Consider the following 543955-nt stretch of genomic DNA (forward strand, 5'->3'; position numbering starts at 1 on the left):
TCTGTCCTCATGGCTGGCATATTACTCCCACACAACATACTTACTATGAGTAAGAAAGTGTCAGCTTGAACGGAAATCTTTCATTATCTTACACCCTCCCTTCTTGGTTCTGTACCAAGATCACTGATATTTCTTGGAAGTACATGCACCTATTTTTTCACCTCATGTTAAGTGGCAATGTGTTCTGGTACTAAATTATCATCACCATCTTTATTATCATTATTATTTATTTAGGAAACTAGTCCTCCTGGCAGTCGGTACCTGATTGTTCTTAGCAGTTATCTTTTGATCTACTTACTCACATTTCTTCCATGAAATAAACCCAAGGCAATCCACATATGTTCCCAAGGCACTGATTGGGTATGCTTAGTTGTCACACTTGATTGTACTGCTATATGATAGGAAGGTTTTGTAGCCTGAAGCATCCCATTGCCAAAAACAGTCAACCTAATAAAGTGTTTGTTCAAGTGCTGATCAAGTTACTTGTGCTTTTTGTGTTTGTTCTCTCATAAGCTGAGGGCCAGATGAGTCTTAAACTGCATGGGGATAACATCTGACATTACTAGTCTTATCCAATACTGTGTTTTATCTATTAGGGAAATAATAGGTTTACTAGAAAGGTGGAGATAGAGGGGGATGGGGGAATGTGGCTCCATATTGTAATGTTATTTCTGAGACTGGGAACTGGTAGTACAATCCTAAACATATCTACTCTGAATCATATTCATCTATTCAGTGGGGCTTACTCTTAAGAAAATGTTCTTAGGATTCCACTGTACCTCTACCAAAACCCTTGACTCTGACCTAAGAAACATTTGCCTTTTCCTGACGTGATGAGCGGGGAGAAGAGAAAGTTAAGAGGAATGGAGGGAAAAAGAGGAAGATCTAAGAGAGAACTACAGCCAGGAACAGGCCTGTAAGAGCTACAACAGCATTAATGGGGACTGTACAGAACTCCTACTATCAGATCAAAGCTAAAGGTCAAGACTTCTATTTATGTTAACTGTGATGGGGAGTCCTGGGAAGAAGAGCCTGGAACCACTGAACTCTTCATTACTTAACTGGCAAGAACAGAACCTAGTAACCTTGTAATTATTTCCCATCCTTTTTTAGATGAAGCATACCTGTATATTTACCTCATTAAAATTATTGTTGTTACCACTGCTGGTCAGTACAGTTTCTGGGACCAACCAGAATTAAGGAAGAAGTTGCTAGCCCTGCAGTGCCTTAAGGACTTGCCTCAAATCTAATTTGCACAGGCACACTAGTAATTTGTACTGTCATTACAATATTAGAAGGGAAGTGGAGTGCAGGAAACATCAGAAACAAGACAGAGGCAAAACTTATGACAAATGAAATTTTAAAAGGTAACTGAAATGACAGGTATCTAAAAGGTACAGGTGGAGGCAAAAAGGCCTTGTCTTCCATAATAAGTACATGACGAGCACCAACAAATAGGTGCTTCTAATAGTAGTACAACCTACATCCACACATCACTTGGTATCACAATACTGATGCCTGCAATGGAGAAAACTGTAATTTCATAGTTACTCAATAAAGCTGTCTTAAGTAACAGGAAAATCTGATTCCCCCCAAATGAGTGGCACTAGTTGGTATGAAGCCTTGCAACAAATGAAAAAGGTCTGTGCATCGCCCAGAAATTAAACACCATCTGGAAAGGATCTCACTGCAGAAATTCAATTGTCAGTTTCTCAGTTGCTCAGGACTGTAGAAGAGAGTATCCAAATACAGAAATTTAAATAAGAAGCCTGCCACTCAATCTAATTGTTCTGTTTTAAGCTTGTAAGACACAACATTTGGCAACATGCACATTTTATCAGACCTTATTGGAATTTGTGCATTTTAAAATAGTTTTCCTGTGTTCTACAGTTTAAGATGTTTGCCACAAAAAACTAGGGTTGTCACTTATTTACTTGCATATTTCAAGAAAGAAACAGATTTCACCTCACTCAAATGTATCTTGGAAACACCCATATGTATTGTAACAGTCTATGTGGGGCTGCCCTTGAAGATGCTTCAGCAATTTTACTTAGTATAAAATACTGGTACTTGGCACAATAAAGTTAGTGTTATTCCAATATACAGTCTCCTAATTTGTTTCCAGACTTAACTGAAGATGTCAATAATAGCCTTCAAAGCCCTTCTGCCCACATCAACTTTCCTGGGCATTGAGATCCATGAGTGAAATTGTCTTGTAGAAACCAGCAATAACAGAGGTGATATTAGCCTTCATCTATCCTATAAGAGGGCTTTTTCAGCCACTGGCCATGGATTATGGGACTCCACCCTACCCTGAGGGATAAAACCATTCTTCTTTTGGAAAACATTCAGTCTAAATTAGAGGGATGGTGCGTAGTTTTACCTTAGTGATTAATGAAATCTCTCAAGTAATTTAATACCCACCTTTCTTCCAGGCATCCCAGGACCCAATGTGGGTAACCACAATTTAAAAACAATACGAACAATGTAATAAAACCAGCATTAAATACAACACATTAAAAACAAAGACTAAAGCAACTTATGCCCCAACCAGCCTTTTTGTCCTGGCTCAGGCCATCCCAAAAGATCTCTGGAACAGCTTTGTACTGTAGTCCTGTCAGAATGCCAGGAGGGTTGTAAGCTCTGTGCCTTATGCCTGGAGGCAGTACCAAAGGTATGGACTAGCCACTAAAAACTACCAAGCCCAGACTGAGGCAGAACGTGCCTTAGACAACAGGGAAACTGATGATAAAGCTTGCTGTACAGGTATAGGCAGGGAGAGGTAGAACTCCAGGTCATGAAGAGCTTTAAGTATGAGCACCAACCCTCTGAATTGGACCTGGAAACTACTAGGCAGCCAGGAAAGTATCTTCAGAATACAAGTAACATTGTCCCATCAGCTAATTCCAAACAACAGACCATGTGTCACTTCTTGTAGTAGCTGCAATTTATTGATCATAGAATCACAGGGTTGGAAGGTACCTCCAGGGTCATCTAGTCCCACCCCCTGCACAGTGCAGGAAATTCACAACTACTTCCCCCCACACACACTACGTGACTCTTGCTCCATGCCCAGAAGATGGCAAAGCACTGTCAGGATCCATAGCCAAACTGGGCTGGGGAAAATTGCTTCCTGACCCCAAAGTGGCGATCAGCATTACCCTGGGCATGTAAAAAGGGGCCATGAGAACTCAGCACTAATATAACCCTTCCTGCCCTCCCTCTCATGATCTGCTTAGGTTCACAGAATTTGCACTGCTGTCAGATGGCCATCTCGCCTCTGCTTAAAAACCTCCAAAGAAGGAGAGCCCACCACCTTCTGAGGAAGCTGAGAGACTGCTTTAACTGTCAGGAAGTTCTTCCTAATGTTTAGCTGAAAGCTCTTTTGATTTAATTTCAGCCCATTGGTTCTGGCTTGACCTTCTCGGGCAACAGAAAACAACTCTGCACCATTATCTATATGACAGTCCTTCAAGTACTTGAAGATTATTATCATATCATCTCGCAATCATCTCATCTCCAGGCTAAACATACTGAGCTCCTTCAGCCTTTCCTCATAGGACTAGGTCTCTAGACCCCTTACAGTCTTTGCTGCACTCGTCTGGACATGTTCGAGCTTGTCTATATCCTTCTTAAATTGTGGTGTCCAAAACAGAACACAGTATTCTAGGTGAGGTCTAACCAGAACAGAACAGAGTGATACCATCACTTTGTGTGATCTGGACACTATGCTTCTGTTGATACAGCCCCAAAACACATTTGCCTTTTTAGCTACCACATAACACTGCGGATTCATGTTCGGTCTATGGTCTACTAAGACACATACCAAGACGAGTCTCCTCCATCCTACAATTATGCATTTGGCTTTTCCTACCTAAGTACAGAACTTTACATTTATCTCTATTGAAGTTCATTTTATTTGTTTCAGCCCATTTTTCCAGCCTGTCAAAATAATCCTGTATTCTGAGTGTCTTCTGCCATATTTGCTACCCCTCCCAATTTATTATCTGCAAATTTAATAAGCATTTCCTCCATTACTTCATCCAAATCATTTATAAAAACACTGAACAGAACAGGTCCTAGGACCGATCCCTGAGGACTCCACTTGTCACTCTTCTCCAAGAGGAGGAACCATTAACAAGCACTCTTTGAGTGCAATCTGTCAATCAGTTACAGATTCACCTAACAGTAATAGGATTCAAACCACATTTTACCAACTTGTCAACAAAGATGTTATGTGGAACTTTATCAAAAGCCTTACTGAAATTGAGATAAACTATGTCTACAGCATTCCCCTGATCCAGCAACGCAGTAATTTCAAGGGCAGCCTCATCTTCAAGGGCAGCCTCATCCAGAGCAAATTACAGTTATCTAGCCACAAGGTTACTGAAGCATGTATCAGCATGGCGAGATTAGTTGTTTGCAAATAGGGGTGCAGCTTCTTAACTGCAGATGTAGATGTAAAAGGAGGGTTTTTTGCTATCATGGTCACCTGTTTCTGCAACACAAGACTAGGATACAGCAAGACTCCCAAGCTCTTAAGAGAATTTTTCAATGAAAGCTGCACACAACTGATGGTAGGGAAAACAACCCCATTTAAAGCATTGCCATTGAACATTTCTTATGATGGAAAGGTGGTTAAATAAATGTTCTAAAATAAATACATATGAGCAACAGCCCACAGGTGACCTATTGGTTGAAAGTTCTTGTGCCAGTGCAGGGAGGGAGTGAGAAGCATATTCAGAGCATCTATTAAAGTTTGACAGATAGGCAAAGCCCAGCTAACCCCCCATTTCCTAGGCACTTGAAGCTGGCAGCTCAAATTGAATAGTCAGATCAAAATAGCCATTAAATTGCCTAATCTTCTTCTAATTCATCATACAAGTTTAAAATTGGATTTGCATTACTAAAGGGCTTAAATAACTTTTTTCTACAACACAATCCTATTTGCTAAAGCATCATAAATCTTTTGATTTTGAATATTAGAAAAGGTTGGAATACTTCATTATCTATATGGAACTTCTACAATCAGTGGGGCTGATTCCCAGTTAATAGGTTTAAAAGTGCAATCAATGTGTCTTTGAAAGTCAGTTAAGGTTTATATAAATCAACACTCAACAGGTTCTGGAAATTTAAAATATTTATACCCCTAGCTTTCCAGCTAGATTGGCTCTCAATTAAACAGAATTAAAAACTATTACAATGTAACTAAAGCCAATTACTTTTTTTCTATACAATGAAAAAAGTGAAACCATCATATACTGCAGCATCTTTTAGGGTCATGATAAAAGACTGAGGATCTCCCTAGACGTGCAGGTTTCCGCAGCTATTCTGCAGTTAAAAAAATAAAGGAGAGCCCAAACAGCCTCAGAATGTCTCTGCGGGGGAAGAAGGGGCTCCTCCCTTAAGTAATTTCCTCGTGTCACAATATCACATGGTGAGTCCCCCCCCCCCTCTTTTTACTGCCCATTGGCACAAAATACTCCATGTGGAGCAGAAAAAACTGAGGGGGAAAACCTCCCTCCCCATGAGGTTAACATGAGGAAATGTCTTGAGGGGGGAGGGGGGAGCCCCTCCCCCCCCCCCATGGAGGCATTCTGAGGCTGTTTAGGCTCCTCTTTATTTTTAACAGCTATTCCTCAAAGCTACTGCATAACTTCAGGGAACTCAAGTTGGATTTGGGAAACTCAGACATAACTCTTAAAATGTGCATGTCTGGCTTGGCACTGAGAAGCAAGGACTAGCAGTTAGCAGAACTGACTGGGTGGGGGGGCATCCCAGATGTTAGTTCTCTGCTTTTCTTTCCATCTTCCAGCTGCTGGTGGCTTCTAATCCAGCAGCTGATGGCTGGGCTCTAAGGAAATCCTGACTGGTGATGATGGCTTCCTCCTGCAAGTGAACTCCAACAAAAATAAACTTGACAAGTGAACTCCAACAACAAGTCTGCATCTGAAGGAGTTCTTTCATCAAGCCTCAGAAAAGAACATGGATGGACAGACACCATCTTCACAACACAACAGTTCACAATCTACTACTGAAAAACACATTGACAACCAATTGACAACCATAAAACTACAGGAAAAAAATTGTACATGGACTCCCTTGATGGTCATAATGCCATATAATGCTTTTGCTATCAAGCCCAAACTGCTGTAATCAAGAAACATCATCTCTCACAACACAATCTTACCCATGCAATAAACAGCCTCAGAAACAATCCAGACATCAATGATTAAAGAAGGTGACAAAGGAAGAGCAGTTATCATCATGTACTAATTAGACAACATTCAGGAGTCAAAAGACAACTCTCCAATGCTACCTTCTACCTCAGACACCACTCAAAAATACCAAAAAGATCTAAACAGAATTATAAAGGAATTATCTGCGCACATACAGGAACAAATTTGTATGGACACATCAAAGGAATCTTGACCAAGTACTCTCTATCTTCTGTTCAAAAACACAAACCCGGCAACCCATGATGTCTTATTGTCTCAGGCATGGTATGGACTCCATTCTCGGACCATATGCTATCAATGCCCTCAGTTATGTGTGAGATACCACAGACTTCCCAAGAAAAATACATTTTGGCCACCACAGATGTTGAGTCTCTATACACAACATCCCTCACAAAGATGGACTACAAGCCATTAGGAACATAATCTCTGACAACACCACAGTTGATCACGCTACCAAGCTCTGCCAGTTGGTCCTCACCCACAATTACTTCAGATTTGGTAAAATTAACTCTATCAGATCAATGGTTCAGCAAGGGCACCCTCATGGTACTACAATATGCCAACATTGTCATGGCTGACTTGGAGTAGCACTTCCTCATCTCCCACCCATTGAGGCCCCTCTTTGACTTTTTTCATCTGGACACATGAGAAAGAAACACTGGAGAAACTTCACCAGGCCTTCAGTAACTTCCACTTTGCCATCGATCCTCTCAAGAAGTACATTTTCTAAACATGACTGTACCAAACAGAGACAAACTACTACAAGATATGCCCAAACGAAACAACAGAATACCACTGGCAATCACATACAGCTCTCACTTCAAACCAGTTCAATGTATCATTAATAACATGAAATCTATGCTAGACAAGGATACTGCTCCCTCAGGCACTGAGATGCAAACCTTTTCTTGGCCATAGACAGATCTCAAATCTAAAAAGTTTCTCACTCACAACCAGGGCTTTTTTTCAGCTGGAAAGCAGTGGAACAGAGTTCCAGCACCTCTTGAAAATGGTCACATGGCTGGTGGCCCCGCCCCCTGATCTCCAGACAGAGGGGAGTTTAGATTGCCCTCTGTGCCGCTGGAGCGGAGGGCAATCTAAACTCCCCTCTGTCTGGAGATCAGGGGGCGGGGTCACCAGCCATGTGACCATTTTTGCCAAGGGTGATTTAAACTTTAAAAAACTCCCCCCTTGTTCCAGCTTACCCAAAGTGATGTCATTGTGCAGTCCTGAGTTCCACCACCTCTTTCCCCAGAAAAAAAGCCCTGCTCACAATGCACTTCCTAACATAGACATAAATTCTAGGACTAGGACCTGCAACAAACCAAAATGCCAACTATGTTTGGTATAGTGGTCAAGAGCAGTATGACTCTAATCTGGAGAACTGGGTTTGATTCCCCACTCCTCCACTTGAAGCCAGCTAGGTGACCTTGGGTCACTCACAGCTTCTAGCTCTCTCAGCCCCACCCACCTCACAGGGTGATTGTTGTGGGGATAATAATGACACACTTTGTAAACTGCTCTGAGTGAGTGTTAAGTTGTCCTGAAGGGTAGTATATAAATCGAATGTTGTTGTTTCCCCTAACAACACAATCACTGGATCTAACAACACCAGCCATACCATCTCAGGTTCTTTCACTTGCTTAACTTCCAACATTGCTGACCGAAGAGTGGCAATCCTCAATCAGAAACTTCAAGGGAAGACTACAATGCAAGATTGCTGAAACTGAGTTCGTTCAGAGTCAGAACAATGGACCACAATAGTGAATAAGAACATAGGATTCTCCTTTCATTGCAGAAGTTAATTTATTTGCATTTTCTTCCCTGCTCTAATCAAGCTAATTACATTTCACGTTGTATGCCACTATGCCCACATCCTATCTTACTTCTTTGCAACACCTCTCCCACCTTCTGATTGGGATATAGACTCAGATCTCCATTCCTACTTATATCTGACAAAGGAAGCTTGATTCTCAAAAACTTACATCATGGAAAAACTTGTCAGTCTTTAAGTTGCTACTGGACTTGAGCTTTGCTCATTTACTGCAAACAAACACCGTTATATACCCCAAACTATCCAACAAAATAAATTCAGCAGCCAAGATTACCTTCCCAATCTGTCTTGCTCCCTGACTTTACCAAGTGCTGAAATGGCCACACAACCCCACAACTGTTTCTTATTTAAAAAGTCAGGGGGGACAAGAGCACTGTGATGCAGGCCTGATCAGGATGGGGCCATTAGAGCATTTTTAAATAACTTGAAAACATTGTTGTGGCTTTCATGAGAATGCCTCAGATCTAGTTTGGACCTAACTTGAATGTTATCACATTGATTTAAAGTGCTGTGTAGCAGGAAAGAGACCTAGCCCTCCAACACAGGCCATGAAGTAGCAGCACTCCCAAGCTACAAACCTGTTCCTTCAGGGGGAACGTAACTTTTTCTAGAACAGGTTGTCTTTTTGCAGTACCTGAGCAGCTTCCTCATTGACCAGCAGCACGTTTTATCTGGATTGAGCTTCAATTTATTATCATCCATCCTATTATCTTCTCCAGACACCGATTGATCCATCTGATTTAGTTGTTAAGGAGAAACAGAACTGTCATCTGCATATCAGTAATACCTCGCTCAAATATGTGCAAGAGGACCACACATACAGCCTTTGTACATGCTACACTAAACCCTGAAGTGCCAACGGTTAATTTGTATATACCAAAGCCTCTTCAAACAAAATGGCAACAGCAAGAGCCTCCTCGTAACTGCCATGGTAACATCTGAAGGATCGTTATAGTCGTAGCAAGGAAAGAAGAGTGTCTTGTAGGCTCAAAGACAACAGAGGCAGTGAAGCCTCGTCAGTGAGCGGCCTATAACCTACTCCGTCATGTGCGTGCAGTTCAGGTCACAGGCGTTATATGTAAACTCGTGGATTACAACAGGCAGGGGATAGGCGGGAGTTTCAGTTTAAACGCCGTAAAGCCCAGCCATTCACCGCCATCTGAAAAGTCACTGTTTAACACCCTCAGACGTCGTTCTTCTAGGGCTGCCGCGCATTTGTCAAGCGAGACTGGCCGTATCACACGCTTCCTCACTCAACCCACCGGCTTCCACGGCGGGCCGGAATTCGCTGACTCCACCCCGCCCGCCCTCAGCATGAATCTCAAGGCCGCCGCTTACTCAGGCTCTCCACATAGACCCCGCCAGCCCCGGGGCGTCGGCAACACAACCCTTCTAAGCCCCAGGCCATCAACAGCCCCTCGCACGTAGGACGCCCGTCCCTCCAGAAAAGGGGGCGTGGCTCTCGGGCTCTGACGCTCCTCCTTCGTCACTTTAGCCGCCCCCGTGTGACGTAATGTAAGCGCCTGTCAGGAGCCGGAAGCCGTGCGGGGCGATGGCGGCGAGCATGGGGCAGCAGTGGGTCCTCGTAGAGATGGTGCAGGCCTTTTATGAGGTAAGCGGGAAAGGCAGAGGCCCCGCTAGACTGAACCTGGCGCCGGAGCGAGGCATCCCTGGGTGGGAAGGCGACTGGGGACCTTGGGGAGCAAGCGGCTGTAAGAGCCGGTGACTGCCCCTTATCTCGTCTGGGAGGCTTGAAAAGAAAAGTGGTGGGAGGCAACGCTGGGGGTGGGGAGATGCTCATCTCAGCGTCGGAGGAGTCGTAACCACAGCCGCATATCTTAGAGCAGGCAGTTAAATCTTGATCTCAGTTTGCCCCGCCTAATGAAGCCTCATCCGATACCTCCTGCCCTGATCGCCCATGAAAAAAGGTCTTGTTAATCGGAAAGAGAAGTTTAGCTATGTTTGATCAGTCTTTAAGGAGGTAGTACTTTACGTGTGTCTCTCTGGTCCTCCGAATGAGCCTCGGATAATAGTAATTTAAAGCTTTAGTCCTAGACAGACTTGTAAATGAACGCCGTTGAATAGAATGGATGCAGCAATTGAACTGGGTTGTAGATCTTGTTGCTATCCCCAGAGACATGGAGCAGAAAATCTTTCAGTGCTATATTTTTCTAAGAAAAAAATCAATTTCTAAAAATTTAGTGTTTCAAAAAATAACAGTGGCTGAATACCATTGTCAATAAAATAGTAGGCAAATTTGGCAGCCTCAAAGTTGTAAGGGATGTTTCTCAGGTGATCTATGGGAATTAAAAGTTTTGTAAATACACACAATAATCCAATAAAAAACAAGTTAGGAATACTTTTGATCAGCTGTACTAGTCAAATCAAAAGCAAAACTAACATTCTTATTTATGTCTTCTTACATACTCGGGAAAGGATAGTGGAACCCCCACTTTGATATGGGTCTAACAAGTAATGTAAGTGATTCTGTGGCGAATAATAACAACATTTGATTTATACACCGCCCTTCAGAATGACTTAACACCCACTCAGAGTGGTTTACAAAGTACATTACTATTATTCCCACAACAGTAGCAGTGAAACAGGTGCCACAGTGACCACTGTAGGAAGAGAGCTAGGTTCTGTTGAAATAGATGAGTTGACACATCCACAGCAATCTAATGTACAGTTCCTTGGGTGTGCTAAAATTACAATGCAATCCTAAACACAGTTACTCCAGTCTAACCTCATTAATTTAAATGGGCTTAGACTGGTGTAACTCTGATTAGGATTGCACTGTTTGTGTGTCAACACTTCAGTGCCTTGGGTTTTTTTCCTGAAATATAAATTATGTAAGGGAAGTACTTGCTGTACTGTTTTTTTAACTTTTACAGGTGTTAGTTTAATTAACATTTCCAGCTAAAGCTGCAAATTTATTTGAACATAACATTTAATTTATTTTTTCCTAATCAAATTTTCAGTTTAAGTATTGGTTGGTAGTGGGACATAAAATTGAAATGGAGTGTTTCTTGTTTATCAAATAAAAGTCAAAATAGGCATGCTAAATCATGTCATGCTCTATTTAGGACATCCAAACATTTTTCCTGGGAAATTTTTCAGCTCATACTGCTCCAGAAAACTTGTGTCATTGCGTGTCATGACTGAAGAGTTATGGGCCATTTATCGTTAAAAGCCAAACTTGTTCAGTTACTATTTTCATTCTGCTTTTCAGGCAAATTATCTTCAAAAATGGCTTGCATCAATCAGAAATTCAATGCACAGTGTGGGTGGTTTTAATTAAAATGGGATGCAGGCCTTTCCTTCAGGCTTACAAAGTGATGACAAAATTGACTCTGGGATATTACCTCATGCACTTGTCTGGATACAAGGCAATCGTGAAATCTCGTTAAGATGGTAGTCCTAAAATTACTTACTTGAAATTAAGGCTGTAATTCAGTGCAAACTTACCTGGTATAAGTGCTATTGAACTCAATAATTTAAGACTGGATTCTGAGTAAACATGTCTGTTTCAGTTTTGTTGTGGCTCATCTTAGGATAAATATGTTTAGAGCTGGGCTGCTAGTTTTGAGTATTGTTTCAAAACTATTTCTTTTTCTTCTCTAGGAATATTTTATGTCAATTTTTTAGTTTCTCTATAAGTACAAGTATAATTGTGAAAGTGGGGGGAGGCTGAAGACCCCAGTGGTAAAAGTTATGCTTTGCATACATGACCTCAGCTGCTAGAGCAGGTGATAACTCCCAAAATGTCTCACCCAGATTTGATTAGTTGTCAAGGGAGGAATCGTAGCACAGTGGTAGAGCATATGCTTTGCACCCAGAAGGCCCCACATTTATTCCCTCCAGTTAATTATTCAGATAGTAGGAAATGCAAAACAACTTCCTGAGGTTTGAGATGTGCCAGCAGTTGCAATAAGCAGTACTTTGTTAGATTGACTAATGTTTTGTCTCTAAGGCAGGTTCGTGTATGTTTATTGGGTTAAATAGGCCAGCAGTTTGATCCAGTAGGAGATATAATTCAAAGTTTAGAGACCGTAGACCAGCCATGCAGAAAAATACAAATTTGATAAACATCTTTCCGTCTGAGAAATTTGATTGGTTTGACCTGCAGTGTAATAAGAACTAGTAATTATTTCCCTAGGCATCTTAAACTCCTTCTACCACACTAGTGTACATGACTGCAAGCTGTGTAGTCTAGTAATGTTCAAAAGAACCAACACATCATCAATCCATCTAATTCTCAATATGAGCCTAACTGTGGATACTTAAATCCAGAGACTATAGGCAGGCAAGACTGATCTTTCTACAAACCTGTGGAAAAAACAGGCTTGCAGAAAAATCTGAAGTCTTTAAAAAGGGTGTGGGGGTTAAAAAACAAAATTATAGAGCAGTGCATGTAGCTGTAGTCACATTTCTCTCAGCCCTGCTTCCCTCACAGGGTTGTTCTGAGGATAAAATGAAGAAGTGGAGAAGAGAATGCTGAATGGTGTTTTGGGTCCCCATTGGGGAGGAAGGTGGGGTATAAATGAAGTAAATAAATAAAACTGAAGACATGGGGCAGATTAAAAGAAAAGTTTAAAACCTCTTTAAAACCTATTAAAGAGGTTGATTGGAATACTGCCTAAATTACTTTTCACAAGAACCTCTGGGGCAGGGATCGTGTGTGTTTTCAGTATTTGCTGTAATGGGGAAATAGTGATGATGAAGACTGTGTAATGGAGGAAGGATCATTCAAGTGCACAGAAGTACTTTGTGAGTTGTGTTCCAAATTCTGCTAATTGCACTCAGGTTGAAGCTTTCTGCACAAGCACTCCTGTGCAGTTTTACATATCTGTAATCTGTAAGTTCGCAGTTGCAAAGCCCTCAAATGATTCCATATTTTGTAAAGGCTGGGATGAATAAATAAACATTTATGCTTTCAGTACTTTGAAGAGAATACATCCAGCCTCTTTTTCCTTTCTTCTCTGCAATTTAATATCACTAAAGGTCTTATTACACAAGACATCTGAAGCAAGTTGGGTTGAGAAAAAAACCCAACCTGACTCATGTCTGACATGTGACCGAGGTCTCATTTGCAGCCTGGAGCAGCTGGAGGAGAGGATGCAGCCTTCCCTTCTTCCATGCTGTACCCTTTTGGTGACTAAAAATTGTCTCGGGGTGCTGCTTGAACGTCCAGCTGCCAGATGCAGGGTTCCAGGCATTGGGCCTCACAGGTGCACAAGTTCTTGGTTAGACATTGCTGGACTTCTAAAAATTAGCGTATACAAAGTCACTGTAATTGTGTTATAAGATGAAGTATAGCTAAAATGGTAAATTAAACCTATTTTTAAGTAGATGACAATCCTGAATAAATTATTAATATTTAATTAATATTCTTGTTTTCATTTCTAGGCTCCAACTTATCATCTTATTTTGGAAGGTATTTTGATCCTGTGGATAATCAGACTGCTTTTTTCCAAAACATACAAGCTTCAAGAGCGATCTGATCTCACACCTAAGGTTCGAAGTATAATATACAAATTAGCACTGTAACAAAAAGTTAATGTTCAGTATTCTTAATGGCTGTAATGCTTGAAATAAGAGCTACAATTCATCGTTATGAATACAACTCCCACTGGACAACATGTGACCGTGTGCTGAAATGTGGCCTTTGTTAGATTACTGCATATTATTAGTCGCTTGGCCTGTGAGGAGCCTGAACTTGCACAGGGATAGTAGGGAGGAGGACACATGACAGCACCTTGTGCTATAAGAGGATGCTTCTCCCCCAGCCACACCTTTCTATGGATCCAAGTCAGTATAATAATTTGCCATGTTTAGGAATCCTATAGAGATGAATGAACTCTTTTCTGTGTTGGTCTTTGATGATGATAAAACATTCATATGCCTATACACTAACAGCTGGCTTGAAAGTGTTGAATGAAGAGTTTGGAGAAAATTGATTGCTTTGATAGTTTGAAACCAATTGCTCTAAGCTACAAGCAGGTTTCCTTTTATTGGTCAACTTCTCACAACTCTTCTGCAGTAATTTTGCATATGATTGTTCCATTTTGCAATAATCGCTGTTCAGAGACTTGAATTCATTTTTAAGCGGATGGTATACATTCTGTAAGCTAGTTACATGGTGTATGAAGAAATTCTTCCTGTGGAGTAGTGAAGATCCCTCTGCCCCACTGCTTTATGACCATTTTTTTCCTTTATCACCTGAACTGCCTTTAGTTTTAAATATCAATATTAATGCCAGAGTGGGACTATTAAGTATCTTGGGACTAATGCTGTTCTATGTGTCCTGGGAGGCGGCACACTCTGTTTTTCCAATTGGGAAAAGAATGGGAACTTACAAGTGCACTGGAACCTTTTCAACACTTGTTGGTTGTAACAACACAAAGCTTAATCAGTGCTTGAGTGATTTTCTTTGTCCTGAAATTTAGCTGTTAAAATAATTTTGCTCAGACTAGGAAATGACAGTGTGCACAAATCTGTTCTCAAGTTATCTCTGCCAATAAAAGCCTTACACTAAGTGGCCATGTTAGAATTTGTGACAGTGATCAGTTTTTCTTGCAACACATGTTGACTTATATTCCATTTTACCTCCTGAGACGATAAGAAATTACCTCATTTCATAACACATATTTTGTATATTCTTGTGAGACTCCTGCTGGACCCAGATATTGGCACATCCCTAGAATATAAAAAATCCCATCCTATATGTTTGCAGAATTATCCACCAAGCAGGTGATCTTGTACTTCTAATTTATGCCCTCTAGCTGTCTGAAGTTTGTGATACATTTATCTTTGACTGTGAATGTTTATGCATTGCCCAGTGAAACAGCCTGCCTGCCAACTATAAACTTAAAACTAGCTCATCTGGGCATTTAGCTTTCAAGAAAGTGATCTTCCTTAGTGCAGATGCATAGAGAAATCTGTTAATTTCTTGTCTCTAGGAAGAAATAATTCAGTAGCACAAAAAGCATGGTGACTACATGAAATCCATGTTTCTCCTGTGGTGTTCCTATGTAAGAGAAAAGTGCTTAGTGCAAACTAGTATTTTGTATTTGTAATAGTTCCCCATTTCTGCATGTCTGGGAAATATGTGACTTGCAGGGAGCATTATTTTAAATTGGTCATTTTAAAATCATGAAAATTCAAATTAAATCAATCTGCCCTCTTTACCTTTAACTGTTTTATATCCTTTTGATTCACCAAACATGTGTAACTGTCACCAGCTACTTAGAACTAGCAGTCTTTTTGCTGTTCTTGTAGTTGTAGTAAAGCTCAATATTTTGGCTTTTGTCTGTTTTAGGAAAAGGAAGAGTTGATTGAAGAATGGCAGCCAGAACCTTTGGTTCCTCCTGTATCTAAAGACCATCCAGCTCTCAACTATAATGTTGTTTCAGGGTAAATTTAGAATGAAGGGATTTCATGTTAGACTTATTTTCCAATCCTGTGTCTGTTTACTTGTAGCAAATCCTACTAACTTCAAAGCTACTTGCTTCCTAGAAAGTATACTTAGGGCAACAGCATCAATCATTTGCAAAGACTATTGTTGTTGTTTTATTGCAAAATTTGAGAACAAGGCTACAGCATGGAGCAACATTTGAACATATAGTTGAATTCCAAAATACTTTAAAGTAGGCACTAGGATAGACAGTCATTTTATTTGCAATAATTAGTGGACTGATAACTTTCCCCCCCAGAATTTGTGTAGCAAATGCTTCTGTTGGTGACTCTAAAGATTATAAGCCGAGGGAATGTCAACGAGTAATCAACAAAACACAGAATGCCTTAGTTGTGTTAAGGTGGGCGCTAAAACTAGTGGTTAGCTATTAAGATTTGATGTTTTCTACTTTTCCTCGATGTAGTAAAAACATGGAACTCATTGAATCAATATGGAAAAGCAGTTTGTCTTTGGTCTGTCAAAAGGGTACATTATCACTCCTCTTACTGTAAGGCAATTCCTTGATACCAACCGATCTCAAAAATTTGACCTCTCCATCCCCCAAAATTCAATGTGGTCTTGAATCTTGTGTCATAAACTGAACCTGATACTTAATTACAAGTAAGCATGTACAGGATTATGGCTTTAATGGTTTCACAGGATTTAACTAGTGGATTTTAAAGGTACACTCTTTCCTTTAATAGTCTGGGGGGGGGGTTGGAATTTTTAGGTTTATATGTATTTAAGAAACAGAATAGTATTAGACAGTACATAAAAGAACAAGGAATAATTATATATAACAGAATATATAGCAAAAATATAAACTACAGAGTATTTCTCCTATCCATCCCCATACTTATTTATACATTATAAATACATTCTATTCAACATTTTATATTACTAATTTAATTTAATAATTGGTCTATTTCATTATTAATTATTCTTGGTTTTTAGCTACATAATCAAAGAAAGCTTTCAATTTTTTCTGAAATTCTAGGATGGTCTGTTATACATATAAGAAGTTAATTTAGCCAAATTGTATTCATACAATTTGGTCAGTCAGTCAGTCACATCTGGACAAGATTCTGCCTTCCATTTTATTGCATATACTAGTCTCACTGCTGTCACCATATATTTTAAAAGTTTGCTGTGTACTTTTATAATATTACTTGGTAAAATATTTAATAACATATTTTTAGGGTTCAGTATAAAGCGAAACTTTAATATCTTTTTCATCTATTCATGTATTTTTATCAAATATCTTCTTGCCTTCTTGCATGTCCACCACATACGATAGAATGTTGCACCCGTGCATTGACATTTCCAACACCTTCCACTATAATTCTTATTAGTCCTTAGGGGTAATATACAATCTGTAAGATATTTTATACCAATTCTCCCTTAGCCTGAGGGGAGTTGTCCGGCGTGTTGTGCTGCCGGACCGCTCCCACTGAGGCTGTGAATCTGTGTGTCTGTTTGGTTTAAGACTTCAATCTTTTTTTCTGTGTGTGGCACCTGGTTACCGCCCTGAGGAAGCAATGACCTGTGAAACGGGAATATGAAATATGCAAGCATGAGCCCGTTGGCCCTTTCATAGGAGTTTTTGGTGTTGCCCACATATGGACATTGTTTGTACACATGAACTGATTACCTACCCTTTTCCTTTATGAGTATATACTACATGTTTGTGGTCTGAACCAGCTTACTTTGACTTTACATTGATATTGGTCCTGGCACTTTGTAAATTACTTCCATGTACTGACTGTATTGTGTTTTGCCATTAATTTGTCTGGATATATTCAGCTTTTGGTCTCTAACCTTTGAAATTTTGTATATATGACTCATTGAATTTTTGTATATATGACTTGTATATATGATTCATATCTTTGATTAATTTTCACATATGCAGTCCATCTTGCTTGGCATACAAAGCCCAGGTAACCAATGCTACTATGCCTTCTGATGCTAGCAGTAACCGCTGGGGCCAGCAACATTAGAAGAGATAATGGGCATATATTATGCCTTCTGGTTGTGTGCATCCACAAACTGGGACTGAGAAGAATCACTGAAGTGCTAGCAGAATTAGTGAAGCTTGGCTTGCTCCATCTGTATCTAACCATAACCTTAGTCCATTTCTCCCTCTTCCTCCCAATTTGTTTGCCCTCACACCCACATCTTCATAGGCAGAAATGTTTTCCCCCCATAACTCAGACGAAAAAGGTTGCCTGCTCCAGTTCTAACTCTTCAGAAAACTAAACTTCATTATTTTTGTTGTTGTTTGTTTACAATACTTCAAGTGAATGTAATATAATCATTAGCTAGGACATTCACAGAGCAAAATATGACGTTATCAACAGATAGGACATTAAATGAAAACTGATAAAATAAGTTATGGTAGCTGCAAAAAAATGAAAAACTAGCAGAAAACCGCGTAGATGAAACCTTTCTGAATTTAATTGCAAGTAATTAACATGGCACCTTTAGCAACGTCAGCAGACAGTACCTAATAGCCTAGTCTATAGTCTCTGTCCCATACCAAGGTCTCTCTGAGCTATAACTCTCCTGAATAATTCAGTCTTGCATCGTTTGTGAAAAGTCAGGCGAGTTGGGAGCTTTCCTGGCCTCCTCAGACAGGCCATTCCACAAAGTGGAAGCTACCACAGAGAAATCACGTGTACAGGCAGTTGTCGATTTATCCTAGCTGCAGGGTGATTCTGCAGAAGCTGCTTTGCTGGAACAGAGTGGGAGAAGTGATTTTGCAGATATGAGGGGCCTAGGCCATGAAGGGCTTTGAATATAATAATCATGACCTTGAATTGAGCCTGGTAACTGAGGGTAGCCAGTAGAGTGACTGTAGAATGGAATGATAAGCATACTCCATCTAGCTGAAAGTAAACAAGCTGCAGCATTTTGCACCAGCTTGAGTCTCCAAGTTTACTTTGAGGGAAGACCTATGTAGAGTGAATGACAGAGTGAATGACAGTAGTCTAGTTTCGATGTTACCATGGCATGAATCCAGGTAACGAGATCAGCCATGTTGAGGTAGGGGGCCATTTCCCAGGCTAGTCTAAGCTGAGAGAAGGCTGTTTTTACCCTTCATTTACTTGCTTTTCTAGTAGCAGTGCTGGATCCAATATAACCTCTAGGCTTTTCTCTGAAGCCAGGGTCAACTGGACCCCATTAAAGATGGGAAGCACAATGTCTTTCAAGAGCTCTGTTTATCAATAATAAAATTAAAATATCTATTTTTAAAAAAAGAGCTCTGTTTTTCCAACCAGCATCACTTCTGTCTTTTCTGGGTTCAATTGCAATTTGTTTGCTTTCAGCCAATTGACAACAGCTGTAAAGCAGCAACTCAGTACCACTACTGCATCACCAGGGGATTTGAATAGTGAGACATAGAGCTGGGACTGATCTGCATATTGATGGCATCCAATTCCAATTTTTCTACTAAAAGCTTTATGCAGAGGTTGAATAACATGAGTAAGCCAGTGAATTTCTGGATAGCCTTTCAATTATAAACAGAAGATATTAGTTGATCTTTCATGCTATTAATCATGCCACTTAATTTTTTTTTCAAGCAATTAATAGTTGTTTGTCCAGTGTCCCTTACTAGTGTCTTTTATAGGGAAGTTTGAGACATACTCTATAATATTTGTAGTATGCTGTGAACCTGTGGGTTTTATTGGCTTATTACAGTGTTTCTTAAACTGGGGTCTGTGAGCGTATTCCAGAAGTCTGCAGTTCCTTCGTAAAGATAAAATAGAAAAGAGTCCAGTAGCACCTTTAAGACTAACCAACTTTACTGTGGCATAAGCTTTCGAGAACTGCCCTTCTCTGATGAAGAGAACGGTGGTTCTTGAAAGCTTATGCTACAGTAAAATTGGTTAGTCTTAAAGGTGCTACTGGACTCTTTTCTATTTTGCTACTACAGACTAACACGGCTAACTCCTCTGGATTTGTAAAAATGGAGGGGGAGCCCTTCTTATACCTTTATCTAACGAACATGAAAATTACGCCCTCTTGGTTTCCTGGATTTAAGAGCAGGGTCTCTTCTCCTGAGAGAAGAGATCAGAATTGGCTGTCCCCTTTTTTTGAAGGGCAGGAACTTACATAGCTGCCTCTGCCACTCATGGTCATTTAGCTTGTGGATCGCCTCAGTAGTAGCTAGAACATGCTCTGATTGGTTGTTGGATCAAATAGTTCAGCCTAAGGAGCTCTAATTGTCTGAGTGCCACCAAAAAGGTACAGGTCAAAATGTGGCCATCAAAGCTACTTCTTTTATAAAATTGAACTGGGTTTCATTTTATCTTCCAGTGCAAAGGATTTCACTGTAATGAAAGCTGCTACTCTATATCCATAAACAATAACAGCCTAGTGTGTTTTTCAGTTGAATAACAAAAGATGAGGTTATGTTTGGCATTGCTCTTTTTCTATTTTCTTTTAACACCTGAAATTTTGCAGGTCTCTGATCATCCCACTTCCAGCTAGGAATTATTAATCTATATGGAAGTTTCTTGCTGTCTCTAGTGCAAATCCCTTCCTGTCAAGAGGATGGGGTGAAATGGATTAGAACTTCAGTAAAGAGCTTTTGAGTTGTGGGTCTGTAAAATAAGCTGCATCTTGAGACCTGATGTTGTAGGCAGTATACTGGCAAGCCAAACATTTTATTTAAACTTGCTTTTATAGTGTTGCTTGTACAGTTCTTAATGGATTATTTTGAAGACACTTGAGAATGGAGAGGCCTCCACATGACCTGCGTGTATTGCCGTGTGCACTTTGACAAGGGGGCTTTTGGCATGTGGGTGCCAGCAAGTTGTCTGTGAAGAATTTTAAATCAAAATGGAGTCCCAAGGTTACTAAAATATATGTGTTGCGTGAACATAATTGATACAGTTATATTCACTATGCCATAACATAATGGTTAAGTGGTTCTGTCAGAGTGGCACTCTTTTGATTCAACTCCCACTATTGCCGTGAGCTCTGCAGGTGGCCTTGGGTAAGCTCCTCCTATCAGCTCTAGCTCCCCAGTTGTACTGTGGGGATAATAATAACACTGACTTTATTCACTCCTCTGAGTAGGCAGTAATCTGTCCAGAAGGGCGGTATATAAGCACGCAGTTATTATATTGGGTTTGTTTTAAAAAAAAACTTCCAGTATGATGAAATGTGACTAAATTTTGTTCTTTCAGAATAATAAGCATTTCCTAGTACATGAAAGCTCCATGCTGGATTGAAATGCATTTAACTCATAGAAGCAGAATGTTTAAAATGAATTCAGACTGCTTACTGAACACTATAAACTTACCTGTCATACTATGTTGGATTCAGTGTATAATAATGACTGATATGTTGAGTTAATTTACTTATGCAGACTAACATTGTAATCCCATGCTGACAGTTGTTGTCTCATAGCTGAATATTGTATTTTAAAATACAAGATCACCAGTCTTACTAATCAGTACCTTACAGTCATGGTACCTGAAATTGTTAACCTTCATAATACATTTGTGCCTCATATACACTGGTGGTGAATAATGCGATTCACGTGGTCAAGTTAATAAAGACATGTACTGCTAAGTTGTCTTTACCTCAGAAATTTGTATTGGTCATTAAACTGGTAGACTAGGCTTTAATTAATTGTATAGAAAATGTAATAACAGTACAGTGACCTTTTGAATGATTAAGCATATATGGTATTATCAATTTTATAGCACTTTGATAAAACTGTATAAAATGCTTATAGTACCAAGTCACAACCTCATCATAGCTTATTACTCTAGTTAAAATTATCTCCACACTAATGATTCTTGTTCTGTTATCCTATCTTAATGGCTTGGTTAGCAAGCCAAATTCCCATGCATTTTTTTAATGAATTAAACAATGAAATCTAATGATTTTTAAGCAGTTTAGAATTTCCTGAATGGTACTTTAAAACTTGCATTTATTTCATCTTGCATTTATATATGTATATATTTATATATGTATATAAATACATAAATGTTTTCCAAAGACTCTCAGAGGTAATCCTTGAAATGTACAAAGGCATAACTTCATCAGTTAGGAATGCTGTTGCCTTTGAGTTCCAGCATTTGCTGATAGTACCAGGATTGCTTTGCTGAAACATATAAGCTGCATGTATTAAAAGAAAAATTAGGAAAATTTCTTTACATAGTGGGATAGTATGCTCACATATACAGACACACACCCGTATTTAAATAAACAGGGAACCCATAAGTACTTGTGAGGGGCATGTCGTTTTCTTCTAGTCAATACTTTCTTCATTTCCCAGAAAGTCCCTATTCCCCTTTTCCTGCTTACTTCTCTATTTCCCACCCACATTACGCTTATTTTCCCCCACATCTTCAGTTTTCACTCTCCTCGTTGGGAAAACTCCACATTGTTCTGGTCGATGGACGAGGCCCAGTTATGTAGTAGTGAACCCTCAAGAACCTGTAGGGGGCCCTTCACTTTTTCCTGTATCACCCTCCTCATACTATCTCTTCCTCCTCTTGGCAGCACCCATACCCTCACCTTTCCTAGCTTCCTTCTCCCTTTCCTTCCCACCAATGAACTTACCTTTTATCCTCACTATCTTCAGCTATGGTTATTAATTTAATTTATCCCGCCTTTCTCAATAATGGGGACTCAGAGCAGCTCATATAATTCTCTCCTCCGTTTGGTCCTCACAACAGCTCTGTGAGATGGGTTATGCTGAGTGTGTAATTGGCTAAGGTCAGCTGCCGACGAGCTTCCATGAGTGAATGGGGATTCAAGCGTGGGTCTCCCAGTTCCTAGTCTGAAACTCTAACCACTTCATAACATGGGTTTGTGGGGTGGCTGCTATTGAACAGTCCAAAGGCAAAAAACAGAGTGGGGGCAGTTTCAACTCAGAGAAAAACAGGTAAGCAGAAAGGCTGGAAAAAACCCTTTTGTGTAGAAATATTAAGGTATATATATATCCAAAAGAGCTAAAAACTATATTAAATCCAAAAATAATTATAAGCATTAAAACCATATATTAAAAATCCGTCAGTTTTGAATACATATATCCATACCTTCCCCTAATATAAAAAGAATTTTATAACAACTATGCATATGGGGATGTCACATGTTTCAGGAATCTTTCCTATGCCCAGGTATAGTTTGTTGTGGTATAAAATACATGTATACCGAAGTATACCAAATGCATTTTGGCTGTACAGCCTCCCTCAGTGGTTACATTTTTTTTTGTACTTTACACCCTATATTTGGATATATAGCCTAATATTTTACACAAAAGTTTTCTCTTTCAACCTTTTTGGTTATCTCCTGTTGAATAGTAACTAGCAGCCAGGTGTAAGTTATTCAAGTCATGTGGCAGCAATTTGCCTTGTGGTTGCTGCCAGGCTTGTTCCCTGACAAGTCCTCCCGCAAAGGCCAAAGCCGCCCTGAAAAGTGCCCTGCTGTTTTTCCCTGCCTTTTATTAACAAAAGCCACGGCTTGAAGACTGGCATTACTCTTGTGGCTGCCTAGCAATGGCCACTGAGGACATTTGTTTCTTAAAGCTGCAAGTGTTGCTTCTGTCATTTTGGGTTTTAACCCCTCAGTGTGTGTTTGTTTTTAGATTTCAGATTTTTCTACAAACCTGGGGCTTTTCTCAGGTTTCTAGAAATGTGTTATCTGCTCGTGGCTCTAGTCTTCAGATTTAAGTTTCAACAGATGTTGTTGCATTGAGAATTAGATATATTGATAGCCAGATCATACAGTTTCTTCAACTGGCTAGTGATTTTAAATTCGGGATATTGAGGAATTTGCAGAAATGTTTAAAGTACTCTTCTCCAAAACACAACATCTATTTGAAACACAAAGTTATATTGACTGCTATTAAGCTGAGCGGTGTTTAATGCTTTCATTTTTTTTAAAGGCCTCCAAGTCATAAAATTACTGTGAATGGCAAAGAATGCATAAATTTTGCATCGTTCAATTTCCTTGGGCTTCTGGATAATGAAAGGGTTAAGGTGAGTATCTTGTATAGCTGCTTGAACAGCGCTTGATAGTAAAGAGAAAGTCTCTCAAACTTGGTGACTGCATGAATTGTCTATCCAAATCTAATATCTTTCTTACTAGAGATGCATGTCATCTTTGACAACAATTTTTTTTCATGAACAGGATTGATCTCTTTGAATAGCCTCCCTTAGTGATGTCCTTGTGTGAAGGCTGCAGATGCTTACATCCTATTTATTTTCAGTTGGGGCTTTCAACTATTGTGAATTTATGTGTGTCATCTTATTAAATAAAAGCTTGTTGACAAGAGAAAGTTTTACTTTTCACTGTGTAAAGCAACAGTGCAGTTTATTACATATGTATATGGATGTGGGTGTTCTAAATGGTTTCTGTTAAATCAGAATTTCAGGTAATAGGAGCCTTTTCAAAATATTTGTTTTCTAAGGAAAGGATGGTACAAGGCTAGCAGTTACTACTAATATCATTAGAGCCTATTGCTGAGAAGAGGAAGGACTTGAAGTTAAGGTTCTGTGGCCCTTTATTGAAATGGTTATTTGGTGGGGGGCGGGGGGAGGTGTTATATCCTACTCAGAGCATGAGGTTCTCAGGTGTTATTGTAGCAAGGTCCTTGCCCCTAGAGTTTAGCTTGCTTAGCTTTATTGATTTAAACTGTACTGAATCCCTTCAGATCTCTGCCTGTGATCTTGTGCATAAGGTGGCTGTGTTCTGTTAATCTGAACTAGCTTGAATGTGGGAGTGTCAGTGGTAACAATGCAGAATAGAACAGTATTGATTTCCTTTCTATCACAGAATCGCTCTTTAACTTCCCCCCTCTTACGTTATTTTAAAGAATGCAGCCCAAGCTTCTCTGTCAAAATATGGTGTTGGAACTTGTGGGCCTAGAGGATTTTATGGCACTTTTGGTAAGTTGTGGCATATTTTTCTTGTTGCTATACAGTATTAAAAATACTAATAACTAAATGTTACCTCCTATAAAGGAACTAGGTGGGAGGACATTCTCATATATTCACCCTCTGTCTAAACCAGTTTGCTTTGCAGTGTGAACAAAAGAAAGTGTGTGTGATGTGTGGATTAGGTGTGTAAAAATGCACTCTCAAAGGGCTGTGTATTATAGGCATTTTTTTTGTCTGCCTTTCTCACTGAGACTCAAGGTAGATTACACTGTAAGTCAATATAAACAACCGAGTGGGACATCCAATAATGTAATAAGAATTGTATTGCAGAAATCTGAAACAGAAGAAGTAGAGAGGGTTGATGGGCTGCATAGGTCGCTTCCAAGGAGAAATGCTCCTCGATGTTGTAGTGACTTCCACTAGCCCACAGTTTATAAAAACATAGCTATTTTAAAATTCTGTCACAAAACTTCTCACCAAAAAACCCCCATATAAATAAATCCCCAATGTATAACATGTAACACTTCCTGTGATGAATGGAGTTTTGCAGTCCTTGAAGCCTCAGGGTGGCAGCTTGAGAGCTCTCTGTTTTCCCTGCAGAGAGGCCTTGTTGGACTTCCATGGAGAATTCTAGTCTTGGAAGAGCTTCTTCTGGAAGTTGTAAGGAATTGATGGAGGAGTTAAAGAATATGGCTGTTTCCTCACACTACTGAACCACAGGCAGCGCTTTATATATAACCTCTTCCAGCTGCAGGAGCCGCAGGAACTGCCTTGAGCCTGAGCAACAGGACATAAAGGCAGTTTCTGGAGCTGAGTGGCTGTAGAAAAAGTCTTGTAGAATGAGCACAGAGAAGAGTAAAATACCACAAATTTTGAACAGAAGCTTTTGTAGAAGACACAAGAGGGCAGTCTGATTTCTGGCTGAAGTACTTAAAAAAACTAGTTTTCTGCATTGCTGGGTTTGCGGTGTATGCTGACATACTAGGTCAAAGGGGTTTGAAGCCTCCATCTCCAGCCAGAGATTTTCATAATGCAAATTGTCCTGTGAAATTCCCAACCTGTGTTTAATCACAAAACGTGAGGATGTTTCACATTCCTCTTTCATCTCTGTAGAGCACAGTAAAGACAGCAATACAATGAAGATGGTTTCTCTTCCTTATGGTCTGACTGCCTGGAAGTTATACTGGATTCCATAGTGCTTGATTAAAGGGTTGAAATTTGAGACTGTTCAGGATTCTCATGGCAAACTGTTCATCATATCAATTGCTTGGCATTGTAGTTGGTGACATTTTCTGTCCCTGTCTCTTTTTCTAACCATCTTGGTGGCAGTAAAATACTTTATTAGTACGGGTTGCTTTAACTAGCTTTACAGTGATCAGGTTTTTACTGTACAAGTTAATGATTTCCTAGTACTATTGTGAAGGGGCAGCTGTTGCTTTAAATGTACATGCTCAGCATTTGGTATGCTCTCTGATAGGTAGTAACAAAGTGCTTAGAAATAGCTCAATGTCCCACACATCTTCTCTATCATTAGAGTTTAATATCCAGTTTCTTTGGAGATGTTAGTCATCAGAATTTAGCCTGAAAATGAAGAGTTGGCAAATAATGTATAGAGGAAAAAGGTTTAGTGGAGCTTCAATCTGAAGATACATGCAGCAATCCTTATTGTTGCCTGTGGGAGAAGAAAGGAGTGAATAGACAATGTTTTCTAGCCTCTACTCCAGTGGGGCCTATTTTCCATTATGCTTGGATTGAACTCCAGCAGCAAGCCCCTTTCCCTAGAAAACATCAGTGCTGATTTTTAATGTCATTTGTATTCTTTCTTTTTATTCATGTGAACCTCTTTTGGAGCCAGTTTTGGATTAAGAAGTGGAATAAATGATAAAAATAATTGAGAGGAGATGACCTGCTGATTGTTTCAGGTCATGGGTTGGTGTCACTTTTTCCATTCTATAAATGTGTGGCTATATATCTAAATAAGGTGATTTGTATTCATATTGTTATGTCTGAAAAATAATTTACATGCCAAGAAAAATATGGATTTAATATGTATAGAATATATGTGGGGGGAAATCCCACAGTTCTGTTTTCGTTCCCTCATAAAGGGAGGACTAGGTAGGTATATGGGAAGTGTTCCTGAACTTCCTCTTTCCTGCATTGAGCTCAGGTGTGCAGGTATGTTAGCAGAAGGAGTGATGAAACACTGTTCTTGTGAGCCTGGTTGGACATTTTGGTGTATGGGTGGTATTCCAAGACTTAACTGGATTGAGCCTGGAGACGTGAATGTCCTGGGGAAAATGGAGTTTCCCCATAGTTTTCTGAGGATTTCTTTTTTTATGTTTCCAATGGAAAAATTAGGAAATTTGGGGAGGCAGAGGAAGTATTTATTTTGCAAAGGAAGTATTTTCTCTTATGGAATGAGTGAAATGCTTTTTTAAGACAAGGTTTTACTCAAAATGTGTAGGAAGAAAACTTTTATGTAAGGCAATCTGCAATGTTTGATAATGACAAGAGGGGACCCATAAGAAACTCCCAGGGAAATTCCCTCTCTGGTCCCTGCTTTGTTCTTTGGTTTTTGATATCTGCCCAGAGCCACCCATCTTTCCCCTTTCCTCTCACTGCCGCCACCTCCCATCTTTTTCTTTCCATGTCCTACTTCTCTCCCCTTACCCTCAACTCTGGTCCCCACCTCCCACTTGCCCTTCCACTGCCCCTCTTTCCTCCATCAGATCTCTCTACCAGTTTGTTTTCCTCCTCCTTGTTGCTCTACCTGTCTGCCCATCCTCCCCTGCCATTTGGCGAGCTGACCCACTACCCAGCTTGGCTGAAGTGCTTGCCTGCATGTAGTGACAGCTCCTCTCCCATCCATCTCAAGTAATGGGGGGAGGTGACTTCTGCCTGCCTGCCTGGATCGATCATGATCATGATCACTCTCCTCCTCTTGTGTCATTCTGCAGTCCCATCTACCTGTCACTTACCATTCTGCATGCTTGCCCCTTTTATGCCGTACCTGTAGCGATGCTGCCTATGCAAGCAGGTAGTGGCTTCAACCCAGGTGTACTGTGTGCACGCTCAGGCAATGCTCCTCTGTTTTGAGGAATTTAATCCCCCCTCCATTTTTCCCTTGCTTCCAGATATTTCTGCAAACAACGCAAGGGAGAGGGGTTGCCCAAGTTTGCTGAAAAGTCTCCCTAGTCTGTTCGTGGCCCTGACCCACAGATTTAAGTATTGTGCTGTTGACTATTAGATATATTGGTATTTCCAACTTTACTATATGTTTTCAAGGATATATTTATTCTTTAAATGTGAATATTTTGGCACCTAATTCTATAGTGTGTTTGATGATACATTCTTAAAGAAATCAATATTTTCATTGCTGTAAAGTTTAACTCCGTATCCAGATATGCTGGTAGTGCTGTTGTGATTGTGAGACTCTTTTTAACTACACAAATGCATCTTTAATTACAATATTTGTTTCTAAGTTCAGTTTTATTTTTTCCTATCAGATAGCAGAAATGAAGATGCATGTGTTAAGGTTGCATTAGGATCATTCCACTTCCCGTTATGATTAAAATACTATATTCTAGAATGACAGATAATACTAACATGAGTGCATCCATGATGTAATACTACATAAATAATGCCAGAATATGATTCATGTCTCCGCTGAACATTCTAAATGAGAAACAAATTCAGCAGCATAAAAAGTTGGGAGTAGGAACATTGCAGATGGGGGGGTAAATATGGAAAAAATTTGAACCGTGGAAAAGCAGCAGATAGGAATGAGCATCTGGAGAAGAGATTTAACTCCACTGATTGCTTTGTTGGTTCATCTAGCATTTAGGTTGCCCAGGGAATTTCAGTTGGAATTCTCTGTGTTAATGCAGAATCAAAAAAAATCTACCAAAGCTTCTAAACAAGCCTCTGAAACTTTTCAGTATTTATTTCTTTAATCTTTTCTGAAGACTAAATTAGTTTCTCTATAACAAATGCATTTCAAACCACCTCTCTTTTGTGAGTATTTCTAGCAGGTATTTTGGAATAGTCCAATAGTTTTTAATGTACAAGAGCCCTTTTAAGGTGATGTAGTGAAAAGGTAAGGTGAGCGGCATTCCACTTAATAGAGTGCTAGGCTGTTGGCCAGTATTTTCTCTTAGTTTTTGCTAGAAAACTGTAGTGCAGTAACACTTCCATGAAATACTAAAAATACTGGGGGGGAATCTGGATTTTCATGGTGTTAATGATCTTAAATACTTGTGATTCTTTCTTAAATAACAGAATTGTTATATTATAAACGCATGGACTACTTTTCTCAAACAGATGTGCATCTTGAATTGGAGGAGCGGCTTGCCAAGTTTATGAGGACTGAAGAAGCTATCATATATTCATATGGATTTGCTACCATTGCCAGTGCTATTCCTGCCTATTCGAAACGAGGGGACATTGTGTTTGTGTATGTATTTTTCATATTCACCCTAATGGATGTCTGGTTTTTTTAAAAGGTTTATTACATATATAAGATATTAGTTCTTGACGTCCCATCCCAAACGCTCAGTGCTAAAAAGGAGTAGGGCTAATTATATAGTACTCTTTGTCTATGCAATAATCCTTCCTGTGTAGCTGTGGAACAGACAATCCAGCCTGTGGAAGCTACAATTCTTATGACTGCAGTGGCAAAAAAAGCAACTACCATCTGTGACCATTCCTGCTGTCTGTTATTGCTAAGCTAACATACTGTGTGCTGCTCATGAAAGTGCATAACCAGGGATGGTAGACCCTTGTGTAGACAGACTGTTGTGGGAATTCCTTCCAGTCACCCTTCTCTCCAAAAAAGCAATCAAATCCAATTAACTGCAATATAAAAATACCAAAAAATCAGTTTCTCTTCTGATTGAATGTCTACTTGAGGACAGCTCAGATAGAAAGGAATCACAGCACATTCTGTAGCTGTACAGGCTTGAGGTTTGGTGAGCCTTTAGGACAAGGTTCCCAAAGTGGGCTTACCAGTGCAATCCTGAGGCTGCGTGCCCACATTCCTGTGGCACCGCTTGCCTGCTCCCTAAGGACTTTCATGGGAGAGCCAAGCTCAGCAAAGTGTAGCAAGGATGCAGCGGAGAGCGCACACCCCACTGTCCCCCTGACAACTCTGCCCGCATCCCCCAGTGGCTGCACCACCACCATGACAGGCACCTGAGTGGCAAGCAAAGGCACAGCCAATGCGTGGGCCATGATCCTTGCTGCCTGTTGACACCACCTTCTCCCTGGCCAGAAAGCAGACAGCTGGGTATCAAATGCCCCTGCAGTCACGGCACCCACATGGAGGCACGTGGGCAGGGGGAGCTGCACAGGCTGAGCATCAGGCAAGGTGCGTGGTCCCCCCTGGAGGTGCAGTTTGCAGTGAGGGGTGTGTGTGGCAACTGCCCTGCTACAGGGGAGGGACCCACTGGGGTGTCTGAGTTGCTCCCCCCACCCCGTGCAGCTGGGGGCCATCTCCCAGTCCATGTTGCTGGACAGGGCTGGCCTCCCATGTCCAGCCACACTCACGTGGGTGCAAGAGGATGGCCAGCTCCCCACCCTTCTTGCTGCTGCAATGGATTTCTCTATGCAGATGAGGGGGCATTCATGTCCTGCCAGGGAGGTTCTCGGGTAAACATGCTCTGGCTGCTGTTACAGCCACCCCAGGACCCCCTACAGCTGCCAGCTGGCATCCCTGCACTGGAGTGGAAGGGCTGCTTGTCGCAACCGAAAGGACCCTCTGGAGATAGGCAAGGAGGTCATGAGTGGGTAGCTCATCCAGCTCAGGTGGCCTTCAGGTTAACAGTCTCTCCAGTTGAAACTGTTAACCCTAAGAGTGCTGCTAGAGAGTTGGTGCTTGCTTGCACCACGCATGCTCCCTCCTCCCCAGACCAGTATGCCATGTGAAAACACCTATCCAGGGGGGCCACATCTCTCCCACCACCTGTTTCTTTCCTTGGGTACTGGCTGGGTTAATGGTCCAGGTTGGAGTGGGGGAATGATGGGCAGCAACTGTCCAGACCCCCGCTTTCACTAGTGAAGAGAAGAACCTGGCATGGGCTGCTAGGAGCCTTCCCCTTCAAAATAGCTGTGTCAAGCATGGCTCCCTGGGCAACTGCCTCTGTGGCAGGCATATGCTGTGCTGGCTCATGGGCAGAAGCCATGCCCCCGGTGAGCCTCAAGCACAAAGACCAGTGCGGGGGGGGGGGGGGGAGCGCATGAGTTGAAGAAAGAGGAGGCCTGTGTGAGCAAGCGAGCTGAGTGTAAGGAGATTGTCAGCCCAAAGTTAGGTCTTTGGTAAAGGTGGACTTAGGTTCAGAATTGTAAATGTTGTCAGGTTGTGGCCTTGCTCAGCTTTGTGGTTGCCGGGCTGATTAATAACACTTGTGGAGCAGTCTCTGAGTTTCCCAGTGATTCAACCTTGGGAGACTGTTCTCAGAGAGGCTCTGTGTTCACTACCTAGATTTTCACATAGCTGAAACGCTAATTAACAGCTCAGCCCTGATTGGAACTTAGGTTGCCAGGTTGGAGTGAATCCTGAAAAAGATGGCTTTTCAGCTCCCCCAGTTCCCCAGTTAGCTTCCTTCAACCAAGCTCTGACCATGATGCAAGTATGCCAGAGGGCTAGCATTCTAATGGACGGGTGAGATAAGCAACAATGGATGCCATACAGAGATGCCTAGGTAGCTAGCTCTCAAGCTTTAGATAGCAGATTTTATTATGTAGAAACAGTACGGTTTTCTTACTTTAATGTATGTTGCCTGTGTAAGAGTGCTTTATGCTTTTTGCAAACACTCCTTAAGCTAATAAACTTTTATTTAAGATGAGTCTGGAATTTATGACGGGCGTGGGTACACTCCAGAACGAACCCAGAGATTGGAAAGCCCAGTCCTTTGGGGAAAAAAGGAAGAGCTTTCATTCTCACAATCAAAAGGGAACACGTCTCACCTGCCTGATTGCTGAAGTGGCTGTAATCAGCATTCAGAATTAGTTGGAAAGGAGGTGACCTTCCTGACACCAGGACAGCCAGCTCCTTCTTACCTGTCGGTGTGCCCTCACCCCTCCCTGACCCAGGCCTCAGGAGACAGGTAACCTGCAAGGGAGCTTGGGTGATAGTTGTCAGTGAGACATTCTGAATGTGGCTCTTCTCCCACATGTGAGTGCGAGGCACAGCCCTGTTTCACTAAGTTTCCGCTGTGCCCTCATGGCTTGCCACAATGAGCACCCTCTCCCGCTTTACACTCTTAAGTGCCCACTGCAGGGGGGTCTTGGGCAGAGCCTTCGGCTGCCTTCCCACTTACCTTGGTATCATGTGCATCCTGGCTGGTGCGCAGGAAGCTGATTGGGTGTGGGGGAGAGCACTTGGCCACCATGAGGGTGCAAGAAGATTGGTCCCCACAGTAGTTAGCATCCTGTGCTCCGCTGGGCCGCTTGGGCGGGACCAGACCACAGGAGGGCATTGACTTTTCCTGCACAGTGGGTGCATAACTTTCTGTCGCTGCTCAGAACATTCCCGTGCCCGGAACTGTTTAGGGAGCCAGCTTACTCACATCCCACACCCCAACCCACCGGCACAGGGACTTATGTCCATGCCCAGCTGCCATGGCTGAACAGGGCTGCAGCAATGTCATGGGGAGGGGGTTACACCAGTGTAAATCCAAGATACACCGGCGTAATTCCTAGTTGGCTTCCAGGGCGCCTTCGGCTTCCCTCCTCAGGATTGCACTGTAAGTCAGTTAATGGACCGTATACATATGCAGGTGGCCAGTGTTTGCCTCTCCTGTGCAAGCTTCTGGATCACCTCTAGATCCAGAATTGCATGGAAGACAAGGTGCGCTGCACAGTGAGGCCGCAGCAGTTTCTGTAACCAGCAACATAACTTATTTTCTTTCTACTTAAACTAATCCCGGGAGGTTTGTCAGCTGCTGCTTGTTATTTTGTGTGTACAATCCAGTTACATTTTTCACTATGATCTTGTAACTGGGAGAAATCATGTACAGGGAACATGATATAGTAACTGTTCAATATAGTAACTGCTGTAAAAGTACCTTCATAAATCTTCTCATAGAAAGAAGTGGAATGGAATTCCCAAAGGTTCACATGTGAATTGTCGATACTGATTTACATTAAACATCACTTGAGAGCATTTATTTAATCTTGTCAGTTTCAAAGCTGTGTCTTGATACGATTTTTAAGTACTTGTTACGGTACAGTTTTTAATCACTTGTGAAATGTTTTAAAGCAATGATTAGGTTTTAACAATCAATTGTGGGTTCAAAATAAACTCTTTAAAAATTGCTAGCAGCTGTTACAATAGTTTCTCAGTATTCCCATAGGTTAGTTTGGAAAGTTGTGTCATTGGCCAGCAGGATTTATTTAATGTTTTTAAAAAGCCTTCTTGGTTTATTTTATGCTGTGTTTTGTGCTAGTTGATGCAATCCTTTTTGTGGTTTCTTATTTTAATCCACAAAATCTGTGAACTGAGTGATCACCTAGTGTAGCTAGTAATAATCCCATTGGTTGGATCCAGACTAAACTGGCAGTTTCTCTCTTCCTGCTGCAGACTCCTGTGTCTCTTTGCGGAGATCAGTGTAAGGCAGGAAAGTTTTGTTCCTCTGATTGGAAATTTAGTCTGGATCCAGACTTATGAACATAACTGTTCAGCAAATTATTTTGGTCATCATGGGAATTGCTGCTGACCATATTCTTCATTGCCTAGTACTACAACCCTGGTTTTACCCACATGAGTGTATAACTGCGAACAGTGGACTGCTTGGATAGCCAGATAACATGTTTTGTGTGAACCAGCATTACATAGCTGTATTGAGGCAGGAGATCAGTCTTGAAAAAGCCATTTGAGCTCTCTTTTGCTAAACCTGGTTGAACTGAGAGGATTCTGTATATTTACAGTGATGAAGCAGCTTGCTTTGCTATTCAGAAAGGATTACAGGCATCCAGAAGTAACATTAAGTTTTTTAAGCATAATGATATGGCTGACCTTGAGCGTCTACTGAAAGAGCAAGAGATTGAAGATCAAAAGGTATGATTCCTTTGAAGAAACCAAATGCACTTTTAAACTAGGCAAAGTATTTCAACGGTTGCATTGCTCATTATTTCTCTTTTAAGCCCTTCTGAATGTTATATAACATTTGAAATGGATTTGGCTGCTATGTTTCATTACTGTGATGGAGCTGGCAGAGAAAATAGAGTGGGGATGTCACTTAAATAGAAGAAAAATCTGCCAGTCAAACTACACAGTTTTGCTGTTCCTCCTTATTCTACATGCAAGTTTTGTTTGTACTGCATCTCAGAATCTATACTAGAGCAGTTAAAGCATTATAATGGGAGCCTGCATAGCTCTCTGTACATCAACACTTTTATAAAAAGTCAATGCTAAAACATAATTTCAAGAACTTAAAAGGCTTACTGGCCTAAAGAGTTCTTGAGCCTCAAATCATCTTCCCACCGAAAACTTGCTTGATGTAGTTGACTTTTAATAGTGCTGAGACTGGTTCTTAATGTGCAGGCAACTTTTGATAGCATTTTTAAGTGATCAGCTAAATAACAAACAGCTGTAAAATGCATTTACTTCTTGCACTCTTTGTTTCTCTCTAGAATCCTCGAAAGGCACGTGTAACCCGACGGTTTATTGTGGTCGAGGGTTTGTATGTTAACACTGGAGATGTTTGCCATCTTCCAGAATTGGTAAGTAGGTAACTGCTTTTGTTTTGTTTGTTTTTTAGCATCTATCTGTAATCCAGTACTATGCACTCTGAAATAAGAATTTAAAAAAACCTTTGCTTACTGATTATGAAAGGTTTGGTTTGGTACTCTTTCGGTGTCTCTTACCAGCTGTAAATAGTAGGACATATAGTGTGTGGAACAGGAGGATGGAGTACAGTGGTGCCAAGGCAGAATGCATAATTCTGGCATGTGGAAATAGTCTTCTATCCAGGTGTTGCTATGCTCCAGTCTTGTGTCCTTGCTGACCTTCCAGAAGGAAGTAGACATTTGAAATTCAGATTTGCCAAATCAGCATTTGTTCTTGCTTATTGCTTAATCGATGGATGTACAAACTTGCGTGTGCTCTGCAGTTCTGCATAAGTCACAGAATTCAGCATACTGTGAATCTCCACTTTCATGCTCTTTTCAAGTACATCTGTAGTAGTTTTGGCTGTGACAGTAAGATTTAAAGTGTGTGATAATGTCTATTCATCTTTTAGAGCTGAGGAGCCACGAGGCTTTCCACTTGGTTCAGGGGATGGGGCTTCAGTGTCCTGCATAACCCTGTTTCCCTTTCCCAAACTTGAACAGAAGCAAACTGAATTATACAAACTGAGAAAATACTTTCAAACCTGTTTAATTTATATGAGAACCACTCATTGGGGTATCATCAGTCATATTATCACTTTTATTTTTTTGCTAGGGAGGCAGGGGAGGAGAAGATGCTTGTACCAATGATACCATCTACTTTTGGTTACAGAATGTTAAACTTGAGTGGGTAGGAATTACAGACCAGTGATCTAGCTAGGTAACTGCTACACGTTCCCAAGATTTAAGGGCCGTTTTCTGCCGGTTCTCCTCTCCCATTTCAGATCCTCCATTTTTCTCCCTCTGCTGTTCCTAAGGGTCTTCTGATCCTCAGGAATAAAATTGCTGGTGGCTCAGTGGGGTGAGGCACAAGGGGGGGATCAAGAGAAATTGCCTCTCCCTTTTAAGAAAACTTAAGTGCTCCTTAAGTCCTCCAAATTGCAGAGTTGGATACAGACTGTCATGTCTGACAACAGGAATAATTAAACTTCTTGTGCCTGAAGTTTGTTCCTAGTTGCAAGCCATAAGTAACCTTGTGTTGTCTGTGTCACTTGAAAATTGAATATATTTGTAGGTAAAATTAAAATACAAATACAAAGTGAGGATATTTTTGGAAGAAAGTCTTTCCTTTGGAGTATTGGGAGAACATGGACGAGGCGTCACAGAACATTTTGGAATAAAAGTAAGTGCCTGGCTCTTGTAGAGAAAAATGTATTTGGTGCTAGGAAGAAAAAGCACTGGCTTTGCAGCCATTGAGGAGTGCCATCTCACGTCGTTTGTATATAATCTTGTTTATCAATCCTTAATTATTACTTTTCATGGTGATTTAATGTAGGTTGGTTTGTTAGTTTCATTTTTATTAATATAAACTGTAAAGCATCATACTGTCACAGTTTTTTCTTAAATGCTGTGTTGCAGTTAGCAATGAGTAAGCTCCTCTGGTTCACCTTGACTTGTATTCACATTTTTCTCTTTTTCCTTGTGAGTGGTTGTAATGATTTTAAGTAAGTGTGTGCATGTGTCTTTAAATGCTTGGTGTGATACAGGTGAAGAGTGGGGGTGAAAGAGAGGGATATGATTGGTTGATGACTGAGAGTGTGGGTGGAGTGAAGGCAGTTTTAGATTGAGAGTGGAGAGAAAACATTTAGTCAGGGAAAGAGAGGCTAGTTGTGTGCAGCCTGAGCATGTTTAAGTATTATTGAGAGAAATATAACCTGTGTGGAAACCTGAATTGAGTATGTTTGTGAAAGAACATTCAGTCAGGGAAAGAGAGGCTAGCTCCTCTCTTTGTGTGCTGCCTGAGCAGGTTTAAGCATTTCTGTGGAAAATAGTCAAGAGAAAGCGGGCAAGCTATGTGCAGCCTGAGTAAATTTAAGCAGTTCTGAGAGAAATATTGAGTGAGGAAAATAAAGGCTAGCTGTGTGCTGCCATAGCATGTTTAAGTATTACTGAGAGAAATATAACCTATGTGGAAACCTGATCTGAGTATGTTTGTGAAAGAACATTCAGTCAGGGAAAAATAGGCAAACTGTGTGTGAAGCCTTAGAATAAATCTGTGTGAATGAGTTTAAGTGAACTTTAAGAATTGAGAACTGCTCTTATGAAACCAATATGCTTCTTGAAAAAATAAAAGTTTACTTTTTTTTTGTTATATCCCAGAGCATCTGTCATTGCTATATCCCATTCCTATCCTCAGGGCCACATAGAACCATGAAGGAGCCTGACACCTGGGCACATTACTAAAGGGAAAATTTAAATAAAATATCTTGGAAAATGTAAATAAAATACCTTGGTGGCAGCAATCAACCCAGAGGGTGTAAAGGAAAGATTAAATTCAAAATCTACCTAAGAGAAAGAAGAGGTCGTAACAGTGGTTGAGGGAGGGAAGCTTCAGATCTTTTCAAGCACCCATAAATGAAGATTATGAAAAGTAGTGCTTGCTTCGGCAGCACATATACTAAAATTGGAATGAAGATTATGAAAAGTAGAAATTGCAACATCCCTACCCTACTGCAACTCTACCTGAGATGGTAGAGGCTCCAATAAGAACTTTTCCCTTGGATGAGGTGCCTGTGTTTTTTAGGACTCCTTGTTCCTAGGGTCCTACCATAGCAGCGCTGTAGGCACTCCAGTGGGAGCAGAGGGTGGAGACAACTTGCCATCATCACTGCCAGGTAACTTCAGGAGGAATGCTAGTAGCAAGGAAAGCACAGAGGCCTTGTTGTTGAGATGAGCCCCATTCAGCTCAGGCCTAAATGCAAAAGAGGCTGGGTTTAAACTTGTACTGGCATGAGACATTTCAAATGTGAGGAAGAGTCTGTTCTGAACTTCTCCATACAGATTTCTCCCCATTGCTACTTTCAACTTGCCCATTTGGATTTATGTTGGTCATCTGTGTCTTTTCTGAATTCTATCCATTCACATTAATCTAAAACAGATTCTTGATGGAGACACAACAAGCATATTTATTTGGAAATACATATGTAGTTTTTCATGAAATAATTAAAGTAGTTTAGCATACCAATGTGAAAAATGCATTATACCGTGCCATTCTTCCTCTCTGCTATCTCCAAGAAACATATATGTGGGTATAGCTGCAAGCTGTGCATTTTTACCTAACTTGCCATATTGTTTTTTGGCATTTTACAAAATACTGGACTGAGTTCAAAAGGCTGTATGCATGGGCTGTCTTTAGTATCCCCCTTCTTCCACAAACCACTCCTCGAAGACTGAGGGGACCCTCTGGAATAGCACTCCATGGTAGCTCTGCCACAGGAAGTAAAATAAACAAAAGGGGTTGCATGGGCTTGTTTGGTCACTATTTTTTTTAATTGTTGTTGCATTCCAGTTCTTCTGTAAGGTTCATTGTAACACCTGTAACAGCACTTTGGTCAAATCCATTAACTAAATATTCTAGAACTTAGCTGAATCTTGAAGCCAAACCCATTTCATTCTTATATGGAAATAGCCAGGTTAGGAACAAATTGTTTAAAAGGGAGTGGGGTGACTTGACTGACAATGTTGCTGTCATCTGAAATTTATATTTTTTAGTTTATATATTGGTGATTTTCCTGATCAATTTAAAAACATTTTTCATTCAGGGTCATGCTTAGGAGGCTGTAAAACATGAAAATATGTACCTGAAAAGTTGCTTTATTACAAAGTTCTATCATCATAATAGTAATTTTTTTGGGTCCATACTTTATTGTGTTCAAGTGGGTTTGAGCAGACTTTCTTTACAATTGAAATTGCAGTTAATCAGTGTCTATCATGGACTTGGAATGTCAGGAATATGAGGGCTTGAAGGAATCAAATGTCAAATTAGATGCCTAAATGTTTATCTGGATAAACTTAACCGTACAGTCCTATGCAGAGTTAGTCCAATCTAAGCCCATTGAAGTCAGATTTACATAAGGTTGCACTATAAGGCTCTTTGATTTTTTAACCTGTGATATCTTTTTGTATTCTACAATAGATGGATGATATTGATCTTATAAGTGCAAACATGGAAAATTCACTGGCCTCTATTGGAGGATTTTGCTGTGGAAGATCTTTTGTTATTGACCACCAGGTATGTTCTTGATCTTGAAGTGCAAAAAAAATCCTTTGAGGACTCTATGCTGTTTTCTCAATGGAATGGAAAATGCTGTTGCAGATCATAGACTGAGCTCTTATCTAGCTATTGCACGTACTAGTAAGTTAGGATTGGATCTTAGGATAGATATCCCCAACAACTAAATATATTCAGCTTGTCTTGTCAAAGGATTATATGTATCATTTAGGGATAGCTTTAACTTTGCTGACTCGGTGCTCTTCCCCCCCAGAGATTGTCCGGTCAAGGTTACTGCTTCTCAGCCTCTCTGCCTCCCCTCCTAGCTGCTGCTGCTATTGAGGCCCTGAATATCATGGAAGAAAATCCAGGTATCTTTTTCTGAAAAATAATACACATAGCATGAAGTGCAAATACTGCATCGAAAAGTAACTGAGATTTATCATTTAACTTGTGTATAAATGATCTGGAGATAAAGTTTGTTAGTGATAACAGCAGATAATAGTAAAACATTGAGGGAGGGATTGCTTCAAACTAGTTACAAAGTGATGCTCACAGACAAAACTCTTTCACATCTGTCTCTGGATAACCACATTTAGAATATTATGCCCAGTTCCAGTTGTCACATCCCAAGAAAGGTATTATAGGTAGGGAACAGAGACAGAAAAAGAGCAAATGAAACAATTTAGAGGCTGGAATTCCTTTCCTGTCAGTTTTCAAGACCATTTCCTCCATGTCCCTTGTAAATTGCTCAGTATGCCACCTTAACTGGGGAAGCAGAAAGGTAGTCTCTACAGTAACAGAGTGGTTTTCTAGAGACCTAGACTATAACCTCTTTCTGTAGAGCTAGGAAGAATGTGGTCTTCTCAAAGGTTAGAATATTGCTGCATAGCTGACAGTTTTGTGTCAGTTCCAGTAACCATTCTTTGCTGTTCTCAGATCTCCCAAGCTGTGTACACACCTCTGCCTTTTAAACATGTGGAGAGGGAGAGTGGGCAAGAGCCCCACACAGAAGGATCTGTGTGTACCCACCCACTCCATGATTGGCAGCATTCAGTAAATAGTGACCCCGATCACAGGGAGGGACCGTATGCACAGACATTTGCAGCATGAAGACACTCCGCCAATTATTCTGGGAGGTGGGGGGGGAGGCAAGGCCAGCATGCTGGTGCCTGCTGTCCCTCAGAGTGTATTCAGTCAACATCTGGAGAAACTGAGTTTAGAAGGCTACAATGTTTGCAGGAGAGGGAAGTTCTGTTTCTTGGTTATCATACTAAAAGGGTCAGGGTCCCATTGTGACATGTCATCTGTTCCCCATCATATTGGACAGCATATGCAGCCCACATTTGTGCATCTAAAAAGCCAAATATTTTTGTTTTCTCTGCAGCTTTCCCAGTTTATTGCTAAACTGTTTCTCTCTGTATCTCCCCCCACCCCCTCCCTAGGTATTTTCCATGTTTTACAACAAAAATGCAAGAAAATGCATACAGCTTTAAAGGGGTGAGTGAATATATTCTTGGTATTTTACAACAAAGATTGGAGAAGCTTTTGTTGTCAGAAAATACATCTTCCACTCTTGACCAAAATTGCCACCATACCTTAAGCAGACACCAGTTTTTTCCTCAGGTGCTATTTTTTCTAAAACAGTACAGCTATACAGACTGCTATGGGCAGTCTGTCCCTAATTCATCTTAAATCAATATAATTTCCAGGACATCTCAGTGGAAAACATAAGAATTTAGTATGCATTCTTCCATCTACATGCTCAAGTGTCTATATATGAAAGATAATGTCTGTTCATTTCAGTAGATTTTTACGCCAGATAGTCCGACGTATTGCGTCCGACATCTTGATTCAGATTTGTGACAGATTTACTCTTGGATTATGGGGTACCTTCTTTCAAGGAGCCTCAGAGAAGAGTATTGGCAGCAGTATACACACCACTCTGTCAGGCACATCTTTTTGATCCATCCATCCTTGACTTTTCCTATATTTTTACTAGGTTTTTTCTATCATACATGTTACACAACTACACCAGTCGCTCATTTGAGAATATTATTTAGTATCTAGACAAGACAGTCTGTCTTTTCTTGCACAAGCATTAACTGACATTTTGTCTAGTAGATCTCTGGGTAGTCCTTTGCTTATTGTTTTTTCTTAGCTGGATGTGTACTTGAGTCAGATGAGAGTTTATTTTAAATAACTGACAGAAGGAGTTTGGATATCAACTTGGGATTTGTTTTGCAGTCCTCACATATTCAGTTTACTACAAAGCACTATTGTTTGAGCCATACCCACAAGTTTTGAATTGGCTCAAGTTCAAAGGTGGCTTCTTACTTTAAAGTACTCTTAATTTCTATCCACCTTTTGCACCACTCAATTGTCTTCACTTCTGAAGCATGCTAATGACCTATTTTGACTTAGAGGCCTGTCAAAATTTGATGTGGACCATTTGATGTGCTTTCTAGAAGTGTGTGTCAAGACATGTTCTCTTACCTTGCATTCTTATAGGGAACAGCTTTTAGAAAAACACTTTTCCCTGTTAGTGACAAACTCTTGCACACTATTCTGTCTACTGTAAATTTAGAATTAATTGTCCATCGCATAAAGTGGCCATTTTGGAGCATGCTTAATTTAATGGCTGTTATATGTCACAGAAGCTCCTTTTAAGATTCTGCCTTGCCCAATTGTCCCCGACTATGTTGACTATGCTGTCTGTCTGTCCATCAGCTACAATTCACATGTTAACATGGAGTGGTAGATTGGCTACAAAAGATGGGATAACTTTTTTCATTCGTATGACTATTTAGGGGCAAGGTAATTGCTGAATTTTAAGGTGATCTCAAATGCCTTTTTCCTCTCCAGATCGTTGCATGCCCGTGTAATAATCTGTTGAACTGTTCTTTAAATGTTCTGTTGTGCTCCTCTTGGCATTTGGATGTTGCTTGTGTTTTACTGTTATCCAGCTATTGCTCTGTCTTGAGTATGAGTGTGTTTTTGGCAGCAGTGAGATCTTGTTATTAAGTAGCTTCCACAGGAATGTTGCAGCATTGTTAACTGTTTTTTAGCAATAAACATTTTACTAGTAACTTTAAAGTGTCAGTGTTGGAAACTGAGATCTCTCTAGAGATAATTGTGCTGAGATCTTTAACAAATGTAATGAATTTGGGGTGATATCACAGTGCTGACTTAAATCAACATTCTTAATGCATGACTTCAATAATACTTGGATGTGTGTTCTTACATCTTTTCCCCTATTTGGTCATAGTCCACTTGTCTGGCAGTTATAAAATGAGTTCTAATGCTCAACTAATAACAAAAAAATATAAACCAAGAAAAGAGATGTTTTCGCTATTCATAGAGTAGCCTGTTTCTACCTATATGGCTAAGAGCAGCTACATGTTACTTGCCTCGTTCCCTTTTGGTGATCAGGGATGAGCTAAAACTGTTCATAAAGCTTTGTCTAGGTGGCCTTTTGTGCACAGAGGGGCGTGGACTTATTTCTTTCAGTTCCATAGGCCAGATCTCTTCATCATTTCGGGCAACAAGCAGTTCTTGTTTTTGTTTAAATGTTTGGCACCTACAGCAAAGGCCAAGTACTGGAGGCCACTAGAAGAACAATGCAGACTTCTCAGAACCACTTAAAAGTTGTGTGCTGTCTGGAACTAGATAATATCACAGTTGGGAAACTGATGTTATAATCCAAGAAAGCTTTTCTGGCATGCTGTACCATAGCAGATAAGAAAGCGCTTTCACAGATTGTTTGTTTAGAATAACAAGTTATCTGATTCAAAATGTGGAAAGAAGATTATAGGCAGCTAAGACACTGGAAGGGTTATTCACACTTCCTTGTAATCTGTAACCAGGCTCTGTACACTTGAGGAATCCTGCTTTTAATGCTCTCCTTGGTCCTACTCTTTTCTGTGATGCCTTGTGTGTTGGTTTATGTGAATAAATGCAAAGAGAGAATGAAGTGGGAATGGACAGTACAGTCTTGAGACAAAAGATTGGACTTGGGCACAGTAAACTGTATCTTCCATGTTTGTGATGCTATGATAAAGTAACGTGCACATTAAATCACTGCTTGTGTTTTCATATGCACAGTTCAGTTTCCAGGCCTGTAGATTTTGTTGTGTTGGCTTCTATTTAGGATTCCTGGTCTACGAGTCATAGGACAGTCACTTTCTCCAGCATTACACCTCCAGCTGGAAGAGAGCACTGGAACTCGAGACAGTGACATGAGGCTGTTGAAGGAAATTGTGGATTATGTAAGATTATTTCAAGTCTAGCAATTAAACTAAAGTGAATTAAAGTAAAGGGATGTTCTGTATTTTTAAAAAGCTATTGATAGCACTGTCTCATTGAGTTATAATATGATCTGGAATTAAATAGCATTTGAAAAGTAACAGATATCTACAACCTTAAAAGTCCTTGCCTTTTAAGAGGTACATGAAAGATAAGAGCACACCAAGAGTAGAAGATGCTCAGCTGTTGCCTTTTCTGGGCAGTACCATGTCAGACAGCAAGTTGGCAAACAGTGTTAGCAAATGGCTCCTACCTTCTGTAATAACCTTTCAGCCTATTCTTGGGAGGGTCCTCCATCCCCTAGGAGCAGCATGTCAGAGGCATTTGGGGCTGTAGTGGGATAGGGGACTCAGAAGCTGCACTCTGGGGACAGAAATCCTATCTAGAGCATGAAATCGGAAGATTCTTCCCATATGGCCCATAGACTTGCCAAGAAGTATGGCCTACTAGAAGGGTTCCATAGAAAGGACATCCCCCCTCTCCCGCAGTTTCCAAGGACTGGTTAGGGAATTTAAAAATACTAACAGTTGACATTGCAGAGTACTGACAGGATGGTGCCTGGAGTTTAATTCAGCCCTTCTTTCACTCCATTATATTAAATCAATAAAAATATACTTGAAATGTATTTAAATACCTGGATGAAAGGAGAGATGATGAGGGTTGATAGAGAAAGGGTTAAAATAAGGCAAGTAGGGACAATGAGGTTGGCTGGGAGGGGGAGACATGGCAAAACGATGACTAAAATGTACTTATATGATACCATGGTATTATTTAGAATTTTTATTAGTTAACACATCAGTATAGCATTTGATGTTTATGGTTTCATATCTACCTCCCCAGTGTATGAACAGAGGTATTGCATTAACTCAGGCCCGCTATCTGGATAAAGAAGAGAAATATCTTCCACTACCTAGGTTAGTAGACAGTTATCTTACTATTAAATCAAAGTAGATTTGTCTGCTGAATTTGCAGACTTTGATTGAAGATTTACTGAATATCCTTTAGATGGCTAATTGACCGTTGCATGGTTAAAAAACTCTCTTTGAAAAGAAATAAGTAAATCTCCGAAAATATGTTGTATACAAATTTGTATGAGGAGAAGGATGAATAAGACAATCACAAGCAGCAGTATTAACTTTTCTTTGCGACATTTTCTGGCGATTGAGCTGGTTTCCCATCCTAGGCTTCATAGTCTGTATTGAGTTGACCAGGGCAATTGTTACTGCTCTAATATGAAATGAAAACATTGCTCAGATGAGCTGGCCCACGGGAAGCAGCAGCCTGTAAAGATACTTAAGAGTTTGACTGTCCTGTGTTTTGCCCTTTGCAGCATTCGTGTTGTCGTGACAGTAGAACAAACAGACCTGGAACTGGACAAAGCTGCCTCACTTATCAGGGAAGCTGCAGAGTCTGTACTGAATTAAAATCGGCACTCTGGAATATTTGTTTCTTGCACACAGTTGGGATACCTATTTTTTACTCTGAGTGGATTGGCTTACACTCCAAAGGCTCAGGCTTGTGGATTTATCAGCTGATGGAACTGAAAGCTTGACTTTCACTGAGCCATTCCAGAACAAATAAAATGTGTCAAATATGGAAATAATAAACACTCACTGTTTGTATATAACTCAGCTCTGTTTTTAAGTACTGTTTAAATTGGGGATCATTGTTACACTGGTATTTTACAGTGGTTTAACTTTTGTTCTTAAAGGGCACAATTCCTTTCCCTAGTTCTGTGAATGTGTAAAAAGCAAAACAAACTATTTTTGAGAATTCACGTGTAAAGCTACTGAGCATGGAAAGAATGCAGAAACTTGCAGAATATTGTTTAATTCAACTATTCTTAATAAAGTGCATTGTTTAAAAAAAAAAAACCCTTTCCCACAAATGTTCCTATTCTCATTTTCAGATGAGATAATTAAATAATATGGAATCCTGCTTTTGAATTATAAATTTAAATAGCTTATATTACATTGGGTATATAGAAATTTATACATTGATACATTTTCTATCTTATCTAATATTGTTTATGGCTTTTCCCGAAAAGGCAGATTTCTAATCATTTGTCAAATTTCCATACGTTGTCTGTTCTCACAACAAAGCTATTAATTTTATATTACTGGAAATATGAATGGATCCCCTGATATGCCCATGTATTCATCGTGTGTACTGGTATGCCCTAATCCATCAGTTCTGTGGAGACCTGGAGCTCTTAAACGATACTCATTTCAGAGAACCCAGCAATGCCACGTACTCACCAGGGTTTGTGCACAGACCTGCTCCCTTCACTTTGGGCTGAAAGAGAGTGCATATGCAGAATGTCTGTGGGCCTGACACACACACCGGTCTGGCTCTGAGGGAGTGTCTTCAACCAGGAGAATCAATACAGATCCTTTGCCATAATCTAGTCGGGCTATAAATCGTTGGTGAAGTAAGTTAGGTCATGATCTCTCTATTGTATACTCTATTTATTAGTAAAGTATGCTAAAAATCTTAAATTAGAAAGACGTGTATTTAATTTCAGGAGCACAGATCCCTCCACATAGTCAGGAAGTTTCTATTTTCTTACTCAGAAACTGTTTGCATATGATCTCTCTGCTGAGGTTTGCAATAAAAAATTTTCTGGTGAGAACAGATACAGAAGCAGTAGTTCATATTACAGCATACTTTCTTCCCTATCCTTCAAATAATATGAATCCTCACAATAGGTTTTCTGAACTTTTGACAGAGACTCATTTTAAGACTCTGTACTCTGGATTGTTTCTACACTCTTGTGCCTTTTTGGTTGCTGCTACATGGATTCCAGTAGTATATTTGAGACATATTTTTTTAAAATAAAAGCATATATTTGATTCAGGTTTTGTGTCATTTCTTCAAACTAGGTTAATATTAGGACTTAAATTCAATGAGGCTAAATCTGTTCAGATAAAAGTATTTCATATTACTGTTTATTAGATTTCTAGATGGCTTTAAGGTAGCCGGTCTAGCTACTTAAATTTATGCTGCTGTTCCACTTGAACTAATTTCAGAGTTCAGTGGTTGTAGTGCCAAAGCCACTTAGCCAAAATCCCACTGACCTAGCAAAATGTGGCTTCTGAATTGTGGCCAAATAGGCTAAATGTAGTTTCATTTGCTGCTTATGGTTAGGATGCTGATTTGAAGCTAAAAAGGCACTTCCTTGCAAAGAGGAGACTAGGATATGTAGCTTGACCAGGAGTTTATCGATGTTGCAGAAAGAGGAGGGAGGAGGGGGGCGGGAGCAACTAATGTGCCCAAAGAGGAAAGCAGAATGTCAGGGTCTGGCACAATTCACTGTAACACCTCAGTGTCCTGCTTGACCTGGAGACTGGAGCAAATGTACATAGTTCACCTTGTAGTGCTATGATCATTGTCTACCAGACTTGAAACTTAAGAGTGGCTTTTCTGGAAGTAAGTGCCCTGAGCTGTCTCTGATACACGTTTGGACAAATTTATGGTTACTAATGCTTCAGTTGCTGTGTAGCTACATGAGTTTTCATGCTGTCATAGTTCACAATCCAATGCAGATATAAACCAGTAGCCTCTACTAACAAAAGAGGAAAAAGTTTTAATTAGAAATAATCTGCAGTGGCTTGTGATCTAATTTTTTTCTCTTAAGGTGGCTTCGATCTCTGCAGTTAATGGTTAATACCACAAAGAAAATTACATAGATCTATAAAGATTATGCATGGATCTCTCCCCCACCCCCAATTAACTGCTCTGTGATCTTTAGTTTCTGTTGTTCAGTTGAGAACTATGGTGGATGTCTTATCAGCTAGGCTCATTCCCAGACTGATTTTACTGTTTTCAAAATGAATATGGAATGTAAGTTGATATCCAAGGCAAGTTGCATATACAGGTTCACATTTTAGCTTAAGAATCCTACAGAAATCACAATAAAGAATGTTGTGTCTTTTCAATCTCCGTTGTTTATTGTAAATGATAAGAAGATGAATAACTTCTTCCCCCATCTACCTAGAATGTTAGCAAAATATTACAAGTGAATTAGATTGTTAGCTAGTATATACATTTTGGTTTGTAGCCCCTCAAAGACTGAAAACAAAATCAACAGGAACATTGAAAAATAATAGAATAATTCTTAAAGGTTTGTTTTCCTACTGACATCTGCAGTTCTCAGTTGATAGAGATTAGATGTAATGCACAAGGAAGTTAAGTTAGAATTGGATGTATGGCTGAAAAAGCTTGGAATTTTTTTTAAAAAAAACACTTTGAAATGTGATCTTGGTCACTGCAAAGAATGGTGGACTGTCTTTGTCTCCCCTCCTCCTTTAATACTTCCATCTGGTCTTTATTACCTCAAAAAGGGTTATGGGGTGTAGGCATTTGCTGATCTCTGAAGCTGCTACTGCAAACCAAAGTTGCATCCTGTGATGATTCACAAAATGTACAGGAGCTGTAAATGCTACTTTAGCAAAAGAAATATTTAGGGTTAACCCCAAGTATTTGTGTATTTAACAATTTCAGTGCTCCAATAAAAGGAATGTCTGGAGAGTGTTTTTGGGGTTGCTTAGCATTCTTTGCTGTGCTAAGAGACGAAGCTATGTTTTAAATGACTGGCTTGTTCAAACCCTTTTCTAGATTTAGATCTGCTCAAACTGCGCAACAAATGCCCCAAATTTGCATTAATAAATCATTCTCAAGCATCAGTTGAAAAGAGGATTCCTAGCCACCTCTGATCGCATCTTATATTTTGAGCCTGCCACTGCCACTCTGACACTGAATGTATGTTGCAGAGTTTATCTGATCCCAAGCACTAGATGGATCATTCTCTTGTCTCATCTCCCCTCTTTCTTGTTATGTATTTATGCAAGTTATTAGTTTATGTACTACAGCAGAAAGTAGCAACATAGACCATGGGCAGTAAATAAAATCCATAATTGACAGCAATCCAAACAATCATAAATCTGGTTATGCTGAAGTAGTGGCAGATACTATGTATAGTTCACGTGGAAATACTAAAATGTACTCAGAGCATTATAATTTTTCTTTTAAATGTTGGTCACTTCAGTGGCCCTGACTGAGTAGAAAAACAGAATTCAGATTTTGTAAATAAATAAGTATACTGGACTTAGCTTGCTGCGTCCTTGCATGGAAGGCCTCAGATAAGCTATTCTGAACAACCCAAATAAATCCAAAAGAGATGTGTTCATGCTAGTTCCCCAAATTATATATTTCAGCATGGCCCCCTCTCAGAAACTGGACATTGAAGACAAGAAAATAACTGATAAGCTTGAATCACCCTTTCACTTGCTCACATATAAATGAATAGTTTCTTTACTTCTTACGTTTAGGGATGCACTTGCTATAAGGGAAAAACCTACCCTCTATTCTTGATATTGGAGATCCCATCAGGATGGTGCAGCATCTATCTGCTCGGAGTGCATGGCTACAACAGAACCACATACAGAAGTCAGTCAGTATGGAACTCTTCTTTCTACCGGTTGTGCCTGGCACAACGATCAGCATTTTGCTTGTCAAGAAATGCACCAAGGCATCAGTGATGATCTCACACTAACAATATTCAGCATGATGGACATTTTCCTCTTTCAGACAAGATCTAATTGGAGGGCAGCCAGTTTCAGCACAACTCCAGGACCCACCCAGGCCAGCTCACTCAAGGCCACAGGCTGTAAAACAAGAGCCCTTTAGCTCTTGCCCAACAGCTGGCACCTCTAGCCATACCCAGACTTCAGTAATTAAAACAGGGAGGGAAACAGGAGCTCATCCTTCTACATTTCACAGATAGCTGACCAAAGACACTATAAGGAGCAAAGATGTGTGTTCTGTATCTCCCAAGAAGCACAGAATCTCACCCACGAAAGCCAGTTTTGTAAAGCAGAGACTTAGGATTGCAAGTGAGATCTCACCAATAACAGGAAGTGGCCCTAATGCAATTTCCTCCCTATAATCCACCATCTCAGCCATGGCAAGGAAGTGGTCAAGGACGTCCACAACTGAACCTCCACCTCCACCCACCACAAAAAACTGCCATCCTAACAGGGGAACTGATCACACATACATACCACTCCATCTGGATCCTGGGAACTTTGGATCCTTGGTCTTCAACCTTGGTCTTCAAAATCCCCAAGTGCTACATTCTGTACTGAATTCCAGTATCTCTAATGCATGATTGCTGTGCCTGTGAATACACCTAGATATAACTCCATATTTAGGTGTATAGGAAGGAATCAGTAAGGTCTCTGGAGAAGCAGCATAGAAATTTTCCAAATAAGTAAATGTGAACCAAAGTCACACCTAATTTTACTGAAATCCTTTGCAGTACTGCCATAGCCTGAACACACTTGATTGTGTAACAATGACATTTTTAATACTAAGTAGGATATAAAAACCCATTCATGGAAAAACCATTTTCCTGCCATGTTAACAGCTATTATGTTTATTTTTAAGTCAGTGTATTAGATTGGGGTCAAAATCTTCTCTGTGAGGAAACAGACTTTTAAAATGTTCATCCTCTGCTTGACTTGAAACCACCTTCTGGAATTTGTTTCAATTTGCCGGAATCGCCGGGCTCCTTGGTATACGGAGGAGCTGCGGCAACAGAAACGGGAGCTAAGACGACTTGAGCGCGTGTGGCGGCGATCTCGTGACGAGGAAGCAAGAACATCTTATAGGCTGTTTATGAAGTTCTATGAGATGGCGGTGAAAGCTGTGAAGAAAGAGTATTATGCAGCTTCCATCGCATCAGCTAGCTCTCGCCCAGCTAAATTATTTAATGTGGTCCGTTCATTGGTCTCCCAATCAGGTGGAGACCATCAAAAGTTGAATTTGGAGATAAGCTGTGAGGCTTTTGCGAGCTTTTTTACTGATAAGATCTTGCTTCTCCGCCGCAACTTACCAGCCACAGTTGATACAGTAAATGAACTAGAGGCCCCTTGGCCGTCTTCGGGACCCATATTAGATCATTTCAGCCCTCTTTTCGGGGAAGAGGTGGACAGGATTCTGCAGGTGGTACGGCCTACCACGTGCCCCTTGGACCCGTGCCCGTCATGGCTGGTGAAAGCCAGTGTTGACGGGCTTCGGAATTCCTTGGAGGCGATTATAAACCTGTCCTTGAGCTCTGGGGTTTTTCCCAAGGCGCTGAAGGAAGCTGTGGTACGGCCTCTTCTGAAGAAATCATCATTAGATCCTGCTGACCTGCTCAATTACCGACCAGTTTCCAACCTTCCGTTTTTTGGGGAAGGTGATTGAGCGGGCGGCAGAGAAGCAACTGCAGAATTTCCTGAAGGAGACCTCAGCCCTAGACCCCTTCCAGTCTGGTTTCCGCCCGGGACATGGGGTCGAGACATTGTTGGTCGCCCTCACAGACGATCTCCGCAGACATCTGGATCAGGGCGGATCAGCACTGCTGATTTTGCTGGATCTGTCAGCAGCGTTTGATACGGTCGATCATGAGCTTTTGACCCACCGCCTTGCCGATGTGGGGATTCAGGGGACAGCACTGCAGTGGCTGGTCTCCTTTCTCCACGATCGGGGACAGAGGGTGGCGCTCGGGGAGAGGGTGTCATCTCGTAGGCCACTGGTTTGTGGTGTGCCACAGGGAGCGATACTCTCTCCATTATTATTTAATATCTATATGCGCCCCCTCGCCCAGCTGGTGCGGAGTTTCGGGCTTGGGTGTCACCAATACGCGGATGACACCCAGCTTTATCTGTTGTTGGACGGGCAGCCTGGATCGGCCCCTGATGCCCTGGAGCGTGCTTTTGAGGCTGTGGCTGGTTGGTTGAGACAAAGTCGGCTGAAATTGAATCCCACGAAGACGGAGGTCCTGTATGTGGGTCGTGGGGAGATGGCTTTGGGACCCCAGCTTCCTACACTTGATGGGGCAGCACTTACACTGGCCCCGAGGGTTAGGAGCCTGGGGGTGATTCTGGATTCCTCCTTGAAGATGGAGGACCAGATCACTGCAGTTGCCAGGTCTTCCTTTTATTATCTTCAGCAGGCCAGGCAGCTTGCCCCTTATTTGTCTCCCCGTGACATGACTACAGTGGTCCAAGCAATGGTCACCTCTAGGTTGGATTACTGTAACGCGCTCTACGCTGGGCTTCCCATGGGCCTGATCCGGCGGTTACAGCTGGTACAGAATGCAGCAGTGCGGGTCATTGCTGGAGCACCGGTGTGGGAGCATATTACACCGGTGCTACGCCAGCTGCATTGGCTGCCAGTGGAGTACCGAATCAGGTTCAAGGTTTTGGTGTTAACCTACAAAGCCCTACGCGGACTGGGACCGACGTATCTGAGGGACCGTCTCTCACCATATGAGCCCCGGAGGACTCTCCGCTCTGGAGGAAAACATCTTTTAAGTGTCCCTGGCCCTAGGGAGGCCCGCCTGGCGTCGACCAGGGCCAGGGCCTTTTCAGTCCTGGCCCCGACCTGGTGGAATGCTCTGTCTTGCGAGACAAGGGCCCGGCAAGATTTGCTTGCATTTCGCCGGGCCTGTAAGACAGAGCTATTCCACCAGGCATATGGCTAACGCCGGGCAGTGCCCGCCCCCCCCCCCGTGAAGGGGGGGTTAAACCATCACCCCTATGCAAACACAGAGGCATGTATGAACCACTGGGCAGCATGAATTGTTATATTTAATGTTTTTAAATGTTTTTAAATGTATTATTTAATGTTTTTAAATGTTTTTAAACATGTTTGTATTTGTTATCCGCCCTGAGCCTGCGAAAGCAGGGAGGGCGGAATATAAATATAATAAATTAAATTAAATTAAATTAAATTAAATTAAATCAAACTTGCTGTCTCTTTCAGCCAAAAATTTGACAAGTTAAATTACAATTTCTTCACAGTGAAATAAAACAGTTTTTCCTCTACAATAGTTGTAAATGTTCCGCTCTTTATCTTGCTTGAAGTATAGGCCCAGGCGGACCTTGTTCTTTATTAAAGATATATTATAAAAACATAACTGTATGATAATGTGTTCTCACACTTCAGCATTTACCACAGGAAACGTGAAATGGTGAGCTATGTATTGCATGGTGCTTTAGTGTCCGTGTATTTGCATTAGGCAAATGATGCTTCCACCACCACCCCATTAAGAATACAACTTCTAGAAATGCTGGGATGGTAGTCAGACCCTTAAAAATGACAACTCTAGCAACCCACTGATATTACCAAGGCATTTTCAAGAAAAAAATAAGACCAAACAAGCAAAGGGCCTACAAAGACTTGTAGGAGGCATCTTATTTTCCTTTCCCCCTCTATTTCCCCTTTCCCGCCCCTGGAAACTCCCATAACCTCTCCCATTTTCCTGCTTTTCTCTTTCCTACCTACCAGCCAACCTAAACTTTATCTGCCCCCCACCTTCACTATTTCCTTCCCCCTTCCTTCTGGGCTTTCTGCAAGGAGTGGTGGGTCCTCTGTTTTGCTGCTCCATGTGGAGTATTCTGTGCAAGTGGAGCAGTAAAAACAGGGAAATAACCTTCCCCTGTGCTATTTTGACATGGGGTAATGGCTTGAGGGGGGAGGCAGGAGCTCTGCCTCCCCTTGCAGTGGTGTTCTGAAGCCATTTGGGCTCTCCTTTATATTTTAAAAGCCATTCTATACAGTTGCTATGTGACTGCAGGGAACTTGAATTGGGTCTTTGAAACCCAGACCCAACTCTTTTAAAAACCTGCATGTCTAGAGAGACCCTCAGTTGTAGTTGGGACTGTTTACACAGATTTATCAAGCACGTGAAAACTCTCCTCAGGTGCAGTTATCAGCATTCTAAGAAGATGCACAGTTATAGTGAAAGGAGTTGGAAACGTTCTCTAAAGACTGTGACAACATGGCTGGGCAGTCTTCCCAGTGGCTGAGGACTGGGGTGCCCATGCTCTTTTCTAACAGTCCAACACCTCATGTTCATCCTCTTGTATGCCTCCTGTCATGGCCTTACTTCTTTACCATCTCTCATTTCAAACTCTTTATCACTTCACTGTATTTTCTGAATCTGTAGTATATATTATGCCAAGCAAATCTAGCCAATTGTATTTTATGTGCATATTCTATTTTAAAGCAGAATATCAGTCTCAATTACAAGGGAAAAAATTAACTGAATTCACTAATAAGATCCAAACCCAGGGCCAGCCCATCCACTAGGTTGCCCTACACCTATTGTACCAGAGATGAAGAGAAGCTCCCCAGTCCCCACCCCTGTCCAGCCATCTGTGGCATCAGGACCTGCCCCAGGAGGTATCCCTGGCCACAGAGGCAACTGGTGGGTAACCTAATCCCTCCTTCCCTCTCTGTTACGGGGTACAAAGAACAGGCCTGGATGGACCTCTTCCTCATTCCCTCTGCTGTGCATCACCTTGCCTGACCATGAGGGGTGAGGTGGATGGCAGCTTCCTGTCATGCTGCCCTAGGAGGACAGTCATTGCCATATCCCACCAATAGTGGATGAGGATATTTGGCAGAAGCTTATCTCTGCAGTGCAGTGGGGCAAGAAGACCAGGTGCTACTTTCCCTTCTCTCTATGGCAGGAGGGTGGGCACCGTCTTTTCACCTGCCTATGTTGCAGGAAGGGGCAGTTTGGGGACCCTACTGTAGGGCACTTAAAATCCTTGGACTGTCCCTGGCCACACCAGAGGTGCCTGTAGCAGAACAAAAGTTAAGTAAATAGAGGAGCAGGAGGAAATATGCCTTAAACAACACAAACTTGTTTTTGAGATGTGGGCCCCTTCAGAAATTCTCAAATTACACCAGATGGAGAGAGAGACAGTATTAGAGTGATGAATTGGGAAACAGGATAAACTTGAATTTCCATTTGTCCAATCCAAACTGTCCAAGAGCCAAGATAGGTGGCTTTTCATTTCCAGTTCAGGACTGCTAAAAATCCTTATCACTACTTTGGGGTAATTAGTCAGCATATAGGGGAAGTGTTTAACTAAAAGAGGAATACATTCAGGGGTTAAAAAACTCAAAATAAATGAAGTAGTGCCTGTAACTTTAAGAAAGGAATGCCGTGAGTAGCCTGTGCTATGCAGTCACGACAATATTGCCAACCTTCAAACCTTGGTTCAGTCAATAAAAGAGAGAGGGAGGAAAAGGCCCTTTCCAGGGCTATCTTAGCCTTTAAAAGAGGACTCATTGGGGCCAAGCTTGGCAGCAACCACTAACAATACCATACATCTTGCATGATTCACCCAGGACCAACTGCTTGGCAATGTTCAATAGCAACTGCCCCATGAAAGCCAGTGGTATAGTGGTTATTGTTTCAGACTAGGATCTGGACAACCCAGGTTCAAATCCCCATTCTGCCATGAAGCTTGATCCAGTCACATACTTTCTGCCAAACCCTTCTCACAGGATTGTTGTAAAACAGATGATAGGAGACTGATGTAAGCTGCTTTGGGTCCTCATTATGGAGAAAAAGGGTATGTGTTAATGAATAATAAATAGGGGGCAGATAAAGAAGTTAGGTTGGCTGTACGGAAGCATTTAGCTGATCCCACAATGGGGCCCATATAGTCACTCCCAGGTTAGACCTTTGATCTCTCTGTCTATACCCTGGTGCAGTCCCTCCCCTCCCCAAACCCCACCCTCTCCAGGCTCCACTCCCCACAACTCCAGGAATTTCCCAACCTGGAGCTGGCAACCCTTCTACCAACCGTTTGGAGGGATTCTTCTTCAGTGTACAAATACCAAGCAGACTAAAGTATTGTGATGTCTTCTTATGATGCCTTCTCTACGCTACAGTAACAAGACTAGATGTTATTTTTAAATATATATAATTAAAAGAAACTTTACAGGGCAGCTGCAGTTTGTGACATTTCCTTGTGATTTAATAATGCTATTCCTTTAATGTTAACACAAAATTAAACATCCTTTATTTACACCCAGCCTGAAGGGAACTACAAAAAAATCACCAAATGGAAGTTTAAAAGAGTTTCCCCTGCCTTGTACAGAGACAAGAGTCAAGAAGAGCAGAGAAATTTCATTTAAACATATTCAGACTTCTGAGTCAGAAATCCCAGTAAAGCACAGTGAAATATAATATAGTTCCATAAACAATATTAAAACTTTAGCCAAAATATTAAATTCATAATACAGGGAGATCCTATAGAGGGATTCCTCTGCATGGAGGTTTCTAACAGCAGCCTATGAATTAAAGCTCTCATTATAGTTTGTAAAGTATAAAGTGCAAATTAAAAATGGAATATATTATTTGAAGATTTCCTTCTATTGTCTGTATGGAGAAATAATATATGTGGGATCATTTGTTTGGAGAGATGGCCTGCTACCCCCACTCCCTATCAGATCAGTAGATACATCTCCGAAAGATTTACCCTTGAAGTATATGGAAGACTAGCTTGATACCCATGCTTTACTACGGTATTTAACTACTTTAAATCCAGTTATAATACTTATGGGTACGTAACATTTTTTGGTTTGTGGCATTTTTTTAGTTGATTTTGTAGTATAATAGCATAGTACTTGAGCTTCACAAAGGTGTTTGAATAAAGCAAAGTGTGTTGAGTGGATGAGGTGTGGAATGTTCTGTGCCCCAATCAGCCCACATATGCAAATGACCTTGAAAGGCTGGCCCAATCAGGGAAGAGTGGCCAAGCTGGCAGTGGGCGGAGGTGCAAGCAGCAGCCTGCCAACCACATGGAGAAGCTGTATCCCTTTGGGAAAACACATTTTACCCCTTTCTACCCCCTTAGAGGGCAAATTTCTTAAAATCCCTTCTTAGTGTCAGGTCTGACTATGTTTCTCATGTGATCTAACCAAAGAGACTCCATTTTAATCCTGTCAGTGTTTTAAGCTCTTCTTTTGCAGGTGACAAGCAGTCCAGTAACAGTTATCTTCAAGAAGAGGAATGTTATGACTACAACCTTTCCAGCCTTGGGAAAGTTTCACTCTCTCAGCTTCAAGCCGTTTGTTTTGAGAACTATGGGGGGAGGATGGGACTTGCTAAGCTATGCTATTCTGTATCTTAACCTTTGCCTGTCATTCGTACCAATACTCGTGTACCAGCCAAGATATTGCATCTTGGTCAGTGGACTACAATGGTTGTTTATATTCAGTGAAGTCTTTTGGAACCAATGGACTCATGTCTAATTGCAAGAGATAGGCTGGATTGCAACTTTTAGTAAGCCACAGTCTGACATTTTGTTACGAATCACATCTGTTCCAATGCCTAAACCGGGGCAGATGGATACCAAGGCCGCGTCCAACATGGACCCTTTGTTTGATCCTTATACCTCCCCTGGTTCGGAAGGACTGGAACCTCCACGACCCGTTCAGGGAGGAACAGAGTCCAGACGTACTGAGCTATATACCCTTGCACCAGATACTAGGCCCAGGGCGGCAGCAGAACCTCTGCTATCCCTGCCCACGCCGAGGCAGTGGGGTTCGAGGCCGAGAGACATGAGGGAAAGGAGAGCGAGTGCGGTATTTACTAAGTCGCAAATGGATGGGAAACGAAGTGTCGGATCGATAGCAGAACATTCAAGTAGCCAACCGTGGTATCACTGGAATCGAGAAGCCGACCAATTAGAGTGGGACCGAAGAGGTTCGGAAAGTACCCAGGTGTGGGAAACCTCCCGTTGCGACATGATGAGTTGGGACTATGCGGAAGTTACCCCGTGGACGGGGCAACACAAGCCGACTGAACAAAGTTGGGTACAATTACAGAGTCGAACTTTAGCGGTGGATGCTGGGATTTCGGCAGTAACCGGATTAGCGAAAGGAATCCTGGCGGGGATATTGGAAGAAGAACAAGGTAACGGGGCCCGGGGCATGGGAGAAATTCGACCGTGGCCTCGGGCGATGGCTTCCTATGCGGAATATATGGTAACTACCCAAGTTCCCAATGAACCTCCTCAGGAGTATTCGGAAGCGGTGGGTGCCATGGCGGCCCCAGGACGTGTACAAATGTTAGAGGAGAGACTTTGTAGTATGGAGGAGAGCTTAGCACATGCTGTTCACCTGCTCTCCGTACTCGTTGTCAGAGGATCAGAAGAAGGTTCCTCACAGGGAGAGGGCACCAGCAGCCGAGTTGTCGGCCAAGGACTGGCGATCCTGCAGGCTATTGTCCTGGGACCACGTAACTTCCCGAGTGAGCAACCGCTCGTACTAATAGACGATCTGCAACAACCGGTGCAGCCACCGGAACAACCTCAGGAGCCAGCAGATGAGAGAATGGAGGAATTACCCCCTGATGCACCGGGAGGGCTTCTGGGAGGAGAGGAAGAGGCACCGCAAGAGCAGCCACAAGAACAACCACAAGAGCAGCCACAAGAACAGCCACTGGAGCTCCCGGTCCTCCCAGGAGAACCACCACTACAGCCGCAGGAGGAGGCTTCGGTACTCCCGCTGCCACCGCCACCTCAAGGGCCACCACTTCTCCCACGACTTCCAGCGCCTAGGTTACCTCCACCGCTAAGACCAAGAGGTCCACCTCCTCAAGGCCCTCCAGCTCCGCGACCGCTGAGACTGCAACCGAGGCCGCAAGGTCTCCCAATACCTAGGCCCCAAGGGATTCCACAGCCGAGGCCCCAGTACCCGCCGATACAACCGCCCCCATGCCGACCTGACTGGCAGCCAAGGCAGGAACTGGTGCCTGTGCCTTACTACCCACTTCCAGCACCGGTAGCCAGACCTCAAGAGTTACCAATGGGATGGGTAAAATTGGAAGCTACTTTCGACGGGGACCCTTTGAAGTTGGAATTTTTTTTAGTACAAGCACTGCAATTCTTCAATCATTGGGGACATTTATTCGAAGATGAGGCCAGTCAGATTGAATATTTGGGGTCCCGGTTACAAGGAAAGGCAGCAGAATGGTATGTAGCCTTGTACGAGTTGGGGGCCCCAGAATTGGATTCCCTACAGGGTTTAGTAGACGCACTCCGAGCGCAATATGAAGACCCTTTAGAGGAGAGCAGAGCCCGAACGGAATTACAATCAATTAGACAAGGTAGCATGTCGGCTAGAGACTATGTTACAACGTTCCAACAGCTAGCCGCCAAATATCCAAGGTGTGAGGAATCCACCAAAATAATTTTGTTCAAACAAGGCATGAACCCCCGACTGTTGGATCGGGCCCTTATGCAAGATAATCCCCCCACACTCTTGGGTTGGATTCAATTAGCCTGTGAAGTGGAAAACTGTATGCAAAAAGTGCATCTGGTAGAGCAACAACACACAACAGGGCACCGGCGAACCTCCATAATTGTAAGAGGAGGCAGGGGAGCAGGATATGCAGCTAGAGGAGCGAGAGATGCTAGATGGCAACAAGGATTGTGTCTACATTGTGGCCAAAGCGGTCACTTTGCAGCACAATGTCCACTCCGGCCTGTGCAGAGAACTCCGCTCCCACCAAGGCGTCCAGCCCCCGCCACTCTTCCCCAGCCATCCCGCCCAACGCCCGCTCCGCGAACTACGAGAGGGAGAGGGACGTTCAGAAGAAATCCTCCCGAGAAAGGATTAGAGCTAGAAGAAGTTATGGACTTTGATTCAACCACTGTATTTGGTGAAGAAGCACCCGAAAGCCCTAATTTGGGAAACGAGATGGATCTGTCGTAAATGGACCCAAACGGCAGATCAAAACTCAGTCCGTTCCCATAGTGGATAGACCTCAAGGGTCCATACTGTTTATTCCTGTTACGTTAATCAATCCTGAAAGGAAGACTCATATTCGGGTGCAAGCGCTTATTGATTCTGGATGCTCCAGAGATATTATTGCACCAGCTCTAGTAAACGGATTAGTACTCCCAGCAAAAGAACTTGAAATTCCAGTCATTTTTGAACAAATGGATGGCACTAATATGAATCCAGTCACCACTGAAACAGTGCCTGTCATCACAGGCATGGGACAACACTGGGAGACAAGATCGTTTGTGATTAGCTCTACAGCGAAGTACGCTTTAATTTTGGGGAGCAGATGGTTGTGGGACCACAACCCAGACATAAATTGGACAGCCAGAAGCATCACTTTCAAAAACGATAGCTGTAGAAATCATTGTTAGAACCAGAATTGGTGTAACAATCCTACCCTCATAGAACAAGCACTCCTAACCCAGGAGGAAATTAATCAAATACCTAAACAATATAGAGCCTATTTGCAAGCCTTCACCGAAGAAGAGGCCAACGCCTTACCTCCCCATAGGAGGACAGATTGTGCAGTGGAAATCATCCCTGGAGCCACATTGCCCAAAGGTAGACTTTATCCAATGAGCCCAAACGAAAGAGAGGAGCTCCGAAAATTCATATACACTAATCTCCAAAGGGGATTCATCCAACCAGCGAACAGCCCTCATGCTGCACCAGTATTATTCGTTAAAAAGAAAGATGGAGGGTTAAGACTGTGCACTGACTTTAGAGGACTTAATGCAGTCTCCTCCACAAACGCCTATCCCATACCTCTCATCAGAGATCTACTCAACGTCGTGGCCCAAGGTAAGATCTTCACAAAATTGGATTTAAAAGATGCTTATTTCCACGTTCGTATACGAGAGGGGGATGAGTGGAAAACTGCGTTCAATACGCCCTTAGGGCAGTATGAATATTTAGTTATGCCTTTTGGCCTGGCCGGGGCACCTTCGGTTTTCATGTCCATGATCAATGAAGTATTGCATGGATTTTTATATAAAGGAGCAGTTGTTTACCTGGATGATGTGTTAATTTACTCAGAAACTGAAGAACATGTACACTTAGTACAACAAGTCTTAACTACTCTCATGTGCAATAAATTGCCCATCAAATTGTCCAAATGTGAATTTCACAAAACTGAACTTAGTTACTTGGGATATTGCATCTCAAAAGATGGGATAAAAATGGATCCAGGCAAAGTAAAAGCAGTTCAAGACTGGCAAACCCCCACAAATCGTAAAGAACTGTAATCCTTTCTGGGGTTTGCCAATTTCTATAGAGAATTTATACAAAACTTTGCCCAAATAACCCTTCCCCTCACAGAACTTTTAAAAACCAAAGACAAAGGGGAGCAAGCTAAAAAGCCAAAAGCGAAATTATTATGGACACTGCAATGCCAATTAGCCTTTGATCGGTTAAAGCAGCAATTCATATCCGAACCAGTGTTGCAACACCCCGAGGAAAATCGCCCATTCATAGTTCAGGTGGACACCAGCGATACCGCGATTGGGGGCGTCCTCCTGCAACGGGGAACAGACAATATTCTCAGACCTTGTGCATACCTTTCACGTAAATTTTCTGAAGCCGAAAGAAATTGGAATGTTTGGGAAAAGGAAGCTTTTGCTGTAAAAGCAGCGCTCTCCACTTGGAGACATTGTCTGGAAGGGGCCCGCCATCCTTTTGAGGTTTGGACAGATCACAAAAATTTAGAAGCGTTACGCAGTCCTCGGAGACTCAACGCCAAACAATTAAGATGGGCGGAATACTTTTCGAAATTCCATTTCACCCTCAAATTCTTGCCTGGCAAAACTAATTTCTTAGCGGACGCCCTCTCGCGCATGCCCCAACTCAAAAGCAAGAGGGAGGAGACAATAGACACAGTATTTTCGCCCACCCAACTGGGAGGTGTGGTTATTACATGCAGCCGCACAACACAACCTCCTCAATCAGACCAGGGGTGGAGACTGAAACTGAAAAGCGAAGTCGAAAAGGAGGGGGAGAATGTGCCCAAAGAGAAATTGATCCAATCTGAACAAGGGGAATGGCTTTGGGGTGATCGATTTTATGTACCGAATAGTTTAAGAAAGGAGGTACTGCAACGCTGTAATGATGCCCCAACAGCTGGCCATTACAGATATTTAAAAACCCTTCATCTAGTCCAAAGACAATTTTGGTGGCTGGGCATGCGCAAAGACATTTCACAATATGTGGCTTCATGTCCCATTTGCCTCAGTGCCAAAACACGAAAAGGCAAACCTCCTGGACTTTTACAGCCCCTTGAAACTCCAAGTAGACCGTGGGAAATTATTTCTATGGATTTCATCACAGATCTTCCCCCCTCCAAAAATCACACCTGCATTTTGGTTGTAGTGGATTTATTTTCAAAACAAGCCCACTTCATTCCCTGCGCTACTATGCCCTCGGCAAAAAGGTTGGCGGATATTTTTCTGAAATATATTGTAAAACTCCATTCTTTTCCATCAAAGGTAATATTCGACCGAGGCGGACAATTCGTTGCCAACTTCTGGTGGGAGCTTATGCAACTTATGGGAATTGAACAAGGTTTAAGCTCCACCCACCATCCACAAACCGACGGACAGTCAGAAAAAACTAATCAATTATTAGAACAGTTTCTCCATTGCTACATCAATTTCCAGCAGGACAATTGGATTGATTTATTGCCTTTAGCAGAGTTTTCTTACAACAACAGTGTGCATGCCTCTACTGGAGAAACACCATTCAAAGTAGTGTATGGCTATCACTTTAAACCATTTCCTTTCGAAGCTCTTCTCCCCACAACAGCTTCCCATGACGTTTCAGAATGGTGGGGGGAGGCAGCGCAACAATGGACTCTCATTCAACAACATCTTAACAAAGCTAAACAGGACGATAAGAAATACGCTGATCGCCGTCGTGCGGCCGACTGGGAATTGCAGCCAGGAGACCTTGTTTATTTGTCTACAAAAAATTTGAAAGTCGCTCAAACCAGCCGTAAATTAGCACTAAAATATTTAGGACCTTTTCCAGTCCGTAAGATCATCAACAAAGTGACTGTAGCACTTGATTTATCAAAGAACCTCCGTCACGTCCATCCGACTTTCCACATGAGCTTGTTGAAAAGAGTTCCCCCAGCAGATCAATGGCATACCTATGCTCCTCCCATACCAACCTTGATTGATGATCAAATTCATTATGAAGTACAGCAAATTTTGGACTCTAAAATCAAATGTAATAAGCTGTTTTACCTCATCAGATGGAAGGACTTTGATTCTGGGTTTGATGAGTGGGTGGAGGCTATTCATGTTCATGCCCCTAGATTGGTAAAATCTTTTCACAATCTCTACCCTCTCAAACCAGGGGGAAGGACATTTTAGAGGGGGCAGAAATGTCAGGTCTGACTATGCTTCTCATGTGATCTAACCAAAGAGACTCCATTTTAATCCTGTCAGTGTTTTAAGCTCTTCTTTTGCAGGTGACAAGCAGTCCAGTAACAGTTATCTTCAAGAAGAGGAATGTTATGACTACAACCTTTCCAGCCTTGGGAAAGTTTCACTCTCTCAGCTTCAAGCCGTTTGTTTTGAGAACTATGGGGGGAGGATGGGACTTGCTAAGCTATGCTATTCTGTATCTTAACCTTTGCCTGTCATTCGTAACAATACTCGTGTACCAGCCAAGATATTGCATCTTGGTCAGTGGACTACAATGGTTGTTTATATTCAGTGAAGTCTTTTGGAACCAATGGACTCATGTCTAATTGCAAGAGATAGGCTGGATTGCAACTTTTAGTAAGCCGCAGTCTGACACTTAGTGGGTGTTTACATCATGAAAGGAATGTTCTCCCTGAATTTCATATTTCTAGGTCCAGGGGTTTGGGCTGGGCATTGATGAGTCAGTCGGGACACTTGTCTTTATATATATATATATATAGCGAATTGAAGTTTAATTAATTGCCAAACTGAAAAAAATAACACCTTTCTCCTCCAGGCAGGTGGTTATGTTTTTGAACTTGTGTACATGTAGCTCCTTTAATCATTTAGAGATACAGTAGATCTGAGAAGGTTCCAGATGGAAGCTGAACCTAAGACCCCTTAACACCAAAACATCTCTTACACCATCTGTTGGTCATAAAACCATGCTCTCTGTCTTTTCTTGGCTCTTGCATTGTTCAAAGCTGAAGGTTGAGATTTGGGACTATTCAGGTTTATCCGGGAACTTTAATGCCAAACACATTTCCACCAGAAGAGAACAAAGCACAAAAGCCCTACACTTAAATTTACATTCTTAGTCAGTGAAAACAAAACAAAATGAAAATGAAAATAAGAAACAGTTGTCTAAAACGTGTTATTTATACTACAAAACTGTGGCTTCATTGTGTGTTTTCTCATGCCTATGATTTTTTCAAACAAATATTTATCACTTTGGAATCCTGAACACTTTTAAATAGTTAGAAGTTCTAACATTTTTTAAAATAAATGTAGTTTGATGCTTGCAAAGGTTGATTGAGTTGGTAATTACAGCAAGTTGGCTTATGTGTTGCCTGTTGAAATGCTGCACTCTGGCCAGAAAACTCATCTCAAGCACAACTTGGCAATAGATCCAATAGGACTGGGATCTTCTGCCTAAAAGTGCTTAGGCTTGTAGGATGGCTTTTATGAGAGAAATACTAATGCCAAACGTTTGGCAAATCTGTTGTATGGCCCTGTGGGACCTCTTGCTGGTTTTAATTGTATTGCACTGTATAGCTCCAACTCATGAAAGTTTAGTTTTGATGACAATTGATTTTAAGAAATAGTGAGCATTTCCTTTTCTTTATTAGTTACAGGAGTAGTAAGTGCTTTAGGTAGTGCTCAAGAGACCTGCTCTTCAAAAAAAAAAACTTTAAAGCAATGTACATGCATATTTGTGTGTCTGCAGAACATAGCCAAGTTACTTATTTGATGTCAAAGAGGCACTGCACCACTGTTTCTGTGATATAGGCTTAAAGTAGCAGTCCAATTTATTCACTAACTGATTACAAAACATATAAGCCTCTTTTCAACATTCCAACAAAGTACAACTAATGGTTGAGCTTTGAAATCATTCTAAATAGTATTTTTCATTTATGGTAGTGTCTTTAAAATAAGTTATGGTGATTTTACGTATGAGTGAGAGGCTGCAATGCTAAGAATTCCATGCTGTATCTTTTACACCCCAAGATCATCTTGCCTTGTGATGTGAGAGGCTTGGATGAAACCATCAGAGCCTCTGGACTAAGGCATGTATCCCACCAGGTGCTTTCAAGAAGTAGCCCTGCTACCATGAAAAATCCAAGGGCATGTTAATTATGGCTCTTTTGTGTGGTCCCCCAAAACTCCTCATACTCTAGGAGTGAGTAACAAACTAAGTTTATAGGACAATAATCCTCTATCTCAGAATCTCCTTCACAATCAAGAGCCGATGAAGAGCCATCATACAATCTCCTGACCCACTGTTGTCATTCATTATCCCTACCTCGCACTCAAGCGATTCAGTCATCTAAACCAGGCCAATCTTTCTCTCCCTGTATATCACCTAGGCAGCATCTCCCACAAACAAACAAAACTTCAAATCTTCCTCCCACAACAACCCTGCAAGAAATGCCAGTCAATAGCATCAGTCTGATGGTAATCTATGATAGAACTGAGACCTCCCTGACTTACCCAATTTCTAAAAGGCAAGTAGAAGGTACATAAAAAGGCTTCCCAACCTCATTTCCCCTTCTACCTTCCTGTCTTTTAAACTTTCCCTCCATATCCTTCCTATCACTTAGCACACCCCCACCCATTATCTGCTAGCTGACTTAGTCCTCTGACTTCCCATAGCCTCCTATTCCTTTCCTTGCTAGGGGTTCCTTGTTTCCCTTTATCCAATCTCCACATCCCATCTGTACTTTGTGTTTTTGTGTCCTTTCTGTGCAACCCCTACAGCATTCTTTTCTCCAAGGATTTTTTTTTTGGAATGGCCACAAAGGAGAAAAACATTTTTTGTATACAAATACTACTGTTAATCCAGAAGATTTTATAGATTAATATACAAGAGTCTTATTTTTGGGGATTGATGGACACTCAGCTGGAAACAAGTCATGGAACTTTGTTTTTATATATGACAATGGCAGCAAGATTATTATATGTGCAAAACTGGAAGAGTCCAACATTGCCTACAATAAAGGAATGGTTGGTTGGTTAAAGGTGTTGGAATTTGCAACAATAGCAAAACTTACTTCATTAATTAGAGAAAAGATAATAAGTTTGTTTATTGTTGACTGGAAATCCCTTTTAAGACTTTTTGCATGAAAGAAAATAATGATTTGATTATCTGTGGGTTTGCAGAATAAGGAATTTGGACATTAGAAAAAAGAGAGGTTTTCTTTGTAACACAGAGGTAAACTACAAGAGACAAATTACATGAGGACTCTCAAGTGAAGGGATTCGCAATGTTAGCTGGGAAGCCAAGTTTACCTCCCAAAGGCTGTGTCAGTTTCACTTCCCTTTCTAGGAGGTGAAAAGGAAATAAACAAACCTTCTAAGGAGCTATCTTTGCTGTCTCTGTAAGAGAGGGGAAATTGACAGAGCCTTTTGATCCGTCTTTTAAAACTCAGCTTCCTGACTAACATTGTGACTCCCTTCATGTAAGTGTCCTTGTGTAATTTGTCTCTTGTAGTTTAGCTCATAGAGTAGGGGAAAATTTGATAATTATATTTGTCACAGAGAAAATCAGAAGCCTCTTTTTAGCTTATATAGTTTTTTGTGTTTTGTTTTGTTGTATTTTTATCTGTTCATTGTTATTCTTTTTTGTTATTCTTTGTGTAGTTGTCTTTTTTGTTAGTTTGTTATTTCCTTTATATATATAAAATTCTTATTAAAAAGATATAGTTATTCTCTGTCTCTTCCCTCTTATCCCCTTCCACAGAGGAATATTAAACTATACCCCAAGCTGCATTTACATTAGACTTAAAAGATCCTTTGAGATCTTAGACTTAAAAGATCCTTTGGGACTTCAGTTCAGGTCCTGCAGTTGAAGAAATGCTCATATGTGCATGGCCTGATTTGGAGTTCATTTTGGGAACAGCTTTCCTGAGAATAAGCCACATGGAATAAAATGGGACTTACTTCTGAGTAGACCAGTTTAGGATTGTTCTTAGAGTTTTTAATTTGAAGTTTGAAAAAGTGACAAAACCCCTTTTGTTACAACTATTAAACCTGTTTTGTATGTAATGAATTAAAGAAGTCAAATAAATATAACAGGGACATTAATTAAGGTAGCCAATCATGCTTGATAACTTTGCAATCCTGAGCAAAGCTTACTTCAGTCGACTTAGACGGATGTAACACTGCTTAGGATTGCACTGCCAGAAACTTAAGTCTCAAATTGTTAATGTTCCTTCTACCAATTTTCACTCCAGCTTCTTCTAAATGTAATCCAGATTTCTTTATGATATGTTCTGCATATAGGTTATACAGGTAGGGAGATAATATATATCCTTGTCTGACAGCTTTGCCAGTTGGAAACAATTCTGTTTTCTCATATTCTGTCATGTCAGCTTCTTGTCCATAGTACAGGTTGCTCATTAAAACAATCAAATGTTGTGGCACACTCATTTCTTTCTACACTATCTGTAGTTTTTCATGATCCACACAATCAAAAACTTTGCCGTCATCTATAAAACATGAACTGATTTTCTTCTGAAATTTCCTCATATGCTCCATTAGCCACTGTAAATTTGCAATGTGATCTCTAGTGCTTCTTCCTTTTCTGAATCCAGTTTGAACATCTGGTATTTCTCGTTCCATATATAGTATGAGTCTTTGCTGTAGAATTTTGAGCATTACTTTGCTTGGTTGTTGTGGGTTTTCCGGGCTGTATTGCCGTGGTCTTGGCATTGTAGTTCCTGACGTTTCGCCAGCAGCTGTGGCTGGCATCTTCAGAGGTGTAGCACCAAAAGACAGAGATCTCTCAGTGTCACAGTGTGGAAAAGATGTAGGTCATTTGTATCTACTCAGGAGGGGTGGGGTTGAGCTGAGTCATCCTGTAAGAGTTTCCCAGGGTGTGGAATGCTAATGGCGGGAGGCTTCACTGTGTCCTGAGGAGGTTCTTTTGCATATGGATTGGTACTTGATGTGCTAATCTTCTCTGCAGGGCTATTGTCGGGGATAGAATGTTTTGTTAGCCTGGTGTTTTTCAGAACTGGAAACCATGCTCTGTTCATTCTTAAGGTTTCTTCTTTCCTGTTGAAGTTTTGCTTATGCTTGTGAATTTCAATGGCTTCCCTGTGCAGTCTGACAAAGTAGTTGGAAGTGTTGTCCAGTATTTTGGTGTCCTGGAATAAGATACTGTGTCCTGTTTGTGTTAGGCTATGTTCAGCCACTGCTGATTTTTCAGGTTGTCCAAGTCTGCAGTGTCTTTCATGTTCTTTTATTCTTGTCTGGATGCTACGCTTTGTGGTCCCGATGTAAACTTGTCCACAGCTGCAGGGTATACGGTATACTCCCGCAGAGGTGAGGGGGTCTCTACTGTCTCTACATGGGGAGCCCACTCAGCCCAGTTATAGCAAACTTCTACATGGAACATTTTGAAAAAACAGCTCTAGAATCAGCACCCCACAAACCTAGTGTATGGTTCCGGTTTGTGGATGATACATTTATCATTTGGAGCCATGGGGAGGAAGAATTGATGGGGTTTTTGAATCATCTCAACAACATCCACCTGAACATACAATTCACAATGGAGAAAGAAATCGAGTAGGATTGCCAACGGACCAGGAGACAAATGCCCTGTCTCTTTAAGAGAGATTTACTGTGGTATTATTGACTGCTATGCCATGAAAAGCTTAATTTGCTTGTTCTTACATATTAAGCCTCTATTAAAGGGCCAGATATTTTTCCACACATCTTTTGGCAAGCATAGTTTGGAGACAAAAGCCGAGAACAGTTGAGGCAAGGAGGGGCACCTTTAAGCCTGGTTTCCAGAGCAAGTGATCCAAGTAATGTTCCCTCTTGGCCTTTCCTCTCCCAGTTACCTCTGGAGTCACCACTAGAGCCTGCTTTGTAGCCTGTTGTATAAAAGGAGTACATTGTGTATAGTGCATTTCAAATACACTGTAGTTTTTGGGAAACAGGGTTTATGTAAACTGCATATTGTTCACTATATTGTGGGATCTAATTTTTGGACAATATGTTCTGTATAAACAAGATCTGGCCAATACCTATCTCTTGATCAGCATATAAACTCACATATAGAAAGTGCCCCATATAGCATTTCATTACCATTATAAGCTTTTAGACCAAGTGTGTAAATTACAGTTGCCAACCTCCAGGTGGGGCCTGGCCATCTTCCAGAATTACAATTTATCTCCAGATTAAAAAGACCAGCTTACCTGCAGCCAATGACTGCTTTGGAGGGTGAACACTATGACATTATTCCCCATTGAGGTCCTTTCCCAAACCCCATTCTAGCCAGCCAGCACTCCCAAATGTCCAGGAATTTCCCGGCGGGAGGCTAGGGATCTGGGGCTTACCTGTTCTGTGGCCCCAGCATGCATAGATTCACAACTGTTACTTCCCCCCTTTATACCACAAATAACTAACCATGTGCGATGTGTCTACTGAAAATGTTTCTGGGCTAGCATTGTTTGTAGAGTTCTTTGCAACATTGTGTTCAATATCCCCTGTTCAAAACCCCCCCCTCTCTTATCAAACAACATTCAGTGTTTCATAACCTGGGCAGTATAATTTTCTTAAAACCCTGTTTCAACTACTTGGGGAAATGTTGCCTTTTGCTGACTTCCTCTCTGGGCCCTAGCACAGCTCTATCCTATTAGATCAGCACAGACAGGCATTAGTAATAAACTTTTATTTGCATTGCACTGCTGCAATAAGATTCTACAGTTGACAGTAGGAGCATTGTTCCTCTCAAGACTTTGGTGGGGGCGAGGGAGGCCGACGACACAAAAGCCTCTATGGGACTTCTTACATGGGAAAACAGTGATAGAATTACCTTGTAAATGTTAATGTGAGTGCATTCTTCTCCAGATTTAAAAACAAAGCAGATAAATGATGACTTGACAAAAGATGCAAATTATGAATTGTTCTTTTATCTATGTGATATTCCTGATTAAGGCTTATGGCGGAGAATGGTGATTCATGTTTCTATATATGGTAATTCCTCAAAATATGGCAATGTTAGCATTTAATCCCTTTGTTGGAAGGTATGTGTGGTTTTTTGTTTGTATAGAAGCTAGTTACAATACTTTTGTTACATATGTCTGATTAGGATTTGCCAAGAAGGTTGTAAACTTGCTCCCAGGAGAATCCTTGATTCCCCCCCCCCCAACTAGCATTTGAAATTTTATTATTTCCATAAGCTTTCCATCTTATTCAGCTCTTTGTTTCAAGTCCTCCCCCCCCCCCCAATTCTAGTTGTTATTCTTTAAATCAACTTAATATATTGCATCAGATTTTAAAATAAATGCTGACAGCAGCAGTACTGGACCCTAAATAGCAGGCAGATGACACATGGTTTGAATAACAGAAAGAACCCCATGGAGTGTGGATCAAATCAAAATTGTTGGACAGTTATTGCTTAATGCTGATTCAAATCTCTGTCTTTAAAACTTTTCCTTGATTTTTAAATAGACTCTTTGTGGGGAGGTATATTCTTCTCTGGATGTATTTGTGTAATTCCTGTTGAAATTAATGAGGGTTTCCCTGACTTCCTGGAACTGCATGTTAAATTACTTGGTCATCTAACACCCTCATTTTGTACTGGCAACCCAGTCTTGGACACGTGTTAGCATGTCAGCCAGAAATGGTGGAGTAATGTCCTTGAAACCCAAGTGGCAGTCTTGCATTGGCCTTATTTATCTGCTTAGAGATTTATATCCCCCGTTCTCCCCGAGTGGATCCCAAAGCAGCCTACAACTTCATTCTTCCCTCCTTCATTTTATTCTCATAATAATATCCTTTCAGTTAGGTTAGGATGAGAAAGAGTGACTGTCCCAAAGTCACCCAATGAGCTTCCATGGCAGTAAAAGAATTTAAACCTGGAGCTGCTAGATCAGTTTAACCAGTACATCATGCTGGCTCTATCCATAGAAACCCTTTTATCTTGTCCAGCAAATCTTGCACTGCCGTCTGCATAGGGTTACCAGGTCCTCCAACTGCCCTGGTGGGAGACTGGAGGCCTGGCATTTACCTTATACAGGAAGTGACATCATCACATGGGTCACAGGCTGCCCAAATTGGCCTGAATCTGGCTGGTGTGGAGCGTTACTGTGCTCCTGCGCCATGGAAGGTGCATTCCCTCCACTGGCCAGGTAAACGGGGGGTAGAGGGTGGGAGCTGGGGATCCCCTGCCCCCAGTGGGGGACTGGCATCCCTACATCTGCAACATATATACATGAAGGTAATACAAAGCATGTGACTGCCAGGCATCGTATCTATTCAGCTTTGTGCCCTGGATTGTTACATCCTGCTCATGAAGAATGGGACATTTGGCTTATTTATGATCAAGGGTGCTACTTATCAGACTGAACCACTATTTATCGCATGAACGATAAACAGAGTAAGTTCGTGGAACAGAACTTTCTACATTTTTCCTGCAGCCTCCTGCATCTAATTTTGAGAAATACAGTGCTGTAGCTCTAATATTGGCCACTGCCCTCCCTTTGCATGATCTCTCCAATACAATAGGATTGCTAGGTCCCCTTACGCTGATGGCAAAGGTGGGGAGGACAAAACCTGGCACTCAACTTCATGCCGTCCTGGGAGTCCTTGCACACTCAAAGTACTTGCATGCCCCCAAAGCATGCTTGTGCACCTCTGCAATGCCATCACTGCAGAGTGCAGTGATGTCACTTCTGGGAAGTGATGATGTCACACTGCCCTGGGAGTGTGCCTAGAAGGCCCATTCCCATGCCTTTCCCCCCCATCAGCCAGTTGTGGGGGGGGCAGAGGGTAGCAGAGGGTGGAAGGGGGATCCCCTGCCCCCACTGGGAGACCTGGGATTCCTAAACACAAAGCAGTAGCTCACACACGAGAGGGGAGATTTCAGATTATTTCTCCTGTTTGCTGAAGCCTCCTGCACCAATGAAGGAAGGAGATAGCTGTGCCACATACTTGTTATGTTTACAGTTCATTGAATCCAATCCATTCTTTTTTAGGCTACAAGTAATTATTAGGGGGTATGCTCTGACAATTTATTTTTTGTAATAAGTTGGGGTCCGAGATTCAGGGGGACTCCTTTACAGTGTATGCCTAATTTTCAGGCAGGATAGTACTAGTTCAGGATTCAAATCAGTGGTTTTTTTAGGGGGGGTGGATTTCTGGAATGGGGGGCATTATTTTCAATGGCAGAAGTAATTTGTGGTTTTGGCACAGATTTTATTACAGGTAAGCACACAAAAAATGCACGGAGCATAGTCCTCACTCTAATGTAAAGATCCACTAAGTTTCAAGCACAGTGGACAAAGGGGTTCAATTTTACAGACCTCCTGAAGCTACTGTGCTTCTCTCAACTGTTTCCTGTGGAGTGGTGGTGGGTTTCTTTAACCTCTCTGCTGAAAATTCTGAATTTGCTATCCTTCCTTCTTGTATTCTAATATATCCTTTCACAAAGTAAGGAAGACTTCCTTTGCAGACTCCCCCCTTATCACTGCAATCTTGGGAAATAGTTTTGAGGGTTTTTTCCAAAAAACGGTGTGTGTGTGTGTGTGTGTGTGTGTGTGTGTGTGTGTGTGTGTGTGAGAGAGAGAGAGAGAGAGAGAGAGAGAGAGAGAGAGAGAGAGAGAGAGATTTTGCATGTGATGAAACAATCATTCAATTTCTATGAGACACATCTTCATACTGGACATCTACTGGAGGATATCAAAATTACTAGGTTGGGAAATTCCTAGAGATTTGGGAGGTGGAGCCTGGAGACAGTTGGATTTGGGGAGGAAAGAGACCTCAAGAGGATATATGACACAGAGTCCAATGAAGATGATGACCCAACACTGTCTGAAATGCATAGATACTGTTCTGCCTTGGTCTTAAATGTGCTCTGATGTGTAGATCCAGGGGACTTAATGCCAGCAGGAATGTTCCCTTCATCATAACAAAGCCATTGGGTGGAGGGGCTGCCTGGATACCTCAGGATACAATGGTTTAGATATGTCTGGTATCCCATGTCTATAACTAATGGAGTCCTGGAGGAAAGAACCCTGGAGGTGGTAGCTGCAGAACAAGTCACCTCCTTTTTGGTGAGCAGCACATCACCAGCACCTCTCCCCCCACTCCTGCCAAAGAAGCACCAACTGGTGCTGCATCTTCAAATGGCTCCTCAGCCCAGAAAGATGGGCAAGATCTCTCTCCTGGCTGATCTGTCCTCTGCACAGCTGAGATCCTCTGTTTTCTGGAAGTAATTCCAGACCACAGAGGTTGTATGGTACACATGGTGGCTGACATCTATGGATGCCTCTGGGTCTACGTCCTGTGAAGGGAAAGGAGGAAGGGGTAGGAGGTTAAAATAGCAGTTCCCAGAAGCACCATTTCTTTTCCACATACCCACGGCTTCCTTCCTTCCCCAGCACAGGATCGCTGGACCCTGAAGGCACATGAGAAGACGTCCAAACCTCCTTCAGCCGTCTCTGCATCCCTGGGGTGCTCTCAAGAGTCCCTGGGGTTATACTGAGGACTATGTCCACTGCAAATTTGGTGGGTATTGGACATTGGGAAAGTCAGTTTGTAACCCCTCAAAGTAGCTTCCAGCAGACAGTCCAGTTTTTGCCACTGTGAAGAGAAAGTGACATGAAAGGGGGAGACCCATGGATCATGCCCTTTTCAGGGTGCAATCTCTCTGAAACTTGGGGGGGGGGTCTTCAGAGGACAGTGAGGACTATTTCCCCTGCAAATTTGGTGGGTATTGAACATTGGGAAGGTCAGTTTGTAACTCCTCAATTAGCTTCCAGCAGACAGTCCAGTTTTTGCCACTGTGAAGAGAAAGTGACATGAAAGGGGGAGACCCATGGATCATGCCTTTCTCGGCTCAAGTTCAGCTAAGTCCCAAGGAGGCCGTTCTGGCTCCCACGATCCTCTAACTACGAACATGTCATGTCCATCTATGTTCGTGAATCCCTGTTCGTGGATGACAACGAACATTGTGTTCATTTTTTTCCTTTTCTTGCCCACATCTAATAGTGACACCACACTGTGACAATTTTTAAATGACTAAATTCTTCTCTTAAATAGTGTTAGAGGACACAGGTTAGAGCCATGACTGCCGTAATGTGTAATTTGGCCTGAAACAATGATTTTGTGTATATTTTCAGCTGGGGAATTTCAGGATGCACATACCTAGTAATTACTCCTCCAAATCACATCTAAACTCATACTAACTATTGTTATGAGCAGTTATGGGCCTAATCTACTTGGTGTACATGCTAAAACCTTTTGCATCTAACACATTGTTATAGTTATATGACATGTAAAGAAGATATTAACTACAACTAATGCCCTTAAAATATACTGCTTCTTTTACAATGAATGTTTGAATATATATAGCAGACTTTTCAAAGCTATGGAAAATGTTAACTCCGTCTTAACTGAAATCCAAAATGGTACCCTTGTTTACCACAAACAGGTCTGAAATTGTGCCCTATGCCACAAAGTTCCTCAGTGTGATTGTGAGTGGAGCAGTGGCATGCAGAAATTTCAGCTTCTGCCTATGATGAATGAGCCAGAAAACTATTAGCCACAAGAAGGGATCTGTTATGGGTGCATGACAAAACGGGATGGTATATGGACAATGTGGTAATAATATGCATTTGCTCTTGTTTTCTATTAAACATGCCTAAAATCACAGCCTTAGAACCAAGCATTAAACAAATAAACTGGAAACCCAAATTAAAAACTCTGTTTATCAGTCCTTAGCTGAACATATGGTAGCATTTGTAGAAGAGAGACTTATTTGAGTGGGAGAGGTTTTAACACCATAATGAATACTGACTTCAACTCACCAGGGGGAAAAGTCCCAAACATTCTGCCTACAATTTTTGAAGGAGCATCAAAGGCATTCAGACTATCAGTTATCTGAAGATATTTTTAAATCCAGAAGTCTTATTTTCCTAATAAGATTTTTTTTTCTGTATATGCTTGTTTTTCCTGGCTCTGGAAATAGAAATAAGACTCATATCTCAGACCATATTAGCTATTTGTAGATTTCTCTTTTCCCTGAGCAGAGCATATACTAATACCCTGCTCTTTCTCGGCTATGATGCTATCCTGTGATAGCATCATAGCAGAGAAAACAAAAAGTAAACTGTACGCAAATTTCAAGGAACATGCAAGTAATGGGAGAAGCTAGAATAATGTTGTGCATAAACTGTAATCTGTGACCAGTTTATTAGCATGACTCGATACAGGGGTAAATAAAAGACATTAAAACTACATAGCACTTAAAGTGACAAAATTGTGAATAGAGCATGAAATATTAAAGACAGAGGGAATCTTGCAGAGACCACTCTAATAGAGAAAGTGTGAAATCTGGAGGCATAGCAGTTGGAAATAATTGTGCTTTATTAAACAATAGTACTTTGAAATAGGACAAAGATCCCGTGCAAGAAAAAAAAAAGGATAAGAAGAGGCTTCAGCCTCCTCCCAGTACCATTTTCATGACCTATGTTGATTTGGTGGGAGCTATTTGCCCCATTGGGGAAACTGATGCTACCATTGGGGAAACTTAAATGTTCATAGGAAAATAGTACGGAGTACTGTAGTACAGAGAAGGGAGAAGAAGTCAAGCCCCTTCTTCTACTTGTGTGTTGCAATCATGATCAAAATTGGGCACTATATGCATGGTAACTGAGGAACTTGTGTGACTCTTACACTGGACACAAGGTGGGAATCCTAGACCCAGCCTGTATACTCTGTAAAGCAGAAATTGGCAGAAACCACAAGGCAAGTTTTTCTAAAGCAGGCATTGTGTATTTGTATTTGCACACCAAAAAAGTATTACTTCAGACACTCATTGCCCTGTTTCATTGTTGCCCTTCAGATGTTTCTGCATAGCCAAATCTCATTAGCTATGTAATTGTGGCATGAAGCCAAGTCAGACAAGGGCAATGTCCAGAATGGGATAAATTGCAGTCATGGTTGCCAGCTCCCCAGTGTGGGTGGGGATTCCCCAGATCCCATTTCCTACTCCTGCTCTGGTTGGTGGTGGGAGAATTTTTTTTTTAAATGGCTGCTGCGCCAATATCGTAACATCACTTCCAGGAAAACATCTCTAGGAATTGCTGGAAACGTTTTGGTTTTATCATAGAGTTATCAGTGATTCCAAGAGAAGCTGCAGTCTTGATTTGTAGTTATGCTGAAGATGGGTAAGGGCATTCACTAGATCAATACAATGTAACACATCATGACATCCGCTGTTTTTCTACCATATTGCTATCATGTCAAAGTATTAATTTAATAGCCCTAACAATTGTTACCTGTCCTGAATTGTGTTGCTTGTCTTGAATTTTGTTATTCTGTAAGTCTTCAGCTGTTGTAGCCATGAACATTTCAGGACATTTTTCCAAAGCACGTTACTCCTTATTTATACCCATTAGCACTTCAGAATTGCACTGTGAAAATACATTTGTCGTGTCCCATTCATTTTACCAGGAATCTTCCATGTGACTGCTTTGTTTCTAGTGAGTTAATGCTGATATTCAGAAAGTGGTTACATCGCATTAATCTAGGCAATTTACAATTATCACTGCATATTTGTAGCAGCTGCTAACAATGTGGGAAAATCTCTTCAATCTGCATTCTAAGAAAGTGGTAGTCTGGGCCTCAAGACATTCCTGCTTTGGGGACCAGTAAAGTCAGGGAGCACCTTCCAGAGTAAATGCTTGGATAACAGATGCCTAGCAGCTGCTCTGCCCTAAAAGAATCTTTGAGACCTCCTAAGGGAATCAATGGAGGCTTCCACCAGTAACATCTGGACCTTTCAGAATCTGGATATAAGTTTCTAGTTCCCAAGATTATGCCAGAAACTTGTGTACATGATTGCATCCAAAACGAAAGGCAGGTTACAGCACCTCAACAACTTACACTTTTCCCTAAGTGTCTTTTTTTAAAAAACAAAAAACCATGAAGCACAGTGGAGACTAATTATTATGATTCTTCAAGAACTGCAGTTTGGGACTATTGTGCCTTATAGATATAAGGGATCCTATGAAGATTAGGAAAAAGAAGTCTTTCTGGCCACAATCATTGCTGTTGTGATATCAGGATCTATAACTGGATCTCTTACTATGCAATTTAAGTTAAAAACACAACCAGTGCTCATGAGGACGGCTGTCCTGTGAACAGCTGTTTTCAAAAACTCTCCCCCTTGTATGATTTCCCTCATCAAAACTGCTTCCCCATTGGTTTGGAATTGACTGGAGTAAACTACAGTTTCCAGGTGACAGTGCAAACTCAGCACATACCAATGAATATGTACTTGTCCCTGGGAGTCAGGTAGGGATGCAAAATGAGAATCCCGCTCACAATCTGCAAACAAAATTGCAATCTTATCAAAAGAGTGATCTCGTATTCCTGATGTTAAGATGTTCACAAAAAAAAGTTCTGTTTACATAACCAGTTAAGAAATAAAGTCTTATTTCTTAGTACAAGAGAGTGAAATAATGTGGTAAAATATTCATCATTTTTAAAATACTGTTTTTTTTCCTTTTAACCAGTGTGCAAATTAGGGATTCCTTCAGATTGTTACAATTTCTCTCAGTTCTGGAATCAGACCTATGCACAATCTTATGTTACTTCAGATACCAGAAGAGCATTATGACCAAGCTAAACAAAGGCAAATGAAATAAAAATTTGGAACGCTGGTCACAGAAAACATTCCAAAATAAGAAAAACCAACCAAACTTCTCCTGAGCAAGCAGTAATACCTAACAGCTTTGGTTGGTGAAGATATTTCCATTACAATATATATCTTTGATGTTTCACTGTGGTAGCTGTATTAAGTATGCACACCATATGTGCTTAAGAAATGGGCTGAAATTATGCCATGTGCAGCTGTCTGGCTTTCTCTTAGCCGGCTGACTTTGCCCCTTGTAGGTACTGATGACTTCCTGCCTACACCCATGAGAGGATATGGCAAACTTCTGTTGCATGCCCTGATTCTACCTTCCTTAGGAATTTTTCCTCTTGTAGAGCTATGAGAGACTATTAGCTTTTCTTTTCTGGAAGTTATTTTCAGGATGTATTAGAGCTACGGGTAAATTAGAAAATTCTCTGTAGCCATATGCTCAGAATTCCTTTATCCATGTTTTTACAAGAAACATCCAGTTTGTTTTGTGGCTCTGTTAATAATATGTTGGACTTTATTTCAGGGATGAACTAGATATAAGGGTGGAGATCTGCAAGGATTCTTTACATGTTCACCAATTCACACAGAATGGGGGGGAGGGGAAGAAAACTGAAAATGCGCAAGCCCTTATTACATAGCACTCCATTGTCCCAAGCATTTTCTTTTGAGCCACACTAATTTCTGCTACCAGGGATAGGAGGAAAATGTTTTAAGGTACCGAGCAAAGTGAGGTAACCATTGGGCAAGGTATAATTTCCTTTACCTGAATGTTCCATTATTTGGTAATAGCGTACTGTAAATATCCACAGATGCTCTCATTTCATCTGTTTTGGTTTTCAGATATTAATTTTTAAAATATGACTTCAAATTGTTTTGCAGTGACTGAACAATCTGCTTCTTTGTGACATGTGCATTCAGAGGGAAGGGTACTTCAGTACCTGTTATAAATACAATATGAAAATAAACTTTTTAGTTTCTTAATGCAGCAGCTTTTGGGGGTTGTGGCATTTTGATGCTCTTTTTGTGGAATTACTGTGTCAACCCAAAAGTATGTCTGGAGGAGGCAGACAATAGAGCTCTCAGGTGCCCACCGGTAGTGGGCAATCTCCCAGTGGTTTACCTGCTTGCCCACTGGTTGCTGGTGACTGGTGGGAGTTTGGGGGCTGCCCAGAGATGGCCTTCCCCTGGCAGGCTCCCCAGGAACACAGGTGGGCTCTCCCAGCAGATGCAACAGCATTAATTCCAGACGTGACCTCGTTGCACTAGCCACCATGAGACTGCTCCCACGCTGTGTTTGGGACTGATTCTCAATTAATTGACCCTGTGCAAAGCGCAGGAGTGTTCCCATGGCCAGCATGATTACGTCCCTTCTGGAAGTGATGTCATCATGTTGGTGCTGGGAGTGCATGTGTGCATAGCACAGGTACGAAGAGCATACTCCCATAAGTACCCTATCCTCCCTCCTCCCACTGGGAGGGTATAGGGACCTGGGAACCCCAACAGACATGTTACAACAAATGAACTATTAGTATTGCTTAAAACGTGTGTGTGTGTGTGGTGTTATGTCATAAGGGAAGCCTTTAAATATATAACATATTTTATTAACTGCCACAAAGTGTGAGTCATCTATACACTTAGCCAAGCTCAGATGTCCATATGAGGCCTAAATGTCAGCCTTCCCCATGTCTAAGTAGCACTTTACCTTGGATGAGGCCAAGGTGTGAAACACTGCTGTCCATCCAATGCCCAAACATCAGTTCTTTCCTTTTGCAGTATTTACCAAATGTATATCCTGCCTTTCTGTCTTCACCAGAACCACCAAGACAGTTTATAGATTAAAAATGTACTTACTATAAATACACCTTTAAAACCAAGCTGAAATGCATATACAGGAGCATAAAAACAGCAATTAAAACATAAGGCAGGAAGGAGGGAATGCCAGACAAATCAAAGTCTTCACCCACTGGTGGAAAATGGCAAAAGAAGGGGACAGACGAGTCTCCCTGGTGAGAGAGTTCCATTGTTTCGGTGCCATAACTGAGAAGGACCTCTCCTGGGCTGCCACCCATCTAATCTCAGAAGGCAGAGGTGTCTAAAGAAGAGCCTTGGAAGATAACCACAGTGGTCTGGTAAATTTGTAAGGATGTACACGGTTCTTCAAATCACAAGCTATGCAGGGCTTTAAATGTTATACCAGCACCTTGAATTGTTCTTGAAAACAAATCGGGAGCCAGGGGAGATGGGCAAAGAATTAAGTGATATGGTCCCTATGACCCACTCTAGTCAATATCCTGGCTGCAGCTTTCTGTACCGTTTGAAGTTTCCAAACCCTTTTCAAAGGCAGCCCCATATAGAATTCATTTCAGTAATTTAATAAAGATCTCGGTCAATAGCTAGCTGTGACATATGAAGGCCACATCAGTAATGCCAACATATAACTGAGTTTAATTGGTTCAGAAAGGCCTCTGCATGACATCCATCTCAGGAAGAATAAACCCAGGCTTCTTCTAAGACCAATCTTCTTTTCTAAACAATGGAATCTGCCTCTTGGCTGATAGGTGACAATAGACATCTCCCATGGTGGGGCTCGAGAGGACTCATGGGGGAGGAGAAACCACATTCCTTCTCCTGGTCTGCACTTCTTACTTTCCCTGGCTCCTATCATTGCTGCTTTCTCCTTTGTTGCAAACCTTCCTGTTGATGCCACTTTCTTTCTCCCTCCTCTTAACCCTTCTGCCACTGTCATTTTTTCTTCCTCTCTTAAGCCACTCTTTACTATTAAAATAAAATGACTGTTATATGAGGTTGCTACTCAGCCCCATAATGCTGACTGTGATTGCCATTGCTATAGGCTTTTGGGGCGGGGGGAGTTTCATTGTGTACATACCACTTCCCTATTGAGGGGTTTAACTCCCTCTTTTAAACTTTAGAATTATTCTACAAATGTGGATTTCCTCCCGAGGTTGTAGATGCATCTCCTTTTTTCGTATCTACCCACATTGTGATAATTATTTCATCTGCAATCCAAGATCAATCTCAAAATTATATATGTGATCAAATCACATGTAGAGCTGTATATTCCACAAATGTGCCATGAAAGCATGGGATTGTGCAAGAACTTTGCATAATGCAAATAGCAGTCTACGTTAATTAAGAAAAAGTTAGCTTCTAATACAAGGCTGCAAAGAATACCTTAAGGCTGTGGGCAATCCTTGATGAAGGTTCCAATTCTAAATAATGAGAAATAAAGTCCAGTTAAATCAATGGAACTCTCTTTTGAAAAAACAGCTGGAGAATCAAGACAGAAATTTCAGAGGCTGGGAGATTGATGACTGATGTAGTATGAAATAGGGTGGGACATCATTACCTTGTGTGGCTCTTCATTAAACTGTGCAAAGTAAAGTATACAAAAGAATGATGCAAATTCTGCAGAGTAAACTAAACAAAGTACTAAAATACTTAATTTATATTATTTATGCTGGTTACTGAATTCCCCTTTGTTTGACAAGAAATTGGCTTTTCTCTTCCTTGTCTTCCAAAGGAATGCTTAAAAAAAAAAAACTTCCACACAATGTCATGCTGTAATCGTTTCCAGGTTTTCCCCATCCTCAGTATACTTTTTCTCAAAGTTGCTTTACTTTGATGTTTTTAGAAAGAATGTCATTCAAGTATATTAGAATGCCATCTGAAAGGAATGGTGCGCATTTTTCTACCTTGCAAAAGTCCTGCCCACGTTGGTACCATTTTCCCACCATTTTTCCTGCCATGCCACTGGAGGACTTTTTGAGAGTTGTATTGTTTAAAATTTGCAATTTGCATACAGTTAAAATGATATATTATTGTAACTCATATTGGTTCTATTAAATTTTGACATACATAAGTAATAATATATTATTAGAGTGGTATAACTATTACCATTTATCTGTTTCGATGTACTGTTGTTGTAGAAGAGAAAAGTGAGAAAAAGGCAGAGGATACATAAAAACTCCCATATGTGGAAGATCCATCACCAACATGCATGCCTCTCCTATGGTGAGGCAGTGATGATGAAAGAAACAGAGAATTTGATGAACATGCATTTTTTTGTTTTAAAGCACACAGGGCCAATCATATGTTCCAAGGTATGCTCTGCACTGTATAATATTGGCATTTACCATGAGGTATCAGATTTTACACTATTTCATATTTGTCCTCATTTCCCAGGTGAAAATAGGGGCATGCTTGTAACTACCCTTATCTCACATTCATTTTGTAAGCCCCATCTATCCTTACTGGAGGCCACACCCTAAATAATAAACTCTCAGGTATATTGTCTCTAGTATGACTCCTACTGGTTTAAAAAACAAGAAAGTAAAGCCTTATTAGGTTAAAGATGACTGGAATGACATAATTGTTGTTGATAATATGTTATCAACAGTTGAAAATATATCTTATCATCTGTAATGTGTAAAATGGCAGCTTGTGGCCTGCCTCATGCCTTATGGCCAAACCAGATGAAACGTTGAAAGATCCCTAAAGGGATCTCCAAACAGTTTTATTCATGAAGTGCTGTTTGTCCCCTCTCCCCATTTCACATCATGAAAATGGGTTAAATATTTCCCAGTATCAAATGCCTCCTGGAATTGCAGTGTACTCTGTTGAGGAAAATACAAGGTAGCCTAAATGTTGCCCCACAGTGGGACAAATAGCAGCTAATGGAAAGGGAGGTCAAGAAAATAGGAGTAACTCCACTTTCCTCCCTCTCTGCTCCCCCCCCCCACCAATTAAAAACACTCAGAAGACCCATTCATGGATTTCCCAGGATCTTGTCTAGTTTGGCCCTTAGCATTCATGTGAATGCATATACATTAAACACAGGATGCATCTGCCTGACAGACCTTCTAATTTGACTTCTAGAAAATATGAGAAAAACTCCACAGAATGACTCTGCTAACAACTCCCACTAATATTTAACAAGATGTATCCTAAAGAAACAATCAGGGACAAAATAGGGAAAGCATTTTCATGGCAGTTACCAGAACAAAGGAGCCATTTCTAGCTTGTTTAATAGTTGAAAAATATTAGAGTATTAGACTCCACACACTATTATATGTAAAGAATATTCTGCTAAATTCTGCTAAAATATTTTAGAGCAACCTACAAATTGCTACAGGAGGAAAAGAGCCTGGCCTTGAGTCACTTCCATTTTAAAATATTATTTTCCAAAAAAAATTTACAGACCCCCCCCCCCATCTTAAGCATTGCCAAGACATGTTTCCATTGCTGTTGCAATGCTTCATATTTAAGCTGCAGAAACAACAGGCACTGAGAAATTAGTATGAAATGTTCCTTTCCTCTTCCTTTTAAAAACTAAATGTTTCTAGTTTTATGAGGGTCAGAAAGTTCAGACTGCAAAATACTACTCAGGATCTCATTAATGCAGATCACTTGGGAATTATGGGTGTGAGATCTGTTCCTTTGAACATGTTCAGACCATTCCTTTTCAAAAATAATAAAAAGTGTTTGGTTTTTGCTTTTGTTTTCAGGAAGGGAAATGCTAGAAATACTATACTATGTACCCTTTCCCACATATCACTTCTGATGACATGAAAGCTCATCAGCATCCATCTGCTGCACGGAACTGTCCAACATCTGTTCCGCTACCATGCGGTATGTTTACAGGAGCAAAAGAAACGAGGAGACAGCTGTCTTGGGTGCAAACTTGAAAGAGAAGGGAATAAGGAGCCAGAATGCCTTCAAACTATTTTTAAACATGATTTAGGAAGCTCTTATTGGAAATGCATACAATATATCCCTATTTAATTTACACACTCACGTACATGTACCTTAAGAATCACAGAACTGCTCATCCAGGAGTGGTGGGGGAGAGGATTGGGCCTTTGTTTCTTCAATAGCAGCTTCTCATTCCACATTGCAAATCTCTTTAGAAATTGTGAGGGTTTTCAGAAGTTTACAGTATGAACAAGGGACTGCTGCTTAAAGGGAAAGAAATCCTAAAAGCCAAAGATATCTGTTTGTCCTTCCCATCCCCTTGAAAACACCTAAAGTTGCTCTTTTGATTTTGCTCTTTGATTATAATATCCCAACTATAATAATAATAATAATAATATAATAATAATATTCAATTTATATACCGCCCTTCAGGACAACTTAATGTCACACTCAGAGCAGTTTACAAAGTGTTATTATTATCCTCATGACAATTACCCTGTGAGGTGGGTGGTGCTGAGAGAGCTCTGGGGAGCTGTGACTGACCCAAGGTCACCCAGCTGGCTTTAAGCGGAGGAGTGGGGAATCAAACTCAGTTCTCCAGATTAGAGTCCTGCCATTTGTGCAGTAGGTATGGTGAATCATCATGGACTTCAATACAAAGAAGAAACCCAATATTTATTTGTCACTCTGTGCTCATGTTCACTGTGATCTAGTTCCAAGAAAGGGATGGGTAGGGACTAGGTTAGTTCAAGGTGATTACTATAACCATTTGTACTAACAAAGACATAATGCTTGTTAAGAACTCTGTTAGCGGCTTTATACAGCAGGGGGGAAAGATTTGGGGGGGGGGGGAAACAGTCCAAGGAAAGGTTCCTGAAATGATCAGTCAGAACAAGGAGTGGGTTACCTTCATACCTACAGAGCTGCTGTAGCACAGTGGTTAAGTGGTTCAGCTGTGAATCAGCACTCTACTGGTTCAAATCCCACTACTGCCACAAGCTCAGTAGGTGGCCTTGGGTGGCCTCTCAGCCTCAGCTCCCCAGAGGCACTAATCTGTCTAGAAGAGTGGTGTATAAGTGTATTTATTAGATATTATTATTATTTCTAATGTTTAAAAATTTTTGGAAGAGTTCTATATTATCACATGGGAGGAAGTGCATGGCTCCATAAGTTATACAAATGTGTACAAAGTTATAGAAATATTGTGGCCTGAATACTGAGAAAGTAATCTTTGAAATGCTACCTTGAAAGAAGAAGTGTGATTCCTGCGCAGCAAATGTGCCACAACTGAACCTTTATTGCTGTAAGCAGATCATCTCAAAAAGGCTTTAGCCTAATCTACCTCACAGGGCTGTTGTGAGGATAAACTGTTGGAAGGGAGGACAACGTAAGTCACTTTGGGTCCCATTGTGGGTTTAAATGAAGTAAATAAAGTTTTTCATGCTTTTGGCTTGCTTTTATTTTTCCTTCTTTCCTTCCTTTTTTGGGTGTGCATGTATATTCTTTCTCTACCGTTTGAGAACTGTATTGTGGGGGTGGGGTGGGGGTGACAGCAACATGTTCCTTAGGCAGTCACAAATTGCTCACTCCCTTTCCCTCCACATATCACTGTGCAGTCTTCACTGGAGTAAGTAGACAGCATAGGCTTCATAGGCTTCATTTTTTATTGTGTGAGTCCTTTAATTTTTTTTATATCTTCCCCTTTAAAATAATGTGTGGTGCCTTACACCTATGTCATAACTAAAGAAGGTTTTATCAGAGATAAAATGGATTCCTGTACAGAAAGTCTACTCCCTACCCAGTTCCTATTTTGAGACTTTAAAAGGAACGTAAGTGAAGTCTATGTCATATCCTGGCTCTCCACATAGTGATTGATTTCACCGCAACTTGCTGAGTTGAAGTTAGTAGTAAAAATAAGTTTCCATTTTCAGTTGAAGGAGGAGGTCTTATCCCAGTGAATTTTACATCAAGTGCTGGAGTGCTGGGTAAAGTTCAAGCTCTCTCTCCCCCCTTCTAATAACACAAAGTGTCAATTGGAGAGGTTTTTAATAGGGAGAAATATAAGCTGTGTTTACAGCTGAAGAAACATACACCTCTCCAGCAATTTTGTTTATTCCAGTTATGATATGACTACCAGCTTTAGCGAGGAAAGTTGCCTCTTGCATTACATCAACTGTAAGTGGGTGGTGATTCATAACCAACTGGAAATGAAAGAGGATAATCTATACTACTTTTTAACATACATGGTTGTATTTCTTCATTGTCCTGTTGAAATTACTGTATTATTGCAGCTGCCTATATGGAGAGGTGACATTTTCTTCATAGTTGTCTACCTTCAATGCTTTAAAGCACTGATTGTTTTGTCCCCTGATGCAAAATACACTGATCTTCAAGCAGCTACGAACAAATGTGATGAGTGAAGAGCAGCCTAGTTCTTTATATTGTCGAAGGCTTTCATGGCCGTAGAATGATGGTTGTTGTGGATTTTCTGGGCTGTATCGCCATGGTCTTGGCATTGTAGTTCCTGACATTTTGCCAGCAGCTGTGACTGGCATCTTCAGAGGTGTAGCACTGAAAGACAGAGATCTCTCAGTGTCAAACTGTGGAGAAGATGTTAGCAGGTAATTTATATCTACTCAGGAAGGAGGGTTTGGGCTGCGTCATCCTGTAAGAGTTTCCCAGGGTGTGGAATGCTAATGGAATGCTAAAAGACACAATCACACTTATTAATCAGATTTTTCCAGAGGATGTAACAGCCTTATTCCACCATTGTCTGACAACCAGTTACTTCCAATGGGATAACAAATTCTATGAACAGATGGATGGGGTGGCCATGGGAAGCCCTCTCAGCCCAGTTATAGCAAACTTCTACATGGAACATTTTGAAAAAACAGCTCTAGAATCAGCACCCTACAAACCTACAGTCTAGTTCCGGTTTGTGGATGATACCTTTATCATTTGGAGCCAGGGTGAGGAAGAATTGATGGAGTTTTTAAACCACCTTAACAATATCTGCCTGAACATACAATTCACCATGGAGAAAGAAATCGAGGGTAAACTCCCATTTCTAGATACCTTGGTCATCCGCAAAGCAAACTTTCAGTTAGGTCACAAGGTCTACAGGAAACCAACTCACACGGATCGGTACTTACACAAAAACTCCAATCACCACCCTCGACAGAAAAGAGGCATTAAAAAAACATTAGTACACTGTGCAAGACAGATATGTGAACCGCACTTACTCAACGAGGAAATTAATCATCTAAACCATGCACTTAAAGCAAATGGCTACTCCAGAAATGAAATCAGAAAAGCGATTAAACCAAGGATAAATCAAACAACTAAGGAAAAACAGTCTCCCACAAGAAAAGTGTTTTTGCCATATATCAAAGGAATCACTGATCAGATGGGAAAGCTTATGAAAAAGCACAACCTACAAACAGTATTCAGACCCACCAGAAAAATACAACAGATGCTACGATCAGCAAAAGACAGTAGAGACACCCTGCACCTCTGCTTTTTAGCCCAGCCCAGAAACTTGGTTGGGAGAAGCAGAAGCCCTCTTCCTTTTGGTTGGAAATGGCACTGGAGACTGTATAACATTCAAAAGGAAATAACTTTATTTAACAGGCAGGGATTGAATAAGTGTAGTCAGGGAATGAAAGTGCAGAGGTAAAAATAATTGAATACACATTGAATAACAAGAAAAATAATTTCCCTGAACATTAGTTTCTTATATTCTTGGTCCTTAACAGCGAGAGGTGTTTTACTTAATAATTTAGTTACAGCAATGTTTCTTCGCATAGTCTTTTGTGACAGCTCAAGTTTCCTGGAGTTAGTTCAAAACTGTTTTCCTTCCCAACAGACCCAGGGTTCTCCTCAGAACCAACCCCCCTTTAGAAACTGGGCAGAAATTAATCTTCTCCTAAGATGATTCTAAGAAGATTCTTCTTTTGGCTTGAAAGAAAGTCTAACTTGCTACCCAATCACTCTTGCCAAAATACATACCCAGTTCTATGTTGTCTGGGTCAAGCAGGCTTTAGCTTATGCTGACACTTATACTAAGAATTCTTAAATAAAATTCTTCTTCAGGACAGTGATGTTACAGTTAAGTCAAAAGATTTCTCTTTCCTCATGAAGAGAACCTGTCTGACCTTCCCTGTCAGACTCATTCACAAAGTCTCTCTTTGAACAATTCTGTCAGAAACCAACTGTCAGCCTTTCAGCTGGGTTCTAACTAACCAATCAGAGAGGAGAGAGTAACCTGTCACTAAATCTCTCTATTCCAAGCAAGAATTAACTTTTTCCCTCCCAGCTGTCTCATTGCTTCTCTTAGGAAACCTGCTTTCAAGTGCAGTTCATCACAGCCTCAAGATAAAATACTTGTTCAAGGTTAAAACAGAGATTTAGAAACTAGAAGTGGCCAAAGAAAGTGGGATAAAAGGCCCCAGCTGGAAGAGAGCTGTGAGCAGGCTTGAGGTCTTTGCAGACAGGAAGATGCCACGTCTTCAGTAGTTTCAGGAAGACAGTAGCCTGGGCCTAAGGGTACTAGGAGTGGCTTTTCTCACTTAACCCAGGCAGATGAGCTATCCCCTGGCTTAACCCTGCTGGAAGAGTGCAGTGGCCAGGACAGGAGCCCAAGGAGCTGGAAGAAGGATCCAGATAGGGAAAACAACTGTAGCAGCAAGGTAAGAACAGGTGGTGAAGAGTTGTGAGCTGGCCAGGCCACAGGGTAGTGATTATTTGCTGGAGTTGGCAACGAACCATTAAAAATGTAAACTTCAGCCTTTTTGTGTGCTGCTTTGTCTCTGATCTCATGGAGAAAAGATGGCCCCTCCCCAAGGGAACATAGCCCTGAGCCTTCACAACACCATGCAGAATCTCACGTAGTAAGGCTGGTAAAGACATTATCCTGAGGCCAAAGGGAGTTTCTGCCATTCAGAACAGATTTTACTGACTGAGATGGTCCCATTTATTTGCAATGAAGACTACCATTCCTTTATATTTTTTTATCACTGTCACTCAACCAGTCTTTATGCCACATGCTGTCAAGACTGAGAAGTTGCTCTTTAATAAAGGAGGGAAAAGTAGGGGGTGAAGTGGAAACAAAATTGAATGCCACAGCAGGGAGTCACATGATGCAACAACTTAGTGGAGAGACCAGCAATGCTTGCGCCAAGAAAGAGGGAGGAGTCTGTGGTTGTCTAATAGTACACAGAAAGCACAGTGAGTACTTTGCAAAAACTATTCTGACATCTGTGGTAGACCTTTCTTCCCTTTCCATGCCTTTTGCCACTGTGACAGTTATAAATCCAACAGGTATGCGGCTGTTGGTGAGGATGAGGAAACCATCTTGTCTATTTCTACATATCAGGCTGCTTTAAAGGCACAAGAGTACTGCCAGTTCAAAAAAATATCAACACTATACCTGTTGTGAAGGACAAAAGTACTGGATTTTACTGAAGTAATTAGGGAAATGTACTAGATGATATTATTTTTCTCTTTATTCACTTTAATTCTCCTTTTTGCAAACTCATTCAAGGCAGTCAACTTGAGGAAGGGTTGGATGTCTCACTCTCACTCCCTTTTTGGTGCCTGTTCCTATATGTATGGCATGGTAAAAAATGTTACATACACAAAACAGGATGATTGGTAATCTGCAAACTAAACTGGAAAAGATTGAGGAGCAAAGATATAAGTAAAGATCAAATCTACTCTTTGAAACCAATATAATCTAAACAAATTAACAGAGTAATCCTGAGGAGCTGACTAGCTGCTACGTTGGCATAGCTCTGAGATATGCTGGCATAAGCAGGAGTTGTGCTAGTCTCAGCCACCAGGGCTGCCCCATCACAGCCAACTGCTGCCAGGTTGCCATGCTAAATCCTCATGCTGGTGTGGAACTGGGGTGAGGAGGCATGTGGCAGGAGTTAGTCTGCTCCCTAAACTGCTCCAGACCAGGAATGACCCCCCCAACACTAGCAGAAATTTATGCCAGCAAAAACCTAGGCATAGCCCATAGGTGCCCATGCAGTTGGAAAGGGCACATGGCCCCCTGCACACCGATGCAGCCTTGCCCAAAAGCTCCAGTGGAACACAGAATGCTGATTACAGCCACACCTAATCACCTCTGTTCCCAGCAGCAGCCAAACCTCCTCCCCAGCACCTCCAGTACACTCAGCACTATATAACCCCAGCCAGGATGCCCTATAAGTCATTGTGTAGGGCATGCAGCACAGGACTCAGACTTAGAACTCTGCACAGGAGGAGAGGCACAGAAGTGCTGGAGGGGCATTTAGCATTAACACCTCAGGCAGAGAGCAAAGTCCATACATGTGGCTGACATGTCTAATTTCAGAACCCTAGCAGGCATCTGACGAAGAGAACTGTGGTTCTCGAAAGCTTATGCTACAGTAAAGTTGGTTAGTCTTAAAGGTGCTACTGGACTCTTTTCTATTTTGCTACTACAGACTAACACGGCCAACTCCTCTGGATCTAGAACCCTAACAGGTAACCCATTTGGGGTGGGAATCCTGGCATCCTGGCTTGGGAGTCTGGATGTGCCTCCCCCTTTCCCCTTGCGCAAGACCAGGTGCCACCTCAGCAATGCTGGCTCCTACACCCGAGGCCAGTGGTGTGTGTGTGTGTGTATGGAGGTTACTCCAGTTAGGCCCACCCAGCCAATATCATGCAACAGGGCACACCCCCTGGTAAGTGTACCTGGGTGAGCTGCCTATGATGGGGGGAGGGGAGGGATGTTTGCAGCCCCACACTGAGCTATTAGCACATTCCCTTGTCAAGGGAGCCCTCGCTCAGGAGGGGACACAGCACAACTGCAGTTTGGTGTGCCTGGCAGTTGTCCCACTGTACTCTGTGGATCAGCTGGCTAAGTAACCCTGGGACCCTTTGCCTGCAGGATTGGGACCCCAGACTGCTGCTGATGCTGCTGCAGCAGCAGCACTGGATTAATCAAGTGCAGTAGCAGAGTACTTCCTTGTGGGTTTGGTGTTATTTTTATGGCAACAGCATGCACTTGGGAGGGGGTCTCCTGGCCAAGCCCCTCCAAGGTGGGGACTGCAGATCCTGCTAGGGTGCCACAAGCATAGCTGTGACTGGCATAGCATCTGTGCTGTTTGCCATTGCTGCATATGTCTCTATTTTGCTTCTGTGCAGGTGGTGATTCAACAGGGAGACCTGGGAGCACAACCACTGCCATTACTGCTACTCTGCCCAATCCCCGGTTCCAGACCACTTCCTGGAGCATCCTGCTTCAGGTAGGTTTTCCACATGGGTGTCCACCTTACTCAGATGCATGCTGTGCTAAAAACAGCCTAGCCTCATGGCCCCTGGGAGTAGTACACAAGGGTGCAGTTGTCATACAGAACAGAAGGAGTTGGCAACTCCTCACCATTATTTGTGGTTCAATAAAGTCTGGGGTGTTCTTAAACTTTGTCCCTGTCTCTTTGTTTGTGACTGGATGAGACTCGCTCCATGCCCCTCCCTGCTTCACTTCTCCTTCCATCTGTGTCTCCCCCTTAGGGCTGCCCCTTCACACACCTTCTTGGTAGGGGACTGTGAAAGAGGATGGCTTCTTTCTTTGTCTTCCTTTTTTTAACTTTGGTGGAGGGAGGGTATGTATGGCCCAGAGTAGGGATGTTTGTGTGTGGACAGCGTTTTTGCTGCCTGTTCAGCCCTTGCTGTGGAAGGGGCTAGTGCCCTTTCTGTCTTCCCCTATATGCTGGGGTGCAGGCCTCTTGGGCCACACACCTCTTTCGGGGTTGCACTGTTGGTGACTCTTTCCTCCCTGCCTGCAGTTTCTCCATGAGGGGAATGGTATTGAGGAGTAGTGGCTGGATCAGAGGCTGTTGGTTGGCTGTGCTTGTGTGTGCCACTCTGAAAAACATCATTGGTTGCCACTGCCTGATTGGTGGAGATTGCCTGTTGCCAGGGTTGCTGAGGACTCTGGCATGCTTGCTAGGCTATCTGTGCCTTCTGGAGGGGTGTGCTGTGTTGTTTCGACCTGTGAAATGCCCAGTGCCATTGCTTTTGCATCAGCAGCCAATAGCCTCTACCTTGGCCACCTTCAGAATTGTGCAGCCCTATATCCTTCAGTAAATGATTCTATAATCTGCACAATATTCCTATTGTAAACCATAAAAGACCAAATGTGTTTTGATGTATTGACTTTGTCAGTGGCTGGGTAGGATTCAATAAGATACTTTTATCTGCAGTTTTGATATTTTAACTCTATAGATTGTGATTATAGTTTGTTGCATATCTTTGATAAAGCAACAGCTGTAAAATTTTGTAAATGGATAACTGATAAAGACAATACATCAAAATACTTTTGGCCTTTTATGGTTTACAGAAGGAATGACCCACGAGTTATAATTTGGTTCATTTATGAAAACATATTTAATTTGTTTAGATTATATTAGTTTCAAAGAGTAGATTTGATTTTTATTTATGGCATATCATTGTAAACAATGCTTAGAACAGTAAGTAGTGGTGCTATAGGCTGTCTTGATGACTGGAATTAGTGGTTAGCATTGATTGTGGATATTCCTTCATACGGCTTAAAAGGTGCATGGCCCTTGCCCTAGAATGAATCTTCCAGTGCTAATGAAATTAGATGTAATGTTGAATGATGCTGGGGAATGATGACCTCTGAAGCAGGTCTAGTTCATTACCAACTGAGGATATGTAGTAAAATTCTAGTGTTGACACAACCTTTGACACAAAATAGCTGGGCTTGCATATGGAAGTAGAATTATATTATTTTTTAAATTGTGTATGGCTAGTTCCATGGCAGTGCTGGGAGGATCAGGTCCCTAATGAACTGTTAACTTTTGTAGTGAGTTTAGTACCCTGAGCTAGAGCAAGTTCCTTCCAATTTTGGAAGCAATTAGGGGAGAGATTTTATGAACTAAAGCCTTAGCAACACCAGAGCTCAATTGCATCCTGAAAGAACAATCAATACAAACTTAAAGTATCATGTGGTTTAAAATACCGCCCCCACCCCCCAGATGTCTCAAGGTTTTCAATGGCTTTTAAGTATTTGGCAAGTCCCACTGAATTTAGCAGTGTTTGTTTCAGACAAAATAAGTATTGGAGCGAGGTGATGCTAGTCCATTTTCAGAAGCATCTAGTGCTTGCAGCTACTCTCATCAGCCATATTTTAAAACCAGATGTCTACGTAAACAGATCTCGTGTAGATCTTTTTTCATCAAATAGGAAGCATACAGCCTGGGACCAGATGTTGAACAGCACAAGCATACATCCTAAGATGTAAAAGAACAGGGAGAACAAACCAGAAGTTGTCAGTTCTTTTGTGCTTGTGTCCTCCCCCTCTTTCCTCTCTCTAACACAGAGTAGGAATGTATATTGTGGGTGGTGCTCTTCTTCAATGCAATGCCTCCGCTAAACTGCCCCTGCCAACTGCATCATATGAAATTACCCTTTTCGGAGCATTGCTTATCTTGCTCAGTGCTGTTTACGCTGATCAGCTACAGCTCTCCCATACATCATGGCCTAACTTCATAATACAGGCTAATATATGTAACACAACTCCGGTGGATATTTTTTTCTAAGGAAAAGTGGCTTTGAGAGGAACAGCAGACTGGGAAAAGGTTAGGCACTCTTTGTTCACACTTCATACCACCTTTTGCCAAGATTCTGTTGCATCCATTTATGTTTAATGTGTAATTAGTCCCTCAGGCAAAGGTCCTTCTGAGTCCTGTTGCCTGGAAACTTTTTAACTGGAAATAGGAGGAACTCAGTACTACATACGAAACATGTATTCTGGCACTGGGCTATAAACTCTTAGTGGCATGGCATGGAAAAAGAACCATGGTAGTTCTAAATTTATCAGCAGGTTCACCACCGTTTGGATGCCATCGCGATCCTTGTATCCTATGGATTCTTTGACTTTGGAATAACTAGTTTGGGCTGGAAGGCATTCTCATAAGCTGCCTTTCAAATCACAGAAGATGATCTTCCACAATCTTACCAGGAAGTTGGGAGATAAAGAATGTCCCCTAAAATGAATGGGAGTGGGTCAAATGCTCAGGAGCTAAACAAATTTTGAAAATCCAGCTTACTTTAAAACGAGTGTAGAAGTGTGATGGTGGTTTCTTTTATTTGGGTTGAACTGTGTGTCACCAGCGTGATGTAGTGATTACAGAGTCACCTGGAGAAAATAGATTCAAATCTCTACTCCGTCACATGAAGCTAAGAGCCTAATCTACTGGATAAGGTTACTGTGAGGATTAAATGGAAGAGGGAAGAAACCTGTATGCAACCTGGAGCTCCCTGGAGGATGAGTGAACTATAAATGTGATAAGTTACAAAAAGCCCCACACAACTGTAATGACACAACAGCAAACTGTGACTAAAATGACTGATAACTTCCCTTGTCCAGAGTGTAAGTAGTAAGTAATAGAAAAGTGTTTAAATTCACACAAAAATTCTAAAGTGTTACCTGTTATTTAGATTTCAGAGGAACAGCTCTGGTAGTTTATTACAACAGAGAATACTGTGGCAATTTAAAGACTAACATCAGTTTATTGTAGTAAGCTTTTATTGTATGAAGAATGCACATGTCTTATAGGATTTACGGAGATGAAAGAAATATGTTCATGTAAAATAGAAAGGTTGGATAAGGTAGTTCTTAAAATTTGTTTGGAACCTGTCCTATTTGAATCAATAGAAATTAAGATTTGGGAAATGGTCTTAATTGACTGTTGATTCTATTCTTCTGAGGTGCGATGGAAAAGGCCTCAATGTAAAAAGAATGGAGTTGGATTTTGACAAGTGTTTAAAGCAACAATGTCATTCCAGCTTTAACTCTCAAAGTAAGGGAGGACTGAAGTTCTAGAAACTTCATCATGAGTGATTTTTTTTTGTGGAGACAAAAATGAAGAGCAAAAAACAGTTGAGGAGATTCCGAAGCAATTCTTTGTGTAGATACATTGTTGGAAAAGGGAAACTAGGGTTTAGATTAGATTTCCTCAATTTCTTAAATAAAATCTAGGTGACCTCAAGTTCTGGGGGGAAAAACCCTTGATCTTCAGGCATAGGAATATAGCTTTGTACCTATGTACCCCTCCTGTGACATGTAGTCAGAATGTTTCTGTGGTTGCTTGGGGGAATGATTCCTTCAAACTCCAGACTTCTTCACGTGCATACAAGAGAAAAGAACTCAAATAAGCACAACATGCTGTTTGAATTCTTTTCCAAATGACTTTGACAACTGTAATAAATCATTTTTGAAATGTTTTGCAAGTTTCACAGAACAAACAAACAGAAAGAATTTGCAACCCCTTAATGGGTAATGTTACCCAATTTACTTATAATAGTGAAATGTAATCCCCTGTGTTTTTAAAAGAGGCTCATGTTCTCTAGAATAGTCTCATCACAGCCTGCATGTTATTGTTATAATAAATCTGGACAGTTTGTTAGACAGAGCAATTGGGTTTTGATCACTTTAGCCACAAGTGACATAGGTGCTCCAGTAAAGAACAAGAAAACAAGCCAGGATAGGAGTGGGAGGTAAACAGATATATGGCCATAATCATGTAGGCTTAAAGGATTATGTGCTCCTTCCCCCTGCATTCTTGGCCACACAATATGTGTGACAGCTCTTTCAAATATATTAATGCCTTAATATATGGCTCTTCCAGTGCATACTAAGGAGTGTCAACTGGCTAAGAAATTTTGACTGAAGAAGCACTTCTATGATACTTATTTGGGAGGAAATTCTATTGGATACAACAAGATTTACTTCTGAGCAAACATGCACAGAATTAGGTTAAAGTAAATAACTTTTAAAATGATTATATATTATTTGTTTCAAAGTCAAGATTTTGCTTAACATTTTCAGTCAGAAATATATAACAACCCCTAGAATAAATTCCAATTTTTCCTACTTCCCTGCCATTTATCCCATACAGGAAACTGTTAACTATCATGATCAAAATCAATATGTATGAGATCTCTTACAGATTAGGTTGTGCATGGTGTCATTCCAGTTATCTGCAGTAAGCTTTCTTGAGTTCTTTAAAGATGAGAAAGTAATACGTACTTTGTTGTCAAAGTGTTGCTGAATTCACCGTGAAACCCGTGAGTTCACAGTCACATTCCAAAAATCCAGTAAGTGGAATAACCTTAGTCAAACCAGACCACAGGGACACAGTTATTTTAAAGTATGGTCACTACATATCCACAAATTAGTCTATATCCTTGATGTAACTTAGGTGATGAATACATTGTTTAAGCTTGGAAGGATATCTTCAATATTGAAATAAACTGGGGCTCCACAAATCTATAACTGGGCCTGCATTAGGGGTCCCACCCATTAATTAATTAAACTGGAGAGCCAGTGTGGTGTAGTGGTTGAGAGGGCGGGACTCTAATCTGGAGAACCGCGTTAGATTCTCCACTCTTCCACTTGAAGCCAGCTGGGTGACCTTGGGTCAGTTACAGCTTCTAGGAGCTCTCTCAGCCCCACCCACCTCACAGGATGTTTTGTTGTGGGGATAATAACAACATACTTTGTAAACCGCTCTGAGTGTGTGTTAAGTCATCCTGAAGGATGGTATATAAATCGAATGTTGTTATTAAATAAGTTAAAATAAAGCATATAAATAAATGAATTAGGAATGTTTCTCCTAACTACAGTTCTGGCCCACATTTTGCAAAACAATTTGATTTGCTTGAAGCAGTTAACAGTTTCTCAGTGAGAAGTTTCAAATCAAGGCTCTTTTTAAAGTAGTGATCACAGAAGAATAAGGAGCAAGTTAGTTAGAAAACAATGCTCTTTCACTGCCCAAATAAAATTGTATTGGGTAACACATTTTAAAGGACCGCAAAGAGAAGTGACTTGTAGGCAACCCTATTGCTTTTCTTTACTGTAAAACCGAACTTCACTCCAGGCAAGCCTGAGCTCTGTTTCCAGCTGAGCAAAGCCCTGGCTTGCCTGCAGTAAATCTCCCTCTCAAGCTTGGCTCAAGCTCCATTTCCCAGGAAATTAAAACTCGCTCCCTTTCTGCTGACCAGAACAAAAAAGCTGAAATGAATAAATTGGTCCCATGAGAACGTACAAAGGAGAATTTTTTTCACATGCAGGAATAGGTCCTGCATGCATCTCCTGTAAAATCTAGCATGACACTAGAATGAGTTTCCTTAGCAGACTATATAGGAGCAACAGAGGCCCCTTGCTCTGGAGCAGTCCTGCAGATCTATGCGACTTATTCAGAAAAATTACTGTTTAAGTGTAGATTATTTAGCTTTAATTAGATCTTTAACGTTCTATTATAATCACTCTGAACACACTCCTTAAGATTCCAGAAAGCCACACAAAACTGCCCACAGCAACACCAGCCACCTACAGACCTATAGTCCCAAGCAGATGTTCATGACACAGAAATAAACAAGGACTTTTTCATTTTATTGTCCAGCTGTCATTCTGCACTTTGTGACTCAAATTTCTTTATAACCTTGTCCATTCTACCTTTTAGATTACCTTTCTGCCATATGCACTATCAGTTTCTCTTGGGAACAGTTAGTCCCTTACAGTATTCTGGACACTGTTGTTCCAGTTCATGGACTCTTACTAGTTATTATTTATTACCACCACAAGTGTCATTCTGTATCTAGGCACTTTCCTTCACTTGGTCACCCACATCCTCATTATTTAGTTAGCTTTATTGCCTGTGTATCTTTCTCCCTACCCAACATTCTTTTGTTCTGGCATTTGTTAAAGTGAGCTGAGCGGGTGTCCTTGTGTAATGCCATATACAGACCAAATGTCATCAGCTAGTGAGAGAGAGTCACTGGAGACGTATTTTGTTTCTTGGCTAGGATAAAGAGTTACAAAATAATTCTGCTTCCAGTGGTAGAATGAAACATCTTTTGCAGTTACTAACATAAATACCTCCACTGATAGTTGAATATTAACAGTAATTAATCGAAGTTAAGATATATAAATGGCATTAGTCTCTTTTGGTTGTTGGTGAGCTTCACTGGTAACACAAATGCTTTCATATGAACTCAAGTAGTTGTAACTATTTAATTCTTAAGGCTGTCAGCTCATTAAATATTTTTAATCTTCAGTTAGTCTGTCTTTTAACCACTGACACACTGCTCCTAACAATAAGTAATAATCATTTATTTTACTTAATTGAGACCCCATCTTTCTCCCCAGTGGGGACCTAAAGCAGCTTACATCATTGTCATCGCCTCCATTTTAATCTCAAAATAACCCTGTGAGGTAGATTAGGCAGAGCGTTTGTGACTGGCCATGACAGTGTGGGGATTTGAAAGTCAATCTCCCAGATTGTAATCTGACACTTTAACCATTAAACAACACTTTCTGTCACTTCACACATAAACACACTGATTTCAATATGTCTAAGTGTGCCTAACTGCACAGGATCTAGCTGTCAACTAATCATATTAAACTATATTTAATTATGAAATTTCCAAGAAGATCCCTTCTGGAAGATTCCAAAAGATGATGCAATTTCTTTTAAGTGAAAATTTAGTGAACCAAAGCTACTAGAAGGAAAAGAAATCTTTAATATTTTTCTTTTTTCATCAGATTTGAGCATATAAAAATGCAGCGGCGGGTTTTAAGGTTAATAAGCAGAAGACTAAAGTGCTAACTAAAAATATGAAAATACAAGACCAAATGAAACTGAAGAGCAAAACAGGCTTTAAAATTGAGAAAAAGGTAAAATACTTGCGTATCCCTTTGTCAAATATGAATTGTATGTTATTCCAAAATAGTTATATTAAGACCTGGAATGAAATTAAAAGGGATATGTTAAGATGGGATAAAATTCAACTACTGTTGATGAGAATAGCTTCAATTATAATGAATGTTTTACCTAGAATGTTATTCCTATTTTAGACGATTTTGGATTGGATGAAAGAATGGATTTTGTAAAAAAAATAGAAGACTATTGGAACTCGAAGGGCACGCCTGAAGATTTGGGTGGCATGGATACTTACGGTACGACAAGATCAAGGTCAGTGCAGAATTTAATAATCATTATGTAAGGCGTGTCATCTTGAAAGTATGGAATAAATACAAACTTAGGTTTTGTTTGAAAATACCTCTCTGGTTATCATTGCAAGAAGTTCATTTTAGAAGGGAAATGGTGAGTCCAACTAAATGGCTAACTTACCATGTTTTGTTGGAATTCTCTCAAGATAAAGTTAAAATTAAATCAAGAAAAGATTTAGTAGCAGAAGGGCATGTTGTCAATGGTTCTCTTATATGCAAATCTCAGAGAGATTTAAGTTAGACAAGAGAAATTATGACTTTGAGCATTCTAAAACTGAATTGGAAATTGCCCTGTACAAATGATCAACATGTTATTTCTAAAATGTACAAAATTTTGTTGAAGTTTGAGACAGAAGAAGAGTAAGTAAAATAATGTATGATTAAACAAGAAGGGATGTTTTATCATATGTGGTGGACATATAAGAAAGCAAAGAGTTTCTGGTTGCAGATACAATCATTGATACAGACGATTAAAATCCAGTTGAAACCAGAGACTTTTTTTGTTGGGACTGATGAACAGCCAGTTGGAAAGAAGCTTTGGAACTTTGTTTTTATATTTGATCATGGCAGCAAGAGTACAGTATGCACAAAAATAGAAAACTCCAACATTGCCTACAATTGAGGAATGGTGGATAAAAGTTTTGGAGTTTGCGTCAATGGCCAAACTTACTTCACTGATCAGAGAAAAGACATTTTCTACATTTTTGGTTGAATGGAAACCATTTATAGACTTTTTACATGAAATTGATAATAATGACTTGATGATATCTGGATTTATGGATTAAGAATCATGAACAATAGAAAAAAGAGGGTTTAACACACACACGTCTTTGAAAATGATATATATTTGTTGAGGAGAAAATCGAAATTCAATTTGTAGTTTAGTGTTAGTCTTTTTTAAAAAACTATTTTTCTTTTATTACTAGTTACTTGTCTTGTTATTTTATATGTATTGTTAGTGTGGTTCTTTTAAAAGGGTGTTTTTTATTTTTTATGTTTACTGTTTATAGTTTTTATGGTTACTGTTTATAGTTTAAATAAAGATTTGAGCCTATAAAATATACAATATTTCCTATCTAAGACAGCCTATAAACAATTAAAAAAATCATGCCCAATACTTATGGCAGAAAGATAATTGCTATGGAGTTCTGTGTGGGAGCTAACTGCTTCAGTTGCAGGAAAATCACTTTAAAGAAAAAAATATATCCTGGATTTACATACAAACTCAAAAGAATAGCCATTTTTAAGAGACATTTGTGCATATTTTTGGTTTTCATTTAATAAAATCTTTTCTTTTCATAATGTGTTATTAATCTAACTCATTTTTGTTATTCAGTTCATTTTATAGTGCTTCCTTTCTTCTCATGGTCCAACCTGGGTGGGCTGCGCATGGGACTAGTGTAGATTGGAAGAGAATTCTCCCCCTCCATATATTGGGGTATTTGACTTTTTTAAGGATCCTTAAGAACTACATTTCCCAAGGGTCACTTTAGGTGCAACGCAATGAGAAGGCAGGGGAGGGGAAGAGATTTTCTGTCCACTGTCCTCCTTCTGGGTAGCAGCAAGGGCAGCAGTGACACTGTTATAACCTCATAACATTCTGCATTGCATGGAAAAAGTGACTGCAGAGAACTTCTTTCTTCCTTTTCAAAAATGGTAGAATGTGGGGTCACTCCATGAAGTGGAGAGGCACTCCTCTAATAAGGCACAACCCTCACTGGAGACTCACTGTGCTGTAGTGGTTACAGTGTCAAACTAGGATCTGGGAGATACAGGTTCAAATCTCCACTTTGTCATGGAAGCTCACTGGGTAATCCTGGGCCTGTCCTACACGCTCAGCCTAATCTACCTCACAGGGTTGTTGTGAGGATACAATGGAAAATAAAATGATGTAAATCACTTTGGGTCCTCACTGGGAAGAAAAGCAGGGCATAAATGATGCAAAAAAATTAAAAATAAATAAAATTAGATTATGGAATTTGCTGCCCCAAGATGCCCCGTAAACGAGGAATGGCTAAATTCGTGGAGGATGTCCACAATCATGGCAGCTCAAGGGAACCTCCATGTCCAAGGGCAGCAAAGGAAGGCTACAGGCCAGGCCTCTTGCTTGCTTGTGGCCACTGCTGGAATTTCGATGGGCTCTCCGTGTGAACCAGCAGGCCTCTTCTTTTGTAGTTCGCTTAGCCCCTGTATAGGCTTAAGGCCCGCGCAGGATCTGGAGCGGCGCCCTGCGATTTACTCAGGATTACCACCTAATTCCCATCCGGTGGGGCACTGCAGGAGACGCGAGAAAGAGCTTCCTCGTTCCCTCGCCAACAGGTCGTTCGCTCTCTAGCTGCCCCGTGAGGGGAAGACGGTGCCCAGCTGCCCTCTGGCTCTTTCGGCGGGGCCCAGGCCAGGCCTTCCCCTCTTCTCCCGCCGGGGATGCCGAAGGAGGAGGAGTCACCCCCTCCTTGCCCGCCCCCCTCCACCCCTCGGGGCTAGCGGTGAGCCACGGCTGAGCAGCCGCTGGCCGGCGTGGAGCGAGGTGCGCGCCCAGCAGGCGGACTCAGCGGCTCTTTTTTCTCCCTCCCTCCTTGCCTCCTGCCCGCTCCCGGCAGCCTCCAGCGTGGCCAGCGCGGGGCGCAGATTCAGTCAGGGGAAGGCGCCGCCTGCCCGGCTAGAGACGAGCCGGCGCTCGGTTAGGCAGCATCCTTGGGAACCTCCGGCAGCCGCCACCTCGCCAGGAGAAGGAAGAGGCGACAAAGGGCTCTTTGTACGGCGCGGCGGCCTCTCGGTCCCTCGGCCCTGGCTGGCGTCAGCATGGGGGCAGCCCACGCCGCCTTCCTAGCCCTGCTGGCGGCGTCCTCGCTTCTCCCCTTCGACGCGGCAGGTAAGACCTAAGCGCCCGCCACGTCCGGGCGGCGGGAGCCCTTGCCTGGGGGCTGGAGCAGCAGCCCCAGCAGCACTGCGGACGCTCGATGAGCATGCGGCAAAAATGTTTTACTCGAGAGGAGCTTTAAGCTCGCGTCCAGTCGCGTGCTCTTCAGCTGAATGGCGGAGGTGGGGGAGCTTGCTCTCGAGTAGCTTTGTTCGTGTCGGTCGCGCGCCGTGTGGCGAACCGCTGGCTCGAAAGGACGGGTGTGGATTTCAGCTTGGCCGTTGGCGGCAAGAGCAGAAGAGTCTCACTCGCCCCCCCCCCTCCCACAAGTGTGGCAAGCCAGGGTAGTACAGAGTAGCGTGTATATTTTACTCCAGAGTAGCGTACTAGACAGACGACTAGTGAGCCGATTCTTTCAAGGCCAGTCTACAGACTTGATACAGACACCCGCTAAGTTGCTCCGGTGTAGCCTGGAGTGGCTCCGTAGTTTTCAGTGAGGCGAAGACGCGGGTTGAACTTTCGAAAAGTTAAAACGGAAAGTTGTCCGTTTTGAAAAAGTACGTCGTCGCTCGAGTTTATGTATTGCCTCTTACTTGGAGGTAAGACCGACTGAATCATTGGGCTCCCCACTTCATTGATCTGCTTGCTGAGGGTTAAGAAAAGAGCCTGCGAGGTTTTGTGACTTGAACTAATCTCGTTGGTTTAGGTCCCAGTTGCGAGGTTTTATCTGAGCGAGCTCGAACGCGCTCGCCTCGAGTAATTCTGTTGCCTTACATAAGAATATGGTCTGGGAACGACCGCTGATAGCTCCTATCCGCCTGGTGAATGAATCCTCTCTTAGCGGTATGCGCCATTCAGAGCCAGGAGGCTTACTTAGGAGCTCTGCGGATTCTTTATGTAGATCCTCATTGCGCTATGCTTCCCTCGCCCAACTCAGTTTAAAAGATTATTTTTGGTTGGCTTTAAAAACAAGAACTTTGTGTTGTGGAGGGAAAGAAGATGGGACGGTGAGTTAGAGAAGAGGGCTGTTAAAAAAACTTGGGGACTATTGTGTGGTTCTTCCCCTCAGTGTTTGTGGCCCCTTTCTCCTTAGGAGCACAGAGATATGGTTGCTGTAGATTGTTACGTTGGAAAGGAGAATCTAGAAAGGACAGGAAGAAAAGCGAAGACCCCCGCCTTTAATTAGGTGGTGTTTTTCTGGAGGGGGGCGTGGGACATGTTTAGCTTAGCTGGGAAGGCTCTTTGTTAGTATCTGAAAGGAGCCCAGGATGGGAAGCAAATGCTGCTTCTGTGGTTTTCCTTCCCCTTGGAGTGGCTTTCGTGCAGTATTTGGGGTGGCTGAATGTAGGCGGAGGGCCATTCTTGGCAGAAGCCTGCATGCGTGAGCAGCTATTCTCAGGGGCTTCATTGAGTTTCTCTCCCCCTCCCCCCCCCTCCCATAAGTATTTTTGTTTTGGGAGAGTTCCCGTTTCCTGTGTGTACCTGGCTGACCTAACCTAGGGACAAAAGGGGAAACCTCCGGGATCAGGAAACATTAGGACTCGGTTCAACAAGCCTTGCGATTGTTTGGAGAGCCTGAATTCAAGCGGCCCTATTAACATCTGACCTTGCGCTGGGGACGACTGGCAGACTGCTGTTGCTGCTAGTGAGCTGCTGCCAGTTAGTCCGGCATCGCTCTGTGTCCTAACAGCAGGGAGATTTATGGGAGCGATTTGGAGCCGGAGGAGCGGGAGCGTGTTGAGTGAACAGTCTGCGGTGGGAAGCCTTCGCAGTCCTTGCACAAGCACTTGCCTGAGTTTGCATTTTACGTTCCCTTGCAGAATTGTGGCGATGGCTTTTCAAGGTGGACACAACATTGTTTACTTTTTAGGTTTTCAGCCCCTCCCCCAAGTGGGGAGGAAAGAGCTGTTGGGCTCATTGATCCCTGGCTAAGCCATTATCTGGTCAACATCCCCCCTCCCCCACTCTTCTCTGACAGTTTTGACTCCCTTATATTCCAGTTCTGGAGCAGGGTTCAAGTAAATGGCAGGGAGATGAAAAAAGGCCTTCCCTTTGACATCATGTTTAATCACTTAGCAGTGAAGTAATATGGCTGATAGCTAGTGACTCTTTCTTATTATTTTTTAAATTGGCATTAGCTTTGCCCCACACAGCCAATAGCAAACAGGCTCTGCCCCAGTGGAGACCAGGGCTGCAGATTAGAGCACGCCTGTTAATCAGTTGCATGTTTAAAAGGACTTTCCTTGCTTTTGTGTAATGCTCTAATCCATTTACTTCTCTCCAGGAGGTGACAGATGCCTAGCTTTCCTGTTATTCAGCTCTGGGGTTCCATAGTCATGCCATTTGTTGCTTTATTGGGGGGTGGGGGTGTAGGGTGGTTTTTTTTCTGTGCTGGGACAGCATGGCTACCTTGAAGGACTCTAGGGAAACAGAGCAGAATCAACAGGCGCTCAAAAGGTGCAAGCACTCACTGCTTCTTCTAGCTTGGAGGCAGGGGAAGCTTCAGTCATGATTGGTCCCACTCTGGGAATGCCCAGAGGTGTGAGAACAAGATTGAAATACCTCCACACATCCAGGGTAGGGATATGTTTGAAAAATTATGGGGATTATTTATACAGACTTTGTAAAAGTGCTTGGGGAATGCTCCAGCAAGGGTGACAGGCACTCTGTGTTTGCTGGTGTTGCAGCCTCAAAGGAGATGCAGCCTTTCATCCCACCCCCATTTCCTTTGAACAGCTGGATCTGTTTTAAAGAGGCCAGGAGTGAAGGACAAGGAGGCTGGCTTTTTCTGCCTCTCACTATGAGAGGGTCTCCTTCCTCCTCTGACAGATTTTAGGCAGTTCTAAATTTCCTGCACTCAGTGTCATAATGGAGCCTTGTTCTTTTTAACAAGTGTTGCTTTTGCGCCGATAACTTTACTGACCTTTGTGCTATTATGAATAAAATGCTTGTTTCTTCTTCTTCTTCTTTTTTTTTTAGAAAACTGAAACTACTTAGGAATGCTATCTTGGCAAAATGTTGCAAACATTTTAATTGAGAAATAGGCACAGCTGGGTGTCTGTTTTCCTTCAGCTAATCCTCTCCTTTCCCTTGAAATGCCAAATTTTAAGGATTCTGTATTCCTCTCCTCTCAGGGGATATGTTGTATGTGTAAGTTTCCAAAACACTCCCTTAAGGCAGCGGTCTCACTCTCCGGGCTTATGAAGTGGTGCTGCATGAACTCCTCTAAAAAAGTACATTCCATATAGTTCCAGATAAGGAAGAGTTCTTTTGCTCCATTTTGAGTATTAGCTCTTTCTGTGATTTACTTCTGAGGCTTTCTGTGAAGGTAGATGAAGGCTGCTTCCACAGGGATGTTTTGTTTCTCCTTTGGTTCCAGACTGGATCACATTTTTTTTAAAAAAATATCCACACAAATCTTTCTCTGATGGTCCACTTTGCAGGTTTTCCCTTGGTTTGTGCTGATCATTCCCACACCTGCATTACTGTGATTTTTTTAAAGTGTTGCAGTCTGGCACATTTGCACACCTTGATGGGAAAGTATGCGTTTTGAAAGGTCGTGGCACCAAAACTCTGGAGCACTGTCCCCAGGGACACTCATCTGTCCCCTTGAGTTGCTGTCTTCCACTGGTGGGTGAAGACTTTCTGGTTTCATTTGACATTCCTTCAGTGATCCTTCTTTCCTGCCTCATGTTTTAATTGCTGTCTTTATGGTTTTGTATGTGTATCTTTATCATTGGTTTTCTTAGTTATAGTGATGTGTTTCTGTCTGGTTTTAAAGCCATGTTTTAATTATATATGTTTTAAATCTGTCACCTTGCCTTGAGGGCAAAAAAGTGAGGTATACATTTGGAAAATAAAATAAGGGCCCCGCCTACCTTTTTTTTTTGCCAACCCCTTTATGGCCACCATTTTTTTTGTTGTGCCAGTGAAAGGCTTTGTTTAAAAAAAGGTTATTGTGCTATAATGCAATGATATCTATTTAGACTGATAGTTCCCCTGAATTCACAGCTTTCCTTTAAACAGAGTAAATCTCTTGCTTTTTTGTGTGTGGTAGCGATACAAGAGGAAAGAGGCAGACAAGTTTTGTTCAGATGGCATGGAAGGGGGAGGGGAAGATGACTGGAGCAGGGGAGGGGGTACTCATGTGGATGCTTTGTTGCAGCCATTATGGAAACAACAAGGAAAATCATTGCTGTGTGCATGCAGCTGAGATGAGGAATGTGTGTTAGTTACCACTGGGTTGATCCCCATGTTACAACGCCCACTGGAAGCTGGACAGCACTACAGTAGTACAGTAAGGGAGTGGTGTGAGCCCTTCACACGTGAGTCAGGTCATAAATGCTTGATTACTCAGAGAGCCTCTTATTTCTGATACGGAATTTGCACAGAGGTCCCTTCTGTATGGTGGAAGGGACCTGTTTGTGCTGCTTTTCCACAACAGTGCCAGTTCTCGGTGAATATAATAAGTTGACTATGAAATTGAGTAAGCTGCACAGCTTTCTATGTTTAATCAGGATGGTTTAATGAAAAATAAAAGGGGTGTTCTCACTCTGAGAGAGGAAGGCATCTTGACATGAGTGATATTAATCCATCAAGGAGGCTGAACTTAAATTCTTCTAGATTTCCTGTCTCATGGGCAGTCACCCATTTCCTCAGTTCATTCCCTTGTCAAGGAGAGCAGGCTTTAGTAGGAGCTGTTCAACAAGGCTCCTACAATTCAGCAGAAGACTCTTAATATTTCTGTTCCCACTTATTTCTTCCTTCTAAAGCTCCTAGTTTGCCTTTGGTTCTCCTCCCGCCCCCACCTTCTGAGGTGTCAGCTGAAGCGCTGGAGGATGCAGAGAATTTTGTCCAAATCTCGGATGGCTTCATCTTCCCCTTGTTGTCCTAAAAACAAGACTAAGGGACTACTCCCCGGCACAGTAGAACAGGCACAGACCTGAAGGAGAGCAGCCAATGGCAGATGAAAAAAGGTGGCAAGAAGAACATGTCGCATAATTCGACTATACTGTGGCAGAAGTCTTCTCAGCAGCTGCTCCTTTTGGCGGGAAGATCCATGGCATATAATGTAGGAAGAGTTTAGGTCCTTGCAAAAGCAGGCTGTACCTTCCCCATGAGAGAGCCAGAAAAAATATTGCTCACATTTCTCCTACAGATCATATCCCCCACCTTCTTTCAGATTATTTTGATGGCAGAGTAGGGAGGATTTCTCAGATGGGGGCGGATTTCAGAACTTCGGCCATGATTCACTAAGCTGGCACAAAAACTTAGGGTAGTGCTTAGACCCCAGCCTTTTCAGTTATCCACAGACTTCACAATTAGGGCATCAGCCAGATCGTCTGTTTGCCAGACCCTCCATTCTTTGGGCTAGAAAACTAGTTCAGTTGATTCCAGAGGAATGCAGAAAGATCAAGAAAGGAGCCAGTAGGCCTCCTTTAAAGTGGTCGTCTTTATGGCTGATGTCACCTTGAACACTCTTCTGTTCTGATGTTGTGCCATGACATTGGTAGTCTCCGCATGTAAAAACCTATGGCTTTGGGCATCTTAGCATCTTTTCCATTCCAGCAAGACAAAAACTTTTTGGAGACAACTTGGACGACATCCTGGTAGAAACCAAGAATAAAAAGAAGGCTATGCCTAGAGCCTACAGGATAGATGATAAAGAGCAGAATCTGTCACATTCCTTTTGGAACCAGAATATGCTACAGCATTTCAGGGGTGGCCAATGACGCTCCAACTGGAATAGAACCAGACATGTATAATACCAGTCTAAAAATAACCAACCATAACCTTTTAATGCCAATAAACAAGCCACAGGAAAAGAGAGCATAATGCTGAATCTCCACAAGTGGAAGGAAGATTAACCAACTTTTTCCTTCAGTAGAGCTTGTCCAACATGGACCAATGAGTTATGTCTGGATTGGCATTGAGAGATTGTATCTCACATGCTTATCAAGCTCACAAGGTTCAGGCACCACCTAGAATTACAGTCCACTCCATCTGTTGTGCTGTGACTTAACACAGCATTAGATGCTGAAGCTCCTGTTGAAGAGATCTATAATGCGGCCATGTGGTAATTGCTATTGACTTTTGTCAGTCACCTTTTCCCTCCCAGGCCAGAGTGGCTCCCTGATACACTGAGGAGTTGTGACGGATAAAATGGGAGTTGAGATGGCTAGAGCAAGTGTGGCAGTGGATCCATGACAAAATAACAAGACATTTATGAAGGCCTATGAGGTGGCAGTGAAAGCCCCCAAAAGAGTACTTCCATTGCATTTGTGAGCTCTTGCCCGGCTCAGTTATTTAGGATAATTTGGTCATTGACATCCCTCTGACAAGGGACACAGAAAATTGTTAATTTGGTGATTAGCTGTGAGGCTTGTGGTAGCCATTTCACAGATAAGATCGTGTTGCTTAGCCAGGATCTGCCAGCGACGGTTGATACAGTATGTGAACTGAAGGCCCCTTGTCCAACTTCAGTGCTGATATTAGTTCAGTTCAGGCAACTCTCCCAGGATGAGGTGGACAGGATCCTACATGTTGTGAAGCCTACCATGTGCCCACTGGATCTGTGTCTGTCATGGCAGGTGAAAGGATACGGGCCCCTTGAAGTGACATCATTAAACTGTCTGATTCCAGGCTCATTGAAGGAGGCAGTGGTGCAGCCCTTATTGAAGAAACCATCCCTAGATTCAACTGATCCAGCCAATTACTGCCCAGTTTCAAATCTTCTGTTTCTGGGTAAGATAATTTCAAGAGTGGTGGCTGACCAACTCCAGGTGTTCCTGGAGGATTCCTCTATCCTGGACCCATTCTAGTCTAGTTTTCACCCTGGCCATGGGACAGAAACAGCATTGGTCGCCCTCACAGATGACCTATGTTGGCACCTGGATCAAGGTGGGTTGGCACCACTGTTGTTATTGGATCTTAAAGTGATATTTGACATGGTCGACCATGATCTTTTTGACCCACTGCTTCACCACCATGGGGATACATGGGACAGCTTACAGTGGCTGGGCTCCTTTCTCCACGGTCGGGAACAGAAAGTGATGCTGGGGGAAGCTATGTTGGCACACCATTCATTGGTGTGTGGTGCCCCTCAGGGAACGATTCTTTCCTGATGTTATTTAACATCTATATGTGCCCTCTCGCCCAGGTGATCTGTAGTTTTGGGCTGGGTTGCCACCAGTATGCTGATGACACCCAGCTATGTCTGTTCAGGGACAGCTGTCTGGACATTACACTGGATACTCTGGCCAGGGGCCTGGACACTGTGGCTGTGTGATTGAGATGGAGTTGCCTGAAGCTGAACCCTCTGAAGATGGAGGTCCTGCATCTGGGTTGTGGTACGTTGAGTTTGGGGATCTGACTCCCAACCCTTGATGGAGTGTAGTTAGTGTCTTCGCAAGTGGTGAAGAGCCTGGGCATGATACTGGATGCCGTGCTTTCAGTAGAGGCCCAGGTCATGGCAGTTGCAAGGTCTGGCATACCTGCAGGACTGCCTCTCTCAATATGTCCACTGGAGGGCTTTATGCTCTGTAGATAAGCAGTTGCTAGTGGTCCCTGGCCCAAGGAATGTTTGCCTCGCCTCGACCAGGACTAGAACCTTTTTGACTCTGGCTTCTGATGGAGATCTGGGCCCTGAGGGATCTGTTACAGTTCTGCAGTGCCTGTAAGACAGAAATGTTCTGCTGGGCCTTTGGTTGAGGTGTTGGCAACCATCCCTCCTGACTGCCACACCTTATGTCCTGCTGTCATGGATATTTTTATTTTGGCTTGCAACCAATAGCTTTTTTGCAGCCTTTTAATAGCAGGTGCCCTGTATTGCTGATTTTATATGTACTGTATTTTTTTGGTGTTTTAGCATGTTTTAATTTGTATGATTTTTAATTGTTGTGACCTGCCCTGAGCCTGTTTGCAGGGAGGGTGGGGTATAAATATGTTTAAATAAATAAATAAAAATAAGCAATCTCCCCTCCTCCAAACGTGCAGTAGAATGCCTTTGGACATGCCATGGCAAGATGCACTCCCCCTCATAGCAAGAAAGGAACATTGGCATTTATAGTGAGGGTTCTTTCTGCTTTGAGGGAGAGTATCTTGTCCCACCCCGTTTTAAGGAAGGGATGACAAATTGTTTTCTGTCTTCTTTATTATTGCCTTCTTGCTTCCTGTCCTAACAAGTTATTTGAAATTTTTGAATGGTTAACTTAGTTTTTCAGTATAGATGCTGGTTCAGGAGTCATCCGAAATGGCTGCCTCTGCCCAGGAGACAGAAAGTTTATAAGAATTTTTGTTCTGCCTCATTGATGGGTGGTTGGGCATCACTCATGTCAAGATATCCTTCCTTCCCCAGAGCAGAAGTAGCCCTCACAGTGAGTGCCAGTGTTTGTTTCTAGTTAATCCTTCTGCCTAAGCATTATTATTCATTTATTATTTAAAAAACATAAGAACCCTGCTAGATCAGACCAGTATTCTGTCTAGTCCAGCATCCTGTTTCACACAGTGGCTAACCAGCTACTCTAGAGAGCCAACAACAGGGTATAGAGGCTGACACATTCCTCTAATGTTGCCTCCTGGGACTGGTATTCAGAAGTTTACTGCCTCTGAATGTGGAGGTTCCCTTTAGTCACCAGGGCAGTAGCCACTGATAGATGTATCCTCCACTACATTTTTATCACACCCTTCCAAGATAATGAGGGAAGCATATATCCTTGGAGGTACAGCATGATGGAAACAAACAAAATTCCATTGAATTCAGTAGGAATAACTTCTGAGTTAGTTTAGGATAGTAACATATTTATTTGAATGTAAGGCTCCCTACATCTAGCCTACATAGCTACAGTATGTGCAGGCATGTAGCTTCTACATGGTGAGGCTGATTGTGCGGACTTTCAAAACTAATAATCACTCTTCTTCCCATTTTGAAACCTTGAAAAAATAGAATATTTATTTATTTAATGTCATTTATAGTCTGCCTTTCTCACTGAGACTCAAGGCGGATTATGTAGTGTGAGATTAGCACAGTCAGTATCAAGGACATTTTAGTAAACAATACCATAGGGTAAATAAATGTAAATTTACAAAGACATAACATTAGCAAAAATCCAATACAGAGTTGAAGAAATGTTGAAACAGAGCATAAGCAATTCTAGGACTGACATTAGACAACACAGAACTACTCAGTAGCGTCATACTTGAAGCAACAGATAGTACGTAAGGCAACATAGTGGTGAAGTCTGTGGGCCCTAATTCATTAGTGAAGCATCTCTTTGAGACCACCTCCCTAGAATAGAGTCCTCCTATCTGAGTAAAAATCCATTTTGAATAATTCAGTTTTGCTTTGTTTGTGGAAAGCCAGGAGAGTGGGGGCTTTCTTGACTTCTTCAGGCAGGCCATTCCATAGGATGGGGGCCACCGCAGAGAATGCCCATGTATGTACAGTTGTTGATTTCGCCCATGTGCAGGGTGGCACTTGCAGGAGACCCTGTTCAGATGAGCGAAGCTGCTGTGGAGGAACATAGGGAGAGAGATGGTCCTGTAGGTATGCTGGACTAAGGCCATGAAGAGCTTTGTATGTGATAGCCAGTACCCTGAACTGAGCATGGTAACTGATAGGTAGCCAGTGGAATAATTGCAGGATGGGAGTGGTATTCATGCTCCTGCTCACTCCTGATAAAAGCTGAGCTGCAGCGTTTTGCTCCAACTGGAACCTCCTGGTTAACTTAGACAGGAGACCTATGTATAGTGCATTTGGGCTCATAAGAGACTGTTGTTGATACCATATAAATGTGCTCACAGTAAAGGTGTGTACCCTTGCATTAAAATGGCTTATCTATTTTAGATCCATGTTAATTTTAGAAGAACATATTTTCAACTTAATTACTCTTCTTTGGATGCATCAGTGGCTGCTTGCAAATGTTAGACTTTTAATGATGCATCTTTTTTAAAAATTCAAAAAAGTAATAGCGCATAAAAACCCCTGGAATTTGCAAGTAATTTTTCAAAAAAAGACACTGAACACTATTTCTTCTTTTTATGTAAAGTTTGACGATGGCTCTCCAGACAGTAATTTAAGAATCACATTAGTTAACTAGGAAGTAAATAGATCACCTTCATATAACAATGCTGTGTATAGAAGACTATCAATCACTTATTGGTCTAGTCAGCTTTAAACTATAACATATGGTTGTGAAAACAATGTGGAATATTATTTTTTAATTAATGAAAGAATACTTCCAAGAAAAAAACCAGTATAAAAAGAAAACGTGCAAATAGATTGTGCTATATGACTGTCACATGGAATTATGAAGTAAACGAATGTCATAAAGTGACTTTCAATTATACATTGTCGTCAGTGTATACTGGTTTACTTGAAGCATAAAACCCCCCACTGGTTCTTCCTTCTGAACATATTCTTCATTCTAAGTATTCTCAGCCAAGCAACAAACATCTGTCCTGCAGGGAAGCATACAAAAATGTTCTCATACAATCACACACATGTAGCCTGATGCTGTGTGTGAAGATCTGTGGTTAAGATATTTAGTGCTAGTATTAAAGAGGATACTTCTTATCACTCCAAAGATTGGAAGTATATTTTCCATTGGCAAATTCATGTTCCCAAAGTTGTGCTGGGGGTGAAGGGGAGGAATGTTTGTGGTTAAAAAATTGAGTAGGGAGGATACTTAACCCTCTCACACCAGATGATTTTTCCTTTAGTGGACTTCTGGTGTCAGAGCCTGGGCTGAGAGAGATGAGTCCCTGCTGGGAGGCCATTTGCAGGGGAGTGTTAGTGGATGAAGAATCAGCTCTCTGCTACCCAGTTCTTTCTAGAATATGTCATTGCATTTTTTTGTCAGGAAAGCAGGGACTGCCAACTGTTTTTTTCACAGCATGATATTGTGCAGTGACATAGCATACAGGGAGGGAAGGACAATAGGCTAAGGCTACAAAGAAAAGGTGTGAAAGAAACCCACCACAGTTAAGTCTTAAAAATGCTGCTACATATGATCATGAAGTTTAGTATGGAACATATTAATTATGGGGTTTTTGCTATCTCTTAGAGCAAGTTTTGGGAGTGCGTGGGTAAACATGTTGGGAAACTTTCCTTCTTACCTTGCTCTCCCCATCCAGAGTATTATAGGTTCTTAGGGACTTGAGCTGAGCATTTATTAAACATTCTGTGGCTGGGGTTGGTGGGTGGGATGCAATTATCATGCTTGGCTCTTGTTAGATTGTATCTGTTGCATAATTTACAAACTAATATTTTGTTATTGCATTCTTGGGGAGCCCTTCAGGTATGGAACAAAATTCAAGACCAACAGCATCTTAAAGACCAGCAACATTTTAGAGGGTATAAGCATTCATGAGTCAGTTTGCTGTTAAAGAGAGTAAATGAAGGGTCCAAGAGGAGCCATGTGGTGCAAGGGGATGTGAAGGCAGGGTTTCTTTTAACCCCCCTTTCCCCATCACCTGTCTCCATTGCTGTGTCTGATTTTTCTTTCCTCTTTGTGAGTGCTGATCAAAGACTGTAGACCTAGAGCCTGGACAAATTAAGGGGGCTAATCTAGGGTGAACTGACAGGAGATCACATACAATCCCTTCTAAACTTTCCCCTCAGTCCAGCAATAGATTCCCAAGCTCCCACTGATAAACGAATGAAGAGTACCGTTTAATAAACGGTAGTGGTTGGTATGGCTCAGTGGTTGGTAAGGCTAAGTGTAATAATTGAGATGGCTGGGTAACTTGGTGAAGTTACTTAGTGCATGTGAGGAGACCAACATGGTTTCTGAGGGGATTTGTACTTCTTCCCTTCTCCTGTGGACTCACATGGATAACTTTTAACAAAACATAAATAAATCTGTTCAATAGAAATGTTAAAAGGCTTATTTTAGTCGGTAAGTGAGATGGTGTAAAAGCATTTTTCTTTTCACAGCTGAGCTGGGTTGCAGTTCCCATAAGAATTGTTACAGCATCACCTCACACCCAGAGGTGGCTGTTTTACCTGGTAAATAAGTAGATTAATTTTATCTGGGAAAGGCTCACTAAACCATGGGATATCTGGTCCCTTTATTACAGCCTTTTACCACATTGATGTACTTGGATGTCCCCTGTCCAGGCCCCACCCATTCCCAGTCCAGTCACCCTGGAACTCACTCAGGAGACAAAGCTAGATGATCTTTGAATCCTGCCTTGATCCTTCCACAAATTCACAGCCTAGCACTCTAAGATAAGCCGACCTGCCTCGTACAGGTTAGGTATCCCTGCCTCTCTCTATATCCCTGGTTAAAACTCTCATCTGAGTTGACCACCCCTTTCCTTTCCTCCTCACAGAGGATCCACAGCCTCTCATTGACTGGAGTCTCTAAAAATTTGTGGACACACCCTGAGATCAGGGATTGCCAGTGATGCCTGGAAGGCAGAACTGGAACTCATCCATCACAGGGGAAGAGATGGAGTAATTTGGAAATTCCTCCTCCTCTTTAATTACTTACCAAACTCAAGGTGGCAGATGGAGTTGTCCTGGAATTACAACTAACAGAGATCAGTTCACCTGTAGGAAATAGTAGCTTGGGAGGGCAGAATGTATGGCAGCACACCCCTGCTGACTATTCTCCTCCCCAAATTCAGCTCTCCCTAGGCACTGATCCCCAAATATCCAGAGTTGGCAATCCTACCTCTAATCGAGGATAATTGTATAATCCTATGAGGCTGATCAAGCTCTTTCTTTGGTTATCCCCTTAACTGCTCTAAACAACCTGTGTCCCCTGGAGCATGTTTGATCATCATTAGATTGCTTTTTTCCTGGTGTGTGGGTATAATTTTGCAATTTTTCCTGCATACCCATGGAATATCCCAAATATGGGCAACCCCTGCCTTCATAATATAGCCTCAGTCATGAAGTTACTGCTAGAAACAGTTTTGCTAATACTTTAAAAAAAATTCAAAATGATTACTGTTGTGGCTGAGAAATTCACCTAGAGAACATTTTGCTAGTTTTCAGAATAAAGGATTAAGACCACAGTCCTTTGTATACCTGGAAATTAGCTCTACTAAATTTAATAGACGTTACTTCTGAGTAAACTGTTGTATAATTAGGGCCAGTAGTGCTAGTGTTGCTTATGGACTATCCTGGCTTCATCTACTTTTTTATGCGTTTTGTGAACCTTGCAGTATTGTGTAAAATCTCATGCTACAAAACCCAGCCACCTTCATTTACAATTAGAATAACAAGTTAACAACTGTATTATCTTCTCCTCTAGTCAAGAAGCAGATAAGGCTTCCAGTGATTTTGTAAATTGTGTTTTCGTAAATAGCAGGTCTGTCACAAATGTTTTTCTTTACAGTCTCTTTTCTTCTACAAAAACATAGTAATGCAAGAGAGTGGGGATGGCGGTGGTGGAAAGAAAATTGACAAACATGGGAGATTAATCCTGTTTAGGTAACTCTTCGTTGTTTGCAGGAAATATGATCTTTTGTTAAAAAAACACTTCACTTTGCTTGAGGATTTGGTAGCATTCAACGTCTGCTTTTTGTGTGGAATAAATTTGATTACTAATTACAAATTGAACATTGAAGTTCTGGGTGGCTAGGGCATAGACATGCAAACTGATTTTGTTTCCTCTGTACTCGATAACTGTGCGTTTGTTCATTAAGTTTTATTAGGGTTTCTTGCGTGTAGCTTGAATACCGGTTGCCAAGGAAGAAGTTTGTGTTCAGTGAAAATTATATGTTAGAAGCATGTATTGCCATAACCATATAATTAAATGCTAAACAGTGTTTTGTATTTAGTACGTTGTTCTCAGAGCCCCTAACATCACAAGCTCAGCCATCATTTCAAAGGAAACAAACCCACTTCTAGCTGGTCTTTATCCGTGTATCTTTGCATTGCTGAATATTCTCTAGAAAAGGAGTTTTCAGTGTTTCTCTACATGTATGGTACTGTTGTAAAGTGCTTCTCTTGTGTAAAGAAGGAGGTGCAACTGAAGCTTGTTTATACTCTCTGGGGTTTTGCTTTATAAGGGAAGCTGTCATTAAGCTCATCTGTCTAGAAAGTATGCAAGTGCCCAAATCTTCTAATCCAGTAAGTCCAAACTTGTTATGGCTTCAAAGACAAGGAATGGCTGGCTTTTGCTGCAATGAAAGAAGAGGCATTGTTTGTTAATCCTGCTTTTTATTGTTATTTAGACTGCTGCCCCTTGTTGCATCCCTAGTAACCATTTGGAACAAATAGCAATTTGACTTTTCTTTGTTTTTGGCTGAACTATGTGAGAAGTTTGAAGTCAAAGGCCCTTCCTAACTTATATTGCCCTGGCCTTTTTTTCTTTTTGCAAGTTACAGTCGGAGTCTTCGGCATTATGACTGTAGTCCTGGACAACTAGATGGTTTCTTTGTGGACACTAGCATGTTGAATGCGCGGGGGCTGGGAGGCAATCTTTACCTGGAGCAGGATATTTGATGGATTCACTATTTCAGCTCAAAAAGGAGCTGGTAGATATGGGGGTTGGAGTTTTCCAAGATAGGCAGTGAGTGTCCTTGCCAAATACTGGCTATCTAATCTCCATAGCAACTTGAGAGTTGATGATGCAAGGGGCATTGTTTCACTATTAGTGTGCAATACCAGATTTGTGAGGCACAAAACTGCATGCCTCTCCAGGATGTTACAGGAAGAGAAAATTGACTTGTATAACAGACGTGATTGGGGGAAAAAATGACATGGTGTCTGTCCCAAATGTGGTCCTCCACCAGCCCTGCATAGGTGGTTGGAGAGGAGTGGTGGCTATTATCCTCCATGAGTCCTTCACCTTCTGCAAACTCCCAGCACAAACTATCACTAGCATTGACTGTATGCTCCTCACGTTAGGGACTGAGGATAGTTTAGGCATACTGTTTGTTTACTGGCTGCCTAGTTCCATGGTAGGCACCCTGTCTGAGTTAGTGGAGTGCTCTTACGTGTAGTGTTGGGAAGACTTTAGATTGATTATTTTGGAGGACATCAACATTCATGCAAAGGATACCATGCCAGGGCCGGCCAAGGATTTATAGCTTTTTTCACTGTCTTGAGCCTCTCAAATCATGATGGACCCCAACACATGAAAGAAGGTCACACCTTTGACAACATTTTGCACTGAGCCTTTGAGGGGAGGTCTGGTTTCAGGGTTGGAAATTTAGCCTGAGCCATGGTCTGACCACTGACTCAAAGAGAGGGTGAATGTTGTTCTGAGATGCCAATGGGAAGGGGAGGGCAGGTTAAAATGCTCCACTTATGGAAGCTCATAGATCCTCCTGGATACCAGAACAGTGTTGGGGATTTTAGGGTTCCAAATACATGCTTTATTGAGACTGCAGTGGGAACTTGGAATGTGAAGCTCATTGCAGCTATTGACTCCTCACTAACCTCTTCCGCCCTTGGGGTGGAACCTGCCCCCCTCCCAGTTTATTACGGAGCGGGGTGACTTAAAGAGAGCTGGGAGACAACTGGTGGAATACTCATACTGCATCTGACAGATTGTTCTATGGAGCCCATTGGAAGACACATTAAGAAGCAGTTACAGCAACTTCTCTGCTAACATTGCGTTAGCTAGTTTACAACCATTCCTATTGTTTAGGATAGCTCAGCACGTGCTTATTCCTAAATCTGAGTTTTTATTGCCTTAGAAATAGGCAATTAGTTGTGATATTCTTGTCTTTTTTCTGATAAAATATTATGAATAAACCCTGATCAGGGTGTCAGTTTTAACATAAGTCAATAAAAAGTAATGTCTAATGTATCACTGGGTCAGTTTATAGGTTATTTTGACCAAGTTTCCATGATGGACATTGACAGGATCCTGTAATCTGTGAAGGCCACTCACTCTTTGTGCCCTGGATCCTTGCCCATCCTGCTTAAATCATGTAAGGACCACATCAACAAGCCCTTCATGTCTAACGTAAAATCAGTCACTAACCCAGGGCACTTTACCTCAGCCACTCGAAGAGGTGGTTATCCACTACTTAAAAAATCATCCCTACAGAAAAATGATGTGGCTAGTTATCACCCAAACTCTAATATGTCTTTCCTAGGCAAAGTGATTAAGAGAGCAGAGCAGTAGTGGGATCTCATCTGCTCTGGACCCTTTTCAGCCTGCTTCAGATTAGACTATAGGACAGAGATGGCTCTAGTAGCTTTAGATGATGACCCCCATCTGAAAGCAGACAAAGATGTTTTCTCTTTGTTGCTTCTGCTGGGTGCAGCCTTTGATATAGTGGGCCATGCCATCTTGTTGAGGCATTTGGATACAGAAGTAGGTATTGGAGGATATGCTGTGGACTGATTAAAATAATTTTTTACAGACTGGACTCAACGGGGGTAACCATTGGAGACCAGTTGTCATCAGCATGGTATATATCCTGTGGGGTTCCACAGGGTGCAATCCTATCCACCTACAGTAACAATACTTGACTACTGTAATGCAGGGTACATAGGTCTCCTTTCAAAGTCAGCTTGGAGTTTCCAGAATGCCATAGCTCAGTTATTATCAGGAGCTAGGTTGGAGCATGCATATTACTCCCATTTTGCTGTTCCTGGGTCCAATTCAAGGTATTGGTCATCACATACAGAGTCCTTCATGGCTTTGGTCACTCATATCTGCAGGACTGCCTCTCCCCCATGATCTGTCATGACAGCTTCACTTATCAGAACAAGGCCTTCTGCCAGTGGCACCCTGTAAATGGCCAAACCAACATATGTATTCTCTGTTGTGGCCCCCACCCTATGGAATGGCCTTATCGATGAGGTAAGGAAAGCTTTCACTATCCTTGCATTCTGCAAACTATGCAAAATTGAATTATTCAGGTGGGCATTTTTACATAGGTAATCTGTACTGAAACAAAATGATTCAGAAAGATAGCTTTTGGTAAAAGGAGTAGGGACTGTATACCATACTACTGCATATAACACATACTTGCTATTGTTGTATCTGATCCTACTATGTAATTTCTGCATAATTTAATGTCGTGTTAATGCTTATGCTTTGTTTCAGCTCCATTGTAGATTTCTGTGTAGTCCAAATCTTATTGCATTGTTTATTGAATGCCTCATCCTGTTGATTGTATTGGTCTACTCTGTGTAATCCACCGAGAGTCTCAACAAATAATGTAAATAAATAAAATTTTAAAAATAACATGTAATTAGTTTCCTCCAGTACCCTCATTTTGGAAAAAAACCCATAAGCCTCTCAAAAGTTGTTATATTTTCAAAATACAACCACCACAACAACACCCCCCCCCAACAGATTGAAGTCCTGCACTCTTAACCACTACACCAAACTGGCTGTCAGGTTTTTGTTATAATCTGTTTTTAAATTTACAATGTAAAAGGCTCAAAACATTTCTTTATATTGTTTTTGTTCAAATACATTTAAGAAGTGCTAAGATTTACACTGAGAACTCATTTGACCATTTGAAACAAAACCCTTGAGAAACAAAATCCCCGAGAAGTGTTCATGTAACAAGTGAAGATTAAATTGGTCTTTGGTTATGTAGGTGAACCCAATCAAGTAGTTAGGTGTGATAAACAGAAATGAGAGTGTGATGTAAGAAAACAGCGAGATGACTTTTGGAGAGAGATCTTTGTTTGCCAAGTGCCCTGTGAAGCATTTTAATGCTTTAAGTAGCTTTAAGGAGGAGCTTTCAAGAAGTTAGCAGGATTTTTTGTGAGTGTTCATATGAGCAATGGACTTCAGAAAAGAATGCACTGTTAAATTATTGGGCTGCTTTGATCATCATGAATATGGCTTACCTTTTATATAGAACTGTTGGTGAGTTCCTTGCTCAGATGCAAACTTACTCTTCTTGGTCCTTTCTTGTCCTGTAATTTGTTCCTTTTAAAAAATACTGCTCATGTGGTGATATTGCTCATGTGGTGACTGCTCAGCTGCTTCCTTGTCAAAACCAGCTTCAGGGACCAGCAAGATTAGAATTTTCTGGGATCTGAAGACTGACAAAGGCTTAGTGCCCCAACTAGGCTGATGTGCTCACTTTGCATGGGCAACCAGCAAGGATGGAAATGTTGTTAAAGAATTCTCAAGCACCCCAAGATACAAGAACATTAGAAATTATTAATTATAGTTATTTTATTTTAAAAGTCACACATTTGTTGTCTAATATGTCTCATTCCGATCACTGTTTTTGTTCTTTCAAGTAAAAAAAGTTTCTCCCTCTGAGGCGGAGGACATCTTGGGTGATTCCCACCATCCAATCAGGGAGGCAAGAACTAACTTTCTTCCTCTTCCTGTCTAGCCTGTGGGACCACCCTCTCTCCAGTTCTGTTCCTGCCTCCAGGGAGAGCAGTTCTTCAGCAGACTAGCTCTGCTGCCTTTTTTCTCTCTATCTCTTACTTATCTTTCCTCTTCCTCAAACCATTCTTTACCTTACTCCTTACTTACTTCATTACCTTACTCTCCTCCCATTTCCTCTTCTTTTACTCCTCTTGCCAAAGAAAGAAAAGAAGAAGACGATATGGTCTCCAGAGAGTCATCGGATTCTGAGGAAAGCTCCATGGAGGAGAATATGGGCTGTTCCCACAGAGCCGTCCTACCGGCGGCGGGAACAGGCCCAGCCGGCACCAGCATGCCTCTGAGGCTGTATGGGTTCCCCGGCGAGGAAATGGCCTTGGAAGAGACGCAGGCCTCTATACAGCCCCATCTTCCACAGAGGGAGCTTGTTAAAACAGCGTGCCTCAGCCAGCCAGCTGAGAACAGTGCCACCTGGTGAAGCTCAATTTTGGCGGGAAACAATGCGATGCGCTTGCCAATCTCCTGGCAGGAGAGACACGGCTGAAACAGTCCAGGCAGTCCCTGGCTGTTCCCATGGAGTCGTTCTGCCGGCCGTGGGAACAGATCTTGTTGGCGCCGACAAGCCCTCGAGGGCGGCCCGGCTCCCCGATGCACAAGCGGCAGAGTCTGAAGACAGGCCAAAAAAAAAAAAAAAAGCTCCAGCCAACAAGCCCAGGAGGGCCACGTAAGTGTTCCCCCGAGCGTGTTATACCTCCAGCAATTATTCCTGTCAGCAATTAGACTGACTATGAGGGAGGAAATCCTGTCACTTTGCCAGTTAGAAGCACCTTGGCCCTATAAAGATTCCAGAAATCTCCTCAGCCCTGGCACCATGTGAATGTGCCCATGCCAATCTTCTGGCTGGAGATTTTTACAGCAGGCCTTTCCCCTTTGGATCTAGCCCTGCCTTTCCCTGTCAGATGGGTAATGTATAAAGGGCGCAAATTTGCCAGTGTCTTTGAACCTTTTAACTCTTAAGACTAACCAGGAGGGAGGAAATAGTGGTGTGGTATCTGCCGCCTCCTCCCTCCATGAGTAAGGCTGTAGCTCTGTAGAAGAGCAGCTGCTTTTTATGCAAAGGATCCAGGTTTGTTCCCCATTAACTCCAGTTTAAAAGATCAGGTAGATGAGGGGAAAAACCTCTTCCTGAGACCCTAGTGACCTGCTGCCAGTCTGAGGAGATAACACTGACCGATGGTCTGAGTCAGAATAAGGTAGTTTGTAATGTTTATCAGTCAGGGATCCCCACGGAGCAGGGGGATCACCCTCAGATAGCGTTCGTAATGACAGGGAGAAGGATGAATTCCTTCAGATGTGGAAGAGGAGAAAATATCCCTACCAGAACAGTCAGTCTAGCTGTCTGAATCTGAGGTCTACCAGTATTTACTACCTAAGACATTCTCAGCCTTAGAGCTGTAGAAATTACCCTTGGGGGAGTAGTCTGGGAATACTAAATCCAACCCAGGGAAACGAGAGTCTGTTCCTAGTGAAGGTTCCTCAGAAATGGTCCTCCCATTTCCAGAATATTTGGGGAGAAGATTCAAGGCTGAGTGCTCTAAACCATAAACCAATTAATAATCCCCAAACTTGGTCCCAAAACAAAACAAACTGTACTCACTACCTTTCTTTGCTATGAGTTGTTGCAGGTACCTGCGATGGAAACTCCAGTGGCTACTCTTCAGTCATCTGGGCTCTGGTCAGAAGATGGGTAAGGATCAGTCAGAGACCACTTAGACAAGAGGAGAAAGGCCATGCTAACAAGTGCTCACGAGGCTGTGACCATGGCTATTAAGGCTACAGCTATTGTCTCAATTGCCTCAAGAGTGTCAGGAGTATGGATCTGGAAGCTGATCCAACTCCTCCTGTACAACAATAGCTGCTTCCATTGAAGGGGCAAACAGAAATGTAAGGGCCAATACCTTCAAGACAGACGTCATCCTAGATACATTTACCTTTTTCTTCCAGGATTATGGTCTTGACAGCAGTAACAAGCCAGTACGCTTGACTAAGAGCATGACCAGCAGATTCACACTCTAAAAATATCGTCCTGGCATACCTCTTTCAGAGAGGCAAGCTATTTGGGGATGCCCTGGGAAAGATCTAGATTGAGACCTAGGACAGAAGAATGTCTTGCCAAAAACACTCAAACCATCTGAGAGGAGATCCATTGGCCTTCAGCCTTTTATTCACAACACACACTACTAAGGTCCAGACAAGATTCCAAATGGCCATCCTGGGGTTAATCTAGGCAGCCCTTTATTAAGGGGGGTCTTTTCAAGACCCCACTTGTAGTATAGTGGTTAAGTAACTGAACAGTGATGCAGCACTCTGCAGGTTCAAATCTCACTACTGCCATGAACTTGCCACATGGCCTTGGATAAACCAGTCCTCTCAGTCCCAGCTCTCCAGCTGTATTGTGGGGATAATGCTTACCTTTTCCTAAGATCAAACAGACAGTTCTCCACATGTGGAAAGAGATCCAACCTTAATACCCAGATCTCTTAAGACAGGACTTGCTAGCTGTCCCTGTGAGAGGCCAACTACTCTTTACCATCAAGCCTAGGTTGACAAGCAGGCAGGCCTTACAAATAGTCTCACAAGGTTATTCCATACAATTTGAAAGCTTCCCACCAGAAAGAGGTCTACTCAATCTTCTTCTCCGTTCCTAAAAATAATAGAGACTGGAGGGTGTTATTAGACTTCAAGTTTTTTGAACAAGTTTATCAAATTGTATCACTTCTGAATGGAGACTCTGCACTCAGTTGCAGTGACCAATCAATCAGAAGAACACATGACATCTACAGATCTCACAGAAACATACCTCCATGTGCCATTTCTGACAGCCCATCAACAATACCTAAGATTTTATGTTTTAAAAAAAACCCAAAACAATTGGCAGTTATGAGCCAGCCTGTTATGGCCTGTCCATCACACCAAGAGTATTCACAAAATTCATGGTCAACCCCATCATACGTTTCAGAGATGGGGTATTCATGTTCACTTGTACCCAGATGATCTCCTGATCGGTTCAAGAGAAAATCTCACCACAACACTCAATTCACCATTCAGTTCCTACAAGCCTGAACACCTGGGTTAGATCACAGTCACCAAGGTCATGAAGACCAAACTGCTGATTGAGACTGTCATCAGAGTGCAAAATCACTTCTCACAACACTACTGAAACTGATGGGTTTGCTAGTGGCCACCTACAATGCAGTACCTTTGGGGTCGTCTATAGGCAAGACCACTTCAGACCTTTCTTAGATCTCATTAACAACAGATCATGGAGAAGACAGATCTTCCCATTCAGATACCACTTCAGATCAAAACCCATCTAAGCCAAGGTTATCAACCCAATGCAAAGCAAAAGATTCATGACCCCTTAAGAACAACACATTTACAGGTGTAAGAATCAGCTTAGGCATGTCTTCCTATCAATGACTTAGAAAGGTGAGCAATTTGTCTGGCCCTGTTCCAGATCTGTATGGACAAGGTTGCAGACAAAACATATATAAACCAGCGGGGGATTCAAGACCTCGAGGCGACACAAGGTGGCAGCAAGGATACTTACCTGGGAGGATGGTCACTTAGCTTCGATCAGAATTGTACACATCAAAGGCATATCCAGTGCCCAGGCAGACTTGCTGAGGGGACAACAGGGGAATAGTCCCTTAAGAAACATCTCATAACATTGCACTTCACAACATTTCATGGACCTGTGTGTGTCCCAACACAACCATCAACTACCGTGGTACATGACAAGATTTGTTCTACCCACAAGCAGATGCCCTGACATTGCAGTGGCCATTAGGCCTCCTCTATGTATTACTACCCTTACCAGTAACAGACCATGCCTTTCCATCCTCCAACAGATGGTGATATTTCCACCTTTCATCCTACTGACCTCGCCGGTCAAGTTACAGCAGGGACCGATTTGGCCTTTTCATTTAGACTTACTCTGCTTAACAGTGTGGAAATAGAAAGGAACACCTTCCTAAGATGGGGATATTCCTGAGAGGTGGCGAACACTCTCCTAGCATTCAGAAAACAGTTTATGCTCAGAATTTACAACTCTGAGTGGGAAGCCCTCACTCAGTAGACATTTTACACAGCCCTGACCAAACATCCATTTGAACCGGTCAAGGATATTCCCCTGAGAAGGCTGAGAATGAAGACTAACTTCCTTATTATGTTCGCATCTGCCAGAAGATTTAGTCAGACATGAACTCTGTATCTTTCCCAATGGTAAGGTGATGCCTCGTACTGTCTTCCAAAAGCGTATTCCAAACTGCATAGTTTGCAAGAGATAAGGCTACCATATTTCTACCTGTACCCTAAATAGACTAGGGAGAGGCTCTGACACAACCTAGATGTCAGAAGGAGGCTCAAGGCCTATCTGCTCCGAATAGTGCAAATTAGAAAGTCAGTCTTACTGTTCTTAAATATATCTCCCCTCAATTTGGGGAAGAAACTGTCTTCAGCAGTGGTAGGTGCCAATAGCAAAACATACACTATCAAAACTCCTAAAAACTCTCTTCGTAGAGATTCCTTGTGGAATACCAGCTCACTCTTTGAGGGATGCTACTACTAGTGCAGCATTACACAGGAACACTTTTGTAGAAGAAGTCTGCAAGGTTGTCAGTCTTGACCTTATTAAGATGCTACAAATCAAATCTATATGATTCAGCGGACACTGACTGTAGTAGAAAAGTACTGCAGTGCATGATCGTGGACGAAGACCACATCCCACCCAGAAACTGGAAACTGCTTTGGGAGCACCCAAGATGTCCTCCGCCTCAGAGGGAGAACGGACCTTTGGACACTTACTGTGAAGGGTCCTTCTCCTCTGAGGAAAGGAGGACATCTTGCCCTCCCCGGGTCTCCGTCCTTCTCTACCCTGCTGCCTCATTCTTCTACCTCCTCCGGGTTATGCTTTATTTACAGTACATGTTAATGCAACAGGTGTTTTTTCTCTCAGTATTGACAGTTGCTGAATGATAAATTCAATGTTACTGCTTTATGGAGTCACCTGAACTGAAGAGAGGGTGGTCCCACAGGCTAGACAGGAAGAGGAAGAAAGTTAGTTCCTCCCTCCCTGATTGGATGGTGGGAATCACCCAAGATGTCCTCCTTTCCTCAGAGGAGAAGGACCCTTCACGGTAAGTGTCCAAAGGTCCGTTTGTAAAAAGATCATTCTGGTGTGAATTATTCAGTATGCAAAAGGATGGTGTGTGTGTGTGAATCTACGCAAAAGAAACATTGTGCCTCTTGTCCAACTGTGTTTTCAAACTCTAAATATTTTAGGTGGCTTCTGTCATCACAAGCAAATTTGTTTTTGTGTGAACATTTTTATATCAATACAATGGAATTTGTCCTTAGGATAGGAGTAATCATGGAATAGAATATGTGTAAGGTTTTCTTAATAGGTTGGTTTGTCTTTACATCTGGACCATACCAATGCCATGCTGGTCTTCGACTGTAAGCAGTCATCTAAAATAGAATGGAAGTCATTGAAAACTGAATCTACTCCCCTTAAGGGATTAAATCCTGTTGGGTTGCCTTGGCCATGGTCTGTCTCTCCAGAGCCACACAGCAACTGTGGGGACCATCGCGTTAAAAATAAAGGACAGCTACAAGGTGCTTTCCTCCTGCACCATTTTTCTGTGGTGAAATGTTGGGGGGGGAGTTATTTCCCTTTCTGCTGTGTATGGACAGAATACTCCCATTTGGAGCAGCAAAAGGGAGAGGAAGAATGGGGAAATAGTGTGTGTGGGGGCTACTTGGACCCAACTCTTAAAAAAAACAACAACACCTCATCTAGCTTAGCCTTCATTGGCATTTACTTCTTAATTAACATGCAGAGGATCGCATATGCTTCTCCTATCCAGAAATCCTATTCTGAAACTAACCACTACACTACACTGGCTTGGAGGGGTGCTGTTGAACAGTAGCAAGCAGTGATCAGGAAGCTGGAAAGACATTACTGCAAGATCTTGGCATTGAGATTTTTTCAATCAGAGATAGAACATCACAGAAAAGAAAAATGCTCAGTTCGTTATCACCCTTTAAGGAAAACAAGACCCAAGCAAGACACATTTAACAAGAAAGAAAAAACAGACTGAAACGTTAAAATCCAAGTTGATAGCAAACTAAAATATCCTGTAAAATGTTATGACTGTAAAATGCATATATATATATGCATTTTACATATGGTGGGGAGGGAATGGAGCTCACAGGCAGGGCCCCCAGTTATTTACAGTTCTCCAAGTTGGTAGTAGTAGGCCAAATAGTCTATAGGGGGTTACTCTTGGGTTATAGAGAACTGTTATTAAGCAACTTAATTAATCCAGTTTAAATAGCACTATTTAGTAAAGTAAGAGGGGACAGAGGGAGAGGGGAGGGGAAAGGGGGTTAATTTAGCAAGGTTTATAAGGGTTACAATGAGTATATATTATCATTGTTGGTTCTATTAATATCTGTAAACAATGGGTAAAAGGTTTGACTTCATAATAATACTTATTTAATCATTATTATATATATTGAAAATATTTTCCTTAAACAGTATTTTTATTAATAATCTAATCATTATCAAAGTAGTTCAATCATCTGTTTATGATATAAATGCTCTATAATAAGGTTAAGATTTGTTATCATTTGGTATATCAACCTTTAATGGAAATTCAAGTTGAAATACTCATTTGTAAGAAAATTCATGGTTTTAAGGGCATGTAAATTATTATTAATATATGTAACAGAAGATTTCTTAGTTATCAATGTTTAATGACTTTCAATATTGTAACTATTAATGTGCATAATTAAATAAAAACTTTTTAAAAAAACCCGTAGCAAGCAGCCAGGCCAGATGAGTCATGTATCAAGTTGCTTGGTGGATGCTTCTGGGCCTGGCCCCAATGAGCCCTTCCTTAAAAGCCAAAACAGCCCTGGAAAAAGCCCTGCTCCTCCCCTTGCCTTTTACTAATGGAAACCAAGCCTCGAAAACAGGCAAAACACTTATGGTTACCTAGCAATAGCCACTTAGAGCATTCTGTTAAAGCTATAGGCGGTCCTTTTATAATCTTGTGTATTTAAAAAAACCCTCAATGTTTTTCATTTTAGATTTCAGATTTTTCTGCAAATCTGGGACATTTTTCAGGTGTGTAGGAAGATCTGTTTTGTCCATTCACAGCACCAGTCTCTGTATTGAAGTGTCCTTAAATCAGGGCTATTAGTATATAAGATTTAAAATGCAAGATACTTGACAGATACACTGCAAATATTACTAGCTGCTGTGTCCATGCACAGTTTTGCTAATTACTTGTGATGCATGAGCAGTCTTTCATGCCCTCTCAAGCAGAGTTAAACCTTCTAAGTCCATTCAATAGGAGGGAAAGAGATTTACAAATCTGATTTTTACAAAAATTGTCTCTGCCTTTCTTTCAAAGGAAGAGAAGATTCAAATAATGATCTTTTTAAAGTCTGGTGTAAATTGGTATGGAGGGCTCTGCAAAATGCCTCAGGTCACTGGGTTTCTGATGCTTGAATTGCTGTGTATAATTCAAAAGCTTGCATATTCTTACAATAACTTGTACTCCTCAAAACATCCCCTAATAACTGGAACTTAAACAGTCTCTTCTGTAACTTTAGGCCAGTTCTACTTGCCTTAGCAGAACAGTGTTCAGTGATTCAGTAAAAGTTCATCTGGTAAGTATTATTTCAGTATGAAGTGGCTCCTCTAACTGAATTTCCTTGCTTTTTCCAGTTTAATGCCTTAACATTATTTTTCTATACTTTTGTGTATTTAACTAGAAGGACTTTACATGCTGCATAAAGAAAAGATACATTGAGCCATGATTCTACAGCAAGTTGGAGCTGGAATTAATTGAGTGTGAAATCTAAGTTTTCAGCACAGACTGTATAACTGTCCAACTAAATCATAAAACTATCCCAGATTTTTTTTTTAGTTTTGCTTTGTGAAGGTCATGCATAATATTTTTGGTCCAGAATAATTAGTAAAGAAGTAGCTAATAGATTTATAAATGAGACTTCATGTTTTTCCAAAAAAGAGAATGATAAAATAACAATGGCATACAAAGTATTTTATGGGGGGCTTCTGAATCTGTGATATCATGAGATCATTTTAGCATGTTTCTGGTGAGTGTTGTGAGCTAAATCACATACCTGGCCCCAAATGGCATGCAAAGAACCCTGGGTTGGGGTTATAGATTTTTCAAGCAGGGGTATTTAAATGTTACTGTAAAAAGGGTCTCTTTGTATGATTGAACAAGCAGAAAATCTTTCCTTCTTAAATAAATTTTTAGAGAAAATGTGGCTGCTTCCATACGAGAATGCAAAAACCTATGGTCCAGTAACCTTTCTTCCCTCCTCCAGCTGAGTCATGTTGTGTGGCTTAGCTGGGGGCAGCGGGGGGGGGGGGAGAAACAGTCTAAAGAGTTGGGGGGGATATGGAGTTTAGCTCAACTATTTTCCATATTGGCTGCAGGCAAATTGTTTACATGGAAGGTCTGCCCGCAGCCACCCTACAGTTCCTCTTTTGATCCAACTGAGAGTAGAAAGCCCTGGGGAACTCATGAGTTGTTTGAACAGTGAGCAATTTAGGAGATTCCTGTGTTCCATGTGGGGAAAAATCTATGTGGAAGCCATCTTTATGTTACAATCCTTTACCTAATGGGTTAGGAGACCTAATGCATTATATCCAGATTTGAGAGATCTGTACAGATGAATCATTTGCACATTCTCCTCCTTGAATAGTTTCCTTTGAATCGCAGCTCTTGGTTAGATTTCAGTGCAATAAGAAGGTTAGAAAGGAGGGCCAGAGGTAAGGGCCTGGTAAAGAAATGCTAGCAACATAATGTGGGGAGCTGTGTGGCATATCCATGTCTTGTTTGCAAATGGAAAGCTTTCAAACTAACCCAACATTCATGTTTACTTCAAAGTCCCTCCCATTGTACTCAGTTGGACTTCTGAGCATGAACAGGGTCAAGCTGCAAGTATAATTTTCAAAGTACATGTTCATCAGAGAAATAAAATGAGTCAGTTATTTTTAGATAAAAGTTTTCTAAGTAACTCGAAATTAAGGCTGCCTTATCATTTATTTTGAGTGTAGGAGATAATAATGACAAGTGAGAAGGATTCTAAGTGGGGAAGGAATTGTGGCTTCAATAGTTTTTTTCTCCATGCAAAAGAGGGAGAATTTGCCTAGGAGGATGAACGTTTATCTTTTCATGCTAACTCCCTGTTTAACTTCTAGGCCTGGTCTGCATGTTTACTTGGCCAGTAAATTCTCTGGCAAAATAAAGGCACCATGAATGTGTAGTGCTTGGGGCCACTCCAGGGCTGTGTGTGTGTCATACAAGGCTAATTTCTCCTCCCTATGCAAGGGGAGTTGACTGCCTTGGCCTTCGCTCAGTTTTCTGTTCAAGCATTTCTGCATATTCAAAACCTGCATTGCTAATATAAGGAGTCTTTTCTTTTGGCTTAGTCGGCATATGATGCATGTTAAACTTGGACTCTTAAAAAGTTTGTGAAGTTTATATTTTAATTGTCTGTATTGGGTGAGGTAACTATTTTTAGGAGAAGCGGTAAAATGTTAGTCCAAGCAATAGCACGATGAGTGGGGAATAATTCCTGCTCCCATTAGTAAAGTGACAGCTGTTTGTCCACATCTTGTGTATCTGTGGTGAATAAATGAACGACTTCTTTTGAAGAGTCTCATCTGCTGTTCTTCAGCATTTCCTTGAGATTTCAGTAACTTCAGCTGCAAACTCAGGATGTTTTGCAATTTTGGATTTATTCAGTGACCTGGCTGTAGGTCATTTGGTCAGTGAATGTCTCAGCAGAAGTCTTTACAGATCCCAAGATGCTGTAGGTAGCCTGTGTAAGCTCTTCCATTGCTTTTTATTTTTGAAATGCTTGTACTGAGGTTCTTCTGCCAATTCTCAGCCATGTTAGATCCTAGACTTCTCTGTATACCACAGACTACTAAATTTTACTGAAACATATAGTGGTTTCATGATTTGGAACCATGTCCAAAAGGGATGAAGTCTTGGCGTCGTCCAAATGTCTTTAATTTAGAACCATGACTTGGAATGGAACTATGGGTGTCCAGGGGTAAAAGCACCAGTGCTTCTCCCCTTGACCAGTTTAGTCAACGCCCTTCCTTTACTGGCATCTTGTTGTGCAAGTATCATAGTTTACCTTTCTTTTTAAAAAGGAACAAAAAGAATTTCTTTAATGGTCTCTCTTACAATGAAATGTCCTGCTGTGGTCATAGTGTAGTGGTTAACAAGATATTTATGAAGTGATAAGATTTCTCTACTCTGTTTAGTTTCTGGGATAGGCCAGGAGAAGTTACTCTATTTTAAAGCTCAGGGCAACTGCAAATTATGCATTGAGAGGAAATACACAAAACTTCTATTTTTTAGAAGTTACTTAGATCACCTGATTTATTTTAGTACGCAGCTATAGCAAGTTACACTTTACAACAGGAAACAATTAAATTTTGGGGGTTGGTGGGTATGTATTGTACGTCAAGCAAGTTTCTAAATAAGATTGTTGTGACGGACAGGCCCTGTTTGAGTGACAGGTCCTGAATAGAATGTTGAGAGAGAGTGGCAGTGAAGAGCAGTTAAGACCGTTTAGAATAGTTAGTTGGGAGTTTTGGCAGTTAAGGGAGACTCTGGAAGAAAAAGTGGAGGGCTAGCAACCAGAGAAGGCAGATGTGTTTAGAGAGTTCTCTGAGGAGGACTAGTTAATGAGGTATCTGGAACGTTTAACTGTTTAAGGCTGTGCAGGAGGAAGATAAAATGTGCTTCAGTAAAGTTAATTTGTTCTGTTAACCATCTGAGTCCGGTTTAATGATTCCTGCCTATCTTATACGCCCTGAGGGGAACCAGCTCTCAGCCTGTCAGACTAAGTGGCAGAGTTTGAGGAGGTGCTGGTGCAACGAAGTGATATTCCAGACCCTCATTATACAGCGAGTGAACCCGCTTCCAGCCTGAGTTCTAGCCTCATGAGGAGAGGTCTACAACACACCTACTGAGCCGGAGTGTAAGTGGTCCCTATTTCTGTTCCCTGTCAGAAGGGTCCCTCGACCAGTGAATACTTCACGAGTGGTGACAGGAGCTGTGAGATCCCAAATCAGAACCGTCCTAAGCTAGCAGAATCATTCGCAAGGGGTGGCATCGAAGGGTGTCAGCCAGATAAGGCTAGGGGGATCCGTCACAAGTGGTGGCAGTGTCGCGATTTGAGAATAACCCACGTAAGCAGGGTGAACGAATACAGAGAGGCAAGGCGACCAGACTGTATTTAATCTGCTAGCTTAGTGGGAGGGAGGAATTTGTGACAGAGATGGCCCCTCCACAGAAGAATGTCAGGGCAAAGGGAGATGAAGCAGCAGCTGGGGAGATTGCTGAAGGAAATCTCACCCTTGACATTGAAACAATGAGATTGAAGGTGGAACTGGCACGTATAGAGGCAGAAAGGGAGGCACAGAGGGCAAAGATAGAAGCAGAGAAAGAGTTACGGATGGCGAGGCTAAAAGTATGTGGAATATTCAGTGGCAGCATGCTCAGTGAAAAATACATAAACTTAAGTCAATGAACAAAAATTACATATCAAGTACAAGCCGCCAATAATATCATAAAGAATCAGTATCTGATCAGTTTCCAAATGTACATATAGGTACCTCAAGGAAGGAGGTTTTAGGCTCAAAAGATAAAGTAAACGTGTTGGAACTTTTAGCTAAGCAGACCTCATTAATTACTGAGACGGTTGCAAACTTCTTCAGTAAACTGGAGCAAATAAATGGAAAACTTGACTCTTTTAAAACAACATTAAATCGTCTCTCAAAGAAGCTGCTTAATTCCCCAAGGCATGATAGTAAGGAAATGCAAGTTAAGACCCAGAAGAAAGATACAGGTGATGCTAAAGCGCCCTGTATAATAGCAAGGAAGCTCTACTCTGAAGTCATGAAGAGCTCTCTTGCAGCACAAAAGTTTCAAAGGAAGCCTTTAATCCCTCAGGAATCCTTTTACAAATCTTCTTGATGTCTTCAACCAAGGAAAGTGGCTATATTGATAGGAAATCAGAGAGCAAATTTTGGGAAATGGAGTAATAAAAGGGCAGTTAAACTCTCTCTTAGCCAGATCTTGAATTGCAAATGTACTGACCTCGATATTGAAGATCTCTATTGGCTGCCAAGCATGAGTTTTTTGAAAAGAATTGTGATCTCCTTTGGGTCAGATAAATTTCCCTCACTGCTCTTAAAAAGACGTGGTCATCTAGAAAAATTTTTGATCTACCCAATGAGAATGTTTGCTGACACAGAATGTCATCCTCTATGCAGGAGAAACTCTAACCCTACACACACTAGAAGCGAACCTCGGGTGGTCGGCGAAGCTGGGGATAAGGGAAGAAACTCCTTAGTTCAGTCTAAAGGCACTCGTCACTGCTGTGGAACTTTAAGTCAATACATCTCAAGGCAGAGACCGAAGTAAAACTTCAGAAATTGCTTTAAGACATCAAACCCAACTCACACTCAGTCTCCGGATCCACATGGTGACAACGGAGAAGTGGAACTGATAGTACTTGATTCATCATTGGAGCCACAGATCGTGAACTCAACCACGTATGGTTCCATGCCAGATTTAGAATCTTCTCACAACTCCTCAATGGATGTGAGTTTGGAGCCAAAGGCCTCGGCTGATGCACTCACAGAGCTGACGGAGCATGAATCGGAAACACCTCAAGATGGTCAACCAGGAGAAGAGCAAGTAAAAGCATCAGAGCAAGTTTTGGTGTCATCCCCTAAATTTAGCAATAGAAATGATTATGACTGGGACTCACAAGTTCTTCTTCGTGCTCTTTCCTATCAGGAGTCTCAAGAGCAAAGTACCAACAAATCTCTGGCTCAGGAGTTGATAGAGATAGGAGTACAAGAATGGGAGACCACCTGTGTGGAAGAGTGCCAGGGATCTCCCGAAAAGGAATCTGCTACCCTCCTTACTCCAGAGAAGTCATCAGAGGGCTGGCGAAGCGACATTGAGTGGGGATCATTTGGCATTATCAGAAACCAATCCAGTCTTGAGGTCAGAAACACAGGCCTTGGCACAGGGGTCTAATAACATCATGTCCCCTGTTTCATATACCAACGTGGCCCCAGCATGACTGGCCTTAGACAGCCACTATCGGAAGTCATCCAAGGTTCTGGAAATGATCTCTTGGAACATAGCGGGTTGGTCTCAATGGCTATCTAGATGCCCTAAGATCCTTTGTCATCATCGATCAGTAGATGTATTGGCTGTTCAAGAAACCTGGACAGACTCATCCCTGGATTTGGATGGTTTTCTTTCATTCAGTATGAAGGGTGTTATGGGAAAGGGACGAGGGAGGATGAAGGGAGGCCTGGGCATTCTGATTTCAACAGCCCTAAAGGTCTTGTGTATGGAGTTGTAGCCCCTTGAACACCTCGCTATGGCAATAGCCCTCCGTTGGGAGGGAAGTTGCCTGATTTTAATAAACAGCTATTTACCACCTTCAAATAAGAAAGTGGATATTGATAGAAATTGGGCTGCATTGGAGGAGTATGTTTTATTGTTAGTTGAAGCTCACCCTAAAGCAATGATCTTATTGTTGGGTGGTCTAAATGCTCGTATGGGACCTGATGATCCCTCCTTAAATGCTAAATTTAAACTATCTTATAGAGATCAAGAGGAGGGGTCTGATAATTTACTGTTACCCAGATCTTTCAAAGATAGACGATCAAACTATGCAGGGTCTTGTTTGGCCAAATTAATATTTAAAACGAACCTACAAGTTCTAAATGGCTCTACTATAGCTGATTACCCCGGCAGATTTACTTATATGTCGGGGGGTTCAGCCAGTATTCTAGACTATATGTTAGTTTGTACGTCTCTTTTACCTAGGGTTAAGAGTTTTAAAATTTTACCCCATTTGGATGGAGACCATCTTCCTTTATGTCTGCATATATCGGCTTTCTCTCAGGAGTTATATCTTGACACCCACTATCCAATTCAGGTGACCGGTTTAGAACAACAGAGATGCCGTGTCAGGTGGTCAAGCTGTTTGGATAGTCAGTTAAAAGAAATTCTGGCAGCAGAGGATCTTCAAAGTTATGTAGTTGCTTTTACAAATCTAAGCTCAAATGAGGACCCACTTACCTTATATGCAGACCTTGTTAGGAAGTTTATACTCCTTTTGTTAAAGGAGCGAGACCAGAGTGGCAAAAAGCCCTTCAATCAAAACCATGGTTTGATAGAGATTGCTTGGAGGCAAAAAAGGTGCTTTCCCAACTATGTTAGCCAATATGATGGGAAGGATTCAAATGCTTACCTAACTCTAATAGAAAAGAAAAGAACTTATAAGTACTTAATCAATCTAAAAAAGAAGGAATATGTTAGGGAATCTTGGAAGGCTTTAATTCAAGCGGCCAAAGAAAAAAATTCAGCTTTATTTTGGAGTATGGTCTCAGGTCAAGGGTGGAATAAGACCTCCTTTACGGAATCATTCATCTCACCGGATAGTTGGGTCTCTTTTTTTCAAAATATGTATAATGATACTCCCCCTTCCCTTCTCGCGTCCACAGTATTCAATGATTTACCTCTGTGGCCTGCGGTTTTGCCAAAAGAGGTGTCATCGCTTATTAGTCAGCTTAAAAGGGGCAAGGTGCCGGGTTTTGACGGTATTTCTCCTGAATTTTTGAAAGAAAATATCGATTGGTGGGCCCCTTTTTTAGCACACTTGTTTACGTATATTGATACAACGGGAAGGATCCCAAATGATTGGGGAATGGCTGTGGTAGTTCCTATTTATAAAAAAGGCAGTAGAAAAGACCCTGCCAATTATAGGCCTATAAGTTTACTAAGTGTCATCAGCAAGCTTTATGCCAAACATCTCCTGGAAAAATTTACATCGTGGTTGGAGCAGGATGATATAATGGTCCAGGAACAAGCTGGGTTTAGGCAGGGTAGATCTACGATGGACCATTGTCTCATACTCCAGCACCTCATTGAAAAATATTCTGGTAAGGGACCATCCTCCCTGTATGCAGCTTTTATTGATCTTAAAGCGGCCTTTGATTCCATCTCCAGATCTGTTCTTTGGAACAAATTAGAAGCCTCTACTATAGACAGGAGGCTCTTAGCTCTTATACGTGTTCTTCATGAACAAACCTCATTGAGGGTGAGATGTACTGGTCAGGGACATTTAACAGATAAAATCCCCACTTTTAAAGGAGTTAGGCAGGGGTGTATGTTAGCCCCAGTTCTTTTTAACTTTTATCTCAATGACGTGGTGGACCATCTGAATGGGGCTGATCTCCACTCGCCTAAATTGGCACAGCGTCCCATTTCCATTCTTCTGTATGCGGATGATGTGGTCATTTTCTCTAGAACTCCTATTGGTTTAAGGAGAACACTCAAGAGATTTGCCAGTTATTGTAATAACTACAAACTGGACATTAATTATCAAAAGACGAAGGTGATGGCCTTCGGTAAGAGACCTCGAAGTAGAAATTGGAGTATAAATGGCCATATTCTTGAGCAGGTTACTCATTATCGTTATCTCGGAATGATTATCCAAGCTTCAGGATCCAAGGTTGCACATAGTCATGCATCAGCATGTGTGGGAGATAGATCTGCTCAAAGTATACTGAAGTTCTTCCGCACTTCAGGGGGATATTTTGTGCCGGCAGCCTTAAAATTGTTTAGGGCCAAATCACTAACTCAGATGTTATACGGGTCACTTCTTGGACCACCAACTTCTTGTTTTGCACCTTTAGAGTTCGTTCAATCGAAATTTTTGAGAGCGGTCCTTCAAGTTCCAAAGTGTGTTTCTAATGCAATGGTTCGCCTTGAGACTGGCGTGCAGAAAGTTGAAGCAAAGATCACCCTGCATTCCATTTTCCTATGGATAAGGATAAATTTAAATCCTTGTGGTTTATTACCCCTAATCTTAACTGATGATTTTCAGTCCCAGTGGATGATTGCCACTAGACAGAAAATTAGGGCAATAGGGTTTTCCCCTCAAGTGCTTCTCATGATGGGAAGCGATCAAGCAAGGCAAATGGTTAGGCAAAGGATTGATGATATTGAACGACAATCTGACTTACAAGGCACTCCTGCTTTTATAGCTCCTCCTAGTAATAGATATATTTCTGCACCTGCTTCTTATTTATCCATTCTGGAGGTAAATAATCTCAGGAGAGCGCTTACTTTGGCCAGATGTTCTGCCTTACCCTCTGCTGTTCTGGATGGCAGATTTAACAAGATTCCTTGGAATGAGAGGCTATGTCCTTGCATACTTGGGGAGGTAGAAACCCAGGAACATGTTTTCTTGAGATGCCCTTTCTATAAGGAAGCACGTATGAAATTTATTATTCCCTTTCTGGATGGTATCTCAGAACATTCGGATAAGAAAAAATTAGAGAAACTGCTGTCAAACTCAGATTTTACTGCATTACACCAGATAGCGAAATTTTGTGCTCTGGTCATTAAAGCCCATTAGAGTGTAGGCCTCCATTTCGGTTGCTTGCTTAGAACTATGCTGACTTCCTGGTTTTTACAAATTTTGATAGATATTAGGAAATTATGTTTTTAAATTGTATATACTTATATGCTTCATGTTTCAAATGGTTGTAAAATGTGCACTTAAATTTTATGGTTAACGTACTGGCTAAGTGCTGTAACAATAAAGAGAAGATACATATAGGTACATTAATCCAAAAGGTGCAGACAAGCTAAACATTCAAACATCCAAAGGTAAGGTCAGAAGGTAAGTATTCAAAAGTCCAACATTCAAATGTCTCCAAATAAATATTTATAATGTATTTCTTTTCACAGGTGGTGTCTCGATGATGGGACATACCCGTCCCATCATCAAGATACCACCTGTGAAAAGAAATACATTATAAATTCTCGCCCTGTCCCGTCATTGACGGCTTGTACTTGATACGTGATTTTTGTTCATTGACTTAAGTTTATATATTTTTCACTAAGGACGTTGCCACTAAATATTCCACATAATTAAGTACCTTATCATAGTATAGTCTCTTTTTGGTCCTCCACGTGTGGAGACATACTGGTTTCCTTGGAGTGTTTCGGTTTGGAGGAGCCTCTTTTGTTTGTATGGCTTTTTGCTTGAAATTGATGTCAATGCATTGTGTGACATCATGTTGACACCTTGCCCCACCAAAAAACCTGCACATGAGCAGGCCCTGCTGATTGGTAGGTACTATAGCTAAAATTCTTCTAGGGGGCATCCGCCCAGTTGCAGAGCTCATGCACGGCTTGTTTTTTGCCAAAACAGCCTGATCTCTGGGAGGAGCATTGCTCCAGACCCTCAGTTCCTCTTTTGCTACTGGATGGAGAGGTACTCTGTGATCATCCTCCATCAATTTTGCTCTCTGCCTGGGAAGAAAGAGAAAAAAGTGGTTGAAATGACTGAAAAAGCCTTGTTTAAGAAACACACTTAGTGCAAGATGACAAGAACTGATGAGCTCTCACTGTTTCTTGACTACTTGGGAGAGGAACATAACGTTAGCCTGTGCAAACATTGCCAGAGTTTCACCCCAAAAGCCAGAGCCAAAAGAGCTACCAGGCTCAAAGCCCTTTATGGGAAAGGGTTGTTACTAGCTCATCTGCTAAATCAGCAAAATCCTCTGCTTTTGTAGAGCTCACTGATCTATTGGATCTGACAACAGGCCATCACGTCTTCGGAAACACCCAAGCCACGGATTCGGTTTCGTTTTCCCGGCCATGTCGGACGCTCCTCTCCGCAGGTCCGGGAGGAAACGTCCGAGCAGCCTGACCAGGCAGTTGACCTGCGAGGGTTAACCCCCAGGACTCCCAGTGAGGGGGTCAGGGTCCGGAGCACGGCGGGAAGAACCCCCTGAAAGCAATGCAGGGGGTAAATTGCCCGTTTGCTCCAACGGAGGCCGGCAGACTTGCGCAGTACATCGCGTGCCACCAGGCCATGGAGAACAGCAATAAGCAGATTTAAGGTGAAAACCTGTAAGTAAGCGAATCCCTTCTGATTTCTAAGCGTATGCGAAGGATTGGTGGGAGTTGAAGCTAAGAAGGCGCGGATTTCTTCCCCTCCACGGAGTTTCGGAACTTAGCTGGCGCCCCCCCCCCCCAAGATGGCGACGAAAAAGCAGAGCCCTGTGATGAGTAAATCGGTGATGGCGATGTTACAGGGGAAGGGGGAAACCCTGGAAGAGATGGTCAGACGAGCGGTCTTTGAAGCTATGCAGCCCTTTGTAGCGAAGTTAAATGAAATGGGGCAAAAGGTTGATTCAGTGGAAAGTGAAGTGAAAACCATTAAAGAAACAGCGTCTGGAGCAGAGCAGTCTGCACGCGAAAACGTAGTACTCACGAAAGCAACAAGTAAAGAAGTGAAGCTCTTGGAGAATCAAATAATAGGATTACAAGTGGACCGTGCCCAAACGGTACTGCGTCTTCAGAATGTAAAAGAGGAGCAAAGTGAAAATTTAAAAGATTTGGTGTCGGAACTTTTGGCGTCATTCGCTAAGGCAACTAAAGAAGAGTTAAAAACGATATTCTGGAAGTCCGTCGGACATCTTCAAAATATGCGATGAAGCGTCAGCTGCCTCATGAGATTATTATTGACTTTTCATCTAAGAAGACTCGGGACACCATCTTATATAATTCGTATAATGTGGACTTGGACTATCTGGGCAATAAGGTTAAGATATTGAAGGATGCTCCATTTTTGGCTCGTAAAAGATTTAAATATAAAAGACTTGCGGCTTTCCTGAGGAAATGTGAAGTAAAATACAAATGGTTGTTTCCGGAAGGCATCTGGTTCAGATACAAGGATCAAACCTACAAGATAACATCGGAAGTACAGCTGAGGGACTTTTTGTTTAACCATCAGGAGTTTCAGCAAGAAGAAAGTCCAAAGTCTGAAGGGGAGAGTGGGGGGGAGGAGGGAACGAGCGCAGCTATTGTAGCTGTGCAGAGAGAATTGAGACCGATACGCGGGGGGGGGGGGGGGAAGAAGACCTGATCCTGAATGTAGTCGGTATTTTATAAGATCTACCAACCTGATAGCATATTAGAAAGTTAACTTTAAAGAAAAATTGGAGTATGAAGGGAATACAAGACATGTAGATGTAGTGTGTGTTTTCTGTTTATATGTTGCTCTTCCCTTTTCCCCAGTCCCCTTTTTCCCTTTATATTTCTGTAGTTTTTTGTAGTTTTCTGTTAGAAATTTTTTTTTTTAAAAAAAGGAAACACCCAAGCCACTTGGCTCAGTCCACAGCACCTCAGATCTGAAAACATCGTTTGACCTCGAGCGCACCAAGCTCGTCGGATCTTACTCCGCCACGGAACCAACTCTTGGATTCAGGCACTTGGATCCCCTTCATTGTTAGTTGTATGCCTTCCAGAATTCAGTGTTGTATCCCCAAAAGACTTTGCATTTGCATTTCTTGCTTCTGTTATTAATAATAACTCAGTGAGGCAAAAATTGAATTACTTAATTTCATTACATGTAGTTCAGTGTGCAGTCAAGCACTTTCTGAGTGGTCTGCGTATATGAGAGAATGTAAAAAAGTAATCATGAGTGTCTTTCTGTTATTATTACAGTTTGAGGTAGGAGAATGAGAGAGAGAGACACTGTGGAAGAGGAAAGGCCATGGCTCAGTAGTGAAAGATCTGCTTCTCATGCAGGAGCTCCCAGGTTCAGCCCCTGGCATCTCCAGTTAAAAAGATCAGACAGGTGATGCGAAAGACCTCCACCCTGGACAGACCCTGCCTGTCTGAACTGACACTACTGGCCTTGTTAAATCAACACTCTGACTGATAAGACAGCTTCATGTGTTTGTGTTCTGGAGCATTTTTTATTAGTTTTATTTCTTAGTTTTTCTACATACTTCTGTAGATAGCTTAAAGTTAGCATGCTAAAAAAACGCCCAACAGCCAGTTTTTAGAGGAGACTTTTAGGGCAACTTTGCACAATTTTCTGCATTATTCATGTAGCAAAATAACATGTTGCACAGTCACATGGTAACTGCATAAATGTGTAGTTTGCCATATGCCCTTGCAGTTTCCCACTGCACACCTGTTTAAAAAGAAATGTTTATGCTTGTAACATATGATGTGATTATTTATATGAAGCACTTGTGTAGAGAGGCCTGAGAGGTTTGTTGATAGATGTACTTTCGAATATGGTGTGTATCCACTAGGATTGCCAGCTCCAGGTTGAGAGATTCCTAGACATTTTGGGGATGGAGCCTGGAGAAGGTAGGGTTTAGGGAAGGGGAGGGGGCCTCAGTAGAGTATAATGCCATAGAGTTCACCCTCCAAAGCAGCCATTTTCCCTAGAGTAATTGATCTCTGTCACTTGGTGATCAGTTGTAATTCTGGGAGGTCTCCAGCTACCACCTGGAGGCTGGCAACCCTAGTATCTATCCCCCTTTTTGCTGCATCTTCACAAATTCAGTTGTGGTTCTAGCTTTTATATATGTTAGTCTTATCGTGCTTACTGTGATGATAACTGGGAAGACACTCTTGTCAGTTGACTGGAGCTCCTGTTCTGTGGAGATCTAATCTAGACATCATGGAATTATTACTCTCTCAATAAAACTTCATCTGTCCTCACAGCCTTCCCACCCTCCCAGATATCCTCAGACTTTCAAAAGATTTATCAAAGTTGTTCTGGTCTAGGCATGAAGTATCAAAAGAAATAAAATAATAGAGTAGTGCTGTTCTTCCACTGCTTCCTGTTAATGTGATAGAGGTTCTGTATAATGCAGCTGTGCTTTTCATGCAGCTTTGGCTGTTTTCCACTCCACCATTTTGCCTGTTTTTAAAAAACAAATAAAAATGAGATTAACTTTGTTCTTAGTCTCTTATTTTTCTGGCAAGTGTTGGCCCCTTTTAAATTTAAGCTTAATAAAGCAGAGTTGATGCACTTATTTTTCCATGGGACTTTTCCAGATTTATTCAGTGCCACCCCCTCTTATATTTTCCAACTGCACAAGTTGAGCATGGACCTGTTTTGGAAAGACTTTGGAAATGACTGATGAGAACAGTATTTGGAAGAGAGAAGTGTTCTAGGTGGCCAGGATCATAAGACAGATGGTTGTAAGAGTTATGTATTTATAACTGTGGTCATGGTGGAAAGTGTTGTCAAGTCATAGCTGACTTATGGCTACCCCTGCTGGGGTTTTCAAGGTAAGAGACTAATCAAAGTGGTTTGCAATTGCCTGCCTCTGCAACCCTGATCAATCTTAGAGGACTCACATCCAGTTACTTGCCTGAGATATTGTTTAAAAATCTATGTGATGGATTCTGGACTACTTCGGTTGTCTTGAGCTTGAAAGGAGCACTTGTGTGATATCTGCCTGGTCATTGCTGTTTTAAAATCTGTTGGGATTTTATAGTTTTGGTGGTTTTATGAGATTGTTCTTTTCCAAGTCCCACGTCTTTTCTTGCAAACTAATCACGGTCCTTTTTTCAGATGTTTTCTTGTTTGTTTCAAAGGACTACTTGTTACAACTAGTATAACTTTCTAATACAGGGCAAGATCCAGGGCTCTCAGAATCTCTTAGTTGCTGAAGCCCTAGAGCTATATTATCAGGCACCTGGGATTTTTCCAGAAGTGGGATATCGTATACCTAAAGTACCTCTACTAGATCATCTTTCCCGTTTAGAAGACTGTTAAGGAAGATTCTGACTTTAAAGGTAGTGTATTCTCTCTGAACCCAGTTGTTGCAGTTAGATATACTTTAGATTAAATCCATTGTTTCTTGCTTATGCTAAATTAATTCTTGCATATGTTAAATTAATTAATAATTAATTCCTGGTGCAGCATTTTTTAAATATTTGAAAAAGGAATATATATACTTCCCTCTTTTCTTACAGCCAAAAACATGATTAGGTCAAGCATTTATATTTAATTAATTAATTCATTTATATACTAGAAAAAAAGTTCTCTTGAAGTGGCTTCCAGATAAAAAACAAACACTGCACTAAAAACAGTAAACATGAAAACAAATGCAGCTTAGTCATGATTAACAGTTTAGCATAAAGCAACAGAAAAGCACACAAGTTTTTGTTAAAATGACACCAGTCTAGGATTTATTTTTTATTTTATTTTTATCTTGCTTCATTTATACTCTTCTGTTTTTCCTCCAGTGAGGACCCAAAGTGGCTTACATCATTCCCCTCTGCTCTGTTTATTCTCACAATAGCCCTGTGAGGTAAGTTAGGCTAAGAGTGTGCAACTGGCCTGTGGTCAACCAGCGAGCTTCCATAGAAGCAATATAGTTAAAAAGAGTTAAAATCTATGATTCAAGATGAGAGAAAATAAAAAGGCTTAATCTATTGGTGAAAAGTCAACAGTTTGGGTGCCAAGCAAAGGGTTATGTGAAGGGCATTCCACAGGTGGGGCACTACATCAGAGAAGACTCTGTGGCTTTCTTCAAAATGCAGGGGAGCATGAAAGAAAGATCTCAATACTTCGGCAGGCTCATGTAGGAGTAGGTGGTCCTGAAGGAACCCTGCAAATATTCAAGACTTCAGAGAAAAACACACATTTGAATTGAGCTTGAGGACTAACAGCCAGACAGTGATGATCTTTAAATACTGGCAAAATATGTTGAGTACAGTTAACATGTAAACATTTCAGAAATTTTGAAGCCATGACACTTGTGTGTGTGTAAATTTTGGGAAAAACTGAAATATATGCAATACTTTTCTCCCTCTGAGGCGGAGGACATCTTGATGGGTGATTCCCACCCTCCATTCAGGGCAGTAGGAACAAGTTTTCTACTTCCTGTCTTCCTAGTAGGAGTCACCCTTTCTTTCAGTTTCATTCCTGCCTCAATAGGGGGAAAGCAGCTTCATCCGAGTGCTGCCTTGCCTTTCAACTATTTTTCTTCCTTTCTACTCTACCTCCTTGCTATTCTCTTTCTCTCTGCGCGCCTGCTAGAAGGCTTGCAGGGGAAGCTTTCTCCTTCCTTCCTTTGGCTGTGGCAGCCATTTCATGGCAAGACAGAATCATGGACCAGCAGAATGTGCTCTTCCATCACAATAGGATCGAAAATCATGTGGGACGTGATGGATTCCTCTCTGAAGGAGAGTTGGAAGCCCCCCTCACCATCACTTCCTGGCAACAACCCCAGAGACAGTGGGGCAAACTGCGAGGAAGCCGCAGCTGCAGTCACTCATATCATGAAGAGACCGGAAGCATAAAAGGCGCTATTCCTCCATGAGCAAAAGAAACAAGGCAGCCATTTCCGGCCTCACCAATGAGGGCAACATTGCCAACCAGCTGGGTGGTGGCTATGGAGTGGATTTCTCCACATCCTTAAGCCAGTCTAGTGGCGTAAGACCCAGTGCAGGGCAGCCAAGCCGGTCTGAAATTCAACAGTCATTTGTGCCTCTAGAGCCCATGTCGAACGAAGGAGGGCTACTCGTGAGTAATGCGATAGGATCCAGACCCATGGTACTACCCCAGAAATTCCTAAATGTCATTAATCAGACTTTTTTTTTTTAAAAAAAGCTAGCTTATCTTACCTCAGAAAGCCACGGCAGCCATTTCTGGCCTTGCCAAAGCTGGCAACCTTGCCAACACCAGGTGGCTGCAGAGAGGTTTCCCACATCCAAAGCTAACCAGTGGGCGCAGGACTCATTGAGAGCACCAAATAGCAACGGCCCCAGGGTCCAGTGTTGCTGATGGTCTACTTGTGAGTAATGCAGTTGGGTCAGGCACTGTGATGCTATCCCCAGATTTCCTAAACTTGATTATATAAACTGAGACTGCCAATTTTTGTCAGAGTGCCGAGGGAAGAGACAGGACTCCTTCTGGTTCTTCCTTTAGGCCTCCCACCCCTCAAACAGGGATCTGTGGAGGAGACAATTTCTTACAAAGGGAATCCTAGCAGTCCCTCGGAGGCAGCTAGAAAGGAAACTTATACCAGAAAAAGAAAGGGAAACTGAAACTTATGCAGATAGGGAAGTTTTTTCTCCCTGTTGGTTCCATATATGCCTACAAGCCCCCTATTTTACTCCAGGGAATGGGGCCTGCTCTCCCCAGGGTTCTCAGTCTCTTTTAATCAGCACAGAGTAACTTTATGCAGTAGAAACAAAGAAAAGAGCACAAGGTCTAGCAGGCCTTCAGCCAGCTTATGCAGACATGAGTAAACCGTGGACTGGAGTGGAACTGCTTCACTTTTAAGTATCCTGGGACCAACATAAAACATGAAACAGACTCCACAGCATTACAATTGCCTGTGCTGAGAGAGTTCTTGCTGCAATTGTGTTCATCCTGTCTCTGGAATCTTTCCTGTATGACACCATTTTTAACAAGAGACAGTTTGGTGTAGTGGCTGGAATGTTGGGCAGGGATATAGGAGATCCACATTCTCATGCCATTCTCCCTGGGAGGCCTGCCTGTGGCCTTGGGCTCGTTGCATTCTTTAGGCCTGGTCTGCCTTGTGGGTTTGTTGTGTGCCTAGAATGGAAAGGTATGAAATGTTGTATACACCTTGGAGCACCCACTGGGGCTCAAAACTGGGGTTTAGATAAACACAACCATCTTTCTACTCAGAAAGGGTGCCCCAGGGCAAGAGGTCCTTGATGCACACACTTTCATTGAACTGGCTACTGGCAGGGCCTCTGCTGTAACTCTTAACAAATACATTCTTTGGTCCAGTGGTCATCATTAGTGTTATTGAGGATCTACAGATTAAATAGCACCTCATCTCTATTTCACTTTCTGTAGACAGCAAATACTATAAATTGTTAGTCTGTGTGAGAACCAGAATTCTCTGTTGCAATTTTTTCTTTAAGCTACTGATGAACAGTTCATTATGACCTCTTTGCCATCCCCTTGATGGGAGCATGAAATGTGTTGAACCCTATCCTAGGGCATAAAGGGAGTGGGTCAAAGGGCAATGAATTGAGGCCATTGATCATCTCTAATAGCAGATTGCATCCTTGTAGGAAAAGCTAAAAGCCCAGTGGCTCCCTAAGAACTAATGCTTATTTGCTATATGTTTTCGTGAGTTCAGTTTACCTTTTTGGATATCTGTGTGTTTCATAGTGACTGTTGCTGTGACTTCACAGAGACTCTGAATTCTTCAGTCCAAATAGACAGCACTCTTGTTACAGGTAAGTGCATCCCTCCTTTCTCATGCCTCCTCTTCCCCAGGACAAGGAGAAAAGGAGTGTACACCATATTCTTCACAGGGCCAAAAGAACGGAAATTGGAGGGTGATACTAGACTTAAGATATTCAACAAGTTCATCAAATGTAGGCATCTCAGATTGGATATGATGAGATCCATCACAGAATCTCTATTAATGGACGGCCCATAGCTCAGTGGCAGTCCACCTGCCTTGCATACAGAAGGACCCAGGTTCAGCCCCTGGTGTCAGTTGTTCATGGATCTCAGGGCTGACCTACACCAAAAGAGTACCTTACTGTACTAGATCTAATAGAAGCATATGCTCACATTCCGATCTTGTCTGGGCACTGAAGACTCCTCCATTTCTGCGCAACAGGGCTCCATCTACAGTTTGGAGTACTTCCATTTGGCCTCTCTAGGACACCAAGGGCCTTCACAAAGAATATGATCAGCCCAATGTAAAGCTAAGGGGGGAAAAGGCATTCATCTACACACTTACCTAGACAACTTGCTGATCAGGTTATGCTCTGCACGCCTACAAGCTTACAGTTCCTGATCAACTTACAGAGAAGTTCTTTATAATCCAAACAATGACTAGAACATCTGGAAGTCCTATTAGACACAACATGCAATTGTTTCTTCCTAACTGAAGCAGTGGCAAAGAACAGAAAGAAGATGTCAAGTGATCATCAAGGCCAGGTATTTATTGATGACAGTTGTGAAACTAATGGGTCTACTGATTCCGAGTATCGACGCCATCCGGTGAGGTCGATTGCATATAAGACCCTTACAGACTTCTGAGACCCTTCCAACTACTAATTATGAATAAGAAAGATCTTTCCATTCAGTTCCCCCTCACAATAAAAATAAATACAATAATATATTTTTGATTTTAAAAAGCCTCATGGTGGATAACTATGACAGGCCTTCTGCAAGAAAAGCAACACTGATTTCCAGTAATGGAACCAGTTCCATGGACACCAGTCTGTCCAGATGGGGAGCAGCACTAGAAGATCCACCAGTACAAGGTCGATAGTCCAGCAGTCCTTATTTATCACTATATCCTCACTGAATAAAGGAATGAGGATGTCTAAATCTGCCATTAGCAGTAACCTCAAAGCATGCATCATCGAAGCACGCAAAATTCAAAAACTAGACATACCAGTTAGGATTACTACTCACTTAATAAAAAGTGCTGCAACCAGCACAGCATTTGCCAGACATGCTACAGTTAAGAGTTTTGCAAGGCAGCTACTTGGTCGTCTCTATCTATCTGTGTTAAACACTATAAGCTGAACATTTACGACTCAGTGGATGCAGCATTTGGCAGAAGATTATTACAACATATCTTATGACCAGATGACACTGCTGTGGGAGGTCCCATCAAGATGTCCTCCACCTCGGAGGGAGAACGGACCATTGGATACTCACCATGAAGAGTCCTTCTCCTCTGAGGAAAGGAGGCCATCTTGCCCCTCCCGAAGTCATTGTCTTTTCACTCTCTTCTGCCTGACAAATTCACTTCCTTTCCTGTTGTTTCCCCTTAACATGTTTGTTACTCACCTTTCTCCTTGTTATTCAATTCTAGAGTATCGTATTCATAATTATGATGCTATAACTGCTTTTGGAGTTGCCAAAACTGAAAGAAAGGGTTACTCCTACTAGGAAGACAGGAAGTAGAAAACTTGTTCCTGCCTCCCTGACTGGAGGGTGGGAATCACCCATCAAGATGTCTTCCTTTCCTCAGAGGAGAAGGACCCTTCACGGTGAGTATCCAATGGTCCATTCTGTTGAACCTGAACTACTTTTACTGATTTATCAACTTAAAGTACATCATGATTAACTTACAAAATAACTATCATGTTACATTTTTAATAAGTTGGGTCTGAGTTCCTGGACTTCAACGTGCATTACCTGCAGCCACATAGCAGCTGGGGGAAAGTAGTTTTAAAGTCTTGAGATTCGCCTTGGGAGAACAGCATCGGGGGGGGGGGGGGAGTTTCAGCCTCTGATCCAGAGGTTCAACAAGTCCCTCAAAATGGTGGCCTGTGAACCACTTCACCACTGAAACCCTCAACTCTGAGTGAGAGGCAACTTTTTTTTTTTTAAAAAAAATTATTTTACGCTTACAAGATTTCTTAGTCTTGAACCAAATTATTACAGTAAATACCAGTCAGAATTCCCTTTCCCTGGATCCTATAAGTTTGCTGTGGGTTATATGTGGTGATGAGAATGCAGGAATTAGGTGCAACAAACACACTTTATTAACATGGTAAGTAGTGCATTTACTGTCTTTTCACTCTAATATATTAGATGATACAGGTTAACAGAGCGGGGATGTGCTTAGTGCTTACAGCCTATGTACTATGTAGGCATGTAAAAAAATGCCTTTTCTTTCAGCTGTTTTGTGACTATGGGGAAAGTGAGTTGTGTCCAGGGAACCCAGAACCGAAAAATGCAACTTGTAGTTTGTCTCTCAGTTAGCTTTGACTCTTGGATTTTATTTGGCATATTTGTGGAATTTAAAAGTGTAAGTATCATTGCATTCTATTAAACATTGCAAAAATACCTAATATTTGAGAAAGAGTTGCAGTCTGTGGCACCCTTTGCTGTCATAGCATATGTATTTTTTGCTGTCAGAGGTAGGAAATGTAACTGTTGAAGGTAGAAAACAAACTCTGTGGTAAATGAAAGAAAGTGTATTATTTGAACAGAAATTCTCACATACAGTTAAAATAGGCAGGAGTAGCAGCATGTTTGTATATTTTGCTTAACTTTATCACATTGAATGTATTTTCATTGAACACATTATAGCATATTAATTGGTGCCAAAATTAATTACACTTAAACAAAAAACATTCTTGGAAAAGTTGTGTGTCAGTAGTATAAGGGTTTCCCCCCAGTGTTCCCCATAATTTAAGAGAGAGGAGAATCCTCAGAGAAAAATGATTTTTCCATATTTTCCCTGTTTTTTCCCCATCAGGTCATCACAGCTATCAGTAGTCTAATCCTGCATTTGAAACAATTGAGGTTCTTGAACCATCTTCAGAGTCAGTAGCACATTAAAAATGTTAGTCATCTAACTTCGTGGGAATGTGGATAACTATGGTTGCAGTCCTAGACACGCTTTCCTCGTAGTAAGCCCCACTGAATAATAAGGTCCCCATTGGGGAGAAAGGTGGGGTATAAATGAACTAAGTAAATAAATTTTAAAAATCCTGGAGTTTACTTCTGAGTAGACCTGCTTAAGATCACACCCAAAGACTAATTATGCTTGGTAGTTTTCCTCCCTGGTTGCAAATATGGAGCCGAGTGTTTGAGTGCACTCAGACAAATTTGGATATCTGATTTGTACAATTACTTGTGTTGTCACACTGTTCGATAGTTTTCTCACATGTCTGGTTTCAGTTTTAAAAGGTACGCTGGAAAAAAGATAAGCTTGAGAGGGTTTTTTTAGTTGACTTAATACTTGGGTATCTCTCTATACATTTAGCATCTGCCAAGGAACCCAGCTAAACTTGCAGTCACTTCTGAAATAGCTGCCGCTGCTGAAAAAAATCTGTATCATGCTGTATCACCAGGACAGGTTGCAAAAGATGTGTTTTGCAGTGTTCCAGACCAGGTGTAGGCAATCCATGGCATGTGTGCCCAGTGGTAAACCAGGCACTTTTGTTTGGCTCCCATGTCCAGATCTCTACCTAAGCAACTGAGGCATTGCCTTCTCCACTGGCTGGTAGGCCACCAGCCAAGTCCAATGTGGATTCCTCAGTTACTGGCAGTGATGGTAGGGCCTGGCTTGCTGCTCAAGAACAGTCCACATCTGTCCCCACTTTGTTTGTTGACACACAAACATTTTTACTGGTAGACACTACATTTTTTTCTGCACTTGGGCCAAAATGGTTGCCCAATGCCTACCTTGTTCCAGTTTTAGTTCTTTCCCACTATATGTTTGATAATGTAGATTAGATGTGGACTGAACATAGCACAAAATGATACAAATCTAAGTACAGAGATTCTATTGTATTTAAGTGTTATTAAAAGAATCATTTCAGGTGTGCTGTGTTCACCTGCTTGTCATACATCAGAGTCTCTTGGTTTAGTGGACATGTGATGCATGTTAAGCTTGGATTCTCAAAGTTTGTGATGTTTATAATTTTGTACTTTTTTCTAAGCAATTGGGTAAAATACTGTGTGTATCCTTCTAGCTATAAGTAAAAGGGCTGGACGTTTATGGTCCTGGTCAATTATAGAAATGGATTCACTTCAGTTTTTGATGTAAAATTCCATCTTTCACTATAAAGGATGCTTACAATTACCTTTACACGTGCCTCAATGATTCCTCTTTCAAATACTATATGAAACGTTCAACTGGAACTCCATGCCGCCAATTGAAAGTTCTGTGTGAATGCTATTTAATAACTCTTTAAAAAAGTGACCTATCTCTCCAGGAAAAAAAAATTGTTTTTTTAAGTTAATGGTTTATGTCAGTGATATCATCTGGACATCGAACTGGAGAGGGGCCCCATATCCTCATACATTCTTCTATTTCTCATTGACTGGAAGCTGAAGACAGGTTAGAATGGCTGGAATGTGCTATCAGTTCTTTCAGAGTTGAAGGCTTGTTAGAAATAGAATTATAACATTATTAGGTTGCCTATATTCTTTGTTCTTAATCTTGCAATGTATTCAGCAGGGCAAAAATTTGCAGTAGAATAAAAATGCCTTAAAGCTTGATGATAGCAAGCTTTGTTGTTGTTTCTTTATTAAAACTGGTAATAATCTGGTTTAGGCTTATTTTTCTTTTTTTTTTGAGATTTGCTGTTGCTGTCTTTAACGTTTTGCTACATTTTTCTTTTCCAATGTGATATGGTTCTCTTCCTGTAATACCTTAACAGCCTTCATAAGTTACAAAATCAAGACTGAAAAGTTGAGTTAGCTGTAGTTGTAAAAATGTGCTAAAACCTAAGAACCATAACTTTAGGCATATCTGGTTGAGAGAACAAATTAGCACTGCCACCCACCCCACAAGATCAGCTAGTAGGCTTATACAGGAGAGGGATATATGTTTTTCCTGTGCAGCAGCAGAAGGTAGAATGGAACAGTCCAATGGCACTGTGAGAAACTATTTAATAAGTCTGCCAAGAAGTATCATCCACCTGGTTTTTCATAAGGGAACTACAAATTTACTAAACATCCTATCAGTTATTACAGAATATATTTGTTATTCCACATTGCTAAAGTACATCTTGATTCTATACATAACGAGTAAATTTGTCATCTCTGAGCAGCTGGAGAAAGTGACAGAGAAGCTGTCGCTTGTGAATTAGTGCTTGCACATGGCTTATTGGGCCCTCAGGTATTGTTGAGCTCTGAATGTCCCATATTTTATTATATGGTAGGAATATTGTGGTTTATGTTTACACAGCTTATTTACCTTGATACTTGTACAATTTTGCTGAATATGCACATTCAGAATTTAATACTAATAGGCTTTTTAGTTGATGATTTCCATTTTAGAAAGTAATTTTGTTCAATTTCTGGCATCTTGGCTTTGTCTCTGTTGTGTTTTCTTTCTCGCAGTGGCTTGGTTTTCCTCTATGGAAAGGCCAGATATATTTAAGTGCCATCATATGCTTACCTGTTTAAATAATGATCACTATAGTTGACTCTATCTTACTGCTGATGATCCACAGATTTCAGTTTTTCCTCCTGAAACCAGAGTTAGGGAAGGAGTCTTTTAATATTCTTGCAATTCTAGTTTATTGGTGATTATTATATTCCCTTCTGTTTTGATCAGTGATTTTCAAACTTTCCACAGCCCTGGTTCCAACTCTGTTGGACAGGCAGCAGCATGATACCCACTGAACTACAAGGACTTGGTAGGAAGACAGTCATGTAACAGGAAAAATCAGAGATATAAGGAGGGGAGTTCCATGTTGCAGGATGACAGATGAATGGAGAGGTGGCCAGTCTTGGGGAGGGGAGAGAACATGGTGTTCTCTGAGCTTCCCTGTGCTAAAAAGAATCCTCATTTGTACTGAGAGATCCTGATAAGCCAGTCTGCTCTTCCTCTTGACGTGTGTGGAAAGAGTATCTAGAGGCATAGAATCCTTGCTCTCTCTACCTGCACACAAACAGTAGTCCTTCTAAGAGGGAGCAAAAGATGGCTCTGTAGGAGTTTGTGACTCAGTAGGTGGTATTCTGTAATCAACCTGAGGGTCCTGACCCATAGGATGAAAATCATGGTTTCAGCCCCTAAATGGCAATAATCCTACTATATAAAAGCCAAGCCATGTTCCCGACGACTCACTTCTTATCCTGGCACAGGAACGTTATGGGCCTGCAGAGCTCCTGTGCCAGGACAAAAAGTCAGAGGTCAATGGCAGGCCTCTGAGGACCTGCAGAGCCGGCGGGGAGCTGCAGTCCGGGGGGATCCTTCCCTGTGTAGCCTTGCTGCTGCCTTCACTTGATGTGGGGCCGAGCTATACCTCCTCACTGGCTCCGCGGCCCTCATAGGTCTGCCTGCGGAGCCGGCGGGGAGCCACAGCATGGGGGTCTCCCCTCCCTGCCTGCACAGCCTTCCTGCCACATCTGCTGGCTGCGGGGCCAGGGACGGCAACACTGGCTCGGCCCTCCCAAAGTCCTGCTGCTAGAGCCTGTTGTATGTGTTTTTACAACAGGCTCTGCTACTAGTACCATACATATTTTTTTAAAAGTCCCATAGTGTGCATTGGCACAACTTCCAGATAAATGTTTGTAGGATAGTAGTCAGCATTTTAACAGAATGTTGTTTTGTTGCTGTGCCTTTGTGGATAATTTGTGCCATTAAAAATAGTCATGTGTTTTGAATATTTTTCTTGTAATATTCTAGAATATTTCTGGTGCTTGGAGTCAGTATTGGGCTAGATGATGATGAACAAGCTGCAACTTAATCTGTAGAAGACAGAGGTTCTCTGTGTTAATAGAAAGGCTGATGAGAGATGGGAAATCTCCCATCTTGGATGGGGTTACACTGCTCCTGAAAAGTCAGATTTGCAGCTTAGACTACTTGTCCCTGTGGTCACCTTGGAAAGCTCAGAGCTGTGGGTGGCTCAATGTCTTTGCCCAGCTTTGGTTGGTGTGCCCACTCTCTCCATTCCTGGTTCAGTCAGATCTAGCCCCAGTGATCCATACCTAACAGCCAAACTACACGAGACCCCAGACATGAGTTCTTCATGTGTCAGGCCCTACAAGCTTCTCTGGGAGGGGTACTCTTACAAAGACCAGCTGCTCGATGTGATTCTCTGCTAGGGAGAAGTGCAACTGGAGAGATTCTCTCTCTCAAAAATCCTCCAGGAGCTTGGGGGGGGGGGTGCGGGAACGGGGATGTAACAGAAGGTAGGAAAAAAGCCGAGGGTTATTATGCGTGGCCGAGCTGAGTGGATTTTCTTACAAAGAACAGCTGCTCGACTGGAGAGATGCTGTCTTTCAAAAATCCACTCCACTCTGTTTTCCTCCAGGAGCTCAGAGGCAGGCAGTGGTGGTAGTGGATGTAACAGGAGGCAGGAAAAAAGCCGAGAGAGAGAAAATCCACAATGTGATTCCTTGCTGGGAGAAGTACAATGGGATTCTCTTTCACGTGCAAAAAACCTTGGCTTTTTTCCTGCCTCCTGTTACATCATTCCCCCCTCCTCCCAAGCTCCCAGAGGTTTGTTTGCATGTGTATGTGTGCGTGCGTGTGCATGCGCGCGCGTGTGTGTGTGAGTGAGTGAGTGAGTGAGTGAGTGAGTGAGAGAGAGAGGGAGAGAGAGAGAGAGAGAGAGAGAGAGAGAGAGAGAGAGAGAGAATGAATCCCTCCGGTTGCGATTTTCCCCTGCTGAAAATCTCATGAAGCAGCTGGTTTTTTTTTTTTTAAGACTACATTTCCCAGAGAACCTTGCAGGACCCAACACATGCCCGTGCATCTCATGTAGTTCCACTCTTAGTTACAGCTTAACTGGACTACTGCAATGCACTATGCTTGGGGCTACCCTTGAAGACATCACAGAAACCGCAGCTAGTTCAGAATGCTGTGGCTAAACCACTAGTTAGGGCCAGCTATTGAGAATGAGGGATCCTGATATCATAGCAACTACACTGGCTACTGATCTGATCCTGAGTCCAATTCAGGGTGCTGGTGCTATCCTTTAAAGCCCTACATGGCTTGTGACCAGGGTTTTTGAAGGACAGTCTTTTCCCTTGTGTTCCAGCGCAAGAGTTAAGATCACAGAAGAGGCGCTCCTCTGACTATCCACTATCAACTAAAGAAGCTTGATTGGTGGGTACAAAGAAGAAGGCCTTTTTCGGTGACACTCCCATGATTGTGGAACAATTACCCCAGGGTGCTGCATCTGGCACCCTCGTTTTCTACCTTCAGGAGACAGCCAAAGACTGTTTTAATTAGGACAGCTTTTTGAATGTGGGCTGGATTTTATCTCCGTTTTTAAGTTGTTTGTTGATATATTTATGCGTTTTTTAACTTCATAAGCTGCCTTGATCACTTTTGGAAGAAAGGCAGCTAGTAAATGCTTAAAATAAATAAGTAAAATCTGTTCAATGTACAGTCTCAGCTGCGAAAATTTGCTAGCTGTGTGAAATGGTGAATACCAACGAGTTTCCACTGTTATTGTTACTCAGGAACCTAGGGTTGCTTCATACATAAGCTTATTACACAAATATACACTGATGAGGGAAGCATGTAACGTTCATATGCTATGATTGCCTCTGTGTTTGGTTTACTGTATTGCTGTGTGGTGGAACCCATTGCTGATTGTAGTTTCTCAAAGTGTGTGTATGTACCAGTTGGGGTTTTCACATATAGGGTTGGATCCAGCCAGGCTTTTTTACTTGGTTTCATCCAGCTCCCCTCCATATTATAATTCCTATCTTTCATGGCTTTTGTTAATGTAGGTCCCCTGATCCCCAGCATAATATTTTTGGTAGTCAAAAGGTGTCAGGCCTCAGTGGGGTTGTGCCACCTTATCCTGCCACCACTCTGGGATGTCGGGTCCCTTGGGAAGGCCCAGAGAACCCTCCCAACCCTTCTGACCTCTGTAGCTTGTCCTATAAACAGGCATGAGGACCCGGCAGAGTAACAACAAACAAAAGGGTTTATTTATGGGGAGGTCAGTTAATAACAATCAACAAACAAGCAAATAAGGTGAAGTAGCAAATATAGATGGGTGAAAGTAAAATAACAGAAGGCCCTAGCGCGACTAAACTCACTGTCCCTCTTTCTGCCAGGCCTGTCTTCTCATCCTACCTGGATGAGGGTGTCTCTTCCTAGCAGAAACCTCCTCGGGCCTGCTCCCTGGGAGAAAGAACACAGGCCTTTTCTTCCAGACTTATATAGCACCAGCCCCCTGTGTTCTGATTATCCCCAAAAGGGCTCCAAAACGGCCTAAGGGCTCCTGGGAATCGTAGTCAGGCCTACTCCCACTGCTAACAGGTTTCTGAGGCCTTGCTAGGTCTTCTTGGCACAGCCAGATCATGACAAAAGGGAACACCTCCTCTTTTCTCACAAGTGAAAAATAAAACAGGGTTGACATACCTGTAACTTATGTTCATCGAGTTCTTCTGTGCTGACACACATGGGGGACTGCGCAGGCGCAGGCCAGCTGCCGGAGAATTCTTTATCGCTTCTATAGCTCCGAAGGGGCTGTTTGTCGCGCGCCTCAGCGACCGTTTTCCCGCCCAAACGGTCACATATCTTCCCAGCGACCAACGGCCCCTTCCCTCAGTTCTCCCTTGCCGCCGCTATCCAATACACATAGCCATAATCCTTTAAAACATCAATATTGTTATAATCATCATATTATCATGCATTGGAATTCACAGCGGGGTAGGAGGGAGGGATGTGTGTCAGCACAGAAGAACTCGATGAACATAAGTTACAGGTATGTTAACCCTGTTTTCATCTTCGTTCTTCTGTGCCTCCACACATGGGAGAGTACCAAGCTTCACAAAATAAGGAAGGTGGGGTGAAATCCAACTCAATTTTATTATATAACACCAGTCCTAGTACCAGGACCAATAAATAAATAAATAAATCACTGTTCAGTAACATTCAACTTGTTCAATAAACATATATACATATATACATATATACACAAAGTGTCATTGTCAGTTATTACAATAATACCCTCCAGCATCCCTTTAGGAAAACAGGGAGTGAAGGACAGCTTTGGCTACAGAAACCTCTTGCTCTGTATTGACATCCATAGCATAGTGTTTAACAAACGTGTCAGCAGAGGACCACGTAGCTGCCTTACAGATATTAACCAGCGGCACACCTCTGATGAGTGCCGAAGAGGCTGCTTGAGACCGTGTGGAATGGGCTCTGACCTGCAGTGGGCAAACCACCCCAGCTAGAGAATAGGCCTTACTGATGGCCGATACAATCCACCGTGACAGGGTCTGTGAAGATGCCCTGCGACCCTTGTCCTTGGCCCCAAAACAGACAAACAAGTGAGAACTCCTACGGAAGTCCCTTGTCCTATCCAAGTAGAAAGCCAAGGCTCTTCTTAAGTCTAAGGTATGAAGGGCCCTTTCTCCCTTGGAAGATGGCTGTGGAAAAAACGCAGGCAGCGTAATTTCCTGCGACAGGTGAAAGGCAGACACCACCTTTGGCAGGAACTGGAGGCATGGCCGCAGGACCACCCTATTCTTATGGAATAGAAGGAAGGGCGGGTCAGCCCTAAGAGCTGACAACTCACTAACCCTCCTGGCAGACGTTACAGCCACCAAGAAGGCTACACCTTGTAGGACAACAAGTCCAAAGGGCATGTGGCTAACGGTTCAAACGGAGGCAACATCAGCCAGCGCCTGTGGTTGTCTTGGCTTTGACTTTGGACTTCGGACTTGACTATTCTTCTTCTAACTGATTTGGATCTTGACTGGACTCGGTAAATATAAAATCGGACTGTTTTTACGACGCCTTTTGCCTGACCCTAATATGGCTTTGAAGGCCTTATTTAAGCACTGCCTTCAGTGCCACACAAAAATGGCCCAAACCGATGGCCATGATTTGTGTTTGTTTTGCCTGGGGGAGACCCACAACGTTTCGGCATGTAAAATCTGCCAGAACTTTGCCCACAAGGCCTGGCAGGAGCGCAAGGCCTGCTTGAACGCCTCCTTGTGGCAGAAGGTGATGTCCGAGGGTACTCCGTTGTCTTCCCCCAAGGCTGGCCCCCCTAGCCCCTCTGCTGAGAAGCGTTCCCGAGCGGGCTCAGTGGCATCCACGAAGTTGGCGTCGAAATCTCGGCCGACGAGTGCTGCGGCATCGAGAGCGGCCTCTCCAGCGCAAGATCCGGTTAAATCGCCCCGAGACGCAGCTTCGGTGCGTTCGGATCCGAAGAAGGCTTCGGGGTTGGAGCCGAAGAGGGCGGATCCGAGGCCGCCTGTGGACCCGACAGCTGGTGTGTCGCCGACACAACAACTCGCCGCCGGGAAGTCGACCCCTAAGAAGGTGTCGGATCTGAAGCCGGGCCCAAGCAAAAGGCCACCCACTGAGAGAGCTTCGGTTCCGAGGGCCTCTTCGGAGCCCCCTTCAAAGAAACCGAAGAAGACTAAACGTCGGCGCTCTTGGTCACCTCGTCTGGCTTCGGCAGACAAGGTAGTGATGATGGTTCCTCGCATGCCCTCCCCTCACTTGGACTCGCCGACTCCAGAAGAGGTGCCGGATCCGGGTGCTTTCATTGTGAACCCTAGCGATCATTCCCCTGTCGCGGATCCGAGCCCATCTGCCCACCGGCGGAACCGACCGTCGCCAGTTCCAGCTACTCTTCCTTCTCCGACGTATTCCATTCAGAGTCGGCGCTGTTCTGAAGCAGGGAGCATCGGTTCCAGGCACTCCCTAGAGTCTCGGCACCGACAGGCCTCATACATCCCTCCGGCCTACCATTGCCAGTGGAAGGGGGCCCCTGTCGGGTTCAACTACTCGGAACCGAGGCCATCCACCTCGAGGCAAGGTTGGCTGCCTCCACCCCTTCAAGGAGAAGAGTCGATACTTGGTTCCGATGAGGAGGAGGCTGAGAGTGTCGGGGACTACAGGTCGGAGCCGTGGTCGGAACCGTCCCCAGACGACAACGTGGCGCCAGCTACCAGCTCCCCCTATGAGGACCTTCGGATCTACGCAGATCAGATGGCTCGCATGGCAAAGGCGCTTGAAATGGATATTTCCTCGGCCACGCCACAGACCAAAGACAAGCTTCTGCATCGGATCTACGGAGACAACCCTGCCACGGTTGGTTTCCCCATGCTGGATGGTGTAGAGGAGATAGTGGAGAAGGTGTGGAAGGTGCCCTGTGACCAGCCTGCCACGTCTAAAAGGATTGAGCAGATGTATAAGATCAAACAGGGCACCTGGCAGTCGTTGGTGAAGCACCTACCACCCTCCTCATTGGTTGCTGAGGAGATCCAGCCTCGTCGGTCGGGTCCCTTTTCCGTACCCCCAGACAAAGAAGGCAGGAAGATCGATGCCATCGGCAGGCGCCAGTATTCCATCTCCTCCTTGGGCCTTAGGATAGCCAACTACCAGACTATCATGGCTGGCTATCAATTATACCTCTGGGAGAAGCTGGCGTCCTACGTCGGGGATTTGCCTGCTGACAAGAAGGCGGTGGTGTCCCTGCTGCAGACAGAAGCTATCGGTCTCTCCAAGCAGCAGATGAATGCTGGTAGCCATGCTGCCGACACTGCTGCACGGGAAATGGCTTCGGCTGTGGTCCTCAGGCGTCACTCGTGGCTGCGATCGACGGCCCTCCCATTGGAAGTGAGGTCAAGGATCGAAGGCCTGCCCTTTGAAGGGGATTCTTTGTTCTCCACAACCACTGAGGAGGCGCTGAAGAAAAAGGAGGACAGGCAGACTGCCTGGTCGTTAGGACTAGCCCCGGCGGACAAGCCTGCTTCCAGGCCTCGATACGCTGCAAGGTACACTCCGTACCACCATCAGGGCAGATACCAGCGGCCCTATTACCAGCAGTATCCTGCCTATTCTCAGCGCCACTACACTCCTGCACAGCAGCCCAGGAGGCGTAAGCCCTTCAAGCCCCGCACGCCTCAACCCCCGGCCCAGCAGAGAGATCAGCAGGGGCCTGGGAGGCAGTACTGATGGGATGATCCAGCCGCATCCTTGAACTTTTCAGACAGACTGAAGCCTTTCCTGTTTGACTGGGAGTCAATAACATCTGACTCATGGGTCTTAACAATCATTGATAAAGGATACGGGCTGGAATTCTTAGAACTGCCTAGATGTAGTTCACCTGTGACGGCTGTTAATAATACTATGGCAGAGCTGGATGCGGAAATGGTGTCGCTCTTGGCCAAGGGTGCTGTAGAGGAGGTGGCCTACGACGGGTCTGAGAGAGGCTTCTTCTCTCGGTTCTTCTTAGTCCCCAAGAAGGATGGAGGTTTACGCCCCATTCTAGATTTAAGGGGCCTTAATGCCTTTCTAAGGGTGACTAAGTTCAAAATGGTCACACTGTCAGCAGTAATCACCTTGCTGAGGAAAGGGGATTGGTTTGCTGTCCTTGATTTGAAGGACGCTTATTTTCATGTGGGGATACAAGAGGAGCACAGGAAATACCTGAGCTTCGTTTATCAGCGAAGGGTGTTCCGTTATAAGGTGCTCCCCTTTGGCCTTTCCACGGCGCCACGGGTATTTACTAAGTGTGTGACTCCTGTGGTCTCCTTCGTTCGGGAGGAGGGCTGTGCCATCTTTCCCTACCTTGATGACTGGCTCATCGTGGCTGGTTCAGAGGCTAAGCTTTTGCAAGATGTAGAATTGGTACTGAGCACTTGCAAATGCTTGGGGCTTCTGGTAAATTTTGAGAAATCTAAACTGGTGCCCAGCCGTAAGGTCTCCTATATTGGGGCAATTTTAGACTCTGTAGAGGGTAAGGCACTGCTCCCCCTTGAGAGGGCTAAGTCTCTTAAGGGTCTGGTATCCATGTTTAAAAGGAACCGGTTCCAATCTGTTCGCACCATCCAGTGTTTATTGGGGCATATGGCAGCGGCCACCTCTGTTGTCCCCTTTGCTAGACTGCGTATGCGCATGCTTCAGAATTGGTTCGTGAGGAGGTATGACGCCTTTCGTCATCCTCTGTCTCTCAAGTTGTCCATACCTAGGGCTATTCTGTCCTCCCTTGACTGGTGGATGTCAGATGACAGCTTGTTTAAGGGAACCCTGTTTGGTTACCAGCATCCTGGGGTTACAGTGACCACTGATGCGTCCCTGATAGGATGGGGTGCTTACTGTGGTGCTGCATGTGTACAAGATGTTTGGACAGAAAGGGAAAAGAACCTACACATTAATGTACTTGAGTTAAGGGCTATTCGTTTTGCACTTGTGTCCTTTACAGCACTTCTACAAAACCGTCAGGTGTTGGTGCAGACGGACAACACGACTGCCATGTATTACCTAAACCAGCAAGGGGGCACAGCATCTATGATTCTCTGCAGAGAGGCCACGCTTGTTTGGCTCTGGGCGATCCAGAATGGTGTGATGCTTCGGGCTATACACGTAGCGGGATCAGACAACGTTCGGGCAGATGCCCTGAGCAGGGTGCACATGTTGGACCACGAGTGGGAATTGAGCGCAGAGTACATTGGGCCAATCTTCCAAATGTGGGGGCATCTGGACATAGATTTGTTTGCAACTTCAGCGTGTCAGACTGTGGCTAAATAAGGCTCTCACTACAGGGTTCCCTTTAGAAGCAAACACAAGTCCATTGTTTGAAAAAGGAAACTTTACTGCAGAAAAGGTCCATTATAGTCCACTGTCCTGAATAGGAGACTCAGGATGGTACATGATCATTGTTACCAATGAAGAGCAAGCATAAGGTACAGAGTAACAATACCCATCTGGATTAGCCTCCCCCCACAGTTCTCAAAACAACATCTCTCAGTCTTGGGAAGCTGCTCTCCTTCAAGGCCAATGCTTGGTGGAACGGTGTTAGACAAAACAGTCTCCTCCAGTGGGAATGCTGCCTGGGAACTGGTGCACCTGGGGAAAAAGCACTTAGACACTAGAAGCATTAGAAAATGGAGTCAGTACAGTTTAGGTATACACTGGACCTGACATTCTGCCCCCCTTAAAACAGATCCCCCCCTGGTTTATATGGGTAGCGAGTATGAAAAGCTTTGGTTAATCTAGGAGCATGAACATGTGCAGAGTTCACCCATTCATCGTAACCAGAATCAAAGTCCTTCCATCTAATGAGGTAAAACAGCTGATTTCGCTTGAGTTTAGAGTCCAAAATTTGTTGTACCTCATAGTGTATTTGGTCGTCAATTAAAGTTGGAATGGGTGGAGCTTTGAGGTGCCATTTGTTGTCGGTGGGAGCCCTCTTTAAAAGACTGACATGGAACGTATCATGCACATGGCGCAGGTTCTTGGGTAAAGTTACAGCAACAGTCACTTTATTTATTATCTTGCGCACAGGAAAAGGTCCCAGGAACTTCAGAGCGAGTTTGCGGCTTGTCTGAGCTAGTTTCAAGTTCTTTGTGGAAATATACACATGATCTCCAGGTTGTAATTCCCATTCGGCCACACGATGGCGATCAGCGTATTTTTTGTAATCCAGTTTGGCTTTTTCAAGGTGTTTCTTAATAAGAGTCCACTGATGCGCTGCCTCCCCCCACCATGAAGACACATCTGGTAATTTGGAGGAGTGGAGAGGGGGAGCGTCCAACGGGAAGGGATTGAAGTGGGTTCCATAGACAATTTTGAAAGGGGCCTCTCCCGTTGATGCGTGTACACTGTTATTATATGAGAATTCGGCTAGAGGGAGAAGGTCCACCCAATTATCTTGTTGAAAATTAATGTAGCAACGAAGGAACTGTTCTAATATCTGGTTTGTTTTTTCGGATTGTCCGTCGGTTTGTGGGTGGTGGCTTGAGCTGATACCTTGCTCAATATTCAACATTTTCAAAAGCTCCCGCCAGAAGTTGGCAACAAACTGTCCGCCGCGATCCGAAATCACCTTGGACGGAAAAGAATGTAATTTTACGATGTGTTTTAAAAACAAATCCGCTAGTTTCCGAGCGGAGGGTATAGCAGTACAGGGGATAAAATGAGCTTGTTTGGAGAACAGATCTACCACAACTAAAATACAATTATGTCCTTTGGAAATGGGTAGATCAGTGATAAAGTCCATAGATATTATTTCCCAGGGTCTGTTTGGCGTTTCCAAGGGTTGCAGGAGACCCGGAGGTTTTCCCTTCCTGGTTTTGGCGCTGAGGCAAACGGGGCAAGAACTAACATATTGGGAAATGTCTTTGCGCATGCCCGGCCACCAGAATTGCCTTTGGATTAGATGCAAAGTTTTCAGATACCCATAATGACCGGCAGTGGGAGCATCATGACAGCGCTGCAAGACCTCCAGCCTGAGGCTGTCTGGGACATAAAATTTGCTCCCAGCTAGCCAATCCCCGTGTGGGGATTGGGTCAGTTTGTTTCGCGGAGCTTTATCCCCCTCCTTCTCCACTTCAGTTTTAAGTTTCGATTTCCACTCTTGGTTGGCCGGGAGGGGCGGCTTGGCACGACTGCGAGTAGTCACCACGCCCCCAAGTTGCGTAGGCGAGAAGACCGTGTCGACAGTCTCCTCCCGTTTGCTCTTATGTTGGGGCATGCGCGATAGGGCGTCCGCCAAAAAGTTAGTTTTGCCCGGGAGATAATTTAGAGTGAAGTTGAATTTGGAAAAGAATTCCGCCCATCGCAATTGCTTGGCATTCAGTCTGCGTGGGCTTCGGAGGGCCTCGAGATTTTTATGATCTGTCCAAACCTCGAAAGGGTATCGCGCCCCTTCCAGCCAATGTCTCCAGTGACTAAGGGCTGCTTTTACTGCAAAAGCCTCCTTCTCCCACACATTCCAATTCCTTTCCGCCTCCGAAAACTTCCTAGACAAGAATGCACAAGGCCGCAATCTTCCATCCTCCCCCTTCTGTAGTAAAACCCCCCCTATCGCCGTATCGCTGGCGTCGACTTGTACTACGAAAGGGGATTGTTCGTTGGGGTGGGAGAGGACGGGTTCCGTTACAAATTGCTTTTTTAGGCATTCGAAGGCAGTTTGGCAATCGGGGGTCCATTGCAGTTTGGAGGAGGGTCTTTTAGCTTGGTCCCCTTTATCTTTTGTTTTCAGCAATTCTGTTAAGGGGAGTGTGATTTGGGCGAAGTTTGCTATGAAGTCTCTATAGAAGTTGGCAAAACCCAGGAAGGATTGCAGTTCTTTACGGGTGGTGGGTGTTTGCCAGTCTTGGATCGCTTGTATTTTGGCTGGATCCATTTTTAGACCCTCTTGGGAGATACAATACCCGAGGTAAGTGAGTTCGGTTTTATGGAATTCACATTTGGACAACTTGATGGGCAGTTTATTCTTCATCAAGGTGGCCAGAACCTTTTGTACCATTTGAATATGTTCTTCCTCAGTATCCGAATAAATTAAAACATCATCAAGGTACACCACCACCCCTTTGTACAGAAATTCGTGTAGAACTTCGTTTATCATGGACATGAATACAGACGGGGCTCCCGTCAATCCAAAAGGCATAACTAAGTATTCATATTGTCCGAGGGGCGTATTAAACGCGGTTTTCCACTCATCCCCTGCCTTGATACGAACGTGGAAGTAAGCATCTTTTAGATCTAATTTCGTAAAGATCTTACCTTGGGCCACGACGTTGAGAAGGTCTCTGATGAGCGGTATAGGATAGGCGTTGTTGGTGGACACTGCATTCAGTCCTCGGAAATCCGTGCACAGTCGGAGTCCCCCATCCTTCTTTTTTACGAAGAGAACTGGAGCGGCGTGGGGGCTAGTGGCTGGACGGATGAACCCTCGTTGGAGGTTGGTGTCGATAAATTTCCGGAGCTCCTCGCGTTCATGGAGACTCATGGGGTAGAGTCGTCCTTTGGGCAATGAGGCTCCGGGCAAAATTTCCACCGCACAGTCCGTTCGTCGGTGCGGGGGTAGAGTATCAGCTTCCTCCTCCGAGAAAGCATTTAGAAAAGGCCAGTACGGTTCGGGTATTTGGTTGACTTCTTCTTGGGTGAGAAGGGCCTTTTCATTATGAGTTGGATCTTCGCCCCAGTTTTGATTCCAACGGTGATTTGTACAGTTGGCATGACTGAAGGTAATACATCCTTGTGCCCAGTCTATGTGGGGATTGTGATCACATAGCCATTTGCTGCCTAGGATTAATGGGTACTTGGCAGTAGAGCTGATGACGAAGGACCTCTTCTCCCAATGTGGTCCCATGCCTGTAATCACTGGGATGGTTTCAGTTGTGACAGGGTTCATGCTGGTACCATCCATTTGCTCAAAGATCACTGGATTTTGTAAATCCCGAGTTGGTAAAACTAGTCCATTGACTAGGGCTGGGGCGATGATGTCTCTCGAACAGCCTGAGTCAATAAGGGCTTGCACTCGTATGTGCATCTTCTTCTCTGGGTTGATTAGAGTCACTGGCATAAATAAGATGGACCCAGGCGGCCGGTTCCGTGCAGGAACTGGCTTGGGGCGGATCTGTCGCTTGGGCCCTTTTACGACAGATCCATCTCGTTTCCCGACTGGGGACTTTCTGGATTGACTTCTGCGGTTGGGGAAGCGGGGTCGTATTCCATAACTTCTTCCGCTTCTAGCCCTCTCTCTGAGGCCGGCCTTTGGGAAGCGCCGCGGCCTCTATTCGCTCGTGGTGCGGGAATCGGACGTTGGAGATTAGGAAACGGAGCAAGGGTTGGACGCCGTAGTTGGAGCGGAGGTCTTTGCACAGGCCGGTAGGGGCATTGTGCTGCAAAGTGACCAGCTTGTCCGCATTGCAAACACAGCCCTTGTTGCCATCTAGCATCTCTCGCTCCACGGGTGGCGTAGCCAGCTCCCCGTCCTCCCTTCTGTAAAGTCAAAGGTTTTCTTTGTCCCGTTTGTTGTTGTTGTTCAACCAAACGGACTTCTAAAATGCGATTCTCCACTTCGCACACAAGTTGGATCCAACCCAACAGCGTGGGGGGATTGTCTTGCATGAGGGCTCTGTCCAAAAGTCTCGGGTTAAGCCCTTGTTTGAACAGAATAATCTTGGTGGACTCCTCACACCTAGGGCACTTGGCTGCTAATTGCCGGAATTTCGTGACATAGTCTCTTGCTGACATGCTGCCTTGTTTGATGGCTTGTAATTCTGTTCGGGCCCGGGTTTCTTCTAAGGGGTCTTCATATTGTGCTCGGATCGCATCCACTAACCCCTGGAGAGTATCGAGCTCAGGGGCCCCAACGTTATATAGTCCTACATACCAATCTGCTGCCTTGCCCTGTAAGCGAGATCCAAGATGTTCAATTTGACTGGCCTCACTGCCGAAAAGGTGTCCCCACCGGTTGAAAAACTGTACCACTTGCACCAAGAAAAATCCCAGTTTGGAGGGATCCCCATCGAAGGTGGCTTCCAGTTTCACCCAGCCCATCGGGAGTTCTTGTCTCGGAGCAGGTGCTGGGTAGAAGTCCATCGGCAGTCTTAATTGCGCCTGGGGCGCGGGAGGAGGTAACTGGAGTCTCGGTTGGGGCAACGGTGGCGGCTGTATTGGCGGCGGTTGAACCGGCGGAGGTTGGGCCGGCGGTGCTGGCGGAGGTTGCCGTGGTTGAGCTGCCGGGGGTGGTCTCGGTCGGGCCGGAGGCTGCAGTGGCGGGCGAGCAGGCGGCGGCAGCCTTGGTTGGGCTGGTAACACGGGAGGCGTTGGCGGTAGCTGTCGAGGTGGAGGAGGTTGGAGCGGTTGAGTGGAGATCGGCCGCTGAGGAGGGGGTTGGAGGTGTCGTATTGGTGCAGGCCTTCCCGGTTGATTCGGGGGTGGTAAGGCGGGCTGGTCCTGTGGCTGCTGCAACGGTATGAGCTGCGGTCGAGGTGAGAGGGGCCGCAGCGGCGAGGGTCGGACGGGTGGAAGGCCGCGCGGGCTTGCCCCTGCGGGCGTCGTTATTCTGGGAAGTAAAGACTGGCTTCGTAGCACTGGTAGACCGTCTCCCGAAGGTTGCCCGACGGGAACAGTTTCTTGCGGTTGACGAGGGGCTTCCTCCTCGGATGGAGCCGCGTGTGCTCCCGATGGGTCCGGTCGGACCGTTGTAGAAGAAGTACGGGGGGGTATCACCGGTGTATCACTTGGCTTTTCCTCCCCTCCCGTAGGCCTCTCAACGGGAGTCTCGTCTGGCGGTACATCCCCTCCCGAGTTAGGAGGTTCGGTGGGAGTCCCTCCGGGTGGCTCAACCGGGTTATCGCCTCTCGGTGGAATTTCCTGCTGTTTGGGAAATTCCTTGGGTTGTTCTTCCAATGCGCCAGAGTAGGTACCCCCCTCGTTGGTAGGTGACGACCGTTGCTGGACTTCCTCCACCGGATAGGAGATGACACTTTGGAGGGTAGCTATCTGTATCGCCATCTCTTCAGGAGACAGTCTCTCTCCTGCTCCCATTGCAGAAATTAAATGAATGGCATGAGCCAAACTTTCTTCCATATCCATCAGTTTAGCTTCTAACTGTTGCATCCGACTTGGCCCCGGTTGCTCGCTCATGGAACCTCCATTCGTTGCACTCACCGGGGAAATGGGGCCCCAAGGAGGAGGGTCCCCTTGAACGACTCGCGATCTCGCAGCTAGGATTCCCTTGGCCATACCCGTTACTGCCGAGATGCTGGTATCTACCGCATAGGTGCGACCTTGTATCTGCTCCCAACTTTGTTCAGGAACTTCCGTTGGCTCTTTCCACGGAGCAAGTTCGGAATAATCCCAGCTCAGGACGCCGCGGCGGGACGTGTCCCCCTCCGTCTGTTCGAACGTCCTGTTCCAATATCGCCATGGTTGGCTGCTATCTAGCTCAGGGACGGTTTCCAGGCTTCGGCGTCCGTCCATCGAAGCTCGCGGATGTAGTCCACCTGCCCGGCGCTCTCTCGTTTCTCGGGGTCTGGCTCCCCACTCCGACGGGGTGGGTACCGAGATCAAGGGGAGAGCGGTTGCTTTCGGCCTTGCCCCGAGGTCGCCTTCGGTCTCGCCCCGAGCACTGAGGTCGATGAGAGGCGGGGTAGAAGTGGAGGCTCCGGTCCCGTTCCCGGCTGCTCCCAGCTCCTGGGAGTCTTGGGCTTGCACAGGTTGATTGTCGGGAGACGCATACGGATCAAACAAAGGATCCCTGTCCGGGACAACCTTGGATTCCGCTGGGCCCGACTCAGACATGATTGGTAACAAAATGTCAGACTGTGGCTAAATAAGGCTCTCACTACAGGGTTCCCTTTAGAAGCAAACACAAGTCCATTGTTTGAAAAAGGAAACTTTACTGCAGAAAAGGTCCATTATAGTCCACTGTCCTGAATAGGAGACTCAGGATGGTACATGATCATTGTTACCAATGAAGAGCAAGCATAAGGTACAGAGTAACAATACCCATCTGGATTAGCCTCCCCCCACAGTTCTCAAAACAACATCTCTCAGTCTTGGGAAGCTGCTCTCCTTCAAGGCCAATGCTTGGTGGAACGGTGTTAGACAAAACAGTCTCCTCCAGTGGGAATGCTGCCTGGGAACTGGTGCACCTGGGGAAAAAGCACTTAGACACTAGAAGCATTAGAAAATGGAGTCAGTACAGTTTAGGTATACACTGGACCTGACACAGCGAACACCAAAGCCCAGATATTTTGCTCGAGGGCAGGGAGCGACCCCCTCTCTATTGGGGATGCCTTCCAGTTTACGTGGACCCACAGGTTGCACTATATGTTTCCACCATTCCCACTAATACCGAGGGTGCTGGACAAAATAGAACACGACAATGCAGATTGCATTCTAGTGGCACCCTTCTGGCCGAGGCAAGTATGGTTCCCCAAACTACTGCAGATGTCCAATCGGACGTATGTGAGTCTGCCTCCCCAGCAGGATCTCCTGTGGAACGGGGCCCTGCTCCACCACGAACCCAAGAAGCTGCACCTGACGGCCTGGCGAATCCAACCCCGCCTGTAGTGTTCTCAGAGCAGGTGGAGAAAGTCTTGCTGAACGCAAGGAAGCCGTCCACTAGACGGGCCTATGAGACTAAATGGCGTAAGTTTGAGGCTTGGGCACTTGCTAAAAGGGTGGTGCCTACCAGTAGCCCCCTGGGGCTCATATTTGACAACCTATGTCAGCTGAGGGACCAAGGGTTAAACGTTACCTCCCTCAAAGTCCATCTTGCTGCTATTTCCGCCTTTCATGATCGGGTAGACGGTAGCACGGTGTTTTCACACTGTAAATCCTGTCAATTCCTGAAGGGGATGTTTAATCTTTACCCGCCTGTGTCCCCTCCGGTGCCTCAATGGTCCCTGTCCCTGGTGCTGTCGAGGCTGATGTTGCCTCCGTTTGAACCGTTAGCCACATGCCCTTTGGACTTGTTGTCCTACAAGGTAGCCTTCTTGGTGGCTGTAACGTCTGCCAGGAGGGTTAGTGAGTTGTCAGCTCTTAGGGCTGACCCGCCCTTCCTTCTATTCCATAAGAATAGGGTGGTCCTGCGGTCCTGCCAAAGGTGGTGTCTGCCTTTCACCTGTCGCAGGAAATTACGCTGCCTGCGTTTTTTCCACAGCCATCTTCCAAGGGAGAAAGGGCCCTTCATACCTTAGACTTAAGAAGAGCCTTGGCTTTCTACTTGGATAGGACAAGGGACTTCCGTAGGAGTTCTCACTTGTTTGTCTGTTTTGGGGCCAAGGACAAGGGTCGCAGGGCATCTTCACAGACCCTGTCACGGTGGATTGTATCGGCCATCAGTAAGGCCTATTCTCTAGCTGGGGTGGTTTGCCCACTGCAGGTCAGAGCCCATTCCACACGGTCTCAAGCAGCCTCTTCGGCACTCATCAGAGGTGTGCCACTGGTTAATATCTGTAAGGCAGCTACGTGGTCCTCTGCTGACACGTTTGTTAAACACTATGCTATGGATGTCAATGCAGAGCAAGAGGTTTCTGTAGCCAAAGCTGTCCTTCACTCCCTGTTTTCTTAAAAGGATGCTGAAGGGTATTATTGTAATAACTGACAATGACACTTTGTGTATATGTTTATTGAACAAGTTGAATGTTACTGAACAGTGATTTATTTATTTATTTATTGGTCCTGGTACTAGGACTGGTGTTATATAATAAAATTGAGTTGGATTTCACCCCACCTTCCTTATTTTGTGAAGCTTGGTACTCTCCCATGTGTGGAGGCACAGAAGAACGAAGATGAAAACAGGGTTAACATACCTGTAACTTATGTTCATCGAGTTCTTCTGTGCTGACACACATCCCTCCCTCCTACCCCGCTGTGAATTCCAATGCACAATAATATGATTATAACAATATTGATGTTTTAAAGGATTATGGCTATGTGTATTGGATAGCGGCGGCAAGGGAGAACTGAGGGAAGGGGCCGTTGGTCGCTGGGAAGACATGTGACCGTTTGGGCGGGAAAACGGTCACTGAGGTGCGCGACAAACGGCCCCTTCGGAGCTATAGATGCGATAAAGAATTCTCCGGCGGCTGGCCTGCGCCTGCGCAGTCCCCCATGTGTGTCAGCACAGAAGAACTCGATGAACATAAGTTACAGGTATGTTAACCCTGTTTTAGATCCAATCCATAAATATGTATTCACCCATCCCCCAATCTTTACAAAGTGACCCAATATTGACTTGATTGTACAGATTGCTTCATTTCAGCATGGATTAAATGTGTTTATTTCTTGTAACATTCCTAGGAATTCTGCTGATGTTGTACCTTGGCTGTAACATTGTACCTGCTGATGCAGCAATAAATTTCATTGAAAAGTTTTTTAGCATGCATGATTGAGGGCATCGTAGAAATTTGTGATGTTTGGAATGTATGCAAGCCAACAGATATGACATGCCAAATACCTGACATAGTACCATACTTGTAGAAGTCTCATGTCAGTGGTGCAAGTGGATATATGCCAGTTTAAATGTTTAGATTGGAATGCTCCTTATTTTTATTTAATATGATAGGTAATATGTAACAGAACCTTTCCCCACAGTAAAATAACACTCAGTTTTTTCTCCCAGATGATTGATTTCTCTGTATGCATCCTCTTCCTACATTATTCATTTTTGGTAAATATAATGGTTATATAGTTGCTAATAACTTCAGTGTAGATATATTTTATTTCATAGAATGTGTTTTAAGTTATTCTGAAATCTAATTTTATATATGAAAGTTTTTTTGTATTTTGTTTAATTGTCTAGGGAAACAGTTTACAAACTAATACCTCTGTTAAACTCTTAAACATGTTTTTTTTAAAAAATAACCTGTGTACAAAAATGGTATAGCATAAGAGCTAAGAATCTGAACTGTGAATCAGGAATTTTTCCAGTGAGAATCTTGTCTTGCACTGTAGGTAATGTTAAACATATTTATCTGACCTACTATAGGCAAAATCATGCTTAGATTGGATGTTAGATCTTCACTGGATTTATCTCTCAGCCTCCATTCTACAATATGAGGATAATAAAGTGACTTAGTTTGAAGATTGTGGTAAAGATTACTGAAATGAAGCATGTGAAATGCTTTGAAATATCTAGAAAACAATGCAAGTAATAATAGTACACTGGCTTGCCATCTCTTCTTTCTCTTTGTATATAAATTCACAGACATTTAAAAAAAATAGTTCTAGGTGAAGGTGTTATGAGAAGAGATGGGCACGAACAGCAGTACGAACAAAAAAAAGCCACAAACAGCCCAATCTACTGTTTGCGAACAAGCTGTTTGTGAGGCCCCATTCTAAATGAACAGGTGGTCGTTGCAAGCCTCATTCATTGCTGTTCCTCAACCCAGACGGTCTGGCACTTGCAATCAATTCTCTTGGCAACTTAGGAAGGGATTGTCTGAACTCTGTCTGAACTCTTGCTGTTGCCCTGGAAACCCCAATCTAAGCCCAATTTAACTTGATAGGCAGGTCTTCCTTTCAAATGTGGAGCTCCAAATTTGTTACAAGGGAGCAAGGAGCAGTGGGGAGGGGGGCTCCCAGCTCTGGCTTAGTTTGCAGACAGTGGAGAGGGAGAGACAGTTGCTGTTGGCATTTTGATAGAGTGCATTGGAGCTTGAATTTTCTTTGTGTGTGGTGGGATAGTGATCTACCCCTTCAAGTTCCAGGGCTGCTGCCAGGCTCTGGGCGAAGCTATTATTTATTATTGGTACCTTTCCTGCTGCCTGTTCAGGTAAGGTTTCTGGGAGTGCTGCAGTAGGGATCTACCCCTTCAAGTTCCAGGGCTGCTGCCAGGCTCTGGGGCCAAACTATTATTTATTATTGGTACCTTTCCTGGTGCCTGCTCAGGTCAGGTTTCTGGGAGTGGTACAGTAGGGATCTTGACCAAACTTGGATGATGGCTGGAGGAGAGCCTGCTGGCCCCCACAAACAGCTAACCACGAACATGTTCGTGAACAGGACCATGTTCGTGGTTGTTCGTGAGTCCCTGTTCGTGGATGGCAATGAACAACAAACATCATGTTAGTTTTTTTTCCTGTTTGTGCCCATTTCTAGTTATGAGGCATCATAATAGTTTTCTTAACTGTATAGAAAATTAGGGACATCTTTTATATATTAAGGGTTTTAGAAGTTTGTAAGTGGACAAAGTTATTGTTCACCTAGTAGTTATGGGCATAGTCTATTGCGAAGTTACTTCTGCACTCTGTGAAATCCCACATATGGCTTCTATGCCTGCATAGAAGTTGCTTATGAACTCTAGAAATCTAGGCAAGGAATTCGTACTCAGATCCCTTTTCAGGGGGAAGTTTGGTCCCTCTGTACAAATCTCAAAAACCCTTCCATTCTGCTCTGTTTTCTTTCTTTTGATTTTTGACACTTCCTGTATTTCTGTTTGTTTAATTTGTCCCTATTTTGTTTTGTATCAGGTAGATGTAATTCAGCCTCATTTTTGCTTTGGCCTCTTTCTTTTATTGCTAGAGGGTTGGCTGAAGTCATAAAGATAAATGTAGATTCTATGAAGCAAGGGTGATCATGGAATCCCGACTCTGCCCCAGATGTCGTGGAATGTGCCTTCAGAGCTGCGACCGGATGGTTGAAGCAGGGTCGGCTGAGACTGAATCTCTTGAAGACAGAGGTCCTGCATGTGGGTCTAGGGTCCATGGGTGTGGGACTCTGGCTCCCCGCTCTTGATGGATTGCCACTTACGCCAGTGTCAAGAGTGAGGAGCCTGGGGGTGTTCCTGGATGCTTCCCTGTCTGTGGAGGCACAGGTCGCAGTGGTTGTTCGATCCTCATTTTTCTATCTAAGACAGGCTCGACAACTTGTCCCTTACTTATCAACCCATGACCTTACGACAGTGATCCACGTAATGGTCACCTCCAGATTAGACTGCTGTAACTCGCTCTATTCAGGGCTTCCCTTGGGCTTGATCCGGAAACTGCAGCTGGTTCAGAATGCAGCTGCACGGGTGGTTGCCAGAGCTCCAATCATGGTACATATAACACCCATCCTCCATCAGCTGCACTGGTTACCAGTTGAGTACCGGGTCCGGTTCAAGGTTCTGGTGTTGACCTATAAAGCCCTATGTGGAGTGGGCCCAGCATACCTTCGGGACCACCTCTCCCCATATGTTCCCCGGAGGTTGCTTCGATCAGCTAATAAGCAGTTGCTGATGGTCTCTGGCCCCAGGGAGGTCTGCCTGACCTCTACCAGAGCCAGGGCCTTTTCGGTCCTGGCTTCGACCTGGTGGAAGTCTCTGTCTGAGGAAACCAGGGTCCAGCGGGATTTGTTACCTTTCCGCTGGGCCTGCAAGATGGAGATGTTCTGCCGGGCATTTGGTGGGGGCTAGGCTGTCCAGCCCTCTCGCCAGCCATACCACTGAAAACCGTCCACCACCCATGCAGGAGCTCATAAGTGTGACGCAAGGCTGATTTAAGAGCCAATCCCTGTGCCTAAAATGCTGTATTTTATAATATTTATATCTGCCAATTGAGAATTTTTTGAAGTGTTTTAATGTTTATTTATAAGGTTTTTATTGTTTTTAAACTGTTGTTAAATTGTTGTTGTCACAACGCTCTAAGCCCGTCTGACGGGGAGGGCGGTCTAGAAATGCAATCAATCAATCAATCAATCATAGTGGCTTGTATGCTCCATATCGATAGATGTTGGTTTTTTTAAAGTATACATTTGAAGAAATTAGTATGACAGATTTTTTGTTTTTTTCCTCCTTCTCAAGGTGTTTAATACATGTGTCCAATAGACTTGCCTACTAGTCATAGAAGATAGATATTCTCATCCCACTGGGAAATTATTCACCACTTATTTTTTGTCAGCCATGAAACTGGTTTGGGAATTGTCTGAGTGCATTTAACATTATTCCATATGTTCAGCACAGCATTCATAATAGGATTTTGCAAGACAGTCAGTAGAATGTTTCCATTGTTTGTAATAAATTAATCAGTGTAATGCCAACTGCCTCTGTGGCTGTATATATAATGTGTATGAGTAGGTACTGCAGTGCATGAAACTGAATGGTATCTCGTGAAGTTATGTAGTCATAATATAGCTGTTAAGCTCTGGATCTGCACCTTTCTAAATTTAGGCAGAGAAAATCTTTTGCACTTTAAATAACAAATGGTCTGAAGAACTATATGGGTCTGTCCATTGGCGGAGTTGACATTTATTAGTTTGCTGTAAAAATATTGATTTTTCTCACTTTACAGATGCTGTCAGAGGTACTGTAGATGTATGAAATCAATGAAAACTGAATAATTTATACAGAAAGGAACATGGGATTGTATTTGCAAAATGTTAAAATCTACAGAGAAAAAGTCCCTACAGTTGTCTTGGCAGAAAATACATTTTTAAATTACTGTATCTAGTTTTGCCAACATCCGTTCTGGATGTTTCTGTGATGCCATAAGCTGGGACATCCTTGCCATTACTTATGTGGAGGCATTGTTCCATTCTTTCAGTGGCTACCTCAGGAAATGATGGGCAGCCACTTCTATTTCTTGTGGGATATCTTTTATCGCATCCTGGCATCGTTTTATGTGAATATTTCTTTGCATCCTGGCAGAACCTGGGGAGAAAATTAACATAAGTGAAATAATAGCCTGAGGCAATATTTTTTAGCCTTACCTTTAATTTTGTTTTCCAAGATGAGAGCTGCAAGGAAGATCAGCAATCTCCTCATGATTTGACTGGAGGTCTTGAAGCTTTATTGGCTGTGTATCTCCATTGATAGATCAACCAGCATGCTTGGGAATATTAAAACTTATCCTTATTTTTAAGCTATAATTGTGAAGCAGGACTTTATGAGTTGGTTTAATGCTAGGCTTCTGCAATGATTGTTGGCAAATTTTAATTATTGATAAGCAGTTGACATGGAAATTTCAATTCCAGAGTATTTAAAAAATAACAAACATCTTTTGTGATGGATAACGTTCATGAAACATTTAATACTGCTGTTCTATTTAAATTGTTCAAAGCCATTTGTAAAATAAGAATAAAGGTGTGACTGAAAAAAAAACAAGCAAAATAAAAAGATGACAACAGCTGTTATCTAACATAATAAAGCAGTAGGCTCAGTTCTCCCTTGAAACTTATCAAGAGCTCTAAAGCTGGTTAACCATGAACAACTGTACAATAAACGAAGCAAAACAGAAGATGATAGAAAAGAGCAACTGTCTTGGGGCCAATGCCAGCACAACTGTGCTGTGTTGTGCTGATATGAGTGAACTGGATCACAACAGCAACCTTTGCAGCCTCCACAAAGCCATGCAGTCTGGTGGCCTGCACAAAGGAGTGGGAGTGGGCAAAGCCGCTCTTTGCTCTTCATCAGCAGGAGCGCCACTGACAGAAGAGGAAGATGATGAGCATAGTTTTACCTGGTTTCCCCTGCTTGCTGTTAATGCTAGAAGCCTCTCTTCCTGTTTCAGTCTATAAGAGAAGAGAACCCAGAGAAGAGCCTCTTAAGGCAGATCTTAAAGATCAGCTAGGTTCATGTGAGAGCACGCTATTTTTCACATAATTTTGGCTCAAATTAGGATTCTGTAGGTCAAAACTAGCAACATGAACAGCACTCTGGAGCTCTTTACCTTCCCCCCCTTTTCAAGCATAAAAATATGCGAGAGGAGCAATATCATGTAAGCCTTCTGCATCATGGTCCTAGAAGAAAGTAAGAGAAAGTGACTGATCTCATGGGAGTCTCAGTAGAAACATAGAACACAAAACAGCCTCTCCATGTCCCCTTTACCCTTAGAAGTTCCCCAGTGCCTAGTATGATCTTAACCCCTTCTCACAACACAGCTACCTCATCCACTCATTGGGCCCTCATAGCTCTGTTTGGCTGATACTCTTCATGGGACAGGAAATCTTTACAAAAATGAACTCTAACCTCCTTCCTAGCACCTACATTTGGTTTCAGGGCCTTGCCTCTACATTTCCAAGCATGCCAGCCCACACTGATTCTCCCCAGTGTTCCACTAACAACTTTTCTAGCCATCTCATTATGTTTGTGAACTTTGAACCAAGTAGGCCAGCATTGCAGGTCTATACCCACACAAGAATCAAGCAGTATACTGCTTCTGAGGAGCAGGAGAGGAACAAGTTTGAATGTTGTCTTGGGAAAATAACTGGTGCCTATAGATCATTATCACATTAGATAAGCAACTATTATGTGGCATATTTGTAGAATTTGGGGGGGTGAAATAAAACATGGGGCCCCAGAAAATTTAACTGTTAGCTGCAAAATTGCAGCATAATTGATAACAGTAGTAGCAGCAAAACTGATAACAGGGCAGCATGTGGCAGTAAACAAATTACCCTTGTTTTACAAGAACTACATTGGCTTCTAGTATGTTTCTATTTTTTTTAAAATTATTAGATGGGTTTTACAAATATAAACATACAAATCATTATCATTTTCCACCCCATTGCATTTTCCCCATCCTTTCCCCCCCACTTTTCTAGTGACTCCCAACAGTTTTCCATACCCAACTTAATCTAAAGAATATATCATATAAATTCTTAAAGTCTATAATAATATATATGTCCGGGGTCTGGGTCCCAGCCCCCAGACTTGGTAGGAGGGAACAGCAGGTCAACCGGGCTGACAGGCAAACAGAGGGGGCAGCCAGCAGGTCAACTGGTCAGCCAGCAGACAGCAGGTCAACCGGTCTGACTGGCAGGCAAAGGGGGCAGCCGGGGGACAGCAGGTCAACCCCTCCCACGGGCAAATGGAGCCAGAACCTGCCGGTGCCAGGGGCAAGGGGCAAAAGCCCAGGGCCTCAGGAGGCAGGGGGAGACAGAGAGAGGCCAGCGAGTCCCACTCCCCTAGGGAAGGAAAGACTAAGCAAGGCGGAAGGGGGCAAGGGCAGAGGGATTGGGAGCCCAGCAGTCACCCACCCAAAGACCTTACCTGAGGAGAAGCAGCAGCAGCCCCAACAACCCAAAGCCACGCCCCAGCTAGAAAATAGTAGCCTGGCCCAGGAGTTGCCAAAAGCCAAGCCACTCCAGGTGGGGCTATTGGAGGCACTCTGCAGGAAGCCCTGGGCAACCAGCCAAGGAGCCGCAGCTGGACCCACCTTCAGCCATCAGCTCAGCCAGGGAGGCCGGGCTGCTAGCCAGGAGACTGCAGCTGGACAGGCCTTCAGCAATCAGCCAAGGCAGAGAGGCTGGGCAGCCAGGGAACAAGGCACAGCTGGTGCTGGTCAGTGGGGCCAGATCAGCTACCCCAGCTGCAACTGCTTGGTGCAGCCCAAGACCAGGCTGGAAGAGGGGTGGGACAGTAGAAGGAAGCCTTATAAAAGCTGGCTGGGAAGAGCCCTGTGGTGGTGGGTGTGAGTGAGGAGTGATGATGTGGAGTGAGAGCAGTAAGATGCAAGGGTGGAGGCTTGGAGGAGAGTTCTGGAAGGAGGAGATGAAGGAGGACGCAGAGGGTAAGCAGGCCAGGTTGAGCAGGCCAGCGAGTGGACTGAGAGGGAGTCTGGGTGAGGTATACCGCCCCTCCTTCCACAGAGCAGGGTCCTGCAGAATCCCTGGCCCCCCTGTGATGTCAGGAGCAGACCGCCCAGTGCCATGCCCAGCGGCAGTGGCGGCAAGCCCTGACAATATATTATATATATCTATATAATACATACTAATCTAATCTATTTACTTGTATTAACTATCTTAATCTAATACTTATCTAAATTAAGAGTATAAAAATTATATAAGTATATAGTAAGTATATATACTAACTTAAAGAAGAAATATATATATATATATATGTATGTAATATACTATTCCTTAAACACCTATTATCTATATTATAAATCTATTACTTCTATTACATCACTAAAATATCACATATACTCCCTATTACCTATACAACCTTGTTATTCAATCTCATACATTTCCATATGAATATACTATCTTACTCTTAACTTTATAATACTATAATACTATAACTCTGTAACTTAATACTAATCCAGTAAAATATAATAATATACCCCCTTTTAACCTTAAGTAAGTTTCTATCTCCCCTTTAACAACTATCCAAAGACCACAATTTCCCCTTCATGTCCCACTTTTTCTCCACATATTTCTTAATTTTTTCCCAACTTAATGTATATTCCAGTACTTCTTGTTCTTTCAATTTCCTTGTTAACTTGTCCATTTCTGCCATATTCAGAACTTTCAAAATCCAGTCTTCCATAGATGGTATCTCCTGAGTCTTCCACAACTGTGCATAACACATTCTGGCCGCCGTAATCATATAAAATACCATAACTCTTTCCATTTTATCAAAGTCTTCTAGGTTCATGCATAATAACAATTCCGGGGTTTTATTTATATTCCTTTGTAAAATATCCGACATAACCTTTACTATATCCCTGCAGAACTGTTTTGCCTTATCACAAGTCCACCACATATGATAGAATGAACCTTCATGCTGTTTACATTTCCAACATTTGTCAGACATCTGACTATTACCATTGGCCAACTTCTTTGGTGTTAAATACCATCTATACATCATTTTATAAACATTTTCATGCACCGTGGTACATGCTGAAATTTTAACTGTATTTTTCCATACCTTTTCCCAAGCTTCCATTGAAATTTCCCTATTACAATTTATTGCCCATTTAACCATCTGAACCTTAACGACCTCCTCCTCTGTGAACCATTTCAATAATCTCTTATATATTTTAGAAATCATTTTCTTCCCTCCCTGAAGCAAATAATTCTCAATCTCAGAGTTTTGTAGTCTGAAACCGTTTTTCCTTTTGCCTTTCTCATACAAATCTTTTATCTGCATATATTGAAACCATCCATATTGGAATGGCAATTCATCATTACCTTTAGGCAAATAATTGTTCTGTTTTATCTAAAGAATTTCTTTATATGTCAACCAGTCTTCCCCTGCATATTCTGTTCTTGGATTTACTACTTCAGCAGGAATAATCCACATTGGTATAGTCTCTTCCATATATTTCTTGTGTTTGGTCCATACAGCAAACAAGCTTCTTCTTACATAATGATGTAAAAACATAGAGTCTGCTTTTACTTTGTCATACCATAGATAGGCATGCCATCCAAATAGTTTATTATATCCTTCCAATGCTAACAGCTTCAAATGCTTCAATGTCAACCATTCCTTTATCCAGTCCAAACATACCGCGTCATGATATAATTTAAAGTTTGGTAATTGTAAACCTCCTCTTTCTTTTGCATCATACAGTACCTTCATTTTAACTCTGGGTTTCTTTCCAGCTCAAACAAAGTTTAATATCGTTCTCTGCCACTTTTCAAATTGTTTATTATCTTTAACAATAGGTATTGTCTGTAGTAGAAACATCATTCTTGGAAGAACATTCATCTTGATTACTGCAATACGACCTAACCATGACAAATTCATTTTATTCCATTTAATCATATCTTTGTCTATTTGTTGCCATAACTTGTCATAGTTATTCTTATATAAATCAATATTTTTCGCTGTCACTTCCGCTTCTAGTATGTTTCTAAATGCTGGGTTTTATTTTTTCAAAATTTATACCCTGCCTTTCTTGCCTCGTCAGGGCCACCAAGGCAGCTAATAGTTTTTTTAAAAAAAATATAATAAAAACACATCTTAAAAACCATTAAAATCAAACAAAAACACAGCACACAGTCATTCATCCCTCCAAACATCAACCAGTGGTACAATAATTATAAGGACTAGATGAGATAAAAACTCTCATTGAGCTTTTTTTTTTTTTACACCCATCAGACTGGTAAATAAAGGTCTAGGATTGGGCCCAATGATGTATCAGTGTGCTGTCTCATTCAGCTCATGCTGGCACACTTATGTTCTAGAAACAAATCCAGGTCATTTCAGTGGTTTAGACCATGATCGACACTGCTATGTTTCTGGCAACAGCCGTTACAGCATTATACTGAGTGGCACAAAACAGGACAGAGAATGGGAACAGCTGGGGCATGAGTGAGTGTCAGAGTCAGCTGACCTCAGTACCGCTATTGCTATGATTCTATAATGGCCTAAAAAGCAAAAATGAAAAGAACAAAGTCTGCAGTAATCATTGCAAGTGAATTCAGAAATTGATAACTCCCTCCTTCTGGCATACTACTTTCATTTGTTGGATTACTCTTGCCTTAGCTTTCTTCAAAACAGAGTAGTCTGTTCTGACTGAGTTGTAAGAAACTGTACCTCTCTCTGTTAAAATATATCCCACCCCCCCAAAGTCCTGGAACTGATTTCTAGGAGCAGATGAAAATTATACTCAGAATAGTAAGATTTTCTAAACCGTGTCAAATTGCTGATTGCAATGATCAAAGCTAATGGTTTGGAGAGTGAGTGGTGGTTGCTAATATGAGAAGAGTGTGTTCATGTGGTTCATAGTCTAATATCGCTAGAATAAAACAGTCGTTTCTTGGCTTACATCTGAGCTTGATGAGGACATAACACCTAGTTCAGTTGTAATATGAACAGTGCTAGAACTCATCAGAGCTCAGCTCTGAAAACTCTTAGTGTCAAGCCTCAGCCCTAGAATATGTAAAGTAGAATTTGAAAGGTATGTACCTTGGGCCTTTCCCCGAAAAGATGAGTGCCCAAAAGAACAATCTACACATTTGTAATTGGAGGATAGTGCTTTTAGGTTGTTGGGAATATCTCCAAAGGTGGTTTTGGTTTGGTTAGCTCTTCTTTTAGATATTAAGTAATATGTGAATCCAAGGGAAAAAAAACTTTGTTTCTAAGTCAATCATGTCGCTTCTAGCTGAATTCTTTACAAAGGCCTATCTCGATTTGCTGTTGCAAGTGGTAACTTTAAAATGAGGTATGTTACCCAAAGGAAAAAGGGGAAGTTATGGAGAGAAATGAAGTGTAGTAGAGCAAGGCTGTGTTTGCTGGCACCAGGCCAAATGGAAAGTGGATGCATGTCAGATCTGATTAAAGAATTCCTCATTGTAAGAGCATAGCACCTTTATAAGGGTGATGGAATGAAGAGTGTAATGAGAAAAAATACATATTTGGATGGAATATTATTTTACTTTTATCAAAACTAAATATGAAGGAAAGTTTTATTGTGGCATATAACCTAAAATGAGTTAATTCTTTTTTTAAAAAATCCTCCTTGAGATGAATGTTTTTAAACACATTTTCATTCCAAATGAATCAGTAGTATCATTCTTTTTCTGCTTAGAGTACAGAGCATCTTGAAAAACTACAAGTAGCAATTTGCAATACTTCCTAATTGCTGTTTTACTCTTAAGATTCTGGGCATAGTATGCACAGAGGACCATTAGGATCATGTTGCCATACACTTAGTATATATTTGTTACATACATACAAATCCTGATTTTCTGGCAAACTGTGGATTGCCTGTCTTGGAATTGAACAATGGCTTGCTGAAAGAGAGGAAGTATGGGATGATTTGAGGTGAGAGTTTAGGACTGGGATTAGAATTGGACATGAGCAGCTAAACTGTGGTTTGCTGCTAAATGTGAACCAGATTCAAGCCTTTTCAAGAATCCCTTCTCATTTTTCATTAAACCTCTGCTGACTTAATTGAGAGTTACCACATTTGGGAAGGAAAAATGGTATGCTTAAGAGAATTTGCTTGAAGGCATGTATCAAAAAGTCTAGAGTCTGGGTAGCTTCATACAAAATGAATTGCCCACACTGCACTAATCCTGCATGTAATCCATTGTGTATAATGAAAATATGTTTTTCTTCACAGAAGTAATTTTGCCTGTTGGAAGTTCAGACTTAAAAATGTCCTCAAACTCGAAGAACCTCACTCAGCAAATGTATACATAATTCTCTTGATTCCTTCCCTCTATCATACATATAGAGAACCTTTGAGGGTGGGTAGATTGATGGAAAGGACTGATGATTGAAGGCTCGTTTGTTTTAAGACAGTTGTCTGAAACTTCTAATTTTTGAAGGCCGCTCAACAATTGGATTCATGGGAGTGCTTGGTTTTAAAAAATTAAGTATGGACCTTCAAGCGTGTGATCTTGAGATCATGATTTCCTGCATAAGAAAATCATATTCTTATGATGGTTTGGTCCAACATATTAACGTCTGTGGCTGGAAGGTTGAAAAATAGGGTAATTGGGCATTGCAAGTGATAGTTACTCTACCAAACTAAGCTGATACCCAGTCTACCACTGTAACCATTTTTAAATGAATATGATTTCATATGATTGTATTTCTAATTGTGTTTTTATGCACATGTAAGCTAAGTATGTGCTTTCCATTTAATGTTTTCATTCTGCTTGGAAACCCTGCTTAGATAGGATTTAAAATGTAACAGGAAGTGCCGTTAGGAGGTACATTCCTGGGGAACTCAATTATTATACTTGCAAACCATTTAAGAAAGTAAATCAGGTCTGGCAAAGGGTTTATATGCCTCCTGCAGCTTCCCTTAGTTTATTCTGCAGAAAAGGGGAAGAAGTCTGAAGAATTTGTAAGACAAAAAGCCTCTAGTCATAAACATGATTCTGCTTGTCAGATTAACGTTAAATTTAAATTGTATGATTAACTGTATTATCTAAAAAGTTTGATATTCCTTTCTGTAAACCTAAGATGCACATATGCATCTTGTGGGTTACCCATTATAAATAGTCTGCACAACCAGTTTATTGCTGGGTATGGCAACACTGTTATATTTTACAAAGATTCCTTTTTAATATGTTTTATGTCTGTTGCACATCTAGATATTATAATGTAAATTATTTTGAGCTGGTAGATAGTGGTTATCTAGTAAAGTAGCTGCTTGTAGTTTAGGTTTTGTATATATCTTAATTGAAAACTGTAATACATTTTACATTTTAAAAGCAGAGTATTTGTGCTGAAGCTTTTAAAACATAACTCCAGCTTACAGCAAGCTTTATTTTTATCTTAAATGACTGTTTGACAGACTGGTCAAAAGCAAATAAACTTAATATCCCTAAAAGCAATTGGACATGTTTGGAGCATTCTTTTCATGGAGCATTTGCCGATAATATGCTTTGAAGAGAACTAGACAACTCCAAAAATTGGTTAAATGAAGTTTTGGTTTTAAAAATCTGATTAGCAGTTCTTAATTTGAGCCAGGTTGTGCCTTAAAAATATAAATTAGTAGTTAAGAAGATTGCATCTCTGAGCATGTACAAAATTCAGTTACTTCATGTTGGAATAACTGTAACCAGGTTATATCCAGGGAAGCTATGGCCCTAAATTTACTTAGGGCCCTTGTTTACAGACGCGGGGTGACAACACAGTGCAAGGCAGCTGCCATGTTCCCTGGCTGGTTCCCTGTAGCCTCCTTGGAGCTGTATGGGAGCCAATCAATTCAAACTGCCTGGTTGGCCAGTCAATGGTGGGCTGGTTGGTCAGTGGGAGGCATCCCCTGCCAGTGGCTAGGGACTGCACAGTCTTCTATATGGTCCACCAGTTGGGCTTAAATTCAGGAGCCAACCAGGCCCCACATGCAGTTGGCTCCCAACCAGTATCCCACCTATCCTTTCCTCTGAGCTTCCAGTGCTCAGGATTTATGTGCCTTATCTGTTAACATATGGGTTTCTTTCATGGTTCTGGAACTCTTTAGTTGCTGGTTGTACTTTGTCACAACTTTAGATTTTGGCATTGGGCACAGATCATTTGGGGAGGGGAACACAGCTACGTGTACTGTTTCCACATAACTAGGGATCCCTTAAGGGATCTGGGTGTGTGTGTGTGTGACACATGACAGGGACAAGCCCAGCTAGAGACTGTCAGGGCATGCTCACTCCCAGGTGGCAGAGGAAGCATGAAGAGCTGTATGCCCATGTGGAATCCAACTTACTGTCATCCTGTATTTTCCCTCCCTCAGCAGCAGACTGAAGGGGTAAGGGGATCATCAGCTGCCAGGCGGGTCAGCTGATGCTGTGAGCCATGCCCCGGGCTGCACCAGTGCTCCATAAATTGTGATCCATAATGCTGTGGCCTTTTAAAACCTCCATTGTCCTTACCCCTCATCCCTTGCACTGGCTGTGCAAAAGCTTTTGAAATAACTGCTTGACCTTTATACAAGCTTGAGCCATGGAATCTGCCTTTGGAAATTGAATCCACAAGTACCAAAGCCCTACCATGAGCACATGAGCTGCAACTCAGCCATAGGCAAGTTTACCCAAGTGATGATGGGTAAAATTCTAGTCCTTGGTCATTGGAAAGCAAAGCAATCCACATCAGATAGAAGGAAAAATTCAGGCTGTGTGTGTATAGAGGTAAGCAGTTCATCATGGAAGGGTTAACAAAGAAAAGTGTTGTTAATTACAGCTCTTCTTTGACTTGCTGTTGACTTTAATCTTGTGCCATTTTGTGTTAGTGGTGAGAAAAATGCAGTGCCGCTGACTTAAAAAAAGGGCAAAAAGAAACACATGTGCTTTCTTCAGAACTGCTTTCTGCGTGACTAAAAGGACTTTCTTGCCAGTTTCATTAAAAACTGTCAGTTCAAATAACGGCTCAGAATCATATAGTTCCCTTCCTTTCGCTTATACAAGGATTCTTATGAGCTGGAAGTAGCTTGGCTGAAGCTGTCTTTAAGAACAGACACTTGAAAGGGGTGATGGCTTTTTTCTGGCAACTTTAAAGCCATGTTTGCTGTTGGTGCTATGGGAGAGTATTGTTTAGAACTGCTATGTGCAAATCATTAATTAACAGGGATTGTGTGCTGAAACTGGATTCTTTGGGGACAAAAACAATATTCTGGACAGATTAGATGTGTGTTGGGCAAAGAGCCATGATGTTGATAATCTTAGACAATTAGAACTCATGCTTAATTGAATGTTTCAATCATGGTATTTAAGAAAAAAGGTTTACTGTACTTAATCCTTTCAATTTAGTAATGTCTACAATGATAAATGTTCATTGTGTCAAGTGTGTTTTTCTGTCACCAACTGTGGGTGATATATATGGACGGTCCTTTTGTTTTCTTTTTTAAAAGTTGCCTTTTGGTCTGACTGGTCCTGCGTGATGTGTATTTCAGATGTGATAAATTCCCCAGTTTAGAAATTTTCTCTCAATGTGATCCTAAACTATTGTTTATAATTTTTTAAAAAATACTTTACTTGGGGATTGACTAGTCTAGGTCCATGATTAGAATCTCCTTTTTTACTTAATCCAAAAAGCTGCCTCACATGTAGGGGATTTGTATGTTTCATCATCATCAGGGGTCATTTTGTAGAAAAAGAGCTGGAGGAACTCATTAGCATAACTCATTAGCATATGCCACGCCTCTTGCCATCACTGGAAGTGTGTCATTGGTATAACTGATTTGCATATGCCACACCCCCTGACATCACCTATTCTGGCTGTTTTGGACCCAATCCTGGCTATTCATGGCCGAAATTGGGCCCCAAATGGCAAAAAGGGGCTGAAAATGGCTGAAAAGGGGCACAAAAAGGTCAGGATCGGGCTGCTGCTGAGTGGGAGAGTGATCCACCACCCGTCAGAGTCCCGATCCTGGCCGTTTCGGCCCCAATCCAGGCCGAAATGGGCCCAAAATGGCCGAGAGTCAGGTGGGTGGGGCCACCTGACATGTGACCTATTTGGGGAACTGCCAGAACTGCGTTCCTCTGCATCCACCTCGAAATGAGTCCTGATCCTCATCCTTATTTATATTGTGCCTAGCTCTGTAGTAAGAGAGACTTGGCCCTGTCCAGAGGCTTTCAGTTGTAAAATACAAGGGAAACGGTGTTAGGAGGAAAGAGAGAATGCCAGAACATATTTTTTACAGCAGAAGCTATAATTGATGTACCAAAGTATCAACAATAGCCAGATAAGAGGGGTCCTCCAAGTGCAGAACACTCCAAAACAAATTACAAACCTTGAAAGTTATATGTTAAATATATTTTGTAAATTTTTATATTTTTAATTCTAACAAAGGTACAAGTGCTCAAATGTGATAAATATTCTACAAAAATATACTACAATAAATATACAGCTAATAAACCTTCATAAATAATCCTAAGTATTCATCAAGCGTCCAATCCTTTCAGTCCACTTTGAAAAATCAGAGTTGTAAACTGTATATTCTTAGTTCTTGTTCTGTTTCAAAGCTGTTAATATCTGTGTGGAGCTTGAAAACTATAAATAACTGTGTGGAGTATCCTCAGATGACAGCACTTCCTAGTGGTTACAGCTGAAACTCTCCAAGATTGGGCTATGAGAACCTGTATGATCTTGTTCTTTGTTCTGTTTCAAAGCTGTTGATATTTGTTTGAAGTTTCAGAAGTGTTCGTATCCGTATGGAATATCTTCACACAACAACATTGCCCAGTGATTATAGCTGAAACCATCCAAAAATGGACTGTAAGAGCCTGACAGGTGTCGCCAGCCTGCTTTCCCATTTCGACAATGTCTTTTTCAAAGGCTCAAATCAACATACACTTGTTAGCTTTGCCCTTTAGCCAACAGTTTACTATGCGAAAGGGGGGGATCTTTAATATATCTTCAACTGAGTCAGATTTTCCCAAATGAAGAGAGAGCAAGGATACAACACAGACCTGGACATGAATTCCAGTAAGTTTTATTCAAATCATTTTGCATAGGTTACAGAAACTTTAAGTATCGTGGTACAGTATGGTCTTAGCAATACAATAGCTTAATTAACAATACAACAAGAATAAGGCATAGTAAATCATCTTACCAATCCTGGAGATGTCCCAGAGATTCTCGTTGATGGAAAGAATGGGAGAGCGCTTTGCCAATCTGAAAAGGAAAGGAGAGAGATAGCAAGGAGGTATTCCTTCCTTTCTCTCCTCCTAGCTTCTTAGACTCCATGGTTTTCTTACTCATTTTTAAACAGTTTGGCCTACATCATCCCATTCAAATTCACCAATGAGATTCTTCAGAGTCATTCCTGGCACTGGAAATCACCTAAAAATTGTAACATTTGCAGAATTTGCGCTGAGATCGTGACATCTGTAAAACGGTCAGGTCATTCTGATCCCTCAATATTTGTTATCATTACTCATATGAATATCATGTATCAGCAAAAATCCCCTAGATCTTAGCTTATTGCCACATTTCCATTCAAAGGTTCATTCAGACTCCATTTTGTTTGGTTCGGTATATCCTTAGCTCCTTATGATTAAGGCCTATGTGATTGATATATGTATAGTGATTGCTGAGTTATTTCATGTAGAGATATAATGAGATTGATTGAGCTGTGACTATATGAATATATGTATGCATGTATATGTGTTTCCAGCAAAACAATCATGTGGTTAGTGTCAGCGTGATGTTATAGTCAAGGCAGTGTGTCTAAGTGACTTGAACTAGTATTTCTGTCAGTTTGACTGTTAGAATTTCCTCTTAAGACCAAAAGCTTTTTAAAAGAATCTCTCTTGCTGTGGATTTTCCTCATTTTCTTCTCTTTAATTGTGTTCTCATGATTGCTAGTGTGTGCACAGTGTTTTCCTTCTTCAGACATAAGAGTAGATGTGAAAGTTACTGTGTTTTAACGTCTTTGAATCTTAAAAGTCAGAAAAGAAAGATTGTCCGTTTGAAATAAGCCTCTGCGTTTGCTATTCGTCAGCCCCCCCTTCTCTTCTCTTAGGCTCTGTGACATGTCTGACCGAATTTGGCTCTCGTCCAATTATTGATTTTCGTCTATGTCCACAGAAGCTAATGCAAACATTGGCAAAAGCAAACAGTACTTGTTCTTCCCTGTTCAGAGAACATGTCATTTGGAATGGTTCCAGTAAAACAGTGAAAAATAATATTCTGGTACTTTCCATACTTAAAAATGGAGTTCAGGATTATAGAAAATAGGCTGGCTTCACTATACAGGAATACAACACACTGTAATCAAACCATATGATGTTGCTTTAAATATTACACTATTACAACCTCCCTTAATCAAACCATATGTATGTATGCCTGTTACTTACAATCACTCCAACACCACCACACTTATTTCCTGGAAGATGAAGGAGCCGACGGACCATTGTCGTAGGGTTCCAATACTCATGATGTCACATAAATATACTTCTGCAGCCATAAATTACAGATTTAAAGGTACAATGTTGTATTAAACAGATACATAATTGTATCACAAATAGTAAGAGAGTTCCATCTCATTATTTAACCCATATGGAAACAATATTTTTAATTTGAATATCCATTCTGACTCCTCTTGCAATAACTTTTGTTGGACATCATAGTTTAAGGAGGACTTCATTACTGTTAAAACTGAAACTTTTAAAATCTTTCTCCCCATGGTTGTTTTCAATGAAATGGGACACTACAGGGGCATCTGTAACTTTATTCTTTATTCTAGATATGTGTTCTTGAATCCTCACTCTCAAAGGTCAAGTGGTACTCCCAATGTATAATTTTTTACAGAAACGTCACACATAAACTACATAAGGTGTTTTACAGTTAGAAAAGTCTCTATTACTGAGCTGTTTCATACTTACAGGATTCTCTGTCTCCTTCAAATTAACTGCCATGTTGCAAATCGTGCAATTCCCACAAGGGAAATGTCACCCTGGGTGTATGGATGGTGATTGGTGATTATCAAAGGTAGAGTGTATGAGAATATCCTTCAGGCTCCTGGTTTTTCGATAACCTATTAATGGTTTCTCCTTGCACCCCTCTATATCTTTTAGAATGTACCAGTGTTTCTGATTAACTTTTGCTATTCTCATAGAAAGGGGTGTGTAATCGAATGCCGATTTTATATGGTTCTTAACTGCTTGGTTTCTGGGGGTAAACATGCTGTCTCTAGCTGTCTGATCTGCTTTTCTTTGTGCTCTCACTATTACCCTTTCTGGATCTCCCCTATTTTGAAAGGATTTATAAAGAATGTGACTTTCCCTCTTATAGTCATTCTCCTTGCTGGAATTTCTCTTCATTCTCAGGAACTAACCCTTTGGAATATTGTCCCTTAATTGTAGTGGGTGAAATGATGTATAATGTAAATAGGAACATTTATCTGTGCTTTTCTTAAAGGGACGAACACCCAGTTTCCCATTCTTTTCCTTGAATACAGTGACATCCAAAAAAGTTTATGCAATTAAGATCTCCTTCCCAGTTGAACTTGATGTTATCATCCAAACTATTAAGCCAATTCACAAACTCCCTTTCATGTAAAGGTGTCCTTAATACAGAAAAAATGTCATCAATAAATCTAACATAAAAACACACATCATGGTAAAATGGGTTCATTTCTTCATTCAAAATACAACGTGCTTCAATGTCAGACATGTATAAGCTAGCAATTGATGGACCAGCTGAGCACCCCATTGCAATCCCTTTCGTTTGGAAATAAAACTGATCACCAAATTTAAAGTAGTTTTTTTCTAGAATGATATCTAATAGATCCAAAAGAAAGTGAGTGGGAGGTAATAAATTATCTCTGCATTGTAATGTTGTTTTCACAACTTCTCTAGCTCCTTCGTGTGGTATAACTGTATAGAGTGACTTAACATCACATGTTAATAAATAGACCATCTCAGGAGCTGTCACATCTTCTAACCTTTCTATAAAGGAAGTTGTGTCCTTTATGTAAGTTGGTTTAGTTTTAACCAACTGTTGCAAGAAACTGTCTAGATAACAAGAAAGAGGTTCCAATACAGAATTGGAACCTGATACTATTGGATGTCCTGGTGGTGGGTTACCCCCTTTATGAACCTTTGGAAGAATGTAAAACTCTGGTGTGCGGGGGTACCTGTTTTGTAAAGCTCCATACGTTTGGTAGTTTATATAATTGTTAGCTAGGCCTTCATTGAGTACCACCTGGATAATTTTCTGAATGCACCTTAGGGGGTCATAGTTAGACATGGGCACGAACCGCATTATGAACGCAAAAAAACCCACGAACCACCTGACCGTCTGTTCGCGATCCGGCAGTTCATGAGGGTCCATGGCCAACGAACCATCGTTCGTAAGAGGCTGGGATCATTGCGTTATTCCGCGGTTTGTGAAGCCAGACAGTCAGGTACCATCAATCAATTCCCTTGGAAATGGATCTGGGGGAATGCCTGAACTCTGTCTGCACTCCTTGTGTCACCCTGGAAACCCGAATGGAAGCCCAGCTTACCTTGATCAGCAGGTCTTCCTTCTAACCATGGAGCTGCAAAGTGGTTACAACTTGGGAGAATACACCCGGGGGAGGGAGGGTGGTGTTCTGTAGCCATGGGCACTCCAATCTCATCCCTGCAAACCCTTATAGGCAGCTCTGATGGCCAACCACAGACCTCCTGTGTTGGTCTATGGGACCTGTGCTTATAAATAGCAGTAGGCTCCCAGGCTGGGTTTCACTTTCAGCGAGCAGTGGAGTGTGAGAGTTGTTGCTTGCTACTTGCTAGCCTTTGGGGAGAGAGACAGAGAGAGTATAATTGAGCTTGGATTTTTGGGATAGGGATCTATCTCCTCTGCTTCCAGGGCTGCTGCCAGGCCCTGGGGCCAAGCTTAGTGGGTGCCTTGGCTGAGGGCTCACATTATTATCAGTGCCTGATCTGTTGGTCAGGCTTGTGGGTGTGCTGGGCTAGGGCTCTAGCCTCAGCTTCCGGTTCCAGGGCTGCTGCCAGGCCATGGGGCCAAGCTTGGTGGGCACCTCGGCTGAGGGCTCACACAGTATTATTAGTGCCTGATTGGGTCAGGTCTGTGGGAGTGGTGGGCTAGGACTCTAGTCCCTCCCTACCTCTGGTTCCAGGGCTGCTGTCAGGCCCTGGGGCCAAGCTTGGTGGGCATCTCGGCTGAGGGCTCACACAGTATTATTAGTGCCTGGTTCAGGTCTGTGGGAGTGGTGTGTTACGATCTTTACTTTCGTTAGGGTAGATATTTCTTTTAATCTTTCCCTTAACACCCTCTGGGTAGTTTGCTGCCACCAGGAATATTATATTCCAAGATATTTTATTTAAGTTTTCCCTTTGGTAAAGTTCCTAAGCGTCAGGCTCCTTCGTGGTTCTATGTGGCCCTGAGGATAGGAATGGGATATAGCAATGACAGCTACTCTAGGATATAACAAAACAAAATAAACTTTTATTTAGTCAAGAAGCGTGTTGGTTTCATAAACGTAGTTCTCGGTTCTTAGCTACTTCATTTAAACTCATTCATACAGATCTCTTCTAAGGCCTCACACACAGTTAGCCTCTTTCTCTAGGCTCTATATTTCTCTCACAGAAATGCTTAAAACTCCTCAGGCAGCACACAGCTAGCCTCTCTTTCTCTGACTCTTATTCACAGAAATATTAAACCTGCTCAGGCAGCACACAGCTGGCCCCTCTCCCTGACTGAGTGTCCTTTCACAAACATGCTCAATTCAAGTTCCACACTGGTTATATTTCTCTCATAAACACTTCAACATATTCAGGCAGTACACAGCTAGCCTGCTTTCTTCTGACTGAAACTGTTCTCTCTGCACTGGCAGTCCAAACTGCATTCACTCCGCCCACACTCTCAGTCATTAACCAGTCATATCACTCACTCTTCCCTCTCTCACCCCCACTCTTCACCTAGCTGAAACCAAGCATTTAAAGACATATGCACACATTTACTTGAAATCATTACACCCTCCATCCCTCTGGTTTCTGGGCTGCTGCCAGGCCCTGGGGTCAAGCTCAGTGGGCACCTCAGCTGAGGGTTCACATTATTATCAGTGCCTGATCTGATCAGGCTTCTGGTTGCTGGGCTAGGGCTCTAGCCCCAGCCTCTGGTTCCGGGGCTGCTGCCAGGCCCTGGAGCCAAGCTCAGTGGGCACCTCGGCTGAGGGCTCACACAGTAGGATTAGTGCCTGATCTGGTCAGGTCTGTGGGAGTGGTGGGCTAGGGCTCTAGTTCCTCCTTCCCTCTGGTGCCAGGGCTGCTGCCTGGCTCTGGGGCCAAGCTCAGTGGGCACTGCAGCTGAGGGCTCACAGTGTCATCTCCTTTTCTGTCCTTAATTCTAGTTTGGTGTCACAATGAGTCTTCCCGTTGTGTTGGCTACCAAGGGTGGTCATGGGGTGAATTGTGATGGCAGTCCTCCTGGTTTACTTGTGGAAAGCTGTAGTGGGTGTGGCCCAGGGGCAGCAGAGAGTCCTCCCTCTCCCCCAAATTCACCTGTGGGGGCTGTGGAGGAGGCCAAAGAGGTCTTTCCGCAGGGGGGAGAGAATCTCAACATTATGAGGAGGGGGTGGGTGACGGATCCCTGGAGGAATGGTTTGTGTTTTATGAAAGATCCCTCCCATCCCCATCCCAAACTCTCGGTGGTGTCCCTGCCTGCAGTCCACCCCTCACCCCATCATCCATGGCCAGCTCCGCAGCATAGCCTGTAACCATTCGTCCTCCTTCCCCTGGGACAGTTAGCGGTCCATGTTATAATGCCTCCGTATGGAGGCACTTTCAGGCCCTTCCTAATGACCCCTGTGTGGTGCAGTGCCCTGCCTGTGATGTCCTGGTGTGCAGGGGCAAAAACCCTTCAATGGTCCTGACTTGGCACCTGAAGACGCACCACCCAAGCCTGTCTCCCTTCTCGCCCAGTGAAACATCCATTGGGGGGAGAAAGGGGGCAACCAGCACTTCTGAGTGGGGATCAGTGGGAGGGTCACTTTGCCCTGAGGGTGATGCTGGTGTGAGGAGAGCACTCTGGCAGGCCGTGCTCGTGGAGGTTGTCCCCTCAGGGTCTGGGACAGTGCCGCTTAGAACCTCGAGGTTGAGGGCTCGGGAGGCGGGCCTTCACGACTTGGCAGAGACAATTGCCCTACATGGCTTACCTATATCCATCGTGGAGTGTGTGGGGTTCCGTAGGCTACTAAAACATTTTGCCCCTTGGTTCTCCATGCCATCACCATGCACCTTTGCCCATCGAGTCCTGTCGGTATCTCAAATGTTTGTTTGGGTCAGGTTTAGCCAGGCCCACTCCCACTGCTAACAGGCTTCTGAGACCTTGATAGGCCCTCTGGCACAGCCAGATTATCATGACACCTCCTTTCTGCAAAGGCAGGAAAGTGAGTGATGCTGGCGGCATCCTCCTTTGGGCACTTGCACAACAGCTCAGGAGCTGTTGCATATATAGTTGAGCTGCACGGTGCCCCTATCCATTGCAAACGCTGTGCCCTCTGAGCAGGGGGGAATGGGTCCCTCGACCTGCAAAGGCAGGAAGGTTGCCGATGTCAGCTGCTGTTGCTGCTGTCCCATTTCTGTCTCTCCCTCTCTGGAACCGCTCTTACCCGTCCAAGCAATGTCTCCTGTCCTGCCCATCCCTTTCTTTCCACAAAGGCAGGAGGGCGGGTCATGTCAGCCGCCACTTCACAAGGGACTACCCTGTTACTGCTCCCTCCTTGGTCATGAGGGACAGCTTGGCTGCGATCATGCAGCCGATTGTATTGTATAGGGATACAGTTGGTTGCACAGCATGGCAGCTCCCCTGTCAACGGGACTGACTGGACCCTTTTCAGCTGGGTGGGAATGTGTCCTGCAACTCCTGTCCTTTCCACAAGGGCAGGAAGGTGGGTAATGCTTGCTGCTGCCGGAGAAATCCTCAGGGGGACCTTCGGGTGAGGCCCCACGGTTGGTGGGGGATCTTGCCACTTCCCCCTCCAAATGACATGTGAACACTACAAAAGAGATACAGAGTCGGATAGAACAAGATAGCCAGATAGATAGAAAGATGGATTGAAAAACAAAAATAAAAACATTAGAAAAAGATCGATACACAAGCATACATATAGATGAAGATAAAGATATGTAGAAAACGATATAGTCATAGAAAGAGAAAAAGACAGCTAGAGATAGAAATAGGAAAGGGCAGATATACATAGAAAGATAAAGATTCAGATAGATAGTGGTGGAAACGCATAGAAAGAAACAGATAGAGATAGAAAGTTATGAAGAGATAGTGAGAGGGAGATGCAGAGAAACAGATAGAAAGGGGTACACAGATATCAACTGTTCTAGATCTAGAAACAATACGAATGCAACAAATAGATATAGAATCAAACAGAACACGACACATACATAGATAAAAGGATTGAAAATCAAAAACAGAGAAAGATACAAACATTAGAGAATGTATAAGTATAATGAACAATACACTAGAATGGTTGTTGTGGATTTTCCGGGCTGTACAGCCATGGTCTTGGCATTGTAGTTCCTGACATTTTTCCAGTAGCTGTGACTGGCAGCTGTGACTGGCATCTTCAGAGGTGTAGCACCAAAAGACAGAGATCTCTCAGTGTCACAGTGTGGAAAAGATGTTGGCAGGTAATTTATATCTACTCAGGAAGGTGGGGTTGGGCTGAGTCATCCTGTAAGGGTTTCCCAGGGTGTGGAATGCTAATGGAGGGAGGCTTCACTGTATCCTGAGGAGGTTCTTTTGCATCTGGATTGGTGCTTGATACGCTAATCTTCTCTGCAGGGCTATTGTAGGATGTAGAGTGTTTTGTTAGCCTGGTGTTTTTCAGGACTGGAAAACTGCCAGGCCTCAGAGGAGAGCGTTCTTATTCCTGGCGCAGGCCGGAAGGTGGGTGATAACAGCGGTTGCTGGCTCTAGAATGTATGTACATACATTAGAGAATTATGTTAACAGAGAATTGTATATAGTTAGAGAATTGTGTGTAGAAAATGATAGAGATAGAAATAGAAAGAGAGAGGACATCACCCGCCTTCCGGCCCTCGCCGAGAATAAGCGCGCGCTTCTCTGAGGCCTGTCGGGCGGGCACATGGGAGTGCCGCCGGCGAGTAACCAGACCTCCGCCCCCTAAAGGGGAGGTGGCTTGTTGCCACCTCCCCGTGCCCTGCCAGGCCCGGTGGCCACCGTCATCACCCACCTTCCGGCCTACGCCTGGAATAAACGTGCTCCTATGAGGCCTGGTGGGCAGGCATATGGGGGGTGCCACCAGAGAGTAGCCATACCCCCTGCCCCCTAAAAGGGTGGTGGCTTGTCGCTGCCTCCCTGTGCCCGCCAGGCCTGGTGGCCGCCATCATCACCCACCCTCGGGCCTGTGCTGGGAATAAATGCGTACTCCTCTGAGGCCTGGCGGGTGGACACATGGGGGGTGCCACCAGCGAGTGGCCATACCCCCCGCCCTCTAGAGGGGAGGCAGCCTGCCTTCGAGTACACCCCTTGTATACTGGGCCAACGACAACTGGTGGCTCTAATTGTATCGAGTGGGAGGTTCCTGGGGGCCTCGGATTGGAGAGGGTATAACTCCAATATCCCTATTGCAATCTTGACCAAACTTGGGTGCTGGCTGGAGGAGAGCCTGCTAAACACTCCCTGTGAATACGGGCTCTCTAAGTCCAACGGGGGCCGTTCTGATGCCCACGAATCCCGAACAGGTTTGTCAGTGGGAAAAGTTCGTTGCGGTTCGTTAGTTCGGGTTGGTCGGCGGCACCAAACAACGAACCGTGGGTTCGTTATTTTTTTTTGGTTCGTGCCCATGTCTAGTCATAGTTGATAGGTTGATAATTGGATTCATCACTTAATTGTCTATCCAGTTCCTGGATGTAATCATAAATATTAAAAACAACTATCATGCCTCCTTTGTCAGCAGGTTTAATTATTATTGTTTGATCATTGTTCAATTTTTTAATTGCTTCAGATTCTGCTCTTGTTAAATTCTGCCAATGTTTTCTAGGCATTTTCTCAATGTGGTCTAGATCCTTGGCAACTAACTTCTCAAAACCTTCTATTGCCGGGTCAGTAACTGATGGCGTAAAAGATGACTTAACCTGGAGTGATGTTATTACATGTGGAGTCTGTTGAATTCCAAAGAATTTTCTTAATTTAATTAATCTGATTAATTTAAAGATGTCTACTCTAGTTCTAAATGCATTCTATGGTGGTGTAGGTACGAATCCTAAAGGTCTCTTAGAGAGGTTGAAAATTAAGACCTCTGTCTGCCCCTTCGAGTTGGGCGATCCTGACGTTTTTCTAAAAAACGTCCCCTATTATAGTTAGGTATAGTTCTATTTCTTAAAGTCCCATACTCATCACCTGATGTATCTGTCTCTGATAATTATGTAGTGTCATATTCAGAAGCACTCTCCTGAGCATTTTTTCTATGCATATTGGACCTATTTTCATTCCACCATGTATATACATTGCCTGTGTTGTAATCTTTCTTGTCTCTAGTCATCTTTTTAACTTTAAGTTCCTTAAGTGTATCTTCACCCTCCTTGATTAACAGGTTAATTTCTTTGGTTCTAGCTTCAGACTCTCCCGAGGTAACTAGGGGTTTAACTCGATCTTTCACTTTAGAAATTTCTGTTGTCAGTTTTGCAGTCTCATCTCTATGTGTATCTATTAAAAACAACATCAAGTCCAAAGCACATTTGTTCAAAATAGAAGCCCATTTTGATTTAAGTGTTTCATTCTCCTTAAATAAACCTGGAGGTTTATGAATTCTTAACCTGTGTTAAGAATATTCCACACAGATATTTATAGTTTTCAAGCTCCACACAGATACTAACAGCTTTGAAACAGAACAAGAACTAAGAATGTACAGTTTACGACTCTGATTTTTCAAAGTGGACTGGAAGGATTGGACACTTGATGAATATTTAGGATTATTTATGAAGGTTTATTAGCTGTATATTTATTGTAGTATATTTTTGTAGAATATTTATCACAATTGAGCACTTGCACCTTTGTAAGAATTAAATATAAAAATTTACAAAATATATTTAACATATAACCTTCAAGGTTTCTAATTTATAATTGATGTGCCAGGCTAGGGTTTGGAACTTTTGATTTGTTGTGCTGACAGCAGTGCTTTCTCCCAGGCCAAGAAGCTTTCTCCTACATACAGAGCCATTTGTATCTAGGAGCGCTTCTTGCACCCACAGATCTGTAGAAGCTAATTCTATGATCTCTATTTCAAGAAGTAACTCAATTGCATCCACTAAATATTACATTTGGTGACAGTAAAAAAGACAATGACTCTTGGATAACATTGCAAAGCCAGTTTGCAAGTAACATTATGATAAGATAAAGTTAATCTCATTAACATTTTTAGTGGTAGCTACTCTCATGGATCTTTTTTCCTCTTGGCTTTAGGTAACTATGCAGCATGTGGCAGGGAGACTTGATAAACTCTCTGTGCCAGTGATTGCTGCTGCATTTAACCTGAGGATGTAAAATAAATTGTAGTCTGTAAGTAATAATGAGAGGCTTCAAGGCAAAGTTGATAATAGCGCAATATGAAAATAGAGGAAAGAGGAATCTTATGTAGCCTTGAAGTGAGTTTTTGTTATATTACAAGATAGATGGGAAGTCAGATTGTTAGAGACAACATACAGTTTGAAAGAAGGACTTCTTAAAACACAATTTGACAATCTGATTGTAATTATATTTGTAAAACTATAACTGTGTTGAACTTTGAGATACTGGAGTGAAATTTAGTATGTACATTAAGTATAAAATTTAAAGAAATTTTATAATATATTTTGATCAATATATTTTGATATATCAGAAGTTTGACATCAAAATTAAATACAGTACACACATTCAGAATACAATTGTTCATTGAATTCCCAGTGCCATTTTGGCTACTGCAGACCATCTAGTCCAACTGCCTGCCCAGAAGGATCTCTCCTTCTTCCCAGTAGTGCCCCCCATGTATCCTGAAAAGCTGCTCCTGAGAAATAAGAGACCCTCTGGATCGTATGAGAAAGTGTGGGATTAAGCACCAGAAACTATGGCAACCAGCAGGAGTGTGCGGGGGGTGGGTGGGTGAGAGAAAAATAAATAAAAATAAGTCTCCAGCCTAGTTACCAGCATATAGTTCTAGGAATTACAGTACTCGGTGACAAAACTGTATTTTACTATAGTTTCCAGCAATTTCTAGAGCTACTATTCTGGGGTAGTACCCCTGAAGTGATATGCCTGCGACTAGGCTGGACTTTATTTTTATGAACTGAAAAAATTAGCTGGAGATTACCGTCCGTAAGTGGCCGGATGTTAATCCAGCAGAAAGACAAACTGGCAGAATGGATAGAGGATTTTTGTCCATACTACTTACTACTTCGTTGCTACCGTTTCCCATGCTGCATCCCGCTTTGAGGGTCCCCTGATCCTCAGAAGCAGCTTTTTGAAAGACATAGGAGACATTACATGGACTCCTTCTTGCAAACATGAGGGAAGTGTTTTTTAGAATATTTAAATATTCCCCCATGTTTTTATTCAGGTTCCAGATTTTTTTGCAAGCATGTGGGGGAGGGGGTCACTCAAACATTTTTTTTGTTCCCAAGTGGCCCCGATCTGTGGGTTTCAAGGATCTTTGAGGGGGTGGTCACTTGGCTATTAGTATATAAGATAATACATTCTTTGTATACTATAGACATATGAATAATTTTCACTTTTCGGTTGAAATGTAAGTATCAAAAATTAGTATACTATAATGTGTTTAATAATAATAATAATAAGTTTATTGCTTTTCCGGCCGAAGCCATAAGCCATACAAACACCAACAAAATATGAACTGTACACTTGAACATACCCAATTCACATAGACATAACTTGTTATTATCACTTTAAACTATCTAAACTCATGAAAATCTTGTTTCTTTATCACCGTGGCTAAAAAGGAAGCCACTATAGCAGAGGTTTGATTGTCAGACAATAACACTGAGATTGCCCAAGGAAGGAAGGGAAGCTTTTCTTTTAACATAATAGGAATAATAAATCTCTCTCTTTCCTTACTCCACTTAGGGCAAAAAACTATTATATGATCCAAGGTCTCTAACTTTCCTTGTCCACAGTCACAAACTCGTTCAGAATAAGGGAGTCCAGAGAAACGACCAGAAAGCACTTTAGAGGGGAAGGAGTTAAGTCTAGCCAATGTGAAGGCTCTGCGTTGAGCTGGAATCTTTAAAGAATAGCAATAAGATGGAATAGCCTCTGGGGGTGAAAGTCCCAGGGATAAGCCCGAACATGTACGTCTGGCTCTCTGAAGAGTACTGCTGTAATCGAGATCCTTTAGTTTTAATTTTATAACTATTAGGGCCTCATTTGTCTTTAAAGATGTTATATCAATATCCAGAATTTTTAGTTTCTGGTTAATTAAATTAGTTTGGCTACTTTTATAGGTATCCTGTGAGATCAAATGTGCGAAACCTACTTTCCCTGAATTGTCCTTGTAAATTTCCTTGTTCAAGAACAACTTAAAGGCTGTAATCCATGCTCTCTTCTCAATTGAGGGTTGGGCGAATTCCACCCTAAATGCAGTACCTGCTACGCATCTCGGGACTGCCGCTATCTCCCTCAAAAATGTGTGTAGAGGGGTGTCAAGGTTGTCGAATACACCCTCAATCCACACTCCACACCCATAAAGTATCTGTGAGATAACCTTAGCATTAAAAATCCTAATGGCTGCTGGTATATGTTTTGCTCCTTTGGAGTAAAAGAATTTTTTAAATGCCATTGATGAAATGTTTGCGGCGTTCAGAGCAGCCTGAATATGTGGTTTCCATGATAGATTGTAATTAAAAGTGATACCAAGATAACTAAAGGAGGGGACTCTCTCCAAAGCCCCTCCCAGTACTCTTATCAATTTGGAGCCGTTATGGAAGGACCTGGAAAATCTCAGGACTTTTGATTTAGCATAATTAACTTTAAGTTCCTTGTTATTACAATATGTGATAAATGCATTAATTAGTGATTTTAAACCTAATTCTGTTTTGGAGATAAAGAGGGCATCGTCTGCGTATAAAAGAATCAAAATTGGAGTATTTGCTAGATAAGGGGGGTGTCTGGTATGTGATTTCACAAATGGAATCATATCATTAATGAATAGATTAAATAAGGATGGAGCCAGCAAACAACCTTGTTTCACACCTTTATCGGTTTGAAAACTTGGAGTTAATTGACCCTGCCAGTTGTACCTAATTTGGGCGGAAGTGTCAGTATATAAGTTCATAATTAAATATAAAAGTCTTTTATCTATTGTAGATTCTGACAATTTACGCCACAATCTACAATGATTAATAGAATCAAATGCGGTCTTCAAATCCATGAAGGCCGCATAGAGTTTACCGCCGGGGGGTGCCAAATATTTGCTTGCTAGATGGTGTAAAACCAAACAATGATCCATAGTCGAGGCCCCTGTACGGAAGCCTGTTTGTTCAGGGTAGAGTACTGCTTGATCCATCCAGTCCGTTAACCTATCAAGAAGTTGTGCTGCAAAGATTTTCCCTGGAATAGAAAGTAGACTTATAGGACGATAGTTATGAGGGTCGGACCTATTACCTTTCTTATAAATTGGGATTATAACTGACCGCTTCCAGTCAGATGGCATGGAACCTGAACTATTTATTGATGAAAAGATGGGAGCTAAACAAGCCCCCCACCAATCAGGGTTCATTAGGAACAATCCAGAAGGGATAAAATCCGGTCCGGGTGCTTTGCCCCGTTTCAGACGTTTTATTATATTAGTTATTTGACTTGGAGAGACCATTGGCCATGTTCCAATGTTCTCATTTGAAAAGCAAGGTACTGTGGTAGTGGTCTGTATAGGTTCTTTTGTACCCTGAAAAAGGGCACTAAAATGAGAAATCCACTGGTGTATGGTAATATCTGAGTTTTCATGTGAGTAAGTAGATGAATTTTTGACTAGCTTCCAGAAAAGCTTATGATCATTTTTTACTGTCGCTAGATGAAGGGATTCCCAGTCTTTCAAGGCTGCCAACTCTTTCTTCCTTTTAATGGTCTTCCTGTATTCTTGTTTAAGAAGTCTGATCTTTACAACTTCCTTCTGAAGACCTGTGATTTTAGCGACTCTAAACTGTGTTCTAATTAATCTCTTCAACTTTCTACATTCCTCATCATACCAATTATTATCCCTTAAATTAGGTGCAACATTTTCTTGCTTAATAACCCTCTTATCTACAGAGAAGAAAGATGACAAACTCCTCATCAATGTTCTATAATATTCCAACCCTCCTTACGTTTCATCTGAATGGCCGTGTTGTGCCCAGCATATATCAGGCTTTCCTTGATTAAGCAATTCCGCTATCTGGGACTCGATCTCGTGGGACAATTTGATAGATTTCTTGAAAAGGGTCCGATCTTGGGGGGGGGGGCATAGTGATATAGGTGGACATATCCATCTGTTGAGGTGTGAATTCAAGAATCAAAGGGAGGTGATCTCCCCCAAGATATTCACCTACTTCCACATTGGTGGTTAAGGAATGTAAGCTTGGGGATGCCAATAAATGGTCAACTGCGCTTAGACCATTAGAGGTAATACAGGTGAAACAACCTGATCGCTTAGGGTTGACAGTACCATTCAAAAGCACCAGATTTAACGTGACCGCCAGTGAGGCCAGATACTTGCCAGCTGAGTTAATTTTGCGATCTCTAGAACATCTGGAAAACCAGGGAGATGGAAGAACTAAATCAGATGAGCCCAGCACCTTTGATAGCAAGGCCTCATCATTACTTCCTATTCGCGCGTTAAAGTCTCCTGACAATATAACCAACGCATTAGGGTATTTGGTAAGTGAATGTCCCACTTGGTCAGTAAAATCTTCCCAGAGTGACTGGGCTTTAGAATCACCTTCTACTGGTGGAATATACGCTGTGAGAATCAGGAGAGGCTCTACTAAGTAGTTAGTCCATATACAAACAGCTAACAACAAGGGTGATACCATGATTATTTCGCTCTTAGTCAATTTCAGGTCCCTAGAAACAAGGCAAGCGAGGCCGGCTTTAGGTCGGCCTTTACCCCTGCTTTTTATTGCAGGGAACGAGAAGGACCAATAATTTGGCAAACTAATTTGATCGAGGACCCATGTCTCCTGTACAGTTAATTATATGGAAATGACCTAACACTCTCAGGATGTGAGGGTTATAATGTGTTTAAAGATAATACATTCTTAAAGAGCTCGTATTTTTCAATGTTATAATTGTTTAACTTAATATCCAAATAGGCTGGTAGTCCTACCAATAGTGACTCTTATGAGAGAGGTTTTGTCCAAATAATATACTTCCTTTCATTTACTATAGAATTTGCTTTATACTTCCAACCTTTATTTTTTCCTACCTCTCAGTAAAAAATCAGATACGTATGAAGCAGTTTGCAACTCTTTCTTTAGTACTGGATGTAATCGCAGTTTTTCTTACAGAAAATGAAAACAATACTTAAAATTCCATAAATATTCCAAGTAGTGCAAGTATGAACGATGCATTTTAAAAGAAGTTTAGGTCTGATGGAAAAGTAAATATATTTCAATTTCCCCCAAATGTCCATTTTTCCAGAAAAAGAAAAGGCCACAGGGGCTCGATTCAGACTGGGGTGGCAGTTCAGTGGGCGGGTTTCAACTCCTCCCTGCACTTTTCCCCCAATAAAATGGCCCCAGGAGGTGTTATTTGTCTCATTAGGTGGCTGCGTTTGGACAGAATATTTGTATGGTAAACAACGCCCCAGGGCCATTTTGAGTCAGGTCTATGTCCTCAATTTGAATTGAGCCTCTACAGTGCACTTGAGATTAAGTTTCCACAAAGAGTTTGCAGCAGCAAATCCCATAACTTGGCCATGAGTTAGATACAATAACTTCTGGGAGCCACTCTACATATTATAGTACAATACAGTATGGCAGCAGGCCAATGGGTCCGGTACAATGGTATTGATTCTTTTGGGTCCTTGGCCTGCACTTGAACTTGATCCCATCACCAGCCTACTTGTCTCCTGTTCTCCTTTATCTTCTGTGCCACATGGCTGTGTGCTTCAGAGTGCTCTTGTGCTCCTTGGGTAGGGGCTGCTGTAATGATTTTATTTTTTATAACCTTGCCATTGTACCTTTACTTCAGCTCCTCCTTAAGTTACCTTAAACTTTTATCTCAGGAGGGCTGTGGTTACAACCAATACTTTTTCTCCAGAGCATCAGGTGTTCTCTATTTTACCCAGGCTTTTACTTCAAGAACACTTCCTGTTTTTGTTTGTGTGTCCTGAATATTTCTGCCTCCCTGACTCCCTCAAAATGTTTCTGCTTTCATCTTAGAATCATAAAATTATAGAAACATAAGAATTGGAATGGGTCTTACAGACCGTCTACTCCAACTACCTGCCCAGTGCAGGAACTGACTAAAGCATCCCTGACAAGTATTTGTCCAGCCACTCATTGCAGATTGCCAATGAGGGGGAACCCACCACATTCCTAGGCAGCTGATTCTGCAGCTGGATTACTATTAACTTGTTTTTCCTAATGTCCAGCCAGTACCTTCCCTGTTGTAGTTTAAACACATTGTTTTGAGTCCTATCCTCTGTTGTCAACAGAAACAGCTCCCTTCCCTCCTCTAAGTGACAGCCTTTTAAATACTTGCAGAGAGCAAACATGCCTCCCCTCAACTTCCTCTTCTCCAAACTGAACATCCCCAAGTCCCTCAGTATTTCCTTGTAGGGCTTGGTCTCCAGGCCCCTGATCATCCTGGTTGCTCTTCTCTGTACCCATTCTAGTTTGTCCTCATTGTTTTTGAAAAGAGGCCTCCAAAACTGCACACAGTGCTCTAGGTGGGGCCTGGCCAACATGGTATGGAGTGGGACAATGACATCCTGTCATTTGGATGCTATGCCCTTGTTGATAAACCCCAAGATTGTGTTCTCCTTTTTTACTGCTGCAGCACACTGACTGCTCATATTTAGCTTCACATCTACTTGTATCCCAAGATCTTGTTCACTCACACTGCTACCCAGAAATGGATTCCTCATCCAGTATGCATGCTTTGCATTTTTGTTACCCATGTGGTGAGCCTGGCACTTATCCTTGTTAAATTGTGTCTTACTCAAATCTGCCCATTTTTCCGGTGTCTTCAGATCTTATTGAATTCTATCCCGGTCTTCAAGGATCTTTGCTAATCCTCCCAATTTTGTGTCATCTGCAAATTTAATGATTAATCCCTTCGCACTGTTGTCCAGATCTTTTATAAAAATATTGAAAAGCACTGGGCCCAAAATTGAGCCCTATGAATTGAGCCCTATGGCCCTCAACTGGACACCTCCTTCCAATCAGACAGCTACTCTTTGGGTGCGGTTATCCAGCCAGTTCCCTACTCATCTAAGTATCCTAGAATCCAGTCCACATTCCTTCAGTTCACCTCACCCATCAGAACATTATGAGGACTGTTCTCAAAAGTTTTACTGAAATCCAGATAAACGACACTGACAGCATTCCGGTAATCCAGTAAGCCTGTTACTCAGTCATAGAAGGAGATGAGGTTGGTCTGGCAGGACCTGTTGGGGACAAGTCTGTGCTAACTTCCCTGTATCACCATGTTGTCCCTCCGATGCTTGCAGATTGACAACTTTTAATATCTGTTCCAATATCTTCCCTAGGACAGAGGTCAGACTGACTGGCCTATAGTTTCCTGGATTATCCTTTTTTACTTTTTTGAAGATTGGGATGACATTTGGCACATCACTTGTCTTCCAAGAGGCCTGGAAGATGATCGATAAAGTGTCTGCAAGCTCTTTTGAATGTTCTTTAAACACTTTCAGGTGCACCCCATCTGGCCCAGGAGATTTGTACACATCCAGTGCAGCAAGGTGCTTCTGCACAACTTCTCTGCCCATGTCAACCAGCAGCCTCAAAGCCATGCTGTGCATACTAGCATCTCTAGGTGCAACTAGATTCTTAGACCTCCTATATTTAACAGGTATTATAGGAAGGCGTGTTATAATTTGACGGAACAATCAGTGTGTGAGAGTGGTTGTGATGTTAAGAAGGGATCTTTTTGCTTAAACTAAAGTAGAATTTATAAGTACATAAGTGTGCCAGTTGTAGAGTATTAAAAAGAATATTAGTTTCAGAATAGTTCTTAAGCTTGGTGGTTTCAAATACAGTTATATGTTCACATACCCAGTAACAAAGACTTTGTTACAAAGTATCCTTGGGTTTTGCTAGAAGATACGGGATCTCTTCTTTCCTATATAACCAATGTTCATGTAACCAGTGAGTGCCCCGTAGAAAGTATTCATAATCCACAATGGATTGATCCCTACCTGTATGTGAGGGGGTCGCTCATTGCATCAGTTCAGCTCTTACTAAAGTAACTAGCAATAACTTTGGACCATAAACATTAAATAGAAGCTAAAATTGGTGTAATCAAAAACTGTAGGTAATTAAAGGAATCCCGAGCTAGCCACCACAAGAAAACCAACTACAAGTTTGGTGGCCACAGATCTAACTGCTGCCTAAATAATATTTTGTGCACCTGGGAAAAACATTTATGCACACCAACACCAGGTTTCACTTAAAATCCATTCCGTGACTGTAGCCAGAAGCAAATCCACGGTGCCTGAAATAATGTATTCCAGGCAGCTGAAATGGGAAGGAATTTTCTTCCTTTTGACATCTGCATTTAACATTTGATTTGGCTTTTGTCTAAAAACTAATGCTTTCTAGTTGGAGAAAACGTGATTTTTAACTCTTATCATAGTTTCAGGTGGGTAGCCATATTGATCTGTAGTAGAAGAGTAAGATTCAGATCCAGTAGCATTTTAAAGACCAACTAGATTTCCAGGGTATGAGCTTTTGAGCGTCAAAGCTCTCTTCGAATCTTACTGTTATCATAGTGATTTTTTTAAAAAAAACCCTTAACAATTTTAAGAGTATGACACTAAATAGTGAGTCATGTTATGACATTAGTTGAATAATTGTTTTAGGATGCTTTGATCTTCTGTAATTAATTTGATTAAATATATTGGATACCTTGCCTCCCAGTCCCTCTGAAATTCATTGTGCACAGGAACAGTGCTGGGTGGCAGTATGGGAACCTGCAGTGAGAAGGGGGAGGGGTGAAAATCACTCACTACCAATTCATATATTGTGGTACAAATACAAATTAATGCATTAGGTGTAACTGTGATTTATAATGATTATATGTGAAATTGCATGGATTTACATATGTAAGTCCATCACTTGATATGTAAGTCCATCATAAAATGATAAATAAGTGAGCTATGGCTCACCAAAGCTCATACCCTACCACAAATTTTGTTAGTCTTATAGGTGCTACTGGACTCTTGCTCTTTTCTACTGCTACAGATAGACTAACACGGCTATTCATCTTGATCTACACATAAATTAGTGATGCATAAAACCCACAGAGCACTCCACTTATACAAGTTTGCATACAGACACAAAGTATTTATTCACAGAAATATGAATGTGATTGCAATACATAAAGACTTGCTTCCATTTCTTCTAGTACTCAATGAACTCTGGTCATATGAGTTATAGGTGTCCAGTCCTGAGAATCCTACTTTGAAAGGCTATCAGCCTAAATACAAGACTTTGCCTCTTCTGATCCAGTGAGCTCTCTGGATCAGAAGTAGAGATCTTCTGTGAAAGAGGGAATAGGTGAGAATCGTTCTCCTTCCACTTGTGGAAAGTGGGCCTTGGAACCAACTCAATTATTTTAACATCAGTTATGTTCTGCCTAGAGAAGCAAATGATATAAACGGTGTAAATTACCTTTCAAAATAAAGAAGTTAATCCAGGGATCCCCAACTTCTGGGCACATTTGGAATTCTGACACAGTCTGGTGGGTGCAGTAACAATATGGCTGCCACAAAACGGGTGCTGCAGGAGACGGAACCAGCTGCAAAATGGTTTCTACAGCTTATCTTCAGTCACACAGTGAAGATCCATGTTCTGTGGAAGCAGTTTCTGCCAAAGCAGTGTTTTTAAAAATCTGCTCAGCCAATTAATACTGCAATACTGGCTGTCTTTAGGGTCAGTATTTGATCAGTTCAGTCCACTCTCTGGGGAAGAGATTAACAGGACCCTGCAATCAGTTAGGCCCACCATGTGCCCCCTGGACCCATGCCCATCGTGGCTGGTAAAGGCCAGTGCTGATGCTCTACGGTCCTCGTTGGAGGCCATTGTTAACACGTCCTTGGGCACCGGGGTCTTTCCCGGGCCACTAAAGGAAGCTGTGGTGAGACCTCTCTTGAAGAAACCATCACTGGACCCCATTGACCTGGTCAATTATTGCCCAGTCTCGAACCTCCCATTTCTGGGAAAGGTGATTGAACAGGCGGCGGTGGAACAGATACAGGGTTTTCTGAATGATGTCTCAGCCCTAGATCCCTTTCAGTCCGGGTTCCAGCCAGGACATGGGACGGAGACGCTGCTGGTCGCCCTCACAGATGACCTTAGCAGACATCTGGATTGAGGTGGTTCAGCGCTGCTGATATTATTGGATGTCAGCAGCGTTTGACACAGTCAATTACAATCTTCTGACTCACCGTCTCGCCGATGTGGGGATACGAGGGACTGCCTTACAGTGGCGTGTCTCTTTTCTCCACAGTTAGGGACAGAGGGTGACGCTTGGGGAGAAATTGTCACCCTGGTGTGCGGGGTCCCGCAGAGGGCAATACTCTCCCCTTTATTGTTTAACATCTACATGCGCCCCCTTGCCCAGTTGGTGTGAAGTTTCGGGCTTGGGTGTCATCAATATGCAGACGACACCTAGCTGTATCTGATGATGGATGGCCGGCCTGGCTCAGCCCAGATGTCCTGGAACATGCATTTGAAGCCGTGACTGATTGGTTGAAACAGAGTCAACTGAAACTGAACCCAACAAAGACGGAGGTCCTGTACTTGAGCCACAGAGGACTGGATTTGGGACTCCAGCTCCCGGCCCTCAATGGGGCACAGCTTGTGCCAGCCTGGGGGTGATCCTAGATGCCTCCCTGAAAATGGAGGCACAGGTCACAGTGGTTGTCAGGTCTTCTTTTTTCCACCTGCGGCAGACCAGGCAACTTGTCCCTTACCTGTCTACCTGTGACTTAACTACAGTGATCCAGGCAACAGTCATCTCTAGGCTAGATTACTGTAACTCGCTCTACGCGGGCCTACCCTTGAGCCTGACCCGAAGATTACAGCTGGTGCAGAATGCAGTGGCGCTCATCATTATTAAAGCACCAAATAGGGCGCATATTACACCAATATTGTGCAAGCTGCATTGGTTGCCAGTGGAGTATCGGATCAGGTTCGAGGTCTTGGTATTGACCTATAAGGCCCTGTGTGGACTGGGGCCAGCGTACCTGAGGGACCGTCTCTCCCTGTATATTCCCCAGAGGACCCTCTGATTGGGAGGAAATCAATTGTTATCAGTCCCTGGCTCCAGAGAGGCCCACCTGGCCTCGACTAGAGCCAGAGCTTTCTCAGTCCTGGCTCCAACTGGTGGAACGCTCTGTCTACCGAGACCAGGACCCGGCAGGATCTACTATCTTTCCGCCGGGCCTGTAAGACAGAGTTGTTCCGCCAGGCTTATGGCTGAGGCCAGGCCTCTGCTGGCTGGAGGATACAACATCTACCTCCCTCCCTGTGAAAGCTGCCCACCACCACTGTTTTTAAGCTGCTGCTATATTCAGTTGTAATGTTGTATTATTTGTTATTAATTGTATTGCTGCCATCAGGAAAAACAGTGCTGCTATTTTTGTGTGATATATTTGTCTGATGTTTTAAATGTTTTAATATGGAATGTTTTAAGTGTTCTTAATGTTGTTATCTGCCCTGAGCCTGCTCGCGGGGAGGGCAGAATACAAATATGATATATATAAATAAATAATTAAATAAATAATCAGAAACTATTGTAAATGCTCCACCAGGCCCCACCCACTTCCAAAAACACTTGGCGGGCACCAGGAAAGGTGTTGGTAGGCACAATTTTGCCCACTGGCACCACTTTGGGAATCCCTGTATCAGGTACCAGGTAAAAATTGCATAAAGGATTGTCTTGCGAATAATTGTCATCTTTTTTAACTCCATAAAGAACAACAGATAAAACTTCTGTAATTAATATAGAAAGTATTTTCTACATATCCTGTTGACAGAGTGAGCAACCTCTGTTGTTTATGAACAATAGAAGGAGTAAAACTAATCTTGTCACTTAATAGATAAATCAGATTCATAGGTTTAGGCTGTGTTCAAACATCAACTGTTATTTAAGAAAATAAATTGTCAGTAGGTAACTTGCCTTTTTTCTTTCTTTCTTTTTTGCAGAAAAAACAATTTTCCAAATCTGTTATCTTCTCTAAGAAGAAATAGTTTCAGATATTTAAAGGGGTTATTGAATAAAATTATGCCATGATCAATCTGGCCACCTGGATCAGAGTCAATTTAGAAACTCCAGTTGGTACAGAAATGCAGGTCAGTTAGTACTGGGAACTAGGCAAAGCATGCATATTACTTCCATTCTGCAATCACTTCAGTGCCTGCCCATCAGTTACGGAGCTTAATTCCAGGTATTGGCGGTGTGTGTGTATTATGTGCCATCAATTCACCTCTGACCTATGGCCACCTTATGAATGAAAGACCTCCAAAATGTCCTATCATGAACAGACTTGCTCAAATACTGCAAATTGGAGGACGTGAGTTCTTTTACTGAGACAAGCTATCTTGGCTATCACATACAAAGTCTTTCATGGCCTATCTCCATTTGACATCTTCTGTCATTTGAGCAGGGCCTTCTGCAGGTGCCACTCTTCAAATGGGCAAAATCAACAACTGCCCACACACATGTATTAATTGTGAAGTCTACTTTATAGAATGGCCTGCCTGACCAGGTTAGGAAGGCACTCACTTTCCTAGCTTTCTGCAACCTGTGCAATGCTGAGTTGTTCAGGAGGACTTTTTTTTTTGCATGTGTAATAGCATTGTACTGTAATGAAATGGTGCATTTGTAAGGGGATAGAGAATGGGAACTATACTATGATCTGCCTGTTCTGTAAGTATACTCCTACTGTGTAATTTCTTTTTGCATTGTTTAAGGTATCATGTTTAAGAAAGGAGAACTATAAATAATATAAATAAATTAATATGCTGCCTTAAATTAGTGAAGAAATGAAAAGATTGTTAAAATGTTTATTAAAATTTCAGAACCATTTTTGTGTTAGATATCACACATTTGATTGTAATATAATCTATGCTTATTTGCAAAATACTAAATTTTAAGAATTAGGCTTATCTTTAAAAATAAATTGTATGCCACCCAGGCAAAAACTCATACTTAAAATATGTTGATATCTTTTTTTTTCCCTATTAAAGATACTTAATCCCAACTTCTTCAAAAATTTTCTCATTGCTTTTGGCAATATAGTTATCTTTTGGGCTTATTGTATAAACTTGTTACGGCCAATCTCTTTGTTCATATGATTGATGCAGAAGTTTTTAATAGCAAAAATATCTTTTTGAATACCGAAATCTTTATTTTTTTTCATAATGTTGGCGTTATGATCATGAATGCCATCAAACTACCTTTTGGAAGGTCTTAGGTTTTGTTTCTATTGGTAGTATAAATGTAATTAGAGTTTTGAAGAAAGTCAAGTGTATGTGTTTGCCTTCCCCTCTGCTGATCTATTTGGGAGCCTGCAGCCATTACAAAGGAACTGAACGTGTTTAAAAAAGAAAACAAAACAACAGCCAGCTTCCAGTTACTAACAGATTTTATTGATTAAAATGACTTCCCAGAGATCTTGGCTGTAACATCTGTCCTGGCCAAACTCCAGTCTTAATATTTTTTTAAAAGTTAGAAAACAATATTGAAATGTTCAAGTGATCACTGCCCTTTGTTTTGTTTTGATGTTTTGTGCAAGTCAGATAGTAGTGACAAGTTGTTACTTTCAGTGTTAAAAATACTTCGTAGGCATCATCTAGTTATCCTGAAGAAGACTGAAAAATTGAACTCCCAGTTGCCCTTGTACCGAGCAGTGTTGTGACTCCCTTTGGCATATTGTGCACATTTGTGGTCACTTCCTCTCAAAAGGTACAGAAAACAAATAGAATTGTGGATAGTAGACTGAGGATAGACAAATGTAGTTCATATACAAAATGTACGACATATAATTAACTTATGGAAATCAGAGGATGTAATAATTACCACTAGTGTAAATGGCTTTAAAAAGGGATTAGACAGATCGCTGTGAATAGCCATGGTAGCTAAATGGAACTTCAATGTTCATAGGCAATATTTTTTTAAATTCATTTAGCAATGTATACCCCACCTTTCTGCCCTCAGTTGCCAGTTGTTGGGGGGTCGAGACAAGAGAAGTAGGCCTATATTGAAGGCCTTCTGAGGTAACTGGTTGCCTACTATAAGAAGCAGGATGTGGGACTGGAGGAGTGTTGGTCTGAGTCAGTAGGATTTTTTTCAGGCAACAAAGTAATGTGAATGGGTTGCAACTCTTATGACAGGGACAACTCTAGATAATGTGACAAAATGTGCAAATAATAACATTAATATAATAACAAATTTTCTTTTATTTCTTTTAGTTTTTTTCTCTATACAAGAGGCTTCATAAAGAGACAGGCTTCCTTCCTATAGGAACAGCTAAATCTTTTGCGTTGCAGTCATCAAAACACACAGGATTAATTATTGTATTTCAGTTGTGATATTTTGGGAATGAACACATTTTGTGAATGCTTTATGGTAGCATAGAACCAATAATGGAGAAGAAAGACATTGAGAGGAAAAGGCCACCTGCATGAATTTTTCCTTTTATTTTCTTATGTTCCGTTGAGCAGGATTTATGCTTGATTAAGTTACTGTCTTTTATCATAATTAAAGAAAAATGTTGTGGAGAATGAACTAAAAACACAGCTCAATGAAAAACAGATTGTTAGAGCTGCAGTGAAACAAAGGTACCCTGTCACGCACGTTGCCTCCTTTTTCCTGAATAATGACCAGTCAGTCAGAAAGATTTATCTGCTGTGAGAATGGATCGACTCTGTTTTTTAACCATAGGAAGGAGGCTGAGTAGAGAATGTTTTAAAGTTTTCAGAGTTAGTTTGAAATTAGTTTGAGATGACAACAAAGAGTAGCATATACTGTGAAAACTATAGTGCAATACATAAATTAAAGAAGGGACACAACATACATTTTGGCTTTTCCCCCTTTTTAGTTTTGCTCTGTGAAGGTCTAATAGACTATTTTAGATTAGAATTCATTACAGGGTATGAGAGGGTCTTGATCATTCATATTGTCAAATTATTTAACATTTTTGGCATATTTATAATTCTAATTTTATAAAATTACATTCAAACTATTTTTGACAGATGTTAGTTGTGTTGTGTTCTGTAAAGTGTTCTGCATCCTTGTGGTGAGTTCTTCCCCAAATCAAATTATTTGGCAGTCCTTATCATGTGACTCAGTGCTATCTTGTAGCCATTTTCACCACCTGCACACCATTTTTGCTGGATGCTGGGCTGGAGAAGTCATAACCTAGATGAAACCATTTAGCAGTGCTTATGTAATTCAAGGCTATGATGCACAGAACTCTGCCAAGCCTGGCATCCAGCAGAACGAGGTACAGGTAGTTAAAATGGCTACACGATGAGTCACATGGTAAAGACTACGAAATAATTTGATGCTGTTTTCTCTGAGGAGCATAGCATGCAAACCAGACTGTAGTAATTGGTGGCACATTAGCAGTTTGAAGCAGTAAAACAACCAACCCGAAAAGCTTTTCTGCCTAAGCTCTTGGAAGCAATTCTGAATCTGCAACAGGTGATCACGTGAATAGTTATTTACTAACCCATAAAGCACTAATATAGAAGATGGTGGTATTAACAATCTTGTAAGACTAAATTATAAGGTAATGCAGTGTCTCATTCCTGTTGCATTTCATTAGTAGTTGAGAGATCAAAGATTCAACTAAATGGAATAAAGGTAGCAAAGAAAGGTGAAACCCAGGGAATTAGAGGGACATACCTTGAACTGTAAATTGCTTCTAACAAAAATGAGTCACAATTCCAACTTGCCCTTCAAGAGCTACCACAAGTCCTCAGACAGATTCCTTCTGTTCCCCACACCATCCAGACCCAATCCAAACATCACTTGAGAACAAATCACATACTGTGCCCAATGATGTGGGTTCCAGGCCTCCTGGAATTGTGTTCCACCTCTTCATTCCTGCTTACTGATTATTCATTACTCCAGTGCAGAGTGTTTTCCAATGTTTATTCACTTTCTCTTCACATTTATGTTCTTTGTATCCCAGGTTGCATCCACACTTGACTGAAAATTGCCCAGTCACCTTGTTATAGCCATCATTTGTCATTAGTGTTGGCGAAACAATCCAGATGTAAATTATTGCTATAGCGCAATATCCAACAATGGATATATCCATTACTTTGGATCTCAATGTGCCATTCTCTTGGTGCTGCAGCAACTCTGACTTTATCTGCAGAGGAGGGAAGGGAGATCTTTATTTATTTCACTCCTCTTGTTGCAGTCTCCCAATTTGCTCTCCAAACTGTTCCTTCGGGTTAAGTGACTCACAGTTGCGGGGAGGAGACATATAAGACTACAGTGTGTGTGTGTGTGTGTGTGTTTGAACATTGCTCTGCTTGTGGTGCCTAGGATTCAAGTCTTTAATGTTTAAATACTAAACACAATTGTTCGAACAATTCAGATGTAACTTCTTTGGAATAATACTAAAATATTATTTTCCTTTATGATTGAAGAAGTCATATTTCTGAGGTTTGCAGGTTAAAGTGGAACTATTTTAATTTTTTTTCATCTACCGAATTTTAAGAGTCATTGAAATGTCATTGGTGGTGAGCCACAGATAAGTCACCCTTAGTTCCCATTTAACTGCAAGATTCCATGATATAAAGATATTTAAAAGTCATCTGTTTTTCATTTAAGACACCACCATCTTATGCTTAGGAATTACAATGGAAATACATGCACTTCTTTTTTCAGACTTAACCTAAAAACAGGTTTCTATCAACATGAAAAGGAAAACTTTGAACTCTTAAGAGGATGGGGCTGGTTTAGACTTTGTAAGGAGATACCTGGTGGTAGCAATGAAAGATTATATCCTGCTGTTCTAATCTGCCTAGATATTTGTTGGTTGTAGGAAAAATATAAAATATCATTAAATGAAAGGGAAATGGAATCAGTTCTCAAAGATGAATCTGAGCTTCTTTGAATGTTGTGATGTGCACCTGAGTAAATAAAAAGGTTTTGGTTGGCTGCACTAAATTCTGATTGACCTCCTTTCTTTCCTCCACAAATTGAGATTGTTTGCATGAGGGAAAACAGAATCCAATGGGGATCTTTATGGCTATATCTCCCACATGCTATTTCTGATCACATGAGTAACTATTTGCTGTACGTGCAATGTTTTAATTAGCCAAGTGTTTGTTTTATTTTCAAGATTTTTACACCACCTTTCTGTCCTCATAGGGCCACCAAATTAGAACAAATTAAAATCTCATCTTAGAAAACATTAAAATCAGTACACAAACACGTCATTAAAATAATTGAAAGTCAGAGCTTAAAATGAATACAAAAAATAAAATCAGTTAAAACATTGGGGAGGGAGGAAGGATCACTGAGGGAATGCCAAGTGAAACAGAGTCTGGTGGAAGATGACAACAGAAGGGGACAGGTAAATCTCCCTGCAGAAAGAGTTCCAGAGTCTTGGTGCTGCTACTGAGAAGGCCCCCTACCTAGTCTTACTTGAAGCAGGTCCTGCAAAGATGACGAGTAATTGGGTGGGTTTATTGGGAAGTATGCGTGTAGGCAGTCTGAATGCATCTGAATCATGTGCAACAAGATGAAGTGGGTTATACAAATGGTTTGGTAGGAGAAAAGTGTTTAGTAATATAAACATTTGTAGAAAGGCAAAAAAGAGAAGAGAACCCCAAAATTTTAAAATTCTAGAATGCTCTGTGGCGCAGAGTGGTAGCTGCAGTACTGCAGACCAAACTCTGCTCACGACCTGAGTTTGATCCTGGTTCAGGTAGCCAGTTCAGGGTTGATTCAGCCTTCCATCCTTCCAAGGTCAGTAAAATGAGTACCCAGATTCCTGGGGGTAAAATGTAGATGACTGGGGATGGCAATGGCAAACCACCCCATAACAAAAGTCTGCCAAGAAAACGTCGTGATGCGACGTCCCCCCATGAGTCATTAATGACTCGGTGCATGCATGGGATTTGGGGCTCTGACCAAGTTTACCTCCTGAAAGGGCAGGCATTGTTCTGTGGTGCAAATTCAATATATAGTGTGGTCCATTTGTAATTTTCAGTCTGGACTTTTGAAAGGCTTGCACAGTTAGGCTGTTTTAGAGGGGTTTTCGGTTGTTGGACTGACTTTTTTTGAGTTTTTTAATATACTCTTGATCATTGGACTGATGAATTAGAAAGTTTAATGCTGGCAAATGTTTGTTGTTATGATGGTAATGAATTTTATTAAGATTTATAGATGACTATGTTCATCATCGTCCTTCTGTGCAGCCCCACATTGGGACTGCACATGCGTAGGCCGGCCGCGGAGAGATTTTTCTAGCTTTTTTTTTTTAATAAAAATTTTTATTGGATTAGAAATCAATATTATACTCATTACAATCAATTTCCTTTAAATATTCCAGTTCTAACCCCCTCCCTTTCCCCCCCTTTTGTTGACTTCCAACAGTTTTCCAACCCCTTCTCTATTTTTTCCCCTACTCATTTCAACCTTATTTTATTCTGTTAAACATATACTTTCATTCTCTTCTAAGCTTGTCTATTATAACACAGTGTTATCTCTGTTCCTTATCCGCTAAATATTACATTCCTGGCATATATTCTTTAATAATAATAATCATTTATCTAATTTTGTACTCTATACTCTGTCTTACATCCTAATCTCATCAATATGGGACAAACAATTTGTCCCTCATTCTACATAGCTTTGAGTACTTCTATAAACATTGTATACGTACAATATAAGTCAATCAATTTAACTTATACTCTATATGTTATTCTTTATTTCCTTCTACATATCTTATATTCATTCTATTTTGATAATATAATTTCTCCATTATATAGTTATCTGCCAGAAATAAAATTAGTTCATTTCTATCCTTATAATTCTTATAATAACACCTCTATTACTTAGTACTATATATACTAGTCAAATAAAATAGTTGCTTAGAATTCTCCTTTAACTTTCCTCCCCCCGGTAAAGTCACTTCCCTCTTCTTTTATTATATTTCAGTAATTTTCAAACTGCCACAGTTCTCCTCCCACCTCCCATTTCTTCACTAAATATTGTTTCAGCTTCTCCCAATCCGTGTTGAACTGTCCTGGATCAAGGTCTCTCAGTTTCCTTGTCATTTTGTCCATTTCCGCCATGTACAGCAATTTATATATCCAGTCCTCAATAGTTGGCACTTCTTGCACTTTCCACTTTTGCGCGTACAAAAGTCTAGCCGCTGCTGTCATGTAAAATAGCAATGTCGTGCTGGAATATCCTCCATTCCCAAGTTCAGTAGCAGGAGTTCTGGGTTCTTATTAACTTGAAATTGTAAAATCTCACTTATTACTCTTATTATTTCCCCCCAGTACTGCCTAGCTACCTCGCAAGTCCACCACATATGGTACAGAGATCCTTCATGCTTTTTACATTTCCAGCATTTATTAGACACATTCAAATTCCCTAGCGCAATTTTCTTTGGTGTCAGATACCAACGGTAAATCATTTTGTAGACATTCTCTTTAATATTAGTGCATGTCGTGGTCTTCATGGTATTTTTCCACAAATATTCCCATGCTTCCATTGTTATTTCTTTATTAAAGTTTATAGCCCACTTCACCATTTGCACTTTAACTGTCTCATCGTCTGTGTACCATTTTAACAGCACTTTGTAAGTCTTAGAGATTTCCTTTTTATCCTCTTGTAGAATTACCTCTTCTAATTCCGAATTCTCCATTCTTACCCCTCCCTTTGCACAGTCCGAATTATAAAGATCTCTAATCTGTCTATATTGAAACCAATCGTAACTTGGAGACAACTCATCTTGCGTCTTTATTCTTAGTTTAGAACATTCTATTCGTGTTATCTCCTTGTATGTTAAACGTTGTTGTTCTTTATCAACAGTTCTCGGGTCTATTACTTCGTAAGGAACCACCCAGGAGGGAATTCCTTCCTGCAGGTAATCTCTGTACTTCTTCCAAATTGTGAAGAGGCTTCTCCGAATATAATGGTGTAAAAACATAGAGTCTGCTTTTACTTTGTCATACCACAAATATATGCATGCCATCCAAATATTTTTTTATATCCTTCTAAGGCTAGTAACTTGCGATTTTTCAGCGTCATCCAGTCTTTCAACCATACCAAACAGATTGCATCGTAATAAAGTCTTAGATTGGGCAGTTGCATTCCACCTCTCTCTTTTACGTCCAGTAATACTTTCATTTTCACTCGAGGCTTCTTGCCTGCCCACACAAAGTCCGATATTTTCCTCTGCCATTTTTCAAACTGCTTAGAATCCCGAATAATTGGTATTGTTTGTAACAAAAACATCACTCTTGGCAACACATTCATCTTAACTACTGCAGTTCTTCCTAACCATGACAAATTCAGTCTATTCCATTTAATCAAATCTTGCTCTATCTGAGTCCACAGTTTCTCATAATTATTCTTGAATAGATCTATATTCTTTGCAGTCAGTTCAGTTCCCAGATATTTCACCTTACTTGTTACTTCACAATCTGTTATTTCCGTTAGTAGCTGTTGTTTTTGTTTAGTCATATTTTTACATAATATCTTTGACTTCTTTTTGTTTACATAAAATCCTGCCAAATCTCCAAATTCCTTAATTTTCTCCATTACCTTTGGCATGTTCTCAATTGGATCTTCCACAATTAGCATTATGTCATCCGCAAATGCTCTAACCTTATAGGAAAAGTCTTTTATTTTTATTCCACGGATTGCATTATCTTCTCGAATCTGTATCATCAATATTTCCAAAACCAAAATAAACAACAATGGAGACAACGGGCAACCTTGTCTGGTACCTTTACCTATAATCAGTTTCTTAGTCACCTCGTCATTCACCACAATTGCTGCACTCTGGTCTCTATAGATTTCTCTCACTGCTCTTATGAATCTTTCCCCCATTTGTAGTTGCTCCATGGTGGCAAACATAAAGTCCCAGTTCAACTTATCAAATGCTTTTTCAGCGTCCACAAAGAAGAAACCAGCCTCCTTATCACATCGCTTGTCATAGTATTCAATAGCATTTATAACTGTCCTTAAGTTGTCTCTGATTTGTCTATTTGGTAGAAAACCAGCTTGTTCCTCCTCAATAACTTCGGATAGCCATCCCTTTACTCTTTCCGCCAAAATCTTCGCAAAAATTTTATAATCATTATTGAGTAACGAAATAGGTCTGTAATTTTTAACATTAGTCAAATCTTGTCCTTCTTTAGGGATCAATGATATATTGGCTTCACTCCAAGTATCTGGGATCCTTTGATTCCTCAAAACCCCATTGATCACTTCTTTTAAGAATGGCACCAGTTCGTTGGCCATTACCTTATAAAATTTAGCTGTAAGTCCGTCAGGTCCCCGCGCCTTTCCCAGATTTGTTGACTGTATTGCCTTCCTTATTTCTTCCTCCGTTACTTCACTATTCAGTTTGTCTCTCCATCCTTCCGAAATTACTGGGAGCTTCATTTTCCCCAAATATGTCGGTATTAAGTCTTTATTCACTTCTTTTTTGTTGTACAGTTTAGCGTAAAATTTGTAAAAGGCTCTACTAATAGCCGTCTGTTCCAGGTGTACTTTATTATCTTCACATATTTTATTTATTGTCTTCTCCTCCTTTCTCTTCTTCAATTGCCACTCCAGATATTTCCCAGGTTTATTTGCACCTTCGAACGACTTTTGATTCATTCTCTTAAGATTCCATTCCAGTTCTTTATTATTCATTGCCGTCAACTGCTCTTGGAGGATTTTAATATCCTGGTATATTTTCTTTTTCCCTGGTCTTTTTTTTAGTTGTATTTCTTTGGCTTTTATTTTCTCCATAATCTCCTGTCTCTTCTCCTCTCTTTTTTTCCTGGCTCTTCCTTTTAAGTCCATTAGTATGCCTCTAATTACTGCTTTATAGGTATCCCATACTTTATTGGTTGGTGCTTCTCTATTCATGTTGTATTGTATGAAGAACATAGTTTCCCTTTTCAACATCTCCATATTTTCTCCCTCTTGTAACAAGTCCTCATTTATTCTCCATCCTTTCCTTTTGATTCTTTTTCCAAACTTCCACATAATTGGATTATGATCTGAGCCTACCATAGGCATTATTTCCACATCCTTAGTCCAAATCGCTAAGTCTTTTGAGGCCCAGATCATATTAATTCGTGATTGCGTAGAGTGTCTCGCGGAGAAAAACGTATATTGTCTACCTTTGGGATTCTGTCTTCTCCATACATCTTCCAAAGTTTCCTGTTGCGTTAATGCAAAAAAAGTCTTTGGTAATAATCCTCTTTTGTACAATTGCTGATTTTTTATCCTGTTCCAAATTTGTAACTCCATTGAAGTCTCCTGCAAGAATTATCTGGTCATAGGAAAGTTCGTCTAATTGCTTCCTCAAATCCTCAAAGAAGCTTTCTTTTGCTCCATTAGGTGCATAAATTCCAATCACCAACACTCTCTTTAAATTCCATGTACATTCCACTGCTAAAAATCTGGCTTCCACATCTCTCATCACTAATTTTGGCTGCAGCTCCTCTTTTACATACAATACCACTCCCCTTTTTTTCTTTTTTGAGGCCGCCACAAAGTCATTGCCTAATTTATTCACTTTAAGATATTTTACATCCTGCTTCCTAATATGAGTTTCTTGCAAACACACAATATCACTTTTTTGTTTTAATAGCCAGTGGAAAATACTTTTTCTCTTATTCGGTGAATTAAGTCCATTTACATTCCAAGATAAAACTTTACACTCCATATTCATAGCCTTGTTGTTGGTAAGTCCTTTTCATTGTCCCTCAAGAACTTTTCCATTTCTTGTTCAGATCTGATGCGCTTTATCACTCCTCCAAATTCAAAGGATACTCCTTCCGATTTTTCTAGCTTTTAAATATGTTAAAGGGGATGCTCGCAGCTACCGTGCACGCGCAGTAGCGTTCCCGCCAAAACGCGGTTGTTAGAGCGAGCGTCCCCGCCATTCCCTCAGTTCTTCTTTTGCCGCCGTCAAGAGAGGTTCCTTCTAGCGTTCGTTCGTCTATCGGTGAAGTAGTCTCAAAATGTCTCAGTCTTCCCTTTTTAAGAAGTGCCAGCGCTGCGGCACAAAGATGACCCAGTCCAATGGTCATGATCTCTGCCTCTTCTGTTTGGGTGAGGGCCATAATGTTCCCAAATGCTCCATCTGCCAAGGGTTCACTCCCAAGGCGAGGAACGACAGGGATGCCCGTTTAAAAGCTTTCTTATGGGAGTCCAACCTTCTCCCTCCTAAGGCCCAACCGGGGAAACAGCCTGGGGAGAAGCCTCAGTCTCCTGCTGCTTCACCTGCGGTTTCGACATCCTCAGATCCGACAAAGCCCCCCTCGGTTCCGGCTAAGTCTCCATCCTGATCGATGTCGAGAGATGGAGGATCCCGTTCCAAGAAGCACTCGGCTTCGGATCCGCCTGCGGCTTCCAGGGCTTCTTCGGAGCCCGCGCCAAAGAAGGCTAAGGCTAAGACGAAGCACTTAAAGCGCTCGTCGTCTACTAAGAGTCGTCGGGATAAGTCCCCTCCGCCTACTATTCCGGAGGAAGAGGTCTTGGAGCTTCTCAATACTCCCTCACCTCCTCGCACTCCGATCCCCGATGATGGTGGATTTCACCAGGAACCGGAGGCTTTTGAACAGTCGCTGCTCCCGGACCGCACCTTTCCATGTTTTTCGGTTCCGACCAGTCATGTCGCTCCGACCACCCAAGCGGTTCTGCCTCATCTCCTCTCGGTTCCAACTAGTCAACCGGTTCTGTCTCATTTCCTGCAGTGGTCACAACATCCTTCTGTGACCCTCCAGCCGACTCTTCCTCCCTGTCAACCCGTTCCGGGGATTGGGAACTTGGCCTTCTGGCCGGATTTTGTGGCCTGGCTGCAGTCTGCGGCGAGCGCTTTCCAAAGCCAAACTCCGCTTGCCCAACTTGCCTCGGCCGAGCCTTCAACCTCTTCTTCTGCGATTCCCCCTGCATCGTTGGTTCCGGCTGCACCTCGGCTGCCGGCTCCATCTGCCTCTTCGGTTCCAGTAGTATTCTTGGTTCCGTATCATCCTCGGGAACCGTCACCAGAATTCTCCGCTTCAGAGGAAGAGGAGGAAGCTTGTCGCTCCGATGTGTCGGATCTGGCGTCTGACCCGTCACCTGAAGAGACAGTGGGTGATACGCGATCCACCTCTCCTAACGACGACTACTGGTTGTTCGCGGAACAGATTTGCCGTATGGCGGTTGCCTTGGAACTGGATGTCTCCACGTCCACTACCAAGCCTAAAAGCAAGGTTTTGGAGGCTTTATACTCTGGTTCCCCAGCTTCTGTCGCTTTCCCTCCTGGATATCGCCCACTCTTTGTGGCAAGCACCTTCCTCTATGCCGGCCACTTCTCGGAAGATAGAGAAGTACTACAGGCTTAAGCAACAAGATTGCCCGTTCTTGTTTAGCCACCCTAAGCCATTGTCTCTCATGGCAGAAGAGGTGCAATCACGTTACCTTCACGGTTCCCTCTCTGCATTGGCAGATAAGGAGAGGCGGAGGCTCGATGCAGTGGGTCGCAAGATCTATTCCTCGGCTTCCCTGAATTTCCGTATTGCCCATTTCCAGGCCTTCGTGGGGTCTTATAACCTCTTCCTATGGCAGCGTTTGTCATCGTACATCCCTGACTTGCCCGCTGATCGTCGGGCCTTGGTGAAGGCCTTGAAGGCGGAAGCTGTCAAGCTGGCTAAACAGCAAATGACCGCTGGAAAAGATGCTGCTGACTGCTCCGCTTGGTCCATGGCATCTTCTGTGGTTCTTCGCAGGCATGCATAGCTTAGGTCTACGGCACTGCCCTATGATAAGCGTGCCAAGATTGAAGATTTTACGTTTGAAGGGAATCTTTTGTTTGCGGAAAAGATTGATGAATCGTTGTCCCTAATGAAAAAGAATCACCAGACGGCCAAGTCCTTGGGTGTCATTGCTCCGCCCCAACCCTACGCTTCCAGGCCTCGCTTCCAAAGGTCCCAGTCCTACTCGGCACCTTATCAGCAAACCTACCAGCAATGTCAAGGAAGGTACCCATATCAACAACACTATGGGCAGCGTTCCTTCCCTGCTTCCCAACGACATGCCTTTAAACACTCGTCTAGGCCGAGAGGAAAACAGTCCCATCCTTAGTCTCCCAAGGCATCTCGCCAGGGACAGAAGTCGTTATTCTGACTACGACACTGGGACTCACAGTCATCTTGTCCCTTCTTGGACAGACTGCGTCCTTATCTATCTGCTTAGGAGTCTATTACTGATGACTCTTGGGTTCTTTCCATAATTGCCAATGTTTACAAGTTGTTCTTTGAATGTGTTCCCCCGCTATCTCGGCCCCCTCTTTCACTCCCCAGTTGTTCTGATGTTCTTAAGCTTAATGTTTTGGAATTGTTAAACAAAGGTGCAGTTCGTAAAGTTAATCTCCTTGCATCTCCTTGTGTGTTTTACTCCAGGTATTTTCTGGTTGACAAGAAAGATGGAGGTTCACGACCTATACTGGACCTGCAGAACCTCAATAAGTTTGTTAAACGTCAAAGGTTCTGTATGCTGACCCTTGCTAAGGTCCTTGAGCTCCTACAGGTTGACGTTTCGTTTGCCATTATTGACCTAAAGGACACTTACTTCCACATCTCTATCACAGAGAACGATAGGAAATACCTTCATTTCATATGTGGGGATACTGCCTTCGAGTACATGGTGCTGCCATTTGGTCTGGCCTCCATCCCTTGTGTCTTCACGAAGTGTATGGCTCCCGTAGTAGTATTCCTGCGCTCCAAGGGTTGCACTATTTATCCTTACTTGGATGACTGGCTCCTAGTGGGCCCTACAGCCGACTCCCTTCGTGCCCATATTGGCCTCGTCACGTCCATGTTATACCAGCTTGGCCTGATGATAAATTGGGAGAAATCTTCCCTTGTCCCTTCTAGGTCTATTCGTTTCATTGGGGTAAACCGTGATCCCCTACGTGACAGGGCATTTCTGCCCCAGGATAGATTGCGTAGGTTATGTTCCCTGTCAAAGTGTTTTATGTCCCGCCGTTATCAATCGGCCCTTATGATTCAGACCTTGTTGGGGCTTCTGGCCTCAACCACTGCCGTGGTCTTTTTTGCTAGACTCTGCATGAGACCCTTGCAAAACTGGTTCGTCCGTAACTATGACCCACCGTCGATGAGCCAGCAGCGGCGGTTCTCTATCCCCAGGCCAGTTGTTCGGTCCCTTTTATGGTGGGCTACCCCTGCTAACCTGACTGAGGGATGTGCCTTTGGTCCCTTTTTGGCAGAGGTGACGGTCTCCTCGGATGCCTCTAGCTTAGGCTGGGGGGGACACTGCGGTGCAGCATCTGTGCAAGATACTTGGTCCCCTGCAGAGACTGCTCTGCATATCAATGTCTTAGAACTTAGGGCGATCCATTACCCCCTCGCTTCTCTTGCAGGTCTTCTTTGCAACAGACGGGTGCAGGTCCTCTCGGACAACATGACGGCCTGCTATTACTTGAACAAGCAAGGGGGAACGGCATCGCTCAAGCTCTGTGCCGAAGCCATAACTCTGTGGGAGTGGGCTATACGCAACAACGTCCATGCCCAGGCCATCCACGTTGCTGGGGCCGTGAATACCACGGCCGATTTACTGAGCAGAGTGTTCCTAGAGCAGCATGAATGGTCCCTAGGGACAAATTACATCAACCAGGTCTTCCTTCAGTGGGGTTTTCCCTTGATAGACCTCTTTGCTACAACACACAACAGGAAGGCCCGCAGCTTTTGCTCCCAGGCGGGGGTAGAACCTCTTTCCCTAGGGGATGCGTTTCAAATCCCTTGGTCCCCGGGGTTTTTCTACGCTTTCCCCCCGACCCCACTTCTACACAAAGTGTTCTGCAGAATTCGGGCCTTCAAAACCCACTGTATTCTGGTCGCCCCTTATTGGCCCCGACAGGAGTGATTTCCCCTTCTCCCTGTCCGAGGGTCGCCTCATACACTTCCCATTGGTTCCTGATCTGCTGTCCCGGGACAGTGTGTGGCATCACAACCTCTTGGCCCTGAACTTGACGGCTTGGCTGCTTCATCCGCCAATATAGCCCTGTCTGCAGAGGTTACTAAGGTCATCCTTAATGCCAGAAAGCTATCTACCAGCGTGTCTTATTGGAGTAAATGGTCCCGTTTCTCGCACTGGTTGGCCCCCAGGGGGTTTTCTCCCTTCTCCTGCCCGTTACTGCTGGTGCTAGAGTACCTCTTAGCCCTTCACTCATCTGGCCTTTCCGTAAGCAGTGTTAAGGTACACATGGCTGCGATTTCAGTCTTCCACAAGCAAGTTGACAGCAAGACTGTCTTCGCTAACTATCCAAACATTTTCTGAAAGGGTTGTTCAAAACCTACCCCCCCCTAGGCACCCGCCTGTTCCCCAATGGAGCTTGCTTTTGGTGCTCTCTCAACTGATGCTCCCGCCTTTTGAGCCACTTGCGTCTTGCCCCTTATCTTTCCTGACGCTGAAAGTGGCATTTCTGGTAGCTATTACGTCTTCCAGGCGGGTGGGTGAGCTCTCTGCACTACGCATTGACCCTCCGTTCTTGCAGTTTTTTCCCCAAAAGGTGATATTACACACTAGTATTGAGTTCTAACCCAAAGTAGTGTCACAATTTCACTTACAACAAAAAAATAGTTTTGCCAGTCTTCTTCCCGCACCCTACCTCACCTGCGGAAAGAGCACTTTGGATCTCAAACGAGCTTTATTATATTATTTACATAGATCAAAGGGCTTCAGGAAATCTTCTGCCTTGTTTGAATGTTATGCTGGTCCACGCAAGGGGTTGGCGGTGTCTTCCCAATCTCTGTCTCATTGGATTGTCTCTGCGATTAAACTTTGTTATCAACAGACTGGCACTCAGTGTCCCTTTGTGGTAACGACCCACTCCACCAGAGCCCAGGCTGCCTCTGCTGCTTTCCTGCGCGGGATTCCTCTTTGGGATGTCTGCCAAGCTGCGACCTGGTCTTCACCCGACACTTTTATCAAGCACTACTCTGTTGATGTGAACGCAAGGCGAGAATCAGCAGTTGGAACAGCTGTGTTGCAGTCCTTGTTCAATTAGTTTCTCACACCCGCCCCCGTTGGTGAGTAGCTCGCTATACTCCCAATGTGGGGCTGCACAGAAGGACGACGACAAAAAACAGTGTTTCTTACCTGTAACTGTTGTTCGTCGAGTGTCTTCTGTGCAGACACACATTCCCTCCCGCCTGCCCCGCTGTGAGTGTTGTTTAATTTACTTATTTTGGTTCGCTCTCCGGCAGCTCAGGTGAACTGAGGGAATGGCGGGGACTCTCACTCTAACAACCGCGTTTTGGCGGGAACACTACTGACACTCGATGAACAACAGTTACAGGTAAGAAACACTGTTTTTTTCTATTAATATTGGTATTTTATTATGATTTAATCTGATTTGCAGTTTGAAGCCTGGACTATAAGAGGCTGTGGTTTGGTGGAAGAGGCTGTGCTTTGCATGCAACAGGTCTTAGGTTCAGTTCCTGGCATCTCCAGTTAAAGGAAGTGATGGAAAAGACCTCTGCCTGAGACTCTGTACAGTCCTTGATAGACCAAGGGTCTGATTCAGTCGAAGTCAGCTCCATGTATTCCATGTAAAATTTTTAAAGACATTTATACAGGAAGTGCTCAGGCCCATTATTGTTTGACTTGAACTGAATATGTATCTTTGAAGACATCTTTTGCAGGGAAAAGTGAAAACAGCAGGCTGTTTTTCAAAGAAGTTTTTTAAGAAGCATATTGCCCCATTATCTTCGAGAGAAAAGGGCATGAGAGTCTCTGGCAGGCAGCCAAGGTCAGGCTAGACTGGAAGCGACCTGCAGTGTAGGAGCTTGATAGCAAAAGTTGGATTAGAGACTTTCCCTTAGGGAGCTGTCCAGGGTTAGCATGCTGTTGAGCCAGCAATGGTTGAGACTCAACTGAAGAGTTATAAAGGAGCTGCTAGTCTCATCTCTTCCTGCAGAGAGACTTAGGTCCCTAATTCTCTCACTTCTTGTGGTGTTTTCCTGCAATGTATAGATAGTGTGGGGAAGGTCCTGGGCCACTGAGCATATGCTCCTCAGCCTGGTCCAGGGTTCAGCTCTGGCTCTCTGCCTTTTTTGCTCATTAGGGCCTCATGAGAGGCTGGGGGACTGGTGACAGAAGTGGTGTTATCAGGGAGGGGGGCTCCTGATCCAGTGGAAGCTTTGGCTGATGGGAGCTGGCTATGAAAGGGAAAGCAGGGGGTTGTTTCTTGAATGTCCTAAGGTCTAAGAATCTCAGGTTTAATAGGGACCATAGGAGGCTCATCTCCTCTTGTGAAGTCTCCTTCTTCCAAGAAATCATCTGAGGATTGGCCAGCATGGATTCTGACATGTGTCGACCATTGTTAATCTTCTCATTGACGAACACCTTGTAGGCAATGGGGGAGACTGGTTGCTGGACTAGATGGATGTTTGATCTTTCCTTGTTTTATCATTGGACATGTGTAACAAGTTTTTTGTGAGCCCTCTAATACTGAAGCCGCTTCTGGGCAGTAAAGCATATTATCAGTAAGTATTTTTAAGTAGGAGGCAGCTCTTTTGACATTTTAGGCAACTGTTTCCTTTTCCTTTAGGCAACCTCACACAACCTCAGAATAAATATGTAAAAGAAAATATGACTACTCAGCGGCTGCAAGCATACAGGCAGATAGCAGAGTGCAAGCAATGGAGTAGTAATTACTACCTTTCAATACCCATTAGTTTCAAATTTAGATTAATTTTTCTTTGGGGAAAACTTCCCATGCCTTTTGGTTAAACCAAACCACTACAGTTTATGATTGACAGGATGATTAATTTTTTAGCATTTTTCTCGGATCTGTATGAGGCAAAGGTGCCAAAACACTTGATGGCATTTTGTCTCTCTTAAACTGTGGGTTGGAAGGTTGCTGGGAAACATATAGTCATTGCTAAACCAGTTTTCTGCTGACTTCAAACTGGTTTGTGGTTTTGTAATGGCAGACTAGCAGGAACCAAGATATCTGGACTCCCTTTTACCCACCCTTTCCTGAATTGTTGACTTCTTGATGTGTGTGTTGTAGGAAGAGGAGCACACTATTTTTTCACTCAGCCCCAAAATGGAGCACTGCTAGGAGTCAGACTCTCTGATGGCATGAAATTAAAATTAGTTCCAAAGGGTAGTTTTACTGGCTTAATTTCTGGCAGCATCCCAAATGGGTTTGTTTGTGAGTTTGTGTTTTAGAACATGAAAATGATTGTAGAACTGAAAATGAATTGAGTCCCCTTTAAAAAAGGGAATGGGATGTTTGGATAATTGTAATATAACAGCACCTGTCATCTGTTTAGGTATTTCTTCTCTATAGAGGATTTATTAAAGTGGAGATTTGGGTTATGTCTCTTTATAGGTAAGCCATTTGGAAACAGCCATCAGTTAGCTTTGATTCCCCGCTCCTCCACTTGAAGCCAGCTGGGTGACCTTGGGCTAGTCACAGTTCTCTGAAGCTCTCTCAGCCCCACCCACCTCACAAGGTGTTTTGTTGTGGGGATAATAATAACATACTTTGTAAACCCATCTGGGTGGGCATTAAGTTGTCCTGAAGGGCGGTATATAAATCGAATGTTGTTGTTATTTATTGCCTTTCTAAGATAGATCTCCGCCTTTTGCATATGCTGTTAAGCAGGCTTTGTATCAAGCTTAATTGATCTTCTCCCTCTGAGGCAGAGGACATCTTGATGGGTGATTCCCACCCTCCAGTCAGGGAGGCAGGAACAAGTTTTCTACTTCCTGTCTTCCTAGTGGGAGTCACCCTTTCTTTCAGTTTCATTCCTGCCTCAACAGGGAGGCAGCTTTATCCGAGCACTGCCTTGCCTTTCAACTGTTTTTCTTCCTTTCCTTCGCTTCTACTTTCCAGAACCCGATTCTTGCCTTGTTTACTCCTTTCTACTCTACCTCCTTGCTATTCTCTTTCTCTCTGCGCGCCTGCTAGAAGGCTTGCAGGGGAAGATTTCTCCTTCCTTCCTTTGGCTGTGGCAGCCATTTCATGGCAAGACAGAATCATGGACCAGCAGAATGTGCTCTTCCATCACAATAGGATGGAAAATCATGGGGGACGCGATAGATTCCTCTCTGAAGGAGAGTTGGAAGCCCCCCTCACCGCTACTTCCTGGCAACAACGCCAGTGGGGCAAACTAAGAGGAAGCTGCAGCTGCTGCCACTCATATCATGAAGAGGCCGGATGTGCAAAAGGCGCTATTCCTCCCTGAGCAAAGGAAATGCAGCATCCATTTCTGGCCTCACCAATGAGGGCAACATTGCCAACTAGCTGGGAGGCGGCTATGGAGTGGATTTCTCTACATCCTTAAGCCAGTCTAGTGGCGTAAGACCCAGTGCGGGGCAGCCAAGCTGGTCTGAGATTCAACAATCATTCATGCTTCCAGAGCCCATGGTGAACGAAGGAGGGCTACGCGTGAGTAATGCAATGGGATTACCCATCGCATTACCCATTCCTGAGGTACTACCCGTGGTAGTACCTCAGGAATTCCTAAATGTCATTAGACAAGACTATATATATATATATATATATATATATATATATATATATATATATATATATATTTAAAAAGTTAGCTTATCTTACCTCAGAAAGCCGTGGCAGCCATTTCTGGCCTTGCCAAAGCTGGCAACCTTGCCAACAGACCAGGAGGTGGCCACAGAGTGGTTTCCCACATCCAAAGCTAACCAATGGGTGCAGGACTCAGTGAGAGCACCAAGTAGCAATGGCCCCAGGGTCCAGTGCTGCTGATGGTCTACTTGTGAATAATGCAATTGGGTCAGACACTGTGATGCTATCTCCAGATTTCCTAAACTTGATTATATAAACTAAGACTGCCAATTTTTGTCAGAGTGCCGAGGGAAGAGACAAGACTCCTTCTGGTTCTTCCTTCAGTCCTCCCACCCCTCAAACAGGGAACTGTGGAAGAGACCATTTCTTACAAAGGGAATCCTAGCAGGCCCTCGGAGGCAGCTAGAAAGGAAACTTATACCAGAAAAAGAAAGGGAAACTGAAACTTATGCAGCTAGCGAAGTTTTTTTTTCTCCCTGTTGGTTCCATATATGCCTACAAGCCCCCTATTTTACTCCAGGGAATGGGGCCTGCTCTCCCCAGGGTTCTCAGTCTCTTTTAATCACCACAGAGTAACTTTATGCAGTAGAAACAAAGAAAAGAGCGCAAGGCCTAGCAGGCCTTCAGAAGCCTAGCAGGCCTTCAGCCAGCTCATGTAGACATGAGTAAACCCTGGACTGGACTGGAACTGCTCCAGTTTTTAGTATACAGGGACCAACATAAAACATGAAACATAATGCTCCACAGCATTACAATTGCCTGTGCTGAGAGAGTTCTTGCTGCAATTGTGTTCATCCTATCTCTGGAATCTTTCCTATATAACACCATTTTTAACAAGAGACAGTTTGGTGTTATGGCTGGAGTGTTGGGCTGGGATCTAGGATATCCAGATTCTCATGTCATTCTCCCTGGGAGACCTGCCTGTGGCCTTGGGCCTGTTGCATTCTCTAGGCCTGGCTTACCTTGTGGGTTTGTTGTGTGGCTAAAATGGAAAGATATGATCTGTTGTATATACCTTGTAGCCCCCACTGGGGCTGAAAGCTGGGGTTTTAGATAAACACAACCATCTTTCTACTCAGAAATGTGCCCCAGGGCAAGAAGCCTTTGATGAACAAACTTTCTTGGAATTGGCTACTGGCAGGGCCTCTGCTGTAACTCTTAGCAAATAAATTCTTAGTTCCAGTGGTCATTATTATTGCTGTTGAGGATCTACAAATGAAATTGCACCTCGTCTCTATTTCACTGTCTGAAGACAGCAAATGCTATAATCTGTTAGTCTATGTGAGAACCAGAATTCTCTGTTGCAATTTTTCCTTTAAGCTACTGATGAACGGGTCATTATGATCTCTCTGCCATCCCCTTGAAGGGAGCATGAAACGTGTTTAACCCTATCCTAGGGCACAAAGGGTATGGGCCAAAGTGCTTTGAAGTGAGGCCATTGATCATCTCTAAATGATGATTGCATCCTTGTAGGAAAAGATAAAAGCCCAGTGGCTCCCAGGAACTAACGTTTATTTGCTATGTGTTTTTGTGAGTTCAGTTTACTTTTTCAGATGACTCTGTATTTCGTAGTGACTGTTGCTGTGACTTTACAGAGACTCTGAATTCTTCAGTCCAAATAGACAGCACTCTTGTTACAGGTAAGTGCATCCCTCCTTTCTCATGCCTCCACTTCCCCAGGACAAGGGGAAAAGGAGTGTACACCATATTCTTCACAGTGCCAAAAAGAATGGAGATTGGAGGGTGATACTATACTTAAATATTCAACAAGTTCATAAAACTTAGGCATCTCAGTTTGGATACAATGAGATCCATCACAGAATCCCTACTAATGGACGGCCCATAGCTCAGTGGCAGATCACCCGCATTGCATACAATAGGACCTAGGTTCAGCCCCTGGCGTCAGTTGTTCATGGATCTCCGGGCCGACCTACACCAAAGGAGTACCTTACTGTACTATGTCTAATGGAAGCATATCTCCTCATTCCGATCTTGTCCAGGCACCGAAGACTCCTCCATTTCTGCGCAACAGGGCTCCATCTACAGTTCGGAGTACTTCCATTTGGCCTCTCTAGGACACCAAGGGCCTTCACAAAGAATATGATCAATGCAGTGTAAAGTTAACGGAGGAAAACCATTCATCTACACGCTTACCTGGATGACTTGCTGATCAGGTTAAGCTTTGCATGCCTATAAGCTTACAGTTCCTGATCAATTTACAGAGAAGTTTTTTATAATCCAAACAGTGACTAGAACATCGGGAAGCCCTATTAGAACGACACACAATTGTTTGTTTCTATTTGAAGCAGTTGCAAAGAAGAGAAAGGAGATGTCACATGGGATCATCAAGGCCAGGTATTTATTAATGACATTTGCAAAACTGATGGGTCAACTAATTCCGAGTTTTGACGCCATCCAGTGAGGTCAACTACATACAAGACCCTTACAGACTTCTGAGACCCTTCCAACTACTAATTACGAACAAGAAAGATCTTTCAATTCAGTTCCCCCTCACAATAAAAATAATTAAAATATAATACATTTTAATTTTTAAAAAGCCTCGTATGGTGGACAACTATGACCAGCTTTCTGCAAGAAAAGCAACACTGCATTCCAGTAATGGAACAGGTTCCATGGACACCAATCTGTCCGGATAGGGAGCAGCATTAAAAGATCCACCAGTGCAAGGTCAATAGTCCAGCAAGTGAAATGAGACCCTCTGTCAACCTACTGGACCTTTGGGCCATTTTATCTAGCCCTACTACACTTCAGACCACAAATACTAGACGAACACATTCTAATCCAAACAGATAGCATGTCGACCAATTAAGTGGACAGATATTTCACCAGGTGCTTCCATCCCGAGGCCAAAGTAACCGATGCGTTCACATCACAGTAGCCAAGAATTCTGCTGTTTGCCTTCCAACTGTTCTAATTCTCCCAAAGCTAATCAGGAAGATAAGAGAACAAAAACAAAAAGCAGATATCATATTGGTAGCACCCTACTGGCCTCAGCTCCTACAGCTCTCTGCTTTTCAACAGCTGTCAACACTTCCACCACTGACTTCTCCAATATCTCTCGATATGCTCCAGTGATGCCAGGTTCCACATCCACACCTGGAAGAGCTACATCTAACTGCATGGAGAGTGAGCGAGACTCTCCTCTAGGTTATTCTCAAGAAGTAACCAACATGCTACTGGCCTCTAGGAGACAGTTCACTAACAGGATACATAATGCATCATAAAATGCCTTCACAGGAGATGCAATAGAAAAAGGGGTTAATGTCATGAAACCCAAAACCAGATCCATTCTATACTTCCTACAGGTTGGTCATGCAAGCGGTCTCAGAGCCTCAGTCTTAAGATGTCAGGTCACAGTCTTAACAACAGTACTGCCACAGTACTAGGGTCTGAGTCTGTCCAGATGCCTCACATATATAGCTCCCTCTAGTGTGATATTCTGAAGGATCTGCCACAGGTTCACCAATTTCTGACTTGGAAAATGCATACAATTCTGTATGCTGTCACCAGACACCCCTTTGAGAGTCTGTCAAGGAAATTCCTCTTTAGTGGCTGAGGACTTTGTTCCTCAACACAGTTACATCTGCAAGAATGGTATCGGAACTAGGTACTCTGTTAATTAGCTTGAGCTACGTATCTTACATAAGGACAAAGTGGTCCTGAGAACAGATCCTACCTTCATACCAAAAGTGATCTCTCCCACAGATCACTGGAATTACGTCTACTATCAGTTGATCAAATACTTTTCATCCCAAAGATGAAATGTGGCATACTCTGGACATAAGACTTATTCTAAAAGCATTTCTTTATAGGACAGAGCAAATCTGGAAAACAGCTTCCTTATTTATCTCTATATCCTTATCGTATAAGGGAATGAGGATGTCTAAATCTGCCATTATCACTAATCTCAAGGCGTGCATCATCGAAGCACACAAAATTTAAAAACTAGACATACCAGCTAGGATTACTACTCACTCAATATGAAGTGTTGCACCAGCACAGCATTTGCCAGATATGCTATAGTTAAGAGATTTGCAAGGCAGCTACTTGGTCGTCTGTATCTACCTTTGTTAAACACTATAAGCTGAACACATAACTCAGCTGATGCAGCATTTCGCAGAAGAGTATTACAACATATCTTAAGACTAGATGACAATGACCCACCCAGAAAATACGGACACTGCTGTGGGATGTACCATCAAGATGTCCTCCGCCTCAGAGGGAGAACGGACCATTGGATACTCACTGTGAAGGGTCCTTCTCCTCTGAGGAAAGGAGGACATCTTGCCCCTCCCGAAGTCATTGTCTTTTCATTCTCTTCTGCCTGACAGATTTACTTTCTGTCCTTAACATGTTTGTTCTCACCTTTCTCCTCGTTATTCAATTCTAGAGTGTCGTATTCATAATTATGACGCTATAAACTGCTTTTGGAGTTGCCAAAACTGAAAGAAAGGGTGACTCCCACTAGGAAGACAGGAAGTAGAAAACTTGTTCCTGCCTCCCTGACTGGAGGGTGGGAATCACCTATCAAGATGTCTTCCTTTCCTCCAAGGAGAAGGACCCTTCACGGTGAGTATCCAATGGTCCATTCTAAGGGTAGTGGGGGGGGGGGACGACCCTAATGTACATCTGTATGAACAACACATAACATGAACAACATAACATAAAATACAAACATGTGAACATGAGGCTGTTATTGTAGTATGGATGTAACGCTGATAGGCAATGATTGTGAATGATGGGGTGAAGCCACAATTTCCTGAAGCTGGCTCGTGTAGCATGATTGGAAAGCTTGCTGTAAATATCCTGTATTTGTGGTTCCCTCCTTAACCAGTGGCGCCAGGAATCAGTCCCATGGTTTTAATTTTTCTCCTAAACATGCTCCATATTTTGCTACATTATTAATGGATTTTTTTAGTGTTATTGTTCAATATTTCGATCTTTAAATGCTTTGATGTATACTTTTGTGTTTATAAGAAGTATGGATGTCATCAGGATCTCAAGCAGTGTTATGTTTTCTGTATCTTTATTTTAATGTGTTCTTGACTCTCTGCCCAGGTTTAGGTTATTAGATTTCCCTCTGCTAGAAGAGAAATTAATGTCGTTTTCCTTTTAGACAGCACAAAGGAACCTTCTTTTTAGTTCTAGTGAATTAAAGTTTTACTGTTGGGAGCATAATTGTATGTTATAGTTCTGTTTTTTAAAAAAGTAGAAACATGCCATTTATTTTTTATGAATGTTTCAATTGTAAAAAGGTGCAGCATCTAATTATGAATTGTTACATGTTTAGCTGAATTGCCTGGTTTTTTCAGATGCTTTGATGCATTGCAACCCTTGCAATGTATTATAAATACATAGCACAGTTTGATAAGTGTATAGATCATCCATCTTTTTTTCCCACCCAGGCTCTGTGGCCCCCTTTTTGCTCAAAGCAGTGCCTAGTGTGAAATGAAGATCTGCATTTTATTTAGCTAGACCTGTGTGTGAACAAGACATGAGTACAAGAGAAGTGGATGAAAACAGAGCTGAAGATGATGAAATGGACTGGAATACAGGGGAAATGGGAATCTAGACACAAAATTAAGTGAGGAAAGGCTGATTGATTCCCATTTGTTATGGAAAGAACTGAACTAGTCAAAAAGGTGATGATGAGGTACAAAAAGGTTTACAGTGCTTCTCTGAGCAGAAGCCTACCTTTCTAAGTCCTTGAAGTCCATACAAGGATGCACCTGTCAGTCTTGTACAGAGGCCTATGAATGGCACTGATGATCTTTTAAAGGCTGCATCTAGGAATTCATGTTAAGCAAAAAATAACATCTCATATCCTGCAAACACCCTGTGTTGAATAGAGAAAGTATGATGTGAAGTTTGACCTTGTTCTACCTGAACCTCCACCTGACAGATTAGATCAAAGTGGCTTCTAAATGCAGTTATTTTAGATGAGGTATGGACAGAATAAGGTTGTTCAGTGAAGAGGCTTGAAATTATATAAAATTACAAGCAGGGGACCAGGGACTTGCGAGAGGCATCTCATTTTCCCTTTCCCCACGATTTCTTCTTTCCCTTCTCTAAAAGCCACTGTAGCCTTTCCTCTTTTCTGCATCTTTCTCTTCTTCCTGACCATCAGCCAACCTACCTTTATCTGCTCCACCTCTTCATCTTCCCCCCAACTTCTGAGAGACTCTGTCAGGTAAAACTATGGCCCAGTTATACAATGCCTGCTGCCAGGCTGGGCCCAGTTGCTCAATTGGGAACCTGGAGAGACTTGTGGAGGTGTGTGTGTGTGTGGGGGGGTCCTCACTTAATCTATCTTCCCATTTTCCCTCCTAGCAACTCCCATATCCTCACCTTTCCTGCTTCCTTCTGTTCTTCCCATCACCATGCTATCTTTTATCTGCCTTCAGCTATATTTATTATTTATTTACTTTGTCTATGTCCCACCTTTCCTCACAGTGAGGATCCAAAGCAGCTTACATCATTCTCCTCTCCTCTATTTTAACCTTTGCAAGGCAGGTTAGTTTGAAAACGTGATCCAAGGTCGCTTCAATTGGGATTTTTACCTGGTTCTTCCAGATCCTAGTCTGAAACTCTAACCACTGGTGCATGCTGGTTTTGCGGGGTAGCTGCTATTGAACAGTAGTAAGCATCCAGGCCAGGCTGAGTTATGGAAATCATGTGGTACAAGTTGCCTATGGTTATTGCCAGGCCTGGTCACACGAGTCTCCCTCAAAGACCAAAATAGCCATGTAAAGATCACTCCTCCTGCCTTTTACTGACAGAAACTAAGGTTTTAATCGGGAAAAAATGTAGTTGCCCAGCAGTAGCCACTGAGGGCATCCATTTCTTAAAGCTACAAGTGCTCCTTTTATCATTTGGGGTTTTCTTTAATCACCCCATTTTTAAAAAAACATTTCTGATTTTTCTGTAAACCTGAGGCATTTTTCAGGTTCATGGAAAGCTCTGTATTGTCAGTTAACTGCTCCAATATATTGATTGGTGCAATCATATTTGAGAATTAGATATATTGATAATTGATTACACACAGCATTTGCTGTATCCTCAAGCATTCTCTGGGTCCTGAGTAGCTGTTAGCTGCTCTGCACAACACTAAACAGGCATAGAACTGATTGTTGACTGACAGAAAGGGATAGGACCTTTGCCCGTCCGTAACCTTCCCAAAAATCATGAGACAAGAATGAAAAATAAATAATGAATTATACACATTTGATGTTTGGCCCAGTTGTATTGTTTTTTCAAAGTGTTCTTCCCAATAATTTGTCCATCCATATTTTTGTATGTTTCTCCTCATAGAAACAAATTTTGCAGAATTATAAGCGTGTGTGTGTGTGTGTGTATGTATGACTGAAAGAGAGAGAGAGAGAGAGTTCTTTATGACTCTGTGTATGCTTAATTTTGCACTTGTATATGCTTTCCATTTTCAGCATTGGCCTTGCAAGATTGTGAGAAAACTTTGATTACTAAGCAAGTGCAGTGTTGTCTCGGGACATGTGATTTGTTATTGATATACTGAATATATGCCTGGATAATGGCTAAATTGACGTTATTCAGGGATATTAAATAAAATTAGAGAATCTCTAATAAAATTGGGATACTAGATATACTATATATTCAGTTTTATCCAGCAAACCCAACTGAGCCAGTTCATATCTGACCGGCTGCTTCTCCAAGCTGTTTTTGTTGCTTTGAGTGAGTGAGTGAGTGAGTGAGGTTGCTTAATGTGAGTGCATTGGGGAGATAACTTTTTTCCTGATTATATTAGTTTAAAGACAAGAATTGCTTACTTTGCTCGTTGCTACTGTTTCTTTATATGTATTATTAAGGGTAGTTCTTGTGGGGAGAGTTGCTCAAAGTTGCTGTTTATTTACTTGTTGCAAGGAGAATTGCTTAAATAGTTGCTTGTTTGCATGCTGTTTATTTACTTGTTACAATGTCCTTTGCTTCAATTTGGTTTTGGTGGGGTTCTCTGGTTTGATGTTGGTTCCATTGCCACAGTTTGGTTCTGGTGGGATTCCCTTACCTCAGTTGGGTTTTGTGTTATATGTACTAAGATTTAATCTAAATGAGAGAAATGAATATCATTGGGAAATGAATATCATTGGGATATCCCATTAGTTCTGTTCTGCCTTGTCTCTGCTTTCATGTTAGTTCCCTTGCTTTTGTTGGATTCTGCTGGGCTTCATTGGTTCAGCTTGCATTGGGACTGGTACTTGCATTGGGACTGGCTTTTGCCAAAGGGTTGCACATTTGCTTAAGGTTTCTTTGCCCTGGAAAGCTGTGGAATGTTTTCCCACATAGGAAACAATGCAAAAGTGGCTGGAGGCAGCATGTTCAGGGGCCCATAGAATTGGACCCCTGATACTTACTGAAACATGAGTATTTAGTGGACAGGAATGATTAGGTTCCCTGCAAATGTCATGGAATTTGCTTGAAAAATGCCCCCGAGGACCCTAGGATAGTTTTCCCCATAGGAAATAATGACTATCTAATAAAACTAGATAATGATTATCTAATAAAACTGAAGCTGATTACAGAATATTTAGTATCAGGAATACTAAATATTTATGGAATTCCTGAAATCCAGATTTGAATTATAGCATTTTTTTTTTTGCTTCACACCCCTAGTGTGGTCTGCCTAGATGAGATATTCAGTTGTGTGTTTGGACTATTCAAGGGCCCCACATTTTTTCCCTCAATTTAAAACACATTGGTGGCTGCAGTTTTCAGTGGAAGATTAGAAGGGGAGACACTATACATCGCATTTCTTATTACTCTTCCCTGTGCAGATCCCTCTGCAATTGTGTTCCACCCAAAATGAAAGATATAGGCTCATACTGTATTTACAGGTGGAAGAGCAGGTGGAAGTTCTTAGGTGTTTTTGAATAGAGGATTGGGGCAAGAGTTAAGTAGGAGACTTCTGCATTTCTTTCATTGTTAATTACAATAATTAAAGATTGAGTGTTTTGTAATTATAATAATTAATATGAAGACAAAATGAATTCCTTACCTAAATAGCCTATAATGAAAAAAACCCCATGATTTCCTTTTGTTTTGGTTAACAGCTTTTATTATTGAAGGAGAGTGTATTTGTTTCTGTCTCTGCTATGTTTTCCTAATAAGGGCATACAAGACAGCCAGTTTGGTGTAGTGGTTTAGAGTGTGGGACTCTATTTTTTTTTAAAGAATTTGTTTTTTATTGGATGGGTTTACAAACATACATATAGAAATCATTATCATTATTCACCCCATTGCATTTTCCCCATCCAACAAAGAAGTTGGCCAATGGTAATAGCCAGATGTCTGATAAATGTTGGAAATGTAAACAGCATGAAGGTTCATTCTATCATATGTGGTGGACTTGTGATAAGGCTAAGCAGTTCTGGGGGGATATAGTTAAAGTTATGTCAGATATCTTACAAAGGAATATAAATAAAACCCCGAAATTGCTGTTATTATGTATGAACCTAGAAGATTTTGATAAAATGGACAGAGTTATGGTGTTTTATATGATTACGGCGGCAAGAATGTGTTATGCACAGATGTGGAAGACTCAGGAGATACCATCTATGGAAGACTGGATTCTGAAAGTCTTGAATATGGCAGAAATGGACAAATTAACAAGGAAATTGAAAGAACAAGAAGAATTGGACTATACATTAAGTTGGGAAAAATTTAAGAAATATGTGGAGAAAAAGTGGGACATGAAGGGGAAACTGTGGTCTTTGGAGAAGTAGGGGAGATAGAAACTTACTTAAGGTTAAAAAGGGGTATATTTTACTGTATTTTATTGGATTAGTATAGTATATTTACAGGGGAGTATAATTATGAGTAATAAGGTTATAGGGAGTATATGTGAAATATAGATAATATAGTTAATTGGTATGTAAAGAATAGTATGTTACATATATATTTTTTTAGTTAGTATATGTACCTATTATTACTTATATAATTTTTATATTTTTAACTAAGATAAGCAATATAGTTAGTGTAGATTGTTAAGATAATTAAAGAGATTTGATAGGTATAATATAGATATATATTACATTATTACATTATTATTATAGACCTTAAGAATTTATATGATATACTTTTTAGATTAAGTTGGGTATGGAAAACTGCTGGGAGTCACCAGAAAAGGGGGTGGGGGGAAGGATGGGGAAAATAGAGTGTGGGACTCTAATCTGGAGAACCAGGTTTGATTCCCCACTCCTCCACTTGAAGACAGCTGGGTGACCTTGGGTCAGTCACAGCTTCTAGGAGCTCTCTCAGCCCCACCCAGCTGACAGGGTGGTTATTACTATGGGGATAATAATAACATACTTTGTAAACCCATTTGAGTGGGCATTAAGTTGTCCTGAAGGGCAGTATATAAATCGAATGTTGTTGTTGTTATTATGTTGTTATTATTACTACAAAGATGTGTTTCTTAGTGGAGAGGGAGAGAATAGTGTTTTAGACTAGATTATTCCTTTCTTACTTTCTTGAATATAGTTTCTGTGTGTGTGTGTTCTCATTCTTTCTGAAGCATTTTTGGGGTCTCCCCCACCCCTTATTATTTGATTTGTGGCTTGCCTTCTGGCTTCCTTCTGCCACTTCTGGTTCTTTGGGGCCCAATTTTTTATTTAGTCCCCCTCAGTCTTATTTGCTTCATTAATTCTTTGTTTCAGTGTGTGATCTGCTGTGATTGTGTTGCCTCAGTGTCCTTCTTCTACCAAATCTTTTTGATTTTAACTGGACCTAAACCACCTCCACCCTTGAATCTGCTGTGGTTCTTTGGGAATTACAAATAATTTGGAATTTGTCTGTCTTGTGTAACTCAGTCTGTTGGCAGGTTCTGGTACTTAGATCTCCATAGTACTCCACTGCACACACTCCAGTGTATGAGTTAAAGTTACTTTATTAGAGATCCATCAGTATCAGCAAACACAGACAAGGGTATTGGCAGAAGTGACGTGTGCAAGGTTGGAAGGGTTAGTTATAGGGAAAGTTCCCGCCTTTAGGATATGGGAGGTTAGGATTCTGGCGCGAAGGAGCCAGAAGGGGGGGAGGGGGTTTGAGACAGGAGGAGAGAAGAACTGTAGGAGAGATGAAGTTATTTTCAGTTCCCAGGGAGAGCCGGCACTCAAGGACACATTCTCAAGTGGCTGTGAAAATGAAAGTAGACATCACAGAAGGTACCTGTAAGATAAGCAACTCCCAGCTAAACAGGCACCAATATGTAACTTCTGGGAGTCCCAAGTGTAACTCAAGCACAGCACTTAAATTTTATATATTTATTTATTCCTACCAAGTTTTCCTTAGACTTTTGTGTTAAACATGGGCACCCTTTCATTGTCTTAAAAAAGGGGAACCCTTTTTATTCTATCTGATATTTGGTAGTCCTAGTGGAGTACTGCAACTGAACGTTGTCCAGTTCAGATAAGAAAACCAGAAGGTAAAACCCAAGAAAGGGAGGACAGTTGAAATAGTATTATGGAAATGAAACAACAGTAATGAAAGCAAAACAGAACAAAATGATAAGAAACAATCCAATAATGAAACAGTCCCTTAAAGAAAAACAAAATAAAGAAACAAACACCCATGCACATGTTTATGAAGCAGTCCGTTACTGTTTCTCTACTCAAATTGTAGAGAACCCCTGTGCCGGTTCTGGTTCTAAGGTTTTTTTGGAAGTTGAGAAGTTGTTACACACATCTGCTGTAATAGCGTCTAGTTTGTCTCTATGTCATCATGCACCTGGACTATTATTCAGCTGAAACCAAAATATCCTACTGTAGATGTTCTTTTCTGTACAAAAAGTGATCTTAGATTTTTAAGGGAATTTATACATATATATTATGCATAAAAGGGTACATATGTCCCATGTTATTTATAATGAAGGCCCCAATATTTATTCTTTGTCTTCATTCCACATTTTCTTTATTCTAGCAATTTGGAAGGATCATATGGGAACAGCTATATTAAAGTGTTTGGAACCTTTCCATCTTGCAGCTATATGAATAAATTGAAGCCAGCAGGCTGGGAGAAGACTCTTTTGTAGAAGAAAGAAATGGGTTCAGTAAACTAAAGGACAGTGTTAAAATTCCTATGATGTTTAACACCCAGCAAATAAATACATTTCCTTATAAGATGCAATTATGTGTGTGGCTGTTTAGAACTTTGTGTGTTTCTGAGTAAGGCAGTTCCCCTCCCCACCACTTTCCATTTTTTTATACTCTGAATTTAAATAGATGAACGGGAGGCTTGGTTGCAAAAAACATGATCTCTCACCTGAACAATAAGTGGCAACATATTTATGTGGCCAGCCAGATGGAGAGTTGAAGATCAAAACAGATGCTCTTCCCCTTCCTTGGGCAGTTCTTACGTTCTACTTTCTACTACCCAGCTTCATTATGATGTTGACACACATATGATAAAATTACAAGATGTGGCTGTAATCCCTGCTGATTAACAAGAGTGAGGGTGCTAGCAATCATGGCAAATTAAAAAGATGAGGAATGGAAATTAGCAGACCTGAGCAAGTTGGTTGAACCTACGCATTGCGGTCTAGTGCTGCCTGTGAGTTGACTTGTGTGCTAGCCCAAGAAATGAGAGAGTGGTGCTTAACAGGGTTTCAAAGAGCTAACTGTGAGTCTGTCTGTCTGGTCTTCATGTTTTAAATTGCCCTAGACACAGGGCACTGTGTGTCAGCCCCAAACTCCAGTTTTGCCTTGGCCCCCACATGGGGAGGGGAGCAACTGGGAAACAAGGCCGGTATCTCTGCTACCTCCACCTTCCAGCATTATAGCTTAGGCACACTTTATTGGGATCTATGCCCCATTGCATGACATGGGCCTAACTGTTGGGTGCAGGCTTTGGGATCGTCCAGGCAGTATCCAGAGTGGGGAGGGGAAGGGGGAGGTGGATGCAGAATCCTAGGCTGAGCCTACTGGATCCCCATCTCTGCTTACTTCTTGGTGCATGATTACTCTTTCAGTGTGCATCACCAGAGAAAGGGGTACCTGTACAGGTTCTGAGGTGAGACATGTTAGTCACATAACAAGGAAATGTACTATCACCTTTGAGTGTAAGTGTGAAGTACCCTCTCTGTGTGCAAGCCAGAGACCTCAGAGACAGAGTCCCATGCTGCCCATCCTATCATCTGAGCTACGGGGCATCCTAGCTCCAGGTTATGTAGTAGGGGGGAGGAGGTTGTGATTGGGGGCAGGGGAGGGGGTTGACCGCTACTGGGGTGGGATGTGATTGCCTCTGGCTGTAACTGACATCCTGTGCGTTACTGGAGCTTTTGGGCAAGACTGCACCATTTTGTTTTTCTTTTGAATGAGCACCTTTGAGCTATGCAGTGGTTTTTTGCTAGTGTAACTTTACTCCAGTTCTGATGGGCATTCCCAAACTAGGCTGGTTTAGGGAGCCAGCTCTCACGAGGCCCTGGGCCTGCCCCTCCCCCCCCACAGGCTCAGAGGGTTGCACTGGTGGTGCTTTAATGGGGAGTGTCCATGGCGTTGGCCGTATACCAGTTAGTCGGGTCCCTGAGAACTCTCCCCCCTGCCCCAAACCTGGAATGTGCTGTTAGACTGGCTACATATTTGAATGCTGAGTAAAAGTTTAGAACATTGAAAACAACAATCTCTTCAGTAGTATGTTATATACATATTCCACCATATTCATTTTGTACAACTGTAGTCTTATTTAAACATGGAACGTATCTTTGAAAGTATGTTGTATATGTCTATACAGGAGTATCATTATCAAATGTTGTAGATTATCTTAGATATAAATGTTTCTGCTCTACATTTTGAGTAGTACATTAACAAGCATTCCACTCATTCAAAAAGAGAAAATATTTTGTAATTTTTTCTCAGAGCTAACCAAAAGTTCCAGTTTCTTCAGTTGGAAAATTGATGAAAAAGTAGCTTCCTTCAGTCATTGCTCCAGCATTAGGCTTCCATGAAGTACCAATGCAACCAAAATGAAGTTCTGTTCATTCTGGGTAACCAGATTACTGTTTCTCCATCCTTAGTAGCTGGTCAGAAGAAAATAATAGGCTTGTTCTTGGAAGCAGTGCAGATGCTTTTGCCTCCTTTCATGGTTTCCCCCCTTCCTTTCATGAACTGTTGAGTAGCTTGGCCTGAAGTAGCAGTAGTTCTCTGATTCTCCAGTCGTTGTTTGTAGAGCATTGGATCTGCATTGCCAGGTAAAGCATCAAGAGTTTGGAGTCCTAAATAAATATACTACTTTCAGCCTTCTTCCTGTCCCTCCTGTCTGCCTGAGTTGCAGCTGCACAGTGAATGGATACCTAAAGATGCTAAAAGGAAGTCTTCTGGCATCTTACAAACAGTATTGTAGCATAAGCTTTAGTGGGCTGTAGAACTCTTGGAGTCCGTAGCCAAAAATACCAGCCTCCCATAGTAATTCACATACAGAGAATAGTTTGGGAAGACTATGGTGGTTTACTCCAGGAACTGTGTGCGAATAAGCCTGGCATAAACGACCTTTATATTTACTTTGTATGATGTTATCCTTATGCTGCTATCTTGCATTCTTCCAAACCTCCTCCCAAGTGGAGTGTCCTTTTCTAGACTCAAGTGTTCTTTTAATCTAATCTACCTTCCCTCAAAGACTCAAGGGAAATTTCTCATCTAGAATAGGGATAGGTTTACCATCTGTATAGGTCATCAAATGGAGCGAGGCCGTCTGGCCAAATTTAAGAAAACAGTATATTTCAGTCCTACTTCTGAAGATGCAAAGATTGTTCTGTATTAAAGCTTATGAAGTTGAATGGATGGGGGCAGGGGGGGGGAAGATGTGCAGGACACAGACTGATCTTGTCATTGAATCTGCCTTTTCTTAAGGAAAAAATGTGTTTTGGTGTATTTCCAGATCTCCAGGGTGAAATACTGAAGCAAAAAACCCAAAATTATTATACAGTTCTCCTGTCTTAGCCTTCCTTCCTTCCTTCCTTCCTTCCTTCCTTCCTTCCTTCCTTCCTTCCTTCCTTCCTTCCTTCTTTCTTTCTTTCTTTCTTTCTTTCTTTCTTTCTTTCTTTCTTTCTTTCTTTCTTTCTTTCTTTCTTTCTTTCTTTCTTTCTTTCTTTCTTTCTTTCTTTCTTTCTTTCTTTCTTTCTTTCTTTCTTTCTTTCTTTCTTTCCTTATTCACATTTTAGTCTTTATATAAGAAAAGCTTTGGTAATCTTTGAGTTAAATTGAAGTATGTTGTGAAAGTATTGCATTTAGAAAAAAAGAGTTACAAGTACTAGTCCAGTGAGTCTGTTGTCACTAGGGTTGCCAGGTCCAGGTTGGGAAATTCCTGGAGATTTGGGGGAGGGTGGAGCCTGGAATGAGTGGAGTTTGAGGAGGGGAGAGGCCTCAGTGGGGTATAATGCCATAGAGTCTACCCTCCAAAGCAGCCATTTTCTCCAGATGAACTGATCTCTGTGGCTTGGAGATCAGTTGTAATTCTGGGATTTCTCCAGCCACCACCTGGAGGCTGGCAGCCCTAGTTGTCACAGACTGCTGCTTCGTATCCAGGTAGCCATGCTGGGGGCTGCTTTGAATGGAAGTGAGGGTGGGAGGTGCAGAACGCGTGACATACTTCCTTCTTTGTCTGTCTTGAGTGGGGAGGAGAGAAGGAATAGATGGGTGAAAGCAACAGGGGAGTCTCCTATTTCTGGCACACATCCATTTTGCCCTTAGTTTCTGCTGCTTTTACTAGAAGATGGGTCAGTATGTGCTAGAGAGATTGATTCCTCCTGTTGCTTGGGTAGTCAGTTTTCCACATGTTTGTGATCTGTTGCAAGAAATGGAGGTGGATGGTGTGTGTTCCTGAAAGATCTGCTAAAATAGCACCATCGTCTATGACCTGCTGCTCCCTTTATTTGATTGGAGTTCAACTTCTAGAAAACAGCATGTTGATGAAATCAGTGCTAGAATAACATTCTTGGGGAAAACAGAAGCATGCACAGTGACATGCAACATTTGATGTTGCATGTCATAGTATGTACTAAATGTACATAAATCATAGTATGTACTAAATGTATTGGTCTATTACTAATAAATACAAGTGTACTAGTGGAGTGGAGGGGGTATTTGGGGAGGATTTATATGGGCAATAAAATCTGCATGTGTGAGGCCTTGAGTTTAGGGAGGATTTATATAAGCATTAAAATTGTACAGGTACAACCTTATATGGCTGTACCCAGGCATCAAAAGCTGGTTTAAGAAGTTAAGATTTGTAAGCTGTTGAGAACCGCGTGAGTTCCTTCCTTCTCTATGACATAGGGAGAGGGTAGCCAGTTTTTACTTTTTAAAAAGTTATAGGACTTGCCACTTTTGTGGTTTGTTTCTTAATTTGTTGAATATCTTTCAGAATATTAAGGTCCAGCTGTGTTTGAATACAGTATTAATCTGAAAGGAAGACAATTGTAAACAGAAAATGAACCCTCTAAAATTTAAATATGCAAAGTTTTTATTAGTGTACATACTTGTATGCAAATATAAGACAGCCCCGTTTGTTTTTTAGTGATGGCAAACATGGAAAAAAACTCAGTCTTCCTTATAGAGCAGTCATAATGGAAGAGTAAGGTATTACTTTCATGTTCCTAAGCATTGTATCCATACTTATTCCTATGGGATTCAATTTCAGAGTAACTACGAGTGCGTATGTCTACAGTTCATGATCCTTGAGTCGTTCTTAGCAAGAGATTGTTTCCCCCCCCAAACTACCTACATGACCCAGTCTTACAGGATTGCTGTTGTTCTTCAGAGTGTATTTTGACTGAACTGTGACAGGGACATCAGGTGGTCATGTGTCTTCATAGATCATGGCTCCTTTTTGGTGCAAAGCCCATTCTCCCTGTAATATTTTGGGAACTGTGATGTCAGGTGAGAAATATAGCAATTGAATGAATACAAAATTGAGGCACTAGGTCTGAGTTTCCAAGGTCTTTTTTTCTGAGGGAAAAACCACAACCTGAACTCACTCTAGCTGTATCTTAGACCTGATTCTGTTAGCTTTATTGCTCGGTATGAATGTCTGCTTATTCCATTTTTTTGTAACATAGGTTGTAAAAGAATGCTGTATTGATTGCTTATGAGCAGTGGCTAAGTACGCATATAATCTGACTGTTTTCCAGCTGTTCATGCACCCCTGGGCTAAGTAGTACCATTGTAAAACAATGACTGTGTTGATATGCCACACCTTTCTTCTTTTAAACCTCTTGACTAAGTATTATATATTTCTGTGGATAGGTACACTGTGAGACACCCTTGCTGTGAAGGTGTGGAGCTTGAGTGTTGAAGGAGGGCCACTGGATCATCTTTGTTTTTCCTTTCCCTCTGCAAACCCAGAACTGTTCAGATGAGGGTTGAATAGACTCATGAACAAAATTAAATACTGCATGAATGTCTGTAATAAATTAGATAAAATATACACCCTCATTTGCATTAGTAGAGCAAACTGTATTTCAAGGCTTGCTCTGCTTGCATTAGCAAGGGGGACAATTTGTCCGGTTTCCCCTCCTTATTGAAGCCCCTTTTGCTGTATGATATGGGAAGGAGATCCTTGATCCATAGCAGAGGTTGCTGTGGAAATGGTAAGATAGTTTCAGTGAACTGCTTCAGCTCATGCACAGTAGGGTCTGACTCATGAGGACACATAGTGAATCCGGGATTTCTGGTAAATGTACTTGTGGAATACATATATATTTGTACACCTCTCAGGTTTATGTTGCCTAGGGTTAAAGTCCAAGAGCCAAAATAGTCAAATCAGGGAACAGGGAAATTGGAAGTTCACAAATTAGAGAGACTACAGGGAGGAATTACGTTTTTTCTTAATCTTTTGATGAATAACAAATCACCTGGAGTAGATGGAATATCAATAGAGCTATTTCAAGCTACAGACACTGAGTCCATCAAACGTTTAACAAGAATATGGCAACAAATATGGAAAACAATACAATGGCCCACAGACTGGAAAAACCCAATCTAAATTCCATTTCTGAAAAAGATTGCAGTAATTACCAGACCATCGTATTAATTTTCTCTGAAAGCAAAATGAACCTCAGAATTTTACAAAGATGCTTACCATATATGGAGCAAGAAATGTCAGATTATAATGATTTTTTTCTTTTTTAAAAACTGTTGCCTTTGGACCTTCAATTTAGTTCTTCCTTACATTACCTTACATTACCTCAGGAGGATTCTGATTACAACCAACATTTTTTCCTTTACTCAGAGCTTCAGGTATTCTCTACTTTACACAGGCTTTTACCTTGAAAATACCTTCCCTTTTCCTTGTGTGTGAGACTATATATCGCTGCCTCCCTGACTCCCTCAAAACATTTTCACTGCCACCAAAGGCTTTCACCTTGGTTTAACTGGCAATATAAAAAGTCAGTCAGTAATTTATTATTATAGCAAAAGCCAGTAAAACAAAACAAATCTGCAATAAAAAATAAGTTATTACATCAGGGCATAACAATAAGATCAGAACAATTAGTGCTGGAAGAACTGATGAAAAAAAAAAGAAGATAAAAGAGTTAAGAAAAAATGGCAAAAGCAATTATACCACATTTTCAGCTAAAAGGAGTCTGCGTTTCCTAATGGCTAAGGAACAGAATCTGGCCACAGCATAAGTCACTGAGCTCTGAGTGTCTTCTAAAAGGAAGTTGCACAAGATCTCTGGTCTAAAGTCGAGATAGGACTGCAAGGGGTTAAATTTAGACAATGTTTTATTAAATATTTTTTATTATATGTATTTATATGTTGTGAATCCGCTCTGAGCCTGCTTGCAGGGAGAGTAGACTAAATAAATAAATAAATATTACTAAGCCTATTGGTTTCCGAATAGTTCTTAAGATTGGTGGTTTAAAAAAAGTTATACATTCACAGACTTTGTCACGCAGAGTAATTTTTCACAGTGGTCTTCACTGACAGAATCAACTCCCATCTCATCCACACAAAGATTTGCTCAGGCCTTTCCGCACAGTTTGCTTGACCTAGATAGAATAATCTCTCTCAGACACAGACTGACCCAGGTGTGCACACAGTTTGCTTGATTTAGACAGAATTTCTCAGAACTCCACACAGAATCACTGAATTTGACAAAAAATGATCCATTTCAGGTTTCCACGCACTTTGTCTGATTTAGCCAGACTAACTTCTCTCTGAGGTACCCAAACACTGACTGAAAAACCTTCAGACTGACTAAAAACTGTAGTTCACTCCACCCTCTAGTGTACAGCTACTGTTGAATTAGAGCGGTATCCATTTACCCATCCAGCCCCCCTTCTTTCCTCTGAGGCCTGCATTTAAGCCAACAGTAACAAATAATTAAAAAAACCACATTAACAAGCAGAAATAAAATCCTAATTAAATATATTACATGGAAAACATTACATTACACAGATGTTCAAGCTGGATTTAGAAAAGGAAGAGGTGCTAAAGATCACACTGCAAATTTACGATGGCTAATGGCTACTAGATAATTTCAGAAGAAAATCAGTTTGTATTTTCTAGATTACAGGAAAGCTTTTGAATGTGTGGATCATGAAAGACTATGAATGATTTTAAAGTAAATGGGTGTGCCACAACATTTTATAGTTTTGATGAACAACCTGTACTCTGTCTTAGAATAATGGTTTCCAATTAGCAAAGGTGTCAGACAGGGGTGTATTTTATCTCCCTCTCTGTTCAGTTTATATGCAGATCATATATAGAAAGCTGGATTAGATTTAGATGAAGGTGGAGTAAAAATTGGTGGAAAGAACTTGAACAATTTGAAAAATGCAGATAATACCAAATTACCAGTAGACAATAATAAAGATTTGAAATGGCTAGTGATGAACGCTAACGGAGAATTTGCCAAAGGAGAATTGCAGCTGACCATCAAGAAAACAAAAGCAATGACTACTGAGGAATTACACAATTTTAAAGTTGACAATGAGGAAATTGAAATTGTTCAAGATTTTCTATTCCTTGGCTCAATTATCAACTAAAAAAGAGACTGCAATGAAGAAATCAGAAGAAGACTGAGACTTGGAAAAGCAGCTGTGAGGGAACTAGAAAAGATCCTTAAAGATAAAGATGTCTCTCTGGGACCAAGATCGAGATAATCCAAACTCTGGTATTCCCCATTACTATATTTGGATGTGAAAGTTGGACAGTGAATAAAGCTGACAAGAAGAAAATTGATTCATTTGAAATGAGGTGTTGGAGGAAAGTTTTCTGATCCTTGAACCACTATAAAGACAAGTAAGTGGATTCTGGATCAAATCAAGCCTGAATTCCCACTTAAAGCTAAATTGATGAAACTGTAGTTTGGTCACATCATGAGAAGACAAGACTTACTAGAAAGTACAATAAAGGTAGGAAAAGTTGAAGGTAGCAGAAGAATAGGAAGCCCTAACATGAGATGGTTTGACTCAATAAAGGAAGGCATGGCTTTCATTTTGCAAGACCTGCGCAAGACCAATGCCCACTGCATTTCTGCTATTTTTGGCTGATTTAGTGATGGAGAACATTTTTTCCTGATATAAATCAGAGTTCTATTATCAAATAAGCGAAGTCACGATGGGGTGCCCAGTGACAGCTTCCATTGCAGATCTCTATATGAGCAGGCTAGAGAAGCATAGTATATTAAATGCAGAATGTAATCCTTTTTTTAATCACATTGTTTACTATCGGTGCTTTACTGATATTCTAGAAAATCTGGAAATATCAGATGACTTAATTAGATGGATGAATAACTTGGACGCAAACATTAAATATACTGAGAACAGTAATGACAATCCTATCAACTACCTAGATTTAGTTGTTTACAAGTCAGCACCAGATAGATTGGCAGTGAGACTGTTTCATAAGCCCACTGATAGTAATTCATATCTGTGCTACATCTCCCACCACCCAGTGCATTTAAAGAAAAATATACCATTGGGTCTTTGGAGAAACATGACTTCAGATTACATCCAAGGAAGTCGAACCTTGTATAATAGTTTTCTACAGAGGGGCTATCTGAGAGAGGTAGTTACTAAAGCTCAGTATAGAGCATTGAGAGCTAGAAGGGCAGAATTATTTAATGTAAGGCAAAGGAGTGCAGAAGAGCACATTCACTGGGCTCTAGATTATACAGTTCTGGCTCCGATTATCAGCAAGGCAATTAGACAACATTGACACATAGTAGAACATTTGCTAGGATGTGAACATGTTCCTTTTGTGGGATACAGAAGGACCAACAGCTTGAGGGGCTTACTAGTTCATTCTGATATGAAGAGTTCAGACAAGCCCAGAGATTTGCCAAAGGGACATTTTAGTTGCGGACTTTGCAATGTCTGCACCTTGGCATGGACAGGAAGTAGTATCAACTTCGAACATTCAAGAAGAGTGATAACCCTTAAAGATTTTTTGACGTGTAATACCCAAGGAGTGGTATATTTGATTGAATGCTCCTGTAAGAAAATTTATATTGGCAGTACAACACGAGCGGTGAGGGCGAGGATACAAGAGCACCAATCCAAAATTAGGAGAAAAGTGGCAGAAGCATCTTTAACACTCCATTACTTACAGCATAACCATCATGAGAGGGAATTGAGATTCTGACTTCCGGTTTGGGATCCATGAAGGTCTAACGCAGCTCTAAGAGCTGAGCTGTCCGGGCTGCTGTTTTGGAGGCTAGAGGGGCGAGGATTTGCCCGTAGCCAACTGTTCTCAGGCGGAGAACAGGCGGAGAACGCTCAAGAACCTGAGGGCGCATTGATCTCGGGCGAGGGGGGGTCCTGCGCAACGGACTCTCTCCCGTCCCTTGAGGTCCCACCCGAAGAAAGGTTTTGCCAAGATCTCTACAGCAGTTTTGGAGCCAATTTGGTTGGCATAAGACCTGCATGCCCAAGCTTCATACAGGGACAAGGGGACTTGAAGTGAATTGAATACAGAAACAGTGATTACAACCCGCGAAAACGACCAAGAAGGTAAAGATTACTATCTCTTGAAACGGGACAGATTGCTTTAAGAAATAAAGTACTAAAGGAAATTTAAAAACTGCCACAGATTGATTACGAGGGGAAGTTCCGGCAAGAATTTTTTTTTAAAAAAGGACTATGTATAACGGAGTTAGTAGAGAAAGCTGATTATTGTTTACATACCTGTGAAGAGTAAGAGATAGTGGACTGTGGGAAAGTGTCAACATTGCGAGAACTGCTGTGTGTGGCAGAGGAACAGGAAATACGTCAGAACGATAGAGAAGCTGGAGAGAAGCGGCCTTTTCTATGTGACAGGAAGTAGAAGATCGCCATTTTGAAGAAGGGAAAGGTCGTGGCTTCAGCGGAAGAGGAAGTAGGCCATCTTGGATTAGAAGTATAGTTGAAATAACCATAGAGAAAAGACGCCCGACATTTTGGACTGTGTAAATGTTTTTTTTTCCTTAAAGGAATAGATCAAATTTGGGACTTTTAAAAGTAAAAGTATATAAAATTAAACGCCACGGAGTTAAGAAAAAGAGCGGACTCGTGGGAGCGAGGCAAAGCTAGCCCCACGATGTCGAAAAAGGAGTGGCAAGCAGCAATTGAAAGTTTGGATAAAAAAGTTTCAGAAGGAAACAAAGAAGTTAAAGATATGATACAAGAGATGGCAAAAGAGTTTAAAGAGACACTTAAGAAGGAATTGGCGGAACTGACTAAAGGTATGGAAAAAATACAAAACAACTTGCAAGCCACACAGCAAAGAGTTAATGTAGTAGAAAATGCAATGGACACTTTAGCAGACACGCAACGAACTGAGATGAGGGCGATGAGAGGCAGAATGGCTGTAGCAGAAAGTAAACATATGGAGAAACAACTGAGATTTCGTGGTTTGCTGGAAAGTGAAAATCTGCCCAAGAACAGATTACAGAAGTTTTGGCTGGATACCTGGGGAAAGAGGAAGAAGAAATTGCGGCTTTCCTAGATGTGGTATACAGAATAAATTCAAGATTCGCGACCCAGAGGAAATTACCAAGAGACATGATTGTGCAATTCACGACTAGAAACACAAGAGAAATGATTGTGAGTAAACAATTCCAGGACCCATTGGAGGTCGACGGCAAGGTGGTGATTATTATGAAGGAATTGCCCAGATCGGTGCTGTTAGATCGCAAAAAATATAAAGATTTAGTCCAGATTTTGAAGGACATGAAGATAAGATATAGATGGGAAATACCAGAAGGACTGTCCTTCGAATTTGGAGGAGCTAAAAAGCGCATCAGATCTGAATTGGAGATGGAAAAGTTCATTAGGGACAATGTAAAGGACTTACCAACAACAAGATTATGATTATGGAGTGCAAAATAATATCTTGGAATGTAAATGGACTTAACTTGCCTAATAAGAGGAAAAATATCTTCCACTGGCTATTAAAACAAAAATGTGACATTGTATGTTTGCAAGAAACCCATATTAAAAAGCAAGATATAAAGTATTTAAAGTTTGCAAAATTGGGAAGTGAATTTGTGGCTGCTTCAAAAAACAAGAAAAAAGGTGTGGTGTTGTATATAAAAGAAGAATTACAGCCAAAATTAGTAGTGAGCGATGTGGAAGCCAGATATTTAGCAGTGGAAATTATGTGGAATTTAAAAAAGGTGTTGGTGATTGGAATATATGCACCTAATGGAGCAAAAGAAAATTTTTTTGAGGACTTGGGAAAACAACTGGATGAACTATCTTATGATCAGATAATTTTAGCTGGAGACTTCAATGGAGTTACCAACTTGGATGAAGATAAGAAATCAGGAACTGCACAAAAGAAAAGAGGATTACTACCAAAGTCTTTTTTTGCAATAAAGGAACAAGAGACTTTAGAAGACGTGTGGAGGAGACAGAACCCCAAAACTAGACAATATACATTTTATTCTGCAAGACATTTTACTTTATCACGAATTGACATGATCTGGGCCTCCAAAGACTTAGCGTTATGGACTAAAGATGTGGAAATAATGCCTATGGTAGGCTCAGATCACAACCTAATTATGTGGAGATTTGGGAAAAGAAATAAAAGAAAAGGATGGAGAATAAATGAAGATCTTTTGCATGAAGAAGAAAACATTGAGTTGTTACGAAGAGAGACCAGATTCTTTATACAACATAATATGAATGAAGTTTTGACTAATAAGGTATGGGACACTTATAAAGCAGTGACCAGAGGCATACTAATGGATTTAAATGCAAGTGCTAGAAGGAAAAAAGAGAAGAGGTTAGAGATTATGGAGAAAATAAAAGCCAAAGAGAGTCAACTTAAGAAGAGACCCGGAAAAAAGAAGATATATCAGGATATTAAAATCCTACAAGAACAATTGACGGCAATGAATAACAAGGAATTGGAATGGAATCTTAAGAGAATGAACCGGAAGTCGTTTGAGGGTGCAAACAAGCCTGGGAAATATTTGGCGTGGCAACTGAAGAAAAGAAAAGGGAAGAGAATCATAAATAAAATTTGTGAGGAGAATAAGACATATTTGGAGCAGGCAGCCATTATTAGAGCTTTTTTAAAATTTTATGCAAAGCTGTACCAAAAAAAGGAAGTGAATAAAGACTCTATAACGAGGTATTTGGAAAAGATGAAGCTCCCTGCAATTTCTGAAAGCTGGAGAGAAAAATTGAATAGGGAAGTGACGGAGGAGGAAATAAAAGAGGCAATTCAGTCAACAAAATTAGGAAAGGCACCAGGTCCGGATGGACTAACAGCTAAATTCTATAAAGTAATGGCTAATGAACTGGCGCCTTTCCTGAAAGAAGTGATTAATGGAGTCATGAGAGATCAGAGGATCCCCGATACTTGGGGAGAAGCTAATATATCATTGATTCCTAAGGAAGGACAGGACTTGACCAATGTTAAAAATTATAGACCAATTTCGTTGCTGAACAATGATTACAAAATCTTTGCGAAGATTTTGGCGGAGAGAATAAAAGGATGGATGTCTGAATTTATTGCGGAGGAGCAAGCTGCATTTTTGACAAATAGACAAATCAAAGATAACTTAAGGACAGTTATAAATGCTATTGAATACTATGACAAGCGTTGTGATAGAGAAGTTGGTTTCTTCTTCGCGGACGCTGAAAAAGCATTCGACAACTTGAACTGGGACTTTATGTTTGCCACTATGGAGAAGCTGCAAATGGGAGAAAAGTTCATACGAGCAGTGAAAGAAATTTATAGGGACCAGAGTGCAGCAATTGTGGTGAATGATGATGTGACTAAAAAATTAACAATAGGTAAAGGTACAAGACAGGGTTGCCCTTTGTCACCATTGTTGTTTATTTTGGTTTTGGAAATATTGATGATTCAGATACGGGAAGATGATGCAATCCGAGGAATAAAAATAAAAGAGTTTTCCTACAAGGTCAGAGCATTTGCGGATGATATAATGTTAATTGTGGACGACCCAATTGAGAACATGCCAAAGGTAATGGAGAAAATAAAGGAATTTGGAGATTTGGCAGGATTTTATGTAAATAAAAGGAAGTCAAAGATACTATGTAAGAATATGACTAAACAGAAACAACAAGAACTAATGGAAATAACGGACTGTGAAGTAACAAATAAGGTGAAATATCTTGGTATTGAACTAACTGTGAAAAACATAGACTTATTTAAGAATAACTATGAGAAATTGTGGATACAAATAGAGCGAGACTTGATAAAATGGGATAAGTTGAATTTGTCATGGTTGGGAAGAATTGCAGCAGTAAAGACGAATGTATTGCCAAGAGTGATGTTCTTGTTACAAACAATTCCAATTATCCGAGACTCCAAACAATTCGAAAAATGGCAAAGGAAAATATCGGACTTTGTGTGGGCAGGCAAGAAACCTCATGTGAAAATGAAAGTATTGCAGGACACTAAAGAGAGAGGTGGAATGCAGCTGCCCAATCTAAGACTATATCACGAAGCAATATGTTTGGCATGGATAAAAGAATGGATGACGTTGAAAAACCGCAAGTTATTGGCTTTGGAGGGATACAAAAAAACATTTGGATGGCATGCATATTTGTGGTACGATAAAGTAAAAGCAGACTCTATGTTTATACACCACTATATCCGGAGAAGCCTCTTCACAATTTTGAAGAAGTATAAAAATTACCTACAAGATGGAATTCCTTCTTGGGTGGTTCCGTATGAAGTAATAGATCCGAGAGCTGTTGATAATGAGCAGCAATATTTAACCTACAAGGAGATAACTCGAGTAGAATTTTCAAAATTGAGAATAAAAACAGAAGAAGAGCTGTCTCCATGTTATGGATGGTTTCAATATAGACAGATCAGAGATCTTTACAATTCGGACTGTTTGAAAGGAGGAATAAGAATGGAGAATTCAGAATTAGAAGATGTAATTTTTCAAGAAGGTAAAAAGGAAATTTCAAGGATTTATAAAGTACTTTTAAAATGGTTTTCAGAGGATGAGACAGTAAAAGTCCAGATGGTGAAGTGGGCTATAAATTTTCACAAAGAAATAACAATGGAGGCGTGGGAATACCTGTGGAAAACGACTTTGAAGATTACAACATGTACAAGTATTAAAGAAAATGTCTACAAAATGATTTATCGTTGGTACTTGACACCAAAGAAAATTGCGCTAGGAAATATTAATATGTCGAATAAATGCTGGAAATGTTAAAAACATGAAGGATCATTATACCACATGTGGTGGACTTGTGAGGTAGCGAAGCAATACTGGGGAGATATAATTGAAGTAATTAATGAGGTTTTGCAAACCCAAATAAATAAGAACCCAGAATTGCTGCTACTGAACTTGGGAATGGAAGATGTTCCAATGCAGTATAGAACATTGTTATTTTACATGATTACAGCAGCAAGACTTTTATATGCGCAGAAATGGAAAGTACAAGAAATACCAACTACAGAAGATTGGATCTATAAATTGCTGTACATGGCTGAGATGGACAAAATGACAAGAAAACTTAAAGATCTTGATCCAGGACAATTTAATGCAGATTGGGAGAAATTGAAACAATATCTAGAAAAAAATGGGACGTGAAAGGGGAACTGTGGCAGTTCGAGAATTATTGAAATGTAATAGAAGAAGAAGAGAGAAGTGACTTTACCGGGAAAGGGGGAATATAATTATAGAAATCTAAGCTACGATTGGGGTTATGATAAAAGTAAAAATTATAGAGTATTAAATAATAGATGTTTTACTATGGATACATAAGATATATAAGATTAAGCTAGCTAGATATTATGGACAATATATAGTTTAATTAAAGAGTATATAATAGATATTTGAGTATAACAGTTACCTTATAGACTTAAAATAAGCTCAGAACAAGAAAAAGTAAAAGATGGGTGTGTAATAGAATATTAGAGTTTAAGTTAATATTAGAATCAGGAGGATTGTGGAAAGTAAAGAGTTTAGATAATCGGAAAGTAAAATGGATGTAATGTTATATTTTTAATATCTTGATTGCTAATATATATGATTATGCTAGCATTATTTTAGGTAGAATATATGGTTTACCTGAGGTATTTAAAGGGAAACTTGTACCATAGAGATATAGAGATATTTTTAGTAGAGATTTAATAAGCTTAGAGAAAAGAGTATTAAGTGTGTGTTTAACAGGGTATATGAGATATTAAGTAATTAAGTAATAAAATAGACTAAGGGTTGGAAAACTGTTGGAAGTCAACTAAAAAGGGGGGAGGAAAGGGAGGGGGTTAGAAATAGACTTACAAGGGGGTAATGAATGTGCTGAATGATATTATAATCTAATCCAATAAAAAATTTAAAAAAAAGAGATTCTGTGTGCTAGAAGTAACTCATAATAAAGAAGGTAAAATTTCACAACGTCAGCTACTCCAACGGGAGTCTTTTTGGATTTTCAGTTTACAGTCCAGGTCACCCATCAGTCTGATTCAGGATTGGGACTTGTGTTGTTATTAATGAATGGTTTTTGTATAAATTATTTATGTATGGCCCTTTTAAATTGTATTGTCTCATTAATTAAGTAGTATGCAAGGGAAAGTATATAGGATATGGAACTTCTTCCATGCCCTACAGAAATGTCATCTGTCGATTTATGAAATGAGTGCATCCGATGTGTGAATGAGCTAAACAAAGACATGAGTAACAACAGAAACATATTTAATGATTTATTTTAATAAGCCAGGTATTATATCCGTCTTTATTTGGCTTTATAGATTGCAGCCCTTGAGAAAGCTCTGAGGAGTGAAACAAACATGGCTAGCAGTTTGTTGGGTGGAGCCTTCTTTGGCGGCGTTCCATGGACTGAGTCTAGAAAACAAAGGAAAACTAGAGATTATGATTACTTAAATGAAATTATTTGTTTTGAATGAACAATGAACCAACATAATTTATATATTATTCTGTGGAAGCCACTGGAAACAGATGAGATTATGCTTTTGTAAAAAACTACATCACGGATTGTACTGAAGAAATCACTGCTGTATTGTAAGGATGTTATTTATTGCTCTTTTATTTAAATTATTTATAGTGGTTATTTATTCTGTTTATTGAATGTATTTCTTGTAGGCACTTTGAACTTTTTGCACAATAATAGGTTTTAGAATAATAGACTAATTATTGGTGGGAGAGTGGTGTTTTTTCTCATGGTGGCATTTTTCCCCAGAGGAACCTCCCGGTTTGAGCTTCATTTTGCAAGTCCTGAGCAAGGTTGTCAGTGATAGAACATTTTGGAGGTCATTAATTCATAGTCATCCTAAGTTGGAAGCAACTTGTTGGCATGTAATGCACATATTGTTACTGACCCTAAACCTCCAGAAGGTGATGTTCTATACATTTAAGCAAAACAAAAGACTTTCTGTGTTGCATTAATTTTAATCCTTCTGATTCTACGTGCTTTGTTTTTAAATACTCTTCAGTCTTTCATATTTATTGCTGCTGCTACTTCTTTGTTGTCTTTACTGTTGTCATCTTTGTATTTGCCATCGCTTCCACCAATGTTTTCTTCTCCTCCTCCTCTTCAGCATTATTGTTATTTTACTATGCACTTTTTTGGTCTAGGTCTTGTAGCTTCTTGTATGGTACTACGTTGTGTGAGTGTGTGCCTTTGTTGGCCAAATGTTACCATTTGTAGTTTAAAAGTGCCTTCTTTCTCTTCTAAAACTAAAAACACATTTAGAAGTCCTCCACAAGTGAATGTTTTATTTGTGTTCCTAAATTCATCTAATCTAAATCTTTTTATAAATTGCAGCCACTTTAGGGCAAGTAATGTTGTAATTAAAAAATCGTTAAGCATTGTAAGTGTTCAAGGTGCTGTAATCTTGTTCAATTTTTAGAATATTCTGGTTCTTTTTTTGTGTTCATCATTCAACAATAATTAAAGGACAGTTGTGAAATTAACATTCAATGTACAATTTTGTCCATGCACAGTTCTCTTTTGTGGGATGGTTAGTGATCCCATCATCTATTATTATTCCTTTCAGTCTCCAATTAAATTATTAAGTGTTTAAAACTTACAGAAGGTCAGAGTTACAGAAATGGAACTGAAAGGGTTGTGTAAATCAGTCTGCACTGTACTGCACTGTGTTGTACCGTAAGGTTGCTGTCTCTTACTTGCATAAGCAAAGGAATAGTGACTATAGACTTTACTGTGTATGGTTTGTTGCTGTAAGTAAGATCTTACTGGATAGTTTCTATGTTGTTTGATATGTCATTCTTAGAATTGTTTATGCTCTATTTTTCCATTTCTTCAGCTCTGTATTAAATTATTGCTAGTTGTAAATCTTTGCAAATTTGCATTTATATATCACATTGTTTTGTGATATGTTATATCACATTGTTATATCACATTGTTTTGTGATATGTCCTTGAAATTGTCTGTACTCATTCACACTGTGTAATCCACTTTGAGTCTCCATGAGATAGGCAGGCTATAAATAATGTAAATAAATAAATAAAATCTATAATATTACAAACAAATCTAAATTTACTACTTTCAGTTTCTTTGAAGTCTGTTGCTATCAGGGAGGAGAAGGTTGGGAAGAACATCTGAGCCAGCTATATAGCATCTGAGCTAAAATTTTGTTTCCTTTCCTCTTCAAGGTATAAAGCTTGAGTGTGGAATGAGGCCAAGCCAAAGACTTAACTGCCAAAGGGCCCTTGGCCTTGTCTTACAACCTGTAGCCTTGGGTAAGCTAGCACTGGTCCAAGCTTGTTAAATTCTGGTATTATTGGTAAGCCAGTTTAGTTCCCATCAGGAAGAAAAGTAGGATAGAAATATCTAAATATACTAGTTAGGATGGACCACGTATCCTTATTTATTCAAAATTCAAAATAACAGGTTACCTTATTGTCATTTGGTAATTTCTAATACTGAGTGACACCTGCACAAGGTAATTATATATGATTTTGTCATATTTAACATAATTATATATTGAAATATATAGGGATTTTTCAGATAAATTTGATTTCTCCCTTCCATTTAGGAGGTCAGGCTTACTAAGCACTTAAAACAAGAGAATTAAATTGGCTTTCAATAAACATAATAATTTAATAATTTTGTCATTTTGGTATCATCCTACGCAGAGATACGCTTCTAAGGTCTAAATTAAATATAACTTATATTTTGGGGCTAAACCCATTTACTACTACTACTACTACTTTTTTTAAAAGAATTTTATTTAAAGAAAAGAAAAGAAAGTAAGTTCATAGTAGAAAAGTTATGCAGATTCTAAATTAAACATTAAATTGAAAGTTATACAATATACAACCAATAAGTATATGAACAGTACAGTTATAAAAGTCTTGGGAGTAAAACAAGCAGTACATTTAAGTTTCTTTAACCTAATAAACAAATTATTACATATTTGGCTTCCCAGAGCCTGATACATAACATTTCTCCTCCTCTCTCCTTTCCTCCCTCCCTCTAGGCTTCTATATCAACTAGTTTAAAGAGAACCAGTTTGGTGTAGTGGTTAAGAGCGTGGGACTCTAATCTGGAGAGCTGGGTTTGATTCCCCACTCCTCCACTTGAAGCCAGCTGGGTTACCTTGGGCTAGTCACAGCTCTCTGGAGCTCTCTCAGCCCCACCCACCTCACAGGGTGTTTTGTTGTGGGGATAATAATAACATAATTTAAACTGCTCTGAGTGGGCATTAAGTCGTCCTGAAGGGTGGTATATAAATTGAATGTTGTTGTTGTTGTTATTAGTTTAGCCTAAATAATCAAAGAAATCCTGCCATTTTTTCCAGAAGTCAGTTATTGGTCTATTTTGTAAGTAGGTAGTCAGTTTGGCCATTGAAGGATGTTCATGAACCTTATTTCTCCACTCTGGGAGACCAGGACAAGCATCGGTTTTCCATTTTCCTGCAAATAATACTCTTGCTGCAGTCATCGTATAACAGAAGAGATCTCCTTGCTCTTTTCTCACATTAGTTGGTAAAATATTTAAGATCATACTTTTTGGATTTAATTCAAATCTGAGTTTGAGGATCTTTTGCATCTCTTCATGTATTTTTATCCAGTATTTTTGTGATTCCTTACAAGTCCACTACATATGGTAAAAGAATCAGATTGCCTACTGGGGAAAAGGGAGGGCTTGTCCCTCCACCCCAACCCACCCACCAACCCCCCACGACCATCGAGGCTCAGGAGACAGAGAGACCTTCCCTGGCCTCAGGTGCAGTGGCGGTGGCGTGCAACAGTTTTGGCGCCAAAGCCGTCGGCTGCACTGTGCAGCAGGACAGGGTGGGGGGAAACGAGGCAGGTGCGGAGACCCGACAGCAGCAATTGCAGAACACCAGGGCAACAGTGTGGTAAGAGCCCCGACGAAGGAGAGTGTCGGGGAAAGGAGCAGGATTGGCACAGGCAGCGAGCGTGCAGCAAACGCCGCGCTGCGCAAAAGGCAAACCCTGCTGAAGCACGCTCACTGTGGCAGCGGCAGGAGGAGCTCCTGAACCCTTTGGAAGCCTGGTAAGTGACCCTTCAGGGCACTGGGGAAAGAAGTGGTTTACTCTTGAGTAGGAGCTGGAGAGATTAGGCTCCTTTCATTTTCTCTGTCTCTTCCCCCCCTCCCTTTCCCTTTAGACGGGAAAGTGCTCTCTGGAGGGAATGGCATCCAAGGCAGGCATGGAGGGGCCTCGCACAGCTGCAGGCAGGGCCGAAGGCCTAGACTTGTCTAATTCCCCTGCCTCCACTCAATCCTCACAAGGCCCCATTGTACAAAGCCAGGAGGGCAGCTAGGTAGACCTTTCGGGGCCAGAAGCCAAAGAAAACCTGCTGGCCTGGATAAAAACAGAGCTCAAGAAGGGGTTTAAAGAAGCGATTGACACAATCAAGGACCAAGGGACATCGCAGAAGGGCGAACCAACCCCAGGTCCTAGTAAGAGAGCCAGGCCCAAACTCTCCTCTACTCCCCCTAAAGCCAGGAGAAGCAGAGGTCAGGGGAGGTACTTGGAAGGAGATTCTAGCCTGTTGGAGGAACTCCAGTCAGACTCAGAGGCCTCAAACCATCACTCTGACAGTGAGGAAGGGGAACTCTCTGATGAACAAGAACAGAACGGAGACATCATCCAAACCAGACTCTTCCCCCAGGAGGTTTTCTCCAAACTACTTCCCAAAGTTTTGAGAACTCTGGAAATTATTCAAACAAACAAGGGGAAGGAGGAACTAGACCCAGCCTTTCCTCAAGACCTAGAGAAGGTCCTTCCTAAGGTAGGCACTACAACCACGGGAGTACCTCTACCAGCAATTTTTCATAGTATCTTAAAAGCAGAATGGGAAAACCCAGCCAAACCTAAGACATTCCAATCTGTATTTAATAAGTTTTACTCCCTGGCCCTTGAGGCTACAAGAAAACTCAAGCTACCAGTAGTTGACGATCCAGTCACAAGCGTGGCCACTATGTCAGTACTGCCTATGGACACGGAAGGAATGGCCAAGGATCCATCAGACAAGAAAATTAAACAGGCACTAAGAAGGAACTTTGAGGCCTCTGCTGCCTCTCTCCAGGCCTCTGCAACTGGGTCTCTTTTCACCAGAGCAGCATTTACCTGGGCATCTAATCTGGTGACGACAGGCAGAGAGGTACCCAAGGAGGTTAAGGACGAGGTTAAGAAAATAGCTTTAACCATAGCTTTTGCTGCAGATGCTACTCTTGACTCGTTCCAGATGTCTTCAAGAGCGATGGGTTTTAATGTCACAGCTCAGAGGAATACCTGGTTAAGAAATCGGGACGTGGACCCTCCTGCACAGAACAATGTAGCAGCGATTCCATTCACGGGAGCCAAATTATTTGGAGAAGCCCTAGACAAATATTTGGTGGAGGATGTGGAGAAAAAGGTCCTTCCATTCAAGAAAAAGGACTTGAAGACAAAAGACAAAACATTTACAAATAATGGGGGCGATTCAACACCTACTAACAATCAAAGCCATAGAACCAATATTGACACCTTACTGGAACAGAGGAGTGTACTCGGTATTCTTCATTGTACCGAAGAAGAACGGAGATATCAGCTATTCTGGATCTACGCTGGCTGAATCGGTTCATTGCATCACACAAATTCAAGATGGAGACGTTGAGGTCAATCACGAGGCCATATGGAGCCCCAATAAAATGTCACCTGAAATCTAAAGAAGCTGGACACAGTTCAATCTAAATTCCTGAGAACAATCTTACAAGTGCCCTATGGTGTCCCAAATGCACTTATCAGAATTGAAACTGGCATGATTACAATAGAGGCAAGGTTGTGGATTGCAGTAACCCTGTACTGACTAAAATTAGTATTCTTTCCCAAAGGGCTGACAATTCTAATAATATTGGATTCCGGTCCCCCCCCCCCCCCATGGCTTAGGGCGCTGGATAAGAAGTTACTTCTACATGGACTTCCTAAACAATACCTGTGCTCTATGGGTTATTAAAAAGCTAAGGATATAGTAAAACAGAGGATAGTAGATATTGCAAGGCAACATGACATAATCAGAACAGAGAAATGGCGAGAGCTTTTGGAGCCCCCCAAATAGGGTAACGCCTATGCCTTATCTCCTCAACCTATCAAATCAGGAGTACAGAGGAATTTTTACAGTAATGCGACTGGATGTTTTTCCCTCAGCTGTCTTCGAAGGGAAGTTCAAAAAAATCCCCCTGCTGTGGGGAAAGGATAGAATCATTAGAACACATTATATTTGATTGCAAGGTGTATAATAATCTTTGCAAATCTCTTCCTCTCTTTTCAACTTTGCCCCTTACCCGTAGCCAAAGGATATGCATTCTGAGGGGTTTCTTTTCAGATAGACACCCTAAGATCACACATCAGGTAGCTAGATTTGGTTGGATTGCTTCAAGGATCAGGAAATCCTTAGTGGCTAAGTGAATGGTTTTATTGTACCACCGAGAATTTTAAAGCTTATACTATTGTATTATGGATGATTTTACCCATGTATTGCGAATGATTTTATTGATGTTTTATTCCCTTCTGTGGTACCTTCTATTGGTGTCTTTGTTAATTGCTGGTCATTGACCGTGAAAAATAAACTACTACTATTCTCATGGGGGCCATACAGAAAGGGGACTTTCTGGCCTCCACAGATCTCTTGGAGGCCTATCTGCATATCCCCTTCAGGGAGACGCACAGGCGATACCTTTGCTTCACGTACAATGGAGAACACTTCTAGTACAAGGCTCTGTCCTTCGGGCTCAAGTCTTCCCCCAGAGTATTCACGAAGGTGCTAGTGACCTTGGTAGCCTTTCTCAGCCTGCGTGGGATGTATCTTTCCCCATATTTGGACGACATTCTAATAAAAGCCCCCTTGCTAACGACGGGGGTGGAAGCGGTTCAAACAACAATTGCTTGCCTAGAGAGTCACGGATTCGTGGTCAACAGGGACAAGAGCAACCTCTCCTACTCAGAGGATAACGCATCTGGGAGTGACCATAGATACTGTCAAAGACAGGATGTTTATCTCAAAGGAGAGACAAGAAAAGATTTTGTCACTGATACGAGTAATTCAGAAGGAGACAAAGGCGGAAGTCATGCTGTTAGCCAAGTTACTGGGAATGATGGTGTCCTGTGAGGACACCTTAACATGGTCTAGATTTCATTCACGGCCGCTACAGAGACTCTTATGACCCTTTCAAAGGATCATAGCACACAAGGGACACAGATGCATACCAATGCCGGAGTCACTGAAGGCGAAAATGAATTGGTGGTTGACACCGAGCAGATTCGAAAAAGGAGTTCCTCTCAGGGAACCAGAAAGGATAGTGCTGACTATGGATGCAAGCTTGACCAGCTGGGGAGCTCATGTAAGGGGCTGCATTGGTCAAGGTCCTTGGTCAGTAAAGGAAAGAGAAAACAGCATAAACTGGCTGGAACTGAGGGTCATCAAGATGGGATTATGGGAACTCCAGGAAGTACTGAGAGGACACCATGTACTTATACAAACAGACAACATGACAGCAAAAGCGTATGCGAACAAACAAGGAGGAAACAGGTACAGAAACCTGAACAAGGAGGGAAAAGAGATCATGCTCTGGGCAGAGCTGAACCTGGAATTGATAGAGGCCATCCATGTAGCAGTGGTGCAGAACACAGTGGCAGACTGGCTGAGCAGGAACAGAGGCGACCAAGCAGAGTGGACACTAAACCGGGAGATCTTCACTCAGGTGTGTATGAGATACGAAAACCCGGAAGTGGACCTGTTCGCTATGAGCGAGAACACTCAACTATCGAAATTCTTTGCCAGACGAAAGGACAAAGGGGCGTTAGGTATGGATGTGCTAAACCAAGATTGGCCCCAGGCTCTTCTCTATGCCTTTCCTCCCATAAAAATATTGGACAGAGTACTTCAAAAGATAGTGCAACACTAAGCAGAGGTAATAGTGATTATTCCTTTCTGGCCGAGGAGATCATGGTTCCAGGAATTGAAACGTCTTTCTATAACGGAACCATTGAGTCTGCCACAGTGGAAGGATCTCCTTTCTCAGGAGATGTTTCCTGAGAATGGATGAAGATGTTTCATCCAGATCCGGCGTCCTTGAAATTGACAACCTGGAGATTGAGCGCCAGCAACTATCAGACCTAGTCTATAAGGGCAGTGTGATAGCTAGCATGTTGGCCTCCAGAAAGAGATCTACTAACCGGAGCTATAACAAAACATGGCAAACTTTTCACACCTGGTATAGAAAGAAGGACAGTGACCCATTAACAGCATCTGTGAAGGAGATACTACTATTCCTTCAGGAGGGATTGGATAAAGGACTTAGCACTAGTACCCTAAAGAGAAAAATGGCAGACATCTCATTTATAAGAGGATCGAAAAGAGGGATGTTCCTCACCAGACACCCACATATCAAGAGATTCCTGAGGGGAACCATGCTCATTAATCCACCTCAGGTTCATAGGTTTCCAACTTGGAACCTCAATGTAGTGCTAAAAGCTCTCACTAAGGAACCTTTTGAACGCATGGCTACATGCCCACTTAAGGAGTTAACTCTTAAAACCTTATTCCTAGTGGGAATTACCTCGGTTAGGAGGGTATCTGAGATTAGAGCTTTGTCGGTAAACACAGAGTTATGCATTTTCCATAATGACAGAGTAGTACTCAGGCCTGATCCAACCTTTATCCCCAAGGTAAACTCGGTTTTCCATAAGGGGGAGGACATTGTACTGCCATCCTTCTGTAACAACCCTAAGCACGAAAAGGAGAAGGAATGGCACAGATTAGACGTAAAGTGGGCCCTCAGCTATTACATAGACAGAAGTTACAGACTTCAGAAAAGTGGAAAACATGTTAGTCTCTTTTAGGAAGAGCTCTCTAGGGGAAAAGGTGTCTACATCCACTCTGAGTAGATGGATCAGGGACTGCATTACACTAGCATATAAGGCTAGACAGCTGACACCTCCAGAGCTACAGAAAGGTTCTATATGCAGCTACATCAGCTGCATATAGAACCTTTCCATCTCGGATTTGGTTTCGTTTTCTCGGCCATGTCGGACGCTCCTCTCCGCAGGTCCAGGAGGAAGCACCCGAGCAGCCTGACTGGGCGGCTGATCTGCGAAGATTAGCCCCCAGGACTCCCAGTGAGGTAATTTGTATTTTGCAAGGTCAACCACTCCATCAATATCATACAAAGTTTTAATTCTTTAATAATGGCAGTATGAAGGGAAAGCATTATGTGTAGTGTAGTGTTGTTATATGTTGCTGTTTTTTTTTCTTTCCTTCCCCTGCCCCCTTTCTTTCCCTCTGTATTGTTAGTTAATGTAGCTAATAAAAAAAAAATCTTAAAAAAAAAGAACCTTTCCATCTCTGGACAGGATTTGTAGGGCGGCTACGTGGAAGTCAGTACATACTTTCACAAAAGACTACAAGGTAGACAAGATAGCTTCGGCTGAGGCAGCATTCGGAAGAAGGGTGCTCCGGCAAGCTTTATGATTGCGTTAGCCCACCCAAGGAGTACTGCTAGACGTTTATCCCGTCAGTCAAGACTGACCCACTTCCCAACCATAGGAGAATGGAAGATTTGTATTCACCATGAAGCTTTTTTTCTCAGTGATTTGGAAGTGGGTCAGTCTAACGCACCCAGGTTAAAGTTTAGAATGTTGGGTTATGGTTAAGTGTTGTGTTAGTGTTAAGTTTTGTTGACAGAGTGACCAGCGTGAAAGAACAGAGCAAGGCAGCAGAATCTAGAGGGCTTGGAAAAGAACTGGCGTGCCAGCAGGGGCAGCGCAAGGGTTTGTGGCCGCACTGGCCTGTGTGATGACGTGCCTGTGTGCCAGGGAAGAGCCCTTCCCTAAAGGATCGTCTGATTCGACTGACCCTGGAACAGAGGAGGAGCTACTTCCCATCAGTCAAGACTGACCCACTTCCAAACCACCGAGAAAGGAAGCTTCACAGTAAGTGAATACAAATCTTCCATTCTAACTGCTGCATCATAATAGGTGTTAATTGGTGACATCAACGGGGATTGAGTTATACCCATTTACTTCACTGCATTTAGAAGGATGTAATTCAGTGTGACACTGCTGAATAGCTAAATTTGAAAGATTCCAAACTGTCACATCAATTTCTCAACTGTACTTCTATTCTAAGATTACCCCATGATTTTAGCATATTCCAAATAATCTGTTGATATCAAGTGAGAGTTTTTAAATTCTTTTAACCCTGTTGACAACCGTTGTTTCTTGCTTTTCCCATGTGTATAATCTGTCACTGGAGCTTTGGGGGTATGCACCAGATTGTGAAATAGTAGGAGGTGCTGACAGAAGCAGATTCAGTGTGACAACTGGCGGTCTCACTCTTGGGCCATAGCCTCATAAGGCTACAGTCTGAGATAAGATGTCTGAAACTTGGAGATGGCAGTGCCACACATTATGCAGTATAAACAACAGTGAGAACAAAATATGGATGATCCAATCAATTTTCAGTTCACAAAAGTGGGTATTTAAAGACGTCATCCATGCTTTACATGTAGGAAACTTTTGTTGCTCACTAAGTGACCTTGGGCCAGTCATACACTCCTAACCTGCCTCAAAGGTTGTTGTGAGGGTAAAATAGAGCAGGGAGAATGTTGTAGGCCACTTTGGGTTCCCATTGGGAGAAAAGTGGGATACAAATGAAGTATATAAATAAAAAAAGTAAATAAATTGTGAACTTAGCACTGTTGCCACCCTGGCTTTAGGTCCACCTACTGCCTACTGTATTCTTCCTTTTATGGTGTGCAAGTGTATAGTATGCAACTTTCCCACCACTTTTCAATATGTATCTGGTATTGTGTGTGCTAATCTATGAGAAACTGAGTTGAAAGGAATATATTCTGTACTATGAAGTTCCACTGTGAGATCAAAATCCATAGGAACATGATGACTAATTTTCATGGAAGGTACTTATTTACACTACTCTAGAGGAGGTAGTATTTAGAATACTGACTAGAGGTGGGCACAAACCGGGGGGAAAACAAACTGTGCGATTCCTGGCTTTTCATGAACCAAAAACTAGCCCCAGTTCACGAACTGGTTCGTGGAGTTTAAATGCCCCTTTCCATGCTGCTTTGCAGTGGCACGGAAAGGGGCATTTAAATCCATGGATCAGCTGCTTGTCGGGGATCTCCCCAACAAGCAGCTGATCCAAGCCGGTGGGGGGGGTTAAATGCCCCTTTCTGTGCTGCTGCGAAGCTGTATGGAAAGGGCATTTAAACCCCCAGATCAGCTTCTTGTCAGGGAGATCCCAGGAGTTTCCAGCCGGCCAGCCAAGCCCCACCCACTGTTTAAATGGCCATTTCCCTGCCGCTCTGAGCGCTTTGGGGGGGGAATGTCCATTTAAACCGGGACCGGGCTTGGCTGGCCGGCCAGGAGCTCTCGGCTGGCTAGCCAAGCCCCACCCACTGTTTAAATGGACATTTCCCCGTCGCTTGGAGCAGCGGGGAAATGGCCAATTAAACAGTGGGTGGGCTTGGCTGGCTGGCCAAGAACTCCTGGCCAGCCAGCCAAGCCCCGCTTTTTAAATGATCAGCTGCTTGTTGGGGATCTCCCCGACAAGCAGCTGATCCGAGTGTTTAAATGCCCCTTTTTGGGCTGCTTCGCAGCAGCAGGGAAACAGGCATTTAAACTGCCACCGGTTTGAATCAGCTGCTTGTCGGGGAACTCCCCAACAAGCTGGTGATCCATGCGTTTAAACCCCTACTGATTTGCTTCGCAGCGGCAGGGAAACAGGCATTTAAACCCCCACCGATTTGGATCAGCTGCTTGTTGGGGATCTCCCCAACAAGCAGCTGATCCAGAAGTTTAAACTCCCACTAATTTGCATCAGCTGCTCATCGGGGATGTCCCCGACAAGCAGCTGATCTGTGGGTTTAAATGCCCCTTTTCATGCCACTTTACAGCAGCACGGAAAGGAGAATTGGGGTTTAATACAAATCGGGAGACCAGTTTGTGGAAGTTCATGGAGAACGAGCTTCCATGAACTGCTGGTTCGTGAAGCACAAACCGGCCCAGTTCATGATGAACTTATTCTGGTTTGTGCCCATCTCTAATACTGACTAGGAAAAGGCCTGAGATGTCTTTGCCTGCAAAGCTGGTGTGATGTCATAGCAGGCGAAAGAAATCTGAGAACAAAGAAAATTGCTCTGAGATACAAGGAAACCATAATGTTTATAGCACCGTAGACAAGAGAGCACATAATGATATTCGAGGTTGTATTGCAAGTCATATATATCAAGCTTGCATGTGGTTTTAGTGGTGTAAATGTTATGAATTTATACAACAGTACACATTGCATTGAAATGGAAACGAGAAGAAAAATAGTCTTGGAAAACATTGTAATATATTAAATAGTCCTTTTCCAATGTAGAATCTGCTTCTAATGAGAGCAGCATGACATGAACAGTAAAACTTAGGACCAAATCTTAATCCTGTCACCATTATCTGAATCCGAAATGTTGCCTTTGAATCCTCCAGCTTCAGCCCACCCATAAATAAGAGACATTTTTGCCAGCAGACATAAGGCAGAGCAGCATTCTTTGGTCAAACTGGAAAAGCAACAATTTCCTGGCAGAGAACACACTTGGTCAAGTTATAAAGTGGTTTCACTTGAACAGAGTCTGGGCTATCAACTTTTATTAGGGCGCTGTTTATCTTGGGCCTTGTGGGAGTCAAACGAAGTTGTTCATATGGAACTTTTAGGTAAACCTTTGTACTACATCTAATGGGCCATGTCTTCATGAAATATCGGATTGAGGAAAGTGTTTTTATTAACACTAAACTCACTTTCCAGCTTTGAAAGTTACTCTTTGGAAAAGTATGTGAATATGAAGTAAAACTAAACATTTTTGTATTTGTAGAGTTTTAATGGCACATGTGTAAGTGGTTTCTTTGCTTTATTTACAGTGCATAACAGCAAGTTTTTGAAATTTTTGCCTGTATGCTGTATATGTTATTGCACCAATACAGTGTAATCTATGAGACATGATGGTTAATGATGTAAAATATTGTGGTATGGTAAGTTGTTTTGGGTAATCCTAAACTACTGGTATGGACACTTTCTGTTCTTGATGTTTTCTGTTGATTGAAATTGCTTGACTTATGAGAAGCCAAATGTAATGTAATGCAGGTCTGAATCTGGAGGGGGGGGGGCGTTACTTTTGATGAAGAACAGTTGATTCGGAAAATTTTTTTTTTTTTGCAAACTTCTGAGAATTGTTAAAGGCCCTGATTCATCCAGAGACTGCTTATCTTTCATATGACTGTTTATACAGTATTTCAAATATTGCAAGACAAAGTGGCAATGTGAAAACCTTGTTTTGGGGAGGGTGTGTGTGTTTGCTTTTATGAAGCTTTGTAGGAGATCCTCCTTATCCTTAATACATTTTTTCTTCCTCTTCCCTGTACCATAGCCACAGTAAGATCTAGGCTTCCCTTATAATTATGCAATTATACATGGATCATCTGATTTGACCTGCTGACTCTGTCTGCAGCTATATTAACAACAGGTGTAAATTACCTTAAAGAGGAAGATGCTGCAGGCAATATTTGCAGAGGCAATGCCATAGCCTGGAATGCAGGAGAACAAATACACTGTGATAGATAGATAATGCTTCATATAAGTTGGTTCAAGATGGCTAGCCATGCTAGTCTCTCTGTAGTAGTAGACAGTATCAGAAGAAGTGAGTTGTGACTCACGAAAGCTCATACCCTACCACAAATTTTGTTGGTCTTAGAGGTGTTACTGGACTCTTGCTCATATAAGTTGCTGAAACTTGAAAGAGGATTTAGGAGACAGGTGTAGAGAATGGATGTGCTGTAGAAGTTTTCCAGGTAGGCTGCAATGGAATAAAAATAGCTACAAAGTGTGACACTAGCTAAAACTACATATTGCTCATTTTCATACATGATCAGAGACTTGACACCTCTGAAAACTTTATCTCTCCCCTTCCCTTACTAAGCATCAACTTGAGGCAGAAATAGGTAATTGTTTCAAAACACTGTTTCAGAAGCCAAAAAAGTGTAGAGGAAGAGATTGGATTTCCCAAATATTTGAAAGGGGAAAGACTATCCCTGAGCAATATCAACCAAGTGAAAGCAGTGTTTTGAAACAATCGTCTGTGATGCATACTAAATTCTTAATGTGATAGAACTGTTTTGCTAGTACCTTTAATAGGCTTTTACTGTCTCCTAGGAAAGTCAATAATTAAAAAGAGTTCCATCCTGTTAAGCACTGAGGCAGCCATATAGATGATTTTTCCAAGCATGCAGGAAAATTCCGGGTGTGCCTTTAAAAATATACCATTTGCTGTAACCTAAGAATTTAATAAAAGTAGAGCACTTTTAAGTTTAAAGCACAAGAAGAACCTTAGGGGATCAGACCAAGAATTTTCTGTTACCCAGGGACCAACTAGAAGTCCACAGGAAGGCAAAAGCTTCCATTCCTCCATAAGGATATGTTTGCTTTCATGAAAAGCACAATTTGTAAGTCACTTTGGGTCTCCAAAGGGGAGGAAGGTGGAGTATAAATTGGAACTTTCTTATACTGCTCTTTTAAAAGTTAATTGTAGATAAATTCATACATCTGTGGGCAATGTCTTAAACTTCTGAAACTTTGAAAATCCACAGCAGTGAATTGGAAACATAGGTTAATACCAAATTTGTTAAGTGATGTAATGTGTGTAGTCATTGTACATGTTATAGCCTGCATGGATATCAGTGTGAGAGAGTGTTTTCATACTCTTTTATACCAGTTTGCTGTGATGTGGCTTCTCTTTGTTTAACTTCTTTTGATTTGATTCTGCCCAGAATTGATGTGCTTTTATAGGAGACAGTTGCCAGAGTTTAATCTGCTAATTGTTTAATTGACAAAAAAGAGAGAATGCCTGGAATTCAGGCTACCTCCTGTTAGCCTACAATCATGGGGTCAATTTGCACTAATTGCACCAGGGCAGCTGTTGCCCCAGGGGACAGGCTTACAGTATCCCTATCAGAGGCCAAAAAGAAGAAGAGCTTAAGTTGCTCTTTCAGGGACATTCTCTACAAACGCCAGCGGAGAACATAGGCACAATAAGAGACGGATTAAACTAATCTACTTGCTGCATCAAAGATGATGGTCTTCAAAGTCTGACTTCATTGGAGATGGCAAGCAATTTTCCATTAGATCTTTATCGACTGCTTCAGATGGGCATCCTATAAGCAGCTTTCTCTGTTTATGTATGATTTATCAGGCAGTTGGATTTGTCTGTATGTGTGTGTTCGTGCATGTGTGTGCTAGCCTATATTAAAACACAAGGACACATCCAGAAGCTTTCTGTTCTGAGGTTGGATAAGAATCTGAATGGGTGGGGTTTCATCTTGAATATATTTTATGCATTTCCTCGGCTAGGGTGCTGTATTGCTTGCTGCATTTGAGATGGAGGCCGACTCAGACAATCAATTTCTCTAAGGGGACAGGCATGGTAAAAAAATCCATGCAAAGCAATAATATCCATTTCTTGAATTTTTTCTCACAAGCTGAGATGTCTCAGTGCTCCACCAATGTAAGAGAAGGGCTGGGAAGTGTGTTTATTTTCAGACTGATCATGTAGCGTGTTCCTTTTATCACCTGATCTGTAGTTGAATTTGAAAAGTTTCTCAGGGCTGATTCTTATAAATATGTTCATGGCGTACATGCCATCCTGAATACAAAATATATGCAAATTGCATCCCTTCAAAATTAATGTACCAACTATTATATATTGAGATTAACAGCTCTTTATTATAGTAAACATCTTTATTGGAAGCTGGAAGCAGACCGACTCAACAGTAACTAATTTATACTTACAGAAACTACACCCACTTTTCACAATAACCAATACAAGGTAAGTAGCTAGAATCCTTTATTTGCATGAACTATATACAAAGTGACTACTTGCAGCACAGTGATTGGACTATAAGGCAACAGTTATGATTGGCCATTAGAGGCACAAAAGACCAATAGTCTTGTAGGCCTCAGGAGGAGTCTTCTTTCCTACTCAAGCAATACATAACACCCCTCCCCCCTAAGTTCAGGCTACTGCATCTCAAACGAAGTTGCTAAAGTATGCTGGGGGACGGTAAGCCCGCTGAGACCTACACAATCTTTTTGATACAGATGGTCCTTAGATGGGTGGTTTGGTGTTGACAACGGCCTCTGGCCTGCTAGGAGAAGTGGAGGAGTTTCCCAGACTCGATTGAGTTTCTGGACAGCTTGATGCCGCTGGACAATCTTCACTTTGCTCAGTTGCCGCCGCCGATTCAGCCCTTGTGTCAGTGGTGCAGGGTGAATAGTCTCTGTTCCGTTCCTGTGCCTGCTTTGGCCAGCGCTGCCGTAGCTGATCAGTGTGTCTCCGGAGTGTTTTGCTGGTGGTATCAGTCACCTCATAGGATATCGGCCCCGTCACCATGAGCACTGAAGCTGGAACCCAGTTTGGCCCTTCCCCAAAGTTTCTGGCATAAATTAAGTCTCTCCACTGGAACCTCCTGGGCATTCCCAAAATCTCTGGCTCCCTCCGAGCATCTGGATCTAAGTCTTGGTGGAGCCGATTGAGCAGGGTTGTTAGCTGTTACCCGATCAAGAGCTCCATTGGGTTCTGTCCCGTGGTGGAGTGCAGTATGATGTGCTGCCACAATAAGTAGTCGGTCAACCGCTGGCTAAAATTCCCCTGGCTTAATCTGCTAAGTGACTCTTTAGTGGCCCTCACCATTCTTTCGGCTTGTCCATTCATTGATGGGTGGAACGGCGCTGAAGTGATGTGTCGGATGGCATTGTTCTTGAGGAATCTCTGGAATTCCTTGAAAGTCTGGTGTGCGCCGTTGTCTGAGACTATGGTGTCTGGCAGGCCATGAGTCGCAAACAGACGCCTTAGCGAGCAGATGACCACCGTGGACATCATGGTCGATATGGGGATGTAAAGGAGTCCACTACTATGAGAAAAACTTGCCCCTGAAAAGGCCCGGCGAAGTCAATGTGGAGCCACGACCACGGGGTGCGCATTGTCTCCCATGGGTTTACTGGAGCCTGTGGCATGTTGGGGCGAGACTCCTGACAGAGCTGACAGGTCCAGACTGTTAAGGGGAGACAGGTGGTTGGATGCAGTGGAGAATTTCTGCAGATGAAAGGGGGGAGTTTTTCACTGATTGCCCTCGCTCACTGCAGATCTCCGATTCCCTCATTATGCTTTCCTGGGGAGGGGAGTCCGCTTCCTCCCATTAGCAGTATTTCAGAGGACATTTTAGGCTGCAGCAGGAGAGGGAATGGCCCATCATGTTCTGCTGTGGTTGGCAACATCCAGGTGAGGACTAGTGTTCTCCCAGAGTTACAACCGTTCTCTAGACTACAGAGATCAGTTCTCTTGGTGGAAGTAGCAGCTTTAGAGGGTGGTCTCTGAGGCATTACATTTCTGCTCTGTTCCCTTTCCTCCACAAACTCTGCCCTCCCCAGGCTGTAAGCCCAAATTTTCAGGAATTTCCCAACCTACAGTTGGCAACCGTTTGCTCCACTCATGAAAATCTCTTGAGTTCCTTGGGTATCTCCCCCAACCCTTGATCCCTATGACTACTGGTGGAATGAAGGAATATTAGGACAATTTTCAGCAAAACGTCCTTGCCAACTGGTTTCTACTGCATATTAGTCAAATAGCAGCAAATTACCTGTAATGGGAAATCTTAAAAGGCATACAGTTTTGTGGTGGTGGTTCTTGTTTTCACGCTTTTTCCAGTATGAAACTCTTTGGAATGGAAATAACTCATTATGTGTGGTAGAGTTCTATGGAACAGAGTGATAAAATGTTTTAATCAGGGAGAGCAGTACAGTTAATACCATTTAAATCACCAAAGATTACAGTTCCAAACTATTGGCAGCTATGCTGAATCTCTTAACAGAAATATAAAAGCTTTCTTTCTTTTATAAATTGTAGGGGTTTATATTTCACTGTAAAGCATGGCAAATTCAGAGTAGTAGCCTTATTTTGTCTATTGCATGGAGGGAAAAAATCCCAAATGAATCTTCTGCCATCTTAGACTAACACACATTTTATGGCATAAGATGGACTAGAGTCCTCTTGAACATGAACGTGGTAACCTCATGAGTACAGAGTACAAGCAGAATGTGTGTGTTTTTAGATGAGCCCCAAAGACTATGCAGTGGAGGAGATTACTGTATAGAGCACAAATGAAAACAAGATCAGTTCACAGAGTAAAAGATCCAATCAGACTGAGCATGACTCATTCCCAGCTGGTAGTGAATTGGCAAAGCAAGCTAATAGTGTACATGAACACTTGGTGGTAGAGAATGCCGTCAAGACATAGCTGTCTTATGACAACCCTAGGTGGGGGTTTCATAGCAAGTGACTAACAGAGGTTGTTTGTCATTGTGTGCCTCTGCAACCCTGGTCTTCGGTGGAGGTTTCTTTTCTAATTACTAACTGAGGCTGTCTGTGCTTATCTTTCATGATAATGACAAGACTGGGCTTGTCTGGGCTATCCAGGTCAGCATGCATAAAAAGAAAGATTATGTTGTGCAGTGAACTAGCTATTCCCAGAGGCTGCTGAGCCCAAGGATGTTGATGTCTACCTAATCTGTTCTGTCTCTCTCATATATGTGTCTCATGCATATGTTATCAGGAAGCTGTAATGTGCTACAACTTTCTGTTGATGATTCCTTGGTGACAAAACGTTTCCATAATGTGTGAAATGAATTGTCATAACTAAAATACAAGTGAAATGTTGTACTCTGCCCTGAGCCTGCCTAGTGGGGAGGGCAGACTAAAAATCTAATATAATAAATAATAAATAAAGCTTATAGGAATTTTCTTTGTCTTTTCACTTGCGTCAGATTATTTGGAAAGCCAAGGAAGTTGTTCTGTCACAGTTGTTCATAAAGCACTCTTAATACACAGAGATCTCTTTAACCTTGTTCTTGCACTAGCTTTTGTAACTAAGTTTTTTATTATTTCATAGTTCTGTAAGGTGCTACTGGACCAAATCTTGCTCTTCTACTACAGACCAACATGGCTACCCACGTGAAGTTCACTGCAGGAAGTAATTGCACTTCTGTTCTTATATCTTAATCATCTTGCTTTGTTAATTCTCGAAAGTTTATGCCACCATTAATTTAAGAATTTCAGGTGACACGAGGCTTATTCTTGTATGGGTTAGAAATGAAAGTAAATAGCTTATAATTAGGAATCTTTAGAATCTGATGATTGACGATGGAAACATTCTCGTTATAATTTAAGATATAATTTAAGATTAATTACAACTATATGTGTTTTTCCTGTTGCAGATGTCGAGTATTTTGCATGTCTTATTGGTGCTTTCTGCCTTTACGCCTTTTGCCATATAATTTGTCTTTACTCTGTGTGCTTACACAAAGGGCAGCTGGAAAACATAGTGCTTCAACCTTCTGACAGTCAAGGAAATATCACATTTTCCAGCAGAGGTACAAAATCCGTGCTGTATGAGTTAACAGGCAGGTCCTGCTTCAAGAACAGTGTTCACTTTGTTTATCTGAGGATTAGTGAAAATCCCATAATTCATCACTAGTCTGTCAGAAGCAAGTTTTAGTTGATTTAGTGCTTCATTCTACATTGAAATGTATACACTTTTACCTTAAATGTTTAATGTTCTTTCTCAAGTACTACTTTGTGGCATGATGTTCTGTTTCAAATGCGTTCAGTTTACTTTTTGAAATGACAGCTCATATTAATGAATTAAGCAGTGCTTCTTAAAGCATAGCGAGACGATAGATATAGAACCTGATAAAACTTCTGCAGAAGTCAGTTACAATACTCACTTCTAGGGAGACTGTAATTCACTTTCACATATACAAGAACCTATCTCATTCTTGATTATAAAAGTTTCAAGCAGATTATTAAATGTGTACTGCTGTTATGGATTCATAGAATATTTCATTTTTTCCACACAGTAGACCTTGCAGCTACTGTATGGGACTTGATGGTCCATTTATAATAATCTATTCTCAAATATAGAGTCTGCTCTCTCTTTCTTAAAGCTAGTATGTGCAAAAGTAATGTGAGAGTTAGTTGTAGCAAGTGGTGCAATGCTCCTGCATATGAAGATGCTTTGTCACTTACTTTGCCTTTGTTTAAGAACCCTACTTGAGATCATGCTTTGCCCTATCTGTTGGTACACACATAATTTACCAGATATTTCCTGTTCTCCAGGGGTTTTGTATTCTCTGGTGATCCTAAGGGAGTGGGTCATTCTTTACTAATGGGAAGTGACTCCTTTCCAGCACAGCATCAGTCGAAAGTTTATTGATCCTGGATAGGGAGGGGCTTCCTTCTCTCCTCAGTTTTTCCTGGCCCTGCCTGGGTGCAGGACGTCGATTTACTCTCTCTGTAAGAGCACGAGATCCTGGAGCTTATTTTTTATTTTAAAGGATACAGAAGAGAAAGGACAAGCTCGCTGGGGTTGAGAAGGCTTCGGCTCCCCCCCCATCTCCATCTGCTTCACGTTGTTTTTTCCCACCTCCTGATGCTTTGGAGTGATGGCGAGCAGCGAGGTCGACGGTGCTAGGCTTCCTAGCTTCCATGGCCCCTGCAGGAGCTCCCGTGTGGGATTTCAGCCTTCAGGCATAAAATCTCCCCCCCCTTCAACTTTTTCTCAACGAGGGCACGATAGAGCTCCAGCGAGCTGGCAGGAGTAACATCGGGCCCCAGGGCTTGTGCACAGCTCTTGCGCGGGCCTTTTGCCGGCGCCACTTCACTTGCAATGAAAAGCGGCAGCTGGCAGGGAGAGTGGTAAGAAGCCTCAAGGGCTTATTCCTTGCTGTTTTTTCTCTTGGGGCTTGTTGTGTAGCTAGTTCATTAGCCTTTATTGAGTTCACCTGCCCCCCCTTTTGTATTTCCATCGCCTTAAGACTCCCCTCTCTGTTTCACAGGGACGCCTTTTGGAGGGGGGGGCGGGAAAAAACAAAGCAATGGCGGCAAAGGCGGGATTATCTACAGCCTCAAGTGCAGGGGGCGCTCTGTGCGAATTAGAGCTTCCTAGTACTCCAGCCTCCATTTCCCCTCACCAATCCCCAAGGGATGAAGGGGAAAATGTTGAATCTGACACTTCCATTCAGAAGGCTAAAGCACACATTATGTCATGGCTGGGCACAGAAATGAGGAAGGAGTTTAAAGAAATGTTAAAAGAGCATGGTCTACTTAAAGAAGTTTCTGATTATTCTGATAGACTGGGGAAGAGTAAAAAGGCCAGCATGTCTAGACCAAGCACTTCTAAGTCAGGCAAGCGTAGGAGATCCTCTCCTTCTCCCCCAAGATCAAAAAAGAGAAGGGAAGAGGAATCTTCTACCGAAAGGGAATCCAGCCCTTGGGAGGATGACCACTCCAACTCAGATATGTCAGACTTCTCTTCAGTACAAGAACAGGGAGAGTTGTCAGAGTAGGAGGATAGATTGGCACCTACCCAGGTGCGATTGTTTCCTCAGGAGGTCTTTGCTAGACTTTTGTCTAAGGTAGTTAGGGTTCTGGAGATTGCCCCAATGTCTTCTGATAAGAAGGAAACGGCCTCTGCCTTCCCACAGGGATCAGAAAGGGCTCTACCTAAGAAGGGGGGCACACAAACTGGAATTACTTTACCTGCTGTCTTCTATGATATCGTAAAAGCAGAATGGGAGATTCCTGCTAATCAAAGGCTACGCAACCAGCTCTATCAAAATTTTACACCTTGATACCGGATGCGGCAAAAGAAGTAAAATTACTAGTGGTGGATGACTCAGTGTCTAGTCTGGCAACCACTTCGGTTCTCCCCATGGGGGCCTTTTGGACCTGTGTGATAGGAGAATCGAACAGTCCTTACCGAGGAACTTTGAGGCCTCAGCAACATCTCTGCGAGCTTCGGTAGCTGGCTCCTTATTTGCTAGAGCAGCCCTTTCCAGGACATCGGACCTGGTTGCAGTGGGGAGTGAGATCCCTAGGAAATCAAAGACGAAATCAAGAAAATAGCATTGGCCATGGCCTTCACTGCTGATGCTTCAATGGATGCCTTTCAGTTTTCTTCTAGAGCCATGGGATTCAATGTAGTAGCCAGAAGAAACACTTGACTACGGATATAGGAAGTAGATCCTTCGGCTCAAGCTAAGGTGGCAGCTATTCCATTCAAAGGGACCAACCTTTTTGGTGAAGCACTAGAAAGATTTTTGGTGGAGGTTAAGGAGAAGAAAAAAGTACTGCCCTCAGAAAAGAAGGAAGTCCAACATAAAAGGAGATTTGATTTCAGTCCTTTCATGACCAAAAGAGAACTCCCCATTTTGGGAGTTCCAGGTCCTTCAAGGGACGATGGCAATCCAGATCAAGAATGGATACCAGGGCTACTTCTTTCTCCAGATTCACCCAATTCAACAAGTCGCAGAAAAAAGTGGCCTCAGCATGACTACGACACCCCAGATCCCATCTCAGAGATCGGGGGCAGGCTACAGGAATTTGCAGACGTGTGGCGCCAGACAATCTCAGACAGATGGGTTCTAGACACAGTAAAAAGGGGATACTCTCTAGAGTTTTATTCCCTTCCTCCAAGACGTGTTCTGTGGCTACCAAAAAACCCATCCTCTCGAAAGCACCAACTTCTGTTACAAGCAATTCATCACCTTCTCCAAATCAAGGCTATAGTACCCGTACCGATAGACCAAAGGGACCAAAGGGTTTACTCTACCTTCTTTATAGTCCTGAAGAAAAATGGAGACTTCAGAGCCATCCTAGATCTATAGTGGCTGAACAAATTCATCAAAACACGCAAATTCCATCTTTGGACCCTACCGACTTGGTCAGTTACCACCCAGTTTCGAACCTCTTGTTCCTGGGCAAGGTGATTGAGTGGGTGGTGGTAGAGCAGCTGCAGGTCTTCCTGAATGATTCCTCATCCCTAGATCCTTTCCAGTTTGGCTTCCCTCCGGGACATGGGATGGAGACATTACTGGTCGCCCTGATGGACGATCTCCGTAGACAGCTGGATCAAGGTGGGTCGGCGCTGCTGATATTGTTACATCTATCAGCAGCATTTGACATGGTCGATCAGGACCTGTTGATCCACCACCTTGCTGATGTGGGGATTCAAGGGGCAGCCTTGCAGTGGTTTGTCTCTTTTCTCCATGGTCGGGGACAGAAGGTGGCACTAGGGGAGAAGTTGTCATCCTGCCACCCGTTGGTGTGTGGTGTCCCTCAAGGGGCAATACTCCCCCCTGCTATTTAACATATATATGCACCCCCTCGCCCAGCTGGTATGGAGTTTTGGACTTGGGTGCTATCAATATGCAGATGGCACCCAATTGTATCTGATGATGGACGGCTGGCCCAACTCTGCCCCAGATGTTCTGGAACATGCCTTTGGAGCTGCGACGGTTGAAGCAGACTTGGCTGAGACTGAATCCCTCGAAGACAGACGTCCTGCATGTGAGTCTAGGGTCCATGGGTGCGGGACTCTGGCTCCCCGCTCTCCATGGAGCACTACTTACACCGATGTCGAGACTGAGGAGCCTGGGGGTGGTCCTGGATGCTTCCCTGTCTATGGAGGCACAGGCCACAGCGGTTGTTCGATCCTCATTTTTCTATCTAAGACAGGCTCGACAACTTGTCCCTTACTTATCGACCCATGACCTTACGACAGTGATCCACGCAACAGTTACCTCCAGATTAGACTACTGTAACTCGCTCTATGTAGGGCTTCCCTTGGGCTTGATACGGAAACTGCAGCTGGTTCAGAATGCAGCTGCACGGGTGGTTGTTAGAGCTCCAATCGTGGCACGTATAACACCCATCCTCCATCAGCTGCACTGGTTACCGGTTGAGTACCGGGTCCGGTTCAAGGTTCTAGTGCTGACCTATAAAGCCCTATGCGGAGTGGGCCCAGCATACCTTCGGGACCGCCTCTCCCCATATGTTCCCCAGAGGTCGCTTTGGTCAGCTAATAAGCACTTGCTGATGGTCCCTGGCCCCAGGGAGGTCCGCCTGGCTTCTACCAGAGCCAGGGCCTTTTCGGTCCTGGCTCTGACCTGGTGGAACTCTCTGTCTGAGGAAACTAGGGCCCGGCAGGATTTGTTATCTTTCTGCTCGTCCTGCAAGATGGAGATGTTCCGCCAGGCATTTGGTGGGGGCTAGGCTGTCCTCTCACCGGCCTTACCACTGAAGACCATCCACCACCCATGCAGGAGCTCATAAATGTGACACAGGACATGATGCAAGAGCCAAGCCCTGCGTCTAAAATGCTGTATTTTAATATTTATATCCATCAATTGAGAAATTTTAATTGTATATGGAATAGTGTTTTAATGTTTTTTATAATGTTTTTATTGTTTTTAAACTTTATGTAAAAATTGGATGTTGTTATACCACCCTGAGCCTGTCTGACGGGGAGGGCGGTCTAGAAATGTAATAAAATAAATAAATTCAGGATGGAGACTCTGAGAACCATTACAGCAGCCATTCAAAAGGGAGATTTCTTAGCCTCTATAGATCTCTCAGAAGCATATCTGCACTTCCCGATAAGAGAATCACATCGAAGGTTCATGCATTTTGCATACAACGGAAATCACTTCCAGTATCGAGTTCTCCTGTTTGGACTCAAGTCCTCAACCAGAGTCTTCACCAAGGTTCTAGTAACTGTGGTGGCATTGCTTCGGCTGCAAGGAATATCACTCTTTCCTTATCTTGACGACATTCTGATCAAAGCACCCTCCCTGGAAGTGGGAGTGGAAACAGTAAGGAAGATGTCGGAATGCCTACGACAACATGGCTTTGTGATCAATGCAAAGAAAAGCTCGTTGATTCCAGTACAAAGAATAGTCCATCTGGGATTGCTAATAGACACGGCAAGGGACAGGGTATTCTTATCCCAGGAGAGACAAAAGAAAATACAGTTTCTGATTGCTCGGATACAACAAGACCAGTACCAGACAATCATGTCCCTGGCTCAGCTAGTGGGCATGATGGTTTCCCGTCAAAATGTACTTCATTGGGCGAGGTTCCACACATGACCACTTCAATGGTTCCTACTTCCTTACCAGAGGGCCATCGCTCAAAGAAGGCACATCATAGTCAAATTACCAAGAAGTATCAGTCAGGAGTTGAAATGGTGGATGGTTCCAGACAGATTTCTGATGGGAGTTCCCCTCAGAGAACCAAAGAGGGTGGTCATGATGACAGACACCAGTCACTGGGGCTGGGGAGCTCACTCTCAGAACCTCACAGCTCAGGGTCCCTGGACGAGAACAGAGCGATCTCAAACCATGAACCTGCTGGAACTTTGAGCTGTCAAGAATGGGCTCATTCGGTTCAAGGCCCAAATGTCAGATGCCCATGTGTTAATACGCACGAACAACATGACTGCAAAGGCGTACTTGAACAGGCAAGGAGGAACAAAATTCAAAAAGCTGCACACGGAAGCGAGCCTTATAATAAGGTGGGCAAAAAACAACATTCAGTCACTACGAGCGGTCCATGTGGCAGGAAAGGACAATATCCTGGCAGATAGACTACGCAGAGGCAAGATAAACCAGGGCGAATTGATGTTGAACAAGGAAGTTTTTCTAAAAATTTGCTCCGAGTTCGGCATTCTGAACACAGACCTATTTGCGAATGCACAGAATTGTCAGGTGCCATGTTATATTTTCAGAGGAAGGGAGTCCCAGGCATTGGACACAGACACTCTTACTTGCAAATGGCCAAGAGGACTTCTGTACACCTTCTGACCGATTCAACTAATTCACAGGGAGATACAAAAGATCATAGAGCAAAGAGCAGAAGTGATACTAGTAACACCACATTGGCCCAGAAGGACTTGGTTCCAGGACCTGATAAGCATGTCATCCATGGACCCTTGGCACCTCACAATCAGGCTGGACTTGTTGACACAAGGACTCCTGCATCCTCAACCAGAGATATTCCATCCCACTGCTTGGAAACTGAATGCCTGCAACTTATGCAGTTAAGCTATTTGGAACAAGTCATATCTACCACATTAGTTTCAAGGAAAAAATCCATGTACAAGTTATAATAATACCTGGCAAATGTATTGTCGAAGGCTTTCACGGCCGGAGAACGATGGTTGTTGTGGGTTTTCCAGGCTGTATTGCCGTGGTCTTGGCATTGTAGTTCCTGACGTTTCGCCAGCAGCTGTGGCTGGCATCTTCAGAGGTGTAGCACCAAAAGACAGAGATCTCTCAGTGTCACTGTGACACTGAGAGATCTCTGTCTTTTGGTGCTACGCCTCTGAAGATGCCAGCCACAGCTGCTGGCGAAATGTCAGGAACTACAATGCCATGACCACGGCAATACAGCCCGGAAAACCCACAACAACCATCAATACCTGGCAAGTTTTCCAGTGTTGGTGTGCAAATAGACAGAAAGACCCTCTACTAGTGTCGATCAACGAGGTCTTACTCTTTCTTCAAGAGGGAGTGAAGCAAAGTCTCAGTACAAGTACCCTTAAAAGGTAGATGGCAGCTATTTCTGCTATAGCATGGTGTAGGAAGGGCAAATCCCTTACTCAGCACCCGCACATAAAAAGATTTCTGAGAGGTACGGCTCTCATCAATCCTCCTTAGATCCATAGGTTTTCAACTTGGAATTTAAATATAGTGTTACAGGCATTAGCAGGAAAACCTTTTGAGCCCATGGCCACATGTCCCCTTAGAGAATTTACATTCAAAACCCTCTTCTTAGTAGGGATTACGTCCACCAGAAGAGTGTCTGAGCTGAACGCCTTATCAGTAGGCAAGGAACTATGCATTTTTCATAATGACAGGGTGGTTTTGAGACCAGATTTGGCCTTTATTCCCAAAATTAATTCCACCTTTCCTAGGGGTGCAGAGATTAATTTGCCATCTTTTTTCACTAACCCCAAACATAAGAAGGAAAGGGAATGGCACTGTTTGGATGTTAAGCATGCCCTTAGCTATTATATTGACAGGACAAAGCAGATCCATAAATGTGAGTCGATGTTAATTTCCTTTAGGGGTCAGACATGGGAAAACGCATTTCTACGTCTACTCTGAGTAGATGGATTAGGGCAGGGGTGGGCAATTGGTTTGACTCGGGGGCCACTTTGTGGGAGCGGAGGTTAGCGGAGGGCCGCACCTTTTAAAATGATTGCATTCATTAGTTAACTTTGCATTTCAGAAAAGGTATAAATTGTATCATAAAAATCAATAAATATAAATTAAATAAAATAGTGGTAGTTTTATTCAATTTATTTATTGTGCTAATTTCATATCATCTATAGCTGCAAGCACATTTAATTTTAGAATCAGTTTAATGAGACAAATGTACCCTATCACACGATACGAGACGAATCCGGTTGCGCACGGGAAGGAAATCTCGGTTCAAGACGGATTTTTCTGACTGTCTTGGCGGGCCACAAAAAACTCTGTAGCGGGCCGCATGTGGCCCACGGGCCGCAATTTGCCCACCCCTGGATTAGGGAATGCATCATCCTGGTTTACAAAACCAAGAGATTGGAATTCCCAGGGGGGATCACTGCATATTTTCTTAGAGGAGCAGCAACCTCAGCCGCCTATAGGTCCTGTCCCTCCTTAGAAGCAATCTGCAGGGCTGCCACTTGGAAGTCAGTACACTCCTTTAGTAGGCATTATAGAACAGATAAAATTGCCTCGGCTGAGGCGGCGTTTGGGAGAGAGTACTTCAGCGCGCACTCTAACTTTGAATGGTTAATTAACCCTCCCTGGGACACACTGCTTTTTAAAGTCCCATTAGTAAAGAATGACCCACTCCCTTAGGACCACAAGAGAATGGAAGATTTAATTTCACTTACCGTGAAGCTTCCTTTCTTGGTGGTCTGGGAGTGGGTCATTCTTGCCCACCTGAATCAGAGATGGAGGACATGCAGAAGTATGTCTACAGTACACTGAGTTGGACATGGTTACTAGTAAAAAGAACTGAGTATCTGTTGTATATAGTTCCTTTATACAGAAGACAGGAATTAATGTCTGTTCTTCGAGTTGTGTTAAATGGAACATTGTAGAATTTTTTTTAGAGATAAGGAGGGGTACTACAGAGAGGTTATGCGGATTTGGCAGAAGTCATGGCTTTTGGAAGAATTGAGGAGAGAAGGAAGCCCCTCCCTATCCGGAATCAATAAACTTTTGACTGACCCTGTGCTGGATAGGAGTCTCTTCCCATTAGTAAAGAATGACCCAATCCCGGACCACCGAGAAAGGAAGCTTCTCGGTAAGTGAAATTAAATCTTCCATTCTGCTCTTGTCCCATCATAGAAAACCTTTGTCCCCGTGGCAGCTTTTGTATATGAGTTTGTTAAGAACCCCCGACTAAGGTCTTGGCTTATGAAAGGAAATCCCATCCCACTGAGGTCATAAACACTCACCTCCATGCTGGGTGCTTGGGCTTTTTCAAGTTAAATTATGAGTTCTGTGGCATCTGTGTTACGTGGTCTAAAAACTAGGCAGCCAGGTCAATAAAATCTTGCTTTGCAGTATGTTTTTTTTAAGTCTTGGGAATTTTAGAAGTTTCCTTTGTGTCCAAATAAACAAAGTAGATATTCTGAATGCTCACAAGGTTGCATATCGACTCCAGACCCAATCTCTGAGGTTTAATATTACATTTAGGATTCACTGGATACTGGGGGAAGAGGGAAGGAGAGGGGTAAATCCAAAACAGAAAAAGGTATGCAGTGTATATTAGCATATTGATACTTCTGCTGACCATCTCTAGTTAATGCATGGTTTCCAAAAAAGGGTATGTGTGATTTGTTTGAAATCCTAGAAATTCTACTGGGCTGTTTGCACCTTAATATTTTCACTTACATTCATCTGCAGCACTACTGTCCTGAGCACTTGCTTGTTTAGTTTAGCAAGTTTTAGGAACTTGCTAAACTAATTTTAACTTGCTAAACTAATTTTAATAAAATTTCCAGGAGCCCACAAAGCTCATCTGCCAAGGGATTGGAGCAATGTGTTTTATGTAGGGTGTATTGTAGGGAAGGGGTCTCAGATGCTTCACTAATGAGTTAGGGACCATAGACTTCATCACTATTGCCTTACATATTATCTGCTGCTTTAAATATGTACTCCTATGTACCACCAGTGCTTCATGTTGTCTAATGTTAGTCCTAAAACTGATTATGTTCTGCTTCAGTACTTTTTCTACTCTGTATTGGATTCTTGCTAATACTATGTCTTTTAAACTTGTATCTGTTTACCTTACGGTATTGTTTATGAAATGTCCTTGATACCGTATTGAAATGTCCTTGATACTGATTGTACTAATCTCATACTGTGTAATCCGTCTGGAGTCTCAGTGAGAAAGGTGGATTATAATTGACATAAATAAAATAATAAAAATAAATTTAAAGATTTTTTTTTTACATATGATCCAAGTTGCAAACAGAACAAAATAAAAGTGTGCTATGATATAAAACAGCCCAAATAGATAAAAAAGCAACTTAATGGTGGAAGACTCCATTGATTAACAATACTGTTTTATCAGATGTGGAAAATAACTGAAGAAATTTGTCTACTGCTGCCTCAGATGTGCATTTGCTTAGAGATTATTGCAATTCCTAAAACAGCCAAGTTACTGTTTAAACGACTAGTATAAATAGTGAGCCACTCCATTACCATTAACATAAATAAACTGAGACAGGTAAAAGTTCTCTAGAGCTAAAAGTTTAGGTTATGCAAAAGCTTCAACAGCTGTAATTTGTAGGTCCTTGAAGACTGAGAGGTGCAAGTGATGTGAACTGTGGAAGTCAACATTTGGTGAATGTGTATTTTGTCACTTTGCCAGAAGTGAAGGCTTTATGATTGCATCTTTAGCTCAGTACCGTTTGAATAGAGATATTTTTTTTGCCCTCAAGTCAGAGCCAGTTTGTGGTGACCCCATAAGGTTTTCAAGGCAAGAGACATGCAGAGGTAGTTTGGTACTGCCTGCCTCCATGTGGTGACCCTAGACTTTCTTGGTGATTTCCCATCCAAGTACTACCTAACCAGGGCTTACCCTGCTTAGCTTTACAAGATCTGACGAGATTGGGCTAGCCTTGGCTATCCAGGTCAGGACTGAATGGGAGAAATAGTTGATTTGTAGAGTATTAGGATGTACATTTTGCTTACTGAACTGTGGTGTATTATTAGCATTAGCAAAGTTAATGGGGATGGGCAGCAGAGGGAAATAGTCATTGGGTACAATTCATTAGAAGCTTTTCTGCACAATACGTATTTAGAATTCTTTAAATGTATACTAGATGGATACTTTTTTTAAAAAAAAGTTATAAAAACTAAACAGTTTCCCCTAAAGTAGAACAAACCTGTACTTGTCATTTGTCTCTAGTTGTCTGGCCACATATATGTTTTTAAGCAAACATATTCAAATGAAGTTGAATGAAGGCAAATGGATTCACATTACCCAAGTGGAATTTTCTTCTGAGATAGCATCTTTTCAGGGTTTCAGTGGAAGCTTAGCTTCCATCAGTTCTTTGCAAAACTGTATTTTAAGGAGATCTCTCTTGCAGATCTGTCAGGATTTCCTTGCGACATTACTAGATTTTCCAAACTCACACTGCCTTTTATCAGCAGTTTCCTTCTGACATTTTTTCACAGATTAAACATCAAATGTGTGCTTTTAAACTGAGTTTTAAAAATAGTATTAAAGCAGAAGTTGAACCACATATGTCTTAACCTGCAGAATAATTAAATATGAAATGCTAACGCTTACTGTCTCAAAATACTTTGCTTCTGCTGATGGGGCACTTTGTTTTTCTTTACAGAGTTGGAAAGCTGAATATAATATTGCGTGCATTTAAAGTGTGTTATTAATATTGCAGATAAAAGCGAATTTCAGGAAATCTTCCAAAATATTTCCTCTTCTATAATTTTTTCCATCATATGGCGGGGGTGGGGGGGAGCAGAATCCCTAAAAGCAAAATCACTGATTATAATACCTACTTCTCAGTGGATACCAGCACTTAGAGTCCGGTTTCACCCTGATGTGTTCCCTGATGCTAGGATGAATGGGAAAGGCACTGCTTTTCTGGAGTCTGCTTGTGCATCAAACTTGTTGGCTTGGTGCAGTAGTATTTAATATTGAGGGATAAGTATGTATATTCTAAAACATCATCTGAAACACCAAGAATAAAATTATTGGTCATAGTAGTGTTTTGTATAAAGTTTTACAGTGATGATGGAGGGAATAAAACTATTTTCAATATTGGAGAGGAAAGTGGTAATAAAAGGCAAGCTCATAAATTCAGAGATTTAAAAAATCCAGACAGAGCCTGGTTCATAATTTTATGGCATACATCCAAAATATTTACAGGCATAGTACAACCTTCTTTGAGATTGTAGGATGTTAATATGTGATGGTAATACCCTGTGTCCAAAACTCCCGTTGGAGGAGACACTTTCACTTTTGGAGGAAGGGGTGTTTCACTTATCTGACCCCATCTGCAGCCCACCAAGAAAAAAAACCCCATCTGACTCAGGAGACCCTTCAGAGAAGCTTTTTGGGATATGCAAAGGAAAGGCAGCAAGTCTTTTCCCATTCTCATAACAGGATTTTTGTATCTAAACCATGCAGGTGATGGAAGCTGTTGATTTAAAATGACTTTGTACCTTTTGAGGTGAGTGTTTGGGTCATTTATCAAATACTTTTGTTTTAATAATAACTGTGCTCATATACTACTCTTCTAGACAGATTAGTGCCCCACTTGGTGAACAAATTGGTGCCCTCAGAGCAGTGAACAAAGTCAGCATCTTATTTATCCCCATGATACATCTAGAGAGCTCAGGCTGAGAAGAGTGGCTTACCCAAGGTCACCTGCTGAGCTCATGAGTAGACATGGGCACGAACCAAAAAAAATTACAGAACCAGAGGATCGTGGTTCAGTGCAGACCACGATCCTGAATTCCCGAACAGCAACGAGCATGTCCCATTCCTGAACCCGGATCGTGGATCGTGAAACCCAGCCTGGGAGCCCGTGGCTATTTATAATCATGGGTCCCATTCAGCAACACAGGAGGTCTGTGTTTGGCTGTCAGAGCTGCCTATCAGGGTTTGCAGGGATGAGATTGGAGTGCCCATGGCTACAGAACACCCCCTTCCCCCTCCCTCCCCTGGGTGTCTTCTCCCAGTTTGTGACTGCTTTGCTGCTCCGTGGTTGGAAGGAAGCCCTGCTGATCAAGGAAAGCTGGGCTTCCATTCGGGTTTCCAGGGCGACAGAAGGAGGGCAAACAGAGCTCAGGCATTCCCCTGGCTCCTTTGCCAGGGGAATAGATTGCTGGCGCCTGAGTGTCTGGATCCCCGAACCGAGCCCGAACGCCCCAATCCAGGCCTCTCCCTACTGCTGGATCGTTGGCCGTGGACGATCACGATCCGCCGGGTCACAATCGCGCGATCGCCATTTTCGTGGGTTTTTAACGTTCGTAATGCGGATCGTGCCCATCTCTACTCATGAGTAGTGGGATACAAACACACACAGAGTACTGATTCTCAGCCCAAACTGCTGTGCTCCAGCAGCTCTTCTTTTCTTGTTTATAGTTATTTGAAGAAAGGGACTTTTAGTGTTTGGAAGAAAGCAGAAACCATGCAAAGAAATGCCAAGCAAGAGGGTCATGTTGGGTGGAAACACTGGTAAACAGTTCTGGATGTACAGTGTCCCTGTCAGGCACATATCAATTGTATCCCCTCACTGCCCTCAAAATTAAAGGCAGAGAACAGGATCAGACTATCTGATTACTCAATGTGTTTCCCAATGTTGTAATTTATTGTAAACCAGATTAGTCATATTAACTGTTAAAAAATGGCATAATTTGGGGTCAGATCTTGGTTAGTTATTAGCAGAATGTAGATGCCCAGACTGTTTTAGACTGTTTTGTATTAAATGTTCCAGATATTCAATATGAAAGTAAGCAACATACAACTGATACTTCACTTACAGCTCCTAATAATTGTATCTTTTAATACCATTATCAGGTTATTTTTATATTATTATTACATGGTAAACTTGCATATGCACACATATCCCATAATCTTCAGAATGTTTCATAGTGTTTTACTGAAAGTTTAAAGTTTTATCTAGATTTTCTTGGAATGTTTTCTTCTATATAGATTTATATTGTATAAACTCCAATGGAAAAAAATTGGACATTTTATGGAGGACTGAAAAAACAACTATGAAATATTTTTTTATCTTTTAGATAAAATAGTTAACTTTTTATCTTTTTGCTAAAACAATCTTTTACCACAGATTGAGTAATTTGTAGTTTATTGTCCTACCTTGTTGGAAGGGGGAAAAGTTCAGAAGGTGGTGGGGCAGAACCCCCACCTCCAATGCCTCAGAGGAAAGCCAGTAGCTACAGAAGGAAGAAGACAGCATCTAGCTGGAACTACATTTAGCTGTGTATTTTTTTAAAGGCAAGAGCTATTCTATATTTATTCTATATTCAATATAAATCTGTACCTGTAGTTTAATCACTGTAGTTTGATAATATTCTCTCAAGTCTTGGATATATTTGCAATTTTTCTTGTAGAAAAGTAAGGCATTTATAATTTATATTCCATAAATATGTAAAATATTTGGATTTTATATATTAAGTAAGTTATAAATGATGTGTTTTATGTTATTATAGCAGTAAAATTAGTTTTCCATTTTTTCTTTTAAAAAGGGGGTGGTTTCCCCCTACTCCATGGCTTCAAAATTTCCAGAAATTTTAAATCTCTACCCATGCCATAGCTGCTTCCTACTGTTCAACAGTAACCGCCCCCAAGGCATTTTGGTGTAGTGGGTAGATTTTCAGACTAGGATACAGGAGACCCAGGTTCAAATAGCTGCTCTGCCATAGAAGCTCAGTAGGTGACCTTGGGCCGGTTGCACACTCTCAGTCTAACCTACCTCACAGGGTTGTGAGGATAAAATGATGTAAGCTGTATTCGGCCCCCAGTGTGAAGAAAAGCAGGATATAAATTAAAATAAACAATATAGCTGAAGATGGCGTAGATAAAAGGTGGGTGGGTACAAAGAAGAAGAGGAAACAGGAAAAGGTGAGTATGCTCAGGTTGCCAGGAGGAGGAAAAGAGGAAGTGGTCTGGGGAGGAGGATACGGGGGAAGTGAGATACCCCTGGTTCATCCCAGCAATATGCAACTTGGCCATTGTTTTCCTAAGTAGAGTCTGTAGTAGGAGCAAAGGAGGGAAATCTAAAGATGAGGAGGCAAGATAAATTAGGTTGGCTGGTGGCAGGGGAAGGAGAGAAGGAAGTAGGAAAGGGGGGGAGCCTATAGGGGCTGCCAGGGCTATGAGAAAATAGTATGGGAGGGGGAAATGAGATGGCCCCTGCTTGTCTTATCCTAAAGTTCATCTCCTCCCCCATTGACTGTATGTAAATAAATGCACAATACAGAAGCAGTCAATTTAGTGTGCAAATTTTACACAGCCTTTTGCATAGGAATAGATAAAAGATTAGAGGAGAATTATGTATAATAATAATAATAACCCGGAAAACCCACAACAACCATCAATAATAATAACATTCGACTTATATACCGCCCTTCAGGACAACTTGATGCCCACTCAGAGCAGTTTACAAAGTATGCCATTATTATCCCCACAACAAAACACCATGTTAGGTGGGTGGGGCTGAGAGAGCTTCAGAGAGCTGTGACTAGCCCAAGGTCACCCAGCTGGCTTCAGGTGGAGGAGTTTAGATTAGATTAGTCCAGATTAGAGTCCCACACTCTTAACCACTACACCAAACTGGTATGTGTTGTAGCAAGAGTTTCCAACAGGTATGTTGTGAGCTTCCAGTGATTTGCTGACCACTGCCTAGTAACTTTGCTTTCCCTAGAACTAGGAAAAGATCTGCTCTAGATTTTTTTGTTTTTAAAATCTTTTATTTCATGTAACTTTTCTCTGTTCTGCTTAGCTGATAGCTTCATTTTTGGTGCTTTTCTTATCCATATTTTGTCCCCACTCTCCCTGGAAGATGAGTAGTTTCATTTTTCTTTTAAACAATTAAACCTTTATATCAATATAGCAACACAAACATGCACAAAACAAGTGATGCATTCGGCAGGTTCTCAGAATTCCCTTCCCTTGTGGAGATAATCCTTTTCTCGTATATCTCTGCAAGGGAAGGTGTCGTGCTCAGGGCTAGGGTGTCCATCCCAGGTGCTGGAGAGACAAGGTGGCTCACCGATTGGTCAGGCAGTCCAAAGTCATACACAAGCAAGGCCATCCAAGAGGGAGTCGACAGTCATGGTCTAAGCAGAGGAAAATCAGTACGACAGGGAGGCAGGCAGGTGAGAGTGCAAAAGCTAAGCTGAGATCAGAATCCGGGAGTTCAGTCCAAGGGGGAGCAAGGTACAAGGCTGGGTCATGAGCTTCCAGGCACAAGGCTCAGGTTGCGGGGAGTGGTGAGCTAGGTTGCTTCCATGCCAAGCTCTGCTCGGTGTCCACCTTATCTATACAGTCCTGGTTAAGAGAGCAAGGGGCAAGTGTTTCCTTCTTCCCCTGATTGCTGCGCCTTGCTGTCCGAGATCACCTCCGCCCTGCACTGTGCTTGCTGATGAGTGCTCCTGCGTCTTTCCCACAAAGCCACACTTGCACAGTTCCTACGTCTTGAGGCTGGCTCGGGCAGCTCAGGTCTTCTGGGTGATAGTGTCTCCTCCACCCTGCACACACCCTTATGGCTTCTCCCAAGGTCCCTGGCTGCACTCCCTGCCGCTCTGTCATAAGTTCTCCTGGCATAGTGGCTGGATCTGACATTGGCTCCTATGGTATCGAGGCCGACTCTGCTGGCTCTCCAGCTCCTCATCTGAAGAGTACTCGCTGGTGGGCAATAAGGTGCCTGGCTGCTGCTGGTCTGGCTGGCCCATGACAGAAGGGACTAGAGACTGTTTTTTAAAAACTGACTTCAATACTGTGCCTTCTATCTTATAGCATCTTATAAAAATGCTGTAATACAATTACTTTAAAACATGCTAGACCCATGAAAGAGGGAAACTGTTGTTTTCCCATTGTTTTAGAGCCATGTCTTATTTGGACATAGCTGTATTGGCATATAAGTGTATGTATGCTTACTGCATGCATAGACAGCGAGGGGCTTTCTGGTATAAACGGTGTTGAAAAGAAGTATGATTTTCATGTGAATTACCCGTTTCTTTTCTCTTGAATGTGATGAGTTCTCAGCACAGAATGATAGTATTTCACAGATGTAATGTGGCTACCTTTTCTTTCACTTTCACAGCACACAAGCATGTACCCTATGTAGTTATGAGTCTTAAATTGTGTTCAGTGAATGTATTTAAAACTTGGTCTCCAAATATTTTAAGCCTGATATATACACTTTCAAATGAATTTATGAATAGCGTGCTGCCACCCACATTTAGTTCTTTGAGTTGTCATAAGTTGACACTTTAATTTGTTTCTTGTCATCTATGATTTACAGGGTACCAGAATTTGTCACAGCGTGCTAGTTTTTGTGTGGTAGTGCTCTGCTTTTGTCAACCAAGCTGAGAACATTCACTTGATTAACGTCTTTCTCAGTTTCCTACAATTAGAAAACTGGCCCATATTTTAAGCAGTCTGAGGCCATTTTCACAAAAGATAAAGGTACTCTTTATCTCTCTGTGCTGTAGCTGTTAACATTCAACAGTGCTGTTCAGTGGAAAATTGTGATCAATGTGGATGCAAAAAAGTTTAAATGTACTAAAACATAAGCTATATTCAGAAAAGGTTTAAGGTACTCTTTTTAATGGAGTAAAATATCTCTGAGCTCTTGAATTTTCACTCAGATAAGGTCTGAAAGGATAGCAGGTCAGGTGGCTTTTACAAGAAAGTGGACTTACCACACGTTTGCCAAGAGGTACAGCGGCTGTAGACATTAAGATAACTACGTTCAACCCACCTCAGTACTATGGTTGTTGGGGGTTTTCCGGGCTGTATTGCCGTGGTCTTGGCATTGTAGTTCCTGACGTTTCGCCAGCAGCTGTGGCTGGCATCTTCAGAGGTGTAGCACCAAAAGACAGAGATCTCTCAGTGATCTGAGAGATCTCTGTCTTTTGGTGCTACACCTCTGAAGATGCCAGCCACAGCTGCTGGCGAAACGTCAGGAACTACAATGCCAAGACCACGGCAATACAGCCCGGAAAACCCCCAACAACCATCGTTCTCCGGCCGTGAAAGCCTTTGACAATACACCTCAGTACTGTTTTTAGATTTTCTGAGCTTGAAACTATATCCCTTGTACTTCTGGAATTCTTCGCAATTACCAAAAAAGCTTTGCGGGGGGGGGGGGTCAGGGGATTTTTAAAAGATATACCAGGGCTGTTGCTGGGATATGTTGCACTGGATCCAGTGATGTGTCCAAGACTAGTGGGCTCCAATGTCTTGCCAAGGAGCAAGAGGTTCTTTTAGGATTTGACATCAATAAACACACAGGTGTGGAAGCAAAGCAGGTAAAATACAAAAGAAACATAAGTAGCAAACATGCAAAGACACCAGAACGGTGAAGCATACAGCATTTCAGCACAATAACATAACAAGACAAAGGAAATATACATATATGACCTGATGATTTACAATGTCAACTTGAGTTGTCTAGGACCCCAATTTCTGCCCAGCATGTTACCGGTTCTCCATCTGGGCTGAAGTCCAGTTAAAGGCTGATCTTACTAAGACTCAGGGCTTTTTTTACCTTCACCTCCCAGCTGAAGCTGGGGAAGCCCCAAATGGGCTTTAAACTTCAACTGAGAGGAGGGGGGGTTCCCCCCTGCCAGCTGAAGCCTGGGGAAGCTCCAGCTGCTTATTTCACCCAATGGGAGGGGGAGGAGGGGGTTCTCTCCTACCCCTCCCCCAATGGGAGGGGGGAATCCCCACTGGGGGAGGGAGGAGAGGGAAGCTTTGAAAGCTCAAAGATGCACTTTTCAAAAGCTTTGAGCTTTCAAAGCTTCCTGCTGGATTTTTCACCTTCAGCTTTTTCACCCCTTCAGCGTTCCAGGCTGCCCAGGGAGACAGCCAACCAGCCCCGCACCAGAGGACCTGGCTGCCAGATAAGGAGTGGGCACGCGAAGGCCTGAATTGCAGGAACACTCCGGGGGGGGGGGGTGCACCATGTGTGATGACGTCACTTCCCAGAAGTGACATCATCATGTGGTTCTGGGAGTGTGCGTACTTTGGGTGCATGTACTGACAGGGGCGCCACATCCTGCTAGGAGCTGCCCCAGGTGAGAGTTCCCCCACCTCTTTCCACAGAAAAAAGGCTAAAATTACCTTATCTTGATTCACTTGAAAAGGGAGATATTTAAAGCAAGGTTGATTGATTTTAAGGGTCAAGACCAAAAAAACACTCTGTGTCCAGGGATCAGCTGATAAAGGAGGTTCCCTGGCACCAGTTCAAGAAATGAATGCTTGACTCCTTTCTGTCAGGTGTGTTAATTTAGTATCCTTGGGGCCAGTTTGTTTGTCTCTTTTGGTGATCTAAGTATCCTTGTACTCAAAACACCAGCAAGGTCAGAGCTTACATCAGCAAAAACAGTATAGCCTAGCAAGGCAGATTCATATGTTATAGAAGGCATATGCAGGCCAAAAATGACTCTTTGGGCAAGATGGAAGAGCTATGGCAGCACTAACTCCTCAAAATATGCAATTCCACTACACCCAAGATGCCAGCTATGTCCTTTCCCAACATTGGAAGCCCCTTTAGTTTCCGTTTTTTATATCGATGCCAGAGTTACACCAGGTTAATGCTGGCTTGGCACCAGTGCATCTCCAGATATGCTAGCATATCTTTGAAAGATGCTTAGTTGACCTCCCAAGGCATTTGGAGGTAGAACTTATAAGGTTTCCCTAACTTATTTAAGTTGACCCATGTTTTGACTTTGTATAAGGAAGCTTCAGATGAGATTGTGTGCGTATGTGGTCTGTACCAACAGTACAGTCAGATGGGGAGGTGTTATCTGAGGCAGCTCAGGAAACCATCCTTTCTGTTGTGAATGTTCTTTCTTTCATGCTCAAAAATGAGGTCCCTTCTCTTATCCTAGTATCAGGTTGTACTGAGGGAGCTATGATACAATCCACTATACTTTGGGGCATTTGGTAGTGAAAAATGAAAATTATTTGGTATACACATCATGCAATATACTAATTTTCTGGATAAACTCATATTACTATTATATTACACTAATATTGTTATTACTGAAATAATGAATAATAAATGTTCTTTGCACATATATAGCATTTTTATGCACTCTGGTCACTTAACATACAGTGATGATGCTGCATGTTATTACTTCTTGGGCTTCAAAAGTGCTTTAAAATTTCTGAAATATTTTATGAAAAATACATGGTTATATTATAATCAAAGGAATGGAAAAGATTGGTATCCATCCTTTGGAAAAATGTAGCAATTTCTAACATTTAGGCTTAATGCTAATTGAAAATGCTTTCATAATTTAATCAGAACATAAAGATTTAAATTCAGTTAAAATAAATCTCTTGGCTAATATGGAAAGTTTTAATACCTTCTCTACTTCCTTAATTGTTCACATAGGGGTAGTTTCTTTCATATTAAGAATCAAAAAGACACCAGTGGAAAAACATGTAATTGGAGAGACAATCTGGCAGTCCAAAGGCCCAGGCCAGTTCTGGCATCAGAGGTCGCACTCGCTGCCAGAGCTTCAGGCAGTGTCCCTGACAACATCCTGTCCTGCTGTTGCCATCCAAGGTTATTGACATGTCTCTTCTTCTCCCACCCTGTCTCTGGCAAAAGAGCAGCGGAAGAAGCAGGAGCAGATGCATGATAACTCACATCAAGGATTGGAGGAGGGCCTGACCCTTTTGGCGGGGTGTGTGTGTGTGATTAAATCTTATCACCTTTGCTGTCAAGCCTTTGAAGGAACTGAGCTCTCCTTCCTTTCTTGGTGCATGTGGTGCCTAGGCTATTCCTCCCTCTGCTCCTCTGCCAGAGATCAGGGGAAGGAAGTTATACCAATGTGAATATGCACACTCATTCCCCAGTGGAGTTATTTCTGCTCATTCTTTTGCCTGAGGAATTATTAATGGGGATGGCAGTGGTAGCAAGGAGGAGACTTGGTGCTGCTTTCTCATGGCCATTCAGAACATTAGAACCTCCAGCCTGTCTGATGAGGGGCAAGCTTATTCCGGGGAGCTTATTAGACAACATCTTGAGAAGATGATTTAGAGTTGGTTTCTTTAACAGCCACTCCACATAGAACATGGCAAACTTTCTAAAACTGAGGAGGCTTTCAAGAACTTTGCAAGATGTCATTGGAGTTAGCTTCCCTGAGAAAAGACATGTCATTGGAGTTAGCTTCCCTGAGAAAAGACATGGCCCTTCTGAGCTTAAGCAGCCGCTCTTTATGACCCAGTCATAGTGTTTATTTTAGCAACAACCACCCAAAAAAGGCAGCTAGTGGTGCCAAATTGGAGATATGAAGGGAATAAAAGAACAAGGCAAGGTCAGTGGGGAAAGCATTAATCTCTTCAGTTTCTGGGCCATGGTGGTTCCAATATGTTTGAAGCAATTCCAGGAGTAATACCAAGTTCTTCAGTGGATGGTGACTCTTTTGACTATATCTTATTTACCTATGTGCATGTAGCTGGATTGTAAATTAAAACTTTCTTTCATGCCAGTGATTTTGTAGAAACTATGTGGGAAGTGTTTTTAGAATTCTGTCCTCAAGGCACTGCACTTTCTCAGGTAACCAGTAGCCCTATTAACTTTAGGTTATAAGTTCTCTGCAGGTTATTTTCAGGAGCTAACACATTTTTTTTACCTTCCTGGTTGAAGAATAAAGATTTATAACTATCATGATCCCTCCCCCGTGCAATTTGGGAACTAGAGATATTGGAAGTAGTGGGAGAGAACAGTAATGTAACAGAAGCATTGTGCAAAAAAAATGTAAAATGGATGATAAAAAATATGTATAATGCATGTTAAAAATCTTGTTTTCATATTTCAGTTGTAGTGATTGGCTTGGATCCTGTGGATTACATGACTAAGGACATGTTTCTTTGTTGCCCTCTCCTTTTCCCTCCAGTGGTCCCCTGAGACCTCTAAAATGCTGCTGGGGGTTGTAAGACTCTCATGGACAAAAAGCCACGCAGCCCAGGGGACTTCAGTGAGGAGGGGGAGCCAAGTTAAATAATCCTCTGCTTTTCTTCTGTTAATGGAAATTCCAGTGGTACAGGAATATTTCCAGCAGGGTTACCCCTCTGTATGCCTTGTGGCTTTTTGTCCACGTAAGACCTGCAGCCTCCAGCTTCAGCATTTAAGAGGTCTTGCGCTACAAGGAGAATGGGGGAGATGCAAAAGAACTGCATTAATGTGTGTCCATAGGGTCCAAGACATTATTATTTATGGAACCAAGGGTATTGGCCCATTTGCTGCATACTATACAACATTTTCCCACATGTATCCCTCTACTGAGAACAACAGTTTCCCTATTACTGTTCCCTATGTTGGTATGGCTTTGCTGGCCATACCACTGCTAAAAATACTATGCATGATAAAAAGAAGAAAAAGCTGACAGAGGTACAACAGAACCGTGTGGATGCACATGAGTCATGGCTAGGGGTATACATAACAAAAAAAGAGAGTTTAAAATACATACAGAAATTGCTGTTTCGGCTTGTTAAAGCAGTTTCCAGAACATTGAGCCAAATCCAGGAAACAAGGCTGTAATGACTCAAACCTCCCCCCCCCCATCAGAAAGTTTGTGTGTTTCGTTTAGGTTCTTTCTGTGCAGAGGCCACAAAGGCCAGGCACTGGAGAGGGCCCGGCTGTCCAGCAGCATCTTGTTTTCCTTAATGGCAAATCTGTCTGAACTCATCATGCAACCTGTTGGCTACAAAGTGGAGATACAGAGCCCTTCACATTAACTCCATTGGCTGGAAGGGATGTGAGCAGCGCACACAAATGCATTTTTTCTTTAGCGCTTCTTTGGCAGTGGCATTACCATTGAGTAGCTCATAGGGATCACCAGCTCCAGCTTTGCCATCACCATCCCTTTCTGTGCATTTTTACAGACAATGAAAGGAAATGTCTGTCCAGCAACCCTCATCTTCACAGATGTGCACACATGAGTTTGAGGAGGGAGGCGTCTCCTGCAGCCTCTGAGCCCCCGGCTGCGGCAGAGGCTCAAGTTACGCAGATTAGGATAAAAAATTGAAAGAAAAAGCAATTATTTAAAGGACAGCTGCAGTAAGCAGGTCCTTCCCAGGCATGTGGAGCTGGTTCATGCCCATTCAGTGGCCTTCTGCAATGCCAGGTGTGTCTCCAGAATCCCAAAAGCCAAGTCAAGTCTGAGGTCAGTTTCTGATAGCGTCAAGTCTAGGTGCAGGCAAAGGCAGGGTACAAGGTTCACGGAAGCGGTTGCAGGCATTCAACACATTGCTTCCATGACTGGCAGTTCCTCCAGACTGGCTTTTATAGCCAGCCGCTGGGGCTCATTCCTGATGCTACTCATCCTTGCTCTCCAGCAAGGATGTTGGCTCACAAGGTGAGGACTACGCCGTCTCTCCTGCAGCTGTAACCTCTGCTTATATCTGTGGCACTCTTTAGGTGTGGGTGAGTGGGGTATGTGTGTGTGGAAGCCCTTGGCTGGGCTTCCCTGGTGGTGTTGGAAGTCCCTGTCTGAGCTTCCCCAGTGGTATTGGGGCTACAGTGTGCTGGTGGCCCTGTCTCAGCTGCTGGCTGTGAACTCTAGCCAGCAGCTGTAGTTCCTGATCCCTGGCTTCTGCCGAGCGCCTCTTCTCCTGAGGAGTCATGTCTGTCTACATGAGGCTCCTCTCCTCCTGAGGAGTCCCCACTCTCACTGAACCCAGACTGGGCCATGACACAAGGTCACTCACTGCAACTTAAGAAGTCCTCCAAAAATAGTGGGTCCAGGAGCACCAGGAGGAATTTGATGTTGCTCAGAAAGCTTTCTGGCAGGCTTTTTGGGCTTTTCTGATTAAGATTGTTAACCCAGTGTTAAATGACTGGATGCAGCAGGTGTGTCCATTGAACACACACATAGACCCCCGAGTGTCCATACATGCGTGCAGAGAATTTAAAACAACATTTAAAATAGTATAAAAACAATTTAATAGATACCGCCACGTGAACACACAACACAAAGAACCAGGGAGGAAGGCCAATCACAGTTGCTGCTGACAGATGACAGCAATAGAGGGAGAGAGATGACTTGCCCTGGATAAGAGTTCCAAAGTTTTGGTGCCATGACTGAGAAGGCCTTGCTTGGGTTGCCACCCATTTAGCTTCATATGGCAGGGGAGCACACACAGAGCCTTCGGAGATGATTGGAGTGAATGGGTAGGTTCCTGTGGGATAAGGTGGTCCTTAAGCTATGCTGGCCCCAAGCTGTATGGGGCTTCAAAGATCTTGGAAACAAATTGGAAGCCAGCACAGACTGGAGTGATATGATACCCATGACCCACTCCAGTCAGCATTCTGGCTGCAATATTCTGTACTGACTGAAGCTTCCAGATGGTCGTCAAGAGTAGCCCCACATAGAGCACCGGCTACCTTTGTGCAACGCAGAGCAGCAGGCGAGGTTTGCCCGCGCTGGCCCCATTGCAGGAGTCCCCGCCGAGGGCCAATTCTGTTTCTCCCCGGGGGAGCGCGCTGCAAGCACTGCCTCCCGAGCGCCCTGCACTGCTCCTCCCCCAGAGCTCCACTCGCCACCCGGGTAGTGCGTTTTGGCTGCTTTAGGAACAACGCTGCCCTTCGTGGAGTTGCAGACTAGCCCGGCAGTTGCCCTGCGACCTACTAGCCAAGCTGTGCTCAGCAGTCGCCTCCATCCTGAATAAGCCCGTGGAGGTGAGCGGGGATCAGTGGCGAAATGCCACAGGCAGGCAGGTGACCTCCAGCGGGCGCCGCTCCAGAGGTGCACGCAAAAGGCAGCAAGCATCCAAACGAGCTCTGCCTTGCACGTGAGCGCCTGGAGGGCAGCCGGCCTCTAGCTGGAAACGACCTACTCTGCTGATGGGGATCACACAGACAGAACCACTATACTCAGGATGTGAAAATTTCTGTGCGACTTTCTATGTTCTCCAAAATGTTCTCCACCCCAAATCTCCAGGAATTTCCCATCCTGGAGTCAGCAACTACAAGTAGTGCAGGTCTGATTCCTCTGCACGTGAATAAGGAGGGGTTGGGCAGCCCCCCCATGGGAGTTTTTGTTTGAAGCCCAGGGGAAGAAACCGGGGGGGGGGGCAAACATTAGTCCCCCACTTGTTACTTGCCATCTTGGCAAGCTGGTATAGTGGGAAGCTGGAGAACCTGGCTACTCTGAGGGAGGTCCTGCTTCTTCTTGGAAGGTGGGTAGGCAGCAGGAAGTTTCCCATCACATTCTGGGCAGCTTCCTGGGTCCTGTGTAACTATCTGCTTCTTTTTGCTCCGTTTTTTGGATGCGTAGGACGGCTACATCAATACGCATGCGCAATGTAGATACGCGCTTTTTGAAATTAGCACAATAAATAAATTGAATAAAACTACCACTATTTTATTTAATTTATATTTATTGATTTTTATGATACAATTTATACCTTTTCTGAAATGCAAAGTTAACTAATGAATGCAATCATTTTAAAAGGTGTGGCCCTCCGCTAACCTCCGCTCCCACAAAGTGGCCCCCGAGACAAAACAATTGCCCACCCCTGCCCTATGGCATGTACTACAGTGGAAAGATCTTTCCTGCCCAGGAAGGTCCGCAGCTGGCTCATCAGCCGAAGCTGATGAAAGGCACACATGGCAACTGCTGCCACCTGTATATCCAACAAGAGGCCTGGGTCCAGGAGCACCCCCAGCTATGAACCTGCTTTAGGGGGAGTGCAACCCCATCTAGAATAGGAGATAACCCATTTAGTGGGTCAGAATTTCCCATAGCACCTCCCTCTTGTTGGGATTGAATTTCAGTTTATTAGCCCTCATCTATCCCAAAACTGCCTTCAAGCACCTGTTCACAGTTTCTATAGGCTCTCTGGGATTGACTGGTAGTGCAAGATAGAGCTGTCATCTGCATATCAGTGGCAACTTAGCTCAAGTCTGGTTAACTTACATAAATGTTGAAAAGCATAGGGGACAGGTGAGAGGAAAAGGAGCAGAGCAAGTGAGAGGTCAAGGAGCAGAGCAGCAGTCCCCCAGCACCACACTGAAACCTACTCTTGAGGTGGGACTGGAATTACTGCAGAACAGGGCCTCCTGGTCCCAATCCAGAAAGGTGGTCGAGAAGGATACTATAATTGATGGTATCAACAGCCGCCAGGAGGTCCAGGAGAATTAACTGGGTCATACTCCCTTTTCCATCTCCTGGCGCAGTCATCCTCCAGAGCAACTAAGGCTGTTTCAATCTCATAGCCAGGCCTGAAACCAGATTGGAATGGATCTATACAATCTGTGTAATTCAGGAATCCCTGGAGCTTGCCGCCCACTGCTCATTCAGTCACCTTGCTTAAGAATGGGACATTTGAGACGGGACAGAAGTTATTTAAATCTCCTGGGTCCAAAGTAAGTCTCTTTAGGAATGCCCCACACTTGCTTTAAGGTAGGAGTGACCCCTCTCTCAGGGAAGTATTTACTATCTCCCAGACCCAGTCCTCTAGTCCCCTCCCTGCAGCTTTAAGTAGCCAAGAGGAGCAAGGGTCATACAAATAGGTCTCAAGCTTCCAAGAATCCTGACCAGCTGCTCAGACTTTATAGGCTGATATTGCACACAACTGGACAAATTGGCACCCTAGAAACATCTGAACCTGTTGCTGCTAATGTAGTCGAGGTCAGAAGGAATGTAAGAGATTTTATCCACAAAGTGCTTAACAAAATGATCGCAGTGAGCTGCAGAGCAATCCACCTCTACCTGAGTTCCACAGGTCTGCACTTTGTGGATGCAGTAGAGGCAGAAAAGTACTGTTTCATTGCTGCCCCTTCCCATAAGCAGGAGTTCTTAAACTTTTCTGAGCCACGGAGCCCTTTGGCAGGCTGGTGATGACTATGGACCTCTCAGAAAAAGTTTTTAAAAGAATAAATAAACTACATATTTATTAGATTAGTAAAATAATCTAAGTAAAAATTAGATGAGTAAAAATATAGATGTAATATTTTCCCCTCCAAGTTCACAGACCCCCCTGAAATTTATCCATGGACCCCAAGTTAAGAACCCCTACCACAAAAGCTGTCATTTTCTTATCTTCATGTTGAAATATTGCTAGCTAAACATCACAGTAACTGTATTGTCGAAGGCTTTCACGGCTGGAGAACGATGGTTGTTGTGGGTTTTCCGGGCTGTATTGCCATGGTCTTGGCATTGTAGTTCCTGACGTTTCGCCAGCAGCTGTGGCTGGCATCTTCAGAGGTGTAGCACCAAAAGACAGAGATCTCTCAGTGTCACAGTGTGGAAAAGATGTTGGCAGGTCATTTGTATCTACTCAGGAGGGGTGGGGTTGAGCTGAGTCATCCTGTAAGAGTTTCCCAGGGTGTGGAATGCTAATGGCGGGAGGCTTCACTGTATCCTGAGGAGGTTCTTTTGCATATGGGTGCTTGATGTGCTAATCTTCTCTGCAGGGCTATTGTCGAGTATAGAGTGTTTTGTTAGCCTGGTGTTTTTCAGAACTGGAAACCATGCTCTGTTCATTCTTAAGGTTTCTTCTTTCCTGTTGAAGTTTTGCTTATGCTTGTGAATTTCAATGGCTTCCCTGTGCAGTCTGACAAAGTAGTTGGAAGTGTTGTCCAGTATTTTGGTGTCCTGGAATAAGATACTGTGCCCTGTTTGAGTTAGGCTATGTTCAGCCACTGCTGATTTTTCAGGTTGTCCAAGTCTGCAGTGTCTTTCATGTTCTTTTATTCTTGTCTGGATGCTACGCTTTGTGGTCCCGATGTAAACTTGTCCACAGCTGCAGGGTATACGGTTCCTCACTACATCCTGACACGCACAGAAAACTATGCAAGACAGAAGCACAGCCACCCAGACTATATGGACTCCCTAAAATACATAAGGATTCAGTCCCACTCCGACCCATTGTGAGTGCCATTGGTTCACCGACATATGAATTAGCTAGACATCTGGCCGATCTCCTGCAGGACCACATCGGGAAAAACTCGTCTTACATGAAAGATTCAGCAGATTTCATCAACAAAATCAGTTCTCTGAAACTCAATCCACAAGACATTGATGTTGTATCCCTGTTTACCAAGGTTCCAGTAAAAGACACTATTGCACTTATTAATCAGATTTTCCCAGAGGATGTAACAGCTTTATTCCATCATTGTCTGACAACCAGTTACTTCCAATGGGATAACGAATTCTATGAACAGATGGATGGGGTGGCCATGGGGAGCCCTCTCAGCCCAGTTATAGCAAACTTCTACATGGAACATTTTGAAAAAACAGCTCTAGAATCAGCACCCCACAAACCTAGTGTATGGTTCCGGTTTGTGGATGATACATTTATCATTTGGAGCCATGGGGAGGAAGAATTGATGGGGGTTTTGAATCATCTCAACAACATCCACCGGAACATACAATTCACAATGGAGAAAGAAATCGAGGGAAAACTCCCATTTCTGGATACCTTGGTCATCCGCAAAGCAAACTTTCAGTTAGGTCACAAGGTTTACAGGAAACCAACTCACACTTATCGGTACTTACACAAAAACTCCAATCACCACCCCCGACAGAAAAAAAGGCATAATGAAAACATTAGTGGATCGCGCAAGACGGATATGTGAGCCGCACTTTCTCAATGAGGAAATTAATCATCTAAACCACGCACTTCAGGCAAATGGCTACTCCAGAAATGAAATCCGAAGAGCAATCAAACCCAGGATGAATCAAACAACCAAGGAAAAACAGTCTCCTGCAGGAAAAGTGTTTTTGCCATATATCAAAGGAATTACTGATCAGATGGGAAAGCTTATGAAAAAGCATAACCTTCAAGCAGTATTCAGACCCACCCGAAAAATACAACAGATGCTACTATCAGCAAAAGACAGTAGAGACCCCCTCACCTCTGCAGGAGTATACCGTATACCCTGCAGCTGTGGACAAGTTTACATCGGGACCACAAAGCGTAGCATCCAGACAAGAATAAAAGAACATGAAAGACACTGCAGACTTGGACAACCTGAAAAATCAGCAGTGGCTGAACATAGCCTAACTCAAACAGGGCACAGTATCTTATTCCAGGACACCAAAATACTGGACAACACTTCCAACTATTTTGTCAGACTGCACAGGGAAGCCATTGAAATTCACAAGCATAAGCAAAACTTCAACAGGAAAGAAGAAACCTTAAGAATGAACAGAGCATGGTTTCCAGTTCTGAAAAACACCAGGCTAACAAAACACTCTATACTCGACAATAGCCCTGCAGAGAAGATTAGCACATCAAGCACCAATCCATATGCAAAAGAACCTCCTCAGGATACAGTGAAGCCTCCCGCCATTAGCATTCCACACCCTGGGAAACTCTTACAGGATGACTCAGCTCAACCCCACCCCTCCTGAGTAGATACAAATGACCTGCCAACGTCTTTTCCACACTGTGACACTGAGAGATCTCTGTCTTTTGGTGCTACATCTCTGAAGATGCCAGCCACAGCTGCTGGCGAAACGTCAGGAACTACAATGCCAAGACCATGGCAAAACAGCCCGGAAAACCCACAACAACCATCACAGTAACTCATTCAGTACGATTTTCTGGCATCAAGGAATCTCACAGGTTACCCATTTTGAAAAAAGTAATGATATAGATGAAATAGAAACATGTAAGTGAATGGTTTTGAAGTCTACAAAATCAATTTTTTTAACTCATGCAATTTTACTCTTGTTAATTACATTATTGACATTGAAAACTTTTTTCAAATTGACCAAACTTTTATCAAAGCAAAGCATGTGAATCTTGAGGAATATGATTTTATTCTTTAAAGGTTTCATTCCAAGACCACAAATGTTACTGATATTTTATTTATTTTTACTCTTTTTAACAGAAAATGAAACACTGAAAAATTATTGTTCACCAGATTTATGGAGTGTTAGGCTCATAAATTATGATTATTTGCAGTCTTTTTGGAGGCTTGCTTTTTTTGTTTTGTTTTTACAGCCAGAAGCAGTAAAATAATCAATCAGGCAATAATGTCATGGATAATTATCATGTTACTTAGTGTTCTTTGAGCTGCAGGTGTGTCTAGTGTTGCTATAGGATGCATTTAAGGCACAGGCAGTGGAATGTTTGTGGAATGTCTCCTCATTTTCAGGAAGCATTTTTATTTGGTACAGGACTTAACCAACAGTGGGAAGACAAATATGCATTTGATTCTTTGTGTAATTTAAATTCATTAGCTCTATTATATTAACTAGGTTCTTTCTAGACTAAAGATTGTTAAAAGATACAGCTATGTGGTAATTGTTATCTAAACAGTGAATATAGTACCATAAATATAAATAAGAGCTTGAAGCTGTAATAGTTGTCTTTGTGAGCCTGTTCCAAAAAAGTAATGGAATGGTGATACTGCCTGTGATTAACTTTGCTTCCCCTAGAATTATTGAGATGCAAAACCTCATATGCTCAATGTTGGATTACCTGTGAGGACTGATAGGAGAAGAAGTCAGTTCTTCTTGTAAAATTGTCACTTTCTCAGTCCTTGTTAGTGCTGAGAATAGTCCTGCTGGATGAACCTGGAAGATTTTGGGTCGTGTGGGCTAGATAGGAAGCTGAGAGGCAACTTAATAAACATGGTAGTGGAGGAGGCATATATAGCACATTGCATCAGTATGCAGCTTCAGAGCAGCTGACCCTTCTTGTTGTCAGTGCAGCCCTAGCTATGCCGAGTATGCTGTGATCACCTCTCTTCATATCGTGCCACCGTTATTTTAAGAATTTCATTTTCCTGGCAAAGAGAAAAGGACTTCAAGCAAGGCTTGATTTCAGGTGTTCAAAATTCATGAAGTTATTTAATTTGTATGAAGAGTCACCTGTGTGGCTTGGGCTTACCTATAAGTCCTGGTTGGTTTGGCTGTGGTTGTCAGGTTTCTAGATGTACTGTGATGGCATGGTAGGTACTTCATACAGAAAAGGCTTTCTGGTAACTATGTTGCCCTCTAGATAATATAAGATTTAGGCTAGCATAGCTGTCAATAAGGGAGAAAAGAAATATGGACAGAGGAAGGAACTCTGAGGACACATCTGCCAACAGGTCCTGAGAGGATATGAAGACATAGGCTGTTTCCACACACGTTGAATAATGCACTTTCAATGCACTTCCCTTAGAAGTCGATTTTGTGTTCCACACATGAAAACCCAGTTCCAAATGATCACTAAAGAGTGTGTGGAAGCAGCCATTGTTATGTGACTAGGCCTCAGTTTATTGATTCTAGCAAGGCTTCCTGGATTTTCCTGTATTGATTTAAAGGCCAGGCTAGTTGTCTAAAAAGAAGCACATTTAGCCATTACCCTGAATTTGGAAATCCATTTGTCCATTTTGTCTTCTTACTCAGACTGTTCAACGAAAACAACAACAAGCTTTCATGGGTTAGACCGTCAGATGATGACATAAAATATAGTCTTTAAGATGCCACAAGACTCCTGTTTGTTTTACTGCAATATACTGATTCCGCTATCTTGTTGGAAGACTAAATCAGAATTCCAGAAATGACAGCCTAAGTTTCTGTTCTGCAGAAATTTCTACCCTCCTGAAATTGACCATCTTACTGCATAAGTTGTTAGATCCCTAATATAAAAATAGCATTTACTGATATACATATGCTCTCCCCCCCCCTTACCACTGATGCTAGTTAGTGTGGTACAGTGGTTACAGCAGTGGACTACACAGGGGAGACCCGGTTTAAAATCCTCACTGAGCGACCTTGAGTCAATCCGCTGTGTCAGCCTAATATTCTTCATAGCACTGTCGTGAGGATAAAATAGAAGAGGGGAGAACCATAGAAGTTACCTTAAAATTCCATAGAGGAAAGGTGGAATAAAAATGTGGATGACACACTATTCAGACATGATGTGTTTTGAAAGTAAACTGAAAGGGAATCTGACTTATGGGGACAAGACTTTTGTGCCATGAGTCTAAGAACTGCTTGAAACCTGTCACTATGTAAAATAACATTTTGTCACCACTTGTGGCATGCTGCTTATTGGAGATCTAGCATTCTTTGAAAGCTGGCATTGCTTACTAGCTTCAAAATCTTTGAATGAGGCTACGTTGCCATTTAGGCATACATGATGTAATTTGGCTCCATTCTTGATGATTTTCCTACTTCTAACTGACCGTTACTCTGAATTCAGCGTGAGAGGAACGCAGAAGTGTTTTTTCCAGTGAGAATTAAAAAAAATAAAATAAATCAACACTGAAATCATTAAGTTTGCTTGTTTAAGGAAGCAAAATGCCTGTATGTGTGTCTGTTTATCCTATAATTTAAACAGGAAGTCTTCAGCCTTGCCAATTTGGCCTTGTTTTTATTTCAGACAGGAACTGCAAGTAGCAGATACAGTGGAGGTCCTATCCATGCATCACTATGAAAGGGATGTGCTAACTGTAGCAGTAACTGCCTCTTTGTAGACATTTCAACACCCTTTGCCGTTTTGATGTCTGTTGCCAGGAGCTGCAGATGTTGGGGGAGGGAGTAAATCCACTGAAAGGCTATGATTCAGCAACCTAAGTAGCTTGTGTTTCACAGCCAAAGTAATTGGATTGGCAGTTGAATTACAAACCTACAGTGGCTCCTTTGTTTGAGGAGATATAGGCATGAGGAGTTGATAATTGACAGTATGCAAGCAAAAGTGCAACCAAGGAAAATATTAGTGAGTTGTAGGATATTAATTTGATTGGTGAGTTAATTTATTATCATGCATTATACATATGTGGCTCTACCAAGCAACCTTTTACAAGAGTTGTAGTAAATTGAAACAAAGTCTCTTTAGTTGGTTTATATGATCAACAGATTTGAGTACTGTCACTTCTCCCTTAATCTGCACATGTATCTTTGTTGCTGGCATGAGGATGGATCATTGACATTAACCTCCTTCCCTCAGTCAGATTCCCTGACACTTCATAGCATGATATGAGAATTTACTTATTTCAGTTGTCATCTGCCTTTATTGTTGAGACTCATGAAATGGCCTCTGTGTAGGGCTGGACATTTGACTAGCCAAAAAAGAGTTGTTAAGTTACCTGGTGGAGTATTCATCATGAATTTTAAATATATTAATATTATTGGAACAACAAAATAGTTTAATTGTCAAAAAGTTCATACATATATCAGTTACAAAAACAAACGTTGACTATACTTTTAATTTTTTTTAAATAATATATAACAAACCATAACATTTAACAGTGTTATGTAGGGTGCCTATAAATGAAATGATTCCATGAGAGGTTTTTCTGTCTGGCTGAATCAGTATCATCAGTCTACAAAATCATTTAAAAAAGTAATTTTTTTAAAAGTTTACTTTAAAGACACTGAAGTGGATCCAACCATTCCCTAGGGAGTCTTCCTACAACTTGAATGGCTCTTCCACCAATGAAACTGCTGTTTTAAGTTGGATGAAAGGCTAGAGGAAGGCTTCAGACTTTGCTCACTGGAGGAGTAGGATCCATCCCAGTGATACTCAGAGCCAAATTAGGCAATATTATTTTTAAAGAGTTTGTGATGACTTGTGTCTCTGAGCATAAACTCTCTGGAAGCAATATCATCCCAGTTCTAAGGAGTCTTTATCTAAACTTGGCAAAGCTGCCAGAAAACCTTTCCATGGTTTCAAAGTGGTCTTACTGACAAATGAACACTACTGTGTAAAAATGTAGAGATCTTTATTGAATAACAGAAAGAATAAAGTTGTTAAAAAGCCAGTATATAGTCTCTGCAGATCATATAGCATTAAAATAACAAAACTAGCTGACTAGGTAATACGTTCAATTCCTGGATCTTAGATAGTAGCATACAGCAGAGTTGTAACATAGGCAAACAGGCCAGCACAGAGGTAACAACTAAAACACTTGGTAGAGAGGTAGGTTGTGGGGCAGAATTAGGGATCTCAGGTTCACCAGTGGGGGGAGGAGAGCCCTCACTTCCACCCTCTGCGCCCCCCCTCACCAGGCCGGCAGGGGGAAGGGTATGGAAGCGGGGCTTCCAGGTGCGCTCCCGAGGCAGCATGAGGATGTTTACTTCCCAAGACAGGCCTCAATCAGCCCACTGCGAAGCATGTGCACCCTCACGCCTGCACAATAACATCACTTCCTAGAGGAGAGACGAAAAGGTAATTGCCAGGTCCCCCTCCCACCAGGAGGATAAGGGGAACTGGCAACCCTAGGCAGAATAGACTGACCCGTGTTCAATTATAGGATTTGGCCTGCTCTACGAGGTGACCAATGGTGACCAATACTTCTCTTGCATCACAGAGTTTGATCAGAGTTCCCCAGACCCAACTCAGGTTCTCCGCAGCCACACAGTAACTGCATTGAATGGCTTTTAAAAAATAAAGGAGAGCCCAAACAAATTCAGAATGCTGTTCCTTCCTCCTCCTCCTGTCCCCCCCCCCCAAGCTGTTTTCCCATGCCAAAACAAAACAGCTCTGGGGAGAGGTTATTTCCCTATTTTTTCTGCTCTGAATGAAGTATTCTGTGCATGTGGAGCAGTAAAACTGGGAAAATAACTTCTTCCCCAGAGCTGCTTCAGCACAGGAAAATGGTGCGGCTGCATTCCAAGCCTCTTGGGACTCGCCTTTATTTTTTAAACGCCATTCCCTATAGCTGCAGTGTGGCTGTGGGGAACCTGTATTGGGCCCGCGGAACCAAATTCAAATCTTCAAAAATAAACATGTCTATTTTGATCGTCAGTAGACAACAGGTCAATTCTTTCTGCATGGAGAAGCTTGTAATTATACCAAGTGATCAGTAGAATTAGTTGTGCTACACGGTTAGGTCTGCACTTGACAGCTGCAAGCCCAAGAACACCCCTCATTTCTGCATTGACTAACTACATAGTTAGTCAATTCTTTTTCCTTATCATTCTGACATAGGTATTTTTTCCTTATCTCGACGACATCCTAATCAAGGCTCCGTCCTTCTCTCAGGGCCTAGAAGCAGTGGAGAAGATGAAAGAGTGTTTGCAGAAACACGGCTTTGTAATCAACTTAAGCAAGAACAGCCTAGTACCGGTCCAGAAGATTGTCCATCTTGGGGTCCTGATAGACACATCGAAGGACAGGATGTTTCTTTCTCTGGACAGACAACAACAATTACAATCTCTGATGTTGCAATTCTTCAAGAGCCGACAACAGGATCTGATGTTCCTGACCCAACTGGCAAGTGTGTTGGTCTCATGTCAGGACGTACTCCAATGGGCATGTTTCCATATGCGACCACTCCAATGGTTTCTCCTTCCTTACCAGAGGAACATTGCCTACAAGAAACACAGGCTGATAATGATACCGGACAGTCTTTGACAAGAGCTCAGATGGCGGATGAACCCTTCCCGGTTCCTGGACAGGGTTCCTCTTTGGGAACCAAGAAGGGTGGTACTAACCACAGATGCCAGCTGCTGGGGCTGGGGAGCCCATACCCAGGGCAGAATGGTTCACGGCCAATGGTTTCTGGGAGAGAAATAAAAAAGCATGAACCTGTTGGAATTAAGGGCCATCAGAAAGGGCCTACAGGAGTTTTCTTGTCACTTGGCTGGGAATCATGTTCTGATACAAATGGACAACATGACGGCAAAAGCATACCTAAACAGGCAAGTGGGGGACCAGGTTCAGAACGTTGTACAGGGAAGCCAGGACCATCTTGAACTGGGCAGAAAACAAGGTCCTATAGTTGAAGGCAGTGCACGTGGCAGGTCAAAGCAATGTTTTGGCAGACCAACTGAGCAGAGGCCAGATAGACCAAACAGAATGGATGTTGAACAAGGAGGTCTTCCAGCTGGTCTGCAACAGGTTCGGCGTGCCAGACATAGACCTCTTCATGGCCAATCTAAATCAACAAGTTCCGAGGTTCGTGTCCAGAAGGAAGGACTCTCAGGCCATAAACACAGATGCACTAAACTGCAACTGGTCAAATCTTCTGCTGTATGCATTTCCTCCAATTCAGCTAATCAGCAGAGTAATACAGAAGATCATACAGCAGTGTGCGGAGGTGATTTTGATAGCTCCATACTGGCCAAGGAGAGTGGTTTCAGGACTTAGTGAGGCTATTGAGCATGAAACCATGGCAGTTACCCGTCAGCACACATCTTCTGACATAAGGCTCTCTTCTTCATCCACAGCCAGAGATTCTAAACCTCACTGCCTGGAAATTGAGCGCAGCCAACTTAGGGAGTTAGGTTATTCTGAGCAGGTGATCTCTACGATGCTTGCATCTAGGAAAACATCCACAAGTAGGATTTACCATACCACCTGGCAGGTGTTTCAGAATTGGTGTGTAGATAGGCAAAAGAACCCTTTATCTGTGTTGGTAAAAGAAATTTTACTTTTCTTACAGGAGGGGTTAGACAAGGGACTTAGCACCAGCACCTTGAAGCACCAAATGGCAGCTCTTTCGGCCATTTGTGGGTATAGATAAGGCAGATCCTTAACTCAACACCCACATGTCAAAAGGTTTCTTAGAGGGACGTCTCTGATAAATCCGCCTCAGGTCCACAGATTCCCTATGCGGAACCTCAGTATAGTACTAAAGGCATTGACTAAAGAGCCCTTTGAGCCAATGGCTACATGCCGCTTGAAGGAATTGACATTCAAGAATTTGTTCTTGGTGGGGATTACATCGGCGAGAAGGGTTTCTGAGCTTAATGCCTTTCTATGGATAAGGAGCATTGCATTTTTCATAGGAACAGAGTTGTACTAAGACCAGACCCAACTTTCATCCCTAAGGTTAATTCCACGTTTCATAGAGGTGAAGAGATACATTTGCCGTCTTTTTGTAGCAATCCTAAACACTGCAAAGAAAGGGAATGGCACTGTCTGGATGTGCGACGAGCTTTAAGCTTCTACCTAGACAGAACAAAGCACATCCGTAAGTCAGAGTCCATGTTCATCTCTTTTAGGAAGTCTTCTATGGGAAAAGGGTGTCAACATCCACCCTTAGCAGATGGTTACGGGGATGTATCATTCTGGCATACAAGGTCAAGGGGTTGAAACCTCCTGAAGGTATTACTGCCCACTCGTTAAGAGGGGCAGCTACATCGGCTGTGTGTAGATCCTTTCCTTCCATGGAGAATATTTGTAGGGCAGCCACATGGAGGTCTCTTCATTCCTTTACGAAGCATTATAAGATTGAAAAAATAGCTTCGGCAGAAGCTGCCTTTGGCAGGAGAGTTCTGCAACACACAATCTGACTCTGATGATTAGGTAACCCTCCCTGGGGCAATCTGCTTTTCTGTGTCCCATTAGTGAGGACTGAACCACTCCCTAGGACCACCGGAGAATGGAAGATTTGAATCTCACTTACTGGGAAGCTTCCTTTCTCGGTGGTCTGGGAGTGGGTCAATCCTACTCACCCAACAGAAGAAGGGTGTGTTGTAGTCTAACTCTGATTTAAAAAAAGAAACAGAAAGGTTACTCTATAGTTTGGTTTCTTAGTGCAGTGATTGTAACTGGCATGAAGGGGGAGGGGAGAACTTTTTCTTTCCATAATAGCAGCACTATAGAATTCAAGGCTTGAGAACGAACTGCAGAGCTATGGGAGAGTCCCTACCCATCCAGGATCAATCAGAGTCGACTGACCCTGTGGAGGAGGAGCTATACCCATTAGTGAGAACTGACCCACTCCTGGACCACTGAGAAAGGAAGCTTCACGGTAAGTGAGATTCAAATCTTCCATTTCTCTAAATCACCTCAAAACATGACTATTATCGAATCTCCACTTCTAGTTATACACATCCACTTACACATGCTCATGTACAACAACACATAATAGGATGGATATCCAATACAGAAAGGCCTAATCATTACTATATGATTGAATGTGAATTGTAAATATATGTTATTTTTGAATGTATGAATGTATAATAATTTTAAAAACATATACTGAATGTAACAATTGTTTATCCTTGTAAAAGTTATTTGTATTGTTGAGAGTTTGAAAACAATAAACAGAATTTGGGGGGAAAAATCTTTCCCCTAAATTGAAATATATTAAAAATAAGTTTTTCTTCATTTTAGTTGCCCTTTAATATAACTTTTCTGTAGAACTGGAAAGTTCTATGGAATCCTTTTTAATATGGGACAAAAAGATCTGTGTAGATGTTAACTATACTTTTATGATAAAAATATACTGTTGATATAGTTCGTTTAAAAATAATGTATATGGTTACTTGCTGTTTCATTCTGCTTTCTGTTTCATATTTTCTAGCAATGCCTTTACTTTGCATCTAATTGCATCTAATTTAGACTCCTTCTAAATGTAAAATCAGGGTGGGTGTCATTGAGTCAGTCCAGACTCTTCTCAGTCTACAAGTTCATTGTTTTAACTGTGTTAGGATGTTTCGCTATTTGTTCAGGCAAATATATAGGAGGTGACTTCTTTTTCCCATGTGTTTTAAGATGCCTATTACTGATTTGATCAACATAATTGCCAGTGTCACAAATGTAATAAAATAAATATATTTATGTATTTATATCTACATATGTAGAGCCTGGGGTTTTTCATGATGATCTCTGTGTTTTCAAGGAGTCTTTTGATGTGTCCCTTCGAAAGTGAAAAGGAGCATGTGAAACAATGGTGATTGATCTGTAGGAAGCTGTAGTTCTTATTCTTTGCCTGCTACTAGTGGCCTAGCTTTTCTCAGACGACAGGGCTCTTTTTTGAGATGTGTAGTAAATACAGTGGCTGATTTTAACCCTTTGTTTTATCATTCATTACACTAATTTAGAAGTATTTGGGATGAGGTCCCTCACAACATCTGTTGAGCTCCTACATTGCATCGTCTTGGTGGGGTAACTATCATCCCAGTACAACAAAGTATTGGCAGTGATGAACTGGGGAACAGAGTTGCAAACCAACCACTAGCTAAGTGGCCAAGATGTTTTGTTTTTAATCTTCTGATTTAGTTGCTGGATTATTTTTAGCAAAATAGAAGGAAATTTTGCAGTTCTTATTTTTCAGTATTCATCAGCAGCATTGCTTTATTTCATGCATATGCCTTATACAGTATAGTCGAAACATGTGCTGAGGTACCAATTTGCAGAGCATGCTGTTTCATATGATGTTGTAGAGGTGGTTATGGGGTGTGCTTCCTTCTTAGCATCTATTCCCACATGCTCTCATGAGGGAGGCAGTGAATGTGAATGGCACTACCACATGTGCTATCTTGGCAAGTACATGCCGTGTGGTTAATTGAATTTGTCTTTTACATAACTAGCAAATACTTTTGTTAGCTCAACCTCGCTGGAGTACATAACAATGAAATGTAACTACCATGTCATATTTGGTCATCAGTTCACTTTCTTTGCTTAGCTCCAGAAGGTCGGTAGTTAGTTTCATGTATTTACAGATTTTTATGACGTTGTATAAATGTCAGTGAAGAAGTGATACATTATTCCAGAATGCTATCTTTCAGATAAAGACTTGAAAAGGATATTGTCAGTATGTTGTGTTTGAAGTCGCTTGTGAGTTTATTGTATTGCTCATTTAGGCTTGAGGGATTCTTTTGTGTATATGTCAGATTTTCAAAGAAGCAGTGCAATCCTCTGCATAGCTACTCCAGTCCAAGTCCAATGATTGTAGCAGGCTTAGAATGGAGTAAATCTGCATATGATTTCACTGCAAGTTCCATAAGAACCCTGGTAACCTTTGCAACTGAGTGAAGTATCATATTAGCTAACCAGTTTGTATAATTCCATATAGGGATTGTTACAACTGGGTTTCAAATATCAGTAAAATGGTTATCTTCAATGCCACGAACACTAGACCATGAATCATGGTCATGCGGCTTTTGATCTGTAGACCATTGGTATCTTTTAGCAGTTCCCCCAATTCAGCAAACATGAAAGTCTGCTGTGGTGGATATGCCAGTGATTTTTTGTTTCTGGAATGAGAATGTTGTAGTGTCAGATTTTAGCATGGGTTTGAATTATGTTAATCCACTACATAGAAAGCTGCAGTTGTGGGGGTCCTTTTAAAACAGGTATCTGTTGTTTGCATGGTTTTTGGTTTTGTTTATTTAGTACGTTTTTTCTTGCCCTTCCTCCAAGGAAGCATACATGGTTTTGCTCATCTCCATTTTATCCTCACAACATGCCTTTAAGAGAGTGACTGGCCCAAAGTTACCCGGCAAGTTTTGTGGCAGAGTGGGGATTTGAACCCAGGTTTTCCAGATCCTATGCCAGCACTAATCACTAAACTATACTGATTCTCTGGTCTGTGTAGCATATTTCTGGTTATTTTTATGACTGTGGTTCACCAAGGTCTCAGGCACTGTGTAAATGTTTGATGGAAATGTAAAACATTAAACATTTAAATGATATGGATTCTTTACCATTTGCTTATTGTCTTTACCATTTGTTTATTGCTATAAATGTTTTTCAAGACGTGGAAAACTGTAAAAGGGTTACCTGTGCATTCAGACTGTCTGTGCCTGCAGAATGTCTTTCCCCCCAGTGCTGACCTTTACTGTTGTATGTTTGCACACAAGTCTGACAGATTGACATGTTAATTTTTCTTAACAAAAATCAGCAGTAGAGCTGATCATTTGTATGTGAGTTAGATAGATTGTGAGCTCATTAATGTTTGAGCTGTAACATTTTTGATATTTTAAATATAGATAAATATATATTACATATTTATATATGATATATTTATAGATAAATATATCTATTTAAATAACATGTACATCCCTAGTTGTTTAATGAAACTATATGTATAGAATACCTGGTTTTTGAATTAGTGTTATAATCCATTTATGGCTGAAGAGTATCAATTGTAAGGACAGGATTGAAAAACCTGGTAAAATTAGAATTAGTTTATCTACATGGAAAGATGGATATATGGATAGTTTTTGAAGCACCTGTATGAACTTCAGCTATTACTGTTTTAATATGGAAAGGAATAAATTTTCTTTGGCTCTGATGTTTACTGACAAGTTTTCTGCAAAAATCTGTACAACAATAAAGCCCTGCAGCTCAGAGTCTGGTGTTGCATTGATTTTGAGTTAGCAAAATGTTCTGAGACGATTATAATTAAAGGTGAATGTTGAAAGTCAGATTATGTTTTTAAAAAGTAATTTTATGTGGAAAAGTTTTGAGATGACATGTCTGTTTCCGATGTATAATTTGCAGAATGCCAAGATATTTCAAATTTAACATAGACTATTCATACAGATTTTTCTGTTTGTACTTTCTATGTCTTGTAATTATCCACTGATAAGGCACATCTGGAGGTAGAAGTCTGCCAGAAATAAACATACTGAGCACATGGAAGGCTTGTGCAAAGCTGCTATTTAAGATTTTAATGAGCAAGTGCTTTTGTCTCTTTCCATCTTGATTTGAGGATTTTAAAAATCAGTTAGGAATGCAGGAAGGTTACTTCTATTGACTTTTCCTGGTTGTCTCTAGGATTCCACTAAGTAAAGGATAGGTAGGACTAGAAAACATGGTTCTTCTTTTCCATTGTCAGTCAAGAAAAGTAATGAGATTCTAATGTAATAAAATGAGACTTCTTAAACAAGCAAAAGAGTGTATTGTCCCTAACCAAATGTTAATCTAGGATAGTTTGAAAATTACCCTTGCATGTACTATCCATTGCATTATATCCAAAAGAAAGGTTTTAATTCTTGATGGTAGCACATGCAAAGGATTTGCATTTCACTTATTTGCGATACATACTATTAGGAACAAAACAATGCAAATGTTTTACTTTGGAATCAGACCCCCTTGAATGTGGGTGCATAGTTCTACACAAACGGGAAGATTGGAAAAGAAGGCACCAGAAACCATCTATCCATATCACATTGTTCATCGACGGTCTTCCTGTGCAGTCCCACATGGGACTGCGCACGCGCAGGCCTGCCGACTTCGGAGATTTTTACAGCTCAGAACCACTAGGGGGCGCTCCCACCTCTCAGTGCACATGCGCAGCCGTCTTCCTGCCGAAATGGCTCCTAAGAGGCGGGGCGCCCCCAACATACCCTCAGTTCCTCTTTTGCCGCCGACTTGAGAGGTTCTTGGCTAGCTCTACTCCTTGGATTGGCGTCTTTCGTTTTTTTCCAGGATGTCTGAGAAAGCTTTGTTTAAGCGTTGTACAACGTGTGATAGAAAAATGACTAAATCGGAAGGTCATTCCCAGTGCCTATATTGCTTGGGCGAAACCCACAACCCGCAGACTTGTAAGCACTGCCGTACCTTCACTCCGAAGGCCAGGGTGGAACGGTCGGGTAGACTTCAGGCCTATTTATGGCGACGCGCGATGGCGGTAACAGACGCATCTACTTCGGGCAAATCCCCCGCGCGTGGGAAATCCACTACCCCGACTTCAAGAATTTCCGAGAAATCGCCTAGTTCCTGCCATTCTCCCGCGCACACTGACTCGCGACCACTGACCCCGGTCAAGTTGGCGCGCAGCTCTTCGGATCCGATCGCTACAACCTCATCGGATCCGACCTCGAGGTCGAGACCTGCCTCGGAACCATCGGATTCACGGTCTGGAGATCAACCCGAGAGGGAAGCCTCCGTGTCTTGCTCGGAACCTAGAACCCCTCGGAACGATTCGCAGTCTGACCGACGTAGTGCCTCACAAAGGTCCTCGGAACCGAGATCTTCGGATCCGGTGGGATCGACTGTGGAGAAGAAAAGGAAGAAGAAGAAGCACCGGTCCTCTAAGTCGGACACACAGGTGCTCGAGTGTGTCATTACTCCTCAGCGAGATGCTTCAGAGTCGGAACGCCCTACTAAGTGTCATCGGGGCTCGGGAGATGCTGCCTCCCAGAAGACGACCCCTGTATCTGAGAGATCTTGTGAATCGGACTTGATTATGATAGAGAAGCCTCCGACTCCATCGGGTGTGCCTCATTCCCCTTCCCGTGACTCATGGTCCTCGTGTTCTTCCCGGGAAAGGGGTCAATCACGACACCGATCGGATAGGTATAGCCCGTATTCTACCAGGCACCGTTATTATGAGAAAGGACCCTATGGTTCCAACCATGTTTCCGGGAGACGGTCCCGTTCACCTTCAATGCGTACATTTTCTCCCAGGGGCTCCAGATGGACCCCTGTTTGTTCAGATACCGAATTTGATCTCCCTCTTGAGAGGTCCTATGGCTCGCCTTTGGATTCACCAGAAACGGTCATTGGTCCTTCGGAGGAGGCTTCCCTGACGGAAGATTTTCGAGCATACAATGACCTACTCCAAAGGATGGCGAAAGCGTTAGAAATTGAGGTGTCTTCCTCGGAACCGCACTCCAAGGATAAGATCCTGAAACATATGCACTCGGGTTCGACCCCAACGATTGCCTTCCCTATGATTGAGGGATTTGTGGAGCTTCTGACAGGGTTGAATTTAAAACCTGCCTCCACTCCGGTGACCAACAAGAAAGTTGAAAACTTATACAGGGTCAAGGATGACCAGTGTCCATTTCTGTCACTTCACCCGCCTCCCTCTTCCCTGGTCACGGAAGACATGCAATCAAAACCGAAACAAGGATCCCTTTCGGTTCCAGCAGATAAGGGCAGTAGAAAGATTGACTCTCTAGCAAGAAAGGCTTATGCTTTGTCAGCGTTTAGTATAAAAATTGCTAACTATGCGGCGATGATGGCTGCTTACCAGTTGCTGTTATGGACAAAGGTGGCAACATTTGTCCCTCAGCTTCCCGAAGACCAAAGAATCTTTCTTTGAGTTATCCAGGAAGAGGCTGTGCGCCTGTCGCACCACCAAATCACCGTTAGCAGAAATATGGCTGATTCATCTGCCAGAGCTCTTTTATCTGCGCTTGTACTCCGTAGATTCGCATGGCTGAGAACTACCACTTTACCCCAAGACACCAGGGTCAAGGTGGAAGACCTCCCCTTCGAAGGGCAGAACTTGTTTTCTGACAGGACGGACGAATATTTGTCCAAGAAACGGAAGGACAGATTGACGGCCCACTCTTACAGCGTCCTGAATCAACAACAGCCTACTCGAGCGCAGTACCGGCCTTATGTTAAGAATCGCCAACAGCGCTTTCACCCTTACTATGGGTATGGGTTTCAATCTCAACATCGTTACCAAAGCCTTCAAGCTACCTTCCATAAGAGAAGGCAGACCAACAAGGGTAGACAGGGAAACAACCAACAACAACCCAAGGAACTGGGACATTCTCTAAAACAATTTTGACAATTACAGGGCCCTGAGCCCTATTTTGGGGACAGGCTCTCTTTCTTTTTTGCTGAATGGCTTGCCATTACCTCAGATGTTTGGGTGTTACAGTTAGTTAACGTTGGTTATAAAGTTGAGTTTGATCAGTGGCCTGGTCTCCGGCTTCCTGTTTTTTCTTCTAGAACACCCCAAGCTGGGGTGGTTTCTGAATTGTCAGCCCTATTATCTAAAGGGGCTATTGAAGAGGTAGCCCCCTCTGATTCCCCCTTGGGCTTCTATTCGAACCTTTTTGTAGTGGACAAGAAGGATGGGGGTTTGCGTCCCATTTTAGATCTTAGGGGGCTGAATAAGTTCATAAAAACTCAAAAGTTCAAAATGACTACCCTACAGACAGTTTTGAATTTATTACCTCTTGATTCCTGGTTTGGGATCTTAGATCTTAAGGATGCGTATTTCCATGTCTCTATTTTTCCCGAGCATAGAAAGTTTTTGCATTTTACCTATGGTACTAGGATTTTTCAGTACTGGGTGCTCCCCTTTGGATTATCCACAGCCCCTAGGGTGTTCACCAAGTGTGTGGCAGTAGTTATTGCCTTCCTTATAACCCAAGGGTGCTGCATTTTTCCTTATCTCGATGACTGGTTGATAGTTGGCCAATCAGAGCAGGATGTTACCTATCAAGTGTCTCTGACCTTGGATACTTGTTTAAAACTGGGGTTATTTGTAAACCAGAAGAAATCTAAACTTATCCCATCTAAAGTGATTCAGTTTATTGGGGCTACTATTGATGGATCCCGAAATATGGGTTTTTTGCCTTCAGATAGGGCGTGCAAGATTAAGGCCCTTATTAGAAGGTTTAAGAAATGCAGGTTCCAACCTGCTAAACTTATCCAGGTTCTTTTAGGTCATATGGCTGCCACCACTGCTGTAATCGCTCTAGCAAGGCTTCGGATGAGGCCTTTACAACTTTGGTTCTCTAGAGTTTTCTTCCCTGACAGGGATTCCCAGAGAAAGAGGTTTAGTATCCCCCGTAGGGTTATCCTGTCCTTAGACTGATGGTTGCAGGACTCCAATTTATTTGAGGGAGTCGGCTTTGGTTATAGGCAGCCGAATGTTTCAGTTACTACAGATGCCTCTACCCTAGGATGGGGCGCACACTGTGAGGGCTCATATGCGCATGGTCTGTGGGATGAATTGGAGTGCACAGAGCACATTAACCTTTTGGAACTGAGGGCAGTTTATTACGCCTTAATCTCCTTTTCTGACTTAGTACAGAACAAAACAGTCCAGGTCCTTACAGACAACACTACCACAATGTTTTATTTGAATAAACAAGGGGGAAGTATGTCTCCAGCCCTGTGTGAGGAGACTATGAAGATTTGGGAGTGGGCCATTCGTCACGCAGTTTGGATAGTGGCTGTCCACATACCAGGTGTTGACAATGTAACAGCCGATCACCTTAGTAGACTGGGAGGTGATACGCATGAATGGTCGCTTCACGACAAGTATTTAACTCCTGTCTTTTCAGAATGGGGGATTCCAGACTTAGATCTTTTCGCTACAGAGGAAAATCGCAAGATTCCCAGATACTGCTCCAGAGGAGGTGTCGGCCTCGAGTCACTTGGGGACGCGTTTCAGTTAACATGGTCCGGTCGTCTCCATTACATGTTTCCCCCGTTCCCCCTGTTAGCCAGGGTGCTCTCCAAGATCCAAATGGACAAAACATCTGCCATTCTCGTAACCCCCTACTGGCTGAGGCAACCATGGTTTCATGCTCTTCTGAGACTTCAATGTCAGATGCACCAGTTCCCGGTACATCCAGATCTTCTTTCCTTTCGGGGGGTGTTCCATCACAGAGTACATACACTCAGACTGACAGCATGGCTGATTCTACAGGACGACCCCTTTCTGAAGGAGTGATGCATGTGCTTCAGAATGCACGTCGCTTTTCCACTCGGCAGTCGTATTCCCTGAAATGGAATAGATTTTCTAATTGGTGTATGGATAGAGGATTGGACCCATTGACCTCCCCTCTTTCTGAAATCCTGGAATTTTTGTGGGGACTAAAGCAGTTGGGACTGTCAAACTCCTCTGTAAAAGTTTATTTAGCTGCGATTTCCGCTTTCCACCCCCCGGTGGATCGGAAGACAGTTTTTTCCCATTACACATCTAAGTTGTTTTTGAAAGGACTGAATAATTTGTTTCCTCCGGTAAGGGTGATGGTGCCTCAATGGTCCCTCCCCCTGGTATTGACCAAATTGATATGCAAACCGTTCGAACCCTTAGCTACTTGTCCCTTGAATCTTCTTTCGTTTAAGGTAGCGTTCTTAATAGCCGTCACATCTGCCAGGAGAGTAGGCGAATTGGCGGCTCTAGCATGTGATGTCCCCTACTTGAACATCCATCCTGATAAGGTGGTTCTCAGAACCAAAGTAGAATTTTTACCTAAAGTGGTTTCCAAATTTCATTTATCGCAAGAAATTTCTTTACCTGTCTTTTTCAAGGATTATTCTTCAGAAGCAGAGAGATCCCTTCATGCGTTAGATGTTCGGAGGGCTCTTTTGTTTTATTTGGATAGGGTGAAACCTTTTAGGAAGGACTCTCACCTGTTTATTTGCTTTGCGGGCCCAAAGAAGGGGTTGAAAGCCAATCCTCAAACTGTGGCTCGATGGGTGGTACAAGCTATTTTGTTGAGTTACAAATGTGCTAACCTACCTTGTCCGTTGGAGGTGCATGCTCACTCCACTAGGTCGCAGGCAACTTCTGCAGCGCTCCTGAGAGGCGTTCCTCTGCAAGACATCTGTAAAGCGGCGACCTGGGCTTCTGCGGACACCTTCGTTAGACACTATGCTCTGGACGTGATGGACAGGAAGGAAGCGATGGTGGGCACGGCGGTCCTGCAATCCATCTTCCTGTGATGGGACGTTCTTACCTAGCACCCAGGTATTTAGCTATGTAATCTCCCATGTGGGACTGCACAGGAAGACCGTCGATGAAAAACAGTGTTTCATACCTGTAACTGTTCATCTAGGTCTTCTGTGCAGTAACACATGCCCTCCCTCCTTTCCCGCTAATTCTCTTGGTACTTACCTTGCAGTCGGCGGCGAAAGAGGACTGAGGGTATGTCGGGGGCGCCCCACCTCTTAGGAGCCATTTCGGCGGGAAGACGGCTGTGCATGCGCACTGAGAGGCGGGAGCGCCCCCTAGTGGTTCTGAGCTGTAAAAATCTCCGAAGTCGGCAGGCCTGCGCGTGCGCAGTCCCATGTGTTACTGCACGGAAGACCTAGATGAACAACAGTTACAGGTATGAAACACTGTTTTTCATCATATATGGGCCCCCAGGGGGGCATTGGCATGGAAGAGGAAGGACGCTTAATGCAAGAGCTCTGTCCCTCCCCACCCCAACATCCCATTTAAAATCATCACAACAAAACGAAATTCGTAAAATATGGGAAAGCAGATGTCCAAGAAAAAGAAGCATCAGGTAGAAGCGGTAAAAAACTTGCAGGAGTTCTTTCCGAACCGAGAAATAGCAATGGTGTCAGGGAAGACGCAGGGAGAGGAAAACAAAATGGTGGGTGCAGCTAAAATCACCGAAATAAGCCCACTCTCCCAACAAAACAATTTTACTGATTTAATAAAGCAAATGGAACAAAACTTGCTTTTGACAATATGAAAGTGCTATCGCAGCAATTTACAGCACAATTTGCTGAAATGAAAACTGAAATAAGGCAACTCAAAAAGCTAGTAAAGCTGTGGAAATCAGCAATGCAGTTCAGACGGAAGTCAAAGAACTTCAATGTACAAACACTTGTCTTCAGGAAAGATTATTAAAATTGGAAATGACAGTAAAACAGAGAAAAGTTAAATGTAGAGGATTTAAAGAAAATATTGTTTTAAATGAAGAGTTATCAAAATTTTGGATTCTTCGCTAACAAAGCAGCTGCAGTGGAAAGAGGACGAGGCTCCAAGAATAGAAAACATTTATAGAGTGGGTCTGCAGAACGACAGAAAGAAAAAGTTCCCCAGAGACATCATAGCTACATTTCAGGATGGGAGCATTAGAAAAAATATCCTTGCAGCAGCTAGATCGAGGGGAGCATTGGACTATAACGGAACCCCAATATTAGTCCTGACAGATTTACCATCAGAAGTACTGAACAAAAGGAAAGAATTGAAAGGAGTAACTGAAGCATTAAGGAATGCTCAAATAAGCTATAAATGGATCAAACTTGTCAACCTAGAGGTCTCACATCAAGACAAACTCTTGATCGAGAATCTGGAGCAACACTTCTCAGAGCTGTTGGAATTGAAACCACAACAGAAGTGGAGAGAAACACACAGAAAAGAAGAATGTCAACTGCTTTATCTCCCTTTAAGAACAGTAAAATACCAGTTCGGTGGAATTAACTGATTGATCCCAGCATTTAGGATATAACATCTATGTTGTGACAAAAAGGAAAGAAGTATTTTGCCCCCCCCCCAGTTGAAATGAAAGGCAGACACAAAGCTTGGGATTAAAATTGGGCCACTTTATTGATTACAACATAACTTGTCACTATGGCAAAGGATCTAGCTAACTAGCAGTACAGGTCAAGCGCTGGGGTCACCTTGGACCTCCGCCTTGACCTGTCTGGGCGAGCCCCCACTGCCCCAGGGGTGAGCCATCCGATGAATGGCTGTACCCGGCGGCCAGGCAAATGGTGCCCCTTCCAAGTCTGCAGCACCTTGCCGTACAGCAAGAGGGCCTTACTTGTACAGGGGAGCCACGCGGCGGTCTGCCCTCACCACTGGCTACCGTACAGCCCACCAGCTGTTCCGGACAGACCCCAATTCCTCACCAATGAGGATGTGCCAAGGGGGTCACCGGCCCGCTCATTTTGCCATCCTAACCTGCCGCAAGTGGCCAAACTATGTACAGCTCCACCAACCAATTACACAACACAAATCCCACAGTGCAAGGTAGGCAAAAACCACTTCTCCCTTTTCATGCCAATTGGGAAAAGAGAAAAAATTCCTACCTGGCCCTGACAAACAGCGACCGGATAAGCCTGCACTGTAATAGGGAGGGTGGGTGGGCAGAGCAACCAGCGTCCTACTGTAAAAAGGGGGGAGGTGCAGAGCAGGCTTATATGCCCTTAGCTCCGCCCTCCCTGAAGACTTGTATGCCAGGGAAGAAGGGAAACTGCCCTTCATCCGAGCGGCAAAAGTGGCCCCCACCCTAGCCGCTGCGCTTTCAGGTGGGAAGGGGCCGTCTAATCAAGACTTCATAGGGAATTGGGGTGGTGGCGGGATAGGAGGGTATTGCATTTAGCCCCCACTGTCTATTTGTGTTCCTGTAATTGGTTTTTATACCAATTACCTGTGAGGTAACTACCTGCAGGCCACTGAGTTCAGAATTGTCTATATGTTGTGGCGGGGGGGGGGGAATGGGGGAAACGGGCGGCGGAAGAGAGGGAATTAGAAGGGATTTAGATTCTTTGGTTGCAAACTAGATTTAGGGGAGGAAGAGGGGAGGGAAGGAGGGTTTATTCTAGCATAATTGATAAGTGTCTTAATAATAGTTACAAATTATTGCCCTTTTATTTTTTATTATTACTTCTAAGTATACTGCTAAAGTTTGATTAACAATTTATGAAACACTATTTTGATTATTCCATAGAAATCTTGTGTGATATGCTAATAATATCTCGCCATGAATACTTATTTAGTGATATTCTGGAATTCTTACCTTTAATATCTTTGTAACTGTTTTTATTAGTTAAGCATTATTACAATAAAAATTATATATAGAGAGAGAGAGGGAGGCCCGGGCAGTATCTTTGCAAACTTGTTGAGATATTTAATGTGGGTCATTTTGAGGAATTTATCTAGGAAGAACCTGTAGTACAGGGATCCTCAACCTTTTCAAACCTGCAGGCACCTTTGGAATTTTGAGAAGGTACGATGAGTGCCATCACAAAATGGATGCCACAGCAGGTGGAACCTCTTATTATACTTCCCTTCTTGCTTTGCAAAATAATCATAGAAGGGAAAGAAAAAGAAATGAAGGAAAGCCTGAGGAGATGAAGAAGAGCTTAGGGAATTAAAAGAGATGAAGGAAACTGCAGGGGTGGAGGAACGGAGAAAGAGAAGGAATAAAAAGAGGGAAAGCCTGAAGACTAGCTGGCCATCTGGCAACACTAATGATTCTGTGACTTAATATAAATTGTAAGCAGATTGAGAGGGAAGGAATGAAGGAATGAGCTGGTGCTAGGGTCTTGTGGCCTTTTCTTACATGCTGAGGGTAATGCTGATCACCACTTTGGGGTCATGAAGAAATTTTCCTCCAGGCCAAATTGGCTAGGGACTCTGGAGGTTTTTTGCCTTTCCTTGGACACAGAGCTGGGGGTAGTGTGAGGGGGAGAGGTAGCTGTGAATTTTGTTCATCATACAGGGAGTTGGCCTAGATGACCCTTGGGGTCCCTTCCAGGTTGATATTTCTATATTTCTGTGTTTCTAAGAGGAATGCCTATCAGTCCTGATCATCTAGTAACTACTATTGCAGTTGTGAAAATCCCTTTCCTTTTCCTAAGGGCAGCCAATAACAAGTGCTGCCTTACAATGGCCCCACCCACTTTTTGAAAAGCTTGGCAGGTGCCCACAGACATCACTTTGGGGGACCCTGCTGTAGTACCATGAGTTGTGCATCAATCAGAGCTGCTTTTCTTCTTAGTCCTGGACAGTAGGGTCGCCCTCCTCTTTGTGGATGGGGAAAAATTTCCAGGGAAGGTTTCTGCTCTATCAGTAAACATGTACAGGGAAAGTGTACTATTTTACATTGTCCTTTGAAATTGCTGCATGGGGAAAAGCTTGTAAAAAAAACAAAGCTTGTAAAAAAACAAGCTGGGTCTGTGTGCTTCAGATTACACGTATGGGGATGCTTCCTCATGTTAAAAAAATCCTACAAATATAGAATGTTCACTGTTATTAAATTTTTAAGCCAAAGACGCTTTTTAAGCCAAAAAGTTTTTAAGCCAAAGAAGCATTACAAATGTGATCCATGCCTCCGAAAGTCTGAAGTGTTGCAGCCTGTTCTATTTCCTCCTTCTGCTGCATGTGCAGCCCCAGGCCTTTAGTGATCAGAATGTTTTGAAAGCACCTAGAACTACAGAGTTAGAAGAGTCCGTGCAGTGTAGTTAGGGATGGCAACTCCAATTCAGGAAATTCCTAGAGATTTGAAGGTGGAGCCTGGGGAGGGCAGAGTTTAGGGAGGGCAGGGAGCTGAGTGGTGATGTAATTCCATGGAGCCCACCCTCCAAAGCTGCCATTTTTTCCAGAAGAACTGATCTCTGTAGTCTGGAGATCAGTTATAATTCCAGAAGAACCTACTTGGTGGTTGGCAACCCTAGGTATAGTGGTTAGTGTGTTGGACTAGGATCTTGAATACCTTCTCTGCTATGGAAATTTGCTGAGTGACCTGGGGCCAGTCACACACTCTCAGCCTAACTACCTCATAGGGTTCTTAAGAGGATAAAATGGAGGAGATGAGAACAATGTAAACAGCTTTTGGGTCCCATGAGGTGAAAGTAAAAGAAGTAAGTAAAATAAATAGAATCAGCTACTGTATTCAGCCTGGATTATCTTCTGGGAGCTGACCAAACTTGCAAGTCAAAATGCTCTGAGAGAGAGAGAGAGAGAGAGAGAGAAACTAGGTTTGATGTTAAACTGTTTGTCTTTTTCATTTAGGTGAAATGGAGATACCAGAGTCTGATGATCCATTAAGTCAAATAGATGGGCATGATAGACCAGTTCCAACACACAAAGGTAATAATTATTCTATTGGTCTACTTCTATTAATGATATGCAATACATAATACTAACGCTTTAGCATTGATAGGTAAACATCTATAGCAATCCTATGTCTGGATTCAGTTTACTAGCCAGTCATTATCTGTGATCTCCCCAACCCCTCTTCTCCCCAAGTTCTTTGCTTGTCCCAGAGAACTCAGAAAGAAGGAGACTCCCTTTGCACAAAACACAAAAAAACCCATGATTTCTCTTGCCTCTTCCATCTTCCTAAATATTGCTTGGGGGAGTGAGCAGTGGTGCCATATTTCTGTAGCTTCTTGTCTCAGCTTTGTACAAGGTTACAAGAAAAGCCCTTTACCCACATCCCTTATGCATGCCTGATAACTTACACAGAAGGGATTTTCATTTTGTATTGTACAAAATCAACATGAAAAAGCAATTCACAGAGAATAAGTAGTGTAATAAACTGTCTCTTCCACTTCTAAAGTTGTGTTTAGTCAGGTCCAGCACAAACACTCCATTCCAAGCCACTTACAGACTTTTTACAGTTGCTTCTTTACTTGTAACAAGTAAGGCGTGGGGAATTCAAGTGTAACTGCAGACTATTTTGCTAACATTCTATCAAGGACTATTGCTGAATTTTCTGTGGATTTTGCTATTGACCCACATAAGCTGTGCCCTTTGCCTCAGGAAAAACATTCCTCTCCCAGTTCTCCCAAGTCTATTACCCTGCTTCTGTATTTGGGTTATTTAAATGTAGATTGTGGACATTGTGAGCTTCTCAAACCACCAATCAAGAAATTAACCAGAGACATTTTAAAGCCCTTTATGTAGAGTACATAACATTATACAGACCAGTTTCCTCCAAAGCCTCCAAGTGCAATTTCTGTTCTTGGCACTGAATTACACCTAAAGTTCCTGGGTAGCACTGGATCTGCCTAAAGTTCCTAAATAGCACTGGATATACAAAGTTATCAGTTGAGAAATGTTTTCATTCTCCAAGACTGAATTTATTTTACTCAACTCCTGATTTCAGTTTAATTTACCGGGTCTTCAGGTAAATTATTTATCTTTAAATATTTGATGGATGGATCACAGAATGTTATGATCCTAATGGTACCCCATCAGCTTATATGATCTGGCTAGTCATATTTTGCTTACCCTTAGACCTGTTTCTATAGGACATACTACAATTTAGAACATTCTAATAATTATGCTGGGCTTTATGCCAGACTGCATGCCTTCTGGTAGCTTGACACACATGTTGGGGCTGCATTCAGACATCACTGGGTAGACTAAACCAGAATGTTCACAAATTTGGCTTGTTGCTATACTGTCTTGCATGCCTCCCTCTACCCTCCTTGTGTGGGAGATTCAGGGTTAGGAAGTAACTTCCATTACCTGTAACACAGAGATTAACAGAAATGTCTCCCTTTGATGGAGCATGAATATTGCTCCCATTCTGCAGTCACTACGTTCAAGGTCATAACTATCACATTCAAAGTCCTTCATGGCCTTGGTGCCTCATATCTGTGTGACTGCCTCTCCTCCTGCCACAGCAGCTTTTTCTGTGGTAGCGCTCACCTTATGGAGTGGCCTACCTGAGGAGATTAGGAAAGTTCCCACTCCCCTGGCTTTTTATTTATATTTTATTTATATTTCAATTTATATACCGCCCATCCCAGGGGCTCTGGGCGGTGAACAGCTTAAAATCGATAAAAACAAAAAACAGCAATACTAAAATCAATATACAAAACAATAATGAAATAAATTAACCAAGTGCAATGGTGGGGAGAACCCCCCCACCCCAAAGGTGGGAGGCCGACATGGCACCGCCACCTTCAACCACCGAACGCCTGGTGGAACAGCTCTGTCTTACAGGCCCGGCAGAACGATAATATGTCCCGCTGGGCCCGGGTCTCCATTGATAGAGTGTTCCACCAGGCTGGGGCCAGGACTGAAAAGGACCTGGCCCTGGTTGAAGCGAGGCGGGCTTCCTTAGGGCCGGGGACCACCAGTAAACATTTATCTGCTGATCGGGGAATGTACAGGGAGAGGCGGTCACGAGGATATGCCGCTCAGGGCTTTAAAGGTAAGAACCAACACCTTGAACCTGATTCGGAATTCAACCGGAAGCCAGTGCAGCTGGCGCAGGACAGGTGTGATATGTGACTGGTAAGATATACCAGTCAGGACCCACGCTGCCGCATTCTGGACCAATTGTAGTTTCCGGATCAGGCCCAGGGGTAGCCCAGCATAGAGTGAGTTACAGTAATCTAGCCTGGAGGTGACCGTTGCATGGATCACTGTAGCCAGGTCCTGGGGCGTCAGGTAGCGTCGTCAGGTAGTTGCCTGATCTGACGAAGATGGAAAAATGCAGACTTGGCAACCGCCGTGACCTGGGCCTCCATCGATAGGGAGGCATCCAGGAGCACGCCCAGACTCTTCACCACTGGCAAAGTTGCCAGTGGTGTCCCATCCAGGGCAGGGAGCTGGATCCCAACATCTGGCAGCCCCCGTCCCAGCTGCAGGACCTCCGTCTTCACTGGGTTCAATCTCAGCCTGCTGTGTTTCAACCATGCCGTCACAGCCTCCAGAGCTCTGGCCAGATTGTCTGGGGCTGTGTCTGGCCGGCCGTCCATCAACAGAAAAAGCTGGGTGTCATCCGCGTATTGATGACAGCCCAGCCCAAACCTCCGCACCAACTGGGTGAGGGGGCGCATATAGATGTTAAATAACATCGGGGAGAGTATCGCCCCTTGGGGAACCCCGCACACCAAAGGGTGACGGGGCGATAGATCTCCCCCAAGCGCCACCCTCTGTCCCCGACCCTGGAGAAAGGAGACCAGCCACTGTAAGGCTGCCCCCCTAATCCCCACGTCGGCAAGGCGGCTGGCCAACAAATCATAGTCAACCATGTCAAATGTTGCTGTGAGATCGAGTAACACAAGCAGCGCTGACCCGCCTCAATCCAGATGCCTGCGAAGGTCATCTGTGAGGGCAACCAAGGCTGTCTCCGTCCCATGGCCAGGACGGAAGCCAGACGGGAATGGGTCCAGGACTACAGCATCATTCAGGAATTCCTGCAGTTGTACCGCCACCACCTGCTCAATCACCTTGCCCAGGAACGGGAGGTTCGACACTGGGCGGTAACTGGACGGGGTCCAACTGCGGTGGGGTCCAAAGATGTTTTTTTCAGGAGGGGCCGCACTACCGCCTCCTTTAACGCTCCTGGCAAACCCCCAGAGCTCAGGGAGATGTTAACAATGGCCTCCAAATGGTCCCGTAGCCTCTCCGAGCTGGCCTTCACCAGCCAGGATGGGCAGGGGTCCAGAGGACAGGTGGTTGGCCTCATCCCCTGCAGGATCCTGTCAACATCGTCCCGGGAGAGCAGCCTGAAATGATCTAATACGGCCCCAGAAGACGGCCAAGGGGTCTCCAGTTCCCTTACTGTATCAACAGTGGGCAGCAGGCCACGGCGAAGGGACAGGACTTTGCCTGCAAAATAGCTCGCAAAAGCCTTGCGGCCAATAGTTGAATTAAGAATTTGGTGGTCTCCCTGAGAGAGGGAGACCAAGGACCGAACTGTTCGAAATAATTGAGCCGGGCGTGAGCTAGCGGACGCAATGGAAGTAGCAAAGAAATCCCTCTTTGCTGCTTTCACTGCCACCTCATAGGCTTTCATAAACGTCCTATAAGATGTTCTTGGCTCTTCGTCGCGCCCCCGCCTCCACACTCGGTCTAGTCGTCTCAGAGACCGCTTCATCTGGCGAAGCTCCTCAGTGAACCAAGAAGCTACCCGTTTGCTGGCTCGGAGAGGACGGCAGGGGGGAATAACGTCGATGGCTTTGGACAGTCAGCCATGCCAATCATCCACCAGCTCATCTAACGTATTGCCAGGGGGCTCGGATCCCGCAGAGCTGCCTGGAAACCAATTGGATCCATAAGTCTCCGCGGGCGAGCGTAAATCCGCTCACCGCCCACCCGGGAAAGGAGCGGCATGCTCAGACGAGCCTTCAGAACAAAGTGATCCGACCATGGCACTGCATCATAGGCATCCAGGACCACCATCATCCCTGCCCCCAAAATCAAATCCAGCATGTGACCTGCTTGATGCGTGGGAGCCGAAACAAACTGGGAGAGTCCTAGGGCTGCCATGGAGGACCTAGAATACTAGGTCCATGGAGGACCTAGTTTTGCACAAACTATGCAAAACTGAATGCGTGGGAGCCGAAACAAACTGGGAGAGTCCTAGGGCCGCCATGGAGGACCTAGTTTTGCACAAACTATGCAAAACTGAATTATTCAGGAGGGATTTCTACCCAGGTTATTGGACTGTGTCATAAGAAGTAGTCCAGAGAGATGTATTGGCAAAGGTAGTGTCTATATGCTACTCTATTGAGTACTGGCAGACATGTACCTACTAGTGAGCTTCCACATTGCTAAACATGCTGTGATGTTTCCTCATCCTTAAACAACAGAAATGGCACCAGAGGCGTTTTAAATTTCCAAAAATAACTAGTCTATGTACATTAGAGGGAAATTTCAGGTGAAGTAGGGGGTTGAAAATTTCAGAGGTAATTCAACACATTTGAAGGTTTATGTTTTGAGGCTTTGGTTCCCTTATTCTTCCCCAAGCACTCTAGTATACTTTTGTAAGCCTGTACTGAAAAAAGGGTTTGGGGCCTAGGACCTTGGTCTAATTAATAGTCTGCAGATACCTAAATAGACCAGACTAGCAGACAGGACTAGTAGATAACTGAGGTGTTCCTAGGTTTGTATTAATTTGCATGTTTAGCAAAGGCTCGTGGGGCATGTGTTTAAAAAAGAAAGGTCACCATGACTACAAGAGGTGGCATAATGCAGGACTAGGCTAGCTAAAAAGACTGGAAGAGACAGAGGAGTGCTGAAGTTACTGCTCTTTGGAAGGCAAAGCTTGTTTCCAAGCTTTCAATCTAAGAAGATCATAGAGCTGAAACTGCTAGTTGGGAAGAATTGAACCCTTCTCCCTGGGAGAACAGCAGTAGCTGGGAAGAGCTGAAGAAGCAAAAAAAAGCAAAGAGCAAGAATTGCTGGCAGCTGAATTCTTCATTGACTGCCTGAGACCAGCACCCTAGTACAGAGCTGCCCTACTTCATCTTGCCAGGAGGAAAGGGGAACTGCTCCTAGGGCAGCAAGCAAGTTCTAGAATTCATACAGCATTTGCACAAAGGCCTTCTGGATATTTGGGACAGCCTCTGCCCAAACCCACAGAACTGTCTGCACCCTCTACCAAGTGGATTGTGAGTAGGACTCTGCTGTGGGGTCACTGGTTAATGACCCAGTATTGATAACTTTGGGAACGTTTTCATAGTTGTGTTCTGTTATATTTAAATAAATTGGATTTACATTTTGAATGTGTAAACATATCTCTAGAAATTGAACCTGGCTGATGGGACTCTGAGGGTTACATTTGCGAGGGCTCGTCCGGGATTTTTTCTCTGTCTGTGAAACAGGGGTTGTTGTTGCATATTATCTTAAACTGTTACGCTGCAAAATGGTTACACTTTCTTTTAGTATTCTTTTTCTCTTCTGGAGTTAGGAATGCTGGTACTCACTTTCTGGTATTCCAATCCCCTTCTCATCACACACCAGAGTTATCTTTCAGTCATTAACTGAATCTGAAGGAATCCACGGGCAGTTTCCAACCACACACAACCAGGGATCTTTTCACTCCCCCGAGCTACTTCTGTTTTTTACTTGACAAATTTGGTGGTTTTCACTGAATAACTGTATTTTGTACTTCAATCCAAGCTAAATTAGATACACATTGGGTACCTGTTGTACTGAATAGCACTTGATGGGTTTTATGCCCAGCCTTCTCTTACGCAGTTCATTAAGTATGAAAACAGCTTATAAAACACAAACATGCTACAGCTAGCTTCTTTTTTAATAGCAACAACAGCCAAAAAAGGGCAGAAAGTCTAAAGTCAAATGCATATACATTACCTTGCAAGGATTGTTAGCTATATGTAATCTGTCTTGTGGAACATATATGAAGCATATATGAGAATTGTAAATGTAATAGAGAAGCTGAAACTCATGAGGAACGAGTCCTATACAATTGGATAACACCACCCTGAATAATACAGTTTACCCATCAAGTGCTTATTTTGCAATCCAAAGGAAGTGGTGAAAACACAAAGTTTAATTTCTTGCAGGCTGCCTTGCATAGTTTATTGACTGTCTTTGGCTTGGTGACTTGCAAGTTGTCTAGGCCTACTATAAAGTTCACAGGTCATCTCTCAGATAGCGATGTGACATAAGGATGCAAAAGCTTATCATCAGTAGCAGAACTGTGCTCTGACACTGCCAGGTTTAGAGTGTGCAACTCTAATCACAGCCACCCATCATGTGCCACATATTTTTGGTTTTGTGTGTTTGTTTTACTGCTGAGATTTCTTAAATTAAACTAGACACTGAGGGATGTGTGCTACTCAAGTATTTCTTTGTCAATGCCTATACCCACACTCTACATCTAAACCCAGTACTGACTCTCAATGCCTTTGCTAATGAGTGGTAGCTAGGTCACTAAGAATAGGTGTTGTTGTCCGTACCTAAGGAGATAAATGTTCCATGAGGGCTTTCCCCCAGTTTTGAGCCACAATGTAACATTTCTTTGATGCTCTACCAGCTTCAGCCCTAACCTTGTCCCTGTGCAGGAATGTACTTACTCTTGCCTCCAACAATTAATGTACCATTCTCTGAACATTGTGCCTTTGTATAGCTTGAAAATGTACTTGTTAGTGGTTGGTTGTATCAACCCCCCCTCTTCTATTTGGACTTGGGCAGACATTTTCTTCTTTATATCTTAGAAAAGTCTTTAAAAAAAAGAAAGAAAAAACAAAGGCTATATTTTCACCTCTGTCAAAAGTAAAGTTTGGCACAAACTTAGGATCACTTCCCATGTAGCTTCTGCTTCCAGGCACTGTATGGAGATCGCTGGATATCTTTTGAAGCTATTGACATGACAGCTGCCGTATGCTAATTCAGCTCCAAAATAATCAGCCAGACTTTAAACAGGCATAAGAGATTACAGTATTTACTGCAAACAATTTTTGGATATGTTCTCTACTGTTACAAAACAGAAATGAGTTATCCTAGAAATCCATCTGATAAAAGATTTTAAGTGAGTCCAAACATTTGATTTAAACTTAATAGCTTGGATCTCATGAACCACATCAGTAGCTTTGCATGCCCAATGGCTGCTTGAACTTTTGGTTCTCAAATAGCCTTATCCATGCCACATGAGAACACTGTTTTGTCACTAAAACTTTCAAAATTAACTTGCGATACACCTTGACATACATTTTAAAAAATAAACTAGTCCACTGGACACACCCAAGCCCATCAGTATTGCTAAAGAAGCTCTTTGGTTCCTTGCCAGAGAAAGCAACTATAAAATTTAATGGTCAAAATGAGATTTGAGGTAATACAATGTGGTCGCAGTCAACATAACGAAATTTGTTGCTGTTAGGTTCACATTTAGTCAAAGGTGATCCATTTCTGTGACATTTATTTAAGAAAATATTTGGAATACATTCTTGAAACATGAGCTTGATATGTAATTATATAGAATATATACAATCAGTAGTGGCTCTATGATTGTGCAAGCTCTCATTTTCTGTACATTGCCTTGTTTTTTGAAATAAAACCCATCAGTGATATGGAAAGAAGGAAAACCTGAGAATCAACTCCTTTTCTTATGAGGCTGGGAAGAGAAAAGCACTTCATAAATACATGTAGGAGAAAACGCTGTTTAATGTTTGGAGCAGGAGAAGAAAAACACTTTAGGAGAAGAAAAGCTACAGAAAAGAATATTTTTAACATGTCTGTACTCCAATGAAAAAAAAATTGATTGCTTCCATTGTACTCTTGCATGCTGTATAGACCCAAGGGTATCTAATGCAAGGGAGGACTACCATCCCTCAACTTAGAAATTGCTGAAATATTTTATTTGATATGTGGAAAATAGAGAAATTTAGCACCCCTACTAATCTTGCTAGGAGAGCCAGTGTGAACTAGTAGTTAGAGTGTCAGACTAGGATCCGAGAGAACCAAGCTCAGATCTCCACTCTGCCATGGCAGCTTGCTGGGTGACCTTGGCCCAATCACATACTCTTAATGTAATTCCAATTTTTTTCTCAGATTCAGTAAAAATTTGGTGCACACCCCTAGTAATATCATTCTCCTTGCTTCCATTTTATCCTCACAACAACCCTGTGAGGTAACTAGGGATGTGCACCAAAAAAAATGAATTCAGTAAATCCAGTTTCTTTTACTGAATCAGCGAAAAAAATTGGAATTCCATGAAAGCTGAATTGATTCTCGAATTCAGTTTGGTTATTCCCAAAAAATTCGGCCATTGTTTTCTGTCGGAAAATCACTCTGGGGGCTATCTGGTGGGCTGGGGAGTAATTTTTCATCCAAACTTCACCAAATTTGAAGGGCATCAACCCCTGACTGTCTTCTAAAGACCCCCCTCCCAAGTTTCAGGAATAATGAACCCTGGGGGCCAAGTCTATTGCACCTGAACAAGGTGCTCCCAGCCACTCCATTGTTTCCTAGGGGCAAAAGTCAAAGCTGACTCCCATTGCAGAAATATACTGGGACAAGGCTGTCATGGCCAAGGCACGTTTCCAAATGCAAGCTACTTCATCCCAGAGAAACTGAAGCACAGGAATGGAATCCCCGCCCCGCCCCCCCGATCCAAACTGAAGCAAGAGACTATTGAAATTTAGCCCAACAGAAGAAAACTGAAGCAAGGGAATGCCTTGTGTTTGTGGCTGGGTAATGCTTAGTTCTGTTCTGCGGTGTTTCCTCACTGGCTGAACCCTGCTCCTGGCTACCATGAATGACACTTGTTCTTTTGGGCTAAGTTGCAACAGTGTTACAATGGAGTAGGTCCCCTGCAAATTTGGTGGAGTTTGCTTGAAAAATGCATGGATAGCCCCCATATATTTTCTCCCTAGGGAATAATGGTGGGTTGGGACGCCTTCTTTGGGGTCCCAGCGTCATTTTCCCATAGAAAACAATGGTCAAATTTTACTAAATTTTTACTGAAAATTTGTTAAAAGTTCAGGATATTTTTTTTTAATTCAGAATACCCAGATTTTACTGAATCAGCTGAAATTCAGTATTTTAATCTAAATTCCGAACTGAACTGCACACCTCTAGATGTACAAAGCAGAGAGAGAATCATGGGAACGACCAGAACCGCAGGTAAACCATGACAAACTAACTATGCAGCTCATTAACACATAAATAAGTTCATGTAACAAATATGCTTATATCAAAATTAGAGATGGACACAAACCAGGAAAAAAACGAACCATGCAGTTCATAGTTCATGACGTTTCACAAACCCCGAACTTTCAGGAACCTGCCCCGGTTCACGAATCAGTTTGTTTTGGTTTGTGAAAATGTCACTTCCAGGCCAGGAAATCACCACTTCCAGGTCAGCAGAAGATCACTTCTGGGACAGCAGAAGGTCTGCAGGAAGTCCACCCCCTGTTGCCTAGGAAACTGATTGATCGGCACCAGGCTGTCTGCAGTGATGAACTGAAAAACGAACCAGCCTAAAGTTTGTGGCGGTTTGTCAGAAATGGGATCTGATGAACTACTGTATCATGAACCACGAACCGGCCTAGTTTGTCATGAATTTTGGTCCATATTTTGGTTCATGCCTATCTCTAATCAAAATATATTATAAAGCCTTTGTACTGTGGTACTGCAGTTTGTTAATGCTAATTGAGCTGGAAGTATTGACTGTGCAACCTTGAATACTAGAGCACTTTAATAATTGTATTCTTTGCACTTTACAAAGATTTTGATATAAGCATGTTTGTTACATGGGATTTATTTATGTGTTAACGAGTATCGTAGTTAGTTAGTCACAGTTTACCCGTTGTTCCACCCCTAGATGTAAGCTGCCTTGAATTCTCCCATTTGGAAGAAAATCAGGGTAAAAATTAAGTAAATATATAAACTATGAAACCACTCCTAGCTACCAGGCCTAGAATCTCTGTTCTGGAAGAAAGCCTGAGCCAGCTGTTGCTCTGTTCGTTCGTTTGTTTGTTCGTTCGTTCATTCATATTTATAGTCTGCTTACCCTGCAAGTGGTAGCATGAAACAGCATAAAAACATCAGTATGCGATTTGTTAAAAACAGCAGCGCACATATTGCACAACCCTCCAGCATCAACAAACCCATGGGGCAGGGTGGCCAGATGACAGACAAACAGCAAAACCAGGGGGCATGATGCCTCCCTCCATGGCAGGAGGCTAGTTGGATGACTTGCCTGCTTCAACCACCATATGCCTGGTGGAACATCTCTGTTTTCAGTCCCAGCAGAATGATAACAAAACATGCTGTGCTCGTGTCTCCACAGACAGAGAGTGCCACCAGGTTGGTACCAGGGCCAAAAAAGCTCTGGTTCTAGTCAAGGCAAGGTGAAACCTCCTTGAGGCCAGGGATCACCAGTAGATGTTTATCTGCTGATGGAGCACCCTCTGAGGAACATATGGTGAGAGGCGGTCCCGCAGGTACTCCAGTCCCAGTCTGCTTAAATGTTAAAACCAAACCCCTTGTTTAAATAGATATATTATAACTTTATAAAAGTAAAAAAAAATAGAAAGTGTGTAAGGAATCTTAAACAGAGTACAGAATAATAGATTTAAGCTACAATAAAGAATATAGGCAAAATATATATCAACACAGCTAAATTTTGTAATATTATTCCTCTCTCTCTCCTTATTTATACCCAAAATTTTATACTCAACATGCTATATTAAGTTACATATATCACATTTTATGTTCAGCTTTTTTGAGATCTTGATTTTATAATTGATCTATATCCATATTAACTATTCTTGGTTTTACTTAATTTCCAAGTACGCAGTCAAAGAAATCTCTCAATTTTTCCTGGAATTCCTGTGTTGGTTTGTTGTGCATAGAAGTTAATTCAACCTTTGCATCTGTCATATACTTAAAAAGTTCGCCATGTGCTTTTGTGATATACTCAGTAAGATATTTAATCACATATTTTTTAGGATTCAGCAAAACTTTAATCTCTTTTGCATCTCCATGTATTTTTATCCAATGTCTTTGTCCGGCGACGCCGGCCTTTTGTCCACCCTCACCACCAGCCCTGCAGCAGCAGGCACCCCCTTTAGGTCCTGCAGCACAGTCTCTGGCAGTACCTCAGTTGCAGGAGCCCCTACAGGCCTCCAGGCCTCTCCCACCCTTAGGCCAGTTGCAGCCGATGCCCAGGCACAACTCTGGGGAACAGCCTGCAGCCACTCAGCAGACTCACCTGGCTCCTGCAGTTGCCCAGATGGCTCCACTTCATCCAGGCTCACAGGAGGTTGCCATCAGCACAAGGCAGGCAGGCGCAGGCCCCAAGATGCCAAGGGAGCCACTGGGGAAGGTTCAGAAGCAGCAGGGGCGAGCCAGGCAGAGAGCAGACCAAATGCCACACCCTAGGTGGGGATGGAGTGGGTGGGGCCAGGAGGCTGCAGAGTCTACCCAGCCCTCCTATCAGATAGGCTGGGAGCAGGGCCAGTCAGGGAGACGGGGTGATGATTGGGGCCAGAGCCAGGGAGGTGGGGCCAGGGGAGGCCTTTAAATTCAGGTTCCTGTGAAGGCCGAGGAGGATTTTGCAGGGAGAGACAGCTGGAGCGTGCTGCTACTCCCAGGGCAGGAGAAGGAACAAGGTGGTGCAACCCCCTTCCCTGCCCATCTGAGGCCGGAGGACACCTGCCTGGAGAGTTGGTAGGATGGCAGGCCATCAGGAGAGGGTGCCAGTGAGGGAGGATCCTCACAGTCTTCTCACCTTTGTACAGGTCCACCACATGTGATAAAACGTTGCATTCCTGCACTGACATTTCCAAAACTGCCCACTATAATCTTTATTGGTTCTTGCATTGTCTTTAGGGGTGATATACCATTTGAAGAACATTTTATACCAATTCTCTTTTAACAATTGACAGTCTGTAAATTTGATTTCTTTGATCGATAAGTTTTCCCATTGGCTCATAGAGACACTTTCTTCAAAATTTTGCATCCATTTTATCATACAGTTGTTAACTTGTTCTGTTTCTGTGGCATATTGAAGTAAAATTTTGTATATTTTTCCTAGTAAATCTCCACTGATTACTTGTTTAAACTCTGTTTTCTCTCTTAATCTGCCAACTTCTTTACATGTTTGTTCTTTATATTTTGACACTATTTGATAATATATCAACCATCAAATATTTTCCCCTTGTGCTTGAATTTCTTGCCATGTTTTTATATTTCCTTGCTCGTCCATCATAAATTCATAATTTACATGATCAGTTCTGTTTCATATGATACCATCATAATAGTATTGGTAATGTCAGAAGCTAAATTGATGGGCTTAATCTATTTCTACATTAAAACTATATTTTAAGTATCCTATCTCTTAGAGCATGAATACAATCTTGCTTTTGAATAGTTTTTAACAATTTCTTAATCCATAAGTAATTGTGAATTCCTTCCTTGGCTTCCGTTATCTCCAGCTTTATATGTCTTTTATTTGGATTTATGATCCAATCTGATATCCAGATTAATGCAGCTGCTAGGCAGTACAATTTAATATTTGGTACTGTCAGCCCTCTTTGTCCTTTTTCATCCTGCGATATTTTAAATCTTGTTCTCGGTTTCTTCCCTTTCCGTACAAAATCATTTATCATTTTCTGCCACTTCTTTAAAATCTTCTCATCTATATAAATTACAGCATTTGAAACAAAATGTTCAATTTTGGTAGTAGGCTCATTTTAACAATAGAAGATCTCCCTAACCATGAGATCTTTAGTAATAACTTGTCCAAACTTTTTGGTAGTTTTCCTTAAATAACTTACCATTTTGTCCTGTTACATTTATTCCCAAATATTTTATTGGTTTTCTGGTAATAACACAGTCTGTTATTTTACTGAACTCCTCTTGTTCCTCTCTGGTTGTCGATAATATTATCTTGGTTTTCTTTTTATTCAGATCATATCCAAATCGTAGTATTTGTTCCATTGCATATTTCAAGGAAGAATTTGGTTTTGTCACTGATATAACATCATCTGCATAACTTTTCATTTTGTATGTTTCCTTTATTCCTTCCTTTATCCCAACAGTTCTACTATCTTGTCTGATTCTCGCTGCCAATATTTATAGTGCAATAATAAACAATAATGGTAAAATTGGGCATCCTTGTTACGTTCCTTTTATTATTTTAATTTTCTTTGTGAGATAGCCGTTTACTGAAATTCTAACTTGTTGATCAGTATAAATGCTTTGCATCCAATTTAAAAATTCAGTCGCAAAATTCATACTTTGTAGTACTTGTGTAAGAAATTTTCAAGACACATTATCAAATGCTTTTCTGCATCCAAAAACATAAATGCTGGTTTTTCTCCCTTCTTTCTTGAATATTCAATTGCATCAAGTAGCTATCTGATGTTGTCTCTCATATATCTCTTTAGAACAATTGCTGTTTGATCTTCATGTATTACATCTGAAATGCATCTTCTTAATCTCTCAGCCATTATCGTTGTAAAAATTTTATAATCCACATTCAATAAGGAAATTGGTCTATATGATTGTGGTGTTAATGGATCGTTCCCTGCCTTATATATTAATGTTGTATTCACCTCTTGCTACATGGGTGGTATATTTTTCCTGTCTTGTATCTCCTTCATTACTTTTTGCAAAGGTATTGCTAATATATCTTCAAAATTTGTAATAAGTTTCTGTCAATCCATCCAGGTTTGGCACTTTTTCTGCTTTTAGTTGATCTCTTGTGCTGTTATTACTTTATTCAGAATCTTTCTATGCTCAGATGTAAATCCTTTAGTTGGTACCTTGGATAAATATTTCTCTACCTGTACTTCATTTATGACTTCTTTATAGACACTTGGGAACAAAATTATTTGCTCCTTCATTTCTTGTTCTTTATCTTCATTTTTTATAGACTAGTTGATTACCTTCCTTGATTCCTGGTATTCTTCTTTTTTCTGTCTCTTTTCTCAAACAGTAAGCCAAATCTCTCCCAGGTTTCGTGGCTTCAAAATTTCTTTGGTTTTTCTGGGCTGCTGCATTCAGTTGCAGCTTCTGGAGCAGGCCCAAGGTCAGCCCAGCATAATGTGAGTTGCAGTAGTTCAACCTGCAGGTGAACATTGTGGTCTAACTCTTCTTCTATTTTGATTATTAAATCTCATGAGGCTAGACCACCCACAGATTCAAGTTTGCTTCAATGTATTCTTAAATACGATTTTTATAGCAGCTTGGATCCGGGCTCCCATAGACCCTGATCAAGTGTACCTATTCTTTCCCCGGCATCTCTTTACTACTAAGTTAGCACTGTGTGCTAACTGTGTAACTTTATATATATAAATAGCAATATATATATATAAAAAGACAAGTGTCCTGATTGACTCATCAACTCCCAGCCCAAACCCCCTGGACCTAGAAACGTGAAATTTCTTAATGCCCCCAAGAAACCTCCTGGCAGATGTTGTGCAAGATATACCAATGCTAAAAAGAGGAAGCAACATAGAGGTGCGGCAAAGAAATATGCATATCGTACTCCTGCAGTGCACTGAGCAGCAGTGGTCAAGTACCATCAAGTCCCGAGTCCAAGGGAAAGGTGACCATCTCTGCAGGCCTGGACACAGTAGTGATGACCCTAGCAGTTATACGTATTTTTCACTTTATTTATTGCACTACAATCTTTTCCTTTTAAAAATCTCTTCAATTAATGTTACATTTCGATATTCACTTAATCAGTTTTAGACATCAACATGCTTCGCTTTATTCAGACACTTTTGTGAAGCTCAGGTACTATGCTATTATACTACAAAACCAACTCAAACCCCCTCCTCCACAAACCAAAAAATGTTACATACCCTCATCTCTTACTGCCCCCAAGAAGCCTCCTGGCAGACGTTGTGCAAGATATACCGATGCTAAAAGGAGGAAGCAACTTAGAGATGCGGCAAAGAAATATGCACATTGTATTCCTGTGGTGCACTGAGCAGCAGTGGCCAAGTACCAGCAAGTTCCAAGGCAAGGGAAAGGTGACCATCTCTGCAGGCCTGGGCACAGTAGTGACGACCATAGCAGACCTAACAGCCACGATATACCCTGATATTGTCACTATCACAGAGAAGTCTATGGACAGATCTGTGGGCTCAGTGGTGCAAATGGATGATGCTGTCTCCTACCCTGTGGAGTTCCTCAGCATGCTCAACCCTCCTGGCTTCCCAGCCCACAAGCTTCTCAAAGTGGGGCTCCAGTGATGCTGCTCCAGAACCTCAGCCCACCCAAACTCTGCAATGGCACCAGACTACTGGTGAAAGCCCTCCACAGGAACATCATCGAGGCCACATTGTTCACCGGTAGTGCTCGGGGGGAGTCGGTGTTCATACCACACATACCATTCATACCATCAGATAACCTCTTCAAGAGACTGCAGTTCCCCCTCAAGGCCTGCTTTGCTATGACGATGAACAAGTCCGAGTGGCAGACACTGAAGGTGGCAAAAATTGACTTGAGGGAGGACTGCTTCTCACATGGGCAGTTCTACTTGGCTTGCTGCAGAGTGAGCTCACCCAGCAGCCTGGTTATCCTAGCCCCTGAGGGGAAAACCACCCATAGGTGTACAAAGAGGTCTTTCAGTAGAAAAAAAAGGTTGTACCTATTTTTCACTTTATTACAGTACAATCTTTTCCTTTAAAAATCTCTTCAATAAATGTTACATTTCAAAATTCACTTCATCAGTTTTCAGCATCAACATGCTTCACTGTATTCAAACACCTTTGTGACGCTCGGGTACTATGCCATTATACTACAAAACCAACTGAAAAAAACCCAAACCCACAAACTGAAAAATGTTACATATCCATAAGTATTATAACTAGAATTAAAGTAACTTACGGTAAATTAAATACCATAGTGAATCACGGGCATCAAGCTAGTTGAATATGTATTAAATAAATGATAATAACACCGTTTGGTTTTTTGAGGGGAGGAATGTTTCTGTTCTAATGAACAACTAGGGCATCAGAATTGAAAATATTAGGTTTGGTGTTGGAAAAGTCCTTAAATCTCTAGAGGGTGATATTCCAAAATAGCAGAAAATGTTTACATGTTGCTCTTCAAAGTGTTTTATTTTTTCATTGTTGTATTGTAAGTGTACAAATACTTTTAGAGAGTTTAATATATCATAAATATATTTCACATTCCACTGACAAGGAAGTTTGAATGCTTTGTATTTAAACACATATTCTGCTCCCTGCCTTGCTTTCCACTCAGTTTAACTTTACTGAGCCTATGCGAACTGGGACCGGCGTATCTGCGGGATCACCTCTCCCCATATGAACCCCAGAGGACTCTCCGTTCTAGTGAGAAACATCTGTTAAAGGTCCCTGGCCCCAGGGAGGGCCGCCTGGCATTGACCAAGGCCAGGGCCTTTTCTATCCTGGCCCCAGCCTGGTGGAACGCTCTGTCTGAAGAGACTACGGCCCAGCAAGATTTGTTATCCTTTCGCTGGGCCTGCAAGATGGAGCTGTTCTGCCAGGCATATGGGCGGTGCTTGGTGGAGCCCCCCTGGCCGGTTGATGAGGGATTGGGCCTTCCACACCGCCAATACCCCCATTTTTAAAAACTCTTTAATGCAGAGGTGCTCTGAAGTTGTTTTAAATTTGATCAGTGGAATTCTGTGCCACTATGTTGATATTTATAAATATATTTTAACTGTGTAAATTGGATGTTTTTAGAATTATTAACTATAATAACTGTTTTATATATTTTAACCTTTACGTATTTTGTAATCCGCCCTGAGACTGCTGGAAATGTGGGGAAGGTGGAATAAAAATCGAAAATAAATAAATAAATAAATAAATAAATAAATAAATAAATAAATAAATAAATAAATAAATAAATAAATAAATAAATAAATATTATTGTCTAACATAGGATTTAGGTTGTCTTGCGACTGACTCTGTAATGGAAAAATAAAATATATCTTCCAATGGTCCTATTTTCATGTTTCACAGATGAAAATAGGACCATGCCTCTAACACCTTTATTCTTGTAGAAAAAGATCGCTGTGCAAGCCCTACAGATGCGCTGTTATAGATTGTTAAAGGCCCTTCCTAACTATATCGTATACATTTGCTTGTCCATGACCTGTCTCACACTGATTTACAAGCCAAGAAAATGATGGTTATTTTTGTTAAACGGACATTAAGAAAACATAAATATCTACATTCCCAAGATTAGAAAGGAACTCGTTGCTTCACTCTTTATTGCAGCCAAGAGTGCTATTGCGACAGTTTGGAAATCAAAGAGACCTCCAACAATTGAGACTTGGTTCTCCAAAGTTTGGAATCATTTTATTTTAGAAAAAATAAGTAACGATATACAAAATGCAGAACATTTCACAGAAAATACCGGTTTTATTGACAAATGGCTTCCTTTTTTGGAATATATAGAAAAACACAATCTGCAACCCAACTCAAAAATATTCCAAGTTGTGACTAACAATGGATACCTTTCGTTCTATTAAACTAACAGCATAACTGAGTTGTCATAAGGATGTATCAATGTTATTTCTCATAATATAAGGCTAATAATGTATTGTACACTGGATTTTTGACTTGACTTGAAATGATGTTTCTGATTGTAAGTTATATGTTGCAACAAATGTTCAATAAAAATTTGATACAAAAAAAAAAGAAAACATAAATATCTTATAATCTGTTGGTTTGGATCTGGCTTCCGGAAATAGAGCAAGTTTTGCGATGGAATTGTTGCCACGTTCACCTTTCTTATGCAGTCCCTGAAAAGCACTTGTGAGGTTGGGGGGAGGCACCTTTCAGTGTGAAATTTGGTATGGAATGGCAGCAGGAAGGGGGAAATTGGCAGTAATTTCCTTCTCATGCACTTGTATCTGTAATATATGTTAGTTGCCACCTGTGTTAGTTGACACATAGTGGCCAAGAGGAAGATGCTTTTTGTTGAGCAGTCAGATTAGGCATGCTCCTGAGGAAGGTGGATTTAATTCAGGCTTGATTTTAAGGTGGATGCCTGACTGAGGTTTTGTGTGCTGCAGTTCAAATAAAACAGATTTATATCTTTGACCTTCTGGTGTGGACTCCAGACTTTATAGTCCAAACAAAGCTATGTTTCCAAATGGAATAAAAGATCACTCTAGTAGGTCCCCCCATTTTCTGCTTGATTCTTTTTGCTTCAGCCCCTCTCAGATGTGACTTTTCAAGGGGTACAAATAGGACTATAGCAGAAAGCCTCCCGCCATCAGCCCTAGTTGCCTGCCACCACTCTAAGGGGGAAAGCAGGTATGTTGGCTGGGTCATTATGTCACCTCCAGAAGTGACAAAGGGTGGCTTGAGGAATCACCAGAAAGTCTATGGTTTTAGTGTTTTGAGCAATTCCTAGGACTACTTTGTATCACTTCTGGGTTTTCTGCAGAAGTGAAGTAGCATCATAGTTGATGTTGCCTCCCTATGTCCCTGCTCCCAAACCCTCCTCCTGGTTGCCAGTCATGGAAACCCTATGTGCAAGAAGTGGCACCAGGAAGTAAGAAGATGAAAGTAGCAAAGATCTAACCTATAGCCAGCAGTTCAGCATGCAGCTCAGCAATTGTGAAGTGTCAAATGGCAGACTGTGCAGTGCATAGTACATTATTTTTCATGCACATGCATTTACATAGATGGGCATAAGACACCAGATGCATTCATCTACTTCTCTTAGTGATGTAACTTCTAAAGGCCCTGGAAAATGTGCTCAGTCCTGAAGAATGACAGTGCCAGCACCTCGTGTTAACAAAATGTGATAAAGCATTTCCAAACGACAATAATGAAGTAGTGTTTTTTTTTGAGAACAGGTTTCATAAAATAGAAGACCGTCCTTAGTAACATTTAGGAATAGTTGGAGCATATGACTAAATCAGATTTAATGCATGCTTGAATGTGATGTCTACACTAATATCTGGGTATTGATGAGAACAGGAACATTTCATGTATGGTTCATATAATCATATTGGACTATTTTGAAAAGAAGATGGTTTCTCTTCTACTACTTAATTTTAGTGGATAGACAAAATACATCCTGAGGAGCTGAAGCTAACTGTTGTTGGGTCCTTAATTACATGTTTCCCTTATTGACCCCACTCCCTGTTGCTCATGGCCATTTTGGTTTACAGAAAGTGATACACATGATTATATATGCCTGTTATCACTTGATTTATGCTTCAGCTTGAGTGGCTACTCATGCACCACTAGGAACTTTTGAGATAACTCAACAATCTAAAATTTGTGCAACAGAAGGATCAAGAAAATGCACACCACATTTTGGAATGGGGGAAAGGAGCAGATAACAATAGGTAGAAGCAAGCCAAAACAAACTTAAATTACCTGCAGTGCAAATGTGTTCCTAATTCAGAGCCTTTCATAGCCTGGAGATGGGAGAGCAAGCTCTTCAGTATGGGATCAGGCTTTGCCATGATTGGAAGCAGAGGAGCTCTTTGCTGCTACAAAAACACTGAGTTTAAAATATTAATGCTAAAATTATTGTTTGTTCTTTCTAATATTCTATTAAGCTTTTCTACAAAAGTATCTATGGTAGCAAAAAAGAAAAGCCATTGCAAATGAATTCCAGCTGGGGGTATCTTGGGGAAATGTTTTTTAATTTACATCTTTGCTATTCACATCTGTAAATGTCATAAACAGTGTAAGGGCATTCAATTACACTGCTTCTGATGACGGCTTATGACAGTTTTTCATTTCAGTTTGAAAGCATATGGTGTAAAGTCACTCTTTAGTTTGCTAAGTGCTGAAACTGAACAAGTCCCCCCCCCCCTTGGTTGCTGGTGTTAGTGTAGTTGTAGTACTCTGACTTCTTGACCTAGAAACAGAAATCAGGAACTTTTTGTGCATGACAAGCAAATGATCTTAACAAATGGAATAAAAAGATTTCTATTATGTACATAGCAAATTTTCTTACAGAAATACGCCAGGTTTTGTGGCGCACTAAAGTTCTGGTTGCAACAAGGTTATTCTGGCCTTTATTTTGGACAATCAATTGTGAACAGAGCCAGCAGCAAGGCAAATATTTTTGTATAACAACACCCCATTATCTGTGTACAGTCTTCATTTTTAAAAATTGCATAGACTTGTCTGTTAGGAATGATTTAGGGTAGATCCAGACTAAATTCACAATGTCCATTCCACCACCCCTATTTTTCTTCAGGGTCCGCTGTCCACTAAAAGCAGCATTTCATGAAGACCAGTAGGATATAGTGAGGGGGGAGGTATGCAGGTTCCTGAGCTGTTGAAAGATTCAAACTACATGACCCTTTAAAGTTTGCAGCCCTTTAGTTGTAAGCAGGGGTCATTCCGTAGAAAAAGAGCTGGAGGAACTCATTAGCATAACTCATTAGCATATGCCACACCCCTTTCCATCACCGGAAGTGGTTCGTTAGCATAGCTGATTTGCATATGCCACACCCCCTGGCATCACCTATCCTGGCTGTTTTGGACCCAATCCTGGCCATTCAGGGCCAAAATTGGGCCCAAAATGGCAAAAAGGGGCTGAAAAATGCAAAAAAGGGACCCAAAATGGTCAGGATCAGGCCGATGCTGAATGGAAGAGTGATCCACCACCCATCAGAGGCCCGATCCGGGCCATTTCGGCCCCAATCCAGGCTGAAACAAGCCCAAAATGGCCGAGAGTCAGGTGGGCAGGGCCTTTGGGAAACTGCCGGAACTGCGTTCCTGCACGTTCCCCCTCGAAATGAGCCCTGGTTCTAAGTATTGGTTGTCTTTCTTAGACAAACTTAATGATGCCTTAACAAATAGCAGGTAGAGAAGGTAAACCAGAACTTTCATTAAGGAGCATATTTTGAACATGAGCACCCCAGACAAAATCACCAGAAATTCATGTTATCAAAATTTTGTCACAAACCAATAAAAACATACTTTTGTTCTGAGGAATTCTGATCAAATGACATTAAATTAAAATACACTTCAAATGAGTACAGAATTATTTGAGAGTGAATGTTTATGTTCCCCTGGTACTTAGATAATTGTGTACATGCACAGTGTTTTAATTAAAAAATTGAAATCACATTATGAAAGCCTTTCATAAATAAGCAGAGAAGCAGTTGCTTGTTCCAGCTCAGCTTTGATCTTTTCTGACCTTTCACCTTTTTAGGTTACTTTTTGACCTTTTTGGAACCAGTAAACAATATCACCATAGTCCAGGGCCAGACAGCAATTCTTCACTGTAAAGTAGCAGGGCATCCATCACCCAATGTCAGATGGTTGAAAAATGATGCACCCGTGGTTCAAGAACCAAGAAGGATCATTATCAGGAAGACAGACTATGGCTCCCGATTAAGAATCCAAGATCTTGATACAACCGACACTGGCTACTATCAGTGTGTGGCCACTAATGGGATGAAGACAATCACTGCAACAGGAGTTCTCTTTGTAAGACTGGGTAAGTCACTTTGTTTTAAAATCTGGCTTTTATAAGTAACTTTATTGCTTTATAGACTCACTCCTAATTTTTTTCACAATAGCAAAATGAGAAATTAATTCACTGCTTTTTTTCTTTTGGAAAATAATTGCAACATGAAAGAAAATCAGTAAAGTCATTGCCTAAGGCTTCCTCCATGGCGTGAAATGTCTGGATTGAACCTGATTGAACCTGATACATTTACTAGTAATAAAAGAAAGTACATACAGATGGAATGGTCTGTAAATATGTAGTTCAGAGAATACCCTAAAAGTGAAATAAATCTTAGTCTAAAGTACAAAAAGGAAAACTTACATTACTTCACATTCACAGTACTACTTGAACTTGTTCCATTCTTGCTGTCCAGAAAAATAAGTAGCAATTTTCCATATGGCGTGGTCCTCTCAATCTTTGTAATATTATGCATGGTATCTGCAGTTGCAGTAACCTACTGTCTACCCAAAATCAAGATACTATTGTCTTAGAATTACAATGAAGTTGTAAGCTTCTTTGAGCTCCCAGTGAGGAGAAAAATAAGAGTATAAATATCCAGGGCTTTTTTTCAGCGGGAATGCAGTGAAACGGAGTTCCGGCACCTCTTGTGTCTGGTGGCCCTGCCCCCCTGATCTTCAGACAGATCAGTTCCCCTGGAGGAAATGGCCATTTTGTAAGGGGACCTGTGTATTTCTCCCTCATTTCCCTCTTGAGAGTTCCACCACCTCTTTTCCCAGAAAAAAAGCCCTGTAAATATCCAAATAAGTAGACACAGTTCCCTTTAATAAGCATTCATCACTTTAGGTCAGAAGTAAGTAACAGGAAGCCTATGGATCGCTCAGCCCCAGCCACCTCACAGGGTGTTTGTTGTGAGGATAATAATAATATACTTTGTAAACCACTCTGAGTGGGTGTTAAGTCGTCCTGAAGGGCGGTATATAAATTGAATGTTGTTGTTGTTAAATACCTTCGATATTCTTTCATGTAGTCTTTAGAAATTAAATACTAATGCAGTAGCAAATTTTATGCCATTACAAAGGAACATGCCAGAAGAAGTCCTCTGTTGATTGATTTTCTGCCTCAAATATCTCTCAAGTCTGTATGCCAAGATATCGTGTGGCTGGTTTAACTTTTTTAGACAGGGGGATAGATTGACCATGCTATCCTATACAGATTCATACCCTTCAAAGGCTTGAATGGTCTTAGAAGGTTGTAGCTCTGCTTAGGATGTCACTATAAATGTCTTGTGCTTGTCAGTGTAGCAGACATTATTGTAATGCTGTTACCATCTCCTCATGCAATGCCTAGAAGAATGCAGTGTGTTTTCAAAAGAATAGGGGAAGAACATTGGCATGTTTGAATACATTGGGGAAAAAGCCACAGAAAAGGGTTAAGTTGATTACTTGATGGCAGGGAAAGGGAATGGCAGAGGGTGTATGTTGTCAAAGAGATCTTCATAGAGATCAGATACAAGAACTTAGTCAACATTAAATGCATATTGGGTCCCTCCATTGAAATGGATAGAATACTTTTGCATACAATGGAACTCTAAAATCATAAGTGTCATCTGGATCAAAATATTAAATGTCATTGTCCATTTTATATGGCGCAGTTGATCAGCTTTGAATCCCCAAAAGTTCTCTTAGCCTCAAATGGCACTGAACTTGAAGTGTGCTGCCCATTCTGTCTGATTGCTGCATCTATTTTAATATGGCTCAGGAAGAGGATGAAATTAAAATAACCATATCCATTAAAGGATGAGCTGCATTTTTTAAGAGAAAAAATGTGCATTTGTATCTTTGAGTATAAACAAGATACTGATTTTTGCTTTTGGAAATAACAATGTAATGATAGTGCAGGAAACACAAACTGTTTATTTTAGAGGAAAAGCATATGGTGGAAAATATTTTAATGATATTTTTCAAGAAGCAAAACTGTTAATTTATTGTTTTTATATTTGTAGGTCCAACACACAGCCCAAATCACAATTTTCAGTAAGTACTCTTAAGAGTCATTTCCTCTTTGTCTAAGGATTTTTTTTTTTTTGCAAAATGTTGGGTAATCATTAAAACATACCTGAAATCACTTCATGCCTTTGCCAAAAATTTAGTTTAACTGAAAACTTTGACTTTCAGAATAATTGCAGGAGACTTATGTTGCATGTGTTGTGTATGACAGAATTCACTTGCTTTTCTTCTATTGCATGCTTTATGTTTTAGAACAATACAGCTTCATGCTATGATTATGTACATTGACAATATTCTCAGCATATTTCTGAGCAACAGCATTTGTAAGCAACTTTTCAATTCTATGCAGTTAATTGTACTACATCTTAAAGTGATATTCTTCAGAGAGAGGCCTTGTAATATAAATCAGAAGTCTGTCTTGGGGAGGAGGTACAATCTAACATCTTCAAGGCCACAATTCCATAGTGGCCAGGATTATTTCTAAGTCTTGTATAGAAGCTTTAAAAGTGATATTTTAGGCGTGGATCATTAAATAAACAGCATTTTCTGGAAGCTATATGATTGTTGGATGTAACCATAATTTCATGTATTGAAATGGATTGAAGGATAGCTGTAACCATCCATCCTAACTTTTGAGAAGGAAAAAGTGGCATAGTTTGCAGTGCAGTTTGCTTCTATGCATAATTATAATCCCATCTTATTGTACATGTTTACCAGAAGCATCTCTCATTGATTTCAGTTGAGCTTGCTCCAAAAGAAAATTGCACTTAATTTGAAGCCTTGATTATCACCCAGTGTTGATGTTCTCTTGCCTTGGTGATGGTGGGCTTGGCAAGCCATGTCTGTAACAATGGTTAGGACTAGACATGGGCACGAACGGAAAAAAACCCCCGAACACCCTGTACGACATTCAGTGCCATCCACGAACAATGAACATGGACGGACATGAACTGTTCCCGGACATGTTCGTTGTTCGTGGGGGCCAGAACCACCCCCACCCCCCACTTAGCCCCTCCTCCCCTCAAACCCGCTTACCTGGCCCTTTAAAGATCCCTTTAATCTATCAGCTGTCAGGTGGCAGGGGGGGAATTCCCTCCCTGCTGGGAGAGCAGCTGCACAACCAGGCTGCCTGCCCAGTGCGAGAGAGGTGGGGAGATTCTCACTGTCCCCCTTGGACCCGGGAGAATCTTCCCAATGTCCAATACCAACCAAATTTGCAGGGGATATATTCCTCACTGTCCTCTGAAGACCCCCCCCCCAGTTTCAGAGAGATTGCACCCTGAGAAAGGCATGATCCATGGCTCTCCCCCTTTAGTCCTCACTGTCCTCTGAAGACCCCCCCCCAGTTTCAGAGAGATTGCACCCCAGAAAAGGCATGATCCATGGCTCTCCCCCTTTAGTCCCCACTGCCCTCTGAAGACCCCCACCCCAGTTCCAGAGCGATTGCACGCTGGGAAAGGCATGATCCATGGCTCTCCCCATTTAGTCCACACTGCCCTCTGAAGACCCCCACCCCCTGTTTCAGAGAGATTGCACCCCGGGAAAGGCATGATCCATGGGTCCTTCCTTTTGTTGTCATTTTCTCTTCACAGTGGCAAAAACAGGACTCTGGTGAAAGCTACTTTGAGGTTACAAATTGACCTTCCCAATGTCCACCAAATTTGCAGGGGACAGAGTCCTCACTGTCCTCCAACCCCCCCCCCAAGTTTCAGACAGATTGCACCCCAGGAAAGGCATGATCCATGTGTCCCCCCCCCTTTGCTGTTATTTTCTGTTCACAGTGGCAAAAACAGAACTACCTGTTAGAAGGCAACTACTTTGAGGGGTTACAAACTGCCCTTCCCAATGTCCAATACCCATCAAATTTGCAGGAGACATAGTCCTCACTGTCCTCCAAAGACCCCCCAAGTTTCAAAGAGATTGCACCCCGAGAAAGGCGTGATGCATGGGTCCTTCCCTTTGTTGTTGTTTTCACAATGGCAAAAACGGGACTCTCTGCTGGAAGTACTTTGAAGGGTTAAAGCCAGAAGGCAAGCCAGAAGGAATTCAGACAGAGGTCAGTCCCTCCCTCCGGTTGCCAAGGGGATTGATTGCAGCAGGCTCCAGACTGTCTGGCTTGCGAAACAGCTGCCAAAGGCAACGAACAAGGCTTTTAACAACCACCTGTTGTTTAGGATGGGGCCTCACGAACAGCTTGCTCGCAAACAGCAGATTGGGCTGTTCTTGGGGGTTTTTTGTTTGTAATGCTGTTCGTGCCCATGTCTAGTTAGGACCAGTAAGGTTAGGTTAGTACATACAAGAGAACACTAACTCAAGATTCTGCATGTGTGTTTGCTTACTTCCTTCAGATACCAGGAGAAGGAAGGAGTTTCCAAGGTGCACATGTGACAAAAAGCTCCTTTTGCTGCCAGGCTGCCTGCCGCTGTTGTGTTGCCAGCCTTTCCTATTCTTCCATTAGTTTGTGCCAAAATGCCATCATTTCCCATTCATTGTCTGTCTTCTGTGCAGTCCCACATGGGACTGCGCACACGCAGGCCTGCCGACCGGAAATTTTTTTCTAGTAGAACATCCACTAGGGGGTGCCTGCCCGCCGAATGCGCATGCACAGGTTTCCCCCCCGAAAGCCACATTTGCTGGCGGCGCCCCCTTACCCTCAGTTTCTTCTTTGCCGCCGACCGGTGAGCATCTAGTCGTCCGCTGTGAAGAAAGATCAAGAGAGATCGTAGTTAGCATCGAGTCAAAATGTCAGATAAAGCCTTGTTTGCTCTATGAAGATGTCGAAGACGGATGGTCATTCGGTATGTCTGGAGTGCCTGGGCGAAACAACGTCCCCAAGTGCGAGCATTGCCAAATATTTACTCACAAGGCCAGGGCCGAGAGGTCGGCCAGACTCAAGGCTATGCTATGGAAGCGGGCGATGCGAGCAACTAACGGCTCTGATGCCCCAACTAAACCACCCTCAGTGAGTGGCAAGTCCGTTCGGAGCGCCTCTTCCTCCACCAGATCTGTTTCACCCGGACGGAATCGTAAGGCGACCTCTTCGGATCCGATCCAGACGGAGACTGTGTCTGTGGTTTTGCCAATTGCCTTCTGACACCGATCTGAGTTGGAGCCGTACACCGCATCCGAAGTCACCTCCGTCTTCAACCTCGACTCCTAGAAGTGTCTCGGTTCCAGCTATACTCAGGTCGGAACTGAAGAGAACGGATCCGAGGACACCGGATCCGAAGACATCAGATCCGAAGACATCAGAGTTGAGCCGTTCGGGTCCGACCAGCTCGGAGTCGGTTTGTTCTAAACCGAGGACGTCAGATCCAAAGACCTCTGTCAAAGACCTTAAGTCTCCGGAACAGAAACAGCGAAAGCGGGAGAGCTGATCGGAGCAGACGGAATTGCCTGCTAAAAAGGCGAAAAAGAAGTCGAAGTGGACGCACTCGGCCTCCGTGCAGACTGAGCAGGTCTGGGATAGACCCAAGACGCCTTCGGATGAGGTCTCCCCCTTACTCCTCGGGGGATGAAGGAGATGTCCAGGGAAGCCCTTGGTTTGAAGGTCGAACCCAACCATATGAGGAAGCTCTGCCTTTCGAGTATTCTTATCACCAGGGGACGGGCAGGTACAGATCTGACTATGACAAACCTCAAACCCAGGCCTCGACCTCACTGCGGGAAGATTGGGAGGTACCCAGGAGCGAGTACTCACGCTATGGATCCCCATCCCGTGAGCTTCCCTACCAATACTCGGAAACGGGGCATGATCAAAGCACCAGCCCTCCATCTGATCCTTCTCCTGATGAGATTATCATAGGATCAGGCAGGAATTCTCCAAATTAGGATTTTCACCTTTATACCGAGAAAATGCTGAGAATGGCTCGCTCCCTAGAGATTGAGGTTGCGGCGCTTGATCCTAAGCCGAAGGATAAAATCCTTCGATACATCTATTCAGGCAACCCGTCCAATGTTGCCTTCCCTATTATAGAGGGTCTAGCAGAGGTGATCTCCTCGATATGTGAAAAACCATCCTCCATTCATGCCACCTCCCGTAAGTTGGAGGCACTTTACAAAACCTGAGATGATATCTGCACTTACCTGTTCTCTCATCTTCCACCGTCCTCCTTGGTGACTGAAGAGATGCAGATGCGCCAGAGACAGGGATCCCAGGTTGTGCCTACCGACAAGGAGAGTAGGAAGCTAGACTCCTTGGGCAAAAAGATCAACTCTTCCTCATCCCTCATACTGAAGATAGCGAATTACTCGTCTATCATGGGGGCTTACCAGATTTTCCTTTGGAATGGGATTGCGGTTTTCCTGGATAAACTTCCTGATGACCAGAGAGTGCTGGCCAAGGTAATTATGGCTACCTGTGAGCTTAAGTTTTTATCTTTTAAGGTAGTCTTTTTGGCGGCCATTACTTCGGCCAGAAGAGTAAGTGAATTAGCAGCCCTGAGACATGACCCACCTTTTTTGAAGGACCATGAGAGCAAGGTAGTCCTTAGACCTGATCTAAAGTTTAGGCCCAAGGTTTCCTCCCAGTTTCACACTTCTCAGGATATTGTCCTGCCCGTGTTTTTTCCTTCTCCTTCAGATAGTGCAGAACGGGCCCTTCATTCTTTAGATGTACGGAGGGTGATTCTGTTTTATGCCCAACGGACAAAGTCTTTCCGAATAGATAGGCAACTATTCGTGTGCTACGCTGGCCCCAGGAAAGGCAAGGCAGCGACGTCCCAATATATTTCGCGATGGGTTACTATGACTGTTAAGACTTGTTATTCACAGGCTGCTGTATCTTGCCCATTGGAAATTAGGGCACATTCCACAAGAGCACAGGCGTCTTCTGCTGCGTTCCTGAAGGGTATTCCGCTTCATGATATCTGCAAAGCTGCAACTTGGGCCTCTTCGGAGACGTTTCTTAAGCATTACGCTATGGAGACGCTGGAGAGAAGAGAGGCAGCAGTGGGTCAGGCTGTGCTGCAATCTCTTTTTCATTAAGGAACACGCCCACCTCCGAGGTAAGTGGCTTGTGAGTCTCCCATGTGGGACTGCACAGAAGACAGACAATGAAAACAAGGTTGCGCTTACCGTAACTTCTGTTCATTTACGTCTTCTGTGCAGGCACACAAAACCTCCCTCCTGCCCTGCTGTGTTCCTCTTTCTCTATGGAGGGGTCGGCGGCACAGGAGAAACTGAGGGTAAGGGGGCGCCGCCACCGGCTGTGGCTTTCGGTGGGAAAACCCACGCATGCACATTCGGCAGGCAGGCACCCCCTAGCGGATGTTCTACTAGAAAAAAAATTCCGATCGGCAGCCTTATGCATGCGCAGTCCCATGTGTGCCTGCACAGAAGACGTCAATGAACAGAAGTTACGGTAAGCACAACCCTGTTTTTCCTGTTTCAAGTAGTTACTTGGGTGGCTTGGTGGTAGAATGATTCTTAGGCAGGGCCGGATCAGGGGGGGCAGGGGGGTAGTCTGCCCCTGACGCCGCCAGGGAGGGGTGGCCGGGAGCAGCTGCCAGCTGCCGGGAACGCGCGAGTGGCAGCACGGGCAGCCTCCCGCACTGCCTTTCGCCTGCCCCGCTGGACAGGGGGCGGCCGGCTTGCCACGCACCCCCTGTCCTGTAGGGCAGCAGCACGGCCGCCCGCACCATTCACCTGCCCCGCAGGGGGGGGGCGCAGCCGGGCGCCCCCTGTCCTCTGGGGCAGGCGAATGGCGCAGGCGGCCTCACAGCCCCCCATGCTGCCTTTTGCCTGCCCTGCAGGACATGGAGCGCGTGGCAAGCTGGCCACCCCCTGTCCTGCAGGGCAGGCGAAAGGCAGCGTGGGGGGCTGCGAGCCCGCCCGCGCCACTCATCTGCGGGGAGGCGAATGGTGCAGGCACCTTCCCTGCCCCACATGCTGCCTCCGCCACTCTGCCCTGCGTGATGACGTCACCGAAATGATGTCATCACGCAGCACCATGAGCGCATTGCGCGTGTGAGCAGTCGGACTAGGGTTGTCCTGGGCGCCGGCAACCCTAGATCCGGCCCTGTTCTTAGGAGAGGGAGCTAGCTCTATGCTGTGAAAATGGTTTTTAAAATGTTTTCTAAATAGAGTATTTCTATGTCTTCTCTGAAAGTAGAACTCACTCACTCACTCACTCACTCACACACACACAGAGAGAGAGAGAGAGAGAGAGAGAACATTTAAAGCCTTCAAGTTTTCTTATATTTGGAAGCACAAAAGAAGACTGTTCAGTAACTTTGTTTTTTATTGGATCCTTTGAGAGTAGGAATGACTTGAATTGGATGTGAAGCGCATTGTTTTGTATATAGTTATAATCTGTCTGTAAAGTTCAGGGCAGATAACAAATTTCCTTACTTATTTAAGCAAGTCCCTGTTGATCCCAATTGATTGACGGGATATAGAAGCTAGACAGAGTGAGCTTTTCCTGTGGCCAGCCAGTGGTTTCAAATTGAGGATCAGTTCATATGAACTCATATCAGCTGTTTACACATGTGAACAACACAGCGTGGGAGAAATAAACTCATGTGAAGTTCCAGTTCATTCCATGAAAATTGTAGGCAAGTTGTGTGTGTCTGCTGGTTTCACATTACCCTGCTCATGCAAGTAGATCACTCACCTCAGCAATTATTTGTCAAAGTGTACAGCTGATTGTGGGAATCTTTTTGAGTATGGTCTTTGTATCAATGTCAAATCCTAGCAATCAAGTGGAAACCAACACTAAGTAAACAAATGTCTGACAAATTGTACCTGCCCTTCCTCTCCCAGCTACTGTTGCAGCTCTAGTTTTCTTTGTTTGGGCAAGTAGCAGAGAGATCTCAGCTGACGGTTTTCAGCATTTTGAAAATCCAATTAGAAAGCCAAAAAAGCTCTGCAATGATCTTGGTGGTCTGGGAGAAAGAGCTTTGAGGATGGTTGAGAGTAGATAGGCAGGATGGATGTGTAAATGGTAGGTAGTTCCTATTAAGCCATAAACAAAGCTGCCCTTTTCATGGGTTAGACTTGGTACTATGTTTAAATCCCCACCGAAGCATAAACTTACTAGATTACCTTTGATCTCTAATATAACAGGATTATTGTAACTGTAAGAGTCAGCACCAGCCTGAGCATCTTGGAGGAAAGTTGGAATGAAAATGTAAAATAAAAATTGTCATTGTTTATTGAGGAGCTTCAGGTTTCCTGTGCTACACTACTATTTGTCATTGTTTAACTTTACTCCATTGAATGTTGAGTGTTCTTATTCTTTTTTTTTTCATGAAGTGCTGTGACTAGATTCTCTTCTGACTAATTCCAGCCCCATAAACCATTTTCTGTTTGTCTGTTACTCCAGATCTTATTTTTATTCATCTTCTTGTCACATTTTAGCATTCCTAGGGACCCATTCTAATTCCCTGCACCAAGTATCCATCATAGTTGCCAACAGAAATGAACATAAAATTAATTTAGAGTAGGAAAACAGATTGTGATTTAAAGGCTTAAAATTGGCTGGATTCTGTGTAATTAGATGAAAGCACTAATCAGTGGATGCCATCTGAATACCCAAATTACAGAGAATCTGAAAATTGTTATTGACTAACAGTAGTCTACTATCAAAAGCTAATTGATTGGATTAGCCATTTCACTGTAGTGGAATCTGAGCTGTGAAAGAACATGGCAACATTTATTTATATTCAGATATGAAACCAGTCTGTACTGTTCCACAAATAAGAGCTTGTGTCACAAAAGGTGAGAAGGCTTCCACATATTAAAACGAAATAAGATGCACAATAGTGCAAATATTTTGGTTCAAGTAAACAATTTCAATATGTTTTATAAAGTTTGTAATGCTTCAAAACAAAAACAGTAATGTAGGTTAATATAGGGCTTGCTCATGTGTTTTAATGACTATTTTTGTATGTCTCTTGAGCACAGGATTGTGTAGAGAAATACTTGTGTGCCCCATGCCAAAAGCCTAATTGGTAGTGAGCAACAGCCATTTCCACAGACCAGCAACAGAATCAAGACGTTTTGTAGACATACTGCATGCAATAAGCCACATGGTCCGAAAAGAAGTTAAACTGTCTATTTTAGAACTAATTCACATTTAGGGACCATGGATAGTCTTGTTTTTTTTCAATAATGGAAAGATTGCTACAACAATTTCCATTATCAAATGCTAGTTTAAAGTTGGGAAGCAGGAACATACCAAGGAATGACTTACCACTTGTAATAGAAACTGAGTAGAAACAACCTCTTATTATTTTGGGTGATCAGACTTATTTAAATGAAATCTTCTCCACACCTGTTCCTCAAAGTTAAAATATACGGTCAAGTGTATAATAGAGGATTTGTTGCAGTAATATTGGTTTAGTTGTGGGATAGCAGGACACTAAAATCTATGAGATAGGAGTTTTAAAAGAACAACAAAGGATTTGCTTAGGTTAAAGAAATGTGAAATAACACTCTAGCAGTTAGAGGCTTCCTCACACAATCAAGGAATGGGCTGGCTGAGGCTTTTATATTTACTCATTAGCTACAACTTCAGGTTGGAAATTCCCTTTAATACAGGAGATCAGAAGTTTAAGCTCTACACCTCATGTATGAAAAGTTATTCTTTTCTATCATTCAGGGCCTTTCCCTTAAAACAAATTATTTCTGACAGGCTTCTCAGCCTTTCACTTATGAGGTTTCTAACCTCACCAATCTGCCATTTTCCTAGGAGTCAGAGTAAACTGTTACATGTCTGTTCATCACCAGACATAGGCCTTAAATGGTCATCCTGTCCTCTTCCTGAGGTAGAGCTAACTCTAGTCAGCACACCTTCAGTGAAGCAGATCTCTACTCCACACTTTTGTTCACTGCTGAGGCAGACTAGAAACTGTCAGTTGCTGACCTGCTATCATTCAGTCAGATCTATAAAAGGTGATGGGAGCTTACAGCAGCATTCAAATTGGCTTTTTCACCTTCAGGAGATAGACAGCCTCCTGTCCATCACACCACCCTTTAGGCAAGAAAGCCATGTATGAATGTAGCTAGTTTCATTTATTTATTTAAGTTTATGTAGTCAACTTAAATGCTTATATGAAGGGTGGGCTGTGTTACCGCATCTCTGCCACCATGTAAACATACATATTCAGACTGACATGGGGAATTAGCGTGCTTGTTTGTGCAGGGAGTGGGAACAAGGATCTTTTACCTAATAAGGTGGCTGTGAATTGCTGTGAGGAATGTGATTCAGTAGGAAAAGGACAACAGAAACAGATTTAAAGGTTTCAAGAGAATGAAATATGGCCTGAATTTTGATGACCTTCATGAAGCCATCAAAGGAGTGTCCAAGTCCCAAGGGGTGCCTGGCTACCTTCCTGTCAGTGAGTCAGTTTTTATGTTCCTGCTGCCTGATCCTAGTTTCTCAGTTTTGATATCAAACATGGATTCTCTTGTGCAATCTCAGACAGCATATGGCCTGAGAAGCCATGGAAGTGACCAGAAATATGGCTTCTTCCTCAGGGCTGCTTTCAGGGTTACAACTGAGCAAGTACATTTATTGGGATTGGGAACTACTGCATTCAGCCTAGTCAGGATCACTTAGTTTCGTGGCCCATGAGAGTCATAGTTAGCCAAAAGGCCTAATATCTGAGTACAATTTGGGATAACTTGGTCTGCAGGGAAATAATCAGAGGGATGGGGTGCTTACTGGGTTGAGGGAGGTGTGGCCTTTACTCTTGTTAAAGACAGGACAGAGAGAAAGAGAGAGAGAGCGCAATAGGAAGTGGTAAGAATACGTTCACTACAATCATACTAAAACATTTGTACTACTAAAACTATCTAACTTATTATTAAACTTTTATTATCAAAGGATCATCCAGTGTCCCTATATGACCAATCATAAATCTACCAATACTTCTGATTAAACACACACTATATAACATCATACACAGAAAATATTTAAGCAAAAAGTCTGGTTGAGGAAGCAATTAAAACTGTACCAATGCCTGGTGTTCTTACACCAGGCATTGGTTCAGAAACAGCATTACAAAACTGAAGGCACTGAGTCATACTTGGGGTGGCAAGTTTGAGAACAATAGGAAGATTCGAATCGGTGATCCTCAACTGTCACAGAGCACTTACCATCCAAATTACATGAATGATCAGTGATTGCATACCATGTACAAGATAATACGTCAGAAATTCCACCAGGAAGACGCCCTCGTTACGTTTGTTTAGCACTATGCTGGGACGTATAGATATGACCAGGGAGAGGTTCTTTGTCTTCTGGGTTGGTGGACTTGATTATGTTAGTCCTGTGTTGCTCTACTAGTGTTCCTGGTTTCTTTTTCTTCAGATGTTGTCACTGCTGCAAGATTATTGCTGTTGCTGGCAGTATCATTGCTGCAAGATCCCTCTTGAGACACAAAGCATGGTGATTGCTCCCCATGTTCTGTGTCTGCCTCTCAGGAACTGAAGCTTATGGTTCTACCCTGACTCCAAACTTTTTCAGCATTTACCCTGGCCTTTATTAACCTTACTTGCACATGCACTATGTGCCAAGAGGTATGCCTCATCTCCCTTCCCTAACGTGCCATAAGACCTCTGCCAGATTTGGAAAGATGCTGCTTAGCACCAAGAGCGCTCCTTCACGGTGCATCCAGCTATAAGGCATGTGATGGCCTGTTCTGGACACACATGTTTGTCAATTCCCACTACTTAACTTGAGCAACCTGCCCTATTTCTGCCAACTAGCTGTCTTCTCAAAACAGAGGAAAACTGGCCAATAAAGAAGGGACACTTCAGTATGAAGGAGAGAAACCCTGGGATGTTAACTTTAAATAATATCTAGTATTGTTAATATATGGACTACTACCTTTTCCCTCTGTTTTTGGCCTTTTAAGATACCTTTGTTTTGTTTGGCATAGTGGGATATTTGATCAATTATTGGTGATTGTTGTTTTCTCCTTTATGTACAGATCCTGTTCAAAGGCTATATGTTTGTTTAACAATTTATTTCTGTATTTAAAAATTTGTACCTCATGGAGGCCCAGTTCCCATAAGAGGAATGTGGGGGTGGGGACTGCCATGCCACTCTCATGCTGGTACGTCCATTTCCAGAGAAAATTGGATGTGGCATAATTGTGGGGATGATGCTGTAGGATTCACCCAAAAGTCTGTGGTTAAACCATAGAGTTTTGGGCAAATTCTACGTTGCCCTCCAATGACACCACTTCTGGTTTCACCATAAGTGATGTCACACAGTGCTAGCAGACACCCATCTCCCCCCATTATTATCCTGTTAGGCTGGAAAATGTCAGTGGGGAACATTGGTAAGTGGTGAGAGGTCACCTGCTATAGGAGATAGGACTACCCAGGGCTCATTTGGAGCCGGAACGCACAGGAACGGCGTTCCGGAAGGTCTAAAAAGAGGTCACGTGGGTTTTGGCCCCGCCCATGTGATTCCTTTCCCTCCGAGTGCAAGCAGAGTGGTGCTGGCCTGGGCTCCAAAGGAAGGCAAGGTACTTGGATTAATTCTGCTGTGCGTTTTTGCTTTCATTTCTGACGGGGGGGAGGTGGAGAAAATGAACGAGTGGTGCTGGGCTCCAAAGGAAGGCAAGGTGCTTGGATTAATTCTGCTGTGTTCTTTTGCTTTCATTTCTGACTGGGGGGGGGGAGAAAATGAACGCTGGGTGGTGCTGAGCTCCAATGGAACACAAGTTGCTTGAAATTCATGCTGCTTTATTTTCATTTGTGACTTGAGAGAGTGAGTGAGTGGGTGCAAGCAGGGCTGGCTCTCCAGAGGAGGATAAGCTGCTTTGAGTTCATTCTGCTTTAAGGAAATGCCTGGAGACTTTTGCGGGAAGGGGCTTGAGGGGTGGATGTTGCCTTCTGACACACTTCCAGTGATGTCAGGGTGTGTGGCATATGCTAATGAGTTATGCTAATGAGTTATGCTAATGAGTTCCTGCAGTTCTTTTTCTAGGAAATGACCCCTGGGACTACCTATCTGTAGGCTCATTAAAAGTCTGGAATATAAGACGGGAAAGGCTTACACACTCCCACCCCCCATGCTGTTGAACCAAACTGAATTTGGAGGCCTTCATGTCCTCTTTTAGAAGGGAGAAAGCTTTGGAGCACATTCATAAGTCTTCCAGATGTGCACCCGGTTTGACCCTTAACATTCTTTGGAATAATTCTCTTAGATTGTGTTTGAGAATAATTGTATTCTATAATTCCTTAAGGTTTTCATGAACCAAATCTTAAATAATGAACACTGAAAACATTTCAGTATTCTCACAATAAGAACAATTGAAAATGTATGTTAATGTACTGAAGCAGTATTTCAAATTATCCTTTAAATAACAATGGGTGCCTATATTATATTGCTGTTTCAATCCATTTTTAGATGGCAGGTTTCTTGATTTGTTTCAAATATGATATCCATTTCAAGCTGAGCCTGAGTCAAGTTTTAAAGTTATGCTGCTATCATGATAATTAAAAACATTTGTAAATTCCATGTCGGAAGGACTGAAAGAGTTTGTAATTCTGTCTACTTTGAGTTACTACTTTAATTTTAGTTCTGGTCTGTGACTGAGCCTCTTTCATCTATTTTGTTCGTTCGTTCGTTCGTTCGTTCGTTCGTTCCAATTTATAAAGATTCATGACTCCAAATCTGAAAATAAGACTGTTCTTGTTTGCCTTCATTCTGTTGACTGGGTTATCTCTGTGATCAGTTATAGTGGAATGTATTGAATCCCAGTAAGGGAAAGGGGGGAGTCTCTCTAAATAAAGTATGTGTTAGAAAGGTGTCATTCCTTGAATTGGATATTTGTTTTGAATATTTTCAGCTTGTTTTATTAAGTGTATGTGGACCTCCTAAACCTATCCTACATCTATACTCTCTGGCTGAACCAGGGCCAGTTGTGCAGTGGGGAATCTGCAAGGAGTTGCAGGGGGCACCTTACTTTTTACTGTATCCTCTTCCTTCACAATTTCCTCCTTCTCTCCTGCTGGCAACCCTGACATCCTCATTTTTCCTTGCATTCTTTTCTCCTTCATACCCATCCACTTTTATCTGCCCCTTCATCTTCAGTTATATTTGTTATTTATTTACTTTGTTTATATCCCACCTTTCTTCACATTGGGGGCCCAAAGTGGCTGTATGATTCTTCTCTCCTCCATTTTATCCTCATAATAGCCTTATGGGGTAGGTTAGGCTGAAAGTGTGACTGGCCCAAGGTCACCCAGTGAATTTCCATGGCAGAGTGGGGATTCAAACCTGGAGCCCCCAGATCCTGATTTGAAACTCTAGCTAGGGTTACCAGATGGCTTCAGTCCAAATACCGGACACAATCCAGGTTTCTTGTGCATGTATGCTCCAGAGGCCCCAGTGACATCACTCACAGTTGAAAACCAAACGCTGCAGGTTCTCAGTGGGGTCAAAATCAGCCTCAAACATAGCATTTTTGCACACAACGTCAACAGAGCATAACCATAAGCTTGCATATTCACAAGTAAATCCTTTGGACTCCTATATTTAAGAAGGCAACAAAAATGAGCCAGCAAACTATAGGCCCATAAGTCTCTTAAACATCATCAGTAAAATATACACAAGGCACCTTTTAGATAAACTTGAAATATGGTTAGAACAGGAAGAAATTATTCCACAGGAACAGGCAGGTTTTAGGGCAGGGAGGTCGACAGCTGAGCATTGCCTGGTGCTTCAACAGTTGACAGAAAAATACTCTGCCAAAGGTCCAACTTCTCTATGTGCTGCCTTCATTGACAGACAGAGATCTCTCTAGACAGAGATTGTGGCAAAAACTAGAGGGCTCTAGCATAGATAAAAGATTGTTATTTCTCATCCGCACCCTACATGAGGAATCATATCTTAGAGTGAGATGTAACCGGCAGGGACTACTCACTGGAGCAATAAAAACATTTAAAGGAGTTAGGCACGGCTGCCTATTGGCCCCCATGTTATTTAATTATTAAATCAGTGACATGGTGAAATATATGATTGACCCCAATTTCCATCCGCCGAAGCTTGCTTCACGCTTCACGCCATTTACCAGTTCTGCTCTATGCAGATGATGCAGTCCTATTAGCCAGGACCCCATTAGGACTCCGAAGGGCGCTAGATAGATTCACAACATACTGCAACAAAAAACATCTAACAATCAAATTTGATAAAGGTGATGGCATTTGGCAGACGCCCCAAGAAGCGATCCTGGAGGATGAAAGGGAATACAATTCAACAAGTAAATAAATTTATCTACCTGGGGGCGGTTATACAGGATTCGGGGGCTAATACAGCACACTGTAATCTGATGGCAGAGAGAGCTGAAAGGGCGGTGCATGCTATCTTGAGATTTTTTCTATCTAAGGGGGGCTTATATGTCCCGGCAGCACTGAAGCTGTATCAAGCTAAAGCCCTTGCGCAACTCCTATATGGTATTAATTTGGGCATATCTGCTGATAATTTGCAAATTCTCAAGAAGATTCAGTCCAAATTTATCCATGCCATCTTACAGGTACCCCCAGGAGTGCCAAATGCCATCCTACGGCTAGAAACAGGCCACATGAGAATTGAAGCCAGAATATTGCTATCTTCTGTTTATCAGTGGCTCAAGATATATAACAGTCAAAAAGGCCTTCTCCCTCTAATAAACCAAGATCCTTACCAGCCTAGGTGGATGCGGATGGTTAAGAGCAACCTAGAAAGATTGGGACTCTCGCCTGCTAACCTACTGACTCAGGGCAGTGACCAGGCAAAAAGTATTGTTAAACAAAGGGTGAGAGACATAGAGCGCCAACGAGATTTAGCTCAATCTCCTCATTTTATTGTCCCTATGGAATCTAGATATGTTATGGGTATGGCCAGATATCTCACTCATTTGGATGTCCCATCTTTTAGAAGAGCTTTCACGCTGGCCTGATGTGAAGTTATCCCTTCAATGGTCATTGAAGGGAAATATAGAAAGATCCCATATGAGGACAGATGCTGCCGTTGCCCCATTGGTGAAGTGGAATCACTTATTCATATGTTCTTTCGTTGTCCTTTCCATCAAGTCTATAGGGACAAGTTTATTTCCCCACTCTTAGACACACCAATTGCAGAGGCAAATAAGGCCTGCCTGGAGAAACTCCTAATTGATGAAAATCCAACTATCTCCAGGCAAATAGCCAAATTCTGTCTCTATTTGGTTAAATTCCATAATAAAAAGAATAGCCATGTCAATGTTTTAAATATTAAATAAAATATTAATATTTTTAATATTAATATTAAAATTAAATATTAAATAAAATAATGTCAGTGTTTTAAATATTAGAATTCCTGCGGTTCCCAGAGAACTATATACATTTTAAGATAAGATTTTAAATGCTAAATGTATTTTTTATGCTCTTTACATTTTTACGCTGGATTTAATCATTTTATTGATTGATAAGGATGTATTGTCATTGTTATGGTCTCTGACTGCAACTAATTTATTCATTCATCCTTTGGACTTCAGTGGGTCTTACAGCCTAGTTTAGAATTGCAGCCACAGTCTGTTTCAGTTATGCTACAATATGAAAGAAATATGCCTCAAAACATAAGTACCTCCCCTTCTCCCCCTTCCTTAGTTCATACATACTCTTCTCTCTCCTCCATCTAACTTTTCTCTATCAGCTTCATTCAGTCCAATGTCATGTGGAAAACAACACCTCTTCATTTTAACACTTCCCAGCCTTCCTGGAGTTTCATTTCTTGTTTTCCTTAGTGGCACAATTCACAATTTGGAGGTGGTAGAGTGAGGACAGCTGTCGGCCAATCCCAGTGTCCTCTATTCCACTTCCTCCATGACCCTAAAGCCCAGGAATAATGTGCAGACACTGGCAATGCAAGCAGCATAACCATCTTGGAAGAGGGCAACAGTGTTTAAATGCTCTTTTTTTATCAAGGGAGCCTGAAACTGCCTTCAGGAAAGGTGTGTGTGTGTGTGTGTTTTGAACATTTAATCATTCTCCCATATCGAGATTTGGTGGTGAGAAGGGGAAGTCTGCTTGAATCTTCCTGTGTTGGGATAAGGGAGAAAGTGAGAGTTGAAGGATATCACCATGCATCCTCATCCATTTTCCAGCTCAGGCAGGCTCCATTGGCTGCTCTGGCTTGAAATGGAGGATGATTGCAAGAGGGAAGGGGATTGCAAGGGAAATATGAATAAGCACATTGCTGCCTTGAGTTGGAGAATGTGATGCTGGCTGAGGTGATTGAGCAGTCAACTGGCTGCTGGGTAGAAGTGGAGGGAGGTGGAGGCAGAGCTCGAGCCTGAGCCAAGCTCTCCTTCATGAGACCCCACACTTGCCCTTCTCTTCTACCAGATGTTGGGACACCAGCCAGCCACACAGCATATCAGCAGCCTTAGCAACCTCCTGACACTGCTGGCCACCTGCCAAAATTCTTGTGTGCCTAGGTATGGCAGCAACTGGCGCGACTTCTCATCTTGCTTGCCTCGGCTGCTGCTGCTCCTCACTGCATGAAAACACTGGACAAGAAAATTGGACAAGATTATCTGAGTGAAAACTGGACACCTCGCAACCCTAACTGGCTACTGCACCATGCTGACTTTTGGGGTGGCTGCTGCTGAATAGTATCAGGAATCTGGGCCTGTTTGAGTCATGCAAGTCATGTGATAGCAAGTTGCTCTGTGTTGTTGCTGAGTCTGGCCTCCCTTAAAGGCCAAAATATTCCTGGAAAGGGCACTACTGGCTCCCTTCTGCTTTTTAGAGACAGAAACCAAGGCCTGAAGCCTGATGATACTGTAGGAATTACCTAGCAACGACCACTGAGGACATTTGTTCCCTAAAGCTACAGATGCTGCTTTTATATTTTTCAGAAGGTTTAATCCCCCCCCACACACATTTTTAAAGATTTCAAACTTCTTTTTTTAATTTTCCAAATTTGTGGAGTTTCCCAGGGTTGTAGAATGATCTGTCTTGTCTGTCCATGGTCCCAATCTCTGGATTTATATATCCTCAGATGGGGCCATGTTGAGAATTAGATATATTGATAATGATTTTTTTAAAAAATACAAAGCATAACTCAGCTGATACATTCAGCTTTTGTGGTAGAAAAAGAATTTGGCATTAAGTTTAACTAAGGGGAGAGGAAGAAAGTCATGTACTGATTGCTTTTCTTTGTGTTTATCCAAGTCACAGTTCAGAATTATGCCATATTTTAATTAAATCTTGGCAAGACCTATTTTGCTGTTCCCCACAGGAAATGAAGAATTGCAGAAGGAGGTGGGAAAAAAGAAACAACTGCTTCCCTAATTGTTCAGCCTGCCTTTAGATGCCAGCAATGTATTATGAGGTGTAACTCAATACATATTGCTGTCTTGGTAAAATAGCTTTTTAGTAGAATCACCTGTCACATCTCATTATCATTAGTATAGGATTTCCAGTATAATTCTTGTTTTTACTTTGTGGAGACACCCCCCTTCCCCCAAAAAGAACTGGAGCCCTTGTTACTTAGAAAGCACTGTTGAGTAAAACAGAGGTGAGAGAGTGAGGTCTAGAGGAATAAAAAATGTCAGATTTGCCATATCTTTCCCCCTTACACTGAAAATGTAGTTATTTAAAATTCATCAGGGACAGACAGACATCTGCAGATGTACTTACCAAGCTATTTATTTTTTTGCAGGGAAGATTACCATGAGGATGGGTTTTGCCAACCTTATAGGGGAGTTGCCTGTGCTCGAATCATTGGAAACCGGACCATTTATGTGGACTCCCTCCAAATGCAAGGGGAAATTGAAAACCGGATTACTGGTAACCTGCATACCTCTCTTTTTTTGTTTTTTGTACAGAATCTTGAACTCTATTTTAACACCCTAACAAACAGAAGGGAGAACGTATCAAAGTTGCAGCATAGGGCAAGTCTGGATCTGTTGTTTTCCTATGGTGCAGTGATGTTTGCAAGTGGTCATATGGTGGAATCTCCCATGGAAGTAATTTGGCTGGAGGAATTTACTGTGCAATGGAGCTCTTATGAGTTGAGTGCTGTCGCTTAAAGATGTCTTTGGAGAACAGTTTCTTCTCTTGCCTTCGTTCTCAGCTCCTGGGTATCACAAACATAATTACATCCCGAATAGTGTATTCACACACACGCACACACAAAATATTTTGGAGGAGTTTTGTTGGATTTTTATAAGATCTAATTGATTGCTATATTTGGAGCAAGGGAAGAATTTTCTAAGTGAGATTGAACAATGGGGATGTCTTCTTTCCTTTGTAGAATATATTTTTACTTGCTTGAGTAATTTGATTTCCTGTTTGTGGGCACTTCCAGGAAATATGCAGTATGGAGTACTGCAGTATGGAGTTTGTAGATTGGTCACTGGAAAAGAGATTGATGTATCAAAGAATCCATCTTATGTGGAGGGAGTTTGAATTTGATCATCTGTTCTCTCTGTATTCTACAGCCATCATGGCAGATAACTGCAACTCAGTGTCTCAATATGTAACTCGCCAGCTGATAACCTTGAGCTACTCTGATGTGCTCCGTGTGGAACTGAAACCAAGAAAAGTAAAAAGAAACAAACTTACTTAACTAAATGGTGGTGAAAACACTACATCCTGATGTGGTCCCAGTGGGTTTTTAGCTGTAGTAGAGGGATATGGCCTGTTGGTTTACATGCTGGATAATAGGGTCAAGTCTTCACCCACCACATAAAATCTTTATTCCAAGTTCTTGTGCCATCAGTGCATACATGCCATGACTTTAAAGAGCAAGGTTTGTGATAAAGTCTTTCTCTCAGTTGGGAAGGTCTGGCTCTCTTCTTGACTGACTCTCACAGCTTACTAGTAGAGATGGGCACGAATCAGAAAAAAAAGAACCGTACGGTTCATGGTTCATCGCATTTCATGAACCACGAACTTTCACGAACTTGCCCTGGTTCGCGAACTAGTTCGTTTGGTTCATGTAAATGTCACATCCAGGTCAGCAAACCGTCACTTCCATGTGAGCAGAAGGTCACTTCTGAGCCAGCAGAAGGCTACTTCTGGGTCAGCAGAAGGTCTGCAGGAAGTCCATCCCCTGTTGCCTAGGAAACTGATTGATCGGCACCAGGCTGTCTGCAGTGACGAACCAAAATATGATCCAAACAAACCAGCCTAAACTTCGTGGCAGTTCTTCAAAAAAACTTTGGTTTGTATTTCGGTTCGTGCCCATCTCTACTTACTAGTGCAGTTAGAGGGCTGTGCAACTAACAGCACAGTCTTTTGCAGAGTTACTCCAGTCTCAGACCATAGATTTGGAATAACACTGTATACAATTGCACTGCATAAGTGTAGCTGTGGATAACAATCCACATTAGTGTCAAAATTAAAATTAGTTTGGATACAATCTGTTAACTTGGTGATTATGATGCAAATAAGCATTTAGTGGGAATTTCCTATTCTTAGATATTGTTTTCATATGATGAAAAGGAGCTGAAAATGAGAGCTAAAAGATGCTAGGCTTTCCCATAGATGCGGCCAACTTATGGCTGGCAGTAAAAGTATGGAATGTAAATATCCTAATAAATAACAAATAAAATTGTATAAAGAAGACACTCCCACATGATTCTGAAAACCTTGGTTTGCACACATCCTAAACATTTAACAGCAAAATTTGCTAAATACTCGATTCTGATTTTTCATTATTCCAGCATTCACTGATAATTGAATTATTTATTTCAATCCCTGTAATGAATTTTTTCCTATATATACTACATTCTTATTGATACTTTAATTAAAACCTGTTGCTAAGCAGTTGCATATTTATGCAGCAGGCTGTATTTTAATTTAAGTCTGAAAAAGCTAAATATGTTATTCTTAAAGGGATTAACAGTGGAATCCTAAAAGCACATTCCAGGGAATAAGACCCATTGAACAGACCTGAGCAGAATAGACCTATTTATGATTGCTTTATTAATTTGAACTGGGTTTTAAATATCAAATGCTTAAGTCCATCAAATGTCCAGTCAGGTGCCAAAGGGGTTGGTTCTGCGCCCAGTGCATTTCAGTATTTTTATAAGGGATCTGGATGAGGGCATGAAGGGATTAATCATTAAATTTGCAGATGATACCAAACTGGGAGTAGCAGCAGACACCCTTGTCATGCTCTGGTGTCACCCCCATCGATGCATGCCCGTCCGCCATGTTGCCTCAACCTAGACTGGTTCCCTGGCCAAGGGCTGCCTGATCAGTCCAGCTCGCCCAGTGCTCCACACAGGTGTTTGAGGGCTACTCCCTTGAGACCTCAGAATGATGGGTCAGGGTCAGGGTGGAGGGCACCTGTAGTTCTTGCCCCACCTGAGAAGCCACCCTTCACTCCAAGCATGGTCCTCTCCTTTTCCTCCCCGGTCAGGAGTCTGAGCCCTCCTTTTACCCTTTCCCCCTCTCTTATGGTTGACCCCACCCCCTTTCCCATCCTCCCACACCTAGGACAAGTCCCGCCAACTGCGGCCACACCCTCTGGTTTCACCTCCTCCCAGGCAGGCTGTTGGGCTGGTCTCCCCTGTCAGGCCCGGGCCCAATACTAGGAGCCAGATTGGCCCAGCTACTTGGGCTCCCTTACCTCTGCCCAGCTTCCATTGGACTGGCCAGGCTGCCTGTGCTGTCAGTGCCAGGTGCTGTGCTCCTGGGGGTCAGCAGGCTCCCAGGCCCGGCTGTGCCGGCTCAAGCCATCTCTGTCTGGACATGCTGCCGCCTCTGCTGCCTCCATTGCCCTCCTCCATTGCCTCTGTATCCCTTGTGGCTTGTCAGGATGCTCCGACACCCTCCTCCTCTGCAGCCGCTGCTGCCACATCCCTCTCCTTAGCTCTCCAGGACACTCCTGCCCGGCCCGTCAGCTCCAGTGCCTTCACAGAGTTGGGGCCTGCCGCCCCGCCACAGCCTCAGTGGGTTTGGGACAGGTTGTGCGGGGGTTTCAGGGGACCTTCATCGAGTTGGGGTGCTGTCCCCAGACACTCTTGAAGATCGAGATAGAATTCAACAAGACCTGAACACACTGGAAAAGTGGGCAGAATTTGAATAAGATGTGATTTAACATGGAAAAGTGATGGGTTCTCCACTTGAGTAACGAGAACACAAAGCATGCTTACTGGATGGGGGATACACATCTGGACAGCAGTGTGTGTGAACAAGATCTTGGGAAATGGGTGGATGGGAAGCTAAATATGAGCAGTCAGTGTGATGCAGCAGCAAAAAAAGTCAAACCCAATCTTGGGGTATATCAACAAAGACATAGCATTCAAATCACAGGATGTCATTGTCCTGTGATTGGTCAGGCCCCACCTGGAGTATTGTGTGCAGTTCTGGAGGCCTCACTTTAAAAAGGATTTGGACAAATTGGAACGGGTACAGAGGAGATCAACTAAGATGATCAGGGGTCTGGAGACCAAGCCCTACGAGGAAAGACTTGAGGGTCTTGGGAATGTTCAATTTGGAGAAGAGAAGGTTGAGGGGAGACATGATTGCTCTCTTTAAGTATTTAAAAGGCTGTAACTTAGAGGAGGGAAGGGATCTATGCCTGTTGGCAACAGAGGATAGTACTCAAAACAATGGGTTTAAACTACAGGAGGAAAGGTACCGACTAAACATTAGGAAAAAATTCTTCACGTTAAAAATGTAATTTAGCAGTGGAATTGGCTGCCTAGCTGTTTCCCCTCATTGGCAGCCTTCAAGGAATGTCTGGGGATGCCTTGGGTTGTTCCTGCATTAAGCAGGGGGTTGTACTAAATGTTCTGTAAGGCCCATTCCAACTCTATGATTCTATGAAGTGCACTGAACTAGTACTTCAGCTGCAAAAAGAAGAGATGCCAGACTTGCACATGAGACAACCTAGAAGATCTTGAAGATAAATGTATAGTTACAGAGTAGGGAATGGAAGGTCATCTGTTCATATCCAGAACTAATCTCTTCACCTGTTGTGCAAATTTGGCATCATGAGCCAATTTATCCTTGGTTTCAGGATTCCTCTGAGGGGGTTTTTCCTACAGTGAGAGAAGGCAGAGTTTAAGACTACTTGGATATGATGTTCACTGACCCTTTGACTCTGTGCAGGTGTACTTCTTTTTTTTCTGCAGTGAGAGATTCTGGGTTTTAAAGTCCACCTGGGCATATGCTACCTTCAGTTTTTTACCTGTAATCCCAGATGTGAAAGAGGAGAGGAAAGCAACTTGAGACTAATTCATTGGTGTGTTCAAGGCCTTCTGCACAGGCGTGTTAGAGCAAGGTAGCTTTCAATAAGCCATTTAAATATCCTCTGACTAAGCCTGGGCAGTCATTTCTGCTCCCATGGCCTAATCTATTCCTGAAGCAAAACCCTTACTCCAAACAGAGGGGTCAACCCCAAAATAGTATGAATGTATTTTAGGAAAGTAACATGAGAGAGACGGTTATGGAAGAGAATAGATCTGATGTAAGCTTCGTCAGCAAAGGGTTAACTGGCTCAGGAGGACAGGAGGCAGCTCTGGGTGTTTTTGAAGCCCTCCCACTCAAAGAAATTGCTTGCATATTTACCCTTTTTAAGTAAAAGGGCAAGTAAGACCTGCTTTTAGTTTTGAAGGGAGACAGGAAATTTTGGAATTAGTAACTGAATCAACATGGGGTTTCTAGCATACATTCAGCTGTATATGCATTGAGAATTACTTGACACACACAAAGAAAAATCAAGTGTACATTGTAAATGTGTTCTTGTAAATAGATCTACTGAAAGTGAGGGTGGATAGTCCATATATTAATAGATTTCCATACATTAATACTGATTGTAGGTTTTCCACAGATCTGCTGGCTTGTTTTTACCTTTAGCCAGTGAAATTTGTAGCTCTAAAAATGGAATGTGCTGACACCTAGTGTCCAAATAAGAAATTTAAAGTCGATGTATTGTCGAAGTCTTTTGTTCCCCCAAATCTTTCTCTAGAAATTCCATTTTGGATTCCCATCTCCTCTTATTTGGTTTCTCTTTATTTCCAAATTTGTCTCTCCATTGTCTTCTGACTTTTCCTCTTGATTCCGTTCCTGTATCTCTAATAATCCTTTTTAAGGTTAATGTTTCCTTGTCTTTTGGGGGTGGGGGGAGGAAGGGATTCTGTTCTTCATAATTTATATTCTTAGTATCAGAAATCTGATTATTTTGGTTTGTAATAGCAAAAGTATGCTGATGATATCCAGCTCTTCCTTCTTTTTGTCCTATCCCATTCCGTACTAATCTTTTCAGATGACTCGCAGCTATTTCTGCCTGTATTATTTCAAGTTCAGTGAGTAAAGGACAAACTTTATTCTGTTTTCCTATAAACCTTTATTTTGCCCTTCTCTTTCTCTCATGGGCAACGTCACCTACCAGTCTTCTCTGCAAATTAAGAGTTTGGGTTTTTTTTAATCTTTGATACCTCTCTCTCTCTCTCTCTCTCTCTCTCTCTCTCTCTCTCTCTCTCTCTCTCTCTCTCTCTCTCTCTCTCTCTCAGCTCATGCGGGACTGCTCTTCCAAAGGTGTGTTGGTTCTAATATTTTCTAAAATTATCTTTATTCCTTATTCATTTTGTATCATGTTGACTGTTGTAATGTTTGGCTTATCATTCTGTCTGTCTCTCTGTTACCTGTTTGCAGTTACTTATTCTTCATACTTCAGTCACATTACATGTCAGGTCCTTCCTTCCTTCCTTCCTTCCTTCCTTCCTTCCTTCCTTCCTTCCTTCCTTCCTTCCTTCCTGTATAGGTTGCTTTTTTACTTCTTGTGAGCCAGCAGGCAGGTACCTGATTGATTTTATTACTTTACTGCACCTAGAATATTATCTTCACTTCTCTAAATAATGGTGATTCTCAGAAAACTCACAGGATTCCAGGATGAGCAAGAGAAGCCAAGGGCAAGCCCTGAGCTAGCACTCAAACATGTTGGCCACAGAATGAAAATGGACAAGATATGCATATGTACCTGTTTAATCTGTCCAGAGAGTGTCCATAGTCACCCACACCTCTTTTACAAAGAAGTGCAAAAACTAACAAAATATCCAAAAACCAAAATAAACATCACTCAAGATAAAAACAAAAGCTTGACCATATACTAACCCAGAAAAGAAATCTTGAGCAATGAGAGGTGTGACTGGTGAAACAGCTAATTTTCAGATAGCTACCCTTAACCAACATCTGACCTTCATGACCTTTACATATCGGAAAGTTTCAGACTTTTTACGAAGTTCATATGGAGTTAAACAGTATGGGGTTTCCCTCAGCCCGCATGAGGTCAGTAATCTTCGTTTGACCTTTTTACACAAGTCCATATCAACAGTCGGAATGGCTTTGTATAATGGGACTAAATTTCTATAATGCCCCTTACTCCATCTCATTTGAATGCTTTACCAGTTGACAGTTATCTTAACGTCAGAATTTTATTTCACTCTTAGCAACTTTTGCTGATTCCTGCTGCCTATCATAGTTTAAATGTTTTCAGGTGGACCAGTTCATGTATCATGTTTTGTCTATACATAATCAGTCCCAACTTGTTCTCAGACATGTATATTCCTGCTTGAAGAAATTCAGTGTGAACTTGGCAGAATATCAATACAGCCAGCATGTTACTTCCTGTCAGGAAACTGGTGCAATTCAAGATGCAGGGCCAGAGACAAGAAGCTGGGTCAAGAAGTATAATCTGAGGTGGATGAAGTCACTTTCCAAGAAGACAGGCTGGTTTAAACAAGGGGAAATATCAGGTGCTCACTCTGAGACACATAAGCTGCCTCATACTGAATCAAACCATTGGTCCCTCAAAGTCTGTACAGTCCACTAGGATTGGTCGTGGCTCTCCAGGGTCTTAGGTAGAGGTCTCGGCAGCTTCATATTGTCCAGACTGAGGAGGTACCTTGCAAGTCTAAGCATTGTAAGGCTTTGTGATTGGCTCTTACCACAGGTAGTAAGGTGCTGTGCATGATTGGCAGGGGGTCTTTGTTCAAGTTCCACCTTTGTTCCTTACTTTGCTCCTTGGTTCAAGTCTACCTTTGTTCCATGAGGGCTGCACTTGAAAGAACTTTTGTAGGCAGAGCCTGTGTATTGCAGGTTCATGCTTACATTTCTTCATGAGATTGTAGCTATGTCATGGATATAGCTGGAACTATAGGGGAACAATTGCTGGATATGACCAAGAAAGTAATTCAAGATACCTTTGCACACAGAAACAGGGTTAGCCCAACCCCATAACTAGACATGCCACAAAGGGAGTTTAGAGGCCTAGAGCAGAACAACCTTGGAGACGGGCATAAAACAATAGTTAGTGTGTTCTTGCTACTTGTCTTAACAAAGTCTATGTAGAATTAGTGATTACAAACCTCTGAATATCTTTTGGTGCTCCATCATTGCCACTATCCTTGAATAATGCTGCCAGTCTCTATGAAGTAAGATATTCCTGACATTCTCAGATACTCCTTGCACCTGGGCCTTGGCACATTGTATATATTGATATGAGTTAGATGGGTCTTCTGATCTACACATGGCAAGACAACTGTGTAACTCTATTGTTATACGTTTCAAGAAGATGTTTCAAATATGAATAACCTTGTTTAGTGTATGAAGTCATAAGATAACCAAAAATTTGAGTCTTTGAAGTAGTTATTGTTAAGAGAAGGTTCTGAAACCCTAAACGGATAGAGATCTTCTTCTTAGAAAAGACTCCTTGCCTGTGACCTTCATATCTTTGGGTAAGAGACTTTTTTTTTTCTGTTGATAGAGTTGATATTAAGAATACGGAATAATTATTTTGTAATAATAAAGGCTTAAAATGGAAGCAGAGACTCCATAGTTGTATTACTTGTGTACAATGCCTGGAACAAACCTAAGACATTACCTGTGGTATGCCTGTAGCCAGGAGGTAAATGGTTTGATATAGGAAAGCTAACTAGACTCTCAGGGCTTCTTAAGTGCATGCCTGTATCTTAGTCAGGCCTGAGCAGAATAATCCAGAATAGCTGTTTGTGGCTGTATGTAACCAAGGATAAGCTGTGGCTACTCATGCGTACCCAGGCAGATACAGCACAGCAAGGCAGAGAATTCCTTGTGTTTGATTTTCCTCCATTTGATCCAATCAACTTTGTTCCAGTTTTGTGAAGGAGGTAAATTTTTGGCAAAAGAATATTCCAGATTTGAAAATTCTTTCACTTCTTCGTGTTCCCTTCCAATGGTTTCTTTTGGGGTAGCTCCAATAGCTTCAGTTATCTTGGCCTTGCTCTTATCTGGCATTCTTTTAAAGCTCTGCTTGCTCAAGGATGCTTGCCATTGATTAAAGTGTTTAGTAATTCATCATAATCTTTAGAGCAGATTACTGACATCATCAGCAAACACCGAATTCCTTGTTGGCCTCTCATTCTTTTTTGCTTAACATAGCTATGACCATTGCAAATAGAAAAGGCCGTAGAGCTGAATCTGATGCAGATCACGCTTAACTGCATATTTGTTGCTTGTACTCCTATTTGCGTGCTTGGGAACTGGTCAGTTACTCTGCTGTTGAAATATGATTTATCCTTATGTATGAAAGATAAGTTATCAGTACTTGTTACTACTATGCACTTGAATACACTGTAATCTTAAGATTCTCAAAATTGCTTTAGTGGTATCTGTTAAGTGTATCTAGTGGCTGCATGTGTGCCCCATACATAGTATTCTTGTTTGCAGTACGGGTCAGTTGAATGAATGCTTTTCCTTTGACTTGCATGGAGAAATGAAATCATTCTGCCAGTGTGGAAACCAATGAGTGTGCATATATTTGCTTCTCAGCCAAGACTTCTCAGCATACTGACAACAGTTTAAATTAATTTGCAGCAGCCCTCACCAGGGCTTAATCTTGGGTCTTGCTTTCAAAGTTGGAGTGACAGACATCTATAGAACAGCATGTACTTGGTCTTGTGCATTGCACCTTTTTAAAAGATCCATAATTGTTTCTCACTTCTTGGATTATCTGGAAAGCTCCCCAGGTCCAGGGTATGATTTATAGACAGGCCTCATTTGAGAAATTAAAGTAGTAAAGGTTTAATCGAACAGTGCTGATTGGAACTGGTAGAATAGTGAATAACTTTCCTTTTACAACCCCCTAAAACTTAAGAGCCACATCTGAGGCTTGTAGATCATGGCAAAAGGTTCAGAAGGTGCAGAGGAGCTATGGTGAAGACTTCTAGAACAACAGATTGGCTGGACAATCTTACCCCCCACACAAAGAGGAGTTTATAATTTGTGGATTCTCAAAGAAATAGTACTTGGGAGTAACTGCTGATAGGAGTCATTTTTTCAAGCTTCAGAAATCAAGGCAAGCATGTATATATCACCCACATGTATGGTTATAGATGTTTGAAGTGATTGAATTGAGGCTAATGCTTATACAGACTAACCCTATTGTGTGCCTATTGGAGGTGGAGGTGCACTCACCTGTTATGCTAAAGAATGACATCATTTTCTGACGTACTGCAGAAACGACAGGTCACACCAACAAGCAATTCACTAAAAATTGACCCCAAACTTTTGTTTGGGGGCAATTTTTAGCAAATTGCTCCTTGGTATGGCCTATAGTGTCTGTGTCATGCCAAAAAATGACATCATTTTCCAGTGCAATGTGGGAGCACACTTGCATTCCCCCTCTAGATGCTCCCTCTTCTGCTGACCAGGTGGGCAGGAGCTGGTATCAGGAGATCCTCCGCCCCCAGCGGGGGATGGCAACTCTGAACCCTATTCTAAAAACTAATTTTATGTCAGTTTGATTGCCTCTTCTTCCTCAAGTGAACTCTGGAAATTGTGACATTAACATGCTTATTTTATTATAAACAAGAACTTAATGATTGGCTTTACTTTATTCTCTTTTTTCAGCTGCATTTACTATGATTGGCACATCCACCCATTTATCTGATCAGTGCTCTCAGTTTGCCATCCCATCTTTCTGTCATTTCGTATTTCCCCTGTGTGATGAACGCTCTCGGACACCTAAACCAAGAGAGTTGTGTCGGGACGAGTGTGAAGTTCTGGAGAATGATCTCTGTAGGCAGGAATACAACATTGCTAGGTCTAATCCGCACATTCTGGTGCAGCTCCAGCCACCTAAGTGTGAAGACTTGCCACTGCCAGACACCTTAGAAGCTGCCAACTGCATAAAAATTGGAATACCTGTAGAGCGGCTCAACAGATGTAAGTGTACCTTCCTTTTCCCCCTTATCTTTGCTCTGATAAAATTTCTGATTTAGGTAGGGTTACCAGTCAGTTAATGATTTTAAGCTCTTTAATCATCTTTTAAAAAATGGTTGAGTAAATTAATCTATTTAATCAGTTAATCTATTGAGTATGGTATCATGGTTAGATTGTTGGACTAGCATCTGAGAGACATAGGTTTGAATCTTCTTTGCCATGGGATCCACTCTGCCATAGAAGCTTTCTGGGTGATCTTTGGCCAGTTATATACTCTTAGCCTAACCTTCCTCACAAGGTTGTTGTGAGTATAAAATGGGGGGAAGGAGAGCTGCACTGAGTCCTTATGGGGAGAATGGCAGGATATAAAAGAAGTAATAAAAATATTTAAAAGCTCATAAAAATTCATTAAAACGTTATTTTATGATTTTTTTCCAAAGACTTCCCCCCAGATTTTCTAAGAAGAAAACTGGAAACTTGAGGGAACATTGAGCAAAATGTCTGTAAAACATTTTCTTCCTTAGAATGGTGAAGTGCATTATCATACAAGGCTTTACTCACATGTGTAGTTCAAATATTTTTATATGGCACAGTCTACAACTTTTATATGACACAATCTACAACTTTAGAAACCCGTTGCTATGTTGACTGTACACATACATAGGATATTTTCAAGGATAATTTTGTCCACAATTAATTTGTTATGTGTATAGTGATAATATACTACCAAAGAGTTCACAGTGTTCAATGTTACAAAGTTTATTTCAATATCCAAATATCTGCCAGTCCTGTTGTGACTCTGTGAGGCTTTATCTATCCAACTTAACACTATATTACAAAAATGTGTGTGTTCTGTGTTCAACTGTTTGCTTTCATGTCTCTTGGGAAGCTGAAGAATTGTAAGAGTAACTTGATACAACGTTTAGTATTTACTACCTCACAAACAGCAAATGCTAAGATATGTGTGCTAAAGTCACATAAGGTATGGTATGTCATGTCTTTCTTTATTATTGGCTGGATCAGTAGTTTTGCTTTTAGAAAACTAAATTTCATAAATATACTAAATATCACAATGTAATAGGCTAAATTATAAATGATGTGTTTTATGTTCGAATAATAAAATTGGGGGGGGGGTTAGAAGCTGTATTACATGTATTTCAATTTTTACTAAAAATAATAATACACTTGCAGGGTGCATAAAACGCAAGTTGTATGTTTGTTTTTTAAGCACTGGTAGATGGGATGGGGGGCGTGTTCCTTTTATACCTTTGTGGTCTGAAGTAGCAAATGTAAAACAGGTAAGTTTTGAGAGCACTTAGACCTCTGACAAGGAAGCAATTAATTTGGGAACAGAAGACAAGGAAGAGAAGTTAAATTTGCTTTCCATGGTGAAAAAGATAACTGGTTGGGCATCTTGGTTTTTCTGGTTTTAACCCAGTCTATCTTTAAAAGATAGTCTAACAGTGCAATCCTATGGAGAGTTACTCCAGTCTAAGGCCATTGACTTCAGTGGACTTAGACTGGAGTAACTCTCCATAGGATTGCACTGTAAAACTGAGAGGATGCTGAGCTGATACATTTTTTTTTCCTCTGGAAGTTTTTCCTCTGTGCAAAGTTCTTACCTCGGAGTTTATATGGGCAATGCAAAAAAAAAATGTGAGCAAGAGACCAGAAGTCCTCTCTGCTCCTAACTGTAACCTTTAGAGTCCACATGAATTTTTCATTCAGTGCCAGGCTTTCCAATGTGTATTTCTCTGTAATGTAAAACATATTGCATTTGGCTCATATTCTCTCTAGGATGCCTGTAGCTGACTTGGAAGGGGTGCCATATGGTGGTGGGGGGGGAGGACAAGGAATAGCAGATTTAAAATCTCTCTTCTGCAACGTCTGTCTGTATGATGTAAACGGCTATTGCCAGAGGAATCCAGATTCTGCCCCAGGCACCTGAGCAACTGCCAGACCTCCATGGTAGGTAGGGCTGTCCTAGGACATTCTGAATGTTTTCAGCTTCATTGTTTTCAACAATATGTAATGTGTACATGATCCTGTGGTGTAACATTTGTGCTACAATAAAGTGATTGAGGTGTTAAAAATCCACAGAGGAATAAGCCTGGTGGAAAAATGTAAGACTGATATCTCTGGAAAGAGATTTTCTCTACCCACAGAATGACACGCCAGAGGCAGCCAGCTGGTGCAGATCACCTTGTGTGACTGGGGAAGTTTTTAATGAGATACATAAATTAAGCCAGTGCAGTTCTATTTAAAGAAGTAAAGCAAAACCAGACAGAGAATAAATATAGTAAATAATGATTGGTAGATAACTGCAAGAAAAGAAAACTTTTAAAAGTCTTGGAGAAAGCGGATTAGAGGAAAGGAAAAGAAGAAAGAGGACAAGAATAACAGTTTAAAGAGAATGTCCTAGGAACACGACTATTGCGAAAAGTTAGGTGGTCTAGACATAGGGTTGTTCACATCTCTGCTGTAATCTGGTTTCTTTGGAATGGTCCCCTTGTTCAAATGACTGATGGGAAGGCCATACATTCTGTGTTATTTTGGTTTCTATCTGCATGCTCAGATTGTTTCCACATCTGCACTTTTGAATCAATCATTGAATCTTATGTGAAGACCGGAAGAATGTTCTATGAAACATTCTGAAAAGTACTGATAAGTTGTTAAGCTAAAAAATGTTAATAAGTCTTGCCTGTCCTGTACTATTTTTTGTTGGGAATTTGTCATTATGTTAAATCTCATAATATTTTTAGTCTGTGGTATACAAAGAGCAGATTTAGAAGAGTTTGGAGGGTGGGGGTTGACCTCCTATTACTCATGCATCTCTTGTAAAACACTTTTTGCAGATCATCAGTGTTACAATGGCTCTGGAGTGGATTATAGAGGGACTATCAGTGTTACCAAGTCAGGTCACAATTGTCAGTATTGGGACTCTCAACATCCTCATTCCCACAGCTTGACAAGTACAGAATTTCCCGAGCTTGGAGGAGGACATGCATATTGTCGCAATCCTGGGGGCCAGATGGAAGGTCCCTGGTGTTTTACACAAAACAAAAACGTACGCATGGAACTGTGTGAAGTACCTTCTTGTAGTATGTATTATTTTTTTCCCCTGTTTCTAGTATTGCCCTTGCATGTTTGCAGTAAAATTTATTTTAAAATTATGCACTAATTAGGACTTTCTGTTGGACATTTAAAAATTATTTTACAGATCAAAATTAGTTTGAAATTCTTTACTAATGCATTCTTTATTCACGGTGCTGAAGCCAGTGGAAGATAAGTGATGTAACTATGGTCTAGATTGTCACTGCTACCCTTCGATGAAGGCAAGATGTGCCCTACGTGTATCATGCAAATTTGTAACACAGGGCAGCAACATTTTTGGGCTGAGCTTCCCTAAGTCAAGAGAACATCTACTGACCCTTCCCAATATAAGCTTGGTACTTATATGTGGCCAGAAACCTTTACATTGGCCATCTGTCTGACAAAGGCAGGTGGTTTCATCTGAACCGCTCTTGTTCTGATCTTAAGGTCTGTGGTGCTAAGTAACGCAGCCACATAAAATGTGGATCTGAGATGATGAGACCACAGGGTTCATGTTTCACATAGTGATGTGGTATTGTTGGTGGAGGAGCAGATCGCATTTTTTTTAAAAAAAGATCCTCCCTAACTTGCCTGTTTTCTACCTGTTGTGAGGTTTGCTCTTGCCTCTAATGTTGGGAAGCATCCAGCCGTGTCATCTGTTACCTACAAACTGACAATCTCTAGTTCTGGAAACAACTCTTAGCACATGATTTTGTTGATTGAATTGTCAGCAGTTGTTGTGTATGTTTTATACAGTTTTCCTAGAAAGCATTTTTAACTTTTGCCATTTAAATATAAGGGTCAGTTAGCACCTGAAGTATAGTGCTTCAAGACTTAAAATAAATTATTATAATAATTAGGGCAATTGGCAGTATGGTATCTAAGCATAAAAGTAAAAATAAAATTAAAATGTAGAATTATGAGATTGCTACTTATATTGTTTGTATTTATTTTGTGCTGTGCTATGGACACATCATTTCATATTTGATATACATAAGAAGCTGCTCCTTTCTCTAGTGAAATGAATGGGGCAGCCCTTTAGGACATGGTGGTTCCATGTTCTTAAAATTATAGGATCCTGAGTCAGGCAGAACTAGTAAACACAGCTTAGTTATTGAATTATATCCTTGTTTGGCATAAGAAAAAACACTGTTTTTCAGCTTTGAGAAGTTCATTAAAAGGTTATGGGCATATCTTGCTGGTTGGTAGATTTGTTGTTTGGCCTGTATACAGTTCTCGTTGATGCATTTCAAAAATGAGATTGCAATGTTGGAACAAATGCAGAAGAGGGCAGCCAAGATAACTGATAGATAGGGTTGCCAGATGTGAGCTGAGGGGGGGGACCCAGTACCAGGGGCGGAACCCGGTAAGAAACCTTCTCGCACGCACACTCCCAGTACCGACATGATGATATCTCTTCTGGAAGTGATATCATTGCACCGGCAGATGGTGTGCTCAGCCCTTTGGGGGTCAGAATTGGTCCCTATGAAGCTTGGGAGCATGCCCGCTGCTGGCATGACGCCGTCACTTTAGGAAGTGATGTTGTCATGCTCTGCTGGGAACGCACCCACTGCACTCTTGCCTGGGTTGTCTGCCAGTGGTGGGAAATCTCCAGGCAGTTTGTTACCACTTGCCAATTGCCAGTGATCAGTGGGTAACAGGGAACCGTACTGACAGATTAGATCACATTTCTTCTGAGGAAAGACTAAAGAGTCTGGGGCTTTTCATTTTAAAAAAGATGAGAAGAGGTGTGTGTGTGTGATTGAGGCTTCTAAAATCATGCACGAGACAGAGAAACTGGACAGAATTTTTTTCCCTCTCCCATAATATAGGAACTCAGGGGGCACCTAACAGAAATTCTGAGAAATAGGTTCTGGACAGACAGAAAGAAATACTGCTTTATTCAATAAGTAATTAAAGTGTGGAATTCACTGCCAGTGGATGTAATGATGTCCATGAGCATAGATTGCTTTAAAAGGAGGCTCGACAAATTAATGGAGAAGAGATCTATCAAGTCATGAAGATTAAGGGGAGCTTCCAGTATCTAGAGGCAGTAAACCTCTGAATACCAGTGTTGGAAAGCAACAACAGGAGAAGACCTTGGCTTCTGTGCTCTGTTCATTGGCCCTCCAGGACAACTGGTTAGCGACTGTGTGGAAGAGGATGCTGGACTAGATGGATCACTGGTACAAGCCGACAGTGCTTTTCTTATGTTCCTGTAGTATCAGAAATACAAACTGACTGGATTGATGGAATCTCATATTTTATACATATGGTCAGACTCTGGGATTTTATTTACTGTTAATGAGAAACAGGAAATGGTTCTTTGTGCCAGAAACAATTTTTGATTCTTCTCCGTAGTTATATTTTTAATTTGCATTGCTTTCAGATGTTTAAAAAGCTCTTCTGAAAACATGAAATACTTCCATTCTAAACAGGTCCACGTGACAGCAGCAAAATGGGCATCCTCTATATCCTGGTTCCCAGCATAGCCATCCCTTTGGTTATTGCCTGCCTTTTCTTCTTGGTGTGCATGTGCAGGAACAAGCAGAAGGCATCTGCTGCCATTCCACAGCGTCGCCAACTAATGCCATCTCCTAGCCAGGACATGGAAATGCCTCTTATAAATCAACACAAACAGGTACCGTTTTTCAAAAGTTGTTTTTCGTAGACACACACGATTTTAAAGTCTTCCCAAATTGAAATGACTTTAGAGCGCCTGTGACTTGTAGGTTATATGTAAGTAACTTTGTTAAAAATAACATTGTTACTGCAATTTGCATTGCCATGGTGGTGATATTTTACATTTATGAAATAAGATGATCATTTCTTTTACCTGTCTAGAGGTTGGTTTTGTCCCCCTGCCAGCATGACTCATCCATGCCTGAGGTCCATGGCCTGCTGTGCCCCCTCCTTGCCCAAGTCATCATCATTGGTGGGAGACAGGGCATGCCACAGAGGGGTTGGGAGTGGTGCCCAGTGGAGTCTGCATCCTGGGGCTTGTTGCAAGGCTTGTATGAGCAGAAGATTAGGAGACCACCTGGGACAGGGAGATGGCCCCGACAACAAGGACCAATGGGAAGGTTGGAGTGGGACCCTGTGGGAGTGGTCTGGGGCATATAGACCAGTGCTGAACAGGGTCAAGGAAGAACACAGCTCCTGTTCTATGGTGCCTGTCCTAGAGAGAGAAACATGAAAGACCAGAATAGCCCGACAGAAGAGGTCAAGTGTGGGTGACTTAACTGCTCCTCCACCATTTCTGAGGCCTAATAGAGTGCGCTGTCTTGCCTCCCAGGCTGCTCCTCTCCTTTCTTGAGTGTTGGAAGGGTGTGTCCCTTCAACCAGTATGCTGTTCCTCACAATCTGCTGCATCCATTAATTGAAATATTCAAACTTAAGATACTTTTATTATTTATGTTGAAGTGTCATTCAGTTAATGGTTGACAAATACAAGAAATATATATGAAAAGGAAAAGCAGGGGGTTGGATCCATTGCTTCTGTGAGCAGTGAGTTTGTGGAAGAGACTTTTATCAGCCTCCTCTTCCTCAAGCAGTCTACCATTGAGGGCTGGGGACCTTCCAAAACAAGGCAAGAAAGAAGATTTCACAGGAACCACTTTCCCTCTTCCTTGCGCAAGCAGAAGAGTTCCTGTAAATTTGAGCTTCACCTATGCAAGAGGAAGGAAGGGCAATTTATAACTTTCTTAAATTATGAAAGAAGAGAAATGAATATAAATTAACATACACAGAAAGTCTCCTATTTAAAATTTTATTTTTGCTACTGGCTTCTTACTTGTAACCCCCACCCCTTAAATTTAAATACCATAAATGTTACATAACCTCTGTCTATTTATTTTCAGACTAAACTAAAAGAGATCAGTCTTTCCACTGTGAGGTTTATGGAGGAACTAGGTGAAGAGAAATTTGGAAAAGTTTATAAGGGCCACCTGTTTGGTACAACTTCAGGGGAACAAACTCAAACAGTTGCCATAAAAACACTTAAGGATAAAGCAGATTTAACCCTTCGAGAAGAATTCAAGCATGAAGCAATGATGCGGTCAAGATTGCAGCACCCAAATATAGTTTGCTTGCTAGGAATAGTGACCAAAGAACAGCCCATCAGTATGGTTTTTAGCTATTGCTCCCATAGTGATCTCCATGAGTTCCTAGTTATGAGATCTCCTCATTCGGATGTTGGCAGCACCGATGATGACAAGACAGTGAAATCTACTTTGGAGCCAGCAGATTTTTTTCACATTGTGACTCAGATAGCAGCTGGAATGGAATATCTGTCAAGTCACCATGTTGTCCATAAAGATTTAGCCACGAGAAATGTACTGGTGTTTGACAAGCTAAATGTGAAAATATCAGATTTAGGTCTTTTCAGGGAAGTTTATTCTGCTGACTATTATAAACTAATGGGAAATACTCCCCTCCCTATAAGATGGATGTCCCCAGAGGCGATCATGTATGGCAAGTTTTCAGTTGATTCTGATATCTGGTCTTATGGAGTGGTGTTGTGGGAGATCTTCAGCTATGGTTTGCAGCCTTACTGTGGCTACTCTAATCAGGATGTCATTGAGATGATAAGAAATCGACAGGTTTTGCCATGCCCTGATGACTGCCCCGCGTGGATATACTCACTGATGTTAGAGTGTTGGAATGAATTTCCTAACAGAAGACCCAGATTTAAAGACATCCACAACAGACTGAGAACATGGGGAAATCTTTCTAATTATAACAGCTCTGCACAAACATCTGGTGCAAGCAACACTACACAAACCAGTTCCCTCAGCACAAGCCCTGTTAGTAATGTCAGTAACACTAGGTATGTTGGACCGAAGCAAAAAACACAGGCTTTCCCGCAGCCACAGTTCATACCAATGAAAGGACAGATAAGACCTATGGTCCCACCTCCTCAGCTCTACATTCCAGTCAATGGTTACCAACCAATGCCAGCATATGGAGCCTATTTGCCAAATTTTTACCCAGTCCAAATCCCAATGCAGATGGCTCCTCAGCAGATGGCTCCTCAGATGATTCCAAAACCAGGATCCCATCACAGCGGAAGTGGCTCCACAAGTACGGGATATGTAACTACTGCCCCTTCCAATGCCTCCGTGGCTGACAGGGCTGCTCTGCTGTCAGAAGGTACAGATGATGTACACAATGCAATAGAGGATGTTGCTCAGAGTCTTGTTCAGGAAGAGGAAGAAGAGGATGGTTCAGTGCCTGAAACAGAATTATTGGGCGATAATGACACTATTCAAATGGACGAGGCAGAGTTTCAGTCAGAAGCCTAAGAATGCTGCTTTATTACACAAGCAAAATTGAACATTTCTTCAGTATGGCCGGAGACTGTAGTCCTGACTTGCATAATCCATATTTTTCTTTGCTCTTAGGCACACCTATTAATCCAAGACCATGTAAAATGCAGCAATAATGATATACTTTGTTTATGCACCATTATTTCCAGCAGATGTTTGTAAACATGAAAATATAGAATTGCTGTGTTGAAAACTCTAGTTGACTACAGTTCTTGGCAGGGAGGCTGCTTTTATAATATACTGTTGCTGTGCAACATATAGTGGAAATTCATTGCACATCATGTATATCTTGATCTTTGATTGTAATTGTTAATGAATTCTGTTTAAATTGGTTTTTTAAAAGCTGAACTACAGTAATACGGAGAATGGAGAAGAGGTGCCCAGGATGTAATGGATATATAGATATCCTACTGACAGAATATTTTTCTCATTAATACAGAAATTTACAAGGGTGGGGGTCATGTAATTGACAGGAGGCTGTCCTGCCCCTGAAAGATAGATCAGCTACTTAACTGTTTCATCCCTGAACCTGTAGAAGTGCTGCCCCAGCATTCAGTCACCTTTGGGGCAAGGCTGGGGAGATGGAATGTCAGAGGGAAACAGCAGCAGTTAGTTGATGTCTGCCTCAGTGAAAAAGCAGACAGTGTAATGGGTGGCTCTGCTTGACAGTGTGGCAGAGTGGTTTAGCTCTACCTCTGGCAGATGGCAGAGTACCCAGTCGTGAGGCCTGTCTCTGGTCATTAGCAGACCTGATACCATTTAGTTTGACTCTAGGGATAGGGCAGACTTCTATAGGTAGATTCCTGTGTTTGAGAGAATCCAACCCAGGGATCAGGCAATGAAAGCCAGTTTGTAACTGCAAACATTAAAAGGAGTTTAAATCACAACCAAAAGCCATAACTAGCTTAAGTGCCTCAGCCCTTTATTGTCACTTTTTAATTTATTTAATTTGATTTCATGCTGCCTTTGAGCTCTTTGCTTCTATCTTTTCCCTCATTCTCAAAAATCTCAAGTTCTTTCTCTTTTTTTAGTTTAGCCATTTCAATTCCCGCTTTATTTTCCAGATCTCTTCTGTGATATCCCTGTCACTGCCAACTCAGCTTCAGTCCCCTCAAGTGCTTTTTTTTGCTTAAGAGGCATTTTGACAAAACTTTTACCTCACAAAATTTCTTAAATATTTTATATCGTTATATTTCACCACAGTGGGCACAAGCTTGTGAAATTTCTTTGGTCTTTATCTCAGCACCAGAATACTAATTTGTAACAGGCCTTTTCTTCCAACTGAGGGGATCCACACCAGCTCCTATAATTTTTGGCAACTAGGTTTGTTTTGAAATGGGAAGCTTCCCCATAGTTACTAAATGTTTTAATGGTAGTGAGTGTAAAGGCTTTGGATTCACTCAGCAGGAAGAAAAGGCCTGTCACAGGGTGTGTAATGATTTCAAGAAATGGGTGCATGTGTCTTTAAATGTTTGGTGAGATAGGTGAAGAGTGGGGGGTGAAAGAGAGAGATGAGTGAGTGATATGATTGGTTGATGACAGAGAGTGGGCGGAGTGAAGGCAGTTTTCAGTTACTGAGGGAGAGAAAAAGATTCAGTTAGGGCAAGAGAGGCGAGCTGTGTGCAGCCTGAGTGTGTTCATGTATTTGTGAAGGAAAGGCAACCTGAGTGGAAGCCTGAACTGAGTGTGTCTGTGAGACTATATATTCATTCTATTTGAAGCAGGCAAACTGTGTGTGCGCCTGAGAGAGAAAGAATTGAGAGTGAAAAGAAAACAGGCTAGCTGTGTGCTGTCTGAGGAGTTCTCTGTGAGAGAAATAGAGAGCCTAGAGAAAGAGGCTAACTGTGTGTGAAGCCTTACAAGAGATCTGTGTGAATGAGTTTGGATGAAGCAACTAGAAGAACTAAGAACTACTTTTATGTAACCAATACGCTTCTTAAAAAATAAACTTTTATTTTGTTTTGTTATATCCCAGAGTAGCAGTCATTGTTATCTCCCATTCCTATCCTCAGGGCCACATAGAACCACGAAGGAGCCTGACGCTCAAACACGTTACAAAAGGGAAAATTTAAATAAAACATTTTGGAATAATATATTCCTGGTGGCAGCAAACTACCCAGGGGAGATTTAAAGCAAAATCCACCCTAAAGAAAGTGAAGATCATAACAAGACCTATCTCACCAAACATTTAAAGACACATGCACCCATTTCTTGAAATCATTACAGGGTGGTTCAGGCATAGGAAAATTTAGGTAATAATATGCATCCAGTTTTGAAATAAATAGAACACAGCCAGAGTTTAGGAAAGAAGACAGAAACACTTGAACACATTTTTATTAGTGACTAAGCACTGCACAACTTTCCTACCAAAATCAATTATTTTCTTTGTGAATGAATGGAAGTCCTACATATATTTGCTGCCCAAATGAGAAGTCTGGGCACTATGCACTAATCTGAAAAAAGTCAGCCTCTTTTTACTGTTAGTGGTCAAATTATGGAAAAGAACTCAAACGAATTTCCCGCACATTATATTTTCTACATTGATCATTAAGGATTTTAATCTCATTTTGGTTTGTGTTAAGATGGTGCTAGAAGTGTACACATGAAGCCTTCTTTGTTTTTATTTTCTTTTTTGTAGTGATTGTAGATCTTTAAAGACCAAGATAAGCAATATTGTACAGAATCTGGGATTTTTAGAGGTTTTTTTCTTGTGAGATGAATCATGTACAGACTTTGAAATGTAATTTATGTTTTGTAACATTTTATATATCTTTTTCATTGAAACATTGGGATCATCGAAAAGAATGCATATTTAGCCATTTACATTACAGCTGGTAATATTGGTACTGGAATGCGTATGCTTTGTTGCGGTGATAAAACAGGTCCATACATTTCATAGCCATTGCTACAATGCGAAGACTCTGGAGTCGTATTCTAGTGTAACTACACATATATTACAGTCCCCAGCCTATAAATCTAACATGTGATGTGGACTGCACATAAAGCTGCACATAAATATTTGATTAATCTTAAGGTATTTTAAAATATAGGTACACTGTAAGAATGAAAACTCCTGAATTTCTCTTTTGTAATGTTTTACTATGTAAATGGTGCCTTTGCTAAATACATTTGGATTCACTTGAAGTGTATCATGGCAATCTGCAGCCCGTGTTAGTAGTGGCAAGAGCTGCTTTACTGATTTCCCGATTCTCATGAAATTGATCGTGCACTGGTGAGTGAACATTGAATGGCTCTCTTGCTTGTTAATATAAACATGAGTTGGAGATGATTAATACATCATATGAATAAATTTGGTTTAATTACTTTTTAAAGGAGTTTGGTTTTGATACTATTGTGTGTATTTGTTTAATATTTATTCTTCTTGCATTCCTGTTAACTGGCAAGGCCTAGAAATCCAAGCCTACATCAGTAGGAGACTGGTACATCCCATCCTCCTCCTCAGGTGGATAGGTAGGCTCACCTGCCACAGCTGAGGCCACCTCACCAGTGAGAAGGGGTTTTCTGGGGCCAGTGTTGCTCCCACAATCTTCTGGCACATCAATATTTTAATTCATTGTTTGTTATGAGACTAAGAATGCTCCATTAACTCCTTTCTTACAGCACGCAGATTTAACTTTACCACCCACTGTACCTCCAATCTTAAAATCAGAACATAAAACAAAGCAGAAAACAGAAGGACAGGAGAGGAGTTAAAAATTCTGAATTTTTTAATGGGGGAACATCAAGGACTTGTGGGAGGGATTTCAAATCTGGGAAACCAAATTATAACAACACCATCCCATCAAAAAGTTTCTGTGTTTCATTTAATTTTGATTCTTAACTCATACTGGTGGCAGCAGCAAGTAGGCAGGCATTGGGCCTCCATGGCAGTATTTTATTTTCTTTAATGGCATTCTCCAGTCAGATCTCAAGAGGAGAGAGCCCTTATGTTATTAATTAACTCTGTTGGTGGGAAGGGGGGATGTGTGCAATGTACATGAGCGCATCTTCTCTTTCCTATCACTTCCCAAGCAATGGCATTGTCTCCCTGCCAATCTGGTCTTCATAAGGGGCTTTGGAAATGTTTGGAAGGAGGAATGTGCAGACTTTAATCATAGGCTGCAATTCTAAAGACAATTATCTGGGAGTAAGCACTATTGAATAATATGGGGCTTACATCTGAGTAGATCTGTTGGGGGGGGGATGCATTTAGTTTGTCTTGCTGTGCTACCTGGCCACTGGTCTGTCTCCTTCACCACCACCAGGGCACTTGGATGATCAGTTGTTGTGAGAAAAAGTGCTGCTGGGTAGGGTGGGGGTGCAAGTGGTCTAACTTGATAAAAGCAAAAAGTGAACATAAAGCATGATAATTTTTAATGCTGCCGCTGTCCTGCTGCTATTTTGCCAGGCAGTTTCCCACCATAATGCGCACCCGCTGACCCTTGCTTTTTTCAGGGTCCATTGTTGTGTGTGTGTAATGTAATCAAGGAAAAACTTGGTGGATCATTGGTTTAGAGGGAGGACTCTTCTGTATGATTTTGGTGCCTTTAAGTGCAAAAATAGCTGCTCCAAAGAGCCTGGAAGCCCTCGTTACAAGTAGGGCTAAAACTCATAACAAAAAAACAAAACTTTTTTTCTGAGCCAGCACCACCCCATCCATAAAACCCAGTAACAGCACATAGTTCCTTCAGAAATCCCAGATCCAAAACTGAAACAGAATTTTTTTCAGTGCATACCTCTAGTGGCCATTGCCACTGGACCAACTTTTCTCCTTCCCACCCACCAACAAATTTACCTTTATCTGCCCCTGTGTCTTCATTTTTCCCTGCTTCCCTACCCCTGACAGCCTCTCTTCAGGAAAAGTCTAGCCAAAATTGTATGGTGTTCTCTGTACCAATTTAAATTGTGTGGGTTTCCAGTAGTCACTGCTGGGCCTGTCTCCACTGAGTTCTCCTCCATTGTGGGAAGATGACTGTAGAGGAGTATGCAATCTTTCCCATGGCTGTTTCAGCTTCCCAGTCCACTCCTGTTTCTCCCCTCCCATGGCTTTGCTTTACAGAAATCAAGGCTTGGGAAGCTTGGCAATATTGCCGTGGTTACCTAGGACTCACCTACATCCACTTAGAGTTTCATTGGCATTCTATTCTGAAAGCTACAGGTATTGTTTCTGTTACTTTGGGGAATTTTAATTCCCCAGTGAGAGAGGGAGAGAGTGTTTCAAGATTTCAGATTTTTCTGCAACCATGGGACTTTTTCAGGTTTGTACAGAAATCCCCCCCAGGCTGCCCCTAGCTCTATATTGTGGCTGTATCGAACATTTCCTATATGGCACTGTTTGAAAATATGTATATTGATTAATGAACCTTTGTTCGACTAATGATACATTGTGTGTTATAGTATAGTCTCTTCATTATTTAAGGTGACTTGCAACCTCTTAGAATACATAGGTCTCATCACATATTTTTGAATGACTGTCTTAAAGGGAAGATTTTCCAGTATTTGAATCTCAAGTTTCCATGTTCAGGTAAGAAATATATTATCAAAAGATGACGTACGTCACTGTTGCTCTTGGTGCATTGCTTCTACAATGACAGTTTTGGTTATCTAGCCTTGTTTTAAGCAAAATTCAGGAGTTCAATGTACTCTCAACGCTGATTTTTATTGATTCAATCTCAGGCAGAATTGTAAAGAGGAAGTAGAAATAGAAAAAGGATGCCTTCCATTGGTAGGATGACATCTGTGCTGGACTCCACTTCATGTGTGGAGTCCAGAAAATGTCTTATTTAGGTGAGTATGGCTGATTCCGCACATGATGGATAATGCACTTTCAATGCACTTTATCAATCGTTTGAGGTGGATTTTTTGTTCCGCACACAAAAAAATCCGTTCCAAATGATCTATAAAGAGGATTGAAAGTGCATTATCCAACGTGTGCGGAATCACTCTATATCAGAACATTTCTGTTTGGTCTATTTAGCTCCTTTCCTGTGATTAGCATAGGGTTCAGGGGGGGGACATACTTTCTACACTTTTACTGACATCTAAATCATGATTTGTGCATGTGAAAGGTGTATCTGTCATCCAAACCATGCACCTAAGTGTGGAGTTCATATGTAACTAACCTGGGTTACAGTGAACCATGAAGCACTGAAGGAGACCGCATCATTCCAGTGATGAGAATAAGCTCCTTTTGCTTCTGATTGCTTCTGTGTGACTTGGCATAACAACCAGGCTCACAAGCTTAAATTAAACCAAGTTGTGCTATATTTATTTGCCTTGCACCCATTGTGTCTTCGTTCCCTGTAAACAAGTTCTGCAGAAAATTGTTTTTCAGTGAGGAAAAATGGTCTGAAGTTGATAGGTATGTTCAGTAGTTGACAACAATCTGTACAAAGAAGAGAGACTTTATGCTCCTTAAAAATATATGTTATAATCATACTGTTGTAAAAATACTTAATATACTTGTTTGAAGAAATCCTTTCCAACATGTGTGTTCCTTCCAGATATAAATGGTAGATTTCCTTTCTGTATGAAATAATGCTGTATTTCATGTGGCAATATATTATACTAACAACCTGATATATCTTATTCTGGAAAATCATGATCTGTATTGCATTTCCTTTAGAGTTTTCAGTAACACAATTAGACCCATGAGGCATAATTTTGCAGAAGTAATTGGGCATTGAGACTATCTATGTTAGCAAGGATGTGCTTTTATATAACAAAATTTATTTGGATAATACACGTATTTTCAAACTCTGTTCTTAAATGACATTTTAAGTGGACCAGTTTTTTCTAAAGATGCATGGCTTTCTGGTGGTAAAAACCTACCTAAATGAAATACAGGATTTAAATTGTGGGGAGAAGGGAATTTATTCCATTGTTATCAGGCCATGTTTCCTCAGACATCACATTTTGAGACGTTACAATTTAGCTTGTTCAACCTTTCAGCAGTGGTCTTCCAAATGGCTAACATCTTCCAAATGGCTAACATTCAAATTTAAAAAATACAATTCAACAATAAAATGTAAATGTAAAAGCAAATTTAAAATGTATTTATTTAACATTTTTATTCCACCATTTCCAAACCCTCAAGGCAGCTAGCAACCAATATCTACTGATCCCCAAAGGAATTAACACATCTAAAAAGATGATATATAATTCATCTAAAAATTATTGTTAGACTGTACCAGCCAGAGGTCAGAGTCTGGGGGAAGATCCAGAATGCCCTTTCTGTCCAAGTTGCTGTTGGGTAGAACTCAGAAAAGAGGAGGAGAGGGTTTACAGCACATAAGCACCCTCTGTCCCCTCAGAGCAGCCTGGCTTAGTCTCTCTGGCACCCACCAGTGTAGCCTTGCAGTTCCTCCTCCAGTCTCCCTTGCCTGTGACCTTTTATAGGTCTCTCCTGGGTGTGTGCCCATCCCCCAGCCTCTGTTCCCAGGACTGTTCTTCGTTCCCCCACGGGGTCGATCAGCAGGCCCAGGAGCCTATCCCAGCATATTGGAGCCTCCCCCTGGTGCCTTGTGGCCATTCCAAGCTGTCCTGCAGGGTGGGGCTGGCTGTCCCCCTCCACTTAACACAGGCAAGACACTGCACCTACATTCTGAATTGCTGCTGTGCCATGGTGCCTTGCCAGGTCAGTGCCACCTGGAGTCTTCCTGTGATATGCCTGATCCCATCCTCCTCATCAGGTGGATAGGTGGGCTCACCTGCCACAGCTGAGGCCACTTCACCAGTGAAAAGGGGTTTTCTGGGGCCAGTGTTGCTCCCACAATCTTCTGGACATTACTGCAGCAAGGGCTCCCCTGTCCCCATGGCATCTGTAGCTGCATTGGTTGGCCTGCTTGCTGAGTTGCCCTCCTGCCTCTCCATGTCTGAAGCAGGGCAGCCCCAGAGCACCAGTAAGTCTAGGGGCACCTCTGACCCTGGACAATTCTAACAAGAGTCATCAAATATTTTTAAAGCAGGACATGAAATTAGGTCTTAATCTAGCAGCTTGAGCCATTTTATCCAGAACCTCAAATAATAATATTATAATAACATTTGATTTGTGTAATAATAACATTCAATTTATATACCGCCCTTCAGGACAACTTAATTCCCACTCAGAACGGTTTACAAAGTGTGTTGTTGTTATTATCCCCACAACAACAATCACCCTGTGAGGTGGGTGGGGTGAGAGAGCTCTGGGAGAGCTGTGACTGACCTAAGGTCACCCAGCTGGCTTCAAGTGGGAGAGTGAGGAATCAAACCCAGTTCTCCAGATCAGCATCCTCCTGCTCAACAAACTGGCTCTCAAAATTAGGATTTTGTTCAATCAAAGCAAAGTACATGTAGGATCTTCTGTCTTCAGTTCTACAAAGATGACATCTGCAACAGCATTGACAAATGGTCTTCATTCTGATGGCTGAATTTATTGCTTGCTATTGATGTTCTATCTGTCTGAACTGGTTATTCCTATTGGCCATATTTAATATGGCATTAAAAAGAAGTAAGTATAATAATGCCCTGAATGAGAAAGAAGACTATGAAGACTGTTTGGAAGCACCTGTGGTGACTTCAAAAGTTGCCAAATGTCCTCCTAAGATATATTCAAGTTAGTACAAAACACCTGGCTCAGAAAAAAAAGTTTGGTTTTTTTTGTTATGAGTTTTGGCCCTACTTGTAATGAGGGCTTCCAGGCTCTTTGGAGCAGCTGTTTTTGCACTTAAAGGCACCAAAATCATACAGAACAGTCCTCCCTCTAAACCATGAATCCACTAAGTTTTCCCTCAATTACACACACACACATGCATTATGGCAGGAAACTGCTTGGCAAGGGGGTAGCGGGACAGCAGCAGCATTAAAAACAATCATGCTTTATGTTCACTTTTTGCTTTTTACATGGTGCCAATAAATTATCACCAACCAAGCTCACTGCTCATTAACTGCAATCAGATTAATCGTCCAAGTGGAAAACTAGTCTGGGAAGACAGCTATGTTGGCATATGGAGACATTTCCAGCATTCAACTCAGGGTTAACATTGTCAATCAGAGACAGAGCCCCCCCCCCAGCAGTCTTTGGGCCAGATATACAGTTCCTCTTGATGCTCCTCCATCTTACTTTTACAGGACTTATACAGTCATAGTTGGTAATTGGAAAAATCCCAAGCGAGTGAACCACCAGAAGACTGCTGAATGGCCCACTTAGTCCAATGTCTTGGCCATCACTGTGGCTCTCTCCATTTTAAAAAACAGTCATTTATTTCCAAATTTCACCCTGATTCGCCCAACATCCTTTGCTGTTTTTCAGGGAGGAGAGACCCCCACACACACTGATGCCTTATGATGCACAGATGCCATTGGGGTCTCTTTTGCTTCTGTGTGTAAAAGTGCATAGAAAGAATCTGCTGACCACAGTGGTCAACTGGTGGTTCTGCTGGTCAGTTGCCTGGGGTAAATAATTTTTTTTGGGGGGAAACCCACAATAATTAGCAAGTGCCTGTTTGCAGAGCTAGTCAAAACTCAAAAGCACTCAAAATTGACAAATATGGAGTGTTTGTAAGTGGAGTTTCCGTGACTACCAAGCAGCCCAGATCAACATCTGAGTGTCATGACAGTGTGTGGATTTGAACCTGGATCTCCCGGATCCTAACCTGCCTAACCACTACACTGTACCAGATTATTGCTACAGTCTGCCTCCAAATTCAATTCCTCAAGCACCATTGTTCATGCCTCAGCAGTGCTGAGCTTCTTCTCATAGATAACCCACTGAAATTTCCTTTCCCTGTGTGATGTTCTGGGTGCTTACTCCTGAGTCCTAAGGAGAGAAGTTTCTATCAGTGCTGTAGCGGTAGGCTCTGAGGCATGTAACATTTTTCTCCCATTGGCACTATTGATGAGGATACACAGACTCTAAATGTGCATTGGAACACTTTCAGTGTTCAGATTTCTCAGCTACAGCCTGGGAGGATGCTGATCCTGTGCTAAGCAATAACTGGAAGGGTTTGGTGCTACGCGCCTGGCAAGAAAAAAGTAGGCTGTAAAGAAATCAAGCTATTCTTCTTGGACACACTTAATGGAGATTCCCCCAAAGCCAAGAAAATGCACACTCTGGTGCATAAATCCCAAGAAATATATATATTTTTCTCCCTCTCAAGCCAGACTATGCTTTCTAAACACACTTCTTGTCCTAGGAAGGATGTTTAATACACAATTACTACATCTTTTAAGAGCTCTAAAAGATGTTTTGTCCAGTGCAATCTATTTAAGTGCCACCAACTTTCAAGTCTGTGTATCAGAGCTATCAAGTTTTATATTAAATTACAGAAAGCTATAGATAGTATACAAGTACTACCACCTCTGTAGGGAAAACCATTAGGGTTTGTTGTTAAGTGTAATGTATTTGCAATTAGTATGTGTTACTAGATATAACTCAAGAGTAATCTTTGTAGCTAGCTATTGGAAAACATGTCTGAATCCCAACTTCAGTAATCTTATACACAGATAATTTTGTACTGCACAGTAAGGAAAAATTTTAGTAACTGTGCTGAGTCCCCTCTTCCTGCAAACTAGAATTTTAAAAAAAATCAATATAGTTTGGTGCAAGGGCAGTGGCTCAAATTATAGCCAAGTATCTGATTCACAGAACCATTCAGAGAGCAAATAAAGGTGTGTGACTCATAGTCACTTCTCATTCTGGTTTTAAATGCCACCATTCCTCAGAAGTCACAAAGCAATCTGAAAAATATAAGGCAAAACTCCAGAAGGAGCTTCAAAAATTTCACATTTTCTTTCCAAAATGCATCAGATATTTGATAATTCCCATTTTACACTTCACATCTGAAAAAAAGTGTGAGACTCCAGAAAGTGTAAGTGTGCTCCTAAAGGTAAGAATTGATCTTCAGTGTATGGTGTGTCAGCCAAAATAATGCAAATTGGGACAAGCTCAGGTATGTATTAATAGCTCTAGAATATTGTTTTCCTGAACAATTAACAGAATCATCACCTGCATGCACATGACAAAGGTTAATAGCTTTAAAGGCATTTCCATAAGCATCATTCACAGTGGCAGCTGAACTCACTGCAAAGGAACTATGTGGAAGGTGTGGTTAACTGTCTGCAAGCCTTCCATTGCAAGGAAACTGACTCCTTTCACTACCAATGCATTTGAGTTCATTACTTTTGTCTGCCACTTTGGGAAGGTTGTGATGCATGTTCTCAAAAATGCTTGTGTAGCCAAATATTTCAGATGCAACTGGAGGAATTGAGTTCTCAGAACACTTGGAAATGTGCAGCGTTTGCATGGCTTGAATTCAAAGATAACCAGTGCCATTTTTTTTACTTTTAGCACATTCCTATGTGATATCTTTTGAAAGTGCCATGCAGTTCAAAAGCCATTTCCACATTGCATGTGGTATTTTCTGCATGCACACTTACACTAGGTTTTCTGAATATTTGATGTGCAAGCATGAGCTCCTCTTTGGACCAGGGGTGTACAATCTGCATCTGGGATTCATGGAAAAAGCCAGATTTTTGCCAATTCCGGCTTTCCTGGGTTAGATTAGAGAATCCTGTATCCAATCTGGGTACCCAGATCGAGACCCCCAAATAAATCCAGGTTCATTTGAGAAACACACCTTGTTTCCTTACAAAGAAACAGCATTTTCCCACCTTTTGTGGGGAGGGAGGGGGAATATGAGTTTTCCAAAATTACTCCTATCTCACTTTCAGCCTGAGGCCAAATGAATCCATTGTATACAACAATTGTACTTGCCATTGCCTTGTGTGCTTGTGACTCAATAATTGCCTGGTTCTGTTATGTGGTGTGTCTCCCCCCCCCCAGCTCTTGGTTCTGCCTGGCTGCTGTGAATAACACTGGTTCTGTTGGTCTATGTTGCAGCAGTGTCCCTTGCTTACGTTTGGTTTGGGTGAAATGAATGTGATTCTCTGATGTGATGTTGGTCCACTTGCTTCACTTTAGTTCTGTGGGGATTCCATTCCCTTGCTACAGTTTGGTTCTGTTCGCCTTTCTCTGGGCTGAGCTTGTATTTGGGAGTGTGTCTTAGCCACGACAGCTTTTTTGATTCTGCACAGATATAACATGCCATCAGTGACTTGGCAGTGGCTTCAAAAAAACATTGGAGAATGTGCGCAGGGGAAAAAACAGGGGAAAGATGGACAAAAACCATTTCTGCTTCCCATTACTCCCTTGCATGTACGGAACTCTGGAGAGCATGGGAAGCAGAATAGATTCTGAAACGCAGTAAAGTAACCATGTGGAAAACACCAAAGTCTGAGGAGCAGTCTGGAGACTGAATCAGAGTATTTTGACCATGCATGCGGAACTCTGGAGAGAAATTGATGCAGTATGGAGCCAGAACTAATGAAAAAGCCCTGGGTGAAAAAGACCTGTGTGAAACATTTTTTAGCCTCCTGTTGGGCTTCCCTTGGGCTTGATCCGGAAACTGCAGCTGGTTCAGAATGCAGCTGCACGGGTGGTTGCCGGAGCACCAGTTATGGCTCATGTAACACCTATCCTCCGTCAGCTGCACTGGTTACCGGTTGAGTACCGGATCCGGTTCAAGGTCTTGGTGTTGACCTATAAAGCCCTATGCGGACTGGGCCCAGCATACCTTCGGGACCGCCTCTCCCCATATGTTCCCCGGAGGTCGCTTCGATCAGCCACTAAGAACTTGCTGATGGTCCCTGGCCCCAGGGAGGTCCGCCTGGCCTCTACCAGAGCCAGGGCCTTCTCAGTTCTGGCTCCGACCTGGTGGAACTCTCTGTCTGAGGAAACTAAGGCCCAGCAGGATTTGTTATCTTTCCGCCGGGCCTGCAAGACGGAGATGTTCCACCAGGCATTTGGTGGGGGCTAGGCTGTCCTCTCGCTGGCCATACCACTGAAGACCTTCTACCACCCATGCAGGACAATGCTGCATTTTAATATTTAATATTCTACACCCGCCAATTTTAATGGTTTTTTATACGATGTTTTAATGTTTTTATAATGTTTTACTGTTTTTAATTTGTTGTCAAACCGCCCTGAGCCCGTCTGACGGGGAGGGCGGTCTAAAAATGTAATTAAATAAATAAATACCTAATTGTCATTCATCCTAGGGATCTTTCAGAATGAAGTGCCTTTACTCTGCACTGTTCACACATTTTTGCAGCAGAACATTTTCTATTTTTTTTCCTCTCACAGGACACACCAAGTTCAGTCAAGTTCTATTCATGAACATGCCTTTAATCATCCTCTCATACTAGAGTAATCCATTATGAAGGACTCATATATAATAAATGTGACTTTCCTACTTAGAATCATAGAGCTGGAAGATACCCAAAAGGACATCTAGTCCAACACCCCGCACAATGCTGGAAATTCACAGTTACCCCTCCCACTCCCCCAGTGACTCCTGCTCAATTCCCAGAGGAAAGCAAAAAAACTGCCAGGATCCTTGGCCAATCTGCCCTGGAGAAAAATTCCTCCGTGACCCCAAAATGGCAATTGGCATTACCTTGGGCACATACAAAAGGGCCGTGAGAGCTGAGCACTGGCTCATTCCTTACTGCCCTCCCTCTCATGATCTGCTTAAGTTCACACTAAGTCATAGAATCAACATTTCTGATAGATGGCTATCCAGCCTCTTCTCAAAAATGAGCCCACCATCTCCTGAGGGAGCCTGTTCCACTGAGAAAAGAGTTTTTACCATCAGAAAGTTCTTCCTAATGTTTTGCCAAAAACTCTTTGGGTTTAATTTTAACCTGTTCTGATCCAGTCATCTGGAGCAACAGAAACAACTCCACTCCATCCTCTTGACATCCTTCAGATACTTGAAGATGGCTATCATATCACCACCCAGTCATCTCCTCTCCAGGCTAAACAAACCCACTCCTTCAACCTTTCTTCATAGGACTTGGTCTCCAGACTCCTCACCATCTTTGTAGTCCTCCTCTGGACACGTTCCAGCTTGTCAACATCCTTCTTAACCTGTGATGCCTAAAACTGAATGCAGTATTTCTAACAAGTACAGTAAAGTGATAACCATCACTTCATAGGAAATATTTATACTTCTGTTGATGCAGCCAAAAATTTCTTTCTCTTTTTTAGCTGCTGCATCACATTGCTGACTCATGTTCTGTGTATAGTCAACTAACAGTGCAATCCTATGCAGAGTGACTGCAGTTTAAGCCAACTGAAGTCAATGGGCTTAGACTGGAGTAACTCTCCATAGGATTGCACTGTAAGACTCCTGGATCCTTTTCACGTGTACTTCTGCCAAGATAAATCTCACCCATCCTATAATTATGCCTTTATTTTTTTCTACCTAAATGCAGAACTTCGCATTTATTCTGTTGAAATTCTTTTTGTTAGTTTTATCCCAGTTTTCTGGCCTGTTTGGCCTGTCAAGATCATCCTGAATCTTGATTCTGTCTTTTTCTTCCCAAATGTTGCTTCCATAAATTTTAAAGGGGAAAGACACATGCACATAGACTTCACAACTGATCTATGTACATTTTATGACCCCTTGCACCACACACTTCTTGTATCAATTATCATAAAAGGCCTCCTTGATAACAGTAACAGGGTGTGTGTTATGTGCCGTCAAGTCGCCTCTGACCAATGGCAATCCTATGAATGAAAGACCTCCAAAACATCCTATCATTAACAGACTTGCTCAGATCCTGCAAACTGGAGGACGTGGCTTCTTTTATTGAGTCAAGCCATCTCATTTTAGGTCTTCCTCTTTTCCCTCTGCCTTCCACTTTTCCTAGCATTATTGACTTTTCCAGAGAATCTTGTCTTCTCATGATGTGACCAAAGCATGATAGCCTTAGTTCTGTCATTTTAGCTTCTAGGGAGAATTCAGGCTTGATTTGATCTAGTACCCACTTATTTGTCTTTTTGGCTGTCCATGATATCTGCAAAACTCTCCTCCAGCACCACATTTCAAATGTATCAGTTTTCTTCCTGTCAACTTTCACATCCATACATAGTGATGGGGAATACCATAGTTTGCACTATCTTGATCTTGGTTCCTAGAGAGACATTATCTTTAAGGATCTTATCTAGCTTCCTCACAGCTGCTCTTCCAAGTCTCAATCTTCTGATTTCTTCATTGCAGTCCCCCTTTTGGTTGATGATTGAGCCAAGGAATAGAAAATCTTTAACAATTTCAGTTTCCTCACTGTCAATTTTAAAATTGTGTAAATCCTCAGTAGTCATTACTTTTGTCTTCTTGATGGTCAGCTGTAATCCTGCTTTGGTGCTTTCTCTGTTAACCTTCATCAATAGTCGTTTCAAGTCTTCGCTATTTTCAGCTAGTAACATTGTGTCATCTGCATATCTCAAATTGTTAATGTTCCTTCCACCAATTTTTGCTCCACCTTCTTCTAGATCTAATCCAGCTTTCCTTATGATATACTCTGCATAGAGGTTGAACAGATAGAGAGATAATATGCATCCTTGTCTGACACCCTTGCCAATGGGAAATCTTTCTGTTTCTCCATATTCTGTCCTGATAGTAGCCTCTTGTCCAGAGTACAGGTTGAGCATCAAAACAATCAGATGTCGTGGCTAGACATGGGCACGAACGGGGAAAAAAACCCAAACACCCTGTTCGTCGTTCGTTGCCATCCATGAACAACGAACAACGAACATGGATGAACATGAACTGTTCCCAGACATGTTCATTGATCATTGTTCATGGGGGCCAGAACCCCCCCCAACCCCCCCACTTAGCCCCCCCTCAAACCCACTTACCTGGCCCTTTAAAGATCCCTTTAAACTATCAGCTGGCAGCTGATAGTTTAAAGGGCCCTGTTCTGGCAAAAACAGCAGTGTCTGCCGGGAGCTAGTTTGAGGGGTTACAAAAGTGAGCTTCCCAATGTCCAATACTCACCAAATTTTCAGGGGACATAGTCCTCACTGTCCTCTGAAGACCCCCCCAAGTTTCAGAGAGATTGCACCTCGGGAAAGGCATGATCCATGGGTCTCCCCGTTGGCTGTCATTTTCTCTTCACAGTGGCAAAAACAGGACTCTCTGCTGGAAGTACTTTGAAGGGTTAAAGCCAGAAGGAAAGCCAGAAGGAGTTCAGACAGAGTTCAGTCCCTCCCTGCCTCCAGTTGCCAAGGGGATTGATTGCAAGTGCCAGACTGTCTGGTTTGACAAATGGCTGCCGAAGGCAACGAACGAGATTTGCAACGACCACCTGTTCGTTTGAGATGAGGCCTCATGAACAGCTTGTTCGAGAACAGCAGATTAGGCTGTTCGTGGGTTTTTTCTGTTCATATTGCTGTTCGTGCCCATGTCTAGTCGTGGCACTCCCATTTCTTTTAAGATTCTCCATAACTTTTCATGATCCACACAGTCAAAAGCTTTGCTGTAATCTATAAAAAACAGGCTGATTTTCTTCTGAAATTCTCTGGTATGTTCCATTAACCATCATAAATTTGCAATGTGGTCTCTGTTGCCTCTTCCTTTTCTGAACCCAGCTTGAACATCTGGCATTTCTCATATCATATGTGGTAAGAGTTTTTGCTGTAGAATTTTGAGCATCAGTTTGCTTGCATGGGAAACTAATGTGATCGATAGTTGCTGCACTCTTTGGCATCCCCTTTTTTGGGAATTGGAATGTAAACTGAACTTTTCCATGCCGTGGGCCATTGTTTTGTTTGCCATATTTGTTGACAGATTCTTGTTAAGATTCTGATGGACTCCATTTCTGTAGCTTTGTTGATATTTCCTCTACTCCAGGTGCTTTGTTTCTCCCAATTGCTTTAAGCGCAGCTTTTAGTTCACTTTCTAGGTTTTCTGGTTCTTCATGAAAAGATTCTTCATTGAAAGTATCTATCATCCTGCCATCCCTTTTGTATAGTTCTTCAGTGTATTGTTTCCATCTTTCCTTTATTTTGTCCTGATCAGATACTGTATTTCCATGTTGGTCTTTCAGTATTCCAAGCCATGGCTTGAATTTCCGTTTGATTTCTTGGATCTTTTGGAACAGATCTCTTGTTCTTCCTTTTTGTTGTCGTCTTCTATTTCTTTGCACTGGTTATTATAATAGATTTCTTTGTCTCTGTGTGCAAGTCACTGAAAAGCTGCATTTAGAAATTTGACCCTATTTCTGTCACCTTTTGCTTTTGCTTCTCGTCGCAATTTTAAAAGTTTCCTTAGTCATCCATTTAGGCTTCTCCTTTCTTTTGGCTACAGAAATAGTCTTTGCACACTCTTCCTGATAATATCTCTGGTTTCAGTCCATAGTTCTTCTGGCTCACAATCAATTAAACTTAATATTGCAAATCTGTTCCTTATCTGGTCTTTAAATTCTTTAGGAATATTATTTAGACTGTATTTTGGCACTATGATTCTTTTAGTGTTTCTCTTCAGCTTTATTCTAATTTTTGATATTAGCAACTCATAATCTGTATTGCAATCAGCTCCTGGGCTTGTTTTAGCAGAGAGGATAGATGTTTTCCATCTTCTGCTTTCAATTATGTAATTTATTTGGTTCCTGTATTGGTTACCCAGTGATTTCCACATATACAATCATCTTTTTGGTTGCCTGAAGCATGTATTAGCTATGAACAGGTTGTTGGCTTCACAAAATTCTATAAGCCGTTCTCCTGCTTCATTTCGTGATCCTAGTCCAAATTTTCCAATTGTGTTTGATTCTGCTTTATCTCTTACTTTTGCATTCCATTCACCTATGATTGTCAGCATATCTTGTTTAGATGGTTGTTATGGATTTTCCGGGCTGTATAGCCGTGGCCTTGGCATTGTAGTTCCTGACGTTTCGCCAGCAGCTGTGGCTGGCATCTTCAGAGGTGTAGCACCAAAAGACAGAGATCTCTCAGGAAAATCCACAAAAACCATTGTTTTCCGGCCGTGAAAGCCTTCGACAATATATCTTGTTTAGGTGTACAATCAATTTCTTCTAGGACACTTGCGTAAAAGTTTTCAATTTCTTCCTCTTCAGCATCTGTAGTTGGAACATAAACTTGAATGATGATTATGTTAACAGGCTTTCCCTGAAGTCTGATTAATATTACGTAGTCAGACTTTGCATTGTAGCTCTGGACTGCTTGTGCTGTATCTCGCCTCACAATTAGAGCAACATCATTTCTTTTGAGTTCATTTCCACAGTAAAACAGTGTGTGGTTTCTGACTGATAATGTCCTGAACTGGTCCATATTAGTTCACTCACACCCAGGACTTCAATATTTAAACGTTCCATTTCTTGTTTTACAATTTCTAGCTTACCTGGCTTCATACTCCTCACATTCCATGCTCCTATTATGTGTTTCACACAGCTTTGGAAATTCCTTTTGTATCTATTCACACCCGCAACTGGATGTCTTTTAAGCTTTAATCCAGTCTCATCATTAAGAATAGTGCTATTTGTAATTGTCCTCGACTCTTCCCCAGTAGCCAATTGAGTGCCATCCGACTTAGGGGTCATGTCTTCCAGCACTATGTCTTTTTTCATTTTGGATTGTCTCATCATAGGGTTTTCAAGGTAAGAGATTAGCAGAAGTAGTTTATCATTGCCTTCTTCTGCTGCTTAGAACTAACCAGGGTTAGTTGAAGTGACACAGTGTTAGCTCTGGAATTCCCTTCCCCAGGATGAATGTTTGGTTTTACCCTTTTGAACTTCAGAAGGCTTATAGAGACTAACCTCTTTTGAAGGTGTTTGTGTGTGGGTTGGATTAATTGCAACAGTGGTTGAAATATGCTGCTGATTTTGGCTGTCATGGATGCCAGATTTTGGTTCATTATATCATCTAGATTTTGCTTTTATGCATTAATATTTTGATGTACTTTGGGGTTTTTTTGCCATTGTCTTATGATCTGTCTTCTAATTCTTGTACATAGATGTTTTTAATTTCCAATTATAAGTTGCATTGAGAGTATTGAGGCCAAAATACATTTTAAAAATACATACATTCAGACATTAATGAGCCCTGACCCGGATAGCCCAGGTGAGCCTGATCTCATCAGATCTCAGAAGCTAAGCAGGGTCAGCCTTGGTTAGTAATTGGATGGGAGCCCTCCAACAAAGATCAGGGTCGCAGAAGCAGGTAATGGCAAACCACCTCTGTTAGTCTCTTGCTATGAAAACCCCACCAGGGGTCACCATAAGTCAACTCTGACTTGAGGGCACTCTCCACATACATTAATGAAATAAATTCTTACAAGATCTGGACATTAGTTCCAATTCTAGTTCATTGCAAACCAATATATAAGACCAGTAATATTGTAGTCTGAGTATTTCCCACAAGATGGCGCACTCAATCAGACATTGCAAGTATGGTGTTGTTTTCTGCACACTGATTCTGATGGACAGGTATGTCATCATAGCAAGCTAGGAAATAACAAAGCAATTACAAAATAATGTTCCCAGCAGAGGATATGGCATTTGTTGTACATTAATAACAAATAAAACATTTGGCAGGGATACCCCCCCTTGTCTGTTTACCAGAGGCCATATAGCTGTTGGTTTTGCAGAACAATTTTCAAGTAACACACATGAATATTCATGGAACTCACATGAATTAAATTACAAAGGCATCTGTTACACCATGAGGGACTTACTGCTAGACTGGTCACTTACTGCTCAGCTGGAAAACACAAACGTGGAAACTCTTCAACTGGACGAAATGCTAAGTTTGATGTTCAGTTTCTTCTAGAGCCCATTAAGCTATAAACAAGTTTTTTATTCAAACACAGATGGGTACTTTAAAAATAACATGAGTCGCATGAGCTACTTACAGAGGCTTCTAAAATAGTGGCTAATAATAGGATGCCATGTGCAAAATCGATGTTCATTATAGTATTTGAATGCTGCCATGGGTGCCTTCAGTCATGATGAGTATTTAAGATAGGAACCATGTCTTAAACTGAAGGGAAAGGACATAATCATTTGGAAGGGGCATACTGAAAAATAAGGGCCCAGAAACACAAGTTTTCTGACTCAGGTCTAAACATTCTCTAGCTTGGTTTTTCCGGGCTGTATTGCCGTGGTCTTGGCATTGTAGTTCCTGGCGTTTCGCCAGCAGCTGTGGCTGGCATCTTCAGAGGTGTAGCACCAAAAGACAGAGATCTCTCAGTGTCACAGTGACAAGACCACGGCAATACAGCCCGGAAAACCCACAACAACCATCGTTCTCTGGCCGTGAAAGCCTTCGACAATACATCATTCTCTAGCTTCTTTCAAAAATGAGTGGAAAATCTCTAATTTCTCAAGTGTGCCCTTTTTCAGTTCCAAAAATAAAAGTGGGAGCAGATGGAAATTAAAGAGGTAGGTGGGAAGAGACAAGGTGGTGGGAATAATGCAATATGGCTGAAGTATGATTAAGAAGGCAAACGAACTGTTAGAGGGTACAATTCCCTGCTCTCCCAAAACCAGAAGGCTAGGTCCTAGGAACAAAACAAGAGTAGTTACAGTGAAGGGTGAGAGAGACACCAGCAAAATGAAATAAAAGCTGAGGCAGACCAACAAAAGGACTCTGATCTTTATTTTACTTTTCTTGTACTGTCTCCCAAATGAGGACCCAAAGCAGCTTACATCATTCTCTCCTCTTCTATTTTTATCCTCACAACAATCCTGTGAGGAAGTTTAGGCTTAGCATGTGTGACTGGACCAAGATATCTGAAGAGCATCCATGGCAGAGTGCGGATTTGAACCTGGGTCTCCCAGATCCTAGTTCAACACTCTAATCCATATACCAGACTGGCTCTCAGTAAAGCCGCCCTCTAGTTTCCTCTTTTGGCCAAAGAGTGATAATGGTACACCGGCTGACTTCATGTCTGACATCCTTTAGGTTCCAGGTTCAGCATCCTGATGTCTCACCAGGAGAGAGAACTGTGACTGGAGAACAATTACTCTGCTGCGCAGTGGATTTCATGACTGCGGGATCTTCAACTTTCTGCAAATAAATTATGAATCAAATTTCACATTATGCAGGAGATCCATGATTGAATCACTCGATGCAGTTTTAGATCTCAGAAAGTACCCATGGAGCACTCTTCTCATCTAATGTGGGGTATGATCTATTCTGCATAAACATAGAACGCTAAGGTGAGTGGATACAACTTCTCCCACTTTCCCTCATTGTCCTTTGTTGATTTCTTCCCTGCTTTGCTTGCTTCTAGCATAGAACTGGGCTGGAAGAAAGGTGTTGAACAATATAGAGTGCAGCAAGCGCATACAGGCAAAGGGAGCCAAACCCTTTGGCTTTCTGTTGCCTGCATGCTCTTTTAAAAACAGACTGTCTCCATGCCCAGCTTTACACAAAAACAGATTAATGAATATATAAAAATGCCCATGGGTCTACTGACCAATATTTTCTCTGCCACGCTATCTGGAGAAGGAGCTTCTGCAGTCACAGATGAAATCATACTCCTCACTGGGCTAGCCTGTTCCACTCCATCTGCCCCCTGGGATGCTATGACAAAAGGGTGTAGTGGACGTAGGACTGGGCAGATCCAGGATCAAACTCCACTCTGCCATTTGACTCAATGGGACTCTGAGATCCTAGTCCAGCACTCTAACCAATACCCTATTCTGGCTTTATAAACCGATTCACCAAGATGCTGCATCTTGCAGTCATTTTAAGTCTGTATTTGGGGAACTAATAAGTTCATTTGAAAGTCATGTATGAGGTACCTCAGTGTCACTTGGATATTAAGGAAAAATATATGTGGGAACAGAGTGGAGTGTAAACCTATTTTATTTTTGTAGTAAAAAAAATGACACCCCCTGTATTTATAATTCTCCAATATCGTCCAATCTTTGGTTACATTGTTTCCCTCAAATGTATTTCATTTATCTTCCTAATGTGGGCAAGCATTCCTGTTTACATTTCAGTGTAAACAAAGTGCATCTCTTAAATCAGCTTTAACTAGTCTAGATGAAGTCTAGAAGCACTGCTGCACCGCAAACTTAAACAGGTTAATAGCCATTTCTTGCCACTCAGGAACCCTCAGTATTGCCAACATATACAGTATTTATGCCCATTTTCAAATGAAAACTCTACTTGGTTTCCTTCTATAAAAGAATGCTTGCCCAGAATACTTAAGGGGAAACTGAGAAACAAAACCACATGCTAGTTTATGGAAATACAACAAGAATGAATAAATAATAGGAAGATAAATAATTGAAACACATTTTGGGATGTGGGGAAATGTTGTAAACCAAGCTTGGAAGATGACATTGGGGAAATCTTACTTTTCTCCTCATCCATTCCAGGACCATTCCATTAAAAGTTTATTTGAATCAGAAGTGATTGCATGAATATGCTTGTGTTAGCTGCGCTAATTCCCTCTCTCTTCACAGTAACAGTGTGTAACTACTTTGGCAAATACAATATAGTCTCTGCTCAAGCAGGTTCTAACCCAAAACAGCTGTTCTACAGCTTCTCAGATCCCACCACCCTGTTTTCTTTTATTAATGCTATTTTAGGAGATGAATCCTTGAAATCAATCTGTATTTTTCACACAGTGCCCAACCAGATAATGCAAATGTTTGAAACAAGCCCAAATGAAAAACAGCTTCAGGAGGGGATAATGCAAAGAAAGGACATAGGTTTGGAAGAGGAATGCTGTGGTTCTCTCTCACACACAAACAAAAATCAACATTCAGATTTGTTCACAATGGCTATTTTGAATAGCTTATGTGGCTGTGTTGATGATTTGATTGCAATTAACAATCAGCATTTCAAGCAGTTTGACATGTGTGTGATGGTGGTGTGACAGTCATCCCCCAAATTCTTCCCACCCTTCCAGGGCTCTGAACCAATCCTCGTGATTTTGGCCTCATGTAAACTCGTCAGCCAATCTGAGCCCATGGAACCCCACTAGATGGAAGAGGGAAAGCAAGCCTTAAAAAGAGACGGTAGAAAAACTCAGGAAACTAGAGGCTCAGGATAAGACTGTCAGTTTGGCCAGGGTTTCATTTGGCTTTTAGGTAGGATTTGGGGTCAATTTAAGGAAGAAAGCTTGTTTTATTGAGACAAATAAGCTACCAGCACTTTAATCTAAGCTTGTGTCACCCATTTACCTTGTGGGCAGCTGGAGTTTAAAAGATACAAGAAGAAGCTAGTAAGTGGGACTGGGCATTTAGAAAATGGCCCATATACCTACAAATGCACCTGAGGCATATCAACACAGTCAATAAACAGTGATTGAATGGGTGGTGGATGGACAATTTCAAGCTTTCCTTGAGGAAGTGGATTGTTTAGATCCATTCCAATCTGGATTTAGGTAAATTTATAAAACTGAAACAGCCTTGATTGTCCTGGTTGATGACCTGCTCCAGAAGATGGATAGGCATATGACTCTGTTAATTCTCCTGGGCCTTTCAATGGTTTGTGATACCATCAGTCATGGAATCCTTCTGAACTGCCTTTCCGGGCTGGGATTGGGAGGCACCATACTATGATGGTTCCAGTCCTTCCTTGAGGGTAGGTTTCAGAAGGTGGTGCTGGGGGACTGCTGCTCAGTCTGTGGCCTTTGGTCTACGGTGTCCTACAAGGTTCCATCTTATCCCCTATGCTTTTGAACACCTACATGAAACCACTGGGTGAGTGTGGTGGAAAGAAGGGGGGAAGGTACCTTTTCTTGTTGGGAAGCTTCCTTAAATGGTTTCCTGAAAAGAACCTTGTAATTGCTGCCACCACTCAGGGAACTCCAGAGAACATCTAAGCTGACCCACTAAGGAGGTTTGTTTCTAGCACAGTACTAGGCCAATAAGGAAATTACAGAGTGTAAACTCCACAGAATACTTTCTAGAAAACTATGTAGCATCCAAGCAGCCTGCCGTGAAGAGAACTGATTAGGAGAAATATCCCAGAGAAATAAATTGTACTAAAGGGTCCAAAGTCTTTGTAATTAGGAAGTTTATTATAAAGGGTGTGTGGGTGGTTGGATTGAAAATTGGGTAGAGAAAGGGGACCAAACAAAGTACAGGGGAATACACAAAATATCATAGCGCACAGACTTTCAAATAGAAGCAATAAATTTGATCTAACTTATCTAGTTACACTTATCCTGGACTGTAGATTCCTCACAGCAGGTGTAAGTTCCTTGCAGTAACAAGATGTCAGAGGGGTCTTTAACTTCTACCAACCATCCAGTGGTCACCAGATTCACACAATGGAAATGAAGAACAAAGATCCAAAACCTACAGATATTTATGGTTAATGGAATCTGAACTAAGCCAGCTTCGTCTCCGAGATTGATAAGGATAACCATTCTAATGTAAAACCCCATCTCTGATGTCAGAAGATAGGATTACCATTCAGAAAATTACCAAAATGATAGACCCACCCAACAAGTAGCTGTTAATGACTCTGAACTATCATGACAAGCTGTCATGATAGTTCAGTCAATTTGGATGTCCCATCCAAATTGGTTTTCTTTCATCTTAAAAAGGATTAAGTTTGGCTGAATGGGAATGAATAGGTTATTCTAATGTAAACCCCATGGGTCCAATGTACTAGATGTTCTAGGGGCAGACTTGAGTCATATTAAAGTTTAGGAGGATTTCTCACAGTTATGTAATCCAGAGATTTGGGCTGGCTTGTCACCAGTATGCAGATGACACTCAGCTCAATTGTGCTTCTGGCTAGGGATGGTGTAGAAACCTTGGAGTGGATGCAGGCAAATAAACTGAAGCTTAATCCCAGAAAGATAGACATGCTACTGGTGTGTGCACCCCCCCAAAAATCCAGGAGATCTGGGTTCAGGTTTCAGGGATACCAAAAAAATAGCTATCCCTGAAATCCAGTCAGAGAATCCTGAATTTATGAGGAAATTCTAACCAGGGAGCTAGGGTTATTTTTTGACTAATTCCATCAAATCTGCAGGGAATCTACTCCTTCCTGATTGTTGTTGTGGATTTTCCGGGCTGTATAGCCGTGGTCTTGGCATTGTAGTTCCTGACGTTTTGCCAGCAGCTGTGGCTGGCATCTTCAGAGGTGTAGCACCAAAAGAAAGAGATCTTTCAGTGTCACAGTGTGGAAAAGATGTTGGCAGGTAATTTATATCTACTCAGGAAGGTGGGGTTGGGCTGAGTCATCCTGTAAGAGTTTCCCAGGGTGTGGAATGCTAATGGAGGGAGGCTTCACTGTATCCTGAGGGGGTTCTTTTGCATATGGATTGGTGCTTGATATGCTAATCTTCTCTGCAGGGCTATTGTAGGGTATAGAGTATTTTGTTAGCCTGATGTTTTTCAGGACTGGAAACCATGCTCTATTCATTCTTAAAGTTTCTTCTTTCGTGTTGAAATTGTGCTTATGCTTATGAATTTCAATGGCTTCCCTGTGCAATCTGACGAAGTAGTTGTAAGTGTTGTCCAGTATTTTAGTGTCCTGGAATAGGATACTGTGTCCTGTTTGAGTTAGGCTATGTTCAGCCACTGCTGATTTTTCCAGATGGCCAAGTCTGCAGTGTCTTTCATGTTCTTTTATTCTTGTCTGGATGCTACACTGTGTGGTCCCGATGTAAACTTGTCCACAGCTGCAGGGTATGCAGTATACTCCTGCAGAGGTGAGGGGGGGTCTCTACTGTCTTTTGCTGATCGTAGCATCTGTTGTATTTTTTTTGGGTGGGTCTGAATACTGCTTGAAGGTTGTGCTTTTTCATAAGCTTTCCCATCTGATCAGTGATTCCTTTGATATATGGCAAAAACACTTTTCCTGTGGGAGACTGTTTTTCCTTGGTTGTTTGATTTATCCTTGGTTGAATTGCTCTTCTGATTTCATTTCTGGAGTAGCCATTTGCTTCAAGTGCGTGGTTTAGATGATTAGTTTCCTCGTTAAGAAAGTGCAGTTCACATATCCATCTTGCACGGTCTACTAATGTTTTTATTATACCTCTTTTCTGTCGAGGGTGGTGATTGGAGTTTTTGTGTAAGTACCGATCCATGTGAGTTGGTTTCCTGTAGACCTTGTGACCTAACTGAAAGTTTGCTTTGCGGATGACCAAGGTATCTAGAAATGGAAGTTTCCCCCCGATTTCAACACTGCCTCACCTGGACCAAACTAGCAATGGAACAGAATTATTCTGGAACCCCTGGAATATAATCTGAAATAGACCCCTGTGCACACCCCTACTAAATATCCCCCAACTTTCAGGAAGAGTGGACTCCAGAGTCCAAATCTATGGCCCTGAACAAGCTGCCTCCAGCCACTTTCCATTGTTGCCTATGTTAGGGGGGAGGGGAATCTCCAAGGGATTTTAGGCAAAGGGAAACTTTAAGCAAAGACAACCCTTGGCCAAAAGCCAATCGCAAATGCAAGTCCCATTTCTATGCAAGTTGAACCAACAAAGCCCAGCAGAACCAATGTGAAATAAAGGAACCAAAATAGAAAATCCCAATGTCAAACCAGATGACCCCCCCCCACCATGTCAAACCAGAGTATCTCAAACTGAAGGGAGGGCTTGCCAGAACCACAGAGTTTAAAAGGCAGTTGATGGTGGCTTGAAAGGTGTCTTTTGGAATTTGGACTGGAGAGAGGAGCAGGATGGGAATCTGCTGCTGCTTCCTGTCACCTGTCTCTTTCCAGTCTCTGTCCTGCTCCCCTCTTGCTCACTGTCTGCTGCTTTATCCCCTCCATCCTTAAGGCTTGTGTTGCTCTCATACTACAGTGCAAAGCTTACCTCCACATTGTGCTGCTGCCATTTTGCTCACACTGCTGCCGTCTTAGTCACTGCTCCTCTCCTCTGCTGCTGTTGTCTGCAACTGAACAATTCAGCCCAGCAGAGTTCAATTCTGTGGTTCCAGTCTAGGATTCTTTTATGTGATCCGGGAAAGCTGGATTATCCTGGATCAGCATAAATCTGGCTATAAAGCCAGACCACAGATCCTGGATTGCACATGTGTACTTGTGAGTGGAAAGTCTGATCTGGGAATTTAAGGTGTTGCTAGTTCCAGATGGAGTTGCACTCCCCTTGAAGAAACAAGTCTGTAGTCTGAGGGAGCTCTTGGAACCTGGCCTACTGCTGGATACACAGGTGGCAGCTATGGCCAGGGGTGCCTTTTACCAGCTTTGTGTAGTTAGCAAACTGCAGCCTTTCCTAAGCAGAAAAGATCTGGCCACTGTGGTGAATGTCCTGGTTATAGTCATATTCGATTACTACAGTGGCCTCTATATAGGTCTAACCTTGAGAAGTGTTTGGAAACTTCAATCGGTGCAGAATGCTGTCAACAGAGTATTGGCTAGAGTGGATCAAAGGGACCATATCACTCTAGTCTTGGCCCATCTACATTGGCTCCCAATTTGTTCTGGGTACAATTCAAGTTGCTAGTGTTGTTCTTTAAAGCCCTATATGGTTTGGGGTCAACATATCTCCCTTATGAACCTACCCAACCCTTAAAGTAATTTCTGAAGGCCCTATTTTTGGTGCCCCCATCTTCTGAAATAAGGTGAGGTGCAACCTATGAGATAGTCTTCTCAAAAATTACACCAAAACTCTAGAATTTTCTACCCAGAGAGACTTGTATGTTCCATTTTGCCAGGGGGTGAAGAGTAGAGATGGGCACAAACAGCAATACAAACAAAAAAAAGCCACAAACAGCCCAATTCGCTGTTTGCGAGCAAGCTGTTCATGAGGCCCTGTTCCCAGCAAACGTGTTCGTTCCAAGCCCTCTTTGTGGCGTTCATCAGCCGTTCATAAAGCCAGACAGTCTGGTGCCTTTCAATCAATTCCCCTGGCAACATAGCCATGGACTGTCTGAATTCTGTCTGAACTCCTTCTGGCTTTACTTCTGGCTTGTAACCCCTCAAAGTAGCTTCCAGCAGACAGTCCAATTTTTTCCATTGTGAAGAGAAAATGATAGGAAAGGGAGGGATCCATTGATCATGCCTTTCCCGGGGTGCAATCTCTCTGAAACTTGGGGGGTGTGTGTCTTCAGAGGACAGTGAGGACTATGCCCCCTGCAACTTTGGTGGGTATTGGACATTGTGACAGTCAGTTTGTAACACCTCAAAGTAGCTTCCAGCAGACAGTCCAGTTTTTGCCATTGTGAAGAGAAAATGACATGAAAGGGGAGACCCATGGATCATGCCCTTTTCAGGGTGCAATCTCTCTGAAACTTGGGGGGGGGGTCTTCAGAGGACAGTGAGAACTATTTCCCCTGCAAATTTGGTGGGTATTGGACATTGGGAAGGTCAGTTTGTAACTCCTCAAAGTAGCTTCCAGCAGACAGTCCAGTTTTTGCCACTGTGAAGAGAAAATGACATGAAAGGGGGAGACCCACGGACTCTCCTTTCCCCAGCTCAAGTTCAGCTAAGTCCCAAGGGGGCCGTTCTGGCTCCCACGAACCTCCAACTACAAACATGTTCATGAACATGTCATGTCCGTCGATGTTCGTGAATCCCTGTTCACTTTTTTCCCCTGTTCGTGCCCATCTCTAGTGAAGAGTTTCTTGTTTTGTTTGGCATTCTATCAGTGATTCCTCCTTCCTGTCCTACATTTTAATTGTTGTTTTTATGTCATTATATGCATTTCAGCACTGTTTTTATTTGTTTTAATAATGTTTTATGAAAAAGAAACCTTTCCTTGCAATAAGCAAAATAAGCTATATTTATAGCTACTGTTATTGAAACTAATAATAAACCAAGAAAACCAATATTGTACATCTGTAGCCACCTTAATTTCCTAGTTTTTCACCAGAGTCTTTGTTATAAGTTCAGGTACTGATGCCTTTTGTTTTCTGATATGCAGGAATCATGAGTGGCATTATTTTTCCCTCTGCATTTGTCTATGACCCTTGTTTTTAACAAGTCCTGATTCACACATGTACTCACTTCAAAAGCAGCCTCTCTCTTGTCGCTGATCTCTTGCTCTGCCTAGATATATGGTAGTATTCTATATCTCTATAGCCATTAAGAACATGAAAATAATTTGCCTGTGAGGTGAATAGAGTACCAGGCTTGTTTTCATTCATTTTCTTTTTCTTTTTTCCTCCCTCCATCAGCATATGTTATTTCCTTTGTTTACTGCAGCTGTTCTAAGCCAATTTTCTGTTGTGTTCATCTCTTTTGAGAGAATTTGGCTGAAGGCCACCATATCAAATACACTGTGCTGTAAGAGTTCCTACCTCTTAAAAAGTGTCAGATAGTCACTGCCTCTTAGCAGAACGTATGCATGAGCTTGTGTTTGAAAAGTTTCCTCAGTGTCTTTTCAGAAAAGTCTTTCCTATGTGGCGGATTTATTGATGAAGACTCTTTTTCTGAGATTTTCCAGGATTTTTTCTCTCTCTCAAGGATGTCAGTTATTCAGAGACAACTTTGCATACTGTCATTGGCAAACTAAATGGGAGTGCTAAGTGCTAAGCTTTACAACACTGAAAACCAAAACATTTCTCCTGACATGAATAAAGATTGAGGTACTTTAATGGAGGGACTCCTGTCTGAAATGCTAGATATCTTTCTTCTTTCTTTTGTCTGCCTCTTATAAAGCAGAGAAAAAATGCTTCCATTTCCTATGAGAAGTTCGGAAGCAATAACAAGAGATATGTTCCAGAGGACCTGTACCCTCTTTTACACATACACATACTTTTATTCCATACATTACACTGCTCATTCAAAACTTAGAGAATGTTAGCTTTTACCGGTGAATATTGTCAATCTCATCCAAATGTTACCAGTATAAGAAAGTTGCACATTTACACCCATGAACATCTCTATTAATGTAAATGTGATTGTCAGCATTCACCTTTATGTGTTCCAAAAGTAGGGTATTTTTGAATGTACACAACATGCATCTGGGATTGTCAGCATTTTCATATGAATGTCAACATTCCAGGAGCAAATTGTAACAAGCTTGTTCCCTCAATTAAATGGCTACATGTGGCCTCCTCTTATATATGTTTCCTTGAAAGTAGTCAATAGAGTTTACTCCTAGGTAAACATGCATGGAATTAGAGCCTCAAGTGACTTGATATTTATCAATAGGCCTAATGCCCACAAAATGGGAAAGGTTGTTCCCAAAAACTATTCATGATTAATATAGCTCTTATTTTGGAATGCAGAACATCTTGTGACAAACGGTGTGACATCAACGGTGTGACATCAACAGTGTGCCTTTCTAAATGTGAACTGTGTACCACAAAAAAGGAAGGGCCCTGGAGCACCTTCATAGGGAAGCTTTGTGGTTATTTGTACCTGTCCCAGTTTTCAATAATATACTTTGATCTGGAGTCTGGACTTGGGCCAAGAATGAGTTCTACTCGTCAATTAAACATTATATTACCTAGGCTCACACATGGGAAGATGTGATCCATTGAGTATTTCTATATTGGCTGCCAATTAATAATGTCTAGAAATATTTCCAAAACTAAAAAAGCCCCTCCCCTTTGCTGAATTCTTTAGAAAGCTGGTTCTGTGCCCCAGGTTCTGCAAAGTCATTGATAAAACTGTTTTAAAAATTGTTTTGTTTGGTATTCTCTCACTTACCCTTCCTTTTGTTTGTATGTTTGTTTGTGTTCTATTTTAATTGTTTTTGTATATTTATGTATGTTTTGGTCTAGTTTTAATGTTTTTATTTTTCATTGTCTTGGGGACCCTAAACTGGGTGGAAAGGTGGACTTAAAAACATTTTAAATAAAATAAATAATGTTCACAACATTCCCCATCAGCCATGAAACTCCCTGGGTGACCTTGAGCTAGTCATTCTTTCATGGCCTACCCTACTTAACAATGGAATTGTTGTGAGAATAAAATGAGGGGAAAGAATCATGCATATTCCACAGAGCTCACTGAAAGAAGATAAGGAGAAGGAAAGAAGGAAGGATTCGTCAAAGGCAGAAAGTAATCTTTTAGAAGCATAAATGTTGGCTCAGAGCTAGCCTTTTTCAACAAATGAAGAACATTGTCATATAATCCCATCTCCAGGTTTATGCTTTTGTTTCCAAAGGAAGACAAAGTGCAATAAATAAGCATAGTAGAACTGGAACTCTAGTGGTGATGCTGACTGGTGGAACTTCTCTCTTAGGATAACTATGATTTTTAAAATGGCAGGTGAGAATTAGGAATGAACAAGGGGGACCCATAAAGACTAATGGGGGAAATTGCCTTCCCTACACCAGCTCTAGTTTGCTGCTGCCATCTTCTTATCCTGACCATTACCTTATGCCAGTTCAGTGGCTTGCAGGTAAGATTTTGAGTTGCATTTTTTGCTACAAGCTTCAGTGTTCCTCTAGTGTTCCCTATAGCACAGATGCATCTCTACCCTTATTGCATGGATTTGGTTATACACCCAGCAAGGAAGGTTGAACACAGACCTAGTGCACACTGTAGAAACAAGGACCAGGGATTGGAGCCTGAAAACTGTCATTGGTCCATTCAGCGTCTATTCTAACCTAGTTTCTGATGGATTTCCTCTCCATTCAGCTGAATGCAGTGCTTCCCTGGTCATGGATCCAGAGTAGTTAGCCATATTAGTCTGTAGTTGCAAAATAGTAAAAAGTCCAGTAGCACCTCTAGAGAGCTGTGGTTCTTGAAAGCTTATGCCACAATAAAGTTGGTTAGTCATAACAGTGCTACTGGACTCTTTACTATTTTGCAACTACAGATTAACATGGCTAACTCCTCTGGATCTCTTTCTAACCCTGGGAAAGTTTATTCCTAGGCTCAAAGGCCCCATGTGGACTAAGAGTCATGTGGATTGGGCAGCTGCAATAGGGAGGGGGAAGGGAACAAGATTGCCCTTTTTTACTTTGTATGAGCAGAGCTCTACTCATGCAAAAGAGGGGAGGAAAGAAGGATTCCCCCACCCCCATCCCCTGCAGTCTACCTGCATGGCTGTTAGTCCATGTAAGTCTCTCAACCCTGAGAATAATCTTTCCTTGGTCAGAAAAGACTTTTGGAGGGACGGGATGGCAGGAAAGATCCTATAATTCTTACATCCATATATCACAGGTCATAAACTCATGTAATGGCCTTAAAGAGCTTGATGCCAAGTTGCTTTTACATCACAAGGCTGAAGTTAAATAAATAAAGGACTAGGCACATTTTTAAAAACTTAAACAGATTTGAATAGATTTAAATATTGAGGCAACCTTAAATAAGGATGCCCCAACAGCTGCCATTTGGGCTGACACACTCGTCACTGGTTGAGATCACTTATACTATAGGCCGGTTTGGCTATTCACAAACTTTTTTTGCTTCTGTCTGAATCTCTGAGAGAAACTTGCAGTATCAGAAGCCAACCCCTAGCTATGGTGAATCAGCTGGGAGTCATCTTCTGATCTGCTGGGGAAGTTTTGCTCTGTATCCAGCAAAGTTTTTTTTGAGGGGGGCAATCAGGAGCCAACTCCCAGCTGATTGTGAGGAAAAGCTGGAAGTCAGGTGGTCCTTATCTACTATTCTGGAATGTTGCTGCACCTCAACTTTGCTAAAATGCAACAAACTTGGAGGGGGTATCAGAAGCCCAGCTGATGTCCCTTATCTTCTCCCCCACACCAAGCTGACAGCCTGAGCTGTTTTCTGCATCCCAAACTCTCAGTTTGAGGGAAGGAGGGAGGAAGGAAGGAAAATTTTGTTCTCCCTACCCCAAGATGTCACCTTGGGCTGCAGGGTGGAAAGACAGAAATTATCTTCCTCATCTCTGTTTTGCAACAGAGAGATCAGAAACCAATCATTTCTGATCTCTTGGAGTAGGAGGTAGGGGTTAATCAGAATCTGACTCTCACCTGATCAGCAGCTGTTTTGAGTTATTCAGTGAAAGCTGAACATATCCTTGACTGGCTCACAGCTTTGTTGTGAAACTCACAGCATCTCTAACCTTAAATCATTATACAACATCTCCTAACATTCAGATACTCTTCAATGCAGTCCTACGATTATGGAACACCATCCCAAAGGAGGTAAGCCTGGCTCCCTCACTGCCCGTTTTCAGGAGACAGCTTGAATACATTTTTATTTAGCTTCTAATTAACTTTGTTTTTATGTTCATTGGCAGTCCTAAAATGTGTTTTTAAACTTTGTTTTATTCATTTTATAATTGTTATTTTATTTATATTGCAAGTCTGCAAGGTTCCTGCAAAGTATAAAGGTGGCTAATAAAAGTTTTAATTAAATAAATAAACAAAAAACCCCTGTGAGGTAGATTAGACTGAGATTTTATACCTGGCTCAAATCAGACATGAGAAGCTATCTTATCCTGAACCAGACCATTGGTCCATCAAGGTTAGCATTGTCTGCTCTGATTGGCAGCTGATCTTGGAGGGCTTTCATATCAACAACTACCTGATCCATTTTCTTAAAAAATGGAGGTGCAGAGGAATGAACTTGAGACCTTCTGCATGCCAAGCAGATGTTGTACCACTGAGTCACAATCCCTCCCCTCCCCAGCAAGCTTCCATGACAGACAGTGCAATCATACCAGGATCTCCAAGATCCTAGTCCAGCACGCTAACTCCTAGAACATTGTGCATCTGTTGATCTCAAAATAAATATACCCCACCCACCCCCAGCCACTTAGGGATTATTCAATAATAATGCAAAATTAATCAGAGTATTGTAAAAATAAAGCATTCAATTTGTATGAAAATAGTCATCCAGAAATAATCCACTCTCATGAGTAGTTCCTTGATTAAACTTCATTGTTATGATGAAAAATACATTAGACTTTAACACAATTTTTCTCAGCCCTGTGGGAAGTTTTTTTTTTTTTTTAAATCTTTCTAGGCAAGCAAAGTGTCCGTCAGAACTGAGGGCAAAAGATTGGGAGATTGATAACATGTGTGTAATAGTTAAACTCTTACTTTCTGAAAGTGTTGCCAGTGAATGGCTAACACGTTGTCCTGATATTGATCTGATACTTGCACAGATCTAATAACAGGAGATGGGGGAGATCAATTATACTGGAACTCCCACTTTCTCTGCAAGAGTTTATGAGAAGAACACTCACGTCATAGTGAATATTTATGGTGGATTTAAATGCTGTTTTCCCCTGTATGACAATTTGAACTGCTGTACAAAAAAAAAAGGTTAATAATGTAACTTGAGGATAGCCGCAAAGACAGTTTGTCATTTCATCAGTGATCCTTCCTCCCCAATATTTTAAATGTTCTTTTTGTCTTTTGTATTTATTTTAAGTTCTGGTTTTAAATTGTTTTAATGATATGCTTATGTGCTGGTTTTAATGGCTTTTAAGATGATTTTTTAATTTGTTAGCCACCTTGGTGGCTCTGTGAGGCCAGAAAGGTGGGGTAAAAATCTGGTTAATAAATAAAAAATAATAAAATGCGGTCTTGCTGCATGACTAAGAAGCTAAAAAAAGTTTGTTTCCTGATATTTGTGTAATATCTCTTTTAGAGAAAATTAATGTTTGTCTGTAAAATGGAACAAAACCATATGATGATTTGAGGTGGGGCTAGCAGGCAAACCTGATCCTGATCTTTCAGAAGCTAAGTCGGTCAGCCGTGCTCAGTAATTGGATGGGAGACCTCCAATGAAGACCAGGGTTGCAAAGGCAGGCAATGGCAAGCCACCTCTGTTAGTCTCTTGCCAGTAGAGGTTACTGTAAGTCAGTTATGACTTGACAGCACTTTCTACCACCACTACCAGAGAAGTGTATTGCAATAGCAGAAAAAGAAGCCTTGTTTGTCCTGATAAACCAATTGATCCTTGTGTAAAAGCATTCTCTCTCAAAACTAGCCACCTATTTAATTCCTGTTCATTTCTGTTTTTAAAGTAATATACAGATATCCAGTTCCCCCACCATTGATACATTAGGGATCCCATTCCCCCGGAGGGGGCAGGGGATTCCTCCGCACCTGGCCTCCATCCTCCACCGCTACTTACCTGGCTGGCAAGGGGGAGAAAGGTGCAGGGAACGGGCCTGGGAGTTCCGGAGCATGCTTCTGTGCACTCCAGAGGACTTCTGTCACTCTGGGAATGATGTCATTCCTGGCATGACAAGGAAGTCCTCTGGAGCATGTACAAAGCACACAAGAGAAGTAACTTTCCCCCATGCCCCCTGATGACCCTCTCATTCCCTGGGGTTGGGCCCCGGGCGACCTGGCAACCCTATTGATACACAGTAGATTGAAAGAGAATTTTAAATTAAATTAATTAAATTAAGAACAAATTAATTAAATGAAGAACTGTGGCAGACTCCTCCTGAGGCAGGTTGGAGTTTGGGGCTTCAGTGCCCTCCAGTGTCCTCTTTTTTCTCAGCCTGGCTTTAGCAGAGCCTTAGACAGAAAGAGGAGGAAGTACTAGCTCACCGTGAGCCCTCTCTCTCCCTCAGTCAGTTTTCCCTCACACACCTTACAGGAGCAGGCTTGTTCTTCCTCCCCATCTCTCTTGGGCTGGCCTAATAAAGCATTGTCTGGAGTGAGCAGACCCCAGGCTCCCTCAATACGCTTTCTTCAGGCAGGCCTATAGTAAATGAAGGAAACCTGTGCCAATGGCTGCCCTGGCTAGATCCTCCTTTCTCCTAACCCACCCTCTCCTGAGGGACTGTTCTGCTGGCCTGCTCAAGCCCCAGGAAGCCCAAACCACTGCTGATCTCTTCCCCTGTCTATTCCCATATGTAGCCCGCTGCCTGGGCCCTATGTTCCATCTAAGGCCTGTGCCAGGCCCACTGAGTTCCGAGGCAGCTGCTGGTGCATTTCTAGGCATGGTGCCACCCTTATATCTTCTCTGCAGCCCTTAATTGGCCTGCTTGCCTCAGCAGTGTCTGGGCAGGACTGTCCAATGCTGGAATCCCCTCCACCCAGCCTGCAGATCCCTCCAGAGGAGGTGAGTTCGGGAGTGGAGTCATCATCCCCATACAAAATGTCAAGATGCTTTGTTGGAATTCAGATGCAGATTTGGAATTATCGGGCTTGGGTTCAACAAGAACATACTTCACTACTGAAATTCTATGTATTCATCTTGCTTGGACAATTTGTAACCATCTGGCGAATTAAGTACTGTCTCACCAAAGTTTCCTTTATCCTGGGGAACCACAGATAGAGTTGCTAGATTCTGTGCCTCTGATTTAGTGAAACATACTTACTATTATTTTTTTTAAATGGTAAAGTTCATTATCCGTCTTCTGTGCAGGCGCACATGGGACTGCGCACGTGCAGGCCTGCTGATCGGTAGGTTTTTAAAGCTAAATGTCTGTTAGGGGGTGCTCGCCTCTCCAGTGCACATGTGTGGCTTTTCCCACCGAAAGCAGCACTGAGAGGCGGTGCCCCCCACCCTCCAGTTCCTTCTTCGTCACTGACTGGGAAGGTCTTGCTCATTCCGTTTGTGCCTAGAAGAGGAAAAGAAGGAGAGAAAGAGACATGAGAAAAATGTGATTATGGTAGATAAAGCCTTATTTAAGAGGTATGCGACTTGCACCACGAAAATGACCAGGACAGATGGGCATTCCGTCTGTCTCGAGTGCCTGGGGGAATAGCATAACCTGCAAGTTTGTGAGCACTGTCGTAAGTTCACTCCCAAGGCCAGGGCAGAGAGGGCTATTAGGCTCAAAGCCCTACTGTGGGAGAGAGCAATGAAGGCATTGGATACTCTAAAAACCTCTCTCCCCCCTTTGTTGGGGACTGGAGATTGCCTGACCTTGGGCCAAGCCTCGACTCCATCTATGGAGCCGACACAGATCCGTCACCCATCTGCCCACTCTATGGTATCAGGGTCACCACCTTTGGATCTGTCCCAGAACTGACCCTGACTCCAGAAGCTCGAGACTCAAAGTCTCACTGAAACTCCTCGAATCCACAGGCCACCTTCAAAATTGCCGGTGAGATTGGAGCCAACGCTGATTCTGACCGTGAAGATGAAGAAGAAGTGGTCAGATCCAAGATGCTTGGAGTCGAAAGGGCTGAAGAGAACGGCCCTGCAGGACTCAGAACCGAAGGTTTCAGATCCGAAGAGCACAGATCCGAACAACATGGATCCAAAGGACGAGGATCAACCCAGATTGACATCAGAGTTTATGCAGCCGTGTAGCAAGAAAGCTAAACACAAGACCAAGTATATGCAGACCTATATAGAACCAACTGATTCTACCCTGGGGGACAGACCTCGGAGTCCATCATTTCAATCAAAGTCTCCATCATATCACTCCTTGGCTGAGGAGGGGGAAACTTCAGGAGGGATTCGCACCTGATCATCCATGGCAGCCTGACGTTGATGACAGACAGCCATATTACTCCCATACTCTGCAAGACTGGTCACATCAGGCCTCATCTAAGTATGGACTGGACTTTGGAAAGCCATACCGCACACACTTTATAGAATCGGGATTTGGCACCTTCAAGGAACCTAGAGGGTCTAGGACACCTTATGAGATCCCTGAATCTGCACTGTCTTATCAGTTATCAGAGAGGAATCGGGAGCAGAGTCTGAGCCCAGCGTCAGATCCTTTCCCCAATGAAGTGGTAATAGGAACAGGCCAGATTTCTCCCAATGAGTACTACCACTTATATACTGAAAAAATGTTGCAGATGGCACACTGGGGTTGCAACCCCAAACCCCAAACCAAAGGACAAAATCCTTCAGCATCTCTATTCAGGTAATCCATCTAATGTGGCTTTTCATATTATTGTAGGCTTGGTGGAACTGAACAACACAATTTGTGAGAGGCCAGCTTCTTCTCCTCCCACATCCAAGAAGGTCTCTATAAGACCAGAAACAACATTTGTACATTTCTTTTCAGTTCTCCTCCTCCTCCATCACTGGTGATGGAGGAGATGCAGGCATGCCAGAGACAGGGCTCCCATATGGTCCCAGCTGACAAAGAAAGCAGAAAGCTTGACACTCTAGGCAGTAAGTTGTATTCTTCCACAGCTCTCAACATGAAAATAGCAAACTACATGGCTATAATGGGAGCCTACCAGGTCTTTCTGTAGAATCGATTGACATCCTTCATTGAGAAGCTACCGTAAGACCAAAAGATACTGGCCAAGGTCATCCAGGAGAAGGCCCTGAAACTCTCCAAACTGCAGATTAATGCAGGGTGCAACTCAGCCAACACCTCTGCCAGGGCTCTGGCATCTTCAGTGGTGTTAATAAGGCATGCCTGGTTATGTACCACGGCTTTACTCTGGAGGCCAGAAATAAAATTGAGGATCTGCCATTTGAAGGGTCAACTCTTTTCTCCACTAAGACTGAAAATTACCTCTCTCAAAAGAGAAAGGACCATCAGATGGCCCAATCTTATGGCATACTTCTGCCAAAACAAGTCAAGTCAGCATTACCAGTATCGACAACAGCAACTCTACAGAGGGAAACCGTATTGCCATCAGCTGTATCCTCAGTATCCATATAGACAGCCTCACCCTCAGCAAGGGCAATATCAGAGGAGGCGGTCCAAGAACCGCCCTCAGCAGGGCCATCAAGTGACTTCTAATAAGGAGGCGCAAAGGCAAAAACAATTCTGACTACAATTGGAACAGCCGGTCATCTTCGGGAAGAGACTGGCTAGTTTCTTTTTAGCTTGGGAAGATATTACTGCAGATAAATGGCTTTTACAGATGGTTAAAGTTGATTATAAAGTTGAATTTGCCTGTTATCTGGCTCAGACTCTCCCTGATTTTTATTCACATCCCTCTTCTGATAAATTACAAGCAGAAATAGTGTAACTAGTCAAGAAGGGAGCCGTACAGCAGGTCTTTAAGGATGAGTCACAATAGGGGTTTTACTCCAAAATGTTTTTGGTAGATAAGAAGGATGGAGGTGTAAGACCTATCTTAGACCTTAGGGGATTGAACAAGTTCATCCACACTAAGAAGTTCAAAATGGTGACACTTAATATGGTTTTACATTTACTACCACACGATGGTTACTACCGTTCACGCTATTAGACTTAAAGGATGCATACTTCCATATTGCTATACATCCATCTCACAGATGATTTATACGTTTCATTTGCAATAACAGTGTTTTCCAGTATCAAGTTTTACTCTTTGACCTATCTATGGCCCCAAGGGTTTTTACAAAGTGCATGGCTGTTGTAGTAGCTTACCTGAGGAGACAGGGATGCTCCATTTACCCTTATCTCAATGACTGGCTCTTAACAGCATCATCTAGTGAATGTCTGCAGGAACACACAGAATTAGTCGTTAACACCTGTAACAGGTTAGGCCTGATTGTGAATTTTTAAAAATCTTCTCTTGTAACTTCTAGAAGGGTACAATTTTGGGGGGCTGTTTTGGACAGCAATAGGAACAAAGAGAGCAGGTAGAATTAAAGGGATGGTGGAACAAATTGGTCGTTGTAGGTTCCAATCTGCTTTGACCATTCAAACCCTTTTGGGCTTGATGGCGGCCACAACATCAGTTATGCCACTAGCAAGGCTGCACATACGCAAACTACAGTTGTGGTTTTTGTCTGTACATGATTTTGAATCTCAAGGGCAGAACAAGAAGTACTCTGTGCCGAGAACAGTGGATAGATCTCTGAACTGGTAGAAATTTGCTAAAGGGCGTAGAATTTGGTTCAGTCCAAATAGACGTTACTGTTTCTGCTGATGCCTCCACAGTGGACTGGGCGGGGGGGGGTCATTGTGGTTCCCTCAGTACTTATGGTAAATGGCTGAGACACGAAAGACAATTACACATTAATGTGTTAGAACTAAGAGCGATCCATTATGCTGTTACCACCTTTTCAGATACCATCTACCAGAAGAAGGTCCAGGTATGAACAGACAACAGCATGGCCGTGTTTTATATAAAGAATCAGGGAGGCACCACTTCCAGAATCCCTTGAGAGGAAGCCACGCTTATCTGGGAATAGACAGTGGAAACAGATATCTCCCTGCAGGCCGTGCATATACCTGGCACCAATAAATGTGACAGCAGACAAGTTGAGCAGGCTAAATTTGGAGAACCATGAGTGGTCCCTGAAAGATACCCACCTGGAACCAGCATTCAAGGATTGGGGTCGTCCTGAGATAGATCTCTTTGCAAAGGAGGGAAACTGGAAGGCCAAGAGATTTTGCTTCAGGTGGGAAATAGGGCGCAACTTGTTAGGAGATGCTTTTCAAATCACTTGGGAGGGACACCTCTTTTATGCATTTCCATCCATTCCATTGATTGCCAGGATGGTCAGCAAGATTCAGAGGGACAGGCCACATATTATATTGATAACACCTTTCTGGTCAGACAACTCTGGTTCCAACATGTGATGCATCTTTCCCTGGGTTCACTGTATCACTACAGCTTGGAGCCAGATCTATTGACTGACAGAGGGGTATGGTATCACGACGACCTACCCAGACTGAAGCTAACGGCAGGGCACATCCCTGAACAGGGACCCTCTCTGAGAGAGTGACTAAAATTGTGCTTAATGCTAGAAGGGAGAATACCAGAAGGTCCTATACATTTAAATGGGAACATTTTAGTAATTGGGCTGAACAGAAGGGGTTAGAGCCCACTGACTGTCAAATAGCAGAAATATTGGAATTCTTACTGTCATTGAAAGATGATGGACTCTCTAATTCATCTATTAAGCTATACCTTGCTGCCATTTCAGCATTTCATCCCTGAGTCGATTGGAAGACAGTTTTTTCCTGTAGCATTTCTAAGTCATTTCTTAAGGGACTTCAGAATCTGTTTCCAACCATTAAAGAGATAGTGCCTCAATGGTAGCTACAATTAGTTCTTGCAGAATTAATGTGAACACCATTTGAACCCTTGACTAGTTGTGATCTTAAGTTCTTATCCCTAAAAGTATCATTTTTAGTGGCTATTACATCAGCAGACAGGTGATGAGCTAACAGCACAACATTCTGACCCTCCCTTTTAAAATGTCCATCAGAGTAAGGTGATTTTGAAACCTGACCTCAAATTCAGGCCTAAGGTGGCAAGCCAGTTTCATTTAGCCCAAGATATTGTAATCCCATTTTTTTTCCTAACACCATCTACAAATTCAGAGAGGGCCTTACATTCATTAGATGTTCATAGAGCTCTACTTTTTTACTTACATCGTACAGCAGTGTTTAGAATGGATAAACACCTATTTGTGTGCTATGCTGGACCTAAGAAAGGGAACAGGGCAACAGCACAGTCGATAGCATGGTGGGTGACATCGACTATCAAACATTGTGATACAATGGCTAACTTACCTTGCCCACTGGAAGTGAGGGCGCATTCCACAAGATCCCAGGCATCTTTTGCTGCATTCCTGAGAGGAATCCCTTTATGTGATATCTGCAGTGCAGCCATGTGGTCTTCATCAAACATGTTCGAGAAGCACTACGCCCTGGATGTGATGGAGAGACGAGAATCAGCAGTTGGACAAACTGTACTCCATTCACTATTTCAATGAAGAACACACCCATCTCCAGGTAAGAAGCTTGTGAGTCTCTCATGTGGGACTGCACAGAAGACGGACAGTGAAAACAGAGTTGCACTTACTGTAACTGCTGTTCATTGACGTCTTCTGCGCAGGCACACATGCCCTCCCTCCTGCCCTGCTGTACTCTTCAATACTTACCTCTGGAGTGCTGGCAGCTCAAGAGAAACTGGAGGCTGGGGGGCGCCACCTTCCAGTGCCGCTTTTGGTGGGAAAAGCCACGCATGTGCACTGGAGAGGCAAGCGCCCCCCAGCAGACTTTTAGCTTTTAAAAACTACCCATCGGCAGGCCTGTGCATGTGCAGTCCCATGTGTGCCTGCACAGAAGACATCAATGAACAGCAGTTATGGTAAGTGCAACTCTGTTTTTTCTTGTAAATATTAATGTTAAAGTATGTTTTATTTGGCTGGCCTATGACAGGCATAAACTTCTTTTCTATTCTTTATATGTTAGAAACAGTGCAAATGGCTCACCAAAGCTAATGTGACAATAAATTTGCTAGTCTTCAACAACAGATATGGCCTCCTCTTTGGAATTTATCACTTAAATACTAAGTGTCATAATAGATTTTTAAAATTATTATCTGTCAAAGAACTTTTGTAAAACACTTTTGGAAATAATGTTCTTAAAGAGAAGCTTAGTATTTAGCATTTAAGTACCAGATAACATGAATGAAATTTCTTCCAACTTTCAGATCCAAATGAATTAGGCCAAATGTGGCCATTTTCTGGTACCGCTATGATGTCTGAGGCTGAGCTGCTGTTTCTATTTCCATTTTGCTGTACCATCTTTAAGAGTTCATTTCTCCAGGGCTGTGAGCACAAGGAGAAAATGGAAAGCGATTTGGCTGATTCTTCCTAGAATCTTGGCGTCTGCCAAGTGTTTTTAGAAAGTGGACAGGACTAGGTAGGACTTTTGGCCAGCAAGGCTTCTGATTGGCCATTGGATATTTTATTGGCTGTGTAGTTTTTTTAAAAAATGTTGCTTTGACAGCAGCTGCCACTACAACACAAGGATCTTCACTTTGCGATTGAAGATAAGCTGAGGCAGTCATTTTGTGGTAGCCACTTAATGGCTGCACCCACTACACTATGTCAGAATTGCAAAGATGCACACAGGCTCAAAAAATTGGGGGACCCTGCTGTACTGGTCATTAACCAGACTGCAGGAGCTGCCAAACCCTTGTAACCAATGGGGGATTTCAGCTTCATCCAGTTTTCCCTCTAACAGGATAGAAAGGAAATACCACCAATGTTGCTTATTTCATTGCACTGAACCTTGGCTGTTGATGCATCTTTTAGTCCTAGGCCATTTTCTAAGTGATAACTTACTTGATACAGCATCTCTTTGTTTGAAATTTGGGATGGAGGATTCCTTGGATGAGGGGAACAATTCCTAGGAATTTTGTCCCAGTTGGATGGAAGACAAAAATCTACAGGTGGAATTGCATTTCCTATTGAAACAAAGAACAACCATCAAAGTGACGAATCCAAATACATGACAACAATATTAAAGATTCTGAAAAAAATGTTAATGCACATAATAGGCCTTACCTAAAACTGAATAAAATTCACTAGTTTAACTAGTATGCACATATATATGTGGCAAAATCATACAAATTTATTTCTTGGCAGGAACTTAGTATATTTTAATATAAGACTTCTTGTGTTCTTCCATTGTATACCAAATTTAAGCTTGGATATTGTACAATATGATGGGTAAAAGTAAAAATTAAGTGCATTAGAGTCACTACAGTATTATAGGGCTTAATTTTTGCAATATGATTGTGAAGTGAAGAGATAACTGAAATGCAATTTTGTTAGAAGTCAGAGAAAGCAACAAGCATCTTACAGAGTAATGCTCAAACAGCCCATTGCTTTTATAACCAATTGGAGAGCTCCATGTGTGTGCATGCCAGCTGTACCTCAGTCTATCCAGCTGCAATTTTTTTTGTATTGCGAATTAGTTTTTACTCTCTGTCTCATTTTCATTCATGCGATAAATTGCAGTCTGCAGACTGAAACTAATCTATAAACAGTTATTTAAAAAAATGAAATTGACATAACTGAATAGGGAAAGGAAGAAGGGAAATTAAACCTTCCACATATTTATGTATTCTGTACAAAATATATGAAACAATAAGGTAGCTGACTATCTTTGGCTTTTACGGAATGTAACTGGTCTCATTTGATGGCTATGGCATATACGCTCTGTCTGTATTTATAAGCAGGTCTGAGGTGCTGCTGAAGGATAAACCCGCATCCACTTAGACCTGCCAGGATATGAGTGTATGCATGACAGCGTGATGTGATTCTCCTACAAGAACTGTGTGAGCCAGACAGGGTTGTTTCTGTGCTGCATTCAGCTATACACAACTATGCAAAACATTTATGCAGCCATACTGATGCAGCTGTTAGGAGTACAAGAAGTGAGCAAAGATGATAGAGACGTGGCCAGGTTGATCAGCATCCTATTCTCAGGTTCCACGACTGTAACCACTACTTACACTGATGCAGCACTGTGTACAAGATACCACAGTGAACACATAGCCTCATAAGAGAATCAGCATGCAAATCACTCTTTTAGGTCAAACTGCATGATAACTCAACTACATGCATTGATGTATTCTTACTCAATTTTGAAATGGGCAACCTGGATTCTGCCCCCCCCCATGGGTTGAGGCACCAAAAAGAACAATAAAGGAGAAGTCATTATAAATTCCATAAAAGTGGATTAGTCCTAAGGCAGGATGCTAACTAGCTCCATGAAAGGTGTAAGGAGTAGGACATGCTCCTTGATCAAGCAAATATAATCCTCAGCAAGAGAACACAGCTCATTAATTAAAACATGAATCATTATACTACACCTTGTTCAAGTTCTGAATGAAGGCTGTCCAAATGCAAAACATGGATGAATATCTATGAATATCAGGTGATACACCGAAAATATACCAGTTATTTTGGGGGCAAGCCTAGCAGGTTTTGAAGCATGTTTTACTGGTAATATATGTGAACCTACATCCTGCAGGACAGGGGGAATAATTTGTTTCTATTGTTGGCAACATAATTGTCTGCATATATTTCTGAGATTTACTGATGTATAATAAATATGCAAATCCATTCATGATCTCCTGTGTAAATTGTGTTCATTTAAATGGGATTTTTCTGAAGCACTAAAAACTTAATGTTGACTTGTACTGTGTAAATTATATATATATATATATATATATATATATATATATATATGCTGGTGCTGAAATAGCCCTTCATTCACTATATTACCTATTTATTCTCATCACATGGAATATTCTGGCTACCATTCTCCACCCATCAAAGAACTCTTTGAGAGGAAGAGGGCAGTTATTTGATTCATGCTCACATCAGCTGTATAGTAAGTTCTATGAAATTGCCTTTGATTGCAAAGGTCCAGAAGAAAGTATTTTTATTGCTGGAAACATTGGAGAATTTACGATTTGTAATTTCATGGTGAATGCCTTTTGACTGAGAACTTTCAGATTGCATACAACAACACCTTGCTCTAAAGTTTCTTCCCTGAGTCCTCTACATTCATATATTGAGATTATCTGAGGAGTCTCTTTGGCAAAACAGTGTCACCATATCTTGTATGCTTTAAGATCAGTGGCCCTGATAGTGGATATCCCACTGGAGAAATGCTTCTCTATTAACTCTTAGATGGCTGATGAAAATTGTTTTACAACACAGCTTTCAACTGATCCAGTTTTTAAAGGGGACAATTGTAAATTGACCCCTCCCATGGTGGGTATTCTTAACAATGATGTGCCAAAGTTTGTAAATCCATGCTTCAGAATATATCTTGGGGCAGTACATCAGCTTGCCTTAAATACAAGGTGAGTATTATGATGCCAAAATTCTCATTTGGCTCAGATTAATAAATTATGTTTGCTGCTGCTTCTTCAGTGGTGGTAGAGGGAGAAATGGAAGGCCTCTCTCTCTCTCTCCCTGGTGTCTGGAATGCTGCTATAGTCATTCCACACACCAAACAACAACAACATTTAATTATATACCACCCTTCAGGACAATTTAACGCCCACTCAGAGTGGTTTACAAAGTGTATTGTTATTCTCCTCACGACAATCACCCTGTGAGGTGGGTGGGGCTGAGAGAGCTTTGACAGAGTTTTGACTGACTTAAGGTCACTCAATTTGCTTCAAGTGAAGGAGTGAGGAATCAAACCTGGTTCTCTAGAGTCCTGCCCCTCTTAACCACTACACCAAACTGGCTCTGTACATTCTGCAACCTTGTTGATAGTGGCCCCTTGACCTTTGGAACACTTTTATTATTTATTTATTTAGACATTTTTATGCAACCTCTGCAGGAAACCTGTCTAAGTTGGCTTAAAAATAAAACATAATAAAAACACACATCACTAAACTAATTAAGATGCAGGGAGTGTCCTGAAGGAGAAAGACTCTCAAATGAGTATTGCCACCCCACCCCCCAACAATCCGTCTGGGACTGATGAAGGACCGAGATCCCTGGGGGAGCCAGCTCTTTCAAAGCAACCATCTTGCCTTCCCTCACCCAGGTCTTGGTCATGCACACCAGATCCACTCCTTCCATTGCAATAAAATCTTGCAGTGTTTTGGTCTTATTATTAATGGACCTGGCGTTGCACAACATCAGTGCTGGTGGGAGGCTATACCTCATAGCCCCACTACCAGCATGCCTTGGGATGAGATGCAAGTTGGAAGGGCACCGAGCCCTACCATGTCTCCACGACCTTCCTTTCCACCCTCACGTCCCACCTCCCTTGACTCCAGAGCGTCGGGATCCTCAGCCCCACTCTGGTCTCCTTGCTCATATCCACCACCCTCCGCAAATCCCACCTCACAATTCAACGTACAACAATAGCAGCACAACATCATTGCCCCACACCCTCCCTGGTCAGCAGAGAACAGGCAGTTTCAGCAGCAGCAGTCCCTGGCAGCAGCTGCTTTGAGGCCAGAGCACTCAGGGGGCGGGGCTGAGCTGGTGGAAAAGCTCAGGCCTTGATGGAATAGCCTCCCTGGTCAGCAGAGCACAGGCAGCTTCACATAATGAGGGACATGGATATAGATGGCTCTAAAAGGATTTATTACCCTAAGACCCACCCTCACAGAAAGCTGTGTCTCTGTATCTCAGACCTAGCACAGTCAGAGGCTTGAGGGAATCCATCTTTTGATCAAGTTTCTCTATCAAGGTGTGTTATCATCACAGGTATTTATTTGTTTTATTTAAAATGTTTTATGCCACTTTTCCACCCAGTCTAGGGTCCCCAAGGCAGAAAACAGTCCAAACATTACAAAGTTTATATATATTCAACAAAATACAGACACATACACAGAAAGGAGGTTTAATGAGGGAACACCAAAAAAACATACTTTAAAATGAGCTCTAGCCTGGGCTTGTTAGTTTTGTCGTGCATCTTTCTCCACTTTCACTCTAGCCATCTCCCTTATATTTTCATAGCCCACAGACCCTCATAAACAGAGGAGCTGCCTGGGCTCTAAGAGGGCACCTAGGAGCAATTGTGTCAGCTGCCCTAGCCATATCCTCAGTCCAGAAGTCACCCAGGCATCAGCTTGCAAGAGGAAGTAACCTGGCTGCCATAAAAATTCTGGGGCACATTAAAGTTATTTTGTGTGATCTTCCAAGAGTCCCTACACTCTGGCAGTAAGTAGGGCAATATTCTATCCTCTCGGGAATCTTCCTTAGAGCACAGACTTCACTAGAAACCTAATAAGATGCAGGGGAAGGGCCATTTATTCATCTTCTTACCCACTGTGCAAAAGTATTAGTCATGCCTCCTACCCGGATAATTCAGGCATCTCAACCAGACTCATCTCAACCAGACTCATCATTACATTATTTAGATGCATCCCTAATTAACCCCTCCCAAAAAGAAAATTTTAAATCTTCTAATGATTGCGATGTATCAATCAAAACAGCCCTGTAAGGAACTCTAGCCAATAGTATCTATTTGTAAGTACCTGACAAGGGTTCTGAGACTTCCCTAACCCATCCACCTCTAGAAGGCAGTTATAACAAGATGCATTAAAAGGGTCTATCAAGCCCCACCATTTTGTAATTGGTTCTGCCCCTGAACCACTGCTAACATGAGCAAGAGCAGGCAGCATATGATTTCTATGTTTTCCCTTCCCATCTTTAAAACTTTCTCGCCATATCCTTCTTTCCCTCCTCACCTCCTAGCTCATCCCCCCGCTATACTCTGCTAGCCAGCTTTACAGTCCTCTGGCTTCCCACACATCCCTCACCTTACTGAGGACTCCTGTTTTCCTTTATCCAGACTTCCTCTCCTTCCTGCCCTTTATATTTTTGCTTCCCTTTGGAGGCAACCCCTATACTTTTCTCTTCTCTCTGGGAACACTATTTCTTTAGAATAGCCATGAGGAAAAACACATTTCAGGGTAAAGCTGTAACTGGCATTATTTTAAGAAAACTGCAGTTTAGACACTAGGATTTTACAAATTAAATGATTTATTGGTTTGCCAGAAATAAATTGCTACAGTATTTCGTAGCAGTTCAGTTTCGCTATCTTCTTATTACAATGCTATCATTTTACTTTTTTTTTTTACTATTTATCTTGGCTAGGACAATAAACTTACTCTCTGAATATATGTCTCTTCCTCTCTTATTCTACAAGTCTAAGGAATATTAAATCATAAGCCCAGAGCTCAGTCAATTTAAAAGTATCTCCCTGGGATCTAAGTTCTGGTCATGCACTTGTGAGAACTCTCTTACGTGCATTTGGGACCAACATATTTGAAAGACTGCCTACTCTCTTATGAGCCTACCCAACCACTACAGTCATCTTTGGGATCCCTGCTTCGCGTGCCCCCAACTTCTGAGATTAGGCTGGTGGCAACCCAAAAGAGAGCCTATCAGTCGTGGCACAAATACTCTAGCACTCTCTCCCCAGGGAAATTTGTTTGACCTCCCCCCCACACAAACACACATACATTGCAGTCTTTTGCCAGCAGATGAAGACATTTTTGTTTCATTTGGCTTTCCTTCAGTGATCCTTCCCAATGTTTTAATAGTTGTTTTTCTGCCACTGTATGCATTTTAATTCTGGTTCTGTTTTAATGGTGATGTGTTGTTGTTCTTTGGTTTTTTAATTGTTTGAAAACGTGATTTTATTATGTATATTTTAATTTGTTAGCTACATCAAACAAAATAGGAAGAGGTACTAATGATATCGCAAAGAGAACAAACCAACAGATAAAGACCTTAACAAAAACCATGCAGTTTGTATGTCACAATAGATAAAATGATATGTGTAATACTTGAATATTGAAACTTTTTAATGAATTACATGTTCATTCAGCTGTGAATTCTTTTCTCTGTTGTAGAACTAAGACTCCTCACTTCACTTTATGGAATATATATATGGACATTTCTACATGTAAGTACTTCACCTTTCATTCTGCTGTGAGTTATTGTGTTGCTGTAAAACATATTATAACTAATTTCTCATGTGCTACATACCATTTTATGTGTTGTAACATACAAGTTCTATGGTTCTGTTGAGTTTTTTCCTGTTGGTTTGTTCTCTTTGTTTTAATTTGTTAGCCACCTTGATGGCTCTTGTGAGGGCAGAAAAGCGGGATATAAATTTTGTAAGATAGATAATATGTGCATTTGGGACCAACATATCTGAAGGACTGTTCTGATAACACTTTAAACATATTAGTGGAGGAGTGGCAGTGGCTAATAGCTTATGTTGTGTCTGTGTTCACATACTTTCTAAAAATTTCATTTATTCTTGTAATATTTAATTCCTAACATAAAATAAAATGTTAATAAAGGCTATTAGCTTTACATCTGGTGAAAGGCTTTGTATTCTCTCATCTAGGTTTTTAATCATTACTGAATTCTTAAACTATCCATTTTCTATCTGGTACAAACACAGAAAAGACATCTATGCAAACAGAAATAAGTTTAAATACAGTTGTTAAAAGCTGAAAGTTTAGAGTAGCTGATTCTACACACGCTATGCTTTCAGATAGAGGGTGTTGCTTCCTTTTCTATTTCAAGTTTTACAACTAGTATGCACTTGAACAGTGTATAAACAAGCAACATTTGCTCATATGTATTTAATAGTGATGAACTGCCATAATAAAAATAATACTGCATTAAAAAAGAGCAATAGTTGGAAGTTTGTGCCAATAATTCAAGGAACATGAATGCAATTGATTCAAAAATATGTGTTAAACATTCATCTTTTGAAGGAAAAATGTTCCAGAAATCTAGTTGTGCCATACTGTTCAGTCAAAGTGCAGGCATAACCACATAACAACTTCATGTGTTAACAGGTTAGCCATAAACCCACAATTATGTTCCCCCTTCCTTTTTTGGTGGCACTGTCATACTCTTCTTGAGACGTCACACAACCAGCATTGGCCTCTATAGGCCATGAGGGCTAACAAAACAAACTTGGACCAAAAATAGCCTCCAAATTGGAAGCGTTGAAATACCTTTCCTGCTCTCTGTGAAGTTAATTCTCAATCAAAAGATAGCTCTTCTGGGCAAAGAGATCCTCCTGGATCTCTTCTGGGCAAAGAGATCCTCCTGGATCTCTTTCCAAGAAATTTAAATTTTTCAGCAGCTAATATTCAAGGCCTTGCAGCCTCAATACCTTTTTAGAAGGATGGATGGTGTTAAGACATCTGAAGGAAAAGTTTCCATTGAACATGAATGCCTGACTCTGCAGCTGAAGGGTGCAGTCCAGTGGAGACTAATTAGTGGTTGGCAGCAATTGTAGCCTAGCCTGCCTTTCTTTCTAGCTCTGAAACCAACTTGTGTGTCACCAATCTGCTCCTGAAATTTCAGCACAGCCCAAGAAGCCAGCAGCTAGTCATCAAATGACAGAGACTGGTTCCAGGCATTCTGGGTTTTGGCATTTGGCTGCAAACCAGACTTTCTCCTAAATGAATCAGCCTTTCACAGAGCCAGCATTCACTGCCTTCCTCAGTCAGTTTGACTCACTAGGTCAAGGAAACCTTGTGCAAGAAAGGTCTCATTCTGTTTGGCAAATATTGACTTTTCACCTACTGCTTCATTTTTAGCCCCAGCTAGAACTGCCATGGATGTTAGTAGCTTTCATGTATGTCATGAAAAGAACTGAGGAGTAACTGGTTATATCAATTAAGTTAAAGAAAGGAGGAGACCAGTATGGCTGAATGCAAAATTATAGTTACAATCTGAATATCTCTATGCTTCCTTAACTTTGGGATGGTGCACTTTCTGGCATGTCATACTAGCTGTTTCTAGCCTCAAAAGCCCATTTGGCAGCTGGTAAGTGGCTCCTCTCTCTAGTCATTGGCTCTGATCCAGCAGAGGACATATGGAGAAGCCAGGGCTTATACGTGTGAGGTACTTTTTTAAAAATCAAAATCTTGCAAACTACTTCTTGGCAAGAAGCCTAGCCCCTTGGTCATGAACAGTCTATCATGGTGTATCAGCTTTTAAAAACAGATAAATGTGGGTACAGGCTGCTGCATCAGCCTGGAAAATCACATGTGCAGTAAGTGTTTGTTTAACCATTCGTCTTCCAGGATCTAGCTTCCACATTCAACTATCTTGTTCTGTCCATACTTGAATCAAAACAATTACCTTTATATTTTGTTAGTTCTTCAGCTAAGACCCATGCTTTCCTTAGTTTCGTGGCAACAGTGAAAAACAGGTGAACAATATCAAAGATTTTGAACAGCACCTTAACTGCTGTTCATTGATGTTTTCTGTGCAGGCACACATGGGACTGCGCATGCACAGGCCTGCCGATCAGTAGTTTTTTAAAGCTAAAAGTCTGCTAGGGGGGCACTTGCCTCTCCAGTGCACATGCGTGGCTTTTCCCACCAAAAGCGGCACTGGGAGGCGGCGCCCCCCACCCTTCAGTTTCTCTTGAGCTGCCAGCACCCCAGAGATAAGTATTGAAGAGTACAGCAGGACAGAAGGGAAGGTATGTGTGCCTGCACAGAAGACGTCAATGAACAGCAGTTACAGTAAGTGCAGCTCTGTAAAGCAAAGTGGTGTTAGCAAAGTAAAGCAACAAAGAAGAAACAAAAGGCACATAAAAATGTTTCTGTTGCTCACCACAATAATTTAGTAATTTGAGAGGGTAGAAGAAATAAGGCTAAATCCTCTGGTTGGATAATTGATTTGGGCGCTTCCGTGCACGTGACCTGTAATTCTGAGTTCTTCAAAGAACTGAATGAAATCTTATCAAAGGATGTCATAATTGCAAATGGCAATAAAACAGCTGTTCAAGGAAAAGGAGAAGGCTTGCTTAAATGTGTAGCAGAAGGAAGAATTGTTTAAAATCAGGTGAAAAATGTGCCTCAGTTGCAGAATAAGCTACTGAGTTTTGTCTCCGGCTAGCCCAACTTATGGCTCCATCTAAATAAAAATACAAAACCACTTGTATACTCTACTAACTTAGGATCTGTTGTCACTGTTAACTTTAGCTTAAGATCAATAGTGCTTTTCAAATACCTCACTAACCTTTTTAGTCCAATCCAGTCCCAATTAGTGACTTTCCTTCACAGTACACCCACTGCAAATGCAATATCAGGTCTGCACGTATTAGTGAAAAATAGTGTCTGTTTATCTGTTGCTATGGAACTGGTCTCTCCCTCCAGGGAGTGAAGATTCCTTCTGTGTCAGTTAAGGTGTCTGTTGCTGTAACTGCCTCTCTTTCCTGTGTACAAGTCATGAATATGTGTCTCTCACAGTTTGTTGTTTATTTTACTGTAAATAGTTAAAACTTCATTTAATAACTTTTTATGAAATATATTGTCTCACAACTTAAGGAAGGGGCATCTAGGAGAGCAGAGAAGGCAGCAGAGAGTGAGACACAAGTGTTTTCTGCAGAAAGGACTGAGTATAATTTTAAACATAGAACCACTTTACAAGGTGCAAACAAGAAAGTTAAAACTAGAAAATGCTTTTCTTGTGGGAAAACAGGTCATTTGTCTCAAGACTGTGTAAAGCAAAGTGGTGTTAGCCAAGTAAAGCAACAAAGTAGAGAACTGTGGCTGGGACTGAGAGAATTATATGAGAGAAACTCACTGAATGAAAGACTGTACTGTCAAGAAAGTTGTTTAATTTAAAATTAAATTAAGGAGGTGATCTAGAAAAGTATATAAGTCAAGTGACAGAGTTAATGGATCACCTGAATACCATAGGCAAGAAATTTGATGAAGAGGACAAAATCATTTTAATTTTGTCAAGCCTGTCAAAAATTACAGCTCTTTGATACATGCGCTAGAGACTAAAGACTCACAAGTACTTCAGATAACAAGTGGAAAATCAAGTAGGTAGGCAGTCAGTAGATGTGAAATGTAAGCAGAGTTAATTCAGTTGGTCAGATGGCTTGGGGTCATAGAGGGATACCTTCGTGGCCTCTATCAGCAACATTGTCCTGATTGAGGATTGAGAAGGTACTGGCAGCAGTTTTCTAGTATCATGTAATTCTCATGGCCAGAAGATTCTTATGCTGTATCCCAGACTGAACTGACTGCAGCTTATTCTAGTTGCCTGGACAGTGCTATGTGCAGGGAACCATCATCTGGTGCAGAGAGCTCTCAGCTTGAACACTGTGGTGCCTGGCAATTGCTCAAACTGCTTATGCTGTATAGGTCAAAACTGGTGCATTGAGATTTACACCAGCTTTTTACAGAGTGTAGAGAACAATTCAAGTGCTTATGTAAAGTACTTCCAGTTTATTGCCAAGCAGCCACATTAGTCTGGGTGTCAGATTGGATTATAAATTCAAATTGAAGGAATGTTAAATTGGAGATAATTGATATTTATAGAAAGAATATATAACTATCTATAGATTAAGAAATCACTAAAACAATTCAAAAACAAAATGGCAATCATATTTTGAGAGGTGACCTACTAAGAATATAGTTTCAATGAAGAAGTAGGTTAAGTCCACCAATTTCACTATTGACATCTTCAGTTGATGTATATTGTGATAACAGTATAAGGAAGAACATTAACCATATAACCCATGAGAATATGATGGATAAACAAGGAAAAATAAAATCTTGGCAAACAGTTCAAGGTGAAGGAAAAAGCAATCCGTGGTTATTATATTACCAAATAGAATCAAAATTGAAAAACAAATAGTTAAAGAAGGAGGCTGACTAAGAAAGAAAACAACTTTTGAAAAATTAACCGCTAGATATTTAAGTCACCTATTGGGAAAAATTTATAAAATGTTATTATAGTATGACACTGAAACAGAGCGAGTAAAAAATTGTATGACAAAATGGATACAAAATTTTGGAGAAAATATACACATAAGTAAATGGGAAAATCTTTGGACTGAAGAAATTAACCCGTTCACTGAATTTCAAATGTTAAGGGAGAACTAGTATAAAGTGTTTTATAGATGGTATATTACCCCTAAAGACATAGCAAAAGCAAACAAAGAATATAATTACAAGTGTTGGAAATGTCAGTACACAGATGCAACTTTTTCAAAATAATGGATAAAGATACATGAAGAAATGCAAAAGAAATTAAAAGTTAAGTTTGCGATGGATCTGAAAAACATGCTATTAAATATATTACCAAGCAATATTACAAAAATAACCAGTGAACTATTTAAATATATGATGACAGTGGCAAAAGTAATATTCACAGCAAATTGGAAGGCAGCAAAATGTCCAGATCTGAAGGAATGGAAGAAAAAACTGAATATGCAACAATGGCAAAATTAATATCTTTTATATACAATAGACTGATTTCAGAATTTTAAGAAAAATAGGAAGTTTTTTATATAGTTGAAAATCAAATTTAAAATTAAATTAAAACAGAATGACAGAAAGAACTTGGGTAATGCATATCAACAAATATGAAAATAGATGGAAAAGATAGAATAACGGTATTTAAATAGAAGTGAAATATTAACAAGTAATTTAAGTCAGTTCTGTAATATATGATTTGATTATAAAAGATTACGTTTGTTTATATATTTGTAAAATGAATTAATTTTAAATAATTTTAAAAAATAAAATGCTTCCAGATGACCCATTCCCAGAAGCAAAGAAAAATTGCCATGATCTGACTGCAACCTTTGAACAAGCAATAATCAAAGTGAACAGATTCCAAAACCAAAAATGACTTGTATTGGAAGTGCAATATCATGGCTGAAAGTTTATTCTGTGTCTGGTATTGCAAAGAGCAATTGGTCTGTTTTTTTTAAACTGTTCCTGCCACATGTTGAAGTATTTTGCAATAGAAAGCAAAAGGGCATTGGAGACTGAGATCTGGAGTTAGTCATTCTGTGGTTTAGGAGAACACAGCAGGGGTAATTTTATTCAGGCAATTTTTGTTCCCCAAATGCTCTTTCATCAAAAGAGTGTTATTACATTATTCCATGTTTTTGTAGTGGTGTTTCTAATATCATACTGACTTATCTGAACTGCTTTGAAAAAGAGCACGGCCTCCTTTTGAGTCAAATTCAAGACTCATTAAAATTCATCCAGTTAGTCAAAAGCTTAGAGCACTTCACTGATGCTGAGAAATGGAAGGGTCCTTTATTTTTTTCCAGATAGCATTATTATTTCAAAGGGTGTCCATATTCAGAGGAACCTTGGCTTTTGAATGATAACAGTTTGGGCTTGTCATCAGAAAATCTGGGCTTTCATTAAAGCACTGTGCAACACACACACTAGCCAACAGTCTCTCACATTAGTACCATTTCAGTACATAATTACATTACTCCATTCTGGACAGGGTAAATCTTGACACTCATTAATTTCAAGTCTCTTCTGGTACATAGTGTAGTAGATGCCAATCAGTATGTGAATATTCGGAACTGTGGCTGTACATGGAAGAAATGTGAGATTCAGGTTTGCTTTTCTTGAGATTTGTATTGGCCTCATAAAAATAATACCAGAGGCCAATAACTCTTTTAAGAGAAAAAGCCACAGCTCAGTGACAGGAGAACTTCTCCAATTACTGGACCAAGGTATGTTTCATGCTCAGCCTTCTTAAAGGGGCAGCAGCCAAATGGGCCACATCTTTGTGGACAGTACTCTCCTAGGGGTTCCTGACCCATCTGCATACTGTGTTCTCTGACCCTCTAATTTCTGAGACTGTGAACCTGAATATTCACTGGCTGCAGCAGGGAAGAGACTCAGTTGTAGAGTATGCAACTGAATTTTGGCTTTTAGCCCAGGGCCCCACTTGGAATGATGCAGCCTTGGTGGATCAATTCCAGGAGGTCCTCTCTGATGGGGTCCTGGATGAGTTTGCCATATGGAATGCCCATCTACCCTATAGGCCCTGATACAGTGCCGCTTTCATATCAAGAGGTGGCTGGAGAGCTGTTGGGCTGGTCATCAACCTCTGGCTGATAGGCCTAGCCTGGCTGGCCCCAACAGCTCCAGAGAACCACCCTGGGAAGGGCCACAGCTGCTTCCCACACCATCACTGCAATTGGAGGGGCTCGACCAAAACTGCCCCCTGCTGAGAAGGCTTGGCAGAGGCAGGCTAACCTCTGCCTCTGTTGTGCAACCCTGGGTGCTATGCACAGACCTGCCCTGCCAAATGGACACCTCCCGCCAGCCTGGGGATGAGTGCAGAGGTCCTGCACATGCCAATCCACCAGATCATTCCAGTTCAGTTTGACCTACCTTACCATATTCTACACACTGAGGCTATGGTTGACTCCAAGGCTTCTAGTAATTTTATGGACACTGGCTTTGCCCAGAAACAGCGAGTACCCAGTTGGCTCAAGCCAGTCATTTGGCAGTGGAGACCATTGATGGTAGGCCTCTGAACGCCAGCCCAGTGACCCATGATACCATTCCCCTGTCCATGAGGATCCAGAAGCATCAGGAAAAGCTGTCCTACAAGCTGGCAGCTTCTCCCCACTTCCAAGTCGTATTCGGAATGCCTTGGCTAGTGCTGCATGATCCTGCAATCTCTTTAAGTCAATGGCAGGTGGTCTTCCAGTCATCATACTGCCAAGCCCAGTGTGCCACTCCATCAGTGCTCCTGGCTTCCTCAACACATGCATCAGCCCTGGAGGCACCAGTGCTGGTTGTTCTGCTGCCAGCCTACTGCGACTGCACAGATGTCTTTAGCCCCAGGGAAACTGACACCCTTCCTCCATACCAGCACTTTGATTGTGCAATCAACCTGGTCCTGGGGAGCCCATCCCTGCTGGAAGGCTGTATTCACTGTCAGAACCTGAACTGGAGGCCTTGAGAGACTTCCTCAACAAGAATCTGATTCAAGGATTCATCTGACCCTTGGTATCACCCACGGCAGCCCCAGTCCTGTTTGTGAAGAAGTCAGTGGAGCTCTGCCTAAACAATGTGTACTGAGTCTTGAATAAAACTCACAATCTTAAATTAGTGCCCTCTGCCTCTGATCCCAGAATTGTTCTACTTTCTTTAAGTGGCCACCTAGTTCACCAAGCTAGATGAATGGAAGACTTTCTTTGGTACCTGATACAGCCACTTTGAATACACTGTGATACCTTTTGGGTTATGCAATGTTCCAACGGTCTTTCAGCATTTCATGAATGATGTGAATGATGTGTCTATCAGGGATCTGATAGACTGGTACATCATAGTTTAGCTGGATAACATCTTAATCTATTCCAGGAACCCCACCCACCCCATTGTCCATATCTAATCAGTCCTAGAGAGACTACACCAGCACCAACTCTATGTCGAGCTCGAAAAATATGCTTTCAACTTGATGGAAGTAGAGTTCCTGGGACACGTTTCACTACAAGGACTCCAGATGGATCCCCAGAAGATGAATGCATTTGTGGATTGGCATGCTCCACAGAGTGTTAAGGAACTGCAATGATTCTTGGGTTTTGCCAACTACTACTGGTGGTTCATCTCCAACTTTTCGTTGGTAACCTCACCTCTGACCCATTTGCTATGGGGCCATATTCCATTTGTTCCAGCAACTAAAGCACCTGTTCACCACACACCCTGGCCTGATGCATCCAGGCTTCAGCCTACCATTTTAGTGGATGTAGATACCTCCAATGTTGTGGTGGGAGCAGTCCTACTGCAACACAAACACCCCACAAAACCCTGGCCTGCCATTCCAGACAACTCATCTCTGTGGAACAAAACTAAACTATTTAGGACAAGGAGTTTCTGGCTATTCAATGGCCTTAGAGACCTGATACCACTACCTCGAAGGGACCCAACATCCCATTGAAGTCTGGACAGATCACCAGAACCTAGAACACCTCTAGAAGAAGACCACCACTGGGACCCCACCAGGTAGGACATGAGCTAGAGTCCATAGTCCCTGTTCACCTCCCACACCAAGGAAATGGTGGTGACAGAGGGTCCAGGCAGAAGTGGTACAGAAGAGGTGAAGTGCAAGGATGGCAGCACACCATCTCCTTGCAGACTTAGGTCAGGACTCTGATGGGGATACTTCCTTGCAGGACCATGGCCAGAACAGTGTCCTCTAAGCCTCAACACCTGCTGGCAGATGCAGCTGAACCAAATCACCCCTCAGCCTATTTAGGCTGAGACTTGGCAGAGCTTCAGTGCTGGATCAACTAGTTCACTTTGCTCAAGTGTATTCCAGGCTCCCTCACAGGCCAATGAGGAGACCATCCAACCAGGTGCAGGACAGGTTGGCATGCAGAATGTTCCAGGTTCAATCCACAGTATCTCAGTTTAAAGGATCAGGTTGTAGGTTATGTGAAAGACCTCTATCTGGAGAGCTGCTGCCAAGTCTGAGTTGACATCACTAGCCTTAATAGAGCAATTGTCTGTCTCAGCATAAAGTTTCATGGGTATAAAAAAACCTTAAAGCTATAATGAAAAGTAAGAAAGAAGAAAAACTGAGTAGTGAAGAAGAGGGAAAATGGAAGTATGAGGAAAGTCAAAGGGAAATATAAACCCACTCAGCAAAACATAGCAGCAGCAAAATATAAACCCACTCAGAGTGGTTTACAAAGTATGTTATTATTATCCCCACAACAATCACCCTGTGAGGTGGGTGGGGCTGAGAGAGCTCCTAGAAGCTGTGACTGATGCAAGGACATGCAGCTGGCTCCAAGTGGAGAAGTGGGGAATCAAACCCAGTTCTTCAGATTAAGAGTCCCGCGCTCTTAACCACTACACCAAATAGAATCACCCCAACAGCATCAGCTTCAGTTGCAAGGGGGTATTGAATTTGACAGGTGATCCTGAGCACCTGACATCCCAGTGAACCATCTGAAGGGAAACCTCTTGATTATGAGTAATCTTTTCCCTCAGTATAAAGATTTAGCACATTGCCATAGCAATCCTAAACGGAGTTACTTCAGCCTAAGCCCATTGAAATCCATGGCTTTAGAGTAAATTTGTTTAGGATTGCACTGTGCAAAGCCAGAGATCCACCAAGAGAGAAACCTGGGATTTCTGTATTACATGATGATCCTTTTTCTGATGAGCTTAAGGTTTCATAGGACGAAGGGGCTAAAGAACTATCACCTGCACTCATCTGGTTTCCTGGCCAAAGTTTCTAGCACATCCCTCATACTTGTTAACATCTCCATTTAATAGGAAATGAAACTAGGGCATTTTCCCATGACACTTAAAATGCACTTTGATTCTCTTACATTTTATGTCATTTGAAGTGTGATGGACTATAAGAGAATCTAATGTTCCTTAAAGTCAATGTAGATTTTCCATTCCAGTTGACAGTATGTATAAACGATACTCAATAACCCCATCCCTGGATGGTGAGCACTGGTCACATTTACTTTTAACTGCATGAGACTAGCTATGTTTAGACCAACAGCATCATGCACAATAGCTTCTAGAATTATGCTCTTGTGGTGATTCCTGAGGACTTAGTGTGCTAAAACTAGTGCATATGCACAACACAGATAGCTGACAGTATAAGCAGCTGTTTTCAAAACAAGGAGTATTTGAGAACCAGACAACTTGAAATTCATTTGTGAAAATATCATTGTATGCTGTTGACTGAGGAACTTGTAAATAATATTACTGTGAGATGAAAAGTAATGAACAACCATCACAAAATGAAATAGATGTCAGAGTTCATATAGATTTTTCAGTCCACTTCACAGAGAAACACAGAAACATGGAAGTGTTGCATGTGAAAATGTTTAGTGAGTAATTCTTTGACAAACAGGGGAGTCTTAGTAATTCTGGGGCCCCAGGCAAAAGTCCAGAATGGGACCCCTGAATCACTGACCCTCCTGCCCCCTGGGAGGGTCAAGAGGTGGCCCTCACCTTGTGTGAGGTGAGTGGGAAGTAGGGGTGTGCAGTTCGGGTTAATGAAACCCGAAAAAATCACGAATCACCCTGATTCAGGGTGATTCGGGGAAACCCGAATCAGCATGCCCCGGATCGATTCGGGGCGATTCGGGGCAGCATTTTGCTTGCTTTTCAATGGGAAAAATCCTCCCCCAGGCTTCTCTGAAGCCTGGGGGAGGCATTTTCCCACCGAATCAAGCCAAAATTGGTGGGGGCCTTCCTCTAACTCTCCCCTAACAAGCCCCAAGTTTCAGACCGATTGGACTTTGGGGGGCCATGTTATGGCCCTCCAAACCAGGTCCCCCTATCCTCGCCTTTAAAAGGGCATAGCTTTAAGTTGCTGCTGCTAATCTCCTATTTTGTGCTTGCTGCTGCTGATCTCCATTATTTCCTATGGGGGGAAAATGAAGAGGCAGGCTTCCTTTGCCAGGGGCCAACTTGTCCCTGGGAAAGAGCACCTGACCTGACACACAGGCAACCACCCCCTGACACCCCCACCACCTACAGAGATGGCTGGCCAGCCTCCCCACTGTTCCCTATGATGGGAACCAACTGCACAACCCCTCCCCCCAGAAAAATAACAGAAAAATAACACAACTCTCACTTAACATCAGAGAATCACAAAAACACAATTCCTGTCAAAAACACTTTATTTCTTTAACTGCTTTAGTTACACAGTAGGGGGGCACAACAGGGCATGATAGCAGTGTACTACACAAAATAATACAACCCACTTCACCGTTTTTGACAGCAATTGTGTTTGGGTGATTCTCTGATGTGAAGTGAGTTGTGTTATTTTTGTGTAGTACACTGCTTTCATGCCCTGTTGTGCCTTCCTACTGTGTAACCTAAAGCAGTTAAAGAAATAAAGTGCTTTTGACAGCAATTTTTGGGGTGATTCTTTAATGTGAAGTGAGTAGTGTTATTTTTGTGTAAGATACTGCTGCCATGCCCTTTGGTGTGCCCCCCTGCTGTGTAACCTAAAGCTGTTCAAGAAATAAAGTGTTTTTGACAGGAATTGTGTTTTTGTGATTCTCTGATGTTAAGTGAGTTGTGTTATTTTTGTGAGGTGGAATGCTGGAATGCCCTTTGGTGTACCCCTCCTGCTGTGTAACCTAAAGCTGTTCAAGAAATAAAGTGTTTTTGACAGGAATTGTGTTTTTGTGATTCTCTGATGTTAAGTGAGTTGCGTTAATTTTTCTGTGTGGGGGACTGCTGGTGTAATGTGTCATAATGCTTTGCCTACCTGTACTTTGAAAGGGAGAAAATAATTTTTAAAAAACTGTATTTTGTGTTGTTCGTGTTTTATTCTTTGTTGTGCAGTTGGTTCCCATCACAGGGAACAATGGGGCTGGCTGGCCAGCCATCTCTGTAGGTGGTGGGGGAATTTGAGGGAGGGTGTCTGTGGTTCAGGTGCTCTTTCCCAGGGACAAGCTGGCACTCAGAAGTGTGCCCACCATTGTGGCACCCCTGGGCTGTGCAGAATTGCCCTGGGAAAGAGAGTTTAGAAGTTCCCAGCATAGGGAACAAAGGGAGAGGACTGGCAAGCCTGTTCCTGGGGTTATGGGTGTGGGGCTACTGGGGGTGGATTTGGGTCTGTGAGGGGCTAATGTGGGAATTTGGGTCTGTGTGGCAGCTGGGGGGGTATTGGGTATGTGTGGGGCTGTAGGGGGTGGACTTTGGAGGCTGAGAGCACCTACTTTGGGAGGCTATGAAATGTCCCCCCAAGTGGGAGCTGGCTGCGCCTTGGTGGGGGGTGGGAGGAAAGGTGGGAGAAGGGTCCCTGAGGGTTGGGGGGCATTTTGCATGCAAAATGCCACCCCTGGCAAGACAAGCCTCCCCCAGCTGTAGGTTGTAGAGAAAAGGTAACCTACTTGGGGAGGCCATGAAATGCCCCCCCCAAGTGGGAGCAGGCTGAGCCTTGGTGGGGGTGGGAGGAAAGGTGGGAGAAGGGCCCCTGAGGATTGGGGGTCATTTTGCATGCAAAATGCCACCCCTGGCAAAGGAAGCCTGCCTCTTCATTTTCCCCCCATAGGAAATAATGGAGATCAGCAGCAGAAAGCACAAAATAGGAGATTGGCAGCAGCAACCTAAAGCTATGCCCTTTTAAAGGCGAGGATAGGGGGACCTGGTTTGGGGGGCCATAACATGGCCCCCCAAAGTCCAATCGGTCTGAAACTTGGGGATTGTTAGAGGGGAGTTAGAGGAAGGCCCCCACCAATTTTGGCTTGATTCGGTGGGAAAATGCCTCCCCCAGGCTTCAGAGAAGCCTGGGGGAGGCTTTTTCCCATTGAAAAGCTTTCCCGAACCCCCGAACCAAGCCGAATCGATACCCGAATCGCTATACCCGAATCGGCTTGCCGATTCTGGTACAGCTGTTCCTGAATTGGCTGCTCAATTTGTGTATACCCGAATCAGGAAAGCCGAACCACTGTGCCTTTGCACACCCCTAGTGGGAAGCAATGCTGCTGCCAGAAACCAGCTGCCTCAGCCCAAAATGGGACAGGTACAAGCAGTGGCAGGAGCCTGCTCTTCTTCTTCTAGTCCTCCTTCATGGTCCCACTATGGGGTGGGACCATGGGTGATTGGGCTCCCCCTCCGTGCAGGAACTGGGACAGCTGATCCTGTTGGTCATTAGCGAAGACTGACCTTGTTTCCAGGGCTAGATCACAGTCCAAGGTCCAATGCCAACATGCTACCAATTATACCACAATGGCTCTTGTTCTTTCACAATCATTCTGATTCAGGAGTCTGTACTATTTTAAGTTGACTTCTAACTTAGGGTTAGGCTAAATGAGATGCCAGACAAATAAGTGTTTATTAACGTGTTGAGTGACAAAATTTTACCTGGGAACTGTAGTTTTCAAGATAGAACCGCACAAGATCACTGGGGGAGAGGAAGGATTCCTTCACTACCCTCCACTGCCTCTGCTGGCTGCCCGGCTGACCCATCCCCATGCTCTGGCTGTTATTACTGCTAGGGACAATGGTGAAACTTTGCAATTGTTTTCTTTAGCAATCTCAAGGGGAAGAGGAATGACCAACTTCCCCACCCTATCCCGTGCTCTGAGTGGAATCTGTTGTTTAAATGTCTTATGAAGGTAAGCAAGCCAGATGCCAGGTCTTTAAAAAAAAAGTTCCATCTGTAGCACAACAAAGAAGCAAATGAGATTAGGAGTCCTATGATCACAGTTTACTTTTGTTGTTATTTAACAGAAACTGCAGGGTCCAGTGCTGGTGCATGAGTGTGTCCATACCGTCTTACTTTCCCTTGTCACCTATGTGCTATGTCAGACTGCGTTCTGGCTAAATGATTCACACCAGACACCTTTTTGGGTTAGAAATGGCCACAACTTTATTGATTACAGCTGGATGGAGCATTGGCCCAGCATCTGGGCACGGATCCCAGTTGGCGTCAGAGGGCCAGGCTGCCAACCGATGCATCTCCCGCCAGCCTCCCGCTGGCACACCTCGGCACACGTTGTTCCATCGCCAGCCCTGCCAGGCGACCCTTGCTTCCACATCCAACAGGGTGAACAGACCCAAAGGCCCACTCACCCTGTTGGGATCTGGCCCAATGCCTCAAAACCGCCCAACACATAAAGTTGTGACAGTACCCCTATCAGTCCATAAACAGTGGAGGGTGGGAGGGGAACTTGCTGCTCCTGCCTATGCTCTGATAGGAATGGTGCTGACCACACAGCTGGCACGGAGGAGGACGCTCCTCCTCTGCTAGGCTGGCCATGCCTCCAATGCATCCTGCACCCGGTTCCAGCCCAGCCTGCCAGTGAGTCGTCAAGCTTCCCTTATAGAACTAGCACATGGACCTGGGGAGGGAAATTTAGTTTCTGAAAACAGCACATGAGAAAAAGTTTAAAGTTCCTCTAACATTACTTCTGCAATCAAATTAGCAGCTCTATGTAGTCGTTTTAAATGAAGACTTCACAAATCCCTTGCTTTATTGTCTGGTCTGAGCCCCTAGCAAAGTTTCATCATTGTCCCTAGCAGTAATAGCAGCCAGAGTGTGTGTGGGGGTGGTGGCCAAGCAGCTAGCAGAGGTGGTGGAGGGCAGTGAGGGAATTCTTCCTCTCCCCCAGTGATCCCATGTGGTTCTGTCTTTGAAAACTACAGTTCCCAGGTAAAATTGCATCACTCAATACATTAATGAACACATGCCTGGCACCTCGTTTAGCCTGACCATTATGGATGGAAATTTATTTTGCTTGTTTGTTCATTTCCACATCTACCTGATCAGAAATTCAGTCTGTTTTCTAGGTTTTTGTAGTATTCTGGAGTAAAATGTTGCTGCATTAAATTCAATGGGACTACCAGTGTTTTTTTTTTAAGATGCTGGTATACTCATATAGTTGGTTGCATTGATTTCCACCAATTCTCCCATCAGGACTTGAGAGAGCCTCCTAAAAGGTGCTGGTACTCAATACCGGTGTGTACCGTCACACAAAAGCCCTGGGTATTACAATGGGTTATTATAGTATCTAAGGATCTTTCCCTTGAGAAATTCGACACATTGAACCCACAAAGAGCTCTTCTTGCTATCATCAAGCTAATTTATCATGTACATCTGTGGCTGGTTCCATCCTAGCTATATTCTGGAATAGATATCATTCACCTATTCTGATTTTAGAAAGAATCCAGATATGTTGATAACTTGTACTGCAGCATTATTTGAGTAGTACTTTTAGGTTTTATTTATGGCATTTCACAAAACACTTAAAACTGTGCCAGCTAGCCACTTGTGGTCTAATAAAACTATTGGTACTTCTATCCATTACAATTTTCCTCCTGTTTTTAAGGCAGCTTCTTTTGCTCAGCCTAATTAATTATTTCTTGTGTCTCCTTGCATAGCATTTTTGAATGATTCTTAATCAGCTGTTCCCTAGAAGGATGTGTGGATGTTTTAATTACTGCCTTTCTCTTTGCAGCTGAAATGATCATTTTCTTCTTTTTATGATCACAACCTCATAATGATATGGTTGTGTTCATTATTTGAATTCTGCTTGTAGCTACTTGCTGTAGCAGCACAAGGGGTCATTGTGTAGAAGCAGCCTGAGGACCTGAGCTTTTGAATTCTACTAATTCTGTTTCGCAGTCCGTTCAGTTTTCCATAAAAAGGAATAAGAAGAAATCCACACTGCTAATGGAAATGTAATCATAGCAGAAAATTAATATTCCAAGCAATGGGCGGGGGCGGGGGGGCGGGGGGGAGTTTCCCACCAGGCTCAATAAAGGGTTAGTATCTTATATGGTCAAACAAATCTGAATTCTTCCAGCTGATTATCTTTGGATTCATAAACTGACACGTGGAGGTTTTGAACTCAGGATGTAGATGTTTAACTCAAGTATCTATTTAAATGCTTGGCCTCTGGCTTACAAGGATCATCTCTTTTTTGGACTGTTTGTTGTACAGATGACCTGTTCTCTTGGCTGGCAGGTTTTTTTTTTATAAATAACTTTTGTAACACTGGAAATGGACATCGTGCACAGTACAACCTGAACATTCACTAAGTACTCAAAACAATTTCAGCTTGGTGTTTTGTTAAGTTGACAATATAAAAAGTTCAAAGGGGAAAGAACAGAAACTATTTGCCTTGAAAGGTTCGTTTGAGTCTCTCTGATGCAGGATTGCTTGCTACATGTTTCTTACATAAGCATCGTGTCAACAGTGTGTGGCAGGGCCCTTGTGCTACCAGGTTTACACAGCATGCACCAGTCACAGCTGGCGCAGCTACCATAGTATAGCACTTTTTTACTGTTGGGATTTCCCAATTAAACCTGGAAATCAGGGGTCATACTCTAGTATTTCTATGTCTATGCTCATTCCCACGTGCTGCATCCGACCTCTTACTCAAGGATCAAAGCCAACTGCCGTTGCTGGCAACTAACTCTGGAGGTCTGAGTCTCCTGAGGAACTGTGATTCCCATTTATTTTGCCTTTGAGCTACAATGCAGCAAAAGGTTTAATAGCGTACTACTAGCTTAAGCAGTCACCTTACACCCATGCTTGCATACACAACATTTATTTCAGCTTTTCTTCTATTACACAATAGAAAAGCATTGTGTATTTAGCTGAGTTTTTAAAGGACTGCTGTTCTATCCTGATAGTGTAGTGGCTGTGCCTTTTTTCAGTTTTCCTTCTAACCACTGATTCCCTCCCCCCTTTAAAGTATATTTACAGTGAAATCCTAAACAGAGTTACACCAGTCTAAGCCCATTTAAATCAGTAGGCTTAGGCTGAAATAACTCTTCTTAGGATTTCACTGTTAGTGTTTTTCATGTTTTCAGGAAGCATTCATACGAACATGCAGATTTATGGAATTAACAAAGAAAATTCAAGAAAAAAATAACATTAAAACAAGAAATATTTAATGAAAATACATCTCCAAATTTCACTTTGTGAATTAACAGAAGTATGTATTGAAATGGGGTCAGAGAGACATAAAACAATATGACAAATTTTACCCAGCAGGCATGGCCTGAAGTACTTTAGTACTGGAAGCAGGAGATCCAGATAGTATCCATGCTCATGTAAAAATACACTAATAACTGAGAGCGGGACCACAAGTGATGCCTGACACAGGTTGGACACTAGTCAGCTTCCCTCAAGTTTTGATGGGAAATGTAGGCATCCTGGTCTTGCAGCTTGACTCTCTGACTGCTGTCCAATGGACTTTTCAACTGTCACTTGTCCAACATTCCGCCAAGCTGCCTACATTTCCCATCAAAACTTGAGGGAAGCTGGCAAGTGTCCAACCTGTGTCAGGCGTCACTTGTGGTCCCGCTCTAAGTGATGATTTGTTGCTCTTGAACGGTAGCCACAAAGTGCCATCTGAATCCCTGTACCTAATGGCAGGGCTTGCTACCAAAGCAACAATAGCTGGGTGGTTTTCATGTAACAGTTTAGAAATGTAATCAATTGAATCAGAGCGATTTTCTTCTCTTGAAACTGAATCAGTTTACAGTTTAGTAGCACCAAGTTTGAGATGCCCAGTCAGACTGTAGGTGGTGCTGTGTATATGCTCACTGCAGACTTGTAATTTTGGTCACAAGGGTTTGTTGAAAGCTGTAGTATAGACAGGCCTTGACACAACTTGTGTCCTTCCAAGCCAAACGTAGCCCACTGGCCATTCACTGAGCACCTACCAGGTGTTTCATGTTGCCGTACAGTCCCAGACAGGCATCAAAACCAGGAAGTTTATTGAGCTGCTAGTGGGCTACATCATATATAGCTAGTGGTATGAGAGTCACAAATTATACAGCCTGATAGTAAGAGAGAACAATGTTGTAATCTTTTGGAATTTTCATTCAGCAAATACAGTGCAGTATCCAAAAGAGCCAGTTTGGTGTACAGGTGGGCATGAACAGCAATATAAACTAAAAAAACCCACAAACAACCCAATTGGCTGTTCGTGAACAAGCCGTTCATGAGGCGCCATTGTAAATGAACAAGTGGTCGTCACAAGCCTCGTTCGTTGCATTCGTCCGCTGTTCGTGAAGCCAGACAGTCAGGCACCTTCAATCAATTCCCTTGGCAATGGAGGCAGGGACTGCCTGAACTCTGTCTGCACTCCTGCTGTTGCCCTGGAAACTGCTGTCCAATGGACTTTTCAACTGTCACTTGTCCAACATTCCGCCAAGCTGCCTACATTTCCCATCAAAACTTGAGGGAAGCTGGCAAAGCCCAACTTAGCTTGATAGGCAGGTCTTCCTTCCAAGCATGGAGCTCCAAGTTGGTTACAATTGGTTACATGGGAGCAGAGACCGGGGGGAGGGAGGAGGGAGGGGGTGTTCTATAGCCATGGGCACTCCAATCTCATCCCTGCAAACCCTGTTAGGCAGTTCTGACTGCCAACCACAGACCTCCTGCTTTTCTCTATGGGACCTCTGGTTATAAAAGGAAGCATGCTCCAAACTCTGGCTTTCAGTTTCAGCAAGCAGTGGAATGGAAGAGAGCTGCTGCTAGCATTTTGGGATCTGGTCAGGTTTCTGGGAGTGCCAAGCTAGGGCTCTACCCCCTCCCTCTGATTCCAGGGCTGCTGCCGGGCTCTGGGTCCAAGCTCAGTGGGCACCTTGGCTGAAGGCTCACAGTGTCCTCTCCTTCTCATTCCTCCTTAATTCTTGTTTGCTGGCACAATGAGGCTTCAGGCGGGGCCCAAGGGTGGTAGTGGGGGGTAGGGAGTGCAATGATTGTTCTGGTTGCCACGGGGGAAGCAGTACTGGGTGGGGCTCAGGGACAGCAGAACCTCCTGCTCCCAAAGATTCAGCTGTGGGGGCTGTGGAGGAGGCAGAAGAGCTCTTGCCGGCAGGAGGAGGAGGAGGGCCAGGGGTCCGTGGAGGAATGGTTGGGGTTCGATGAAACATCCATCCCGTCCCCATTCCAAAATCTCAGTGCTGCCCTGCCTGCAGTCCACCCCTCACTCAGTCTTCTAGTGCCAGATCTGCAGCGCGGCCTGTAACCCTTCATCCTCCTCCCCTGGAACAATTAGTGGGCCATGTTTCAAGCTCTCCGTATGGAGGCACTTTCAGGTCCTTCCGAATGACCCCCATGTGGTGCAGTGCCATGCCTGCGATGCCCTGGTGCACAGGGGCAATGACTCGAAGCACCTGTCATTGACGGTTCTGAGTAGGTACCTGAAGTTGCACCACCCGAGCCTGTGGTCTCTGTTCTCCGTCCTCCATCCATCTGGCGGATGGAGAAAGAGGACTACCAGCTCTTCTGACCAGGGATCAGTGGGAGGGTCACCGGAATCCACCCCAAGCAAGAAGCCTTGCCCCGAGGCTGCTGCTAGTGGGAGCAGAACGATCAGGCAGGCGACCCTTATGAAGGTTGTTCCCTTGGGGTCGGAGACAGTGCCGCTGAAAAGGGTGAGGTTGAGGGCTCAGGAGGTAAGCATTCATATTGTGGCAGAGTCAATTGCCCTACAAGGATTCCCCCTATCCATCGTGGAGGGCATGGGCTTTTCCAGACTGCTTCAGCATTTTGCCTCATGGTTTTCCATGCCATCAAGGCATACCATTGGCCATCGAGTCCTGCCTGCCCTCTACCATTGCATGCAAGACATGGTGCTCTGGGAGCTGTCAGCTGCCAAAGGCCGTACTGTACACTTCATGGCAGACCTCTGGAGCGGCTGCCATCATGGGTACCTTGCCATCGCCACCTACTGGTGGCAACCAGAGGACCTCTGCTGCCCCAGGCCAAGAATTGGCCCCCGGAAAAAGGCGCCATGCTTGACACCGGGCTACAGGGTAGTTCTTCTCCAAGCCTTGGGGATGGACAAGGTCCATACTGGGAAGAACATTGCCACCACTGTGAAGGTGGCTCTGAGGGACTGGACGGCAGGGGTGGAAGGGTTTGTCTGTGGCTTCATGGTAACAGACATGGGAAACAACATGTTAGCAGCCCTGAAAGAGGCATCCCTCCTGGGCCTGGTGTGCATGGCACACAACCTGCACTTGGTGATGAGTGATGTTCTCGGGCTAGGGAGCAAGCCGAGGGACAGCTGGGATGAGGGGACATTGTGGATGCACAACCTGCTGGACAGCTGCCACCGCATCACTTCCAACTTCTCCCGCAGCATCAACTCTTCTCGTGAGCTGCTCCAGAGGCAGGGGGAGGGGCAGACCCTGAGCACCAGTTCTATCAGGACCTGCCCACCCGCTGGAACTCCACCTATGACATGATAAGTCATCTGGTGGAGCAGAAGGGCCCGTTGCAGGACATTGTGTCATCGCCAGGTGTTCTGAGGAAGGGAGAGGAGCTCAGTCTCAGCTCCATGGAATGGAGAGTCCTTGAAAAGCTGTACTGGTTGTTGAAACCCTTTAAGGAGGCCACCAAGCTCTTGTGCTTCTACGAGGCCAGCCTGGGTCAGGTCATCCCTCTGATCCACGGGCTCGACCAGTTCCTGGCCAAGGAGCTTGAGCATGAGCAAGAGCTGCTCCCCAGGGTCAGGGACTTTGTGAGGAGGATGTAGGCATGTGTGTCTGAGCACTTGCATCCTCTGCACCACAAGGTGTCATACCAAATAGCCTCCTTCTGTTACCCCCGTATCAAGAGCAACATCGCCATGCGGGCGGGGGGGGGGGAGATGCAGCACTGGAAAAAGGAGCTCCGCAGAGCAGTGCTCCATTTCCAGGTAGAGAAGGCAGGACGGAGGGAACCAGGCAGGGGCGAGGGGCAGGCGGCAGAGAAAAAGGAGGAGGAGGAGGGGGAGGAAGTGGGAAGAGAGCCATGGCAGGAGATACCCACCCAAACGGACTCACTCTATCTCTGGGCCTCATCAGTGGGCTGTGTGGTTGGCCGCAGCACAGAGGGCACGTCTCTTGCAGTGGAGGACTTGGCGGGGGTCATGGTGCGAGAGTACCTTGTGGAGCCCACCGAGCCCCGCCCTTCCAACCCGTTGGAGTATTGGGCGAGTAAATCTGTCATATGGTTGGACCTGTCGATCATGGTAACCAACATCCTGTCCTGCCCTCCCACCAGCGTGCAGAGCAAGTGGGTGTTCTCCCATCTGGGAGACCTCCTCTGTCCCCACCATGCTTATCTGCACCCGGACCTGGTGGACATGTTGGCCTTCATTAAGGTCAACCTCAACCTGCTGGGATATCCCTCCGTGGACCTTGACCTAACTGGGCTCTGAGCCACCCTTGTCTACTGTGGTTCTAGGCAGCGTGCTCAAGATCTCTGGCCCACTGCCTGGCTCCAAGGCCAAAGCTACTTATTTATATCACCTGTCCTGTGGCAGCTGAGGTCAGGTTTTTGTGAGTGGTGGAATACTGCTCTACCCCCCCTCAGTTCTTGGGGCCACTTCCAAGGTCCGTTACCAAGCTCTGTGGGTTTCTCGGCTCATGGCTCGCAAATGAAAGGGTCTTCCCGGTCCTGCTCCGCAACACAGCTGGTAACCCTTTGATCGTCGTCGTCCTTCTGTGCAGCCCCACATTGGGACTGCGCAGGCGCAGGCCAGCCGCGGAGAAGATTCTTTTAGCTTCTAGAAATGTGACGGGGACGTTCGGGCCCACCGCGCATGCGCGTCGGTGTTCCCGCCAATTTTGAAGTACAAGTACCCGAACGTCCCCGGCATTCCCTCAGTTCCTTTTTCGCCGCCGTTCGAAAAGGTTCTTTAGCTGTCGCTCGTGTCTTCGGACTGTTCGTCGCTTGTGAGTTATCGCTTCATTTTCTGGGACACGCCTCCACCATGTCCCATTCCTCTCTATTTAAAAAATGCCAGCAATGTGGCACTAAAATGACCCACTCAGACGGTCATGACCTGTGCCTTATCTGTTTGGGCGAGGGGCACGTCGTGGAGCGCTGTAAGTTCTGCATGGCCTTCACCCCGAAGGCGCGGAACGACCGCAAGGCCAGGCTCCGAGCCTTCCTTTGGGACGCCAACCTTCTGCCGCCCAAACCGTCTGGATCGTCCGGGAGCAAGCCCAGCTCTGTCGCTCCCTCGCCGGCTCCGCGTAAGTCGCCGGAACCGCTCCCCTCGGATCCGACGGGGCCGCCCGTTCCGGAGGGCTCGACTGCCTCCGGTTCCGTGAGTGTTCCGTCCAGTCGGAAGGCGAAGAAACGCGCTTCGTCGAAGCCTTCTTCCAAGCCTTTGGCCACTGCGGCTTCTTCGGAGCCCCCGCCAAAAAAGGCAAAGGCCAAGTCGAAAGCCAAGAGCCGTGCTTTATCGCCGGCCCCGACATCGTTGGCTGGTTCGCCTCCCAGATCAGCCCCTCCTGCTGAGGACGTCAGGAGTCTCCTGCACACCCCTTCGCCTCCTCGTACGCCTCCTCCGGTGGTTCCGGACGACTATGAATCGTTCCCTTGTTTTTCGGAACCGTTCCAGGAGTTTGAACGCTCCCTGCCATCTGCTCCGGTTCCGTCGGAGACCTCCGTTCCGGCGCAGCCAGTCTTGTCGGTTCCGGCGCCGTTTCACCGATCCGTTCCAGTGCCTGCTGCTCTACCTCCTTGGCAGCCTGTCCCGGGCTTTGGGAACGTGGCCTCCTGGCAAGATTTCGTGGCTTGGATCCAGCAGTCCGCCCCCTTCCTGCCTGGCCCATCGGCGCCCTTGACCTCGGTTCCGGCGCCGTCGACTCTGCCACTTGCTCCGCCTGCTGCTCGGCCGCATCGCCATCTTTCGGCTCCCGAGCCTTGTACCTCGGTTCCGACGGAGCGCCCTTCGGTTCCGACGCAGACCCCGGCGGTTTTCTCCGACTCCGAGGATGAAGAGGGCCTGGCGTCTCCATCAGAGTACTCCTCGGACGCGGCTTCCGACCCTTCCCCTGATGATGCTGTGGGGGAGCTCCGTTCGTCGTCTCCTAATGACGACTACAGAGTGTTCGCGGAGCAGCTGGTCCGGATGGCCGCGGCACTGGAGCTGGATGTCGCCTCTTCCACCTCAAAGCCCAAGAGCAAGCTGCTGGAGCCGCTGTACTCTGGCTCTCCTGCCTCGGTGGCGTTCCCCCCTGTCGAGGATCTCGTCGACAATGCCCTCGCGCTCTGGCAGACCCCTGCGTCCGTTCCGCCTACGGCCAAGAAGGTCGAGAAATATTATCGGCTCAAGCAGGAGGATTGCCCTTACCTCTTCACCCATCCGAAACCCTCTTCCATCGTGGCCGAGGAGGGTCAAGCTCGGTTCCGACGCGGTTCCTCTTCGGCTCCGTCGGATCGGGAGGGCAGAAAGCTAGATGGCATCGGTCGGAAGGTGTATTCTTCGGCTTCCCTGGGGTTCCGTATCGCCAATTTCCAAGTGATAATGGGCTCCTACAATCTCTTCTTATGGAAGCGACTATCCTCCTACCTCTCTGACCTTCCCGACGATCGCCGTGCCTTGGTCAAGGCTCTCCAGGCTGAGGCTTTCCGGTTGTCAAAGCAACAGATGACAGCTGGCAAGGACGCCGCCGACTCCGCGGCGCGTGCGATGGCATCCTCCGTGCTCTTGCGTCGGCACGCCTGGCTTCGATCTACGGCCCTGCCCCCCGAGAAGAAGGCCAAGGTCGAGGATTTCCCGTTTGAGGGTCCCCAGCTCTTCTCAGAGAAAACGGATGAGTCCCTTTCCCTCATGAAGAAGAACCAGCAGACGGCCAAGTCCCTCGGGGTTGCGCCTTCGGTTCCGCAGACGGGTCCGAGATATCGGTACGGCAGGTTCCGGTCCTATCAGTCACCCTACCAGCAGTTCCAACAGCGCCAAGGAAGGTTCTCCTCCGGTCAATCCTATGGCCACCGTTCCTACTCTGGCCAGCAGCGCCACTCTTCGAGACGCTCCGGCCGGTCCAAGGGACGACAGCAGCCTCCCTCGCCCAAGCCCTCAACTTCGGCGCAAAAGCCCACGGTCTTTTGACTAGACCAGGACGCTTCCCAGTTGGCCTGCAAGGACACTGTTAATATCTTGTTCTTGGACAGGCTACGGCCTTTCTTGCCCCATTGGCGACTCATTACTACTGATAACTGGGTCCTCTCTATTGTGGCCCGTGGTTATAAGTTATCGTTTACCACTGCACCCCCTCTTTCGCACCCCCCTCGTTGTGCTTCTTGTTGTAATGTTGTGTTACAAAATAATGTTTTGGAGTTGGTTAACAAAGGTGCTGTCCGGATGGTCGATGTCTCTGCTTCCCCTTGGGGATTTTATTCAAGATACTTTCTTGTGGATAAGAAAGATGGGGGGTCTCGTCCCATTTTGGACCTTCGGGCCCTTAATACTTACTTGAGGGTGGAAAAGTTTAGGATGCTTACTCTGTCACGAGTATTGGAACTCTTGGAGTCAGGCGTCTGGATGGCCATTTTGGATCTCAAAGACGCCTACTTCCACATTTCCATCTTTGAGGGCCACAGAAAATATCTCCGTTTTACCTGTGGAGGCGCTGTCTATGAGTACACAGCCTTGCCCTTTGGCCTGGCCTCGGCGCCCAGGGTGTTCACTAAATGTATGGCCACCGTGGTGGCACATTTACGGTCTAGTGGCTGTTTTGTCTATCCATATTTGGATGATTGGCTCCTGGTGGGTCCCTCCTCTGATTCCCTCCGGGCCTCTATCGCCCTCACCTTGTCCGTGCTAGACGGCCTGGGGCTAGTGGTCAATTTGGGGAAGTCTGTGTTGTCCCCAGGTACGAGCATTAGGTTCATCGGGGTCCACTTTGACTCTCTGCTGGGCCGGGCTTATCTACCCCCGGACCGCTTGAGCAGGCTGTCCTGCCTGGCCCGCCACTTCGTGCATAACCGGTTCCAAACTGCCCTCCTGATTCAAACCTTGTTGGGCCTCATGGCCTCCTCCACAGGGGTGGTGTGTTTTGCTCGCCTGCACATGCGGCCTCTGCAAAACTGGTTTGTTCGGGTTTTCAACCCTCTCGCTATGAGTCAACACCGTGGGTTTTCCATCCCGAGGGTGATACAGCGGTCCTTGGTGTGGTGGACTGTCCCTGAGAATTTGTCCAAGGGTTGTCCTTTTGGTCCCTTCCTGCCGGAGGTCACCGTCTTTACGGACGCTTCCAATCTAGGCTGGGGAGGGCGTTGTGGGCGCCTGTCTGCTCAGGGTGTTTGGTCCTCCCTTGAGGTAAACATGCACATTAACCTCTTAGAGCTTAGAGCGATCCGTTACTCCCTTGCTTCTTTTGCAGATGTCATTCGGAACAAGAGGGTGCAGGTCCTGTCGGACAATACCACAGCCTGTTACTATCTCAACAAGCAGGGAGGAACGGTCTCGCTCAAGCTCTGCAGGGAAGCGACTACGCTCTGGAACTGGGCTATTACCAACAACGTCCTGCCCAAGGCCGTTCATATTGCGGGGGAGAGCAACACAGCAGCAGACGCGCTGAGCAGAGTGTTTTTGCCCCAACACGAGTGGTCCCTCAACAGGGCTTACCTCCATGTGGTTTTCCGCATGTGGGGCACCCCGCTCATCGACCTCTTCGCCACAGCCCACAACACACAGGTTCCCCTGTTCTGCTCCCGGGCCGGGATTGGCCATCGTTCACTGGGGGATGCCTTCCAGATACCCTGGTCTCCAGGGCTCTTTTATGCCTTCCCGCCCTTCCCACTCCTTCACAAGGTCCTGTCCAGGATCAGAGCCTTCCGGACCCATTGTATCCTGATTGCCCCTCGGTGGCCTCGCCAGGATTGGTTCCCCCTTTTACTCTCCCTGTCACAGGGGCGGTGTCTCCCGCTTCCACACGCCCCAGACCTGCTACTCAGGGACGGGGTGTGGCATCACGATGTGGCAGTGCTAAATCTGACTGCCTGGCTCCTCTGCGCCCCAGACTAGGCCTCTCTGCTGGGGTGCTTAACGTGATCTTGAATGCCCGAAAACCGTCTACCAGGTTGTCCTACCAGAGGAAGTGGTCACGTTTCTCTAGGTGGTTAGCCCCCAAAGGGGTTTCCCCTTTCACTTGCCCGCTGCCTGTCATTCTGGACTACCTCCTGGACCTGTGCTCCCAAGGCCTGGCGTTCTCCAGTGTTAAGGTGCACATGGCTGCTATCTCTGCCTTCCATGAGCAGATTGATGGGAGGACTGTGTTTGCACATTGGCTGTCCAAACAGTTCCTGAAGGGCCTACTAAAGTCCTTTCCTCCTAGGGCCCATCCTATTCCTCAGTGGAGCCTGACCCTGGTGCTCTCCCGTCTGATGCTCTCCCCTTTTGAGCCCCTGTCTACCTGTCCCTTGCCTCTGCTCACGCAGAAGGTGGCCTTTTTGGTTGCAGTCACTTCCTCCAGGCGGGTTGGGGAGTTGTCTGCTCTAAGGTGTGACCCCCCCTTCCTGCAGTTCTTCCCCGGTACGGTCATGCTCCACACTAGTATGCAGTTCCTGCCCAAGGTGGTTTCCAAATTTCACCTGCGTCAAAAGGTGGTCCTTCCTTCCTTTTTTCCTACACCCTCTTCCCCAGAGGAACGTACTCTACACACATTGGATGTGAAACGTGCTTTATTGTTTTATTTACATCGCACCAAGTGTTTCAGGAAGTCTCCTGCCCTGTTCTTGTGTTACTCTGGCCCTCGCAAGGGCTCGCCAGCTTCTGCCCAGTCCATCTCTCGCTGGATTGTGTCTGCAATTAAACTTTGTTATCAGCAAGCTGGAGTCCGGTGCCCGTTGTTGATTACTGCTCATTCTACTCGAGCACAAGCTGCCTCTGCTGCCTTCCTGCGAGGAGTGCCACTCCAGGACGTCTGCCAAGCTGCAACGTGGTCTACCGCTGACACTTTCATTAAACATTATTCTGTAGACGTGAATGCACGCCGTGAATCCGCTGTTGGCACGGCTGTTCTGCATTCTTTGTTCACATAGACACTCACACCCGCCCCCATTGGTGAGATGCTAGCTATTCTCCCAATGTGGGGCTGCACAGAAGGACGACGACGATAAACAGGGTTTCTCACCTGTAACTGTTGATCGTCGAGTCTCTTCTGTGCAGACACACATTCCCTCCCGCCTGCCCCGCTGTGAGTGCTTGGTTTACTCCATTGTTTCTCCGGCGGCTCAGGTGAACTGAGGGAATGCCGGGGACGTTCGGGTACTTGTACTTCAAAATTGGCGGGAACACCGACGCGCATGCGCGGTGGGCCCGAACGTCCCCGTCACATTTCTAGAAGCTAAAAGAATCTTCTCCGCGGCTGGCCTGCGCCTGCGCAGTCCCAATGTGTGTCTGCACAGAAGAGACTCGACGATCAACAGTTACAGGTGAGAAACCCTGTTTTTCTCCTCTCTGTGACAAGTTCACAGTCCCTCTTTCAACCTCTCCCTCTCTGGAACTGCTCAGACGCCTCGCAACTTCTCCTGCCCTGCCCATCCTGTCCTTTCTGCGAAGGCAGGAAGGTGGGTCATGTCAGCTGCCGCCACTGTCCCATGACTCAGTGGGTTTCTCGGCTCATGGCTCGCAAATGACGGGGTCTTCCCGGTCCTGCTCTTTGATGTGGCTAGTAACCCTTTGTCCTCCTCTTCCTGACAAAGAAGCCTCTGGGAGGCTCCAGGAAAGAAAGAAGCCTCTGAGAGGCCTGGCAGGTGGGCACATAGGGAGTGCCACCGGTGAGTGGCCAACCCCCTGCCCCCTAGAGGGGAGGCAGCCCACCACCACCTCACTGAGCCCACCAGGCCCGGAGGCCGCTGACATCACTCATCTCCCCGGCATCTGGAAAGTAGCCTCTCTGAGGCCTGGTGGGCAGGCACAAGGGGGGATGGTGCTGGTGAGCAGCCAAACACCTTGCCCCCTAGAGGAGAGGCAGCTCGCAAATGGCGGACACATGGGGGGTGCCACCAGTGAGTGGCCAAACGCTCACCTCCTAGAGGAGAGGCAGCCCGCCACCACCTCCCCCAGCCCACCAGGCCCGGCTGCTGCTGACATATCCCACATTAATGCCTTGGCAGAAAGTAGCCTCTGGGAGGCCTGTTGGGTGGGCACATGGGGGGTGCTGCTGGTGAGCAGCCAAACCACCCACCCCCTAGAGGGGGATGGCCCACTACCACCTCCCCGAGCCGGCTAGGCCCGGCGGCTGCTGACATTACCCACATTAATGCCTTGGTGGAAAGTAGCCTCTGGGAGGCCTTGAGGGTGGGCACATGGTGGGTGCCGCTGATGAGCGGCCAACCCCCCTGCCCCCTAGAGGGGAAGCAGTTCACCACTGCCTCCCCAAACCCGTCAGGCCTGGTGGCCGCCGACACAACCAATCTCCCCAGCGTCCATAAAGTAGCCTCTTTGAGGCCTGGTGGGTGGGCACATGGCAGGTGCTGCTGGTGAGCAGCCAACCCCCCTGCCCCCTAGAGGAGAGGCAGCTCACTACACTTCCCTGAGCCTGCCAGGCCCGGCGGCCACTGACATGACCCACCTTAATGCCTTGGTGGAAAATAGCCTCTGGGAGGCCTGGGGGGTGGGCACATGGGAGGTGCTGCCGGTGAGTGGCCAAACCCCCACCCCCTCAAGGGGAGGTGGCCTGCCACCATCTCCTCAAGCCCATCAGGCCCAGCAGCCGCCGATATCACCCACATTAATGCCTTGGTGGAAAGTAGCCTCTGGGAGGCCTTGAGGGTGAGCACATGGTGGGTGCTGCTGATGAGCGGCCAAACCCTCTGCCCCCTAGAGGGGAGGCAGTTCACCACTGCCTCCCCAAGCCCGTCAGGCCTGGTGGCCGCCGACACAACCAATCTCCCCGGCGTCCAGAAAGTAGCCTCTTTGAGGCCTGGTGGGTGGGCACATGGCAGGTGCTGCCAGTGAGCAGCCAAACCCCCCACCCTCTAGTGGGAAGGTGACTCACCACTGCCTCCCCAAGCCCACCAGGCCTGGCGGCCACCGACATAACTCATATTAATGCCTTGGCGGAAAGTAGCCTCTGGGAGGCCTGGCAGGCGGGCACATGGGGGGTGCCACCAGTGAGTGGCCAAACCCACCACCCCCTAGAGAGGAGGTGGCCTGCCTTCAAGTCCACCGCTTGTACAGGGGCCAAAGTCAACTGGTGGCTCCAATTTTATTGAATGGGAATTTTCTGGAGGCGTCAGATTAGGGAATGTATAACTCCAAATCCATATTGCAATCTTGACCAAACTTAGGTGATGGCTGGAGGAGAGCCTGCTGAATACTCCCTGAGAAAATGGGCTCTCTAAGTCTAACGGGGGCTGTTCTGGCCCCCACAAACAACGAACACCAAATATGTTCGTTAACAGGACATGTTCGTTACTGTTTGTCTGTTCGTGTTCTTTGACGGCAACAAACAAAGAACAGCGTGCTCAATTTTTTTCCCCATTCGTGCCCATGTCTAATTTGGTGTAGTGTTTAAGAGCATGGGACTCTAATCTGGAGAACCCCACTCCTCCACTTGCAGGCAACTCGATTCCCCACTCCTCCACTTGAAGCCAACTGGGTGACCTTGGGTCAGTCACAGCTTCTAGTAGCTCTCTCAGCCTCACCCGCCTCACAGGGTGATTTTCGTGAAGATAAAATCACAGGGTGATTTTCGTGAGGATAACCTTAAAAATAATGAAGAAAGAAGCACCTCTAAACAACAAAATCCCTGTTGCTTTTATGGTTGGCTAGAAGAGATTTGTTTAATAAGATCTAGCCATTGCAAAGCCCAGAAGATTTTAGCTAAGTTGGAGAGGTTCCTGAAATGGCATCAAACAATTGCACAAATATTAGCTATTTAAAAAGTTTAGAAGAAGCCTCTAGTTTCCCTTGACATGTGTCACTGATTTTGAGTAAAGTATGTCCTTCTTTTGTATGTCCTTCCTTTGTATGGGTAACACATCTTGTGCTTACCTTAAACCTTAAAAATTTCCCTGAGTCCATGTACAGAAAACATCAGAACTAGTTCTAACGTATCAAAATTCTATTCCTCTTTCGGACAAAATAATGTCCGACAAAATAATGTAGACTGTTATATAACATATAACAGTCTAAAAAGTACTACATACTAAGAAGTACAAAAAAGTACTAAGAGATCAGTGCTGGAAGTGCATGATGTTATACAACATGTGGGGAATCAGACACATTGATCAGTGTAAGCCATGAGTAATCAACCTGAGACACAGGATCCACAATTGGCACAACTGGCATTTCCTGAAAGGAAAAGGAGATGTGAAGGACTTGGCTATAGGAAAGAGTCATCGATGTAGATGTGGGTGGCATGATCTTGATGGGTTTACACTCTTCTTTGAGGGGCAGACATGAAGGCTGGCACATTTAGATCTCCATTTCTTGACTGCCTTTGATATAAAGAATAACTTCTCATGCTTGTGTTTAGCCATATGATTAATCATTGAAGTTTTTGGTTAGAAAGATTCAGTGACCCAAAACCTTTTGGTGCAATGTAAAGTATATGTAGCAGTCATTCAGTGATGGTATTGCCCACTGTTTCTTCACTGTTTGTTTCTTTATTGTGTTCACCGAGACTTCAGAGCAGGATATAATATGCATTCCCCACCTGGTTAAACTGATACATTCCTTCTTTAATTCTTTGAAACTTCCATATAATCTGAAATTACTCAGCCATGCCTCAATTGTGTTATGGTCATGGCCATTCATCACTATTACTTTCATCAAATAAACCAGGTGGTTTTGTCCTGGAAAGCAGCCAAGTCATCTGATTCCAAGTTCTTTGACACTATATATGAAAAGAGTTCTTTTTCTCTGAAATGCACACTAATTGTGAACTGCCCTCCCAATTGGTTATGAGGTGTTGAGCCATATTCTGGAACTGCCCATATCTCCCATGCACACACTTCACCTTTAGTTTGACTCTCTGTTGTTCATACTGGGCAAACTATGTACCCCCCCCCCCAATGTGGTAACATGGCTAGTATTCTTCATATTGAATCAAAAACTATCCACCATGCTGTGACCTCCACTTTGCACATGGTGGAATTCTCCAAACAAATTCTTTCATGATCATATTATTTTGATGACTTGTCTCAAGAGAAATGTAATGATCCTTAAGGAGATTCAGGTAGTTCTAGAGGAAGTGTGAGTCCTTTTTAATATCCGACTCGCAGTACTTTTTATTTTGCATGGTCAGTTTACTGTTCTTTTAAAGGTTTGGCACTCCATTGGAATAATGTCTCATTCAGCATTCAGCTGTCCCTCTCTAAGCCTGATACAAAATAGGTGAGTAGCCATTTAGTACTGGACTTGCATTGTTGCTATAAAGCTACATGCTTCCTAATGCAGCTCATGAAAGGGCACTATGTTGTTCGGTTAGGAATGACTCATTCTTTCTGTATTAGAGTGACTCATTATTTGTTCTGAGAATCAGTCTTTCTTAAGTCATGGTGCCCACTCAGTAATTTTTCTCCTCATTTCAAATGTACTGCTTATCAACCTAACCAGAGATGAGGTACTCTTAAATTTGTCTCAGAAAATCTCCTGCATTTGTCTTTCTTTGTGTTTTGTTAACAAAACTGTCATTTTTTATACAGCTATGTAAGTACAGCTGGTTTTCCACGGAGAATTTTATGTTGGATTTGTCATCTCTTACAGCTTTCAAATTTTTGAGCATCTCAAGTTATATATGTATATACAAAAGACAGAGTGGCACAGTGGTTACGACTAAGGTAGGAAAGATTGAGTTCAAATCCCTAATCTGCCATGAAATTCACTGGGTGACATTGAGCCAATCACTGTCTCAACCCAATCAATCCTAACGCTGCTGAGGAGCAAACAAAAGGTTGGGCTGGAAATAACTTCTGTTGCTCCCAATCTAGTAAATGCTGCTTAACACACTTAAGGATATAGGCCTCATCAGACATAACTAAGTCACCCACTGCCAGTCCCATATGCTTAAGTTTACTCAGTATGCCCACTGACCATGCCCAAGAATTGGTCCCTTTTCAAATAGGTTAATAGACTAGAAGGCTCGGCTATAAAATAAATTTTGAGCCAAACTTTAAAGGTAGTAATCCATGCCCTTGTCTCAATCAAAGATTGACCCAATTCAGCACTCAGCACACAAAGCGTATCTGTGGGACCGCCTCCCCCAATATGAACCCCAGAGGATTCTCTGCTCCAGTGAGAAACATCTGCTAAAGGTCCCTGGCCCCAGGGAGGCCCGCCTGGCATCGACCAGGGCCAGGGCCCTCTTGGTCCTGGTCCCACCCTGGCGGAACGCTCTGTCTAATGAGACCAAGGCCCGGCAAGATTTGTTATCTTTTTGCTGGGCCTGCAAGATGGAGCTGTTCCACCAGGCATATGGGCGGTGGTAAGCGGAGCCCCCTTGGTTGGTTGATGGTGGATTAGGCCCTCTCCACCACCAATACCCCCGCTTAAAAATCTTTTTACTGCGAAGATGCTCTGGAGATGATTTAGGTTTGGTCAGTTGGACTTTGTGCTGCTATGTTGATGTTTATATGTATTTTAAATTGTATAAATTTGGATGTTTTTATGGTTGCTAATTTATAATAATTGTTTTATATATTTTAACTTCTATGTATCTGTAATCCACCCTGAGCCTGCTGGAAATGTGGGGAGAGCAGCATATAAATTGAAAATAAATAAATAAATAAAATAAAGAAGAAACACAATTTGGGACACCCCAAATTTGCCTAAAAATATTGCTTGAATATCCTCCACCTTTCTGTTAAAAGCTAAAATCCATATAGGTATACCATAGAGCTTTTGAGCTAAGAATTTTGCTTTTAAAACTTTTATGGCTGCTGGGACACATTGGTTACCCCTAGAGAAATAAAATTGTTTACTTTGGGAAGCTGTTCACTTAGGAAACTTTATTGACCTCTCATGATGTAACACCCATAGTTTGTCCCAACCCAACATACATCACAGGATTGTTTGGGGGAAGCAATGGGGACTCCGCGTGCAGCCCAGCCCCCCTGTGGTGCGTGATGACGTCTGCGATGACGTCATCACGCCTCCCGTGGGGTGCGTGCGCACCCGCCGCCGCAGGCGCTGAAACCTCTGGCGCCGGCCCTGGTGGTTAAGAGCATGGGGACTCTAATCTGTAGAACTGTGTTTGATTCCCTGCTTCTCTGCTTGAGGCCAGCTGGGTGACCTTGGGTCAGTTACAGCTCTCTCTGAGCTCTCTCAGCCCCACTCACCACACAGGGTGATTATTTGGGGGATAATAATAACATAGTTGTTGTGGGTTTTCCGGGCTGTATTGCCGTGGTCTTGGCATTGTAGTTCCTGACGTTTCGCCAGCAGCTGTGGCTGGCATCTTCAGAGGTGTAGCGCCAAAAGACAAAGATCTCTCAGTGTTTCTGGCCGTGAAAGCCTTCGACAATACATCGAACACCTCTACAGGGAGGAAACATTCCAACAGACCCGGAGATTGGAAACACTTCGGAACAAGAAAGCACTGTGACACTGAGAGATCTTTGTCTTTTGGTGCTACACCTCTGAAGATGCCAGCCACAGCTGCTGGCGAAACGTCGGGAACTACAATGCCAAGACCACGGCAATACAGCCCGGAAAACCCACAACAACCATCGTTCTCTGGCCGTGAAAGCCTTCGACAATACAACAATAATAACATACTTTGTAAACTGCTCTGAGTGGGCATTAAGTTGTCCTGAAGGGCGGTATATAAATCAAATGTTAGGTTATTTTCAAAATCACTCTCTTCTTCTGCCAGATATGCCCCGCCATAATTTTCATTCTTCCCACCAGACCCAGAAGATCCTCTGCCAGTCATGTTGTGCTGTGTCCGTGCACAAATGTCAGATAAGATGATGTGATGTATGTAAGAAATATATGTAATTTTATTACTGAGCTGGGTATGATAAATAAATAAGTGTGGTTGGGTTATACTTGACACCCAGACATACAATACAACACACATTTACTATAATTCCCAATGAACCACTGCAGCTTCATTGGGGGAGGGCAATTAAAAATGGCCCTGGAGTAAGTGCCCCCCTGCAGGCCCTCATCTCCTGCTTCCCCCCCTTCCTTAGGAAACTGGCAACCCTAAAATGAGGCAAATAAGACTGGGGGGATTAGAATGAACAAAAATGGCCTCCAAACAGCCAGAAGGGGGGGAGAAAAAACCCCAAGTAAAAACACTAACACACAACACATACAGCACACACAAAACAGAACAAACTATATTCAAGATGAAAGCTAAGAAAGTAAGAATGGAATAATATAAAATACTACCCTGTACTTGGCACAAGAAAACTTGCAAATGACCTCCCTCTGTCCCTCCCTCTATTCCCCCCTCAATTGATGCCCTGCAAACAGGTATTTTTCTGAATGTTAAACCAACTGTTATCTGATTCAAAGTCCCAACCTATATGCTTCAGCGTTGGACTACCTCACACATATATGCAATCCTAGTGCTTACTGTCTGCAATCAAGAAGACCAAGAGGCTCTCTCCCCCCCCCCCCCCGCCTTACTATAAAGGAGCGTTATGCTCTTATTAGGAAAACATAGCCAAGAGAGGAGACTAATCAGGTCAAAGTTAAAGAGAAATTATATATATATCTCAAATCTTAAAATTATTTTATATTTATATTTATATTTATATTATATATATAATTTTAAGATTTCAGATTTTTCTGCATACCTGGGGCTTTTCTCAAGTTTGTAGAAAGATTGTCTTGTCGAAGGCTTTCACGGCCAGAGAACAATGGTTGTTGTGGATTTTCTGGGCTGTATAGCCGTGATCTTGGCATTGTAGTTCCTGACGTTTCGCCATTGTAGTTCCTGATGACAGGTGCTACACTTCTGAAGATGCCAGTCACAGCTGCTGGCGAAACATCAGGAACTACAATGCCAAGACCACGGCTATACAGCCTGGAAAATCCACAATAACCATTATCTTGTCTGTTCATGGATCCAGAGGAGTTATCCGTGTTAGTCTGTAGTAGCAAAATAGTAAAGAGTCCAGTAGCACCTTTAAGACTAACCAACTTTATTGTAGCATAAGCTTTTGAGAACCACAGCTCTCTTTGTCAGATGCATGGAGGCTATGAAGAAACTGGCCAGAGATATATAGGAGGTGGAGTGAGCAATCCAGGCTTTACTATTTTGTCTGTTCATGGCTCCAGCCTCTGGAGTTAAATATCCCCTGAAAGGGTCATGTTGAGAATTAGGTATGTTGATAGCTCTACTACCATATGCCTGCATTTTTGCTAATTTTCCCCTCGTGATTTTGACTATAGATCATGTAGTGTTTTAGATTGCTGTTATTTCAGTTGAGTGAATCCAACCATCCAACCAGCCTTCCTCCATCCTAAGGAGCCTAAGGAGCAGTCCTTCAACTTAAGTGGCTCTTCCTCCACTGGAGGAAGGCTCTTGAGATTGGGAGAAGGCTTCAAACTTGAACCAAAAGGAAAGGGTGGGGTATAAATATTTTAAGAAAGAAAGAAACAAACAAGATTTAGTATCCATGTGGTTTTTGCAAACCCTTGTGCTGCTACTTGCTTGTTTAAAGGGAGAAGGAATCCTCCTCTCCCCACTGTTATCTGCAACTCGTGAGAACTTGGGGAAGAGACACACACATCACTGGTGAGCTGCTAAGTGAGTTTGTGGAGCTCTGCTTAAGGGCCAGTACTTACTTGTGTCAGCAAGCATGCATTACTTGTGCTAGCAACTCACTTTCTTATTCCAGCTTGCATTTATCTAACACATGCTTGGTTGTGAAGATGTTAAAATAGAAAGAGGTTTGTCTTTTTCTATCTTGGAAAGATAATGTCAAGTGAATGCTATGCTTAGTGCAAATCCCAGTTGTGAAAGTAATTCAAAGCCTCATTGCTTACTATGCTTGTAATAAATAATCCCAGTTGACCTGAACTGAAAATTCTATGGCATCTGCTGATATGACAATTACTTTGTTGACTGCATCCATGCCCTTTAACATGTTCCCTTTTACATGGGCTTTCCAGTATGAATCTGTCTGAGCCTTATTATTCAAGTGGTTTGTACAGTTTTCCAGTTTGTTTGCCAGAGTATTTAGATACGGAGAGGCTGGTGGAAAGATTCTGATTTTCCATGCTTTCAAATGGACAACAATATTTTACACTGTATCCCATTTGTTTTGGCTGCCCTGAACTTAAACAATGCCAAAAGCTCTAGTTAGTAGTGAGGGTGTGCAATGGTGTCTCGTTTAACCTGGAAGATATCCAAAAGCTTTTGATAATCAGGTTTGCAAAGTGAAACTATTTATAAAAAGGCAGCATTGAGCTAAAAAGGAAGTAGAGTAGCTTTTGATAAATGAGGACTTTTATTTAATGTATATATACTTGTGTACACCTGTGGGGAAATGAATAAACTGGAAATGGATGTGAGCTCTGTGTATAAAATTTTAATCTACCACTAACTCTTTTTGTTGAATATAGGAAATATTGCACCTTTTAAGGATGGAATAATTGAGAGATTTAGTTGGAGGATACACTCTGCCGTTTGTTTGTATGTGGTTGTCGATGCTGAAGATTAATGAGCCTTGCTGTTAATGAAATCAGTTTTGTTCTTCAGTCTCAGTGCTTCTCCTTCTTCTCTCTCTGTTGTTATATGTCTAAGTCATGGCTGCTTTACTGCTTTTTCAGAGAAATCTCTCTTTGGAAACTTGATGGCATTTTGTCTCTCTGTTTTTTTAGGTTCCTAAATGTTGAACTTACCTAATGCCTCTGCACTGAATGTGATTGATAGTTGCCAGACACTGATGAAGCAGCAGGAGAACTTGTTTAGAAAATGCCAATAACGTGGCATTAGTAACCTTAGAAACACAATGCTGAGTAATGCCTCAGGTCACTAAAAATAAACTACAGGCTCTATACTCTGTGAGGAAATATAGTTTAAGGGTGACTGTTGACAAGAAAGAGCAATATGGGCCCTCTAAAAGGATACAGAAGAACTGAACGATATTTGACTCAGAATAATAGTTTGGGGAAGAGCGGCTTTTGATTTTTAGACTTCTAGTGAGACAAATTCAAGGGAAGGGCTGAGTCTCTGTGCTGACAACATAGCTGACTGACAGTAGGAATTATTGTTGTTATGATCAGGGCTTTTTTTCAGCTGGAACGCGGTGGAGCGGAGTTCCGGCACCTTTTGAAAATGGTCACATGGGGGTCACATGGCCAGTGGCCCCACCCCTGATCTCCAGACAGAGGGGAGTTTAGATTGCCCTCCGCGCTGCTCCAGTGGTGCGGAGGGTGATCTAAACTCCCTTCTGTCTGGAGATCAGGGGGCAGGGCCACCAGCCATGTGACCATTTTCACCGAGGGTGATTTAAACTTTAAAACTCCCCCCTCCTTGTTCCAGCTGCCCTAAAGTAACATAATTGCGCAGTCCTGGGAACGTGCGTGCACTTTGCGCATGCACTTGTGGTACCAGGGGCACCACCTCCAGCCAGTAGTTGCCCCCTGTGCTGGCAACCCACTGAGTTCCACCACCTCTTTTCCCAGAAAAAAAGCCCTGGTTATGATAGCATTTGATCCTTTATAGAGAAACACAAGCAAAATATGTCCCTTCCCTTGTGGTGTTTCAAAGTAAGGGTATGTGACAGACTGTACTTTTTAAAAGCTTAGAGGTGCTATACAAACAGCTGAAGAACTGTGAAGGGTCAATTCTTCACAGAAACAGAGACTTGAGTGACAGGCTACTCCAAGGAATCTGATTGGGTAGCATAAGCTAAACAGAGAAAAGACTTCAGAACTGGATGCTGGGGAGAGGAAAGCCTGATTTCAGCCCTAGCTCAGAGTACTGACAGCTTTGGAATGCAGCTCTGAGAGCAGTTTAACACAAGACATGACAACTTGAGGAAAGTGGGCAAGGAAGTTTGGGAAGTAAGCACAAACTCCCATTTGGGCCAAAGAAAGAGATAGATCTTCTAGTGAGAGGAGAATTTCCTTTCCCAGTCAAACAGGGAGTTAACTCTGAAGTGTGAAGAGACCCCTGGTCTGGTGTGGTTAGAAACTGCCTTAGTTAATCTTAAGGGTTAGTTAAAAACTCAAGACAAGTACTGGTAGCTCAAGAGAAGGGGTCTGGGTACTGGAAAGAGGGTACCAGCCTTCTGGAAACCAAAAAGAGTAAGAGAATGTTCAAAGGAAGTGTACTAGAGTGTTGGAAAACCACTGGAACAAAAGCTTCTCAACATAAAGATTTAAGTAACTGTGAATAGCTTAAGAAGCTCTTATATTAGATCTTAAGCGTATGCTTATATGATTTTACCTCAGAGTTATCTATATTGAGTTACCTCAGAAATTTTCAACTCTGATTTCACCTGACCTTACCCATCTATGTTAAATAAAATATTTTGTTATTTTAGAATTTAAAAATGCCTCTAGTGCCATTTAAGTTGCTTGAGTTAAAAGAGAGGCATCAAAGAGTCATATTTCTGTGGCAAAGCACGTGCAGAAGATCTTAGGCTTAATCCCTGTAATTTCCAGTTAGAGGTTATCAGATGGTAGTTGGTGGGCATACCGCTCTCTATCCGAGACTATGGAGAGGCATTAGAGAAGTAACTGGGCTAATGTTCCTACTCTACATAAAGCAGTTTCATGTATTTGTAATTTAAAACCAAAATCTGAAAGAGCAGATACGGGGTTGCCTGCTCTCCCTAAGGGCAAACTGGCGTACAGGGGGCAATGGGAGGAATGGGTACTCATCCCTCTCTAAACTTGGCCCTTAATGTAGTGTTTTCACTATGTTTTGGACTGAGTTTCAGAGGCTTGGCCCTAGCATGACCCATTACTTCCACATCATGTTGGAAACAACATCATTTTCCAGCAATGCATGAGTATGAGCATCCATCTTAGTTGCATGCCTCTTGGGTAGAATGCAAACGGTCAGGCCAGTCCCTCACACTGTTAGTGATCAGACCTGCTCTCACATTATTGAATGTATTTATGAATATGGTACAACATAAGTCCTTTCCCTCAAGTGTTTTATACACAGACAAACTGCCTCACTAGGCAGGAAAAATACTGGAATGCGAGCAGTGAGGTAAGACTAGCTTCCAGCCCCGCACCCCCAGAGATGTGCAGAATGGTATAACAAAGGGGTCTCCAGAAGCTCTTGAGTTAATCTCGTCATCCACCCTGTCGATCTTTCCTAATCCCATTTCCCCACCTGAGTCACTCAGGGACTGATAAACCTCAGCCATCAGGAGTCATCAATCGTCTTTTTACACCGTTAGTTCCTCTCAGGAAGGCACAATCAAGCTTCCCTGTCCTATTGTCTCACAGACGTCAAGTTATTGTTTTAGGGCAGAGACACACAGTCCTGTCTCAGGGCATGTTTTGCAGCATATCTGACTGCCCTGCCATGTGCTCAGTGGGTGTTTTGGAATCTCCCCTCCCCACATCCTCAGACTATGTCTGAGCCTCCTCTCTCCCTTTTCATAAGATGATGGCCATCCGTGCTGCTCCTTCTTCACTCTCCAAACTCTCCTGGAACTGACAAATATCACCCAGCCCTTGAACTTCTATTCCCACTTTCTTCACCGTTTCTCTAGTTAGCTCTCTGTGTGTGCTGTGTTTGTATTTTATGCCATTGAGCTTTTATTATTTTATAAATTTATAAATGTATAAATTATTTTATAAATTTTATTATTTTATAAATTTAAAAAGCTCTCTTGGTTGAACATCTGCCTGTTTATTAAAGAGCTCTCTAGAGGAAGGGACCCTCGTATACTTTGGTGGCTATCTTGCTAAGTTACTCACCACTCACTGCCTCTTCCTGCATGCTGATTCCTCCAACTCACAAGGAGACTGCCTCATTAGTTAACAACCCCTTTCTCCCGATCCTCAGAGGGTGACAGGCAGCCCTAAGCAGATAGATTTTTTTCAGGATGATGGGAGTTACCAGTTCTCATCACCAGTAGAAATCTTTCTAGGTAGTGCAATCTAACCAACTGCAGGATGTCTGCTTTACTGCAACTCAGGCTGCACTGTGTTGTTGCTTTTAGAACATCTTCTTTTGTGTCCTTAGCTGCCACTCTCCTGCCTGCTTTGCTTTTCCTTGATGTTTCTGTTGAAAGGGTAGGGGCACAAGCGTGGGGAGGCTGTGGCATCTGTGTCCCTTCTATGGGCCTTCTGGAGCATTTCATTAGCCACTCTATAGACTACATGGACATTTGTCTGATCCAGGGGGTTACTCTTATGTAGCCTCCTGTATCTTGTGACTCTTTATCCCAGTGCATCTCTGTGCCTAATAACATGTTTTGGTCATAGTATCTGCAGTTCTGCCAGGTAGGGCATGAAGCAAAATACAGTTTGCAGCCAGGTATCAAGTGTACTTGTAGGAGAATGAGATCCAAATGACAGCATTTGGCCAAAGCTGGGTCAAGGTCAAGGATGGGTCTTTCATCCAAGGAAAGGGGTCCATAGAGGAGGAGCAGAGGAAATAAAAAAGCCAGAGACTGGACAAGGATGAAGTCAAGTTTGTCTAGATCAGGCAAACAAAGAGCAGGGAACTAAAGGAGAATAAAGTAAGCCTGGAAATATGCGTAAGCCTTCAAGAATGTTGCCATCTAGTGAAGTACAAAAGAAGTTTTGCCTCCAAAACTGGTTACAGAGGCATACATACCTGTTCCATGATTTAGAAAATGGAGGTTTAGCCCAGTAACCTCTTAGGATCCAAATTACCTTGGTAGCCTTGCTTATTTCTTTGCTTCAGACAGGACAGGGTACATATATTGTGCTCACATTACACTCAAGAGTGAATGCTGTTTATTTTTTTATTTTTTTTATTTCAATTTATAAACCACCCATCCTCAGGGGCTCTATGTGGTGAACAAGTTAAAATAAATAAAAACAAGAAAACAACAATTCTAAAATCAACATACAATAAACAATAATGAAATAAATTAACCAGATACATTAAGGTGCAATGGTGGGGAGAACGCCCCCACCCCAAAGGTGGGAGGCCGACATGGCACCACCCGCTTCAACCACCGAATGCCTGGCGGAACAGCTCTGTCTTACAGGCCCGGTGGAACGAGAATATGTCCCGCTGGGCCTGGGTCTCCATTGACAGAGCATTCCACCAGGTTGGGGCCAGGACTGAAAAGGCCCTGGCCCTGGTTGAAGTGAGGTGGGCTTCCTTAGGGCTGGGGACCATTTAGATGAAATAGACAAAATTACTACGTTGGACTTACAGGAAGGACCCTAGATTCTGACAGAAATGAATGACATGTAAAAACAACACAACAATGAAGAGATTTATTGTGGCATAAACATCCATGGGTTAGAGCACATTTTGGAATTATCCTCAGATGGCATATATAAAAAACACAGGGGTCCAAAGATTATGAAACACAAGGAGTTCAGTAGGTCTATTTAACACTTTATGCAAAGCTGAAATATATACAAGATGATAAGGAGGTGACCCACTCAAAAATGCAATCTCAGTAATATTAGTTAATAGTGTTACTAACTATGCAATGCTAATTTAATGCTTGTGTGAGAGAGATGGGTTGTTCTCATAATGAATTAAGTGAACAGAATCAAATTTGCTAATTCATGCTAGTTGATCAATGGAATATAATTTTTTTTCTTGTCAACTTGGTTTTGGAAACACATGCTTGAACTCACTGACTAATATAAAGGACATGAATGTTCTGTGTAACAGAAAACATGCAGAAACGATCCTGGAACTGGGAGCAGTCAGCCCGGCCTCTGCCATTTTAATAGCAGTTTTTATATGACTGCTCATGATATTAAAATTGTACAAGCCTCTGGAGTTTAAAAAGGCTGCAGCACAGCCATCAGAGAGCCCCTGTTGTTGCCAGATCCTGCCCTGGAGAACCAGGCATGTAAGGAATGCCACATTGGAATGCAGAGGTATTGTGATGTGACTGGCCTCGCTATCCACCCAAGCTCTGGAAGGCCCAGAGCAATAAAGGTCTCGCCGAGTCCTCCCCACTTAGCACATTCCTGTCCCTCCTCCCGTGATGAGATCCCTATCCATGATTGAGGAGCTAATCAAATAGCATTCATAAACATGTACAGTCATTCCTGGCACATTATATCCCCTCCCTAAAAACACTTAACCTAGCTCCGATGTACTTCATCAGGAAAACTGTCCTTTTTGTGCAGTGCTGGAACTAGTTTTGCATTGGCTTTCACACACCCTGGCAGCCATCAATCAAAGTATTCAAATCCTTTGTTACGCCTAGGAACTAACCATTGGACTCTTTGTCCTAACTGCCAGGAGGACTCTCCTCCACCTCAGGCCAATTTTACCTATAAAGGTAGGCTCTGGCCCCATCCAAATCATGCAAGCTTCCTGGCTTCTCCCTTAGGGTCACCCCCCCAAGTCTCTCTTCGTTCACACTTGCTTGCTTTCCTGGACCCACAAGCGCTGTTCCACATCTCTCTCTCTCTGGGCTGACAACGCGGGACGTTTGACGCGTCTCTCCTACGGACTGGACCCCTTATCCAGGATAGGTAGATATAATTACCCCCTCTTGCTCTATTCCCATGCCTCTAGCTATATTCCCTAGGACTCTGTGTGCGTATGCGTGTATGTGATTATTTCCCCCCCAGTAATTGGTGTGTATGTGCATAAAGTTCTGTTATTGATTGATTTGAAGCACCAGACTCGCTTGGCTTATTGGGATTGGGACCCCGTAGACAAAGGTGATTCGATTCCAGTTACCGCCTCTCATATAGCTGTCTTCCTTGCCAGCTAATTCCCCCATAAATCATATTTATGCAAGGAGACCACTTCAGGTAACAGAATCATATACAAATGTGAAGCCAAAGTACTCCTCTGCTGCAATCTTTCTCTATTTCCTGGTAAGTAAGTCAGTACAGACCTTTGGGTCTGTAATCCATTCATACTGGAGTATGTGATAACTGAGTCATTACTCCAAAAGCACTTTAAAGTAAGGCCAGCCTTTGCATCAGAATTGTAGGGTCACCATGGATTTGCAATGAGATCAACATTTAATTTTTAATTTTAGGTGTGTAGCTGTGTTGGTCTGCAGTAGAACAGCAAGAACTGTGTTCAGTGGCACCTTAAAGGCCAAGATTTTCAGGGTATAAGTTTTTGAGAGTCAATTGTTTTTTCAGATATCTGAAAACATAAACATGAAAATCCTCTATAAATGTGTCCTATTTTCATTTTTTGTCAATGCTTTCTCATGCTCTAGCAAAAAGTATTGTGTACTGAAACACTCCAAGAAGAACGATAGGGCTTCATTTCCATTTGTTAACATTTCTAATATTCAAAGTCTTCTCTACAGAAAAAGCTAAATTCACATCCTCAGAGCTCTTAGTAAGAATGAAAGAGAAGGTAGCGTTGTTTTCCTGTGACAGGTGTTTGAGATATAACAAGCTTGAAATATTACTAATGCATTTTCTGACATTGTGCAATTCAAAGCTAGAATTATTTTCTCTGACCAGGCATTCAGCAGGATAAAGAAAACAAAGTACCTTTGAACTGATGCCAAACTTCACACTACTATACTTATACACTCAGCTTTCTCCCTCTCAAAAGAGATGATGAGACAATTAAGATATGAAATTCAAGGAAACAAACTAGATAGGGTAGTTCAACCACTACTTTAGACAACATCTAAATTTCAAGCTCCAGTTATTCACTTGTTTCTGTTCAAATATGTAGCAAGAACTTCACTACAATCTAGTTCAGTGTAATTGTGAAGTTGGAATACCCTCCAGAAGTTTGGTAGGTTATAATATGCTGCCTTGAGCTTTGGGTGCAAGGTTCCATGGGATTGATGCCATGCCCAACAAGGGAGATTAACACCACTACAAGCCCAAGTACTACAAACCATATATCTTCACACTGTTGTGGCTGTCTATGCCATCATTAGGATATCTCCAAAGTCCAGATTAAAATGGCATACTTTGTGATCCTGTACTGAAACAGCACTTGGTACACCATATTCTATTCAAGGTTGACAGTAAAGGAAATTTTAGGATGGGTTTCAAATAGAGGCGAGCATGAACCAAAATACGAACCAGAGTTCGTCACGAACCAGGCCGTTTCATGGTTCACAAACCAGTGGTTCGTGAGAGCTCATTTCTCACAAACTGTAACAAATTTTAGCCCGTTTTGTTTCATTCGTATTTCAGTTCATCACTGAACTGAATGGAGGAATGGGCTCTCTCCAGACCTTCTACTGACCTGGAAGTGATGTTTTCATGAACCGAACGAACCAGTTCATGAACTGGGGCAAGTTTGTGAAAGGTCATGGTTCATGAAAAAATGATGAACCATGAACTGCCTGGTTCAGAATTTTCCTGGTTCATGCCCATCTCTACTCTCAAACATTGTCTTAGAAAAAAAATAATGATGATCATGGTCAAAGCTCCAAATATTGTGGTTTCTGGTCTTGCATATATTCTAAGCACTTTAGTCACTGCATTGAGTTTAAGGGTCAAGCCACTAAAATGCATTTGCTGAATGAATTCTAAAATCAGCATTTAAAGCTGAAAATGCTGTGTATGTCATTGGTGTTTGCATTATAAAAAACCTTGCCAAGAATGTCAAAGAGGGTGTTGTGTTTACAACTCTGAGATGGATGTAGATCAAAAACTGAAAATAGCTTCATCTTGTATAGTACTTGAGGAAATTGAATGTACTATTTGTATATTTTAAATCAAGATCAGAATTAACTGGAAATGGATGGGAATCTGTACAATGGAGTCTTCATGTTTTGGGCTGTCTGTTGAGGCCAGTCCAGAACATAATTGCTTGGGATGGGCACATTTTTGCTGAAATAGGTGAATGGGTGCAACCCGAATTTCCTCTAATTTTCCCTGTAAAAAAGAGCTACAACATAGTTCTGCTTCTGATGTTATTTTCTCTTGGGAAATTTTGTTTGGATTATAAAAAATACCTTACAGAGTACTCAAAGAAGCTGTAGCCAAAATACCTGGGATTTTCATTTTTCTGTACTTGTGTTTTGAACATTTAACTTGGCTTTAAAGTGCTGAATAATACAATGTTGCCTTAAAAAATACATTTAGATTACAAGAAAGATGAGATCAAAAAATAAAATAATTACATACTGAAGGCTGAAGATCGTGGATGGTTGTGCTGTCTCCCCCAAATACAAGTGTAATTTGTACTTTCCATTAGGACATGTTTGTATGGGTTTGTGATGCTAAGGGTGTATGTGTGTGCAGTGGGCAACTTACTAATTAAGACCTGATCCATACCATGCCCATTTGTCAATACAATACATGCTTCAAATACAAACACATTTCCAGTGTTCAGAATTAGATTCAAAACTTCTGATTTGATCATTATTCTGGCACCTCACTGTCTGGTTTCAGTTTTTTGCACAGCAGGAGGTCACTAGTATATTAAGGGGAAAGAGTGACTTAGCATATATTCCCATGCTTCCACCATACAAGATGATCTCAACTGGTGTTTTTTGCATACCATTTCTAGTTTATGTCAATCATCACAGTATTGCATTCATTTTGGGAAAGCTTTCTGATCCTATTGAGCATAGGTCCTATGTCTGTGTGAACATTATCATTATCTGAGGCTGTGCCAGCTAGGCAGATATGGCAGATTGGGCAGGGAAAGGAAGAGGCAAGATTCTAGACTTCCAACCCCAATACATGGCTTAAACCTTTTAGTTAAAAAGATTATGCATGGGTGAAAAGTGAATAGAAGGAGCTTTTCTCACTCTTCCATAATATTAGAACTGGGCAGGGCGGGGGCACCCAGTGAAGTTAATGGACAAAAGGTAGAGGACAGACAAGTAATTAAAATATAGAATTCATTACCATAAATAATTTCATTAAGCCATCTCCATAGACAGATTCATGGAGTATAGGTCTATTTATTTACTTCATTTATCCTCAGCTTTTCTCCACAATGGGGATCCAATATGGCTTACATCATTTGCCTCCATTTTATCCTCACAATAACTCTGTTAAGTAGGTTGTGCAGGATTGGGCCAAGGTCATCCAGCAAAATTCCATAGTAGAATAGGGATTTGAACCTGGTTCTCCTTGATCCTAGTCTGACACTGTAACCACTATATCACATTGGCCTGCCATTAATGGTTACTAATCATGGTGAGTAAAGGGAACCTCTACATTCAGACACAACAGACCTCTGAAACCCAATGTTAGGAGACAATGTCCTGGAGACCCTTGGGCTCTATGCTGTTGGCCCTCCAGGGCTACTGATCATTCTCTGTGTGAAAAGGGATGCTGAACTAACTGGTCCATTGATCTGATCCAGCAGGGTTCTTCTTGTGTCCACCTGAAGGGAAGAATGGGGGTGGGGGAGAAGAAGCTAAGGGCTCTTTAACTTGCTTGGGCTTCTGAAACCAAATGGATTTTTTTCAAGGTTACACTGCATTAATAAATCACTGTCCTTGTGCAGTTAATGAAGTCTTAATATGAGTTTTTCAAAACCTGTTTTCTGAGGGGTTTGTTGTTATTGTTGTGCTGCTGAATTGCGGCAGACTGTCAGTTGAAAGGTCTGCTGAGTTTTTAAAGGCCCCTCTTTTAAAGGCCATTTCTCTCACTTTTTTTCTTCTGTGCTTCTACACAGTGACAAATTGGCCAATTAACAACTAATCCTCTTCCTGTCACAGCAGGTGTCACATAGAGGTGTCCAAGGTGTACATCAGCCTGTCAATTTTGTCTTGTGATCCAACTCCTGAGAAGGAAATAAACATGTCTTCAAATGACAAGCCAAATGGGACAAGTGGGCTATGGTGGAGTGGAAGAGAAACTCTTGACCTTTCAGCAAGGAAAAAAGGTAGATGGCTCAGGAAATTGCCCTATGGTCTGAAAAGAAAATAACAATTTAAAGCAGATTACAAAATGGAATTAAATGCTATGAGAAATCATCATAAAGTTTCCCCTGTGTCATACAGCCTGGTTGCCCTTCAGAGAACAAACACTTTGGTTTTACATGCTTACAGACAGGCAAAGCTGCAAAGACTGAGGGTGGAGCACAGTAAAAGAGGCACAGGATTTCTCCTCCTCAGCAATAGGCAGCCCACTTGCCCTGGAAACTGATGAGGGGGGCTGACACAGCAAAAAGTCATCCTTCAGATGCTGTGACTCCTAAGCATTTTCGGCCTTTAATGTTAAGAACCAATACTTTGAAGCAAATAAGCAACTCATGGAGTTCATTCAGTACATGTATGATATAATCTCTAACCCAAACAATAACCTGGCCAACACATTTTATGTCAACTGGAACTTCTGATCAAGTTTTTAAAATGACAACATGAATCTAACATATGCTCGGCAAACTGTCTGTGTACTGATTTCTTTTTAATCTGATCAAGAGACTGATAAATCTCTTCAGAGTTGTCTCCTGCTCCCACATGAATTTGCCCTTTTGTTCATCCCCTTGGGAGAGTCTTTGCTCCGTGTGCCGCTCCTTCTGATTTGTTATTAAATGCACAGTTTGGTATCCTGAGAATGTAAGTTTCACATTGTTAAGCATCTTGAAGAGGAGGCCACTCAGAGCCAACAGGAAACTTTATTGTTTGCACAAAGGGGCATCAGGAAAAAACTTGAACTGGTAGAATGGAAGTGCTCTTGCTAAATTCTAGCAGCTCTGGCTATGGTGAGTTGAGAGGTAGGTTTGCTAACTCCAGGTTGGGAAATTCCTGAATATTGAGTGGTGGAGTCTGAGAAGCGAGGGTTTTGGGGATGGAAGGACTACAGTGGGGTAAAATGCCATACAGTCCACCCTCCAAAGCAGCTATTTTTTTAAGGGAACTGATCTCTGTTATCTGGAGATCTGTTATAATTTCAGGAGGTTTCCAGGCCCCACCTGGAAGTTGGCAACCCTATGTGGAAGAGCCAGTACATAACTATGTACCATAACTACAGAGGGGGTGTCTGGTCCTCTCCAGCATGTCCCCTCATTTCACGTTCTCCTGTGTTTTGTTTTGTTTAAAAGGAAGCTGTAAGGGAAAGTACGCAAGTAGCTTCTGCCCTGTTGCTCCTTAAGTAAGCTTGCCAGACCTCCTTCTGTAGTGGGGGGGCCTCCCGCCAGCAAGCCTCCCTGCCTGCTACCACTCAGAGTTCCAGTGGAAGAAAAATAAAATTAGAAGAGTGATGTCAGTACGTCACTTCCAGGTTCTAGCTGCAACCTGGAAGTGATGGAGGGTAGCTCTAGGCCAAGCCTGGCTACCCTATCCTTAAGATGTGAATGTGCTTACTTATGCACAGAAAATGGTTCCCAGGGTCCCAAGCAGGGGTGCAGGGGTTGGAGAGTGGGGGATAGTGGGGCACTTACCTCCCGTGAGCATGCTATTTGCTTGCGCGCTTCCATATTCCCTTTCTTCAGAGGAATCCCAGTGTGTGCTGACTGAAAACTGCCCCTGGGCATGTATGCATGTGCTGCAGCTCCGTCCTTCATCTCGTCCCACTCATTTTCCAAGGAGATGAAGGAAGGATCTGTGTCACATGCAACGGGTCTGTTTTCAGCCAGCGCACTCCGGGGTTCCTTAGTAGAGGGAGAGCGCATGCACACACTTCTCCCCACCCTCGTCCTCCCCCTCCCCACTGGCCAGGTAAGCAGGGCTGGGGAACAGCAGGGGATCCCCTGGGCAGTGGGATGGGAAGCAGTGGGATAACGGACAATACCAGGCCCTTATTTTAAATGTTTTAAAAGTAAATGTTATTTTATTAATTTAATACAATGAAAAATGCCTTTAAACTGAGTGGGTTGCTTGTATTTAGATTCTGAAAGCTCACACATATTCAGCCCCTCCATACAAACCTTCACACACCTTTAGGCATCTCTGCCTCTATATTTCTGGTTTCAGGCCTACTCAACTTTCATTTTGACTGTGGCAGCCTGTAGCAACCAGTTCTGAATTACTGCTGAAAATAGAAAGCTTCTGTCTTCTTCTGATAAGAGGGGCTTAACATAAAAGCCAGCGGTGAAGTTTGCAACTGAATAGTTGCATTCCAAGCTCTACAATACCACAAAGCACAAACAATAATCTTATGAAATAAGAGGGGATAATCATCCTTTCTCTCATTCCCCTTTGAAGGTTGATGTCATCAACAGGAATTGTTGGTTTCATGGGATCATAGCTAAATCTTAAAGCTTGCCTCAGACTCATAATTCGTAAAGTGACAGAAGCTAATTGTCTTTTGAATTTGCCCTTCATTGTGGAATTTTATGAATTAAGTTTTATGTGGCTCTGAACTTCGGCAACCTTTTGAGCATGTCCCCTGATACTTCTAGCATTGTTCCCTTGCTTTAAAAAAATCCTCAGGAAAGTTCCTGATTTCATTGCTAGCTGTTTTGAAAAGAAGATTTGATTTTGGAGAAGAAATAGAACACAATACAGAAAGTATTCTTCTTTTTCTATTGTTGCTAGGTTTTTTTGAAGCTGCTGTAGCCTCTTATGACTTTGCAAAAAACTATTTCCATGACAAAGACTAATATGTGAGCTGGTTTTTATCAACCGTCTTTGAATCTGTAGTTATGGAAATAGCATAACACATTAACACACTGCAGCCAATTGAGACAGACTGACCAGTACTATTAATTAGAGATAGTTAAATATATGTGTGCGTCTGGGAGAAATGTTAATTTCAGAATTTTCTCTGCAGTTACATTACATTTTGCTGTTCTTCAGATCCACTTTTACAGGGCAATCTTAAGTGTAGTTACCCCTTTCTAAGTCTGCTGAACTTAACATTTCAGGAAGCCATGAAGAATCTGAAATAGTTGAGGGATTTGTACAACAGAAATAGATAAAATGGTTGAGGAAAAAATAGCTTAGTGCTGTTTGGAAAAATCTCCATACGTTTCAAAAAGACATACTGATGTAATACAATTGGTAGTTTTAGTAACATTCTTTTGAATAACATCTACAGTAAGAGTTTCATCAGATCCCTGTTACAATTCCTTCTTGACCTCTACATCACAGAGTTAGGTAATCCCTCTTGAATGATGATGTGAATCAGAAACCAGTTAAAGCAGTATGAAAGCTACAAGGCACAGAATGTGGTCTGAAATATTTGGTAGGTAGTCAATAATTGAGCTGTAGTGCATCTCTGCCATGTTGCTAGGTTATTAACCATCATTTAATGTAGGCTTAAATGATGGAGTTACAAGGTAATCTATGGAATCCTGCAAGAACTGTAGTACACCTTTTAAAGTTTCAGTATCAGAATTGTCTGGCTCCTGCCATAGTCCTATCTTTGGTTGGTCCCACCCTGACTTTTTAATTTCAGAGTTATTAGCAGGACTGAGTGTTTTAGTTGGTTTGCCAACTCTGTGTTGGGAAATTCCTGGAGATCTGCAAGTGAAACTTGGGGAGAACATGGGTTGCCAGGTCCCCCCAGCAACTGGCAGGAGACTTACTTGGCTTAGGTGGGCTCTCCAGCAATGTACTGATGTTGCCCTTAATACACTGGCACACCAGGCCTTTGCTCCCCTCAGTTCCTCCTGCCGGTATCCATGGCTTTGGTAGGCATCAACAGGAATTGCCAGGAGTCCTCCCACTATAGCAGGAGGCCTGGCATCTTTAGGAGGACAGGGTTTGGGAGGGAAGGGACCTCAGCTGGATATAATGCCATAGAGTCCATCCTCCAAAACAACAATTTTCTTCAGGGGAACTGATCTCTGTATTCTGGAGACCAATTGCAATTCCTGGTAATATCCAAGTCTCATGTGGAGGTTATTAACTGTAACACCTGGCTTCAGTATACACACATCCGCAAATTATAATTCTCACCTACAACTTTAAGGTGAACATTACACCCCCAAATTACTCTTTGGCTTGGATTGTATGAATTACAGAAGACTTCATCCCTAGTCCCCACTTCTCTCACCCCCACTTTCTGTTGGGGGGTGGGGGAAATATTTCTGCTTTCCTAAGGCTATTCTTGATCAAAGAAGTTCACCCATTACCACTACTACTTACTACTAGTGGGGCAGGTCGAACCATCCTCCAAGAACAGGGCTGCCAAATCCCCTGATATACCAGAGGATCCCCGGCCCCAGCCCTCACCAGCCATTACCACCTGCCACTGCTTACATGGCTAGTGGGAGAGAAGGCACCAGGAATCGTGGGAGGCAGCCCTGACGCACATGTGTGAAGCATATACACACCTACTCACATTGCTAGAAAATGATTCTGTAGGTGGTTTTTGGAGAATCAGCCCCCCCCCCCCTGTGCGATCCATCACTTCTGCATCACACCAGAAATTACATCCTTTTCTGGTAGCATAAGAACATGTGGTGCTTTGCGCATGTGGGTGTAAACATCTGCTTCCCCTCCCTAGTGCCACCCTATCCCCCAGTTTCTCCTATGGGGTACCTGACAACCCTGTCCAAGTAGCTTTCCTCCAGTCCTAAAGAGCCTTCCTCCAGCTTAAGTGACTCTTCCTCTTCCTCAGTTGGAGTAAGTCTCCTTAGATTGGAAGAAGGCTTCAAACTTGAGCCAAAAGGAAGTGTGGGGTATAGATATTTTAGATTGTTTATTATAGATTGTTTATTATAGATAGATAAATAAACTTTGCTTAGTGGATTATTAGTATAGGGGTAGGATCCACTCCACTTACTGTTTATTTAGATGGTATTTCAATCATAACAAAATATAGAACTATACAACATGGTAATGAAAATAGAGCTGGCAACTGGTTTTGAGAGGACTTGTACCACTACCCCTGTTCAAATGCATGGAGAGGAAATCATGTCTATTGACCCTATCCCCAACGTTAGAGCATTCATTCGAACTTCAGAAGACTGTATACATGTGTAGAATATGCTTACTACAAATGAATACTTATCCTTCCCATAGGGCCACAGTAAGTGCTTCACCCACATTAATTTTTATTCTGGAACAAAAGACTCCCCAAAATAAGACTGTTTAACTTACATTCATGCTCAAGCACAGGACTTGGTCCCCACACTAACCAGTACCTTTCTTAGATTGAGGTAACTCTTAGTTCCCCTTCATGTTGCTCTCCAGTTTGTTGATGAAAATACTTATGTCTCAGTCAGAATCTGTCTTGTCACCTCTAATCTCTGAGCTGGTGGGTGTCCCTTGGTGGTTGTTGGTAGCCATTGCTCAAGGACCTAATAATCTATGGATGGAAGGTCTTTTGATCTCAATTGCATAAATATATTATACACATTTAAAAGGGGGTAATAATGCATTGGTTTAGCATTACAACTATCTTATATTCTAAAAGTTGTGGAAGGGTATTATATTGCGAAAAAGTGCATTATGCAGAAGATGGCCATTTTAAATCCAATAAGTTCTTGTAAAGTGGTGTGTGTGTAATGTGTATACATAGTATACACACACATCTCTTCTGACTCAAGAGATATAGTTTCAAAATTGTCTGCATGTCAAGGTGTAGAACCTGCATAATTATATGACAATAACAAGGCCAGGTAGAAGAATTTTGACAAGTTATGAGCAAGCAGGTTGTCATATTAAATTAACGGCAATTATTAAGTGGCAATTAGGTTATTTTTCTTACAAATTCAATGCCAAAATTTTTGAATGTATTATGTTAGTGTCATATTACTGGTAGATCTTGCCAGTAGCACGGAAATAAAAATTTTACCCAAATGAGTCCCTATGCAGTGGCAGACAGATCAGTGTCCCCTGCATGTGTACAATCCACACACAAATTTGCAAATAATTGGAACAGATTCTTTCTGTTGTATATGTGACTCCATTTTTTGGACACAGCAATTCCCAGAGCAATGAGAGAAGGACAGAAAACAAGGCACTTAATCAGCACACAACTTAATTGTCCTAACAAGATATAGACACAACGTAGAGAATCAGCAAGCAATATAGAAATAGTTGGCAATTGTTTTCTTTTGGTTCTGATAATACAATCAGTTTACCGAGTCCTAGTGTGTAATTGTGTTATTTGAAGCTAGTTCCTGTCAAGCAGGCAAGCAAGCTTGCCTGCCATAACTTGTGAATGAATATCTAATGGGGGGGATGGGCTTTCTTCCTGTAGTATAGCTTTCTCCCTTCACTGTATCTTGGCTACACTTTGCTGAGGGGTGTTATCAGCTTGGAACATCTGAGAACCGACCTTGCAGAATCCTTTTCAGGACTTTCGCTGACTTCAACTGACTTGTTTGAACCAGGGGGGGGGAACTGGGGGTATAACCTCTCAGGGAAGACTTTGCTTCAGCATTCCAGGCAATTACTATGTATCAGTGCACTTCTAGGGAATTTTATCTAAAAAAAGATCTTTAACTCATACAATCATGTTGAATGAAGTGGAGAGTCTGAGAAAATCCCCTAGCCAGACCTGACAGTTCCTAATAAACAGTATCTTTAGATTCAAATTATGTTATTTCTGCTTGACTAGTCCAGACAGAATCCTAACAGAAGAGACTGGTGAGGGGCTTCCCAAAATGGTACCAGAAGGTATGGCAGGATAGACAGGGATCGAGTTTAGGATAATGTAAAGCAATCCTCTGACCAGGATTTAGTGGGAAGGACCCAACTGTAGTAGGACAGTTTGCGATGGAAGTGGGAGAGCTAAGAAAAGGGGAATGGGAAAGATATGAAAGGTTAAATTGGGGACAGAAATCAGAATAGCAGAAGATGAACCTAGTGTTCTTATTTGCACAGCAGTTGCTTTTCAAAGATCAGGAGTATCCTTTGTGCCAGTCTTGATGGGTATTCTGCTATGTGCGCAGAGCTTTTCCTCTTGAAAGGACTCTCTCATTCACTTCTATTTATACACCGATCTTTTGGCATGTCTGAGCCATCCCCTTCATTAAACAGACCAGGGAAGTTTACAATGGGCACACCATTGCTATCACACCCACAAGAAGTCCCTGGAGCAAATCAGTCTGTCTGAAGACAGAACTTTCAACATTCTTTCTGATCATACTTACACTGGGCATACATATGTGTGTATGTATGGCAAGCGCACAGTTAGGATAAGAGTTGTGCTCACCTCACAAATGGCTGCATTAAACCTTTATGTACACTACTGTACTAGAAACTGTGTGCAGATATTACTTTTTGCTGTGTTTATCTGGTACTTATCCCTACTGTTGTGCATTGGTGTTGGGTATGTTTTTAACAGGGAGTTGCAAAGGTACGTGCAAGTAACATAACAAATCACAAGTACAACTCTTTCTTTGAGTGGTACAGTTGTTGGGTGTCTTCTTGCACCAGGATAAGAATGTCTTTTTTAAATTACCTGGCTTTTAATTGATCGTTGCAAAGTTTTTTTGTTGTCTCCCACCCCCCACCCTCATGTTGTTTTGTATCTGGCCACATTGTGATCTCAATTGGTTGCTGCTTGTTTTTTGTTAACTCCTAAATAAAACAATTCCAATTTATTTACTGCTATTTTAGTGCTGCTGTTGTTTTAAATTTGTTTTTAGTATATTGATTTTATGTTGTTTAGATTGTTATATGGCCTGTTTTAATTGAATCATTCTGTTGTGAACTACCTCTGGCATTTGTCATAGAGTTGGTGTATAAATAGTTCAATATAAATATTAAAATATCTTGCAACCTATCGCTAGGTCAATTAGACCTTTCCAGTTAACATATAATCACCCCCTTTTTAAAACACAATCAGAATCTGCTTAAAATTATGGTCGGTCTTTGATGGTTAGATACCATGCTTGTTAAGGAAGATTATATGCTTGAACCCACCGGCTCAAAACCACAGAAGATTTGACTTTTGATAGGTGATTTGTCAGCGAGTCCCTGGTACACTCTGTACTAAGAACAGTTTACAGAAAGGAAATGTCTAGACTATCAGCATACAATACCCTCAGTATTTCTGTCATCTTTCCTGGTCGGAGATGTAAGCATTGCAAAATAGCATGGGTGTTTAGACTGCAACCTGAGTGCATGCACTTGAAAATCAGTTTCACTGAAACAGAAGGTCTTTCAAGTAAATATGTCTTAGATCAAGGTGTCTTATTTCCAGAAATTACGTAATGTTGTAAACATGCTCTTTGACTTTCATAGCACTAGAAATCAGGGCAAAGTGGTTTTTAAAAGTGTTTCTGTTTAAAATAGTGAACAATGTAGGCAGTTATCAATTTTAGGTTTGGAATTTTTTTTTACTCCTGACCTGGAGCCAAGTTTTTATCTCAGACTGACAGTACACATTGCCCTGCATCTCCACAAGCCCTTTCCAGGTATGCAATGATGTGTGCTGCTCATTGAAGATTACAATCTGGCCCGCAAAGAACAGCTTGGCCTTGTGAAAGACAAGACAAACAAGTTGTGTTGTGAGGACAAAAACAGCAGCATTCTTCTTCACATGCTGAAGGTCTCAGGTCTATGAAATCTTTCTAAAAGGTTCACAACACTTTCCAGTTTCATCCCTTGGAAGTTCAGGGAAGCTTTTTTTGGATTGATTTTAATAGCAAGGAGAACACTTAGGAAGGAGAGAGTCTTAAGGTATTGATGAAAATCTGGTAATTTGTATTTTAAAGGTTGAGAAGCAGTTGTCTAATGTCCATTCATATGAGAGATTAACCGTATTTCACTACTTCTGACCTATAGAACTTGCTTTATTTCCACCTCTCATTTTTAAAAATAATATTGTTACAAGCATACTCTTTGGTTATGCAGAATAGCTTGTTATCAAGGTTTGATAACTGAAGTGCTTGCTTAATAGCTCATGACAGCTGGTGGCTAATGGCTATTCCAAGACATCCACTTGCCTGTATCTGAATAGGCAAGGAAATAGTTTTTCGGCTTAAAACTGGCCACTGAAAGAAGCTTGAGTTGGCAGCTGGCTGGCAAGAATGGAGATGCTATGAGAGTGTGCTATTGCTTTGGAGAACTGACCCTGATTTAGCACTTACATTGTCTGCGTGTCTATCTGTTATTTTCTAGTCACCGTGTGTATTGGTAAATGAATGATACTACCAAAAACATAAAACACCCCACTTTGTAATCTCCATTCTCTCATCTATGCAGATTCATTCATTTCATTTCATTTATTGGACTTTTAGCCCACCCTCCCTGCAAGCGGGCTCATGGCGGGTCGCAACATTTAAAATATAATAAGACTAGATCAAACTAGCAAGCATAAAATACAGTGAAAAATACAATAAAATGCGATTCCCAAGATGGTGGTCCCTACCAACCGCTCCAGCCAATAGTACATAGTGTGTGTGGGGTAGACTTTTAAAGGGAGGAGAGGGAAGGGGAAACAGCCATTCTGCTCGCATTATGATTCGGGGGGGGGGGGGGAGAGATGACTATACAACTCCTCGCCATGAGAGGAGACTGGTAGGGAGGCTCACTAGAAGGGTACTAGGCCAGCCTTAACCATGCCTGCAGTAACATCTCTGTCTTACAGGCCTGCCGAAGTGATAAAAGATCCTGGCGGGCCTGAATATCTACAGACAGAGATTTCCACAAGTTGGAGCCAGGACCGAAAAGGCCCTGGCTCTGGTCGAGGCCAGTCAAGCCTCCCTGGGGCCAGGGACCACCAGTAGATGTTTGTCAGCTGATCTAAGAACTCTCCAGGGGACATATGGCAAGAGGCAGTCCTGCAAGTATGTTGGTTCTAGTCTGCTAAGGGCTTTGTAGGTCAACACCAAAACCTTGAATCTGATCTGGAACTCCACGGGGAGCCAGTGTAACTGCTGCAAAATGGTAGTAGTATATGCCCTATATGAAGTACTGGTTAGGACACGTACAGCAGCCTCTCTTCTGTACCTCTTTCACCAAGATAGCCCAAACTTCCTATGTCCTACTTAAGTGATGAACCCATCAAATGAGTGACCATGTTCATTTAGAGTGAATCATTGTTTTACAGGGATGTCTCTCAATGAGGTGAGAAATCTCCCAAATTCTTCCAAATTTACTCAGACATTTTGTTGAGCCAAGCAGCCACAATGAAGAAGGACAGGTTAAGCTTCAAGATCTCTTGAAAAAAGGCTGAAGAAGCAAAGGTTTAACTCTCTGAAGCTGTGCACTTAGCTTATACCAGAATAAATATATTGATCATTAAGGTGCCTTAAGTCTTGATTGCCTTTCCTATAAGAGGCTATCATGATTAGGCTGTCAGACTGTGGTTTACTAAAAGTTGCAACTCAGCCTGCCTCTTGCAATAAGACAAAAGTCCTTTGGTTTCAAAAGGCTTTACTGGAGATAAACAACCATTAGAGTACACATTATATTATATTATAGATAGTTTGTTGCCAATCTTCACTGGAAAGATTTCTTGCAGTTATATTTCATGTCATGGTGGCAGGGACAGAAGGTAGCCTGACTGGTATTGAAGTGCTGCCATCCTTGTTCTCCTCCTCTTGGACACCCAGTACACCAGCATATGGGGAAGGATGGTGACTATAGACCAGAGGACTGAGAGGACGCTGCAAAGTGCTCAGGAGTGTGTGTGTTCATCTGGTGGCTGTCAGACAGCCAAGCCTCCTGGGCAGTTTTTTAACACATTTTGATCCTCCAGTAATGGGCTGCTGCTGGCTGTATTTATTTTTATCATGTGCCTGGGTAGCACTTTGAGAGGAGGGCCGAGAGGTGCCACTATTGTGGTACTGGTTGGTAGAAGGATTATGGCAGTGGGAGAAGGACAGGCTCAGTGAGGAGAAGAAGGGATTGACAGGTTGTGCCTATCCGTTCTTCCAGTCTTTTTCTCAGCCAAAGAAACCCTAGCAAGCTTGCTTATCACCCATCAAGCCTAAAAGTGCTGCTGCTGAATGCCAGGTTGGTTCAAAACAAAGCATCCCTCACCCAGGATTTACTACTGGGTGAGGAGGCCAACCTGGAATGCATCATGGAGACCTGGATTGGTGAAGAGGGAGGGGTGAGTCTCTTCCAGGTTTGCACCCCAGGCTTCCTTGTGCAGCATCAGTCAAGCCTTGGTGAGCAGTGCATCGGCCACGGTATTCTCCTGAAGATGCTGACTGGGTTGGAAGTTGGGGCCACCATGCTTTAGTGGTTCTGCCCTTATTGACCAATCAATTCCAGCAGATGGTGCTGAAGGGTTGCTGCTCAGTCCCATGGCATTCACACAATGCCATCCTGCAGGGTCCCATGTTATCCCCCATGTTATTTAACATCTACATGAAACTGCTGGGAGAGGTCATCTGGGGATTTGGAGTGAAGTTTCATCAATATGAGGATGAAACCCAGCTCTGTTTCTCGTTTACAGCTAAACCAGGTGGGTCTGTGGAAGTCCTGAACAGGTGCCTGGAGAAAGTAATAAGGTGGATGAGGGTCAATAGACTACAGCTCACTTCAGATGAGACTGGGTGCTGTTGCTCATTGGAGAAACTGTACCCCCCCCTCCCGAAGGATCAGATCCATAGCTTTGGGGTTCTACTGGATCCTTGCCTATGGTTGGAGGCTCAGGTCTCCTCCATGGAACAAAGTACCTTTCATCAATTCTGACTGGTTTGCCAGCTATGGCTCTTCCATGAAAAGTGTGGTCTGGCAATGGTGATCCAGCCTCTGATTGCATCCAAATTAAATTACTGTGATGTGCTCTGCATAGGGCAGCCTTTGGGAATGGTTCAGAAACTTCAGTTGGTCAGAAAGGTGGCAGCCAGGCTACTATCAGAGGCTGGTAACAGGGGTTGTATCACCCCTGTGCTGAAAGATCTGCACAGGTTACCCATGTGTTTCAGGGCCCAATTTAAAGTCTTGGGGCCAGGGAACCTGAAGGACTGTCTTCTCCCATACTATCTAGCCCACAGTTGAGATCTGCCTCTCAAGCTGTTCTGTCTGTGCCCTGACTTCAGAGTTGAGGCAGGACATTGTCTGTGGTGGCAAAATACCTGTAGAATACCTTCCCCCTTGAAGTTCATGTAGTGCCTGTTTTCCATTCTTTTAGGTGCTGGGTCAAAACACATCTTTTTACCCAAGTTTTTAATTAGGGGTTTATTTTATGAAGTTTTTTAAATGCTCTGCATCTGTTTTATGGATAGTTTTTATGCTGCTATGTTTAATGGCTTGTTTTTAACAGCTTGTTTTAATGGCTTGTTTTTAACATTGTGATGTGGTTTTAATTGCAAGCCACCTCAATCAGGACTCTGAAGAGGTGACATAGAAATATCATAAATAAATATTTTTATTTATAAATTTAAATAAATATATATATATACTTTTTAATCAACCTCTGGAGAATTACAGGGTTTTCTCACTTCTGACAGGGCTTGTGAGATTCTGTTGGGAAAATGATAATGTAAATTCTTCCTCCTTGCTCCGTTAAATCAGTATACTTGTTCTGTGAACTGTCTGGCAAAATGCTGTTTGTGGGCCATTTCTGATAGTTCTTTAAAACTAGGAGTGATTGTTGTGACAGACAGTTACAAGTCCCACCCTTCTGTAACCTCATCCAATCACTTTCAGACAGTGGATGGCTATGTTGAAAAGGGAAAAAAGGGGAATTTGACAGTTTAACTTCTGGCCAGCTGACATAGTGGGAGTTGTTGGATTTTGGTAGGCGAGGAATTAGGTGGTCTGCTGGTTAGGAAGGGAGTGTATTAGGGACTTTAGGTAGGAAGGGTTTTAGTGCTGTTCCTGACAAAACAGTTGAAAGTTAAAAGCCTTTCTGTTCCACATTATAAGTCTGAATCAGTCAAACAAGAAACTTGCTTTGTAACAATGATACTTTCTCAGGCCCCACTGTTACCGAGCAGCCCCCCCCCTCCTGCCTTGAGGCCAGCCACGAACTGTGTCTGAGTTTTACACTAAAAGATTTCCTTGCACATGTGCCTCCAATACGCGTGTCAGTTTCATATCTGATGCTGCAACAGACTGTGTCAGTTTCCTGGACAATTGCTTTCCGAACCCTTGTGTGGCACAGCCCTGTTCAAGCTTATATTTGGACTTTCCCTTGTGGTTCTACCCTGCTACCAATCATGAACTGTGTCTTAGACGCTGCTTCCTTGCCTACCATGAGAGCTTGCCTTACCCTGGGCCCCAGCCACGCTGCTATCAGCCAGGTGCCAGCCAGGGAGATCTTCAGCGAGCCTGACCAGGCGCCTCCTGGTCAGCTCCTGCCGGGAGCCTCCCGCGGGCTGGTTACCAAGCTTGCCCTCGCCACCAGGCAGCCTGCTAGTAAGCCCTATCTGTGCCCAACCGGCAATCATGTTCTCAGGCAGTCAGGAAACTGAGGGGAACTGCCTGCTTTGGGAAGCCATTTCGAAGAAGCGAGCTGACCACGTACACAGTGAGAGAGCTCCACTCTCCTCTGCATATCTTAACACCTATCCAGAATGAAGATTGATCACCGGTCAGCCACGTGCAAACCACCCGGACCTCCTTCCTTCCCCCGTCCCCTCTCCCAAAAGGTGTCATAATATCAATCAAACTTCAAACAGTGTCCAACCAAGGCTATTCCGATAGCCCCAAATCCTTTGATTTAAGTTGTGAGAACCACTGAATGGGGCGCCAGCCCCCGGGTACTTTGAAAGTATATAAGTTAGCCCCTCGAACCTGAGGGCGCGCCCCATTCCTATCCTAACTTCCTTGCTGCCTTTCTACCTGTGGTCCTAGTGCTGTCACTAGACCACCTCGCTGCTAGATCTCTGCTCTGCCTCAGGATTGTAAGTATATCCCTTGTCATCGTGGGGTTCCTGCTCATGTAGCCATCTCTAATTTTCCCACTCTGTATTTCTTAGTTCTTGTGTGTAATCTTGTATGATTGTGTAAGTTTAGGCATACACCACTCCATTAGTAAATACACGTTATTGATTGAATATCTGTAGTCTGACTCTTTATCACGTGAGTTTCTGAAAAAAAGGACCTTGGTATAGTTGGTTGGATCCCTGCTAATTTCAGTTCTGGGCTGCTAGCTAATTTCCCCAATTCAATTAAAAGCAGTTCCAGTAACACCACCTCTCCAGAAACTTCACTCTAATACTGAGAGGGTTGGAGAAAAGGAAAACCAAGGAACAACCAAACCATGCATACCACTGAAATAAACCTTTTTCTTAGTTATGTCAAGCCTCCTGTGTGGTTCTTCAAGCCTCTAATCCCCTCACGATAAACCAAGGGAATGCTAGGTGGTACCCTGAATCCAAGCATTGCTATCATTGAGGATTAGAAGGCTAAGTGCTCCCAACGGATTGTTTGTTAGTTAGTTGCAGTGCAATTCTAAGCAGAGTTACTCCAGTCTAAGCCATGGAGTAACTCTCCTTAGGATTGCACTGTTAGTTAGTTAGTTAGTTAGTTTGCCTTTCTCACTGAGACTCAAGGCAGTTTACTCAATGGCTGGGACATTCAATAAATAATACAATAGGGTTTGCATTATAAAAATAGAAGTGTATAAACATGAAAAGTTTGTAGTGTATGAAATTTAAGTCCCTAGTTTCTAAGTCTGCAGATGGAGTGGGTTACATTTGTTTATTTGCATAACATATCTGTGTCATTTGAGAAGTAGGACAGTCTGAACTGAGTCAATCAACAGACTCTTCCAGGTGCAGCTTTTGCAACACCATTTTAAATTAAAGGCTTATCATTGCTCTTTAAGAGAATTCAACAGTGGCTGATGGCAGATTGTGACAGACCTGAAAACCAAACTTTTGGAGGTCATTCAAGTTACGCAGTGTAAGGAAGACCAGTTATCCCACTTTTGCCAGAATTATACTAAGCAGACTTTAATATGTAAGGCAAGTGGACTTTCAGAGAGCTGTGGCAGAAGGGAAATGAACATGCTCTGACACCATATTTATGCAGGGGGTTGGAAGAATGACTTGTATTTGATATAAGGAAGGGGACTGGAAGCTTTTCATTTATCCCATATGGAAGCTGGAGAGACTGTTTTTCAACCCAATGACACCAAAATTGCAAGGAAGTAATTACTGCCTGTCCACTAAAGACCACTGAAGCTTCAAGCAAATTAGACCAAGTGTTCATTTTACAGCCACTAGTTCCCCCAACCTATCTATTTTAAAAGGGGGAAAGCCTCTACCACCACAAGGGGCAAGAGGGATGAGCAATCTGAAGTCCTGCTATTATTCCCTATGGGGGCTTTGTGGGAGGGGACTGGGAAGTCTGTCATTCAACTATATGACACAAAAAATGCTGAGATGTGAGAGTGACTACTGCCTGTCCACTAAAGACTACCCAAGTCTCAAGTGACTTGGACCAAGGAATCCAGTTCTATGGTCACTGGTTCCTCAAGGCTTTATACTATCAGGAAATTCTCCACAAAGAAGGGGAGAAGAAGAAGGCAGCTCTTAGTGGGCTGTGATTGGCTTTGGGTGCTCTATGCTACTCCCTTGTAAGGGTCTGATTGGAAGGGAGAAATGCCCTTTGTCCAGGAAATCAGTAGGATGATTTTTAAAAATGTGCTCTTACTTCATGGCTGGTAAGCACTGGAACTTGGGGTGTGTGTGTTGTAATTCCCAAGCATTTTGGATTTCTATTACCATTCCAGAAACTCAAGGTAATGATTTGAAATGGTGACTTCTGTGTATATCTTTAGTTCGGGAATTTCATTATGCACATCCCTGATTACCGCATTCCAGTTATTTCTTTGCAGCAGATCATGGAAAGTGATATATGAATCAAATCAAGAGGAAGTTTCTGTGGTCACATAAATAGAAGTTGTGGTCTGTGTCCATCCCAGGAATAGAGATGTGATTTTTTTTAAATCCAAGTAAAAGTTGATTCATTTGGACAATGAAAATGAAGGAGGGATATATGATAAACACACAAGAAAGAGTCATTCATTGCCCCATGTTTACCTTCTCTCTCTCCACCCCCCCCCCTGCATTGTTGCACTTTCTGTGCTGGTTGTGGCTGCCACTGGCTAGGCTTTCTGTGACAGCAATTGGCCAGACAGATCACTAGCCAGACGGTTGAAGGGCAGATAGCATTTATTTCCCTTCCAATGCCTTTACTGGTATTTCTAATATGTTTCAGGTACTTTGGACCTGTTGGAAACAGCATCTAAAAGGGTCAAGGAAAGGAGAGACTCTTTACCAGCTCTCTGCCAGCTGGCTTATCTTCCAGCTTGCCTGTTCACCTGATGCCACTGCAGGAAGCTTGCCCTGTAGCCACCACGGCCAGCACTGTAAGTGAGGGGGAAAGAGGAGGAGAAAGGGGGTGTTTCTACAATAGAAATAAAAATGAGTATGGGTAATAACAGGCAGATAAAAAACAAATAGGAATTTTGAGGCCAAGCTGAAACAAAAATGCAACACCTCTGCTGGCTGGTGTAAACCTGACCTGAATAAGTTTAGATAGAACTCCAAGCAATCAGAGGGTTAGACTAGAAGTCAACCAGGACCTGGAGATCCTGCAAACAGGGAAAATGTGATGCTGAGTGAAGCCTTTGCCTTTAAGTCCCAACCATCTGGGTTCTATTGCTGCAAGCTCTAGATTTCATTTCTCTCCCTGCCTTCAAATTTCACAATTTAAATAATGTATAATGTATTTAGAGGCTTTCCTCTTTCAGCTTCTGGAAACTTCTGGAAAAAGACAAACTTCATTTAAAAAAAATAAAAGTAGAGTCAAAGGTTGTTTGCAGCAGAATTAGAGCAGAATTGCAGCAGGATATAATTAGCTCGTGCTATCTCTCTGTAGATCCCTGCTTTGCTTAGGGAACTGAAATGCCAGTTTAGATCATCCACCTGTTCTACTACCTTATGCTACCAGAGTAGCATCGTATGTATGTGTGGATACACTAAACAAAGGTCTGCATATACATTAAAACCATATAAGGTCACAAACTGTCCCTGGTCAGAGTTCCTTGGAGGGGGACACAGGCCATCCAAATGCAGAACAGGAGATAAGATGTCCCATCTCCTCCTCTTGTATACTCACTACAGCCAGATGTACCACTGCAGCCAGATGCATTGTTAAGTCTGTGAGGACAGGGGCAGTTCCTACTCCTCTGTGGTATCTTGAATCTTTAAACCCAGAGTAAGGCATGTATCCTGTTGATCTGCTTTGGAGGAGGTTAGACTGAACCATTGCGGGATCTGTCTTCTTCATTGATCCAAGGCCCCTCTATATAGATCTCATTAGGAGAGAAACATTTTTCTATTTTGGTGGTTGCTTTTTCACCTGAGCATTTCCATTTGCAAACCTATCTATGGCAAACCATCCTTTGACATTGACTGGTTATGTTATGCCTTTGCTCTTGAGACTACTGCCATACATAGAAAATAAAATGTAAAGCCAAATGTGGTTTTTCCAAAATGTCACCATCAGTCTAAAGCTACAATAAAGGGCTGGCATGAAAAAATGCTGAGAGATACTCAATATCAAACTATTGTGTGAGTGCCAACCAAAGCAGCACCCTGCCAGAAAGCATACATTGCATCAGTGTTTGTTCAGTGTTCCTAAATACAAAAATTATTGGGCCGAAGCCAGCCTTGAGGGAAACAGGCTAAATTCCAGGGATATTAGTACTGCATCCACTTTCACCAGAATTGTGTAATGCTACCATGTGTTTAAATGGTACACTATAAATAAGTTATACTTAGACTGATGCCATAGTCTTCACTCCTGCAATTGAATCTTGGGTGTGAATCAAGAAAGAAGGGCCAGCTGTAGTTCTTAATGTAACAAAAACAACTTGATAATTTAACAAAGCAACCACACTCCATTTCAAATCTCACTTTCAGCCATAAGATTTTTATTTGAAATGATCATGCGCAAACGCACTGTATCTGTCCAGCACTCCAGGTTCTGAACCAAGAACCACATGACTTCAGAATGAACTTTAGGGCTGTATGTCCTTGGATGTTGGGGTGTTGTGCAGGTGTGGAAAGAATTAGGGCTGCTCAAGATCATACATATGCAGTGGACAGGCGGTATGAATCTCCTGGATTAGCAAGTCATAGTGTCAGTTCCAGGAGCCTGGCCTTCTCTACAGCAGAGAGGTACCTGATGCATTTCTGTTTCCAGGTTTCAGGCACTGACCTCAGGCAACCTGAAGGCTTGCTTATGCCATAACACTGACTGAATCTGGCAGTATCAAATAGGAATAGTCTGTTAAGTTATTTTTTTTCCCATCAAGGTAGGCTTCTCTATCTTGATACAAGGTCTGTTTTGTAGGAAGAATTCTACACAGTTTCCTAAAACCAGCTTTTTTTCTACTAAAAAGTAAACATAAACCAATTCTTGGCTTCCAGGGTGAAACAATCTGCCTATGCACATAGATATTTCTCTGCTGCACACTAAAACACATCACCTACTCTATATACTGCCAAAGGCTTTCACGGCCGGAGAACGATGCTACGCCTAGATGCTACGCTTTGTGGTCCCGAATGGCTACTCCAGAAATGCAAATGGCTACTCCAGAAATGAAATCAGAAGAGTGAGTAAACCAAGGATAAATCGAACAACTAAGGAAAAACAGTCTCCCACAGGAAAAGTGTTTTTGCCATATATCAAAGGAATCACTGATCAGATGGGAAAGCTTATGAAAAAGCACAGCTTACAAATGGTATTCAGACCCACCAGAAAAATACAACAGATGCTACGTTCAGCAAAAGACAGTAGAGACCACCTTACCTCTGCAGGAGTATACCGTATACCCTGCAGCTGTGGACAAGTTTACATCGGGACCACAAAGTGTTGCATCCAGACAAGAATAAAAGAACATGAAAGACACTGCAGACTTGGCCATCCTGAAAAATCAGCAGCGGCTGAACATAGCCTAACTCAAACAGGACACAGTATCCTATTCCAGGACACTAAAATACTTGACAACACTTCCAACTACTTTTTCAGACTGCACAGAGAAGCCATTGAAATTCACAAGCATAAGCACAATTTCAACAGGAAAGAAGAGACTTTAAGAATGAATAGAGCATGGTTTCCAGTCCTGAAAAACATCAGGCTAACAAAACACTCTATACCCGACAATAGCCCTGCAGAGAAGATTAGCACATCAAGCACCAATCCATATGCAAAAGAACCTCCTCAGGATACAGTGAAGCCTCCCTCCATTAGCATTCCATACCCTGGGAAACTCTTACAGGATGACTCAGCCCAACCCCAACCCTCCTGAGTAGATATAAATGACCTGCCAACATCTTTTCCACACTGTGACACTGAGAGATCTCTGTCTTTTGGTGCTACACCTCTGAAGATGCCAGCCACTGCTGCTGGCGAAACGTCAGGTACTACAATGCCAAGACCACGGCTATACAGCCCGGAAAATCCATAACAACCATCATCCACTCTATTGCTAAATAATTAGCAGGGGACATCAGCAGGTCTTATCTTCTGTTGTGTAGAAGTAGAAAAGTAGAAAGGGTGGAAATTTGCTCCAGAGTAACTGGACAGAAGTGCTGCTGAATTCAATCCCATGTGACAAGGGGCTAGAATTGGAAGCCTATTGAATTAGGTTTGCAGGCTAGTATTCTTTCCATAGGTCCTCCCCATCACCTTCCAACCATCTCTTGTCTTCAGGTATACTGTTCGCTGCTGGGAATGTTTGGGAATATGTTATTTTCTTAGTCTATATTGTCAGGGAGGTTATACGGAACCACAAAAGAGTGAAAAGCCAGTGCGGTGTCATTGTTGAACTATGGCTAGATAGGAAATGAAGGTACAAATTCCCACTCTGCAGTGGCATCGGGGGTGACCTTAGGCTAGTCCTTTTCTCAGTCTGACCTGTCTCATGGGGTTGGTGTGAGGTTAAAATGAGGAAAGGACAAACTGTATATGTTGCCCTGAACTCCTTTGAAGAAGGACAAAATAAAATTGTTATATATTGGTCATCTTATCCAATACCAATTCATAAAAACTAGAAACTTGCTAGAAAATCAAACAAATATGAATAGTCTCAGAATGCTAAACTCTGCATCAAGTATGTCCCTGACTATGAGTTACAACTGAACAGCAAAATGCCCCATGCCTAGAGGTTTCTTAAGAGCAGAAGCATGTTTAGTGAATGAGAAGTTGCTCAAGCAGCTCAAAAATACTCCTTAAAAATACAAAACTAGCAAGCCAACACTGACAAAATATGGTATGTGCATGTGGGGTGGTGGTGGTCAGTTTTAGTGGGGGCAGTCAAAAAAAATCCTATCTTATCCTAAATGAGAAATAAATAAATTAGAAGGGAAATCTAAGCCCATCTGTTCACAACTGGAATTAGATTACCTTTTAGTATTAGCAATTTCTCTGTTTACTGATTTCTATTCTTTCTTCTAAGAACAGTAAAACACATGACTGAGTGTGGTGAACCACATGAGGCTGCGAATAAGTTTGTGTAGGCAGTTTATCCTAATGAGTCATGCAGGTAACATATCTGATAAAGTTCATGAGTTAATACATTCTGTTCTGCATGATATGTTTCTTGCACAGTAGGAAATCACTCTTAAATATGGAGATGACAGATGTTATTATTGTTTCACTCCATACAATAGTTTACTAAGATGTTCACATATATAACAATTGTTTCCAGTAAGTCCAGTAAAATGCCCTCCAAAGAAGTAATATAGTTTGGTTTCACTCATTTGGCATTTTAGCCCAAGCTTAAACTTATTCCAGAGAAAAGGCATCTAGCTCAAATGTTTATTGTCTGTGATAATGAAATCATTTTCAGACCTTATTTTTCACTAGAAGAAAGAAATAGGAACAACTTCTTGCTCCTTCCTCTGCTGATTTGGAAGAAAGGCATTGGCAAACTTGCTCTTGTTTCTACCACCATAGCACAGTTGTTTAGGATGTTTAGCCCACAGCAAGTGATAAAAGTCCACGGAGCTGGCAATTTTATTTATTTACCTCACTTATACGGTGCCTTTCTCCCCAGTGGGGATCCCAAAGTGGCTTGCAACATCTCCCCCATTTTATCCTATGAGGTAAGTTAGGCTGAGAGACAGTGACTGGCCCAAGGTCACCAGTGAGCTTCTATTGCAAAGTGGGGATTCAAACACAGTCTGCAGAGAGCAAGGAACTGGTAAAACGTATATCTTGGTGCCAGTATATTTCCCCAACAAATCCAACTGTGGTTCTGCAAGGCCTTTTCAGACCAGGAAAATGGCACTAGAAGGTGGTTTAAATCTCCTTCCCTTTGCAGTACAGTCCAAATTTGAACTGGTCTCCTGCAAGTGTCTGATTTTTACAGAAAAATAATTCTCTCTTTGAGCCCTGATCAGAATGTTAGCCAGAAAGGAAATAAAAACAGAAGTCAATCCATTCAGTATCTGGTGAAAGTGGGTCTGTCAGGTCCCCTGGAGGGGTCAGGGAATCCCCCTCCCCCTCCCCCCACTCCCCTGTGAGGTGAAAAAGGCGGGGGAGGAGGACTCCTGAGCGTGCTCCTGGGGCAGTGCGATGACATCACTCCCAGGAGTGACATCATTGCCCCACCCGGGGAGTATTCCCTCTCTTTGCAGCAGGCCAATTTGGGCCCCAAATGGGCTTCAAGAGTAGGAGCCTTGAAGAGCATGCAGGGGAAGAGGCAGCCCTGTACTTCTTCTATAAGTGCCATTTTGGACTTTGTATTACTGGACACCACTTGTTAGAGCTTGCCTTTGTTCAGAGTGCCCTCTCTGAAAGGCACTGAAGTTCCTGTCTTCACAAATATTGCTATGTTCATATTAATTGTGATTAAATTATACCTGTAGTTGCAAAATTGTGGGGTTTATGATAAATGTTTGTTACTCTGAACGGTGAACACTATCATATTTTGAGTGTTTTCTTTGTAAAGTACTTTCGTGATTACTTGCTAAGTCACAGGGGAGCTGTCATTCCTTGACGTGAATCCCCCCCTCAGCTCTCCAATTGGAAAAGATAATTTAGGAGATGAATTTATGTTGCCAAGGTTCTGCTGGGTTATATATGCACAGCTCTGGTTGAAGTTCCTTTTTGCTTAAGATGCAGGCAGATGTCCTAAATAGACTTGTCTGATTTTTATTATCTTGCTGTTGTTTCAACCATCCCTTTTGAACAGACTTTACAACTGTTCTGTATGTGGGATTCAGTGCTTGACTGTGTGCCAGCATGCAGCTTTCTTGATAAAAGAAGAAATATAAATAAGAGGACTTGATTGCCCTCCCTTCTCTTGCTTCCCCCGCCTCATCATCCTTGTATGAATCACACTGGATTGACAACATGTCGGAGATGAAAATACTGATTTATATTAGCTGTGTTGCTTGCACACAAGCGGTATTAAATGATACAATATTAGATACTTGTGCATAGTACTCATTTTCCCCCTGCTACCACTCAAGGAGGGAATAAAAGAAAAGGGAAAAAATGCTTTGTGGCATATTGGAACAAGTCCTGGGTTTCTGCAGCAGATGCTCATCCAGCCACGCAGTATAGATGATTTCATGGATGAGGCGAGTTTACTCACCAATCACACGCATCCCCCCCTCCCCGCCAGCACTGAGTCATCACTCCTTTCAATGGTGAGAGCAGAATACTGCAGAAATAGTTATGACCTTTCCTGTCTTTTACCGATATAGTTTCTATGCCTCACTTCCAAGCGAAACCTCTTCTGCTTTCCAAATCTGGGAATATTTTCATAATTTGCTTCACCATCCCCCAAAGAAACTCATGATTAGATTTAGCTCTTGAATGTTTTTCCTTAAACACACTATTTCCTTCCCAAAGCCCTTTACTGATAAAAATGCAAATCCAGAGTGATGATGACAGCAAACAAAAAAAAAATGCCTTCTTTGAAACAGGAAATGAAAAAGCAACCTTTTTTTGTCTTTGATAGCTAATTCTATTTTAAAGAATTTTTACTTGGGAAGAAATTATTTTGCATAGACACTGAAACCACTGCGGTGGGCAAAGCAATTTAAATTCTTTTGCTCACTCTCAATGAGACAATAGGAATTGTTTTGCTCACTCTTTACAGCAGCCTTGCCTATGACAACTAGCTTGTGTTCAAGAAGAGCATTAGACCCTCAAAAACAGGGAAAACAGAGAGAAAAGCATCTAACTGTTCCTGTATATTGACTTTCTCAAAATGTATGAGTAGTAGAGGACTGCTGGTTTTGCATGCATTGACAGGAAAATGCAACAATGGGAGGCAGAAACCAGTTTAGATCCATTCTTCAGCCTAAATGAGACAGCAGAAATTGTTTAACTCAGCTGCGGAGCTACAGCAGCATGGTGTCTGTACAAAGTCAGCACTGTTCCCAGTTGGTCTGTGGTGATGTATATTGTTTGCCTCAGCTTTCTGCTTCTGGTGCTCTATGAGAATCATGAGATTTAATCTACATGGACTGAAACGTGAAAGCTCCTACCCTGAGGTAGATGCATAGTGTTAGTAGGTACTCTTCTGCTGCCAGTATATATATATATATATACACACACACACAGAGATCTGTAACTCAGCTGGGGGAAAGCTTCTGCTTTTACATGAAACAGAGCTGCATACTGCCAGTACAATGTTTGTTTGTTTTGGTGCTATTTGGAGGAAAGTACCCATTCTAGCAGTAATGGGCTCTGGAAGGCTGCCGCACGATAAAGGGGCTTCTGTTGATAGCACTGAACCATGCGGTCCATTATTTGCATCCAGGAAGGTAGGGGTGTGGTGCCCCATCTACATGGAATCAGTTTCTGTTGGCTGTCCTGCTGCTAATGTCACATTGAAATGGGCCTTAGTTAAAATAACTTTTAAAAAGTTTTGCCTAGAGAGCTATGGCATCTGCATTGTTTCTCCCTGTTGGCATTCTCAAGTTGATTCACTTCAAGTCAGTCTTTCTGAGGTAACATGAACAGATTATTTGAATGTCCTGGGTTACATGGACTATTGATCTGATTCTTTATAATGCATCTTGTTATATTACTAAATATAAGTAATTTTAAACTAATGCACACCGTTTCTCTGTTTGCATGGTGACCACTTTTTTCATCCCTTGGCAGCTTCCTGTTTTTAGGCAGAGGTGCTTTGCATGTGCAGTGCACACTTGAGTAGTTGTGGACTGCAGTATATTCAGAACTTCCCCTTGAATAGAATTCAATATAAGTTTAAAGGAAAGAAGTTTGTGTCTAAATATGTACATTTTTATCTTCATATTGGCACTCAGGCCATATTAACAGAACTATTCATAGCTAATTATTAATGTCGTTTTCCTAGGAGATGTTTATTCTGTCTTTCCCAAACTTTCATGATAATGTCACTCTGATCCATATTATTCATTTTCTAATATTAAGCATTCATGTTTATAAAAACATTGTGCTCACCATTTTTAGTGTGGATCAGCCCACTCCCCCAGGAGGAAAAACAGGATGCTTTATTTTTTCTATGGCGAAAGATTATTATCAGCAACAGACAGCATCTGTTCACAGAAAAACATGTCTGCCAGATCACAGAGATTAAATAACCATGTTCTAGTGACTGTCATTCAAAAAGAAATATATTTTTCCTCCCTAAACACTCCTGTAACTACACTTAGGGATTTTCAAAAGTGTTTGAGACGAATGCCTTAGCCTAGCAAGCAAGGTCCCTGCATGCATTCTTTTATTTCATTTTTAGGCAGGGGCCTCGAGTGGGTGATAGCAACATACCTTCAGATGGTTTGGGAGGAGACAGATTTTCTAGACTAATTTCAGTCCAGATTTAGGCCTGGGTTTGGGATGGAGAGGGTAGCTATGACAGGCTGACTGATGATCTTCACCAGGAAAATGACAGGATAGTACATCCCTGTTGATTCTCCTAGACCTCTCAGAGGTGTTCAATAGCATTGACCATGGTATCCTTCTGGAGAGGCCAGCTGGGCTGGGAGTGGGAGGCACTATGTTTTGGTGGATCCACGATTGATTGACCAATTCCAGAAGGTGGTGTTTGGAGGATTGTTACTCAGTCTCCTGGCATTTATTCTGTGGGAACTCACAGGGTTCCATATTGTCCCTGCCATGAAACAACTGGAAGACATCGTCTGTGGATTTCAAGTGCAGTATGACAACCAGCTCTATTTCTCTGTATCAAGTGAGTCTGTAGAAGTCCAAAACAGATGCCTGGAGAAGGTACTAGATGGATGAAATCCACGAAACTGAGGCTCAGTCCAGACAAGCCTGAGATGCTGGTCAAAGGAGAAGTCGCTTGAGAACTGCAAAGTCAGCCTGTAAATATATAAGTGCTTTGAGAGCACATACTCAGAATCTATTTTCTGACAGAAAGGTTTGGCTATGTTGCCCTTAGACCACATAGTCCTTCATCATAATTCAGCTGGAGACTCTATTGCAATAATGTGGTGGAAGAACTGTGGTCGCTTCTCCAAATTGCAGGCATACCTATAGTATGATGATCCGGTCCCTCTGCATGACACTGGAGGCTTGGTTTGTATGACTTTCCCCTTCTCTTTTGAGAGCAAGAACTATGAAAATTTGGCCTCTGCAGCCAGCCAGCCATGAATGCATAGAGTTCAGTTTATGCTGCAAGCTTTGTGCATAGAGCCAGCCTTGCACCGCTCTCCCATTATGCTATTACAAGTCCCATTCCCACTGTATGTATGAATAGTTGTGGAAGGCTCAAATCTGACAGGAGTGGAACCCAGAACCTGTCCCAGGGCCCACTCACCCAGGACCAAGGACCAGTGGAATCAAGGGTGAATCTTGGTGTGGTCAAGTGACAAAGCTGAGTATGAAGGAGTAAATAGGTCAAGAAACAGAACCAACCAAAAATAACGTATCTATGGTCCCTTCCATAAAAGCCCTTAAACCTGCTTTGGCTTCTGAAGGCAGATTTTTTTTGACGTTTCACTAAGGATAAAGCACAAACACAGAATATCAGAACAAAGCAGGTTTTGGACAACCTAGATTAAAACTTAATAAGCATATAGAGGACAGTGTTTATGCTTAAGGTGTGTAACCTTTAAAAAACTGTTTGCATTCAGAAGTCAAAGTGAAAGAGCATGTTTGAAAGGGATCTGTTCCTCCCCCTGGACCAGCAGGCAATTATATGTTGGGGATACAATCTGAATGTATGTCATAATATGAGGATACATTGAAGTTAGATGCATTGCTAACCCAAATACATAATAGTTGGGTGTATTGTCCTGTCTAGGTAACTATGATCCTTTCTGTCTTTCTGATTGTAACTCTGAGAACCTTGTTTAGAACCACACAGTTCTTGAGTCCTAAGGTGTAGCTTTATGCTTATTGCTTTAGAGTATATAAATTACTGTCTTGTATGACCTCATGAACCTCAGCAATATACTCTGAACAAGTATCTGGTTTAATTCCTTCCTGTATTGCTGCATTCTTTTGGAGGCCTGGGGATGATGACATAAGAGGGATTTGGATATACACACATTGCGGCTGCTCCCATGCCACTGCAGCAAGTAGAAGAACAGCCTCTTCATGCTGATTCTGCTTCCCTAGGATACCATGAACAATTTAGAGAATAAACACAAAAATATCATGGTACATTTATTAGCAAACCTGAACCAGGATGATCCTGATGGCAGCCTCCTGGAAATGACAACAAATGGTGATTTACGTTATGTTCTGAATCCTGAATTTGTGGACCTCTGGAGGAAAGATGAGAGGTATTGAGGAACATCTGGTGCCAAATGGCTTATAAGGGATGATGTCGTAAATGCACAGTGTCCTCAAAAGGAATAGTAGAAGGGCTGGCAATAAGAGCATGGAAACTAAAGGACAGGCATCCAGACAACTCAAATGTCAGTGGGAAAAAATAACACAAAAATACATTGGCAGTGCCATCCTAAGCAGTGTTGCATCTTTCTAAGCCCACTGAATTTCAGTGGACTTAGAAGGATGCAACTCTGCTTAGGATGGCACTGTCAGTGAGGCACGAAATGCATATATGTAATTGCCAGAACCTCCTTGCCAAGATGGGTGAACTAGAGTGTTTCATACTGAAGGAGAATATAAATATAGTGGGTGTATTGGAAACCAACTAGATTAGGTGGACAGTGGAACATATGAGAAATATATATTTCTATAGACGGAATAGGCAGAACAGTGAAGGTGCATTGCACTGTACGTCACAAAAAACATACATTTCTAAAGGTTTAACATCTCACAATGAATGCTTTCTGGACAACAGAGGTCAGTTCCCTACAGGACTCTATAGAATTATATCCCTGCTTAGCTCCCTCTTCTCTCTCAACTGTGTTCTCCACAGGCACAACTCCAAATCTCCAGGAATTTGCCACACTAGAGCTGACAACCCTACCTTAATCTATGCTGTGTGTCTGTGAGTGCAAACCTTTTTCTTCCCCCACACATAAAGTAACTAAAGTAATAGTTCAAAAGTAAATAAATTGGAAGAGGAATTTCATCCAAGCAGCAGTGACTCAACAGTATGCAAAGAATTCAAAAGATCTGGAATGGAGTCAATTTAAAAATATAAATCGGATTCTTAAAAAGTAGGAGAGCTTCATTGTTTCCACTAGTTTCACTGGAAACACAATATAACTTCTGCCCCCACTACCCAACTAGAGTGAAATTCTAAACAATTGCACTCTCTCATCCAAGAGAATCTCCTTATCCCAAGATTTCAGACAGAAGAAAACATCCTCGCTGTATGAGCAATTGAAATTCTTGCTTGCAGAGTAGGCACAGGAAAATATGAATTGGCACATGAGTGAACTTTTTCCTCCTCTACCAGAATTTCAGTGAGGGTGTGAGGCAGGGTGTCTGTGTGTGTTTCACAAAAGCAGAACATATAGGCAAGGGACCCTGGAGTCTGTCCCCATCTCCTTACTTCGTTTTTTGTAGACTTTTGTCCTGGCCCAGCTGACTTCTAATATTGGAGAGAGGCCGGGGGAAGAATTAGAGTAAGTTGAAGGATGGGCTTGGTTTATATCATCCTGATGTGGGTTCTTTTGTTTGGTCTGGAAATAGATCACCATCTCTTGCTTTCATTACATGGATGGCTGGGGCTTTTCTCCTTATAGGGGCTAATTAGCATTGCCAATTCTATGTTGGGAAATTCCTGGAGATTTGGGATACAGTCTTGGGAGGGCAGGGCTTGGGGACAGGAGAGACTTGAGCAGGATATAATGCCATAGAGTCCATCTGCCAAAGCTGCCATTTTCTACAGGTAAATTCTTTTCTGCAGTCTGGTAATCAGTTGAAATTCTGGGAAATCTCCACGCCACATCTGGAGGTTGGCAATACAAGGGTTAATGGCAGCCAAAGGTGGGTTGTACATGGCTACTTAGTGCTTTTACAGGAAATTATAGGTATGGAGAGATCCTGAAATCAGCACAGCCCATTCTCAAGTTTTTTTTAAAAAAAAAAATTCCTTCATTGATGCCCCACCTTTCTCTCCAGTAGGAATCCAAAGTGGCTTACATCATTCTCCTTTCTTCCATTTTATTCTCACAAGAACCCTCTGAGGAAGCATAGGCTGAGAGTGTGTGACTGGCTCAAAGTCACCAAGTCACCAAGCAAGTTTTCATGGCACAATGAGGATTCAAACCTGGGTCTCCCCGATCTTCTTCTGACACTACAGCACACTCTCAAAGTAATGGGATGCTTATTCAACAGTAGTCTCTCTTACATCTTCCTAGGTTTGCTGTTTGTGTTGGAGTGAAGCCTTAGCCTCTGCCTCTACCCCCTCATCTGACTGAAAGGCTGACAGTGTATGGTGGCATTGGGGGGGATGTAAGGCAAGGGCTGCACAGTATAATTATGGGTTCTCTCTGTCTCTGGAGTCCTGCCTGCCTCCCAGAAATGTATTACATCACTTGTTTACTCCTTAAACTATAACTTGTGTTTCTCTGTTGTACCTCTTTGTCAGTACTCCCAGCACACCCCAGTCCATATCGCTTAAGACACATCAGTTACATGAAAGTCGCATCTTGGCATACTTTGACATACAGAAACATTGCTCAACACTGTTTGTCATAGAAATGAACAGGTGTTACCTTTATGAGACACTCCATGCCCCGTTCAGTTTCAGGTATTTTCCATATATCATGCTGTATTCTGCAAAGCAGCCTGGTACTGCCTACCTGTCATTTAGGCAAGGGAAGAAAGGGGAAACTGAAGCCCACAGCCTCTGTGCTTTTAACCCTCCCAGCTACCCTGTCTATGTGGGTGGATCCAAGCAAAACCTTTCTCACGCCTAACTAGCACATGCATGAAGTATAGTCAGAAAGCCCTGCACCAGCCCCAAGATGGAAATGATGGGTGGAAAAGAAAATGCTAAGCAAAAAAATGTTAATTTCCAACTGTGAGGCCCTAGCGGGACTGACAACATTGAAAGAAAACAGAGAAGTGGTTAGAAAGATGCTAAATGAATTCTTCACTGTAGAAAATGGAATAGCCAAGCTGAAATATTTGTTTATGACATACAAGAGGCTGACAAAGGATAAAACTGAAGCATGTATTCACACATTAACACAAAACACACTTCAGGCACCAGATGGCATTCACTAGAGAGTTTGCAAAGGCCTCGGATATTTCAATTTCAATTTCAAATTAACAATTTCAGAATTGTCAATTAAAATATGGAATTCATTACTGAACATTTGTGTCATATTTGCCATTATTTGTTAAAGAGGCTCATTTCAGGGGTGTTTAATCTTTTAATTAATGATTAAGTAATATCATATTGGAGATTTATGCACTCAGATATACATTATCAAGCACAAAGCTTTTGTTATTGTGTCAGTTGTTCTAAAGTTTCATCTTTGTCAGCTCCATGTGACATAGTTCCTCCTAATGTACCATCACAAACAGTTTTTTCCGCAGTTTGGTCTAATCCAGGAAGATTCTTAGGCCAGGCTAGTTAGAGCTTGGAAGCTAAGCAGGGCTGGCCCTGGTTAATACTTGGATGGGAAGTCCCACACCACCAAGGAAGGCCAGGGTTGCAGTGCAGAGGCAGGCAATGGTAAATCACCTCTGCCCACCCCCACTGATGATTAGATCTCTAGGAGGGAGGAGAAGGGTGCTTGGGAGAAGGAGACATCCTTTCAACCATCCTTCCAAATTTCCTACAGAACATCTGCAGCAGCCTGGAAGGTTTGGGACACACTATGGGTAGAAATCAGATGGTGGGGAGAGAAGATTTACACAGGAGAAGGATGAGCAATTATGAGGAATTTTAGAATTCTTGATGAAAATATTCTGAGAGTTCTTTGATTGAGAGAGAACTTGACAACAATGGTTCTCCAGTGACTTTATAAAAACAAATTAAAATCCATTTACATAATGGTTACTTAATGCAACAATGAACCCTGATAGAAATGTAGAATTTGATTTCAAAAACCTTTTTTTGCAAATAAAATAAATTACCAGATTGGTACCAGGGTTCTAAATACAATACACTTGGAATTAAGGGTGCGGTCCTATTCACTCTTACCTGTGAGTAAGCAGCATTGGACATAGTGGGAATTACTTCTGAGTCAATATGCATAGGATTTTGTTGCAAGTATGCTGAGGATAGTGACTTCTTTCATGGTGGGTGCTCCAATCATACTGCATCTGGTTTGTCAATCTCTTTTCTTTTAATGAAATATTGATCCAGATCCCACTGCCTATTGCCTTTCATTCATGTTTCAATATGGAGTGCTGCCATTATATGTTTAAATGAGTGTACTGCTTTAATGCAGAATGTTAATCTGTCAGGAAAAAATTGTCCTTGCGGTATGCGTTTTTCTAGTAATTTGGATTTGGGGGCCTTAGATGACTTAGACATTACTTCAGTACAAATTATAAAGGGCTTTTTATTAATGGAAATCCACAACTAATGATACTGAAGACCAAGGAAGAGAATATACTTGAGGTGATTTAATTTGCATCAATGTGTGTAATTCTCAACATGTTCCCATCTGTGGATAGTTAAATCGGAGATTAGGGCCGTGGGCAGAGAAGCCAGATCTTTCTACAAAGCTAAGAAAAGCCCCAGGTTTGCAGAAAAATGTAATAAAAAAAAATACATGGGGACAGGTTAAACCCCTATATGGTAAAGGAGCACCTGTAGCTTTAAGAAAGAGATACCCTCAGTGGTCATTGCTAGGCAACCACAATAGTATTCAATTATTGTTTTGTATATTGGTTTTAGTATTGTTGTTTTTTTGTTTTTATCGATTTTAAACTGTTCATCGCCCAAAGCCCCTGGGATGGGCGGTATATAAATTGAAATATAAATAAAATATGAAATCCTTGGTTTCTGTCAGAAAAATGCAAGCAGCAGGGCAGAGTACTTTTCAGGACTGCTTTGGCCTTTGAGGGAGGACTCACTGGGGCCAGGCCCAGAAGCAGCCACCAGGCAACTTGCCACCACACGACTTGAATGACTCACCCAGGCCCATCTGCTTGCTACTGTTTGGCAGCAGCCACCCCACAAAAGGCAGTGTAGTGGTTAGAATTTCATACTATGCTCTAGAAGATAGAAGTTCAAATCCCTACTCTTCTGTGGAAGCTCACTGTATGACTTTGGGCCGGTCACATACTGTTAGCCTAATGTACCTCACAGGGTTGTTGTGAGGATAAAAAGGAGAAGAGAATGATGTAAACTGCTTTGGGTCCCCCTTGGAGAGAAAGATGGGGTTTAAATGAAGCAAATAAATAGTAAATATAGTTTAAGATGGGGGGCAGATAAAAACTAAGTTGGTTGCTGGTGGAAAGGAGAGAAGAAAACAGGGAAAGATTAGGATATAGGGGCTGTCAGGTGAAGGGAAAGAAAAAATGAGGTGGGGAAGTGGATGCAGGAGAAAGTGAGGTGTCCCCCACAAAGTCCTTGCAGGTTCTCCACCACACAACTGCATCAGGTTCAACGGGCACTGTGCAACGTGGCCAGAGTTTTCCTGGATAGAAGCTGCAGGGAGGAGGGAAGGAGGGAAAGCTGAAGATGAGGGGCAGATAGAGGTATGTTGGCTGATGGATGGGAAGCCTGGGTGGCCCTTTTGATGGCTGAAAGGCAGGATATATATTTTGTAAAATAAATAAAATAAAGGAGAGAAGGAAGCAGAAAAGGGGAGAGGCTATGGGGGCTCTCCAGGAAGGGAATGATGGAATAGTGGGAAAGGGGGAAATGAGATGCCCACTGCCAGTCCTTGTGGGCCCCCTGCTTATTCTTACATATTGAAGTGAAGATAGACTGAAAATAAAATGCTAGCTCTACATTATCTCTAATGAGGAGGAGGGGGGTAACCACAATGAATCTGTCTCAGATGTCTGATCTCTGTCACTTTCTATTCCCAGCACTCCCTGTGAGTCAGAGATTTTTTTAATGGAGTGGAGACGCTACATTGCTAACAAAATGTTGAACAAAACTAAATGAATCAGTACAATCTAAAAAGAAAATGAGTCTGCCAGATCTCTTCTGGATACATTGCAGCCCATTTCCCCTTCTTCTGTTTGTCTGACTGCTCCTCCTCAAGTTTTTCCTTTGGACCCATTTCTTTAGAAACATCTTTTATGGAGTTTCTTATTCTCACCTGTTTCTCCATCAACATCTAACTTGCCCAGTCTCAACTTGACAAATTGTGCATAATTCCCGAGGACTCTTGAATAATTCCTGAGGAGCTCCTGGAAGGCAGTTGAAGACAATGGGGGCACAGGTGGTATTCTCTTCTATCCTTCCTGTCAAAGGAAGAGGAATGCAAAGGGAGCAAACCATACTCGAGGTCAATCGTTGGCTGAGGTGGTGGTGCTGGCAGAAGCGCTTTGGGTTCTGGGACCATGGGTTTGAGTGAGTGAAGGGTGGGCTCTTCTCAAATATGAGCTTTTGCAAGTTCAAGCCCTCACTATTCCAGCAAGATGGAAACATGGTAAAGGCTCCAAAAAACTGATGTGGATGAACAGAGAGCTCCAGAATAAGCTAAGAGAGAAAAAGGAAATGTTCAGGAAATGGAGAGAAGGACAGACCTCTTAAAGAGGAATATATGAGGGTTACTAGGTACTGCAGATCAGCCATCAGAGAAGCCAAAAGCTCAGTATGAGCTGGGTCTGGCCAGGGGGGCTCGTTACAATAAGAAAAACTTCTACAGATATGTGAGAAGCAAATGTAAGGTAAAAGAGGCAATTGGACCGCTGTTGAGAGTGGAAGGGGAAATTCTGATGGAGGACAGAGAAAAAGCAAACAGGCTTAATGGCTTTTTTGCCTCTTTTCTCCCTGAAGAAATTGAGCCCATCTAGAGATGGTTGTAGACACGACTAGGGGTGTGCAAGGCCTGCCTGTTTCGGTAAACCTGATTTGGTTTTAACTGAATCAGGAAACCGTTTCGGTATTCAGGGAATACCAAAATGGCAAGCCGATTCAGTATTCCCATTTCGGCTTGATTCGGCCATTGTTTTCAATGAGAAAACCTTCTCCCGGCTTTCCGGGAGTCTGGGGGGGGGGGCATTTTCTGTCCAAATCACACCAAACTTGGTGGAGACCTTCTCCTAACTCTCCTCTAACTACCCTCCAAGTTTCAGAAAGATTAGACTTTGGGGGCCATGTTATGCCCCCCCAAACAAGGTGCCCAACCCCTTACAGTCTCCATGGTTCTCTATGGGGAAAAACAAGTCATCTTTCTAGGTGGCTTGGGGTGGCATTTTGCAAGCAAAGTGCACCCAACTTTCAGGGAACCTGCTCCCACCTGTCCTCCCATCCTCCACCAAGTTTCAGGCAGATTCCGCTTTGGGGGGGGGGACATTTTATGGCCTCCCAAAGAAGGTGCCCCTATCCACCTCCACTCCACTATTCCCTATGGGGGAAATAAGAGAGGCTTGTGTGGCTAGGGGTGGCATTTTGCATGCAAAATGCCCTCAACCTTCAGGGGCCCATCTCCCACCTGTCCTCCCACCCTCCACCAAGGCCCAAGCTGATCCCACTTTGGGGAGCCATTTTATGGCCTCCCAAAGATGCTGCTCTTAGCCTCCTCTTTCTCCATTATTTCCTATGGGGGAAATAAGAGAGGCTTGTCTGGCTAGGGGTGGCATTTTGCATACAAAATGCCCCCAACCTTCAGGAACCCATCTCCTCCCTGTCCTCCCACCCTCCACCAAGGCCCAAGCTGATCCCACTTTGGGGGGCCATTTTATGCCCCCCCAAAAGGTGGTTCTCCTGCCACTCCACTTTGTCTTTCTACTGTGAGGAAGGCTTCCACACCGCAGAAACACATGGGATTGGGGCTGCCAATGGCCACAGCCACAGTCCACCTGCACCCAAACTGCCAAATACCACACACACCCTCCCCAAAACCTAACCTCCTCTGTCCTGTGGCTAGCCACTTACTATTGATTCCTGTTATGGGAAAATCTCCCACAGCAGGAACCCACGGGATGTGGCATCTATGGCCACAGGAATAGTCCCCCTTTTAAATATCCCCCCACAGCCCCACACTGACCCAAATAAACTCTCTCCAACATTCCCACACCGGCCACTACCCCAGGAGCAGGCTGGCCAACCGTCCCCCATTGTTCCCTGTGATGGGAACTTTTAAACTCTCTTTCCCAGGGCAATTATGCACAGCCCAAGGGTGCCACAATGGTGGGCACACTCCTGAGTGTGAGCTTGTCCCTGTGAAAGAGCACCTGAACCACAGACATGCTCCCCCAAATTCCCCCACCACTTACATAGATGGCTGGCTGGCCAGCCCCATTGTTCCCTATGATGGGAACCAACTGCACAACAAAGAATAAAACACACACACTGAATAAAGTGTTTTTAAAAATATTTTCTCACTTTCAAAGTACAAGTAGGCAAAGCATTGTGACACATTACACCAGCAGTCCCCCACACAGAAAAATAACACAACTCACTTAACATCAGAGAATCACAAAAGACAATTCCTGTCAAAAACACTTTATTTCTTTAACAGCTGTAGGTTGTACAGCAGGGGTGGCACACCAAAGGGCATGCCAGCAGTATCTTACACAAAAATAACACATCTCACTTCACATCAGAGAATCACCCAAACACAATTGCTGTCAAAAATGGTGAAATGAATTGTGTTATTTTGTGTAGTAGACTGCTTTCATGCCCTGTTATGCCCTCCTACTGTGTAACCTAAAGCAGTTAAAGAAATAAAGTGTTTTTGACAGGAATTGTGTTTTTGTGATTCTTTAATGTGAAGTGAGTTGTGTTATTTTTTTGTAAGATACTTCTGGCATGCCCTTTGGTGTGCCCAACTGCTGTGTAACCTAAAGCTGTTCAAGAAAGTGTTTTTGACAGCCCCCCAAAGTGGGATCTGGTTGAGCTTTGGTGGAGGGTGGGAGGACAGGTAGGAGATGGGCCCCTGAAGGTTGGGGGCATTTTGCATGCAAAATGCCACCCCTAGCCAGACAAGCCTGTCTTATTTCCCCCATAGGGAATAGTGGAGTGGAGGTGGATAGGAGCACCTTCTTTGGGAGGCCATAAAATGGCCCCCAAAATGGAATCTGCCTGAAACTTGGTGGAGGGTGGGAGGACAGGTGGGAGCAGGTCCCCTGAAAGTTGGGTGCATTTTGCTTGCAAAATGCCACCCTAAGCCACCTAGAAAGAGGACTTGTTGCAAAAACATCACGCGTGATGTTTTTGCTGCAAACTATTCCAGTTATCCGAGACTTCAAACAATTTGACAAACAGCAAAGAAAAATTTCAGACTTTGTGTGGGCAGGCAGGAAACCCCGGGTGAAAATGAAAGTATTACAAGATTCGAAAGAAAGAGGTGGCCTGCAACTGCCAAACATAAGACTATATTATGAAGCAATTTGTCTGACTTGGTTAAAAGACTGGATAACACTAAAAGACCGTAAACTGCTGGCCTTGGAGGGACATAAAAAATTGTTTGGATGACATGCCTACTTGTGGTATGATAAAGTTAAAGCGGACTCTATGTTTTTGCATCACTATATTAGAAGAAGCCTTTTCACAATCTGGAAGAAATATAAGAATTACATGGAAAGTGGCATCCCCTCATGGGTGGTCCCATATGAAGTAATAGATCCGAGAGCTGTCTATAATGAACAACAATGTTTAACTTATAAAGAGATAATGTCGATGGAACATAGAATACTAAAAATAAAGACACAAGAAGAGTTATCTCCTCACTATGGATGGTTTCAATATAGGCAAATCAGGGATCTTTACAACTCGGACTGTTTAAGGGGAGGAATAAGACTGAAAAACTCGGAGTTAGAAGAAGTGATTTTACAAGAAGGTAAAAAAGACATTTCGAAAATATACAAAATACTTTTAAAATGGTATACTGAAGACGAGACAGTCAAAGTCCAGATGGTGAGACTTCCGGTTTGGGATTTATGGAGGTCTGACGCAGCTCCAACTGCGGAGCTGACCGGACTGCCGTTTTAACCGGCCGGCGGGGGCAAAACAGCCCGCGGCCGACTGCTCTCAGGTGGAGAGCAGGCAAAGAACGCTCAAGACCTCAGGGCGCGTTGATCTCGGGCGAGGGGGGGCTCCACGCGACGGGCCCCCTCACGACCCTTGAGGTCCCACCCTGTGACAGGTCGGCAAAGATCTCTGCGGCAGTTTCGGGGCCAATGCGGTTGGCATAAGACCTACATACCCAAGCTTCGATTGGGGAAAGAGGTGGAGAGGAGAAGTTATAATCGAAACAGCGATTACAGCCCGAGAAAAGTGAAAGAGAAGGTAAAGATCACTATCTTCTGATACGGGACAGATTGATAAAAACAGAGAGGAAGAAAAGTAGATTTTCAAACTGCAACAGGCTAATAATAAGGAGGGGAAGACTCGGCAAGAGTTGTATTTGAAAAGAGACTAAGTTTAAAGAAGTTATTAAAGAAACTGGACTATTGTTTTGAATACTTGCGGTTATGGAGCTGTGAGAAAAAGATACCATCGCGAGACCTACTGTGGGAAGTCGGGAGACAGGAAGTACGCAATAACAATAGAGTTGCTGGAGAGGAGCGGCCCTTGCCAAGGGGCAGGAAGAAGGGAATCGCCATCTTTGAAAGGGGAAGGGTCGCGGCTTCAGCGGAAAAGGAAGTAAGCCATTTTGGATTACAAAATCATAGAGGAACCATAGAGAAAAGACGCCCGACATTTTGGACTCTTTAAAAATTATTGGCAAGAAGACCGGGACATTTGAAATAAAAAGACATTTAAATTTTACGCCACGGAGTTAAGGAAGAGAGCGGACTCGTGGGAGCGAGCCAAAGCAAGCCCCACGATGTCAAAAAAAGAGTGGCAATCGGCAATAGAAAACCTGGACAAAAAACTTTTAGATGTGATTAAAGAACTTAAGGACACAAAATTGGAGCTGATTAAAGAGGTTAAAGAGGTCAAACAGACAGTAAAATCGGAGCTGTCAGAAGTGAAAAAAGGTATGGAAACAATACAAAGTGAATTACAAGGGACGCAGCAGAGAGTTAAAACAGTAGAAGACGCGATGGAGAACTTAGCAGACACGCAACAAACAGAGATGAGACTGATGAGGGGAAGGATGTCGGTTGCGGAAACTAAACACATGGAGAAGCAGCTACGGTTTCGTGGTTTGCCAGAAGTGGAAGGAAAGTCAGCGCAAGAACAGATGACTGAGGTGTTAGCTGAATACCTGGGGAAGGAGGAGGAGGAAGTTGTGGCTATCCTTGATGTGGCATACCGTGTAAATTCGAGAATTGCAACCCAGAGGAAATTACCAAGAGACGTGATTGTGCAGTTTACGACACGAAATATGAAAGAGAAAATCGTGACAAAACAGTTTCAAGATCCATTGGAGATTGATGGCAAGACGATTATCATAATGAAGGAATTACCCAGGTCAGTGTTATCAGATCGGAAAAAATATAAAGTGCTAATTCAGATCTTGAAGGACATGAAAATCAGGTACAGATGGGAGCTGCCAGAAGGTGTGTCCTTTGAGTTTGGAGGGGCCAAAAAGCGTATCAGATCTGAGCGAGAGATGGAGCGATTTATAAGGGACAATGAAAAAGACTTACCAACAAGATTATGAGTATGGAGTGTAAAGTTTTATCTTGGAATGTAAATGGACTAAACTCACCAAACAAGAGAAAAAGTATTTTCCACTGGCTATTAAAACAAAAATGTGATATTGTTTGCTTGCAAGAAACCCATATCCGAAAGCAGGATGTAAAATTTTTAAAAATGGGGAAACTGGGCAATGAATTTGTAGCGGCCTCTAATAAGAAAAAAAGAGGCGTGGTGTTGTATATAAAAGAGGAGCTACAGCCAAAATTTGTAATAAAAGATGTGGAAGCCAGATTTATAGCAGTGGAATGTACATGGAACTTAAAAAAAGTATTGGTAGTCGGAATTTATGCACCTAACGGTGCAAAAGAGAGCTTCTTTGAGGATTTGAGGAAGCAATTAGATGAACTTTCATACGACCAGATAATTCTTGCTGGAGACTTCAATGGAGTGACGAACTTGGAACTAGATAAAAAGACATCAACTGTACAAAAGAAAAGAGGATTGTTACCAAAGCTTTTTTTTGAGCTGATACAACAGGAGACCTTAGAAGATGTATGGAGAAGAGAAAATCCTAAAAGTAGACAATTTACTTTTTACTCTTCAAGACACTGTACACTATCGAGAATTGATATGATCTGGGCCTCAAAAGACTTAGCGTTATGGACTAAGGAGGTAGAAATAATGCCGATGGTAGGCTCAGATCATAACCCAATCATGTGGAAATTAGGGAGGAGGAGAAAAAGGAAAGCATGGAGAATAAATGAGGACTTGTTACAGGAAGGAGAGAACGTGGAGATGTTGAGAAGAGAGACAAAGTTCTTCATACAATATAACGTGAATAAAGAAGTACCAACTGACAAAGTTTGGGATGCCTACAAGGCGGTAATAAGGGGCATACTAATGGACTTAAATGGCAGAGTGAGAAAAAAGAAAGAGGAGAAGAGACAAGAGATTGAGGAGAAAATAAAAGCCAAAGAAATACAGTTAAAAAAGAGACCAGGGAAAAAGAAATTATATCAGGAAATTAAAATACTTCAAAAACAGTTGGCAGCAATGAATAATAAAGAATTGGAGTGGAACCTTAAAAGACTGAATCAGAAAGTGTTTGAAGGAGCAAATAAACCTGGAAAGTATTTGGCATGGCAATTAAAAAAGAGAAGGGAAAAGAAAACAATAAACAAAATATGTGAGGACAATAAAACGTATTTGGAACAGACTACCATTAGTAGAGCCTTTTACAAATTCTACGCTAAGCTATACAATAAGAAAGAGGTGAATAAAGAATCAATAGCGACATATTTGGAGAAAATGAAACTCCCAGTAATTTCGGAAGCTTGGAGAAATAGACTGAATAATGAAGTAACGGATGAGGAAATAAGTAAGGCAATACAATCTGCAAATCTAGGAAAGGCGCCAGGGCCAGATGGACTTACGGCTAAATTTTATAAGACAATGGCCAATGAACTGGCACCATTCCTAAAAGAGGTGATCAATGGAGTTTTAAAGGATCAACGGATTCCAGGTACTTGGAATGAAGCGAATATATCACTGATCCCTAAAGAAGGTCAAGACTTGACAAACGTGAAAAATTATAGACCTATATCGTTACTTAATAATGACTATAAAATCTTTGCGAAGATACTGGCGGAGAGACTGAAGGGGTGGCTTTCGGAAGTTATTGAGGAGGAACAAGCAGGCTTTTTGCCAGACAGACAAATCAGAGACAACTTGAGGACAGTGATAAATGCTATTGAATACTATGACAAGCGTTGTGATAAGGAGGTTGGTTTCTTCTTTGTTGATGCTGAAAAGGCGTTTGATAATTTAAACTGGGATTTTATGTTTGCCACTATGGAAAAGCTACAAATGGGAGAAAGATTCATTAGAGCAATTAAGGAAATTTACAGAGACCAAAATGCAGCAATTGTGGTGAATGATGAAGTGACTAAGAAATTAGTTATAAGTAAAGGAACAAGACAAGGTTGCCCGCTGTCTCCGCTGTTGTTCATTTTGGTATTGGAGATTCTGATGATACAAATACGACAAGATGAAGAAATCCGTGGAATAAAAATAAAGGACTATTCTTATAAGGTTAGAGCATTTGCGGATGACATAATGTTAATTGTGGAAGATCCAATGGAGAACATGCCAAAAGTGATAGATAAGATTAAGGAGTTTGGGGATTTGGCAGGTTTTTATATCAATAAAAAGAAATCAAAGGTATTATGCAAAAACATGACCAAGCAAAAACAACAATTGCTAATGGAAATAACGGAATGTGAAGTAACAAATAAGGTGAAATATTTGGGAATTGAACTGACTGCAAAGAACATAGACTTATTTAAAAACAACTATGAAAAACTATGGACTCAGATAGAGAGAGATCTGATCAAATGGAACAGATTGAATTTGTCATGGTTGGGAAGGATTGCAGCAGTGAAAATGAATGTGTTACCAAGAGTAATGTTTTTGCTACAGACAATACCAATCATCAGAGACTCTAAGCAATTTGAAAAATGGCAGAGGAAAATATCAGACTTTGTATGGGCAGGCAAGAAGCCTCGAGTGAAAATGAAAGCTTTACAAGATGCAAAAGAAAGAGGCGGAATGCAACTGCCCAATCTAAGACTTTACCATGACGCAATTTGTCTAGTGTGGTTGAAAGAGTGGATGACGTTAAAGAATAAGAAATTACTAGCTTTAGAGGGATATAAAAAAATATTTGGTTGGCATGCATACCTATGGCACGATAAAGTAAAGGCGAACTCGAGGTTCCTGCATCATTATATACGGAGAAGTTTATATATAATCTGGAAGAAGTATAGAATCTATTTACAAGAAGGAACCCCTTTGTGGGTAGTTCCATACGAGGTGATAGACCCGAGAGCTGTTGATAATGAGCAACAATGTTTAACTTATAAAGAAATAACTAGAATTGAAGCATCTAAACTCAGAATAAAGACTCAGGAGGAACTATCACCTCACTACGACTGGTTCCAGTACAGACAGATTAGAGATTTATATAATTCGGACTCTGTAAAGGGAGGTATACGAACAGAGAATTCGGAACTAGAGCAGACCCTTCTTAAAGAGGACAAGAAAAGAATATCCAAGGTATACCAAGTACTGTTGAAATGGTATACTGAGGATGAAATAGTTAAAGTACAAATGGTGAAATGGGCCATGAACTTCAACAAAGAAATAACAATGGAGGCATGGGAATACTTGTGGAAGACTACAATGAAGATAACGACATGCACCAGCATAAAAGAGAACATTTACAAAATGATTTATCGTTGGTACATGACACCAAAGAAGATTGTGCTAGGGAATTTGAATACTTCTAATAAATGCTGGAAATGCAGGAAGCACGAAGGCTCCCTCTATCATATGTGGTGGACTTGTGAGGTAGCTAGGCAGTACTGGGGGGAAATAATAAGAGAAATGAGTGAGATTTTACAATTTCAAGTAAATAAGAACCCAGAACTCCTGCTACTAAACTTGGGAATGGAGGGAATTCCAGCCCACCATAGGACGTTGATATTTTACATGACGGTTGCAGCTAGACTTTTGTATGCGCAAAAATGGAAAGTACAAGAAGTGCCAACTATTGAGGATTGGATTTACAAATTGTTGCATATGGCAGAAATGGATAAAATGACAAGAAAACTGAGAAATCTGGACTCAGGACAGTTTAACACAGACTGGGAGAAGCTGAAACAATATTTGGAGAAGAAATGGGAGGTGGGAGGAGAACTGTGGCAGTTTGAGAACTATTGAAATATAATAAAATGCAGAGGGGGGTGACTTTACCGGGGGGGAGAAGAGGTAAAAATGAATCTCTAAGCAGTTATGTTATTAGATTGATATATATAGAATAATAAATAGAATATTGATAGAAAATAACTAAACACAAGGGTTAACTATAAGGATTGACTAATTAATAATATTTTCTTTTTGATTTTGTACAATGTACCAAACTGAATATGGTAATATGAAGGTATATATGAGTCAAATTGATTGATATCATATATAAAATATTAATGTAAACTAATATAACTAAAACAGAAAGAAGAAGATAGAATGAATAATATATAGAGTACAAGTTAAGTTGGTTGATATATATGATTGTATGGCTTATATAGTTTATATAGTTTATGTTATCCAGCAATATTTGAAAATGGAATTATGGGATAAATTGTTTATCTATTATGGGTACAGAGTATTAAAAATAGTCAAAGAAGTATTGCTTAGAATAAAAGGAGAATATATATTTGATTAGATAGAGGAATATATAAGAGTAAGGGAAAAGGGACAAAGGGCTGGAAAACTGTTGGAAGTCAATAAAAAGGGGGGGAAAGGGAGGGGGTTAGAAATTGGTAAATGGGAGAATTGATTGTAATGTGAAAATAATTGACACTAACCCAATAAAAATTTTTCAAAAAAAAAAAAAAGTCCAGATGGTGAAATGGGCAATAAACTTTCATAAAGAAATAACAATGGAATCATGGGAACACTTGTGGAAAAACACTTTGAAGATTTCAACTTGTACCAATATTAAAGAGAATGTATACAAAATGATGTATAGGTGGTATTTAACGCCTAAGAAGATTGCGCTTGGAAATACAAATGTGTCAGACAAATGCTGGAAATGTAAAAAGCATGAAGGATCATTGTATCATATGTGGTGGACTTGTGAGGTAGCTAAGCAATACTGGGGAGATATAATAGAAATAATTAATGAGGTTTTGCAAACCCAAATAAATAAGAACCCAGAATTGCTGCTACTGAACTTGAGAATGGAAGATGTTCCAAAGCAATATAGAATACTGTTGTTTTATATGACTACAGCGGCGAGACTTTTGTACGCGCAGAAATGGAAAGTGCAAGAAATACCAACTATAGAAGATTGGATTTACAAATTGTTGTACATGGCAGAAATGGACAAAATGACAAGAAAACTGAAAGATCTGGACCCAGGAGAATATTTTGCAGACTGGGGGAAACTGAAACAATATTTAGAAAAAAAATGGGATGTGAAAGGAGGACTGTGGCAGTTTGAGAATTATTAATTTGTGATTTTATAAAGGGGAGAGAGAAGTAACTTTACCATTAATGGGGAAATTTAGTCATTAATTAATCTAAGCTAACACGATTGTTAAGAAGATTGTATTAAAAATAGACAGGTTAAACAGTTAGGAATAGAATGGATATATTAGAGAATCTGAGATACAGAATAATTTGAATATGCTTAGAATAAGGGATACAATATATATAAGATTTAGAAGAATATAGTTAAAAATAATTTAAACGATAAGATGGGTTAAGGGTTGGAAAGCTGTTGGAAGTCAATAAGGAGGGGGGGAAGGGTGGGGGTTGTTATAGTTTAGGTAATATGGGGAATTTATGTAAAATTTATGTACTCACCAATAAAAATTATTACAAAAAAAAGAAAGAGGACTTGTTTTTCCCCATTGAGAACCATGGAGAGTGTAGGAGGATGGGGCACCTTGTTTGTGGGGGCATAACGTGGCCCCCCAAAGTCCAATCTTTCTGAAACTTGGAGGGTAGTTAGAGGAGAGTTAGGAGAAGGTCTCCACCACGTTTGGTGTGATTTGGACAGAAAATGCCCCCCCAGACTCCCAGAAAGCCGGGAGAAGGTTTTCTCTTTGAAAACAATGGCCAAATCGTTTCGGCAACCTCTGTTTCGGTATCACCGAAATTTTTTGGTATTCAGAAAAAGTTTCGGTAATACTGAAAAAAAACGAAATGGTCCTGATTCGGTAACTTTAACCTAATCAGAATACCGAATTGCACACCCCTAGACACGACAGGACACCTGGGTGGCTAGTTAACATTGACCGAGAGGTTGTGGAGAGGCACTTGACTGCACTGGACAAATACAAATCCCCTGGGCCAGATGATGTGCACCCAAGAGTGCTCAAAGAACTTTCTAGAGATCTTGCAGAGCCTCTGTCCATCATCTTCGAGGCCTCCTGGAGGACTGGGGATGTGCCACAAGATTGGAGAAGAGCAAATGTTATCCCAGTCTTTAAGAAAGGGAAGAAGGATGACCTGAAAAACTACAGGCTGGTCAGTCTGGCTTCTGTTGCTGGGAAGATATTAGAGCAGATTTTAAAGGGATCTATCTGTAAGCATCTGAAGGACTGCTTAGTGATCTGGGGAAGTCAATATGGTTTCGTCCCCAACAGATCTTGTCAGACCAATCTGGTTTCCTTCTTTGATTGAGTGACGAGCTTACTGGATTGTGGGAACTCTGTCAATGTGATTTACCTGGATTTCAGTAAAGCTCTTGATAAGGTTCCCCATGACATTCTAATGGGTAAACTGGAAGACTGCGGACTGGACTATAGGGCAGTTAGGGATGGATAGGGAACTGGTTAGAGGACCACACCCAAAGAGTGGTGGTCAACGGCGTTTCATCAGATTGGAGGGAGGTGTCCAGTGGGGTGCGGCAGGGCTCAGTTTTGGGCCCAGTACTTTTCAATACCTTTATCAATGATCTCGATGAAGGGGTAAATGGGCTACTCATTAAATTTGCTGATGATACCAAATTGGGAGGAGTGGCAAACACCCAAGAAGATAGAGTTAAAATTCAACAAGACCTGAATACTCTGGAGAAGTGGGCAGCTGTGAATAGGATGCAATTCAACAAAGACAAGTGCACAGTATTACATCTTGGACACAAAAATGGGAAGCACAAATACAGAATGGGGGATACACTTCTGGGTAGTAGTGTATGTGAAAGAGATCTTGAGGTAAGAGTGGACTGTAAACTAAATGTGAGCAGTCAATGTGATGCGGTGGCAAAAAAGGCAAACTCCGTCTTGGGTTGTATCAAAAGGGCCATTGCACCGAAATTGCAGGAGGTCATAGCCCCTCTCTATGCTGCCTTGGTCAGGCCGCACCTGGAGTATTGTGTGCAGTTCTGGAGGCCCCACTTCAAAAAGGATGTGGACAAAATTGAGAGGGTGCAGAAAAGAGCGATGAGAATGATCAGGGGTCTGGAGACTGAGCCCTACGAGGAAAGGTTGAGGGCCTTGGGAATGTTTAGATTGGAGAAGAGGAGATTGAGGGGGGGACATGATCGCTCTCTTTAAATGTTTGAAAAGCTGTCATTTAGAGGAGGGCAAGGAGCTGTTCCAGTTGGCAGCAGAGGATAGAACTCGAAGCAACAGGCTTAAATTACATGCAGAAATGTACCGGCTGGATATTAGGAAAACCTTTTCTACGGTCAGAGTAGTTCAAAGGTGGAATCAGCTGCCTAGGGAGGTGGTGAGCTCCCCTTCACCAGCAGTTTTCAAGAAGAGGCTGGATGAATATTTGTCAGGGATGCTTTAGGCTCATCCTGCATTGGGCAGGGGGTTGGACTAGAAGGTCTTTATGGCCCCTTCCATCTCTGTGATTCTGTGGCTCTCCTCCATGATTGATTTGTCTATTTGTAGGCTCTTTGTGGGAGATTATGCTGCTATCATGTTCTATGCAGGAACTAGCGCATTATAATAATAATAAAAGCAATAGACACCCTTCATTTCTCAAAAGACAATGCGATCAACCCCAACTGGAAGAAGTCAAACTTCTAACCTGAAAAATTTCTCCCAGTATGTGTACAAGCTCTGATGTAGTCTTCAGTTCAGAAAATGCCATTCATAAATGTAGTAAATGTTTCAATCCAAAGTCAATTCTGGCCTTTGGGGGCAGTACAGAATCTTCTGATCAGCTACTTAGGCAGGTAGGACAGGTAGCAAGGAGAGCCAGCTTGTTCCTTGGCAAATATATATCTGACAAGAATGTTGTCCAATCAGAACAGTTTATCTTTGACCAAATGGGAATGATGGTGCTTTTACTTTTCTGTCAATCATTGCATTGTCTTCCTGGTTTGTTGAGGGACTTTTAATTCCAGACAATCATTGTTCCTGCTTGTAGGAACTATTTTGTTCTCTAGAGGCTACACTTGATACCTGCTTGGTAAGAATAAAAGCTTTGCTTGCATACATTATGAAGCAGGGCAGAGGAAAAAGAGAGGTAGGCTGCATACCTGAGGTCCTACCCTCTTCTCATGACAGAACGCCCTCCTGCAGCAAGTCAAAGAGGCAAAGCTTTTGCTTGTGCACCCTGGCAAGCAGTCAGGGTTGCAGAAGCCGAGGTTTCCTCCCCCAAGTAATAGATCTTCCCAGCAGACTGGGAGGGGACAGATGCAAATGCTTAAGGCTCCTAGAAAAAACACATACACATTTAGGATTTGCAAGAGAGATAATCAATGATGAAATATCAGATAATCTCTCTATGCAACTCAGAATTGCTGACTCAGGATCAAACAGACATCTTTATTGTATTTAAAAGCATCGCAGCTGATAAGTATGTGTTGGCTCATTCTTGAGCAAAGGAGGAGGAACAGCCAGGTTTTTAACAAAGCTAGAGCTAATTTTCCCCCTTCTTACCCACTTTATTTCACTACATGCCACTGCTTGCAGCATATTTTCTCCCACCCAAGCTCAACATGGAAAGCAGGGAAGAATGGGAAAAGAGGGCAGTGGCTCAATGGTAGAACATCTGCTTTGCATGCAAGAGGTCTCAGGCTCAGTCCCTAGCATCTGTAAATTAAAAGAGGCAGTAGCAAGCAATGCTGAAGAGTTGTTGAGAGTCAGAGTAAACATAACAATACTGACTTAATAAACGTTAATGGGGTACTGTACCTTTAAACAACTTGTGATTTAGCTGCTTGTTAGTACTTATGGGATTGGGGTGGTTCCCCCCCAGACCGTCTTCCCAGTGCATTGAACGAACGCACATGAACATTTTTGAATGCGTTATGGGTGAGTGATTATGCCAATACAATGAGCTAGGCTATGATAACAAATCTTTATTCATGTGAATACTGTGGACATGTAACTATAATTGACATTATGATTCTGTTTGTAGAATTGTGTGACTGTTTTGGTGGTACAGAAGTGGCCCCTGATGAAGTGGATATTTCGTGAAACAAGCTCAAAGAACGAGCCGGCAGCTTGTAGGGCCTGGGGAACCCCCTGCTGGGCTTTTCCCTCTCTTTTTCCATCTTGACTTCCACCTGGATTTGGAGACCAAAGAATAAAACATTAACAGTCAGTTCACTTTCAGCTACAACGTCACACTTACCTGTATGTCTTCGGCTACAACGCCGCACTTACCTGGAGTTATCCACTTGGGAACCCCTTTGGTGCTTTTGGGGTTCCCTTGCCTCATTTGATTTGCATTTTGAACCTACTGCATATCAATTAGAGGGAGTCTAGAGCTCTTCAAGCAAGAATACACACTAATAGAAGGACTTTGATAGCTCTATGAGACTACCTCGAAGGGATGTTGTGATATTCATGTTTGTATTTGGGACTTTGAATTATGGGTACATGTTTGTACTTTGTAAATAATTGTGTATAGCACATTTTGCCACTGAGCCCTCTAAAGAAAAAGTAACTTTTGTTAATTATAGTATCTTAGTCTGTTATTTATAGCAGCAAGTGCTGTTGTTGGGTGAGCTGTTGTTTTGCACTTGATTTTTGCCTTCTCTGTGTTACTGTTCTACAAGTATGGATTTTCATTGACTGTAAAACTGAGACACTTTCCCCCTATTTATCTGAAGTTTGAGGAAAAGAATTACTTGGATGCAATCTGTGAGAATTTCATTCTAACTGAGTAGGGGAAATGTTTTCTACTGAAACCAATGGGAATTACTATTAAATTGATGTCGTATTACGTTGCTTTAATTCTGATGTTAAATTTTTCAAACTCAAGGGTTTTTTTAAAGAAACAAGTAATGACCCAGATCTCATGCTGATAATTTTTTAAAACTTATCCTAACCACACCAAGTTCTTAGAGCAAAGTCTAAGTGAGCCCTGACTCCATTTAAGGTGTGAGTAGTAAAATTATTGCTCTAAAAATATGTCATATCTATAGCATTACTTCAAATCCTGACCAAAGTTAACTCTCATAGTATCCCTGAGCAGATGACCTGTCCACACATTGACTTGCTGCACAAAGAGGGAGAGCTAATATGAGTGTGCTGGCCCCACCCCTGCCTCTGTGGGATTGCCAAGTTGTCTACATTGTGTGACCTTGTGGAGGAAGTGTCTGAGTATACACCCCCTCCCTGTGTTCCTCCTATGCTTTCTGTATGCTGCTGATCACAGAGGTGGGCTTGTGTGCAGTCACTTCCTCTACGTGTTCATACTGTGCTGACAACTCAGGGTCACTCTAAACATAACTTCCTTCACACATTCTCATGGAGCAAACCCAGGTTTGCATAGACACACAGCACTTTTGCAGAATGGCTTGCATGAAAAAAGGAGAGCCCAAATGGAGTTGGAAAGCTGCCACTGGGGGAAGGAGAGCTCCTGCCTTTCTCCCAAGCGCCCCCCCCATGCAAAAACAGTGAGGAGGGGACAGTTTTCCTATTTCTGCTGCCTCATGTGCACAAAATACCTCCATGTAGAGCAGACAAACTAGGAAACTCTCCCCCCCCCCCACACACTGTGGGCCGGAGTAGGCATGCCACACAGCCTCCATTAATTGCTCTTTTACATTTCTACGTTCCTGATCTCCTGGTCAGTTGGCATGCCACACGGGAAGACTCAGGGAGTAGTTTAAATGTGTAACAATAAGTCTCTCACCATTCACAGAGCACAATACTCTCATACACTCTAAGTAACATTCTTCTATGCTCAGAAGCTCATGATGTACCTTTCATTCTGTTATGCTTCCTAGATAAGACAAAAGTCTGAACACAGCAATATTGTGCTTCGTTGGCTGAGAATGGAATGTGTAACTTGTAACTGTTGCTATAACCATATTTGGGCATCCGGGAGTTCCTGAATACAAGTTAATAAAACTCTCGCCTCCATTTTGGAGGGGCAGACTTTGCATCCAGACCTTGTCTCGTGTCGTTCCTACATCTGGCGCCCGAACAGCCAGGGACCCTCCCCCATCTACCAGCGCCTGGAATAGGCCCCATATCGAGTGCACTCCCCTTCTTCAACTGGTAAGCATGGGTACATCCTTGACGCATCCTCAGCGAAGGCATGCGGATGAATTATGTTTTTTAGTCAAAAAGTCAGGAGGGTCTACCACATTTGGAGAGATTGCATGTCTCCTGCGCCACCTAGCTAAATATTGTCCAGCTTACCCGGAGGCTGGATCTTTAAAAGTCAAAGACTGGGAAAAGGTGGGCAGAACTCTACATACAGAGCCTAGGGCACCTGTTCAAATGCTACACACTTGGCACCAATGTCGCCATGCAGTGGACCGTCTTGGCCCACTTTCAAAACACCCGGGAGCTTCTCTTTCTTTTACTCCTCAGTACTGTCCTCTTCAAGTCCTGCCTCCATCTCCCCCTCACCTCCTACCTTCTTCCGCCTCTGTTCCTTCGGCACCTAAAGCCGAAGATTCTAACTCTGAAACATTTGAAGCTGGAATTTCAAGCAGGGAGTTCCCTGAAAAAGTAGCTCGGGTTGTTCAACCGAAGGGAGGATATCTCAGAGAAAGGTTGCAATCAGCTCTGGAGGACGCTTCAGAGGAGCATACTAGGGAACTCACAGAAATGTTGGCTATCTGCCCAGTACACTTTACAGGGAACAGAGACGCTGCTGGAAATGAATTTGTAGAGTACAGACCAGTTCAGTATAAAGTTCTTCTTCAGTTAAAAAATGCTATACGAGATACAGGCTTAAACTCTCCTTTCACTCATGGATTTCTAGAAGCAATGATCAGAAACAGTCGTATGGTTCCAGAGGATTGGAAGCATCTTTTCCGGATGCTTCTAACCCCTGCTCAATATGTAGTCTGGGAGAGTGAGTTCAGGCAGGAATGCACTCTTCGCGGAGCTAATTCAGGAGGAGCTTACACAGCAGCTCAACTTTACGGATGTGAGGCTTTTGCTCAGCCTGATGCGCAAATAGCTTTGCCTGTAGGGACGCTGGAGCAGTCAGCTCAGGCTGCGTTCCATGCTATGAAGCGAGTTCCAACATCAGGGAAATCTCAGCCTTCTTTTTCCACAGTCAGACAGCGACCAAATGAATCTTACTCTGACTTTGTTGATCGCCTCCAAGAGTCAATCAAAAGGCAACTTAAAAATGAAGTGGCACAGACTGAACTATTGCTTAAGTTAGCTAAGGAAAATGCTCTTCCTGAATGTAGACGAGCAATTCAAGGTTTAGGATACAATCCTGAACTGGCTGAGATGATTCGAGCTTGTCAGGATATTGGCTCTGCTTCTCATAATGCGACCTTGCTGGCAGCAGCACTTCATCAAGCTAATAAACCAGCAGGGAGGTGTTTTAATTGTGGTAAACCTGGACATTTTAAGGCAAATTGCAGAGCCAAAGGAGGGGGAGCAATTCAACCCCGTCCTCATGGAAGTCATCCACGATTCAATCAGTCTTTTCCAAAGCCAAAAACTAAATGCAGAAGATGTGGAAAAGGTTTTCACTGGAATAGTGATTGCAGGTCTGTCCCACAGTCGGGAAACTCAAGACCAGGCCTTTGGTCTCTGGCCCCAGCCCAAACGGAGACAGCACTGGATCAGGCAGTGCAAGATCTGACCCTAGGTTAATTCCATCCCATCTTTCTACAACAAAGTCAGCAACCAGGGGAAGTGCAGGTCTGGATCTTTTCTTACAGACTGCTCTAACTTTCAAATTCCCAGGAGAAGTCTTGGTTACTCCTTCTCAACTAAAAGGACCTCTTCCATCAGGGACTGTGGGTCTAGTTCTTCCTAGGTCCTCTAGTTCTAAACGGGGTATTTTTGTAGTCCCAGGGGTCATTGATAGTGATTATCAAGGAGTTATTCAGATTCAGCTCTGGACTAATTTGCCACAGTCTTTAGCAGCTGGTGATTCTGTGGCACAGCTGATTCTCCTTCCCTATTTTCTCCCCGCAGGGGGACAAGATCGTGATCGTGGGGAGGGAGGCTTTGGGTCCACGGACCAGGCTCAAGCAACACTGGTGGGTCTTACAGCATCCATTTCCAAAGCTTGCCCACAACAGCGCTTCTTTCTTAACGGCCGCTCCTTCTCAGGTATTCTTGACACTGGGGCTGATGTTACTGTAATTTGTGCACAACAGTGGCCTCCAGAGTGGCCACTAGAAGACTGTCCAACTGTTTGGGGGGTTGGAGGACAGCAGAAAGCACGGCAGAGTGTTAATTTTGTCCAAGTTTCTCTACCTGGTTCAGCACAGACTGTGCCTCTCCGTCCATTTGTTCTTCCAGTCCATGTGAACTTGTGGGGCAGGGATTTGTTATCCCAGCTACAAGCTTCTCTCTCTTTTGCAGAATAAGGTTCTATGGCCATTCCACTTACTTGGTTAACTGATGAACCTGTTTGGATTGATCAATGGCCTCTTCCTCAGGACAAACTTAATGCATTACATGATTTAGTTCAGGAACAGCTACAAGCTCAGCATGTGGAGCCCTCCACTAGTCCATGGAATACTCCTGTTTTTGTTATTAAGAAAAAAAAATGATTTCAATCACCTCCTGTGTAATTCTGTGCAAGTTTCAGACTGTTCTTGCAAACTTTGTGGGAGATGTCTTTTTTCAGTTACCTAAAGATAATAGTTTCTCTCTCCTACAATCAAGTGCCTGTTTTCCTAAGCCGCTGCACGCCGCAGCCGGCACAGTTTTTTTTTCTAACAGTAGCCGCTTCAAAAGAGTTATGTTTTTCAAAATGAAGGTCACTGAATTACTAAATATTCTCTTCAAGTTCATCTCTAACTCACATTATGTTTATAAACTAATCAGCGGTCTTCCTGGTGCTTATTTAGCACCCCCTATCAATTCTAATCTTATGACTCTGTTTCTACACTTCTTTCACTGTTATAAGTGACATTCTGTCTTAAAAATCTTCTGCCTTGTAGGATCAATAGAAATCCTGGTATCAAAGTACACAGAGCCTAAGAAATTTTCTGAAAGCCAAGTCATCTGCCTCAAAAAACTTCTTTGGTTTGATTGGTTGTCTGTTCGTTAATTATTCACATTATCTCTAATCTGTCTTTCTCACTAAAACTCCAAGTGAATTACAGCATGGGTCTGTAAGTTCTTCTTAAAATCTTAAATATCTAAAGCAGTTCCACTGCCCTTCTCCTCTTTTAAAAATCTCAAAAGGTTACTGCTTTGAAGCATAAGGGTTATGCATGCATTCTTCCAACCAAATACTAACTAGAGCTAACCCTGCCTAGTTTTAAGAATTAGCAAGTGTTTACTTTCAGTCAAAAGAAATAAAAGTTCAACTGTTTGTGTTACTTATTTGCATGTAACCACTTAAGTTTCCTAGTGAGGATTCCCACCATGGAAAGGGGAGTCTCTATTCTTCATGAAATAGACTTAGAATTCTCTATTAGACCACTCCTCAGAGGAGAAAAACTGCATTTCATGTTCTTTCCCATCTCCTGGGATATAACACTGACAGCTACTCTAGGATACAACAAAACAAAATTAAATGTTTATTTTTCAAGAAGCATATTGGTTTCATAAAAGTACTTCTTAGTTCTTAAAGTTACTTCATCCAAACTTATTCACACACATCACTTATAAGGTTTTACACACAGCTATCCTCTCTGACTCTTATTCACAGATAACATTTCTCTCATCACCACTTCAACATATTCAGGCAGCGCACAGCCAGCCTGCTTTCTTCTCGCCCCCCCCTCTCCCCCTCACTTCCACAAACAAAGCTAAGTTAGTGAACATTCCTGAGGTGGGAGATGCTTGACTCTCAGCTTGCCAGCCACTCTTTCCAAGCAGCTCAGAAATTGTTCTTACTCAAAAAATCCCTTACAATTCTACAGGTCAGGCGATTGTACAACATGCCAATCGCTCTATTAAAACCCTCCTCTCTAAACAAATAAAACAAGGGGGGAGGAGGGTCCCAACTACCAATGCTGGGAATGACTATGCAGCAAATTCACAAATGTTTGTTAAATGTTTGTTCATGTACAATCAGCTTAATTTTTGCAGCCACAAGCTGCTGCCTCCTCAAATGCTTCTGCCTTTGATAGACATTTCAGGCAGAAACCAGAGTTACCTACTCTGCAGGTATACTATCGAAGCCTGCTAGATAAGACCTGGCAGGGGCCAGTCCCCCTGTTAACGTGGGGAAAAGGGTGTGTTTCTGTTTAATCCACAGGTCCTTTGTGGGGCCAACCCGAGATGGAAAAAAGTCAGCCTGGAACAAGTTCAGATGGAAAAAGCTTCAAACTGCAAATTCACTTCTCATCCCTTGTGTGCCGTGCTGTTTTCCTCCTTGCAATTTAATGTCTCACAACTTTTGCCTTGAGGAGTCTGCGGATTACTTGCTTCTCTGTTGAAAAGTGCTATGCTAGATTCCAGCTGTGACTCTACAGTGAATCTCCTAAGTGATGAGAGGCCTTGTCCCTTGCAGCCTCTCTATGTTGGTCTTCCAGTGCTCACCATTGTGAACCATCAAACTCTTAGCAAAATAGCTTGCAGCCTGACTAAGACAATGAATCCAACTTCTATTGTAATTGCTACCCTAAATGCTGAACTCATAGAGCTCAGACATGCTGCTTTGGACAATCATGCTGCCCTCTTTGTGGACATTACTGCAAATTCTACACTCATTCTGTGTGTGCTTCTTTGTTTTCTGCCAACAACTGTACAAGCTGAAGCCCAGCCTTTGCAAGACCGTCTTCAGTACAATCTGTGGGAACGGCTGGCTGCACAAGTGAATAGTTCCAACTTTTGTTTAAAGCAGACAAATGACATGAACTTATTACTAGTTTCTTGCATTATTCCTGTGTGTACCCCTCTTGCCTTACTTTTGAATGATACATCTTTAAGCATGTTTATGAAACGTAGTAACATAAAATATACTCAAATGTATGATTGGGGTCCAACTGTGCCCTGACTTCCATTGTTTGCAATGTCTCTTTACACTCCTTATGTAGCTTCCAATTCATCAGCAAATCAAACTGTCTGCGCTCAAATAGTAAACTGCACCAAGCACAAATCCAAACCTCACTGTCTTTCTGTAGGACCAAATGTTCTTAATTGTTCAAAAACAGAAAATGTTTCTTTTGCCTTTGCATATACTCAGTTACCTCCAGGTTGGTTCTTTACCTGTGGCTCAAGAACTTTTAATTACATACCTGCTAATTTGTCTGACTCTCTCTGCTGTTTAAGTCGTTTAACTATTGCTTTGCCTTCAAAAGCCATGTTTACTGCTTCTCGTGAGCATCGTTCAGTCAACCTTGATGCTACATGCTCTGAGGAAACTGCTCTTGTTAATAAAGCTGAAGCTGTTTCTTTAGGGGCCTCGCTTATAGGGGTTCCAGCTCTTGCTATACTTAATGCTAACAATTTAAGGCACTTAGCTTGCAATTTAGCAAAAACTATTAATGCCACTTCTATAGCCTTAGCAGCCTTGAATTCTGAGCAACAAGAACTTCGCAATGCTGTTTTAGATAACAGAGCGGCAATAGATTATCTCCTCTTGCTAAATCATCATGGGTGCGAATCTGTAAAAAATATGTGGTGTTTTAATTTGTCTGATAATTCAAAAACTGTAAGCAAGCAACTGCAACAACTATCTCACTTACAAACTTCCATGGCTGGCTGCCAAATGGCTTATTGGGAATCTTAGTACAATATGGTACATGTGCTCTGATAGTGCTTATTGTAAGTTGTTGTTGTATTCAATGCATTCCATCCCTTATTGCTTTAATAATTCCAAAACCACATCCTGCTGCATATTCAGTTACCACTTCAATATCTAGTTACCCAGCCTCTTGGTTTACATCCTCTGGTGATGATGAGGATGAGGAAGAATGCTCTTGGGATGATGCAGAGAATGGCCCTTTGTTGCCACTTTAATTAAATAAATAAAACAGAGTGAAAATGTGGGCCGGAGTAGGCATGCCACACAGCCTCCATTAATTGCTCTTTTACATTTCTACGTTCCTGATCTCCTGGTCAGTTGGCATGCCACACGGGAAGACTCAGGGAGTAGTTTAAATGTGTAACAATAAGTCTCTCACCATTCACAGAGCACAATACTCTCATACACTCTAAGTAACATTCTTCTATGCTCAGAAGCTCATGATGTACCTTTCATTCTGTTATGCTTCCTAGATAAGACAAAAGTCTGAACACAGCAATATTGTGCTTCGTTGGCTGAGAATGGAATGTGTAACTTGTAACTGTTGCTATAACCATATTTGGGCATCCGGGAGTTCCTGAATACAAGTTAATAAAACTCTCGCCTCCATTTTGGAGGGGCAGACTTTGCATCCAGACCTTGTCTCGTGTCGTTCCTACAACACACACACTCATTTTGCACAAGAGAGGGGGAAGCTTGGGAGAAAGGCGGGAGCTCTCCCTCCTCTGGCGGCAGCTTTCAGAGCCCATTTGGGTTCTCCTTTTTTTAATACAAGCCATTCCCCAAAGGTGCTGTGTGTCTGTGCAAGCCTGGGTTGGCTCCATGGAAGACTCATAAAGGAAGTAACATTTAGAGTGACCCTCGGTGATTGCAGGGGGCAGGGCCAGTGGGTTTGTGTGGCTACTCTCCTTCCCTGTGCAGTGAGTCAATATGGGTCATCTGCAGAGGGCTAGCACCACCATTGCTAAATATAGAGCTGTTCTAAAAACAAAACAGTATGGATTTTTTAAAAAGAAAAAATTCTTTAGAAACAAACAGTATGATGTCCACAGTTCAGGGGCAGATGGGCCATGTATTTTACTGGGAAATATCCCAGTGAGCTGCTGCCTTGAGCCCTGCCCACACCATGGAGAAGCTGGCAAGCTTGATCTCAGTGTGGCTAGGAAGGAGGAGAACAGGAGCAGTGATGACAAGCTCTGCTGTGCAAGGAGAAACACCGGCACGGTGGGGCCTGGCTTTGCTGTGTTCAGGCGCAGACTATAAGGAGAAGCCCAGTACCACCTGGCTTCACTGTGTGCCAGCCTATGTGCAATGCAGACTGCAAGGAGCACAGTTGTACACAGTGGTGCCCAGCTTCACCCAGTGAGAAGAACATGGCCATGGCAGCCAGTCTGGGAAGCCAGGAGGAACCCAGTGGCACCTCCTTTCACTTCAGCAGCTGTACAGCCCTCCATCAGGAGGGAAGTGGGGGTGCCCTTTTGCCAGAGCTGCTTTGGCCTGTTCACCCCTGCCACAGTTTGATAATTTTTCTATGGTTTTGTTCCTATGGATAGGAGAACATGAGCTAGATTTGACATTGAAACTTCCCATTGGCTTTGAGCATTTTGAAATAAGTGTTCAGTGGCACCTTAAAGCCTAATGTCCTAAGATTTATGAGACCAGGCTGACTTCTGTCAGAGCTCTGACTCACAAAAATTTATGCTGTGTAAAATGTTATTAGTGTTTAAGGTGTTTAATTTTTGCTGCAACAGATTAACATGTCTGCCCCTCTGGAATTATAACTGTTACACAGAGCAATTGCAATAACTAAAGGCCAGGAGGATAGGTCCATTCTAAATAATCATATTGTACAGGATGAATCATTTCAACAAATGATTCATCAATAACTCCTGTACTCCAAAACCCAAACTTTTCTTATCTTACTGTTACTGAGTTCTGAACAAGTGAGTTCTGATTAAGTGTTATGAATGGTCTGGTCTTCAACACACACACACACCAACTCTATATCTCACATATAATGTCATTAGTCAACCTGCTTTCTTTATTTTTGTGGTCAAGGATGACAGCAGATCAAACATTTAGGCATTGTAAACGCTTCTGATATGAATAATAATTTTTTTAAAATGAATAATAATTTATAATCTCCATAATTATCCACATTGTCCAGTATTACTTGGTTTAAATGAGGAGAAGGAAGAGGAAGCATATAGATTTAATAAATGAAGACAATTCACCACTGCTATTACAGGCTTCTAATGAACACTATACCAATAGTACAATCAATATGTATCTACCACTTAGCAAGAAAAGACCAGCAGATGTGAAAGAAAGCACAACCACCAACCATGTATTATACTTCTGAATTTAACTGGAATGGGCTATTCCTGTTTTTGAAAGCCAGATTAATTTCTGTTCACATCTGCAAATGTAATTATTAAACTGCAATTTTTAATCAGTAAATCATGTAACTAAAGCTTTGGTTGATTAACGGATAACAACCAACCAGTGGGGCTGAAATTAAGAGCACATTTATTTATTATTTGAGAGTAATTTGGTTTTTCTAGTTCATTATTACTGTACTGATAAAAATATTATATAATCTTTCGGTGGATGTGCACTTTGGTTTTGGAAATATTTGGAAGCACAAAATAATGTTATATTCAGAATAGTTATGAATATTTCTTAATCTGAATTTTATCGTTCCAGATATTTGGAATAATTCCTAATATTCAGGGTATCATTACAGAAAGCAGGCTAGGCTGCTTGCAAGAGGAGGAAAGTGAAACCTATTCCTTAGACAGCCTAGCCTGACTGCTTGAGAAAAGAAATGGAAATATTCCCCGAACTGTCTGGCACCAAGGGTAGTGGGGGTAGAGAACCACACGATACCAATTACACGAGACTGAGCGAGTGTCAGGAGTCCTGTCTGACCCCAAATGACCATGTCCGGCAATCTATCGATGAGCATGTGTCCTGGTCCAGGCACGTATTCAAAATTTTCTGTTCCAGTGTAGCCGCGATGGCATGTGTATGCGGTCACGATCAGTAAGTCAGCAATGCAGAGCGTCCTTATTTCCTATATCTTCCACTTCCTATCTGTGCAAAGTGGAGATGTATGATGGGATATCTTGGAGGTACATGGAGAAAACCCGTGCCACTGTGAACATGGGTTTGATGGAGGTCCTGCAGTCCTGGCGCGTGTAGTTGAAAACAACATTGGAACATGTGTAAGTAAGTTTTTGTGTCATTCGCGTGTAATTCATATCATGTGGTTCGGCTCTCAGTGTCCCCTGATGGGTGTTACCATGGTTTTTCTGGGGTGGAGGTGGCAGAGGCAGAGATGGAGGTATACATACAGGAGCCCTGCAAGCTGAAAGAGACCAACCCCTGGGCTTACTGGGCTGAGAATGCGTCTGCACGAGGAAGTCTGGCCAAGATGTCAGTGGGAGTGATGTCTTGTCCACCAATGAGTGTTCCCAGGAGTGGCTATTCTGTTATTTTTCCTTAAGATCAACCTACCATTGCTGGGCTTCCCTGAGGTGCCCTTTCAGTAAGACCAAATGGCACATTCCAGTCCACAATACAAGGCATCTCAGGCTTCAGTCTGCTCCCCCTCCTTCTGCCCCTTCCCTTTTTCCAACTACTATTTCAGGACTGTGCTCACCCAGTCACCTGTTCTGTGCCCAATGCTATTTGGGGAGTTCTCATCCTCCCACTTGACTGTCAGCTGCTTCAGTCTGCCTGCCAGAGCTGCCCAGGGCATTTGCCCACTCCCCCACACCAACTGCCCTCTGCTCCACTGTGCCCTGCCCAGTGCTGCCCTTGTGGTATTTACAGTGTTCAGGGTTCATGCTCAGATTGCAGTCATTTCCTAGCAATAGTAGCTGTCGCTGTGTGCATTTGCTGCCACATCTTCTCAACTCTTTGTGGCTGGCAGGCACTGGGAAAGGGTCAGAGGGCTTAGAGAAACTTTGTAAAAAGTGATTTGCTGTTTAGTGTTTTTAAAATTCATTTTGACTTTAATGGAGTTTTGGATATTCAGAAATTCTGGATTTGCTAAATTCTGAATCTGAAGGGTTCTAATTCCAAAACTGTATTCTAAATCCAGATTTTGGTGCTAATGGATTTAATGGACAATGCATGGATTTAATGGACAATTTTAATGGACAATACATCGATTTACATAATTCTTTCCTTCTAACAATGAATGGTAACTTTTGTTTATTTTAAGTCATCTTATACCTCATTATCTCAGATGAGTATATTGATGTTTTGGTAACATATATACATTGATTTAAATGCAATGTATTCATTGAACAGTTAATAGGCAGGTGATTTATCAATTAAAAATTAGTATATGTGTTAACAGTTTTATCATTACATTTTTCCATATGCGTTTTCTCCCTTACAAGAAACCTCCCTATCATAGTCTTATTTTCACATTCTTTTAGGAAATACGTAAGTTACAAAAATGAACAACTTGGTTTAAATAAGTAATTTAATTAAGTGTTTTTTGTGGGGAGGGGTGTTCATCCTATCGGCTCCGAAGTCATAGTAAGCCAGGCAGGCTACATTTGCTCTAGAAATGACCCAAAAATTACCAATAGGATGCAACAGGTAGGGAAGATTTCAACTCAAAATCAAGTACTAAAGAACAATCATGACTCCTGGAACAAGAATCCAAGCTAACACTATTGCTTTTTCCTTTGTTCAGATGGCAACTCTTGTGGGTGATAGGTGAGGACAAGAAACAGCTGAGCTCTAGGTGGTTTACTGTAGAGAGGAGGTAAGAAAGAATTCTCTCCACCATTGGGTGACCTCACTTCACTGTCCTGCTGCACTTCTCAGTGGTTGTGTAAAGAAATGAGGAATCTGGAGTTCCGCATGTGCAAAGGAGTCATGGGAAGCAGAAATGGGTTTTGTCTGTCTTTTCCCCATTTTTTTCACCTGTGCACATTCCGTGATCTTTTTAAGCCGTTGCCCATTTGCTGCTGGTGTGTTATGTCCATGCAGAATCAAACACTCCAGTTCTGCTTTTAATGCCCACTTCTTCCTTTCCCCCAGGAGCTGATTGGTCTGTCTGCTGGTAACCACTCCCACCCTCCTCAGCTCTCTAAATACCTTTTCTGCCATTTTTATCAGTAAAGTGAGGTAAGGGTCATGAGGCTCCTTCTCCATTTGCTTCCTTCCTCCTGAGTATGCACAGTCTCTCTTATTTTTTTTTTCAAAACCAGGAATAAGTCCAATGGTGCTGCTTATTCCCTGATGGCTTTAAAAGCCAGGAAAGGGTGAAATGGCTGCTTTTCCCTTCCTCCCTCAGGGGTATGCGCACACTCTCATTTTTTTTTTCAAAGCCAAGAATGAGTCCTAATGTTACTGCTCATTCCTCCTGGCTTTAAAAGCCAGAAAAGGTTAAATGGCTGCTTTCCCCTCTCCCTCCTAGTGTTTCAGGCTTCTCCTAATGCCAAGAAGAAAAAAAAGCATTTTGCACAGCCCTTTTCAAAACAAAGGATTGCTGGCTTAAAGTATGCTGTGCAGAATGGACCTCTCTAACACTTTGATTCTAATTTGATTAATGTCTACACAAGACATCTTACACAGGGACGCTCAAGTGAAAGATCTTACGCTTGTTCTCCCATTGTGGATACACATGCACTGCTAGGGAGACAGAGTACACTGCAATATAAGACTACACAGAAAGTAAGTCACTTGAGCATCCCCATGCAAGATGTCTTATGTAGAGAGACTCTTTGTTCTCTTTGCATGTCCACTAACCACAGGTCCTTCCAAAGAGCAGTTGGATCTTTGTATCTCAACTGGAACACTCTATGTTCTGACAATGAAAGGTAACAGATTTGATTTTGCTCTACCTTATAATGTAAATGTTATGGAATTACCTGAAATCACTGCTGCCAAAACAAATAGTGTAATAGCGGTTAATTAATTCCTTACTAGTGTACTACTGTTCAGTGGGCACTACTGTTTAGAAGGGGTTTTTTTCAGTTGAGGTTGCTAGCTATTCTCCCATCACTCGCATACAAATAAGCATGTTCAAGTGGGGCCTGAACAGAAATTGCAGATGTACTGTAGCTAGCAAAAGATAAACAAAGGGCTGGTCTACTTTAAGAGGCTGCTGCTTTCTTGAGGAGGGGGGATTGATACTGCTTTTAAAGTTACTCCTGTCTGACTACTTGCGCTCTCCCACAGCGTGCAGCTGTAAATAAACAGACTCCAGTAGTCTCTTGTCCAAAAGGACAGTGCCTCTGGAACTTCTCACACTCAGGGATGTGAAGAAATCAAAACAAGAAATACAAGCTTTCCTTTTTCCCCCATCTTGTACAGTTGTTGTGCAATATTTGATGTTTCTTCACACTCAGCAGCTGCATTACAGATTGCATCATGGATGTTGGCCTGGGTTTCATTTAGCTTGATGTTAGTAAATATACATTAGATTACAAATATTATGTTGTTGGTTCTACCAGACATAGGGAGCTGCTTTATGGCTCTGCAATCCTAAGAACTCTTTCCTGCTAGTAAGCCCCGAATAGATCTAAGTAGGATTCTCTGCGTGGTACACTGACTTCCAATGGCTTTCTTGAACAGGAAGAATGAATGCACACAGACAGAGAAAGATCAGAATGGCTAGCTCTATCCCAGCCTACACTTCTTCACTGGAACATGTGAACACAAGTGTATGTACAAAAGGCACTCTACACATAATTGAGGTTCCTGATTGCAGGGAGAGAGCTCTAACCTGTGAACCTGTGTAGGTTGGGGAACACCTTGCCACCATGAATCCCACCCCATGTGTGTATGAAAAGATCTTCTGTTTAATGCTTTTAACAATATTTAGATTTTTGTAGCACATGTTGTGTCTAGCCTTATGTCTTTGGATTTTGCAAATGCAGCTGCAGCACCATTTAAAACCAGTGGAACAGTTTGCCACATACTATAAAAACCTGTAAGAACTAGGCACCAGCAGGGGAAATGAAAAGAGAATCAATCAATGAAAAAAGAATCAGTCATCAAAGCACGTAACTACTGAGCAACCTCTAAGAACGGTGTCTCATGAGGTGATGGGCAGGTTCAAATAGAGGTGTTTCGGAGATACCTTGGCTCTACCTCCCCTCCCCCCCCCCAAACCCCCATGAAAGGTCAACCGTGAATTGTTCCTGGAAACAAACTGAAAATGAATGTAGATCTTTGAGCACCAGAGGAATGTGCTTATTGCTATTAAATTTTCTAGTTTTATGTTTTAACTCGTGGATATAAAGACTTTAGTAAATGGAAATCAAAGGGCACACAGAAGTAATTTATATATTTACATATATATAACTAAGAAAAGAAAGGAAGTATTTTTTCAAGTTTATGATACCACTGTCTTTTGAACAGGATAGTTGCATTTGTCCTTCAAGTTGGTCAATATTTGCAAAATGTCTTGTATTGCATAACATGCTCAATTGCTGAAGGAAGTCAAAAGTAAACATGATATAGTATATTTAGCAATACATTTTGCATACAACTTCAGGATGCTATAGTACAGTAGTATCAGAACATGTGAATATAATTAATTTTGCAATATGTACCTATAAAAGACCTGATACAACTCTGAAAAATACTTTCCCATCATTCTGTATTGTATTGTAGATATTAGTAGAGCTGGCCATCAGCTGTAAGATTGGGTGCTGTGGGTGGTATAGTCAGGACTAGACATGGGCACGATCCAAAAAAAAATACCAATCAAGCTGTTCATGGATCTATGTTGGTGATGACCCCAGATCACCAATTCACTTTGATCAAGTCCCGTTTCTGATCTGGGATCGGAGGGGCGCCCCCCCACACACACTTAGAGCAGATGGGGAAAAAAGTTTTTAACCCGGTGACGAGCTGCCTCCCCTCAGGGAGGGGACATTTTCTCACACACATATATGCATGCACATAGAGCAGAGGGGGGGGGAGTTTTTAACCCTGCGAAGAGCCGCCTCCCCTCAGGGAGGGGACGTTTTCTCTCTCTCTCTCTCTCTTTCTCTCTCTCTCTCTCTCTCTTTTTAAAAATTGTTTTTATTGGTGAGTACATCATTAATACATACATTCCCCCTCCTACTAAATTTATTTCAACCCCCACCCTTTCCCTCCCCCCTCCTTATAGACTTCCAACAGCTTTCCAACCCTTGACCTATCTTATTGCTTAAACTATTTTCTACTATATTCTTCTAAAACATACGTATATTGTATCTCTTAATCTAAGCCTGTTCAAATTCTTTTATATATAATTTATCGTCTCCACTAATATATCCATTGTCTACATCATTAACTGAACTAAGTATTTTTAATAAAGTCAAACTAATAATATTACTAGCTTAGGTTGATTAATAGCCAAGTTTTCCCATTAATGGTAAAGTTACTTCTCTCTTCTATTTCTCAAATCACAATTTAATAGTTCTCAAACTGCTACAATCCTCCTTTCACATCCCATTTTTTTTCTAGATATTGTTTCAATTTCCCCCAGTCTGCAATATATTCTCCTGGATCCAGATCTTTCAGTTTTCTTGTCATTTTGTCCATTTCTGCCATGTACAGCAATTTATATATCCAATCTTCTATAGTTGGTACTTCTTGCACTTTCCATTTCTGCACATATAAAAGTCTCGCCGCTGTAGTCATATAAAACAACAGTATTCTATATTGCTTTGGAACATCTTCCATTCCCAAGTTCAGCAGCAACAATTCTGGGTCCTTATTTATTTGGGTTTGCAGAACCTCATTAATTACTTTAATTATATCTCCCCAGTATTGCTTAGCTACCTCACAAGTCCACCACATATGATATAATGATCCTTCATGCTTCCTACATTTCCAGCATTTATCTGACATATTAGTATTTCCTAGCGCAATTTTCTTTGGTGTTAGATACCACCTATACATCATTTTATAGACATTCTCTTTAATGTTGGTACAAGTTGAAATCTTCAACGTATTTTTCCATAAATGCTCCCAAGATTCCATTGTTATTTCTTTATGAAAATTTATTGCCCATTTCACCATCTGGACTTTAACTGTCTCATCTTCTGTGTACCATTTTAAAAGTATTTTATAAATTTTCGAAATTTCTTTTTTTCCTTCTTGAAGAATCACTTCTTCTAATTCCGAATT

General features: G+C 42.4%; 2 protein-coding genes across 2 annotated transcripts; both read left to right on the top strand.

The window, feature by feature from the left end:
- The first annotated feature begins 9612 nt into the window (after positions 1 to 9612).
- SPTLC1 (serine palmitoyltransferase long chain base subunit 1) lies at positions 9613 to 46548 on the top strand. The gene is made up of 15 exons (XM_054986630.1): positions 9613 to 9685; positions 13483 to 13590; positions 15395 to 15489; positions 23436 to 23529; positions 24366 to 24438; positions 28750 to 28882; positions 33355 to 33484; positions 34060 to 34149; positions 35330 to 35437; positions 38231 to 38326; positions 38580 to 38676; positions 39751 to 39805; positions 42456 to 42573; positions 43451 to 43524; positions 43941 to 46548. The coding sequence occupies exons 1-15, from the start codon at positions 9626 to 9628 to the stop codon at positions 44032 to 44034; spliced, it is 1425 nt and encodes a 474-aa protein (XP_054842605.1). The 5' UTR covers positions 9613 to 9625; the 3' UTR covers positions 44035 to 46548.
- A 52913-nt stretch (positions 46549 to 99461) lies between these two features.
- On the top strand, positions 99462 to 387799 carry ROR2 (receptor tyrosine kinase like orphan receptor 2). The gene is made up of 9 exons (XM_054987005.1): positions 99462 to 99747; positions 324293 to 324370; positions 345638 to 345925; positions 347901 to 347931; positions 365552 to 365679; positions 375736 to 376050; positions 378903 to 379148; positions 381579 to 381781; positions 383001 to 387799. The coding sequence occupies exons 1-9, from the start codon at positions 99678 to 99680 to the stop codon at positions 384441 to 384443; spliced, it is 2802 nt and encodes a 933-aa protein (XP_054842980.1). The 5' UTR covers positions 99462 to 99677; the 3' UTR covers positions 384444 to 387799.
- Positions 387800 to 543955: the final 156156 nt, after the last annotated feature.

The sequence above is a fragment of the Eublepharis macularius genome, chromosome 8, assembly GCF_028583425.1.
Source record: "Eublepharis macularius isolate TG4126 chromosome 8, MPM_Emac_v1.0, whole genome shotgun sequence".
NCBI lineage: Eukaryota > Metazoa > Chordata > Lepidosauria > Squamata > Eublepharidae > Eublepharis > Eublepharis macularius.

What these genes read in the sequence shown, in the direction of transcription:
- ROR2 (XM_054987005.1), top strand. Translation starts at nt 99,678, where the DNA reads ATGGGGGCAGCCCACGCCGCCTTCCTAGCCCTGCTGGCGGCGTCCTCG. An exon ending in AGTTCTCTTTGTAAGACTGG is followed by an intron (nt 345,926 to 347,900) that starts GTAAGTCACTTT and finishes TTATATTTGTAG; the next exon opens with GTCCAACACACAGCCCAAAT. An exon ending in GTGTGAAGTACCTTCTTGTA is followed by an intron (nt 379,149 to 381,578) that starts GTATGTATTATT and finishes CATTCTAAACAG; the next exon opens with GTCCACGTGACAGCAGCAAA.
- SPTLC1 (XM_054986630.1), top strand. Translation starts at nt 9,626, where the DNA reads ATGGCGGCGAGCATGGGGCAGCAGTGGGTCCTCGTAGAGATGGTGCAG. An exon ending in AGGATTTTATGGCACTTTTG is followed by an intron (nt 24,439 to 28,749) that starts GTAAGTTGTGGC and finishes TTTCTCAAACAG; the next exon opens with ATGTGCATCTTGAATTGGAG. An exon ending in ATGCATACAGCTTTAAAGGG is followed by an intron (nt 39,806 to 42,455) that starts GTGAGTGAATAT and finishes GCTTCTATTTAG; the next exon opens with GATTCCTGGTCTACGAGTCA.